The 484,999-nt window shown below is 43.7% G+C and overlaps 3 protein-coding genes and 2 long non-coding RNA genes across 11 annotated transcripts; 2 read left to right on the top strand and 3 right to left on the bottom strand.

Moving 5' to 3' along the window:
- Positions 1 to 1,698: 1,698 nt before the first annotated feature.
- CUX1 (cut like homeobox 1) lies at positions 1,699 to 274,256 on the bottom strand. 7 transcript variants are annotated; one of them, XM_059487084.1, is made up of 24 exons: positions 274,088 to 274,256; positions 223,953 to 224,063; positions 167,593 to 167,640; positions 153,702 to 153,780; positions 139,301 to 139,438; positions 135,698 to 135,821; positions 133,799 to 133,875; positions 133,018 to 133,084; positions 102,995 to 103,043; positions 91,194 to 91,298; positions 88,597 to 88,785; positions 83,048 to 83,106; positions 78,011 to 78,059; positions 76,912 to 77,008; positions 75,180 to 75,851; positions 74,162 to 74,227; positions 72,679 to 72,780; positions 69,679 to 70,505; positions 68,122 to 68,287; positions 67,401 to 67,457; positions 50,225 to 50,527; positions 45,816 to 46,004; positions 39,885 to 40,149; positions 34,373 to 35,504 (listed from the first exon to the last, which is right to left on the bottom strand). In XM_059487084.1, exons 1-24 carry the CDS (start codon positions 274,148 to 274,150, stop codon positions 34,796 to 34,798), a joined length of 4,611 nt encoding a protein of 1,536 aa, XP_059343067.1. In that variant the 5' UTR covers positions 274,151 to 274,256; the 3' UTR covers positions 34,373 to 34,795. The 7 variants fall into 7 exon arrangements, with proteins under 7 accessions (XP_059343073.1, XP_059343067.1, XP_059343071.1 ...); XM_059487088.1 differs by having other exon boundaries at positions 75,180 to 75,545; XM_059487090.1 differs by lacking the exons at positions 34,373 to 35,504; positions 39,885 to 40,149; positions 45,816 to 46,004; ... (5 more) ...; positions 74,162 to 74,227; positions 75,180 to 75,851 and adding exons at positions 1,699 to 3,108; positions 3,527 to 3,591; positions 6,266 to 6,346; ... (4 more) ...; positions 13,534 to 13,600; positions 14,543 to 14,679.
- On the top strand, positions 274,071 to 277,093 carry LOC132082702 (uncharacterized). Its single transcript, XR_009419836.1, has 3 exons — positions 274,071 to 274,171; positions 276,106 to 276,254; positions 276,823 to 277,093. It is a non-coding gene; the product is annotated as an uncharacterized LOC132082702 (long non-coding RNA).
- A 74,285-nt stretch (positions 277,094 to 351,378) lies between these two features.
- Positions 351,379 to 355,884, bottom strand: LOC132082714 (uncharacterized). Its single transcript, XR_009419840.1, has 3 exons — positions 355,384 to 355,884; positions 353,753 to 353,962; positions 351,379 to 352,651 (listed from the first exon to the last, which is right to left on the bottom strand). It is a non-coding gene; the product is annotated as an uncharacterized LOC132082714 (long non-coding RNA).
- Positions 355,885 to 381,678: 25,794 nt separating this feature from the next.
- MYL10 (myosin light chain 10) lies at positions 381,679 to 404,074 on the top strand. The gene is made up of 7 exons (XM_059486995.1): positions 381,679 to 381,715; positions 390,312 to 390,398; positions 393,083 to 393,158; positions 394,501 to 394,605; positions 398,012 to 398,090; positions 403,045 to 403,093; positions 403,839 to 404,074. Exons 1-7 carry the CDS (start codon positions 381,713 to 381,715, stop codon positions 403,935 to 403,937), a joined length of 498 nt encoding a protein of 165 aa, XP_059342978.1. The 5' UTR covers positions 381,679 to 381,712; the 3' UTR covers positions 403,938 to 404,074.
- Positions 404,075 to 463,822: 59,748 nt separating this feature from the next.
- HSD3B7 (hydroxy-delta-5-steroid dehydrogenase, 3 beta- and steroid delta-isomerase 7) lies at positions 463,823 to 479,221 on the bottom strand. The gene is made up of 6 exons (XM_059487200.1): positions 479,061 to 479,221; positions 474,557 to 474,712; positions 471,026 to 471,134; positions 466,412 to 466,511; positions 465,388 to 465,550; positions 463,823 to 464,486 (listed from the first exon to the last, which is right to left on the bottom strand). The coding sequence occupies exons 1-6, from the start codon at positions 479,206 to 479,208 to the stop codon at positions 464,047 to 464,049; spliced, it is 1,116 nt and encodes a 371-aa protein (XP_059343183.1). The 5' UTR covers positions 479,209 to 479,221; the 3' UTR covers positions 463,823 to 464,046.
- Positions 479,222 to 484,999: the final 5,778 nt, after the last annotated feature.

Below are 484,999 nucleotides of genomic sequence, written 5' to 3'. Positions count from 1 at the left end.
GCTGAGATTCGCAGGTTAAAGAGGTATAAGAAGCACAGGTTTGCCCATAATTATTTTCCTGAATATCTGTCGATACTAATTAAAATTGTTTCCCATAATTAAATTTAAAACAGCAAGGGAGAGCAAGGGGTCGCTGAAATCCTTTTCTTTTGAATCACTCAGGGATAAAAGGGGTTTTCAAATCAAATTAGTAAAAAAAAACCAATTCCCATTTTCTCCCCCTGGCTCCAAGAGAGGGACAGATTGTGGGGTGCTTTGGGGCTGCCCTGAGCCTGGCTGGAAATGGGGTTTGAGGAGGTGTTGGGGTTCTGTAGGTGGCTGTAAGGAGAATTCAGGGTGTCCCCCAAACCCAGTGACACCCCAGGGCTGGATCAGGCAGGGAATGAGGAACTGGCTGTGCCCAAATCCCACCCGTGCCAGGACAGCAAGGACAGTGCTGCTCCCCTCCCTCCAGGCAAACCCTGCTCAGGCTGAGCTGCTTTGGGGCTCTTACCTGAAACTGGAGCTCCTGCTTGCTTTAATTGATGCACAATGCCATTTTTATGGAGGAAAGGGGCTTGGATACAGCACTGCCAAGCTTGGCTGGAGACGCCAGGAGGTTTTGGGGGCTGGAGGAGCCATCCCCTTGAGCCTGGACACCCCAGGACACCCCTCACATGCAGAGCATCTCTCCAGGCACCAAAACTGCAGGGTTTTGTTTTGTCCTGAGCAGGAACATCCCACTGTCCTGGCACATCTGCCTGGCATCACCAGCATCCCCTGGAGCCCAGCACAGCTCTGGGAAGCAGCTCTGAACACTTGGCTGGGGCTCTGAGCAGTGACCTGAGAGCCCTGCCCAGCTCAGGACACAGGGTTTGGCAGAGCTGGGCTCTGTGAGTGGCTCTGGGGACATCCCTGGGCTGCTGCAAGGTCACCAGGGCTGGGTGAGCCCACTGAGGGGAGCAGGGCCATGCCATGGCAGTGGGAGCTGCTGAAAGCTGCAAAACTGAGAGATCAGGAGAGGAAACAACAACACACATCCACCTCCTGCCCTCCCCAGGAGGCATTTTGGGACAAATCAGTGAGCTTGTCATTGTTATTTTGGATGGAAGGAGGTGACAGCTGCACCTGAGGGACAAGATTCAGCAGCTCCAGGGGACTGGCAAGACCCAGGTAAAGAAACCTCGTGGTGGGGGAACAGCTCCTGGCTCTCCTCTTGCACAAAGGAAGCTGTGCCTAAAGCCCAAAGCAGCCCAGCTCTGCCAGCCTGGGGTCTCCCAGGGCTGGAAAAGCCAGGAGAAAGGAGGCTGAGGAAGAGGGGGATCATGAGCAGCTCACCAAAATTAGCCAGGCAAGCTGACACCGTCCAGCTGGGGCGGCTGTGCCAGCAGCCACGTGGGGACATCCAGAATATCTCAGGGTTTGGAGCTGCCTGGGCCCAATTCCCGTGGTGCCTCCATCCCCAGGGGCTTCCTCAGGCCCCAGGGATGCTGGTGTTGGTGGCAGCTGGGACGTGGTGCAGCACATGGGGACAGAGGTCCTGCCCTCCGCGGCGCTGCGAGACATCGCTGCCTTTAGCTGCTGTAATGGGTTTCTAAAATTAGCTGCACACTCTGCCCTTGGACTGGAGCAGGACATTTCTCAGTTGTTTAATATCAAAAGTCCAAAAAAAAAAAAAAAAAAAAAAAAAAAAGGAAACAGAGCACAAAAGCCAGCCCAGTCAATGCAAGGCTAAGTTTATTTTATCACTTGTCCAACAGAACTCGACATCTATTTTAAGTCATTTATGAGGAGTACAAGTGTGAATAGCTGCAGAAGTTTTGCAATTCCAAGACACCACATACAGCTGCTAAAAAAAGCAAATTTTAACCTTCCCAACAAAGCCTCAAAAAGCAGCCCACCCTTCCCGAGATCATGTTTCCCATCTACTGATTTCAGGCAGCTAAAGCTCATCTCCCCCAGTGAAGTGGATTGGTTTGTGCAGAGAGCCCCAGCCATGGCAGCATCACCCCCTCACTGCTTCCCTTCCACTTGGGCTCAGTTTTCCCTGTGCTGAGCAGGACAGGTGCAGGTTGGTCCCTCAGGGTTTAGCCCTCCCTTCAATTTAGGAGTATTTTACATTTTGCCATTGGCCACAGCTCCTATAAATAAACCCTGGCTGCCTGTGGCAGATGTGAGGCCTTTCCCTGCTGCGTGCTCTGTTAGAGGCCCTGGCTCCCAGCTACTGGAATGGGGATGGATGGGAACCTGCAATGAAATATTAATTGGGAGCAATGCTGCTCTCCTGTCTACAGAGGGGAATTTTAATTGAGGGCCACGTTAACAAGCCAATACCTTCCCTCACCATGTGGTCGCAGCAGGAAGGAGAGATTGCTGGGACCTGCTCTTTTTAATTGGAGCTTCTCCTATCACCTCTGTCTCCCCAAATCAACCCAAATTAGCAGCCCAGTGCTCATCACCCAGCAAACCCCATCACCAGCAATTGCTTGATTTGACTTGTGGTTTCCTAAGAGGCAGAAACCTCTCAGCAAGGAGAGTCTGGAGCATCCCTGTGAGGTCAGGCCTGACCAGCAGCACCTCCCTTCATGCCCTTTGAGTCCTAGATATTCCTAATTATTCCCAAACTGAGGGCTCCAGGTCAAGAAGGGCATCTGTGAGTGCCCAGCAGGATGGGCAGCAGATGCCCAGGGCTGGAGAAAAGCAGGAATTCTCAAACAGCACAACAACACCTGACAATGCAAGCTCAGGAGGCTGCCTCTCCTCCCCATTTCTGGCTGGATTTAGCCCACCCAGTGCTGCACTGGGCTTCAGACAGGAGGGAGAGAGATGTGGGTCTGGCAGGAGGGGAACCTCTGCTCTTGCATTTTCCACGTGTTCTGCTAAGGACTGAGCTCTCTGAGGAAAGCACGGGAACTGCTGCAGCTCTCAGGGCTGGAAAATTATTCTCTCTTATGGCTGAGGTTTTTAATTTCATGGGTGGGAGTGGGGGGATCACTGCCTTCATCCTACAAAGCAGAGAGCAAAGCACAGCACAGCAGTGGGGACAGCTCCGGCGCCGTGTCCAGCTGTCACTGCCACATGCCAGCCACGTCCCCGTTCCTGTGGAACTCGTGCAGGTGGTCAGCATACCTGGGGAGAGGGCAGAGCCACGTTAACCTGCAGCCAGCCCCAGGGTGCTATGGCAGCGCCCCAGGGTGCTCGGGCAGCCCAGCACCGATTCCAAGGGGTCATTCCTTGAGGATAAGCACTGTGCTCTGCTCCAGCCATGGCCAGCAGGGAACTGGAGTCATGGCACCCCTCAGGTCTCCAGGATCATGTTTATAAACCTTTATTATAAACCTTTATCAGGATTCCTCGTGGGCAGGAGAGGCTTTGGAGAGCACCCAACTGAACACAAGCGGTTGCCCTGTTCTGTGAGCTTTTTCTCTCCCCTTCCCTCACTGGGTTTAAAGCCCAATTCCCTGGCCTTGTTTCCAGCACTGGGGTACCCAAAAAATCTGCTGCAGACCACCAAGCCCCCCACCAGCCAAGCCCTGTCCTCACTCACTTCTTAGCACAGAAGGCAGAGCAGTCCCGGCCCACGCTCTCACTCCAGGCAGTTTTGTAGAGCACCTGCAAGGGAAGGAATGGGATCAGCTCTGCTCTAGGATGGGTTGATCCCATCTCAGCCCCTCCTCACGGCAGCCTGTGCCAGCCCAGCCCTGCCAGCCCATCCTGAGAGGCACCTGTGACATGGGTGTGCAGTGACAGGACAAAGGAATGGCTTCAGACAGAGAGAGAGCAGGTTTGGATGGGATATCAGGGAGGAATTCCTCCCAGGTTTAGATGGGATGTCAGGGAGGAATTCCTCCCAGGTTTGGATGGGATATCAGGGAGGAATTCCTCCCAGGTTTAGATGGGATGTCAGGGAGGAATTCTTCCCAGGTTTAGATGGGATATCAGGGAGGAATTCCTCCCTGTGAGGGTGGGCAGGCCCTGGCACAGGGTGCCCAGAGCAGCTGTGGCTGCCCCTGGATCCCTGTCAGTGCCCAAGGCCAGGTTGGACAATATTTGGAGCAGCCTGGGACAGTGGAAGGTCCCTGCCCATGGCACTGGAGGATTTTTAATGTCCCTTCCCACCCACACTGTGACTCTGTGGTCACCAGCGTGGGGAACCCCAGTGTGCTGCAGGGGCTGCCCTCAGGATGGTCAGGATGACCTTTCCCTGTGGGTTATTTTTACTGGGACAGTGCTGCTGTGGCTGGGGTGGTTTGGGAAAAGGCTCAGGGCTGCACATGGATGGAGATGTATTTTTGGAACAGCTTAAGGAAGGTCAGTGCTTGGCTGGGCTCCTTTTTACCTTGGTGCCTCTGTGTTCCCATTGCAGAGCCGAGGTCTGAGGAGGCAGAGCTGAGGCTTGGGAGGAGGGAGAAGCTCTCCCATCCCCAACTGATTGGTATCCTTGGGGATTTGTAAGCTGTTATCACCAGGGAATCCCTCTAACCACCAGCAAACCCAAAGCAGGGTTAATTGAGTTAATTGAAGTCTCCCAGGATCAGTGGCAAGGATGTCACTCCCACTGTGGGGATGGAGGAGCAGGGGCTTCCTCCAGTCCCTGTGGCACACACAGCTCATCCCCAGCCAGGCAGTGCTGGATTTCAGGCTCTTTTGTGTCTAGATGATGTAAGATCATTCCAGCCATGTAATATTTATGAATTTTCCTTTTTTTTTTTTTTTTTTTTGGGTTAGAGCTTTAAAGTTTAATGGTGTTTAACTTTTTATTTCCTTTACTCCTTTCCTTACCAAAATAACTTTGAGAGCAGGACAGAAATATTGTTCTGATTTGGCTTTCATCTCACTTCCTCGTTTAATTATTGATGATTTGTTTGGCTTTTTTTTCCTCCCTGAAATGACAAATAAACTCCCAGAAACTGTGCAAGGATACAGGAGAGGTTTGCACTATGACAAACTCCCAGGAGATTTGGGCTGACTAAAGCCTCCACTCCTCCCAAACCTCTCCGCTTTCAATCCTAATGGGAAAACTTGAAAACCAGAGAAAAATGGAGCCACAGGGCATGTCAGGAACACGGGGAGAGCCAGAGCTCATCCCTGGAGAGGCAGCAAATGAACTCCACTGGGCAGGAGGTGAAGGATGCACCCAGGAATAGGATCCACATGGTCTAGAACCAGGTAGTGTGGGCTCAGGGGTGTGCATTTTATTCCTAAAATCTCCTATGGTATTAGATTCGTCATAATTAACACAAATTTTGCTCCCCACTGAGCAGAGACTTGCTTGGCCTCTGTTGTGTTACACATTAAACTCCTGGCATGGCACCACCATGACCCCACGGCTGACCCCAGGAACAACAGGAGCACACAGACAGCTCCCAGCTCCTGCCCTTGGGCAAGCCTGTGCCCACCCAGGGTGGGATTTCCACCCTGTTGCTGAAGATTGCAATGCAAGATGTTTTCTATTACCATCTGTATGGCAGATTATCTTTGTCAGGTGGGCAGTTTGCCTTATCTCTCTCTTTGAGTGACCACAATCACTCCTCCCTGGGAGGGGACATCTGCTGATAACAGCCATTGAATGTCACTGCATGGCTGATAAGAACCACAACATCCCATTGGGAGATGTGAGCCCAGAGGGAGGAGCCAAGCATTCCTACATGGATATAATCTGGAGGTTCTGGAACACCAGCACAGCTTTCTCCACTGGATTCCCCAGAGGAACAGCAGCTGCCTCTTCTCCCACTGGATCTTCAGAGGAAGAATCCATCCTTCTCTACAGGATCCCTGCTCCAGCAGAACCACCCCTGACACTGCAGGAGGGCTGCAGCCACAATTCCAATGGCACTGCCACCAACACCCTGACCCACAGGGTGTCAGGTTGAGTTCTGACTCTGTCAGTGTTGTTCTAGTGTACTGCATTGTTTATTTTATCCTTTTATTTTTTTTCCTTTCCCTATTAAAGAACTGCTATTTCCTGCTCCCATATTTTTGCCTGAGAGCCCCTTAATTTAAAATTTATAGCAATTCAGAGGGGTGGAGAGGGTTTACATTCTCCATTTCAGGGGAGGTTCCTGCCTTCTATAGCAGACTCCTGTCTTTCCAAACCAAGACACTCTGTGAAGCCGAGGGGACATCCCTTGGCATGTCCTTGTCCCCCTCTGGGCCTGCAGAGCCAACAACACTGCAGCTGCAGTGCTCTGGCTTGGCACAGCATCTCAAACCAGCCCAAACTCCCCCTGGAGGGGAGCACAGGCTGTTTTATCTCAGTGTCCACCCCTGTGGGCCATTTCCTCACCAGGAACACGAGGCAGTGCAGGAGCAGGGTGTAGAAGAAGGCCACGGTCCGAGCGGTCTTGTTGGACAGGATGAGCCGTCCCTGTGGGAGAGCAGAATGGAAAATCCCAGTTTAATGTGGCTCACTGGGAACCAGCTCCCCCAAACAGCCCTGGAAAGACCCTGGCCAGCACTGGGAGCTTGTTCCTGCCAGACCCTGCACAGACATGCAGGGAGGTGGTGTTTGTGCCCAGCTCTGAGCAGTGATGCTCCTGCAGAGTGGCTGCACAAAAACCTCAGCTCTCAGCCCAAATGTGCCCAGACCAAGGTGGGTTCAGTGTGGGCTTTCCCCCACTGGAAACACTTCTGGGGGTTGATTCTGAGCTCCTTCAGCCCAGCTCTCTCCAGCAGCTCTCCCTGCTGCTACTGTGCCAGCCCTGCCTTGGTGCCTGCTCCTCAGAGAAGCCCTGGCAGTAATTAAGCTTTGCACATTTTTAATTCGTGAGCTCAAACAACTTTGTGATTTGCAGCATCCCCTCGCTGCCTCCTGAGCAGGGCACTGGAGCCAAGGCTGTGCTGGTGCTCCCAGAGCTGGGCCCTGCTGTCCCTTGGCTGAGGCTCTGTGAGCTCTGTCCCCAAGGGTTTGTTCTCCATCCCAGGAGGCTGGAAACCTGTGGGGTCAGGATCAATCTCCCTCCATCCCTCATTTTGGAGATGCCACTGAGCCACAGCCATACCCTGCTGATGCCTCAGCCCTTTTGGCACTCCACACCAAATCCCAGTGGGAAAACCTTCGCGCCCATCCCTCCAAAAGCACCAAAATCAGGAGCAGCAGAGGAGTGGCTGGCACAGGACGGGTCCTGCCCTCCCTCACAGCCTCTCTTTATTCCTGCTGTAACCCAGGGACTCATTATGGACATAAGCACATTCCCCGAACACCAGGCAGGCTTTCCAGAGCTGGCATTAAAACCCACAGATCTCCCACCAAACCCATTCCGGGCTGGAATCATCTTTGCTATTCACGGCCACGGTGGAGGCTGCTGGAACAAACAAGATTATGTTCTTAAATATTCCCAAGGAAGAACTCCCCTAAGTAATTTTTTTTTTTTTTGTGTGTGAATGCCTTTCATTAATTCTCCGTGGTGCTGGCACGCCACACAATCCATATTCATGTTGGCATTTGCTTGGTTTTTATGCAAATTGCAGCTCTGCCTTTATTACAGGATATCTCTGTGTTCTGTGCAGCCCCACGTTCACCTCCCTTGTGCTGGAGAGCTGGGGGTTAACTCAGCCAAAACCCCATCCTGAGCCTGCTGCTAATGCCACAAATTCCACTAGAAGTCAGATTTCCTCAATAATTTCCACATTTTTAGCTCAGGAAGTTCTACCCTAAGAGATGGCAGCCTGCAGGGGCAGCAATCACCTCTGTGGCTCAGGCAAGGACCCTCTGCTGCTGCAGACACCACAGCTCCCCCAGGATTTCCCCTGATGCTTTTTTGGAAGGAGAGCCAGAGCAGGAAGGCTCAGGGCTTGGGAAGGGGTTTTTAAGGAGAATGCAATGAGCAGCCAATGTGTGGAGCAGAGATCTTCCCTGGACCCTCTGCAGCTCCTCACACTTCTCCTCCCCACATGTGTGGGGTGCTGGGGGTCTCTGGGGGTGTCCCCTATGCAGGAGGCTTTGCCCTGGCTGGGGGTGCAGCCCTGAGCCCCACAGCATGTCACAAACCAGAGGAGAGGTGCTGGGAATCATTGAATACAATCACAATTGTCTAAATTGGAAATACCTCAGAAATCCTTGACTCCAACCAGCACTGCCAAGCCCAGCACTGAACCCCATCCCCAGGTGCCACGTGTCCCTGCCCTTGAAATGCCCCATGGATGGTGATGCCACCACTGCCCTGGGCAGCAAGGGAGGGAAGGGATTGCTCCCAACCCAAATTCCAGCATGGCCAGTGTGCTCTGCACCCTGCCCAGGACAGCAGGGATGCTTCCCCTGCCCCAGACCCCATTCCCCTGCAGGCACTGGGCTGAAATCCCCCCAGCTCCCTCAGTGCTGGCACAGCAGCCACTCACCATGCTCAGCGTGGCTTTGTCCCAGGGACTGAGGCTCAGGTACTTCCTCTGGCGTTCCTACAAGGAAACCATACAGGATTTGGAAGTTCAGAGGCCAAATTTGGGGTTTGCACAACATGGAAGGAGCTGTGTGCCCCAGGATGGTCCTATTTTCCCTTCACCCCCATGTCACAGTCATCTTTTATGAAAAATCCTTTCCTTAGGATTTTTCCTCCTGAGAAGCTGAGAGGCCTCAGGAACAAAATGTAAACAATGATTATCTGCTGCTGGGGAATGCAACAGGTGCATCTGTGATTGGTCTCATGTGGTTGTTTCTAATTAATGGCCAATAACAGTCCAGCTGGCTCAGACAGAGAGTCCGAGCCACAAACCTTTGTTATCATTCTTTCTTTTTCTATTCTTAGCCAGCCTTCTGATTAAATCCTTTCTTCTATTCTTTTGGTATAGTTTTAATATAATATATATCATAAAATAATAACTCAAGCCATCTGAAACATGGAGTCAGATCCTCAGCTCTTCCCTCATCCTCAGACCCCTGTGAACACCGTCACACCCCCAGCCACCATTGGGGCACAGTAACTTTGATTTATTTGTTTTTGCTTTCGAAAGCAAAGGACATCTGAGTGTGTTTCATTCTATCAGAGCTCCCTGGAGTTCACGTGGCCATGACAGAGGGGCTGGTGCAGAGGGAGGTGCTGGGAGCCTCTCATACCTTCCTGCTGAAGGAGGAGAAGGGGTCCAGGCGTTCCTCGTACTGGGAGGAGTAGCGCTGCTCCGTGTCATCCCTGCTGCTGCCCTGGGGGAGCAAAGGCAGGGTCAGAGCCACAGGGACACCCAGCACAAGCACAGAGCCCTGGGCCACCCCATTTGGGAGAAAACACCCCCAAAAAGATGGAGCAGCACAGCCCAGAGCTGACCCATGGGGCTGACATCATCAGAAAGGAGAAGCACAACAGGAGCTGTGGAATGAAGTCCTTTCTTCATAGGATTATGGAATGCTTTGAGGTTGGTTTGTCTCAGTATTTTGGGCCCTTTCTATGAAATAATTGCCACCTGTGTCCTCCCCACAGTGCTCACCTAGGCTGCTGCAAACCCTACCCTGAATTCCTCTGCTGCTGGGCCAGGCAGGAGGGAGACAGAGGTTTAGGAGGAGGAAATCATGGTTCAAACACAGAGCTGTTAAAGGCTGGGAAAAGGGCAAGGAAAATTAAGAAAACGCCTTGAAAGAAGGGAAATATTTGGGTGGGTCCTGACAGGATGGATTTTATGCTTCTCCTGTATAATTCCCCTTACACAGCCTTGCCTACAGCGAGCCCAAGGATGCTCCTGCAGCCTCCCTGCTCCTCCTTCCTCCAGTGTTGGCTTATATCTCAAGAGTTCTATTATCATTATGGTGCAAGGATTCCATATCACCAGTTTTGTACCTCCTCAATGTTTCTGGTAGGCAGCTCCTCTAAGCACTGCCTGTTCCTGGTCCTTGCAGCAGCCATCTGACTCCAGGTCCCGCCAATCCACTCTTTTATACCACGGTTCTTACTGGCTACAGGTGTGGCCTGTTAACATCAGGCTTGTTCCTAACCTTTAGTAATTGGTTCAGCTGCAACTCTTTGGGGGATAAGATTACATTCTATGCCACCTTCATTTACCCTTACTGCATCCCCCTACACTCTCATTGTGGAATTTGCTCCTCCAGCTCTGCAGGAGCTGCAAATTCCACATCATTCCTGCCCAAACCCAGCCTGGGAAGAGCCCATGCTGCAGGATCCTTGCTCCAGTGCGGATTCCCTGACCCAGCACGGCACCCCTTGCTCTGCACTCCCCAAGGCCTTTCTGGACCAGTTCCTCCTGCAGACAGCCCTGCCTGCTCCCATTGCTGGTTGTTACACCTCTGTGTAAACCTTTAGTAAGGCCTCACACGCTGCAACCCGACCCTGGGGTCAGTGTGATGAGCCCAGAGCCCGATTTAGGGGCGAGGAGCTGCCCCAGCCTGGCCAGTGCCGTGATCTCTGCTGAGTATTTTTAACGTGTCACATGTCCCATTAGGGGGTGAATTATGCAATCCCCTGCCACGCTGCCACGGAGGGCTTTGCTCTTTAGCTCATGGCCATGGCATTCAGGGGTTGCCTTGTGGCAGAGGATAAACATGGAGATGATATTCCACAGGAGAAAGGAGAAAAAATGTCAGAGGGGACGACCGGGCGTCATCCCGGGCACATAAAGAGAGGCACCAAATAAGGTCCCTCGAGCTGCAGGAGTTTCCCAGCACCAAATGCTATTAAAATATCCCTCAACAAAACAGATCAGTGCAGGCAGCACAGGAAGGGGGGAAGGAAGGCAGGGAATGGGTGTCCCCTCTGTGAGTGGCATTTCCAAGGAAAGCCCGAGGCCAGCAGAGCCTGGCTCTGACAGGGAAGGGCTGGCAGTGGAAATGAGACTGAGCCTCCTGCAATCCCCCAGGGAGGAACTCCTGAGGGACAAAGCACGAGCAGAGCAGGCTGCAGCAAAGTATGGTCCCCCTTCCCAGCCTTCTCCTGGCATTACTGGGATGATTTTGGGCTGGTTCCTTCTCTTTTGTCTTCTGGCTGCTCAGGGAGCAGCTCTCTCTGCTGGGTACAAGAAGTGGGACAGGATGAATTATTTTTCCAGGCTCTGCTGCAGGGGTTTATTGCAGGAGGTCCCAATTTTTTGGTCAGGCAGAATTATCCCCACCTGCCAGCAGTGAGCATCAGAGGGGGGTGTAGCAGCTCACTTAGGGAGGAAATTTGGGTTTCTGGCTTTGAAGATGTCATAAGATTCCTCAGCACAGTTCTACACTGCCCTGCTAGCAGGGAGAACCTTTCCCACCCCAATTATCCCCAACTCCCATGCAAGCTGCACATTGGAAATGTGCAATTTCTGTGTCTGGGGGCTGCCTGCTGTGTGAGCCCAGCCTGAAGAGAGACAGACAGACAGACAGACAGGTGGACACTCACCCGGCCAGGGTAGCTCTGCAGGAACTTGATCTTCTCATAGAGCTTGATGTTGTCAGCCCTGAGGGTGTCCAGCTCGCTCTGCAGGGCGTGCACCGTGTGCTGCAGCATCCTGTTCTCCTGCAGGGTGAGGGGACAATGGGACCCTGACAGGGGGATCTGGGACATCCTGACAGGGCTCAGTCCCCTTCACCCCAGGAATCAAACCCCTCTGGCTTTGAACTCAAACTGCTCCCTAATTAAAACTGTCCCAGCGTGGCAGAAGGGGCTCCCAGTCCTGCCCAAGAAGGGCTGGGGTAGCCAAGGTGGCTGAGGGGGCTTTGGGATGGGCTGTGGCTCCCACAGGAGGTGCAGGCACAACCAAACAGCTTGGAAAAGGTTATTTTGTGCTCCACTTCAATGTGTTACCCCAGAATGTATTCTATGTATGCTTTCTCCATGGCACCTCCAAACGCTGTGCCAGGAGCACAGGGACAGAGGGATAAATGGGTTTGGGTTTGGAGCTGCAGCAGCAGCAGGGAAGGGCTGGGGCAGGCTTTGCACAGGGACAGAGGGACACAGGGACAGAGGGATAAATGGGTTTGGGTTTGGAGCTGCCCTGGAGCTGCAGCAGCACGGACAGGCTGGGGCAGGGTTTGCTGCTGCCCACATCAGGATGTGTTTTCCTTTTGCCTGGCACAGAGCTCCCTGCAGGCCATCAGAGCCTCCAGCCCAGGCTGGGCCCCTGCAGCCCCCCAGCAGGCTCCTCACCCCCTCCAGCTCCTGGTTCTTGGCCCTGAAGCGTTCCCTCTGGCTGGAGATGATGGAGAGCAGCGAGTCCACCTGGCCCTCAGGGAATGGGGTGCCAGGGGGTGCAGGGTGACCTGTGGACGAGGTTTGGTCTGAGACATGACCTGGCAGATGCCCACCACCCACCCCAGGGGTGTGCTCAAGGTCCTTCTGCTGTGAGACCCTGGGAACACCCAAATCAACCCCAGATATTACAGCATGGACTGTTATTTATCTATATTTAATTTTTTAAATTTATTTTTGGGGACTCATCCTCAAAGGGGACAGGAAAACCAATTGCATTGTTTGGTGCAACCCATGGCTGTCTTTCCCTCCCCATCTCTGCCAGACTCTCTCCTCTGGCCGCTGCTGCAGCTGCAGCATTAAAATAAAACCCCAGAGCCACAATCCTCTCTCCCCTACCCTGACCCCTCATCCACCAGTAGCTTGCTATGCCCAGGACCCCCATTTCTATGCCCTGGACCCCATTTTTTGGGGTGTTCCACATGGGCTGCCCCCCTTGACGGGGACTCTGTGGGGCTGTGGCCATTCCCTGCCTGCTCTTCCTTCCTGGCAGTGGCACTGACAGCCAAGCAGAAATGTGTCCCCAAGGCCATGGACTCAACCAGCTGCACTGCGCAGTTATTCACAGAGCAGGATGGGTGGCTGCAGGTTGTTTAGCTTGGTGGGGCTGTTGCTGTGATAATGTTTATCTTGTGTTTTCAAAACCTTTCAAAACAAACCAAACCAAACCAAACAAAAAAAACCAAGGAAAAAATAGGGAAAAAAAAGGAAAGGAATTTTTTTTCCCCCAGAGGAGCAAGGAGTTGTTATTTTTTTTTTGATTCATTTTCTCCTGCAGACCTCAGTGCAGGCTGATGTACAGGAAATGTTTCACTCTGGCTCTGGAGGGGGTTTGGCTTGGGAAGAGCAGAGCACAGAGCTGAGGGGTGTTGGGCTCAGCCTGGGCTCACCAGGCCTGGCAGTGCCTGCTGCACCCCAGGAGGACACAACAGATGGGCAAACCCTGCCCGGCATGGAGAATGCCCCAGTGGGAGCCACCATGAGCAGGGATGGCTCAGGAGCTGCCATCCCTGGAGAGGTGACACCCCTGCCCATGGTACGGTGCCCCTGTTGTCATTATATTTATTACAAAGGTTCCACATTGTTGTCTCCGTATTGTAAGGGTCTCATAACCCTTCTTGGTGTTTCTCATGGGCAGCTCCTCAGAGCACTGACTCTTCCTTCTTCACAAAGCAGCCACTGACCCCAGTTCCCTTCCCAACCACCCACTCCACTCTTTTAGAGCATCTTCGTCTCACTGGTCACAGCTGTGGCCTGTTCAAGTCAGGCCTGCTCCTAATCTTTGATCATTGGCCCAGCTGCAGCTCCTTAGGGGTAAGATCACTTTCTACACCATCTTTATTTCCTCACATTCCATCCCCCCACACGTCCCAGCCCAGCCTGGCTGCCCCCTCACCGTAGAACTGCGCCGTGGCCTCCTTGATGGGCTCGGGGATCCGCTCCAGCCCCGGGGTTGGGGCACCCTGGGCAGCACAAACAGCAGAAATTCAACATTTCCCACCCTGCCAAAGGGGCCTGGGCAGAGCAGCCCCCTCCTGGGCCCTGCTGCAGCCTCGCCCCTGCTGGGCAGGCTCTCTGCAGGGATGAGGGGGCTGGGGCTCCACCTCAAACCCCAGCCCTTGCCCAGGAAGGGCTGGAGGGTCCCTGGGTGGCCCCTGGTGCCACCCCCTCCCATGCCAGCACCTCCCCATGGCACCCATCTCTGCTGGGTGAATTGTCAGAAAGAAAAGGAATAAACAAATAAACAAATAAACAAATAAACATAAACATAATAATAATAACAACATTTAGAATCATTAATAAAGATAAAAATAATTGGTAATGATAATAACCAGAAATTGGTAATGATAACAATATTAATAATTAATAATACTAATTTAAAAATAACTAATAATGAAATTATACTATAATAATAATAATAGTAATAAAGAAGTAGTATTGAATATAATAATAAATATCAATAATAAGGAATAACAATGTAGTAATTAAGAATAAATAATGATAATAAATATATACTACTACTACTACTACTACTACTACTGCTACTACTACTACTGCTACTAACAACCACCAAAAATCCCCCAGAAACTGAAAACAAGAGGAGGTGAACACTCTCCCATGCCCCCATGGGGCGGAGGGGAGATGCATCCATCTCTGCTGGGTGAATTGTCAGTAAGAAAAGGAAGGGAATGAATAATAATTAATAATAGTAAAATTAGTAATTAAGCATAAATAATTATTATACTGATTATTATTAATTATTAACAATGACAAAAGATTAATAATAATAATAATAATAATAATAATAATAACCACCACCCCCCACAAAAAGTGAGACCAAGAGGAGGTGGGCACTGTCCCCTGCCCCTGGGGATGCGCAGAGCCCTGTACCAGGGCCGTGGTACCTCAGCCTCGGGGCGTGGCACAGCAGACAGGGCCTGGATGGTGCTCAGGTCGTGCTCCAGCTTGGCCACGAGCTCCTTCTGGGCAGCCAGGCCGGCCACAGCCTCGGTCAGCTGGATCTGCAGCTCGGCACAGCGCACTGCAAAACAGAGCAGGGCTGTCACCAACCCCAGCCGAGCCAGGGGACACCAAGGGGCTGAGAATCCCCACCTGAGGAGCTCAGAGCAGCTCAGGGCAGCACCCTGCTCTGTGCTCATGGCTGGGACCACAGCAGCAGTCCCTGCTCACTCAAGAGCTTTATCGTTTGATTTCATGTTTTTAGGGGTGTTATGCTTTTAAAGGACTTGTTTTTTAAGGCTTAGGGTGGTGTTATGGGTAGCAGGATGAGACACAGGGTAGGTTTTTAACTATCTTGTGGTGGCTTTTACTGCTGTGAGCACGCAGTGCTTGCTTACATAGCAGTTGGACTAGTTATTAAAGAGAAGGGGAAAAATAAAAAATGTTAAACCATGAACCTTTCCATCCTGTGGAACAACCTGTCAGATGCTTCAAAATGAGCAAATGCACATTTGCCATGAAATGAAGGCATTCAGTAGCATTTTTAATACGTGTCTGGAGTAGTGTGATGTTGTTAATTTAATCTGGGGATGCCCGGGCTGGGCACAGTCCCAGTGCCACCTCCCAGTGCCAGAGGCAGCTGCCAGCGCTGGCACAGCTGTTCAGAGGCATCACCCAGGTGTTTTTGGTGCCCTGGGAGGCAGAGTGGGGGCACTGGAGAGGGTTCAGGGAGCTGAGCCCAGGCCTGGTGTGCCCAGGAAAGGGGATGGAAGAGGGGATGGAAGAGGCTGCCCTGGGGCTGGCAGAGGCTCTCACAGGGCAGGTGGTGGAGCAGGGGCCTGGGGCAGGGTGGGGACCCCCCAGGAGGGGCTCGGGGGGATCAGTCCTGCCCCAGGCACGGGCTGGGCTCTGCAGCCCCCGGCGTTCCCGCTCTGCCAAGCCCGTACAAAGGATCCCTCTCTGTTCCCAGCTGCCCCCCAGAGTAAAACCCACACCCTAAACCACAACAGGCACTGCTGGAATGCTCCAGGAACAAAACAAAAACCTCTTGTTCCCCTCACATAACCCCAGATGAGCCCAGATGTGGAGCAGTGAAGCTGCAGCCCCGCAGGGCAGGCCCTGTGTTCCATTGGCAAATCCATCCCAAAACTGTCCTGCAGCAGAACTCGACCTGGTTCACCTTTCCCCTGGCTGCCAGCAGTGTCTGTTGTGGTTCTGCTCAGGGCTCTCCCTGGCTGGCAAACCTGCTCAGCTCCAGGTTCAGAGCTGGAGTTTTGCACTGCCAGCACCTCCACTGTGGGGATGAAGGATCCATCCCTCTGTGCCTGGATCTCCAGGTGGGTCAGAGCTTGGGTCCCATCTGTTCCAGTCCCTCCCTGATAATTCTGTTGTAATTATACCCCTAATTTCCAGACAGCTGGAAGGCAAAAAGATTTCCTCATTTATCAACAGCCAGGGAGCAAGAAGTGCAGGGGTTGCTGCAAGGGCAGGCTGTCCTCATGTCCTCAGGGCTCCTGCCCTCTGTGAGCCTTCAGACAAGGGGTGCACAGCTCAGTTCCTGCCCTCCCAGTCCTGCCAGGCTGGGAAATGCTCCACACAGCCAGAAACCAGCTGTGGAGGGAGCTCCTTGCACAGGGAGGGATGCCCTGGCCACAGGGCTGGGATAAGAGCAGCAGTGATGGAGGCTCAGTGATGCCCACAGGGACACTGCTTTCCCAGGAATCAGGGGCTTGGCTGGTGCAAATTCCCCCTTTTTGGTAGCTGTGGCACCTGGGGACATGGCAGTGATGGAGTAAGGGTGATCTTAAAGGTCTTTTTAAGCTAAACAATAAGAAAGACAATTACTGTGTTGGTGTAATGGAATCTCAGAGCCCCTTTCATTTCACCCCCTGCCATGGCAGGGACACCTTCCACTGTCCCAGACTGCTCCAATCCCTGTCCAACCTGGCCTTGGGCACTTCCAGGGATCCAGGGGCAGCCACAGCTGCTTTGGGTCTCCCCACCCTCACAGGGAATAATTCCTTTCCAATCTAAACTTAGATTGGATAAATTTCCTTCAGTTTAAAGCCATTCCTCTCCCCATGTTATTCAGAAGCACCAAGCCTCACTGCAGGGAAAGAGAGGTGGCATTGCTTTGAACACAACACATGGATTTATTTTTTCCCCCTGTGCATATTTGCATTTTAGAGCCCCCAATCAAAGACTCAGGATGGAGCAGAAGTTGTGCTAAAGGCACATCCCACTGGAGGTCAGTGTTTCTCCAGGAATGGGGAATCCCTGCCTGCTCCAAAACATGGGTGGCCTGATGCAAAATATTTGCATCAACAAGATTTGGAAAGGAGAAAACCTCTTCCCTACAGTTAATTATTCAATTGGCTGTCTTTTAAAATGGCATTAAAATGTAATTGGGAATTATTGCTGGCCAAACATGGGCTGGGGGCTCAATTCTGCACGAGGCACTGCTGAGCATCCTGCCCAAGGTTCATCTCACCAGGAGCTTACCTGGGGCAGGAATTGTTCCCTGGCCTCCCACCCTGCCCAAAATCCCCTGCAGAGCTGAGCTTGGAGCCTGCAGGAGGAGACCCAGCTCCTGCACCTCTCTCTTAAATGATCCTTCTGGCTTCTGAGTTACAGGGACTGAGCTTTTTCAATTTAAGAGAAAAAGGGGTCACCAAATCTCTCGGTTTTAAAGGGATCCTTTCCTTTCCTTTCCTTTCCTTTCCTTTCCTTTCCTTTCCTTTCCTTTCCTTTCCTTTCCTTTCCTTTCCTTTCCTTTCCTTTCCTTTCCTTTCCTTTCCTTTCCTTTCCTTTCCTTTCCTTTCCTTTCCTTTCCTTTCCTTTCCTTTCCTTTCCTTTCCTTTCCTTTCCTTTCCTTTCCTCCTGCCTTGGCCCTGAAACCATCCATGGAAACAGAAAAGGCTGGAGCAGTGTCTGACACTGAAAGCAACCAAACAGAGCTTCCCTCTCATCTCCCTGTCAGTGTCACTCCTCACAGCTGGATTTTGGGGTTTTATTTTTAATCATAACTTTCCCCTTTTCACAGGGGCCGTGGCCACCCGCGGGCTCAGCACTTCTGTGCCAGCGACTCTTCACCTGCAGCAGCAGGAGCAGGGCAGCTCAGGCACTGGATCCAGCAAAAGGAACCTGCCTTTGTGCTCCCCGAGCTGCTGAGCCCTGCTCTGACCCCTCTGATGTGCAAATACCTCAAAGGGAAGAGAAGAGCGACTGCAGAAGGGAATGGGACAAAGAAGGTGAAGTCCTGGGGAAAATGGGTTTTAAAGCAAGTAGCTTTAGCCTCAAACTCTGCCAGGTGTGGGGTTTAAAAGCCAGGCCTGGCATTGCCATGGCCTTGTGAAGAACGGAGCAGAAGGGCAGGGACGGGGCAGCCCCACACTGGCAGAGGCTCTGGTGCCACCCTGGCACAGACAGGGCTGGTTCCCTTTGTGATGCACAGGAAATCAGAAGCTGGGACTGGACTGTTCCCACCCCTGAAAGTGCTGAGGGCTGGAAGGGGCTCTGAGCAACCTGGCCCAGTGGGATTTGTCCCTGCCCATGGCAAGGGGTTGGGCCTGGTGATGGTAAAGGTTCCCTTCCAACCCAAACCATTTAATAATTCTATGATACCCTGCCAGACTCTGAATGAATCCTCAGAAAGAGCCTCTGCTCAAAGAAAATGCTCTATAGAAATGCCTTTTCTGGGAATTCTGTGTGCCCAAGGGGGGATGAATATTTCAGGAAACAACATCAAGGACCTGTATGGACAGGCCATGTGGTGGGACACACAGTGAAGAAACAAAACCCAAAATGAGAATAAAACACTGACACGAGTCTTACACTTGTGAACAGCCCAGTCAGTCCCTTGCCATTCCAAAGCTGCAGGTTAAACCCTTGAAGTGATTATTAAGAGAACATTCCTGGAGTGCCCAGGCTGGTGGGGCAGAGCCTGGCAGATGCAGGAGCTCATCAGGAGTGCCCAGAGCCAGAGCTGCCACACAGCAACAGCAACTCTGACTCCTGGAACAGGCCCCAGCAACTGGGCTCCCCTGGCAAATCATCCAAAATAAACAGCATCTGTTTTCACAGATGGAGAGAATTAAGACATACTAGCAACTTAGTTTGAAGTTATAAGGCCAGACATAAATAAATGAGAGGCAATCTTTCCATAAGATGGTGGCTTGATTACTGAGGATACAGACAGATGAATAAATCACCTTGGGGTGAGATAGGCTGGAACTTGCTGCACGTCCATGGGACCAGGGTAACTGCTCATGTGGATCCTCAGAGCCCCGAGGAAATGAGAGGTGAGTGCTGTAGCTGAAGGGATAGGGCTGGGAGCACACACATGGGCAGCTACGGCAAATTAGCTGATGCTCTGCAAGTTCACACCCTGATTTGCCTCGTGGAACTGTTTAATCTCCCTCCATTTACTGTCTGGCCTCCCTGAATTTACATAATTGTAAAAAAAAAGAAAAGAAAACAAGCTGAGAAGTGATGTGGCACGCTCTCTTTGAAAAGTCAACTGAAGTGCACTGAACGCCACTACTTCAAAGGTTTGAAGTCTATTTTATTGACTGGAAGGAAGATGATGGTGAGATAAGCAAACCTTGGAGTGCCTTGGCACCGAGGCTCAAAGCTGGAGACTCACTCAACACAAACAGGGGTGTCTGAGAGTGCCAGGGTGAGGAGCAGGAGCCAAAGGAAGGAGCAGGAAACTGGGTCTGCCACGGACCCTTTGCTTTTCCCAGCTCTTTCACATTTCCCCGTGCTGGACAGTTACATCTGAGTTGAAATCATTGCTCTTCTCCATGAACAAAACGTGCCAAGACTTCTTGGCACTGCTCTGCAGGAGCCTTTCCAAGCCAACAAAGTCTTACCTCCGGCTCTGCCTGATGCCAGAGCTCCCAAGGTTTACACATAAACTCAGGCCCAATTTCAGGCTCTTGAAACACTTGGCATTTGGCTTTGAAGGAAGTCTGGAAAAGGCTGTTATTGCCCAAAGTCCTGCTTTGAATCAAGGGAGATGACTCGACCTTGACCCTGCTCTTTGTAGCTGCAGGGATGAGCAGCACTCGATCCAAAGGCTGCAGATTCAGCCCTGCATGTACAAAGTGATTTTCTCTGCCTTCTTTGTTTGGTCTGAGAAGATGCCAAGGCAGAAAGATCTGAGCCAAAACCCTTCCTGCAACAGGGAGGTTGTCAGAGGCCTTTCACCATTGCACAGCTTGATGGCTCCAGCTCTGTCTTGACCTTTTCATGGTGAGGGACAACATTTGAGGGACAACATTTGAGGGACAACATTTCTGCCTGGCCAGGGTGTGTGGGAGTCACTCAACCCACCTCAGCTTCATGCAAAGCTTTTTCCTTGGGGCCACCACTGCTGGGAGCTGTCAGCAGGCTGAGGAACAGGACAGGGAGCAAGGAATGATGGAAGATTTCTTTCTACAAGTCACCAGACCTCTGTCTGTGGGCTCTGAGGTGCAAACCTGCTCAGAAATTAAGGTTGTAGTGCAAAAGCCCAGCTGAGCATCTCACCTCCCACGAGGCAATGAAAAACCAGTGTCATTGAAGGGAATGTACTGCTCCAAAAATGTCCCCAGAGTAAATAAAGACCAAGTGCTCCAGAGATCTCACCAATGCAACAGAAACACAAAGGAATTGGGATTTTGGGACTTTTTAAAGCAACTTTTGTCGAAATCTCCAGGGAGGGAGGAAAGGTCAGGCAGACCTTCCAAGAGTTCCTGAGTAGCCAGAATTCCTGGATTATTAACCTGGGAATCATCTCAGGCTGCAAAGCTGCTTCTGGGCTGTCCTGGCCCATCTGTACCTGCCAGGAAGGCATTCCCTGATCAGACCCTCTGCAGAAAAAGCAAGGAGAGGATGGAATGAGAGGAATGATGGCAACTCTAAAAGCCATCTGTAAGTTCTAGCCTGATCTCCCTGTCTCCAGGCACAGGTGCCAGGCTTGGAAAAGCTGCAGGAGTGCAGAGATGAGGTTCCTCTGCAGATAGAGTTGTAAGAGAAGACATCAGGACCATCAGTGAGGTCCTTCAGGGATGAAGGAAGGACCTTCAGAAGATGAGCAGCTCCAGACAGGAAGGAATGGCCCTGGCACCAGTGAGGGCAGCAAGAACGGCCCTGCTCAGTTTTACTTCCATGTGCTGCCAAAGACGCAAGAGAAAACTGGGACAAGGACAGAGCAGACCATGTCCAACACCCTGAGAACAACATTTGAGACTTATCTGCCCAAGTGGCAAAGGAAGCACAAGGAAAAGCCCCACTGTCAAGCTCATCCCAACATCAGCATCATTCTGAGCTCCTGCTGCCCTCTCCTCAGTGCCAGCTTGGAAAATGCTCTTGGGGAAGGGAGAAGGAGCCACCAAAGTGCAGCATGGCAGGACGAGGGGGGATGATTTTCAACTAAAAGAGGGTGATTCAGGTGAGTTCTAAGGAAGTTGGGTTTTTAATGATGAGGGTGGGCAGGCCCTGGCACAGATGCCCAGAGCAGCTGTGGCTGCCCCTGGAGTGTCCAAGGCCAGGCTGGATGGGGTTTGGAGCAGCCTGGGACAGTGGGAGGTGTCCTTTAAAGGTCCCTCCCAACCCAAACCATTCCATGACTCTCTGGAGGCTCCCTCCTGTCACAGACACATTTTATGGAAAATCCTTTCCTTAGGATTTTTCCTCCTGGGAAGCTGAGAGGCCTCAGGAACAAAATGTAAACAATGATTATCTGCTGCTGTGGAATGCAACAGGTGCATCTGTGATTGGCCCATGTTGATTGTTTCTAATTAATGGCCAATCACAAGGAGCTGGCTCGGACTCTGTCCAAGCCACAAGTCTTTGTTACAATTCCTTCTTTTTCTATTCTTAGCCAGCCTTCTGATGAAATCCTTTCTTCTATTCTTTTAGTATAGTTTTAATGTAATATATATAATAAAATAATAAATCAACCTTCTGAAACATGGAGTCAGATCCTCATCTCTTCCCTCATCCTCAGACCCCTGTGAACACCGTCACACCCTCCCACCTCTCTGGGTTTCTCTGCCAGGTGAGATTTCTTCTCCCTCCCCTGCTCTTCTCCCTTTCCTTTCCACATTTTGAGGGCCTGCTGGGAAGGGAACGTTTGAAGGATTTCTCCTTCCCCTTCCTCCTGGCCCAGCCACTCCAAAATAAACAGCTCCCAGCAAAGAAACCCAGCACTGCTTAATAAATTCACCCTGTAAGGAGAGAGATTTCATACAAGAAGGGATTATTTCCAAGGGTACTAAGATAATTACATGGGTAACTTGGAAGAGTTCAAGAAAACAGTTTGAATTTTCTTATCAGTTTCCCATAGCTTGGAGCAAAAAGAAAATAAAATGCTGTGCTGTAATCAAATCATGTTTTCTGAAGCCCTCTGTTGGCAGGTACACAATTCCTCCACCACTTCCATTAAAACAGAAATGCTGAGGAGGAAATGACAGCATTTCCAGATGGAAAGAAGTGGGGCTCAGAAGCACCCACAGCTCCTTACCTGGTGGGAACATGTGAAAAATATCCCTTTTCCCACTGAAACCCAACCTGGCTCTCGCTATGGTGGAGCAGAACCTTGGCACTGAGGTGTGAACTCCCTCCTGCACCAAGGATGCCACAAACAAGGACTTTCCCCATCAATCCAGCAAATCCCTCCAACGTTTCCTATGCAAACCTCACCCACCCAGCCCCAGCAGGAACTCCCACCGATGTCCCAGTTCAAACCAGTAAAGGTCTATGGGAACACACAACATAAAATTTTTCCAAAAAAGAGAATTTTGACATTCTTTTGACGGGCTGCCCCAATAAAGTTATGGTGGGAGATCCAACTATCTCCATGGAAGGCCATAAATATCTGCTCCTGACCTCTCTGATGATTCCTTGTGGTTTCCTTCCTTCCTTCCTAACTTCCCAGAATTAACTTTTTGAGATTTAGGCTTGAGAGAACCACCTGGCTTTATCCCAAGATGCGAAATTGTGAGCTGCTGTGAGCCTTCTCCAGGGCAGTGCTGTCTCAAGTTTAACACACCCTTTGCCTATGACCACCTGTGGCATTTTAGGAGTTTCATGCTGATACCACCTGAAGGAAAGTGCAGGTTACAAATACACAAATTAACCTACCTGAGGCATGGCATTTTAAAAGTCTAGCTGTTTAGCATCAGGTTTTAAAAAAATTATGGTCAAATTATACACAATAATACCATTTATAGCAATCAACAGTTGGACTAGTTATTAAAGAGAAGGGGAAAAAATAAAAAGTGTTAAACCATGAAGCTTTCCATCCTGTGGAACAACCTGTCAGATGCTTCAAAATGAGAAAATGCACATTTGTAATGAAATGAAGGCATTCAGTAGCAATTTTAATACATTTTGAGGAGAATTCCCCCACAACTGCAGAACTGAAGATGGCAAAGACACAACGGGACACCAACATGGAACAAAGTGGGGTGGGAAATCCCAGCCTGACTCTGCTCTCCAGCACAGAACCACAGCAAATATCCCACCTGGCCCCCCAAAACTCCTGTTCCACAGGAGACTCCAAATGGGGGCTCAGGAGAGCCTGGTAGGAGAAATGTGTCAGGGATGTTCTGCAGGAGATGGTGGAAAACAAGGTTATTGCCCCAAAATAAACTTCAATTCACAAAAAACAGACATGAGCAAGGGAAAGAGAGCACCCAGGTAAGCACAGACACACACACACATCCTCTGCCTGACACCCAGGGCATCCAAAAAATTATTTCTTCCACTACTTTTGAAAACACAATCCCACCGACAGATTCCAGCATCTGTTCCTTACCAAGCCCCTCACTCTGTAAATACTGAGAGTATTTATAGGAACATCCCATAAGGCACTTAATGAGGAATTTATTTTCCTGTAAAGGACCTGTAAAAATAAACAGTGAGCCAAATAGCTGGGAAAATTCTTTGACATTTTCATTTCTGAGACTAAAGCATTTCCAACCTCAGGTAACTGACTTTTTTTTTCCTTTTTAATTAGTTGATATGTTGCTGTGGTGCTCAAAACAATTCCCCTCGGCAGTCTCAGACCCCAAATATGCATTTTCTGTCTGTAAAGCTGGGTGCCCACCTCACACTGACTGGATTTCACTGAGCATTTTGCACATCTAACAGTTCAATATTTAAGATACTGGAACCACACACACACTCCCCACAGAACTGATACACAAAAAGTAAATTTCCCTCCCCTGGCCAAACACAAATCCCACCAAAGCATCCCTGTGATCATCACCAACACCAGAAGCACAATGTAAATGTTTGCTGCTTGGACTCAGGTCTCACCTCAATAAAAGACAGCCCACACGGAATTGTGTTTGTATAAAAGATATTTACTTCAATTATCACACCTAGGGTGCTAGTGAATAATAATAATAATACATCGTGTGAGTTTCATACAGTGATATTGCTTCTCCATATCATATAGGGACCGTTGTACAGTGCTGAGAACAAACATTTTATGGCTAAACCAAACAAAGACAGAAACAATGCCTCTGCTGACGAGGGAGCGCTGCCCTGCACTGCCAGCCAGATAAACTCTTACTTTTTTATGTTTAAACAAATACCAAGAAATAAAATGTTACAAAAGATGAGTCACAGCAACACAATGTGGGCTTCTCAAAGCTACTTGTACAAAAAAAAATGACACTTTTTTTCTTTTTTTTGGTCAATTGGGTCTTTGTGAGGATCTTTTTTTTTTTTTCTTTTTTCTTTTTTAAAATCCGTGATTGTGAATATAACAAACAAGCTCTAAAAACATCTAAGACTTAGTGCGTTACAGAAAAAATATAAAATACTGCTAAAAATGTAAGACACCACAATACACTGGGGTAAAAACTGAGCTTATTATTAAAAAAAAAAAAAAAAAAAGTTCTCAGGAAAAAGTACACCACTTTCTGTTCGAGTTCATCTTGTGCTGTGTTAGTAGTCGGGGCATTTCCAAGGTCTGCCCATTCTCATGGCAAGTAGTTATTGCACAAATGCAAAGAGTTAATTTTTTAATTAAAAACAAAATAAAAATGAAAAGGGACATGAGGGAAACAATTAAAAACAAAAAAAAAAGAAAAAAAAAAAAGAAAAAAAAAGAACATCCCCCCCTCCCCAGCCTCCATCTGCTTTGGGATCAATGTCCAAATTTGTATGTGTGACATTCTCACAGCATTTCCAGCAAGGAATGGGAGAAAATGCTTTTCACCACAGAAATGCATAGAGTATTCCAAGAGGAACAACCTTTTGTTTGGCAGAGCTGATCCAACATTACACTAGGGCTTTCTTTACTCTCATTTTCAGTTTCTTTTTGGACTACACCAGAAGGAAAAAGAACCTGATGTGGGAAATTCGCCGGATGGTTTTTTATCTTTAAGTGGGACACCCTCGAAAGGCAAAGTGCAAATTTGCTTCCCAAGCCACAGAAGTGCCCTGCAGCTGGCCCAGCACCTTCCCTCTGCCCATGCCAGGGGACTGGCACAGCTGGAGCCTGCCCATCCTTCCCTCTGCCCATGCCAGGGGGGAATGGCACAGCTGGAGCCTGCCCATCCTTCCCTCTGCCCATGCCAGGGGACTGGCACAGCTGGAGCCTGCCCATCCTTCCCTCTGCCCATGCCAGGGGACTGGCACAGCTGGAGCCTGCCCATCCTTCCCTCTGCCCATGCCAGGGGACTGGCACAGCTGGAGCCTGCCCATCCTTCTCCTGCCTGGATCTGGGGCTGCTCTGCTGCTCCCCAGGGCCACCTGGCCAGGGCAAAGCCTGTCTGGACACAGCAGCACAACTGAGCCACCCCTGTGTGCCACACACAAAGCACAAGGTGGATTTCCAGAGCTCACACCAGCAAAAGTTGCTGCTGCACAAGTTTGCCTTTTTTTTTTATATATATTTTTTTTTCCTTGACCAGCTTTTGAATGAGAAGGAAATCAGCTCTGAATTCAGAAAGTCAAACATATGCCAACAAAGATGAACATCACAGGAAACCAGTCTCTCATTTTAAATGAACACTTGTGAGTGAATTGCAATGTGCTCTGACCAGGGGCTCTGTGTCTTTAGCAAATTCTCAGTAGAGGCTCTAGGAGGCTCAGGGTATTTTCTCTCTCTGTATATTTTAAGTCTCTTCTCTCACAACTGAGGATTCTTATTCTCAGTCCTAAATTATTTTAAAAACTATTTAAATAATATTATTTATTAGGCATTTAGATAAAATACTTTTTTTTTCTTAAAAAAAAAAAAAGAAAAAAGATTGCTCTAGAAAACACAACTGGGGCACAATGATATGGATACTATGAGCCAACACCACCTGCTCCATCTCTAGGAAATCCCAAGCTTTCTCCAACATCCATTTAGGGGACAGCAACCTGGTTTAGTGGGGAATCCCTGCCCATGGCAGGGGGTTGGAACAGGATGAGCTTCAAGTTCCCTTCCAACCCAAACCAATGATATGTAAATACTCCTGTTGTGGTTCTACCCAACAAAAAGCCAAACCTCAAAAAAGAAACTGTTACAAATGAATCTCATCAATAGGAAATCTTGGATTGTTGTCCTAATCCCAAAGCACCTCTGTGTATTTCACCTTCTGATGCTGCAGAGAGAGCGAGCTCGGGGAGGGAGGGCTGGGGGTGCCTGCTGTGCACAACCCCAAACAAACCCCAGCTGGAATGGCTGGACAGCCTCAGCCCAGAGCCAGCAGGGCCCTGGAGTGGCAGTGGGGACAGCAGCTGTGACTGATGGCACAGAGGAGCTGCCACGGGGGTTTCCTGGACACTCACACACCTGTGAGAGCTCTGTGAGCATCAACTGCTGGCTGATGGCTCAGTCCTGTCCCAAGAGCTGCTGGAAGGAACCCACAGGGATTTTCTTTCCCCCCAGGAGTGTGAATGGCCCTGAAGGAGAGCTCACCCTCACTGGCTGTGGGACAGGAACCCCCCAGGCACAGCCCCAGAGTTTCTATTGCACAAAGACTCCTCACACAGTGCTGGATGTGCCTGGGGCCAAGCACCTGCCAGTGCTCCACCAGTGTTTGCTCCCCCCAAAAATAAATGAAAAGAGTCTGGGAATGCTGCAAGCCAGATCACTGTGCTTTAGATTATTCTCCATGAAGAGATTAGGAAATAAGGCACATAGCTTTCCAAGTAGAGAAAGTGAAAGAGTCAATTCCAGGAAGCAAATCCTAAAGACTTAATGGGAAATGTGGCAACACACAGGATTTTTGATGATATGCCTATGGAGTGAAAATAAAATCATTTCAAGCTCGACTAAAACCTTTCTCCCACAGAAAAAAAAAGGAATGACCCATGAACTCCATCTCTCTAGAGAAGGTGAGAAGGAAATGGAAGCCCTGATCAAGGAAAGGGAAAAGTACAATGCAGATGTGACCTTGCCTATTCCCCACGCTCCTCCTTTCCAAACCAGATGCTCAAGTACTCCCTGCATCACCTGTGCCAGCATCCAGAGGTAACCAGGTCCTTTGGAAACACTTTTAAAGCTAGTAATAACTTACCCACATATAAATAACACATCAAAACAGCACAAAGGGTCCAACACAAGCTAATAAAAGCCAGGGAAGTCTGATTGAAAGACTGATTGCAAAAATATTTTTCCTAGTTACTTGGAGACAAGATTGTACTTCAGAGCAAGTCAAGTGCCAAGTTTTATTTATTCTCTTGAAAGCACAGACACTCACCTTCCAAGAGGAGCTGCCTAACAGAAAATTTCTACCTCATTCCTACAAACACTTGAATTTTCAGCTAAGGGAGAGCAAGGCTGAGCTGCCTGCTTTAATTCTATACTTGGCTTGAATTTATTTCATCAGCTGGTTTTGTGATTGTTTTAAAAATGTCTTTACTGTCCACTGTACATTGATAAAGGAGAGAGCACTACACACGTGCAAGTATTTGGGATATGAACTTCCTGCAGGAAGCCAAACCTACAGACAAGGTTTGACCCCTCCTTTCCCATTCCTTGGCTCTTGCACATCTCAGACCCTTGGGATCATTTTTATGTATTCTGAGCATGATCTCCCCTGTCCTCAATAGCTAAACCCATGCATCTCCAGCAGCCTGGTCTCTCCAGTGGCTAATCCCCTCTTTACAGCAGGGAATGGATCTGACAAGGGGGGAATGGCATCCTCTGCCCATTAAAATACATCTTGGTTTTAAGCCTTTGCTCACCTACATCCCAAACGATTTCACAAATTTGGCTGCAGTGATTCTGCTGCTCCATTAAGACCAAGCACACAAATGCTAAATACACAGAGGGGCTTTTCCACCCTGGAATGATGCACAGAGACACATTTCACAACTCCCAAAAATGCATAATAATTACCCTCACAGACAGAAGAGAACACAACTCTTCTGCTTGCTGCTAAGAGAGAGGCTGTGCTGTTGTGACACTACCAGGAATTACACAGGAACTGTGCAAAAATCAGATGTGGCACCACAACAGCAGGAAATTCTTCCATTTCCAAAGAACTTTGGATGAAGACTGTACCATGTATTACAAATATCTCTGGAATTCAAACAGAAGGCCAAAGGCATCACAGGGGTATGCACTTTGCTGCACTGTTTTGTTATGGTAAAGGATTCAGCTGCTCTCTCTGCACTCAGCTGGTTCAAAGTCCAAAGGAACTGAACTGATGTGATCAAACCAACAGATTTAATAATAGGAAATCTACAGAACTGTGGCTAAAATCTCCCAACACCACTGTGAGTAAAGCAAGCTTGAAACTGGCAGAACTGACCTTTATAGAAGAGCTGGACAAGGACAAAATACAATAATCTTAGTTTTTTAAAAGGAGGCTTTTCCTTTTAATGCACTTAGTGCCAGAAGATGTTTGTGAATAGCAATGAAAACAAAGTTCAGGAATCCCATTAGGGTTTTTTCCATTCACAACAGTTGTAGAAACACAGATATCACAGAGAAACAAAGATTTTGGGATGGATATGGATGCCCAGGTTTGGGAAAAGCAGGTGCTGGATTGTACCAGAGGATGCTAGCCAGGGACTCACTAATAAAGTTCAATGAATGACTTTCTTCAACTGGAAAATGACCTTATAACTAATAACTGCTATTAAATATGCCACAGTACCACTTGGCTGGGGGGAAATCATCCCTGAGGACAGAGATGGCACCACTTACACACCTGTTTTTAAGGCTTTCTGAAAACTTAAGTGCACAGGCCTAACGCTAATCTTCTCCAAAAGGATAAATTTCACGTTCAGAGCATAAAACCATTTTATCCTTGCATATTAATAGGGAAGGGTATAGTCCATGACCTGGTCATGTAGGACAAATCCGTCCCTAGGCATGGTTTAAAGAGCTTTTCTTGCTATAAAGTCCATTATTAACTACACTTTATATATGGCATAGTCAATATATCCTATAAAAGAGATGGGGAGGAAAGAAGAAGTTGGTGAAATTATATTTCTACATTTCAGAGCTCAAATATATGTGAAGGAGACAGGGACTGCTACACCCCTTTTGAACTACAAAGGTTACATCAGAAAAGAAATTCAGATCTTGTACTTCTCATGCCAGTGATTCTCCTTGCAATTTAAAACCAGACTTTAAACTGCTGGGGTTGTGGTAGGGGGAGGTCTTTCCTTTGCACAGAATTTTTAAATTCTCAGAAAAGTTGATTGTATATGCAACACAAAGACAATGATGTTCACAGAGCAGAAAGGGGAAGGCAGAACAACACAGGAATCAACCCAGTCCAATGTTTTATGTGAGTTAAATTCAGGGATAAGAGGCTCCAACCAGCTGGTCACACCAGGGCCAGAACTGCCACACACTCACAGGAAAGCCTTGAATTGGTGTTAGGGAATGTTCAATCCAGTCCCCACCTAAGAACCAACTTTCCTTCTCTTGTTCCTGAGTCTCCAAGAGGAGCTCAGCCACACTCAAGGCTGAAGACAGAGAACATCCACGGGGTGAAGAGGAAATCAGAGAATTTCAGGAACTCCTTTGTAGGAAGAGACAAATGGAGCAAAAATAGTGCCCTCCATGTGCAGGTAAAAATGTCAACACTCCACTTTCAGTCTGCAACAAACTGCCAAGCTACTGATCTCTCTCAGCCCTGCTGAAGGCACAGATTACTGTGGCATTTCAACTGGAATAAAACATTTTGGATGCAAGTGCAAAGTGTCCAAACCCAATTACTTTTTTTTTGTGTATTCTCATAATTTCAAAATGTGATTTTTTTTCCCCTTCTTTCTAACCTGCCTTGTTTTTGCCAGGAGCATTCTTATTCATAAAAGCTTTAAGAATACTGGAAATTATTAATTTTAAAATGGAAGATTACAGACTTCTGACAGCAGCTGTGCTTGTAGGGACTGCAACCACTGTTAGCATTTTCCATGATTTCATCACATTAATTTGTCACATTTCCCTCAATTCTATTTTATGTCAATTTATCAGCCTTTGCAATTTGAATTACCACCAGCATGATGCACTTCTCTAACTTACTATTTTTGCTGTTAAAGGATTGAAAAATAGGGACTTTTAAGTAATTGGATTGGAAAATATTGCATAGAATTCTGTGGTGTTCATGGTCCCCCTGCTCTACACCAATCCCATATCAACAAGTTACATAAAAATAATGCAGAGATCTTTTAGCTAATGAGAAAGGCACATACTTTTTTTTTTCTCTTTAACTGTAATATAGATCTTTCTTATTACAGCAAGAAGTTTATTAGTAAAGGACTCACCAATTCATGATATGGGCAGAGTGCACTGATATGGATTCCTTTAAAGGGTGGCTCTATTCATAGGCATTTCACTGATGAATAAATAAAATGGTCAAATTTTATGGCATCAAAAGCAACTGTAATTAAATGCATTTCTGCCAATAAACATCTACAATGCTCTTGTCTGAAATCTGTATCCTGAAAAATGGAAGTGTATTGACAATTCCACTGCATGACCCTTCTGCCAGGGGATATTCTTTCCTGGCTTTTAGCAAACAAAGCACTGCACTCTTTTTCCTTCTCTAATCATCCAGAGAGAAAAATCAACAATTTAACTGCAATATAAATGTTATTTCTATTAAAACAGCCCTGGCCCTTCATGCACAGCATTGGTAAGAGCAGGGAACTGGAAACAGAGAGAGAAAATAAAATGCTTTTAAAGAACCTCAGGAAAAACAGAATCTGGCATGATGGATTTCCTGAACACTGCTTTTATCCATCAGGAAAAGAAACGTCAGCAACGAGGGCTCTGCTGCCCTGGGAGATGAGCCCCATGTCATCCCTTCACACATTCCCTTCCCCTGGAATCAGCACCCAAGGGATGACAGCCACTGTGCTGCTCTTTGGCATTTCTTCTCCTTCAACTTTTTATCCTTTGAATTACATTAAAAAAAAAAAAACGTTATTCCAAAGCACATTTTCCTCCTAAGGGTGAGTTCCAAATTGATCCCAACTATCTCTCACACCTTGCAGTGTAAGTTCAGCCTCTAAACTGGGGGGCCTTGGCCAGAAACACCAGCAAGTAACTCATGTCCAACCCGAGAAACATCAGCAGTAGTTCAACTAACCCATCCTACTTTCCACTGGAACAGAAAAGCAGCTGTGACCTTGGCTAAACACTGGGACAAAGCCCAGGAGCATCTCTGAGCTCCAGGTCTGAGGGTGCTTCTTGGCCCAGGGGGTCACCAAGGAGCCCAAAGGGACCCTGGGCAGGAGATCACCCCAACAGCATCTCAGCAGGCTAATCCACATTCAACACAGATCATTAAATATGAAACAGCAAAAGGAGCTAAGCCATTAATAAAGTGCCAAAAATATAGGAAATACTGACAGCATTTTATTTGATTAATTTTATAATAGATCCCAATGATAACGCTTGGCAGGATGGAGTGACTTCTGACTTCTGAAAGCTGTCTTTAACCAGCAAAATTACATGACTCAAATGGAATAACTGAGCTCAGAATTAACAGTTAGTGTTATGAAAGAAATATTTCCTCTAGGGCAAGCTACAGATATGCTTTTTAAAAATCATTACAGCATTAAAAACTGGGCAGATACTAAAGAATCCTAAAGAACTAGTGGAAACCTGAAAAGCAAACCAAAAATAAACAGGAAAAAGGACAAAAAAAAAAAAAAAAAAGAAGATATGTTTCAAGGCACTTACGTATTGCTTATTAAGAAGAGAGATTGACCTTAAGTGCTGCATTTGTGTGCGACCTGTGAATACAGTTCTGCTGTCATACAATGCAGCCAGAGCTCTCAGTAAGCATCATGGAATGCAATCAGATAGACACAGGCACAAGAACAGTTTGGGGAATATTAACTTAAAAAACAAAATAAAATCATCAAACAGAAAAAAAAACCCCTCACTATGGAGAAAGCTGAGAGTAACCACTTGACTGCATCCAGCACCTGGGTCTCAAATCAGCAGACAAGGACAGTAGGAACAGACTGGCAAGTGTATTGCCTAGAATTAATTAAAAAACCCAACCTGAACCAAACAACAACGAAGAAAAAAAAATAAAAACAATTAAAGAACCTAAGAAAATATCTGCGTCCTCTGGGCAGAAGTTTTGCTCTTGGCTGGAGACGCAGCTCGTTGTGACTTGTACTAAGGTATGTGAACTCCTACCAGGACGTGCTTCTCCACGGAGCTGTGCTTTGGAAGTCACACCAGGACACTGGACAGGTACAGAGAGGTCACCCTTGGCTTCACCCCGCTCCCAGCAGTGCTGCCACTCCCTGGTGTCTGTCACTGCCACTGTCCCTCAGCTCAGCACACAAAGGGGCAGCTGCTCCCTCTCCCTTCCTCAGCTTCAGTTTCGCACCACGAGTCCCCAGTTACCCAAGGAGGAATCCTGAAACAGCTAGCAGTGAAAATCAGAAATAAATCCCTGCCTTTCAGCCTCCTAGAGCCTTCTTTCCTTAGTCATGAGAAGGATGGATTTTAGTGTACTGATTCTTAAATTTGTGAAAACTTGCGCTAAGTGCTGCTGTCGCATGTTAAGAGACTGTAAATGAAATACATAAGTTCTAAAACATCATGCAAGAAATGTGGTTTCACATCTTACAGTCAAAAATCCTACTAATGAATTAATACAAGCACACTGAGGTGTAATATTGGGAACATACCTTTAAAGTCGGAACTCCTCTCCCCCATCCCTCCCTCCCCCAAAATCAGAAAAGTAATATTAATTAAACTTAAGAAGTAATGAATGCACCATTAAAGTGTCATCAAAAAGATGCTGACCTAAGACAAAAGTTCAATGATACACAATACGGTCAAAAAAGTCTTCAATCAATAATATACAGTATGACAACTACATCTTGTAAATTATACCCAATACTGCCGGCAGTCTATCCCTCTAAAGAATATTTGCCCCCTTTCATCCCTTCCTAACAATCAGATAATAAAATACAGCACCTATAAATAAGCAAAAAAAAATTATATATATATATATTTATATATATATATATATTCCGAAATCATCTATTGTTAGTTTTAAAGATATGGCAATAAAGGAGTCTAAATTAGCAAACTTGTAGAAGCCATAACTGATAAAACAGCTTATTGAAAAAAGGTGGCAGTAATGCACTCTATGTGTGCACAAGTACGTAAGAAAATACACAGACGTATAAAATTGCACGCACACACCCACGCACACACATCCTTCCACGCACCTCTATGCTCACGCATATACATATAGACAACAGGAGGAGTTAGAGACAAGTTAGAATTGGATTTGTACTTTGATCAGCCCTAACCTGTGCATAAAATAATGGGAAAAGGCTGTATTTCTGCAGGGCAGAACGGGCTGCACTGGGACTCGAGAGCACGAAGGTTTTGGTTTCGAGCTTGGGCTGCTTCCACCCCGGTGAGAGCCCGTCTGGTCTCTTTATGCCATGTACTCTTTATCCACACAAAAAAAGGAGCTTCCCACAACTAAAACATATTTAAAATCAGTGCTCGTGGTGGGAAGAGAGTCAGTAAATGGCCACCAACAGCAGGAAAAGGGCTGGATCTGCGGCAGCTCCAGTCCCTCTTAGTGGTGTGTGACAGCAATCGGACACGTGAATGCATTCCCAAGGATTCCAGGTAAGCTGAATGTTGGGGATACGGGCTGGGCCCCCAAGTAGCAGGCTGAAATGTTACTGGCCAACGTTTTTGGAGCGATCTGTCTTTGCTGAAAGGAAATCCTCTACACTACGAACCAAGTGAAATGATCAAGTACATGCTGCTTCTAAGTTGTCTCCTAAACCTCCCAGATATGAGGTCTGATCAGCGTGCTCTGTGGTTAGAGGTTAAAAAGCAGATTATAAAATACCTAGATTCAGATTTTTTTTTTTTTGTCCTGATTTGGCCTAAAATGGAGTGTATTAAACAAATTCTGGGCTGCAAAAGACCAGAATCAGTTAAAGCTATGAAACAATGTGCACTACGTGTCAATATTCTATTTCACTTACAAGAAAACACTAAGTCAGCTACCACAAATTAAGATATTTTCCTGATGTGACTTTTTTTTTGTTTTGTTAAAAAATATGTGGAGTAAATGTGTTTTTTTTTTAATTCAAAGTTTCAAACAACAAGATTCTTTTCTTTTCTTGAAAATACGTAGGAATCCAAACTAGTGTGTTTAGAGTCGGTTGACTGTGCAATCTCTTAGTGGCAACTGAACAGCTACAAAAAACTTTCTTTTTTTTTCTTTTTCTTGAAAAATCTCCCCTTTTTTCCTGGTTTAAGAAGATAATAGTGTATTATCGCTCTGTAGCCATTAGATGGCAGATAAAAAGCCCCCTTTTAATATGTGGGTTTGATTTTTTTTAAGGATTTTTTTTTTTAGTTTTTTTTTTTTTTTCCTGTTTTTCATTTTTTTAAAGCCCCACACCAAAGAGGAGGGCACAAGGCAAAGCTGTATGAGTTATTCCAGAAATTGTGGAAATCACTTAGGGCAATAATAAAAACACTTCAGGGTACAAAAAAGCTTGACTACACATTTCAGTTTTCTTCCTCGAAAACACAAACATAAATTGGGCTTAACGCTCCTTTTTTTTCTTTTTTTTTTTTTTTTTTTTGTGTTTTTTTCTTTTTGATTTCTATATGCACCTTGGCCTATGGCGTTTTTGCCCTGTGGCCCGCAGGGCGGTTAAGTGCGAACACAATAAAACCAGTAGAGGTCCAGTTTGACTTCCCAGCTCTCCCGAGTTGGGCCAGTTTAATCTCAAAACTCCCACTCGACGGCCTCTTCCCGACTGGCGGCCTTCTCCAAGCGGTGGATGATGTTGTTCAAGTTGGCCGCTTTCTTTTTCCTCAGGGAGCTGTCTCGCGTGTTCCTGGAGCTCGCCGCCTCCGAGAAGCCGAACAAGCTCTGCAGAGAGTTGGATTTCTGCGAGCCTGCGCCCGGCGTCGAGCTCGTACTTGGCACACTGGAGATTTTCTCTGAACTTTCTTTTGACTTGTAGGAGCTCTCCCCCGTAAGGACTGAGGTGGAGGCAGCTGAGGTAGAGGCATCCCCTTCCGTGGCAGAGTTTGGCAGTGTCTCCAGAGCGTCTCCCTGGCGCTGCTGTGGTGCCGGCGGGGAGCTCTGGCGCGGCGCCGCTCTGGGCCGGCCCTCGTCGTCGGTGTCCTCCAGGCTCTCGGGCTCCGCTCTCTCCGAGGGCCTGGCTCCTCGCAGTGCCTCTTCCCCCGCCTCGAAAGCCGCCTCGGCGGGCCCTCCCTGAGACTTGGCGGCCGCATTGCTGAACTCGTCCGCCTCCGGGCCGCTCGGCTTCCCCTCGGGAGGGCCCTCCGCGTCCACGCCGTCGCAGCTGTCCCCCTCGGAGCTGTGCGCCGCCCTGCTGCTCCTGGCCGAAGGGGAATCGCTCGACCCGGCCTGGCTCTGGCTCCCGGCTTGGATCTCCTCGATGAACAGCTCCCGACGGATGCGGGACCTGCGAGAGAGGGACACGGGGTGAGTTCAGAAGAGGCAGCGAGGCTGCTATGGCCCAAATCACCAACGGGACGGGACTGCTGGGAACGTGCCTTGCGCTGTTTGATTTTCCAGCATCAGCCTCATTACATGGTTATGACAATGGGAAGATGCCATCAGCTCACATCCCAGGCAGCAGAGAAAGAACTTAATGTTACAACTCACTTTACAAGTTTTTTGACCAATCACACAAAGCAAAAACATATTGACAGTAGTACCTTTGGTTAAAACAATGCTTGCTTATTTCAAATGCAATACCTTCAAACACAATGCACAGAGCTCCGTTATTAAGCCTAGAACTTCCTAATATCTCTCTAGGTAAACTTTTCTGCAGGTTAGGGAGTTATTCTAGACTATTCTATTCTCCGTCCTGCTGCATCCATGGGAGAAGTGATGAACACCATTTAATTCCTAATTTATAACCAAGAGGGAGCCCCAATGATCCATGGTAAGGGATGGGACCACAGGCCTGGGGAGAGTTTACCAGAACTTACTATTTTTCAGAGTGAAGGTTAAAAACTCTTGGTTTTAGCCACAGAGAACTGCCAAGGGGCTGCAAACCACAAGTGACACGCTGTCCCAGCACTGATGGCTGTAAGGATTTTCTATTTTCCCTTAACTGCGCTGTGGAAGACAGCACACAATGGAAAAAACATTCAGCTAAATGGAGAACACCACCTGAATACTGCTTTTGAAGCTATTGATCTTATTGACTTACTTGAAATGCAACAGAGTATTTCAGCAGTACTCGCTGACTCACACTTCTGAAGGATTTAGGGGTAATTTTCCCTAGGAGAATATTACCCACCTAACAGAAGCCCACAGGTGCTACCATTAATTTTCTATTACCATTAACTGCAGGCATCCTGCAACATTGATTATCAGGCTCTATTTATGCCTAAAATCTCCCTGCATGGACATTGATCCAGAACATGGTGCTTCTGTAACATTCCCCAAGTCAGGAGAGGAGGCTGTAAGAGCTCCGTGCCTGCATGGCATTTAAAATACCTCAGCTCCAGCAGGTTCTGAACCTCACTGGGAATCTGACCACAGCCCTGCAAACATCAAACCCATGTCTGTGGAAATCCCTGGAATTCACACCCAATATATTGCTGCTGGAATCTGGTCTGGCTCCTGATTAACATGGTAATTAAATTCTTATGGTAAAGATGACCTGGTGACAGCAGCTAGAGGATTGCAGAGAGCATTCCTCTGGGGAAGGTGTTGGCCTTGACAGCCACACACCCAGCTGGATTTCACCAGGGGAACAAAAAACATCAGAGATCTCCTGGGTGTTTGCTGCAGCTCCTCAGACAAGCCTTCACACAACATCAAAACCAGCACTGTGTAGAGTTCATTGAAAAATACACTCAGAATTTAGGGTCCAAGAGTGCTGGAGTACAATTCTAGAAAGTCTGGTTTCATTCCTGATGTGTCTATAGTATAATTTCTGTGGCATACTGAGTTTATGTGCCAGTTTCCACAGGTGAAGTGGGGTAGAAATTCCTCTCTCCTGCTTTTCTGTACCATTCTTGAGACATCAGAGCCTCTGATGTGTCCTGTATGTGCTTCACTAGTGCAAAGCAAGGGATATTCATTGTATATTCTTGGAGCTATGTGACTGGTATGAATGCAAAGCCATAGACTTGGAGAAGCTTGCAGACATGTCAAAATCCTTTATACCCATTTATATTCTGAAGTGAATTATTTCTTTGCCTGCTGAGGATATTTTTTTCCAGCGTTTCTTTTTGCTGTAGGAAATAAATGCTAATGCTGGCTTTCCATCTGGTGGATATAAAGGTAGATCCTGCTATAGCAACCACCTTTGGAAAGTGAGATTTGGGCTGAATCTGAAAGGAAAAGCATCACTACAGCAGGATTCCTAAGAGACAGCAAGACAAACTTGTCCAGATCTGTGCCCTCCCTTATCTAAAGCTACAGAAAAATGAGTATTAAAGCACAAGCAGATGGTGAGAGATGTGGAACTGGTTCTGTATAAAAAATAATTCAGTTTGGAAAAGAAATGGCTGAGGGAGAGTATGAAAGAGATAAATAAAGTTAAGTGTGGCCTAGAGAAGACTGAAATAAAGACCACCCATTTCTTATAACATATGATCAGCAGAACAGTCACACTCTGCTCCCCTCACAGAACATGGAACCTGTCCCTTTTCTGCAACACCCTCCACATGATTTCAGAGAAATTCATGCATGACAGCTAAGAAAATTATTATCAAGGGGAACAAAAACCAGGTTTGTGTTTTGATTTTTCAGTGCTCAGAGCACACAGAGCTCCAAACAGGCTTGAAACAGCTTCTGAAAGCCCTGGAGTGTCCCAGCAGCACATCTGGGAGAGGCCCAGATCCCTCAGAGCTCAGCCTTGTGCTGCCCCCTTTGCACAGGGCTGGGTTTGTGTCCAGCTGTCAGCACCTCCTCCCGGGAAGGTGGGGCTGGAGCAAGGCTGGATCTCTGCTAACCAGGGAGGTGACACTGCCACCAGGGGGAGGCGACACTGCCACCAGGGGGAGGTGACACTGCCACCAGGGGGAGGCGACACTGCCACCAGAGGGAGGCGACACTGCCACCAGAGGGAGGTGACACTGCCACCAGGGGGAGGCATCACTGCCACCAGAGGGAGGTGACACTGCCACCAGAGGGAGGCGACACTGCCACCAGGGGGAGGCGACACTGCCACCAGGGGGAGGTGACACTGCCACCAGCGCTCCAGCTCGTCTGCCCAAGTGAGAACAGCACATTTTGCTGTCAGGACGAAGGGAACATATTTTGATAGGCATCCCTCCAACTTGTGTATAATTGCCTGCAAGTGGGAATTGGAAGAGGGCTGCATTTGGAGAACTCTGAGCAATGAAAAGAGGCTGCATCTGTACTGAATTCAAGGCAGTGAAATCCAGTGGAAATATGATTACTTGATTTTTAAAAAATTTTTTATTGTTTACTATAAACATTATTTAACTATTGTGCATAATATTTCTGAGATAGCTCATTAAACTCTGCTGCTTTGGCTTCAGCAACTTCCCTGGTAAAAGCTGAGAAGGACTAAAGTGAAAAACTACCCTTTAAATGCTAGCAGTTTTTAAAAACAAACAAGTTTGGCAATCTGGACTAATTAGGAACATTACTGGCTCCAAGTGAAGGAGCAGAATAGTATTAAATCTGGTAGCTTAACTGTACCTGTTCAATATTCATTAGCACAAATTTCTTGGAGAAAAGTCTGCTGCATTAATTAGGACTTCCAATCCCAAGCACAGTTGATAATATGTTTATTCAAATCCCTGTAATTCTTATGTGCTATTCCAGCCTTGTCTCTTTTTATCACTGTCTCTAGGCCAAAACCTGCTTCAGGGGCTCAAATGTGGAGAAGGTTCCTCCTCAAATGAGAGAGGAACTGAACAGACCAATATTTTATTTCAGTGGGACTCAATGATTTAATCATACCAATGAAATAAATCATAGAATTTTGGAGTGGTTTGGGTTGGAAAGGACCTAAAAGCTCACCTTGTTCCACCCCCTGCCATGGCAGGACACCTTCCACTGTCCCAGGCTGCGCCAAGCCCTGTCCAGCCTGGCCCTGGGCACTGCCAGGGATCCAGGGGCAGCCACAGCTGCTCTGGGCACCCTGTGCCAGGGCCTGCTCACCCTCACAGGGAACAATTCCTTCCAATATCCCATCTATCCCTGTTCTCTGTCTGTTTAAAGCCATTCCCCTTGTATTGGCACTCCAGGCCCTTGTAAGAAGTCCCTCTCTGTGGCCACATCTGATTTCAGGGTTATTGGTTTTGTGTCCTTCAGGACTCCATGAAGCTTCCCAGAAACACAGCACAAACACTGTGCCTATTTTCAGAGCTGGGTGACTCAAGACCTAAAAGAAAATCCTTTTTTTTCCTTCCATGCAGAAAAATGACACAATAAAAGTAGGGCAATTCTGATGGCATCCAATAAAGGACATTTCCAAGTCCTCCCCACCCAGTGACCCAGGGACAACACCCACCACACACCCCACACGTGTCTGTGCGTGTGCACATGTGAGTCAGACAGAGCAGCCTGGCCTGCTGCAGTGCCTTTATAAATATTCATCAGTGGACATCTCTACATCCACGCCCACCCCAAAAGCCAGACTTTCTGTTTAAAAGCACCACTCACATCAATATGTGAGTACAGCTGCTCCTCAGGGATGACTTAAAATTAGTCTGGAGCATTAGCACTGTGTTAGTGAGAACCTCCCTGCTGTCAGAGCTGCTTGTTTTGCACAACCACCCCGCACAGTCTGCTGAGGCAGAGCAGCACCTGCCAAAGCCAAGCCCAGCCCTCCCTGAGGAGCACTCACCTGTAATTGTGGAACCAGTTGATCACGGTGCTGGTTTTCAAGTTGAGCTGCGTGGCGAGTTCCTCAATGGTTTTTGGTGATGGGTATGGCTTTTGCTGGTAGGCTCGTTTGAGAGCTTCTTTCTCCTCTGGTGCCAGCACCACCCTGGGCTTCTTGAGCTGGTGCTGGGGCTGGGGGCTGGCGCCCTGGCTGTAGTCGATGCCAGCGGACGAGGACTCGCAGGACTGGCTGTCGCTGACCGAGCTGTGCCGCCGCTTCATGTAGGCTGAAAGAGAGGCACAGGGGGCTAAATACAAATAGAATCAATGGATTCTTATCTATCAGGGTCTTTTTAACTTGGGTGGAAACTTGCTGCTGTGAGAGGGAAAGATGAGGGATAAACATGGAGACGGCAGGTGGGTGTCACAGACATATTTTATGAAAAATCCTTTTGTTAGGATCTTTTCTCCTGAGAAGCTGAGAGGCCTCAGGAACAAAATGTAAACAATAATTATCTGCTGCTGTGGAATGCAACAGGTGCATCTGTGATTGGTCTCATGTGGTTGTTTTTAATTAATGGCCAATCACAGTCCAGCTTAACTCCAAGATTAATTTAACACTTAACTCCGATTCCCCTCCTCTTTCTCTTTAAAAACATCCCAAGATTTTTACCCTGGTGGGTTTTTTTGCCTCTATGGGGAGAGGAGGGAATATGGGACCAGTCAGAAGCTGCAGAACATCCCATTCAGGTGTGTGGGGCAGGTGGGTCTGCAAAGCTTTCAGAGAAAGCAGCTGTCTTGGACTTTTTGGTCAGTCACAAGATTTTATTATCATTCTTTTCTACTCCTTGCTAGTCTTCTGATGAAATCCCTATTCTTTTAGTATAGTTTTAATATATAATTTTCTTTTAATATAATATATATAATAAAATAATAAATCAGCCTTTTGAACATGGAGTCAAGATTCCCATCTCTTCCCTTGTCCTGGGACCCCTGCGAACACTGTCACAGGTGGGGATGCAGGGATGGGAAGGATGAGGTGCCACCAGAGACCAAATGAGGGGAGGATGCAGGAGGCAGAAAGAGAAGAAAAGAGGGTAAGTCAGCTGGAAACCTGCCAGAGTTTCCTGCCTTTACAATGAACGTGGGACACGAATGACAGGGTTCAGTTCACACGACTCATTTCACATTCACTCCTCCAAGAGGAGCGAGCGCCCACGCAGGGCCCTGACTGGGACAGTTGTGCCTGGTTTTGACTGAAAGGGGTTTGGTGACTGAAACACTTCAGGTGCACCCGGAGGTGTCTCTGACATGAAGGCAAACACGGCTGTGGCAGTGGAGCTGCAGCATTCCCAGCCTTCCCCAGCCATCTCCAACACACGATGGCGCCTGCAGCCCGGAGATGCCAGGGATGGCTGAACGACCATCAGGCGTTTGCTGCCTTTCCTGACAGCTCTCTGCCGAGACAGTGACAGGTTATGAAAGAAAACCAGCCCCCAGCAGCCTCCTCCCCTACACAAAGCTCCTTCCAAAACACAGACACTTTTAAGAAAGCTCTGCCTGCACTGAGGGGCTCGGTGAGGCTGATGGCAGGAGCCTGTGATCCTGCCACTGACCTTCCTCCCTGACTGGGAATGAATTATCCTGGCAAATTCCACAAGGAAGGAGTCCCAGCAAAGGCTGTCACTGACTTGATTGATTTACACTGGGCCTGGAGAGGTGGGATTTACTGCACCTGGCAGTATCATGCACAAGCATTGCTAATGAGGGGGCTGAAAACAGCAAATATAGATGAATCTTGTCAATAAAATATTTAATGGCTGTTAAATACCTTCCAGATATTTAAGAGTTTACGTACTCAAGAGCTAAAATTTGATAACCTTCGGTATTAAGTTGCAGATTACACCAGCCTGACATCAATCCAGGAGGCATTAAATCTCCAGGAGCCAGGAGCTCTGGTTGGAGCCAGGGACACTGTGGGGCCAGTCACACTGGTCAGCAACCAAATTCTTCAAAAATTCAATTTTTCTCTCCCCACAGCTCTGCCTTCAGGCTGAGGCTGCACAGTGAATAAAAAATCAGTGCAATCACATAAACTGCAGTGTTCAAACCCCAGCCAGTGCCTCCTGGCAGGGCTCCCTCCAGGCCTGGCTGGCTTTTCTGGCTCCAGTGCTTCCAGCCCCTGCCCTCTCCATGGTGCCTCCAGTGGGACCTTTGGCACTGTGGCTTTGCTATCATGGCAGTGAATTCTGAACACACTCTGTAACCTTTGGGGGTATCTGCATGGCCCACATTTTGTTTTTCCTGAACATGACAGATTACCTGAGGATTGCCTACTGTGTAAGATTACTGATATGGAACACAACGTGAGCTGCTCGTGATCCATCACTCTGACGTGATACAGTCCTGCACACGTTTGAAATAACCATAAAAAACAAAGTGGTTTTTTTTTAAATAAATCTCCTTTAAAAATCCACCTATTTAAGCTGTTCCAACCAGATGTAAAACTGCATAAAATCTGCATTATTTCAAGACGACCCACTGGCCTTATTTTTGCAGTCTTCAAGGAACTGTTACAACCTTCAACCATGGAATTAATAATTCCAGCAAGATAATCTCATATTCCTATAAGGTGTTTAATCTCAAAACTCCTTCCTGAGTGGTATTTCCAACTTGCATTGACCTGCAAACTACAGCCAAAGCTCCCTTGTTTCCTTGCACAGCAGAACCAAGAGGCTGGAGGACAACATCCATCAGCTCAGCAATGGGCAGCCGCTTCAAGGAGGCCACAAGACAAACCAGAACCTGGCATGGGAGATGTGACAGGGGCTCAGACCACCTCTGACTGGAGTTTCTGGAATTTGGTCAGGTCACTGAGTCAGCAGGAGACACACAGGGATCAGGATGGGCTGGATCTCCCTTTGTCTGCTCCCCACAGGATGGGATTTCTGGCAGGGCAAAGCTCCTGTCTTAAGCAGCAAAGGACAATCTGGAGCTGTGAGAACTTGGGAAAAATGTCATTCCTTCCTCTGCACCTGTAACCTCATACTGGCATCCCACAAGGTGCACTGGCTGAGCTGGGATGCTCTCATGTGAATGGAACAAATGATATAAAAGCACATATTTCATTAAAATACAAATAAAGAGGAGGATTCCCACTGGTCTGTCAGAGCAATTGTATTCTGGAGGATAATCTACTATCAGGAAAAACTTCTATTGGGCCAAAGGCAGAACTAGCACTCAGACTTCTGGCTTTAATGCTGGTCACTGGAAACTTAGATGACATTTTTAAAAGCTTTTCCATTTTTATTTTTATTTTTAAACATATGTGCTGCGTGCAGACAATGTAAGGAGATCATTCAGCACATCTGCAGTGACAGCAAGGCTCAAACTGGAATCCAAGCTGCAAACTCACTTTATTTTTGGAGAAGTTTGGTTTTTGTCTGTGACCAGTCTCCATTTCTCAGGAGACATATAAAGAAAGGAAACCCAGCTGTAATTTGGGCAAAGGTCTGGGGCTGACTGAATTCCACCTTTTCCCCCCCCAGTCCATGTGTGCCCAGCTATGGATGCCACAGACACCATTGCACAGCTGCCCACTGAGATAAAACAGAGCCCCTTTTAATATAGTTTCTACCTTATGTGGTATTGAACAAGATTATTAAAAAGTGAAATAATGGGGAAATAAAGGGAATTCAATTTTCTCCTGACAGCAGTGCTGTTCTGTGAGGAGTGTGATGCTCCAGCAGCCCAACACCCCCGAGGTTATGAGAGGAATGAACATTTCCAAGGCAGGAAAGGTGTGCAAATGTCTCAGCCTGGTGAGCATGAAGCCCCAGCTCCCTCCAAAGAGGTTGGTTAGTGTACATTGCAAATTTTCAGAACCTCTTAAAAGGGACATTTATAGCACAAACTTCAGACTGGCGGAACAGGAAAAAAAAAAAAAAGAGATATGCAGTTCACCTTTATCATAATTATTAATTTACTCCCTTAATAAAATGTGGCAGAGAAATAATTGATAATAATGTTTCACTGGAAGCAGAGCCAGTCGCATTGTTCTTTAACTGACATTAGCTGAAGGGAAAGTTAAATTCTTAATGTGGCTCTGGAGCAATTTAAAAGGTTAAATCACAGGATCCTTACCTGCATGAAAGGATTTTGCAGAAAATACAGGGCTGAATTCACTTTAGACTGCTCTGAGGACAGCACTTGCACAGTTCAGGAGCTCAGAGCAGAGTCTCAATGATTTATGGCCTTATCTCTATTCAGATGCCATCTACAGACCATATGTATTGCTCACTATTTGATAAGAATCCAGTTTAGAAAATCGTTTTGAAAGGATATTGTCAGTACCACTTTTAAATTATTTTTATTTTATTTTGCTGCATTATGGGCAATATTCTCTGTGAGGCTATAAAAACCCAGCTAGTTGACAATTTTATTCCTGCCATGTTTCTAATGCAGCAAAACTCCTCATGATTCCCTTTGGTTTACAGTTGTAAGTGGGAAACCCAAGTGGATTTTACTCCCCATGGAAGATCATCCACGTGCTAAGATACTGCACTGCTTTATTTTATACTGGTTACTGTCACAAGGGCTTGAATTTCTTCTTAAAAGCCTGCAAGACTATAATTTTCCCAGAAGCTCCCTCACTGCAATTTTAAATATAATCACCAAGTTCTTGATCAAATGTGTAAATGCTTTCAGAACATCAGTCAACAGCAGAGCTTGCAGTGTACACGATTAATGATGTCTGTGCTAATATCATTAAGGGCTAGCTCCAGAGATGTATATATCATTAATTAGTTAACTGCTGATAATGGCAGCCCACGAGTCTCTGTTGTAAAATCACATGAACATACTAAAAACAGGGCTCTGAAGAACCACTGGGTTTTAGTGATGAATTTAAAATGGGGAGAGTTGGATAAATTTGCAGGATGTACTTCCTATTTAGATAGCCAGTAACAACTCAGAGCACTCACAGGTCCATCCCCATGACCCTGTTTTATGTGAGCATAACACAAATTTTATTTTATTAACACAATCACCTTACCCCTCCCTATAAAGGCTTCAAATATCATTATTCTGCAATAGCCTTTTATAAAGGCTGCATTTTTCTCTCCTCCCAGCAGCCACCAGTGCAGGGCTGGCAAGGAGCTTTCCCAGGAATCAATGCTCAGTTCTTCCAGCCCAACATCTGTGACCAGCTGCAGCACTATTAACTAATAACCCAAACCCACATTTCTCATTTGGTAAGGCAAGTTATCAGTGATACACCAGGGCCTCAGTAATTAATCTATAGGAGAAAGCAGCAATGATTCCCCAGCAGCTGGTGAATATTTAGGGTTTGGGGTTGGCTTTTTGTTGTGTGTCACAGACATCTTTTATGAAAAATCTTTTCCTTAAGATTTTACCTCTTGAGAAGCTGAGAGGCCTCAAGAACAAAATGTAAACAATGGTTATCTGCTGCTGTGGAATGCAACAGGTAGAATTTTGATTAACTCATGTTGGTTGTTTCTAATTAATGGCTAATCACAGTAAGCTGGCTCAGACAGAGTACGAGCCACAAGCCTTTGTTATCATTCTTTCTTATTCTATTCTTAGCTTAGATTTCTGATGAAATCTTTTTTTCTATTCTTTTAGTATAGTTTTAATCTAATATATATCATAAAATAATAAATCAAGCCTTCTGAAACATGGAGTCAGATCCTCGTCTCTTCCCTCATCCTCAGACCCCTGTGAACACGGTCACAGTTGTGTGTTTGTTTTCCTTTTATTTTGAGACGTATCTGCTTGAGCAAGCATCAAATAAAAGCTCCAAAAAAAATCTGTGGTGAAGTGCTTTTGCACAAGCCTCATACCAGTGGATCAATGCTGCCTCTCCACTATTTCTGGAGGGTTCTAAAGCCAGGCTGAAGAGGGGAAGGTGTGAGTCAGCACTCTGCTCTTTTACCTTTTTTCTCCATGCGTTTCATATCCATCAGCTTCTCCACGTTGTTGGGATCGTTGAGCCACAGCTGCATGCGGACAAAGGGCTCCCTTCCCTTCAGACTCAGCTTGTGCCAGGGCTTGGGGCGAGCCAGCAGGTCTGAGACAGAGCCTTGGGTCAGCCCCAGGATTGTCTCCCCAAACAAACGCTGACCTGGTGGGAAATTGAGAAGAGCGTGAATGCGCTCAGCCGAGATGCGGCAAAGAACACGAGATCATTCCTCAATTATTCTTACTTCAGAACTGCTTCAAAAACCCAGAAGAAACATTTAGGAGAATAAATGCTCTGCCCCCCACTAGAAGGGTAAATATTGAGCTTTAGTTTAATCCCCAGGATCTGCCTGGGATAAAGGGAGGAGCTCGACACGTTTGGGGAGCAGGACTTTACAGTGAAACAGTGTGCAAAAAATAAAATTAGGAGAGGAAAAATAAACTGAACTTCTAGCTAAGCAGGCAGCTCGTGAGAGCAGTGAGGCTACTCAGCTCTTATGCAGGAGGGCAGTGCCACAGCTTTGTTCCAACAGGGCAATCCAAGCATTTCCAGCAATCAGTGAACCAAGAGCAATGCAACCTCCCCCTTCAGCAGCGGCCATATAAATGTCCTCACAGAAACACGTATGGAATTTGTGTGCCGTGCTATCTGTGGGGATCTAACTGTGCCTTAACCACTAGAGATAATCAGAATTTGCAATACAATTTTTGTTTTACAATCTCTACAGTATTTCTAATTAAGAATAGTTAATTTTAGCTCTCTTACAAAACGCTGTCATCTGGCAGGGTAAAATCTGCAAATGCTTGACAATGTACAGTGTTCATATGTGCACTGCTGACAATGATTTTATATGGGAAAAGCCTAACTTATCAAGGACTGGGGAAAATGCCTGTGCAGCTCAAACCCAACCACAGAGCTGATTTTCTAACCCCCTTCAGTTCAATATTCTTCCTCAGCTGCACTGCCTTGATACCAACTTCTGCTGCAGGAGAGCCTGGAGTCATCTGAGTCACCAGGATTTAAGATACAAGTGCTGCTGCCATGGCATTTCAAGGTAACCCAAAGATCTTTCCATAACCCCCAAATTTGGGGCTCAGGGATCTGCAGCTTTTGAGTTTCCTCACTAACCCACAACAGAATATTCTCCCTCCACACCCCAGCACTTGCAGCCAGTGGTAACCAACAGATCCCTAAGGGACAATGGGGTGAGTGGGGATTCTGACCCCACAGCTCTGCAGGACAAGCCCACACCTCCAAAAGCACCACCAGCTCTTCACAGCCTTCCCTGATCCTGACACAGACAGCTCATGGCAAATATCTGCTCTACAGACCCATCCCCTGCACTTAACTCCAATATCCCCCTCCTCTTTCTCTTTAAAAACATCTCAAGATTTTTGCCCTGGTAGGTTTTTTTGCCTGTATGGGGAGAGGACGGAATATGGGAACAGTCAGAAGGGCAGAACATCCCACTCAGGTGTGTGCAAAGCTTTCAGAGGAAGCAGCTGAGATAATGAGAGGCAGAGAGGGGAAAGGAGAACAGGGCTTAACATGACACTCTGCTAATAAGCTCCAAAACTAGCCCAGAAAACAGCTCCTACATTCAGAATTCACTCAAGTTCCTGAGTAATAAGTGATTTTCCACTACCCTCAATATCAGGAAAATCAGGCAAAAGAGGTAATTCAGGGGAAATTTTATCAATTTTATCTTTATGTTTTTTATCACATGTCTTGCTGGGGTAACCTGCTCCCTGTTTGTATTTAAAAACATCAGCAAGGCCTCATCCATTTCCCTGTAAACCTGCCAGCTACTAACAAGATAACACAGCCACTTAAAAAATCTGCTGTTGTGTTGCCACATGAACAGAAATATGGGCACAGATTTGCAAAAGGGTTGGGAATGAGCAGTGCTGGCAGTGCTGCTGAAGGAAATGAACCTTTAAACTGCAACCTAAAAATTAAAAATGCAAATGTGGAAGGAGGTAACATCGTGTTCTCTAGGTGTTAAGAACAAAGCTAAAGATGTTTGTGTTGTTTATTTCATGTCAGGATATGGCAGGACAGGAGAAAACACCTGAAAGACTCCCAAGCTAAGGGGGAAGGTGTCAGAAATCCTCCCTGGGAGGGAGCAGGTGTAACATGCTCCATATTCAGCACAGCACCAGCAATAACAGCAATATTTTTAAGCACAGTTTTCCTAAAACTCCTCCCCAGCTTTCATGTCCATTCCCACTGATGTAGATCCTAATGGATCTTTCATGGAAAGTTTTGACCCTTCCTACAAAATGCCCCATATGCCCTACCCTCAAACAGCTGAGCGCATCTGCTTCCCTCTGTGAGCTCCTGCAGCCCAGCAGGGAACCCCTGAGGATATTCTGACTTTTGGGGCTCAGAACATCAGCAGTGAACAGTGTGCTGAAGGCACAGAACCTTCAGAGAATGGTTTGAGTTGGTAAGGACCTTTAAGATCACCCAGCTCCTGGTGAAAGGAACACCTTCCACTGGCCCAGGCTGCTCCAAGCCCTGTCCAACCTGGCCTTGGGCACTTCCAGGGATGGGGCAGCTGCTCTGGGCACCCTGTGTGGGACCTCCCCACCCTCAGAGGGAAGAATTCCATATCCTAACATCCCATCTGAACCTACCCTGCTTCCCTTTGGAGCCATTCCCCTGACTGCTGAGGGGAGGACAGACCCACCCAGCTCAGTGTGAATTGTTCCGAACAACTGTGGCCCTTACTGGCTGGTGACACTGGGACACCTCAGCCACCACAGCTGCCTGTGACAGGTTCACAAGGCCCAGTGGCCTAAAGCAGAGAAACCTGTGCACCAGAAAACCTGGAGCACCAGCACACTGAGGGCACAAAAGGAGACATTGAAACTGGTTCCACACCTAATGCAGAGTTTGGGGCACATTTCCTGGCTCTTCTGCTGCTTTTTAGGCTTGTCAGCCACACTGTAGGAAAACAAAAAAATCATGGGAAATAAAAAAGACTAAGTAAAAATGGCATCAAAGCAAATGTAAACAAAAATACTTTTTTTTTTTTTTTTTTTTTCAAACCTCTCTGGAACACCAGAGCAGGTACAGCACTCAACAGCATTTTGCTCAAAAACCAGGGGCTTGGATCTGCAAACCCTTACCATGATTTGGGGCTTTATCTCTACTTTATCTCCACTGAACAAGCAACCACATCTGCCCCAGCATTCCATGGGCAAGGAATTCTGCTGGGCTGGGTGGAACACAATCTCACTCAGGGTCTGTCAGTGATCAGGGCCATTTCCTTTTTTTCCCCCCAAATGATGTTAAATAAGAACCTGGGACCTCCTCCATCCCAGTATGTTTCCCCCTTAAAAATGTTTTATGGAAATAACACATTATTCTGTGTCTAGATGAAAAGAGGCTTCCTCACATACTAAAATAGAGGAGTTTTTACTTTCACAGTCATCACATTCAGATGATATGGATAAAATTATGCTCACATAAGTAACACCATCAGTCTAAATCTAAACTTTAGGTCTTATTTCTAGTGAAGGAAGAGAAACTTCTGGGGAGCAGCAGCCATTCCCCTGAACACCTGATGCAGGTGCGATGATCCCTTGCTCAGACCCAGGAGCAGGAGCAGGTAACACTGGGACAGCCTTACTGCCCTCCTGCCAGAGCCCTCAAAGCATCCCACAAACATTCCCCAAAGCCTTGGGAGGGAAACAAAGGTTAAAGACATGAAGAATCAGAGATTTAGAGGCACAGAGATTTAGAGGTGACAGAATTAATGAGGATTTCCCATACTAACATCAGGTTATTCCCTGTGACTATTCCAAACAGTCATGGCAATAAAGGCAACAGCCAAAAACCCATCTGCAGGCAAAAGCAGCCTGAGCTTTGCACATCTCTAAGCAGAAGAACTGAGTGGCCCTGCACACTTACCTCAGGCTCATCTAAACCTCAGCTGAGTGTGGATTTTCCTTCCCAGCTCTGCAGGGACACTGTGCTCCTGCTTGTGGTGCACCTTCCTCTCCAACCCTGCTCTACTTCACCCAAAACAGGTCTGGAATTTGCAAGTGTGGGGAAAAAGCCTTTCCCAAGGGGAGATCTCCCTGGCTCTGGGGTTCTGGGGGTGCTGACAGCCTGCTGGACTCTGCTTTGGGAGGTGGGAGCAGAACCTGCCTGCTGAGCCAGGAACAACAAGGGTGTGATGGGATTTGAAGCAGAGTGTGACAATCTGAAAAGAGTTTTCCACCAGTTTAAAAAGATTAGGTATCGTTTTAGCAAAATAAAGCTTAGTCCAGAGTCAAAGCCAGGCATTCTCATACACATCTAGTGTAGCTAACAATAAAAACATGAACACTTTCACATAATTTTGGACCAGAAATGAGAATAAAGAGATTTACCAAGATTGTTGTCCGTGAGCACTTCCTTGACCCTCTTTGTGATGCCATAGGTGTCCAGCTCAGGGGACATGGCCACCAGTTCTTGGATGCTGAGTGCAGAGTGGCCTGAGAGTGGCAGAGGGGTCGTGGATTGGGACTCAGATGCAGGTGGCTCACTGGATTCCTGGGATTTGCCATCCTTACTCGTCTCTATGGCAGGGCAGGGCTGCTGTACCAGCTCAGTCAGGCTTTTCACTGATTCACTGGAACTCATGGGAGATTCAGGAGCAGGACTGCAACTGGCAGAAGTCTTTGGAGTACTTTCTGTAAGTAAAAAAAGAGAAAAAAGTCCCCACTTTAGCATAATTGTAATGTTTTGATTGCAGGATATTTAACTTTCCTCCTCATTTATATTCTACCTACTTAAAGAAATGCCTAAGTATGCAAAATGCTATTTGCTATGACTTGGGTACTAAAAAGCCTCTTTTTAAAAACAAGAATTATTTTCTAATTTTATCTTGAGTCGTCTCTGATTTCTTCTAAAGACAAGATGTACAAATACAAATAAAAATCAGGAAAAACTGAAGTGCAATAGTCTGTAAGTTTGCATGCAATTTCCTTGGTCAGGAAATCTCAGTTTTGCTTGTCACAACATTTTTATATAAGGATGGTTTTAAAGCTTCCATTCTAGACTGGTTTAAACTTCCTTCTGTGACTTGTAAGAAACTCACTCAGCCACTATTTTGTTCTGTCAATGAGGGATTTTCTACAACTGATACAACTCTCTATCTTGAGAGTGTTATTGATTTCATTTTGTTTCTTATCACACACATCACATTTCTGCAATTCTCTTTGTCCAGAAATAACAAGATTAAAATACAGTTTGTAATTATGCTATATTAATTAAAGTATTTCAGAATCCAACATAAAGATATTGAGTGGATCAGGAGACACCCAAATCTGTTATTGTGACACTTGGTTTAAAGAAAAGCTTTCCCAATCTGTTAATTTGCCAACAACAATAGGTTCTGTACAAAACGTTGTTTTCCCCCCAATAAATTTATCTCTCACAGAATGTACTGACTGAGCTTATTCAGAGATTCCAGACATCTGAGGGTACAGGCTGAACCTTTTTTAAAGCAACATCACAGAGGCACTGTGGTTTACAAGAACCATTCAGGAGATAAGGAGCAGGGGTGATTTCTCCATCCACAGCTTTTCCCATTTCTGTGGGGCTGATTCCTCCTCCTTGCTGCTTCCCACCCAGGGTTTATGGCATGGATTCCATCCTCACACATCCCTGGCATGGATTCCATGCTCACACATCCCTGGCTTTGGCTCCAGCTGCCTGCAGGAGGCTGACAGAGCTCTCAGCTGCTCAAGGAGGAACCCAGAGCCCAGAGTTTTCTGAGCCCTGTGGTGCCACCACAGAAGATTCTCAGGTCCCATCACCTCCCTGGTTTTTGAATTTGTTATCCAGAATATTGTCAGATCATTCCAGAGTATGCAGCCCGTGCAGCATGGAAACACATCCCAAATGCTGAAGGAAAAGTCAGGCCCAAACAGAGCAGAGTGCAGAGGACAATGGTGTTTGTTGTTCAGGGTCCTGGGAGCTTCCCCATGCTGCATTCACCAAGTTGCTCTCTCTCTTCCCCCTGACACATTCACTTGAAGTTGCTCTCTCAAACCTAAAAATCTGACTTTTTTCTTAGTGCTTTATGTGAGATGCAAAAGAGGAAGACAGCAAGTGAGGTGCATGTAAATCTTTAAGGTAAAGGGGATCATACAAATCCTATTTCTTCTCTCTGCTCACCCTGGGTCATCATACAACTGAAGAGAAACCCTGGGAAATGTTATTTCTGTATCAGGAGCAGCAGAGGAATTGTACTGTAAATTTGCCCTGATTCACCCATGCGAGGGACCAATTTGGCAGATCATCCATCTTGTTCACTGTACACTGTCAGGGATGGCATGAATTCCTCACATGATAAACAGATTTCTTCTCAGGTCTGTGTCCTTTAACCCACAGCAAGGTCAAAATTATGGCTGCCTAGCTAATAAACTGCACAGCACTCGTTCAACTTCCCTCTAATTTTGTCCCTTGTGCCAGCTTATACAAATCTTACTGAATAACTGGAGCAGCTGCAAATTTCCTAAACAATTCCTCATCTGTGCACGGTGAGCCACACACACAGAGGGGGAAAAAAGGACAAAATAACAAAAAAAAACCCAAAAACCAAACCAAACCCAACCACACAGGACTAAACAAAAGCATTTCCTAATGCCTCCTTCTCCCTTCTCCTTTCCCTGCCCAGCCTAATTATGAACACAACAAAGGTAATCTGTGTTATCATCTATCACTGAGATGCTCTCTGTTGCTCACATATTAGCTTATTTATTTTTTATATCACTCACCAAGAGCTTACTTGAATTTCATTTTTAAGACCAATCTGCTGCTCATTTACTCCAAAAGGTGGGATTATCTGAATCTAATTTTGGAAGGCAGTACAGATGACAAACTGCTTTTTTTCCCCACCAAAAGGCAAGTGTACAGTGATTTCAGGCGAGGCATTATGTACATGTACTACAAATAACTCAAAATATGTTCCCTATTCATTTTTAGCATTTTTCCCTTCTGGAAAAACATTTTCAAGATCACATAAATATTTGAGGAAAAGATCCATTATTTGGGACAGTAAATTCAATAATCAAATAATGCAAACATTTCCCGTTAATCTACTTAAAAAATTAAATAGACATTTAGAGTACAAGTGACTGCTGACAGAACAAAGGGGAAAATTGACTGTATTCACTATTCCAGATTTAACTGTCAATCCACAGCCATTTCACATGGTTTATGAAATAATTTGTCTATATTCATTTCTCTCAAGTTCCTCACAAGACAAAGACACAAATTCAGGATATCTGAAAAATATACATTAAGATTTCCAAAGCAGCAATTGAACATTTCCAATGAAAACAATACACTGAAAGCTTATTTCTTTAAAACTTGCTCTGCTTTTTTAACCCCAGACTGCTCTGAAGAAAAACACTAACTTAAAAGCAATCCAGTTTCTTAAAAGTAATATTCACTGGATGTTTTCACATTTGTGTTTAAGGAGGAAAGGACCATTTTGTCCATATAAAACTGTATGACAGAACAACCTGAAAACTCCATGGCTACCATTTATTGATGAAATTATTTCAATAAATTCCAGGTAAACTTTGCTATACCAAAGGGGTTTGTTTTCTAACAGCCTGCATCCAATATAAGATGTGAAGTAAAAGCTCCAAAGCTTCAAAAATGAAGTGATGGAAGAGCTGGAGAGATCAAGAGCATCACCAGTGACAAGGTCATTGCAGAACCTGGGAAATTTTTAAGTTTCAGTAGCCAAAGACATCAGTGGTGCCCTGAGCTTTAGAGAGGCTGGGGGAAACAGGGTGTCCCCAAAAATGACTTTGTGGGAAGATGGTGACCATCAGAACCTGCATGTGATGAAGACACAGCTTAACATGACATTTTAAATGATAAAAAAACCCCATGGAACTTCTGCACAATCACAGGCTGGTGTTGACAAATGCCACTAAAGATGCAAAGACAGCAGAAATGCACTTAAATCACCCAAACTTTTGAAGATGTAAGTAAAACTAAGCCATGAAAGGGCAAAGGTTCCACCAGCACTTTTTACATTATTAATTGAAAATACTGTCTGGGGTACAGGGAAGTTAAGCCCTTCCAAGTGATTTTAAGGAGCATATTCATATCTGCAGCATGGAAAATAATAATCAAAAATGCAAATCAAGTGATGTCTGCAGAAATGGGGCAGCAAGCTGAAATGTTTGGCAAGTGGAATTGGGCCCCATTCATGCTCAGGACATGAAGATAACCAAACAGCAAAACTGGCTATTTCAGAGCTGATAACAGAGCTCAGAGAGAGCCCCTGCACTGAAGGGGAGCTGCCAGACTTTGGAGGCAAATGCCTCTCCAGAAAGACAAATACACCTGATTCAGTCTGCCAGCACAGACAGCCCTGCTGGGGGACATGGCACTCCTGGAAGAGCACATGGGACTTATTCTTAAATCAGGAAATTCCTCCCTTCTGTTTTTCCCCACTATACCAGAGAGGGATGCACAGTCTAAAAGGAAGATGTATAAATGAGTGGAAACAAAGCCAACATTACATAAATATCTCCTGTTTTCTTTTAAAACACCATTTTCTCTCTCTCTATATATATATAAAAAATATTTCTATAAAAAATATATAAAATTGCTACTTGGATGGCAATGTAACTGCAACAAAACCCCAAACCATCATCACAGCCTGCCCTTTCCCTCCCCACCCCTTAGCAGCTATCTGGTAAGAAACTAAACTAACTTTGCAAACAATTCAGCAAATAGGTCTGAGTATTTTACAACCCTGCCTTAATTACACAAACACAGAAAACCTTTTGTGGTCTTGCATTCCTTGGCACAGTGGATGAATCCTAGTGCTGCTCTGGTCCCATCCATCCCCTGCACCTTCCCCACAGCATCTGCCATGAAAGTGTTTTGGAAAATGTGAGCAAGTCTGAAATCAGAGGTCTTGTCTCAGTTCATTGATCACAGGTGGTTTTTCTGAACTCCAGATCTTCTTACTCTTCTCCCAGATTTTCTTATTCTTCTCCAAGACCTCCCAACCCATGTTGGGGTGAGGTCCCCAGTACTGCATCCTGGGACCTCATGCTGATTATCCTACTGATACCCTGCACATCAGCTGAAAACCTCCCCCAGCACAGTCTCAGCCTGGCACCTCCCTCTGCTCTGCTGTGCCATGGTCGTGGGCAGAGTCCCTGCAGGGTGTGAGGAACCCCAGGCTGTGCAGGCTCTTCTCCTGAGCATCTGCAGGAGTCAGGGGCATTTGGAACTGCAGGGCACTGCTCAAGGGGCACCATTCCTGTGATGCTCAGGAACTCCTCCCAAGCCCACAGCACACATCCAACAGGTGAAGCACAGCTCAGATCCACAGCACCCTCCAGCAGGAGGCTCCTTCTGAAGCTCAGGACATCTCAGATGCACAGACCTGCAGGTGCCACCTGCTCCAAGCTCCCCAGAAGATCTGAGACATCTACAGGACGTGACACCAGCGCTGCTGTATCCCCTCCAAGGAGGCATCAGTGACAGAGCAGTGTTGAGACACAGATAAGGTTTCACCAGTCCTAGAGGCATCACATCTGCCAGCACACACAGATTCCTCCACTGCAACTTCTCCTGTTCATTTCGAGAGCTGCAGCTTTGCTGCTTTTGCTCAGAACCTGCCCCACCTCTGACAGCAAACAAATCCAGAGATTTGAACTAGAGCATCTGAATCTGTGAGCATAAAGCACAAGCCCACTCTCAGTCTGTCCTCCCAGCACATCTGTCCATCTACAGAGACACCCTGTCCTCCTGGAGCTTCAGGGACAGTAACCTGTCCAACCTTTGCTGCTAACACAGGCTCAGCCAATAAACTGCAAAAGGACTGATGGGGAACGAGGTACAGAACATGGGGAAGTTGAGGAAGACCATGCAAAACAGAGAAGGTATTCAGGGCCCTCTAAAAGGATTATGAAAAATATTATATTCCAAAGACAGCAGGCAGACAACAGCTGCCTTAAGTTTTAGAGGGAAGTGGATTGAAAAAATGCATCCACTATAATTTTCAGAGACAAATCTCTGTAGTTTATCTGATCCACTATTTAAATTTCAATACGCAGTCCTCTATCTGCAGTAATAATAACCTAAATTCCATTTAGTGTTCATTTGAGCAGTCAGGATAAAGTCATTTCTTATTATCTCCCCACTGTGTAAAAAACAGCTTGAAGGTAGGAAGTCAGCAAGCATTTTCACCAAAAAGTAATTATTGTAAGTGACATTTTTACTGCTGGCATGCCATAAGGCGAACTGCGCATTTGGAAGGACAAGTTGCTAAAACAAAATGACAGGGTACTCTGTGACATTCCAACGAGAACCCAAACATGATTTCACTGCTGCTTGCTTTGATGCACCACTTTTCCCACTGTCCAAAGCTCAGGGTTGTGCCAGCCCAGCCCCAGTTGGCTCCTGAGGAGTTGGGGGAATGGGCACATCCCATGGGAGCCGGGGGCATCCTGGGCTCTGCCCGCCCCCAAACCAGCACATCAGTGGGCAGGACGAAAGCAGACAAATGTGGACAGGAGATTTCTCAGCAACCTCGTAAAAGAGCATTTGCTACTTCAGGGCTGCATTTACCTCCTCGTGCAGATGAGTTAATGGACAACAACAGGCCTGGCAGGTTGCCTGAGATCAAAGTGTCTCACACTGGGACTGGATTAGTTTCTGTTTCCTGATGATGAGGCTGCCCCTTCTATCCAATTTGTAGACCAAAAGCTGGTGAATGCTGCCCTGAGAATCAGGGCCTGCTCACACACAGCTGAGCAACATCCCCAGGACAACCCTGGTACTCAGCTTCCCAGGGTGTGAGAATTTCAGGGGGAGATTTCTTCCCTCCAACCTTCTATTTCATTTTACCTTTAGCTATGTCTGCCCTTGCAGGGTCTTATCAGAGAATCACACAATTATTTGGGTTGGGAGTGACCTTAAATCTCACCCAGTTCCACCCCTGCCATGGGCAGGGACACCTTCCACTATCCCAGGTTGCTCCAAGCCCTGTCTGACTGGCCTTGGACACTTCCAGGGATGAGAAGAAATTAGCAATCTAAAATAAATCTTTCAAAGCACCATAACAGCAACTCTCCTCACTAACAGTGGGTGCAGCACAAGCCTGAAGTAGGCAATAAAGCTGAGCAGCACTTGTGGGAGAGCCCTGCAACACATCCCTCTTCTGACTAATTAAAGAAAATACCCGTGAAAGCGCCTTCTCCCAGGTAGTGCTTTTGGTGGATTTACTCTGAGCAAGTGAACCTTGCCTAGTCACAATTTGCAAATTGATGTGGCTCATGAAAATGTGATCCTCCCTACAGTTATAAACTCCCACAGTTCTGTGTAGGGAGTGCACAAAGCAGCTTGCATCTCCAATGATGTCAAGTATGTAGGTTGGTGCAGTTAGAGTTGTGAGCCCTCACTGGAGTTGCCACCACTCTGACTGTGGAGAATTTGTTTGTTTGTTTGTTTGCTTCACAAATGTTGTAACTTTGGGGAAAATGTTATTTTGGGTCTTGGCTCAGAGGGAAATTTTATGTGGATGGGGGGAGGGATCAAAGGAAAAATCCCTTTAGGAGAGTGTGCAGATGTATGTCTGCACGGAAAGGGGAGGAACCAGCCTTGGTTAACTCTGCCATTACTGGGGCAATACAAAAATAAAGGTTCCCACTCTGCATATATGTTAAGTGTCAGGAGCACATGAAACTGAATAATCAGGGTAGATGTCAGAATTACTTGAAAAAACCTGCTTTTGAGTATTGCTGAAGGATTGCTGCAGTTTAAGTTGTATTTTCCAATCATTGTTTTAGCTTTGTGCCTCTATTAGAAAAATGTGTTTTCAGCTCTGGGAAGCAGAAGGAGCTGGAGAAACCAGATGAAGTTGAGAAAAGAGCACATAAGATGGGAGCTGGTGATGGATTCATGAGGAGAGATTTACAGCTGGATGTTTAAAACTTGGAGAAGTTGGGCAACCAATTCTCCCTTCAACAAACCTGCAGCCACAATCGCCTCTGAGTCTTAGAAATCCGAGTGTTGTGCCCAAAGCTACACCAAGACCTATTTCAATGCTACATAAAGTGGAACCATCAGACTTCTACTGAGTCAGGAGGAGTGGGGAGCACAGATTGCTCTGAAGGATGTCTGGAATTCTGTGCAGGAAGATACAACTGGAGTCAGTCACTTCCAGTGGAATTTATCCTGAGATCTGACTTCTGACACAGCAACACCCCTGGAGAAAACCCTCAGGGAAGAAGAATTAAAGGACATTTTTTGCAATAGCCTGGGGGGAAGATGAGGCCTCTGTAACCCTAAGCATTACTTTACAATAAAACACAGGGGGAACAAAAGGGGAAACTTAAGAATTTTTTAGCTAGATTTGGACACACAGTTGAAAACATCACAGCAATGCCCAGGTCAGGCCAACAGCCCCAAATTATCCCATGACTCTGTGATTCCTGAGCAAAAAGTGGGATCCTGGCATTGAAAAGTGAATTATGATTTTTTGGTTTTACAGATGACCTTTAACCAATAAAAAAAAACCCTTTCTAAAAATACACTTTATTTTAAATTAGGTGATTAAAGGCAGAATCATGGCTGCTTTAAAAGACATTGCTCTACTCTGCCAACTTTTACTTAATATTCAGATTTTTCTGTAGCTTAGCTAGAAATCAATATTTAGAAATAACTGCTAGAAAATATTTTCAATAACCTTATTATTAAAGCAGCTTGTGTGCAGACGCTTTATTAAGGATTTTCTGAATGCTAAAACAAATATGTCATGGAAGCAATCAATCAAGATGCCACAACCCCACAGTGTTATATTTTTAGTATAATCAAGACAAACGTGTGCACAATACCTTTTGGAAAACAGAGGGAGAGCCAGAGGGAAAACAAGGAGATTCTACTGCATTTTATGGTGCCTTTGCTGACTTGCTGACCTCGTGATTTGATGTGTTAAACCAACTTGCTTGAATGTGGCACCAATTTTATGACTGTTTGTTGTCCTCCTGTGTCAGGAGCCTGAGTGTGAAGGTATTTCCACACCCTCCTCTGAGATTTGAACCTCGTGTGTGCTCTGGAGCAGAGGCTGCAGCAGGATGCATATGTGCTCTGTGCACTGCATTTAGAGAGATCTCCCCCACTAAACAATGTGGACATTCCCTTGCCACAGGCAATGTCCACATGGGATGGATCCCGGGCTAATGACTGCCCTCCCTCCTTCTTTTTTTCTTCCTTTCCTTTCCTTTTTCTCCTTTCCCCTTTTTCCTTTCCTTTCCCCTTTTTCCTTTCCTTTCCCCTTTCCCCTTTCCCCTTTCCCCTTTCCTTTCCTTTCCTTTCCTTTCCTTTCCTTTCCTTTCCTTTCCTTTCCTTTCCTTTCCTTTCCTTTCCTTTCCTTTCCTTTCCTTTCCTTTCCTTTCCTTTCCTTTCCTTTCCTTTCCTTTCCTTTCCTTTCCTTTCCTTTCCTTTCCTTTCCTTTCCTTTTCTTTCTCCTTTCCCCTCCTTTCTTTTTGGAGGAGTGCTGGGGAAAGTGCTGAAACAAAATGACATTTACATTGCACGCAACAATATTATAAAAGCTATTAAGGTACATTATTTTACACATCCTCATAATCTCTCCATACTGCTTTACTTAATTTGTGATAAAATTGTTGAGAAAGGGTACTTAATGTAGGACAGTCAGTAAAAGTAATTTATCATCTTCCCGCTTCGGTGCTCACGTTATCAGCGAACTCATTTTCTGCATTCATCATGCAATCAGCCTATTATTTGCATATTAATCAGGCAGTGGACCATGAAAGAGCTGCATCCCAGCCAAATGCTGCACTATCTCAGGAGGAACACTCAGTAATTATCATACATCAGTGTTATGATGTGGTAATTGATTATAACATCTTTCTGTTGCCCCTGGGGAGTCCCACTGCTAACCCAGCTTCAGGCATTCTGTGCAGATTTTTCTCTGAAAATTACAGAAACCATTGCTGTCCTTTTATTAATGTTTTTTACCTTTACAATAGACAGCTCTCAGAGCATTTCCAAGGTACTTTTGCCTTTTTTTTTTCTTTTTATTTAATGAAACCTTCATTAGGGAAAACACCTGTCTTGGATCAAAAAAAGTAACAAAAACCCCAACCAATCATCCCAATCAGTTTCCCCCAGAAAACCCAGTTGGGCTCGTAGATATCTGTCCTCTCTCTCAAGGTCTGGTAGTTTTTAGGTGCTGCTGTTGCTTATATAATGTCCTTCCCCAGCAAACACAACAAAATGTTGCAACTTCAATAGACAGTAATTGCAAAGTTCGCATAAAGGCAGTTAAGTTGCTTTATTTAGGTGCCAAATGAGAGGCTAATTTTGGTCCTCTCATAAAGGACAAATGAAACATCTGCCAGTTCAAACTTGCACTATTTTTAGGACCCGAGCTCCAGAGGGGCAAACCAGAGAAACAAACATTAACCACAGCTGTGGTTACACCGTGGTCAATCTCACACCTCCTTGGGGTGGGAACCATCCCAGCATCCCTTGGAAAGCAGCAAGAAAAGGGGAGATGGCTCTCAGAAGGGAGCACCTCATGCCAGAAAGCAGAGAGGGATGCTTTGACAAGGGCATGGAGAGACAGGACACAGGGAATGGCTTCTCACTGCCAGACGGCAGGGATGGATGGGATATTGGGGAGGAATTGTTCCTTATGAGGGTGCTGAGCGCCTGGCACAGGGTGCCCAGAGAAGCTGAGGCTGCCCCTGGATCCCTTGAATGCTCCAGGTCAGGTTGGACAGGGATTGGAGCAACCTGGGTTAGGGAAAGCGTCCCTGCCATGGTAGGGGTGGGACTGGATGGGCTTTAAGGTCCCTCCCAACCCAAATCATTCAGTGATTCTGTGACAAGTTGCCATCAGCAATAACTTTGGCAAGTATAAATACTGAACATGTACTATCAGGCCTTTTTTACCTCGTTTTAATTGCATTTTCTCCTTTTATTGGCTTTTTAATTGGCTGTCTTTCTCTTTTCACTTTTATTTAAATTTGATCTCAAATCCACTTTGCTTTGTTTTCAATGCAAGTTGCATTTCTCATCAGATTTAAAATAATCACTGGATTTTTTCATTTGCTGTTTCTCTGGAAGGTTGTTGGCAAGTTAAAAAACCCTACAACCCTACATGCATGAAATGAGGTGAGACAAATTCCTAAGTTTCTCTCACACCCTTAATGTAAAGGACAGGCTGGAAGATAACTTAGAAGACATTAATTTTCTGGTAATAGTATTTTTTTTTTCATTTTGGGAATGATTTGCTATCAAGCAATATGTAACTCTATAATCAGAACAGGCTGTTTATTTCCCTGTTTCAGAGCTGCTGGGTGAGGAGGATTTCCATCTCCATTAGAAGATGGAAATAACAACCCGCACATTTGGTGCTCACACACCTTTCTCCCAGTATTTTGGGAAGAAAATAGCCCATTATCTGTTCTTTGAATTGAAAGCAAGGTAATTTCCATCCAGTGGAGGAGCATTTGGTAATTTGCTGTTGCCCAGGGAGGGCTGAGGGTACCGTGGCCATCTCCACCCCACCGATGGCCACGGGGCTGGACCTGCAGCCCCCCTCCTTTCACCACCAGCAGCCAAAAGACCAACGTGAACTCCTGCCAGCTGCCAGAGTCTTCTATCCCCACCAGAAAATCATCTGCTCCCTTTGGAGAAGCGCCTTTCCAAGCTCTTGTGCAGCTGCCAGCCCAGGGGGAACAGAGCCCGGCCGCCACCGCGGCTCCTGACCCTGCCTGGAGCTGCAGAGCCCCGGCCTCTCTGGGTGTCTGTGCTGCTCCAGCTGGGCTGCAATTTGCTTTTCCCATCTCTCAGCTCCTCGTTTTCCACCCAGCCCCTCTGTGGTTTGAGGTTGGCAGCGGGGAGGGGGTGAGGGACCCTCCCCAGGGGAGGCCGCGCGTCTCCGAATGCGCACGCAGAGGGGAAGGAAAATGCTGGTAATTAATGAAGTGAAGTAATAAGTAATGAAATTAACAACAGTGGAATTTACAGAGCTCGACTACTCAATGGCCATGGTTTCTCCCCCTAACTACATCTCCTTTTTAGCAGCTCTCATGCTAACTGCTGCTCTGTGAACTACCTGAGAAGCCTAAGGCTATAATGGTCAGGAAAGTTTCTTTTTTTTTTTCAGACAGCTTAAAAAACATCTTCATTTATTAATTCTGCTCTTTGAAAAGAAAGACTTTAAGGGTAAGGCATTGCTCTGCTGCTGCAGAGGCACACTTGAACTTGCTTGGGGATCTCACAGTAAGGGGGAGTGAGTGTCAAGGACCCACATTCCCAAATTAACCACAGAAATAAAACCTAGCTGCAACCTGCCTGGGTAACTTCTCCAAAACAAATGCTAGGAGTCCATAACTGCACTTAGGAGTGAATTAAATTTGCCTTCAGAATCCAGCACAGGTCTCCTCTTTGCTGTATTAACAGGAACATTGTAATTGAGTCACAAGGAGTATCGGCCTAGAAAACAGCATTCACTCCCTGATTTTGTGTTTTATTTTAGCCCTTCTAAAAGCCCTTTAACCCTTCTCACAGCCTAGAAGTATCAGCCTAGAAAGCAGTGTTCACTCCCTGATTTTGTGCTTTATTTTAGCCCTTCTAAAAGCCCTTTAGCCCTTTTCACAGCAAAGCTGTGACCACAGTAAGGATGGAGTCATCTTCTGCAATTTTAACCACTGGGTGGTTCCATGGACAGAGAAGAATACAACCAGGAGAGGAATTTCTCCACCAATACTGACTATTTGCAAACACCACTGATGGAAAAGGAGCAGGGCTGTGGGAGGCAACCTGGGCAGGACAGGTTTCAGCAGGAAGCAGGAATGCCCAGCTGATGGCCAGGAATCAGAGCCAATGCTGTGCTCAGAATCAACTTGAGGCACTGACTGACTTCATGCTGCGTTCCCAGGTCCCAGTGAGGTGCCTTGACAGCAATTCTCCTGGTTTTATTGATACCAGAAAGGCTGCCAGGGAGCTTTTCATGGTCCAAATGTCAGGGAAGTGGCACAGAGGATGATCACACACGTTACAGACAGACTACAACAGCTGCCCTTATGAGGGGCCAACTGATACCCTATGGTTCGAAATCAACACAGCCACAGACAACTGCTCCTGAGCCCAATCCCAAACCACACAGAAAGAATGAGGAAACTTCACCAGGATTGCCAGGGTGCTCCAGGGATGAGCATGAAGGTAATTCTTTGGCTGATGTAGCAGTTCGGCTTTGAACTTTAAAATCACATTTGCACCTAGCACAAAAGGCCACAACTTTCCCAAGTCCAAGACTCAGTAATTGGTCGTCAAACACAAAACATCTCTGCAAGGAATTCCTGCAGTCTGCTGTCTGAGTCATATGATCTCCCTTCTCTTCCATTTCACAGACTACATTAACCACAAACATTTCATGTCATACATTTTTATTAACCTGGAATGCCAGCAAATAACTGCAAAACCATCTTTCTCTTTTTTTTTTTTTTTTTTTTTTTATTCAACAAGAAAAACCAGTTCCAATTTGGGAAGGTCTGTCAGCATCACTGCACCAATCACTTTGGTGATGTCACAGTGAAGGATTCAGCTCTCCCTGTGCTAATCCCAGCTGTGCTCTGGAGCACCATTGCACAGCTCTGCCCACTCAAACTAACCAGAACAATGCAAGAAAAGATGATAAAACACAGGGATATAGGGGTAAGGGCTTCTCCTTTGCCACCACAAGGCTACTGAGCTCTTCCCAGAAGTACATCAGGATGTTGTTCCCAAATTTGGGCTGCCAGCCTGAAACATGCTCTCTCTCTACTTTGTTTCTCCATGTGACAGAATTGTCCTGGTACCAGGAAAATGGGAATATCCACCCAGCACACAGTTAACTACCTGCCCAATCAGCAGCTCTGTATGGCCAATGTTACAGGAATCTGTATTACATAAATGAAAATACAATGGATACCTGGCTCTGCCATCACACCCCAATCTCTCTGTTAATATCATAACAACACAAAATCATCCTGAGGTTTTTCTGATTTGTGTTCCCAAGGGATGACAAGAAGTAATCTCCCCGTTGTTATTTTGAAAAGAAAGCTTTTATGCATATTTGAGTTGATCTAAATACAGTAGATCTCGGGTTTTTAAATCACCAGATAATACGCAATTATCTCAAGCTAGATTCTGATTTTGAAACAAGCTCTAATTAGCTCCCCATTTTATGCTGCTATAATCCTTTCTTCAACTCCCATGAGTGTTACTATTGCTAAGCAGCATGAGGTTAGGAATGATGGATGATACCCAGAAAGGAAGACAAACAAAAGGGAAATTCAAAATCCCCTGAGATCACCCGCAGCTGTATCGGCAAATGAAGATTTCCACATTAGGTCATAAGACGACCCTTACAGAAACACACACCAAAAAGGCACGTCTTCCTCCCACTGAGTATTTGCAAGCCTTTAATGTAGTATAGACAGAGTATATGTCCTTCACAGAGGATAAAGAAAAAAAGTGAATGTAAAAATTCAGCTTTCCTGAGAGCAGCCACGGACGGAATCAAGAGCACCAAAAAGGAAACTCTGTCTCAATGTCCTATAGACACGCAGCACAAACCCCCAAAATAAAACCAACTAATAAAAGCTGTGCACAGTACAAGTATTTAGAGAAATATCTGAGCCTTCTCCTGGCACATGGCAACTGTTCAAACCCACCCCGGCTCCCATCAGCAGTAATGCAACTAAATAAGGGCCAAATTCATCAGGAAAAAATGCTGATGCAGTTGGGTGACACTAATTCAACTTTTTTTTCCATGTGATTTGGTCCATGCTTTTGACACATAAATCATTAAAAAGGCAGATTTACCCCAAGGCATTAGAGCATTTAGGTGGAAAGAAATACACAGAAAAAATGTTAGAAAAGGCACAGCAATACTATTTTTGACCACCTAGGGTATAGACACCATTTTTGTGTAAAACATGTTCCCTGAAACTTGCACAAAATCACCAAGCCTTGAGGGAAGCTCACAGGGGAAAATACAGGTAAATACCTGGCTGTCATTTTGGTATAGGCTGTTTTTTATAAAATCCATTATTACAGCTTTCAAAGAAGAAAACCAAGCTTGGCTTCCCTTTGCAATCTCAACATATATAAAAATATATATATGTTTATGCATTCATTATATGAAACACTGATGGGCCCATCTGTCTACACATGAAAATGGAAAATTACTGGACAAAAGGTGAGATTTTCATGAATGAGGTGTTAACCAAAACTTCATGATGTAGAAGTGTAACAAACTGGGCCAGAAATCCAGAAAATCTTGCTAGTTTGACAGAATAGAGCCAAACAGTAATGAAAATATCCCAGCTAATGAAAGTTTGAGTCGTTACTATGCACGTTGACACTCTGTACACTGAAGGCCTTCTTGGCAAAGCACTCAGGAGCCACTGAGTGTATTAGTTTAATTTCACTTCTTTCCCTTCATGCATTCAACAAGTTCCCAGCCAATTATATTACACGGAAAAGGCTCCAGACCTTTCCTCGTTTCAAAATTGTTCTGATTAATTTCTGTTTTAAAATTACAAGTATGCAACCTTCTCTGCCTTGATTTTCCTGGGAAATGTCTCAGAAGACCAGAAAATTGGAGCTTTCTCTCTCTCTTTTTTTTCCTCCCTGCCCTGGAGTGATGGATCTTTCACAAATGCATAATTATTATTACCTTTTCCAAACTGTTTGCTGCATTTTTAATTACAGAACAGCTGCTAATAAAAGGAAATTACCAAACTGCCCTTCCTCATTCAAATAACTTGGTTTTTTGCTCTTTTGTTCTGCCTGGTGTCACAACCTCCCTTATTCCTTCACACAGAGAAAGGCACCAAGAAAAGAACATTTTGTACAACAATTCTATTTTTAATCCTCCGAGAGGAGGTAGAAAAGGGCACGAGCCCATTTTCTCATTTGTAAGTCGGCTTTAAGGAATGAAGGAGGACAATCATCAATAACATGATTTTATTAGCTGATAGGAACGTGTCACCTCACAAAATATTAGCTCAAGGGCAGGAACTGACAAATGACACTGGGAGTGTGGGAGGGAACAAAATATCCCAGCAGCAAAACTGAACTTCCTGAAGGAAATCACTTTCAGCTCCCAGCGATCCCCCCGGGAATCCAGAGGGTGGCTGGATTTTAATACTATGGGCTTGTCTTTCCATCTTTTATAATTAGAGCTAGTCATAAATATGAAGATTAGCAATAACAATGCAGCATTTCCCAGCTCCTCTGATTTCAAATTCCCCCTAAAATGGCTACAATTAATTACTCATATTTTCCACGCCGTCTCAGGCGTTTGTGACTGTGACACTCTTGCACGGCATTGATGCCACAAAAAAAGTACTCAATGGCATGTTTTTAATGAACCATCACAGGAAATTTCCATGTTCCCTAAATGCTTGGCTATAAGTAACAATAGCCCTATGATTGCAAATAATTTTCTCCCATTTTGGTTTTGTTTTCACGGCTTGTTTTTACTGGGGGCATTTTTTTTTCCTTTCTTTTATGTATTTATTTTCAACTGTTCTCCTTAAGAAAAACGTGGACTGAATATCATCACGAATTTTCTTCTAGTAAAATCTTTCAGAATGCTAAATAGTTTCCCCAGTAGAGAGAAAAAAACCACTTTAGCTGGGATATTTAGAGTAAAGCCAGCAAGCTGCAGAAAAAAAGGAGCATTTCAGAATAGCAGAAAGGTAGAAGAAGTGCACAACCCTTCCCTGTCTGTGCCCTGAAATGCAGCAGTTCTCCAGCACAGGGCACTGGCTGTAAGCACAGAGCAGGGCACGGGTATTTTTCTGGAGCGTTTTACGTCAGCGAAGCATTTCATTGGTAAGAGGCTGTGTGGGTAGAGTTTGGTATCCAACAGCAGGAACACAGCTGTTCTCTCCTGTCCCAGCCTCCCTCCTATCCTGTGACCATCTCTAAAGCCTTCAGCCACTCACTTTCCTGACACTCAGCTTTGCTGCATCTGCTTTTTAATTTATTTTGATTTTTTGAAAATGGAAAGGAGAAAAAAATAAGGTCAGCTGGGAATATTTAACGAAGCTCGAAACAGACGTAACGTGGTCTGTTCCCCACCTTTGGATTAACAAAGCAGATTTTGTGCAAAGGAGAGTGGAAAAAAACCTACCAGCAAGTGAGGCAGCTGCAGTATGTGGATCACATTACAAACCAAGGGCTTGTTTTACAGCCATTGTCACATGTCACATTGATAAGCTGAACTATGGCAAAAAAAATCCCTTACAGAGCCAATGATCTCTAAGATCAGACAGAGTCTCTTTACCTAATATATGCAGCTAAATATGTGTGCTCCCTACATCTGCCATAGCAACAAGGAGAGAAGGAGGAATTAACTGCATTAATAAAAAAAACTGAAGGGACTCCTGTATGATACAACAAAATGTGAGAAACCTCTCAGCATCAAAGCAAACGCAACAAAAGCACAGAGAATTATTTCAGAGCAAATCATTGAAACCAGCTGATTACCTGAGCTTGCACATCCCTGCTGTAGGGAATCCTGTAATGATGTCACAGAGTGAAGGACTAGATAAGAGAGGAGAGGAAAATCAGGGAACAATAAAAGGAGATGCCAAACCACAAACTAAACAGTAAGCAGGCTCAACAAATAGCAAAGTGCTGATCTCGGCAAGGGCTCGCTGCTCAGTTAACTCATGGCACAGAAAGGTGCAGCCAGGCCAGGCTCCAGCCTGGCTTTTTGGGGTCAATAGGTACTAGGTGAAGAGACAGCCACAATAAAAGTGTCATTGCAACCCAGCATTCCCCCTTTAAAGCTCAGTTTTCCAGCTCACCTCCTGAGACAGCAATCGATATTCTCCCTGGAACAATCCAAATCCCCTGTGCAACCCTAGGAAACAGCGCACAACATTTTCCAGCTCTTTGGCCAAAATTTTTGGGATTGTGTGTCATATTCATGCCTAGATAATATCACCCTAACGAGGAACTTGATAACTGCTGCTTATCAATTACACATAAACGTTCATAAACATTCCCAGCACGTCCCCTTAGGGACTGGCTGGGCTGCCAGGGTGGGATGGTGCCACTTCCATAACGCCTGGACCAGCACTGGTGCAAGGCTGGCTTACTGCAAATTTAAAAAAAAAGTAAAAAAATACAGAAAATAGAAAAAGAAAAAAAAAAAAAAAAATCCTCCTCCTCAACTCAAACAACATAGTGGAATTTTAATTACCTTGTCCTTGTTGCTGCCCTTGTGCAGGCAGGACACACTGTCCCAGCTCACCATTCAACCAGAGCTGCATACGAATAAATGGTTCTCGGCCTTTTTGGGTCAATTTGCTCCATGGCTTTGGCCTGGAGAGCATGTCACTGACACTTCCTTGGGACAGCCCCAATACCTGAAGTGAAGCAACCAAGAATGGCACGTTAACACACTGGCAGTGGAAACGGGGGGAATTTAAATCATTTTGGTTTCCTTTACTGTATCGCTCAAATTGGTTGTAAATGGACAATTATAAAAGCTGTAAAAATTGGACAATTATAAAAACTGTTTTCTGTGGATGCTCAGATAGAAATGCTTTTCTTGCTGCCGTGTTGCCTTCTGAAGGAAGGTGGGTTTTTCCTGTAGGATCTGGGTGGCAGCAGCCTGGTGAGGGATTTGCATGCTTTTCATATTTTGTGTCAAACAGTTTCATCAGTTTTAACAGGAAAAACACCGAGTCCAGGCACACACAGGCAGATGAAACAGGCAATGACTGGCATGTATTTTGTTCTCAAACAAAAATAATTGGGACTTTTGAGACTAGGCCTATATTTGGTTGATTTTTGGGGGATGAATTATAACGATGTGTGTTTTCACCTGTAGCAGCAGCTGCTCCACATAAGTAAATATTTAAGAATACAGCTGAATGCAGGGGGAAGGGGGGAGAATTTCAGACAGGCAGAATGCAATTACTTGCTGGTATTCAGCACAGGTACAAGAGTTAAAAATCATACTTAATGAAAGCTGCCATGGGATCTTTAATGACCCCGAGAGGTCAGACTTTTCATTTTACATCTTAGTGAGAAGGTAATAGTGCGATGCCAGCTCCTATTACACTTTTATATTGATTCAATTCTTTATAGGGAGAAGAAACAACAAATGTCCAACAATTTTTACAGCCTGGGAGTGGTTTTCTGGTGGTTAGGGACCCTCAAAATCCCACGTGCTCAGTGCTTAGGGCTCACAACGTGAGAACTTCAGGGAGCCTTATCTGTAATCAAACATTGCTCTAAAACATCTCAGAGCACACTGAGGTACTGAGCACCAGGTATTAGAAATGACTTGGAATTCTTGACTTCAGACTAAGGAGAGTTAGGGGATTTTCCATGTGTTTGTTTTAATGCCCTTGTGCACATTTCCAAATAATAACGAAAGAGGAAAAATGCTCTTGTGTCCATAATCTTTGCTTATAACAAAGTTAAGACTCTCCAGTCGTGACAATGGCATTACTCAAATATTCCACAAATTCATTACATTAAGCATGAAATATTGAGTCTCAGCAACGTTTGCTTCAGCTTTCAAGTTTTCTAAACTCGGGGCCCCATTCCTAATTCCAAGTGGCTGAAGCCAATCCCTGTATAAAAACCCTCGCAATTCCTACCACACAGAGGGAAACTAACACTTTGTGAGTTTTGAAATACTTCACACACGGAGCAAAACCATTTTTCCACAGGACCCCTCTGGCTCTGTAAGGAGCAGAGGGCACAATCACAACACTGGTGAAACAAGAGAGAACCACTTCTTTACCTTTTCCCCAAAGATCCTTTGGCAGATGCCATTCTTTGCTAGCTTTTCCTTGACCTGCCGCGTTAGCTCTATGGTATCCACCTCCTGGTACATATAAATCTCATACTGCTCGGGTGTCAGTGGAGGAACCGAAGGTTTGGATGGCTTGGACAAGGACACGATAGGGGATGAAGGGAGGGGGCTATTCTGTGGTGTCTCACTGCGACTCGCCCCAGTCATGCTCAATTCAGAACTCTGCGAGTACGGAGATTCCGCGTTTGGCCACTCTTTCCAATACTCGGAAGAAGACGGTCCTTGGAGCTGGCTACGATCTGGCCTAGTCTGATTGCTGACCTTTTCTTTTCCACCACTGGCTTCCTCAACTTTTATATCTTCAGGAAGAGCTGCATTTCTTCTCTCATGCTGCACAGTATTCCACCAATGGTCCTTCCAAACACCACCACGTCCCAACTCATTTTTAACATGCCTCAACATACCCTGGGCAGAATCACTTATTCCATGAAGCTCTAAAACAGGTGCCTCCTGAGGCTCCTTTTTGAGCCCAGAGAGGTTCTGCAATGCAGAGATACTGGAATCAGTGACAGATGAATGTTTCTTCAGGGATATGGCCAAAGGAGAATAGCTGGAAACCGAAGACATTGCAGGTGTAGACACTAGTTTGGGGGACAGGATAGAAATGTCAGCTTGAGATAGAGGTGGTGTTTTTAAGGCAGGTTCAAGGGCAGCCTGCTGTGCCTCCATTTCCCGTCGGGCTTGTTGCAGAATGGATCGAATTGCATCATCAGAATTGCCACTGCTAGAGGCAGAAGGCGGCTGAGCCGGCTCAGCTATGAAAAACAACCAAAAGACTAAATGCAACAGAGGAAAATGCTTTATATTCAACACGTGCTACTGTAAACATTTCCCTGACAGGGGAAAAAAAAAAAAAAACAAACCCAAAACAGGGCTGAAATACATTTCTGGATGGGAGGGAGGAGTTTTCACTAAGCAAAGATTTGCACTTTTCAAAATATTGTAAGATTTCCAAAGTCCTTCACTGGAAAATTTTGAGAGTTGCCAAAGTGCTGGATGTTTGCATGCACAGATTCAGCTGCACAAGTCTGGGATCACTTGCCCTTCCACCATTGTAAAAATTTTCAAATAAATGCCTTTGAAAATCAACCCTTCACTTCTTCTTCCCCCACCCTCACATGGTCAATAACATTTTATAGCTGCATTTACAAAGTTATTTAACCTTTCACTTCACTCTTTTCTCCACAAATGAATTTAACACGCACTCAGAACTGAACATAGCTGCATTCACCTGGACAGACTATTACAGTATAAATAAGGTGAGACCTTTTAAATTCAAAACCACAACACACAAATTACAACAAAGACAGAACTTTAGGAAGGGATGATCATCGTTATTCCACATGACAAACTAAATATGCTCCTGCTTCCTGATTTCTTGTACCACAGCCCCAACCACTGAAATAAACAGCTCTACCAGAGCCAGGCTGACACCTGGGCATCACCCTCTCCCTTATCTGAAGCTCTAGGATGGAATCACAGGTGCTTTCAGCAGAGATAAACCCCAAATGCAGCATTCCAGTGGGGAACCAGGATTTGGGTGGCTGTGCTGCAGCAGTCAGGGATGAGCAGAGACTGGAACGTGGGTGGGAATTATCTCTGCAGAGCCAGGAGGTTTTGCAATGGCATCTGCTTCTATTTCAGTCTGCACTGAGGTCCCCAGTGCTTGGGAACCAGTTCCTCTGAAAGCTGCTCTGCAGAGAACAGGCAAAGTGAGGCACCAGGTGGGAGCAGGGAACCCCACAGTGCAAGGAGTGGCCCCAAAGTGAAATAAGATTTCCAACACTCCAGTAATACTAAAACTCATCTGAATGCATTTCTGAATTTGCCTCCCTACATTCTTTCCTGTCACACACTGTAAAATACATGAAAAGCTAAGAAATAGGAAAAAAATACAGTGAGACTATCTCTGCTGTTTCATCTGCTGGTTTCACAGGGAGTTTTGAGGCCAAATTAATATTTGAAAGGAAGTCTGAGACTCTCGGATGAAACATGCTACTGAGTAACATTCTTGCAGTTTCCTGCACAAAGCCCATATTTTTCTCTATGTAATAATTTCCTGCATAAAGTCATATTATTTAGATCATATATTAACTAGTGTTTTATACTCTGCCACGAGATTAACTCAGTTTTCATTTGAAAGACAACTATCCAAAACTGTAAACCAGTATTTACTTTAAAAAATGAAATAGAAGTATTGCACAGTAATTTCTACTTCAGCCCAATAGCACTACTGGAACTCTTAAAGCTGAGAGGGCCATGGACTAGACAGAAATGTTAATTACATGACAGCATATAATGAGAAATTAGACTTATCTCAGGCTAAGAGGGATTTTTTGGGAAAGGGAATGCGTTTTGGATTTGCCAGCTCATTCACTGAATACGTTCTGTAACCAAAAATAAAATCATCTAAGAGTCAGGACTGAGTGTGCCTATCTGAGTACAGGATGTACCATGGTGCTGGGACTGGTAATTGCTGCCTGGACTGTGACCTTCACCCCAACAAATCCATCCAGCCCCTCTCCCATGCAGTTGTGTCCCTGGGGCCTGAGTGAGACAGAAGGGAAGAGAAAGCAGGAGCTGTTCCCTTTCCAAGGAGCAAAAGGATTCTGTAGGCTCCCCTCAGTGACTCCTGCAGGTCTGGAGGGCAGCCAGGAGCTCAGAGCTCTCTTTATCACAGGGATAAAGGTGTTCAGAAATCCCACAGGGAGCAGGGCAGAGCAGAGACCCCATCATGCCATGTGTGACCTTAACTTGGGATGTCTCAGACACAGAACAACTCCAGTAAATAACAATAAAAATCTCCAAAAAACTCCTCAAACCTAAACTGAATCTTCTAAGAATATAATTAACTGACCAGAAAGCTCATGGCAATTGTTTTAATTAAATTCTGCAGTAAAAGCAGGCAGAGACAAAATGAGGCTGTACCTGTTTTCTGTACTTGCAGCTCCCTTTTGGCTTGTTCCAGGATGGATTTGATGGCTTCATCAGAGCCAGACTCTGCGGTTCGGATTCGTGTGGTTATGTTACCTGGGGAGGGAAAAAAACACAACTAATGACACCAGGAAAACTCTTATTTGGCTGTTTTTGTAACACAAACACACACTGGATGTGATACATGGACAGCACAACCTGAGGACAACTTGCACAGGACCTTTACTAACATTTACATCACATAAAAAAAGTACTTAACATAATAAAAGCAAAATATCCTCGTTGTGCCTGTCTCTAGCTGCCCCAGAATGGTGAGAACACCAGAGGAAGAACTAGGTGGTCATATATTTCTGTTCTGTGGTAACATATATATAGATCTATTCTTTTTTCCTTTTCTTTTCTTTTTTTTTTTTTTTTTTTTTTTTTTTTTTGGAGGGGAAGAGGAAATAGAAAGGGAAACGAACTGGAGGAGAAAGGAAGAAAGTTAAAAAAAAATAAGCCCAGGAATCAACTTAAAAATGGCATCAGCTGCTAGGCAAAGTAGGATGAGTATACATTCAGCCCAAAACAGAATTAAAAAGTAACTAGATAAAAATAATTTTTAACTTTCTAGAGGTTAATACATTAAGAGAAAGAGTCATTTAAATGCAGATACCATTTAAGTACTCTCCAGCTAAGAGCTATTACTTGGTTGTTTGGTTTTGCTTCTTTTTTTTTTGTTTTGCTTTTTGTTTTTTAACCTCTAAGGGGAAGAAAAGGAGGGAAAACTGTGAGTGCTACTCCACTTAACTGCATTTTCCATTATGAGATTATTGTTTGTAAGCAATTGAGGTAATTTGTGACTGGAGTCAAAATAACTACAGACTTTTGATGTACCTGCCTTTGTTTTTCCTTCTTTCTGGTCTCACTAAAAGAAAATCTCTGAAAGTAATCTATGACAAAAATGTGCAGACTTCCTGTTCAGTGGTAATTTATGGATCTGATGTTCACTTATCTTGTTGCCTTTTTCATATATAATACTGAACTAAGCATCACACTAATTTAGCAGTGTATTAAAGTGGAGTTTGTCAGCGTAAGCCCCATGAGAAGAAAGAAGTAAGCCTAGAGCAGCAGAAGCAGTATGCAATTGATGTTATAACTGTGCAACTTTCTCCCTCCAAAACCATAAAAATAGCAAAGAGAGCATTTCAATAGATCTGATGACTTTATAAAGCCACTTCCTTTACTTCTCTCTCTTTATCTGTTTTGCAGGGGGGATGGAAGAACTATCCAAACAGGGTTACGTTAGTACAGCAGCAGCAGAATTAGAAAAAGCAAAGTGTTCATCTAACCCATGGTTTGTTTTATACTTACTGTCTGTTTTTCTATCAGATTCCAGGCCAGAATCAAACTGCACAGTTTTAAGGAAACACACAGCTAAAGCACACTCCACTTCCTAGGGATTGACTGCAAAGAAAAACACCTGCCTGTGACGTACCTTCAGCCCCATTTCTTCGTTTCGGTACTTCCTGAAATAGTCTGTTCAGGTTCTGGCCTGGATTCTCTGTTGAAAAACAAGTTTGGTAAGAACAAAACAATCAGGGGATGGTTGCTCTGACATCACGGGCTGTGTGACATGAGGAGCTGGCAGCCTGGCCCTGAGCTCTCCTGGCCCCTCGGGCCCCTGAGCAGGAGGAACTGGCTACTTGGGAAGAAGCAAGGCTGGCTGATTTGTTAATAAAGATTACAGCTATGTTCGGAAAGGAGATTAGACAGATATAAATAAATGTCTAGAGATACCAAAAATGAAGAGGTTAAAGATGGGCAGATAATCCCCTCAAGTACAATCATCAAAAGGAAGAACAGATTATAAATCTAACAGTGTGTGCTTCCAATTAAACAAAATCTAGGAAAACCCTGCCTGTCCTGTCCAATATTTCTTCACTGTAAACAACTTACTTTTCAGTTTCTCTAAATGTAAATCTCAGCCTTAAGATGAATCACAATGAAATGCATGTTACTTCTTAAAATCACTGCCTTAAATATGCAAAGCTGCTTTAAACTGGGATTGTGTTTTAATTACTCATCTCATGCATCACCTGCCCTATTTTGTCAGAACACTTTGGGGGAAAAAACATAATCACACAAGACACCACAAAAGCCTGGTCTCAGTAAATAACCTCAAATAAAAACCCCCAAGTTTTTCTGAGGGCTGATACCCCGAGTAGCTGCTGACCCTTTTGGCTCCGTGCTGAGCTGTGGCACGGAGGGGGCGACAAGTGAGGGCTGTGAGTGTCCCTGCTGCTCACTCCTGCTGACAGGCACCAACCAGTGGCTAAAAAAAGCACAAGCACAGATACGAACCTGCCTGAGTGCTGCAGAGCTGAACTTGCTGCACCTGGCACCTGACGTGGGTGAGAGCAGCAGCAGCAGTGCACAAACAGCCCCGGATGGAGAAGCTCCTGGTTTGGAATGTTTGGAGCCAAGAGGAGCAGGGGGGGCTGGGGAGCTCTTACCTCTTTGTCTGCCCTGGATGCTGCGAAGAGCCAGGATGTTCTGCTCGTCCGACAGGAACTGCTTCATCTTATGAAATGGCTCCTTGCCTCTCACAGTCAGTTTATTCCATGGCTTTGGCCGGGCCAGGATCTCACTCACAGACCCTTGTGACAGTCCCAACACATAATGTCCAAATATCCGCTGTCCAATATTGTGCTTGATCAACTGCTCTTTCACCTGACGTGCAATTTCGGCCGTGTCTATCTCCTCGCCTTCGGAGATGCTCCCAGCACTTTCTGACTGGCTGGGAGATGGGGCCATGCCATTTACATCCGGGCTTTGTTGTAATGGACTTTGGGAAGATATGGAGTTTGTGCTGTATGGACCTGTTGGAAAAATCATGCTTGTGCTTCCTGCTTCCTGCATTGCCTTGGAGTAGAAGGACTGCATTAGCTGTCGCTGGAGGAGAGAGTTTAGTGCAAATTTTCCTGTGGAGGCCAGGGGTAAGCTGGGGCTCGCCAGGGATGAGCTGAAAAAGTCTTGACTTAAACCCGTTGGTGAGAACTGGTGTGTACCATTAGTATTGGAAGCCTGCTCCCCCGCGTTGCGGAGCAACTGGGAAGGAGGGGAGGCCGGCAAGGTTGCAGGACGCTGACTCTCAGGCTGGTCTTTCCCTTTTCTCCTGGCTGACCCTACAAGGAAGGTCAAACATAATGCATTATGGGGGGTCAAAGAGGGAAAAACCAAGATAAAAAAATGCAAAGTTTGCCCCGCAAAGGGAAAAAGTGCAGATTGACACGGGCCAATGGAGTGGCGGTGGGAGTTTTGGTTTTTGTTTGTTTTTGGTTTGTTTTCATTTGTTGGGTTTTTTTATTTTTTAATTTTTTTGTTTGTTTCATAATTGAAAATTTTTAAGCCAAACAAGGCCCCCAAAACAAACAACATGCATTTCATGTTTGCACCTTTCTTGTATGTTGCAGCCTGGAGAATCCCCCTTACAGACATTAACACTAGAACAGTTACATGAAGTGCAGTGATACAGTTAAATAAATCCAGTTACAGACAGCAAGTCTCTCTGTTGTCTCTCATTCAAGATATGACTCATTGGACCTGACTGAACCCAAATGCAGCAAACATTTACATTTTGGAACAAACCAATTTGAATAAAGGAATAACCATTAGGTGGATGCACCAAGATCGCTCAGTTAAAAGTCATAAAACACTTCAGAATTCAGTAATCCCAGGGCCAGTGGCAACTTTTAACTTTCTTCCAGCTGCAAAAACCATCATTCAAGAATCTGGAAATTCCATGACTTGCCATTGAAAAAATGTGCACACAAGATGTAAAAGCCCACATTAGGAAAGCCAAACAGCAAACACACTTCGCTGGGAAGAATGGATTTTGTTTTCCCAAGCTGACCTGCTGGTGGTATATCCAAGTGTATCAGACAGGGAGACTGTGATCTACATGCATAACACTGTGTGTGGGGGAAGGAGATGGATTTGTTCCCAAAACACAAGACAGCCTCAAACACTGGTACAGCCTGTAATGCCTCTTCCTTAATAGCCTCTCTAACTCTTACTTCAATATCCAGCCTACAAAACTACAGAAATCCAACGTTACGCAGCGCTCCTGTTGCTCCTCAATCCTCCTGCCATGCATGAGCTCAGCCACTCAGCTCTCACTCAGCCCTCCCTCCCAGCACAGGCCAGCAGAGGCACCCAGGAGAGGCAGGATTTGGGTGGACCTACCGCTCAGGTCGCTGTTGGTGATGTGCAGCGTGGCGTTCTCCGACTGCAGCGAGCGGTTCTTCTCCAGCAGCAGCACCTCCAGCGGCTTGGATGCATCCTAAAGGAAACCAAAGGGGGAGGTTTGTTTCTCAAAGCACTGAGAATATCATTCAGGCACTCAAAGGGATTTCAGAGGGAAAAAAATTAACAAAAAACCAAATGTTTGACTGGTTTCTAAGGGCAGTGAGGGAGTTTGCTGGGCACAGAGCAGCAGGAATCACTCCAGGCTCTGGTGGGAGCCACGGAACAGATTCACTGTTTAATTTTCATTGTAAATCGTTCATCAATTCTGCATTATTTTGAGATGTGTAACGGAATGTTTTCTTAATCCTACTTATTTTTAAATGGCCCTGGCACACTTTCAGTTTGACTTCTTTTAATCTGATTAAAACAAGAGTTAAGATTATATTATTCCTTCTAGGTCAACGGACCCAAGCTAAGCATTTCCTTGACAGGCTGCATTTCAGCAGAAACAGTTTGTTCAAAATAACATCAGTAAGAGAAACCTGCTATTTACTATCCCCTAAATATCTAACCCTTGGATCATTAAAAAACCCATTGAAAATTAATCCCAGGATATCAATATTCAGTTTGGATTTCAGAAACAGGAATTTAATTCATAACCTTTAAACTGAAGTAAGATTAATTTGCTGGAACAGCAGAGCTTTCTTACTACTCCAAGGTTTGTTTTCTTTTGTGAAAAGAAATTTTCAAGGCTAACAAATACTTAAAAATGCTGAAGTCCTTGCACAGTGTGCTGCCTGTACAACAACTCCAACATCTTTAAAAGACTCAACTTCACAACATTCTGGTTTACCCACTCCAGCACAGCTGAAATGTCACTTTGTCCTTGACCACTTAAATGAAATAACCAGGCAAAGAAAAAAACAAACCATCCAGTTCAGCTTTTTACATAAGAAAACATCAGGGAAAGCAAGGATGGACCCAGAAGCCTCAACATCAACAGGAAACTGTCAATGTCAACAACAAGGAATTGCAAGACAAAATTTTTGTTAATCAACTGAGCTACTGAATAAGTAAGAAAACAAAAGTTCAGTACCTGCGCACCAGAGCTTTCAGATGGTGCAAACTCCATGGATTTCAATATACTGTAGAAGGCAGAAAAAAGAAATTATTTTCTATTTCTCCTTTTCAGAACAACTCCACTAATGAGCATTAACATTATCATGTCCTGTTCTCCAGTAACACCACAAGTGATGACAACTTTCCTTGCAGTAACACAATCTCCTAATGAATACAGAATAACTCCTCAAATCAGTTATTGGATAAGAAAATTTTCTCGAGCATCATCTAAATCATTCCATATGCAATCCCACCAGGCCAGTTTAAAGTGTAAATTTAAAGGTTAATAAGGATATAACATTTTAAGCTGTCAGAAACAATATAAATTTGTCTGTGAAGCTGGAAGGGAATGAGGAAGTTGTAGCAAAGCAGCAAAACAGGGGAATCACCACTACAGTACAGCACTTTACAGAATAAACTCCAGCTCACCAGCAAGGAAAATATGCACAAATAATCCTCCCAACCAAGGCACTACAGGCTAAAAGGCAGTTTTTCATTTTAATAACCCCCTCATTCTATGGCAAAGGGAAGACAAAATGGCCCAATATTTCTTAAGAAATATGAAAGATCCAAATATTTATAAGTACATTAGGAGCAGAATCTGATAGTCTCATTGTCAATATTTTATACAAATAGTGAGCGGTTCAGAGGATGTCTCCCTTCAGAGGCTCTCAGTTAGAGCTGTGTCATCTGGCAAACCAGAATCTTACAGGAATCCAGACTTATTACTGTACTTTGTTGGATAATTTTTTTAAAACCAGCCTGCTGCAGGCAGGACATGAACTGCCTCAGACTGAAGCAATAAATGATTTCAGCTTCTTACTGTTCAAAGACAACATTCATTTGGTGAAGAAAAACGCATAAACACATATAGATGGTGTTTACACAGCATTTGTCATGTGTAAAACACCAAGAACTCTGTGAGCAGGAACAATCTGGTTAATCATGTATTAAACTGCATTAAATGCTGGGGATCATGTATTAAAGGTTTTGGAATTGCCCCTGGATCTCTGGAATGTCCAAGGCCAGGCTGGATGGAGCTGGGAGTAACCTGGGGTAGCGATGGTGTCCCTGCCCATGGCAGGGGGTGGCACTGGATGAGCCTTAATGTCCCTTCCAGCCCAAAACATTCAGTGATTCCATGAAATGTGGAAACTGAGAGGAAAAAAGGGCAGAAGTTCAGTATTAAGACACAGGAACTGGTTCTGGATGCCATGAGGAGTTAGCCAGGCACTCATTAACTGCCTGAACCTGTCCCTGGATTAATCCAGAGTTAGATGTGCATTAAGTGACTCTGGAAATCAGGTCTCTGGGCCATTCAAGATCACTCAAAAGTTATAGCAAACTCAAAGGGAAAAAAGTCATTCTGAGAAAGAGACCTGATGTATCTTGCATCTGTGCATACTCATTGCACACAGGGTTAATTCTGACAGGCATCCCTGAAATACAGTAATTAATGAAACCACAATTTTCTGGCAATCAATTTCATTACATGGCATCACTCAGTGTCACCTCCTGCCTGGCTGTGAGGTGGAGCCATCACCCCATACACAGCACATAAAGTGATGTTGTGAAGACTTTATGTGGGCACAACAGCTCAGCCAAGTACAAACTCAACTTTTTTGTGCTACCAGTGGATTTGTCCCAGTCAAGGGGACAGGATATGGACTAATGGCTTGAATTCTCAGAGACCTTGACACCACTTTGACATCCCAGAGGTGTGACTCAGGTGGCAAATCCCCAAAAGACAAAGTGTTTCTAGGCACAGCTCTGCATCCCAGGACTCCAAGGTGCTGGGGGAGATAAATGCACAGAGACTCATCCAGGCAAAAACCCCAGCCAGGTCTCTGTTCCCATGAATTCTGCAGGGAATGGCCTCTGGAGGACCAGCCAACCCTAATGCACATCCTCATGATGCCCAAATGAGGAGACTCATCTGAATTTCAAACCCAGTTTGAACAGTAAATTATCAGGTGGCAAACATCCCATGGGAAATCCCATTTCAGCTCAGAGCAGTTGTGACCCCACTTACCACACGTGGGTTTGCCACGGGGAGCAATCCAGCAGCATTCCAAACACCTTCCTTCCTCCTGGATATGGCCAAATCAGAAAAAGCTGCTCTCTCCCAAAAGGAGCAGATGTGAGAGGTGCCCTGAGCACACAGTGCTGCCCCAGAACCAGGCTGACAATGGGTGGAAGCATGAACCTGGTGATGGTTACATTTGGTTCTCCACACCAAAATCCTGCCTCTAAAGCCTGATCCTGTCATCCCTCTCTTGCACAGGTGAAGCATTTTGGTTGTGAGCATCTGCTGCCTGCTGGGACCTTCAGGGAGGATCCTGAGTTTCCAGTGAGATTGGTGCAGGAAATGTGTATTCAAACCTTGGCTGAAAACCTACTGACCTCTGCCTACCTGAAGGGGATTCTTTGCTAACTGAATTAACTTTCTGACAATTTCACAGGTAATTTCCTACATAGTTGAAACACAAAATATACTAAAAATCAAGCTGATGGCACCTCTAATTGCCCTAAGAGGAATATTCACTCCAGCAGGTTCATTTTTAAAAGAATGTAAAAGTTAAACATGTCAAAAATGACTCTCCAAATGTGTCACAAAAGACACATTCTCCTCAGGAAAATGAGGAAGCACAACGTTTCTTCTTTGGATTCCACGAATATCTTTGCCCATGAGATCTTGACTCAATCTGTGGCTCAAGATCAGTTACCTGCTTTTTAAAGAAATGATCTTGTGACTTGAATCTGCACATCTAAGAAGACTTGAAAGATCTGACTGTAAAGCAAAGTGTGCATTGGGACAGCTTGACTTTCTGTTTGTCTGATCCTGACTGCAAAGGCAGCAGGGTCAGCCCTGTCGTGCTACTTGAGAGGGAGCTGAAGGCACACACAGAGCTCTCAGATCTCAAAAATAGGTTTAGAAGCCATTGGGCACAAAAGGCTTCTAAGCAGAAGGCAGAAAGTGAAGAATTCTCCCATCCCAGATCTTGACATGGGCCCAGCTAAGTTCCTCCAGTCAGGAGTTGGGCTGATATTGAGACCCTCAGCCCAGCTTGCCTTTAACACCCCAGAAAGGGTTAAAGAAAATACATCAGTGCCAAAACACCTTAAAAATTCATTCTATTCCTGCTGCACTGACAAGATCTCTTTTCTCTAGGTGCAAATGTTACGAGCAGCTCATTTCTGTCAGTGTTGCAGGGCACAAGGCAGGTGCAGCAAGATTCAGTGTGAGGGCTTCAGATTTAGAGCAGCAGATTTTTCCAGCCTCATTTACAGCAAGTCTCAGTTCAGATCAGACTGTCACTGCCAGGGGATGCACTCAGAGCCCTCAGCACAGCACCTGGATTACGTGGAGCATGGGAATGGTGTGAGCAGCTGCTTGGAGGATGCAGCACTGCTAACATCCTCAGTGCTCTCTCAGAGGGTCTCAACCCTCAGACCCTTAACAAGCCAGCTATCAATCCACAAATTAGGGATATAAAAGCTGGAACAGCTGGGAAAACAGGGTTAATTTACTGGCACCCAACCAGTGCCACTTCCAGCAGAGTCTCCCATTTATTTCTCTGCAGGCTCATCCTCAGCAGAAGCACCATGTGAAGCCTCCTGTGTCACAATTTCTCTGATCTGCCTTACCACCCCTGCTCTCATGTAAGTCAGTGTTGTAAAAAGAAAAAAAAAATTAAAATATTGGTATTATCACCAGGAATACAGGGTTAGTATTTAAAGTATAAATGCAAAGTAAGTGAGAATATTCAATGAATATATTGAGTTCTTGGCACCTTAAGTCTGGCTTTAAAGTCCTGGTCCTGTTGTATTAAACCTTTGCATTAAAGCAGGTAGGATTCCAAACTCATTTGTTGTTTCAGCACATTTACATTTAATATCTTATGCAAGAAGCTGGAAAGTTGTAGCCTTATTTGCATTCACTGCTTTACACATGAGGACACAAACTGGCTAAAACCTGAAGCTGTTCCCTTAACTCAGGAGAGGACGTGGATGTATTTACCCCTAATCACTAAATGATGATGCTATTTTGAGCCCAGGTAATAATCAGGTAAAATAACCAAATAAATGGTCAATTCATTTAATTCCAGTGAAAATTATACCCCTGCATCAGGGTGTGCTGCAGCTGGTGGTGAACCAGAACCTCAGCCAGCGTGGCTTGAATAAATCAGCACCAGGGGCTGGGCAGTTGTGGGGCTTGCAAATCCAAATCTGCTTTCCATATTCTCCAGGGATGTGTAAACAAAAGCACATGACTACCAGCCTCATCTGAAATACCTCATTAAACCAGGGAATGGGTTATTTCAGCCTTTTTAAAACACACACAGAAATGCCAGAATGATGAAAGAAGAGATGGGAGTTTCTCGCAGTTATTTAAACCTTGACACTAAACATATTTCCAGTCAGAAAAGTTCTCTTCTGAACCTGACAGCTTATCTTGTTATAGTTTAAAATGAGGCTCTTTTAAGTCTCTTAAGAAAATCCCTTGAAATAGGAAGAGGCTGTTTGTGGCTTTAGTTTAAAACCACAATATATTAGCAAAAATATACAGTGAAACAAGCCCAGCATTAAACTGGTAAGTGCTGAGCACTGGCTGGCAGGAGCAGAGAAAAGGTACCATGGCCAAAGGCTCTGCATGTCATTTTTGGTCCATATGACCCTCAGCTGTTGGCTGGAGACTTTTAAAGACTGGTCCACCTAAAATACCACAGATTTTGAAACTTTTTTCCCTTTGTGGACAATAGTTTCAGTGGCTTTTATTTGTGGACGTGTTTTATTTGCTATTGTGATCCTCTGCTGCAACAAAAAAGAGCACTCTCAGATATAGCAGTTCCACTGGTTCTGGATGCAATTTCTGCCAATATTCCCAATTTCCTCGTCTTTGTGGTTTTGACTGAATTTTTTATTGTTCCAAGAACACAGATTTGTGGCTTCATTTAACAAGCACTGTTCAACCAGAGTTTGTGAAAAAATTATGTAAGCATTTAACACTTACTTTAATTCTTTCTTAACCTCTTCATAATCAGCCTGTCCTTTCAGTTTTTCTTCCAGTTGCTTTAAAAGAGAGAACATGGATTTAATTATTTACATTGGTTTTTTTTTCTGCAGGCTTTGAAAATCATCTTCAAATTATTCCATATATACAGCAGCGCACAAGTGAGGGTTAATGACTCATACCTAATTTACATATATTAGAAAACAAACTATAACCAATTAAACGTAAACACAATTATACCTCGCTCATCCTTTGTTTACAGAGTGCCAAGCATGACAGAATTCAGTGGGTCCCAATTTGGCTGCTTGCAATGTCACTGTCATGAGCTCAGGGAAGAAATTGGGATGAAGGTATTAAAAAAAAAAAATAAAAAAATGGGGCAGCTGAAATTTTCAGGGAGATTGAATAAACAAGCAGGATGCTTTGGCACACACTGTATTCTTAATAGGACAGTTCTTGATAACCTTATCTACATGATAAAAAGAGCAGACTGAAGAAGCTGTTGTTGACTGGAAGGCTCCTACAGCACCTCAACAGCTGTACCAGAGGTTTTACAAGCATTACTGAGCAGAGAGGGAGCATTGAGGCCACCCCAGCTGCTCTGCCCCACCCAGGGTGGCCCCAAAGGCTGAACCAAACCCCCTGCCACCATCCAGAATGCAATGTCACACACTTGGACCTTACCCAGCTCCCACCAAAGTGCTCATCACTACGGGGTAAATGCTTCAGGAGGCCTAAAATGTATTGATACATAATTGATGCAGTTATGGTGCTTGCAGAAGCCACATAAATTGCAATAATTTCTTTGCTTAGGGCAGGCACACCTGATCTAAGCAAAGAACAGAACTTATTGGCTTGCAACTTCCATGGATAAATTCAGGCTAACTGTGCTTCAGTTCATTTTTGGTGTTAAAACTGGCACAGAATCCCAAAGGTCACGGGAAACAGAAATAACACAAGGACGTATCACCTCAAAGACAGAGAATCTACTTTGAAAAGGAAAGGAATAGATGACATGAAAAAGAAAAATAGGACTTTATGTCCAGGAGAGGCTGCCTTCAGGGGAGAAGGGAATTCAAGATCCGACACCCACTCTGGGGCTGCTCTTTGGATGCAGGAGGAAGGCAGGGGAGGGTTGCTGGAACTTAGATAATTTTAGCAAAGCTGTTTAAAATGCAGCAGCCCAGCTATGGGGCATGGAGGCAGGGCTGGGGAAACACAATTGGGAACCTGCTCCCTGTGCTGTCTTCCCTATAAAGTCAGTGTGTGGGTATCACAGAGCTGAACAAACCCCAAAATGATGCAGCACAGCAAATCCATGGGCTGAGTCATCTCAGTGATTTAAATGAGGTTTCTTCAGATGCCAACAGCAGCATGGTGGGGCTCTGTGGGACTTTATTCTGCCATTTTTAAAGGATTTCCTACCCAGCCCTGTGCAGCTCTCACACTGCTGACATTTCAGCCCTGCCATCAGCACAGCTGTTAAGGAGCAGTGACAAAGTGGACAGCCAGGTTACCAACCCACAGCCCTCTCAAGGCCCTGTTCCTGCTGTTTGCCACCACAGCCCAGCATCCTCAGCACTGCTGAGACAGGAATCTCCTGCAGGAACAGCCACCCTCAAGGAGCAGCTCTTAATGGACCCCAGGAGCTGCTGCTCAGTGTGGAATTTGCACTCTCTGGGATATTGATGGAACAAGAGGCTTCTTATAAAGGTCTCGTGTCTTTTGTCATCAGTGGCTGTGCAGTCATTCAGTTGTGTTAAAAATAAAAATGAAATGTCTGTTTTAGCTACAACCATTTTTTTTTCACCTGGAATAGATACAGGGCAAGTTTCAGTAGTTTTTTTCTGGCGTGTCTTGCCTTGCCAAATTCCAGTTATTTTCTGGAACTATAGGAAGCACTGACTTTGCTTTAGATAGCAGACAGTGCTTCAGGAAAATCCTGCTTGATGTGACCAGGAAAATCCTACAAATACTAAAGATATTGGAGGTTTTGATAATTTACAACACATGTTGAAATCTCATTGTGGGGATGTACTACATAGTCCCAGGGCCTGAAGTTTCACATTTTGAGGAGGGTCAGCTACACCAGGCCAGGAGCTCCAGCAGCTTTTCAAGCTGCAGCTCAACACTGAGCAAGACACAGTGACTTCAAGGAGGTGGAATTTTTAGTGCATCAGGTCAGGCTGGAGAGGGATCTCTAAATGAAACCAGTGAGCCAGAGAGCCCTTGGTGCTGGGAGGAGACTCAGCATCAGGGCTGAGAGTTTTCCAAGTGGTCACAGGCAAGGGGAGGAGCTGCCAAACCCCAAGACATCCTTCTGCCTTCCCTGGTTTTGTCACTCCGTCCTTCTGTCTCTGCAAATCCACTGCAATTCAACCTTTCCTTAACTCTGTGACTGGTAACATTTTGGGTCTGGAGCAGAGGAGCTTTTACAGCAGGAATAAATGACAATTTATATCACTTCTCAGTATGAAAAGGACCAGAAAAAATTTAAAACAAGCAATACCCTGGATTAATATGTTAATTACTTATGCAAGGGTATGCTAAGAAAACAGCCTTTTTTAGAAACAGAGTAAACCACAAAAAAGCTAAAGATTCCCATTTTAATGGAATCTGTATTAAATGTAATTCTGTGCAAGGAAGTGCTATACCCTGGAATATTTAGGTACAAAACACAGGTAGAAAAATAAAGAAAAATAAGAGATATTGACAAAATGCAGCTGGTTTGGACTCTCAGGTACTTGCTACAGCAGTGTGACAACCAGCAATATTTTACTTTGGGTTGTATAAAAAACACACACATCCATCATTCCCAAGTACCTCATACAGAGATTGTTGCCATGGAAAACCTGCACCTAAACATCTCCTTTAGTAAACAATATAAACTAACAACTGAGGATGCAGTGCCTGGCTAGAAACAGAACATTTAGGCACTTGGCATCTTCCCAGTCAATGACTGTTTTAAAATGTATTAGTATGGTAATTGTCTCCAAGAACCCTGTAAAATGCACAGAACATGGGATAACAAAGGTTCAAGCTGTGAGACAATCTGGAGGAACTAATATCTTGCACTAAATATCAACCTGGTTAATTCAGACAAAATATATACCAATGACCTCCAACACACAAAAATGCAGGAGCCAGAGGGCAGAAGGAATGGACTGGTGGCTTTCCTGCATATTCAATTTGCAAATATCCCATGTTAAAGAATCATCTTGCATCTGAGGTGTGAATAAATCCATGTCAGAGCATGCAGAGATTGGGTCCCTCCTCATGTTATTTAGAAAATACAAACACTACTGTATTATTAACTAAACTGGCACAGGTAAATAGCAGGGGCTGTGTTGAGGGGTTTAAAACATTTCAATAACCATTAGATTAACACTGTAGTGCAGTTTAGAGTGATCAACTACATTACTGAATTTTAACTGGGGAGCAGAGACATTCTAGCACCCAGCCACAAAGGGTTAATACAATTAGAGTGAGAAAAGTCTTGTTACTAGAGGACATGTTTTGATTATTAGATCAGATGAAGATAAAGAAGCAATAATTTTGAAAGTATTTCTGTATTGTTTCATTAAGTCATAGAGTATTAAACAATTCCCCCAAGATACAGGTTGAGAACATTGCTTTAATTTGTGAAAACTGTGAGTTGTTTTCTGTGGAGGCAACCATTAAAATCTCTGTTATTTCAGAAGCAATTCCTCCATAATCAAATAGGAGATCAGCACATTATCACTGAGATTTGGTGCTTTGTACAACCCGTGCCTGGCACAGACTTTCCCAGCACTTTGAGGTGAAAGCAAGTATTTGGAAATATCTTTATAGTTGCAATAAATAAGGTTAAAGAGGGTTGAAATGACCAAAACTTTATCAATAGAGGCACTGCTTCAGCCACTATCAACAGAAAGCTAAATACAGAGCATTAGCCAGGCAAGGCTATGAGAAAATGGAAGGAGATTACTGAAATGAAAATCAAAGACTTGCTCTGTCATTTCTATGATCCTACTCCCTTTGAAGTTAATGGCTAAACTAATACTGACCTCACCAGGAACATGCTTTATTCCAAGAAAATCTGTCAAGTGCAAGGATTCAAGATATTTTCTATCAGGCTTTATGAAAAAGTAAAATAAAAAAATCCCCTGAACATGGGTGTAGCCAGCAGAATGTGTCCCTCAAAACCAGGGCAGCTCCTTTCTCCCTCAATAAATGTGGTGCCCACATGGTGACAGGTGGGCAGGGAGTGATACTGTCAATGGAGTTACATAATAAGTGTCCTTTGCTCCACTGGATTTTCATAAAAATTCTGCAGAGCTAGCTTAAAACATGCAGAAAACACTGACTGCAACACTTCAGCTTTCATTCCTAACAGGTCTCTCTCCCTGTGAATTATGCTGCACCACAGCAAAACCAGTAACTGCTAAAAAATGTCAGAATTAGAGCAATTTGTAAGAGTTTCAATTGAACATTAAATCATTCTGATAGAGCAAAGCTGCCCACGCCACAGTCAGAGCTGAGTGGGAACTATCAGCCTCCTGCTCTCAGAAAACTCTCAGACTATCAAACCTGCACAACTACCAAGTCTTTAATGGAATAGATAAATTTATCTTGTTTACACTTTGGAGCTCATAGATGGTGGAACAATGAAGGAGACAGGAGTTACAGGAAACTGATTCATACCCCACGTCAGGAATCATTTCTCATGCTCACTCAGAGATCAGGACTGTGTGGGCTCAGCAAAGGGAAAGTGAAACTGCCCAAGAGAGAGGTAAAAGGGTCATTCAGAGAATTCTTAGCTGTTCCTTCTGGTTCTAGTGCAGTGCTGCTCTTTTGCAAATGAGTATAGGGCCAGATTGCTAATTATAAATGGGAATTATTGTGCAGCAAATACACAGTTAAAAAAAATGAAATGAAAAAAAAAATTATTATTGGTAATAATAAATAAATAAATAATTACTTAAATAATTAAATTATTCTTATATAAAAGTTTTCTCCATGTCCTGATTTTACTTGTTTCTATGCCCTAAATGATAAACTAAAATCTAAATGATACACTTCCCATTTCCAGTGGAGAGAAATGGAGGGGGTAGCAGGCACATTGAAAGATAAACCAATTCCTTGCAAAATCTTCAATATGTATAACTGCAATGGGAATTAAAAGTTTGAAAATCTAAGAGGGATTTTCTGTGCTTTTTCAGTTTAACTGTTTCATTACATATCCATGCTCAGTGTCTGTTGGGGCTTGGTGGTGAAAACTAAAAGGTATCCTAAAGGTAGCCTTGTCCAATGTGCAAAAATACATTTCTAAACAGTGAGGACTGAGCCTTTTAGAACTTCAAAAACCTGTGATCCCTTAAAAACTATATATTCAGGTAGTGGAATAGGATAGGTTTGAAGGTCCCTTCTAACTCAAACCATTCTGTGATTCCATGAATGCCACAGAAACCAGAACTCAGCTACACCCTGAAGGAGCCAACAGCTCAGGACCACAGGAAACCCCAATCTCTTCATCTCTGAGATGTTCTTTGGGCAGAACCAAGCCTTACTTTGAGTGTGCTGTTCTTGGCTGTCAGCTGCTGCTCCAGCTGGGAGATTTGGCTGCTGGAGTTCTCCCTCAGCTTGGTGAGGCTGCCCTGGAGCCTCTGCACATCCTCGACGAGCTGCGCAATCTCGCGCTCCTTCGCCGCCAGCTCCACTTCCAGGCTGGAGCGGGTCAGCACCTCGATGGCCTGCTCCTGCAGGGAAAACACCATCAGGGCACAGAAAGCAAGGAAACTGGCAATTCCTAAACCTGGCACTCCTCTGATTGACACTGGGAATGTGGAAGATGGAATTTCCTACACCCCAAACAGCTCTCTGGGAAAGCGGGGATAACAGAAGGAATAAATTTCCCTATTTGGTAAGCGCACTGGAAAGATGCAGCAGTGAAAGTCAAAAGATTCTATTTAGATCTATTTATTATTAATAGCCCAAGTGCTTTGACAACTATGAAAATCTGTGCTTACAAAATACTAATCAGATAAAATATTCTGAAGTAATGGAGCAGAATTTCTTAATCAGGAACGGCAGGGCCATGTGCCTGTGGCTCTCTGCATGCACACTGCACATTTCAGGCAAAATTGTCAAAAATTGCCCCAAACTGCTACTTCCAATGAACTTGATCCTTGCATGAAAATTGTTCATGTTAACATTATTGCAAGCATCCCTCCATGGGGAAGAAGAGAGATGTGACAGCTCTAAGACAAGGCCATTCTCCCTTTGGTCACCACTTTCAGAAATTCCCTTTCCTAGATCTTCCTTCTTCCAGTTTCCCACAGCTGTAAAATCTGTCCTCAAGTCTGGAACTGATTTCCTGGGAGGACAAGGAATCAGAGTGGTCCAGAAGGAGGCAGATCCATTCAGGAAAGATAACAGAGACTAACTGCACCATCTCTGTCTCCTCCTGTGCTGGGAGATTACAGCTGGGATGCACTGGGGAGCTCTGAGCCTCCTCCATGGATAAAGTGAGGACAGCCTTGTGCCTGTGTGGGGGGCAGATGCAGCCCAAGGAGGGGCACACATTCCATTAAAGAGCCCAAAATGCATCTGACAAAGGTTAATGGCTGTTCCTCAGAAGCACCAGTGAAGGAGGAGAGAATCCATTCAGCAAGAGGCAGATGAAGATGGTGAGCACTAAACCAAAGATCTGTGGTGAAAGAGTTGAGAATTCACCCCAGTGACACCTTGACAGCTGAAGGTGACACTGCAGCAGACTGAAATATACTTCATATTCTCTTTTCTGGAAATACAGGAACAACAAAATCCCCTTTTCCATATCTTCTAAACATTCAGCTTGATTCTCAGTGACTACACCCTGCTGCACTCACAGAAAGCTGCATGTACTAACAGCAGTTAACAACACTCTCCTATTACACTGAATTATACTTTTAACTTGAAAAAACCTCTAATTTGCTTGCATGAAACATCACAAGTTGTATAATCATCTGCTGCTTGTGCCTATTGAGACTAGAACGTAGAGTCTGAAATAAGATAGATAATGATCATTTTCATCCTGCAGTAGTTGTCATATTAAATATAAATGAAGTGCAGAAGTACTATTAAATACAAGAAAGACCTAATGTTAAAATAATGATAAGACTAGGACATGAGATAGGAAGAGGCAGGTAATTCAGACTTACAAGTGATATTCAGGCTTTTCATTTTTTGTTTTGCAGCCTACTTGCCTATCTTTTGACTTCTCTGAGAAAATACTGGGTTGTATTAATAGACAACCAAACAGATCTGCAGGACTTATGGTTTGTTACTCATTCTCTGCAAATGATTTTTAAAGGCAGCCATGTGTTCCTCTGCTATCAGTGTCAAGCACGTATAAGGCTTGCAAGAAAAAAAAAAAGCAATGATTTCTTTTGTTTCTTAAATCTGCTGCTTAGAAGTAGACTAAATTTCACTTAATTGCATATTTACATTTAAATACTCCTATTTCTCCTTTGGCAAACAAAAATCAAAATAATCTGGCTGCTCATCTGTGATACCTGCTCAGCCAGGGCCAGCTGGAGCCCTGGAACAGCCCCTGTGCCTGCAGGTCCCATCAGCAGCCTTGGCTTCATTCACAACCACACAGGGGAGGAAACAAGCAGGAGTGCAGGATATCTTCTCAATTTCCAGGGATTTATAGGAGTAATTCTCAGTTTAGATACAGCCAGTGAAAACTGGAGTGGTATTAAGTTTACTTCCAGTTTTTCCGACCGCACAGACGTGGAGTTAGGAGAGGCAGGGAGCTCTGGGATGGAGCCCCACCTCAGGGCCCCATGTGCTGATGGCCACCAAGGCTCTCTTGCTGCCTCCATTCCTCCTCTGCTGATGCTGTCAGCCATGTGAAATGATTTCTGAGAGCTGTGCTGTCCACCTGGGGCAGGGAGTGATGGATCACCCCAGAGCCAGGTGACCTCTGTCCTTCCCCTGCTCTCCTCCAGCCACCAACCCCTCAGAAGCTGAACCCCACCACAATCCCAGAGGAACACCATTCCCTTTCACTTAAAATATGACTTCAAACAGCTGTTTTCATAGCTGTGGGCATAAATTGAAGGAGCTGTACTGCAGGAATGTCAGAAACCTGTAAGAGTCAGTAAATATTTTCTCTCACCACATCAGGTGCCTTCTGGATCTGTGTTGCAAGTTGGAGAGATTTGTTAGCTGATGAGAGCTGCTCCCTTAAGGTCTCTGCCTCTCTCTGAGCCACCTCTGCCCTCTGAAGGAAATGAAAAGGGGTGAAAAGAGAAAGTACATTCAGTTTAACAACTGACAATTATTACAAGAACATTCATCAATTCATGCCTGACTGAATATAATTGATTTTCCTAAACACTCAACCTAATAAATGTTAGAAAAAAAACATAGAATGTGATGGATTTTTATTTTAAACAGTACAAGGAAGAAATAATTGAGCGATTATGACAGTAATTTAACGCTAGGAGCAAGGAATCCCCTGCTGATACTAATGCTGCGGCCCACTGAATTTCCCAGACTGAATAAATACAAGTGGAAATGGAGTCTTTTTATTCAATTTCTATCTATTCTCATAGACCAAGCAGATTTTATTGCAAGGCTCCTCATGGGAATAATTCTCACGGGTAAATGCTGAATTAAAAGATATTCTGACCACTCTCTCAAACACACATACAATGTTGTGGGCTGTCTTTCTGCAGTAATTATTCCCTAAAACATGAATTGTTAGATTCTTTTCTTTCAGCAGGTCTATTTATTCAACAATATTTAACCCTAAAGTGACAATTTTGCACAGCTCAGTTATCAGCTGCTGAGGATTTATGCAATAGTTGATAAGCCTCTGACTTGGCCACTGGTCAAAATTCCCATCTAAGTATTGAACAGTGATAGAAAGGAGAAAGAATGATGAGGAAAAATTGTCTGTATGAGAGTTTGGGTAGAGACAGATGGATCAGTAACTTCAGGCAATAAATAGCAGCAAAGTCCTTTTCATAACTGTCTGTAAGCTTCTGTTAGAAATGCAACAAAACCTGCTTCTTTTACAATATACACTCCTCCTGGCAAGGCTGTTTTCTCTCCTTTTAAAAAATGTATTTTATTGTTATAAAACCACACTGCTTTCTTCCTTGAGTAATCACTGCTTTTTGCCTGGGCTACTCCATGTAAATCATGCTTTGCTTTCAGAAAACAGCCAAAATAATTTTCTCTCTCCACTTTCAAGACCTCTCACCAATTCTACCAAACCCATCAGCTGCCACAGTGAAGGTCACAACTTTTCTTGACCAGCTGATGGATCCCTTCCTTCATGGAATGATAAATTCCCACTGCCATTTTTGAGCCACCCAAACTTCCAGAGACTCCTGGCTAATCCTTTGGAAAACCTAGGTCTAAAATCAAAATATAAATCTAAAATAGTGAATATAGAACATAGAGCAAATATAAAACCTGTAGCGAATATAAAATTAGAGTGAATATAGAAGGTATAGTGAATATACAACTCACAGTAATATAAAACATATAATGTATATAAAATCCATAGCAAATATAAAATCTATAGAAAATATGAATCCTACAGTGAATTTAAGCCCTACAGCCCTGTGTGTGTGTGGTCTCTGACTTCCTCCCCAGTCAAAGCATTCTCTGCATGTTTAATCAATGAGTAAACTAACAGCAATCAAATCCTAAATGCATCATCTGTGCTATTTGCTCACAACATTGTATTAAATGATTTTGCATAGGTTCTACAGCTGTAATTAAAATGTGATTGTAAAAAGTACAGTGATGTGGTTCCAATAATCAGAGCAGGGGACACAGCCTATTGTGTGCTTAGGAAACGTGGAAACAGCAGCAAAAAAAAGGCACAAAAAGAGGGATTTATGTGGTTTATGTGGCTGATAATATTAGGATAAATACTGAGCTAACAACACACATTGAGATAAATTATTTTCTGGTACTTTATTAGATGTGCAGCTACATATATTGATCTAATAACTGCAGAACAACTCCAGCAAAGCAGGACAAGTTACTACACTGTGGCACTTGCTCTTCCATCTACTGCTGGATAAGTAATGGGTTTTGCAGCCTTGAGCAATTCTGCTGATGGCTTCCATTCAGTGCAGCATTGTTTGGAGAATCTATTCAGCTTGCATGCGAGCAAACCACAGAGGATATTGCTAATAGGTGCTACATCTGCATATACAGTGAGCTGTCAGCTGCCCTTTCTGCACAGCCTCCCCAGCCAATTCCCAACACCTGTTGTGATCCTCAGAATAATACCAGACAAGATTTCATACCAGGCATTGTTAAAAATACATCAGCACAAACTCTGGGCAATTCTATTTGGGAAATACTGGTCAATTCTCTTCCTTTTTTCCCCCTCTCTCACAGAATGGAAGCCTTTTAGAGGCAGAATTACAGATGTGCTCAGTGTCTAGAAAGCACTTTTGGGTGCTATTGCAATATAAATTATAAATGAAACACAAAACCCTGTTAAAAGAATGCTAGTTTCAAATTTGAGCACTTACAAGTTTGGAAAAGCCAAGCCTGAGGCTGGTGCTCGGATGGCAGCACACAGGACCTGCTGGGGCTTTTCCAAAGAGATTTTCCCAATGAGATCCCCTGCTCCATCAGCTCTGAGAGGAACATGGCTTGGTGAGTGATCTTCTCTTTGTCCTCTTGTCCCCTGTGTGATCACTGGCTCCAAGCTAATCCCACTCCCCTTTTCCAATGGCATTAACCCCTTCCTCATGGGAGCTCCGCTGCACCACCAGAGGTGAACAGCATGGGTACTTCAGGACATTAAGGACTGCACTGGCACAACCCTGGCTGGAGCTGTGTGGGTTCCTGGCACATTTCCCTGCACAGCAGCCCTGGCTGGAGGCTCCCAGCCTGGCAGGAGCTACCCCTGCCCAGTGGCTGAGGTGCTGCTCCCCTGCCAGACCCTCTGGGCTTGCCTCTTCCACTGCCACCCCTCTCTGCTTGTCACTCTGTCCCCTTCCTAATTCATTTAGGAGCCCCATCTCTGTCCCCTCTGTGCTCCAGGGTGCCTCTAGCTCCAGGCAGGCAAGCCTAAAGAACATCCACAAACTTCCAGAATGAGCCTTACCCCCACGATTTCCTCCTTCCTCTTCTCCTCGTTGCTTCTTCTCACAAAAGGACCTCCAAGTGTCCCTGTCCCGGTGTCTGTCCCCATTCCCTGCTCACCACGAGCCTCTCTCCCCATCCTGCTCCCATGCTGATCTCTCCAGTCATGGCAGGGGCAGCCTGGGGAGCGTCTCCCCTCCTTGTGCCCCCACAAAATCTCACATCACACCCAGGAAAAGCAGAACCTGCTTGGTGGGTGCTCACCCAGCCAGAGCAGTGACTGCAGTGTGCCTGGGACAGCAGCAAAGCCTGAACAAATTCAATCCAGATTCTGCTGAGTTTCTCTGAACTCTTTTTTTCCAGACTCTTATAGGATGGCCAAACTTGAGGCTGTTTTTTTTTTTTTTTTAATTCTTCTACTTGAAGCAACAGAAGATACAACCCTGAGAAAAAATGGAACCATCCCTCATCAAACCCCTTCTATTAAATCTGGGCACAGCAGGCTCCTCACCAAAACAGCAAGAAAAACTCATAACATCGGAGAGAAAATGGTTTCTTTTTTTTCCTAATCTTGTTCTTGAAAATGGTTGAACAATTTTTCCTGAAGTGAGAAAAAAGAGAGCAGCCAGAGACAGGCGCCCAGTATGGAAAATGGCTAAATCTGAGGAATCTTGCACAACTTGGAGCCTCTGCAAAGTTCACAAAACCTTCTGTTTGTGTGGAACTGTCCCACTTCAGCTGAGAAATACAAAGATTCATAGAATCACAGAAAGGGTTTGGAAGGAAGCTTAAAGCCCATCCCACCCCTGCCACGGCAGGGACACCTTCCACTGTCCCAGGCTGCCTTGATGAAGCTCATGCAAATCTAACATTACCCAAAATCCTATTTTTCAGCATAGTTCAGTTGTACAATTCCTCCTAATTCCTCCACCACTGTTTTCTAGTACAGAACTACCTCCCTGGTAACAAAATATTTCAAAATAGTTCCATTTTCTTTCACAGAGCACATAAATATTGTACTGCTCACAGTGGAGCCAGGAGGTCATGATTGTAATGCTGCCGTGTGCTTTCCAATTAAAAATAGAAAAAAAAAGCCTTACACAATATATCCAGTTTAAATTATTCTCCTTGTTTCCTGACAAGATAATGAATAGCATGAACTGAGTGCTCTTCTACTTACAGTAAAATGTTAATTTGATCAAAGACCAGTGGTGTGAACAGCAAAATGAGATACTAATGTGAAAAAAAATGTATAACCTTTCCCTTAAAGTTCCACCAGCCCAACTCTATCTCCTTATTCCATGCTAAATTCAGTGCTGTATGTGGGAAAATCTTCCTATGGGTGAGGAGGGGGTATTATCACAAGTAATTCTGCTGCAGTTAATGAGCCTGGTTATGGCAGCAATCACCACGCTTGGAGCTGACATTCAGACTTGCAAGCTGCTGCAAAAGCTGTGTTTCTTGGAGTACAACATCAATTAAAACACACTGCTTCAATGTGTTTTAATTTCCTAACTTTTCAGATATAAAAATTTGCTTTAAAACCTTTAGATGGCCCTAACTTGCACAGAACAGCAGCAAGGTTAGCAGAACATCAGGGACATGAAAGATTTTTCAGGGCTCTGGCACCTATTTTTTCCAACAATGGAGAAATACACAAAAAAAGAGAAAAAACTCCACCAACCAGAAGAGGTTGGGCTGTCTTCATTCTTGTCTTCAGGCTATTGCACTTTCCTCTGTGTGCTGAAAGGCTGCCAGATAAATGTATTCCCAACTGATAGCCAGGCATTTGCAGGAAGCCCATGTTTGCATGAAAATAATATTAACCATATTTTGCCTTTATACAGAACTTCTCCGTGCAAGGATCTCAAATGCCCTTTGCAAAGGAAACGTTTTTATTCCCATTTTACAGACAGTGAAATCCCACGATTAAGTGAATGCATTCATCTGCCACGAAGCAGTGTAACTTAACTGGATCTATGGATTTGGGCTGGGAGGGACCTTAAAATTCATCTCATTCCACCCCCTGCCAGGGCAGGGACACCTTCACTACCCCAGGGTGCTCCAAGCCCTGTCCAACCTGGACTGGGGCACTTACAGAGATGGGGCAGTTCCCCAGGGATGGGGGCACTTCCAAGGATGGAGCAATTCCCCAGGGGATGGCACTCAAAGAAAGCCCCCAGGCCACTGCAAAGGGAGTCAGAAATGAAAGCAAAACCTGTGGCAGGGTCTTGTGCCAGCCTTGGTGCAATACAGCAGGATGAATTCCTGTAGGAACCCAGGAAATTCCTCTGACTGCCCTGGAGGATTCAAGACCCTGTCAGGGGGCACAGAGACCTTGGCACAGAGCTCAAGCCACCTGTGACATTGATTTTAATCCATGGAGCAAATTACCACCTTCATATGAAGAATTACAAGTCAAGAGAGTTTAAGTAGAATAATAGTCAGTTTGTCACAGGGTGAAAAATTGATTTTTGGGGTTTTAGAATGGGGGCTCAAGGTCCCAAGATGGAGGAATTTGGGCGTACCCTGTTCTCCTTCTTTCTTCTTCCCAGCCTCCATGTTCTGGGTGATGTTGGCATTTTTAGATTGGTTTAAGGTAGAAGCTCGCTGTCTAACACAGATGATAGGTATTGGGAAGTTCTGGTAAATAATGTACATGTAGTTTTTAGTATAAAAGCTAACACCATTGTGCCTCAACCCAACCTGCCAGACAGACCTTGGTGGGTCAGAGAAAGAATTTTATAGATAAGAAACAATAAACAACCTTGAAAACGAGAACAGAAAAATCCTGACTCCTTCTTTGACTGCTGGGCTGGGAAAAGAGATTTGTACCTATCTCAGAGTCACTCTGACCAGCAGAGATTCTGAGAAATTCCCTTCATGATTCCTTCCCATCCCATCCCTGCAAACCCAGGGGTGCCTCATCAGGGCTGTGGTGGTCACAGCAAACCCCCCCTGAGCATCAGCACCACCTGTATTGTGCTGCACTTGTGCTGCTGAGTGAAAAGGGGAATTTATTCCATCTGCTGCTCAAAACCATACATATTTTATGGCAATCTCACTTAGCAGGAATATTTTCTTTTCGAACCATTTTCCAATGTGATTTGTTGGAGACGGGAAGGTGCCACACACAAGGAAATAAAAAATAATCTTGAGAGCAGCATTTCTGCTAAAATACCCTGGTGAGGTTTTCTTTCTACTTTTATAGCAGACACTGTTTTATGTATTTTAGTGGCAGTTTGGCTCCAAAAATTGCTTAAATTCACTAACTCTTCCTCTACAGACTTTAAAACCCAACACTACATTTCTGTGGAATAAATGATATTGATCCAGTCTAGATTCTTTAATAAAAGCTGCTATATTTTAGAAAGTACACTTTTCTTGATTTATTGGTATTAGAAGTTTCTATATTTGACTTTCTTTCCCCAGAAAAAATAAGAACTAGAAATCTGGGAGCACTATCAGCACTGTGAAGATGGAAAGAAAACCAAAGGAAACATCTGGCTTTTCCAAAGGGATAACAGAAGAAAAAATAAATTAATTCTTCTTCTATAGCTTATACAACATAATCCACACACACAAAGTCTCATGATTTCTTTCTCTTACCACTCTCAGTATCTAAGGATACCTATACTTGAGTATGCTTTTCAAATCAATTTCCTCCTTTTTCAGATTAAAATACAATAACCCAGGAGCAACAACCCTAACCAAAGTTCTTCTCTTTTTGTTTTAAAAGTGAAAAAGCACCTTTTCCTTTGCAGGAAGCTCAAATTACAAAGCCCATTAGATTTTATTTTTTAAACTATGTGATCAATGTGTAAATGCAGAAAAGAGATCTGGACACATCAATGACATGAAACCACAAATTCAGACTCAGTATTAAAACCTTAAAATGAGCCCAGCTGTAATTTTAAAAATTTAAATATATTTATATTAAATATATTTAAATACTCAAATATATTTAAATATTTCTGTTTTCACAGCCTAGGAATTATTCTTCCCAACAAACCCCTCTGTTTTTCTCAGGCACAACTGGATGATTCCAGGTTCCTGGATGAAGTACAGAAACACAACAATAATTCATTTGAATAAATTTGTAGTCCAAAAAGATTCCTGACTTTGCTGCCATAAACACTGGAAAGGTGCAAACTTGAAAAGGTACAGCAAAGTGCTAACCATAAATATTTGTCTAAAATAAACAGTCACACAACTGTAACTGCTGTGAATGCAGACATGTATACTGGAGCTTCATTAACTTCCCTGATTGGAAATTAGAATATTCTGGGAATCAAACAATAAAAAATTCAAAGATGCTGTATCCCAAACTATGATAAATCATTTATTTTGACAAGTACGGGTAGTTTAGTTTTAATTATTTATTCTTATACTTCGTAGCATATCAGAAAATATGCAGTGATTTATTGTGCAAAATGAAATCTTAATAAAACGAGTCCCTTCACCAAACTACAGCATTATTAAATCTTCATGGAAATGCAGGGGGAACTCTGGGTTATGTTATCAAGTTTTGTCATTGAGCTGCTGGGTTAATAAAGTGAAAAGGAGCCCTTCCTATTGTATTTGATTTATGGTGCCCTCAGTAGGGACTGAGCCACAGGGTGCTACAGGCCTGGGGATGAGTGGAGGATGGACAGAAATGGACAGGGATGGACAGGGATTCTGCACCATGGCTCTCCTGAGCCTGGACATGATGGAATTCCACCTTTTACCACGAATCCAAAGGGGGTTTGGGCTTCTGATCCCACACCCTTCCTAAAGCCCCATGGCAGGAGCCAACAGCTCCCCTCCAGGCAGCTGCAGCTGGACCAGACATTCAATGGACCATTCTTTTCTTTTTTATATTAAAAAACCCTCTAGGACTTTCCAAGGGAAGGGTTACACCCACATCACCCTCACAGGGGGTGTAGCTTGGTGTCCTCTGATCTCTGCCAGTCCTGCCACAAAACCTCACTCAAGATTATGGATTAATGGCACTGAGCACCTGAGAAAAAAGGAGCTGTCACCTCCCCTCATCTGCAGCACCCAGTGAGGGATTCATTTCTCTCACTGTGATGTTTTGTGGGAAAATTCAGTTTACACCTTGTGTTAATGGCACAATGGAGAGGGAGGGAGCTTTGTGGTCACTACACCTCCCTCTCTCTGAGCAGAAAATTGCAAAGCTCACTGGCATTTAAAGGCAATTATTCTGATGAGGCAGTAATTTGTTCTGGGGTTGGTATTAAGCAAAGTAGCCCAGAAAGCTCCTGCATGAAAAAACTTGAGGATCCAAGTGGGAAAAAATCCAAGTGAGAAAAAACATCGAGGAGAAGGTGATGGAGGTGAAGATAAGAATGGTCCCTGCTTCACCCCACAGGGCTGGGAGCCACAACATCAGCTCTGTCCCTGTGGATTTGATCATTTTTATGGACACCTGGACCAAAGTCAGGGGGCACACCCTGTTCCCTGGAGAGGGAAATGCATTCCCCACCTCCCAGTAGCCAGAGAGGAACAGCAAAGGAAGTTCTGAAGTGCCAGCTCTGGATTTAAAAAGAGAAAGGCATTTTCAAGAAGTGTCAGATATATGAAAATTTACATCAATTTATTTTTCCCATATTTTTAGTGGAAATTTATGCTCTGAATCCCAGTCATTTGGGTCAGTGCTAATTCCAGAGCAGCAAAACATCACATCCACAGCAGCAAGGCAGTCCCTGAGCAGAGCAGGAGTCGTGCTGAGCACTACTCTTTAAAGGTAGCCTTAATAATGGGGAATGAGCACTTACTGAAATGGTAAAAGGAAATGTTAATTTAACTATTAAATACATAATTAGGTTAAGTACTTGTTTCTGCAATTGTAACACTTCAGCCTGATGCAAACTCACTTTCTGGCCTGTGCAATAGATTTAATTTCTTCCAGTAATTTTTATTTTTTTTCAACTGTGAAGAGGTAAAACACAGGAATTGCTGCTCCAAAGATTAGACAGAATCCATCACAGTGCTTTATAAAGGTAAAGCATCACACAAGGCAGAGACTCTATGGGCAGCAAATGAGCTGAGCCTGCAGCAGCTCCTGCTCCTCTCCAGGTGAACCTGCCCTTCACTTCCGCGGCTCCTCCAAGGCCACAGGGTCCCTTGGTGTCCCTTTGTGTCCCTCTTGGGGACACAAGGACAGCACAACAAAGACATGGAGCTGTTGGAGCAATTCCAGAGGAATTCCATGGAGCTCCTCCAGGGCTGGAGCTGGGCTGGGAGGTGCTCATCTGGAAAGAAGCTCCAGGAAACCTCAGAGCCCTTGCAGGGCCTGAAGGGGCTCCAGGAGAGCTGGAGAGGGACTGGGGACAAGCGATGAAGGTACAGCACACAGGGAATGGCTCCCACAGCCAGAGGGCAGGGATGGATGGGATATTGGGAAGGAATTTTTGGCTGGGAGGGTGCTGAGCCCTGGCACAGGGTGCCCAGAGCAGCTGTGGCTGCCCCCAAGGCCAGGCTGGGCAGGGCTTGGAGCAGCCTGGGACAGTGGAAGGTGTCCCTGCCCATGGCAGGGGTGGCACTGGATGAGCTTTGAAGTCTCTTCCAACTCAAACCATTCCATGATTCTGTGATTTGGGTGCTGTGGCTTCTCCAATGTTTTTTTTAGCTGCCTCAAGCTGCTAAACCCCCAGAGAACAAACCCTTCATCCCAAATCCAGGATCTCCTGCACCTGCTGAGCTCAGTGAACCCTCAGTGAAGGACCCCCAGGTGCCAGAGCTGCTGCTTGGGAGGGGATGGGCCCTCAGCAGCCAGAGGGGGAGGAGGAGGAGGAGAGGAAGATGAGGGAAAGTGAGACAGAATCCCCATCTCTGGTCTTCCAACAGCTCAGCTGAACAGCATGCTGGTTTTATGTACAGGCAGATTTTGCAGAATAATAACCAAACTAAGGGTTATGCACACAAGCAGTTGTAAATTTTACCTAATTACAAGAAAAGCACCACAATGAAGTAAAAAAAAAACAACCTACATTGCATCTTTGTACCAGTTAGATAGAAAAATAGCATTTCTAGATAAACAGGTATAATCCATTTCTGGAGACAATAAGGAATTTAGAAAGATTGCTCTTTAACTATGGCCCCCTTTAGACTGAGGGCAAAAAAAACAACTACTACTGGGTAAATCATTGCAAAGTGTACTGCCTTTGAAAAAAATCACAAAATAATTCTACCAAAACATTTTTAACACCTACATAATTTCTAAAAAGTCTACATATTTCCAAATAATTACTAGCACTTTCATAAATATTTAATGCTGTCTACAAAAGTTCTTTGACAGAACTAAAAACCCACTGTACAAACAGCAGCTTGCTTTTACTGACTAAATAATCAACTCAACAACTCACAAATATCATTTTGGCTTCATTAAAACATTAAGATGCTGGAGTGTGTCCAGGGAAGGGAATGGAGCTGGGGAAGGGTCTGGGGCAGCAGGAGTGGCTGAGGGAGCTCAGCCTGGGGAAAAAGGCTCAGGGGGGATCTCTCTTCCTAAAACTCTCTGAAAGGAGACTTCAGGTGAGGGTTGGGCTCTGCTCCCAGGTTACAAGTGATAGAACATGAGGAAACATCCTCAGGATGCTCCAAGGTGGGATATCAGGAAAAATCTTTTCACTGAAAATCTCTTCTCTTCACCAAGGACAGTGGTGGAGTCCCCACCCCTTCAGGGATTTCAATCCCTGTGGATGTGGCACTTGGGGACATGGGTTAGTGGTGGCCTTGGTGATGGTTGGACTGGGAGATCTTGGAGGGCTTTTCCAGTGGAAATAATTCTGTGATTTGTATTTTTCCAGTTTTCCAAGAACTAATATAAAAGCCAACAGCCTTGACAGCTGCAGCAGGGGAGTGTGGGGGCTGAAAGCTGATCTGGCAAAAGGGAAAAGACAAAACAAACCAGCAGCTGGAGCAGGGGGTACATTTTCAACAGGATCAGTGACCTGGCCTGGCTCACACAAGCACTGCTGACAGCAGGACCCGGGCAGGGGAAGGAGCTGCCACTGTTTCCCTGGAAGGGAGCTGCTCTAAGGCAAACTCCAGCTGGATTATAAATCCATAGCCTGGGAGACTGGAGATTGCAATCTCTGGTGGAACCTGGCAGAGGGATTAATGAAGTTCACTGACAAGCAAATCCTGGCTGAGGCTTTCCCTCTGTGAAACCAGCAGCCAGTGGTTTGTGGAATTTCCATTATCATGGAATCCATACACATCTCCTCCACCTCACTCACTCAGAAGGGTTCTCTGCATGGCTGGTGGGTTTGGGTTTTTTAAAACTCTATTTCTGCCACTCATGCCAGGAATGTGTGACCAGAGAGACATTTCACAGCCCAAATTAATATCTGCAGGAAGAAATGGTAATTTCTTTGTGGTCCTGCACATAAAGAACAGTCTGATCCAACCTTTGCTAAAAATTAATATGCCAATAAAACAGTAGAAAAGGAAGGGGAAAAAAGTCTGGAGAAGTCCCCAAACCTGCAGTCCTGCAACAACCACAGGGCAAAGGCTCTTTAATTTGGGCAAACCATTCACCAGCATGTCTGAGTAGGGGCCAACATGATGGATTTACAAACATAAAACCATGAATAACTACAGTGAGAAACTTAAGTTTAAATTATTAGAAGGTAAATATACGGCAAGCACTGCTCTACTGTGCACACAATCCTTTCAGAGCATCCCTAAAGAGCTGTATTTTGCTCAAAATTTGCATATTTTCTTACTCCACACAGTTATGACTGCAAAATGCACATAAAAGAACTGTCGTGAAATCCAAAAGAGAATAAAAAAAGAATAATCAAAGTCACACTTAGAATTTTATGGGGGATTCATTTAAAATCCTACCTGATTTGCTCTTTCAAGGTCTGTCATGATCATCTCGATTTCATCAGCCCTGGGAGGAGAAGAGAGCAGAAGTTTTGTTATCACACAGAGAATGGCAGCTGCACAAGCTCAGGCACAGCAACAGGCACACAAACACCAATATTTATTGTCAATATTGATCTGTAAAAGGACACAGAAGCACTGAGCTCATCTCCTGACTGGGGAGACCCTCTGGAGTTTTCTGGACCACTCTGCAAATCTCTAATTCCTTTGCCTGTCCCCCTTTTTGCAATGCAATAGGAAAATTGCTATTTGAGCATATTGATTGGATCTTTGAAGGTTTTACTCCCCAAAATTCCAGGCAGTGTCATCTTTTCTACAAGGAAAGGTGCTTCCCAAGTGATAATTATGGAGAAGTTAAAGACTGCAGTTCTTCAGTCAACTCCCCACAAATACAAAAGCAACCAGCTGCTCTTCTGTTTCAGTGTGCCCAGAAGTTTGGTTCCTAATTCAGCTAAAAAAAAAAAAAATATGAAGAGGTGAAAGAGACCAAGAAGTTAAATTTTACATTATGTGGAAAGGAGGGGTTTTTTTACAGGAATTTATCAAACTCTAAATTTAGACCCCTAATGCACTTTGCAAAGCTGAATTGGAAAGTCAAAGGGTTGAAAACTATAAAAATATTCAAAGGAAAAAAGAGATCCTTCAGATCCCTGTGTTAGGGAGCAGCTCCCTGACCTGCCCCTTTAAAAATCAGCATTTTCTAATACTTCACTCACACAAATGGAGCCAATCCTTAAGCAATCTTTTCTTATCTTCATGCTCAATCATGGGCAAATATTTCCCACTCATGCTCACCTGGGAAAGGTACCAGGAGAAAGGGCTGACAGCCCTGAAGAATGTTCTGTTTCAATATAATAAGACAGATTATTCTCCCCAGACATTTTGCCTGTCTTGTATGCCTGAACCATATGGAAGCAATAAACACTGTCCTCATCTCCTCTGAACAGCAGCTTTACCAGCAAGTCCTTTTGCAATCTGCCAACACCATAATGTCTGGTTTTTGTTTTTAATCTGTAGCAGATCATTATCAGTAAAAGCTGTGAAATACTGGAATTCCCTTCCTCTGCCCATGCAGAAAAGTCAGGGTTTGTTTTTCTGCTGATTCTCACAGAAGATCCATTTCCCTGTGCAGGTGTTTGTTAGGAAAGATGGTTAATTGAAGTACACCAGGGTTCTGGCACACTCCACACTGGATCATTACAGGGAATATTGACTTATTCCTCAACAGCATTTGAGGCTTTTGGGTGTACACTTAGGGAAATGCAGCAAAAGATCATAATAAGTAAATGTGCATGTATATAAATTAATGGAAAATTATTTTTAATTACAGCCTTTAATGTTGTTTGGGCAACATGAACTGCCTTCTGAAAAGATCTTTTGGACAATAATGGAAAACAGATTAACATGTGTTTTCTTGTGCAGGAGAAGCTAATGTGCTCTCACACTGGGCAGAAATCCTGCACACCATTTTGAATTAATAATAAATAATGGTCATTACTTACTGAACAGCCACTGCCTGGGCAAAAAAAGGATTCAAGGGAGCAGCCACAAGACTGACCCAGGCACATCAACATCAGCCTGCAATAACACTTTCCATCTCTTCAGCCTCTGCAGTTGTGAAACATCTTTTGTTTCAGACTCCAGGCCCAAAAAAACTTATTAACCCACTTATGGAAATGACAATATTTCATGTGAAAAAGATGCCCCAAAGCCCATGCAAGCGACCCCACTGTGTATCTGTAACCGAGAGAGGAGGGAAGAGAGCATCCCAACACACTAAAAAGATGCTTCCCAGCATTTCACAAATATTTTTAGCCAGGATAGTTTAAGGATCCTCTTTATACAAGCTTCTGCATTCGGGCTCAATTTATGTGTGGATGCCTCAGGTTATATGGAGCCAGTAAATGATGTCTGGGTTCTGTCAGAGAGCAGAGCTGGGAAGCTGCCTGCAGAAGCCAATGCAGCTTCCTCTCCTTCTCTGGAGGCTGGGGAGAACACTCAAATCCCTGCATTTCCACCCAAACAGGGGGGCAGGTATCAGCCAACAGTCTGGAACACCACAGCACCTGCGAGGAGTGAAAGATTTGGAAGCAAAAACCCCTGGGATTGAGAGAGGGAGATTGCAAAGGTGGGGTGTGAGCTCAGCCAGGGAAACTCTTTATTCTGGCAGAAAGGAAGAGGACTCTGATGGAGAAAAGATGAGTGGGAAGGGGGGGAAAGTGTGAGGGAGTCTGGACCCATCCAAGGACCTTCAGCCACCTTGAAAGGGGCAAGGTAAGGGGAGCCAAACGTTGGGGAACTGGAGAAGACAGAGGAGCAAGGCAGGAACAGAGGGATACCCAAGGCCAATGGACCAAGGGGAGAGAGGCTCAAAAGAGCACTAAACTCAAAAGCACCCTGAGCCAGAGGAAGGGTGAGTGGCTGCCAGGGAAACACAAGATGGTGATGGAAAAATAAGGTAAAAACACTCAGCACTGCATTTGAAATGGAGAGAAATATTAATACTGGTATTTGTGTCCCATTTTGGCCGGGGTCAGGATTTAAGAGCTCTATTACAGCACTGGGATACACAGCCAATTACAAAAAAAAAAGCAACTGAGGATATAGAATGCCATAAAAATGACATTTGTGCCCTTCAGCGTGCACAGATAATTCTGACTGAATCCAGTAAAGTGTCAAACTGTAGCCAAAGGCAAAATTGTCCCTTTGTCCTTGTATCCAGACACACCAGCTGACTGATCCTCAACTCCCCTTTCCCTCCTACATTTTTTTCTCCCAAGCTTTCCAGCACCCCTAATAAAAGGATGCAACATCTCCAAAAAAGTTCAAGTAAACACCTCCAGCCTAGAGTCTGCACACAGATGGAGGGTAATGCTGCAGCCATAAATGCTATCTTTAAGTAAAGTAATGAATTAAATTACTCTGTATTCTTTCCCAGCACAAGTGTCAACAGCATTCAGGAGAATCTTCAAAAGGAATTCAGGCTTTTCGTTTTAAAAGCTTGACTATCACATCAGTAGCTGGCACTCAGCAGCCTAAAATCACTTATTTGAGAAAGTCTCTAATAGCTGCATTCACTGTTTGCTTAGCACAAGTATTTATTATAAAATAAATTACAGTTCTCACACCTTTTATGCACTCACAGAAACAACCTGCATTGATTTATTGTTTACAAAGGACTGTGTCAAATTCAGACCTGTCAGACATGAGGCAGCTCTGCCTGCCTCACTGAGTCCCACACAGGTCATTTTTGATGTGTTCACCCTCTGCTACATTTGTTCATTTTCAGCCCTTCCTATTTCAATATTCCTCTTTATTTCAACAGAACAACTTGGCAGGCAAAGCATCATCCAGCTCTGGGCTTGTCCTGCAGGCTTGCACTGAAAATCTGATGGGAATCTTGAAGGGAACTTGGAAGGGAACCTTGGAAAATCACTTTGTTCCACCCCTGCCATGGCAGGGACACCTCCCACTGTCCCAGGGTGTTCCAATCCCCAATTCCCAGCCTGGCCCTGGGCACTGCCAGGGATCCAGGGGCAGCCACAGCTGCTCTGGGCACCCTGAGCCAGGGCCTGCCCAGCCTCACAGGGAAGAATTTCTTTATCTAATCAACAAAATTGTGGTTACCCAGAATCTATTTGTGACCAAAGTCACTCCATGTGAACTAAGCTGACTTTTAGGAACCAGAGATCTGATTATTTCACTTTTTAATTTCACCTTGGCCCCTCATGAGTGTCTCAATTTCCCCCTCACCCCAAGAGATGAAGGCAAGGAGAAAAGTTCTTTCTTCAGACAGATACAGAGAATGAGGGTAATTAATAACAAGAAGATATTTTCCTAAAATACACTGATATTTATGGTGGGTTACACCAGATTTCCACACTGCAACCCAACATTATTCAGGGTTTGGTCAAGGTTGGTACTTTGTAAACATTAACACAGCTCATGAGAAAAGGAGTGGGGAAAATCTGTTTTCAGGAATAAATGTTATCTACCCAGTGTTTTTGCATTCCACAGATAATATAATCATTTACCTGATCCAGTTTCTTGCAATCTCTGTGGTAGAGGAGAAGTGATCATGTAAGCAAGACAGTTCTTCAGGGTGTATTACAGCCTGTTCTAAGTTTCAACATTTTCAGACTAAGGAATTTAGGAAATCAAATTTTAAGCCCAAGCATTTGGAGCTACAAAATCAGCATCACCATGTAAAAAGAATCTGAACTGTTGGAACAGCACGACCATGAAATATTCTATTATTTCTTCTCTCAGTACTGTGTTTGAAGTGAGAAACAAAATGCATTAAAAGCTATGGATTTTACAAGGTATAAGCTTTTACCAGTCATGAAACAGCCCTCAAAGCTAACATGCCATCTATAAAAAACAACTTAAGGAGCTGGGAAAAAAACCTAAACCACCCCACTTTTCAATTCAATTGCTTTGGGGAAATAAAATGTGCAGAAAGGCTCGATTTTCATTTTAAGATCAAGAAAACCGATTAGGTTTGAAGAGCATAACAAGTCAGCAAATTCAAGGGTTGGTAAGAGGGAAGAAGCTCAGTTCCTCTTCTAAATAAAATTAAATCAGATGAAAACCCTCAACACCACAAAGTTATTCACGTGCGAGCAAGAAGAATCTGGACATCACGATTAAAACCCAGTTGATCCAAGCCCTTCATTTAGCTACTAGCTTAAAGAGGCAGAAACAATTCCTTTTTTATTAACATGACAAGTGAATGGTTTGCCAAATCTTGTGGCTACAGCCCCCTAAACATTCAAACTTACTCAACCTTGAAGGAAACTGCTGTTGGATTCTTTATACATGGAAGGACTGAAAAATACAGATGACACTTTGGAAATTGCAGTCAGTGGCGTGGCCAAGAAACTTCCCTACCAGGGCAGATTAATACTTTGGTTTGGCAAAAAACAAACAACATTTTTTTCCCACACATTTGTTTTCTTTAAAAACATGTAAAAGTTTACTAGTCAGAGCAAACGGTATATGGAGCCAGTGGGGCTTGTTAAAATGTTCTAATTACCCAAACATTTACGCAGGCAATTTCAAACTAAAAGCAGACATTATCAACTAATGTGCATTTATGTTTAATTAAGGAAAAAAAAAAAAAAAGAAAAAAAAATCCTCCTTGTAACATATATCTGTGATCAGCATAGAGCAGATTTTGGCCAAATTAGGTAAACAGCTCAGCCTCTTAAAATTACAGGCAGTGTAACCCAGCACTTGGCCAGCACAAGGCAAAAAATGTGAGGTTATTTGGGATATTTGGGAAGGGAAGAAAAGAAGAGCAGGGGGCAAAGCATTTAAAGAAAGACAAAAAAAAAAAAGAGCCAAGGCAGTGCAGTGAATTTTTTTCAGGTTTCAATGAAATTTTTATCAGGGAAGGTTCCTGGTTCTAGGAAGCAATTTCGGATCACTAAACAATGGCAGAATTGCCTGCAGCCCAATGATCACAGCATTCACTCAGGGCACAGGAGCATTCCAGCATTTGAATATTCAATTTTAGTTTTTCTTTAAGCAAAGCAGAGGGAAGACAAATTCCCTACTCACATTCAAACCACTTCCTAAGCTCTGCTGTGGATGCCCTCATCTAATCCCTGCTCCTCAGTGACCTGCCCAGGTGCCCAGGATCTGTTGTTTTTTTCTTTCCTAGAAATTAGGCAACAAACACTTTCCTAGAAAGTTTCCAAAGGAAGATAATATAAAAAACCCCACTAATTTCATTTTTTGGCATTTTATGAGTATCACTGTACACACATTTACGTGGTTTTTAGAATTCATAATATTATTCCAATCCAACAAACATCCACAGAGGATAAATTCACCTTTAGTGCCAGTACAAGATGGAATAATAGGCAGAAGGGTTGTACAAAGAACAAAATAAAGAATGATCTCAGCATAACATGTCAAAGGGGAAGATGTCACACACCTTTTAGTGCTAAGTTCTCAAATCTACTTTTCAAATTGCAAGAGCTATAGGTTAATATTTTCTTTCAGAGCAACCCCCTAAGGATCTTCAGATCAGATAATCCTTTTTCCAGTGTCATATAAATCCAGGCCTCTTGTAAAAGAATTTCTCTGTTTGGGGATTCATAAATCCACCAAGTTTAGTAATGAACTGGGTGTTTCCTTTCCTAGGAACTCAATTGAAGGAAAAAAATCCCCTCTCTGCTAAGCAGTGAGAGAGTGGAGGCTTGAAATGGAGAGATCAAAGGCAGGCTGGGCTCAGGTGCTCTGGTGATTACACCCAACGTCATCTGCACTAATCTGGGAGTGGGAAATGTCCACTGGACACTGCCCAGACCCCTCTGTGCAGACACCCTGCACTAAATCAAGTTCCTCCCTTGGCAAAAAGCAGAGGGAGCCAAGGCTTTTCCCATCTTTTTTTGTTGTTTTATTAGAATCCATCCTGGTTTCCTCTCGCTGCCCCCATGCACGGATCCAGGCTGGGGAAATAAATCTCAGGGAAAGATTCCTCAAGCACACCAAGATCAATCTGCAGATATGATCTCCAAATAATCCAGGAGAAGTTGTCAAGTATTCAAATGCTCAATATCAAATATTGAAAAAGGTTAAAGAAACTGCTTATAAAGCCCAAGATACTGAGCAGTACCCCAACAAAACAAGAATCTTCTCAATCACTAGAGAGAAAAGACCCTATAGAACAAAGCATCTTTCTTTCCATATGGAAAGTGTTTTCCAAGAAAACCTGCACAGCACTTGGTTTTCATGTTTTAAGTCAGGATTTCAAGGATAAGACAATCATGTTTGTAATTAGAAAGTTTTAAAGACAACAGAAATCAGCTTTATTCCAGTGATACACATGGGAGCAGTTTCTAAAGATCCTCAGTGTTTTCTTAATCATTTCTGGAGAGAAATTGATATGACTGACATTAATTGATATGCTCAGTAAAAGGCAAAGAGGAAAAATAAGAATTATATGTAACAGACAACATTAACTCCCAGCACCCCAGAGCTGTAATTCCCACAGTGTCACACACACACAACCTTGGCACACTTGGCAAACCAGAGAACACTTAATGTAAGCAGCTGGAAGAAAGAAAAGATGTATTGCTTGGATTAAAAAAATCCCAATATATAAACAGATGATCCATCTTTTTTATTTGATAGCAATACTATTTTCTTATGTGGCACATATTTGCACATGTTGCATCATGGCCAGTATGAATTTTGGCTCCCCAGACTGTTTAACCCTTCATTTAAAAACCTCTTACTCAGCTCTCATTGTGTTATTCTCTCCCTAAGAGCAGATCTCTTGTGAACTCCATGACCAGCAGTCATGCTGCCCATCATAAAAAGGAAAAGAAATGCAATAAATCCTTTTTTTCCTGATCAGATATTTTCTTTTACTTCACCCTGCAAAGCCCCGTGAGTAGCATTAAAGTCCAAAATTAGGAATGTCCAGATTTGGATCATTCTGGGTTTCCTCCTATCTCAGAGCAGTGGTCCCAATCTGTTATCTTACATATCAAGAGTTCTATTATCATTATAGTACAAGGATTTCATATCACCAGAGTTTTGTGCCTCCTCAATATTCCTCACAGGCAGCTTCTCTAAGCACTGACTGTTCCTAGTCCTTGCAGCAGCCATCTGACTCCAGAGCCCACCAATCCACTCTTTTATACCACTGTTCTTATTGGTTACAGGTGTGGCTTGTTAAGATCAGGCCTGCCCTAATCTCTAGCAATTAGCTCAGCTGCACCTCTTTGGGGGATAAGATTACATTCTACACCACCTTCGTCCTGTATCCCCCTACACCAATCCTTCAGGCCACGGAGGAGTTTAAAGAAGGTGCGGAAACTCAGGACAATTTTTGCACCTGAAATTTGCAGAAAGAAATAATCTTGTCTCAAAATTCATTTCCACCAAGTCCTGAGGGAGCTGGTGGGAAATGTGGAATGTCTGGAGCTGTGGGCAGGTCCTCCTGCAGGTGCTGCACTGGGATACAAGCAGAGATCCTGCAATTCCACTCTGCTGTGACCCTCCTGAGCTGCCTTTGTGGACATGGAGAACAGCAAGGAAGAGCATTCTGATCTTTAATTTTTCAAATATTTATGCCAGAATCCCACCCTCACTGAGGCCCTGAGGTTGAGGTGCTGCAGCAGCACCAGCCCAGCAGATTTGCAGGGTGGAGTCCTTGGGGTGGGGAACAAAACCTGCAGTTTGTGCCAGGTGTCTGTGCTCAGATCCAGACAAACATTCCCAGCACTGCCAGCCTGCCCTGGGAAGCAGAAGCCACTCCTGATGTGACAGAATTTCCTGAGATGCCATGGATGCAGCAAACTCCCAATTTCCTCGTGCCTCATGGTACAAATTGAAAGAGCTTTCTGCAATTCCCCTCTCCTGACTTCAGCTGATTCAATAACACAGCAGAATTTAAACACAGGCACCCTTCCCTCTCCCCTCCTTGCACACACAGCATATCAAACCCATGGAATTACTCCTGACTTGGCCTTGAGCAGCCAACACGATGTCAATTTTACATGTTTTATAAAGCAACAGCATGTAGAAAGCAACTCAAATGCAGGTCATATCAAGCATGTGACCCACAGAGCAATCAAAGACTGCCTGAAACTGTCATTCAAGGTTCAATCAGCTTCTTGCAGGAAAAATGAAACATCTGTGGCCCAGAGAATTAAGTTATGTATTGCATAATTCATCTGGTGTCTGCCACAGCAGCCATTTTAATGCTCTAGTGATAAACATGTTTGATTATTTTTGTTTTGTTTCCTGTCGCCTCCATGGTATTTCTATTTATCCACCCATACCACAATGCAGAATGGAGATAACAAATATACAAACCAGTGTTACAGTCAGCTGATAAGATGTGGGAAATCAGCAGCCTTATTAATCACATCAACACAAGAGCACTGCTAAACCTTGTGTTCCCTGCAACTGTCCTCATTTGGGGTCTTCTGGGTACACTCTGTAGTTAGATTTGCTGATGAAATCATTGTTTCCCAAGGATCCAAACATTTGGATTGAGCTTTAGAGGTTCTTCTATTAGGAAAGCTTCATACACAAAGCAAGTTCCTTGCTGGTTCCCAGGTTTTTCCTCCCCTCAGTTCTTTCTGATCCTGACACACACAGAACAAATGTGCATCTCTCACCAGCCACTGGATCCTTCTCCATTCACTTATTCCACTGGTGGGTTTGTGGTCCACACTGGCAGAAACCCTAGTTCATCCTTTGCAAGTCATTTTGGGACGTGATTGTTTTATCAATGGTACCTTAGTTCGCTTTACTCCCAAACCTGTAAATCCTGACACCTTCTTGGCTGCCCTGCACCTCCCTGACTTCCAGAACACCTCCCTGACTTCCTCCCTGATTTCCAGAACACCTCCCTGATTTCCAGACACATTCCTGCAGGGCAGGTGGGGATTTGGAGGCCCTGGGTCCATACCCTGCTCTCTGGGTGTTTATTCCCCTTGCCAGGAGTTGAGCACTTGAGCAGTCTGCTCACAGAGCTTCAGCTGGCAGTGAATTTGTTCCCCAATTAAACATCATCTGAGGGAGATTTGGTGACAGACTCACTTGGGTGACAGTGATTTACTCCAAAAAGCAGCTTTGAACTGGCTGCTGTAAGAAACCAAGGAGCAGCCTCTGCAGTGGGGGGTCAGGTGGGTTCTGCCCCATTTTTGTGACTGAGTCTGTGGGTTCCTGCAGTGAGGAAATCCTCCCTGCACAGAGCAGCTCTGCGGGAGCAGTTTCACCTGGCAGCCAGAGCTGCTGGTGGAGGTGAGTCAGGGATAACAAACATCCTCCCCCAGCCCCAAACAAAGCCCTGCTTCCCATTGATTGTTCCCATAAAGTTGTTTAGACAGCACCTACTGTACCAATATCAGCTGTGCCATCTGGGCTTTCTTAGCTGCCCCCCATTGCTGCTTCCTCCCTTCTTTGTGTCCTCTCTTCACCTCCCACCCACAAATTGTAGGAAATACAGATTAAAGCCACTCTCCAGCCATGGCTGATCAACCTGCAGCCCTCAAATGGGTTATTTTGCCTGCCTTATTTTTCCTCCCATTCCCAGCTCCTACCAGAGCTCCCTGTGCCGGGGATTTCTAATGCTGTTAATTACTGCCGAAGTCAATCAGCAGCTTCCAAGTTAATTTAGGAGGGGAACTGATGAGCTCCAAGCAGGCTGGCAGTAAAACAGAGCACAGGCTCCTGGAAGCTCCATTTCCTTTGGAAACTGGGATAAACCCTGTGGTCCTGCAGGGCTGTGGATGCTGCTCTGCTCCCAGGGCACACAGCACAACCTGCCAGGTTTTCAGGACTTGCCCCCCCCTTTTTTTTTTTAAATTTTATTTTAAAAAACAGTATAAAAAAGTATAAAATAAAAACTTCCTAAAAGAGCAAATCTTATTAATTCTGCTTCTACAAGCTCTTTTACAATTGTTTCTCCAACTAACAAAATAAACAGAATTTCTTTTCATATACAATATTAATAATATTAATACTATTAATAGTATATTAATAGTATAGTATGTTAATATTAGTATAGTATATAGTATATCAATATTACTATAGTATATTAATATTAATAATATTTAATAATATTAATTGTATAAGTAGTAATAATAATAGTAGAAGTAGTAGTAGTTTGATATTTGGAAAGTAAAGACCCTGCAATAATTTACCTATTTTTACTTATGGAGTTAAAATAGATGATTTAGCCAAAATTAGAAATCTTAATTGCAGGCATCTTAAGTGTCATTCTCTTTTATTGGAATGGCAATATTTTAGATTGAAGAATCAGCAGGAGGAATTGTCTGTGCTTTGATTAAAGATCCTCTAAAAATACACACAAATATTTAAATTTACTCAATAATATCACTGCAGTTGCAATGTGTAAAATAAGCACAAATATCTTGTCAAGGATATGGGAGGGATTGCTGGCTTTTTTTTTTTGTTTTGTTTTTATTAGAATCACCATGTCACATCTGAAAAATCCCTTTAGGTTTTGAGCAGTTACAACCCCAAAATGAACAATCTTCCCTCATACTACACCACTGCCAAAATCACAGATTTCTGTATGTTTGTTTTCTTTAGAGCACAAACAACCTCAAAAAATTGGAGACTGATCAGAAGTTTTACTGTACCAACATTCATATTCCAGATTAATCTTTAGGAGCTTCTTTCCAGAGACACTCAGCATCTCCTCCTTAACCACAGAGAGAGCTGAGGAGATCAGTAATTTGGAAAAATTAGGTATTGATTGATTTCTGCCCTTATTCCCCTTATTTATTCAGTGTCTTTGTCCATCACTGTAAGAACCCATAAAAGCTTTTCTCTAACTCCCTCCTGTTTATATTCAGTAGAACAGCTTTAAGTCAGTTAGAAAATGAGAGCACAGGCAGAATTCAGTGTACAGGTGTCACTGCACAGGCACAGATCAAAGGGAAATTCCTGGATCCCAGCAGAGAGTGACAGACCCCAGGACCTGAGCAGGGATAGGGCAAATACCCCACCCCAAAGCAGGGAAAGGCAGAACCGCTCCAATCCCAGCCCAAATGCACAAGCTCACTGAATTATCTGTGCCTTTACCCAGCCTGACCTGGAACTGGTGCTGTGCAGTGTAAGACAACATCCTGCATGGCCTTTTGAAGGATTTATTGCCAGGAAACACAATGAATGTGTCCACCAGGCCAATAATCTCCAATTTACTATTTCTCCCCAAGCTGCTGATGTATGCCTCCAACCATACATTAACCAACAGGCACTCAAACACAACAATATCCTGCCTTCATTGCCAAACCACCTGTAGCACCTGGACAGTGGTTTATGGCATTATTTAGGGATGGAATCTGCATTAAAATGCAACTTTTTGCCTTTCTCAGTGTAAAGGACATGCATGTTGTGCAAAAGAAAAGCTCTGCAGTAACACAGCATTAAACTGGGAGATGTATTTGGAGAATGCTTTAGATGCTCTTCGCTTAGAAGTGAACACAGGTGATGTGCCCATTCTCTGTTAGCTCCTCAAGCAAGTTATTTCCTTCTGGCTACTGAAAATAGCATTACATGTTCTTTGATAAAGGCAGCTGATGTCCTTCTATTCAATAAAGGCAATGAAAATTGCAAAAAGCACGATAGAGATGTGTTTATTCTATATTTTGAGTAGGTTTTACTTTTCCCAGGAGCTGTGCTGAAGATTAACAACCAGGATGATTGCTGTCTTTATTATAATGTATTCAATTACCAATATGGTTTTTTTCTCTTCCCAATTTGTTCCAGCTTTGCTCTGAGTGGAGACACCACTCCTGTCAAATGGCAATCACGTCAGTACTTTGCAGCTTCACTTCAGAGCTATCAACAGCATCAATCTTGCTGACCCCACTGACAAAGCAGCAAAAAAAAACCCCAAAAAAACAGGCAGAAGGAAACAAAGGAGGGAATGTGAGACCACAGAGCAGGGAAAACAAACTAGGGTAAGGAAAACAGGCAGGGGTTGTCCAAATTTCATTATCACTTCATGTGGGCAGGCCCTGAGACACAGAACAACCTCCTGGGCTTCACAGGAAGGATTTGCCTCCCTCCCTCTCCTTTCCCTTCACTCTGTGGGACCCCCAAAAAGCAGGGTCACCCCCCAGAGCCCCCAGGAGCTGGTCAAGGAGCTGGGTGACAATTTGGCACTGACCTCTTGCTGTGCTGGAGCTTCCGTCCAGCCTCCTGTGCCAGCAGGTTTTATTTTCACATCTCTGCTGAATATTTAACTCTGCTCATTTTTTTCCCCAACTTTAGCATCCAGTTGTATTGGATTGTGAGGGATGCTCACTAATATGACTGACAGATTGCCTGTCTACACAGAATCCAAACTAGACAGCAAAATTACTTTAAATAGTTCTTCATGGCAAACCCCAACAACACCAAGTATGACTGCAAGCCCTGGGAGGACAACAGAGCAGGATTTTCTAATTTAACCTTTTAAAATGTTATTTGCAGAAATACTTTTCAAATTCTTTATTTCCCTTTCAACAGTTGTTGAGACTTTAAAATGCTGCTGAAATAAAACAGCTTCAGGCTTGACTAATGCTGTACTCCATGGTAAGGAACTATTTGATTATTCTGTTTTGACAGTTAATAGAACAGATTTAGAATTTCTATAGAAGGGGAGTTCGAACTGGAAATATTAGTTTTGTGTTGCTAATGACAATTCCTCAACATTTCTACTACAGCAGAATCCTTGAGTGGATGAAAAAACATCTTTCCTACATAAACAAACAGCTGTAGAGAGAAGAGAAGTAAGGAAATGTCAACCAACCTTTTGGATTTGCCTGGTTTTTGCTGCAGAGCTAATTCGGCAACCAACAGGTCTCAGAGCCAGCATTTGCTCACTGAGTAATTTCACTCTGCTCAGACTCTGTTAAACACTGTCCCTGCTGCTCCTGGAGCTGGGGAGGTGCAAAGGTGACCCTGTCACCCTGTCTGCTGTCCCACCTGCACCCAAACTCCTCAGGTGTGGCTCCTCTGCCCAGCTGTGGAGCCCCAGGACTGAGCCAGGGGTTCAGCTCCTGGAGCAGGAGGTTGGAACCAGGCACAGCCATGGAGCAGGACAATCCCCCCTTCTCTTCCCAAAGCACACAGTTTGTGCCAGCACTCCTGTGCTGTGTGAGTAAAACCTTGAAACTTCCCAAAAAGAGCTGGTTTAGTCTTGGCTCAGCTCCTTTCATGGCACTGAGCAGTAAATTATTATTCCAGGGAACCTCACTTTGCTCCTCCAGTGTCCTACAAACACTGAGGATGGGATTCTCTGGCTCTGTCTCCTTGCTCATCACCTTTCCTGGTGGCTGCAGCACCTTCCCAAGCCATGGGCTGAAGCTTTCAGCAGGAGTTGATCTGATGTTATAACAGAAATAAAAGGTGTGGGAGGAGAGGTCTGTACGGGCAGGATGCACAAATACATTGTAAGGCTCACAAGTTCAATCCAGGGGTGTTTTTTTATTAAATCTGTTCCAAGAAATGGTCAAAAATTAAGTCTTCCACAGGCCCCTGTAGATTATTTAAGGGTACTGAACACAGCTAAACTTACTCAATCCCACTCCTATGGAGGTAGAAGGTGGAAGGCATCAGGAATTAACTAGAGACAAAGTGAGTGTAAATGATAAATAATAAAAGTTTAGCTCACACAGACACCAGACAATATGTTGACTGAAAAACAGCAACAAAAATTGTTAAGCTGATGCACCATGCACTGCACAGAAGGATTGTTAAACACTGCCCTGGGTGAGCACAGGCACGTGCCTGGCAGGTCCCACCACTGCCAGCTCCCTTGATGGCAAGGCAGTGACAGAAATCAATCCAACAGGCAGCAAGACAAATAAGTCATCTGTATCACAGCTAAAATATGGTGTTGATCAATAACAGAAAATGAACTCGCACTCCTTTGCCAAGAAAATAGATTATTTAATCAGAGTACAGACAGATAGAGATGTTACATAATCAAAAATAGCTCGTGCTGCTAAATTTAGTGGCCACTGTCTTTGAGGGAGGAGGGCAAAAGTACAGCCATTATCAGCTAGCAGCCCTCTGCTGAAATGGTTTTGTGATGAGTTAAGCTGGTCAGACATGCTTAACACCATGATATTGTATATTTAAAACTGCAACAACTATGACAGCACAAAGGCAACAAACAAGAAAAATACAAGGGAGTCACTGCTGTCCTATGGACACAAATCCTCATGGTTAAAAGGATCAAGTCCCAGCCAGATCTTATACACCAGGGGATCTCCAGCAGCCATTTCTAACTTGCAGACTACCTGGAGTTTTCCATCAAAGGATGGAACATTAGTACAGCACATTTGCAGTTTATGACTGGCTGCCTTTCACAGTTATTGCTGTGATTTCTTAGCAATAACCAGTGGAATTGCAGGAATTTGCAGAACACACAGAAAATCACTGATCAGCACAGAACTCACTTGATAGCACTGCAGCCTGCCTGGCCATGGCACAGCTGAGAGAGAGCCTTCCTCCACCCCTGACATCCACAGGGTCTTCATCAGAAGCTCAAAGGAAAGTCTGGCCATGGGTAATCCCCCAGATGGGAACAACATCACCATCAATAGGATCATCCCTCCCCCAGCTTCCCCACCCAGCAATAAACACTGGAAAAAGAGTGCCATTAATGCTGAAGCCAAGCACCTCTAGTTGTTTTGGTTTCAGGTATGGAAAAATTCAAATACAGCACCAGAAAAACCCATAGCTAAACTAAGGGCTTCCACACTTTTACATAAAAGTGGAAAAAAACTCCCTGTTCTGAACTGGAACAAGGATAAAAAGAACATTTAGTAGAATAGCCAGTGATTGAACTTGGTAACCACCATTTATTTTATTGTTTTAGGGTCAAACCATCAAGGAATTACAGAAATTTGGATTTGTTTGAGATTTATAGAGCTGCTTCACCCTGGAAGGTGGTGACCCTGCAGAACCAAAGCTTTGCCATGTATTTTTCCCTGGGATATCCATTTTGCACATCCAAAGGAAGCAAAAACTTCATGAAGACAAAAAATTCTTGGTGAGCATTTTAGAGAGATAAGAACACAAACTGTCTAAACATGGATTAAAGATGCTGCTTCAGTGTAAGATACATTAAAGACCCCTCAAATGCTCAGGAAAGCCAGAGAGGAAAGAAAGCACTATGCCCATTAATACTACCACTAATAAAAGACAATTATAGCTGGCTCCAAATGTTAACAATTTAATAGTTACAGGATCTAAGTACTGTAAATGACTAATGCAGGCAGCAAATGTATTTGCAGCAGTGTGCAAAACAAAGCCCTTAAAAGTAGATGGCTCTGGGAAAGGAAGGATAAACTGCTTTATAACATCAGCTCTGAGCACATGGCATGAAGAAGGCTCTGTAATATCTTCCTTTAGTGAGTGGTGACAAGAACATGTCCTTGATTTACCAAGAAAACCCAATAATGCCCAATTTGGGAGTGCCAGATACCTGCAAGATTCCAGCAGCAATGTTGGATCTTTACTGTTCTTATCAGAATGATACATGATGGGTGATTTTTTTCTATTTGCACAAGAAGTCACAGCATACTTCCAGACTTCATCCATATGAAAAGCCAAGGAAAGACTGCTGATGAATTTAAGTGACTACAAACTGAAATAAGCAACAAAACTGCTGATTATTTACTACCTAAAACTTCCAGGTTACATTCTCATGCCAGAAATTGTGTTGAGTAATGCTTTCATTCGATTTGCTCACGATGTTCTCTGTTGATGAATATATCTGATTTCATGTAAATGTGATTAAATAAATCAGACAGGGTAAGGCTGTATTGAGTCTCAAGAGGCTCTAATTCAAGATGTGCAATACTTGCCCCAATAAGCACAACTGAGCTAAACCTTGTGCTTTATTACCTTCTTAACCTCAAAAACCCTCTGGTTGCCTCATTGTTGTTAACATGGGTGTAACATCAGATTGGGCATAAATTGCCCACATTGATTCAAAGGGGTGTGAGGACTGAAGAGGAGGGGATGGGAAATGAAAAAGAGAAATAAAGAAGGTGGGAAAATTCTTTCAAAACATCTTAAATTCCTTGGAGCTCCCAGCTCCTGGCACACAGAGGGAGCAGGTAACATGGAGTGAGTGCTGGGGCTGACATTTGCAGGCAGCAGAAATCCAAGGGAACAGCTCTGAAACCAAGGCTGTTGATAATCAGTTGTCTACATGAGATGCTAAAAGTCTGATCTCACACAGTACAAGTGTTAGACCCTCACCTGCCACACAGAGCTCAGGTCACACCAATCTCTGAGCAAGGAACATCAGCCAAAGAACAAAGTGAGCCCATGCCACATATTCCTCATAAATTAAAAAAGGCTTTTTGGAAAGGTATTAGATGCATGATTCAGAACAGGAACTGTGTGTGCAAGTGGCAATGCTGCCTTGTTCTGTTAGTCCCCACAAAACTTGTACTCTGCCACCTGCAAAATTATCCTGACGGTGACAAGGTTGTCACTTCCAGCACAGCTACCCTACAAAACTGGGTTTCCAGGCTCTAGGGAATGAAGGATATGGGGGCTTTTCCTGACTGTTATTTACTCTCAAGTTCAGACCAAAGCCCTCACTTCTGCTACAGCAGATCAGCACAGAATCACAGAACGGCTGGGGTTGGAAGGGTCCTTAAGGATCACCTCATTCCCAGCCCTGCCATGGGCAGGGACACCTTCCATGTGCTCAGGGCCTGGTCCAACCCAGCCTGGAACACTTCAGTCACTTTTTATCCATGCCAGGCACACTCTCTGCCAGGAGACAGGAATTTTACCCCTTTGAGTCAGTCCCTAGATGTCTCCTAGAGTTTGGCAGAGAGGTTGTTCTGGTTTGAAAAGGAAGTGACTTTTTTGGGATGCTGTGGTCAATGAAGGATCCCACAGCCTACACGCTCTGTGGGAACCACCCCTGGAACTGCAGCCCTTGGCTGGAGCTCTTCCCACCCAAGGAACAGCTCCTGCCACCAAGGCAAGGCTGAGTTTGCATTTAACCAATGGATCAGGGCTCATCCATACCCCAAAAGGGTTTGTTTGCTCTACTGCAGACAAGTTCTGATATGAACTGGCAGACAATGCACTGGCTGAATGCTGGAACAAAGAGGCTGCTGGTGTCTCCAGCAAGTTAGGGACAACACTAAACAACTCCACTTGTAAGCAGAACATTATTTTCCCTGATATCATACACAGAAGCTGCTGTTTAATTAAAACTAAGCTGCTTAAGCCATTAAACTGGCAAATGGCTGTACCAAATGACTTGTCATTGTTAGCATTCCAGCAGCAGGAGTTGTTTGTTGTCACTCAGATGGCAACTTCCAATGCTAATGCACATTTCCCAACTGGCTCCACAGATCTAAACCAGCCCAGGACAGCGAAGTTATTAAAAGTGCTGCTGCACATTACCAAGGAGTACTTTCTTCAAAGACACCCACATCGTGTACTCTGCTGCAATTTAATTATTTCAAACTTCTGCCCTAGAAATATGAGCCATTCCAGGCACTCACTTGTATTTAAAAAGTAGAACAATTACTTCTTCACTTCTGTATCAATTCTGGCTTTGAGCCCCAAGTTTAAGCAAGTCCAGATACAGCCTCCCGATATAGATCTTGCAGATCTCAGCATCAAAATCTATAATAAAAACCATAACCTACTACAGCAGCTACTTTATTCTGATTACATGCAACTAAAAAAATAAAAATAAAATTTAAAAAAATCAACATTTTATCTTGGGTCAGTAACAAGAAAAGGTAATTCTGGCCATGCAGACAACTTTCAAAGCCATGGACAGTGATCATCCAGGAATCCAAGTGGAGACATTCCAAAGGACTCTGTTTGCTTATCACTTGGATTTTGATCAAGACAGGGAGCACCAGGCAGAGGTGTCTCTGGAATCTGCCTGTTCTCCTCTGCAATCTTCCCTTTCCCTAACTGGGAAGGACTGTGGTGAGGAACAGAAATGGTTAAATTGAATTTGTCCATCTTTTTACTTCCTATGAGTCATGTTCCTCAACTCTACCAGTCTGCATATAAAAATCTGCTACAACAATAAATAAATATTTCCACTTTGACTCAGTAAAAGCAGAGGACTCCCACAATAAAGCACCACACAGGTAAAACAATGAAAAAAGGGTAAAATGATTAAAACTGCCCATCCCAGTACCCTGAGATAGGGCAGTCAGTGGTAACACAGCATTAATATTAGGGCAGATGCCATTTGCATTCTTTTCCCTTGGTGTGGTCTCCAGGAAAGGAGAATATTTCCATTCACCACAGAATGACCTAATGGATGTCCAAATGAATGATCAGCAAATGCATTTTATGTGCTTCTATTTATGTACCTTTATTTTCACAGCTACAATGCAAGCACCAGAGCAGCACTTCCACTTTGCTACCCAAGGGCTCAAAGACTGCCCACATTAATGAAGTCTGGCCTTACCCTGAGTGCCCTTTGCACATATGGCACCACTGAGTCATCCCCCTTGGTTTAGGTAGTGTGCTTGACACAACAAAAATAAGATGCAGAGCTAATTACCACTACAGCAATAAAAACAGGAGTGTCCTTTTCATCAACCAGTCTCAAACTGAATTCCTATCAAAATCCAGAGGTTTTTTTATAGAAATGAAGTTAATAGATACCTAGAATTACTGAATGAACCAACAGGATCTCTGTGCATTTAGCAACAAGCCTTGAAAACCTTAATCTTGTGAGTCAGTAATAACAGTGGAAGAAGCTGAGCCAATCTTAGGTCTATAATAATAAGACAAGCTGTTTAAAAGACCTCCTCTGAAACAAATGTCTAAATGTCTCACCAAGGCTGAGATGCTGATTTAAGATTAGACAGTGTAAATGTACTTATTTTGGTATCAGTTAAGAACAAGTTGTGTTTCTCATTCACAAAGGTTTAAGGCAAATGGTTTTACAGCACTTGAGCACAAACTCCTAAGTCTTTCTCCAAATGCCATTGACACCTCTGCCTGTCCTGTGCCCCAGCTAATTCTCTCTGCTTTATCCTATCTCTCTGTTCTATTCTCTCACCTGTTCTATCACAATTTAAATACATCAGGCTCCTTCTTCATTATCAAAGTCAAACCTACAAATACAAATTTTCCCTTGACAAAATCCTGCTGAGGTCCCCAATGAGGCCAGTCCTGGCTGTGACACTGCTGCCAAAAAGAACCAGCCAGGAAAAACCCAAAGGCTACACAGAGAGAAAAAGGAGGATTTTGAGAGCAATATTCCTCCAGATAAGGCATTAGGAGTGGTGTTGTTTCAGAAGTGAAGGACTGATACAGAAAAGCACTGCAGCACTAACTGAGGAAAAGGAGAATTATTATTGCCACAACTACAGAAAAGCAGAAAGTCCGGACATTAAACCAAGCCAGGTGAGGAGGCAGCTTTAGAGCAGATGAAATTCAACACTGATAAACATGTGCTAATGCCCTGAAGAGTATTTGGGCTACTTTTCTCCACCTCTGGGTAAATCAGGAGATGGACTAATAGAACATCCACACCTAGTTAAGATCACATTCCAAACAGAGCAAAATCCCCTTGGATGGACTACCATGATTCACTGCATGAACAGCTAAATGATCCAATCTGGAAGAGCAGGCACCTATGGCAAATTCATCTCCATGATGCATTACAGAGCTGATTTAATCTTTGTTCCCTCTCTGGCCATGGAGCCTGGGTTGTTATCAGAGCCCAGACAGTGGGCAAGACAGGGTCCTTTTATCCACTACAGAATGACTGCAGTGTTGTTGAGCCCAGGAAAAGAGAACAGCCTCAACAATTCCCATTTTTAAAAGAGGGAAAAGATATCCTAAATAATTTTGGGAGTCAAAATCCCAGCCGTGTGGGTGCATCTGGAACCTTCATCCCATGTGTGTTAATCTACAGGGAAATGAAGTGCTACACCCTGGGTAAGGCAGGGGTTAATTCCAACTGCTGTCGAATGCCCCAAGTCTGTGCTCTGTTCATCAGAGCATTAAATCTGAAAGCTCAAGAGAGTAGTGCAGCCGTGCTGCAAGGGCTATGTTATAAAGTTCTGCATTAAAAATTCATATCCTAGGCTTGCCACAGTACTCTGCTCTGGCTGAAAGGAGAGCTGGCGGGGAAATATTAGACACCCCACTGTCTTTCTGGCAATTGGAGACATTCCTCAACAAACAGCACCTCAGGAAGGGAATGAAAGGGCAAACAAACCGTGAAACAAATCAATGAGTTCAATTATCTCTCTCTCTCTCGGAAAGGAAACTTTTCATTTTTAAGGCTGTTTCATGAAATCTTTTAATGACGGCCCTGCACATGGGTGCTGGGCACTCTGGCTGCAGAGCTGGCTGCTTGGCAGGGCTTTTTATTTGTTTTACATGAGACACACATTCCCAAACACAGAGGGTGAAACAGAGAGCAGGGTACAGGGATCTCTCTGCAGAACAAGAACTCTGCTTACCCTTTACATTACCACGACCACGTGGGATAAGAGGCTGTAGAAATTGTTCCCACTTTCCCTGAAGTGTCTCCAGGAAAGAGTGAATTTAGATTTATTAAGATGGTTAGTTACTCCATGGTTAAGTTATGTGCTCCTCACTACTGGTTAAGGCTGTGTGCATTTCACAGGGATTTATGGCAGCCCAACTGGTGGATGACACAGTTCACAGTGATGGAAATGGGTGGTATACTTTTATGAAAGCCATATGTGCCCCTCAGGTTATCTGATGTATTCAGGCAGGTTAATAATCCCCATCCCATAAATGAGGAAATACATAGGAAATGAAACATCAGTAAATACAATTTCTTGAGGAAACCATGCAAAAAAAAAAGTTACCTGCTCACAATCCTCCCCTGCCACTCTGCTTAGCACCAACTGTAATAGAAAGATTCCCTTTCCCCAAAGCTGAATTTTGACTCAAAGGAAGAAAACAGAAACCATTGGACAAAAGTTGCCATGGCACTTCATCAGTATTTTTATATATATGTGACTATGTCTGGTTGTTAGTATAGCTGAAAACCCAAGTGACTTCAGCCCAGCAGTGTGGGTTTCGAGGGGCTCAGCCCCATGAGGAGGGGCAGGAGGGCAGAAATTCATCCAGAGGGTGCAGTCCCCAGGGAACCCAGGAGATTTATGCCCAGCACAAAACAAATCAACACCAGACTAGCCTAAAGCCCCTCACTAATAAAAACCTGTGTGGGGGAGGGAATAAACCCCCACTATTCACTGAAAGTTCATTAGTTCCATGAAGGAATGAAGACAGGCTGGAGAGCTGGTGACCACCAGTAACCAAAGATCAGCTATTAAAAGGCACTGAAAATCTGTTACAAAAGGTTAATAACCCCAAGGCAGTGCTTCAGTCAAATTTAATTTTTGCTCAAAATTTCTTACAAACAGGCACTTAGAGCTTGCAAGCAAGACTTGATCAGCTGGGGTTTATTCTGGGTTTCAAGCAGCTGCACCCAAGCAAAACAGGAGAAGCAGAAATCCTTTCCTGTGTGTACTGCCTTGATTTCCCAGTTGTGATCCCTGCTGGTTCCCTTCCAGTGCTCCAGCCCCTGAGCAATCTCCCTGTGACTCAGTTTCTCAAGGTGTTAAAAACTCTGGGAGGCAAAGCACAAAATCACAGCTCTGCTCTGCTCCTGCAGAAACACCAGAGAAGCACTAAGGGTTAATAATCTCAGGCTTACAGGATTTGTGTATTATGCATTTGTTTATTTAATGCTTTACATGAATGCTAATGAAGTTATTAACAGGCCTGCATGTTGTCTATTGTTTTTCTTGGGTTTAGTGTCTGCACCATCCTGCCTTATCCCTTCTGTTCCATGAGCTGGCCAACACCCAGCTCTTCCAAATCCCTGAATCAGTGTTCTACCCTGGATTCTCAGCTTCCTGATCAAAGACAAAATTTTTTAAAACTCATTTGTTAAAATATTATCTTTTAAAAAAATCTCATCGAGATAAAGGAATTTTATTTCCCCCACACCAGATACCTTCTGTGACACAAAACTGCAATCCCACATGGCCTTATTGTCTTTTAATTAGATCAGAGATATGTAAATGAGGCAATATTTCTTAGGTCCCATTAAGTGATGTCTCCAGGAGGATCAGAGGGGGCTGAATCAGGCAGGACATGCTCCTCTGATATCCACATCCTCACACTGACCTGCCCCATGCTCCAACTGCTCCTCAGGAAAGTCTGATTTACTGGAAATGTCACTGTTTTGTGCCCTTATTACTGCCCCAAACCTGCAGATCAAAACCCCTTTTCTCCTGCAACCAAAGCATGGGGTAAATGCAGGGGTGCAGGTGCTGGGGTGACTCCTGCATGTCCAGGGCAGACACCTCCCTCCCAGCCCTGCCTCTGCCACAGACACGAGGAAAAGGGCTCAAGGGATCTCACAGAATTATATGGGATTGGGCAGGAGAAATAATTGGGAGTTTTAGAGCAGGGATGAGCTGTACAGCAGTGCAGGCACAGGACTTCATTGTGTAGCCTTGAGCCTGAGAAATGGGAAGAGCCCTGAGCTCCCAACATCAACAGTATGAGCTGATGAAACACATCAGAAATACTTTTTGTTTTTAAAGCAGCTGTGGGAAGGATAATATCCCTGCTTCTGCAGTCAGGTGCCTGATAGCTGGGGCATCACAGCAACTTTTTAAGGCAGGGATGGGTTCAGACCTACCCACATTTAGGTGTAGGTTTAACGAGATGCTGAAAAACCCTGCTAATGAGGAAGCAGCATAGGGATACTTCCAGAAGGCAAGCTGTGCCAGCTGCAGCCTCTGACAGTGATGGCTCACACCTTCCTGTTCTTGGAGAAGGCAAACAAAAAATCCAACTGAAAGCACTGGGGGAATGTGCAAGTTGTCTGGATGAGGCAATATGGGATTGGGGAGCAGGGCTGCCAGCTCTCACAGCAAACACCTGGCTCTCCAAAGGGACAGAAGATCCAGGCAGGAGAAGAGGCTGTTTGCCAGGACACAGAGTTTCAGTGCCTGGGATCTCACTGAGTTTCCTCAAGTTCCCCTCTCGTTCAGGACGTTCTCTCTCTCTCAATAAATGAGGGAGCACACTGCACTTTCCTGACTCATTTCTCTGCCTGCGTGGGAGTGGGAAAAGCAGCTGGAATCCATCCCTGGAGCACAAGGAGAGGTTCCAGTACACACCAGGGCAGGAAATCACCCATTAAACACGTGGCCAGGTAGAGACCAGCACTGCAGCACCTGCAGAGCTCTGCTGAGGGGTGGGAATGGCTAACCCCACAGGGCAGGGCCCCATTGGAAACAGCTGAACCATTTGTTTTTGATGGTCCCAGGGTTTCTCTGCTCCCCCTGCCATCCCAGCCCTGCAGGAGCTGGAGCAGGCACAGCCACGTGCCCTCCTGCTGTCACAGACAAGGCCCCTCCAGGAAGCAGTTCTGCACCAAAATAACTCTGTTGATTTGCTACTTTGCATTGAAAAAAAAAAATTAAAAAAGAGACTGTTATAATTTGCAGACACACATGAAAGAGCTGTGTGGAATCCAGGCTCAGCTGACTGGCAGATGCAAGCCCAAGGACCTTGTCCCTGCTGGGGGCAGATGTGACTCTGCCAGGAGGTTTTCCTTCCTCTGCCTCCCTCCTCTTCCTCACACAGCCCTCCTTCAGAGTTCAGCCACAGGTAAAAGGAGCTGGTGAGATGAGATGGCTCAAAAAGCTGCAGTATCCTTTGGCTGGCCTCACAGGAAAGCCAGTCCCTGCTGGAGGTTGGGATTGCAGAGCACACTCAGGGTCCCTCTGTTCCTGCACCCTGCCTGGAGAGGTCTGGCTGCACAAGAGCACGTGGGGACAGACAGCACAGGGACACAGGGACACTCCTGCCCCTGTCACTTCACCCAGATCCTCTCCATGGCTGCATTCCCTGGCTGCACCCATGGCTGGGATGACCCCCAGCCTGGCTGGCACAGGAGCCAAAGTGCTTTGCATTTATTTAAAGATTTCCATCTAAGGATCTCATGTCAAGCCAAGGTTACAGATAACAGGGTGATGACTAGAATATGCTGGAATACCCTAAGGCTATGTTTTTCTACTTTGGGTTGTTAAATAACACCAGCTTTTAGGCTATACTAGAAAAAGGAACTGAACAGTCTCACTGGAGGTTAAAACACAAACAAAATAAAAGCCCTGAGAGGACCTGGGGCACTTTGGTGCTGTCAGACAGTTACATTAACTAATTTGCAAGCATTACAAGTCTAACAAAAGAGGCAAGAGAGCCCAGCTACAGCACGAACTCCTACTGACTCCAATGGCTCCATTTACATGGAGTTCTCAGAAACGCAGCCTTAGAAATGAAAAATGAAAATAAATAACCCTTTTGTCAGTTTGTGGTCTATCATTTGCATGTCTGCATATTTCAAAGCTTGGCTGTTGCCTTTGGGCATTAACCACACTCCTTGTGCCTCAGTTTCCCTATCCAAAATTGAAGGTTAATGCCAAGTGTTTTACAGGAACACTGAATTCTCTTCTCATACAACTTTGCAGCTTTTCTGGTGTCACTGCAGGCTGAACCAAAACTGTGACAAAAAAGGGCTGGTTTGCACATGGGCTCTCAAGCCCTCTTTCACACCAAAGCTTTTGGTCAAAATAAGAAGCAGATCTCCAAAGTGTTTCCATTCATCTTCACTTGTAGGTTTTTAAGCAAAATATTAAATGTTATAATGATGACTTTCAGCCTGGTGAGTTTTGCATAAGGCACAGTTAAAACTTTGAACCTCAAATGTCACATGCAACAGAGCTTTTTGTAAGATTCAAAACATTCCATTTCTCTTCACTTTTTTTTTTGGTTTTGTTTTTTTTTTTTTTAATTTGTTCTCTGTAACATCTTCCCTAGTTTTTCATCTTCTCCTTGCCACCAATCCTAGGGTTTCACTGGTGACAGCAGGACTAGGAAACTGAGGGAAAAACTCTGAGAAGAGATATGGCCTATGAAGTTCTCCATCTCCTGTTTTTAGGGAAATCACTTTAAATACAGCAATAATTCCAAAGCTGACCATTAGAAGTTAATGACTCATCAAAGGAACAGGAAATAGGGAACTTTAAGACCTTAAAGGCACAGCAAATAGGAGTTATTTCATGTCATGTCCAACACCACCACCCTAACTACAGTACTTCAGGCTCAATGGGGGGAAGCAGCATTGAGACCATTTATCACAGTAATTATGTGATGCTGGAGGGAGCACAACTTTATTTTTTATTCAGTTTGACCCTGAGCACCACTAAAATGGAAGACTACAAACATCTGAGAAGTGATATATTGGCACCAGCCAGCACTTAAACATGAAAGATTTGTTTAAAAAAAAGTAAATAATTCAATTCTCACTGTATATTGGGAACTACTCCCCTGAAGTCCAAGTTAACTCAGATTTGCCCCAATATAACAGATTTCACATGAATACTTCAACTCCACCATGTAACTCCAGGCAGAAATAACTCTTCAGGAATTCTCTACAACTTCTGGTCCCCTGTCTCCTAATCCTGCACTCCTTCCATGCTGAACAGCACATCTGCAGAACTTTATTTTACACTGCTGCCTGAAGGACAGGTCTTTTGATAATGTGCAAGAAAAGCACAGTTTACCCCAAAGAGCCAAAAACCACAGGCATCTCCTCCTGTTGCCGTTGTCCTCCTGTGTCATCCTCAGCTGTGCTGCCAAAATAAACAATAATCAGTCTGATCTATGGAAGGACAACAATTCTCTGCCCATATACTGGAGGCAAAATGTTGTTCTACAAGTTATTGAAAGTAGCTGCGTTTGGATGACTGCTTCAGTAAATATGAAAAGCTCCTTCTCCACTGCATTCCTGCGCTACTTTTAGAAGGACAAAAAGTCTGAATCTTACAGAAAATCCACTGGTAGTGACTGACAACCTTAACCTAAACATTTTCTGGGTTGTGTTGTTTATGAAGGCTTTTTATTGCAGAACTGGGGGGGGGGGGGAAGGGAGAGTGGGCAGTACCAGAAATCCTCACAAGACTACTTAAAGCTGGCTGGTGAAAATGGAGCATTTCAGTGAAATTCGATATTTTCTTTCATCAAAGGCAGGGAGCCTCAACCCACATGTTAACAGTAATGTAACAAGCCTACTGTATGTGCTGCAACCCAAGGTCCTTTTCCAATTAGAATTCATTTAGGTTGGGGGAGAGCAGGGGTCAGAGCAAAGAGGTGGCTCTGGAATTGATCTAAAACTGGAATCCAACCATTCCAGCTGGGAATCCCAAGCACTTGCTTGGATTCTGCAGCAAAGCAGAAGTGAAAGAGCACTGTTAGAGAGAACAGTTTGTCCCTAGAAAACTGAGGAAATGTATACAGAATGTTTCTTTTTCCACAAAGAAAGAAAGTAAAAGGAAAGTCTGTTGCACTAGAAACAAACCAAACAACCCCAATATTCTTTAATTTTGCTGAAACTCAAGTCAGAGTTTGCTTTTCAGTTCCAGGTCTGATAGAATCTCCAGATCAAACTCATTAGTGCTGGTTAAACCAAGTTTTGCTGATAGAAACGTGTGGGACAGCAAACAAAATCAGTGTCAGCCCTCAAGAGAGAGGATGTGCCTCTTTAATTGAAAAAGGCAGAGTAATCATTCATTTATTTAACCCAGAGATGATTATAATCTGAAAACCTTGAAATCCTCTTACACAACAACTGTTTTGGCAAGCCCCTCTGTGTTCCAACAAATATTAAACTGTGCTTGCCATTTGTCTAAGGAATCTTGTATTAATAAACATGAAGAAGAACACTTTTACCTCCCACACTCAATGACAGAAGAAAACAAAGACCAGCTGTATTCATCAATGGATCCTTGTTCTGCACATAAAGGCTAATTACATTTTACTTCAAGCCTACACATGGAAAACTTTGCTCCTGCCATCTTGTCAAAGGCAGCCTCTGATATTCCAGCTGACAGACTGCAATGACTGCACATAATAAACTTCTTTTTGTCATTAACACCTTCAGTGCCCGGCCCGGGGCTGTGCTGGGGCTCAGGGAAGGGGCAGGGGCAGCCCACACCCACCTGCTGGGAATTCTGTATGTAGGAATGACAGAATTGCCCTGGAAATTCTCATTCCAGCCACTGATCTCATCTGAAGGTGCCTGCCTGTGCCTCTGTCCCTCCCTTTGCACATAGAGTACTTTGAATGGGACATTGTGAAAAGATAAAACAAACAAGTTGACATAATGATTCCCAACTTTTCAGATCACCACAACTGGGCTCCAGGATAAAATCCAGACTCCTTAATGCTGCTGATGAAGACTTCTCACTCTGTATTTCTTCTGCTTCTTGGGCGTTTTTGCCTCGTTTGAAAGATTTTCAAAGTTTCAAGTAGTTGAAAGACAGCTTTATTCTGAGACTGAAAATCTTAAAAGCACTGTTAGCTTTTAAATATTGACAATTATCTGTTTTTTTCCTGAATGCACTCCAATTCATCTGCATCAAATAAGCGTCTGTAAAACTAACAATTCTGGCCTAAGATAAAAATCACATGTTTTTAAAACATAAAATTAAAATTGGCAATACAAGTAGCTTTTCAGACTTAGATCAAAAGAGGGCTTCTTTTAAGAAAAGAATCAAACTGTCTTTCACCCTTTTTATTGGTGTTTTTTCAGCCTTTCTCCCAGTTTTTACAATTTAAATAGATGACTCAATTTCACTGTCTACATTCAGTTCCCTTTTCATGTTCTTCTAGATTTCCATATTGCAAAATTTGGGCTCCAAACACCACAGACAACTGTTGTTATGCAAGAACTATTCCTGCCATAAATATCCAAAACAATGATAAAATATTTCTGCTGTTATTAGGACCTACAAGTTTGTTTTCACAGTACATTAGTCTGGGAGATAAAGTACAAGCTTAGTGTCTGCTTCAGGATTCTGCTCCATGACCACTCTATTCCAGACCCAGTCCCCATAATAATTCTGCTACAGAACACAATAAACATCTTGTTACTGCAGATGCTACTAATTTTATGTAATTCTATATAAATTGGGTAAGAGTCACTCTAAAGATCATATAAAAACCAAATATTTCTGTGTGAATCTCCCCAAAAAAATGAGATTAGAAATGCAAACAAATATTTTAGTGAACAGATTTTGCTCAGTGCAAGATAAATTACAGCACTTAGGGAAACAGTATTAAAAAATGAAGCACTCTGCAAATAAACACATTAAAAAGGGTGAGAGGTTATTAGGTTCAGTGCCTACAACCACTGATCTCTGCCTGCTCTCCCAGAAGTGACTGCAACATGAAATAACAACAATAATATCAGTTATGTCCAGGAAAAAACAAAGTCAATCTGCAGGAATTTAGGCTCCATCTGAACCAGCTTTTGTTTACATCCCTCAGAGAGGGATGAATCAATGAAGGAACAAAAATATTTTTGATCCCTGTGCGTGGAACTCATCTTTCATGGAGCTCAAAGGACACTGGACTTCCAGAGCCAGACAAAATTCACCTGAAAGATTATCCTGAAGGACAGAAAAGGTGTTTAAACTCCAAGTGCTGACTGTTAAAACTGCCATGGGCTGAATTTTGTGAACTACATCCTCAGTGGGGAATCAGATCCTCAACAGCCCCAGAACCATAGGGTAATAAATTTAAAATTGGTGCCACTTTGAATGGTTTTTAACACTGGGCAGTGGGCACAGGGAGGTGACTTTCAGTCCCAGCCCTTCCCTTGAGTGTCCCAACCATCTGAAATGGCTGCTTCATTCCCATCCCATTTCCAGACACTGAAATGACTCTTTGTGCTTAATCCCACTGATCATGAGAATTCCTTCTCATTATTAACTTTCCTTAAATATGAAGGGTTCAAAGGAAACCAGCAGCAGTCTGTCTCTTTTGTTGTTCCCTGCCCTGATGGTTAATAAAACCACAGGATAATTGGAAACAGTAGCTATTAACAAGACAAGAATATATATTTTTAAGACTACCTTCATGTTCTACTTGAAAACAAGGAAAATCTGCCCAAAATTTTGCTCTCTGTAATTAGGGGTAAACCTGGCAGATCAAGGACTATTACCCCAAAAGCAGAAAGAACCAGGGTGCCTAAGAATCAAACACAAATCCTTTACTCAATGAAGATTTGTTTTCACCAAGACGGGAAGATCATAATGAATACCTTATTTCTGAAACTGCTCTATTTCTAAATAAAATACAGGAGATATAGAGGGTAAGAGATACACAGATGAAGCACCTGAGAATGAAACCAGGAATGCAGCAGCTTGTGTGCCAGAAGTGTCTCATTGAGGAGAAGAAAATATAAAAACTAATAATCTCTCCATAGGAGGCCAAATTATGACCATGTTTTCCAAAAACTTGGATGCCTGAGCCTCCCTCATCTCATCTCTCTCCAACAGACAGATGCAAAACAAAAAAATCAGTGATACCCTGAAGGAAGACACAGAAAGAAAACAGGGAAATCTTACTTTGCAGTAGTTTCTTCATCGTATTTTGTTTTCAGATCAAATAGTTCTGTCCTGGTTTTTTCCAAGGCTAAAAGGCATAAACATGAAGCATTACAGTACTGAAATAGCAGTATTCAGTCATAAATAAGGCTGTACATCTCCTCATTAAAAAAATAATGCTACAGACCTCCTTAGCTTTATCTTTCTACCTAGGAAAACCATGATGGCTTAGAAAAAACCATAGGGTTTTGATTTTTTTCACAATTTCTTACAGCATTTCTGTTACACTGCAAAAATGTCCGGTTTCTGCTTAACCAAGCTAGACATTATTAGTTTCTTATTAAGCTGGCTAAACTACTTATTCCATTGAAATACTTATTGCAGTAGCTCAAGGAATAAAATTTCTTCTGTTCTCATAGTAAACAAAGCCAAATGTGTCCAGACCTGGAATTTTGAAGTGTGCAGGGATGAAAATTAATAGTAAATCATAGCAACAGGCAAGAAATGGGGTTCATACAGATATTTATCACAGTTTGGACATGTGTGGAAGCAGAACACACATGGAGGGTAAGCTCCATGGTCTGCTGTAATTCCATGGTGCTCTGTGTGTGCTCCATGGCCTTGTCTCTGTTTTTTGCCAGCGACAGCTGCAACTGGAGTGTTTGCTGTGATCCACACAGCACATCTGAGCTCTGCTGGACCTCCCTGCACACCAAGAGCTGCTTCACACCCAGTCCTGACACACCCTGTCCTGTCACCTCACCCTGATCACCAGGAAAAGGTCACTAAAGCCATGCCAAACCTGTTTGCAGAGCTTGAACTTTGTGTTCGGCTTCCTCCAGCTTCGAGGCTGTCGACATCTGGGTCTCCTGCAATTTTCTGTCAAGGGGAGAGCAGAGGTGAGAGCAGAGCAAAAAACTCATCTGTGCCTTGCAGATTTGGGGGATGGAGCCATTAAATGTCTCAACTGGAATGAGACAACTGCCAACACCACACAGGCTCTGAGGTGCTTCTGTGGGACCCATAAATGCTGTCACAATTGTGAGATGCTGCTCCTACTTTGTGGTCCCACTTATTAAAATTTTAACAGTGTAGCCACCTCATAACATAAGCTGTGAATGTTATAAAGAGTTGACTGCTATATAAATGACAACTTCAGTGGAAGGTTTTCTTGAGCATAATTTGTTTTGGAAATGTCACACACATTGAGAAAATTGTCACCAAGCACCCTCTGTTGTACAAAGTTAGTACAAGAAGAATGATACATTTCCACTTTAGTGTCATAATGAAGGAATTTGTTGCCATAACTGATAGAGTGAATAGATGCAGCAGCTGTTTCATCAGAGCTGTAATGGGTGCCAAATGCAGCAATATTATTAGCTACTCTTTAAGAAAACACACATATTTCAAAACAAATCTCACTGTGATATTTTCTATAGAAAAGGAGCAAAACTTTAATATGCTCACATTTCTTACATCCACAGGCAACATTTTCTTGTTTGTGTCAGTTAAACTCATTTTACATCATCTGGCCAGGCAGCCACTGCACTCCTTGCTAAAGGCCAGGCTGCAGGAGTTATAAAACTCATCTTTGAAAGGAGCTGCTCCAACATCTCCCAGGAGCCGTGCTTTTTACAACACTGCTTTTAGGATATTCTGCAGATCTCAGAATTGTGAAATGGCTTATGAAACTACCAGCATCCTGCCTGCACTCCATAGGGTGCACAAATTTCTCCTCCAACACTGCTGACCAGGTTAATAACTATTTATAGCAAGAATCATGTGTCAGTTCCCTTCACACTGAACCAGATACTCTGAGATCCCAAAACCTCTCTTACACACACTTTTATTTGCATTCCACGACCTGCCATTTTGTTTTATTTTTAAGTACATTGAAATTGCAGTTTGCTAACAAGCTGCTCATCAAATAGCAGCCACAGGTATTGATGAATCAAAAAAGAAGCTTTGCATTCACTGGTACATTCTCCTCATTCAGCCCTGAATTTAAACAAGCAACCCTCCAAGTAAAAAGCTCACGTGAACTGAAGGTTTTCCACGCTGTGTTGAACACATTATAGCCTCAGTGTTATTGCTCCATGGGAGAAATAAATTCTCCAGGCAGGGAATGCAGCCTAAAAGAATTCCCTCTTTAGCCCCTTGGTTTTCTCCTGCCTGATTTATTTGCCCACCAACCCAAAGACTCAAACACTCCCTGCTCTTTTATGAAAGATCAGAAATGCATCCAAAATGTTTTGGGTTTTTTAATTGATAGTTAATAATGAAAACCCTTCTTAATTTTGGGAGGTAGGAAGATGCAAACCTTCCCAGGATAATTCAGGATAATCTCCTGTCTCAGGCATTGCCAGGGGAGCAGGGGTGGTGCATCCCTGGCCCTGGCTGTGTGACACACAGGAATTGCCCTGGTAATGGAGACAGGTGGGTGTCACAGAGCCAGGGAGGAATAAAAGCAGGTGTGACACCCCCACCACATCACAGAGACAATCTGTCCCAGTTTCACTTCCACACTCTCCTGTTTTCCTGGGCAAAGCTGAGGATCAAATGATCCTGTATCAAACACATAAATCCCAGAATCACTCACTGGATCAGCTCTCCCCAGCCACCAGTCCTGCCTGGGAAGATTAAACAGAAAAATACCTCTCTGCTCCTCCCCAACACCCAGACACACACACCCCACACTCACCTCTCCTTCTCTGCAAAATCATTTTGTAACTTTTGTTCCTTTTCAAGGGCTATGTTCTCTGCTTGGTTCTTCAGGGTCTGTTCATATTCTCGGATTTTCTCCTTAAGTGCTTTTATTGTAACCTCTGCAGGAAAACAATAGGGGAAGAATGAGTTTACACAGCTCCACGTGGTTCCACAACACAAGGCTTGCTATACCCTGTAGGCTCAGTGTGTTTTAAACTTTAGCTCTTCAACTCTGACACAAAATCAATGGATATGAGTCCCTTTGGAGACCTTTTACTCCCTAAATGTTAAATTGAACTTTAAGTGTTTAGGTTGAGAAGGATCAATGGAGTTTGCTGGAAAGCAGAGTGAAGAAGGTTCCTCTAACATGAATTTTTTTTTAAAAAGAAGAAAAAAAATCAATTGTAAAATATAATATCACCTTATTGACTAGCCTAAAATTAGCTGAGTGCTGAGAGAAGATTAATAAAGTCCCAGTGCAGGTTTAAGTATGCATTTACACACAGGACACTTCATTCACCTGACTGTGCTCATGCCCTATGAGGCAGTTCCACCATGGTTCATGCACAGATGCAATCTCACACTAACTGAACACAGCTCTGGGACACAGCTCTGGGACACAGCTCTCACTCTAACTGAACACATTCTGGGACACAGCTCTCACTCTAACTGAACACATTCTGGGACACAGCTCTCACTCTAACTGAACACATTCTGGGACACAGCTCTCACTCTAACTGAACACCTCTCTGGGACACAGCTCTGCTGGGATCCAACTGCTGCACTCACAGCAGGCACTGGAGCTCTGCATGTCCCAGTTGCTGTTGCTGCCTCATCCTCCATCCCATGGTTTACACACAAACATTGACAATTTTAACTTTCTGAGACACTTAAAAGTTAAACCAGGGAATTTGCAGAACTCTTCCTTAGGATAAAGGAGCTCTCCTGCATTTCTCCATGCCCAGTAGTGGACGGTAGCAGATGCAGAAACCTGCAGAGCTCCAGCTCAGCATCTCCTTACTGTTCCTACGTGGAAGCCCTGTGATCCCACCCACAGGAAAGGACTGAATCCTTATAGGGCTCACAAGAGGAAAAGCAGCACATCCACCAGAATATGCTTTGTAACAATAATGGAATTTGGAAAAAGCCTTGGACTGCCAGAAGACTCACAGCAGCAACACAGTTCAGAGTATTCACACCAGGATGCAGGGGGGGTTAAAGACATCAGCTTATTAACAGATACCATTAATAATGCTTGAGAAAAAATAAAAACTTTTGGATGTGAAAAGTTTCATATTCTGCAGAAAAACCTTAGGAAGACAAACCCTGATATGAAAAATAAACCCTATGGGCATGGGAGAAAAAAACCCTCAATAATACCACACAAACCCACACATAATCTTTTCAAAATCCTGATGCAGAGAGTTGAGCAGGGAGCTGTGAAGCAGACAGGAGGTAGCTGGTGACATGATCTGCTGTCTGGGCACTACCAAAGGCAGCTTGAGCCACTGTGACCACAAAAAAGGGGGAAAGAGTGGTAAAAATGCTTGCCAGCAAAGCAGCTGCCTCTGCCTGAAGGAGCAGGGTTTTGCTGGCTGTGCAGAAATCAGCTGAGGCTCATTACTGAGTAACAGGCCGTGAAAAGGACACGTCACCTCTTTTTTTTTCTTCAGCAAAGGGAAATTCTTCCCTGAGATCTGGGAAGTCATACAAATCCTGAGCTCTTCCTGAATAAGCAAAGGATGCTCCTTTGCACTGCCAGGAAGATGCTGCTCCTGTGGGCAAAGGGGGCTGCACTCCCTCCTGGGCCACCTCTGCTCCAGGTGTTTATATTTCATATAAACACCTTTATTTTTTCAGACACAAATCTGCAAAAATATTCTGGCATATGGAGAAGAAGAGAGCAAAATAATCTCACAGAAATGCAGGTAATTGCACCTTGACTAAGTTTCAATATCTGATTTTAAAAGAAAACAAAACAATGAAAAAGAACACAAGAAGTGCACGAACATGAGGGAAAATGTAACTTTTGTAATAAAGTCTGATTTTACCTTTAAGCACCTAACAACAGATGTGCTGGACAAGCTGAATCCTCTACATTGCTTGAAGCACTAAGTGCCTTCTTCATGCTCAGGTGAGCTACAGCTTGTCAGGCACTGCCATTTATACCAGTTTTGGAAGAAGTTCTTACAGGCACCACAGAGCTCATACCAACCCTCCAAACAAAGAGATTAACTGATCAAAGCACCCTCAGTCAACAACAGCTTTTTCCCTGGGTGGCTTATTAATCCCTGTTTGAAACTGAGAGTAAAACCACTGCACTGGAGTGAAAAACAACAAAATTACAAAGGCTACAGTGGGGAAATGGAGAGGAAGTTCCAGCACACCAGGGAAAATCAAAAATGTCAGTTATGAGTGGTTGTAGCAAAAAACTCTACAAGTCAAAAGCTTTTCCACTTTGTGGGATGAACCCCTATGTCATGCTTGGATGTACTGGATGCACAGCCTCAGGAAAACTCTGCACAGTGAACTGCAATGATTGTACATTTCCAGCAAAAAATACAGTTTTGCTTAGAGCATTACAGTTCCAACATGACATCTCCTGCAGTCCAGCCCAAATCCTGGCATGCTGATACCTGTCCTCTCCAGGGGTCACACCCTCTACATTAAAAAAATAAATATTTCAAAAGATATAAGTGCATAGATGTTCCCTCAGCAAAAAATGAGATTTAACAAAATTAACTTAGTTGCTAACGCAGCTGTCAAATGTTACTGGGGTGCAACAGTTCCATAATATAAAAAAGAAATTAAAATCTCCATTTTTCCAAATGGCAAGACAATTTACCTTACTACCATCCAGAACTGGGCATTAAAGACGGAAATCTTCATGGATGGGCAACAAAGTGTATGGCTGAGAATGTTTTTTCCTGATGCAGGAAAGTGAATCACAAGAAAACTTAAGCAGTCTTAAAGCCAACAGGCTTTAAATCTCATTGAGATTTTCATGTATTTTCATGTACTTTAGACTCATTAAAATTTAAATAATTTAACAGTAATAGCTTGTATTTACATTGCTCTGTGGATGGTCTCCAGAGTAAAAATAAAGTGCATATGCTGAATGTACTCCAGTAGTACATTTAGATAAGTAAAAACAGCACAGAAAAAGTTCCATTTTGTGCAGATTCATATGTGGACACAAAATACTGAATTTTTGTGTTTGTCTGTGCAAGCTGCACATCCTGCAAGTACCAACACCCACGTTCAGCCTGATGTCAGTACCAGCACTGCCTCTCACAAAATGTCACAAATAACGTCAGTCAGGTGTAATTTTCAGTGCTGAAGGCTACAACCAAATATGCAGAATAACAACTCCATCCTCTGACTTGCTGCTACAGTAAATGGAACTTTCAAGAAATCCAAAGAATCTGCCCAAAGCTCAGCTCCACACACAATACAGAAGTGGCCCTATAGACTATTGCACTTTCTCCACTGAATTTCCATACTACTGTCACCTCTACCTTAAGAAATAAAACTGAATTCAATCCTTGACTTCAAATTTCAGTGTGCATTAAGAGCTGATAATGTGGTTGCAACCTACCCTGATTTTTCACCTCGGCGAATTCTTTGTTGTATTCCTCCAGAGTTTCCCTCAGTTTCTGGTTTTCTGTTTCAATATCGTGCATGCGTTGGACCTTCAGCTGAAGCTGCTGCCCCAAATCCAAGGCTGGAACTGGATCTGAAAAAGAAACAGTAAAATAAAATCAAACAAAAGAAACAGTAAAATAAAATAATAAAAAAAAAAAGAAACAGTAAAATAAAATAAAATAAACAGTAAAATAAAATAAAATAAAATAAAATAAAATAAAATAAAATAAAATAAAATAAAATAAAATAAAATAAAATAAAATAAAATAAAGGAACATTTCTGTGACCCAAGCAGTTCAGAGCACAATTGTCCTTTTTTTCTCCATTCTGGTGCCAGCAGGGCCCTTCTTTGACTTATTAGACCTGTACATTCCTCACACTGTATATCATGCAAACTTTAAAAAATCAGAAATATTTCATTCTATGTTCCCTTTAAATGCAGAGCCAGGCTGAGAAGCTGGGGGTGTTCAGCCAGGAGAAGAAAAGCTCTGGGGAGACCTCAGAGCCCATTCCAGTGCCTCAAAGGGGCTCCAAAAGAGCTGGAGAGGGACTTGGGACAAGGACCTGGAGTGACAGGACAAGGGGGAATGGCTTCCCAGTGCCAGAGGGCAGGGATGGATGGGATATTGGGAAAAAACTCGTGGCTGGGAGGGTGTTGAGGCCCCAGCACAACCTGTCCTGGTTGTGGCTGCCCCTGGATCCCTGGAAGTGTCCAAGGCCAGGCTGGACAGGGCTTGGAGCAACGTGGAATAGTGGAAGGTGTCCTTACCCAAAGCAGGGAGTGGAACTGGATGAGCTTTAAGGTCCCTTCCAACCCAAACCATTCTGTGAGTCCATGAAATTTTGATACAGCTTCTCCATCCTGGCACTAATTCCCAGGACAGCGTTCCTGGGTGCAGACAGTCATGATAAAAAAGCACGTGAGAGTTTTATGCTTCGTGTTTTTTATTGCAAAATGAGAATTTTGGGGTGAAAAGCAATCAGACTGCACAGCTCACTGACAGCTACTGTCTCTCACTCTGCTTGTGAACGAGTGAATTTCTGAAGCAAACTGTGCCCTACTGCACAGCAGAGCTCAAACAGGTTCTGTGACCATGGAGATCTGAGTTGTACTTTTTCTAATTGACAGATCAATAATAATCAGAAATGTTGTGTGGATGTAATCAATTCCATGAACCTTGGGTTTGGATCTCTCTTTCTCTTACACTATTAATCAAATGTCCTCTCAGTATTAATTCTCTGTTATTCATCCCCTTCTGGTAAAGAGAGTTCTCAGCACACACCTGACATGTGCAAGTGTGATTTATTGTGGGATTTCTTCCCAGTCAGGATAGGAAAACTCTGGAGTGTGATGGACTTATAAAAGATTATTGAATATATTTCTGCTATGGGCGCCAGCATCTCTTGTGAAATGGCTGCAAAGATTTAGTCTCCTGTTGAGGAATGCTAAACACCAAACTCAGTGGATCAACAACAGTATATATTAGGGAGTTCACTTAATTTTCAACCACCACAGTCATTAATTTTTCAGACCACCCTCAGTTCCAGTCTCTGGAAACACATAATAAGTCTATTGTACCTCTGTTAACACATTAAGCACGAGCCTGTGTGTTTTTTCAATATGCCAGCGTTGTTGCATAGTTTATAAAAGAATAGCACTGGGTTATGTTGAACTCAGAGACATTCTAAGTAGCAGCCTGCTGCATTTTGTTACTTGGGTTCTTCAACAGCTTATGGCATTACCCTGTTCATAATACAAAATCTAGGTTGCTTGTCATCTGTTCTCTGTACATACATAGTTTATGACTACATAGCTTTTTCATTTATGCTTTTTAGGCCAAATACTTTTCGTTATTATTATCTGTATTAAAATATTTATAATAAATCAAACTTAAAATGTTATTGTGGCAGAGACAGGGGGGTACAGGTAAGGAATTAAATAGAGAGCTGAAGTGGCAGCAGTAGCACGAGCTGGAGGCTCTGCAGTGTTTATGGATGGTCCTGTTACGGTGTGGGCTGCCACAACATTCCCCTGCTCCCATGGAGGTCCCTGACCTTCCTCTGCAAGGAGCATTTTGTCACACTCCTGCAGCTCAGCATCCCCCAAAGAGCCAGCCTGGGACATTCATCTGCTGAGCACAAAGAAAGGCCGGATTGTCTCTCCCTGGCCACGTCTGAAATTGTTACAGAAAGCACGGATCCTATCGGGCCCGGGATCTTAAGCTTCAGCCGTGGGTATTTCTGTGAAATAGTGATGAAAGAAACTGAACTTGACAAAATTGTGGGTGCACTTTCCCCCACCCTCATTTTAACATCGTAAAAAGCCAGGACACGCACAAGAGGTATTTTGCTCCTAATACACAGGGCTTTTTATATTGAAATCAGCAAAGAATTAAAAAATAAAAATAACATGGGCATTATAAAGTGAATAATGACAAAATCTTTAGTCAAATTTGCAATCCCTGAGAAGCTCTGTGTACAAAATGAAAATGCTTGCAATCTCATAATTATTCATCAGGACATGTATATTTAATTTAGCTCTATTAAAGGTTAATGTTCAAGTAGCAAAACAGCGTCAGAACAAACAAAATGTAAAAAAAGTCTCTGTGCATTAAACTTCAAACTTCGCTAGAGCCTATTTGAAGGACTAATGGCCTGCAGCCACCAAATACTGCTGGAGGACATGTAAAAAAACCCCATGGGTGAAGCACCTCTTAGACTTAATTTTTATAAACTGCATGAAATAAAACTAATCGTTGTACGACAATAAAATGACCAACCAAGACATTTCGGGCGGAGAGAAAAATTGTTTCTCATGGCACGCTCCAACATGCTCTTTTACCTTGAAAAGCCTAAAAACCTGTTATTTCTGGAGTATTTATAAACACCAATTAACCTGAAACAAGTATAAACCTTAGAGTCACAATGGTTTTTTTCCTACCTGAGTGGAGCGGATTAAAAATAAATAAAAATACTCTCCTTTTCCCAACACATGCATGCATGGAAAAGCATACCTTTTTATATTAACCAGGTTTGCAAAGTATGTTTCATGTCATTTAACAGGAGGTCACTGAATTTTTAAACAAGCAATGGACCAAAACTTTCGTTTCATTACACAAACAACAGGCATGCACAGCTCAAAAAAATCAGCTGGCCCTGGCTTAGGGAGAGAGGCAGCAAAGGAAATGCCCTTTCTGTGGTCTGTAAGAGAGAAAAATCACCTCGCTGAACACTGAAATATGGAAACCTCATCACTCATTATTCCCTTGCTTTGAATTTTCTCTTGTGAAATTCCAGAATCCCTGCTGGGCACAGGATAAATAAAATTTAAAAAAAAAGAGAAAATCAGTAAAAGGGATCCGATCATCCAGAACTTGAAGTAGCGTTTTGCAAGATCATTACTGCCTAAGAGCAGATTGAGATGTCTATTTTTACACTAAATTTAGTGCATTTTTTCCTCCTGCTTCCTATTCTGCTCGTTTTTCCTAATCCACTTGTTGCACGCCATACCCACAGCGAAGCCCCCTGCACCCTGTGCTTGCAGGCAGCCCAGCACATCTGGATCCGATCCCTGACGAGGTTTCCTCCACGCCACCACAGCAAAACAGAAACTGCTGAATTTCCAACCCTGCAGAGCCCGTTCCTGCCTCTCCTTCCCCAGGATTGCAGGCTCTGGGCACATCCCTGCTCACTGCTGGCACACACCTCACCGTCCCCTGGCAGAGGAGCTTCTGTCCCCACGAAGGAGGAGGATGGACACGTCTCAGTGGACGCAGACATGAAAACAATTAATGTTACAAATGCAAAGTGATTTTTATAGCAGTTAATGCTTCACATCAAACGAGCTGGTGCGACGCAGCCACAGCAACACCTCTCAGGCTGTTCTCACACCATGCACATGCCCTGACGATGAATCTTTTTTCAGCAGCAGGGCAAGGGAACCTTTTTTTTTTTTTTGCTGCTGTTTAGGTAAGTAAAGTACTGACTTCACAAACAATTTTAAAAGAAACACTGAGACTGATTTTGCCCGATTTATGCATTACACGAGGCAGCCCCCCAGCATTCTGGGTGCAGTTTTGAGTGCCACAATGTAAGAAAGATTTAAAGCTGTTAGAGGGTGTCCAAAGGAGGGACAGCAGATGGTGAAGGGTCAGGAGGGGCCGTACAAGGAGCGGCTGAGGGCACTTGGTTTGTTCAGCTGGAGGAGACTGAGGAGAGACTAATTGGGGTCTGCAGCTCTGATCTCGGCTCTCTGTGACCAGGGACAGCAGCAGGGAACGGCTGGAGCTGTGTATGGGGAGGTTCAGGTTGGATATCAAGAGAAAGTTCTTCCATTCGAGGGTGGTGGGCACTGCCCAGGCTCTGCAGGGAATGGGCACAGCCAGAGGCTGCCAGAGCTCCAGGAGCCTTGGGAAAATGCTCTCAGGGATGCCCAGGGTGGAATAATTGGGGCCAGTTGGACTGATGATCCTTGCGGGCCCCTTCCAGCCCAGAATATTCTATGACTCTCCACTCCAACCCCCGACATCGCTCATCCCAAACCCACCCTCAACCCCTGAGTTACAACAGGGCCATCGCTGACTGCCTGAACTTCCCAAGTGAACTTTGCTGAAGAACCCCCATTCCTCGCTCATCCTGCGAGCTGAGGAAGGCACAGCTCCCAGTGCCAGCGATCCCATCCCGTGTTTACACCGCGGGCGCTCTCCCCGATCATCAGGGCCCAAATGGCCACGGCTGCCCCCGTGCCCCTCGCCCGCTGCCATCCCACTCCCGCCCGCCTTCCTTTTCGCCAGGGCACTCTGGGCTAATGTAATCATACGATTACATAATTAACCCAGCTGTCTCATTAAGAAAATCAACTGGAATTCAGGGCATAATTAGTCATACAGCAATTAGCATGCTGATGAGCAACTGATGAAAAGCTGTCTCGATATAGAGTATGCTGGGACCACCCTCGTTATTTAAGGAGAGGGGGGAAAGCCCACCTCGGCTCATGGAAAAGGAGCTCCTGCGGGACAGGGAATGTTTAAAGTTTATATTTAACCCTTCGGCCGTGGCCGTTGCTGCCGCGAGGGGTGAGGACCCCCGACAACACCGAGGGGTTTGCCAAGCGGAGTGGAAAAACTGTGTCATTGTTTAAATGTACAATTTGCAGCGCGCAGGGCCAAATTACCCTCTCTTCCTTATATATTTATATAAATATATATATTTAACCCCAGGGCTGCGGAGCACTGCTGGATGGGAGCAGTCCTGAGGAACGGGCTCCGATAGCCCCGCCGGGAGGGGGCACCGGGACCCCTGAGGGACTGCCCGGAGCCCCGGAGGAGCCGCCGGAGGAACGGCCCGGAGCCCCGGAGGTGCTGCCCGGACCCCGGGAGGGAACGGAGGGACGCCCAAAGGGACTGTCCGGAACCCAAAGGGGGCTGTGCAGACCCCCGAAGGTGCTGTCGGGACCCCGGAGTGACCGCCCGGAACCCGGAGGAACCCCCGGCACCCTCGGCCGGCCCCGGCCCGGAGCGCGGCGGGGAGAGCGGCAAAGCCCGGCCTGGATCGCAGCGCGGGCGGAGCGGGCGGCGGCCGCGGGTGCCGGTGCGGTGCCGGGGGGGCTCCTCACACGCTGTAAAATCACCACAAACGGGGTCTTTCCCTGCGGTGAGATCCCCACGGATGGGCCAGGGGGCTGCATGAGAGTGCAGCGCTCTGCTCTGCGCTGCCCGAGGTTCGTTCTCGGCTTCTTAGCAAAATACACTCATAGAAATCAGAGAATCAGAATGGTTTGGGTTGGAAGGGACCTTAAAGCTCATCTCGTTCCATCCCCTGCTATGGGCAGCGACACTTTCCACTATCCCAGGCTGATCCAAGCCCTGTCCAGCCTGGCCTTGGATACTTCTATGGTCAGCCACAGCTTCCCTGTGCCAGGGCCTCAGCACTCTCACATGGAACAATTCCTTCCTAATATCTAAATTAAACCTCTTCTCTTTTCCTTTGAATTTATTCTTTTGGTATCATAACATGGAGCTCCTAAAGAGCCTCTTCCAAAACAAAGGACTTGCCTTTTAATAACCCCCCTCCTCCCTCTTCATTTACAGGCCTGTAACACTGGAAACGATAAGAAAGCAAGTTATGAAACAGTGCCAGAACTACAGGGGCAATTAATAATTTATATCACTGGAAATGTGTTTCCTAAGGTTGGGATCTAAAAATAATTCAAGGAAGGCAACGCGTCTCTTTCAACGCGACTGAATTTCTGCTGCCCAAACCCCGCTGTAAGCAAAGCTCTCGGTGATCGCTCACCAGAAACGCCCACACGAAACGATAAAGGAGGGGAAAAAATAATAATCATCCTAAAACACAACTTTATTAACGCGATTTAACTTTTTCAAAGTGCCACGAGTTCAGCCCCGCTGTCACAATACTTTGGTCATGAAGTAAAAGAAGTTTTTTTCCCCATTCCTAAACGCAACTCTTTGCAGGAATTGTTCCTGCCGGAGAATGATCCCTGGATTACAAACACGGAGAAGCTCCACGAGCTTCTGCTGCAGTAACTGCTTTCGTGGGAGACTGCATGTCTGAAAATAATCTGAAAATGTGTTTTAGAAAAAATAATAATTACATTGTAGCTTTTGAATATTCAAACATCTCACAGCATACTTAATTAATTCATTAATTATTCCCCAGAAATTTCAGGGGTAAATTGAAATAGCCTAGAGAGACTGAGACAAAGATTTCATGGAATAAATGATAGCTTTGCTCCCGTTCCCCTATGACTCTGGTAGCCCAGGGACAGAAGAGTTATAGCCGTAATTCCATTTGAAACAAAGCTCATCATCTCTCCAACTCCTCACTTCATAAAAACCATGAAAAGGTTCTACCTTCAATCAAGAATTATACATATTTTCTTACTCTCCCATCCCACAGGGCTGGGATCTGTGACTTCCTTTTATTTTTTCCCCCCCCACTTTTTAACAGCATTCTCCTCACCCTCCGGCTGTCAGAGCGTTCTGTGCAGGCTGAACCGGGGAATTCAAAGTGCCCACAAGAGGGTGAGGGACTCTCATTTTCCTTACCAGAAAAAAAAAAGGAAAAAAAGCGGAATCCCAAATTGTGCCGACCTCTGGAAGCAGCAAAGGCAGAGTAGTGACGGGACCCCCGTGCGTGGGGCTGGGGGAGTGGCAGCAGACCGGCGCCTTTCCTCCCCATTAATCACGGCACGAGTTCCCCAAAGCGCGCAGGGTTAAACGAAACAGCACGGGATGGTGCGCAGGCAATGTGACCACAATCATACGGATCCCTCCCGGAGTGTGGTCCCTACGTCTTGTGGGCTATTATTTAAAAACATTCTTTATTTATCTCCCAGCTCGGGAATGGTTACTGCCACAAAGATGCCCCACATTGAGATGCATCACTATCCTAGAGTCAAATAAAATCACGTAAGGCAGAGTAAATGATCGACTACTTCACGAACTGCACTGCAGTTCCCTCTATTTTCAAAGGAGTAACCAAAGTAAATCCTCAGAAAAGTTTTTAATATTAAACGTGGGGTTTGCATAATAGGCAGGGCAGTATTTGATGGCGCTTTGTCAGCTGAAAAAGAACCTAATGGGTTACAAGAGAAGCCACTGCAACTGAAAAGGCTCCGATTTGATTGTTAATGTTCTAGTAATGGCCCAGGACACTGGAATTTCTGCTCACACTTCGAGCTCAGTGCAAAGGACAGTTACAGAAAAATACTTGTACTTAAAGTTTCACTTCTTCTTTGAGACTATGAAAGAAAAAAGAGCCTTCTAGTATGTTTGAAAGCATTTCTGCTATATTCATCCCTTCCTTCTCCTAAAAGCTTCTGAACAGACTTAGCAATAAACCCTCCGAAAGCTGGGGTTTATTCTAATTCCAGTTCACATTCCTGCAACCGAGAAAGTCCAATACTCCCCCTCCCTAGCACGCTGTGCCTTTTGCTCCAGCCAGGGCCCTTGGGGCTGCTCTAAACCTCTCCCTGCAGCAACATCTTCCCAAGGGCTGCAGGTGAGCACAGCCCCTTCCCGCAGGGATATCTGCTGGGATATCTCCTCCAGCCCAACATTCTTCCTGCCCCTATTCACTGCATCCTTCCCCTTATCTGCACCTCCCCTCTTTCCTTCCGTGCCTCCAGCCTACCAAGTAAAATAGGGCTTGACAACCACACAATAAATTTTTTAAAGTGAATGCTTTAGGGATATTTCTTCCTCTGAATATTTATTCCGGCTTTTACAAAGGAATTTATCCAATTATTAATTCAACGAGAAAAACTAGAGGGAAAAAAAAAAAAAAAAAAGCATGTGATCAGACAAGCCCAACTTCAAGCCACGTATTCAGGTAACAGAAATATTTTCAGCTATTTTGACATGGGTTTCAAAACACGAGGATAAAGTGAATGAGTTCTAAAGATGGGAACTGGCCAGGACTTTGTGCTCCATCTGAAAATAGCTGTGTAACACTAACAGCGCTGCCCTACCAGCGTGCACACATCCCAAAGTGCACGTCGTGCTGTGGCTCGGGATTCCAGCCCCACGGGGAAGGAGGCTGAAGTGATTTTCAGCTACTTGCACATTCCTCAGCACTGGACTGCCGAGGCTGGAGCAGCATCCCGGGAGATTCGGGATATTCTGGAAAACCAAACGGTGGCAGCTCTGCCCCGAGAACTCTGCTCAAATCTCCCCTCTCCAGTCCTTTAAGCTGTCCCTCTCACTGCCACTCCTTGCAGATTTGCAGAACAGTTTGGGGAGAACCACTAAATTTCTACAGTCTATAATTTTTTACGGTGCAGACTGAGATTCCAGATTTTCCTGTTTGTGCAACTTTCTTTTTACCTGTTCTAAACACGCAGGTGAAAGCATCAAGGATTTTGGTTTCAGATGGGATCACTCAGCAGCTAAATCACTGCCTGCAGCCACGGGGGTTTATGGCTTTTCACTCTTTCAAGTATTAACAATGCTTAATTTTCTGCTTAATTTTATCAGATTTTCAAGTGTGTTCAGAAAGACACCCGACTGCTGAGTTTGAGGGGTGTCTGAGCCACTTCTGTGTCTGTGAGCAATTCATTTTGCTTCCTTTCCCCCTGAGAGTACTCACTGTAATATTGTTTTCCTTTCCCTCTAAGGCTGAGAAAAGGCACATTATGAATATGCATTTCCCTTGTACAGTCTTGGGCAGCAAAACCATAAACTTGTTCATTTTATGGGTCTGTCCTTTGTTTTATTCTAACATATTTTATTAGGAAAGAGGTGACAGTTATGACATGTATTATTAACAAATGAGGAACTGCCTAAAATTTTTCACACTGCAACGATACCAAACCTTTCTCAAAAATAGTCTGTGCTGTTCAGCCTCGATGTAGCACAAACTCAGGGTTTACTATGACCTGATCTTGCTCTTTAGACAGTTTTGCCAACCAATTAACCATTATCTCAGACAAGAGTACTCTAAGTATTAACTTTTTCGAACTATTTTTTTCTATTCTACTTTGGGATGTGCTTAAAGGTCCTTCAGAGTGAACGTATTTTCCCTCACCTCTCTTAATTATCCCCTAAATTTACATTCACCCAGCTCTCCTACAGGCAGAAAAGGCAGGGGGTACCCAGGTTGAAATTTTAGCACATCATGAGTCATCTGGGTCTGTAAAAGTCTTTACTACACAGACTTTCTTACCATTAACCTTTCTGCTTAAAATTACACTTTCCCAAAAAATCCAAACATGTCACAGGATGTACATAAACACAACAACTTCATACACATTTATTACCTCCAACATAAGCAGCAGATAATTTTTCTGGGGGGAAAAAAAACCCCAACGAAATCCAAAATCAAACCTGTTTTTCTCTTGCATCACCTTTAACCTCAGGACATTGATCAAATAGGCTTTAAATGAAATTTTCTCACAGCCCAAATAGCAGAGCAAGTCTGAAGAGGGCTGTGAGTTATAAATAATCAAAAGGCAAAGGCTGATAAATGTCTGATTATTTGCAAGCACTGCAAATAAATTTCTTTTCTGCCTTTAGAAGTAATTCCCTTGCACTTTTTGGTGCTTTACTGATCATTTATTCAAAAAGAACTTTGTGCTTTCTCAGGTAAAGCATTCCTTGGAAAAAGAACGCCCTATGCAGGGCAGTTGGAATTTGCAAGGCTGAACTGGGGCTGTGTGTGGACTAAAATACAAATGTAGTGAGAGATGTGGTGAAAACTCCTTTGGAAGGAGCCTGCTCCTCCTTTGTGAGACACAGCCCCTACGGCTGGGTGTGCAATTTATGATGGCAAGGAGCAAGGGAAAGATAAAATTTCCACTTCAGCCATCTTTCACTGTTATTGCTTTTGATTGTTTTGACAGGGCACATTAAAAAAAAAAAATCTTATTTTTACCTTCTCTGTTTTTTGTTATATTTCCCTTCGATAGCAGGTCCTCTGAGCTAAACCCACAGCACACACATTATTTAGCACCCAATCTGATCACACACAGACCTGGGAAGAGTCTCCAATAAAACCACATTCACATCCCCTTTTACACCCCCTGAGTCGTTTGGTTTCCTGACCAATTTTCTCATTCCCATTAAGGAGAAACGAAACCCATTTCTGGCTGAGCCCTGGAAGGCAGCACAGCCCCTCCAAACCAAGAACAAACAGTTTGCATTAACCTTCCCTCACTCTCAAATGTCCATATGCTGAGAAAACTCTGTGTTTTCCTGTTCTCCAGACTGAACCCAACTGGGTTTAGTTGTGCCACATCCAGAGAGCAGATTTGTGTTTAAAGGCAGAATTGTTTCTTTGCCTACACAGGAGCAATACTGAGACAAAATACTGAGCAAATGCAGCGTGGCACTGGGCTGTAACTGCAGTGATCCCTTGCAGAAAGAACACTCTATTAACCAATTTATCCAGACACTGACACCTGGCATTCCCTTGGTCTCCACGTTTGAACTTTTACTTGAAAATTACACCCAAGTTTTAAAAAAATAAAGCAGTGATCACAGTTCCTTTTTGAAATAAAAATATTTAGCGTTTTTAATGCTTACTATTTTTCCTTTAAAGATTTAGGAGAAAAAAAAAAAAAAAGAAATTAATTTTGAATATACTGTTTCTGCAAGGCAACACCACTACTCCAAACACACAACACGGCTCCAATTTCACTTAAAGTGCTTGCAAGATTAAGACCCTAAAAGCCAAGGGTGTTAACATAATACATTTATTTTATAAAACTGGAGACAAAGGAATCCTGAACAGATGGAAGGTTTCCTCAAAACACAGACCCAACCTCCCTTTACTTCAAAATAAATATATTCACATTATTTTTAAAGGTAAGTTGTGACAACCTTGTTGATTAGTGCAATTCATGTGGCAGGATTCGCTTTTCCCTTGCTCTGTACTGCATACTGAAAATAAGGCAATTAAATGAGAAAATTAATTCCATTAATTAAAAATGTTCAGTCTCGAGCAAGACAGAATGATCTGAGCTGTATAAATGTACATAAACCAAAATGTTTTCCTTGACATGTGCTTTCCTTTAAGAAGGATAAATTTCACAGCACAAAGCAATGATAATGCTATTTTAACAGCATCATAAAGCTGGAGAGAGATATATAAAAGGTCTGTTTTATCTTTTAAAGAGAAACCCCCTGATGTACATAGGAAAATTTACAAGTAAGATACCACTCTTCCCACAAATTCCTTACTGGTGAGCCTGAGTGAAAACTCTGGTCAGGTCAGGAAAGAAAATGATTAAACTTTGCTGAATCCATAAAGCACTGTAGCTGGAGTTTCAATACAGATCATTTTATAGTAAAATTAAAATAGAAGCCCTTTTTAATTATATAAAGTGTGCACATTATTACTGAGGAGAGAAATACACGCTTTCCTCAAGAACCATAAAATTGGCTGCTGGGAATTAGACTTCAGCTGCAATTATTATATGGTCCTATAAAGGATATTGAAAGTCTGATAAAATTGCACCCTTGTCATGTAACAGCGATGCTTAATGCTAAATAACCACTCTGCAGCATTCCAGGCATAGCTTCCCCCAAACATCATCCTCCCTTCTCACACCAAAAAGAAAACACAGCAGCATTGGGGAGCTAAAAGTGTACCTAAATATTTGAAATACCAAATGAACAGGTCAAAAGATATGTAAAGCCACACGGAGGCAAAGCAGCACATGTGATAAATGAGTAGTGATGGCTGTTTATAAAGGAGAGCTCTCCATGGATACCCACCCAACCCTCCATGGATACTGCCCAACCTAGCAGACTACACAGGATGAGAAGGAATAAAAAAAAAAAAGAGCAACACAATGAAGCAGAGTGACAAAGAGCAGTGCCATACATTCCTAATGGCTGCTCTCCTTCTCCTTGCAGCGTGTGTTGTAAACTGTGAGTATTTGTTACGTGCACGCAGCTACAGGAGACTGACTGGACTTCTCCTGAAAAACCTGGAATTTACTTCTACCTCACACCTCCAGGTAAGAGCATGGGCATAAAACCTGGAGATATTTCTCACCCCACAGACTCCACTGCACTCCCAACTCAGCCAGGCTGAAGATTTTATGTATATTAGGAATATCAAAGAAATATTTCTGTGACAGGTGACATAAGGCACGCGCAGGGGACGGCGGGGCAGGACAGAGGCTGTGGGGTGTGGGAGCAGGGCTGTAAATTTTGCAAATGAAAGAAAAGAGAAAATTCTTTCTCCTACAAAGAAATCCTGACAAAGTCCCTCACCATTTCATCTAAATCCTGGTGGGTGGGATATAAATCCTACCTTCTCCTCAAGGCTCGGTCTGATCTGCTGCTCAGATCCCAGCACCTGTGATGTGCCAGGCTTCAGCAAGAAGCCTCTGCACAAGAGCACACCAAGGATCCCACACGGCTCTTGTCTGACACCACTTCTCAGTCCTGAAAAAAGCCAGACTGTTCCAACTCAAACCTAGTCAGCTTCCTACCAAATTATGGCAGGAAGCTGCAGGGAGTGTTAGTGTGGAGATGCAGGGGCTGCAGTGCCTCTCCCCAGCGCTCATGCTGGACTCCCAGGCTGCAGATAGTTGGGAATGTTTCCATGGAGGTGTTTCTTTCCAAGCCAGAGCTCTGGGTGCCCATCCCAGGCCCACACTGCCCGTGATGGCTGGGACCCTCTCTGAGTTACCCACTCCTCCCATGGCATGAGGTGGGCAAAGGGAGCTGTTCCGTGCTCAGCAGAATGTTACTGAGAGTCTGAGCTGGAAATAAGTGAAGGAAAACTCACAGGTCACAGCTGACTAGCCTAAAAACAACATTTCCGAGGCAGCTGTGGCCCAGGAAGAGCGTGGTGAGTCCCTGCATCCCTACACTGGGCACTGCTCACTTATGAATGGGAGAGCATAAAAAACCACATTTGTTAGCTCACACTGAGCATCTGAAAACACTGACCTTTCAACCAGTTAATCATTAAACTAAAACATTAAAAATTTAATTTTTATTTGAAGCATGCATGAAATGCCCTCCTTAAATGGTAAAACCAGTAAAAGCCAGGGTACTATGAAGCCTTAAAAGTATTTAAAAGTATTAATTACACCTCAAAATCCCTCTTGAGGTATTTTGAATATTATATATATACATTGTTAATGTTTTATAAAACTATAAATTGACACAGAGAGTCATGTGCCAACAGCTCAGTCAGGCCAAGATGTGGCAGTGGAGACTTGAGCTCCTCACCCCCTCTCAGCTGTGGGTACAGCTGCAAAAAGAAAAATCTGCTCAGCCAGTTATTTATTTACCACTGGGGAAAACAAAAAAAAATCAACTCTCAAAATGTAAAAAGAAATGAACTGAAACCAAATGCCAAACAAAGAAAATTCGTTTGCCAAACAAAAGGGAAGTTGAAAACACATACAATAAAGGCCTCTGAATAAAATTTATGATCACACTTACACTGCAAAGAACTGAAATTTGGTAGTGATTTACTTTTCAGTAAGGCTTTTTCTTTTGTTTTTCTTGGAAGGCATGAGAAGTTTTCTCTATCCTTTCAAAGTACAAACATTGCTTTTTCTTGGTGAAGCTTCGAGATGCCTTTTTTTTTGTTAAAATTGTCTAAACCGTCTAACAAAGAAAATACTGAGAATCACTGAGTATCATAATAATATAAATTGATTAATAGATACATTGACATGTAGATGCAATGAGAAGTCCTGAAATGTGCCACAGTTACAGTTCTCTCCATTAGAAACAATACAGGAGTCTGTCAGTTCCAGAACAAAGCCATTGCTTGTATTTACCTTATTAAAGGTAGGAAAAATGCCCAGTAGCATTCACACAAACATGAACCATTAGCTTCTCAGAATAAGGGAATAATTAGCTTACCTGGAACGTCAATTAATCTCTTATAAACATTCAAGAAGGCTGCCTCTGCTTCTTTGCTTCGTTTACCCAATGCATCAATCTAAAAGGGGAGATGAGAAAAGAAGCTTTAAGACTTGTTCCAATACAACTCTCACACTCAGAGCTATAAATATAAATTAATAATTCCATGTAAAACTAGTAAATACACAGAAAGTGAACCCATGTCTCCTGTGTACATCTCCTATAGAAGCAGTCTTAAAAGACTGTTCCTGCTACATTTGTACTGAATATAAAGTCCATTTTTCAGCCCAATAACAAGCATCAATATTTTTATGACCACTCCTGCCTGTTGTGATTCTTTACTTTAAATCTTTATAAAAAGCCTGGTACTTGCCAGGCAGATTCTCTCCTCTACAACTGTTTTCCTTTACCACTTACTGAGATCTAGCACAGCAAACGGAACTGTGGCCACTTCTGATGTCCCACTCTGCCTTTATTGTGGTAAATAGATTTTTCTATTATTTCCAATAAGCCCATGAGGAGATGGAAAAATGAACTTGTTGAGCACCCTGTGATACTTAACCCTAAATAACTGTGAATCTTCTACATGCAAATAAGTTTTCTAATGCAGCTCAGGCACAGTCTGCACTCCTGAGCTCCTCTGACCAGCTTCTTGTGTTCTGTAACACACACAACACTCATCTAAGAATTTATTTTTATCATTTTATTATTTTCCCCCTACATCTGTATTTTCATCTAAAACTCCACTGTACAAGGAAAGGCAGCTTAACAGCTCCAAGAATAAAATACCTATTCCACAGCAATTTTTTTCTGTAAACATGTATTTTCCTATTTTAGTGGAAAGCAGAGGATTTTCTATTGCTTCATATTGACAATAAACAACCAAAGTGACTCAGGATCAGATCCAGTGAATTAATACTCCAAAGCAGAGGGACAGAAAGGGAAACAGGAAAGCCTGACACAGCTCTGTGGCAGCTTACCCAAATCAGGAAACCAAAGGCATGGAGATTATCGTTCCCATATTTTAATAAAAGGCAAGGAAGGATCTGAAGAACTGCGGATACAAAGGCCTGATATCAATTCTTCTGTGTATTTGAAAGGCAGTGAATATTATGGAACCATTTAAAGGTGCGGACGTCACCGCGGCCTAAAAAAAGGAAGGCCCTGTCTGAAAAACGTCCTTGAATTCTTTCTCTACATTATTGATTCATAGATAAGGCAGAAACAATGGCCAGAGTTTACTGTATCTGTATTTCAGGAAAGTATCTGATATTTTATTCTGCAGGAGGGGGATTTGCAGCACTGGGAAGCGTGTGACCAAGCCAGGCCTTTGCCAGCGCTCAGGGCTTGGGAAGCGCCGCGTACCCAGGAGAGGAAGAGGAGGGGAGATACAGCAGGAGGGTGCTGTGGGGTCAGCCCTGGTGCCACTTGTGTTTGCTTTGTCCTGAAACGCCTCTGTGAGGAGAAGGGAAAGATTTGGGAAGGGAGAAGGGACGATTAAATAAAGCAGGGAGTGGGAGCGCACTGCGGGACAGCGCACAGCTGGTGCAGATCAGCTCACGGCTGCAAAGGGACTTGTCGGGATCATCACGGGCAGGATTAAGGCCACAAAACCAAAGGACAATCGTAGAAATCACACAGAAGCACAATGCACAAGGTATAAGCCAAGAAAAGGCCTGGAGGGGAGGAGGGGTCAAGGAGGGAAATAAGGACACGGCAGCGTTTGGCAGCAGCAGCGAGGAAATCTTGGGAGATACGGGAGAGGCTGGGAAGAGACGAGTTCTGGCAACACAATGCAAGGCTGTACTTAAAGAAATAAACCAAATTCCTATTCCACTTACATCCCCCCAGGATCTGCATTAATTTATGGAGACTGGTGGAGGTGTGGTGTAACTGACACCTGACCTATTTAGAGCTTATCAAAGGGTATTGGAAAAGTGATAAATGAGCATCAGATGTTGGAGTGATGGAGGATGTGGAGAGCAGATATAAATTCTCAAGAAGAGCTGGCCATGCTGCTCTTTCAGAGTTTATCAAGAAAGACCACAGAAAGGCACTGGAATCTCCCAGGGCATCTGACCTGCCACAGAGCAAGGGATTGATAGTTGTGAATAACCCACTTAATAATCTGCATTTGAGCAATCCCAGATGGACTGATGCTCATTAGGGAAGGAGAACAGAAGCAATTCAGAGAGAACATTTTCACACGAGGAGAAGCTGCAATGAGCCTGTGGAACGAAGTGCCAAAGGCAGGGAGGCCCTGGGATGTGCAAATCCGTGCTGGGGAGTGTCAGGCACCGCTCGGGGACGGGGTGAGAAGGAAGGGGCACCACCAGGGACACTTGTGCAGTTGAGCTGTTTCATGGGTGCACAGAGACTCTCTGAAGGCCAAAGCACACCATATGTTACACTTCTGGACTTCAACGTTTCCCACATACCATTTTCTCTCGCTGCTGCTAGGCAGAGAGCAGCCAAATTTAAATTACTATTATTAAATACAATTAGCATTACAGCACTGATTCTGTACTGTATTTTGAAAAATTCATTTGCCCCTTTTATGAAAAGCAAAGCACTTAAAATGCTTCCATTTCTGGGAAATAACAGGATGGATTTGTTTTCCTATTACAGTTTTTCCACATTTTAATAAAGAGCATTTGTACTTTTATTCTCTCTAAGTATTATAGAAGGTATGGTTTATTTGCTTCTTACCAGTTATAGAGTGATGGAAATATAAACCAGATTTGAAACAACATCTTGCAAGGAGATCAGAGACTCTCCAAAGGAAGCAGTTTGTAAATCACAGGTATTTTACACCTTTTTTCACCCTCAAATTCAAAACCAGAATTCCAAACAATCCCACTAGGCAGAAATGTGGTTTTATATTTTAGTTCTTAAAAAAAATAAATCAACCTGTCTGGTTTAAAGTTTTACTAAAACTGAGCACTGCAACTATTTCACATCTTAAAATAAAATTTAGAAAAAGCACTGTGACAACTTTAACTGGAATAAAAAAATAATTAGGCATGCCAACACCCAAGTGCATAAGGAAATAAGGGAGGAAAAAGACATCAAAAATCGCAAAATATAAATGAAGTCCAGAGAGAGAGGAAGCAGAGCACTGAAATGACATGGAAATATTTGGAAGTTCACTGAAAATTTTTCAAATCAAAGTAAAATTGTTTCAGGAGCCAGCAAGGCTGAGCTGCAATCAGCTCACATTAAAACTGTTGAACTACATTATAAAACTCTTGCTGAACATTTTTATTTGACTCTAAAAACTTCAGGGACCCTGAAAGAAGTCAACTTATAATTACACTCGCGTTGTCTTGACACGAGCTTAGCTCCAAATCTTAATTTATCTAAACCAGGCCCCATTATGTCTTCTCTGAGCAGAAAGAAACAACAGTGACCTCTGTATTCCCCACCACCCCCATAAACATATGTTCACTTTTAAGTTTTGGCATCCTATTTGTCTTGATAATACCACTGGCGCTGCAGTGAGATAACAGAACTGAGATACCAGGAATCCTCCCTGCTCAGCACAGCCTTCATCTCCCTCTTCATCCCTAAAACACCACCAGAGCTCCGTGGAGGAGCTGCAGCCAGACTGGGCTGAGGCCTGTCCTCCCTTTGTCCGCCTTGTTTTTCCACGTCAAGAGCTCTCCTGAGTTGATGCTCAGGGTACCAATCACCCTGGAGATTGAGTGTCTCCCCTCCAGAATCATCTCCCTCCAACCTGCCATGAAGATCTCCATGGTCTGATCCCACTCTCCCTTTGCTGTCTGACTCTTGCTCCCCCAAAACCACGGACATCCCAGTTCAAGAGTACTTGGTCCCAGTCTCACACCCACTGCACCTGGCTGGAATCAAAATATCAGCAATGAACTGCATGGATTTATCTCCACATTTACTGAAGCACCACAAATCTGGCAGCCAGGCCAGGAAAGGTGCTGAACTCAGGTTTATCTGAATGCTGCCTCTTTCAGCTCTGTCCAGCCAAGCTCAGAAGGACAGAAGCAAAGCCTGTGCCTTTAGCTTGGGATCTGTCAATTTTGATGCAGGAGGAGAGTTCAGCATTAACTCCAGTCTGATGTTTAGTGCCCCGCAATCTCCTGAGCAGGGTTTGCAGGGCTGGGATGCTCTGGGCTGGCTGAACGTGGTATTGCCTCATGGGCTGCAGTCAGACTGAAAGGTGCACAGGAGCACACCTCTGCTCCTGAATTTAAAGATGGAACAGGATGCAAGGAATCTGGACTGGAAGCCAGATGCCAGCACACCCTGCACTGACATTGAATTCTCTGAACTGAGGGGTATCAGCACTTGAACACATCTCTGAGCACGAGACTGGCACATGTGCTGCTCCTCATGGATCCACCTGGATCATCCAGCACAGCTGGGATGCTGCACCCAGCACCCCAAAAACAGCTCCTTTGTGAGGGTTCCCAGTGATGTGTCTGTCTGGCATTACCAAAGCACTGGTGATTTACTCTTAGTGCCACAAATATTCACACAACTGTGCCAAATATGAATTCTGCAGTCCCAGCTCTTCCACTTATCCTCATAGCTCTCCATGTTAGTTCCCCTCTTGTTAACCACCTTAACATGTCTTTTACTGTCCTGCACACAATCTGGAACTAATTTATCAAGTAAAAATAAATTATTTAAAAGAGAATTTATTTTTCTGTTATGATTTTTAATAAATGGCTGCCTTAAGGAGACACCCATCCCTTTTCCCTTACACATCTTCTGTCGTATTGTTTTGCATCACGAAGTTTTTCCATTTGTCTTCAATTACTACAAGTTACCAAAACACCATTAAGAACCATATGAAACAAAGGGAAAAGCACAAGAACAACTCATTAAAGCACCACTCTTTTAAGGCATGCTGTATTCTTGAATAACTGCTTTGGAATCAAATGGTGGCTATAGCAGGAATATTAATAAATCAGTCTTGCTTTGAAGCCTTTAAATACAGTTGGCTTAATTTCCCTTTCTTAATACCAAGAGATACCCATATTAATAAATAAATTTATAAAATAACATTGTAATTTACAAATTAATAAAAATTTATTCACTGTGCCTGTTAGTTTATTTTGCCACTGACAAAAGAAAAAGTAAAAAATTCTTATTTTTAGTTTTGTTGCAATTAAAACTGTTTTGAAGCAAAATTATAAAGAATTCATTTCTGTGCAGTTGCTTAAGGCATATGGCGTGGATTTTAGCTGGGCTATAAATTCCTTAACAGAATTAAGGACTTCACAGTGGATCCAACACCAATCTGTTTAACAAAGCTGCTTGGGTTGGGACAGAGGTACCAGGAAGGAGCCTGGGAAGGGCATGCCTGCCTCACCAACTTGTTGGTTTAACCTCAAGTTAAGCAGAGAGCTTTAGGAAAGACTCAAACACCTCAACTTTTCAATTCTGCCCCCTCCACTGTGAAACAGCTGCAACCTTGAACCCTTAAAACCTCCTCCTCCTTTCATGTCCAGATAAATCCTGATTTTCCCAGACAAACAAGGCTGCCATCCCCTGAGGAATGCTCTCCCAGGACAGCTTCTTGCTGCTTTTCCAATCTTTGATCTTCCTTCCCAGTAAAGCAGCCCAGCCCAACATGTGCCTGCAGATATTGAGAGCAGAGCCACAGCTCTGATTAAATCCTGTCTGTCACCCTGCCTTTGGACCAGCAGCTGTACTGTCCCTGCTGGACCTCTCCCGGAGCCTTGGATAACCCACCTGGCCTCTCTCTGCCTTTCAGAGCAGCTTTCCCAGCTGCTGCTCTCACCCAGCTCCCAACCCATCCGTGGGGCAGGCAGGGAGCAGCCCTGCTCCCTCCTCCTCCTCCTGCTGCTGGGGTGTGATTCAGCTCAGTGGCTCGGTGAGCAACTAAGGAAGGAGAGGAAGAATTTATTTTCCATTGTGCTGGCAAACTGAACTGACTCATGCTGTGCATTTGCTGGGCTCAGCACGAGGGAGGAGGTGGGACCAGAGCTGGGGCAAGGACACCCCATGGCCTGGGTCCCTCATCTCTGCACAGATCAGCAGGAACAGCATGAAACCAGTAACAGAAATGGATGGCACAAAGGGGCTCAGAGTGCCAAATGTCACCAAAAATCTCCTTATTGATCAATCTTTACAGTAGGAAGTGGATTAACTTTGTTTTCATGTCTATATTAGATCATTTTATACACTCTGATGTAATGACATGTTACAGTTTTCCTGGAGGCTTTGGTGTTTTTCATGCTCAAATCAAAGGACAGCCTCGTCCTGGACATCAGGACTTTGCTCATGGAAGGATAAAGGATACTCCTGAACACCAAGCCACTACCAACATCTCAGCCCCTCTGACACTTTATTCAAACCCTCACAGTGTTTTCTGGTGTCACAAACCAGTAACTCCAGCAACCAGGGATGCCTGGATCCTGCTTCTGTGGAAATAGGGTTGATTTGCAATATTTTACTCCAATTAGTAAATGTGGGTGCTAGTGATAAGTCAAATTGTGTTGTACCTGAATTTTAAGGGGTGCAAAAACTTTGTGCGAAACCAGATATGGGATGTCCCAATTTGGCTGCACAATGAATAATTATTTACCTTTGTAATTCCATATTTTACATCCCAGCCTCTCTCCTTAAGTCAGCACAGGCCACTCGTGAATTTTCTTAATGCCAAAAAGGTAAAACTAAGAGGTGACCTCTGAACAGGGGACACAACCTTCCCCCAAAACTGAAGGGAGATCTTTCTAGTGAATAAATCAATAAATCATTTGTTCTGTCACCAAAGAGGGAGATGTCAGAGCTTGCCAGTTCTCATCCTCAAGGTTCTGTGAGAGTGCAAGGATGGAGAACAACTCTGGCCATGCCAGCCCAGCCATGTTTGGGAAATGGGGCAGGGAGGAAGGGGAGAAAGCCAGGACAGAGCAGCCTGGGCCACCCCACATCACCCCCAGGTTCCCAGCAGCAGGAGCTAAATGTGAGTGGTGCCCTCACCTGCCCATGCACCTCCAGGCTCTGACCTGGAACCCACAATCACTCCTCTCCCTCATGGATGATCCAAACTTCTGTTTAGGTATTTTTTTAAAAATTAGGTCAGAGGAATCCGTGCAAGAAGGAGCTCATTAACCACCTTTGTGCAATAAATACCAAGATGCACCCTTTTCCTGGTGTTTTGTACTGAAATCGCCCTCTTGCTTCTCTTTTCTGACAAAGCAAGACTAGACACCAGCTTGTATAGACCCTCACAGTAATAAAAATAAAATAGTAGTAAAAACCTGTAATAAACAGAGGTAATTCTGTAATAAATAGAGATAATTCTGTATTTGGAGAAACAGGGACTCAGCAGAATACCTCGCCCAGCCCTCCCATCCCCATTCCTTCCAGCACACTTCAAGCTTTCTTTTTTTTCCTCCTGAGGATGAGAAGACACTCCTGACCCTGTGAGCTGCACCAGTGCTGCCTGTCGGAATCCTGAATAAACTGAATTTCCCACCACTGTTCCTGTTGCCCCCGAGCGCGTGGCAGCGGCACAGACAGCCCACCAGCTGCCAACAGGAATTTCAGCACTTTGTCAATTATGTAAAAATAAGAGAAGATTTGGGCTGATCCTCCCCAAAGTTACTCTGGTAGTCTCTGCTGTCTTGGTACAACTTGCCTGCAAGTTGCAGAGGAACCTGCAAGGGAAGGTGCACAGTGCCGGTCGCTGCCTCTGGTGGGATTTGTAAGGTTGGGGACTTTGTTATCCCCACATCTCAGAGTTGTCCCAGCAAGGAAAGGGGGATTATTGATATAATATTGATATAAAGGAAAAGGATATTATTGCTATAATAAGAGAGGCTCTGTATTTGAGTCTCTGCAGTTTTGTCCCTCCCCTGCAGGTCATTGTCTCTCCTGGGGATGTTTTGGCCCTGCAGCAGCCACCCCTTGTGCTCAGCAGGGAGAGCTCATCTGCCTGGGAGATGCTGGAGTATATTTAAATCACCTTCCTCAGGAAAGATGTTGTTTAAACTGCAATCAAGGCAGCCAAAAATAAATAAATAATCATTTACACACTTCTGTAAACAAAGAAATGAAAGCACTGTGGAGCTGCTGTTACCCCAAGAGCGGGTCACGACCTCTCCCTGCTTTGGGGAACAAAACTGAGATGAAAAGTGGACTTTAAAAGAGAATTAACTGCCAAAAACATTCACTTTTGGTAAATAGAAGGGTTTGATGATACTTCCATTGGAAAGCAGGGAGGCTGTGGGCCCAAACACGAGCGCTGGATTTTGATGTATGCTGTTGACTTCCCCAACACAGAGCAATTTGTAATAGCTTTGCCACGCTGTTGTTTTCAAAGCTCCTGCTACATCACAAGCATTTATTTCTGACCACAAAATTACATTTATTCAACAGAAAGCAGCTCAGGGTCTTTAAGAGGTTAACTTCTGGAGTGCTTGGCTGCTCTCCAGCCTCCCTACGAGCATCAGTGCTAACGCAAGGCACACAACAGCACCCAGGCTGGCCGTGATTAATAGAGTGCTGAACACGCTGCTTTCCACATACACACACTTTTCATTCCCTTGCTTCCATAGATCATGGACTTATCCTCAAAATATCTGACTGAAATTGAATTTGGCTTCTCTCTCAACCGTTCATTTCCTATGTTATGCAAGGTTATATCCTTTTCTGCATGAGCAGAACCAAACCAGCTGCAGCTTTTGAGAAGAAAATGTGTTTTCAATTATGAAGTTGGCCTGAATATTGAACCACAGTTCTACTGCTGCTCTAATTGAGCCATCATGGAGTGAATGTACAGGAAAGAAATTGTATTAATTAGGTTTGGAAATTTAACATAAGGAAATTAAAGGGGGTAAAATAGAAAAAATATGAGTATCAGCTCAGGAATAATCTCTCAAAATGCAGAAGGAACGTAAGTCTGAAGTGGTTTAGGCACACACATTATTAGAGTACTCCTTCAAAGACATGATTAGTAGTTCCAGCACATCAAACTGATTTTCAGTTTCTGTTGTCTGCATATGGAAAATTATTAAATTACTGACTGACCAAATTAATAGTTTAAAGAGCAATTCAGCTGAGTGGGGAGCCAGAGTGGTCTCATCAGAATGGCAATACCCTTAAAAGTACTTGCTCTGGGAGAAGAATATGAGAAATGGCTTTCACAGACATCAAGTCCAGCACGTTGTTTTGGAGTCTGTGCCTTAAAGGGTTCTCCAAATGAGGGATTACTGCATTACTGTTGGACAGTGCTCTTATGCCACATGAAAAGAATGCTAATGACCTCAGGAAATCCTTTCCCAGCCTTAAAATATCTGTCTGATGACTTCACAAATACAGATTCCAACATTAGACTTCCATACCACAACTTCAGTTCTGTAAATTAACATAGCCCAAGAACATCCTTTCTTTTTTAATTTTTTTTCAGATTTCATGTACAAATATCCATCCACTGATGTACCCATGGTAAAGCACAGTGACCTACCCAAAACACAGCTTATTCAGACAGCTGATGGCAGGGATGTCTTGCTAATTATATATAATAATCATGTCATGATTGCATGGTGAAGCTCTTTAACCTTTCCTGATTCTGTCCTGTATTTAGCCCAGCACAGGGAGAGGGAACCATTAATAAGTTGCATCCTCAAGTTAATGGCAAGGAAAAGGAAAAGCCAGACAGCGATTTAAGATCAAAATGACAGGAATTTTACACTTCTGAAATTAATGACTTTTAACTGTCTTGCTCACAATAGCATATTTACACCACCAGACCTTAAATCTTACAGGGAAGGCAGAGAAGTTACCCACAGATTTCAGAAGAACAGTACCATCAGCTCTGAAGCAGACACAACATTCTGTTAAATTAGAAAACTGCCTGCAAATTTCCATTAAGATCCTAAATAAGGAAAAAGTACTATAATAAAACTATTCTCCAGTGATGAATTAATAGGGGCTCATGCTGAACTAGGAATGCATTTGAAAATTTGTAGTATGCTAAATTCCATTTCATAGTGCTTTTACTTTAACTCTTACCATTAAAAATCCAGTTACTTAACGCACTGAGATCTATACAAAAAAAGTTATTTCCAAGTACTAATGGAAACTGAATATTTGATAACTGGAACAGCTGTTATCTGAATGGATGAGATAAATAACCAAGGAATACAGAATGTTCTGCTTTGTCCGGTATTTATAAATTCATATGATATAAAGGGAAAATACTGGGGGGGAAGTATCAACATTCCATGCTCAAACTGAAGAGAAAAATTGGCTAAAGTGACCTGTGGGTTTGTTTAAAAAAGCCAACTGGCCCCAGGTTTACCAGCAGCTCCCATAAATCGTGTTTGGGAGGGGACGTAAATACCTGAGCTTAACTTCCCCTCTCTCCAAGTCACGTCAGGCTCACCCAGGCACAGTTCAAGGACAGTTTAAGTCAACCTGAGCTGACACATTTGTGCTGCTCCTGCCCCTGGCTTTGCTCTCCTGGCCTCTGCCCTGCACTGAGCTGCTGCTCTGAACCCACCTGGTGGGAAACTAAGCCAGCAAAAAGAGGGGAAAAAACCCCAACTTTGTGCTGAATGTGGGCTCACAGCAGAAAAAGTGCTGAGGAAAGGCAGGGGTGGGGAGCAGGAACACAGCAATACCCATGTAAAGCTGCTTGAACACCTGGGCTTATCTGAGCTGCCTCCATCCCCTGAGCTCTGGCCCTCCCTGGAGCCCAGAGCCCTGTGGACAGTTCAGCCCACATGGGATTGGCAAACACCCATTTCCCTTCTGATGTGGAGTCCAGTTTGTTATTCCATGCCAAAAGCTCCTAATTCTGTCTAAAAGCAGAGTTTGGGCAAAGGATGAGGCAGCAGCAGCAGTGGGGGTGGAGAGAGGAGTCAGAGGCAAAAATGTGGTGGAGACTCTCCCACAGGGAAATGGAGAATTTGCATCAGGCAAGAACCTTTATCCTCAGTCCTGAGGGAGCAGCTGGTGGTGCCCCAAAGCTCCACATTCCCACCCACCATGCCTGTGGAGGCTGCTCCTACAGCATTCCCTACTCCAGGTCCAGGACATTGGTTCTCCAGCAGAAAGGACCCTAAAAAACATTTACTCCCACCACTTCACTGACCTCTGTTTTATTTATTCACTGGTGTTGATCTTTTAAAAAAAAAAACAAAACAAAATCACTGAAAGATTTGGTTTGGAAGGGACCTTAAAGCCCATCCCTGTTCCAGCTCCCATGTGCACCTTCCACTAGAGCAGGTTACTGACAATCCCATCCAGCCTGGCCTTGGACACTTCCAGGGACAAATCTGGGGCTGAAAACTGATGTGTGTGTAGTAAAATTGGGGAACCTCTTGCCCTATTCCTCCTCCCTGCTCACATCCCATCCCACAGGTACTGTGTGACCAAAAGGTCCCTCTGCCAGCTCCTCCCAGGACATTAAATATCACCTGCCAGGTAATAAATTATTGCCAGGCAATCCCAGGGGGCTGCTGAGGTCAGTGGCTGTTCCCAGCACTGTTGCTCCCTGAGCCTCTCAAGGGACAGGAATTGAGGTATCTCCTATGGATTTGAAATGGAGAGAAGCCTATTTGCTCAACAAAACTTGTTTTTGAGATACCCAGACCAGTTATCTCCTGATGTTTTAGACAGTCAGCCTTAACAACAACCAGAAACCAGATCTATATCCTGAACAATCAAATATAACTCAACAGAACAGGCTCATCTCCTTGGTATTTTGATTTGTCTCCAAAACAAGATACAGTAATTACATCTATAATCAAATACCATAATTCACAGTTTAATGTGGTGCATTTATGTAGTCAATCATGATTAGTTCAGGTTTTTTAGGTTTCTGAAACCCTGTCTCGATTAGGGAGACTGGAATCACCAGCTCAGAGATTCAGCAGCACAATCTCTTCATGTAGTTCTGCTTCATTTACGTAACAGGGGATTACAACAACAAATTTTACTCTGGTGAGGTTGAATTTATACCAAAATAAACTTCACTTTTATATCAGAGAAGCAAAACTACAGGAGAGGAGTGTGTGTGAGCCATGCCAAGGTAACAGGGAGCTGTCTCCACCAGGGAAGATCTAATGGAAGAATCTCCTTCACTGTAGCCAAATTTAAATTTATGCTTTTTACTTGATCCTCAGACATTCCCTTCATTAAAGAACAGTGCTGAAAGCACACATGCACTTTTCAGTCAGTGCATTGCAAGCTCGAAACTGAAGTGAAAAGGTTCTGAGAGCACTGCAATGCACTCAGAGCAATTTTAAAGTGTAAATTTCCATTGGCAAATGGACTCACACAAGTCATTCTTTGTTCTCACAAATGTCTGTTGGATGTATCAAGGACAAAGTTATCCTGTTTATTTATTTATTTCTAGCAATACTTGGGAAATCAGGTTGTAAAACAAAAAGTACCATGTTGCTTTGAAATGAGGGATTATTCCTGGTTGGGACACAGATTTAGCAGGATGTAGAGGTGATCAGGATTGCAAGCCTCACTAAGGGGAGTTGTGCACTTAATCCCTATCCTGCAAACATGCTCTGAACTTCCCTGTGCTGATGGAACTGCCACAATCTAAACTCAGTGAACAGCTCATGGGCTGAGGAAGTGCTGGAACACAATTCTTGAGGGGCAGAGCTGTGTAATGTGCACCAGTGTGAGCTCAAGCCTCCATCCAGCACCTCAGGCAGGCACAGAGCTTTACAAGGACAAATTTAATTTCCACCCTCCCCCCCTGATGCTTTCTGAGCAGCACAACCACGGCTCCCATCTGGCCACAGCAAAAATGGAAAACTCTAATTGGCCCAGTTGCCTTTGCCTGTAGAAACCCTCCAGAATAACAACAGTTGGCTTTTAAACTCCTGAGCTCTCTGCTGGTGTGTGCTGTGAGAAGAAACCCAAGCGGGAGCCTCTGCAGCCTCTCACACAAACCCCTGCCAACCCAAGGGTTTCCCTCAGCCCTCTGCAATACAATGTTTTACAGCTGAAATGCTTTGCAAGGAGAACAATTTGCAGTACTTTGGTGTTTTATGAGGGCACTGCACTGCATTCATTAACGGCTCAAGCTGAGGGTCAGTGAGGCCCAGTGAGCTGGGTGGGCCACAGTGACAGAGGCTCAGGGGACTCAGAGCAAAATCACCAGTTTAGATTATCCAGCACAAACCCTGAATCACAGAATGACCTGGGTTGGAGGGGACCTTAAGGATCATCTTGTTCCACACCACTGCCATAGGAAGGGACATTTTCCTCTATCCCAGGTTGCTCGGTGTTATCATGCCATTGCACGGGTTCCATACTGTTGTCCATATCAGAAAAATCTCCTACCTTCTTGGTGTTTCTCATGGGCAATTCCTCAGAGCACTGACTCCTTCACCAAGCAGCCAACTGACTCCCGTTCTAGTCTCACCCAGCCACCCCACTCTTTTATAGCATCTTCTTCTCATTGGTCACAGCTGTGGCCTGTTCAAGCCAGGCCTGCTCCTAATATTTGATAATTAACCCAGCTGCAACTCCTTAGTTTCTACACCATCTTTATTTTCTTATATTCTATCCCCCTATAGCTCAGAGCCCCATCCAACCTGGTTTTAAACACTCTCAGGGATGAGGTAGCCACAGCTTGTCTGGACAACTTGTGCCAGGGCCTCCCCACCCTCACAGGAAAGAATTTCTTCCCAATATCCAATCTAAACCTATTCTCAGTCAATTTAAAGCCGTTCCCCCTTGTCCTGCCACTTTGTGCTCTCGTAAAATCTCCCTCTCCATCTTCAGGCTCCCTTCAGGTGCTGCCATTCCCTGCACACACAGAATGCAAAGGGCTGAGTCCTGAGGGCTCTGTGGCCACACCAGGCTCATGTGAAGCAGCACTGAAGACATGATAAGAAGTAGAAGCAGCTCTTACCTCTCCCTGGAAACTCTTCAGCAATGGAGCTACCTGTTTGCGCAGGTCCTGGAAGACACAAGCAGGAAATGCCATCAGAAACACTGGAAGGGACAAGTCAGCATTGTGTTTTTCCTGATGTTATTTTCAGTTCTCAAGTGTTACTTCAATTCTGTGTTTTGTGGGAGATTTGATGAAAATAGAATTATACCTGGAGTTCATTTTGAGCAGGTGTGAATTTCAGGTCTGACACACACCTGCATGTGCTGCAAATGGTAATAATTATCCAAACTGTGTGGGGCTGGCTAAGCACTTCACAATTAGGGGTCTGAATGCCTTCAGTCCCCTAATTCAGCTGAAAAATTAATCAGATTAGCAGTAAATGTCTCTATCTACCTCCACAGCAGCAACACCTCTGAATTTATGCCAAGGAAATTCCCACAAATGGAAGCCAGGCTCAAAGGAAGATGATTCTGGACCATCATTTCAACTACAAGTGTTGCCATTTTGAAAAATCTCTGGTTTATTTATTATTTTCCCAAGAGTGCTCTGGCTTTAGTCATCAGAGAACTGGAGCTCATTGAAGATGACAAGTATTATTTGTTGGTTTCTGTATAACTCAAAATTTCTTCTTCCAAATTACAACACACTCAGTGCTACAAAATTCATTAAAATACTGCCCACAAAATCACTCTAAAGGTTTATAGCATGTTTTTACTTAGCAACAGAGATAATTTAGGACAAAAAAGGTAAATTTATTGTACATAAAATTTTCTATGGCTTCACCTCTAAGCTGGTTTGGGTCTAATTCACTTACAAATTCAGTAATTCTTATTATGTGTGTGCCTGAAGAATAAAATCCAGTAACTTTGCAGAGGCCATTATTAGTCATGCACAGCCAAGATGCTGATTCCTGCTTTTGCCACTGACAAGGCACAAGCAGCCACTCCATGGTGCACTTCCAGCTGGAAATGAATCTGGAAGAGGATTAAAGCAATAACCTGAAGCTGCATCACCTGGGAGGGCAGCACTGATGCTGGTGCAAGGAAAGGGGGAATTTCCCATTGCTGGAGATTTCCAAGGCTCAGCTGAGCAGAACTGTGTTAAATGAGTGCTAAAGAACCATTTTTAAGGTCAGGTGAGATTTGGTCACACTGTGGACAACCCCTCCAATGCTCCTACAATGCTCTGGTAATATTGCCCGCAACTGGAACAGTCACCATGAAATCTTCCTTCCTGCACACAGGCCAAAGTCCCTGAGCAGCCTGAACCTCATGCAAGGGATCACAAAGACATCTTTGAAGCATTTTCTCTATGTACAAAAGGGTCTGTTGAGGCCTCAAGGTTTTCAGAAAGGAAGGTGACCTTAAAAAGTTGGGAAATTCTCTTTTCCAACACATTTACTTACACATCTACAGTCATGCAACATATTGGATGTTAAACCACTCACCAAAACACTCTCAGCCTTGGGTTTAATCTGATTTTCCTGAAGGAAAAGTAGGCTTTTGAGAGAAGTGATTTTTGTCATTTAAATGACAAGTCATGCAGAGAGTTGGAGTATCAGGAGTTCTCCCACTCCCTGAGAAATGGCTTAGGGGGCCCAAGGCGAATGAAGCTATCAAAGACAAATGATCAGTCAAATTTCACTTGTGACATGGTTATTGCACTAAAATACAGCTTAATCCCCATCAAGTCAAGGATAATATTGCAGCCTTCTGAGCTGCCTCTTTGGACTGAACCAAACTGTGCTTCTGTTCTTAGGCCAAGCCAAGTCACCCCAATGTGTCCTGATAAATCCTGCTGCCCGTTTTGGGACACAGAAAGGTTGGGCACTGTCCTTGTGGATCAGAAACATCCACAAATTACATTTCTACCAAAGCAAACTGGCAGGTTGAGCAGCTTTTCCCCACTCCCTGCCTTCCCAGGGAGACCTGAGGGCTGTGCACGTTTTGGAACATGTTTTCTTTGTAACCTGATGAGGCTGACATTGAAAAAAGTAACAATAACCACTGATGGCAAAATAAATGCCCACATTCAAGGCCAAAATCTGGCAGAGGCAGTTTTAGTGCCCAGTGAAATTACAAACAGAATTAGATTTACAGCCTGGATACTGGCACCCTTTATAAAATCAGAAAAAATTATATCATCCAAGCAAAACAACTTTTCTTGAAATAAAAATCTCAGCTGGTTGAAAATCACTGGCTTTAGGGCTTTTGTCCCTGATATTGCCTCTGAATTTACTGACTTGTTTGGCACCAGCCAGAAAAGTGATTTCAGACGTGAAGGCAGAAATAGAGGAGATGTAATCCCAGATCCAGAGGCAGGAGAATGCCATCCTTGCTCCTGTGGCCATGGCAAGCTCTAGCCAAGATCCTGCTGTTTAACTGCCTCCTCTGGCACATCCTGACTTCTCAAAGACAGGATTTGCAGCACTTTTTATTTCAGGATATAAACTATGTCAGGACTTCACCTTCATATTCATCTTGAATAATGAGGGATGTTGTTGTTGGCTGTTTGTAGCAGCAGAGAGGGAGAGAAGCAGGGTGGAGAGGAATAGAAGGAGCATCCCAAAACCAGAAAAACAGAAAGAAAAAGGGAGAAAACTTTTCAAGTGAATTGATTTAGCAAATTCAGGATACTAAACATTAATCCCAGCAATCAGAAGGTTACCAAGCAAAATTCATGCCATTATGTGAAAACATGTGCTTGATTCAGACAGCAGCTTGTGCTGGGGGTAAAACTGATTTTAAAATATTTCCTGATGGAGGACTGGGGTAAAACTACTTTTAAAATATTTCCTGATGGAGGAGAAGGCAGCTCAGGGTGATTCAGCTCCATTGGCAAGCAATGGTTTATCCCACTGCAATCCATTTGGGGCAACCCCAGGACACATCAGAGCACACACCTGAATGGGATAAATGCTTTGACAACTTGAAATCCTCACAATAACCTGAAATTTGTGGCAGCTGAACAATTGAGACAGAGCATCCCATTGCCATTTCCTTCCCAGAGCACACAGGCCAGGAAAGGGAACTGCAGCAATGTGAGGCAGTGTTTTAAACTCAGCCCCATGCAGGTGAGTGGATAAATGGCACACACCACAGCAAAAGGCATAAACACCTTTTTCACACCAGTTTTTCTTTTCTCCCCTCTTTTCCTGCCTTGCCCTTGGAAAGAGTTTATAGGAAAGAGTTTATAGGGTACTTTTATAATTCCTTCCTCAGCAAAACAACATCAAAACTTGAGACAGCTCACAACCAAAGGGAAATAAAAATAAACAGACAGAAGTCAAGAATACATATGCCTCGAGTCACAGCTCTGCTGGGGAGATTTATTTTTGGCAGTTTGGAAAAATTTCTCATCAGACTTTGTCTCAAAATATTACACTGAACTTCAAACAGAATTTTACCTTCTTTACACTAAATTGAACAGGAAGAAGGATGTTCAGCTCAGACCCAGGGGAATCTGCAGTGCTGGTTAGCAAGGACACTGGGTGATTTATTATCTGTTTAAAGTGTGGTGGCCTTTACTGCCTGGGCTGTGATCAAAACAGGAAAAGCATCCAGGCTCCAGCCCTCACAGAGCTACCAAAACACTGCAGCCAAGCAGAAGAGCTGAAAAGGGTCCATGCAACTGAGCATTAAAACAAATTGTAATTTATCAGCACAAACACACTGAAATATTTGAGTATAGGAATACAATCCCATTATTAGCCTACTTTTCTGTGCCATCTAAATACATGCATTCTTCCTCTCTGGATGATTTATCAGGGGTAGAGCAGTTTTCTGAAAAGGGCTCTATCAGAGACAAACTCAGTATCTGATGAAGAGCCCATGAATGAGAATGCTGTATCATTATCTGAATCAAATCTGATGGCTGAAAGCTAATATAGCATTTCCTCTTTACAAGAGTAAAAACAATGAGTTTATATTTTGATCAAGCAGCTAAACAATGAAATCTGAATCCACATAATTTTTAACTCCCTTTCCATTCTCATTAAAAATAACTCCACGGAAAATAAACCAAGAATAAATCTGTGTTACAATCCTGGGCAACAAATGTGTCTTTCTGACAACTAAACTACATTATTTATCTAGATCTTAATACCCTGTGTACAGTACAAAGGACACAGCAATGGCCAGGCTACCAATGCTGTATTTGTAATTTACTTGAGGTCTGAAGCTACACAAGCACCCTCTGATCTCCTCACAGGCTGCTCCATCTCATTTCCCTCCCAAATGCTTATCTCTAAATGTCACAACAAGAGCCCTCTGACCCCAGTTTGATAAATTGGCCAGGCAGAGCTGAGCTTGACCCACACACCTTTATCATCTGCACCAGCACTGTGCTCCTGTGAAAGAACCCAGCCCAAACCCTGGGTGAACATTCCAGCGTGGGGCTCCCTGGCCACATTTCCCACCAATTGTTGTGTATTTTGTCTGCTGGAGCCAGGCAGGGGCTGGGGGATGTCCCTGTGTCTGGCACAGGGATCCTAATGAGGAACAGCCCGTGGGTGACATCAGCAGCTCAGCTGTCACAAGCCATTCTGGAGCAGCCTCATCATGGGAGATGCTCTGGATTCCCCTTCCCCTCTGTGCCCCTTTCCCTGTCTGCCCACGTGGAATAAAGCACTGAACTGGCAGGGGCTGCACAGCCTGACCCCACATTCTTTCTTGTAAGAACTTTAAAAGAGAAAGAAATATTTAAAAACCCAACACAGAATAACCTCCAGACAGCCCCCAGGGTGTACTGGCTGTGCAGGGGGTGTTTGTAATTCCATCAACACCAAACACTTCCCATCCCTGCTCATGTTCAAGGCCAGGCTGGATGGAGTTGGAGCAGTCTGGGCTAGTGGAAGGTGTCCCTACACATGGCAGGGGGTGGAGTGAGATGAGATTTAAGGTCCCTTCCATCCCAAATCATTCCATGACAAGAAACAGCACAGCTGAGGGGGAGCTCTCCTGGCAAAAACTGCCAGGTTTATGCCCCTCTCCCCATAGACAGCAGGCTGGGAGGGTGGATGTCTGTTCCTAGGGATTGGGAGGATGTTTCTCCCTCACAGCCAGGGCTCTGCTCACTCCATCCACCCCACTATTATCTCCAGAATGTTGCTGAGCTTCCCATAAATGCAGCTGAAAGGGGGAGAGGTGAGAGGCAGCCAAGCACGAAGGATTTGGGAAGAACGCTGGCATCATCTTCTGAGGTGTGTTTGATTATTGTGTACTTCAAGGACACAACTTGTCACCATGAAACACACAAATCAGCAAGTTAACTATAATTAGGAGTAAGCAGTTCTGCTGGTTAATTAGAGAGAGGCAGCAAGCACAGATGCTTCACCCTGCTATGGGGAAATGGGTGAAGGGGTCGGGATCATGCAGACACCAACCAGTGCAAAATACCAGGTTTAAACATTATTTCTTTGTGTTATGAAAAAATACAGAGTATTCCAATTTTTTTTCCCACCAGAAATCCTGAGCACATGTGATTGGGGGTGCACTAAAGGAAACATTTAAGTCTTTATATTTAATTAGTTCCAGCAAGTTCGACTTTGCTTTAATCTACAAGAGATGAAACTCAAATCCCAGCTAGTTGTTCAAACAGGTATTATACAATAGCTTAGATGACTTACTTAATTCCTAAAATATAAGGCAAAGTAAATCATATGAGTAAACAATTTGTTGCTCAATTTACACTTTGATTTAATGAGATATAAAACCTCTTATTGCTTAAGGCTGCTGAAGTATTTACTTGAAATCCAATCATAAAGAATGAATCACAATCATATCAATCTTCTGAGATATTTTTAGTTATTTCAATACACTATCATGCCACTGTTTTCTCTGTACAAAAAAATACCCTTTTAAAGTCACATTTATAGATATGTTTCAAGCTAGCACAATGATAAATAAAAAATCTTGATTTACAGTAGCAAATCGTACACCACAGTACTTTCAGAAATATTTCAAGCTCACAGATCTTGTGCAAATTCCATTAGCTTTAATTATTTATTAGCAGTAGATTTAGATTACTGTTCTTGACCTATTTTTCAGTGTATGGACCCACCCAGCAAGAAGTGAAAAAATATTCCATTTGTGAAGGGCTGATTTAGTGAGCGCAGATTTCATCTTGGAGCGAACACTGAGCAAAACCCTGGGCACTGCAATTCAGAGAGGTTCCAAAGCAGGGCCTGCAGAACAAACACTGATGGAGGCTCCTTGAAAAGAGACAGAATTTTTGCTGTTTGACCACTTCAGACAAGTTTACAAGAGTTGCAGCCATGTGACAATCCCAAGGGAAGGGACAGCAGACCCCATGGAGAAATTCCAAGAGTTTCTTTGTGGAAATTCCCTGGTGAGTCCCACTCAGCTATGGTAAAAGGGGTGAAGAGGGAGAATTTTGGGGCTGTTCCTGTGACCCCTTGAAGTGATGGCAAGGTACAAAGTGTGCTCTTCCCAAGCTGGGGAAAACACAGATTCTGGGAAGGAGCCTCCTCACTGGGCTGGGACTTTGCTTTCAGTGGAATTTGCCTGAGTCTTAGTGCAATCCTCTTATGGTTTCTTCCAAGTTCAAATAAACAAAAAGCTCACAGGTTTACTCTGGGCCTGTGCAGCCACATCCAAACAGCCTGGGGATCTTCACAACTGTTTAAAAAGAGAGGAACTGTTGCACCATATATATGTATGGAAGTGTGCATATATACACACATACACTGTGCAGAAAAGAAAAAGGATTTTTTTAACTAACTTTACAAATTAACATGGTGAACTAAGATTTTCTGCATCATGTGACAAGCCTGGTGTCATTTATAAAGCAGTGAGTTAACAGTGGCTAGGAAAGAAATTGAACAGGAACTATGCAGAACTTTAAAAAGTAGAGTTGTAAGGAAACAAAAAAATTAGTTCAAACAAAAATGATTCAGGTGGAGCCTTGGAAGGAGGTAATTCTAATGAGATGAAAGCATGGCCACTAAAACTCCAGAAAGGAAAAAAAGGAAAGGATGACTTGTGTAACAGTTCACATACACACAGAAAATCAAGCACCACTTTTAACAAACATTAATTTAAAAAGCTTCCCACTGGACAGTGGCTCCATGGAGATTGTCCCTCCTGCTCTCGTGCTAAACCCAGTGCTGAAGGCTTGAGGTGACACCAAATATGCCATGACAGACCCCTGTCATGGGAAAAACCACGTCTACACATCATCCCAGGCCAGCAGAACTCTTTATTTATGTAATGAAAACCCATCTGATACATGAAATAAATATTTCAGACCCTCTGAGGTGCAATGTTCTTGCCAACAGGACAATCACATGGCAAAATCAGGAATTGCCATTCCTAGTTTAGCCAGGATCCCTACACAGAGCAAAGGTAATTGGAGCTTTATTAAATACCTGCAGATGTTATTAGATGAGCCCATCTGTACAAAAAAATGGGAAACAAACTGACTTCTTAGTTGTGCATCCCAATAGAGTTTTACATCCCCAAAAAACAGCTTCACCTACACTTGTCATATTTTAACCAGACCTTCTGTGCCCCTCCATAAATTCCATGTTGTTCTACAAGTTCTCTGCCCCTGAGATTTGTGTTTTCCAGTGAAAGAGGTCCTGAACACTCCTCCCAAATCACATCCTGCAGGATTTCATCCTCCATCCACTGTATTTCCCACTCTGAAAGTCTATAGAGAAAGTATTCCTAACTCTCCCCTGGTTATCCAGAATTACAGCCCGAACATCAGAGGCTTCTCTGCAGTGTAAAATGGGGAACTTCTGAAAAAACTTTAATTATTATGAGCCCTAAAAAATTAACGTGTCTAATGAGAGGCTAATGACAGGGGCCTGACTGCAGAAGAGGCACCTAAGTGCTGTGGTCCAATTAACAACACCAGTTCAAACACAGCCTAATGCTTCACATGGTGGATTTAGACAGAAGAATATTTAATGTGAAACCATAATTGCAGCTGTAATTTTCCATATTCCCTCCCCACAAGCAGGGCTGGAAGCAGAGTGCAGCCTTCTGGGATGGTGGGGCAGGAGCTGGAGCTGTCGGCCAGCACTGGGCTCCTGGGACTGGGATTTCTCCTCAGTTTCAAGGAAAAAATGGGTACAACCATCCAGAAATCATGAATCCCAATGTACTGCTTCATTTAGGAAAAGTGAGATTACTAAAAACCACTCATGTTTTAAAACCTGTTATTGATTTAAGGATCTTGCTTTGAAATTTCCAAGAAGAATAATTCTGTGTTAAATATAATAATGAGGAGCCAGGCTCATCCTCAGGGATCCTTACAGGATGTGGACTGGGCAGGAGGCACTGCTGGGACATCAGCTATTGCAAAATTGTTTTCCTTACTTATCTTTTGCACAGAGATTACAAATGTAGCTGTGAGCACCCCTGCATTAATCACACTCTGACATACCTGCATGTAAGAACACAGGTGTATTTACTGATTTCTATCATTGCAGTCAGCCTTTTGCTTTGATTTCAATGCAAGAAAATCCAATACTATGCAATCCACTACTAATCTTTTTATAAGATTTTCTTCTTAATCTTGATCCTGACCATGCAGTTTTATTCCAAAGCCAGTTGCTCCTACAGGAAACAAGTTGTTTCATGAGGACTTGAGTAAAAAGCCTCTTGTCCTGCAAATACATGTCCTATATTTGCTAAAACTCTCATGACCATCATCTCTGTTGTGTTTATGTTTTTTGTGACTTTTTCCATGCAGGGAGTGACTGGCTGTGGGTTCAGTACAGCTAACTGTGATAGTGATAACTTCAGATTCCAACAAAGATGAGAAATTCAAAGGGGAAAAAAAAATTGACAACCTCAAAAACATCAGGATACAGAGCCAAAGGTTTTTACTACATCTAATTTAGCATACCTGGTAAACACACCTTGAAATTAATCTAACTGTCATCCTGCTGACCTAAATAAAAAAAAACACAGCACAGAGCTTTTCATGTTGCTTCAGTGAGTGAAGCAATTTGGAGAAAACAAACTTTTGCTGCCTTTACACTTCCTGGCAAAACTCCTATGGAAACAGGCCCACAATGCACATGCTTTGGGAGCACACAGTAGATAAAAATGAATCATCCAGATGAAAGAAAGCAAGAGCTCACTACAGCCTTATTCAATACATTTACTGTTTGTTAGGTGAACTTCAGAAATAAAAAAAAAACCCACCTAAAGCTTTGGAGCAGCAGCATCCCCTCACAAGTGTGATACAAACTCTCAGCTGGGATTAATTCCCAAATTCATGTGCGGAACTGTGAACTGTTCCAGTGCTCAGAGGGGGTGGGGAGAGAAAGGAGATAAAAAGAGCAGGAAAAGGAGCCCGGAGGATGGGAGATGAGGAAGGGAGACACGGGGAGCTGGAGCACAATCAGCTCCATGGCAGATTAAAATGAGGCACACTTGTATAATAATAAATCAGCAGAATTAATACAGGCTTATCTTCTACCAACTTAGAAGGGGGAGGTGACAAATTGCACTTGAGGACAAACAGTTTGACTGTTGCCAGCATAAGCTGAGTGTCTATAGGAAATGGCTAAATTTAGACAGCCAGCTTTTGATGAGAGCAACGGAAATTAATTCAAGTTTTTTTGTCTGTGGTTTGTGTTTTGTTTTGTTTTTTTTTTAAAGAGCTCTAGAATGTTACTCATCTCTTGAAACTCTTACCAAAAGAAGAGACTTCATAATGCACCATCCTCCCTGCCTACTCCCTCCTACTCTTCCCCTATAAAAGGAAGAATTGCTCCTTTGGGCTACAGCAATTTAGGAAATTAATGCAGTTTAACAAATTCCCTATCTCTTGGCTGGAGCTGTTTGGCTCTGACAGATGAATCAGAGAAGTCCATAAACGTCTGGAGGATTCCTACAGACTTTTTCTTGCATGACTATATATGGCAACTACAGATCCAGTTATCTGCCATCGTTTGAACCTAAGCTTCAAACTTTTTACCTTTGTAGCAAACTTCCCTCAGCTGCAGCACTGCTAAATTAGACATAAATTGATAACTACTTTTCTCAAAAGCATTTTCCCACTCATTTCAAGGCAGTAAAAAAACTTGAATTAAGATACACTTAAGTAAAAATTCACTTTTGTCAGTGCCTCCTGCCTCTCAGCAATGTATTTTGTGAGGAGTGACCCAGAGTGTGATGCTGTGGGGTCATGTTCTCATTCACACTGTCCTGCTGTCATTGAAGGTGCACCGCACCAAACAGCAGATGTTTTCCATCACTTATTACCTGAAATACCAAGTAACACCAAGTGCCATGAGAAGTCAAGCACCAAAATCCACACTTTAAAAAAAAAAGGTCAAAACTGCCCAACTGATGTACAGAGGGACTTACAAAAGAATTCCAGAAATGCCTGCAACACCCTTTATGCAGAGAAATACTCAATAAACTTCTCCCTATCACCATCTTTTATACATCTGATCATTTTCACAAGATGCTCAAGTGTACACATCAAAGCCAGCACGTGATACACCACCAAAGGCTTTTAGCTGCATCTAATGCAAAGGGTACACCAAGTTCAAGCACCTTCTTTAAGCTAAATATTCCTAACACGCCTCAAAAAGGACATCCAGGACCACTGAGGGCTCAGGGCAGGAGTGAAACGGGGTGAGCAAACTTGAAACACTGGAAGCCAACACTGAGTTCTGGATGCAAAAACCACTACAGGGCTCACTTTTAAATGACATTTTAAGCAAATACCCAAAACAGCCTCTTCCTGGGCAAGAGGATTTGTATTTGTACAAATTTTGAAACCTCAGCAGATGCTGAAGGCTGCTCTGAACAGTGGGGCAGAGGCACAGAGGGCTGAGAGCTGCCAACACAAAATATAAGCACGGTCATGCTCTGTCTGCTGAAACACTCCTAGGAAATGCAGACAAAATAGTGAAAGAAAAAGCTCCTGCTCAGAGGAGATTGTATCTTACCCAGCTGCTCATTAACACCGTGCAGTTCAAACAAGTTATTTTAAATTCCTGAAGACACGCCGTGTCTGGAAATGCAGTGTTTGAATAAGCACTCCCAAGACCCAAAGCATATCAGGTTTTCCCACCTGACTACAGCCTTAGTGCTGATATTTCTGAACCAGGAGCTCCCTCTCAGCCAGGTCAGGACAGACACTGAGGACCACCATGAAAGGGGCAAAAAAGGTAAAATTGGGCAAGTGACATCAGAGAATCTCTGAATTGGTATTGATTACCTAACAACTTATTTGATTTTATGACTTCTATTTATTGGATCCCGATAAATCAATTATAAAAATATGTAATTGCTCATTTTTAAAATTGATTTTGGAATGGCTTGTGCAGCATTTGATGGCCCATCAGACCTGAAGACTGAGATATTCACCCATGCCATGATCCATCCAAACAGACAAGATCATTTTTGACGCTGCTGCCGAAGTTTGTACAAGAACAAGGAAACACTTCGGTGCCATCATCAGATAGGGGAAGCATAAACAACTGTTAGCACCTCTGGGGAGGGAGCAGGTATCACCCAGCTGCATTCCACGAGTGGTTTTTCCTTGGGGCAATGCAGGGAAAGCAGAGCAGACACAAACTCCAGCTGTGAGTGTGGCTGCACAGACCAGCTCCCTGCACCGGCTCCTGACTGTTCCCAGCCATGTCAGACCCAGAGTGTGAATTTTCAGCGTGGTTTTCCCTGCTGAGCAAGGATTCCTGAGCCTTGCTGGCCACTCAGGACCCTCCTGCTCCCTGTTCCCCCAACCCCAGGCTCAGCACCCTCCTTCTGACCAGGAGTTCACTTTTGGGATAGAGAGCCCATTAGTGGGATCCAAACCAGCCAAGGTCATTCCCCCCATAAACAACTTGTCCAGTATTTCCTCAAGGACTTTGCTCTCTCTCTCATTTTTCTGCCCAATTTTTTAAACTGATGCTTAGGAGCATTTCCCACTGAAGTGTGTAATATGTCCCTAAAACATAAATATTTGCCAGATTGTCATACAGAAATACTTCATAATCTTTTCAGTAAATGGGCAAAATGCAAAAACTTAGTTTGCAACAGCATGAAACACTCCTGAAAGTGTGAAAATTATTGCTTATTTTCATGTAAGCTGAAGTATTGAAGTATAAATCACACTGTTTACATTAACTGATCAGAAGAATTCCCGTTGATTCGAGTAGGAAGCTGGAATTATTCACATTTTTTTCTCAACCCGGGTCTGTTAACTAATAGCTTTTTCACCCCTTATCAGCTGCACAAACAACAATGGATTTTAAATCAACTAAATGAGCTGTGAACTTCTCCTAAATGGGGGGCACATAATTTAAGGCAGCCCAGAAAGTTTTGCATGAGTCAGGAGGGCTGCTCAAAGGGGCACATGTGGAGAGAGTTAAAGCTCCAAACCTCTATTTTCTCTCCCCTTACTCAAGTGTCAGCTGTGATAAGCCAAAATTAACAACCCTACACTGAACCACTTCAAATGAAGGGGAAAAAAAATTTCTTCTTGCTATTCTAGGTATTTTAAGTTGCATATGAGCCTGGTGGCTAAATATAGACAGTGACAACAAGAGACAGCATTGTCCCTTTGGGCACATTGAATATTATCTCAGAATTCCCATCTTCCTGGGCTGAGCCTCCAGTGTTGGGCTGGGGCTTTTTTTTTTTTTTTTTTTTTGTTTTTGTTTTTTTTTTGTTTTTTTTTTTGTTTTGTTTTTTGTTTTTCTTACTTAGCAAAATGTGTATTAACCCCTACTTCGTTTTAGATGGAGCAGTTTAACAAACAGTGTATTTAAGGGGGAAAGAAAAAGGAAATCCTGATTCTGCAAAAGCACTAGAAAGCTTTCCAATAATTTCCCCGTGTTGGTGCACTTAGAGCAGATGCCTCTCTTTCAGAGAGGACTGTCGCTCTGTTTTTAAAGCTAGGAGGGCATCAATATGAAGCTTTTACAGCTTATAAACCACGAAGCCAAGCTGGTATCTTTGGACATAAAATTGTCTTTTTCTCCAGAAGTCATGCGCTTCACTTCCAGGTTTCAATCAGAAGTGTAAAGGACAAAATCAATAATTACTCGTTTCAAAACACTTCCTAGGAGTGCAGCTACATCATCTGGAAAGCAGCAGACTCACATGAGCCTTTAATATTGAACAGGAGCAGACTTTCAGAGGACACAGCTGCTCCTGACTTCTGCAGTATTTAAATACCACTGAGTGACACCAACGTTTCTGCTTAATGTACCCAATGCACTCAGAACACTGACAACATTTCATTTTTAAGCCAGCTTCTATATAAAGTTTAATTTTTAAAGCCATCTATAAATTATCAATGACATCTGTTCTGAAAAATGTCAATTCCTATTCCTTAGGCTGGCAGAATCCATCTATTTTGTGTAATGTCCTCTTCATATCTGAGCAATTTTAAAGCTCTATTGACATATGGTTTTCAGGGGAGATATTCCTCTTGCAGGATTTCGTTATTAAGACAAGTCTTGCTCTAATGTAAGGATGACAATAAATACACAGAGCTGTTCTGGACTATATCCCCTGCCTCTGACTCCCAAAGGTTTGAGGAGTGACAGCCCCAAACACCCCATAAATACCCCAGTGCAAGGCTCCCCTTCCACGTCACACAAACCCACGGTGACAAGAGCCAGCAGCTGCAGAAACCAGTTTGTATTTAATCTCCTGATCAATAAAGTGTGGGGGCATCATCATCACTAATTCCTGCAACTCATTTATTCCTGCAGCTCATTTACTGTGACAATGTACAAGCACAGGGCTGTCACCACGGTCCCATCCCCTCAGCCAAACCCTGATTTTGGTTTTTCCACTCCACCTCATTGTACAACACAGGCACAATTTAGCACATCAGTCTTTCATTTCTTCAGCTGTTGGGCACTAATACTGTGGCTTGTTAAAATGCAGTTAGAGTTGTTTTTATGCCCTTATGACATTAAAAAAGGAGGGATAAAAATAATTTTCAAATGTCCACAGTCATCTTCCAAACCTTGTACAATACACACTGCTTCCACTTTTTAAAGAATACACACATTAAACATCTTTGTTTTCAAGTCTAATACATTCTTTTTGCTTCTAATACACTCTTTTTGCCAATTTTCATTCTCTCACCAGTAAGTTCCCAAGTCCCTGTCTCAGAGGCATCCCCTAAAATCAAAAATGGTTTACAAGAAAGTCTAATCTTGAAGCAACAATTGCACCACGTGCTTTGGTTCTATATGAACACATAAACTGTCACCAAATCCTCTGACAATATTTGTCATTCAGCAGCAAAACAGCCACTGCCTGCTTGTGACTCTGTAATTGTGGAGCAGTGTCTGCTGGATGCTGAAATCCTGCTTTCTGGTCATGGCAAACATAAATCAAGGAAAAAAACCTGCTCTATTAAATCTATTTGCTCTGGGAGAACAGGGATTTATCATCCTGTAAAACAAGTGGTCAATAAGATTGAGAAGTGCTTAGAACAGATCTTGATGAATCAGGATGCCACAGGTGACGCTGAAATTGTGTTTGAAAGCAGAAAGGTGAATGCTCTATTTATTTCAGTCTATAGACAGGCTGGGGATTAAAAGCATCACAAACACAGTAGGATTTTCCCTCTGCATCCCCTCAGGGAGGATCCTTAACAGACTGTCCCAAGGGGCAAAAGCAGCAAGAGAGGACACAGGGATGCTTTAAGTAAATCTAAAATGGATATTCTTTAGAGAGCCATCACAGAAGAAACGGCTTGCAGGAGTTTTTCAACACCACAGAAACCTTGAGCAAGTGCAAAAACCAAGTTTCAGCAGGAGCAGGAGCAGGTCAGGTGCAGGGGCCCTGCAGGGAAGCCTTGAGTCGGAGACAATTCCCAGGGAATCCCATTAATGACTCGGGAATAATCCCTGCTCACATCACATGATGATCCCCAACACAAAAGGGAGCTTGGTTTCTCACCCAGGACAAGAATTTGGTCCCAAAGGACAGAAAGGAAGCTTAAATAGCACAACCACGTAATTAATAAGGAAATGAATATAGGTGTATTGTAATGGCAACTTTGGGAGTTGTTAAATTAACCACAGACTAATCCCTTTTTTTTTTTTTTTTTTGTTGCTGTTTTTGAACAGAGGAATCCGATTCTGCCTTATATATTTGAATGTTGTTCCAGCAACTTATTGTGTGGAATCAACACCCTTCCCTAGCACAATGAGCAGCTTCAGTGCAGACACAGAACACTCCCCAAATGATAAAAACTCGGATCTGCCACGGCACGGAGCCAGCCAGAGGCTGGGCTTGGATGGCCAAGCTGCATCTGGTTTCACTTTCCAGTAACAAAACAAAACTCACAGGCACCATTCATTATCTACGAGGTCCAACAGCAAGGCTTTCAAATACACTTTCAGAACTAATTAAATGCTTGTTTAAAGCTGAAGTGAATGTAAATACTAAAGTGAAAGTGAACTGATTAACTTGCAGCGTTTTGTGCCTGATTATCTCGGTGAAGAATGAGCTCCTGGCACTCTGGCCTGGTGCTGGAGGATCAATTTCCTGTTCACATCAAGGCTGCTGAACAAACCTTCCCCACATTTGATTCGACTCAAATTCAAGTGTCTGCTTTGCCTTGGACACGGAGAATGTTTTCTGACTGGGGAGGATGTTTTGAATTTAGGGGCTGAACGGTGTCACCTTTGCCATTAGAGTTGAGCCAAAATTCAAGGATGCTCAAGGCAGCAAGACCTCCCTCCTTGCCACCTTTGCCATTAGGCATTAGGTTCCACAACACCTCCTTTGGGTTTGAGTTTTAACTCACACTGGTGAGATCTCATCCTCTGTATTCAATGTGGCTGAGGAGGGAAATGAGATTCATAAGCTGCAGCCTTCATTCAGTTCCAAAGTATTATCTAGTAGCTAAAAAAAGACATCATTTGCTCCTACTACTGTTCCTTTTGCCAGTTCCTTATAAAGCCAGTCTGTCTTGCATCTTTGATGTCAGGAACTCCTTATTTTAAGTCCTGCAACAATAATATATTGTTTATTTCTGTGCTTCTTTCACACAAAGGTGAAAATTCCTAAATTTTGTAAACTCCTATTATAATAACACAAAGAAAAATGCAGAGGACACTCGAGCTGTCTCTGTGCTGGCCTGTGCCAGGCGAGGATGCAGCCTTGTATCAGAGAGGATATAAGAGCCCAGACAGATGCAGTCTGAGGGAGAGGTACAACCAAAGAGCATTCAAAGGGAAAACAGGAGAGGCCGCCTCTCCCCAGAGCCAGGAGACATTTTTACACAGCATTCTTCACTGGGAACATCACGGGATAAAAAAATAAATGAGTCCAGTGTTTGCACTTCCATAGATATCCAGTTTCAGGCTGTGACAGAAGAGGCAGCACAACCCAAATTCAAAGCACTGCTAACAGCACCCGCTGCTCTTTTATTGTGATTGTTACAAGTCACATTAGTATAAATTTGTGAAGTGTTTTAACACTTTTTCATTTAAGCTTAATTAATTTTCATAGGAGTTTCAGCTTAATTAATTTTCATAGAAGTTTGAGCTTACTTAATTTTCATAGAAGTTTGCCAATTTTCTCATTTGTTGTTGAAATCACAACACGACTTTTCCATATGCAAGGCAAATATAATAATATCAGCTCAAAAAGTCTTTTTTGGACTTGTTTTTGTATTTCACAACCAAAAATACTTCCAGTGTAAACTGTTAACCGAAGCTCTGACAAGTTTTATTATAAATATTCCCAGCTTTAAAGAGAAATTTGAATATATTCACTTAGTGTATGTTCAAGACAGTTTAGGTCTGACAGCTTCAGATTATGCCTCATTTATATGGAGCAGTGATCAAACTCGTTAATATGTGAGAGAACTGAAGAGGCAGAGGATTGTGAATCAAACAGCATGAGCAAAGTTGTCGAGGAACATGAATAGCTTATGAGGATTTACTTAAGGTGATAGTTTTCATGGTCCCCCGTGCCAAGGGCTGTGGGGGAGATGAAGGAGCAGGGAGGAGGAGGAGGAGGAGGAGGAGGGAGCAGCGCTGCCTTAAGGCGAGGAGGAAGCTCTTAATCTGCCCATAATTCACCCCAGGTGCTGCCAGAGATAGGACCCTCTCCCCTCAGCCAGGGTGAGCCATTTGACAGGACAGGTAAAGCCTCCTCACAACTTTCTCCTGTTGCCTTTCCCTCTGCCAAGTGCTGTCTGTGCCGCAACGGCTCAATAATTTAAGAAGTGTTCGTGCGGGGGAAAATCAAATCTCACTGTGAAGCAGCATCTCCTTAAGATTCATTTAATCTTCTGATAACACAAGCTGTGCACACACAATCACTGAAGATGATAATCTCCTGTATGTAACACTAAGTCTGCTATTATTCCATTTATTAAAAAGTGCTATAATAATGTTTTGTGCATACATGTACTAAAAAGACAAGTGGATTAGGAGATGGAAATTCAGGGTGCTTCTTCCTTACAGAGGATGGCTGCCTAATACCTCCACTTGCTTATGTACAGACATGCTTTAGCATGTTTTGCATGAGAGCTCTGCCAACAGCAGCTCCTCCAGCAGGAGCCAGAGGCCCCCACAGCTCTGATTTTTGGGGAGGGATAACCTCAGATCACAGACAGGCTCAACTTGTTATCAGTTGCTCTTTTTCCTAAGTAAATAAATCATCAGCAGATGCAACTATTGGGGAAAGGGAAGGGAAGGGAAGGGAAGGGAAGGGAAGGGAAGGGAAGGGAAGGGAAGGGAAGGGAAGGGAAGGGAAGGGAAGGGAAGGGAAGGGAAGGGAAGGGAAGGGAAGGGAAGGGAAGGGAAGGGAAGGGATCAAAAGAGAGAAAGGAAAGAAAGCAAGAGAGAGAAAAGGAGAAAGGAAGAGAGAAAGAAAGGAAGAGAGAAAGAAAGGAAGAGAGAAAGAAAGGAAGAGAGAAAGAGAGAAAGAGAGAAAGAGAGAAAGAAAGAAAGAAAGAAAGAAAGAAAGAAAGAAAGAAAGAAAGAAAGAAAGAAAGAAAGAAAGAAAGAAAGAAAGAAAGAAAGAAAGAAAGAAAGAGAGAAAGAGAGAAAGAGAGAGAGAGAGAGAGAGAAAGAAAGAAAGAAAGAAAGAAAGAAAGAAAGAAAGAAAGAAAGAAAGAAAGAAAGAAAGAAAGAAAGAAAGATTTTTTTTTCTTTCAAGCGGGAGAACACCAGGCTTATTTTAGCACCAAAAAATATATGTTTATTTCTTTATGTCATCTCTGTGAACTTTGAGGAACCAGAGTTGTAGTTAAGGACAACACACGCCCAAGTGCAAGTTCCTTCTGTTCTGTCTGAGTGTGCAGATCTCCTGACCCTCCCCTGCTTTCTCTCCCACTGTTCCCTCAACTGAAGTTAACCCTGGCTGCATTAGCACAATATTCCTCGGGGCAAGAGCCAGTAAATAAAGTTTATGAACATCCCTCAGCACTGACTTCAAACCACTGTGGGCTCTGCTCCCCCATGGGCTGATCCCACTTCTGCAGCTGCTGATGCAGAAATCTCCACCTGACCACTCTTTTCTACCAAAAAAGTCATGGCTATCACATCTTGAATTTTTCAGACAAGTCATACTCAGAACCTACTGACAAAATGCCACTTCTGAATTACTCTGATGGCAGCTTTCTCATTACACAAGCTATGTAAAGCTGGTCCCAGCAGGTTCTTTTAACCACACTTACTGGAGACAGGTTTTCTGCTGAATTTTCCTGCTCAAGCTCCACAGTACAAACTGCTGGAAACTGGTTCCAGGTAACTTATTAAACACCCTAGTTGATATATGTGAAATGGCTTTCCCAACCATCTTAACCTTTTCTGACCTTTCCTGTCCTTGTCAATGGCCACACTGAGTTCCAGCCCTGCTCTCTGGGTGTTCTCAGTGCTTTATCTCTCTTAGCAGTGCTGCAGGGCCACACAAATTGCTGTAATGTGCCATTTCCTGACATTAAAGCAAAAGGAGGAAAGTAAAGGGCAGAAATTCTGATGCATTTCTTCACTGTTTTGAATACAAGCTATCAGCAGGACAACCAGAAAAATTAGGGTACTATTAAATTAGGGTACTATTAAATTAACCAACTCCGATTTTTAACCTGGTATTTCATTCCAGCAACCTCACTGCTTTATAAAAATATAGGTCATTAGTAGTCTACAATCAAGGTATGCAATATATAGAATATTATACTGCATAATATTTTATAGATAAATCATTATACATATAATATATAACTATTAATATATTAATATATAAACTACTGTATAATATATACCTATATACATATATAATATACAATATACAATATATAATATATAATATATAATATATATTATGTAATATATAATAGGTAATGTGTAATATATAATTATATTTTATATAGGAATATTATATTGCATATTATATATGTATATATACACACAAATATAAATATAAATGTAAATATGAACACATGAATATATATATATATTTATATTTATATTTATATATTTATATATGTGTGTGTGTGTGTAATAGGATATAGAGAACTTTAAGGACACCAAGACTGAGTAAGTAGCAATCTCTCATGCTTCCAAGGAAAAAAAGGATTTTGAAAGCATGACATAATTTTTTAGTGTAAGAGTTCTTTTAAAGTTAGTACTAAAAATTTAATCCTATGATCTACACAATTTGGTTTTGATCAATTCATGTCTCTTATGAAATAGCTGCTGTTTTGAGCTTGTAGCCCATGTATTTTGACTGTGTGTCAGTAACATGATTTATCATACAAGGATTGTGAAAAGCCAAATACTCCTGCCAATAGCAGCAGCATTTTGAAGTCCAGCAATGGCCTCACACCCACAAGCTGTGGAGGACAGACCTGGCTGTGATCCCTCCCTTTAGCCTCCTGTTTTCTTCCTCTTTCTGCTTTTAAATGGAGCTTAACGTGACTCTTGATCCAAATATTACATGTAAACCTTAGCAGAGAACATTTAGAAGTGGTAATTACTAACCATTTCCCTCAATAATTAGCTTATAAAAAGGTGTATTTTTAATGTGGATTGCCAAACTCTCCACTAATCATCTCACACCACTTCCCCACAGTAACAATTATTGAAAAACAGTTTAAAAACGCATAAACAAGAGCGTTTAGCACTCATTTACTTCAGACCAAATGTCAATAAAACCTCAAGACGCTGCGGACTGGCTGTGTTCAGAAACCCAAAGGAGAGGAACAGCTGGGGCTGGGCTGGAGCTGCCTGTTTAACTTCACACCATTGCTGCTTTCCCCAGTGCCACCACTCCTCCCATCTCTCCAGGACTTCACCTCCAGCAGCACCAGGGAAGGAAGCCCAGGCTGCCAGAGGACAGGAGGGACAGCCAAGAACTTCTGTGTTTATCCTGCTCAGTTATTCCCAGAGTTTCTGCAGCCTTTTCCCATCTCCAGCACACCTGGAAAAATAGGTTTGGGTTTCCTCCAGCTCTGGCTTTGTGCTGGGAAGAGCAGCAGTGCTGCCTGTGCTGGGGCTGAGCAGGGGAAGGTGGAGGGAGCTGAAAGGGAGCTCTATATCCAGTACACACACAGCAATTTGTTACTGTGAAAAACCATCTGTTTCTCGGTATTACAATCCTCAGAGGGGAAATTATAGCTAGCGTTCAACATAAAACATCAATTTAAACCATCAACTATTCATAATTTCAATTCTTTATTGGAAACCAAGGACATAAATGTCAGGGAATAAAGCAATATTTCTTTTATTAACTGTTCCATTCATCTGGCTATTAAATAAAACCAGGACCTTAATAAATAGCATTAGCCTTTGTACTGACAGCCACCCCAACTAGCACCATAATTCTAAATAAAATGCATTATATTTCTAGTTTCAAAGTAAAAATCAGGATTAAAAAGCATTTCAAAACATATGCAGAGAGTATTTTTGCAGTGTTGCTGCTCCTGTGTGGTTAAATGCTTTAACAAACAATGCTGACCAAATAACCCCCCCCACATTTATCTGCAAGTTTCCGGTCAGCCACCTCCCCCCTGATGATATTCTACAACATTAATATTACTAAAGAACAGACAGGATTCCAGCACTGATGCTGCCTGCCTGTTGCCAAATGGAATTATTCATTTAATCCCCTGCTCCCAGATACGATGCCTGCTACCAAAAAAAAAAAAAAAAATAACAATAGTAATAACATTAAAAGGAGTGGGTGGGTGGAGAGCGGGAGAAAGGAAGAATGGCAGAGACAGGGAATGTGTTCTTCATGCAGCCTGTCATCACCCTTTACTAATGGCACAAAAGTCTGTATTTATGTTGACAGTTATAGAGTATTTCTGCAGTTTGGTATTTAAGAGTTACACACAAAAATCCTGCAGTCCAACAGCCTGGGACAGGGAATGCAGAATCTGTTTGTAATTCTGTTTGTGGAAATGGAGACAGAGCTGCATTTGCTTGATGGAGAGCTGCAAAATTGAACTTTGTGTGATTAGATAAGGCTGTTGGGGAGCTTCCATGCACTTTCGAGGAAAAGGAGAATTCTCTGAGAGCTGAGGAGTCCTGAGAAGTCCACAGACTCACTATTAATATTCAGATAATTGTCCATTATTCCTCCTTAAGAATAGCTCCCCTGCTCTTAGCACGACCAGCATGGGGTACTCAAGAACACCATTACAGGGGAAAGGAAGCACAACTGTAATCAAAACAATGATTACTATCACCTTCATTTAAATGCAGAGTGAGAAATGAATACAAAAATATTCACTTGAAAGTGAAAGCTAAGAAATTAACTTTTTCCCCATGGACATCAGAAACCTAACCTCAAAACCAGGAATTACTTATAAATTTTTTACATCCCTTTAGAGCACACATTAGTTTCTCCTTCTGCATTTAAATGAAGGCAATGGTAATCATTGTTTTGATTACAACTGTGTTTCCTTCCACCCAAAATGGGGTTCTTAAGGACCCCATGCTGGCAGTTTTAAAAGCAGGAGAGCTGTTCTTAAGAAGTAGTAATGGACAATTATTGCAAGTGTTAGCAGTGAATCCATGGACTCTATTGGTCCCCTCATCTACTTAATGCAGCATTTCCCTACAATTCCTCCCAACTCCACACACAATAAAACCCATCATGCCAACATTATGAAAAAAAACCCCAGCGTGATTAAAATATACTTGACATTGTGATAGGATAAAAACATCTTTCTGCTTCTTGTAAGGTTTATTTATGAAGATGGAACCAGGAGTGTAAAGGCAGAATTGGAGCACAACAATGAAGTTTATACTGAGTTTTCATAAATGAAAACTGATAAATGCCTGGATTCATCTCACATCCTAACTTCTGCACATCTTCTTTTGTGTTCAGTCATTTCTACCAGCCTTAAATCACTTAAAGTCATCCTTATTCTGGGTCCTGGCAAATGGCCACCGCCTCCTCCTCCTCCTCAGTTTCACCACCTTTTTCTACTCCTAGCCCTGAAGTCTGTTCCAGTTCACTGTGCCTGGGCACACTAAAACTTCCTTACATGTGGAAAGCTGCCTTCCAAATACCTGCCTGCTGTTTCTGATGCCTCCTCAGCTGCCCACAGCAGGACTGAGTTCTGCTGAGGAGGGATTTCCAGCATTATCCTGGTTTGGGGATGATGCTCAGACTCTTAAAGCCTTTTTTTTTACCAACCTTAATTCCACCTCCTTCCCAACACAACTGGGCAGCACCAATTGCAGCAGATATTCCTATTCTACATCCCCAAACAGTCAGAAATTGGGTTATTGAGGGCAAGTAATGCTCAGGCTCATTAGCCAGGGTTAAACCAGAATGTTACAATCCAAGGAATTGCTGTGGTGCTGTCCCAGGGAGAACTGACACCTACCAGAGCTGGGCTTTTCCTCCAGGTACCTCCTCCAAGCTTTGTGATACCTGATTATCAAATTTCACCTCCTAACAACGCCTTTCCTGTAAGCACTGGGCAGCAAATGATACTTCAGGAATTGTCAGCATGCCTAGTTAGCCCAGTTTAATAAGAGACTTCATTTCCTTACAGTACCTACTGCCAGCATTCCCCAGAAAGTTATCAATTCTGCCCTCCCACCCCCTGTCTTCACCAATTATGATCAACCAGCTCCTGAATAAATGCAAACACATCCACAGTCCAAGCAGGGCTGCAATCCACACAGTCAGGATGGATTTACATCAGTGAATTCAGTAAATCCAATCACAGTGTCAGTAGCACCACCACAGACTTGACTCTGCACATTTTTAAGGAGTAAAAATCAGGGCAATCAAGTTCTGTCACACCTTGTTACTGCTGCTTTCAGGTTTCCTGGCATGTATTGAGCACAGAGCTGGGCAGAGCCCTGGGATGCTGCTCACAGTGGGGATATGCCTTGTGCAAAATGCACAGTGAGATGGACACAGGGGAAAAGGGGCCAAAAAAAGGGGAAGGATTGCGTCAAACATCAAGGATTGTAAAAATTTACTTCAAAATTTAAATACCTGTAGGGGAAAAAAAAGCCTCTAGTCATAGCTAAAAGCAGAGAACAAATATGGGAGCTTTTAGAGTGGGGATTTATTCTGAACTCCAAATGAGGAAGGTTGGGGAGAGGGTTTGTGAGACACACAAAACTCAAAACAACAGAGCAACAAATTCACAAAACTTGTAGATCACAAACCTAAGGGGGAGAGAAGTTAAGCAAGAGCTTACAAGAATCTTAAACAGCAGCAATTAAAGACAGGTCCAAACCTAAAGAGAAGGAGTGTGAAAAGGGCCCAGTGGCTAAAGCAAAGCTCTTCCCTGACCTCAAATGAAAGGGATGAAACACTTGGGTGAGACTGCCAAAGGCAAGAATAAACATACAGCATAAACATTTGGAAATGAAATCAGAAGTGTTCCAGCACAGAATGGGAGAAACCAGCAAGAAATCCAATAAGTAGCAAGAAACACCTTTTATAAATAAAGGAACAGTGGAATGACAAGCAAAGGGACCCCTGGCAGATCACACAGTGGAAAAGGGACATCAAGAGCACAAGGGATGTCTTCTTGCATCAGCTTTTACTACAAGACCTGTCAGTATATGGATAGCATGAGGAGAGAAGAGGGGAGGGTTTCAAACTTTATCTGGAACAGATTACAAAGATGTCAATTAAAGGGTTTAGGTATTTTCAGACTGGCTTGGCTTCATAAACTTTGTCATTGTGTGTGCTGAAGAACTGGCAAATCATTCAAGACATTTGTTGTTACCTTTAAAATGACCTAAAAAGGCCAAACATACAGCATATATTTAAAGTGGCAGAAAAAGTAGCAGAGGACAGGGAGGGCTGGGCAATTCCTCAGAAATCAAGGAAAACTAACATGAATCACCACCTGCTTATAAGCACCTAGAGGATACCCCATAGGTGGCTCTAAATTGTCAAAAAATCAAGTTGTTAAAGCAAGTTAAAACTGATTCCTTCTTTGATATGCAAAGGAGCTTGAATGACAGGAAAAAACAGGGAATGTCACAATTGGAGCTGAGGGAGGCTTCAGTGAAGTTCTGCTGAGCACACCCTGCAGGAAGGTGAGGAAACCTGCTCTGGACCACAAAGCAGCACAGTGAGAAGTTACCTGAAGGAGTTTATCAAACCCTTTGGTGGGTACAGAAAGGTGTTCCAGATTGCAATGCAAGATGTTTTCCATTACCATCTGTATGGCAGATTACCTTTGTCAAGTGGGCAGTTTGCCTTATCTCTCTCTTTGAGTGACCACGTTCACACCTCCCTGGGAGGGGACACCTGCTGATAACAGCCATTGAATGTCACTGCATGGCTGATAAGAACTACAGCATCCCATTGGGAGATGTGAGCCCAGGGGGAGGAGCCAAGCATTCCTACATGGATATAATCTGGAGGTTCTGGAACACCAGCACGGCTTCTCCACTGGATTCCCCAGAGGAACAGCAGCTGCCTCTTCTCCCACTGGATCTTCAGAGGAAGAATCCATCCTTCTCTACAGGATCCCTGCTCCAGCAGAACCACCCCTGCCACTGCAGGAGGGCTGAGCCACAATTCCAATGGCACTGCCATCAACACCCTGACCCACAGGGTGTCAGGCTGGGCTCTGAATCTGTCACTGTTGTTCTAGTGCACTGCATTGTTTATTTTATCCTTTTATTTTCTTCCCTATTAAAGAGCTGTTATTTCCTGCTCCCATATTTTTGCCTGAGAGCCCCTTAATTTAAAATTTATAGCAATTCAGAGGGGTGGGGAGGGTTTACATTCTCCATTTCAGGGGAGGCTCCTGCCTTCCTTAGCAGACTCCTGTCTTTCCAAACCAAGACAGAGGTTCTTGCCTGGATCTGCCCCACTCCACTGTCCCAAATAACCCTGTGACAGATAAAGTTATTTAATCTGCAGAGGCCAGGAGCCTGGTGTGTACAACAGTGACATGAGGGGATTACAGTTCCAAGGGAACTTCACAAACTGAAAAAATCAACAGAAACCCTAACAAGCACAAAAACCCCTAAACCCTAAGTTTCAATTGAAATGTTTAATGTAAAAGATTGCACTTGAGCAGGAACAACTGCGTACTCAGCAGCTTAAAAAAAAAAAAAAAAGTAGTGATAATGCTGGATCACAAGTTGAACATGACTCAACAGTGTCCTTCTGTTTCAAAGGAGGGAGATATCGTTCTGAGAAGAGCAAACCCACACTGAAAGCCAATAAGATGTGAAATAATTCTTCTGCTCTAGTGAGTGTTGGACAAAATCTTCCAGCTGAGGCTTTGCTGGCTTTGGGTATTGCATTTCAAAACTGATATAGCTCAATTTGAGAACCTCCAGAGCAGTGGAAATGATCAGAGAGGCCCAGGAAGCTTCATCTGCAGGCAAGGCAAGGTAGGAGGGCAGCTCAGCCTGCTCAGGAATCAGGAAAGTGAAACCAGCTTCTCTGGCATCAGCACAAACCAGGCCAGGAAGAAACAGGGGCAGTTCTGGGATGCAGGAGAAACTGGATAACAAAGCACAGGATGCTTCAAAATAATCCCTGGTTAAAATCATCAAAAGAATGCTGGATGGGGAAAGAGAAAATGATGGAGAAAATGGGATTTCAAATATAAGACACTGCTCCAAATAGACAGGTGGCAACATGTTCTCCATGTTATGGACAGAGGACAGAGAAAAGTGATGCCTTGAGAAGGCTGGCCTAGAACAGAGGCTGGACAGAGTTAAAGTATAAAGTTTATTTATTAAAAGGCCTCAATGGATCCACCTTGGGCAGCACAAGAGCCCAGCCAGGGCTGCACCCAAGATGAACCAAAATGGCTCCAAAATGAAGAACTGGTCACAGGGTCTCTCACTTTGATGAGTTCTGCTCCATTTGCATATTGCAGTTAATTGTCCAATTCCATCCAGCTTTAGCCCATCAAGTCCCATCTTTTTTGTTTTTCTCTCCCCAATTTACCATTATTTATACTCTTTGGCCTGAGATTTGGATCATTTGTCCTTGGTCCCCAGCTAGAGCAGGAATTGTTTTGTCTCCCAGCTCTGTGCAGAGAGCTCACCATCCCCTAATATGAAGTTCAGAACTGCACACCAAAGCAGCACAGAATTGGAAAAATATAAAAAATATTAAAAATATGAAGGCTAAAACTTAAGGCATCAAAGGAACTAAGGAACTAAAGGAACTAACTAACACATCACTAGGGTTCAGGAACAAGGCTGTTCTGTCATGGAAGATAAAAGCACCAGAAAAACTGTGTGTGACCCTCCATCACCATGGGAATTAACAGGTTAAGCAGATATCTGCCAGGTACAGCTGATGGACCATGGAACCTGAGTTCTGTCCAGCTTTTCTCCAAAAAAATCAAGCTGACCCTCCATTTAGCACGTGTGAAAATGCAAGGTGCTGATTCCTCTCTGCTCCACCCAAAGTGTGTTCTGCACATTCTGAACATCCCTGGGCAGGTCATTCAAGATAAACACTAAACCAAGCAGCCCAAAATTATGGAGACCTTTTTTTCCTGAACTTTGCTAAAAAGTCTTGCAGAAAAGTCCAACAGAAGGATGAACTTAACTTCTCCTCTCCACAGAAACTGAAATAAATGCTTAAACACCTGGAATTATGGAGCAAAATCCTTTTTTCTCTACTTGATTCCTACTCACTCCCTATATTGGTGTTTCCAATTTATACCACTAAAGTGGAAGTTAATTCCTCAAGCACAAGATGAACCTCATTTATTTTCTCCCAAATGCTCCTTTTTAAAAGCATTTCACATTGCTTGGAGGAAGGTTTTATATCCTAAAATTCATCACCGTGATGGGAGGGTTGCAATTTCTCATGCCTTGCTCAAACAGGAATGACTTCTTTTTTTAATTGGAAGAAAAAATGAATTTATTTGTTTTGAAAGCATTAATGTTTTAAATCTGGCAGGGAAAACTGCCTGAACCTATTTGCTCTCAGCAAAGCAACAAATAATTTGGACCTGCAGTCACGTACAGGGAAGATGCAGGAGAAGAATATGCACTTTTGGCAGGAATCAAGGCCATTAAGGAGTGGGAAGCTTCATGCTTCTTTGATACTTTCTACATTTAATAAACCTGAAGTAAAGTTCAAACAATTGCTTCAGTCATACAGGAAGAAAATCAAGACTAATGGTGCGTTGAATTCTAGGCACTTTTTTTTTTGAATATTCCATTCAGAGTAAAAGGAATATGTTCTAAAATAAAAAAAAAAGGGGGGGGGGAACCCACCAGGACTGTTTTAAAGGTGGTTTTGTTGTTGATTTGTGTTGTTTTTCTTTTAAAGTAGAAGCAGAAAAACACCTCTAATCTTCTCCATTACATAAAACATGGTTTTCCACTCTGGTGTGGACAATGCATTTCCTCCTAGAGTCTGGGGACATCCTAAACAGCAAAATTCTCATTTTCCTTTGTTTCCAACCTAGACCTTTCCAGTCAGTGTTCATATCTCCCAGGACCAGCATTAGGAATAATAACATTTTCACAAAGAGTTTCTTTGGTCACTTTTTGTTTTCATTACCTTGATCTGACCTGAAGCTGCATGGCCAGAATTCACCTTTTGTCCTGCTTTGGTAAATCTGGGTGCCAGCCTATAAACCCCTCCTGCAGATAATTCTCATTGTGTGGATGGAAAATTGAATACTTTTACAGCCAACTGAAGTGAAACTTTTAGAGAAACAACATGTTTAGTACTAAAAAGCATTTCAACACGATTTTATTGCACAACTGAAAAGGCTGTGAAAAATTAAACAAGAAGCTGACTCATGCACCTGTATAATGACAAGAAGAAGCTCCTGTTTGATTCCTGCATTTTGAGCCAAAGCATATGAAGCCATAAAAACAAAGCAGCTCCTTGCAACAGGCTCATAATGAAGCTGGGACTGTCCTCCCCTCTCACTTTGCAAAGCTGCTTTCACAACGAAGCCTTTGGGATTCTGGCACACAACTTGCTCTGAACTATAAAATTCTGAGCATGATTTAACATGAAAATCTGAGGACATCATGGCTTTTGGAAGCTTCCTATATGAAGCTGTAATTTCCTACCAGCTCTTTGTTGGGAAAAGAGAGGCTGTGATTCTTCACTCCTGCTCATAGGACAAGAGGAATGGCCACGTTACTGTGTATTAATTCTCTCCACTTCCCCTTCCTCTCTCCCCTGCTGCTGGTTATTGTCATCACTGACTGAGATAATACATGCTGGCATTTTTAGGAACACAAAAATATTTATAAAATCTGCCCTAATTACAGCCTCCCAGAACTACCTGCCTTCCCTCCTTTCTCTCAAGACCTCTGTGCTAACTGGGTTTTCTGCATATTCCAGGACCTTGTTCAGCACCTCTGGTGGCACTGCTCATGCTGCTGTGAAGAACACTAATTTACCTGCTTTTTCCTTCTAAGAAAAAAAGCATTCAAGTCTCTTTTAAATGCCAGAATAACAAGAGCTGCTTTGTGATCTTCAGATGAGCATGAGAGATCCATGTAGCTCCCTGCAATAAAGCAGGAAGGAATAGATATCCCTACAAACTAACCAGCAGGTTAAAAGACAGGAATTTGAAGTTTTTGCTAACATACCAGCTTTGATCCTGAACAACAAAAAAAACCTGGTTTACAGAATATTAATAGATGCATCTTCCATGTGTGCAGGGAAGTGTTTTACTTGCCAGCACAACACAGGCAGCCTGTAACATGAATATCTATAACCATGTCAAATGTAACATGCAAAGAGCTTTTTTAAGCAGTGAATTAATGGCCAAGGAGAGAAACTGGAGACTCCATTCACTTATAAAATTCAAAGACTCCAGAGAGAAAAAGCTTGGAAAAAAATAACCCCACGACAAGCTGAGCATTAAAAGCACTGCAAACTTAACTCCAAGAGATCAGCACTTCTGCTGTAGGTTTTCCACATAAACCAAACTCTAACAGATCAGAAACTACTGCTGACATAATGAGTCTATCCCCAAAATTAGAAAAAAAACCCTTCCTTGAAATCATGCCCATTTTTGTGAAGCTCCTTCAAAGCAATTAAACCCACCTTAATTTGAGACCCACACAGGATGGGACTGTAAAATGTTGTTTCAGAGCAGAATATAGATACAATTTCTAAAAGGAGATAAGCGGTTAATAAAAGGAGTTGTGAGTGCTTTCTAAACTTTCATTCTCTCCCTAATCAGTATCAAGAATAAGTGAAATCAGAGATGGGGGTCACTGCTCCAGGGAAGGCCCTTCCCAAAAAGAAAGCTATCCCTGAGTACATAATGCAGGAAAAAACCTCATGTGACACCTCCAGCAATGCCTACAACCCCCTTCTACCTCCTTTTTTATGAAAAGAGGATTCCATTTAACAGAACATATCTACTATTCCTGAGCCACTCCAATTCCAAAAGGAAAAATAATACATTAATCTCCCATGCATGTGGTAGGAGCTGGGAGGCCATTTAGGAATCTTTCCTGAAGAAAAGTGCTCTATAAATATAAAATATGTAATTGACACCTCAATGACCCTATCATGGGGAGCTGTTGTGGGGAAGTCTCTTCTCCATCTGCATGGAAACAGTTTCCATCATCCTCCTTGGTACAGAAAGAATAAGTTTTCATCATCATTGAAAATAATGTACTTTTTAAGGACATCAATTCAGAAATCTGCTTGATGACCTTTAAATTTTGATTATAATAGCCTTTTTGTAATTATATATACATTTTTATTGGAGTATTTAAAATGCTATTGAAGGTGAGATGAACAGCAGTTAAAAGAGAATGAAATCAATATGGTTATCTATGCAGGTAATCAGACAACTTTTTTTTAAGGCTTCTTCTTTTAACTATAAGGATTTGGAGTGATTTTTTTGTGGTTTTTTTTTTTTTAATTTTGCATGAGGTAAAATTTCTGTTCTGCTACCTAATGTCATAAAATTTCCTCAATAGCACAGCTCTGTATCACATAACACAGAAGTATTTTATAAAACAGAACTGGAGAAGACACCAGAAAAATAATTAATCTCATTAAAAGACCTTAGAAATGAGGCCCCTTGCAAGCTGGAAAAGGAAGTGATGTTCAAACACAGGTTTCTTCAGTAATAACAAAATAATATGCAAGTAATTAGGATTTTGGTGTTTATTGCTGTATGTCAGGATGTTAAGTACTCCCACTATAAATGCTCTCAGAATCACTAAAAGGATCTTTTCCACAAATTAAACACATTTTTAAGTGAGCCTCAATATCACTGCTAGAAAAAATCTGCTTGGCACAAGGACTGGGATTATACAGAAAGAGGAAAACTCCTACAAATTTCAACTGACAAAGAAACATGATTTTAATAAAAAGGGGATTTGCTTGAGAAATTGTCCTTTTATCAGCAGTAAAAGTGCTGTAATTTTAAGATGTTGCTCAATCATTTTAAGATTTTAGGAAACTGTTTGAAAGTACTCTCTAATAAAAATATAACCAATAATAGAAGGATGTTGTAGCAACTAAAAGGGTATTAAAATTGTGCTTTTGTTAGTTCTGAGTTAAGGAACAATGGCAGGATTAGCAGGAAACTATTACGAAATTAATCTGATTAATGCCTTATAAATAATGAAGCTGTACTTAAAAGGGTCCACAAGCTCCACCATGTCAGAACATGGGTCTAACCCATGATGCAAGACTAAAAAGGAGGATATTTTCCCTACTAATTAAACAGCAAAAACTGAATCCTCCCAAAAACCAAGTAAGAACAAACAGGGAAGAGAAAATAACAGTATGACTTGTAAAAACACAATAAAATTAACTGCAACCAACTCCACCCTCCTCATAATCAGTCTCAGAGGAAAGAGCAAGGCTTGATTCTTGTTGTGTTGCACACTATCACAATTTCTCCTCACACAAATACCTTTTCCCCCTGATTTTTTTTTTTTTTTTTGTTAGAAGGATGCAAAATCCTCCTGAGCAGAGCACCAGCATGGGCAGGAGAAGGACACAAGGGACAGCACAACCTTCATCCAGCTCTCTTCAAAACCACAGACAAAAATCCATTTTAGTTATTTCAGGTCCATTTTAGGGACCATGGTAAAACCCAGTTCAATGGGTTTGTTTTCCTTGCTAAAATAAGTCTAAAATCAGTGATTACAGTGATCATTCCAACTCCAGAGAAATGAGCTGGGATTAAGCTGGCAGACCAATTTCCAGTCTGAATGCCCGTCCCAACACTGAATTAACCTTGGTGGTGCTATTCAGTTTGGCCCTGGCTCTAAAAAACCTACTTTGGGACTAAAAAAAAAAAAAAAAACCAAACCCAAACCACCCCAACAACCTTTTCTTTATTAAAAAAGTAAAGCAAGATTTGTTGTAAAGAGCAAAATCAGAATCCCACATGGTTTGGGTTTAAAACCATCTTGTTTCACCCCCTTCCTGTCCCACCTGGCCTTTCCCCTCCTGCTCCATTACTACCAAAATTATATTTTACATTGTAACTGCTATTCAGGATCCTAAAAAATAAGGCTGATTTTGAACAACATTCATAATAAATAACACCTACCCAAACTCACTTTCTAAATAATCCAAAATCAGGGAAGAAAAAACAATTTAAAGGTTCCCACTACTGTAATCCCATTTAAACCCAGATCTTTGACAGCACTGGTCTAAATTTGCTTGGAAGGAATTGGGATTTTACAACAAGAAATTACTCTGAGTCATGGAAGGCAAAAATTGCAGAATGCCACTTACCAGAAAAAAACCATCCTGGTGCCACATTGCTGCCTCTTTGGGCATGGGCCAGATGCAAAAAGGAGGAGGTGTAAAGGGGGTGGGTGTATATATATATATATATATATAAAGACTATTTCTTTATAGGGTATTGCTGTTGTGCCAATCAAGAAAAGTGCAAATATTTAATTTTGGAAAGTTTTGCAGAGTAAGAATTTTGCATTTCATGCCCCTGGAATTCATCAGCTCTGGCTAAGGACAGGGTGAAAATCCATGGTAGTTACAGTAGTTATGGCAGGTTCATTAATGACAGTTATAATCAAAGTACAAAATTTATTTTTTGCACTTGGAATTAAACCAAAGATGTTACCTAGGAACTCAAAGTAAAGCTACAACTATAAAAACCCATCAGCAAATGTGTTTCAATGAACTCCTAACATAACCAATCTTCTTGTCAAAACCACTATCTACCACTGAATTAAAATACCCAATGATCTGGCCCTGGAGCAAATGTTTGGAGAAATCCAGGGGAACACATTAATTCACTTCTCCATATCAGATTATTAATAGGTGACAAACCAGGAACTCATTATGGCAGTGAAACAAGTTTAGGAAGAGATAATCACATTGGCTGAATACTCAGAGATAAAAAAGCTGGATCAGATGGGCTGGGCAGGATCTCAGGAGCCCAGAGGATGGAAATGCCTCCTGTCAGAGCCCTCATCCCAGTCAGGGTGCTCCAGAGCACATCCAAAAACTAAAAATCTAAAGCTAAAAATCCAAAAACTAAAAATCCAAAACCTAAAAATCCAAAACTACAGATCCAAAAATGCCAGAGGTTACCCAGGCTGTGCCCCTGCCACCTGCGCTACAGCACTGAAAGCTGAGAAATAATTGGAAATGCATTATTCTGTCATGTAGATTAACTCAGAAATTTCTTGTCTCAATTGCCTTTAACTCCCTGAATTTGGTTGTGGAATGTTTGAGAAAACTGATTCAAGAGAAGCCAAAAAAAGAAATGAACTATTTAAATATGGAACCAGGTATTTGTTTGGAACCAGGACATCAAATGCAACAGTCTGAAAGGTCCCATAAGCCAAGTGATGGAGGAGAAGAAAAAACTGGGATTTTGGAAGATATTTTAATTTGCAGCACTGAGTTAATCCCCCACAAGAACCCTCCTTTAGGTGCAGACACAATTTTGATCAATCTAAAGATGATCTTTGTGGGTTTTGCCCCCTTTGATCTGTATTAAACTATATTAAAACCAAGCACAGCTCCAGACCTCCTCTATTTCCATGGTATCGCTGCAAAAATCAGATGAGAATTTTCCAGGATGATCCTTTACTCTCCTCAAAACAGCAATTTAGTGGAGCCAAAAAAATAGAATAAGAGGCAGAAATAACAGAATAAGAAGCAGAAAAACAAAAAACAGTGATTTTGCTATGGGAAGTTGGGACTTGCCACCTCAAATTACTGGGAGCTGTGAAGTGGCATTGGTGACAAGGGGAATGCAGTAATTGGGGTTGATTTCCTGGAGCTGGGCCAGAGCTCTGTGAGTTAATTACAGCTCTGGAGGGAGCAGGGACACTTCCAGTGGGGCAGGGACACTTCCCAATGGTGCAGGGACACTTCCCAGAGGTGCAGGGACACTGCCCAATGGGGCAGGGACACTTCCCAATGGAGCAGGGACACTTCCCAGAGGTGCAGGGACACTTCCCAATGGGGCAGGGACACTTCCTCATGGTGCAGGGACACTTCCTAATAGAGCAGGGACACTTCCCAGAGGTGCAGGGACACTTCCAGTGGGGCAGGGACACTTCCCAGTGGAGCAGGGACACTTCCTAATAGAGCAGGGACACTTCCCAATGGTGCAGGGACACTTCCCAATGGAGCAGGGACACTTCCCAGTGGGGCAGGGCCACTTCCTAAAAGAGCAGGGACACTTCCCAATGGTGCAGGGACACTTCATAATGGTGCAGAGACACTTCCCAGAGGTGCAGGGACACTGCCCAATGGTGCAGGGACACTTCCAGTGGAGCAGGGACACTTCCTAATAGAGCAGGGACACTTCCTAATAGAGCAGGGACACTTCCCAATGGTGCAGAGACACTTCCCAATGGTGCAGGGACACTTCCCAGTGGGGCAGGGACACTTCCCAGTGGGGCAGGGACACTTCCCAATGGAGCAGGGACATTTCCCAAAGGTGCAGGGACATTTCCCAAAGGTGCAGAGACATTCCCAGTGCTGCAGGGACACCAAGGAGTAGCGACCTGCAGGAATTCTATGAGAGAGGAGAGGCAGTAGGACTTTCCTGCTCGGCCCATTACAGGAAATCCACCTGGAAATTCGGAGTTAAAAGGGACAGGAGGGAGGAGAATACTCAGCCTGACAGGAAATAAAAAGGGTCATCATTCACACACTAAAACAAGTCACTTGTAGCCCAAATTCAACAAGATTCTTATCACTAACCCTTGATTTTAACCAGTAGTATTTAATTAATTTGGCAGAGCTACACAATGCCTTCCTGAGTGATATCCAGCTCCCCTCTTGGGTTCCTTCTGTAATCATTTCCTTTGATTAACTTGACTGTATTTACTCAAATTAACCCGTGTATTTCATACATGTTGCAACAAATTAGAAGAGAAGAATTAAAAAGCGGCCTGCCAACTTAAAATCTGAGTAAGTGGAACTCCTTGAATTAAAGCAGACAGAGTTATTAGCTGATTATTATATGGAGAATGTTCAGAAGAAAGAACATGCCCTTTCCATTTTCATTTTGTATTACTAGTGATTACATGATATATCTTAAATTATAATTTGAGGTAAAACTATGATTAAAAATAATTTAAATATTGCACAACAAGTTAATTGCTCTGGAATGTCTTCATCTTTGTTCCTGTTCTTTGATTCAAAGATCCTGTGTTCAGGGTATCTGGTCCAGGAGTCTCATTGAGGTGGGGGGCCAGGACCCTCAAGCACTTCCCTTTGTGGCCTTTACCGCAACAGGGGACAAGGGGACACCATCAGGTGTCCACTTTTACATATCCCACATTTGCTGCAAAGCAAATTCCTGTGTGCTCTGGGGCAGAACTTCATGGCAGTTCTCCTTTCCCACAAAACTTTTCAGAATTAAAAAGCAAAAACAGAATAAAGGAAATGACCAACCCTCTCCCAGCCATCAAAACTGGGTGCAAAGAGGGAGAGGTGGAAACCAGAGCCTGCTTGGTCACTGCCACAAGAAAAATGGGTTTGATCACAAATCCTTGTGTTTTCAGAGTTAGACTGACTTTCTGAAAGAGTCCAAAAAAGTCTTCATAACTTAAGTTATAATTCAGGAGATGTTCATGTTAATGCCATGATCTCCCTTTGCACGGCAAGTGGAAAAGCTTTTCCAATGGAAAGCATCCCCTGGATCAGAGTTAATCCTCTGTGCAGGGCATGGAGAGCTCTTGTTTAGTTCCACAGCATCACTTCAGCAAAGGGATCCTGACCCAAACCCTCAGGAAATCCAGATCCTCAACACAGACCTCTTCTCAGGTAATTTCCTTCACTGTAGGATGAATTATCTGGCAGAACCATTCCCAGTTAAACCTTTATCAGAACATCTTCCTGCAAAAAGCCATTTTGGTCACCTGCAACTTCAAGACAGCTCTTTTATGAGAACCTTTCCCCAAAACCTCTGCTTGGGGAACACTGCACTTCCAGCTTGGAGGCCAGTAACAGGCTTGCACATGATAAGATGGAGCCAACCCAGAATAAGGCAGTTGGTGAAATTCAACAGTCCTGTTAGGACCTGCTCGCTGCAGTCGATGAGAAAAGCAAGAACTTCAGGCAACTTTCTGCAGCTGGGGTCAAATCAGGGGAAAGGAGAAGCTGAGAGCTTGGCTGAGTTTTCAATGCAACCACAGAGAATTGGTCTGGTCTCCTCAGAAAGAAGGAATAAAGACAGTGAGGGGAGAAACCACCACAGCTCAGGAGCTCTACTGAAAGTTCTGTTCAATTTTTATCCAGCAGGATCTGGCTATTGAGAAACACATGACACAAGCATGTGCAAATAATCCCACACAGCATTCCTGATCCCTTTGCCAGTCTTTAACTAAATACCTGACTTTTAAGCACAAACAGGTATAAAACTATCTGCAAGCAAGGGGGAAGGGTACATGGGCAGTGCAGGGTGAGACCATCCCCTGCAGCAGCACTGCAGCTTGATCTGCCTAACCCAGCACAGAGGTTCTACCCAGAGGTTTGTTTTTCCAGTTTTTCCTCTGCTGTGCCTTTCTACTTTGCTACTTTACTTGGATTTAAGAGAACCAGCCAGAATAAGTACAAACTGGAGTATTATAAACTAACTTCTTGTATAAATAAGCCACCAAAATTACGCAGAACTACCGACCTGACAGAAACAATACTGAAACTTCAACCATCTCCATGGAAAGAAAACACCACCATTAATCTTGCAAACAAAACAAAACAAAAAACAAAAATAAAAGCTTAAGCCGCTAAATCTCTGGTAAGAGACAAACCCGTAAGAGACTCATGATGATGCTGATCTGATTAGTTGGAATCACTAAAGAGTTGAGGAAAGAGATGGACAAAAAAGAGAGGCCAGGCCAGGAGGAAGTGCTCCACTTCCATGAGAAACAGGTTTTCTGTGCCCACTTGGTTCTCAAAACCCTGCTCATCCTCACTCACCATTCTTAAGAGAGAAGGAATTACCTTGTCCTGCAAGCCATGGAAAATTCCACATCTTTGCAGATGAAACCTCTGCTTGGAACTGGCTGGTTTGCACAGCAGTCAGTGCTGCAGTCTTTGGCAGGGGAAGGGTTAATTACCACTGATGGTCAGCAAATCAAAGTTTCATCCTCCAGGCATTTGCAATCCACATTAATGACAGCGATTCTTGCAGACAGGTTCTTAGAAAGTCCTGTGTGACCCTTCCTGCTCCTCAGCAATGGGAGGAGAATGAAACAAAAGGAGTTGGACTGAGAGCTCCTGCCTGGTTCTCACAATGCCAGAATCAAACACATGGAACTGTAACATATAATAATTCTAACAGGACACTAAACACAGACAATAAACATTCAGCATCATACAAAACTTGTGCTATCATCCCTGGCAGAATTTCCCCAGCACAGAAATGCCCTGGATGTGAACTCTTCCCCACAGAAAGTTCCCTTTTGATCCCACTGCCATCTCAACCCCTGCTCAATAATCAGGATAATCCAGCTCCTCTAAACATTCCTCCTTCACAGGGAAGGTTTTTTGGGAATTCCTTGGTTTCCTCTATTGCCAGGTCCAACCTAAGGACCAGAATAAACAGAATATTCAGAGAGTGTTCAGTAGTCCCAGCAGAAGAGTTTGTTTTAAAAGTCCAAACAAGATTTTCATGATACAGGTTCAGTGATTTCTTCCTCCAAAAGAAAGTGTCAGAGGATATGGGGCAGAAAGCATTTTATTGGCATCACTGAGGATGGATTTGAAACAAATCCAGGTAAGTGGGCAAGAATCTACCATCAACCATTAATATAAAAACTTAAGAGTAAATTCAAAGTAACCAACAAACCAGCAAATTCTGTACAACAAAACACCAAATTTATACAACTACAAAATTTCCTCAAAGTAATTAAGATGCTTTCCACAATAAAAAGGATTTAATATTTTTGGTAAATTCCAGATTTTATAGATTATCAACCCTAAGAATTTAATTTTGAAGAAAATAACTGATATTGTATGGACAACAACCTGTTCTCACCAACTTACCATGAACCACCTCCTAATTAGCTTGTGCATAAGAAACACAATAGAAAGGTTCAGCTGAAATTTTACAGATTTACTGATGGCAAGACCAGAGCTTTCCAACAATCTGTTCTGTCTGGAAAGTGTTTATCTACAAAGCATTTTAGTGTTTATCTAGAAAGCATTTTACAAATATTAAAGCAATAGCTGCTGCTCTCTTCTCCTTCAGACAGACTCACTGTGTCACGTTCTACATAAAAATCTAACATTTACCCCCCACTTCAGCAGAAAATACAACACTCCACAAGAGTTATTGAAGAATCAAGATACTCATACTGAAAAAGGTAGTTTTGTTATCTCAGTATGTCACCAAATGCAATTTTACACTGAACAGAAGTACAAAAAAAGGAAAATATACACTTTTTAAAAAAAACTTAAATGTTTAGACTGTTTGACCTTTCTCAGCCTTTCCACACAGGAAGCAGTTGTGTTGTAGTACACCTAATTTAATTTTCTGTTTCTTCCTTTCTGCTCTTAAATACCAAAGAAAAAGCAAAAAGCATCATTGCTGAACGAGCATGACACACCTGCCCCAGTAAAAACAACTCCTGTTCCTCAGAATTCTGGGAAACTGTTCAGGATATTTTTAGGGTATTGATAAGTGAATAATCTTTGAGTGAAAGAATTCCAATTAAAGAGCAATTGTTTTCCTTTCTGGGAATTTGCTGGTGCCAGTCTAGGAACTCCACCCAGGGGCTTTGGGAGTTGTTTTTTCTTACTTAGTCATCCACCTTTGGAAAGTCTCCAGCCAAAGATCCCAACCTCAAAGACCCTGATTTTTAAAAGATACATTTCATTATATTTATCTGCTAAGCCCCTTTATTTTTTTTTTAAATCCACCCACTGCTATCCCACTTAAGGAAAGCCACTAGAACTCTCAGAAATAGCTCTGTTTCAAATATTTAAATCCCTTTCTCTCATTTTGGCTCCAGAATGTTCAGCTTATAAAGGACTGCACTGGAGACCAAACACCAAGGTGTCTTTTTACTCAATCTTTTATTAAACAAACACCATTCTGCTGCTGGCACCAGTGATTGCAGATCACTGTATAAAATCCTTCCTACAAACACAGGATTTGTTTCTAAACAAGAAGGGGGGAAGAGGAGCAGCAGCAGAACAGTTCCAAATAAACCTCCTTGCCATTTGGAACCCAGGTTGCACTGACATTTTCAAGCCAATCTTTCAGTTTTTAGCTGTCAACACAGGAGAAAACGTGCAAGTTTTACTAATAGACACTTCAATATTGTGTCCAAGAGTCTTAAATAATTTAATTAAATCCCAGGATGGTTCAAGCACAACATATCTACCAGTTATCCCTTCATTATCTTCTCTAGTCAATAAATGCAGCTGTTGAATGTTCTGAACTTTAATTCCAACATTAGATTCTGATTCCTGGCACAAATTTTAAATGATTGAACAATATTAAAGCATGGAACACACTAGGCTTTATGTAATATATAAATTATAACATATCTAACAACAGGCAAATCTTTCCATGAGACCGGGTTATTGGAATAGTAATTGCCAATTTTCCTACTCTGAGAGTAAGAAGAAAATCAGTACACTGGTAAAATTAAATTATTCGTTTCAATAAAAAAATACTTTATTTCTTAACAGCAGAGATTTGGCAATAAGATTTTATATAACATCATTTACACCTGATTGTATTTCACTTCCAATTTTTTTAATCCTGCAAGGTACAAAGTAAATACTTATGAAAGGGACATGCAGCCAATGCCAAAGTTTCAATTATAGCCTTTCCTCTTTGGCAGCAGCAAGTCAGGACTTGTGGGCCTTGTTCTCTTCTTTCAGATCATTGCTGAGGGAAGAAAGAAACCTGGAGATGCTGCTGGCACTTAAACATCTACTTACCCTTAAATGCTGTGGATGATGCTGTGGATGATGCCAAGCATCAACAGGGGAAAATCCCCACTTTTTCACCCTCTTTTACAGAGCTGAAAATAACACAAACCATCAAAGAACTATTAACTGGGAAAAGTCAACTTACAAGTGTTCAAATTTTATCTGTTTTTTTATGTTGCTCTCCCCATCCCCATCTTCCATGCAGGTTTAAAGTAGGGGAGTGTTTTAAAAGGTTACACTCTGAAAGGATTGTGTGATTTAAAGTGCAGAAAACAGACAACAATGCCCCTAAATCCCCCAAAATATCAACTTTCATCTGTGTTTTAAAGCAGGAAGGTCTTGAAAAAATAAACAGAATGTGCCTAAAAACTCTGTGTGTGATAATTGCAGTAATAGAGGGATTTTTGGAAAAGTTATGCATGTATTTTATCCAAGGTTTGTGACTAGACAATCTCTGTTTTAAGGTCACAGAAATGAGTGTTTTATCAGATTTATTAAAATGCTGCTACCCAACGAAAGCTGCTACTGTTCCTGAACAGCAGTCCAACAACATGCACTCTGCCAACTCCTCTGTCTCCCCAAAATACTTCTAATATTTCAAAAGCTCACAGACAAAATATGTTCTCTCTTTCATCTTTTATGAAAAAAAAATAAAAGGTATGCAGAAATCTTTTCTTTCCTTGTTCCATAATTACACTGACTTGGAAAACAGAACAATATTTAATTTTGGACCAGCAACAGGTTTTAAGAGTCAATATCCCATAAGACATGCCATCTACTCTTACATATTTTACCCAGTTACTGCTCACTTAAAAATTCCTTGCCAGTTGCTATTTTCTAAGACTTATTTATATGTATTCACACTTCCAAAAATGTGCCAACACTATTGTTGAGACAGAATTCAGTGGAAAACCCTGTCCATTGGAGGGATTCTGTAGCCCACTTGCTCCAAGACACTACCACAAGTTTCGTCTTTGAGTAGAGCTCCTTTTATTGTGTGTACATACACATAAATATCTACATGCAAATATACACACACAGAACATCTGAGTGCCTTTTTGCCAGCTCACAGTTGGAGAACTCCAACAGAAATTTAAAGAAACAACATGAATTCACAGATTACTTTCTTTAATAAGTAATCCTGAAGGCTGGGTTTGGGTTTTTTTAGAGCAAGTTATCACTTCTGGGAGATGTGCAAGCAGCATCCCCCACAGCAGATGGGGTGAGGGTAGAAGCTGAGGAGATGCAGCTGAGCATCCAACGGCGTGGTGCTCACACCCCTCACTCCTCACACCCTGTGCTGACCCAGGACAAAGGGCTCTGGCACCACAGAGCCACTATTTTAAGTGTAAAAACACTCCTTTTTGGCAAGCACTAAGTGATCATGGAGTTTGTCTTTCTGTGGTACCATGCATGGGGAAGGAGCCCTCCCGCACTAATCTTGCTAATCTCCAGAGCAGGGGGAATTTATTAAAAATGCTATTTAGACAGACAGGCTTCTCTGCAAGTCTGCTACACAGGCTCATCAAACTCATTAAACCCAGCTTTGAATCCCAGGCTTGGGAGTGTAATCCCTTTTAAGAAGCCTGCTAGACTAGGCTGAGAGAATAAAAATATGGGAGTTACTGAACTGAGAGGTGCTGGAGCAGCGCTCAGCTCGTGGTCAGTGTGGGAGATGGACACCCCAACTTGGGCAGCACCAGTGCCAGGCTGCTGCCACACTGGGCAGGGAACAATGTCCTTGGAAACTACAAACAGAAGTTGTGTCTTCTACCTCAGCAGCAGGAAGGACGCGGACCTGCAGCAGCACCAACCCTTCAGCCTCTCCCAGCTCCCTCCCCTTGTCATCTGTATTACATGAAGGTGAAAATAGTGCTGCAGCTGGCTCAGCACAAAATTGGTGACTGTCCTTCATGGAGGAACAGGAGATGGCTGGCTGGAGTGCTCTCAGGATCTTTATTGTCCATTGTATCTTATCTATAAAATTCTTTCTCCTGCCCTGCCAACGTCCATCCAGCAGGACAGTTCCAGGCACTCTGCCTGCCCCAGGGCAGTGTTATGTCTTTATACTAAAAACTACATGTACAATGTTTACAATTCCCAATACCTATCACCTATGTTAGACAGTGAGCTTCCACTCTAAACCAATCCAAAAGTGCCACCATCACAGCAGAAGATGGAGGCCAAGAAGAAGGAGAAAGGCTGGACACAGCCAGATCCCTCCATCTTTCCTCCTGAACCCCCATTCCAAAAACCCCAAAATCTACTTTTTCACCCCATGATAACTTCACTATTATTCTACTTAAACTGTTGTGGCTTGCTGATCTTCATCTAAGGTTGGTGACTTGCTCCACGGGTCATAATCAAACCCACAGGTGTTTTGGGCTCTGTGCCAGGGTCCCTGAGCCCCCTGGCAGGGCTCTTGGACAGCCAGAGGGATGCTCTGGGTTCCCACAGAGTGCCACCTCCTACTGGCAGTGTTTGGGTGGGCAAGGTGAGCTCTCACACCATTCCACACTGCCTTGGAAAAATCTTCCCTGGGAGCTCTAAAATGGTGTGCCACCTTTGGGTACCCCAATACCTGACCTTCATCTCCATGCGCAGGTGTAAAGCAGCTGATTTCCAAGCCTCCTGCTGCCTACAAAGCCTGGAAAAACCCAAAGTGAGCGCTGAGGCTGTGAGGAGACAACAAGCAAGACCACAGGCATTGTGTTCAGAGAGAGAGAAGCAAAACTGCAACTTGAAAAGGCTGCAAGATGCAGGAGATGCAGAAAGAGAGGTTCTCTGCACAGCACAGCCCAGCAGCCTTGGGGAATTGTGCTCAGGAAATCATGGCATTGGGATGTTCTTAACCACCCCAGGCCTGAGCAGAGTGCAGAAACTGCTGGGCAACTCGTGTCCTCTCAACTGACCATCAGCTGAAGGACTGCAAGAGAAAAGCCATGGCACTGAACTGCAGCCTCCTGATTGCAGTGTGTTTAGCTAAATACAGCCTGTAACTTCAAAATGTCACCAGGAGACTGGATACAAAGCTTCCTAGCACAGTGACTAGACAAAATGTAAAATAAAATGAAATTAGAAGGTTCCCTATGGGGTCAGAGCAGTAAAACTGATTCTGATTAAGTTGCATTACCAGATAGAAGCAGGATCTCAATAATTTACAGCCAGAGACAGGATAAGTGTCCATTAGTATTAGTGTCTGTGGATGTACACTTTCTATTTTTCCACATTTTTAAGGCCTCTGAGACCATGTCTGGGCCTCCAGCTTTCCCTCTTCCTGGCTCCAAAGCATTGAAGTAAAACCCTTTCCCCCCAGGCAGAAGAGGAGCCTTCCTCATTAGCATCCTCTCCACCCCCAAAGGGTGGGTAAGGAAGAATGCAGAATTATTTGAAATCAATCTGGACACAGTAAATGGTCTCTAATGGTATCTAGAACACAAAATTCAGGATAATTTGAAAAAGTTATGAGGTTGGACATGATCCAAATTCAGATGAGCACAGCAGAGCAGGATGTTCTGCACATGTGTCAGTGACTTAAGTTTAGCAGTCCCTGATTTTTATTTATTTAGTTTATTTTTCATTTTCCTTTCAGCACCAGCAATCTTGGGAAGGGCGCACGTGAAGCCAAACCAAGAAGTACTAAAGGAAATAAAAAAAATAAGCCAGATCAATGCTTACAGAAACCTGGGCTCGTTATATTAATTGTGTCTAAACCTCCATCAATGTGTTCTTGGCCATTTTCCCTTGGAGAACCAGTGCAGAGTGGCTGCTCTCACTTTGTGCCTCCCCCACTAATGAGCAGCCTCATGCCACTTCAATGCCTCTTCCCTCCCAGGAGTCATTACCTCAAGAGTTAAAACTAATTTGACAAAAATCTGTTCTGCACCATCATCCCCAGGTTCTGGAGGTTTAAAGAAACCATTGAAGGCACTTGCTGACAGGTCAGAACGGCTCTCCATCAGTCTCCAACAAAAACAGATGAGTAAGAACATCTGGGTAGAGGTTTGGACTCTTTTTTTATTAATAACTGCTTTATATTCAAGGTACCTGCACTTTCCCATGTACATTTTTGAAGGGATGGTACAAAGTTACCCCTCTTGCTCCCTCAAATTCCAGCTATAGGGATTTTTCAGGCTGTGAGTACAATGAAATAACAAATAAATCATCAGAAAACAAACCACCAAGGCTGCAGTGATGGTTGTTCTGTACTGTGTCCCCAGTTTTGGGGTGGGCAGGACATCCCAGCAGTGGTTCTGATCCCCTTGGGATGCACTGGGATCATCTCCATGTTTTTTACCCCTCCCTGGAGCTTTCAGAGAATGAGGATGGAGGGAAAGGAGCTGCCAGACACTCCTGCAGCTGATGAGCACCAGCCACCCAAGAGGTGCTTGCACGATTTTGTGTATAGAGAGCTTGTAAAGCACTTTGGGAAGATGAGGGATGAAAAGGACTATATAAATGTAAGATATTATTATTATTATTAAACCAGTGATCTGACAAGAAGAGACAGCTCTTCAAATCTCTACAACAGCTTGAGCTGAAGAGATCAGGGAGTCCAATTTGAAAAAATAATAATTTGAAACGAATTGGAGGATTAGAAGTGGCAGCTCTTTTGTGGATTCTCCATGGCAGGTAAATTTAGTAGGCTACTTTAATTTTGCATCGTTTTAACTCCTGGCAATGTCCTGTGCATTGAATCTGACAGAGAGACAGAGTGTTTGAAGCTGTCGTGGCTACATTTTAGTCTCCCAATTTTACAATCAGTGTTTGAATCTGCTACTACAACTCTGGGTACAGAGATCAGAGGCTTATCAAAGAGGCATCCATTTCAAAGACAAGCAGCAGCTTTGACTTCATTCCTTCAATGCTTAAAATTCCTGAAAAAGCAGATGAGCACACCACAAAACAGGTCTGAAGGAAATCTCTCTATCGGCTCTAAACCTATTTCAGTATTAATTTTTTAAGGATCTATTTTGGTCTCAAATAAAATGAGTGTGTTTAGCAGAGATAATCCTCTCAACAGGTAAGCTTAATATATGCCTTTTCCTGTGACTGACTGAAAGAACATTTTAAACTTATTGCCTTTTCAAGCATTAATTGAAGAACTACTTCAACCAGTTAGCTGATTTTGTTGAAATCTTTTTTTAGACTAATAATGTCTTCCCTTTCCTAACAAAGCAGCACTTCATTTCTTTATTGCTGCCCTCATTTTACCTGTATGGATGAACCAAGGGCACTGTGGGAAGCGCCACATGCACTTTACAATAAGATGTCAGGGTTTAAAGGTGCATCACACACTGGAGTGCTGCTTTCCACACCCAACTCTTGGTTTGAAGCTGAGTTTCAGCATTCCCATGAGTGATGATATGACTGATCAGCATGGAAGTGAACCTGGGTGATGTTCTTCCTTCTGATCTCACACACACTGCCTGGCACTGAGACCACTGCCCACTCTCTGGAACCAAGTGCCTGGCTGAGTTTTGCTAGAAAGCAAAAAAAATTATTTGGGAATCTGATCCCAGCTCCTCCATCTGAGCACTGCCCAGCCCAGGGAGGCCCTGAAAAGCTCATGAGGGAGCAGGGGATGGTTTCTCACAGCCAATGGACAATTTCCCAAAAAGCAGTGGATATATTTTCAATGTATAAAGCTTCCCAAGGAGCAAGGGATGATGTTTGCAGATAGTTTAGCATCCAGACATTGCAGGCAGGATAACCTGGTTCTGCCAGGTGTGGGAACCCAGCACATCCCTCTGGGTGTCCAGGATGGCCAAGATCACTGCCAGGGAGCTCAGAGCCCAAAACACCTGTGGGTTTGGTTATGACCTGTGGAGCAAATTACCAACCTTATATGAAGATCAGCACGCCACAACAGTTTGGGTAGAATACTAGTGAAGTTATCACAGGGTGGAAAAGTAGATTTTGGGGGTTTTAGAATGGGGCTTCAGGAGGCAAGATGGAGGGATCTGGCTGTGTCCAGCCTTTCTCCTTCTTCTTGGCCTCCATCTTCTGCTGTGATGGTGGCACTTTTAGATTGGTTTAGAGTAGAAGCTCACTGTCTAACATAGGTAATAGGTATTGGGAAGGAACTGTAAATATTGTACATGTAGTTTTTAGTATAAAGACATAACACTGCCCCTGGGGCAGGCAGAGTGCCTGGAACTGTCCTGCTGGATGGACCTCAGCAGGGCAGCAGAAAAACTTTTATAGATAAGACACAATAAACAGCCTTGAGACTGAGAAATGAAGAGCCCTGACTCTTTCTTCAAGCACCGGGCTGGGAAAAGAGACTTTCCAACTTTTCTTGGGGTCACTCTGACCAGCTAAAGATCCCCACAGGCAGGCAGGGCAGGTGAGTGCAGCCCCAAACCCACCTCTGGCTTCTTGTTTTCACTCAGTGCTGCTGACTGACCCATCCCAGTCCTTCAGCACCTCATCAGCAGGAATTAGGGGCAAAGGGGATAATCAGCAACAGGTTAATTTGGCTGATGAAGGCCTGGGAGATGTGGCACTGGGTGCAGCAGAGTCCCAGCTTGAAAGGAGCCGCCTGTGGTGCCAGGGAAGGAATTAAAGCTGCCTTTGAAAGCCAAGGCTGTGCCAGCAGCCTCAGCACAGCTCCCCTGCAGGTGTGGACATGCCCCAAAGTGCACATAAAGTGCTGAAGAGTTGGGCTCAAATGGCTTCTGCCAAACGGACTCAGGGGTTTGAACACTTTGGGGCGTTTTTGAGAGCGCTCCCAGCGCCCTCTTGCCCAGGATGAAAGGTTTGGATTAAAAGCAGCTTTGAACCTGCAGAATGTTTGCAGGATGGTTTCCTCAGAGCAGCTCATCTATCAGCGTTCAGCCCAGCAACACAAGTTTCTTTTGCAATATTTTATTAAAAGGTCCTTAGTGCCCACACACACTAACACTGGCAAACCTGAGATATTCTTCAAAACAATTTAAATTACTGGTTTTTACCCAGTAGGAAACAAAGCACATAGAAAACCACAGGAAAAGCTTTTTAAGAGATGTGATGGTGCTGGACCTACCATCCAATTCCACACTGCTTTCATTTAGGAACTGAACATTTTTCATTGCCTTCTCCAGTTCAGAGAACCACAGGAGAACCATTTTGGGGCAGAAGTGTCTAAAGTTTGGGTCCTTTAACAGCTTTATTCTTAATAAATAATAATAGAATCACTGGATGGGGTGGGTTGGAAGGGACATTAAAGCTTATCCAGTTCCAGAGACACCTTCCACTATCCAGGTTATTGCAACCCATTGAACCTTGGACACTTCTAGGGATGGGGAACACAACCCCAGTGTCCCAGGGTATCCCCAGAGCTCATTCCCAACTCCTCATCCTTCCTGCTCAACACTGGCCTAGTGCTGCTGCTCCTGCAGAAAAACTTCCTTTTTAAAAAGTCACTGCGTGTTCAATAGATAAATAACCACCTCTGTACTTAAAAAAGTGCCAAACTGTGGCCATAAATAAGCATTAGTGCTTCAAAAATTGTGAAACCACAGCTTTATGGTTTTAAACAGAGACAAGGTGGAATCCTGAATGGTGGCAATGTATTTCAGATGAAAGATTTCAAGGAGATGAGGAATAGTTACAGGAGCTGGAACCTGAGTAACTACAGTTGCATTAAATTATTCCACCTGCAAGTCCATTAAAAATTGTTAATGGTTTTGTATGGCTTTTATATTTATTGGGTGGGTTTATTCCTATGTGAGTCATACATATTTATTACCACAGGCCAGATAATGGTTATTAATAAAACTTCTTTTATTTGCATACTGTCTTGATGCTGCCCTAAATATTTACAACTGGTCTATAAAATATAAAGAATCCTCAAAAATTCTAAATAGCACCAGGGATGCATCACAACTTTGCTTTTTGTACTTTATTACTTTTTTTGTGTTTTGCTTCTTCAAAACTGGAAAAAACCCTCAGCCTGGTAAATCCATTTCTTTTCTCAAGTCAAAAAAAGCACTAATTCTTTCAAAGCACTATTTGTGTGGAGGAAGTGAGAAAAGATCCAAAGTTAAAGCAGGCTGGTTTTTTTATAATTAAGAAAATACATATATTTCTACACATAATTATGAACACTAACAAAAGCTCAGTATTAAAATAGGTTCACTGAATCCCTGGAATTGTGCCTGCCAACTAAAACACCTACTATGAATTTAGCAATGGGTTATGCAAACATAAATTACAAGGCCAGACGTTTTAAAAGGAAAAAAAGGTGATTTATTGTCACACTGGAGACACGGCAGGATAGAAGCACAATTTCATTTTTCCATATATTCATCAACACTGCAGATGTGTTAATGCAAAAAGAATTCCAAAATAAAAATGACTCTCAACTGCTCTAATTCTCATCTGTCATTTAATTTACTTTAAAATTGTTACCAGGAAGCATTTTTTTTTGTTTTAAGCAAGCAGAACACACTCAAAATTCCTGGAAGAAAATAGGTTTTAAGAGAATTTTATTGACATTTCTCCCCTTAAAAGTCAACTTCATCCAAAACTGACAACAACAGATTGGCCCTGCAGAAACTTGGGGCATTTGGGAGGGTGTTTAATAGAAAAGCTTCAAACTATCATTTGTATTTTGGGGATTTGGTTTGTGAGTATTTTTACTCCCCATATTAATAGTTTCTGGTTTTCTTTCAAGCAGATCCAACTATTCACTTATCCACTGTCAGAGCAACAAGAATCTCTCCCACCTGGCAACTCCTAACCCTGTTAACAGAGTTATTTGTGACAATATTGTGATTTTAATGAGAACAACATGTTCCTTTAATTACACCTGAGTCACTCTGAGGTGGTGCAGATGAGCTGAGGCTTACAGACAAAACAAAAAAAAAATATAAAAATACTAATTGAAGATGTTTAATTATTTCTTCGCTTGGTAAATACACATAGGAAGGAAGAGCAGGGATATTGATGCCTGTTATAACTCTTGAAAATAAGGCAAACTATTGAAAATAAGGCAAACTAAACTATTGAAAATAAGTTTATTTTTATAACTCTTGAAAATAAGGCAAACTTATTGAGTTATTATTGTTCAGAGGAAATTTAGGAACTGAAGTTCAGAGTTGCTTTGTGATCTCCATATAAATTCCAAGTTTTACACTTAGCTTACCTAAAATAGAAAGTAAGAATGGCTGGTAATTGTTGGTACCACAGTGAGAAAAGTTTCCAGTATTTCAATTATTTTTATAACTCTTGAAAATAAATCAAACTTAATGACTTATTATTGTTCAGAGGAAATTTAGGAACTGAACTTCAGATTTGCTTTGTGAGTGATCTCCACATAAATTCCAAGTTTTATACTTAGTTTACCTAAAATAGACAGTGAGAATGGCTGGTAATTGTTGGGACCACAGTGAGAAAAACCTCCATTATTTCAGCTAAAAAAATGACAATCTTTTCCCTTAAAAGCCAGTCAATGATACATCAATAAATCAGGTTATATCTTAATGCACACCACATAAAGTCCAGCCATCCTGCAGGAGGAAGGATGACAAATGCTTTGTCAGACTCAGGTTTTTTTTGAGTTGTGACCTTGGAAAGGTTTCTCCTCTTTCAGCCCTGGCCCCCAAGCCTCCCCTGCTCTGGCCACTTTCCAGCTGGGTCAGCCCTGCAAGGTTCAGGCACGGGCAACAACAGCCAGGAAAAAGAAAAACAAACTGTTTGCTTTGCCTCCTTGCAGCCCCAGTGACAGCAGAACCTCACTGCAGCATCAAAGGCTTAACAAGAGAGATTAACTTGTAAATATTTGCTTACAAGTGTGTCCCTTTGTAAACCACAGTAATACCACAAATATCCCCTTTTTCTCCTTTTCTGCAATGGAAAGTGCTGCACCCTTGGCATTGCTGAAATCCAATACCTGCAGCCTAGGCTGGGAGAAGAAAAGTGAATTTTTCTGCTCTCAAGAATGCTCAAATGAAAGAAATCTGCATTACTAACAGCAAGTGACTTGAGAGGAATTAATTTGTTCAACTACTCCAATGAGTTTGGTTGCATCAGATGTGTCCCCCTCTTGAGTATTTTTGGAGCTCCTGAATAAAGTAATTGCCTATATATTTTCAGATTTACAAAAAGACTTTTGAGGTAAATGTGTTGTAGAAAATTGATTTAAGGGTATCTTGAAAGTAAATGGAGTAAGATTAATTCAAAGTGGCCTAGGTCGTGTGGTTTCAGAAAATGCTTTAAATTAAACTTCTCTGTCTAAAAACACAACACAATCTGCAGGTCGGGGAAACTCCTTTCCTGGGTTTCAGACCTTTCCAAATGGAGTTTGAAAATCATGAACTGTGAAATTCTACATAGCAATAATCCCCAAAATACGGCCTCGTTTGCTAAAAAGACTCTCTCAAACCCTGTTATTCACAAATAAATTGCACAGATTCTGCTGTCCCCCTGCCCTGCTGGGAACAGCACAATTTAAGACAATTATTTAAAAAAATTAATGAATGAAGTGTACTGAGTGTGGCAGGAATGGTCAATGGAGGTGAGTTTTAGGAGAATTCTAGAAAAATACAACTGTGAATTATAATTGTTTTAGTGTCCTCTCACTTCCAATAAAAAGGCAGCAAGAGATCATAATGTAGAAATAGATGTTAGAAACACTGATGGGTTTCCTGTGGACAAAGAGATTATGCTAAAGTGAAATATGTATTAAATAATCCATCCAGGATAAGGTTGGACCTGATTTAACCCCTCTGACTCCACAAGACTGGTGTTTAGATCACATTTAAAGATATGGAGACAGATTTTATTACTTTTCTGGAGAAGTCACACAATAATAATAATATATTTCTCCATTTAGCTTTTGAAATACCAAGCCCATGTAGTACAAATTATCATAAAAAGAATTTACCTGGCAAACAAAGCTCTTAAGAATAAAAAGGTGGGAAGGAACAACATGGCACCTAAATATTATCCTAAAGGAGAGGTATTCATCAAAGGGGAAAAAAAGAGAAAACTGGGAAAGAAAGGGGAAAAAAAGAATAAAATGGAAAGAAGGAAAAAAAAGAGGAGGAAAGTGGGAAAAGGAAAAAGGAGGGGGGGAAGGAAAAACAAAACAATAAAAGGAATGGAACAACCCAGCTGTAGATGGCAGCAAATCAATATTCACCCCCTGTACACAGACACTGAGAACATCAATTATCCTCAGACAGACTGTGTGTTTTCAGTAGATTTTGTTATCATTTCCACTTTGTCACACAGACTAGACCAAAGTTGACTGAGCAAAGTCTCTGGGAATCAACATTACCCACAATTCTGAAAATCCTGCTCTCATTTCAAGAACTAATTCAAGCAGCAGAATTATTTAAATTTTTTTTACCCTTAATTATATTATATTTTGCTGTGGATACTGGCTGTTTCAATAGAATAGTCCAGAAACACAGGGGACAAAGAATTTAAGAATTTTGCACTTTGAAAACCGAGTCCTTCCATAATAACTGTCCTAATTTCCTTTAGTTCCTTATGACTTACAATTATAATTTTTTAGAAGCTTGTGGATCTTAAAAATATGCATCACTTTGATACAACATGGGGAATAAAACCATTATTTGTCTAACAGGAGATTTTCCAGGCATTTTTCTTTCTCTTTGGGGCACGGCAGAGCTGTGATGGAGCAGGGTGGGGATGGTTTGGGTGACACTGATGGAAAACAGCTTTGATGTAGGCAGGTAAATGTCATTTATTTGAGGTTACCCAATGGCTTGGGTCAGCAGGTTGCCCCTCCACCCAGTCAGTGTTCAGGTATTATTTTGTTTTCTAGCACTTTCCCATATTCCATTTTCCAGAGCATCTTTGTTGGAGAATTTATGTTTCTGTGCTTAGAGATTCTCCCACATCCTTCCATAACTCTGCACACTGAACTTTCCATCTGTTTTACAGGATTCAGGTGGGAATTTGGGCATTTAAAGGTAATCTTGACTTTCTCAATCTCACCACCTAAATTCACTTACAACCCAGAAACTGCAAAGGGCAAAACCAGTGAGGAATCACCCATCCAATTTATTGTTTTATCCATCAGGATAAAAACCAGAACCCACAGCAAGAGGGCAAGCTCCTGTCTCTAATTCTGGCACCTCAGACCTGCCTGATTTTGTAGAGCTCATGATCTCCCATTACAAAATTAGTTGCTTATTTCATTTCCCAAGAGCAGCTGACCCAGGTTCCCCAGGCTGAGCTTTTGTCTTATGACCCCTGTAATAACCCCACAGCCCAATATTACCTGGCTTACCTGGCCAAATCCTAGAGAAAAGCAATGGAGAGTTACAGCTTGAACAGGCTTAAAAGAGCAAGTATTAGACAAGCTTTTCAATGTTTAAAACAGAAATAAGGAAGCAAAAAGTGGTTACTGAACTAAGACTCTGGGTAAAAACAAAAGCAACATTAGGAACAACCTACACTTCATGCTAAAAATTATTAACCTGTGCACCTGGAATTATTTAGAGACTAAAAAAAACCCAATTCTCAAAGATGGTAATTCAAACATTCTGTTATTCACACCAGAATTGACATATGAGGACAGGATTAAATAAAACAAGAATTTCACAGAGGTTAAAATACCCAGAAATACCACAGTTGGTCACAACAGTTCAGGATTTGTCACTGTAAGAAAATAATAATCTGATGGAGGCTGGCAATTCACATGATATATTTGGAGATGTCTTCCAAGTAACAGTCATGTAAAATTGATGTTTCAAGTAATCTCCTGACCAGACTCAGCCTTCCACAGTAGCTGCTCAGGGGGAAACAAATTGAGACTGAAAATACTCCAAAACATCTATGAGCAGCAGGTCTGACACGACTGCCTAAAAGGTGTGAGGAGGTAAAGAATATTTTTGCAATAACAGGTTAAGAACCCTTTCTGAAAGTTTCTGCACAACCACTGCTGAATTTTCTGTTCATGTAAAGTTCCCAAAAACATGAGATCCTTCTTCCCAGAGTCACCTCCCAGTATGCCAAGACAGAAATAGTATTTTAACATTTTTAAATACCAAAAGCCTTAGGGACATTCCTCCAAACATGAAAACATTGTATTGCTTTTTTTGCAGCAATTTGATAATTTGCAAAGAAGGCAGAAATGACCCAAAAAGATCTGTCACAACTTTTAAAGGAAAAAGAAACAGAAGTATCCTCAACTTCATTAGGGATTTTTGGAATCCTTTTCTGCTGCACAGGAGATAACTTTCAAGGGGATATTATGGAAAATCTAGAGGCAACAATAAATAGGAAAGTCAAGGCAATCCACACTTGTCTCCTGATTTATGGTGGGACTGGCAAGGGCAGAGGAAAAGAGATGTTGGCACAGCCCAAACCAGGGATGCAGGCAGGATGAAACACAAAATGGAAAGTACATTTCTGAAACAAATTGTTACATTGAACAATTCCATCTTTGTGGCTTTGTTTCTTCTTTTAACGCCAAGAAAGTTGTTACTTCATTGTGGAAACTGAAATTGAGCTGTACACTGGGTTTTTTATCTAGCTGAAGAACATTCTGCATCCAGGCTGGTTTTCTCCCACAGAACTGTTTTGTTATGAAAAAGAGCATATTGATGTTTTAGGAACTTAAATGTGTCAGTTTGGAGATGCCAGTGTCCCCCTGTGCATTCCCTGTCCACCTCAAGGATGTTTCCAGACAAAGCTGCAGTTACTCATCCCTCCCTCTTGATTTCCAACTGCCCCCAAAACTGCTGACATTTGAGGAATATTCACAGACCTCTCTGCTTTTTGGGAGTGCAAAAAACAACTGAAGGTGAACACACACTGCACAAGCTGTGAGTTTTGTGTGAGGAGGAAATCCAGTGCAGTTTTCCAGCTGGACACCCCCATCTACCACAGCACATCCCTTGGACAGGACAGACCTTCACATCTGAGCTCCCTCCTTACCCTTGGGGACAAAATCTACATCTCAGGTTGGCTACAGCTGCCTGTTCCTACAGCTCAGATACTTCCTTCTAATTCTTTGATCCCTTTTTCATTCTTAGTCAGAGGAAGTAGAAGCTGTTCTTCAGAAACAAAGCTGCAGAAGAGGACCATGACAGAGAAAAAGCAGGCAAAGAAAGAACCCAAAAAATTCATGCAAGGTTCAAAAGAAATGTGCTCTCATAACGGTCCCAGGACAAAGATGAGGATGTAGAACCTAGCAGAGATCCCAATTTCCTCAAACACTGGGAATGTTCAGAGTGTTATTTCTCAATAAATAAAGCTCATGTATTCTGCAAGAGAATAGAGGCTACAGAATTGTTTTGTAAAATAATATCTAAAACCTTCCCATCAAATGATTTAACTTCTGTATCTTGCTTAATAGAAAGGACTAATTGCATATCATTTCCCACTACATCTCTTAAAGTAATTACAAGAGGATCTGTTTGCCTCAGTTCATTCCTCTCCCACTGAGTTACCAAGGTGCTCTCACAATGCACTTTAAAATTAGTGTAGGGTCTTGTGGGTTTTTGTCTGTTGCTCCCCTTCTGCTCCACAGAAACAAAACTGGCTTAAAGAAATCCTCCTGAAACCTGTAACATACCATCAGATGGGGACTGGCAGCTGCAGTGAAGAATTTGTCATTTTACTTATAGGAAAAAAAGGAAGGCAGCAGGAAACAAGTTAGGTTTTGTAGTATGAACTTAAGCTTCTAGCAAACAATTGAAAATATGGGCCCAGAATTCCATATATTTTCTAGATTCTGTACAATTTCCTACACTCTCCATAATCTTTCACTTCTCTCCTTCCTCCTTCTCTTCCCAATAGATTGGAATCAACTCATCCTCTCACAGCTCCTGAACTCACTCTTCAAATTCTTTTACTCCTTTTAAAAAGTCCTGCACTCCCCAAATTCTCTTTTTTTTCAAAAAGAACTGATTTCTGCCCCATAAAACCTCCTCAGGGCACCAGATAAACAACACTAACTCTTCCCCAGGAGTCCCTCCTGGGTCAGCAGCCCCAGGATGTTTAGTGATGTAATGGAGAAGATGCTGAGATGTAATGGACATGAGATAAGGGGGGAGGACTGAGGGAAGAAGCAGCCCTGGTTTGAAGAAGCCTTTCCATGGCCACAGCCTCAAACCATGAGAGCCTTGGAGGGGTTAAAGGTGATTTCTTCAGCTCCCAAAGGCCTCCTGCCCTCCGGGGACTGCCCAGAGCCTGGGGCGCCCTCCTACCCAAGCCCAGCTCCAACACCATTCCCAACACCAAACCATCCACGTTTTCCCTGCCAGGCTCTCACCCTGCTGGTGCTTTCCCTTCTCCCCTCAGATCCCACACAAATGCACTTCCACTCTTTCCCAGGCTCTACAAGCCTTTTCCAAAGCACAGTTGTCCACTCTCCTTAAATCCCCACAAGTCCTGGCACTTTCATCTTCTCAGCCTTAAGATGAATGAGAATCTGAGGTGCCAAGGGATTTGCAGACAAGTCCTGCTCTGCTCTCTGGGGTGCTTATGTCAACCCAGAGAAATGCCCTGGGTGTGACAGAACCATCACCAAGAAAAACCCTGGGCCTGCCACAGAGAGACAGAGCAGGACAGACCCCAAAGAGCTGGATCCCAGTGAGCAGGAAAAACCCCTGGATCCCAGGGATCAGTGTCTGTGAGCAGATAAACCCCAAAGAGCTGGATCCCAGTGAGCAGGAAAAACCCCTGGATCCCAGGGATCAGTGTCTGTGAGCAGATAAACCCCAAAGAGCTGGATCCCAGTGAGCAGGACAGAGCCCAAAGATCTGCACCCTCAGGATGCAGGGCAGCATCTGCTGCTGGAGGAGCAGCACTGAAGGTTGGGAGAGCTGCCTGCTGCTTCCCTCCCAGGAAGAGCCTTGGAAGGAGTTGGTGCTGGCAGATCAGTTTATCTGGAACTGGCTTTGAAATGCCACAACATTCCTGGTTGAACAGATTGCTGGCAATCAGCAGGGGAAAAAAATACCCAAATCCACAAAACAAACAGAGGAGGCAGCCAGCCCTGAGCACTGCTCTGCTTTCAGCAGGGAACCAAGTGAGATTATCTGTGGGTTTGAGGTGGCTGCTCATGAGGAGTTCAAACACTCCCAGTTTCTCACAGATGACATTCAGCTCTCCCAGTTTCCCCACTGGTTTTGCCCCACACCTGTGCTCCATGCACGTCCTCCCAGGGGAGCTTGGCTCAGCCCTGACCTTGTTGTGTTTCCAGTGAAATCAACAGTGAAACTTAATGTGATTTTTGATGGAAAAATGAGCATCTTTGAAGTTATGCCCTTGATATAGATTTATTTAGGCAGCAAAATGTCACTTTCTACATCCAAGTGCTCTGAGAGTTTGGATTGGTGAAGAATTGTTTTTTAAATTCTCCAGGTTTTACATTATTATATAATTTAGAGCAAGCCTGTTTGAAGGCCAGTGTTGAAGCTTCCTCTAAAAACATCAATTCACATTTCAGTATTTACAGAATGCAAAAGCTCCCTGATGAGGAAAACATCAGAGATAAACAGATAAGGACCTGGCAATATATACAAGAAAACTATAGAAATAAACCATTAAGAAGAAATCATTACTTGCACATGCCTAATACCACCTACTGCTGGAGCAAGAGACTGGGACAGCTTTTCTCCTTACCTCTGGAGTGTTTTTCTTGAACTCACGACTTTGTTCAATGAGTTTTTTCCTGGACTGCTCACTTTCATCTTGCCGGTTCGCCAATATTGTTGCTGTGGTATCGAGCTCCCTCTGTAAGGAAAATAAACATAAACAAAATAAACAAAACACCAAGAAATCCCAAAACAAACAAACAAACAAAGATTTTAAAAATTCAGTCAGAGCTCTGTTCATCACAGAAATAAAAAAACCCCAAACCCCTCATATATACATCATGTTGTTGGGAATATGGAGATGGAAGGGGTAGGGAGAAGCACAGAACAAGCACCAAGCTTCCAGAGATCTGACCTCCTGGATAACAGCAAATAAAAAGCTACAGCCTTTTGGATTCCATCTTGCCAATACATCACCATTTTTCTCAAAACTGGCTCCACCCCAGCATCACACAGCACAGGAGCAGTGGCCCACAATACACACCTCCTAATAAATTCCCACGTCCAGTGAAGATTACAGATCTTGGACATATTCAAACCAGGTTTATTTTCACCTGCCTGCTCTTTTTAAAGATACTGATTTTTCCCATTTTGAGTTATTCTACTATAAAAATTTATTAATTGAAATATTGGTTAACCTTATACTTAAATCTGGACTGGTTACACCTCAGTCACTCTTAATTTCCTATGACATGCTGTATATAATTCCATATACTCCACTGTGTGTGTGTATATATATTCCTCTGCCACTGCAGTGCTCTTTTCCATTTAAGTCTTGTCTTATTTGAATACAAAATTATCTTTCTGGAATCTATTCCTCCAAGGCATCAGCAGGTATGTCCATTTCTTCTCCAAAATATATCTTTTTTAAGATGAATGCCAGAGTATTTTCCAGCAGTTTCTGCTAAGCTGAAGCACAGCTCCCACTGCTTTCCAGCTTTTTCCAAGTGTTTTATCCCCATCCCAATTCCTCCACTCAGTGCTGTGCCTCCAAATGTCACCATAATAGATTGAACAGGTCACTTATCAGTGCATAAACCAACAAAACTCCATCTTGTGTGTCACTTTGTGCCTCTTCTGCAGTATTTCCACATAACATGAAAAAATAAAGGCAAACCTCTCCATTCAGATACAGACATTGTTCCCCAAGTCACTGGGAGAATCAAGAGTTCATAAATGAAATTTGGCACTGTTTTATCCTCTTATTAATTCAAAAAGAGAAAAACCTGGCTGTGAGAAAAGTTCATGAAAAGTGAGAACATGTTAGAGCACGAGTACCTTCACCTCATCCCTCCAACCTGCCTGCAGAACTCCCAATATTCTCCAGTTTTCTACCAGAAACTTGCCAGATTTCTGCAAAAAACTCCTATTTCTGTTCATAACTCAACCACCTGTAAGGGACCAAAAGCACAAGCCTAGGACGTCCTCTCAGGTCTAATACCAGACCCTAAATAGATGGGCAAGTTGCTGACTTGTTACTAGATACAAATACTACTGTGTAAATATTCTGAAAAAGCCTAATTCCTAAATTTGGATACATTTTTGAATGGGTAAATCCTGGATGGATGGACGTCTCTTATGGAACTCCACAGTTTGACCTCTGGATGGAAAATAAAAAACCTTTTGAGTTCCCAACTCAAGAAGACCAATATTTTTTTTCCCATTTAGGTTTATTAGCACAAAATTAATTTTTTTAAATAAATATATGGACCATAGTTATCCTAATCCTTGGAAACCAGCTCAATATGACAAATGGATTTGAAGCCAAGCAGCATGCTGGAACCAGTGACCTAAATATTGTCACTGAAGTGCTTAAAAATCCTTCTATATCTGACTTTGGGTAAAGAAACAGGGCAATATGTCCACCAGATCTTGGTTTGGAATTCTGTAACATATGTGAAATCTATTGCAGAAAAGTGGGAAATACTTAACAGTTGGATAAACCACATTTGAAATTCATCCCAGCTAAGTTTATGCAAGAAAAAAGAGCAACAGAAACCAATGTGGTTAAGCAGAACTATAAAGAGCAATATAACGGCTAAGCAGAAGGCTTTTAAAAAATATAAACAATCTGGTACGGCCAGAAACTTGGAAAACTATATTTAAAAAGGAAGCACACATTTAGAGCCAAGCAAAGAAAACACAAATCATGAAGTAAGAGGGAATTTCAGTGGAGCAAAGAACCGAGTGTTTGGTTTCTGATATCAATCCCTAGCAAGGAACCTGAGCAGTGAAGGTTTTAAAAGACCCGTGCTTCCAAGTTTAGAGACAAGAAAGAAAAAGAACTGGATAAAAAAAGAAATAAATTCCATATTTTGTGCTACCATGAAGAGTCAGGGAGCAAATGACAAAGGACTTTCTCACCTCACTGCCTGATTGACACCAGAGCCACAGCACACTTACACCAGGCTCCTGCCCTTTACCTCCTGAATTCCTTCTGGGACAGATCTAATCATTCCTCCCCACAAAACATTTCCTCCTGTGCCATGCCAGGCACAGCTCACTCTGCACTGAGCTCTGCAGCTCCACATCTTGCACTGATGAGCACTGAGAGTGTGAGAGGCCATTCCAGCTGAGGAGCAGCAGGTATCTAACACCATGATCTGATACAAAACAAGGTATTAAATCTTCAAGCTATGTCAAAGTTAATAAGACCCAAATCAGAACTGTTTGGAAAATTGCTAATCTTTTCTTCCTTACTTGATGTGAACAGTGTACAATGCAAGTTTCATTTATTTAAACCTAATAATAGATACAGGATTATCACCCACAAGGACTAATGGCAGATTTTTCATACTTTTGTGATTTAATTTTTAAAAAAAAATTAATGTGGCCAATGCATTATTTCTGCAAACAAGCTCATTTTAAGGAGCAAATAGCAGTAATATCAATATTTTAGACCTGAGTACATTGTAACACTCAGACATAAACACTTCCCCAAGCTTTGCAATCACTCTCTTAGTAGATAGCAAGTAAAAGGAGACATAATTCTGTACAGAGAGTCAAAAAGAGGAGCCCATGTCTCAGTATCATCCTTCCCTTTGAAATCCAAAGGGCTCCAATGAAAAGCAAACAAAAACCAGGGCTCAAAGGTGTTGCAGCAGTGACCTGGCTGTGGAAAGGATTCAAAGCCTGGAAATTCAGTTCTGAAGCTGATGATTCAACACTGGCTAATGAACTTTGTGGCCCAAAAGAGCCACCTGCAGAAAGGGAGCCACTGCTTGGAGCACATTTGAGAGAACAAGCAAGACCATTATCCCTCCCCCTGCCCCAAAGTCCCATCGATTCAGGGCAGGCACAGTTCAGAGAGAACTAAAGGACTCTCTCCAGGGTTTCTACTTTGACCCATTTCAGTAAATTTACTGGGGGTGGGAGGGAGGCAGTGGGAGGAGAGGAGACAAGAAAGTCTTATGCTCCTAAGTGTGGGAGTCATTAGAAACAGTCCCCAGAAAACACACATTAAAGCTTTCTTTTGGGCAGTATAGAAGTAAAAAATCTAAAACTAGGAGGGTCAGTCCACAATCCAGTGTAACAACAATCACCTTGGAGTGAATTTTTGCTCCCTTAACTCAGGTGCTTCCAGACCCTGTTGTGCTCCCTGCTCATCCTGCCTCTGTCACCCCAGGGTGATGTGGCTGCATGGGACCCACCAGAGCAGAGGGATCCTGCTGAAATCATCTCATCCTTCCCTTCCCACCTTCAACCAGCTCCCTGTGCCAGCTGTGCCCACAGGAGTGGCACCACTGCAGCAGGGAGGTGGGAAAGCCCAGCTGCAGTGAGGGGGCTGTGGAATCCCCCTTTGGGCACCAGCCTGCAATTAGCATCACCCCAAGTAATTATGAAACTGCAGGCTCACTGCAGGCCAGTTTCAAGGTTGTTTTCCTTTGCTGCTGACACGTCTTTGCCTACCAGATGCATTCTCTGATAATCACCCAGCAGCAGGGCTGCACCACTGACCAGTTAAACACAACAAGGCCTTTCCTTCCCATAATAAGAAGATTCAAGTCAGCTCTTCCATGCTGAGACCTGGGAGCTGCTGGGGGGCTGCTCTCAAAGGTGAATCCTAAAAATTATTCACTTAGGAAAACAGTTTTGGAAAGAAACTGAACTTGCTTGGTTATTTATGAAGTTTCTGTTCCCTCACTCACTTCCAACAGTTGCTGGCACTGCCCTGCCATGGGCATTTCACAACCAAAGAAACCACCACACATCAGCACCCCAATTCCCCCAAAAGCTGCTCCAACAACCAGAACTAGTCCTCAGTCTCTGCTTTCAACCAATATTCCCATGGCCCATATATGGAAGAAGTGACAAAAATCTGAAATAACCATCAATAAGTGCTGTATCCCCAATTTTTGTAATTCTCCCATATTTAAATGCTTAATCCTTGCTGCATTTACCACAAAGCTCCTACAGTGGAGCAAGAAACACATATCACAACTTTAAGACAAACTGATTATTTATTGATATGGAATGCAAAGCCTAAGCTGTGCCTTTGAAAGCCTTAAGCATGGCTGCAGAGATTAACAGGATACCAAAAAGAATTTTTTCGTAGAAAAGGTGGTCAAGCATTGGAATGGGCTGCCCAGGGTGGTGGTGGAGTCCCCACTCCTGGAAAGGTTCAAGAAACAACTGGACATGGCACTCAGTGCTCTGGTTTAGTTGGATTTGATGATCTCAGAGGTCTTTTCCAACCTTAATGATTCTGGGATTCACGACAAACTCATTTTACTTATTACAATGACCAACACAAACCACAACTTCATGTATATTAGAAATTTTCTACCAGTAAATGCAGCATTAACCACTTCCCCTGAAATCCTGTTCCTGTGTACTTGAGGTATTTCCCTTTATCACCACTTCAATCAGCTCCCCAGTCTACTGATAATCTGCTACTGAAAGGAATTTTCAGAAGTTTCATTTCTGTTTTCATCCTCTCACAGGAGTGCATTTGTCAAATCTATCAAAGCTCTCAATGTAGCTTTTTGCAATTTTTAATTTCCTATTAAAGGAAAATTTCCTGGTGCCAGGATGACACCAATGTAGGAACATCTGACACAACTCTGCACACTCACAGCCTACTTGTCTTGGGGAAATTTTACATTTCCCTGACTGCTCCATGAGGCAATCCACCCTTCAGTCTCAAAACTCCATCATTTGCACCTATCCAGAAATCAACATACCAATTATATAAGTATTTCAAAATATTTCAGAAACTATAAACTGCTTTGCAAGCTTGGTGCGTTACTCTGGAAAAACAAAGCCATGTTCACCTGATAAAGCTCTAGATTATGACTGGGGGAGAAAGCACAGAGCTGACACTGGGAATTTTTATTAAAGTCTGTTTTGACTGTAAAAGGCCAACCCCAGTTCTGAGCTGAAAGTGCTTAGGAAGGTAAAACTTTGTAAGGATTCTGTGAGCAGAGCTTGTGCCAGCCTTGCTGTAAAGGCCCTTCCTAAAACCAACAAAAGGAAAGACCAAACAGTTCAACAAGAGCACAACAGCAGTGACTGCTGAAGAAATAACAAAGAGCAGAATACATGTAATTTACACTCCCAGAGGAAGGGAAAAAACAGTAAAAACCCACAAGCATTAAAACACATTTCTTAGGAAGCATTTTGCCACTTGGCAAACTGATGCAAGTACCTTTCACACGCAGAATTTGTTAGAAAATTTCAATAAACACATTTTATTCTGCATACTGAAGTAATTTGACTCCAAAGCTTTAACTGGAACAAATTTAGGGCTCTACTCAATGCTTTTGGGACAGGGAGTAACGTGTGTGGTGACCACTGCATAGACCAAAGAGAGGTGCCAATGGAGACATCAATAAAATTATCTTAATTAGCAGGCTACTAAAAAAACCAAATCAACAAAAAAAAACCAAACAGAAAAATAAAAAGTAAAAAGAAAGGGTGTTGTGGCTTTGTCTGCTCACAAGAACAGCCAGTGCCACAAATGTAAGTAAAACTTATCAAACCATTTTGCAAGAGGGGAAAGGTAGCACTGGCTTTTCAGAAGGAGCTGCAATCAGCAGAAAGAAGCCACACAGATATTGATGCCAGCAATAAATGCACTGAGAGAGGAAAAGCTTGGCAGTGCCAGAGTTGAGATGATTATTCCTGTCTTTTCTTCTACACCTTGAACTCAAAACTGTTTAGAAAATTCAAAGAAGTGGAGACAATCCAATGCCAAAGGTTTGTACTGAACAAACCTTTTCTCTCACTCAAGAAAATAATGAAACGTTGCATATTTGTTTCAAAAGGTAGTTTTTCTTCTTCCAGCATTATTTATTCTCTTTCCATCCTCCTCAAACCCAGATGCAGAATGACTGCACAAGTCCCAGGTACGAGGGTCTGCTCACAGGGGCAGCAGGTGGGTGATGTGAAAAAAGAAATAATAATAGAGCCTTCTTATTAGAAGGCTCAGGCTTCATTCACAGCACCCTCAACCTTCACCCCAAAGCTTCTCTCCTCCTCCTGTTGCCCAGTTTCTACCCCAGAGCATCACTAATCCCTTTGCTCCTCACCTCAGCCCTACAGCAGCACATTTACCTTGAGCACTGGGTGAGCTAAAACCGACCTGAAAGGGGGATTTTTCCAGAGACAGCAGCACTCCCTGCCCTCTGTATCCCCCAGAAATTCCACAGTGTGAAACCACCAGCTTCCATCACCTCACCCAAAAACCCACAGTTGGGGCTCAATACCCAGCAGGAATCTGTCACCAAACCCACCCCACAGTTCCTTAAAATTCTGTTTGATTTTGCGCTGCACTTCATCACACTTTGGACATAAATTTCCTAAGAAAGTGACATTTGTGAGTGTAAAAAGTGAGTGTTTGCTGGGGAGAGGGCTCCCTTGGTTTTGCAAGCACAGCACATCCCCAGCCAGCCACAGCTCCCATCCTGCTGGGGAGCTGCCTACAGCTTCACCCACTTCCCACTCTTCCACTGAAAAACTAAAGTTCAGACCCACTGCTTCAATACCCACAACAGAAAAAAAACAAAAAGTAATGAGTTAATTTAAGTGTTGCTGCAGTGAGGCTCCCCAGAAGGGAGGATTTCAGATGGATATAGCAAGGGGACAGTGGGAAGTGCTGAGGGCTGCTCCAGCTTGGAGCAATCTGCTCACCCACCATGCACTGGCTGTGGTGTAAAATCTCAATACAACCCTGTGAACACCTGCTCAACTGCCCTGTGCTGGCTTTCTACAGCTAAAATTAAGTTCATCGTGTACATGCTGGTTAATCACTGTGAAAGAAACAAAAAAAAAGCCTTAGCTTAACATGTGTGACTTTGAGGGCAGCTACAGGGTGGTGGGGATTCAAACTGCATCTTCTTCTGCCAAATGAAATAAATTATGGGAAACCAAAGGAAAAACTCACTGCTGCTTGCACAACCCCATGCCAAGTCCATGTGCTTGGTCTCCTGTCTGGCTGGTTGAGCAGAGGCTGACCAAAGCACAAAGCCAGTGGCCATGCTGCCCACAGCTCTGACCAGCTACCCCATGGCTGAAATGGCCACAGAGAACATAAAAACCAGGCTGGAGATGATGGTCCCAGCAGGCCAGGCTGCCCTTCCCACCCCCACTTCTGTCACAGGGAGCAGGGACAGGAGGAATGTCCCCTGTCCCCTCCTCAGCCCTCCACACACACAGGGGATGGAGAGGGACACTGAGGGACAACAGACAGCTCCACCATGTTGTCATCTTATTGCAAAAGTTCCATACCTTCTTGGTGATTTCTCATGGGTATCTCCTCACAGCACAGCCAATAAAGCCCAACTCCATCCTCACCCAGCTAACCCACTCTTCTCAGCACTCATCCTCACTGGACACAGCTGTGGCCTGTTAAGGGCAGGCCTGTTCCTAATCTTTGCTAATTAGTGCAGCTGCAACTCCTCAGGGGTGAGATTGCCTTCTGCACTATCTATATTTTCTTACATTCTATCCCCCCACACCACCACGTTTGTGATCCCAGCAAACTGGGAGCCAGGAGATGCACAGGATCCATAACGTGTAAAAAACCTTCACTGTGCTCCTGATCCCAGCAGACCAGAGAGGAGGTGCACAGCACTCGTGGGCCACAAATGAAATTTTTGGTAGACTATTTTAAAAAGAGTTTTAAAAAGGTCTCTGATCCCAGCAGACCAGAGAGGAGGTGCCATGAAACACCTTCACTGTGCTCCTGATCCCAGCAAACCACACAGGAGGTGCACAGCACCCATAAGACACAAATGAAATTTTTGATAGACGATTTTAAAAAGGGTCTTGGCCCTTAAATTGGAAAAACATATAAAATAAAAGGCAATTAAACTACTAAATTAAACTACTAAATGCACTACTCTTGCCATTTGTCTGAAGCCCAAATGCAGCAGCCCATGCTCAGGAAGAAGGAGATTATGCTGCCATTGTGTAATAACACACCTTCAGCAAATGTCTTACTTCCAAGAAAGATCAGATTCATGAGCTACATTAAATAATTCTTTTGACCACAGATCAAAGTAAAACCTAGTCTTAAAGGAGTGGTTTAAGTATCAGAAAGTTCAACTCTTTAACTAAGCTCTGTTACATCATTTAAAGGATTGGGTTACTCTGGTTTCCAGTCTGAGCTGTGCTGGTAAATGAAGCATGACCAGGCTTTAAGCAGGACACGTCCTGTAACACAGCCCAGGATTTATAACTTGCTGTACAGGTTGCCACCAATAAATCAATAATATATATACACACACAGGTGTGTTTCAGTGGGAGTTCTGGGAACTTGCTGTTTGAAAAAGAAAAAATAAACAAACTCAAGATTTTTTATTTTTATTCTAAATGAAAATGAACTCGTTGCTCAGCTTTTAGTCAACTTCTCCCAAATCCTAACTATGCTGTATTCTAGAACAAAAATTCACAATTTTTATTTGATTAAATGTGTTATTAGTTTTAATTTTTTTAACAAGGTTAACTATTACAGACTGAGTCCATCCCAGCCACCACTCAATAATCCTTCAGTCTACAAATGCAATTTCCAATCTCAAAGCTACTTTAGCTGTTTCCTAACATTGGGATATAAAATATTTACCAACAAAAGTATAAATACACATTGAAAAAGCAACCTAAAAATAGTTTTAAAACCACATTTCAACAAAGTAATTCCTTCAGGGACTGGAAAAAATTACCACGGACTTGAACTAATCACCTTGTGTTTTGCTCCCTTTTCATGTTTTTGGGCATTGCAGAAATGGGATAATGGATGAATAAACTATCCTACCATGACAAATATGGTTTGGAAAGATGGGGCTAGGCATAACTTGGAATTTTTTGTTGTTATAAGTTTAAAATCCTAAACCACAGGCATGTGCACTAGGGAAAACCTATAAAATATATAATGGAAACACTTCCCTTCTAGCAGGCCCAATTTCACCTCCCCTTTTCCTGCTGATCCAGGGACACATTGAAATTCTGATTTTTTTTCCTTCACTGGAGGTCTTTGCTCCCTGCTCAGCAGCCCCATGGAGCAGTGGGCACAGGACAGGGACACAGAGGAAGCTGGATGGGGAACTTGTGTTAAGAAATCAGTAGTAACAAAAACAAGATCAGAAGAAAATTACTGGCAAATGAAATTGCTGTTTGATAAACAATTTAAGCAGGAAGAGTATTTGGCAGAGGGTTTCCAGGGAACGGTCCTTGACTCCTGACTAACATGCTTCCTCCCTTGCTCTGAGTTTGTTGACTTTCTGGGCACTGCTGTAAGGTTTAGGCAGTTTCCCATGATGGGAAAAAATACAGCTTTTTTTTGAGAAGTTGCCTGTGAATGCAATTGGTGGATGTTTTCTGAAAAATTATAGATATAAATAGGAAACAAGAAAGCAACAATTTCTTTATTTAGGCTTTTCCTACTACTAAAAAGTCCCATTTAGGCATCTTAGTGTCCTTTCTGATCTAAATCCCAAACATTGACTCAGTTTGGCATGATAACACACGATGAGAAATGTCTATCTGGCATTTAATGCCAATAGCAAACGTGACATATTTTGGACAATTAGAGAGAAGATTTTGAAACCTTTCAGAGATTTTTTTACAGCTTTTTCTGTTTAATCTGGATGACTACAGTCCAGCATAAATAGATACCAAGCCCACTTCACACTGAAGTGAAATCAAGAGGCAGAGGCGGTGGAATGCAGAATGCCTTTTCTAGGTGTTTCCCAACAACATATTGCAGTATTTAGTTAAGCTCATTTTCTGTGACATGAAAAGGAAAATAGCAGAATTGACTCATGAAGTAAAATTAGCTGGTGTGCAGTCACAAGGAGGCTGGATTGGAGCTGACAGCAGCCAGAACTGCATTTAACAAAAATTAACATGCTTCATGCTAATAATGGTGCTGGTTCAGAGCCACAAGGACTATTCTCTGTATTTTTAACACGGACTGACTGTTTTTAAACCAACATTTCTAATAGCATACCCCAAACTGTACATCAGGAAATATTTAAAGACCTTCCAGAAGTGATGCATTAAGAAAGGCATTTATAAAATAGTTTTTAAACATTGCAAATCTGGCATTTCCAATCAGGAGATGCCTCCAAGCCATGGACAGCCAATATCTATTTGCTCCAAGACCACAACTAAGGTAGGCAGGACAGCTAAAACACTTTTTTAACCAGGCAAAAAAAAATGTTTGGTGATAATTTACAGAATTCCTCCACTATTCAATGTAACAAATCACCCCAGAATGAAAACAACAGATTTAGCTGCAGTGGCACTGTCAACCTCGCTATGATACACTGGCACTAAAAAGTCCTTAATTTTGGCTATCAAATACAATTTCAATTTCTTGCACTTTAGGGCAGTAAAAACAATTCTGTGAAGACTCTGTGTTTACAATCCCGCAGTAAAGAATGCAGCTGTCTCAATCAGTGCTGATTGTCTGTTAATTAGCTCAGTTTTACAAGCTGATGGAACAGATTACTCCATTCCCTCCCCACCCTCAGAAAGAAACTACAAATACAGTTCTCTCCAATACAGTAATTTTTGCTTCCCATCAGTTTGGGGAGGGAGATGATGTACCAGGGACACAAGTGATCTCGTTACCAAGAAATCATTAATGTTTGTGTCTTTGCCAGGCACTCTGTCATACAGCAATTTTCAGTCCATATATAAACACACACACATCTCTCTGTCCTCTATGAAAACTGAAATAAAGAGAACTACTTCCTGATAAAATGGAAATACCTCCCCTCTCTTTTGCTGTGGCTGAAACCAAGTAGATGATCTTCAAGGTGTCCTTCAACCCAACTGTTTTGTGATTCTAGGATTATCAGAATCCTTTAGGAACAAAAGTCAGGATCTCATGAACAATCCCCTATCCCTATTATGTATTTAATCAGAAACACATTTCTGACCCCAAACCAGCAGTGAATTTTGTGACCTAGAGCAGCAAACTGCAGGTTTTTAGTGAAGAGCCTGAAGTTGCTGCTGCCATTCTCCATCCCCATGAGCTTTTTCAGCAAACCACAAATAAATAGCTGGATTACCTCTGAGCTGCTCTCTCAGATTCACTGCCTCTAGTACCTCCATCATTTATCTAGACACTCTTGAAGAGAAGCCAAATTTTAGCTTTCAAATATGCAGACAAGAGGTTGGACACCCTCATGCAAATGCCAGCAAACACTTCTGCTGAGAAAACTGATGGAACACTATAAAGCCCCAGGCCTGACAATATGAAACTGATCCAAAAATGCCTTTTTTGAGATGACACAACATGCTACACATTGTATCAAACAACCGAGGTTTCACTTTGAAACTGATTTTCTTTCTTGCTCAGTTTAGATCCTTCATGATTAGGAAAAGACGAGGAAAAAAAGATGTAGCTAAAGAACATCTGTGTATTTAAAAGAAAAACTCATTTCTGGGTGTACGTGTAGCCGCTAAGCTTATTGCAAAAGCAGCAAGTGAACAAATATGAAACTCCACAAAACCATGGAATTATCAGACCACCAGAGCTGGGTCTTGGCAGTGTATCTGGGTGATAAGTACAAAGGATAATCTTAATAAAAGAGTAATTTTTTCTACATCTGTAGACATCTGTTTTAACAGCAGCATTCCTGAGAGCCTAAAACCTCTTCAGGATTTTCAGATTTCAGTACAGAAAAAATGTGAGAATTTAATTTTTGCATTATGGACAGGTGAGAACACCTTGCAGAAAATTCTCTGGATCCACAGAACCAGCACTGGGGGAAGAGAAAGCCTGAAATGCAGCAGCCACCTCAGGTTAGAGATGTAAACCTGGGCAATGAGGGAACCAAGACCAACAACCACCAGCTAATGCCTGACTATTTCTTCAGCTATAGTTTTTCACTCAAGTTTAGCTAAATCATATTTCTCAACCCTATAAACACTTCTTTCACAATACCTAGCAAAAAACCATTTAGAATATGATCCTGCCTTCCCAAAGTTCTTCTGCAAACCAGAATAAAAATGGAGGGAAGGGGTGTATTAGGTTTTGTTGGGAGGTTGGTTGGTTGTATATTTTCTAAATAAAGGTTTAATTCTGGTATTTCTTTGGCATGTTTTGTTGTCTGTACCATTCTGAGAGCTGCCTTACCTTAGACCTGAGGACACCTTGGCTTTGCCTCCAAACACCAAACAAAACACCTTGGCTGAACATGCAGCATCAAGTGCTGCATTTACATCCCTGACTGCTGCTGCCACTCCAACGCTTCCTTGGCTCTCCCGTGCCAGGGCACAGACATTTACAGCCCTGGGAAGTTTCAGCAGAGTTCCTCTTGAACTGCTGCCATCCCCTTGGCTGCCTGGCATTGCGACATCCCAGTTGCATCCCGTCCCTTCCCACACGGGCAGGAGGCAGAGGTGTGAGAACAGGGGACCAGGGCTTGGGGCTCCAGGGGAATCCAGCCAGGCACCCACAGGAATGTTCAGTTCCTGCTGGAAAACAGCAATTTGGGGAGGGAGAGCTGGCTGCTGTTTGATGCAAACACAGCACTGCTGGTGATCCCTCAGCATCATCTCTGGGCGTACAAGTAAATCAATCTTTAATCTTTGTGCTCCATGTGCAGCCATCCACCTGCAAATGCAGACAAAAAAACCCCAAAGGACTTGGGGGCCTTTCCTTGCCAGCCTTTCCTCAATCTCCCTCAGCACACAGCAGGACACTGTTTAGGGTTGATGTGGCTCAGGTTTGCTGTGGGATGGACCCTGAAAGGCTGGGAAATGTTTGGGAAGGAGCAAAGCTTGTTACCTCAGCTACTTCTCCAGGGCACCACCATTACAGAAGCTACAAGGCAAAACAAACACCTACACATACTTTCCTATTTTTGTGTAAAGCCTCACTTGATCTGCTGCTCTATCCTCCATGCTTTGTATTTGACACATTTCCAGACAGATAGATTATACTTTAAAAAACTGTCCATGATAAAAGGGGAGAAGGTGAGGTTGAGAATTATGCTTTCAAAGCAGTACAGTTCCTTCTGTGTCTCTGCCCAGACAATAACAGAGATAGCAAAAATCACCAACTAGATGAGAAATAAACTCCTCCTTGCCCATCTATCCACAGGGACTGCACTGCCCTGCACTACTGGTGCTGCTCCCCCATCACCATGGGTAGAGGATATTTAGAGAAATGATGGAAAATGCTTTTCCTTCATTTGACACTCCTGCAGAGTCCCCTAATCTTGTGCTTTAATCCAGCCCTTTGTGGGTAAGGAATAAAGCTACTGCTGTATTTTTATACTGCACATCAGTCAAAAAAACCAAACATACAAATATACAAAGCCCTAAATAGTCAGTCAAAACAGAATGACAAAATTACAGATTACTTCTGCCATTACATGCTCTCCTTTACCATATGTCTAAGGTAAGCAAATGCCACCTACATAATGGATTCAGCCCTGGAGTAAGGCTGGACTGCAAAGGCTGGTGAACCTGAGGTAACACTCCATCACTTATTTACTGCATCTCTAAAGCATTTCAGATTCTAAGCTGAATATATATTTCACACAGTACCAAAACTTTTAAATATCCACAGGAAGATTTCATTTTTATAGGCAATAAACATTAAATCTAAAGGACTGGAACATAAAAAGTGTTTTAATACCATATAAATCACCTTTCCCTAGACAGAATAAATCTCTGAAGGTTTTAAGGACTGCAATATAAATTTTTATGGCAAATTATCTACATAGGAATTACTTGCACGAGATGCACTTTCACTTCTCCCTCTCATTTGCATAGTGCTGACAATCTTTTCAATCAAAACCTTCAATCCAATTTGGGAAGTCCAGAACACAATGTGCACCAAGCTGGGCTAAATGCTGGGTGGTGGTTCCTCCTCCTTTTCAACAGTAGTTTTGCAGCTGCTGCTCCCTCAAATTTTGCACAGGTAACAACAGCAACAGGTAAAAATTAAGGCTTAGATGAGTGGCTATGTGCTTGTGCAACGCATTTGTTGACTTAACTAACATGGGGACCTTCTGTAAGGTCTGGCAACTAAGAGCATAGTCCTGACAATCTTTTCAATCAAAACCTTCAATCCAGTTTGGGAAGTCCAGAACACAATGTGCACCAAGCTGGGCTAAATGCTGGATGGTTGGTTCCTCCTCCTTTTCATCAGTTTTCCAGCTCCCTCTGTCAAATTTTGCACAAGTAAAAACACCAAAAAAAGGTAAAAAATAAGGCTTAGATGAATGGCTATGTGCTTGTGCAAAGCATTTGTTGACTTTACTAACACAGGAACATTCTACAAGGCCTGGCAACTAAGAGCTCATGTCACACTGCAAGCAACACTCTGCTACAGCAAAGAGTGGCACAGTCTGAACGGGGAGGTCTGAATTAAGGAGGAACAGCCAAAATAATTATTTGGGATGCTCAGAAGGAGCATTTTCATTGCAAAGGTGGTACAGCACTGAGAGGTCATGGTGGGGGAACTTCATGTCTCTGCTAGGACAGGGACACTGTGGGTGCCAGGCCCTCCTCAGGCAGGACACTGAGCTTCCTGCTGGAGATTCCTCCCATCCATTGCCCCACAATGGCTGGATCTCTCCTCTGGATGCCTCCAAAGGAACACAAACCCAAGGAGATGCCACCTTCAGTCAGGTTTCACACTTCTGATTTCCAGCTAATCAGTTAATAACCACACAAGGTGAGAGGCTGAGTATTTTTCCTGGTGAAACAATAAAAGCTCACTCCGCAGAGCTTCTGTCCTGGCCTGCTGGCACAAACATTTCCTCATGACTGAAGCACAAACATGCACAAGATGTGCAATTCCTGAGTCTCCAAGCACACCCATCCTCAAAGGACAGGCTCCCTAGAGGTGTGGTGTACCACTGTTACCAAAAATACCTGGGTTTATTCACCATTACAGCAAAAAATGTGCTGACAAGGACTCTCACAGAAACAGCCAGAATTAGTTCTTGGAAAACCTCCTGCTGCCTTGGAGTCAGGTCTGAAACGTGCTCGGGACTTCACCAAATCCTCCCCTCCGGGGAAATCAGGGCACAGACAAAGTTAAAGCGCCTGAAGAACAGCAAAGTCACAAGGGGGAAAAAAAGAAAAGTTTAAAAAAAAAAGTTTTAAAAAAGTATGAATTTTGCAAAGAGATCTAAGAATAGCACTGCTTTATTTCCAATGTATATTTCCCTCAGAAAATATTTTCAGGACTTCTGTCCTACCAATCAAATTAAGATAACAGAGCAGAGGAAGAAACACAAGTCAGTTCCCAGACGGTTTCCTATGCTTCAAAGGTATTTATTTAATAAGTACCATGTATGGATAAAATGAGATCATCAGCCCAGTCATAAGATGGTTCTCCAAATTTTTAATGAAGCCCTGCAGTGTGTGATTTACAGAGTGATGGTTGGTGCACACTGACTGCAGAGAGCAGCAGCTCTGAGTGCCAGAGGGTGGGAGACTCCTGCTCCAGGAGGGGAGGGAAGACACCACTGAAACCCATGAAAATCAGGGACTTGCAAAATAAAAAATGACAGAGTCATATCCAAGACACAGAGTTCTGGCCAATGAAATGAGGTATTTGCTTTCTATCTGATGAAGGAGTGAAGTGACATAAAGCTTTGCTCCATATGATTTCACAAGCTTTTATTACTTTCCTGAATTATCTTTGAATCTAGAGGATGGAATATTATTTTCTTTTGAAATATCAGGTTGTTGCTAGTCTTCCCACTTGTACAATCCACAAAACCTATTAACATTTTCAGTAATTAATGCTAATACTTGAGAAAAAAAGCCATTGTGTTAAGAAATGCTTTAAAAAGATCAAGAAAGAAAACAAGTGCTTCTCAGACTCTACATAATTTATTTTGCTACATAATTATTTTTTTCCACAAAAAACCAAGAAAAGACCACGTATCAGTATGTTCAGCACTCATCTCTTTTCTCTCTTTCCCCACAAGTGCAAATTTTACAAAAACATTTATTTTCTTCACCACAGAAAACTAAACACTGACACAGACCAATTCCTCTCCAAACTTCCCTTTTGGGGGCAGGGAAAAAAAAAAAGAGGGGGGAAAGAGATTTTGGGCTTTTCTCTGCCATGCTCCTAAACAGTTTGATAACCAGATTTTTCTTTTTAATACTTTGAATCCAGGCTTAATTTATTTAATTTGGCCCTGCAAGGATGAGTTTCAAATGCTTCAGGATCACAAATATTTTAATTTAAGGCCCAGAGTGATGCAGCTTTGCCAGGGGGATATCAAGGCTGGCTCTACAAACAGTGCAAGGGCACTGGGATGAGTTCAGCACACAGGAGCAAGAACCAGGACTTCACTTTCAGTCAGGCTGATGAATTTAATCATACTGGAACCAAGACATACTGAACTGGAAAGTCTGACTCAAGTTGTGGCTTCTTTCCCAAACAGATCATGAAAGAATATTCAGCCCTAAACTTAGAGCAGCTCAACTATGTATTTTATAGGATATTTATCTATGAATCAGCAGATCACAGACTCAAAGGCCAGACATTCTTCCCACTCCAGCCTTTAGTCATTTGATCAGGAGAGCCAAGAAAGAACATGCTGAAGAAGTTTATACCAGTTCTTTTCAGAGGGGAAAGAAAAATAAAGGGTTAAAAAAATTAAATAAATAAGGAAATCAGCAAGCCTGAAGCTAGCAAATAGAGAAATTCCAACAGGAAGAAGCAGGGATCTGGAATGCCAAGGCAAACCACGCTTGCTGCTTTGGGGTGGGGTGGAGGGCATCTCTAAAATAATTCCCTTTTAAGTAGGTTGAGCTCACTGTCAAACCCCCTGGCTAAAGCACACAACCAAAAGGCAAGTAAATTCCTTGGAAAATGAATAATTTTCAGTATGAACTGAAAGTTGAACAAAGGTTGGGTACATGGGTCAGAAGGGGCCCTTTAGAGCCCACAGAATTCACAAGAATTGCAGAGCACAAGCTGCACTTGACAGATGTGGCTCTGTTCCTCCAGCCCCTCTCCTCACATAAATTTACTGCATTCCTTCACCATAGTGAGGGTTTTCCACCTAGAAAAACCTCCCAGTAGAAGAAGAAAATAAAATCCACACACCATTGTATATCCTGCTATAATTTGGCAACATACGGTGGCACAGACCTCTCAGCATTTTGGGAAGTAAATTGTTTCTGTCCACTAAAATATGATTTTAGTGTTGTAAGTTAGAGCCATTTGAACTTAAACACTGCTGAAAATTAATGCAAACCTAAGGCTGCCCACAGGCACCCCCAGCAGCTGGGAAGTGGCTCCTGAGTGTGGCTGAAGAAAGGCAGCACTTGGTGTGCGCATGGGGATTGTGCCCAAGTGTCCCCAGCAACACCACAACTGCACTTTGGGCACAGAAGGACAGGACACAACTCCAACACTGGCACCTTCCTCAGTTCCTTACCCTAAAATGATGTGGGTGTTTGTGGAAAAGTGCAATCCAAAGCCTAAACCACAAGGCCTTTCTGGATGGTGCTGACAAGACCAGAGCTCTGCTGGCAAAGCTTAATGAGTTCCCCCAAAGCTACACACAAACCTCATCTGTAAAACAAATTTTTTTTCCTTTCTGGGTCAGTTTTGCAGCTGATTTTTCCACAGACTTTGCCCCTAAGGAATGCCTCAGCTGCAAGGAGGAGGGATGGAGATGGCATAAACATGAATGTGCTGTCAGAGGACTCTGCTGCTCTGAACTTCAAACATGTTGCCCCGTGGAAAGGATGAAATTTTTAATTCCAATCCCACCTCTGAAAAAGATAAGGTTTGCAGTGCCATCAAAACCCAGACAGGAGACCCAGTGACTTCTGGGCAGCTCATCTGCTGTGGGTAGGTCTGCTCAACCCTGCGATCAAACTCCATTATTGCTTTCAAATCCATGCAGGAACTTTTCCTCAAGCAGAATTTCTCCCACATGCAGCAGCCTGAAGGTAACATCCCCTGGTTCTAAAAGGCTTCATCCCCTCCCTACACACCATGGAACACCCCAGACTTCAGGTAACATCACAGACCCAGCAAAAACATCCTTAAATCTCCCCAGCACAGGTATGTATTTTGGATATAACAGGAGGATTAGAAGTTCTTGCTAAGATTCGGGGTGTGCTGTTCAGTACTTTTAAAACACATATTATCATCTAAAGAAAGCCTTATTTCTGAGTGAGTAATGACACACTCTGCCCTTGGACACCTCCCAGCTCTGGGCTGGGGCTCTGAGGATGAGCTCCTGGCCAGGCTCAACCCTAGATGGCACTGCTTATCGCTGCCTGGCACGCTCCTGCCGCCCGTGCCCTGCCAAGGAACACACTCATCACAGCCACACCAGGCACCACAGGGACCCTCTGACACCTCAGCACCCGCAGGGCTGCTGGGCACTGTCCTGGCACAGGGACACTGTGGCACCGACACCTCCCAGAGCTGCCAGCACCTCCTCGTGGCTGGGACTGACCGGGGACACCGCTCGGCCCAGCAGAGCACACTGAGATCTGCTCCTCACACCTGCCTTTAGCACAAATATCAAAGGGGATGGATTTTCTAGCAAGTCCATGAATAAACTCCCATATTACTTCTTAAATATTAAACTGCTAAAAATTACCATCACAAAATATAAGAACTCTGATATTACACACAACCCAACACTGCTCTGTTCTGTACAGCAGAAGGTGCCAGAGAAATATTATTTTCAATATATTTTACTCAAATGCGTGCCAGAATTATCCTATCTAAACCATTGTGAAAAATTAAAACCAGATTTGATCACGGCTATTTTCAGAATACCCCATGAGTATTCTGGGGTATACTGAATATACTTCAGAATATTCAGTATTCTGGGGTATATTCTGGGGTATCCTGGTGCTTTTCAGGTAACACAGTTACAGTCTCCATGCTAATCCCTCCTCCTCCCCCTTTTCCTTTTTTAAATAGTTGTTCACTTTTCTACAGAAGCAAAGGATTTTGACATTTCAGGACTGGCTCTAGGGTTCTCATTATTTTCTGCAGAAAACTCTGAAGTAGGAACAAACAAATCCTCTCCTGTTGCTGCCCTGAAAGGATCTCAACTCCAGCTGACAGCACAGGGCTCTGCCCTCCAATTTGAAAACGTCCCCTCATCCCTGGTGTGCAGCACCAGCAGCACTGGGCACCATCTGAGGAAAAAGGGAATTTGTTGTTCCCCCATCACGTGCAAAAATTGAGAAAAGGAACTTACTGTGGTGCTTTTTATAACCCATGATGTTGTTAAACTGTCAGAGATTATTATAATTTCAGATAGATTTGATAATAGTTTTGACACACAAACACAGGTACTTTTTTGTTTTCAGGAGATTTGAAATGACAAATCCACCCACTGTCAGTTCATGGTCTTGCCTCTCTACTCTGATTTATTTACTTATTTCTGCTGTCAGTGAGCCAAGCACTGGGGAACAACTGTAAGGGTGACCCTGGAAATAGGGGGGGGACTGGGACTTGCTGGAAAACAAATCAGGAATGCTCAGTGCTCCCTTCACATGTTCATCATCATCCTCCCCTCTGCACTTCAACATCACCCTTCAGCAAGGGGCTTTTGTTACCAGCAAAGAAACCTGGTAAGGAAAAGGAGCTCATTACACTCTGGTTCAATATCAGGTTCAGCACCAAGATGCTGACAGGGAACTCTGTGCAGTTGAAACTGGGAATTGTCACTCAAATTTGGCACTTAAAACAGAGTCCTTTTAAGATTTGCTAAAGGTGGCCCTCAAATGGTTAAACCAATCCTCAGATATGGCAGGGAAGTATTCCAAAGGTTGATAACTGAAGTTTGAGAATTACAGTGAAGCTTTAAGGAGCTGATTTCTGTTCTTCTCCATAAAACTAGAAAGTGGATTGAGTTAAAGTCCTTCCAGAGAGCAGGGTGAATTCACAACCAAGTCAATATCCCTTTTCCTCAGAAAAACTAATTAAAAGATGAATTGGCACTACTGAGCTCTGGGGAGAGGTTTAATGATCCAACTTAAAATATCTGGTTAAAGGAGATATTCTGTTTACAGCAAGATCCCAGGGTTTCTTGGTTTGTTTTGTTGTTTTGGTTTTTTTTAAGAGTCTCACACCTACATTAAAACATAACATGATCTCCCTTCATAATTAGCACTGAAATGACTAAGTCAGAATTTACTTCATCCAAAGCAGGCACTGTTTTTTAAGGCCTGTTTACAAGAAAGGTCACTGGATTTATCTGGGTGGATGGCTGCCCCAGTGACCCATACCCTCACAACACCATGGAGCAACCCATGGCCAAATATAAATGGAAAATATGAAACAGTGTGGAATATCTCCTACTGCTTGCATCTAAATGAAGAAATATAGAAAAGTCAAGCAACAAAGGACAAGTTTTTCATTTGACTAGAGCACAGACAAAAAAGGCATCGTTAAAACAAAAGAAAAAAATGGCACTAGATACACATCACCTAGCAGGAAATCCTGCCAGATAGCATCTGCTATACAAAACTGGGATTTTTCACTGCAACTAAATCATTTGCATAGGTTGTCTTCAAAAAAGAAGATCTTTGAAGAAAAATAATGTTATCCTACCTGGCCCAGTGCACTGCACATTGCAGGGCAAAGAAAAAAAGGATTCCTCAGACAATTTAAAAAAAATAGGGTTTTTTTTTTAATCCCTAATGCTTTATATTTCAGTACAAGAATGTGCTCAGTTTAACTACAAAGATAAGGAGAAGTTGAGAAACCTGTTTACATTTTTGCCTTTGCACAACCCTGTGCATGAGCAGCCCAGCAATAGTAAGGAAAGTAACTCGTCACAAACAGCTCGAGCCTGCCAGCAACGAAAATTAATGGGAAGGCAAGGATTTTCTTTTGATGTTGGAAAGACTCCAGTAAAAACTGGTTTGTACATGGGAACATGGTGTCAGACTAGAAGAGAATCAGCTTGTCTGACTTGTGGTTTTCTTGACAACATTCATCTTCTCTTGGCCTGATAGAGAGCAATTAGTGCTTGTCAGTTGAATCATGTGTTATTAAGATCATTCAGGCATTTTTTAATTATGATTACCTAAACAGACAGCAAAAGAAATTCTCAAGCAACTCTAACAATCCACTTCCTTTTCAGATGCTTCCAAGTCTTTTCTCCTTTAATGTTTTAGAGTATGGTGTTGGATTTTACCTGCAAAGACCTCGGTACCTTTTCTATTTTAAATACAATAAAAAAAAGGCACTGTAGCCTAAAATCCGTGCACTATCACTTTACCAGATGCTATGAGTAATGATTTTTTTTCCAGTTAAAAAGTAGATCAGTCTTCTCTAAACCCAGTAAGCTGCTCTATATGCCAAGACTTGTTTTAGAACACCTAAAACAACGCCTAGTAAGTTTATAAAGACAGAGCATTCCTAATACATGCTGCTTTCTTTCACCATTGCAGATTTCCAATCAGGATATGAACAGTGTCAGGAATGACATCATCCTTGGGTGGTGTTTCAAACTCCTCCCCAAAGAAAATGGTTCCTTATCACTGACTTGGACAGTTTTTCCCACTGTAAAGACAGCTAAAAGCAAGACAAGACTAGACACAAAGTTTCTAGTTATTTAAATTCCAGCTATCAAAGTAATTGGATTTTATAGATTTTGCACAGATGAGATCAGGACAGCTTCCGTCCTAGGTTTGAGCTTAGAACACCACTTTTAGAGCAACACTGTTGTTTCTTCCCTTTGGCATTTCTCCCTTCTCTTTATCAGGGGATTTTTTAGGTTCCTAAATTAACATTTCCTTTTTTTTTTTCCCCTGCTTGCTGCAAGCCTTGGCCCCCAGAACTCGCGAGCTCCTCTTGCTGTACCATCTGCTCCTGCACGAGGCCAGCCAAGGCCTGCACAGCATCCTTTGGGAACTGGGAAATTAAGGTCCCAATTCAGTGGAAACCCTGATATCCCTGTGAAACACTGCTCAGTGCTCTGGTGAGTTGTGCATTTCCTCTGCATGAGAGGCTGTGTTAAAAGGAACACACATTTCCAAACAAACAGGGTAAATATTTAGAGTGTACCTTGATTTTAATAGGCATCAAAATCCTGCTCCTAAAATGAATGATATTCAAGTATCTATTACCAATTCCCAGGAGTACATCTAATGAAGGATCCTTGAGGGTTTTTCTTTTTGGAAAGATTCTTCACATTTGTTTACAGCAACAGCAGGAAAACAGAACAGGCAGAAGATGACTCTGCCTGCATCAACACCATATTTAATACTGTATTTAAGGGGGTAGAGTCTATACAGGGAATAGCCAATATTTTGAGAAGAAAACACATGATAACAGCCAATTTCCTGGAGTGGAACAGATGCAAGGTAATGACACATATTCTAATAAACACCTAAAAGCTTATTAAATGGCAACTGGGCAGATGAAGGATGAAGGGACTACTCTGCACATGTAGAAAAAAAACCCAATCTGTAATTCTTAGGATTATTTGAATTTAATTTTGGTTCTCTTATGAGCCCTGGTTGCAGTACATTACATGTCTCATTCTTCCATTGGGGAGAATCTTACAGACCAGTTCTGAGGTACTGTGGAGAAAAAAGAAAATTACTCATTTTTGGCTCAGCTCAGAGCAGACCATTATTTGCAGGTTTATGAACTATTATGGAAATATAAAGGCTGAAAAAGGTAATGCTGACCAAACCACTTAAATCCCCAAGTACTATTGCTGATCCCTGGGAAAGCAGATAGAAGAATAAAGAAACATCCAAGACTGCCATCATCTTGGTTTCTGTTTGCTGGCAAAGTTTATAAAAAAATCAGCATTCTGCTTCCTAAATTAAAAAGCTGAGTGAATCCTTTTGCTGCAACAGCTGATCATTATCCACAGTAACTACCATCATCAACATCAGATTGGATATATTCAAGTCATCGTTAAATAGGTTTGAAAAAGCTAGAAATGAGAAGAAACAGGAGTTTTTACCTTGGATTCAGCATCCCTTAGTAACAGGCTATTCTGAGGAACCTGATGTCCCCATTTCATTACTCAGCCTGTGCCTACCTTTAATAACTTCTCCTACTCATGGGTGATATAGTATTTTTATACAAGGTTTGTCTTTTGCATAGACCTGAAATATTTATATGTTTTTTAAAAAAATCATAGGAATAGAAATTTCCTGCAAGATGCTGCTTTATAGTTTAAATAATTTAGGCCTATGATAACTATACCTAGAAACAGTGCACACATGAAAGTTACAGAATTATTTTTTTATTTAAGAAGAAACTACTCTTGGAATGACACCTTCTACTGAAGCCATCAGAAACATGCACTCAGGATACTCAAGTCACTTAAATTCTTATTTCCAGAACCAAGCATAACATTAAATATGAACAGCAAGACAACAATTTAGCTGCTGCAGGGAGTTTCTGGATCAAAATGTCCTGTAATTTTTGGGTAAGATCTTTCTGCTCTCTGCAAGAGGGCTAAATGACAAAGAAACACGCTGCCATGGTTTAAACACTGAGCTTGGCAGACAAACACACACACAACGCTCTCACTCAGTGCTGCCAAACCTATTTTGAGTCAAAACCTCAAGCTCTGCAATGCTGTCCAGTAATGCCACCTTTGAGCAAACTGGTTCTTAAACAGTGGTGGGGTTTGATTATGAGATAAAATTCCTCCCCCTGCCTTTTCCTGTAAATATTCACTCCCTTGAGCAAACCAATTCTTGCTAAAACAAATTACATTGCTCAGAAATTCTTTATTTGCAAGATAGAAAGAGCTGAGCCTGATGTTAACAAATGACATTGCTCAGAAACTCTTCATTTGCACGATAGAGCTGTGCCTGATGTTACCACCCCCAATGGTAAACCCAACTCACCTTCTGTTAATTAAACCCAGCTGTAACAAATACTTCAACTCCCTGCTCAAAACTATTTCTGTTCTCCAGAAAATTGCCTAATATTTGCTGTCATCCCTCCAGTAACTTCTCCCAATCTTTCTTAGGGAAATTACCAAAAGGACGTCAAGTATACAACAACTGTGAACCCTACAGTCTGTAATTCTACTTTTCCTGTTCATTAGGCACTTTTAGTTAGTTGTTTAGTATGTTATCCATCCTTGTTCCCAGTCCTCCTCCTCCTGCTGCTGCAGATAATCCAGTGATGTTGATATAATGCACAAACACCATCAGTCACATCAGTTTGTGCTGCTGCCTTGAGTGCTGCAGCAGAACTCTCCAGGATGCCACCCAGATTAGCCCAGGACGTTCAGGGCACGGCTCAAGGGCACCCACCTTGCTGCTCATTTAGGGGGGTCAGACACAAACCCCACGAGCAGGTTCTGCCCCCTTTGAGCAGCCTGGCTCCCAGGGGACCTGAGCACACCACAACTCACAGCTCCTGGAGCACCAACAGAGGCCAACACTCACTTCGGATTATTAATGTACACAAATTCATCCCTCATTTCAACAAAATGCACCCAAGTCAGAATATCTGTAATAAAATGCACTCGAAGAGATAAAGTTAATTTGATACCATGTGCTGATTTATCTGGAACAACACAGGGCCTTAGAGTACAGCAGAATATTTCCATTTACAAATAAAAAAGTCACTCCTTGAGCACTATTACTATGATTTTCACTCGATTCATTTGGCAGCAATGTGTTCCTAAGGTGGCAACCAACCCCCAAAAAAGAGTGAGGTAAGCAGAGATAACGGAAAAAGATAAGAGACATTTTTCTCCTCTTACTTTACACTCGCAGGAGCTGCAGCACAGGCACAGCTCCCTGCCTTGAAACTCCTCTGCACCACAACAGTGGAGAGAACTGCATTGAAGAAAATGTAATTACAAGACCACAGAGAACAAAAGAACTGACTAGAAGGCAAAATTCTTAACGCTGGAGATGTGTCTGTGTTCCTTGTGTGAAGCAGAGTTGGGCTCTCGGGTCAGGACAGACACTGGAGAGAGCTGAGGGGGAAGGAAAAGCTTCACTGATGCTGCCATAAATGACACCCTGCATAAACATGCAAAAGCATCTGCTAGTCCCATGTTGGTTCAAAAATATATTCAGATTATTCACAATTTTAAGCTGCCATTTTTAACATACTTTATTATTTTAAATATTTTAATATTTATATTAATTTTTGTTTACTGTTTTATTTAAAATTTTACTTAATCTTTAAAAAATTATTTAATGATTTCTAAATACTGTAATAGTTCAGACAGATCCTTCTCAATAATCCACTGAACTCACTAAAAAAGCACAATTATTAGACCATTCCTCAAGAATTTTAAAGTACACTTTCACAGAAAAAGAGAAATTTATACAAGCAAACTTCTGAGAAAGTACTGAAATAGATTTGGGGTTTTTTTTCCCCCTTCCTTCCTCTTTGTAAAGGGTAGAAAGGAGAATTTGTGCATTGTGCTTGTCTGAAAATTTGACACCAAATTTGGAAGAGGTTCAAACTCACCTGTTAACCAGCTAGAGCACAAGATGTATGAACACACAGAGAAGCCTTGTCCCAATTTAAAAACTACTGCTTTCAAAATAATTTGCTTACATATATAATTTATTTGCAGTGCCATCAAGAGCAGCTAAGTTGAGGCAGGCCCTTCTGGTAGGTATAATTTAGTAGTCTGAAAGGAGTCCTCTAACTAATTTTGAAATGTTAAGCACAACCTCTTGAAATCTAAAGAAACAGTGAAGCAAAGATAATCAACATAAGTATTTCTTTCACAGCTGAGGATCAGACAGCTCTGCATCAGCCCCATAAGAAAACTCCACTGTATTTTACAGAAAACCCAGAAATTTGAGCAGTATTAGAATAAATGGATGGTCTTACTGCCTAAAATGAAACCAGCTAAAAATACAGTAAGTCATCTGAAAATATATGCCAAGAATCTTCACAGTACCCTGCCCTCCAAGCTAATCCATCCCCTCCTCCCATGTTACTGTAAAAATTTAGGCACTTTTTAGGGTCTGGGATCCTTCCCTGGCTTCATTAGGATCCACAGATGTTCCTAAAATGTGTTAAAAAAAGAAATCCAAGTAATTAAATATCTGACTCTGTGTTTTCTTTAATAATAAATGCTTCTGCCGAAACCAGAATTAATTCTAAGGATGACTAAAAGCCTTAAATATTAAGGGCATGAAGCCTGTCACTTTACTGTATTTATATTAAAGACTGAATCACCAAAATTAAAATATTACTGAGTTTATGGGAAGAAGCCATTACTTATTCTTACCTAGAAAATATCAACCAACAAATCCACGTCTCCCACTGCCAAAGAAAAACCATCCAGTGACTGGGAGCATCATTTTATTCACTACAAGATGTTACTATTTGAAAACATTTACTCCTGCCTTGCAAAACACAGAACTTAACTCACCCATCACTTGATAAAATCATTCTAAATCTGTTCTAAAAGGGCCCTGCAATGAAAAATCTAAGCATGCAGGCAGCTGAGCTGTAAGGACAGGCATGAAGGGTTGGAAATTTTATTCCTTGGTATGGGACAATAGTTGGGCATATATCCAACAGCCAGATCAGCTCTGCAATTTATTTTTATGAAGGGGGCGAAAAAATAGCAAGGCAGAAGAAGACTAAGGGGAAAAAAAAATGTTTCAGGGCTTTGCTTCAGAAATAGCAAAGATCAAGACCAAAGAAATCCAAAGTTTGGCAGGGAGAAGGGGACAGGTGGTGGAACATTAAAGGACCTCAGCAGCAAAACCAATTTTCTATCAAACAGAGGCACAGCAGAAAAAACCCTGTGATTTCCAATCTTAGGAGAAAGAGGGAAAATACCCTCCTGTGCTGTGAACAGAGTGAGTTTAAAATTAATGCAGAGTTCCCATGAAAATTACAGATTTCCAGAAGAACTGATCACTTTTATGTAAACAAGTGGCAATATAAAAGTCTGAACTGACCTGCATCACCATTATTCATTTGCCATGGAGGAAATGGTGTTTTCCTTACTGGAAAGGGAGAAAAAGAAAAGAAAAAGACAGCACATCCTGAGGGGGAAAAAAAAAGGAAAGGGCACCTCTTGTGCTAAGTATTATTAGAAAATAGATAAACATTAAAGTGAGTTACAGTTGGAAAAAATATGCAAAGAATACCTCTAAAGGCTGCACAGCATCACAATTCTATAAACAAGTAATGAGAAAGAAACAGCTGATTTCTGAAAACCAGGCAGTTGTTCTCAGCAGCAGACTTTATTTTTCACTTCCTAAGCACGGTCCAAATCACACAAACTCTCAGATTCTTCAATACTTCTCTCAAAAGCAGTTTGCTGTAAGAATCATTAACCCTAATTCTTTACACCATTCCTGTCTGATGACAAAACCAGCAAAATGCTTGGAAATGGTAAAGAGTTGGGAGAATGGGGCAATACCTGCTGGACGTGATGCAAAGCTGATTATCAGAGTTTTTGAGCTGGAAATCAGCTGGGGGGGAGTTCCAGCACATCTGGGGGGTTCCAGCACATCTGGGCACTGCATGGCCCTGCAGCTCCAGGCCATCAGGAGCTGCCATGGGATCCCACAGGGATCCAGGAGGCCTCTGGATGCTGCTGGATCTGCAGGCAGTAGCAGAGCCACGGTGTCCGTGTCTGAGCAGGGCACACACAGCATTAAACAAGACACAAAAATTTAATGGATCAGGGAAGAGGAGAGCAGAGCCCTCCTTCCCCAAGCTGCCTCTCTGCACTTTGCAAATGTCTTTTTGTGGTCAAGTCGAGGGTAAAAGCTCCACCATGTGGGAGAAGCTTAGCACTAGCCCAGGTGAATGAAGGTGGTGTTTACTCCAGGGAGCATCCAGGGAGCATTGTCCTGGCAGGTGGCACCAGGACAGGGCCACCAGGACACCCCCAGCCCCTGCAGAGCCAGGGAGGGCTCCCCAGCCATAAACACCTTGTGATATTCATTAATTTACAGCACATTGTCACTGCTCTGGGTACCCACACGACATTAATACCTGTCAGTTATAAAAATGAGGGAGGCTCAGAACACTTCCTATGCTTTTGTTTTGTGAAGGAGTAACTTTTTCCAGGGCCATGAATAATACTTGGTGCTGTATGACTGAAAACAGTGAATAATAGCAAAAAAAGGAACTGTTCCATGTTCCAGTGAAGAGACAGGCTGCCAAAACAAACATATTATGGCTGCAAAGGAAAGTAATGTGTCTGTAATTTTAAACTCTGTCCACTTTAGTAGTTCAAAAAGTTTTTATCTCACCCAAACAACAGAAGCAGTAAAAGACAGCACAGAACCTGCATGAATGGACCTGTATTGTGTGTGTGGTGGTGGGGAGCAGCAGACAACTCAAATAAAATGATACCCGTGAAATTCCAAGATAAATCTACTTTCAAAGCCCAATAAAGTTATGCTACACAAGCAGGAGATTAATTCTAAGCAATTAGGAAAAGTATTCTAACAGGAATACTACCAGCAATTTATTCTCACAAGTAGTCACATAATTCATTAGTAAGCCCCCTCCCAAAAAGTACATCCAATAATAAACTTGAAAATAATATTAGAAAAACTGACAATGTTTCAGGATTGCATTTATGCACCAGTAAGAGGGAAGAAGCATTAAGTATTCTTCAGCATCAGAGCAACCAATCTTAAAAGTGTATTTTAAAAGAAAATAATTAGGGAAAATATCTTAGTTGCAGAATTTAAACATATTCACTACAAGTTTTTTAAAAACAAGAGCCTAATCAGCATACAGGGACTGGGGTTTCAGCAGTGACTACAGATTTTGCAGGTGCTTTTCAGTAGCTCCATTTGAACAGCTCCTCTATTTATCCAGTTGATTAAGCACATGTTGGGAGCAAGGCAGTGCTGCTGTCAGGGTGTGCATTTGGGAGATGCTTCCCAACACTGCCCAGATCCAGAAATTCCCATTTTCCAGCCCCACTATTTAAGCACACACATGGGATCACCAGGGAGGGGTCACACATGGTGGGACCCCAATGCAGTGAGACAGCAGATCATGGAATGGTCATTCCTGAACAGCCAGAGCTCCAGAAAATGCTGCATTTGATCTCGATTCGATTTTGGTTTTATAAATATGGGTATCAAGATCTGAGAGATGGCATCCTGAGGGGGCTGTGACCCTGGGGACCAGTGGCAGGTCCCACCTTGCTCTGCAGCAGCCACGGCCCTTTCCTGACCCTTCCCACCACCCCAGCTCCCCATCCATGATCTGCCCTGCTTGTCCTGGCCACACCAGCGGCTCCTCTGTCTCCCACCACAGCCAGGGCTTCCAGGGCAGGTGGATGAGGCAGCCCAGCCCCAAGGAGCCGGTCAGTCATGGCCAGGAGGCAGCAGAGCCAGGAGCCATCCTGCCCTGCCCTGCGTGTGCAGCTCGCGGAGGCACCGCGGTTAGCGGGCAGATCGAGACAGGTTCCAGCCTTTGGAGAGGTGCTCTGCAGTTTTCAACACTGACATGACAAGCTGGCCTGGAGCCACCAGCAGCAAACCTTGCTGGGGAATCACGTAATGCAGAGCTCAGGGTGCTGGGACAGACGTGCAGGCACTCAGCAGGGACAAACACCCCTGGTGTCCCCTGTCTGCTGGACACCCTCACAGTGAGATCCCCGTCTGTGACACCACCCCAACGAGCCCTCCCTCCCCAAACCTCCTCCCTGGAGCCTGCTCCAGGCTGCTAAGTAGGTTGATTTTCAAGTATTTAATATCCAGTCGGATATTCAGCACTCTGGGTGGGAAAGTGGGGGGGGTGGGAGGGAGGGAGGGATAAAAATCAGGCTCTGTCATCGCTCCCAAGAGCGACTCTTATACCCACACAGGCAGTTGGCACCAGCCAACCGTATCTCTGAATTTATGCTAATTCTGTCACTCATCATTACCAGTCAGTCACTTCGAAACCAGCTCTCTGGGAAACACCCCAGTTAGGCTCTATCCTTCCTGAGGAAGGATGAAGATAAATTTTAAGAACTATTTTTTCTTCAATAAGGCTGAAACAGAGCTGAAGTTCTTGAGGCTGGTAGAAAAGGACTGTTCCAGTAAACACATCACACAAGCACCTGTTTTTTTTCCAAAGACAAACTGTCTTTTCAAAAGTAACTGAAACATTTTAAATGTCTATGAGCTAAAGCCACTTTCACCAGACATATCCCTCTCAACCATCTGACTTTTAGAGTCAAATCACCTCAGCTGGCTGCTCCAGAGCATTAATTTGGAGGACTGCACTCTGAGGTCAGCTAATGGCCCTGCCTCATCCACACAGGATTTAGGTCTTTGTTTTCACAGTGCAGAGGATCATTTCATCAAAGCTCTTCCATAGCCATGCTCCATTTTAAATTCATGTTTCCCTTTCATCTACACATCCCTCTAGCGAGCTCCTTCTCCAGACATGAGTGTCCCCACTGCATTCCCTGGAAAATGCTGCTTCCCACAACATCCCACCTGCCCGTACTGCTTTTATTTGCCCAGAGAACAGTTATGCACCACTCCACTCTTGCTAAGTTTATCACCATGAACAGCCCTTATCTATCTATTATCAGCAAGGGTGGACTGATCTGCTCCACAGCAGCCATGGGATGGGCAATGCCTCTCGTGCCCAAGGGAACAGAGTTCCAGCGCCCCATCCCAGGGCTGGAGGTGATGGACCCAGCTGGCAGCTCCATCACAAGAGCACTCTTGTGAAATATTCTTCCTGTTTAGTAACACAGCAACTTCTCTGTATTAAGAATATGAATTGTATAAAGAGTATTAACTAAAGCATTGGTGAAATACATGGGGAAAAGCCTGCAAAACAAACTATTTGCACATACAAAAATACTGGGTGGCTATCTGGATTAAAAGCCTCCATGCACATGGAATAGGACACATTCAGAGATATATAAACCTATTTTATGTCTCATCTCAGGAATTACCATCATGCCAGCATCTGCAGTGGAACTGGAGCAAACTCAAGAGACATACATGTTGAAATCACCATCAGTACCTCCTACAGCAGTGAAATACTCATTAAAGATTTGCCATCTAAATACTGACTTGCACTGATCACACTTAACTTGTCAGATGTCTGATGATCCCAGAACAAGGCAATATATCCATAATCACTGATTTCAGTGGTCTGTAAGTTTTGGACTCAATACACCAAGCACTGGGCCATGTTTTATTTATATGCTCAGTGGCTGTAGAGCAGAATCATGTCATTGTTCAAACTGCTTAATCTGTCTCAGCATTTAAAATTAAAGTTGAAAAGAACCACTAGTGCTTTTAACTGTCCTTAAATTACATTAATTGCATTGTTAAGCACTTTAACAACCTTATGAAGGCAGCTAAGTAAATCACTGCTCAAAAGTAAGCCTGTACAAGCACCTCCCAAACTCCACACAAAGGACAGAGCTGTCGATGCCCCAACCTGAAGAATGAGGATCTCCCATTCATGAGAAATCAAAGCAGAGGCTACTTTTACCCTTTGCCCAGACAATCTCTGTGTCAGCATCCACTGCTGGAACATTAATATATTGTGTGCACAGAGAGCACTCAAGTTATGCTGTCATGATTCTATTTACACCCTGTCCTGCCAGCAGGCAACTGATGTCATACACCTGTATACAACAGAAAAATTCCCAACCTAGAAATTTCTGCTGGCAAGAGATCAACAGGCTGTAATGAGCACTGAAAACAAACTATCCAGCCTTCAGCCAGAGCTCGCTGATCTCTGCCTGAACTATTGCACTGGGCGAAAACTTCACTGCTCCAAGAGCAAAGGTGTCACTGCCAGGGCCAGCAACAGACTGGACAAACTTAGTGCTGGTGGTGACCACAAACTTTGGATTTTAGATCTACAGGTTCTCTCTTTGGGATGTGCTTTCTATGTCCCGTGTAACTGGAGAATGTACAGGTGTGGTGGTCAAACAACTCGACAGAAGTATTTTTGTGCATTATAAATAAGCACACCTGTACTGACATGCAGAACGTGGAACTTGCACAAAATAGCAGCCAAATTCTTACAGCAATGACAGGCACAAGCTGAACCAAATACAGACCAGATTGTTTTAAAAATTGCAATGGTCATACACATATATATATATATCTCATACACATATATATATATATCCAGAGATACTTGATATACCGAGAAGAAACAATGGAATTAAATAAAGCAATGTGAAAGTTTTGAGCCATCTGTATATATCCATGCTGAGTATCAAACCATCTGTATTATATTCTTAGATCAGCTAAAGCAAACCACTGGCACCAGTGCCAAGATTGGCAGCAGAGACGATTTGGACCGCCACCAAGGAGAACGAGCTACCATGCCTTTTAGAATAAATTTTATAGCAAACACCAAAAGGGTTGATCAACACAGATTATCACAGCTACAACAAGCCAACTAGTTTAAAAAACAGCCTTTGCCATCCCACAGTGTTTGATTTTATGCTGTATGATAAACTCTACGCCTAAAAAGGAAATTGAGCTTCTCACTGTCCCGGTCCCGCAGGGAAATGGCTCCAACCACTCCAGCAGGTTTTGCACAAGAGCACCAAGCACCTGCACAAAGTGACACCAAGCCCATACCCCACACCAGCGACTGCAGGAGCTCACAGCCAGATTCAAGGACACCAGAACCCCACAGGAGTCAGGTGAGAGGCAACTGCACCCCAAACCGAGCCCTCAGCAGCATTTTCTGAGGCTCATCTTTGGAAGGTCTCCTGCTCCAGTGTGGGACAAGGCTTGGCTTCCTTCATTTGAGAGACACCAGCAGCATCAAGAGACCCACACTCATTTACTTCATCTTCTCCAAGCCCAGTCTCCAGCATTCTACAGCACCCCACTCGTCCCAGGAAATTTCATCGATCCTTTCAAGTCTAGCCAAAATTTCACAGGCAAAAATGCCAAAATATCCTTGAGGATCAAGCTGCTGATGTAAAGAACATTGGCTAACCCCAATAATTTTATTTTCATATTTTAAAAGAGCCCAAAAATAACTATTCACCACCTTTTCCTCTGCTTGAGATTTTGAGAACAACCCGCCTACCAAAGAGTGTAATTCTCTTAGCACTAAGAATTTTGCATGGGTGGAACTCTTTAGCTAAAAGTGATGATAAATAACACCTCCTCAATCCTGCAATCTCCAGAAACAGTTTACAAGAACTAATACATTAGGCTGATTTGCAATGTTAAACTAGAATTTCCCAACCCTCTGATGTCCACCTGAAGGATGCCAGGGGAGACATCAAGATCAAGGGAGCACAACACAAAGTTCAACTGTCTGAGGACCTTCCCTCCTCTCTGCCTTTGCTCTTGGGGGAATATCTAACTCTGTGACAAGTTTGTGTGTGGAGAATTAGCAGATATAACACATTGCCACATCCTGAAAGCTCATCCATCACCCCTCCAACAGCCTCACAGGACCCTCGCTCTGCTGGGAACACAACACCAGCCTGAAGCTGAAGGTACAACCCTCTAATGACAGATTTTTATTTTTTTTTCAGCATTCACACAGCACTTAGGTGTTAAATCAGCAAAATTAAGCGGCATTTTTTCAACCTTGTGTACAGTTTATGTGCAAATGTTGCTAATTGATAAAAAAACTGTGTGCACAGGTTCAAGAACTTGCCTGCACGTTCTTGTTACCTCTAGACCTGCCATACAAAGGCCCACACACGCTTCCATCAATGAAATGGGTCACATATGATTTTCTTTTAAAACTTATGCATACACTCAATGCAAAGCACCTTCTGAAGAGCCCAGTAAAGGTATCAAAGAACGGCAGAATAATATCCTTTCCCCAGTAAAACATATTTGCACTTTGAACTATGCATATTGTTTAACTCCATTCGGAATCCTATTATGAGAAACTTATTTTATGAGTCTGCCAAAAAGCCTGGTTACCAGAAGCGTAATCACAGTAAGCAATAAAGGCTGACATGGAGGATATTTCTAGGCAATTACAGCAGGTGTTTTAAAGGCATAAAGCTGCAGAGTTATAAATCTATTTAGAGCCACAAACACAGAGAAAGTAAAAGGCAACCAGAAGGTTCAAACTCGCACAGCAGACAAATATTGTTCCTCTTCCCCTGCAGAATATAGAGGCAGCAGGAACAAGCCCACAGTGAATTTCAGCAAGTCAGAAGAAAACAATATAAAATGCTGAGGTACAACAATCACTGCAAAATGAATGTAGTGTCTTCAAAGGAGGATGCAGCACACATATATATGTATATATACACATCCATATATATATATATAAAAGATACAAAGCTCAAAAAAATCTTATCACTTAAGGACTGCTAGATTGCTTGTAAAATGTTGGTTTTTTTCAACTCAAGCAGGGTGTAATATCTTCTGTTACATGAAGAAGTTTGAAAAGACAGTCTAATGGGGGTGCCTACAAAAAGGAAAATTGTAGATGTGACAAATCTTATTCAAAAACTTGTACATGAGCCATATCCACAATGCAGAATTGGTGGAGGGAACTCAGGGAGAGCTGACTTGCCAACACAACACGTAACTTTACAGAATGATTGCTGGTTATCAAAGTTGCATAAGCCAAGAGACAACACCAACTATAAATATGACTACCAGCTATTCCACACAACCCCAAGCGTCCTGCCAAGCCCTCCTTCATGTTCTCTCTCACACAGACAAAGGCCTCAAAGCCATGGGACATCTGCCAGGGAAACAAATGAAGTTAAAAAACCAGAAGAACATGAACATGTACTAACCTAAACTTGTGTGTTCTTTCTTCCCAATTCCTCCCCCTACAAAGACGACGTCTCAGTTTACTGTACTCTTTTCCTTCTCCCAACCAGTCTTAACTCTTGGACCAGTGTTTTAAAGTTTCCCTACCTTTGAAAAAATAATGTTCAGTTCTTAAATGTTTTGCCAGATCTGGACCACACCCTGCCCTCTCCCAAAATCTTGGTTGTTTGTCTCCTATTGCACATAATCAATTATAGCCCTTTCAGGTTTGTATTTTGCATGGTGGGAGCTGATCCAGAGAGGAGATTGTGCTTGTGTGAGCTTGTGTGTTTACACAAACACTCACACACACATACACACACCTTGACAGAACTGTTTTGTCTCTATAGAACTCAAGGGGATTTTCCTGAAACTGAGTTTTTCACTCGTAAGCAGATAAGCACTTGATAGAAAAAAAGCACCTGAAAATTTGACTCTTACCAGGTCATGCAAATCACTTAAAACACAAAAGGCAAGAGCAGAACCCCCATCATTCTATCACCACAAGAAGTGGGAATCAATCACAAGCAATAAGTACAGAGAAATGCACAGAGACACCCAGCAGACCTCTGGAGCTCTGCTGTACATTTCCCTGTCCCCGCTGTTCCTCCCGGATTCAGTGTCAGGCACCAGCTCGGATGTTTGACAAAAAAGGGATGCGGCAGATTGCCCACCAGCCGCAGCGTGTGCTGCCAAGTGAGAAATACAAGCTTGGAAACAGGCTGGAGATTCCAGCCAGGACAGCAAGGCTCAGAGCATCACACCAGTGACATAACTGAGCGTGGTGGGGAGAGGCTGGAGGGGACGTGGGAAGTTATTGCATGAAATAACTCTGCAGTGCATGCAAAGGAGCTGTTCTCAGTACCCAGCAAGACAACTACATCATTTAGGATTGCCAAGAAAGAGCTGCAGCTTTCTTCTTTCTGATTTTTCTTTTTTCACTAAGTCAAACAGCTAAATTCCCTTTACTATTCAAATGTGAATTTTCCAGCATAACTTCCCTGTGGATGTTCTGTACCTAAATTTTCTTTATTAGCTACAGTAAAGTGACAATCAGCTTTCAGAGCACTTGGCAGAACAAGGATCACCCTGGGTCTAGTTCACAACAACTTTGGGCTCCTACAACATTAGAAAAGAAAGTTTACATCCCAGAAAAGACAAGAATCATCTTGTTAATTTGTTTGGTACAACAGTGTGAACAGCACATGTAGACAAATACTCAATTTGTCTTCAGACACTTTTTAGAAGACAGACATTTTATCAGCGGATCTGTTAACACTTTCCTTCAGAAAATATGTTTCGCCTGCCAGCAAACAAACAACAAAATAATGTGTCATATCTGTAAAATGAGGGAGAGAAATAATCAAGATTAGCTTCAAAGTGTTGCAATAAAACAACAATAATCAAAGGCTGGGACATGGCACTCGTGTTTCAGCCGTGTGCTCACAGCCTCACATTTGCTCTTTTGCTCTGCAGTACCTGCAGCCACGGTGCCATTTCATGGTGATTCTCCCCAGTTCTGCTATTTAACAATAACCAGGGGAATGTGATGCTCATGGACCCAGCGTGCCGTGGGTTGGAAGGCACTGCTGGAAACCAAAGCACCTCACACAGGCTGTGCTACACCCAGATGATCCCAAAAGGCAAATCAGCTGGGAAAGGCACCCTGAGATGGTGCTGTTTGTTCAACCCTTCTCAAGCCAAGAAGCACCACTGCAACTGACTTACCCACTAGCTTAAACTACAGGAAAAAACTGCAAAATTCTGTTATCTCTCTGTTTAACTTGACATAATAACTGCTAAGAAGTCCTCTATTTTGAATTCAGGGGTACACAGGAAACTTTAACCAATGAAAACACTTTTGAGTGAGGCTTCCAAGATCCTAAAAACATTTTTAGTAAGTTCCATAAATTGTACTTCTAATTAAGGATTAAATTTGGAGACTAAACACCTCTTTATTTGAGGGCAGGGAGGCTTAAATCTTTTTGTATTAATGCTGAGCTATATCATCTGATATTTTTGCTATGACCAACCTATAAAACCTGTCAGCTTCACTCAGTTTACACAGGGCTTTAATTATGTTTAACTAGAATCTGAATGATCTAATTACTTAACATCTTACAGCACAAACTACTGAGGACATCTGGTTGAGCAACTGGCAAAGGAGTTGGGGAAATAAAACCACTCTTGTGTACCCTGCTCAGGACCCCTGCAAACAGATCTCCCTCCAGACAGCTTCTTTCTTCCATGCCACCTGAAATTTCTGCTGTCTGGAAACAGCTCTGTGAGAACAAATCATCCACCAGCTCAAAGAAAATAGTCAGGTGAAGAAAAACTCTTAGTGCCATGAGCAGGATGGTGGGACTTAGAAGAAGTTTTTCATTTTGCTTTCTTCATCATCTGGTGAAAATCCAGATCACGCTCTTGGCCTCTCTGGGCTCCTTCTCCCACCATTCTCCAAGAACTGAGACATGGGGGATCACCCTGAGCACAAAACCACTAAAACTGGTGTCAGCTCACCTACATCATGAAGCTCTCACACCTGCAAGCCTTGAAGATTTTAAAGTGTTTAACCTCTAAGGGAGCAGATCTTAGTAAAACCAGGGAAAACTCCACTGGGGGGACTATGAAGTCACACAGAGAGCCCTGAGGTTAAACTGGGAACAAGCAGCAATATGAGCTGAGGATCCTTTTGGCCACGAACGCTTAAATGGTTTCCATAATGTCAGCTTTGGTCAGAGTCTTTCTCCTGGCCTGGCTCCCTGCCAGGGTGATATCACACTTCATACCTGAGGACTGTTCAAAGAAAAGGGTGCCCAAAACACAGGAAGCTGCTGTCATGACCCATATTGAGCAGACAAGCTCCCACTTTAATCTCTTTGCCTTGAAACCGCAGCGCGCTCACCCAACACATTAACCTGACGTGGTCAAAGAAGAAATAAAACCTGAAAGTTCTGGTTAAAAACCCAGCTAAATCTGCTGTTTTCTGTCTTTACTTTTCCTTAATGAACAGATGGAAACCAGCAATAACCATCTGGGTAAAGCAGCAATAGCTGTAAAGCACAATAATTCCACAAAAATACACTAACAAGGTCACTTAAGTGTTTCTCTAATTGTCTCTTGCCCGCGACCTTTTTCAAAGATCTCAGATGAAAAAAACAAAACCAAAACAACTTATGAAAGATCCTTTGGCATCTCTGACAGAGTCACAATTTGATTCTGTATCCTGGGGAAATTCCACTTGGGGAACAACATTCTGCCTTCCCAGATTTCCCCCAGACCTCCCAGGAAGAACATCCAGCTTTCCATGCTCCACGACAAAATTGATTATCCCTGAACGAGCAGTAAAACTAAACCATTCCTGTACGTGCAATGCAGCAAATGTTTTGGAACCCTTCAAGATCAAAGCCACTCTATTAATAAACTTATATTTTTATATTCCTTGCAGCTGAAAAATTCAATTAAAACACTACAGTGACCTTTTAGCAGAGAACGACTGTCACAGTGAGGACAGGATCAGAAGACACCCGAAGCAGAGTTCCAGCAAAAATGGGATAGACAGGAAAAGAGACTCTTGCAGTTGTTTTACTTCAGTCACTGGGGTGGTAAAGGGTGGCCTAATTCAATAGGAAGATCTGAGAGGCTTTTATTAGGTCTCCCAAGTAGTGTAACTGACAGTTAAACAAACAAAGTGTCAGGCCTTAAGTCAGCATTTAGAAAGTAAATTTATAATGAAGAGCTGACAATCAAGACACTGTACAAAGGGGCTGCTGCCAACCAACAACTTAAAAAAAAATAAAAAGGCAGCTAGATATGGAATGAATATTTCTTACCATTGAAATTAACTTCACAACTGGTTGGTAAAATGATTACAGCAAATAAATAGGGCACAAAACACTACGAAGTGTGACTGCAGTTTGCCATGACATCCCTGGAAGCAAGGCAGGAGCACTGGATCCCAGCCCAGCAGCAGTGGCTGTGCTCTCCCACACCAGCAATTCCCACTGCCTCACCAGCTCCCATCCCATCCACCTCATGCACAAAACCAAAATGCACCCAAAAAATGAAAACTAACACACAGAGCCATCATCTCCTGGCATCAGGAGCTTTCACACTGGCAGGAGAAAGCCTCTAAGCGCAATTCCTGCCATCACCTTTCACCAGGCAGCATCGTGGCAGCTATCAGAGCGCAAACCAGGAGCTGGAGACACAACAACCTTTGGCACACAGGAGCAGCCAAGCACAGAGAGCCCCTTCCCACCCCAGCAGCCTGTGCTGCATGGCCAAGCACAGAGTGCTGCGGTCCCAGGGTAACTTTGCAGCCCTTGCAGTGAAGTTTATTTTTAAGAAGATGGCACGTACGACAGCTCTGGAGCACAGTGACCATTTTCTAAGATCCTGAAATCAATCTGAACTATTAAATTCTTTTTCTAATCCCAGTTAAAGTAGGTTTTCACAGTTCCAATTTTAGACTTCAAGTTCTATTTACAGGACAGAAAATCCCAGGTAGTGACACTAATCAAGTTTTACTTAGCTTGGCATATTAAAGAACTAACTATTCTCAGGATATGCCAGAACATCTCAGATGCTAACAGATTTTAATTTATCATCTAAACCAAGCTGATCACAGCACAGTGTGTGTGATGTTTTAATAATTTGTGCTGTATTTAACACATCACTCCAAGAAAAAAATCCCACTCAGTTCTGGTCTCACTAGCTGATGGCCTGGAGCACAGCAAAGACCTCACAAAGAGAAAATATGTGTATCACAAATTGTACAGAAGAACTCAGCTTATACAATAAAACTTTCCAGCCCTGGGACTGACCAAAACTCTGCTTGCTCTTAAAAGAAAACATGAAACCACCTCATGAGCATGGAAACAGCAAACCATTGGACACAAAACTGAGAGCATGGTTTAGTTAAACAGTTTAATTTGATTCAAATCCTGACCTAAACTAGGGAATTAATCCTCAGTCCTGCAGGGGTGAAGGACTGTCAGTAACACTGATGGCACCCAGAGTCTGGCAGGGCCAGGAAAGTACAAAAATAAAATTCTTACAAACTACAGAATAAATTCTTATAGAACAATTCTTCCCTCCTTACTGTCTGCTTCATCTTGGGAAGCAAGAGCACAGCACCCTCTGAGCTCACCCCTACAGGGCCACAAATATCCACTCACTTTTGGGAGGAATAAAAAAGAGATATTCTGAGTTTCAAGTGGTAATTAGGAGTATACATTTATGTACAAATGTGTAGTGAACAGAGGCAGAGAGATGAGCAGAGGACACAATAAGAGCAAGCTGCCCTTTTCCAGCATCCCAAGAATTTTGAAAGCAACTCTCCATGCCAAAGAAAATGTGCAGAAACCTGTAAGCAAAAGAAAACTCGAGCTCCTGAAAGAGGCAGGGCAGAGCTGGAAGAAGGGAAGGGAGGAGAAACCAGTGCACTCAACTGTATTCTTTAAATCCATGAAACACTTGCACTCACCTAAAAGAAACTGAGGTTACAATTGTGTAAACAGCTCAGCACAAAAGTCTTTCCACAGAAAATCAATTGCAAGACTACTGGCTCCTTGTTTTTAAATGTTTAATATTATCCCATCCCCACAATTAATACCAGAACAGCAGCTATGCTCATACCAGACATACCAAACCAAAGCTGAGTTTTATCAATATTAATACACACAGATCTGCAACAGAGAAACAGATATGTAGTTCACTGACAAAATTAACATTCTCGTGTTTCAGATCCTAGACAAAGGATACATTTTATTTATGGATGAAAATGAAACAAACATCTTTAAGTGACAACATGATACAAATTTACTTTGACATGAACATGCAATAAAACGTGTAAACACCCAATAAAAATAAAATGAAAAATAATTACAGACAAGACACAAGTATAAATTTTATTGAGCTACTGTGACAACATTTGTGTGTCACATCAACGAAATAACAAGAAACTGAATGGAATTGATTAGAAACATGAGATAAAGGCAGAGATGAGAGGCTGCTGGACTGGGATGGAGAGATTCATCTTTGCTCTCAATTTAACCCTGGGCTGGGCAGAAAGGGGCAGCTCCTTCAGCCAAGCTCAGCCAGAAACTCTGACTACACATGACATAAACTTCAGCACATGCAGCAATGTTGTGCTAAACAGGAATAAAGTTTATCCACCTTTGCCAAGCTCAGGGGCCAGGAGCACAGCCCCAGCATGGAGCAGGACACGAGCAGGAGATGGATATTCCTGATGGCACAAGCAGCACAGATAAAGCAAAGATAAAGCAAAAATCAACGTCACTGACAGCCCAAGCAGGCTGCTGGTACACTACAGAGCCTGGGTAATTTGGATAAAAGAGAAAAGTTGAAAGAAATGGTTTCAAGCTACCCTATGCTATGTGTTTGGTGAGTTATGAATTTCAGCCTTCAAGTACAGGTGCAGCACATCACATAAGAACTGCTCTGCACATCTCCTCTCTCTCTTCTCTTTGGCCATCCAGGGGGCTCAAAGGCTCCCACTTACTGCCCATAAAACTTACTGTCCTTAAAACCACCTTACTGCCCTTAAAACCACCAGAGTGTGGCTTGGGATGGAGGATCCTCCCTGCCCCTGGCCCGTCCTGCTGAACAGGGAGCTGTTTCAAACCTTGGGCTGAAGCTTGAAATGATGCAACCACAAACTGCTGAATTTTTAATTCAACGTTCATATAGCTGGCTGCCTATAATGTAAATTTTAAACAGCCTTCAATATACAGAGAAATCTGAAGGGAAACTTGATAAATTGTACATTACACCAAACAACAGGGAGGTATGTTTTAAAGTAAGAGTGTGTCTATGTATGAGTAACTCTAGATTATAACTTCATAACCAAGGGCATGAAACAATTTTTCCAGTGTTTAGTACCAATCATTCTCAATATTCTTTTAGGACAAGCAACACTTTTTTCACACTCATTTCTGTAGAAACTGTTTTCAGCAACAGCCTGAAAAGCACCTACAAATCAGCACATTTAAAATATTGAGAACAAAGGTGCAGAAAACGTAACCACTGAGTCTTGTTTATCCACAAAACAGAATTAAGTAGCAGCAAAACCCAACAGTAATTGCAAAGTCACAATCTGGTATGTCAAAGAGGGGCTGGGGGCACTGTCAGTGTTTCCCAGATGGAGAAGCAAACCAGTGCAGGCAAGGGAGGTGCTCAGGGCATGGGGCAGCTCCTGGGACTGCAGCTCCCAGCTCATCTGAGAGCCACTGCCACCTCCTGCCTGTGCTCACACTGAACCTGCAGCAGTGCAAGGCTCTGGGTGTCAGCACGCTGCCCAAAGTGATGCTGACACACAGACATTTTTGATACACACCAGCTTCAGCTCAGCCTTGCTAAGAGAAATCTTTCATTTTCTCTAGAATATTGGTTCAGCAACACCGTGAAACCACAAACACCTACCAGAGGTACTGAGAGCAGAAGGAGCAAGATTTAACCCATCAAACTTCCACTGCATCTCATCATCCACAACACTCCCTTTTGGCTTTGCACATTTGTTTCTACAGGAATAAACGAGGGCATTTCCACTCAAAACACACAAGCTTTTGCCATCTAAGATATACCTAGTCTGAGTCTCCATTTAAAAAAAAAAATTAAAAAAGGCAAAAGCTATGAAATTCTCTGGGTTTTTTACCACCTCCTTTATTTTACAGTAAGAACAATGAGAATGCTTCTATTCATAATACCCGAAAATATAATGCAGGTGGATAGAAAGCTACCAGGAAACCCAAACCCTTGATTGTCACAGGGCAACACTAAAACCTGCCAGTGCACTCTTCAGTCACACCATCACCTCAGCATCTCATCACAGATTTTCCCAGGGTGCTCCCACAAGGACAGCCTGGAGCAAAGCCCAGGTGATCTAAGGTGAGCAAGGGCAGGTGAGGTGGGTGTGGTGGTAACACTACAGCCAGCCATTTGTTGGGAGACCCACCACAGTGCCCAGTGCACTGCTCAATATTTATATAAAGGCTAAAATAAGCTCTCTTCTCCCAACTGTACTGCAAGGAGTTTCATTTCCAAGTCCTAAGTTTGTGTTCACTCCTTACCTCCTTCCTTTCTTCACCACTTCCCTCTACCCCTCCACTCCTTTAAGCAGTGTCACTTCCCCCACACCACTTGTTTTAATTTTTACTTCCCTCTAACATTGCTGCCCTCAGCTAATCACACGTGAGCCACAGACAGAAACCAACATTTCTCAGCAAGGAAAGACCTCTGCAATGTGTCAGAAGTGTCCTGCACACACCCTCCCCAAGCCCATAAAAGCAATGCCATGGTGACGTGACAGAGCAGCAGTGCTGGACCATCCCACCTCCACAGCTCAGGGATGGGATAAAATGTTTCCAGGAATCAGACCATGGCTTGGTGTCACCTGAATTTCCATGTGCAGTGCACACCTGCGCTCACCTATACAAAATCCCCGGATTCACCTATACAAAATCACTGCATTCAGCAAGAGGAATGGTCAGGTTCCCATGGGATTTGTGCAGCCATTTAGCCATATTTTATCCTATCATTCACAGAAAGCTTGTGCTGGCACTCCAGATGCTGCAGTCTCCAGGCTTGCTCATTCACTAAGGTACATTTCCACACAAAAGAGCAGAACCACGGGATCTGCTCAGCTCTGATGTATGAACTCCTGTGAAAAGCCTCCGAGACAGCCATGGCCTACATCCGTACGTGCCTCAAAGTGCTCACAACCAGAGACACAAAGATATGGGGGAATTCAAAGCATCCACACACAGCAGCTTAAAATACTTCTGTGCATCTGCTTTTGAGCCTTTCAAAAATGAGTAATCTTCACCTCTGTCTTCCCAGAGCAGATCACTGGGGTGCATGAGGAGGAGGAGGATGAGCAGCACCCCAGCTGCCCTCCCTGCTCCCCAGCACAGCTCCAGCCCCCACAGAAACTTCCTTATTGCCCCAACTGCCGACAAAGAAATCAAATTATTGCAAGACAAGGGGGCAAGTGAATTGCCAGGGAGGCAAAAAGCTGTTAGAATTAGTGAGACAGGCTCCAGCTGCAAACCCCTGCCTGCTGTAACACACACAGGAGCTGTAGGGCACCTCCCGGCTTTAACACCTTCGTACCAAAATTATCTTTACTCAGGGTAAATGTTTAACTCTGCAAAGTCACAGGAGGTGCAAGTAACAGTAAGAACTGCAGAGTCTTTCTAGAGACAGAACAGAAGCACAACCAGGGTACAGTGGTGGATCTACTGCAAATTCCTCACTGCCTAGTGCTTTCCTGGAAATCCAAATTACTTTTGGACAGGAGTGGAGACCTTTGTTACATCCAACAACCGACACCCAACTGTGTTTAATCTTTTATAAAAACTTAACATCCAACAATCTGTCTGCATTCCACGTTCTGCACAACCCAACCAGTGCAATAGCCTGTATTTTCTTCATTGTAACTGCCAATAAAGGCAGAAATCACTGATTTGCCTTGTCAAACCAGAGACAACAAAAACAAGCTGAGAACATATGTCACAAAATGAGTAGGATTTATCTTATGTTCACTAATTTAAGGGCACTATTTCTGACTGTGAGGTCCAAGTTTCTCCCATCTTTCCTGGTACGTTCAACATCATGTGTGAGCACTCCAGTACAAGTCTCTTTATCCAACATTCCTTGTCTTCTGCGAACAATTTCATTTCAGCTTTTCCCCTCTCATCCTCAAATCTTTCTCCTCACTCCCCCATTCCAGCAGAGACAAATACTGTCACTATATTCCCAATACAGAAAACATTTTATTTTCAAGGCCTTCCTAAAAAGGATATGGGAAAGAACCAAGCACAGGTGCAGGAAAAACCTGAATACACAAGATGGGAACTTATCACCCTGCTTACCTAGAAAGGCTTACAAGTGCACACTGCCTGCCTGGTGTCTCAAAAAATACCAATAATCCACATATGTGTCTGTTCTCTACCCAATAAATAAACTGCCTTTATTCTCAGCCTCAGTGTGATCAAACTGAAACTCTGGATTATGCATTTTTCTACATCCACTTTTTGCATTACAAATCAGCTTGCAAATAAAGAATAACTGTTCACTGGAATTTCAGACCGCATGTAATTTCTTCTCTAGAAAATGTTTCACCCATTACTTATTTTGCATTGTTACATACAGCCAACCAATGTGATTTTTCTTCAGAAAACTCCCAAGCATTACCATATCCCAAACCCTCCCTACTGCACTTCCCAATGCACCATCCAGTTAACCACAAACTTGGCACTGGAGCAGAGTGACCGAAGCAGGCAGTGACTCTGCCACATTTCTGACGGGCATTATTTCATTGCAGGAATAGAACAAGGCATAGAAAAGCTCTCAGAGATTTATTCCCAAGGAACAGAACTCAAGGAATCCTCTGAAAGACAAGTTCTCGTGCCAGAAGTACATCAAGGGCCTTTCTTCTGGTACGTCACGTGCGGTGGGTGTCCAGGGACATCACCCTGAGCACCACAAGCTGCCAAAGCTTTCCTGCTGTGATTGCTCTTGGAGCATCTTGGCAGCAGTGCCCTGGCTCTGCCATCCCTCCCTTCCTGCAGGAACACCCAGCTGCTTTCACCTCTCCTCTCTGAGCAGCTAAAGGGAGCAGAAACGTGGCTACAGCAGCTGGAGGCTTTTCTCCACATGCACATTCAGCTACCGCTTTAAAGAGAGAACCCCTGACTACTTTTGGGAAAGAAACAATTCTATAACAACCTGCACAAATTAAAGACTCAGACCTGATCACTAATTCCACTTCTGATGAAGCAACAAACTCCTTCACACATCAGCTTGTGCTCTGGTACCATCAGACCCAACTAAACAATGCCAACAACTCCACCTGTTTCTCATTCAGTAACAGAAGCACTTCAGTATTTAAAAGCTATTCGTTACAACTTAGTTTTCCAGACTTTGTTGCAGATTTTTTAAGATCAATGGTTTACCCTAAGCAATTAGTCACAGCCTGCACAGAACTAATATTCTATCCTTACTTTAATCATATATGATGCAATACCAGGATGAGATTTTTAAAAACAAACACATTAGCAAGATTTGCCTTCAAGATTTTCACTCCTCAGCTTGATGGTAACAAGTTCTATCATTCTGCTCAAAAGCAATAAGAAACTGTACTTTTTACCAGAATGTGAGCCTGTCCTAAAAAGCTACAATGACATTTTGAGAACTTGTGTTTATTGTCAAAATAACTACAGATAGTTCAAGTTTTCAAAGGGTATTAACTTCTTCCATTTGTCCTCAGAGCTGTGGCTCAAGCAAGACTTACTCCTGCTGGTCAGAGAGACCAGCTGTCTCCTCTGATACTGATATATACACCCATATTCAGAAATATTCAGCAAGCTGTCAAGGAGAGCTGCATGCTGTGCCCACGGGAACACAACGCTCCCTTTCCTGTTCCCCAGCAAAAGGTTGTTTTTAGAGTGAAGGTGATGGGGACACCAAAAACTACAAACAAACCAGGACCACGGAACAGCAGGTTACCTTCACGCTGCTGATCTGATTCCACTCACACAGCTGCTCCCAGACAGGACGTGCAGCTCTAACTGGAGGGCAGCAGCATTCCTCCAGCGATTTCACCTGCTTTTACTGCCACGGTACTCACTGTTTGCAAGGGGCTGCTTTCTCTGAGCACTGCAACTCCCTCCCCATCAAACATGGGTCAATTTACCACCACACAGCACACTCAGGCAGCAATGCCATGCCTATCCCAGTTTCTTTAGGATCATGCCAACCCTTACTACAGAAAAGGGTTAATGTTCAGCTGCGTGCCTCACAGGTACAGTCTCCAGTGAAAAACTCCGTTTGAAAGCTGCCATTTTTGCATCTCATATTCCATTTGTGAACAGACCTTTTTGTTCTTTAATCCAAGTTCTGAATTATTTAATCCTGTCTCCAACACTTGAAACATCTTTCCTTATAAACAAGGGGTTATTTAGCGAAAGGAAATAAATAATTTAAAAAGTCAGACCCTAAAGTGTTCCTGGCTCTGTTTTTAATTAATATTGATACAATCTGGAGAAACCTGCTGCTTAATATTACAAGGCAGGTCGAAGCTCATCAACAGTTAAACATCTCCTCCTAACAGAAGGTGGAAGAGGAAGTTGGGAGCAGGCGGGTGCCAGCGCTCCAGGACTGCCCAGTCCCAGCTCCTCACAACTTTCTCATGCACACAGAGCTTCAAAGCCCTCACACCCCGAGCTGGAGTTCTGCAGGGCTCAGGTGGAATTGTGTTAAGCATAAATCCTCCAGGCTTTCATGCTGGAACAGAGCGTACGCAGAAGTATTTTTATTTTCTACAATTCCACGCTCGAAATGCGTCAGTGCAAGCGAAGGACGGGGACGGAGGGAGGCATGGACACTTCTGTGGGACTGAACTTCATCCCTGGGAATGATAGTTTTTATAGCACATTGCTTCATCTGCAAGTGGGAGTAAATATTACACTACTTCTTGGTGCAGATGGGTGGGTAAAAAAATAAATTAAAAAAACCCGCTAATTTGAAACAAATTAACTATTCTGCATAGGGAGGAAGGTATTCTCTCCCTTCCCCGGTCACTCCAGGGCTCTCTGCAGACGGAGTGCATGCAGAGTTAACAAACTCTGTGCTGCTCAACCTGCCAACAGGTGAACAGCCTCAATCCGCAGCACGGGTAAATAATCACCAGTCCTCAAAAGCAGGTAATGAATATTGTTCAAACAACTCTAAGCTGGCGTTACCAGAATGCTTCAAAGGAGAAGCTACAAGCTGTTCAAGTCAGACTGTCACATTTAGTCTGCAAAAACGAGATTAAGGTTTGTACAGTGATACTCCACAACAGGTTTTACAGTATGCACAGAAATTAAATTATGATAAAAGTGAGCTATTTTTTACTAAAAACAGAATAGAACAATCTATCAAAATGCCATTTGCCTGTGTTCATTACATTTTAGAATTTAATTTACATGATAGATACTTTAGCATAATATGTTTTAATCAATAAGCATTTCTGAAGGCTTTATTTGTATAGGCAATATTTAGACTTGTTCACCGTTAAATGTAACGCCACGGCAGCAATGTTCGGAGCGTTTATTTTCCTATGCTAAGCAAGTACAGCCACACGTACACAGAGGCAAAAGCAAAAGTCCACAATTAGAGATGTCAGACCTTGTTTAACTACATCTTAATTTAATCCATTTTATTTTATACAATTCTACATCTGGATCTCATTTTCTGTATTCCTGTAGGTATTCCGGGTCACTATTAAGAACCCTTTCAAGTTAGCAAAGTTCAGCCAAGTCTACCTTAATCCAAAACCTTTAAAAGAAACAATAAAACGCGAAAGGGGCTGGAAGACGACAGAGAAACCTGAAACAAAACGCTACTTTACCCCACCTCCTAACGCACCTGAAAGTCGGAAGGGACCGGCCTCCCAGCACAGATCCCACGCAGCACTTCCCCTTTCGGGGGCTGCTGGGGTGGGAGTTTTGAATATTATATATATAAATATATATGATATCGCTCCCGCACGCCCGGCCGAGGGGAAGGGAGGGCGGCAGGACCCGGGTCCCGCTGCCGGCCCCCTGCGAGCATCCATCCCCTCACCTCCAGCGGGAATGCGGCTCTGCCCAGCATCAGCGCACCACCATCCCTCCGCCTGCCGCAGCCTCCGGCCGGCTCCACCGCCGCCTCCGCGGGGGCCAGGGTGGGCAGCCGCCGGCTTTCGAGCCAATTTATTTAAACGGGAGGCAGCGGCGGGTTCGGAGAGGCAGGGCAGCGCCTTCCTGCGCCAATCAACTGGGAGACACGCGTGTTGCAATCCCATTCACGGCGGGAGCAGCACCGATACAGCGTCTGACAACCCCCCCCGGCCCGCCCCGGCCTTATCTGTAGCCGGGCAACTCAATTAAACCGTGGGGCCGCAATTCCCCCGGGGACGCTCCCCCGGGGCAGGGGGAGGGAGCCCGGTCTGCGAGGACTTTCCCTCGCAGGAAACGGCACTTCTGGGCTCTCCCGAGCCAGCACAGTAAAGCATCAATATTCCGCTCATCTGTCAGATCCTGGACAGCAGGAGAGGCTGGAGAGCCCGTGAATTATGTAACGTGCCCTCCCGCCGCCGCGGGGAGATGCGGCCGCGATGCCCCCCGCCGGCCGGGACGCCCCCGCGCCCGGCGCTGCCGCTGCCCTCCCGAGCCGCCCTCTCCGCGCACCGGGCGCTCGCCCCTTCCCACCCACCCCGCGGGACCCTCCGCCGCTCACTCCCTCCCTCCTTGCCGGTGTCCCCGCGTCCCCTCCCCTGGCGGCCCGGCGCGGTGCCCGCGGCGGTCGCAGGGCGGCGGCCGGAGCCCCGTGCCCGGCGGAGCGGAGCAGAGCGGAGCGAGGGCCGGCACCCCGCGGCGGCGGCGGGGAGCGCCCGCCCGCCCGGCCGGCACCACAGCGCCCCCAGCCCCCGCCGCTCCGCGCCTGCACCGCCAGCCCGCCCGGCGCCCCCACACAAAGTCCCAGCACTCGGTAAACTTTCCCCGGCTCCCGGCGGAGGAAAAGCGGCGGGGACGCGGCGGCGGGAAGGGGGCAGGCGGCGGGGAGGGAGAGGGAGGAGGCGGGCGGGGGATGAGCGGCGGCCGCCGGAGTCCCGCCGCGCCCGCCGCCCCGCACGGCCCCGCCGCCGGGGGGGAGCGCGGAGCGGGGAAAGAGCAGCCCGGGACGGAGCGGGCGAAGCGGCGGCAGCCCCGGCAGCGGCGGCTCCGGCGCCATCTTGGGCTGATCGATGAATTGAACAAAGAGGATCAATTTCCGATGGGGCCGGTGATCGATGGCGGGGGGGGCGGAGGGAGCGGAGCGCCGCGGCCGGGCGGAGCGGGGGGTTCCCTTTAGGCGGCGCGGGCCGGCAGCGGGAGGAGGAGGGGGAGGCCGGGCCCGAGGGAAGGCGGAGAAGGGAGGGAGGGGGGGTCCGGCGGCGCGGCCCGGCCGGTGCGGCGAGCGGGGGAGCCTGACCTGCAGCTGCTGTAAATCAAAGCGCTTCCAATATTGAAACATCGATCCCACATTGGCCGCCATCTTGAGACATATTGAGACAGAGTGAGCGGCTGATAGAGAGAGAGGGGCTGGAGTTCAGGAGCCGGGAGGGAGGGGGAGGGAGGGAGGGAGGGAGAGAGGGAGGGAGCCGGCGGGAGGGGGGAGGAGGGGCGGGGGGGCAAGGGGAGGGAGGCGGGCAGGGAGCGCCCAAATCCCGGCCTGGAGCCCGCCCGGAACACGGACTCAGCCCGCGCGCTCCCGTGGGGGGGGGGGGGGGTGTGGAGGGGGCGCCGCGGGCGCGCGCTCACGGTGACCCCGCACCCGCGGGGAGGGCGCGCGAGACACGCGGGGACAGCGCGCGGCCGTGCGGGGACAAGCGCGCGGAGCGCGGCCGCGCCGCGCGGGGGAACGCGGGGACAGCGGCGCGGGGCGGGGGAACGCGGGGACAGCGGCGCGGGGGGACGCGGCACCGCGGGGATGCGGGCACGGCCGGGCAGCGCGGGGGGGGCGCGGGGATGCCGGACCCGGGGGATGCGCGGCGGTGCGGGGACAGCCGCGCGGTGCGGGAGGGGTGCGGGTTCACGGCAGCGCATCGCCCGGCCAATGGTGCCCGGAGCGGCGGCGCCGGGGGAGCCCGCCCGGGGAGCCGCGGGGCTAAAATTAGCCAAGTGCAGAGAGTTTAGGGGAAACAACAATGAAAAAGTGCATCGAGGGCAGCGGGTTGCCGGTGTCCGGGGCGGTCCGGGAGCGCCTGGAACGGGATTTCTTCAGCGCGGACAGGCGCTCCCTGCCAGGGCCGGTGCCGTCGGCCGCTGCCGAGGGGACGCGGATCGCACGGAGGTTGGTTGGAAAATCAGATCCCAGCCCCGCGCAGGATAGTCATAGAAACGGAGATTAAAAGGATGGAATAACTTATTTTGTTCTGAACAATAATGTTGCTATAAATACGAACATTTTCCTTGTTCCCTTCCTGAAAAGCCCAGAACATTTTAGCAGGCTCATCTAACAAAAAAAAAAAAAAAAAAAAAAAAAAAAAAAAAAAAAACACCCGCAGATACCTTGCACCCCTCGAAATCATTCCCTGTTTTTACTGGGAAATGGGCAAACCCACGGTCTGTACCTGTCCCCTCTGGAATCAATAAACTGTACGGTATTTTTCCGAACACAGCTACTTTTGCTGATTTGCACTTCATCTGTAAAAGGAAAATATCTCTTCCCCCCCAAGTGAGCGATTGTAGATTTTCTCTCAAATTGTATTTGATCACCGAGTGAATTTAGTGCTCGCTCAAGTCCGTGGGCTGACTGCTTGGAAATGGCTCTGCCTGTCTTTGGAGAAGTTACGGCAGAGACAGCAGAGACAGCGGCAGAGCAATTGCCACAGATTATTTCCCAATCTGCTGCCGGCCTCCTTTGGAAGAGCACCATCATTTCAGCCTCCATTTCCACTTTTTGCTGAGGCTGCTGCTTACAAAGATACTAATTGCGATGGCGGGTTTTATGTTAATGGGTTCCACGTAATGATCAGCCCGGCGACTCCAGACCTTCAGATTGTTGGTTGGCTGTGCTGGGAATAAAAGTATTGGCATTTGGTTATGAAAATGTCAGACCTCTACGTGGTGATCTAAACTGGGGGCCCAATGAGACCGAAATCCAAGAGCTTCCCCACGATTGCCGGGGGCTGGACCCAGGGATGCCCTTGGAGAAGGAAATTCCTTCTCCCCCAGAAGTGCCATTTGAGGGAGGGCAGCTCCTTGCTGGGATGATGCTGGAGAGGATTGGGGTGCCCGGCTGGGGTACCCCCTGCTCTGGGGACGGGGTGCGGGGTGCTCGGAGCGACAGCCGGGGATGGAGCTGCGCGAGCCTCCGAATTCTGACTAACGCCGTAACCGGTTTGGTAGCTCTAAAATAGGGTTTTAATCCCGGGAAGCATCATTTCACATTCCAGTGATCTAATCAAAATCCTTTCCTCTAATCTCTCCATGGTCCCCCCTTTCTAGATGAAAGAGGCTGGAGTTCCTGTCTTCACCCTTTCTCCGCTGCCTCCCTGTTCTACCAGTCTGTTCTGTGTCCAGGCAACTGCAAAAAGACATTTCAAAGGCTCCTGCCGTGCCATGTAGATGCTTTCTCTTGTTAGTTTGGACTGCAGGTGTGTAAGCCTCAAGGATGAAGTATCGTGGTGCTGTTTTAGGTTCGGGGCACACAGTCGTGGCACAATAAATCACATAGGAACGCTCCGCTTTGAACGCGCGCGCACAGAAAAGGGAAAAGAAAAAAAGCATCTGACCTGAATCATTTTCTGGAAACACATCTGGTTAAAATCCAAAGTTTTAAATTGAGTAATATTTTAACATACATTTGGTAGGTATTAAATTACAGTGTTATATCTGGTAATATTTATGATACTAATGTGTTAAGCGGAGGTTTATATCTGTCAAGAAATATGAATGATTGTCATATGGGCTAACAAATGAATCCTGATATAAATAACATTTTATGATATTTTTAACATTATTGTAGTCTTTTTTTTTTTTTTACAGAAGTTACATTATTGCCAATTTGAAATAAAAGCTCTGTGGCTGCATACCAAAGCTTTTAGCTATGTAATTTTGAATAAGTATAAAGCTGTACGGCTGATTTGGGGAATTACTGAGAAACCTTAACTCTGCTGGAAGACAAATGCTGAGCACCTATAATTCCTATTGTCTTCCATGCAGGATCAAGTCCCTCGTTTGCCATTTTGTGTGGCAGCAAGCCCAAGGAAATCTTGCTTGACAGCTCTGTTTTCTCAAAGTGCTGCGTTTCTTCGGGCTGGATTCTGCAAAGATCCTGCAGGCTACAGAGCTCCTTGGAGCAAGTGATAATGTGCTTTGTGTTCCTGCTGAAATGTACCTGTGTACAGTGGGAGAGGGAGCTTGGAAAACTGTGTGTACCCTGGCAAGAAGATGGTTAGAATAAAGTTTTCTTGGATTTTTATGTTTTGAGGAATCATTCTCATCTGTTCATTTGAGGAAGGTTTTTGTAAAGTTGGATTTGATCTGTGTAAATGCTAACTTCTTTCAATGGGCACTAATAGAGCACTGAAAAAGGAAGCACAGTGGATTTGAAGTTTAAATTTCAAATGGTGGCAGCAACTAGTACTACTTGATCCAAAATAGTTTTAAGTATGTTGTACAGATTTCTTTTGGGGAATTGGGTGAAAATCACATTAAATTTTTTTGCGTATTAATGTCATAAGATCTCACTGATACAGCTCTTTAATGAACATATTTGCACTTTGGACCATCACAGAAAATTATTCTTGTGATTCTTAATGTCATCATCTGGAATACTGAGGAAAATGGATCTTTATTCCAAAGGTCCCAAACTGTTGGGAACAGTTCCCTAGCACAGCTGCTCCCCTGGGCATCAGTCTGCATTCATGAGGATATTTTGGACAATGAGTCCAGTATTGATCACTACCCTTGGGTTTCTCTTTGCCTTAATGAACCTGGTTGATTTTCTTGGCCAGGACACTGAAAAATGAGGTGCTGCTTCTCCAGCACCTGTAACTTTTGGATCTCTTCTCTAAGGATTCTTATGTTTTTTTTCTTCTCATTTTCATATAAAGTGACTCCCAAATTTTTATCAGTGCCCCTAAAAGAATTCCTCCAGAGCCTTCTCTGTACCCCTGTCTGCTCCTTCCCTCCTCACTTCATGGCTCATCTTTGCATTTTCTTCAGCGGATTCTTGTCCCTGGCTGCCTGTGCCTGCTGGAAAGAAGCTCCTCATCCCAAAATCCCAGCCCTCTCCACTGTGGAAGTGCCCTTCTGTTCACCTTAAATTTGATTTGGGATATCCTTTACTGCTCTGTGCCATTGCACAGCGAGATTCCACAGGGATGGCAGGAAACAGAGACAGCCAAACAGATAATTTATGTTCCTGGGAGATTTAGTCCAAATTAAGATCAAAACTCATATATGTCTTCCAAATCACAGATTTTTTTTTTTTTCCAATTATTGTCAATGACTCTAATTCTGCTTGATTTATATCCCTGGTAGTAGCCAGAGGTTTTGCAGCACATAAATTGCCTGAGGGTTTGGCCACTGATGTGGATGCTGTGACATGTAGAAGCTCAGGAAAGCCCCTGAGCAGAAAATGGTTGGAAACAGGGAAAATAGCAGGGAGAAGTGTCCCCCGTGCCTGCACATGATTATCTGAGTGTCCAGCTGTGGTGCTCAGCTGGATGGACCCTTGTTTTCTCAACCAACATGGCAATTCCCACTTTTTTTGGTAAATTGGGAAAGTTTTAGCAGAAATCATATAGATGGCAGCACACATGATCTAAACACAAAATCTTGTGATTTCTGTTAGCCTGTGAGCACTGCACAGCCACAGATGCACTCTGGCAGGTGGAAGAGAAGAAAGCAATTCTCACAGAGGGCAGGGAAAGCAGCCACAATTAAAAGCAAAGTAAATTTGCTTGGTGTGGTTACTTGCTGGTTAACTCTGCAGACATTTATGAGGATCCAGCATAACCCACAACAGACCTTCCTTGGGGATTTGTGGATTAACCCACACCAACACAAACATGGCACTGCTGGGGTGTCTCTGCATGTGCAGCAGGACTCACTGAAGACCCCAAAAGAGCTCCCACAATATTTCTCTCAAACAGCTGCTTTTCTCACCAAATGTTCCATCCAGATGTGTGGTGGTGTTTTGGCCAACATGTGGAACAGCAGAAAGAATTAGAGGAGGAAAGGATCTATTGGGTTCTGCATTCCCTAGAGCTGGAGAGAGTAAATTTGATACTGATTTCTCTCAGGGTATGGTTCACCCCAGTTTTAAACCTTGTCTTCTCATCCTCTATCCCATGCACAGGATGGCACCAGAGCCAGGATTTTGTTGGATGGGAGGCACATCCAGTCCTTTTCTGGTGACATGCTCCATGCAGCACTCTTCTCTCTGACTTAGGCTGGTCTGATTTGGGAATTCAGCTTTTCTGACCCCTAAAGGGATCAGCAGACAAGTTAGTAGGTTATGTTCCCAGGAAAAAAATTCCCTTTTTTCTCACTTGAAAACTTTCATGTTTCTTACCTTTTACTGGTTTCTCTTAGAGGTTTGGGGGTTGGGTTTTGCACATCCTTTTTTTTTTTTTTTTTTTTGGTGGTATTTAACTTTCACTATTCCTATCATGAACCCTCACCCACTTCATGCAGCCACTTCCTCACTTCAGGTTCTGGCTGTTCCCCTCTCCCTCCCTGCTCAGGTCCATTTTGACCATGCTTTTTCTCCACTAACTCTGTCCCAGATAGGTATTTCCCAGTTTCTGCTGAATCTTCAGCTCCAGTATTCCACATTTTACTTTAGAAGGTTGCATTATTATTTTAAAAACCTTTTTGTGTTCTGAACCTCACCTGGGCTTGTTCTGTTTGTTTGTGCCACCCTGGCAGTGGCAGGGGAGCTGGTTTGGTGGCTGTGGCTGGGGACAGCAGCTGTGGCTGCTGCTGGCAGAGGGCTCTTCGTGACATGGAAGGATCCTGGATCCTCCCTCAGTTTCTCCATTCTGTGCAGCACCAGTGGGCACTGGGAGATCCAAATCTCGTGGTGGCTGTGGGGCACCGCGAGGGCTGCAGGGTAAAGGAGGAGGAGGAGGAGAAGTACAGATAAAGCAGCTCAGAGCTGCTCCCTCACCTCCAGTTCCCCTTTCCTTCCCTTCCACAGAAGTGCTGAGTGCAGAGCTGAGCTGCCCTGGCAAAGAAAAGAGAAGAAAGGTTTTTCTTTTACTTTCCAAACACAAACACTTCACGTGGGACGGAAGACGGGAACATCCCTCTGCTCCTCTCCTCCAGCTGGGCTTTCTGCTCCCATTGTCCCCCCACAGTGGGTGGTCATGTCCCCCATGGGCACCTGAATTGTGATCTGGATTGTGGTGGTTTGGGTGTCTGAGGTGGTTTGTCCTCCCATAATGAGGGTGAGGTTTCATTTGGGGAAGCACATCTTTTCTTAGAAATGAGAGCACTGTGACTGACTTAGCACAACTGTGATTTTCTGCAAACACAACTGTGTTTGGGGTGGTTGCATGCGAATGCTGGGGAAGGAGAAACAGTAATTCTGAATTAATGCACAAAGGGAGAAAATAGACTCCCTTAGAGGAAGCCCTGAGTTCACTGCAGCTGCCACACACTGGCAAAACTGATGCTGTGTCCCACAGGAAACATTTCAGTGTGGAGAACCTCCTGTTTGAAGAGATCGTACCTGTGCCTGTTGTGACACATGAGTGAGCCAAAGTGCTTGGGGGAGCACATCAATCCATTCTTTCTTTAGCAACATGTATGAAATAAATTGGGTTTTTCTCCCCCTGGTGTTGCATCATTTCCTATTTGGTGTCCAGATGGTGACAAATTACCAAACAGGGGGAAAAAAAATATCCATGTAGTATTTTGTATTTAAACATTACCTTCTTCTTTGGAATAAAGAGATCCAGTTTTATTCTGGCCATGATTCTCCACATTTATGTGCTGGCCCTTGTCTGCATCTGCTTGGCATTATCCTGGATTGGGGCTTTAACCTGCTATGAATCCAAAGAAATTATACAGAATTGATGGGATCAGTGTGAATTTCCAGGGGTGTAGGCTAGTGCAGACTCCATCCTATTAATCTTATTGTGTTCTTTCTGTAAATAACAAGCTGGATTCAGCCCAACAAGAGTAAAACAAATTGGAAGCATTCATAAAGAGAAGTAAATGGCTTTAAGATGTAAGAATAACGTATTGGTGGGTTGTCTCCAAGAATCCACTTTTTAAAGGTACCAAAGCACACACAAAACTTTAATTTAATGTGTTCTTAAGTGGCTGCTGTGTGGGGCTGGCTGCTGAAGCAGGGCCATGGGCATAAGACCTGCTTTCATGAAGGAATTATATAAAAAAGCAAAAACTGCAAGAAGGAGAAAAATGTTCAAGGGCAGCCAACCTGGAAGAAACAAATATAATTTAGTTGTGTGAAGTGTTTATAAATGCAGTTTATGAACATGTATGAAGGAATAATTTTTTACTTTTCAGACTGCAACTGTAACACAGAAAATAAACAATTGCTTATTTGTCCTTTTCAGGGACTTTTAGAGAATACTTTCCAGTTTGGCTATGTATTTTGACCTGCTTTTTCCTGTTTAATAGCTTGTTATTCTGTTGATTATTTCAGATTAGCTTTTTGTGTGTGCTCTTCTTTATTTGTGATTGATAGGAAAACATTTACATGGTTTATGTGAAAATGGAAATTGATTTTAAATTTTGTTCAAAGTTTCAGACTTCTACATGCATGGGCTACCAAATTTGATCTATCAGTCTCACTCCTTGGTTTTCTTGCATCATCAGAATAAATGTGAAATGACACAGAATGCCTGGAATTGCAATAATGCAGTGTAACAGAACTGACTATCAAGCTTCATATATAGATTAGATTAATGCATAAATCTAATTTGATATTTTACATTACTGAGCTAATATTTTACAGATGTAATGCCAAGTTGTTAAGTAAATGAAAATCACGGAGAGTCCAATTCTGAAAGGATTACTCAGGCAAAAATCCCTGCAGTCACAGGGAGTATTGCCTGAACGAAGTCTGCAAAATTAGAACTAGAGCCATATTCCCCAAACAGACAAGCAGATTTATCTGTGAGATCTGCCCAGGAGTTGAATTCTTGTAACAATGAAAGATATATAGGGAAAACGAGCAAGTAGGTAACCTGAAATATAAGGAGAGACTGATAAGATCTGAGCAAGCACTTGTGTGGTTGGTGATGTCAACAGGAGCCCAAGTTGTTTTAATAAACTTGTTCATAGTTGTCCTATAGTGTGTTTTATATACTGAAGTACATAGATCACGTAAGAGTTTAACAAGAAGAGGATTCATATTAAATTTGCACATAAAATACCTCCATGAAATATGTGAAATGCTTTTCTTTTTTTTTATATGATTCCAATAAAACATCTATCATAAAACTCTGCCCTCCTGCTTCTTCACATCCAGTTTCAGCTGTTGCTTTGTGTTTAGACTTGGAGCTCATGACACTTGGCAGATATAATTGTGGGGCACTTCTAATTGGTGAAGAAAGACCCTGGCTCTGCTTGCTCACTGGGGGGGTATAAATCAGGAGGAACCCCACCAGAGCTGGTGAAATGTTGCATCTCTGCACGAGGCTGTGGGGCCAAGTGATATGAACGCTTGCAGCTCCTGTGGAACGTGCAGTCTCGTGGCTGTTTACAGCTGCTCAGGGTCTGCCCCACTGGCTGGGATGGAGCAAAGCCAGGGATGATTCCTGCCCTTTACCGTGAATTTTGCTCAGTGTTTTGCACTGTAAATTCTCCTGACTCTTGCTGCCAAGCTCGGCTCCCTCCTTCACAGTTTCATACTCCGAGTGTGAACTGATACTGGTGGAAATCCAAGGGTAAAAAAGTGGTGAGTATAAAGCACAAATCTGTAGCCTGGGATCTGAGAGGAACAGCTTGACCACAGAGGAAGTTATTTGCACAAAAAGTATTCAAACAGATACGCACGGTTTACATGTGTTTAGTAAATCTTGTCTGAAAACTAGAACCAGCTGTATGGTGTGTGGAGGCCCCGAGCCCAGCCCCTCCTGAGCACTGCTTTCTACATGTGGATGATACATTTCCAGTCACTTTTTCCATCTTTTCATTTGGGGGCTGTTAGGGACTGAAACACGAGGAGAGTGATTTCCATCTCAGTCTGTGGTGCTTGTCAGCATCCTCAGGTATCTGTTCAGAACCCTTGGTTGGGGAAATATCCCCACCAAACCCTTCCCTCCTTCCTCCACCTGCAGCCCAGGTAGGGCACAGACCCCCTGTGGTAGCTCAGGGGCTTGAAAGGAGCTTTTCATGCCAGGCTTGCCATGATCCCAGGGCATTATCCTGCATGACAGCAGCGAAATCGATGGAGCCACTCGGGTTCACTCCTAAATGAGAGATAAACCAGGCCTGAAAGCTAAATTTGCATGCCAGATTAAGAAAGTTGTAGATGCAAGCAAGATCTTTTTCCTTTTTTTCCCCCTTCTTTGTGTGTGTGTGTGTGTGAGTCTAACTATGCAACAAATTTTGTAGCTGAAATTTACATACTTCTTGATTCATGAAATTATGAGCAGCTGCTATTTTGCTACATTCTTAAATTGAAAAGGCAGCGAAGAAAAGAACAGACACATTAGGCAAACTCCATCTGCCCCTCATGTCTATCACTTCCCTTCACTCTCTCCTTTGCCAAACAGGATACAATGGCATAATCAGATGTCTTGGTTTGCCTGGGAGAGTCCCCAAATTCATATAGCTGTCGCCTAAGATGGGATTTTTGTTTTCCAGACAACCTCTTGACATGGTCTCTTGTTCCCCCCCTGAAACGTGGATACATATTTACAGAGGAAACAGCAGTGCACAAAAGAGCTACAGGGAGAGAATAACCTTCAAGATGGTTTACAGGCTTTTGGAGGTTCCTGGAAGTCTTCAGAGATCATCTTAGGGTCCTAAGAGTCACTGAGAATTAAGAAGCTTTCCTATTTTATTTTTTTTTTCTCCCATCTTTTTATTCAAATTACAGCATGGAAAGATTTTGGGGTGAGAGGGTAAAATACAGGATTCATGAATATAACAAATGGGGTTCACTGCCACCCTTTGCCATGAATCTGAGCAAATCCAATCCACAGGTAGCTCCATGCTTGGAGAGAGGAGCTCTCTTTGGAGATGAGAACTTCCATTCTAGAAGGCTGCCCTTACTTCACACCAAATGCCACTTTACAGATTACAACACTACATTTCATCACGATGCAAACGTTCTAATTTTCCAATTTTGAATTAAAAGATGGAAGCTCAAAATTTTAGACCTATTTAACACCTGGTTAAACACTTAACAAACTAGTAACAGCTGAGTGCATCCCTGTTAAGTGGAGTTTTTTCCTTTTTGTTGCCCCACTTAAGAAACAGTCATTGTCATTCAGTCTCATTAACATAAATAGGTTCCCTAGGAGATGTCCCATTAAAGTGGCCATCCCTATTAAGCATGTCCCAATTAAGTAGTGTTTATTGTATGGCAGGTTCCAGACCTCAAAGCAGAATAATTTTCAGTTCCTAGAGGGAAAAAAATAAGTCAAAGAAATTACATATTTAAAAAAGGCTTAAATTGATACAAACTGATAAGAGCCCAAAAATGAAAAATGAGGGCTGACACTTCAGCCTTTTGTTTACCCTGTAATGCTGCTTTTCTGGTTTTGAGTTAAGAATGTAGCCTACACCCTAACTATGAATTTCTTGGCTTTGATTTGATTGTGTCATAACTTAATGTTTTATGACTTACAATCACATTAGTCATAGGAGTCACTCAAGTTTAGAGATGATGGAAAAGACATAGGGGATGGACAAATCCATACTGGGGAATAGTCTTGTGACTGAAGCAGTGGGCTGGGACCGAGCTCACTGTCCAGCCTGTGCCAAACGGTTCTGCCTCACTGAGAGCACAACTAAGGCTCTGCTCACAGCACTATTTACATACCTGAACAGACATTTCATTATTTTGTGTGCTCCTGTGCATACATAATCTATTTTGCTCTTAATCAAGGTGGATTTAAGTCGGGGGCTTATTCAAGGTGTTAAGAGACGAGCTCTGGAAAATCTTCCTGCGTTGGCTGAGGATGATACAACTCAGTGTCTGCTGCCAAAGGCTACCCCTTATCCCCCAAATTATATTAGTGTCAGCCACTTCAGCATAAAACCCAGGTCTTTAGCACAAACCTGCCTTCAAAGAGCTGAAATTACCTGCCTTGATTTTGTCTCAAAGCAGGGGAGAAGTGAGCAGGTTCTCCTGTCTGTGCCGTGTGACCTCCAGCACACAGACCGAGCAGAGGAGGAGGAGGAGGAGGAGAAGGAGGAAGAGGAGGAAGAGGATTAGTGCCATCTTTAACAACTGAAGGGAGAGCAGCACATTTACACTTTCTGCCAGGGCGTTTGCACCTGCAGGAGCAAGACATCCCTCGTGTAGCTTTATCCCAAATTAGACAACCTGTCCTTCCTCTGAGGAGAAGTTTGTACCTGGGTGGAGCTCAATAAATAAATAAAATAATATTCATGTTCCAGGGTCATGAAATCTCATCATGACAGGGCCTCCAGAATTTCCCTCAGTACAGGTAAAAATGGAAATGCAACAAAGCTTGTCAGAAAATGGAATTTGATGTGTACAGAGAGATGACTTCTCTGCATCACCTTATTTTGGTGTTTCAGAGAATCAGACAGTTTGAGTCGTGCCAACTTATTTTCTTTATTTAACAGAATCACAGAATCATTTAAGTTGGAAAAGAACTTTGAATCCAAGTGTAAACCCAATAGTGCCAAGCCCACCATTACACCATGTCCCTAAGCTCCATGCCTGGAAGCTTTCATGCTCCCCTGAAAAGCAATGTACACCTGTTAAATACTTTTCCTTGCTCTCAATAGTCACTTTTTTTTTTTTAAGGAATTATCCCTGGAGTACAGTTTCATATCAAAAGATGTGATTTGCACAATGGTACACAAGTGGTTCACACATTTTAATACACAGCCCACACTCTGAAGAACCTTAAGATTCCTTGCATTAAATAAGAGGCACAGTACTTCAAAATGAGGGTTTGTGAGTAGGTGGTAAACATTTTTCTGGGTCACTGAGTAGCAACTGGGTGCTTTGAAAGCATCTTGCAGGAGCCAGGTAAGCTGTGGTTGAGAGATGCAGGTGTCCTACTGTGGTCAAATCACAAAGACTTCTATCCTTAGGGCAGTAAAGCACTTACACCTGGTATCCTCATATCTTACTGCCAGTAAATAGGTGTAGAACAATGTGGCTTTGTAGTGCCCAGTAATAATATCAGGAGTTGGCAGCAAGAGGCTCTGAGTCTTTGCAGAGTTTGCTGGAGCCCAGCATCACTGTGAGCAGGAGAAATGGTTCAGTCAGTGCTCAGGGGTTCATCTCAGAGCCCAAACCCCTGGCTGGGTGTGAAACTCCAAAGCCTGCAAGGCCAGGGTGAGGGTCAGCAGGGGAAGTTCTCTCTCACTCCTCAGGGTCTGGTTTGAGGACAGAGGCTGTGCTCACAGCTGTACCCATCTGCAGGGAGTGCGAAACCAAGCCCCAAAGAGCTGCTGCCCTGAAGACAACTTCAAACCCAGATCTGAGCTTGATGTTTTGGCTCCCCAATTCACCTGCTCTTTGTTAAACAGCAATGCTGTAACAGCACTAGCTAAGCTCCAAGTAGAAGTGGTGTCAGTATTTCTGGTGTGAGACCATTGCTGTGGGGTTTACAATTGTCCAGGACATCCAAAGCAGGAGCCCAGGGCAGCAGAGGAGAACTCCAAAGGGCCCTGGTGCAGAAAGGAAAGCCCAGCCATGTACCTGTGTGGCACTCAAGTGTATTCTTTCAGCTCTGACACAAATCAACTGCAGGGCACTTTGACACATCCCAGCCTTTCAGAGTGTATTTTTTGAGCTCAGCTCATTATCTGAGCCTCCATTCAGATGCTCTCAGCACAGATGCCTTCCTCATCAGCTCTGCACTAAAACATACAGTAAGTGAAATTCTGCCATATGTTAATACATATGTTTCAGTTTCAATAAGCATTTGATGCAGGGCTGTTTTTATTTTTTTTTTTCCCAGGCAACAGAAATTACAGAGTTTATGCTATTACCTTCCCTCTTTATTTAAATGTACTAGTGAGCTTAAATAAACTAATTAAAGTAAGGTTAGCTACGTGCAGCATAACCTGTCACAATGGTGGAAACATGTATTGATTCTTAATGGTTCAGCATTTATCTGGTTGGTCCAAACCAGCTGGGGATGGCAGAGTCAAACTGTCTGAGACTCTCTGTGATGTTGTAAAATGATGGAGAGGCAGATAGCCTGGAGAAAAGGTGTAACTGGGATTTTCACTTCATCCCCACCTCAAATTTTCCCATCTGGAATATCACAACATAATGATGTGAGTGATGTCACCAAACTGGGGGAGAGGATCTGAATGGGGCAGTTTTCTCCTTTACTGAACTTTGTAATCTGGCCACAAATTGTAATTAGCAAGTGTCTACAGTTTATTCCTGGCAGAGGCTCAGTCCGTTTTGCACGGGCTGGAATCAGTCTGTTTAGCCACGATGATTCTTTTTGTTTGTTTGTTTGCAAATAAACTCTTGGAAAGATCCTGGGCACATTATGAGATTTACAGATCAGTTGCTCTGCACAAGCACAGTGCTTTTACAGCAGTGCAATACCTCTGAGTAATGCTTTTGATTTAACTAGAGCTACCCTAGATTTGCACCATTGTAGGAGCCAGATTAGGCCCCATAACTCTTGCACACAGACTTGAAAGCATCCAAGCAGTTATGAATGAGAGCAGCATTTGCAAGATAGAACAAAGAAAAACCAGCCAAAAAAAAAAAAATATCCAACTTACATCAGCTTTGCCTGCTGGATTCTTTGCTTTACAGCTAGAGAAATATCCAGGCAGACCCTCAGCTAGCAGAAGCTGGCACAGCTTTGTTAAAAATCAGTGGAGCTTTGCTGATTTATATCAGCTGAGAATCACTATCTGCCCCGATGACAAAATGAGGCATTGAAACAGAGTGGGAAGGCAATAGGGTTTATCTATGGTTACAGCATTAAAGCAGCATCATAAGATAAACTAATTCTGTGTAAAGCTTTCAAAAAAAAATATAAGGAAAAAAAAGAAGGTGTCTGTGGGGCTACAGCACTGACTTGGCTTTCTCAGTGTTAGCTTCTGATCCCTGTGCCAAGACTGGCATCTTCCCTTCCCTCAACAAATCAGCTTTGCTGCTGCAAACTCTTCATTGACTGCCAATGCTGTGCTCCCAATAATTTTCCACGATTGGGAAACGTCTCTGCTTTCACTCCGCACAAGAGAGTTTGCTCCTGCATGCCTGGATCTGTTCAGTTACTTACTTTATGAACTTTATTAAAAAGAATCAAAGGATTCTTTTGGGTTCATTTTTCATAAAATGTCTCAAGCATTTGATAAATAAATAATCTTCTACTTAAAATGGGCATGAATTCCCTGAAGACTCAGCATTACAAGCAGGTATGTGCCAAGCCCAGCTCTCCTCCAGGGGGATGTATATATCTATATACCTGTAATTATAGGCTGATAATTATATCATTCCCTCTATGTATATCATCATTTGTGAAGAACTCGGTAAGCTGGCAACACAGAAGGGCGGGACTGTATCATAAGCTAATAAAAAAAAGCAATTATATTTTCTTTCTGATCCAGTTCTCACCTACAGAGTGAGATTGGGGCATTGTGCAATAAGTGAGAAATGAGGAACCTCGGAACACTTGGAAGCAAGATAAGCATCCAAATGCCTGACTCTGTCATTCAGAGCTCAGCTGAACTGTTTCACTCAGGAAATTATGGGCTGCCATGGGAACAAAGGTCCCTTCCCAGATCACCAAAAGGAGTCTGAAGTGGGTCAGAAATGCTATAAGAATAGGCTTTCAAATGGCATTTTTATTATTTCCCGGGTTAATACATGTTTGAATCTAAGCACCGAAGCTAATGTGAGCAATGTCATTTCAGCTTTATGCAACTCCTCCCTGCTGTACATGCAGTTCACCCCCAAAATGAATCCTGGGAGAAGCTCTCTCCACAGTCCAGCCTGCTCCTGTTTTATAATAACTTTGCAAACAGCTCAAATAGGGACAATTTGTCATGTGTGTTGATGCAGAACCCTGCAGAAGATGCTTTTAGAGCTGACATATCAGAAATCACAAAATTTTACATAGGCCTTAAAAATTCAATAAATTATGAACAAGTGCTTTTGTTTTCTAATTTATGGTGTTCCTGCAAGTCTCTAATTCCTTTCCAAGGTGCACAGCAGTGTGTCCTCAGTTGAACCCTCCTGTATACCCACTATCTTACCTCCAAATCCTTGGGATGGCTCATCCCCTGAAAAGCCTGGAAACAGAGCCCAGTGCTGGGGTAGGATTGAGCTTCCAGTACCTAAACCAGAAATGGAACAAATCTGGGCATGTGGGAGATCATTGAGTTGTGCAGAATGGAAGCACCAAAGTTTCTAATTCTGGTGAATTATTGGTAGCACAGCACTGGCAGTCACTGCCAAAGTTGTGTTGATTTGTCAAAGGAGGAAGAGAAGCCAATCCTGGCAGAAGAATTCTGTGCCATGGAAAAGAGAGAAAGGCAGTGTTGTACTTTTACAGTCTGTCCTTAGAGCTCTAAGTGAAAGATAATTTTTTTTGGAGGTTCAAATACTGGGAGCACAGATTGCCAAATTCTCTGTACAATTTATTACAGCTTTCTGTCCCTGTGTCCCAGGCAGAAGTGCTTTACATGTGAAATGAAAATGACTGGAGTGGGACAAATGTAGATCCAAGCTCTCTGTTTGAAGCTGTGCTGGTTATCTCGCTCCTAAGGTCCTACTCAGCAGAAACCAAATCAGTATCATCAGAGAGTTTATTTGCACTGGAGTCTCTGTGGCTGTTGCACACTCCTGAGAGGACTGTGGGATGCTTTTCCTATTGTGTCCTATTTTCCTATTACTGCTTTGCCCTGCAACCAGAAAAATCATAAACGAAACGTGGCTCAATCCTAAAGGTTCTGCCTGTGGTTCAGCAGAGGGCATATCCTGAATTAAACACCCAAGGATCAGGAAGGCTCCTCATCAAATTATAGCTCCTCATCAACTCATAGCTGAGCTTAGCTTGTTGCTTTGCTGTCAGAAGAGTGGGTGATGGGAGGTTTGAATGAGGCTCAGATCAAGTCTCTGCTTTGGGTGATTTGTCTTCTATTCAAGAAGGTGCCAGAAGGGAGAATGCACAGAGAGAAGCAACAAAGGTGCCCAGATTTTGGAAGTGGTAGGACCCCCTCCCTCACACAGCTGTAGTCCATAACAAGCGGACAAGGATGACCCCAGCTGTACCTGCAAGCAGGTTCTGAGTGTTTCACTCACCTTTGGAAAGGTTTCTCTCCCCAGTGAGCTGCCCATGTTCAGTTCATGCCTGTGTTTGTGGGCTCAGGCAGTGGTGTGTGTGAAAGGGAGCACTCAGCCACTCCTCAGTGCTGCAGAAGTGAAATGGGTCCATTTTCCCTGCCTTTGACAAAAATGATTGCCGTGCTTTTCTACACCTCACAGATAATTAATATATCAAAGGACTCTGAAAGCCTATACTTGGAAAATAAACAGTTCTCACTGAGGAATATGTCCACAGCCCTACAGGAAAAAAAAAAAAATCTTGTTTGGATAATATTAAAGTCTGAAGGACTGAAAGTTGGCTGTTGCATGCAATAGAGTAATTCAGTGACTGAGAGAAGTCTGTGCGATAACATCTGCTGAGAGTGGTGTACTGTCAATTCAGAGCACACCAGGATAGGTACTGAAGTGGGTTTTATTTGAACGAGGGTTTTTTTTACTCTTTGGGTCAATAAACCTAAGTTGGCCTAAAATAACTTAAAATCTTTCAAAGGAGTATGGTAGGCATATACTTGTTACCCTCCCAGAAGTTAATATGATACTCACTGAACAGGAGTTAAATACTGTGCTGGAACAGGGCTCACGTGTTCTTGTTCTATAAAACTCTGGTTTTTGCTCCCTCCCATCTACAGGGTAGTAGAAAATGCCACAGCAGCACTTTCCTAGTGTTCTATGGTCAAGGACACTAAATGTCTTCACAAGCAGGAATGAATATTGGCAAAAAAAGAACTCTGTAAAAAGGTTAGGAATTACTACGACAGTATAACACATGGGGAAACAAAAATCAGATTCAGTTGATTAGGAAAGTTTGTGAAGTGTCCCAAGTTGTATTTATTTCTTTGTTCAAAGTAGATTAGATTAGTAGTATTCATTAGATTTTAAGAGATATTAAACAACCTAGAGCTCCTGTTGAGTTTATAGCAGTAATAATTCCTAGAAAAACGTATATAGTCACCATAAATGTGGAATATTAATGTGCTATTCTACTCTAGAAAAACGGATAATACACATCCTAAATACCAAAGTTTTGGGGGATTTTTAGTAAAAAGACTAAAATTTGGCTGCAAAAATTGACTATTTTAGAGTCAGTGCAGCTCTGGAGAAGTGAGAGAGCATTTGCACATCTCCTGTCTCACGAGCAAAATGATGAGTGCTCTCCTCAGGTACATCTGGTGCTTTTTAGTTTTCAGCTGTCCAAATTCAGTTAACCAAGCCTGGCATCATTCACCCCTTTATTAAATCACTTATTCAATGAAACTGTTTGAGGCAAATGAGCTTCCTTTGCATGGCACTAACAACTCAGCATTTCTAGCAGAAATAAAGGAGTGAGGAGTGAATAGCTGGAGAAATAACTGTGTTTTGTGCAAAGCTCTCTCTGCAATTCCCTCCTGCGGTGGTGGCAGGAGAGAACGATAGAAATCTATCTGCTCCCAAGGTGAATTGCTTGAGAATCTCATCTTAATGGGGTGGGGGCATTGCAGGATGGGGAAGGTGAGAAGTTTCTTGCATTTCTGAGGGCTAGTCTGGGCTAATTCCTCTGTGCTTGTCGGGAGGTATCAATTCCTGAAAAGGGAGTTTCCTTTCTCTTTCCTATGACTCGTCAGGACGGTGCCTACACGTTTAACATATCTACATACGGGCTGACTTCCCCGCCTGCTTGGTGCCTACTGGCCCCACTCCCTTATCTAATCAAGGTTCAATCAAAGTTAATTAGGGATCTAGTTTTCTGTTCCTGCATTAGGCGTAAAGCAAAAGAAGCTCCTGGGCATATCTGATCAAGGAGCTGATCTGTGTTATAACTATGTAATAACTGGCACAACTGTGTAATTACAATACAGCCCTATCTCAGGTTACATCATTATCATTATGCTTAACACTGAAACAAAGTGTGGTTATCATGATTGGTGTCAACACATTTGTGATGTGCCACCCAGGAAGGGGAGGATATACACATGTCACCCAAGCCCTGCTTGAACCTGGAAAAAAGTTTGTTCCTGCAGACAGGGCATAAAGAGAAAAAGAAACGCACAGAACAGTGACTATTGGGGGTTAAATTTAACCTTCCTTTACCCTTCCTCTTCCCTCCCTCAGCCAAGAGTTTCACTTGTCAATGAGCACTTGACTCTGCAGTCACTGATAATAAAATGTAATCTACCTCCGGGTGTCTGTAGTCTATTTCCACAGGGGAGAGATCTGCAAACTTCCAAGAGCAGTGTTAACTCAAAGGCTTTGCACTGAGAATGTATTTTTTAGTTCTATTTTTCTGCTTAAATGATAGTTTAATGAACTAATATGTATCCATAAATAGGAAATGCTGTGGAACTTGTAAGAAGTGCAATTCACTTGAAGGAAAGCCAGTATTGAAAATACCATTTTTGCATCTTCTGCTTCTTGCTGAGTTGAGTTATAAAATATTAGAAAAGCCATATTGCACAGCTTTTAGCCACTAATATTTATGTGCAGTCTTAAATATCAACAGCTTCAGCCATTTTTTGTTAATGTTAGGTCTGGATGTGATTTCTTAGCTAAAGACAGCTTCCTTAGCTTACCTCATATCATGGCATCTGGTATCTCTAATTGGAATCATTTTCATAATAACCATGAGCAATATACATTACCATCTAAATATGAAGGCTGACTGCAATACAGACTTGTCTACAGCTTTTTAAGTATCCAGGATCCTGTCCAAAGCCCCTTAGACTCAAGGGAAAGACTCCTGCTGATGTGTCTTATCTAAATTAGGTGCAATCTATCAAAAAACTCTCCTAGACTCCATATAGGAAACCAGAAATCTATTCAATAATAATAACTTTCAGTGCAATTCTGTCAAACCCCTCCAAAGGTGGTGTCCCATCGTGTCACTATATCAGGCCTAATTCAGTCAGGATTTAGGTACTTGTACAACTTGAAATGTCAGAGCTCTGCAGATTTTTAGGGAAGTTCAAGGCCTTCAGTAGGTTGTCTCTCACTAGTTCACTACTTACGAGTGCTTAATTGTTAAAAAAAAAATTACTGTTCCATTAGTAGTAATAGAAAATTACCTAATTCATACAGAAACACATGCTCAATACTAATTTTTATGGTGGTATGATGTTGTTTTGAATGAATTTCAGGAAAAACTTGCACCTATGTAACAATCATAAATTCCTAAGGTATGCACAGCCAAAGTTTACAGCCACTCATTTAGCAGTAGACATTTATGTTATGTTCCAAGTGTGATGTTTTATATTCATCAGTTAAATACTGTTAAATCAGTTTAATCAGCAGTTCTCAATAAGATAAAAATACCTATTCAATTCATCTCAACCTGGAGAGTTTCTCCAAAAGGGACAGGAAATCCTACTGTTAAATTAAAGGGAAAATAAGGGATTAGAGTCCCCTAACAACTGCACACACAGAGTTTGTTTAAAATGAAATTTTACATAAAAAGGTGCAAATGCTTTTAAAGAGAACCATCCCAGATTGCATTTTCTTGCTCTCTCCCATATAATTGTAAACAGCTTTGATTTCAAAGGGAAAATCAGACAATTATTTTATAATGAGAGGTGTGGTCTAGTGATTCGAGCATCAGACTGGCAGCCAAAAACCACTGGAGTTTTAATCCTGGCTCTGACACTGACACCATCAACTGCCTTGGGCTAATCCCCATGGGTTTGACTGAGATCTGCTCCCTGTGGCTGCAGGAGGCAGGGACAGCTGCAGAATTCCTGATTCAGAGCTCCAGAGGTGAGCAAGAACCTTCCTCGTGCTGCTCCCAGCCCCTGCCCAGCACGTCCCTGAGCTGAAGGGCACCAGCCCTGACCAGAGGAAGACATTAAACCCACACAATTTCACCTCAGGCAAGCTGAGGTTCAGGAAAGCCATAGCTGCTAAGGGCTGTCAATAAAAGCTTTAAAAGCTCTTTGCATAAGCATATTTGAGTAGGTCTGTGCTTTGAAGAAAGCCTGCTGCTTAGGTCGAGGGATGAGTAAAGCCAGTCTTGCCTTTAGAACACTCCCGACACCTGGGGAGATTTTTATTTCCTTTAAGCACCTTGTAGTTAAATTTTTAGTCATTGTTTTCTTTCTTCCTGTGTTCACCCATCCCCCAGTGACCCCCAGCTTTTCCCTGTCCTCTGCTTCTCACTACAGTTCCTCCTGTCTCATTGAGTTGTCTGATTTCTTACCCTTGATTAATACAAACACAGACAAAACCCACATCCTTGGGGATTTTAATTGGAAGCTTGATAGCCTTTTCTTCTCTGCTTGTACATTTTCCATTGCTTCAGCTTCCTTGAGGTCCACAGACAGATTTTCAATCTCCCCCTCATATTCACCATCATGCTCTTGATCTTTGCTTGCTTGGGGCTTGACTCCTTCTAATATAAATGTTAGGCATCTTGCCATTTCAGATGACAGATCAGCTCTTTGATGTGTCTAATTATGATGGAGAGGGGGCAGATAAAGCAGGACCTCCTAAAGCCAGGATAAATTTGCTGTCCGTATAAACTCTGAGCAGCAATGTGTCCCTCTGCTTTCCCTCTGGTTGTGACAGCAGGCTGGCCTCAAATCCTGCTCAACCTGAAAGAGTTCCACGAACATCCTGTACAAGGGAAGATTTTACTTTTGAACCTTTTTGATTTGAAAGAGGAAATCTGGCAGCAGCCAGAATGCCAGAATGATGGGGAGGGGTAGCAGGATGGGGAGTTCCACCTCAACTTTGCATGGCAAAAGCAGAGGTGGCTGACTGAAAGCAATGCAGTGAGGGAATCTTGTTCCTCCCCCTCACCTCATTCTCTCTTTGGTGCCTGCATAGAGTAGCAGCAAACTGATACTCAATATTGATGTTGGTGCTTTGCAAAAGTCATCAAATTCAACCCCACAACATATTTCTACACTGAATTTTCAGTTTGGTTTTAGGGATGCTGCTCAGAGAGAGCAGCTGTGTTTCTCTGAGGGCCGGAAGCTTCGGAGCACAGCAGGCTCCAGTCACTTCTCTTGCTCTGAAGTCATTGAGACACTTTCAGAGCATCCCATACCAAGTTCTTCCACTTCAGTTAAGAACCAAACCTGTGTTGAAGCAGGAATATGGGCCTCACTCTGGAGTCTGTGACAAGCAGAGCTGAATTCAGCTCTCAGCTGATGTTCAGGACCTTACCATCATTCCTCTCTATGTTTGGGGAGAAGTCCTTGCTTGGTAGAAGGGAGAGAAGATTGGACAGGTCATTTAAGACTGAGACCTGTCTAAGGGCTGTACTGCTGAGCTGCACAGTTCCTCTGGCACACATTTGCCCACAGAACTGATGTACAGCTTCTACCTGTGCTGCAGAGATGTGGCTGCCCTGCTCAGACCAAGGCTCAGCTGAGTTCTGTGCTTTATAAACACATGAAAGGCCATGGTCCCGGCCCTGAGGTACTTGAAGTCATTAGGAAATCTCACAGACACTTCTTAGTATGAATTTATTGTTGATCTGTCTGCCCCAGAGCTTGAAATTCTTTATCTGCCAAACAGGCATAGCAGGAGTTTCAGCATTTCTTCCCATTATAATACCCAGGTAATATGCTTCAAGCCTGACCCACAATGATCATCTCTGAGAAGAAAGTTTGGTTTAGTCTTCCTCCTATTCAGCATTCAGCCCTTGATCTTTCTACCAAAATGGGAAATCAGTACTAGTGAAATGAACACTGATCAACACTGACAAAACCTTTCACCTCATTTCTTGTGGTAAGCTGGGGTTGCATTCATACTGTCCTTGAGCAAAATTTTGAGTGGAAATGTTCCCCCAGCCTCTCTTGCCCCTTTACTTTCCAGGGCAAATGCAGAAACCTGCTTTAAGTGAAGCAGCTCTGAGGTGAAGGGAAGCAATGTTCCAGTGTGCAGTGACAGTCTGGCAGGCATCAGGGAAGGGGATCTCCGTGCAGCAGCACTGCAAGGAGAGCAGGGAGCATCTATCAGTATTTACTGAGCAGCATTGCTTTTCCATTTGGTGTTTCTCAGCCCTTCCTCTTCACAGAGCCCTGCCCTGTAATGGCTTTGTCATTATTCCTGTGCATTGCCAAGCAAGAAACCCAGTTCCTGGGTCTGATCTTTGTTGACAGAGCTGAGGATGACTGTGGAAGCCTTTCTCTCCATGGTTCTCTCTACACACCCTAGAGAGGAGATAAATAGTTTCTGAAAGCATGTCCACCCTACAGAAAGGTCACCAGAGTCCTGGGGAAGATGAATAAACGGGGGTTCATCAAGGCTCTGTAGTAACATGGGAAGGACCTCTTCCAACAGAAATATTGCCAAAAAATTCTTAACAGTGGCAATTTCAGGGGAGCTGGAGGTAGGCAGGTGATGCTCTGGGTTGTCAATTTTCACACAGTGCAGCACAGTCCAATAATTTCTAGGTGTATTTTTTTAACAGTTTTGTTTGCATCAAGTGCTTGTCACTGTGTGGCCTGTGACCTGTGGGATGTGCTGATTGAGGCTGTGGAAGAATATGTCCCTGTCACCTTATCTTCCATAGACAGCTGTCTTTTGGATTCACTTGGAGCTGTGAGTTTGGGCATGATTTTGCTTTAATTATTTTATGCCAACTCTATCACCTTAATATTTATTGTTTTGGCTCTGGACAGTAGAGCTAATTTATGTGTTATAAACTTTGAGTATCCTCCTAGTGTTTCACACATCTTTTGGAGTCTGATATACTGAGACTCTTAATGCAACAGTATTTACTTCACCATAAAGTAGAATAAATCTACCCGGAAAACCAGCAGGAGTTCAACTAGAGCAGTGGAAAAATCTTCTCTTTAGGTCTTCCATTCCCTGATTTAGGCTGGGGTAGCTACATTGCCATGTGTGTTCTTTCTAAGTAGATTCCATACATTTGATGCGTACACACAGATATGTGCAGATACACAGTGGAGGGCATTATCCTAAATTGTAAAATCAAATTACCTGTGCTAATATTAATTTAAAGACACAATGTTAAATAGTCATGTTGCTGGAAAGAGAGGGAAAATTGTCTGAAATGGACTGATGCAATTTTGTCAGATTATCATAAACTCCCCAAGCTAAGCTACAAGAATAGCTGATCCTGACAGATGCTTGCGGTTGGAGTGCCCACATAGGGAGAAGTCTGATTATGTGTCGGGTGGGAGGCAAAAAGACAGAAGAAAGTTGATTTGCTTTATCCTGTCAATCTAATGATTCACTTTGCAGGTCACACTTTATCTACACACAGTGTTTATTTAGACAATGAAACCATCAGTGCCATTGATAGAATCTAACACGCCAATGGAGATATTTTACTTTCTTGGTATTTTTTATTGTTCCTGGAGTATGCAATCCTGCCACAGAAGTCTTTTTATGGAAATAATATTTTGTTATAAGCACTATCACCGTGTATTGTAATTATTATTTTGTTTTACCCTGCCCACACACAAAACTGTTTGCATTATATTCCATTGAAAGATACATTTAAAGTTCTCTCTGGTAGTCATGAATAATGTAAATTGACAAGAACTATTATGGAGGCAGGTAGACAAAGAAACAGAAAGTTAAGTGGTTTCCTTTCTTTTTATGGCAGAGTGACATTTACCTGTAAGTGCATTTGATTTTAACACAATAGGATGAGTCTCTGCTGTGCTGGATTAGGACTGAGGCATGTGGAGGAGTTCAGATAAAGAGTGGGCACCGAGAAATGCCCTCACCAGACCTCTCCAGGGAGGGTACTTCAGCAGCAATAGCATGTCAGAATGTCTTTTTTTTTTAAGTCCTTGCATCCAGCTGACAAAATCTTTCCTTGTTTCTGTATCTGTAATTCCAAGAGATCTCTCAGTGCTTCCCACAGCTGTCTAATACTTTGTGCTTGTCACATCACTTTCCAAAAAAGGGTCAATGTCACTTTCCCACCCTGACAGACAGAAAATCCAAGGGAAAGAGAAGCTGTAGATGAATGAGGGTCACTCGGAGGCCCAGGACCAGCTCACCTGGTGTGCGTATCCACGGCCCAGGCTGGTACTGCTTCTCACATTCCAGCTACAAATTTCATCAGTTCCCCTTTTCCTCAGACTTGCCAGAACTGCACTAGTTGGGTCTAACTCTCCTGCAGTTACACTGAATTTAAATCAGAAAGAACTCCAGTGGGTTGGATTTTCACTTTTGCAAACAGGAGTGTTCCCCCCAAAACAAGTAGAGCTCATTTTTAGGTCTGAGAAGGTGTAGCTGCTCTCACATCTATAAACATCCCACTAAGCATAAATAAAATACTTTATTTCTCTAGTGTGACACATTTACCACCCTCCCTGAGCCAGCTTTTCCCTGCAGTGTAACTTTCCATGTCCTCAAGGTTACACGGGGTAAGAGGTACAAAAGCCACTCAACTCTTGTCTCCAGTAAAAACCCAACCAACCAAATAAACAAAAGCAAACAAAACTCCAAGTAGGCATCACACCATGGTGATGGAGACATTCCCTTCCCAGGGGAGTCACAGGTCTGCAAGTGGAGAGCTGAGGTCCTTTGGGACAGCTGACATCCCTCTGCTTTTACAGAGCAGCAAAAAGGACGACTGTGGTTTAATCTGCCCATATTCCTTGAAGGAAAAACTTGAGAGAACGCTGTCCAGGCTGCCTCCCAGAGCTTTTCTACTTTTGTGATCTCTCCTTTAAGTTTCTGTGCAGGAGCAGGACAGGCTCTGGCTGATGACAAATGTGACCTGTCCCACCGAGTTATTGTTGCTGCCTGTGGGGGATGAGCTTCTGCAGTCCTCTGGTTCCTGGTGACGTAGTGCAGGGTGCACACACACCACAGTTGTGTCTTGGGGCTTCAAATGCCTTTATCTATGTCATGCATTGGCTTTTACAGTTTGCTATGAATCACTGATGCCTGCTGGGAACACATACCCGCTTCTGGCTATTTTTATTACAATGTTATAATGGGCACAAGGACACTTAAAAGTGGAACAACCGAGCATCTCTTGGTAGCCAGTGCTGTGCAACTCTCCTGGGATGCCTGAGAACACTGAGTTGTGCTGCTGAACTGTCTTACTGTAGTGAAAAGAAATTAATTCTAAGATAGTGAGTGTGCTGTATAGTAACTCTTTTCATGTGAATGATGGAAGAGCAGCTAGAGCCCTATTTCAAGTCCTGGAATATGTGCTCAGAGCCCTGGATAAGCTGCAGGTTTCCTCAATGAGGGTGGATCAGCCATTTAGACATTCTGGTTATATTTCAGCTGTGGCACAGCTCTCCCTGTTACATGATCCCATGTCCTGGGATGTCCAGAAATTAGGTTGGAAAGTTTTGTGGCTGCCTTCTAGCCAGAATCCCTTGGTCTGCTGGCTTTCTCACCAGCAGTAAATCAATGGGCAGAGCATGAGATGAGTGTCAGGATCTCCTTCTGATAGAAACTGAGACATAGCTTGGAAAAACACCTGGACAGCAGGTGAAGAAAAAGGGATTAATGGCATGCAGAGTTATTACACCATGCTGATGCTCTGTGGTAATGCCAGGATGAGTACATTAAAAGATATAAGAAATCAAATATGAGGGGCAAAGGGAACATATAAACCGGAAGTTTGTTAATAACTTGCTTGTCAAAGGAGTGAAGGTTTCAACTTTGAAGGTCACAGTATTTGAAGGACAAATCTTTCTGTTCTCAGGTAGAGAAACAGGAGCAAAGAAACCAAAGCCTGAGAACTGCTGGGCACTCAGCTCCTTTGATATGAGGGTTTAGTGTGGGTGATTCCTTAAATATTTGTTATGGGTTGTGAGCATGTTAGAAAAACATCAAGATGCTCAGAGAAAACAGTAAAGGGAATGGCTGAAACAAACAATACTCGATATGAAATACCAATATAATCTGGAGTTCTATTAGCTCTGGAGCTCTCAGAGCTTGGGCTTCATCACCTCCAGTTTGGAAGATCAGAGACCAGACAAGAACTGATTTGTTCACAGCACACAGCCAGCAAATGGTAAAATTGGGACTAGAAACCAAATCTTTTTACTCTTTGCAGCAAGTAAACAAATAGGTTTGTGATAGTTTCAAAAGACATGGCTACAAGAGGACTTGAAATAACTGAACTCTGTTTTCTAACCCCATTGCACAGGCTTTGGCCAGGTCTTCGAATTCTGCTTTGTGCTTTAATTCTCTTGTGCCATGCACACAAAGTGACAGTCACTTTTACAGGAAAATGTTAAGCCCAAACTCTGCCTTTGGGTACAGAAGGAAATTGCAGAGAAGAGAAGCCACCATGTCCAGCTGATCAGGATAGTGGCCATGTGCCAGACATCATCTCTTGTGGTAATAATTCCTTCCCAATGGCAGCCTGAGCTATTTGCCTGTCATGATTTGTCTTTTTTGTGCTTGGGGAATGCTGGCTGACCTTTGTCTTTGATGTTGCTCGGCCCTTTCCTTGCAATAGGGCAGTTCAGGAGGCCATGACCACATCTGCTTTGGCTGGTTCTGTTATCAATTAATTTGTCCTGCCACATCAAAGAACAGAGATAAAGCCGTAGCATTTCCTTTACCACAGATTTTTATCTTCATTCCCCAGTTCACCTCACAACACAAGCACCTTCCACCTCCACAGCAAGCAGAGAGAGAGAGAGACAGACACAGAAAGAAGCTGAAATGATATCCTAATAGCCCCCCTCGAGTGCTGATGGCACCTGGGTCTCTGTGTGCTGAGCCTTACACCCACTTCCAATCTGGCCTGGCCACAGCCAGGCAGTTGCTTACTCCCCCAACAAGTTATTTGTTTTTCTCTCTAGACAAATCAGTGATGTTAGAATGACAAATAGCAGTTATAGCTTTGCACTTAGCTGAGTATAATTTCAGCCCATCAGTACCATCTGTCTCCTTTCTTGGGCTGCAGCTCCATTAAGTGACAGCCAGAGATCCTCAAGGACAAAGAGCCCAACTCACAGGGACAGATATTTGAGGGGTCAGAATCTGTGACTCTTTGCCCTCTGTGGTTCATTCCAGTGGTGACCTAGAGAAAGTGAAGGTGGGACATAGAACTTAACCCAGATTCAAACTTCCCGAGCTGTGCCATGCTGAGCCTCGATTCTCTTTGTCCAGGAATTCTGTGCTGAGATTGCTACTAAACACCATACAAACTTATCTGAAGACTTGCTGGGGTTGTGATTTTTTTTGGCTTTGGGACAGCAGTCAGGCTTATTTCTAGGAAATTTTGTGTTCATTTACTACAAGTCATAGAAGAGATAAGAAAATGCCTCTGCATAGCAGATATTTAGTACTAATATTATTGATATTAATAGTAAACTTTAGTAGTAATAAATTAACCTAATCTGTGATAATTTCACCTTGTGGTTCTTAAACTGCCTTGTTTTTGGAGGAGCAATTCCTCTTGTCTCATGGCACTCATCAGGAAAAAAGATGCTTAGTGAAGATTTCAATCTCTGTCAAATTTTAGGAGAAGATTGCTTCTATCCTGATTAGGTCTCTCCCTGTCTCCAGAAGCATCCTCTTTTCCATTTATCACCTTTTAAAGTTCCTTGTTCCCATTCTGTATGAAGTTCAAACTCCTCTTCTTGTCTATACTGTCTATCAGTAATTTATCTGTCATCTCCTCTGTCTCTGCCTCCTGTTCACCATGTGCCCTGTGGAAACCTGGCCACAGAAAATAAAGTGAGGCATTTTAAAGAGTTTTTAGAATTATTGTAAGGTGGCTCTGTCACAGTGAAGAAAAAAAGCCAAAGTAAAGTGCTGGGCTAAGAGCAACAAGCCAAAAGGAAACACCAGTGAAAAGGATTTGTCTGCACAAATATAAAATAATTTGTTCAAAGTCTTTGGGCACTCTCCTTTTAAGAGCTTAATTCCTATTTAACCACACCAAAAAATGATCAGATTTGCAAAAGAGCTCAATTTGCTGAGCACAGTCAGAGTGTTATGTGTGTTTGAAAATCTGATCCTTCTGTCACCAGACATGCTGGGGACTGGGTAGGTCAGCACCTAGAGATTTGTATTCCAGCTTTGGCCTCATGTCCTCAGACTTTCCTGAATTAGTTGTTTTCTCTACAGGCTTGCTTGTTACTTGTTCTTTCTTTCTTTCTTTCTTTCTTTCTTTCTTTCTTTCTTTCTTTCTTTCTTTCTTTCTTTCTTTCTTTCTTTCTTTCTTTCTTTCTTTCTTTCTTTCTTTCTTTCTTTCTTTCTTTCTTTCTTTCTTTCTTTCTTTCTTTCTTTCTTTCTTTCTTTCTTTCTTTCTTTCTTTCTTTCTTTCTTTCTTTCTTTCTTTCTTTCTTTCTTTCTTTCTTTCTTTCTTTCTTTCTTTCTTTCTTTCTTTCTTTCTTTCTTTCTTTCTTTCTTTCTTTCTTTCTTTCTTTCTTTCTTTCTTTCTTTCTTTCTTTCTTTCTTTCTTTCTTTCTTTCTTTCTTTCTTTCTTTCTTTCTTTCTTTCTTTCTTTCTTTCTTTCTTTCTTTCTTTCTTTCTTTCTTTCTTTCTTTCTTTCTTTCTTTCTTTCTTTCTTTCTTTCTTTCTTTCTTTCTTTCTTTCTTTCTTTCTTTCTTTCTTTCTTTCTTTCTTTCTTTCTTTCTTTCTTTCTTTCTTTCTTTCTTTCTTTCTTTCTTTCTTTCTTTCTTTCTTTCTTTCTTTCTCCCTCTCTCTATCCCTCCCTCCCTCCCTCTCTCCTTCCCTCTCTCCCTCCCTCTCTCCCTCTCTCTCTCCCTCTCTCCCTCTCTCTCTTTCTCTCTCTTTCTTTTCTTGTTTATTATATTTTCTGAGGACTAATTAGATCACATCCCAAAACATGGAGAAAGGTTGGCTTTGGAACCATTTTGCATATGCAATGAAAAAGCCCAGTCTTCCCCAGTGTGGCTGGCAATGTCCTTCTCTCTCATTGACTAAAGGCCCTGTGTACCTTGCAGGATCAGTTGCATTCAAAAACCTGTCCTTTCAAATTTGTTTAGGTAAAGTGCAGAGTGCAGATGATTCCCAGAATAGCTCTTCTGGCTTCATTTGGAATGACAGCAAAAACAAATCTGGACTTGGCTTTTCATCTCAATGGAAGGGCATAGGAGAAGCAGTGAGAATATGTCATTGTTCGTAAAGGACAACGTTACATGAGAGCGAGCACAGGAGAGAGGCAGGAGAAAGAGATTTTTCCTCTCTGCTAAATAAGGGCCATTTTGAGGTGTGTGAGGACAGCAGGGGTCAGCGAGTGCTGGAACTGACTCTGAACTTCTGGCTGAACAATCTCCTGGAACTAAAACCAAGAATGCCTTTATCTTCAGCAACCTGCCGGGAGATGTTCCACAGCCAGCTTTCTCCGCAAGAGCCAGGTTACAGTGTCTGTACATGACAGCAACTGAAGCAAAAGCTTTTGTCTTTTAAAACAGACTGGCTCTCACACAGCAGAGTAGACTCAAGCCTGATATTTAATATCAAACACTGTGCAAGAGTCCCTTTGTAACACAAGAGCCATAAATCCTGAGATTATTTGCCACATAAGAGGGAGGTGGTGGGTGCAGGTCTTCACACACCATGGCTAATTAGAACAGGAACAGATGAGTCACAGGAATTAGAATTCTTTCAGTAAGGATCTGCTCTGCACTCTGGTCTGTTTTACCCACCAGGTACTACCTGAGCCACTTTCCACCATGAACTCAGTCTGTTTGGCAGACACTCCTTCAGCCTCACCACTTCCCTGTCTCAGGAAGGGAGGAAAGGCTGAGGTCCCCATTTGCCAGAGAGGTGCTTGAACTCAACTTCCACATCAATTGCCTGCATACACAGTCAGTGTCAGAACCAGAAATAAAGTCCAGGAGTCCTGATTCTTAGTCCTCTCCCATCAGCCACATTCTCCTGAGCTTGCTTTACCTGCATATCAGGGATTTTGTGGGCAACTACAGAGACAGAGAACAGATTGCCCTCAAATGGGGTCTTCAATCACTCAACTTTTATCACTGAGAGACAGTAGCTTCCCTCCCTACCTCCTTGAAAAGCTTTTAAAATAAACACAGGTACATTAGAACAACAGCCCTTCAAAAAGGGTCCCTTCCTCCCCCTTACCTTCCTTGCTCTCCTGTCATTAAGCAGAGCAGAGCCATCCTTACATGTGACATTTGGACACATTGACTTAAACTATTTACTTTAAGCTTTTCTTCCTCCCATTTAGGATAATTTTCATTCATTTTTCAAGTGTTTCAAAATTTCTTTTGCCAAATCCCTAGATCAGGTGATTCAGAATGAAGCAATGGGACTTGTACAATTCTGATAAAAGCACAGCCCTGAAGCTTCCTTACTTTTCCCACAACTCCCTTCTGTTTACTCCTTAAGTCACTAATTATGCTGACAAAAGGAAAACACAGCAGGAGTCATAAAGGAAATATCACTTTTAAAGGCCAGTTTTATTTCTTTACCACAGATACTACCTTGCTGGTTAAACCATTGAGTAATTATGATCTGGGCTTAGAGTCAGGGTCAGATTCTGGTTTGAATTTTATCAATAAAAACAACCACTCCAGGGCAACCTTTCATAAATATTCTTGTTTTCAAACCAGTGTGCTCTGCTGGTTGAGGATGCCTTCCTAAACCAAATCCTAACCCAGAATTGCCACATTAATGTCAGTGGAACTGACAGGTGACAGAGTTCAGCCTTGGAACTCCCTCACAAGGGTTCTCTCTCTCTCCCAGCAGTGGAAAGCACTGAGCAGCTTTAGCACAACTCTCCTGACTTACACTCCCTGCTCAGCAGAAGCCTGGGAGCTTTGCTGGGTGGGTTGAAGATGCAGTGGCACAGAGATGTGGGTGTGTGAAATGAGGATGTGCTGTGCTGCTGTGGATCCTACAGTGGCAAGGACTGAACAAAGATCTGCTTACTACCCTCTTACCATGAGCTTGAGCAAGGCATTCTCTCTATCAAACCCTTTTGTTGTTGTTGTTGTTCTCTCATTCTTATCTGTCTTGCTTAATGGCAACAGGAATATTTTGAACATTTCCTCAAGTTCAGTGTTATCTCCACCAAAGGAAAATCTAAGTCACCTCTTTTCAGAGTACACAAAAGGTGGTACAGAGGGAAGGATTTAGGGATGAAGGAACAGCTGGGTGATGTCAAGTGATGTTCCCATTACAGAGTGGTCACATCAGTTGTTGGGTAACTGGAACTGCAGTTTGTGGCACTCCTGGGACAGCAATTCACAATCAAGTTAAGGCTTTTTCTGTGCATATAGTTTGAATTAGGGGAAATGCTCAAAATATATAAACAGGAACTAGTCTTGCAGAGAAGATAAGCTTTGGAGTAAGGGGGCTGTCTCTTGCAATCTGTATTTAGTGTCTACTGCAGTGGGGACTAATCTCATGTTGGGCCTCTGGATCCTGGGCCTCTCTTAATGTGTGTACTGCTGTAATACACAGAACTACTTCCTTCCATTGACTGTCTTTTTGTTGCATTGTTTTATGTAATTGACTCCCTTTTTCATCCAGAAGCCAAAAAGTGATTATTGGAGATTGCCAGCTCCAGATCTGAATTGTTTCATTCAGGAAGTTAATTAAAATCAACCCACCTCTTCAGAAAACCTTTCGAATACAGTGTGGATGCTCCTTTCATCTCTGTGTTACTCTTTTTTTTTTTTTTTTTAATCAGTACTCCTTAAATCATGGAAATAACTTGGCAAAGGAGCTGAATTACAGGAAAAATCAGTTAGGAACATAGGTAAAGGCACATAATAGGTATTTAGAGGAGAGGAATGAATTTAATTGAGTGAAAGCTCAGAAAACCCAAAAGTAAACTCAGGGTCATCAGCATGCTTCTTTCACTTATCCCTCAGTTGCACTTCATAGATCCAGGCTTCCTTTTGCTGTGCTGTTATCACACTTTCCTTTTGCTGTGATTTATTAACTGTGGAACTGTCAAATTATGAAACTGAGGTTCTAGAAATACTTATTAATGTTTGAGAAATTCATTTCACACTTGAATACTTTTTCTAACACTTACTAATGTCCCTCATTTTGGTCATGTGGGTCTGCAGGGCAAGAAAACAAGGTATCTTATTATATATTTAGCATGTGGAGATGAAGGATGAAAAAAAAATGTATTTTGAAACCCCCTCAAACATCTCAGCAGGCTCATGCATTTGGTCCTTGTGCTGCTGGATGTGGTGGCTGTGCACAAGCAGGGCAATGTCTGTGCATTCAGTGACACCATTCCAGCTCCCTTTCAGTCACTATTAAGAAAGCACTTCTAATCCCCTCTGAGAAGCTCGAACATAAAATTCCTTTCATGCCAGTTTTGTCCTCCTCAATTTGGTGAACACTGACCTTCCCCCTGTGATTCCAGTGGAACTTGTAATTCAAAAGGCATTTCTGTTTATTATTACCCTGTTAGTGTACAGGAATCATCAGGGATGCCAGTATTGCTCAGGCAACAAGGTTACTCACTGAGCTCTCTGTTGCAGCTTTGTACTGCAAACAAAAATACTGAGGCCATAGATAAATTATGATTACTTTACTCACTATTTAATAAGAATAATGATCTGGAAACAATCACTGAATAATTACTTGCCTCAAGATCCTTTGCCACACTTATTTCCCACACAAAATGTTCCAATGGAAATTCATTTAAAAAGTAGAAACAAAGGCCACCAAAAATGTCAAAGTTTATGAATTTGCTCTTACAGGACTGGAACATTTCTACCTCTTGACACTCAGTTTTGAAATGTGTTATGTTACAACAGTATCAAATTTAACAGTTCTGACTGGTATAGTCTTACTTAAAAGGAGGTTTTCCTTCAAAATATAATTTTGCACAGAATACTGAGCTCTGTGTTTCCATCAGCATTAATGAAGTCAAGTTTTGTATTTAACGTAATCTGCTCAAAGTAGTCCTCTTACCCTTCATACTTAGAGAGACATCATCTGATAGGAAATGGCTGCAATACCTCCAGCTTTCCTAAAATACTGACAGTTTCAACCGTTTGTTAAGAAATACTCACTGGGGACTGCAGCTCTGAACACACTTCTGTTTTAAAATGTGACCATCTTCTTGAGCTTAAATGGGGCACTCCTTACAACTAAAGCAGTGGTGTTGCTGGCCACCCAAAGGCCAGGCAGAAAAAGGAGTGACCACCAGACATTTTTCCTTGAGATGCCTCTCCACAGTGCTTTTTGCCCTTTGCTACCTCACTGGTTCCACCTATGATTTCTAAATGACCATAACATCCTTTCCTCAGGCAAGTATTTCATGCCAACATAGGGAACATTGTTTTTTCAAAGGAAACTCCAGTAATACTACAGTCTTTCACATTTGGTAAACTGCTCCTGATGAAAACTGTGTGCAGCAGAAGCACCTTCTCCAATGCACAGGTGTCCTCTGCACGCTCAAATTATCAGACTTAATGATAAAAGGAAAAACCTCAATTTTTTGGCAGAAGTAACATGGAAGACATAATTAATTTTTTTACCTGCAGTAAGAGGTATTCTGGTCTTGTTTAATCCAGAACAGCAGCTGACAATGGAGTGGGCTGGAGTGTTTGCTCTGCTGTTTCTTCTGTTTAAGCTGAGGACAAGAAAAAATGTTAATGCAACAGTGAATCCTTGCTGGGAGCTGACCCTGATTGCAGCTCTGCCCCACGGATCTGCAGGCCCCTCAGTGCCCATGTTTTCAAACCTGTCAGTATGTTAGGGCTTAATTTTGGAATGTAGGAAAATGCTCGTGTGTGAGGGTAATCCCCCTCTAAATTCTGTAACACACAAATGCAGCAGCTCTTTCAGATGAGCGTGTGTTCATTTCAAAGTTTATCTTTCAGCACCTCTCATCTTTCTCTTTCTTTGCTACTGCCCTTCTGTAGACTTGAAAACTTGTGCCATGTGGAAGTGCCCCAGTTACATCAGCTAAAACTACAGTTTCTTCCTTAAGCTGTACCTACTGGTCAATATTCATGTTGCAGATAATTCTGCTTTTGATAAATGCAACTTAATTTTTGTGTAGAACAAGTTTTTCAAATATTATCCCCATGGATATTTTTAAACTTGACAGGTCTGTTCTACAAATCATTTATTTGTTTCTTAGCTTACCTGAATCTAAAAGCATTTCATAGATACGCTCCCCTGACCATTTCTCTAATAATGATTTAGCTCATAATTAATACTTCCATTTCACAGAACCAGAAACTGAGATGCAGGTATCTGAGAGAAGTGCTATTGTTTTTAGAAGCATAATTGGATTCTTATTTCTAGAACTCACCTTGCTGAGGGCTCAGCTCTTCTAAAAAAAGCTGTCTACAAGGGTCAGAAAGAAACTATTAAATTGCCTGACACCTATTAATCTACTCCTCTTTTAGGTCCATAGCCGTGAACTGAGCTCATTGAAATAAAATCTCTCATACTTGTGAGATCATGTGTTAGAAAATCAGTCCTGGTGTGCCCAAAGAGTTGGCCCCACATTACATTATTTCCTTACACAAACAGTAACAAAATACTTTCCCCCCCCCCCCATCCACTGTATTTTATATTAGGGAAATGCAACAGGGAAGAACAAAAGTAAAATTCCCAATTGTGAAAGCACAGCATGTGCAACTTCACTGTTACAGGCAGCAAAAGGTCTAAGAGCAAAAAAAGGGACTGCTGAGACCTGCACACAGAGAGTTTCTCATAAATTAGCTCAGAAAACCAAAGGTAGAGCACTGCATGCTAGAGAAGGCTTGAAGCACAAAATATTTTGAAAGCCCTTTAGCAATATTGAAATTCTGCTCAGAAACAACTACTGTAAAGTGATTTGCCCCTTTCCTTGCTTGTGAATCAATTGTGCAGCCATTGTGTTTGTTAAAAATTTTCAAAACTCTAAAAAAATGGATTTAGTTCCCACCCTGGAAAAATGAAGAGAAGTGCTTAATGCATTGGTGTTGAGGCACAAAGTGCATTTGTTGTGCTGCTGAATGTAACTTGATCTGAACCAAGGCAGGAGAATGAACACTTTGCAGCCCCTGATGGATTTCAGATTTATTAGACACTGGAATGTTTTTTTTCCCCCTTGTCTATAAGAACATGGTGTGTAAGATGATAAAGGGCAGGAATAAAGGGAGCAGACATTGTAGCCCTTAAAATTAAAAGAACTGTTTCTAGATTTTGAAAGTGTCAATGTATGAAAAAGCAGCCTAAATAGAAGTGTTGCATTATTCAGTACGCTTTCCTCTTGGAAAGAAAAACATTCTGCAACCACTGACAAAGCTATGGACGTGTGACTAATACTACTTTTATTTTCCTATATGGAGAAAAACCCCATCACAAAGCCTAAATGGAATATTTATGCTGTAAGATAATACACTCGTACCTGTAAATTATGAGTGCAAGTTGTAATAATTCATCCTTAGTTTCATTACTCATGCACTATGGATCTTTCAAGATTAGGGATGGATTTGTTATGCCACTACATTCCAGTATATGTTTTCTCTTTTTAACCCTCTCTCTCTTCTCTGGCACACACATCCTGTACAGTAGGAGCAAATTTCTTTGCACCAACACATACAGACTGTATGAGCTACACAGAACTGGCATCCCTTTCAAAGGACATATTAATGATCCATTTTATGATGTTAACCAGGCTGAAAAAAAATTAGCTCAGGGCAGAGGGATATAATTTCAAATAAATTTGGAGGAAAGTTTCCTATTCAGAGAAGAGCTCCAAGGTGTAACATTAATAAAATGCTGTTGCAGTCTAATGTTACAGGATAGTTCTCTTGAGCTTCCAGGATGGGAACCACAGTGGTCTGCTTGTATAGTAACAGGAGTTCTGTTCCAGTATCTATGCATGGCTTTATAAAAGGGAATAGCAAAAGTCTGGAATGAATTGCTTCACAGATTAGAATTCCCATGAAAATATAAACAACAAAACTATTCACTGAAAGTGAAGTTATGTTTAATATATAAGCAGAGGAATAAACAAGTTCTGTTCTATTTTTGACTGTGTGTTTTAAGCGTCTGAAAGTGATGTACATGTGACAGAGATGACAGGGCCAAGGAGACAGTTTGGGCCAGGGTTCTGAGCACTGGCACTCCAGGCTCTGCTGGGGTCTGTTACTAAGCTATTGTGTAATCTTGGCTGAGTCATTTAAATTCTTTATGCTCTGATTTCACCAGTCTGTAAAATAGGTGTAATCCTGGTCCCCCATTTACCTCAGACAGCAAAAATATCTATAAAACATCTTAGATGGCATGATATGTTCAGGCAAATTTCTCTTCAGTAAAACATTCTCTTTATGAGCTGTATTTGACCACAGATCTTTTTGTCCTGCAAATCTCTGCCCCCAGACACACACAAACACAGCCATGTCAGTGTCACCTGAAAGATGAGAAGATCATGCCTTCACTGTGAAATCAAAACCATCAATCTGCTGCTAAGGCTGCAGAAATTGTATTAACTTTAAGTCTTTTCAAATACCAAATCTTGCTTGTCTTAATCAAGTGAGAAGTCCCAGTAAAAATCAGTAGGGTACTTCAAGCCATTAAGGAAAGCAGGATCTGGCCTCTTGTAGAGCATTGAGGTAAACCAGACACACTGGTGGAGTTTGCATTGGACAGTTCTCAATTAGAATGTCAAGATTTATAGTGTATTTTATCCGGTTTTCATTCTCCACTGCTCAGTTTAACTTTTGACCTATGGTTATTGGCAGAAGAGGGCTTGTCCCAGAGGGCCATTAGTCCCTTCCAAAGAGGCCTTCTAAGAAGTGCCAAAAAAGAAGGTGGGAAATGGGTCTCTTTGTAACAGGACCCCTCCTCTGAAATGCCCACCATCCATGGGACAGTCAGTATACAAGAAAACAGAAGATCCCACTGGATTTTCTGCACTAAGTAAAGGTCTTGTGTTGTTCCTTTTCTCTCCTGTCCTCCCAAAAGATCAGATGGAAACAAGTCCTGTAGAAAGGGTAAAAATGAATTGTGTCCAAAAATTTGCATAGAGTCAGAGTAAAAGAAAATGGAGGTTATAAATACAGGGAACATATGCTGATATATAAAAGATATAGTAAGATGTGGCATCCAGGGGTTCTCCAGGGGGCTGGAGTTCATAAAGCTCTCAGCCAACATGGAACACAGCATCCTTACCAATATATGATAGAAGAACATGAGTTGCAGATACATCCTTGAATTTGAATGAAAAAAAAGGCATGGGGATAAATAGATTTACCCAGGTTGGATAAGCTCTGCTCAATGCATTCCCTTCAAAAAGGGAGATGAGAGCTGTGCTGAAGGGGGGTCTGCTGGCATGTAACTGGAACAGTTTCTGAAGGCAAAACCTTTTGACTGATAAAAATATCAAACAGAATCAATGATCCTGCTGTAGGACTGTGCTGGTGACACAAAATAAGGGCAGTGCTGTAAATGTGGAGGGCCAGAGTATTCCAGGGGAAAACTCATACGATCCGGGGCATTCCAAAATTAGGAATGAAATGTAATAAGATTCAAATTGGGCTGCATAGTTGGAGATTAATAACAACAATGCTCCATGGTGAGCAAGATGCTCCTCGGATGAAGATGTCCTTACAGCAAGGAGGTTCTCCAAGGGCCTTCCCATGGACACAGGGGGACAAAAATAACCCAGCTTGCTTTAGGATAGAGCCAGCATAATTTGCAAAAGGGATTATATAATGTAGTTGCCGCTAACAACAGAGGACTAGTCTGATGAACCAGAAGGCCCCTTCCAGTCCTATTGTTCCTGCTATTCCCAAAGTTAAATTAACACCAACCTTGCCTGGCAGCATTGTCCCTGTGTCTGTGGAGAGGGAGTTTGCCCTGAAGCTCCTGGGATGAGATTTCTCTGTAAATGGGAATTGAAAACCCTGTAAATGGGAACCAGAAGAGGTGCTAGGTTTGTAATTTAAAAAAAACCAATAAAAACAACGTAATGGAACTAAATCCTCCTGCTTAGTGGCACAGAAAGGCCTGTGAGGACACAAGACAAGCCTTAAATCCCCCTCAAAGCAGCTCATGGCTGATGACACAGCGTCAGTCCCCTCACAGGGTACCTGCTGTCCTCTGACAGCCTGAAGCCATTGGGGCAGAAACACCAAGTTTGGGAAAATGACTTTTTTCTAGATAGCAGGAATTGAGTGAGGGTTTCTCACCTTTTTCTCCCAGGTTGGCCTTCTCACAGCCATCCCGGCCTGTCACGATGTCAGGGCCTCCATACTCCAACAAACCCTGGCCTGGGAGCAATCTCCCCCACCTACATCATATATATAATATATAAAATATATATATACACATATTTTTTGATATAATGTGTGTGACATGAGGTGAAATTCAGCTGTGCAGGGCTCCTGATTGGCACCACCATTGCTGAGGGAAGGAGGCTCAGCCCTGAGCGTGGCTGAGGCCCGGCTGCTGCCATGAGGGCACTGCTGCCATCTCAGGGGAGCAAAGCTGAGTTAAAACGATACCAAAATGGGGTAACACAACCCAGGCTCTGTGGGGTAGTGGCACTGCCTCTGTGTCTGTCTTCAGTGCATGATTTTAGGCGTAGAGATGCTCAAGCTGAGTAACAAAATGGAGGGAAAGCTGTTTGACTGCCTGAGAGCTGGCAGCGCCATCGGAGCACACAGCCCAGAGCAAAGGAGGAGCTCCAACCCTGTGGAGCTGAGGAGGGGCACTTGGTCTGGCAGGACTCTGCCCTGCCAAGGGTAAATGTCAGCACCTCATTTTTAGGAATGTCCCTTGTGCTGCCTTGTCAGTGTCACTCCTGCTCCAGAAGCTGGGTCTGCAAGGTGGAGCTGGTGTTTTAGCCTATGTATATCCTTTCCTGGAAAAGTATGATTAGAGAACCTTTAGAATCAAATAGGGAGAGCCTTTAGAAATGACCAGCTGGCATGTGGGTTCCAGGGCAGTGCCTGGCATTCATCGACTGGCACAGGCTCAGGCTGCTGGGCAGGAGGCAGGAGCAGGGTGAGGATAGATGTCCCTCTCCATTTTCTCTCTCCATCTTCTCTCATCTCCAGAACAGCAACAGCAGCTTGGGAAGGGGCTGTTGCAAAGACACACGTGTCTGCCAGGTGACACATCCCTGGAGGGGAGCTGCAGGGGGATAAACTGAGGATGTTTTCCTCCTGGGAGCAGCAGCCCCAGCCACCAGAAGGTGCCAGGTCCCAGCTTTCTGTTGAAAATCCCAGACTGCTTCAGCAAGGCCCCAATTTGCTCACGAGACACAGAGCAGAGCCCACCTACTCATTCCTCTGCACAGCCATCCAGTGATAATGACTTTCAGTCAATGGCGTAGCTCTGAACAGATGCCTGGAGGTGAAAGGATCTGCATTCCATTACTAGCCCCTTCAACTAGCCAGGGTCCCCCAGGTTAAATATTTTTAGCAACAGCTTGTTTACATGTCAAACTTGTCAATGAGCTTCTGGGGCACTGCTGCCACAAAGCTGTGTTGGTGGCAGCCCATAAGCTCTCTCTATGCACGGAGATAATGCCTTCTAAAGGGCTTGTCAGATATTTTCTTCCTACCGTGTCACAGGAGCAAGACTAATTTCAAAGAAATGCTCTTTATTTCTACTTAAAACTGCTAAAGAAAATATCCAGCACTGTCTTTTTTCTTGTCATCTGTTCGACAAGTGTCTCATAAAACAAATTGAGAGGTTTAAATCTCTGAGACAAAAATCAATAAGAGGATAAGTAAAGAATAGGAGGAAGTCAGCAGGCTGAGATTTATTTCATTGGAAATGTTTTTTCAATGGATTTACTAATAAATCTAAAGTGGCTGGTGCAGCTGCCTTTGATATGCAGTATCTCCTTTACTTAGATGGAAGCTGCACATGAAAAGGAGCTTTGAATACTGATTTTTACAAGGGTGTAAATCAGCAAAGCCCCACACGGTACATGTACCACCAGCATCTGCTTCAGGTAGACATTAAGAAAAAGAATTTGGTTTTGTGCCAGAGTTTTCCTCTGTAGTTTTGCCATTTCTTGTTTAATATACTGCAATATTTGTGATCAGGTCCTTGCTGTGCTGGACACTGAATAATTAAACGTAATAAAATCATCTCTGTCCTAAAGAGCTGATGGAGTTTCAAGGGTAAGAAATGGCATTGAAATAACAAATATGGGCTGACCACAAGTGAAATCACAGGGAATGAAGTTTGTGATGGTGGAACAGAACTGTGGTATCTCTTGTAAATCTGCTCCAGTGAGTACTTCCCTTGTGGTGATGGGAAACTGGGAAAAATTTAAATTAAATGAATGATTCGAAACACACTTACAGATAAGGAAAATGAAATAAACTCTTGAAGCAGTCCAGAGCAGGTCAGCCTGGATTGCCTACCAGTCATAACAGGGTTCCAGGAAGAAGGGATGCTCTCCTGGGTGACAATAATAATGGTTGTCACTGAAATGCCTGCACTGTGATATGGACAGGAAGCAATGGAAGAGACTGCACCCTAGTCCTGAATGCCTTCCCTCCCTGCTGCACACTGGCCCTGAGTGTGAGCTTTTCCAAAAGCCCCATGGATGAAGAGGAAGCTATAATGAGCTCCTTGTTGAGTAATAGGAGTGGTTTGCTCCAGTTGGCACACATGACAGATGGCTGTGGGTAGGGAGCGAGTTGCTGGGGTCTGTGTGTGTGCATATGTGCTAGGAGGGCTTCCAGGATGGTTCCATGGCTCACTATTCTATTTCAGATTAAACAAATAGTCCCGGATGCTTTTACAATGTCAGATGGGAAATCAGCCAGAAACTAGCTGATATCTTATTGTTCCTTGTTCTTCAATCGATTCTGCATTTTTCAAAGGATTTCTCTGCACAGAACATGTATCAGAACATGGTTAAGCTACGTTGTTCCAGTTCACAAATTTGATGTTAGGAAGAAATGTTGGAAGTGAGAGTAAATCAACAGAAATGGCCATTTTCATCCCCTTATATGGCTTTTCTCAAGTCAACATGAGAAACATTTCACAGCTAACTGTGAAAACTGGCACCTCATTACCTACTTTATTATTTCTTATGACTTATTAAGGGTTATTATCATTGTTCATTATCCTTTTTGATAGTGCCTACCCTGGCTATCCTATCGTGTTATTACTGGGTAGTAGCAGCAAACTCTTACATTTAGGTCACTTTAACAGCTTGTATTTAAAGATTCCCATGGATATTAGTCTGAAGGGTGCAACCAGTGCTGTGATTTGCACAAGGTTCTGAAAATGGAAGCAGGAAAAATGTGGAATGAAATCTGTGTGTGGTTTTATGCTAAATGACTGTGTCGTGGAGCCATACGCACTGGGGGGTTGAACTGAAGTTGCATGACCTACCTGAAATCTGTAATTTCCATAATTTTTGAACTCCCTGCATTGCACCAACACAGTGGTTTTAATGCAGATATGTTTATGCACATCATAAAAAATCACACACATGTTATTGGGAAAAGTCAGGCAACCTTCATAGTAGACAGTGCTGCCGCTGTTTTCCATAACACACCTTCATAGTTGAAATTGGGATAATTATTCCCTATGTCACAGAGCTTTAAGGATATATATTTACAGATGGGTTTCACCATGAATTCACCATTTTAAATGTCATAAAGTGATGACCATACAATCCCTAAATCCATACCACACAAGCAAAGAGGGCAGAGGAGTTCTCCAAAGCAGGCAGGTGTGACCTCCATCTCCTTGAGGAGGATGAGGAGAATTGACAAAATCCATCTTGTGAGTCATCAGCACAGCTAGAATCAGAACCAAGCTTTCAGTGTCAGCTTTTGTCAAAACCTGCCCAGCAGTGTGTCATGGTGAGGACTGGGCAGACCTCCTCCCAAGCCAGGAGCAGAACCCTTTATGTTTTGGCAGTTTGCACACATGGATTTGTTTCTCAGATTCTCCACGATGCCTGCAGAGGGAAAAGGCTGCACTCTGTGCTCCACACCTCACCACATCATCTCCACACCATGATGCCCTGGCTGGGTCTGCATTCAAAATCCACCATCCATGACCTGATCCTGCTCGATCTCTTGCAAGATCAAAGTCTGAGGAGCATGAAAAGACACACAATGATATGGTTTATCCTCAGGGGAGCACGGTGGCTTCTGAAATTGCCTTTTCCCCTGGATGCCACACACTGTCCCCCTGCCCAGAAGATGGAAATACTGATTTTGTTTCTGATCTGGCTTGTGTAAATATATGTGGGAGAATAGCAAATGTCATTGCAATAGGACACAGATCAAGTTGCAGGGAAGAGGGGATATTAACTCTTCCGTTCTTTTAGATTTCCAGGCTGCAGGATAATCCCACAAAATTAAATAATATGATCAGGATTTCCCCCTTTCCTCTTGACCTGACTTTTAAGCTAGGGCTAAGAATTGCAGCACATTTCTTTTCCCAAAGCAAAACACGATCCTGGATAAAAGTCAGTTTAGTTGAGAGAAAAAAGTAAAACAAAAATAGATCTTTTCCATAAACAAAGCTGCTTTCCATTTTGCTAACATAAACAGGCAGATGCATTAAGAGGTCATGCCACCCAGGCCCTGGAAAAAGAAGCAAGGAAATATATTTCTGAGTATTTTTCTGAAGGTGCAAGGATGGCTGAGCCTAAGGCAAACAGAGCAGGAGGACAAAGCTTTATAGACAGGGAGGCTTTACAGTTTCACTTGAAACTCAGGAGAGTTACACTTCCATAGATTAGGCCAAATGCAGCATCATCTCCTTCCTGAATGAAATCTCTACTTTTACAGACACCTGTGCACTTGGTAGGCTCCATATTCTCACTAAAATAGAGGGTTTTGCAGCAGGCTGAGGTTGTGCAAACAGAAATTCAGGTCTCTGGGCATGGAACTGGGCAAGTACAGGCAAAAAAAGCCTTTCAGAAATGCAAGTCTCACCTTTGCAGACTCAGGGGCTACCATAGGTGTTCTCTATGTGAATGAAAACCCCCTCTCCAGGGACCAGAAACAAAAGGATGAAGCAAGAGAAATAAGAAATTAATGGTGTCCTTATTATGGGCTGGTTTTTCCCAGAACCAAGTTGAAATCAGGCAGCTGGGATAGACCCTATTATGTTGGAGCCCACATCTTTTACTCTTCTCTCTCACTTGAAGAGAAATTGGTGAGAAATTCATCAATCTCAACGGAAAGATCCATATTTCACTTAAGCCATCAAAATAATTTTTTTTGCAATTCTCTGGAGATGCCCACTCTCTAGATATCTACAGTCTGTAGGCATCTGTATTTAAGTGATGCTTTGCAGTAAATCACACCCAGGAGATGTTGCAGCCTTCTGATAGGACTGGATTGTGATACATTTGATGTGCTGCAGAGCACAGCTCTTCCCCAGGTCCTCACAGACCCCCTTTTGTTGTGTTTGCTTGCTCTAAAATCTCTGGTTCTCTTACTCAAAGCAATCTGCTAATATCAACCTCCCAAGAAGACACTGTAGGGCAAATTCTGCCTTCAGGCATCCTGCATTTGATTAAAAGTAGGGTGTGCAAAGCTCTTCCAGGGCTTGGTACCATTTCTGATTCAGATCAATTTAACAGACAATTAATATACCCAGTGCAGAAACAACTTCTTCTGCTTTGGCTGATACCAGAAAGGAAGATTTGGTGTTTGCTTTCAATATTTGGATTTAGCCTAACCATATATCCAGTGACTCAAATATTACTTCTTCAAACTGTCTCTTTGGAAAACTACCTTCAGGATCTCAACAGAACAGAATTATTTCTGCATTTTCTTGCTTCCTCTTGGGTCATAAATGCAGCAAGAAGGGCCTTCTGCAGAAGACTTTGCTCCTCAGTACAGGAAGTTAAAGTCTATGTGCAAATTAAAAATATTCCAGCCAATATTCCATATCTAGGTTGTTTTGTTTTTCATCCCCCACGTTCCCCCCCCCCAGTCTGAGAAGAGGATCTGGTTCAGCTTTTGCAGGAAGTATCTTTGGAGCAGTAGTTTCTCTGATTGATTTTTGGTAATTTTTAGGTACATCTACCTCTTTTCTCAAAAAATAAGTGCGTGGAAAGAACTAGTTTAGATTATTTTATCCTTTCTGCTACTTTTTGCTCCTTTACCCCCTTATTCCTTTATCCTTCCCTGTTCCTCCACAGCTGCCATTAAGAACAAGTCAGTGACTCACAAAGGCACATTTTCACTCATTCACTACATCACAGCCCTCCACGCTCACCCACCCCAGGGTTCCGTGACGCTTGATCTCTGCCACCAGGAGCATCCAATTCCGCGGCCGGCGCTAAGGCCAAAGGGAACTCTACAAACCAGTTATTCTCTGTTTCCCCCAGGAACAAAACTGTGGCGATGTTACTGCCCTGTAAAGATGTGTGGATCAGCATTAAAGTGCTGACCTGTTCAACACTTCTGGCACCCTTTGAACCGGGGAGCTTTGAAGCCAAGGCTGTAACGAACTCGTGTATAATAAGCTGCTGCCCCATGCCAGGCAAGGCAGAGGTATCGGGGACTGATGGAAGCTTTTGAAGGCACAAAATGCTATTAAAAACCGCGAGGGACTGGAGAAAAAGAGACAGTGAAAAACAAATCTCCCTTCCATGCAGCGATACGTCTAACTTTGGCAAGTTAGAACTAGGGTCACTAAAGCAGATTTAAAGCTTAAAAATTTTGGGGTGCCTGGCTTATGGTTTTGGCTTTTCAGCTCCTGTTAAAACTGGTGCTATACTGGGAGGCAGTTCAGTTCAGGGCTTTCCTTACCTTTCTGCACCAGTAAGTTGTTGGGGAAGGGAGAACCAGTCTGCATAGCAATAATTATTATCAATTGTATTGTGCTTTTTATCTTCAAAGTGCTTTACAGACACAAACTAATTATTCCTCTGCAACACCCCTGTGAAGAAGATGGTAAGTATCATTATCTCTGTTTTACCAATGGGGAGACTGAGCCAGAGCATTTAAGTGATTAGCCTGGGGCCACAGGGGCAGTTAGTGTCAGGGCTGGGAATGCAGGAGTGTCTCTGCTCCCAGTCAGCACCAGGCAACATATCTCTTTAGTAGGAACAAAAGGGAACCTTTCTCCAGACTTGGAACCTAAAAGAAGCTCATTTTTTTTGGCAAGGGATTATAAACTCTTTCTTTAAAATGTAATCATAATTGGAAAAAAGACTGTGGAGTAAGGGCACTGAAGAGGGTTGAAAGCCAGCTTTATGTCTGCTTTATAGGTAATCCTAGAATCTGGAAATTTGGGAAAATTCCTGGAAAATTTATGCAGGGGATGTAGAGTTCTATTTTAAGGGGGGGGGGAAAAGTGACATATCTGAAATTTCCCATGGAAGGAAAAGTAGATTATAATAATTTTTAAATATCAAAATGTTTCATTACAGACGTTTTCAAAATGAAACTGAACCTGAAAGTCTGTGCTCTGAAGTTCTCAGTTCAGACATGGCTTGGGGGCTTTTAAATTCCTCCATGCCTATGGGCTCTCAGTGAGGTTCTCAGGGCTTCCACAGGAATGTTACAGCTGAGCCCTGCAGTGCCTCTATTCTACCCCGTAAAAAAAAAATCAGACTTTTTAGAAACCATCAATAGCTTGGCACTATTTGCACTGGAACAGAGAAAGAGCAGGAATGGTTGGAGGTCCAGATGGGAAGCACCATGTCCCATTCTAGAGACATGACCCTGAGGGACAATCCATCACATGGGACACTGCCTCCCTCACTCAGGGACCTCAGAGTTAAGGATTAGGGACACTGGGAAGGAACAGACACACTCAGAGCTCCCTTTTCCATGAGATTTCCTTTGGCCTGGCTATGAGCCTTAGGAACTGAAGGGCAATCACAAACCTCAGGCTCTGCCTAAGGAGAAGCTGAGTTTTCAGGGCAGGAGAGTAGGAATAAAAGGCATCATTTCACACTGAGCTTTACACTTTGGTTTGGAATCAAGAGCTAATGGACAACACAAGACCTTTTTGCACATCTCATCTCACAGTACCTAAGAGGGGCTAGAACCTGGAAAAAGAACAATACCCAACACTGAGTCAGGGCAGTGCTTTTCACACAGCCCCTGTTCCTTTTCAATCTGAAACACTGAGCCAGATCCTCAAACACACAAGCTGCCATGAGGGCTGGAGCTTCTAAAGAGCTCTGTAGCCCACCAGCTTGGCACTTCTTTAAATCTAGGTAGTGATTTTGGTGCCCAAATGGGAGCTGAGCCTTTTGCAAACCGGCTTCTGATCATGCATGCTGAGCTGCTCTGCAAATCCTGGCTATCATTGCTCTGCATTCTTCTGCTTCCTGGTTCTGAGCTGTGCTGGGAGCAAAACTATCAAAGCACCACAAGGAAACCACTCCTGCTATAATCAGGAAGCATAAAAAATCTCAGGAACCAAACTGTTCAGCCTCTATTACTATTTGGGCAATGTCTGTACCTCTGGTACTTCTTTATCCTTACATATATCAAGGCTGTGTGATGGCAGGTACTATAAACCCCTCTAAAATAGAGACAATCCCAGCACTGAATAGTTTATAATCAAAATAGAAGATGAGGCAGAAAGTGTGTGCAACAGATGGACAGATCTGGCAGAAGGAATCCACGGGGTAAGTGTTCTAGTGAGTGCCTCCAGTTTGCAGAGCAGAAAAGAGCAGTCAAGGATAAGCTTTGCTGCTTACCTTACCTGACCCCTAAACCTTTTGAGATTTACCCACAACAATTAATTATTCCTTTGACTGGCCAAGATGATTCACAGCTGCTCATGCCATCCCAAAGCTCAAGATTTAAGTAAATGTATTGAAATTAGTGGTGGCTTCATTCCAGGAAACTTGCATTCAGTTTTGATTCAAAGAAGCTCCGCACCCTTCCCACCTCTTGTTTCTTCCCTCTTCCAGCCCTCAGCAAATATGGAGCTCTACAGCTTCAATCTAATAGTGGTTGAGACTCAGGAATGGGAGTCATGAGATCTGAGTCCTATTCCTGTCTCTAATGCAGGGCGGTTTTCAGTGAGTCACTTCCCCTCTGTCTTACTCAATATCCTTGTTTGTAAATGGGGTTAACAATACTGACCCATCTCATGGAAAAGCTGTGAGTTCATTAATATCTATGAGCATTGCAGTAGCTGACATTCTGGAGCATCTCCTTGGCTTTGGTAGCTCTGTGTCTGCCACTATCCATGTACTTGTGTGGTGCCAAGGAAGTTCAGGTGGTAATAATGGGACTGTTATGGGGCTCTGAACTGACTTCAACTCCTTAATAATTAATATTGCCAGGAGGGCAGACAGAGGAAAAGCAGAAGTTAACTCAGTTCTCATTTGCTAGAGGGTGTACCAGCTTCTTACAGAATATACTCACTCTGGTGATTACCATTATAATGCTGTCTGCAATTTCCCGGGCACCTTCCTCTTTAGGATCAGTCTGGTTTCAAGGACAGGCCCACCCTCATTTCACTCCTGACCTGAGCTGTTGTCTCATTTGGTAGATGCTGATGCAGAGTTGCAAATAGGTGAAGCCACTCATCAGGCTCACTCACTGTCAGCTGTCTGGGACAATCTTCCCTTGATGACACTCATTGCACAAAGACCCTTCACTCCACCCCTCCGATATTTTAGTCATTTATGAGAACTAGAAATTATCAATGCCAGACTTTAGCGAGTTGAAAATAGACATTTCAGACTTTTAAATAACACTGTCTTTGAAGCCCTGATCTCACTTCTTCCTTCATAGGACAGGAACCTACAAATTTCAGAGCCCCATTCTCCCTTCAGCAAAGTCTCTCCCAGTAAAAGCTGACACTGCATCCAATCACCACCTGCCTTAAATAAGGTTTTTCCATATTGGGTCAGTGGGCTAGACAGTTTGGAAGTTTGCTTTACTGAACTGTACACAAGTCTTTTGAACAGAGACTGTTGGTGGGCTGGGAGGGCTTGAGGATGGCTCAGTCCAGTGTCTGTCCAACCTCTCCAGCTGTAGGAAGGAAGATGAAAATTCTTTGGGGTTCTCAAAAATACTGAAACCCCTCACTTTTTCCAGGAAGGAGTAGGTTTGTGTGTATTGCACTGCTGGCCAGGCCTTTCTGGGTACTTCTCTTTCTTCTGAGAGTTGCCACCCAGCAGCCTTGGTTGGCTGGTAGCTCCAGCAGCTGCACCCTCAACTGGAGGGTCTCCTTTTGGTAGGGAGCCTGTCAAACCTCAAGGACAGGAAGGGGATGCTGCAGAATCATCACCTGCTACTGCCATGGCTGCCTGCAGGACACACAAGAATGGAGCGAGGGCTTTGACTTCCAGAAGCAACCCTGGCAAAACTGTAGAGAGAAAGGAGAATCACAAGGAGTAAAGGCAGGTAGAGGAACTAAAACTGGTGGTTTGGGTCTCTACCCAGCCCAAGAGAAACCACAGTGCTTTTCTTCTGACAGTGACTCTCTGTGTAGAATTGTGGTCCTTAAACACTGGGGATTTGAAGCTGCATGCAGGAAGATACAGAAGACAATCTTGACATTGTAGAGTATGTGTGTGGTCCTTGTTGAAAAGGTGTATGAGGCAAAAATAAGCAAATGTAACAGATTTTTTTTCCTTTGACTAGATCTTACTGGTTTTACCATATTACTTCTAGATTTGCTATAATTTGCTATATACAAAAATTTCACAGGCTTGTAGGATGGTTTGGACTGGCAGGGACTTTTAAAGATCAGCTAATCCAACCCTTCTGCCATGGGCAGGGACAACCTGCACTAGATCAGGTTGCTCAAAGCCCATCCAATATGGCCTTGAACTCTTTCCTTGATGGAACATCCACAACTCATCTCTGGTTTCCAAAGCCAGCCCCACAGCTGTGGTACCCCTGCAGCAGGCAGTGGCTCAGGGCTGTTCAAGGGGCTCCATGAGCAAGGGGCTGATCTGTGTGTACCCAGTGCCATGGGACACACAGAGCTGTGCTGCAGGAATGGGCATTTGGCTCTGCTCCTCTCTGACTGCCTTCCCCTCCTCAGTGTTACTGGCACTGTTCAGCTTCTGTGCCCACAACCTGGGCACGTTTCCAGCCCATTATTAGTCACCTTATGTCCATGTTCTTGAGATCAACTGCCCCAGTCTTCCCTTATCTTTTTTCCTTTATCATATGTTATTTGGAAGGCAAACTTTGCAAGAGGGATCATGTCTAGCTTAAATTTCTTCATTGCATAGCACATAAGAAGCATTAATAATAGCAACAGTATAATAAATCACAGCATCACAGTAACACATGAGTTAATGTTCCCTAAAATCCTATGTCAGCTTATTGAATTACAAGCAAACATATTTGATACATGAACTAAAGGACTCATGTACTTGCCAAGGCTCAAGGCCAGTTCACAGATTCACATCTCTCTCTGACACTGCTGCTCATTGTATACCTCCCCACAGCAGTGTAGGGTGGTCATTGTTTCCCTTTACCTGCTGCTAGAGGTGTCAACAGCTCCAAGAAATGCACCCAAAGAGAAGAGCTAGAACTTGGTTTAAATGAAGCACTAGTTTTAAAGAAGTTTTGTATATTTAATGTTTTAAAGTTTGTCTTTGGGATGTCAGCATTTTGGAATTGTGGAAGGGGGCCTTACAGTTTATACTTCATCCACTCAGAAATAGAAGACTCTGCATTCTCAAGGAATTTCAAAGAATTTCTACTGGTATAAACCACTGTAACTCTGCTGATTTGAAAGAGGAAGGAGACAAGAAGGATGTCCTGGCGGGGGGTAGGTTAACCCCCCTGGGGTTGTCAGACTGATGAACTATTCCCTGTTTTGCTACAGATTTCTTGTGTGACCTTGGGCAAATCACTCTCCCTCTCAGTATCACAGTTTCCCATCTGTAAACTGGTGAGAGCAACAACCGCCCTGCCCCAGAGGGGTGTTTGGAGGATAAATATGTTACAGGCTTGGAGCTGCTGGAGCACAATAGTGACAAGGTTCCGACAAATCCTGAAGATAGATAGAAGCTGACAATCAGGCAGACTGCTATTAGCAGTTGATTCATTCTCTCTGCTTAATGCATATTTTTAGCAGGCTGTTATTGACTAGACAGGCATACAAGTCTGTCAATTAACAGTGTTATAATAAACTAAATCTCTGCACCAGTAGCCTTTGCAGGGTGAATTCAGAACTCCTCAGCCCTGTGGCACCACACCTGCAATACTAATAAAGGGTGAATATTTTCCTATAAGTCAAGTGGAGATGCCATGTGCTGTGTCCAGGCACCACGGGCATTTCCACCGAGGGGTTCTGAGCAGCCTCGTGTGCAGTACACTGACAATTAAGGAGTCTTAGGTGGCCATGGATTTCTTAAACCCTTGTCAATGCACCATTTCAATACAATCATGGCCAGACATTCCAGTGATTGGTGCTTAGAGCCCCTCTTGCAAGCTGCAATATGATCAGGGAACACAGCTTAATTGTATTTCTTTTACAAAGTGATGAAATGTAAAGCTCTGCTCCCAGCTCGCTGGCTGGCACAGGAGCCTCAGCAAATATGTGATTCTCACACTGCAGCTGGACTCTAATGACATGAAAGGTGCTAATGCAATGCAACTGGAACCTTTAATTATCCTGGTGACTAATAGGAAATCTCTCAAAGGGTCCAGGAGAAAGGGCCTTATTCTTCACGGAGAGTTCTCTGAACTGTGCTTAGAAACGGGGACAGACAAATGGCAAATCTAAATAGACCTGAGTCCCAGAGCTGCAGTGTCTGGGAGAAGGTTTCTCCTTCCTTTGGCAATTAGCTTGTCAGACATTGTAAGTAGAGAGAGGGAGAATAACACTGGACCATTACTGAGTTACAAGAATTGGTACCTAAACTTGTTCGACATCCAGCAGGTAACTGGCTAAACCTGCTGATGAAACAAAAAGATCTGGATTGACTTTGAATGTGTTTGTGCTCAAGGAAGAGAAAGAGTGACAGACAGACAGCTGTCTCCCACTTCCTAATTGAGTGGTGACTGTCAGATTTTAATGTACCTTGGGGATCATTTCTGTTTGCTACAGACTTTCAGATCCTATTTCTTAAACTTTCTTTATCAAAAATCTTTTTATTGCTGAAGCATCCAAGCCAAAAACCATGCAGGCCACATTGCCTGGATTTTTTGGAGAAATGCACAATGTATGTAGGGTTGGGTAGTTTGTCACGTTCCTCAGTGCTGTTGCTGCCTGGTTTTCAGACTGATGCAGATTCAGCCTTGTGTCACCATCAGCTACATCAATTTTTCTCCACTAATTATGTCAACCATGGATAGAAAGGGTACAAGGGCTAATATGACTTATATGATATTACCTGGCAGCTCAGAGGTAGGAGTAGTCTGCAGACATAAGAGGAAAACTGTGTCTGTGTCTTTATTCACCCTTTCTCTCAAGTCCTTGACAAAACTTGGCAGTGCTGGATAATACACATCAGTTACAGGGATTTTAAGGACAGAATAAATCACTTTCCTGAAGAAATTAAAAAATCAATGCCATTATTCAAACCATGGAATTTAATCCATGCCCCAGATATTACAGAAGTTAGGGAGCTGTTGAGCTGCTGAAGGAGCCCTGGTGGTGCTGAGAGCATTAGGGGTCAAGGCAGAGGGACAAATGCAGATCAAGCCTTGCTTCTCACGTCGTGTTCTTGTGGCATGGCACAATTGCACTGCAGTAGTGTGTGTGTGAGTGTGCAAGGCATTGTGTGAGTGTGTAAGGGTGTGCAAGGGTGTGTGTGAGTGTGCAGCTGTGTGCACATTCATGTCTGTGCATGGATTACTTCACTGCCAGGTTCACAACTGTGCCGTGCAAGGCATGGCCTTGGATTTCTCAGGTGAAAATGCTGCTGTGCTCCCTTAAACTAAAGCAAACCAAAATAAGAGATTCCCTGTGCATTCAAAATCACCTTCTGCCAGCCAGTTCTAGTCATGAGCCCCCCAAAATGCAGAAGGAGCTCCATCAGTGCCTTTGAAGCCTGTAAATGTATTGTTGCTGCCACCATGCAAGCCCAGGCAGTCCTAAGTCTGTTACTTCTCTCTGTTCCTGCTCTTCTGGTTAAATGCACCTGGGAATAAGTAATTGTTAATATCATAAAAAATTCATCATAAACAAATGGGATGGGCAAGCCAGCTGAGCAAATGCTGGGGAAATTAGTTAAAAAACCCTGAGATTGGTATAATTGGTAGTGCACTTCTTGGGATCAGGATGAAAGCTGCGTATTTTATATGAAAGTAGAAGAGGGGACAGGCACTGTGTGTACCTGGAGAGAGAGAAAGCATTCCATGTGTAACTGTGGCTTGGCAAAAGCATGGGCACTGTTGTTAGAAACACACAGAACAGATCACTGGCAGAGCAGAGGAGTGATGTGATAAGAAATTTAAAGGCCAACTTTAAATCTCTTGCAGCGATCTCTGATTTACATCAGTGCAAACAAGGGCAGAGACATGGCCTAAGTCAGAGCTGTAGGCATTGTTCAAATGTCTCGGTTGTTTTGTTTTTGTTTTGTTTCCTATATAGATAAAAGATAAAGAAAGCATATATTCTTTGTTAAATAATGCTCAGTGCTAAGGGACTTTCCAGATCCTAAAGCTGAGGCGGAACGAGTTTGCTTACATGTGGAATTGCAGCTGATCCAAGAGCACAGAAAATAAACAGTGCATGCTCCTCCATCCCTTGAACCCTGTGAGCTACTTTTGTGGTTATCATTCCCTTTGCTGTTGCCTTATCTCTTGCCATGTTTACAGGATTCACCTTGTCTGCTGCCCAGAGCCTCCTGCCAATCACAGAGGATCTGGGAGCACAGGGAGAGAGAGGTTGGATAAGTGCAACCCTTGGAGTGGCGGCGGCTCTTTGATAGCGCCAAACACCGCGGTGAGGGGACAACAAATGGCAATGTCAGTGGCACTGTGCAGGGCTGGGAATTAAAGAGCCCTGTAACAGTGTGCTGAGCAGGGAGAGTGTGCTTGGGAGACCCACTGAGGGATCTGATACTCGGTGTTGCTGCGGGTTTCCAGACAGACTCAACTGCAGCATGATTTGATTTAGGCCATTTCTTCTTTGTCGTTCCATTAGCAAGCAATAAAGCATGATGAATGTGCATGAGAAAAACTAGATCTGGGCTCTAAGGCACCCAATCATCTCTGCAAACCTCGACTCTTCCAGGGCAGGTAAGAGACATCAACCACTGCCTTGCCTTTTTTTTTTATTCCCTGACTGGGTCAGAGACAGTTGTTATTATGGATGCCCAGCTTTTGCACCATGGTGGAGTTCCCCACTGGTGGCAGCCTCTTCCAGACTGTTGGCCAATCTCTGTTACCATTCTGTCACTCCTGTCATGGTCCCAAATAGATAATGCACACACCAAGCTGTAAACACATCTCTTAGCAATTAAGTGTCCTGGCTAGAAAATAACCCAATGGCAATATTACAGAAATTTAAGTTGCCCAGGAGGTAATCCCATTTTCTTATTTGGCTGCCTATCATTTTATAATTGAATGTCAAGAAGTTCTTGTCATTGCTGCACGTTACATTTGTGTAACAACGAAGCGGCCGCCAAATGGCTGCAAATCAAAAAGAACATTGAGCCTAATCCTAGGAACTACAGAGCCAGTCAACCCAAGAGGTATTTGGTAACCCCAAAATAACTCTGAAAAGTTAAAAGTGAGAAATGTCTGCTAAGATAGAAATATGCTCTACATTGTAAACAAAAGTGAAAAAATGCAACTTGCAAATGTTTGCCTGAAGATCTCTGGGTGCTGCTGGGTGTGCTTCACTTCGTGATTGTAACAAAGAACATTCTCCAACCAGCCTGAGCCACTGCAGCATTGCTCCTGTACACTATGAAATTTAGATTTCTTTTTGGATTGCAACCTTTTCTGTTGTTTGCTTAAACACCTAGCTATTGACATAAGTAATTTAGCTGCAAATCTCCACTTTCCTGGGAAAAAAGTCCTTCAAAGGCTGCTTAAGTGCTTAAAACCATGGCCTCAATACTCTCCCAAGGTTGCAAAACCCTGAGGAAAATAACCCAAACCCCTTTAATTTAATTTGGAAGTTACAATGTTTTCTCAGTCTCATGATTTTTGGTGAGCTTGACCCATTTAGAATGCTTCAGCTTTGCTGTACCCCATGATGTAGGCAGGCTCTGCAAGATGGGTCCAAACTGCCTCTTAAAGGTCATTTATTAGTTCTCCTTTCCTATGTCCTCCCTTTTGTTGAATGCATTTAATTAATTATTTTTACCTGGTCTTTCTGCCTGTAATTTTTTTTTTTTTTTTCAGAAATACTTGTGGATTTAGGGGACCAATAAAATATTCTTCAATTTTAAAACTGAAAGACGAAAACCAGCATAATGAACTTGCCACTTCCTTAAAGTTCTGGTAACTTGGGTGTGATCTGATGGTACAGAATGATTCATGGGATAAAATTATAGACTTATGCAGGTGTGTACAAGAGCCTGGGTGGGGTGTAGTCAAACAGGGAATTTTATATGTCAATAAACATGGGCATGTGGTATAAAGAAACTGTACTGCCTTCAAAAAACCCTTAGTTTATTTTATTTTTATTTGATAAGGGCAAATTGAATGACCAGAATGGTCAAATATAGACATTGCTTTCCTTGCAGAGTCCAACAGAAATAGTCCAACTCTGAGCAGGTGGAACAGGGGGTCTGATTCTTAGCAAATGTGCAGCTCATCCTAGATACTCATTCCTGGCTTTATTGGAAGTGGATGACATGGAAGATCTTAAACTGAGGCAAAGCTTCCTCTGAGGAGTGGTTTTGGGGCTTTCTCCTTGCTCTGCCATTGCCACAGTGAGTGTCAGTGTGTGTCTTGTTCTGTGGAGCCCCATCTCATCTGGCTGCAGGACCAAGAGGAAAAAGCTCAGCCCGTGTGAGCAGGGAGCTGCAATCTCACACCTGATCAGTGCCAGATACAGTGAAGGTCAGAAGGCCAAAGGTTGAGAAATCTGGCTTGCAAAGCAAATAGAAATGTTTCTGTTTGCAGACAGAAATGCTGACTGTACACAGAGCCACAGGAACTTCCAAACCACAAGAATTGCCTCTCACTGCTTCCCTCTTCATCTTCTTTTCCTCCACCACCAACCTTTTCTCTTGCTTGCCACTGTTGGCCTGAAATTCTTCTTGCCTGAAGCCCCTGCTGTCTGAGACAGCCTACACACGTCTGCCTGAACTCCTCTGCTGCTTGCAGACTTTGTTAGAAGAGAGATTTTAAAAAAAGAGACACGAACTTGGAAGCTGGTATAAAGTTATACAGCTCTGCTGAAATCAGGGGAGTTTGGCAAATAAGAATTTTTCAAATGTCAGGGACAAATGTTTTGCTTTTTTTTTCCTTCATGCAGTTTCTCTCTCTGTGGTTTGTTATCATTCAGCTCTACAAAGCTTTGTTTAACTCTAGGAAAGGCCATAGGAGTTGGAATTAGATCCAATTTTGTTTGTACAGGAGTGTGTGGCTAAGGCTGGGCCTTTGAAAAGGGTGCATTATACACTCTGGAGGTTTGGGGAGATTATTGTAACTATTGCTTGAGGGTCAGACAGTACCAGACTCATTCTTCTCTTGTAACATCTTACTCCACAGACAGTCCCATTTGCCACAGTAAAGGTGTATCCATAGGAGTAGGAAGGATATTTGCCACCTGTGCTAAGAGAACTCTTAAGTGAGGTTGTGTTTTATGGGATGCACAGGGCCCACAGATGGTTCTTGTGTATTATCCATTATCCCCCTGTACTCCAACACTCTCCAGATCATGGCTAAAGCTGTATGTTGGGCCTTGGGAGTTCAAGGGCTCCTTAGCAAGGAGATGACAGAAAATTACTCTACTTTGTACCAGCCAGGTGTAGTTTTTGGGCTTTTCAAAAATTTGGCCTGGGTGGAGGAGGGTGTTCATCTACAGCAGCAGATCAGCATTTCCTGATACCAGAACACTTTTGCCAAGGAGAAGAGATGAGGTGCTGGAGGACACAAGTTTTAGAAGTACAGATCCCTTCACATGTCACTGCTACCAGCCCAGCAGAAATCCAGCATAAATCTATGCATATGAGTATAATGCCCACCCCAGACTGTCCAGAAAACAAAATCAGAATGCAGTACTTTTTCTGCATAAATAGCTAGCAATTCCTGAGGAAATGGGTCCCAGATTTCCCTATGAATTGGGGCCTTAAGTTCTGACATAGGGAGCTATTCATGGAGGAAATTCTAATTGAGTCAGGTTGTGCTTTTTCCACAAATTGTTTACCCTCTGTCTGGGTCTTTGCTGGATTCCTGAAGGGACCTGTGTTGCACCCAGGTGCTGTGGGGGTAAGGCAGATTTAGGTGAGCCCTCTTTGCAAGCAGAAGTCAAATTCTAAGGGTAGGAAACGTGTTTATGGTCCATAAGAGGGAAAGATCATATGGTCACCATCTGGGGCTCAGGGATGGCTCTCTGCACCGAAATAGCAGTTGCTGTGCCTTGCTGTGTTTCCACAACAGCAACCAAATTGGTGACATTGGAGAAAACTAATGCCACCTGTCCACTAATTTCCTGATTATTTGCTATACATGCTCCAGTGTTTTTAAAAAGAGAGACTGCAACATAATCGATCTGTAATCTCATCTCTAACAGGTTTGTGTTGAAGTCAGTGGACTTGTGCTGGTGTAATCTAAGTTAAAAGGAAAAAACAGGCCCTGTACTCTATGTTGAAATTCTCACGTGAAAGGTTTCCCAGAAATATCAAAGAATATTAAAGTTCTTTGGGAGCAGGGACTCTCTCATACTGTGTGTGAACAGTGGCCTACACAATGGGGCTTGCTTTTGGCAGAGACCTCTAGGAGCTGCAGCAGTGCATGTAGTAACACCTAACTACACCTCCAAGACATGGTGCAGGGAAGTACATCGTGTTAACTCACTTGAGTGCCTGCCTAACCTGTGATTTAGAGGGGCCCCTCCCTCAGTGTTCAAAGGAGGAAATGAAATCTTCCCCAGGGAAGAAGGATTCCGACCTTTCAGGGTCTGTGTGTATCGGCTCCGGGGGAGGAGCAGCAATGAGGACGCTTGGGTTCAGCTCCCCAGTTTGGCTGCCTGGCCTTTGGCAAATCACTTAATTACTCTGGTTTACAATTGCCCAATTGGCATAATAATCCTTTTCTTTCCCATAGCAGGGTGGGGATGGACAGAAGGAAAGCACATTCTTCCTACATTTATGATTACAGAGTGCTTTAAAGTGCTCTGGAGAAAGGGCAAAGGGGCAGGAAGACACCACATCCATCTCTGCTAGCTGGTCCCTAAAAGCATTTACTTACAGGGCAGGCTTGCTCACTGCCCTCAGTGGTAACTCTGCAAGGACTCAGTTGCTTAAGGTAACCTTTTCCAAAGCATCCCAATGAGCATCCCAAATCCCTTTGAAAGTGAAGGAATCTCAGACTTTACATTGCAGAAATACACCTGAGCCCACATTGCATTTGAAAACATCTGCATCAATTTTTTTCCCACATGAAGAGTGTGAAATTCTAGGGCCATCAATTGATGCAAGGAATTTAACACTCATAATAGTAAAGGCTAGAAAATGAACATCCCATAACTGACATGTCACTGAGCAAAGTTTTCTCTTTATTGTAAAGATCATATCGAAACCCTCTGCAGACTTGCCTGATTCACTAGCCATGAAATCTTGGTCTCATGCTTTGATCTTTCTTCAGATACTTCTTCATGTAAGAATAAGGCAGGCTGCCTTGGCATGCCTCCAGCAGGGAGAGACTGAGGGAATTTCAGTGCTTCTCTGGGCTAATTAGCCACTTGCAGGACCCCAGAGAAGTGTAATCCACAGTTTGCCTTCACTACATCCATTCCTCTAAAAGCCTGGATCTTGGGCTTTGCTTCAGCACAGTGACTTGTGAGGCTGACAGATTTCTAATTCCAAATTACAATAAACTTCCAGGAAGGCCCAGTTCCCATGGAAGAGCCATTGTGTGGAGATAGGTGAACAGTGTCTAAGGAGGTGTGTAGACACCTAAAGTATTGGATGCTATGGAAGTATTAACTTTCTTCTCTTAATTCCATGGGCTGCCTATGGGTGTCTCAGGAATGGAAAAGGGAAAAGCAGATAAACTATCTGTAGCAAAAGCTGCATTCCATACTCTGAACCTCCACAACACAATTTTTTTCCTGCCTGCCTCGAAGTTATTTTTCTTTCTTGCTGTATATCTAACTCCCAGGAAAGATCTTGCTGATTCAGCCTGAACCCTTTTCTGTTGAGTCACCTCCTTTAGCTTCCAAATTAAAAGGCCAATAATTGCCTGTATATGAAGATTTAGACAATTGCTGCCTTTTAACCTCAGCATGAGCTGTATGTGAATTTCCTGCTGTTCTGTGTGAAAAGCCAAATTTAGGAGACATTGTAGTTAGAGACGAAACTATTGGATAAGCTGTTCTTCCCTCCATACATGGAGCCAAGGCTCCAGACATCCAGGTCCCCCTGTGCAAGATAAACCCTGCTGGAATGCTGCATTCCACACCAAACACTTCTCAGGAAAGCCAGGATCTGATGCCAGATCCCAGCTGCAGCTAGGAGCAGGAATGTATCTAACACCAGGCAAAGGACAACCTGGCCCTTTTTGCTGTGAGCTCTTTGCATCTCACATCTTCCATCCCTTGAACTGGGGCCTTAAGTTCTGAGGGGCTTGCTGAACCCCTCTGCTTTTCTGAGCCCCAAATACCAGAGCTGCCCTAGAGCTTTGCTGAGCCCAACACAAATCTGTCCTCAGGAGCAGCATCTGCCTCCCCTGGCTGTCCTCCTGGGTAATCTCACAATGCTTCCCCTTCCCAGGTCTCTGCCTTTCCTTCCTGCGCTCTCAAGCCCTCTGCTGTGATCACTTCCTCCTGCTGAAGCCTGATTCCTCTTGTTTCTGCTCTTGTCAGCCAATACTTATTGTTCTCAAGGGACACTGATGCAGAACATGACCCTCCTTATGAGGAACATAACCCCTTCACTGTCTTTTGCTGCTGCCTTGTGTTGGGGCAGGCAATGCTGCCATCTCCAATGGGAAGTGGGAGGAAGGACATGCTTAAAACACGGAACAAAGAAGAGTTCCAGTCTGAGTTGGTACCTTATCTCTCTCTGCCTGTGTTCCGTGATCAAATCAACACATGTGGCATTTCTCTTCCTGCCCTTGGTGCTATGCAGACAAGGGAGGCAGGGTGGTGTTTTAGGGTCATGTCTGCTCCCAAAGACACAGGGAACTGACAAGGATAACAGTACAGGTCAGGGTCCTCACCAGCCAGGGCCCACCCCACAGCCCTCAAGGGAGGCAGGCAGGGCTGGCCTGGGAGTGGCAGCCAACCTCAACCTGGAGTCCAGAGCATCAGACAATTTTGTGGGGATGAGGCAGGTCCAACCCCTCAAGCCAGGAAGTGAATCCACAGGTCAGGATCAGGCCTAGCAAGGCTAATAATGGTCAAGCATAGCCCAGTTATCAGCAGGCAGGTCCACAGTGATGAGCTTGGCCTGAGGTCAAGCTGGGAAACTAGTGGGTCTGGATCAACAAGGTCCCTGGACAGTCACAGGCACTTCTGTGTGTGAGCTGGGGACAGGGACTCAACTTTGCTCATTTGGTGACTAAAGACCCAGGGCTGAGCTTTAATGATACTCCCGACCATGGGCAGAGGGTGGAGGCTGCAGGTCAGATTGATTAGGGCCATTAAAACTTATTAGTGCTCTCAGATCCCTTATAGACAGAGCTCTATATATTTCTGGCTCTGCCACTGACTTCCAGGTGATCTTGAACAAATCCCTTCCTCTGTGCTTCTCCATCTTACCTGAGTTTAAGCTGGAAGGATGTCCAGGACTGTCTTCTTCTCCAAAGCTTCAAATTAGTAAATAGGAGCAGTGAATGTAGCATTATTTTTCAGCATGCTTATAATTGCAAGATGTGCACCTATTAGCAGCATGGGAGTCACAGTAGCTCCACCACACAAGAATCTTTTATTGTTCACATGAGTAGCTTCTCATATTTTCCTCTAACAAGCTTCTGAGTATTTCCGGCAGAATTCCTGTGAGATTAAACATCATATAAAATGTATTTGTCTCACGCAAGATATGACTTGCTTTTGAACCATCAGCAATCATCCCAGCAATTGCTAGGATACAACTGCATTTTTTTATTGTTATTACTATTTTTCCATTTTCTGTCCCGGATCTTGTAAGCCACCAGTCCTATCACTAATTATGCTAACAAGGTCCTGAGGTTGATTTAGAGGCTCTGTTATAATGCCAGCCTCTCAGTTTACATCTCAAGTATCGGCATGTTTATTGTAGATGTCTGTGAAGAGAAGCTACTTTTTCCAGGCTTGTATGCGGAGTGAGAGCAGGAGCCAGAGTTGGGGGGGAGTAGTGCAAAATGACACACAGAAATGAGAAAAAGCAAATATCTGATGCATCTGCATCCTTCGGGCAAAAGGACTGACACTGCCACGGCACACAGAGGTTTGCCTGGAGCTTCTCACGGACACCTAATGTTCAATATTGTACAATTTTCCCCCAAATACAGACCAAACAGACTCCTGAAAGCAGAGTTCGCTCCTGAGGGCCAGCCCCCTGTTTGGTGTGTTGATAACTTCTCAGGGCTGATGTGTGTATTAGTCACCCTTGCTGGTTCATTGCTGATCTGAACGACAGAGGTTAAATAATTGCAAAAGCAGGGCTGATGTCATCATGGCGCCTGACTGGAGCTGCTGCTTGGAACTGCTGAGAGAGATGGATTTGCTTTGCTTTTGCCCAGGAAAGGGGTCACACTGGGCAGGGGTTCCCAGCCTCCCTCAGCCCCACAGTCCAGTGCACAGTGTCTGAGTGCCTGAGTCACCCTCACCTTCCCCAGCGCTCGCCAAGAGCACCGTGAGGAGCTCAGCTGGGCACAGCAGCTTCCCTCTGCACTCCTCCCTGCTTCTCCCTATTCCCCCCAGTCTACAGAGATCCTGGGGACTTCCAACAATCAGATGCATGAACAAGGCCCTCCTGTGTACTCAGTACCAGGCGTGCAGGCCCCAGCACACAAGTCAGAATCTGTTTTGTTGTGGTACATGGAGACTTTGCTTGCACAGACCTGTTCTACTGACCATGTCATGTGTGTATCACAGATAAGCTGGGCATGTATCGTGTAGCCTTGTGAGTGTAGCTGGGCCTTTTTAACTTACTGTTCCACACTGAGAATATGTCTTGGCTCTGTATGAGACATAAAAACTGAAGACAGAGCCTGCCCTAAAGAGTTTGTACTCTAAATGTCAGACAGAGAAAAGACAGGATGCGCTGTGGTGAGAGAGACTTCTGATGTGTTTGTAATTTAAATAGGAAAAAACCCCTAAACTTGCTTCACAGGAAAAGAGTGCATGCCTGTTTGTTTTTAAGAGGACTTGAGAAAAGAAAAAGTAACAGTTTTATGACAGTTTGCTGGGGGTGAGGCTTCTTTTAACACCTGCACTGAAGCTCAGGAGAAGGAACTGGGTGTACACGCCTGTGTGATCTGGAGTGTCTGTGCCTATTGTTCCTCTGTTCTCTGAGGAAATTCAGTTCAGGCTTCTAAGGGCACAACTTGTAGCTGACACCAGGGCTGCCTTTATTGGCACATGTGCCAATCCCTTTACTCCTTGAGCTCTTCCCTGTGGCTCTGTTGCGTTTGCCTGCTCTGTGTCTAATCCCTGTCTTGTGTTGTGTTTTATGCTTTTAATGAGAAGGGATAGACAGCAAAGCAAAACTTTCATGCTGTGATCATAGAAGAGAAGCTATTTATTTCTGTGTTTCATGTGATGCCATGAAAACAGTCAGCAGTCTTACAGGAGAGCTCTGCAGCATCCACGGCACCTTTGCTGATGCCAGCTGACATTCTGTAGCACGTGCCCCTTGGACTGCTGTTCTGCATCCTCAGGTGTGGAATCAGAAATTAGCAGTGCAAGGGGCACATTTTATCCTTTTTTAGGTGCACAGGTTTCCAGGTCTAAAACTTCTTAAATTCTGACTAGGACTTGTCAACGTTTTTATTATACATGTACACATTTGTATTTTAGGAAAATGAAGTGCTGGGTGTGGGTATGTGCTAATGCTAAAAAGGAAACACAACCATATGAAACTTCCTAAAGCCTTATATTAAAATACCAGAAGGGTTTGACTGGGTTGTAGAGGTATGTGGAAAAGCCTTGGTCCACCTTGCTGCTTAAAACAGACACTGCCCTGGATTTATTTCAAAGTGGTCAGGACCACAGATGTAAGCAGGAAAGTTCTGTGGGCCACACCACCTTAGTGATACTGTCACAGCTGGAGAGTCCCTTGTGACACTGGGATTTAACTTCACCCAGGAAGCTGTTTCAGGGCACTGGAGCCTGTCAGAAATTTGAACCTCCTCAGCGTCAGCTGGAATCTGCAGGAAACAGTAAAGGCCCAAACCCCAGCTTGTTCAAACTGTCTTCACACTGCCTTGGTTTTACTGTAAGAGAGACTCAGTTTCCCTGGCTTGAATTTTCCTCCACAGCTCCAGAGGAAGTGTGAGCACAAGTATTGTTGTTTCTGTGGAACAGAAACAGGATTGAACTCAGGATTCAGCAGTGTCCTGAAATTATGTGTGCTTATAGGACTCCAGACCAATCATACTGCAAATTTAATACTAATTACAGCAACAACATCCTGATTACCTGGGGAGAAGTAAAAAATAATGCAGTGATACCTGCAGAACACAGGGCAGGTCCCTGACCCCTCGGAGCTGGCCATTTCCAGCTGCTGTGCCAAAGTACAGCTGGTTTGGTGTGGTTATGGCAGAGAGCACACAGCAGTCCAAAGTCCCCATGGGAAGCTCTGGTTACAGCCCCTCATCCATCTGAGCTGGATCTGCCCAGGAAAAGGTGGAACCAAGCCCTCCTTGCCTGTCTCCAGCTGCAGCCTGGCAGTCAGAGCCACTGCTCCACTTTGGGTACAACCAAAAGGAGCGTTGTGGCTGGGCTTAGCTGGAATCCAGGGCTGCTCTGGCCACCACATCTCTTCTGCATCCTGAGCAGGATGATCACCCACCTTGGAAAGAGCTACGTGATTGAGGGAAGAATGCCCTTTTGAAGGAGCAATTTAAAGAAATGTCATTTCTCTTAGCAAATCATCTATTGTTTTGGTCCTTATGTTCTCATTGACTAGCCTTGAATATACAATTCAGTCCTGTAGACTTCAATTTGTTACTGAAAATAGTGCTTGTGACCAGTTTTGATACTTTTTCAATATATTTTTAAAGGAAGTCATAAGATTCTTTACATGAATAACTGGAATTAACCTTCATTTGTGCCTTAATTTGAAGTTCAAACTTAACATAATCAATATTTTGTGGTCTACTGCAATCTGTTCGAGTCCGTTTATCCAAGGAAATTATTTGTTCCCCTTCTGCATTTGAGGTAGAAGTGGACATAATTAATTCCACAAACTATAAGAAATTCAAAGAACCAGGACTCTGAATATAAAGCAATATACCATGCACAAAATTCAATACTTGTGAAGTGCATGCACACCTCACTTAATTTTTAGCATGTAACATACAAAGTATTTCTCAAGAAAGTGTTTCGGTTCAGCATTTGTACAATTTTAGCTCCTTTGTGAAGCCTGTTTCCCCCTGAGTGAAGGTGATTGTATCAGGTGAAAATGGTCATATTTGCTGACATCACACACTGAATGACTGAACAGAGTTCATGTTGTTGTCATGAGGTGTTTTTGGATGAGCTACATTTATAACCACGTAATTTGCCACCAATGTTTCATTGTAATTTACCCTCTAGAGAATTCATCATGTCATAAAATTCAGGAGGTACGAGATCAGTTCATTCTCATTTTAAGATTGTATCATAAGAAACATTTAGCGCGTTGTGAAATAAATCCAAGAGGCATTTAATCACCACAAGTCTGTCATGCTCATCTTTGTCATCCTTAACAAACTTAAAAACTGCAACTGGGCAATTCTCAGCTAATGTAAAAAGTAACATCTCATGGCTTTAAGTGCAAGGCAGACAGATGATCATCTTGTGGGGACATGCCTCAACATTTCTGTGCACTGGAGTTTGACAAAATGATAGAGCTTCCGTGAGGCTGAAACTCTTGGCAGCTAAGGAGAAGTGATTGAAAACTTTGATTACGCAGCTCTCAAGATCAAATGATTGTTTGATCAAATGCTTATTTATAAAATAATTTGCTGTGTTTTACAGAATATGAGGATGCTTATTTTGCTCCCAGCTAATTGCCCAGCTAATTTTCCTGTAATTTATTGATGGCAATGTGTCAAAAAACTAACATTAGTCTTATTAGACAACTGTGAATTACAAAGCTCAGACTATTTGAGTTTTTCAATACTTCTTACATTTTCAGATATTCTCATACAGTTTCACTGTTGCCTTCAATAACAATAGAACAGATTTGTTTTTTACTGTACAGCTGAGAGGAAAATTATTATCAGAATATCTCATTATTTCCACAGTTTGAGAATTTGTGTGTGCAGAGTAATGCTAGTGCAAATCACTTAGAGCTAGTCAAACTTATTTTTGCATGTTGTGTTACTATGCTATGTTTAAAATTTGCAATTAATTTTTTGAGAAAGCAGAAGTTCTTGCTTTTGAGTGAGTGGATGGAATTTGATCTCATACAAAGTGGGCAGAAGATCTGAAACATTCTGCTCAAATATAGTTCCAGTTAAGTCAGTCAGCAGCATCCCTGTGGGAGTGAGTACCCACATTGTGTCTCCAGGTTGTTCTCGGCTCTCAGCCTCACTGTGTCACCATCTCCAAGCAGTAAGAGCAGTGTAGGAGTTTACTCCATTCTCCCTCAGTTCTCCTGTGAAATTATAACTGGGTTTTTGTGCTAAACTCAAATGCAGCCATTTCCTTTTTGGTTTCCACCATACACTTCTGATTTTACCTTTTGTAATGCTTTTAGAAGCTCGGTGCACACAGCAATGCAATATAGAAAATCTTTTTATTGAGTAACACAGCAGCTGTTGTGCTCCACAGCAAACTCAGTTTCTGTACTGTTAGGCTTCAGTAACAATTTCTGAAAAGCTCTGGGAAGACCTTAACCTGAAAACATCCCCACATCTGCTCTCTTCAGCTTCAAGATCTTGTGTTATAGCATTGTGACTTAGTCCTGCTTTGAGCAGGAGACTGCAGAAGGGATCTCTGAGGTCTCTCCTAACCCAAGTGCAATACTCTTTTCACTGATCTGCAATAAAAGTCATCAGTACCTGTGTACGTGGCTTAACAAAACTTTCAAACTCCATGGTGGCTTAGAAAAGTTCCAGTTCAACAGGAAGATGAGTCCTCGCTTTAGATTCCTCATTTAGTTTTTACTTCCCAAGGGCTGGAGATGAAATTGAAGCTGGATATGCAAAATTCCTACCACAGTGGTGAGTTGGCCCCACAGCATCCCCTCAGGTTATCTGTGGAGAAACTGGAAACAGGACCCAGGGGGACCTTCTTTGCAGAATTTGGGTTCCTGGAGTGGCTTGATTTTGCTCAGACTTCTGATCTTTTGGGAAAACTGGATCTGGGTGAGCTCAGCTGTACGTTCAGGTGTAGTATTATGTGTCATGCACATCTAATCAGATACATGGGTTTGTGTAGGTTTTTTTCTCTTGCAGCTGGTGAAAATCAAAGGACAGTAAAAAGAGTCTGACAGCAGATGTAAGAACCCAAAGCATTTTGAAATGGGACAGACTGGGTGTGGGGAGAGATGTAAAATGGGGGCAAATGTGGTAATTTTCAGGGCTGTGCAAGAGAGGCAGAGAAACCCCTTGGGGGCAGGGGTAAAGTCATCATCGCATTAAGTGAATAGTCTGTTGTGATTGCTCTCTGATGTGAAATAGAGTGAAAAATGACAGGATTTTTCCCCTTTAATTTATTGGAAATGTGAATGACTCAGTCTTTCTTTAACTTATTTTGTATCTGGTTTATTCAGTGTGTGCTCTGGATAAACACAGTTTTCTGTTTTCCTGTTCCTGGAGATATTTCTTCCTGACTCACTTCTTTTTCTTTTTCTTTTTCTTTTTCTTTTTCTTTTTCTTTTTCTTTTTCTTTTTCTTTTTCTTTTTCTTTTTCTTTTTCTTTTTCTTTTTCTTTTTCTTTTTCTTTTTCTTTCTCTTTTTCTTTCTCTTTTTCTTTTTCTTTTCCCTTTTCTGAAAGTAGAGCTTTGGGTGAAATGTAGCCATAACATTTCTGTTATCTGGTATCAGAAATGTACTAAGTTCATTCCCTTTAGCCAGGTACTGTTAAACTCCAGAACTCCTCAGAGTCACTCAAAAGGTTCTGTTTGTGAGAACTGTATCCAAGCTTTTCTCCCCAGCTCCCTCCTGCATGTTCCCTGAAAAGCAAGAATTCTTCTATATCAAATCTTTCTAAGCTCCTGTCCCCTTGCCCACCAAAGGATGTAGCTGCCTGCAAACATCTGAAAGGCTGAGTTTGTGAATCACAGCACGCTGTGGTCAGCTGTGAGCCAGCTTGGGAGCTGGGCAAGGTGGGACTCACATGGCTCTCACAGATGGAAGCGACCTCTGGGCCAGCCCTTGCTGTCCACTCCAATGTAACAGAGCCAAACAGGCTCAGCAGCTCTAGATTATGTGTCCAGCTCTGATTTTTGGGGTAGAAATCAGATGACATGCAGCTTAAGGCTTGAGTTTGTGTTTAATTAGGGGATTATCTCAAATCTGAAATGGAGCTGCTTTGAAGCGTGTGAACCAAAGCTAGATAAAGACTCCCACAAACCCCTGCACACTGGAAATTTATAGGGTTCGCCCTGTATTTATTTGCCGTGGCTCAGTTGGAGGTGAAAGGTAGAGCTCAGCTGCCACAGCTGGACTTTTTTTTTCTGGCGCACGTTTCTTTCTGCAGGCTGCTCTAATTTGTTTGTTGAGCTGATCATCTGGAATCAGATTGGCCGGAGCTGGAATCGCTCCGCTCCCTTAGCAAACACTCGAGGTCTGCAGAGGTGTCTGCCTGCATGGAGCGAACCGAGCTGACTGGCACTTTAGCATTCCCTTGTGTACGAGCGTCTTAGGAGTAAGACACTTAATTATTATTAACATTCTAATTGGCCTGTGCGAGCGCGGATGGTACAGAGGATGCATTCCACACTTTCCAACCTGAAACCAAGCAGAGCCTGCATCTCCTTAAATTCCAAAAAGCAAAACCCTAAACGGAGGGGAGAGGAAAAAAAAAAAAAAAAAAAAAAAAAAAAGAAGTAACTATTTTAAGGAAACATTAACGGGGAAAAGAACACCCTGCGAAGGTCTGCGGATAAGAATGGTAAGAATTGTTCCCTCGGAGCGGTACAGCTCGTCCCTGTGTGCCAGCGTGCGGAGGACATCAGCCCTTAACGGGAGACATGAGGGCTTTAGGAGCGCGGGGCCGGCGCTGCCGCAGCGCCTCGCTGGCGGCTCCGCTCGCCTCGCCGCTCCTCGCCAGCGGCTTGCCACCACCTAGTGCCGTCCCTGGGAACTGCCCGGGCCGCCTGGCCTCTGCCACAGCCCGGCAAGGGAGAAATGTTCATCTAACAGCAGCAGGAGCGGCCGCGGAGCAGCGCGGTGCGGCTCTGCAGGAGCGGGCGGGCTGCAGCAGCAGCGATGCTCGCGGGGTTACACACCGGGATCACAAACCGGGGTCGTGTCCTTGCACACCGCCGGGAGAAATAAGCAAGTAAATAAGCAATAGTTTCCAGCAAGGTGCTTGCCTCAGTGGGTGGCTGTCAGTGACAAGGAGTTCTGCAGGGTACAGGGGCTTTTTTGATGCGTCCTTCGTAAGAACACTGTTCTTACAAACTCACGCTCTAGAAAAACACAAAAGAAACTGGCAGCTTAAAATAGTTTCATCTCTGTGCAGGCCTTCTCTCTGAAAGACCTAATCTGACCATTCAGCTGTATTTACAGCTCTCTCCTCCTGAAATATACTAAAAACACAAGCATTTTCTTCTGCATTTAATTTAACACTAATGCTAAAAACATCGCATCCTTTCATACTTAGGAGTAAAAAAAGTAAAAAAAGTAGAAAAAGTAAAAAAATCCCCTTCTTAATCTTCTTCTCCCTAGTAGCCATCCTCTTCCTCCTGTTCGACATAGAAATCACCCTACTCCTCCCGCTACCCTGAGCCATCCAACTACAATCTCCTACCACCACCCCAATTCCAATACTACAGGAATTATTTCTACTACTTTTACCCTTTTAAGAACAGCATTGCACACTGAGCTGTCTTTACAGAAATCAGGGAGACTTAACTCCTCTCACAATCAAGTTTAGGGTGCCAGGATCTGACCTAAAGTCATCTTGCTAATGGAGTTAGTTCTGCTTTGGCAGCACCAGTTTTCTCTCTACATATTGCAAAAAACACTTGAACTCAGCCTCTAAAAGGTGCTGAGCAGCTGAAGTTCCCACCAAAGCCAGTGGCTGTTGGATTTGTCCCATGTCAGTCCAGACTCTGCTCATCATGTTTATTTGACAGGCAATAAGCTTTTTATTGAACCCAGCACATTACACTGATGATCCACTCGTCAGCAAATATGATTGCAATAATCAGTGGGTATTTATTTAACAGCCAATTGCTGTCTTTTGGGAAAGAGTCAATTTACATAGTTCCAAATTAAAATTAATACATTTTGTAATGGTTATTTAATAAAAGCCAAGGTAGGGGGCTTGTCTGCTGGTGAGAGGTGAGGGTGGGAGACCAGGAATCTGCATGCAGTACTTGGTTCTGCCACTCACTTGCTGGATGACCTTGGGCAAATCACTTTGCTGCCACATTCTTTTTATTCCCTTGTAAAACTGGTATAATAGTACCCTGGTGCCACGAAGCTTAATTACTGTTTGTAAAGGATTTCAACCTCCCCAGCAAGGAGCTGCATGAATTCCCCCATTGCAGCCTGCTGACCCTGGCTTCAGGAACTGCATGCAGCTGTTTATCTGCAGGGATGTCTAGCTAGAAACACATTTGAGGCCAGTGAAGTATCTTTCTTTTAAGATAAAAGAAAACCTTCTTCCTCCTACGCTCGCCACCAATGTCAGAACTTCCTATTGCTTTTAAGTGCAAAGTCTCATTTTCTCTGAATATATGTATTGAGGAGCCTGGCCAACCCCCTTGGTATCGATTCCCATTGATGAGGCATGTAGGAATTCTTTTCCCATCCCCAGCCTGGGCTTTCCTCATGTGATAGCATCAGACTCTCACTCCTTGTCCTGTTTCTTTCCTCTCCCTCTCCCACTCCTCCTTAGGAATATAAAGCACTTCAGAAATGGGACTGGGTTTGCAATAAGTTACTTTAATTGGATTTTTTTTTTTTTAGGGTATTGGTATGCACAGGTTATCTTTAAATGATTTACTGATGTACTGCCAAGCACTGCTCATTTAACCTCCTTCCTGCTCCCTTTGTGTATGGATTCCTCTAACGATACTGGCAAACAATCTTTTAGAGAGTGTGCCACACATTTCTGCAGTGAAAATCCCAAATGCAAAGCTACAGACACTGCCACTGCAGGGATGGCACGTCCCAGTCTCACAGCTTTTGGCACTCAGTCTCCAGAGACCTGCATGGGCACCCAGCACCTTGCAGGGTGGGCTCTTACCCACCCCCAGCCCCACTAAGGTAAATGGGAGCCCTTTTTTTCCTCTCTGCTTCTTTTTTATTATTTTCCTTTTTTTCTTTTTTTTTTTTTTTTTTTTTTTTTTTTTTCCCTCCCTGTGATCGTTGAGCCACTCCGACGTGAATTTATGTGTGTAATCATCTGTGTTGTAATTGGCAGCCTGGCATATGAGTCACTAACCAAATTAACTGAAGTTTCCTTTGGGGAAAAATGTAATCAGTTACTACACTCAGATACATTGCACCAAATTAACTCTTGCTGTTTGTACGGGTTTGGGCTGAGCTGCCTGATGGTTTCCTTCCCCAAAACACAGGGGAGAAGGCCAAGAACAGAGAAGGGTCAAAAGCCCCAGGGATGGAGATTTCTTTCTAAAATAGCTCCTGGAATGTAATTTACAGTAGTTTCTACCATAAGAGTTCAAAAAATCACAAATAATATTTGTCCTATATGACGAGATTGACTTTAGAGTCAGTAAGATGGAAAAACAGATGTTTTGCTTGTTTGGGACATTTACTGCTTCACCATGTGAGCTTATATTTGCAACTGAAATTGTCAGGCCTCTACTTTCAGTGGGAAATCAAGCTGAGATATTCATAGAATCATATGATTCAAGAAGCTGGAGCTTTAAAAAAAATCCACTATTGCAGAACTAAGAGTAAGCTGGTCAGAGTTAGCAACACAGCCCTTGTTTGGTTTTTGTCTGCACTGAAATCTATTTGGTGCCCAAATCTAAGCAGCACTGGGGAAATAATTGATAATAATTTCTTGGTTTGCTGGCTGAATAAAAAAATCAATAAAAAACTTTAAGTGGAATGAATTTTTTTTTATCTGAAATGAAACATCAACTTAAAAATATTTTTCTCTAAGAAAAAAATTCAGATGCCTAAATATAAAGTAGCTTCATCTTTCAAGAGTTTCATCTCCAAGTCTGGTAAATAGATCCAGCTGAGCTTGATCTGCAACTGTCAGAATAAAAAATATTCTACTAAACAGGTCAGAGGGGCTGACCCAAGAGATCTGGTCTAGTGGGTGACTGAGGTGATGGAAGACTCAAAAAAGTGGTAATTGCTGCTTTATAGTGTCAGGGGCCCAGCTACACAAACATGTAGGTACCAATTCTTCAGTTTTAGCCCCTGCAGCTTTGGTATCTGGAATTTTTGGCTTTCACTTCTTGAGGAATGTAGAACTTCTCACTGAAGTGTTGGTGGAAGGTAAATCCATGAACCAGTGTGAAGGGATGTGAAAGGAGGTAATGGTGGCTGAGGGACCAGCACAGCTTCCAGGAGGAGCCTCCAGCCCCTCTCCTGGGACATCCAAACACAGCCCCCTGGACAATTCAGATTTTCTTGTGTCTTCTGTGCAGAACTGAACTTGGCCAGTTAGAGAAAAACGATGTGTGGAGCCCCGTGGGAGAGGGAGGAGGAAGGCTGCTTGAGATGATAACCATAACCATGCTGGGCAAAATCTGTAACTCAGGCACAACCCCTGACACTGCCCAGGGGATGCCCTACAGTACCTGGAGGTATAAGCAGAAGATTAAAAAAATTTGGCCCTTGCTCCCATTGAAGTCAGTGAGCTGATACAGTGCAACTGAAGTTATGACACCTGCTTTTATTTTAACCTTAAACTCTCTTCAAAAAGACTCTGAAAAGGTGTAGGATTTTTCTTTTTTTTTTTCCCTTGATTTTCTTTCTTCCTTGCTGCCCCTGCAGAAATATAGCACAGGTGTCTCAGTAGCACTGGGATTCTTTAGCATGACTCTGACTTCTGAGTACACTAATATTTCCTTTCTTTTTCATGTTCTCAATTTTTTTCTTCATATATTTATGTTAATAGCTAGAACAATCTATTTTTGCAGTTGGAAGAATGCAAAATACAATTTATCTCACAGAACACCTAAAATGAATTCAGGCAGAAAGGGGGTGGTGGAAGATTTAGGTCCTGACTGTAAGCTTTTGACTGGAGCCATTTGTCATTTTGCTTCACGGATTGGAGCAATGAAGGTTTTATAGTGTGAGCTCTGAGAGTGACAGAGCTGGATGTGATTTCCCACTGTTGTGAAGGGTTCACAAACAGCAAATCCACACCTACCTGGGACTGGTGTGGAGAGGGGTTGGGTTGGACACAGTCCTACTCTCATCCTCTGTCCTGGGTGTGGAATCAGCTGTGGATGAGCACTGGGATCACCTGGGCTGCCCATGGATTCCAACATCCTGCACACAGCACATTCCTGGGAGCTGTTCCATGCCCTGGCTCAGGTCTGCAGGATGCTCGCTGGTACCTCAGTGCTGCAGAAACCAGAGGGAATCACCTCCTCGAGGTGTGGCCAGTGCAGGAATTGTGTGAGGCCAAGCTGGGTGCCCATTCCAATCTTTTAGGGCATTGTCTGGGACCATAGGGCTGAATAATCCTTTCAAGGGGTTCTGTCACTCTGCCTCCTGCTAAATGGTGACAGCAATTTCAGCTTGCTGGGGCAAAGAACCTGTGGAGTCTGGCTTTAGTGGAGCACAGGGCTGGGCATATCTTCATGGTGCTACCAGAAATCCTCTTTGGATAAGCCTTGGAAGGAGCAGGTGTTGAGGGTGAGTTGGTTCTTTCAACCAAAGCAGAACTTCCCCAAAATGCCTTTTCATGGAAAATGGAGCACAGAGAGCAGTGATGCTCTGATGGTGGGGATGATTTTTGGCTGCTCTAGGAGTGGGGGGAGCTGGGTGTGCAGACTCCTGATTTTCCAGTCAGTTTCCACAAGTCCCTGCTTGTCAACACCCCCTTTCCCAAAGTTATTTCTCTTCCTGTCTGTTGCAGAGGGCTCTTGGATCCAAACACACTGCATTAGTTGTCACCTGCCACAGAAACCAGCAGTGCTGTAATAACCGGGGGGGCTTCACTGCTCAGAGCTGTGCTCAGCTGGGCTGGGACTGGGTCAGGCCCAACTCCTGCCATGGCTGCACAGTCACTGGGAGCTCTGGAGGGACTGCAGGGACACCTTCCTGCCTTGGTGACCACAGGGGTGGCACAACATCAGCCAGACATCCTCCTGATGCACTTCCTTCCCCTGACACTGGCCAAGGCTTGGCCCAGCACATCACTGCCAAACCAAGCACCCCAAACCCTCCCACTCCTACTGAGAGCAGGGGATGGAGGCAGAGCCAGGGAACAAGAAGGAAATGCCTGGGAAATGCTCTGTTGCTCTGTCGTGCAGCCTCCAGCCTGCTCTGTCTGGGTGTTTGTCAGGACGTGTGTGACACCCTGGGCTGTGAGGGGACAGGGATGTGCCAGCTGATCCTGCCTGGCTGCTGTTTCCCTTTTCCTCTGCCTCTGCATTATTAGAATTATGCCAGAGCTGCAGAAAGATCTTTGAGACGTGAATTGTAATCGATGCAAGGCAAAATTTGCACTTGGAGTGGTATAAATAGTGCATAAATATCCTTCTTGCTGTCTGCACTGAGGTGAGTCTTGTCTTCAGAGCTTCCACTGTTTTTATTGCCTTTTCCCCCTCCCTTCACAATACTGAATTGACTGACTTTATCTTGGCACTTTCTGTGTCTTGCCAAAAGAACAAACTCAAAATAGCTTTCCAGGGTGCATTTTGGATGTTTTTTTTTTTTTTCTGTGCCACTGAAAGAAGAGATGGTTGTTCCAAAGAATGCAATTTATTTTACCCACTTTCATCCTGAGTTTATACATGGGCCATTAGCTGCCAGCTGAGTGGTAAATGGTGGAGGTAATGCCTGCATCTTGGATCCACTTGCTCCAAAAGCTTTTCCCTTCTCCCTAGCTGTGGTTATGAGCTAGCAAAACTCACTTAAACCTTTTCCACCAGCAGAATTAACTTCCATTAATGTTATGAGTGCTTCAGGCAAAAGAGCATTAGTCTGTTACACCTCCTCTGAGAGCCTCCTCTGCGGGGTTGAACAGGTTGAATGACAAAGCAGCCATTTAAAAACCTGTCTGAAGATCCTTCACCAAGAAGGGGGAGTTTTGTAGCTAAGTTGTTTGGGAAGTGGAAAGTCTCAGTGCAATTCCCAGACCTTCAGGAGTCTTTTTGGCATCAATCTGGAATCTGCAATTTCTGGTTTTTATGACCCACTTCTTTTTTTTTGTAGCACCTTTTTCCTCTGGAAAAGGCTACTGGTGAGTGGCCATGGTGGTGGAAAATAGAGTCCTTAATCTCCCTGAACTCTGATGGTTTGGGTATGAAAAGGGAGGTAACACCTCTCCCTTCTTGTGCCTTCCCTTCCCTTATTTAGAGTGAGAGACCTGACTTCAAACATGAGCATAAGTGCAGCACAAATATGAAATGTAAATGATTTTCAGCATCTTGTAATCTGTTGTCCATGTAATTTCAAGTTAACTGGTGTTGGTGCAGTGACTGCAATCTCATCCTGCACCTTTATAGGTTTCTGTGCAGGTCTCAGTGAATTTCTGCATAGTTACAGGATCCTCAGGAGCAGGCAGAGCCTACTTTACTTGGTAATGGAGTAGGTTGTGAACAGGTCTGTTGTTGAAGCATTTATTGTTTTTCAACTTAAGTTATGGTTTCATATAAATAATATATGTAGCTAGTCAATGCTTGGGAAATGCATTCTTTTCCTTGTGAAATATTTATGGACTTCAGTGCCTACTAAGTACCCAGTCAATTTTGAGAATACAGCTCTAGTGAGAAGGCTTGGTTGCCTTTAAAGTCTTGGCCAGGGTGGGACAGACCTGTTAGCTGGGAGATGCTGGAAATCTGATTTTTTAATCTATTGATTTGTCCCCCTCCATCCCCCTCTCTGTGTAGAGTCTGTCCATGCCCCCTCAGATTTGAAAATGGAATTAATATTGGTGGAGTTTTTGTACTGACAGAAAATACAATGGAATCCTCTACATCAGTAAGGAACATGTTTGGTATGACCTGGTAAAAAACATAATTCACACTGAAATAGCAATCTGCTGGGATTTTCACCTGTCAATCAAATAATAAAAATTATTGGAATATTTTCTATAACAAATTATAACCTCCAAAACGCTGTCACTATTCACATGTGGTGCTATTTTTCCCAGTGCAGAATTCCCATATGTGGCTTCTGCATTTCTCACATCTTCTGAGGGAAAATGAGAATTACCCCAGATATGGATTTACTGGTGGGATTGTTCAGAGTGATTTGGGATCACCTGAGAGTCCCTGGGAGCTCTCCAGCCTGGGGAGAGATGTTCCTATGGAAAAACTGGTGATTTAAGACAAAGAAAAACATGCTCAGCCTTTACCTCAGGTAATAATTCAGCCTCTGATTCACTGTTGGGAATTATCATCTTTTTGTCACAGGGCTCTTTCCTGCTCTTAGACTGATTGACAAAACTTTGGAATACATGAGACTTCAAACAAGTGGACACCTGAATTTTATTTAGTTCTTTTTTTCATGAAATCAGCACATTAGCACTTGAAACAGGCACTGGGGGTGTAGTGGTGGGGTGGGGACTTTGAAGGACAGGAGTAGAGATGGCTGAAAATCTGCCACGATGGAATTCAGTCCTGAAAAACCCACCCTGAACCCAACAACTTGCAAATCTGTTTGAACTGATTCGAGTCATCTGAGCCATTTAAATAAAATTTAATTTTTTTTTTAATTGTCCAGCTCTGACTCCTGCAGGCTGGAGCAGCCAGCACTGCCACAGACCAATGACAAGCTGCTTTTGCAACACTGACTGCAGTTTCCTGCTCTGGTGGCCTGTGAATGGGTGATTTTTATTTTTGCTTAATAAACAGCCCTCACGTATCTGTCTGAAAGCCACACCATTAAAGCCTTAACTCAGCAATCTAAAATGACGTATTTTCCCCCCTTACCTACATGTCAAATCATAAACATCAGCCTCAGTAATAAATATTTCTATTTTATATGTATATTTTTATGCCTTTATCCCAGTTGCATTTTCAAGGCTAAGGGCTTCAATGTGAGATCCTTGCTGCATGTTTAACAAACAAATAGTGAAAAATACGGTATGCTGATGTGGAGATTATTATACATAAATCATTGGAAAATGCTCTTTTTGAGAGGAGAGAATCACAAAAAGAGTCATTGACCTGAATAAAAGAAGCTCAGCTGTACTCCAGAGAATTTGCCATTTTCGATACATGTTAGTCCTTGCTAACAATTGTAATTTATTAATCCTGTTCTCTCTTCTTTTCCTCCATACTTGCACATTTGAATTTTACTGTAAGCAAGAATTGTATTTATTTCCTAAGAGTGCAAATTGATCTTGTGGTCACTGATAAACACTAAAAGCTACTTGATAGTCAAGATAATCTCTCAAAAGACCCATAACCAAAGTAGGTAGAAAAGACCTCCTCACTAGATCATTCAATTTTAATATTTCTAAGAGAAAAAGCAGTATTTGCATCCTGAAACAGAGCCAAGGATATTCTGCCTGATTTGCAGGTCATAACTCTGCTCATGGTCTGTTTGGAAACAGAAGCTCCCTGCTTGTGCAAATTGATGGAGCTCTGCTGCCCCAAATGAAATACAGCCAGGATGCAGAGCAAGAAGAGGATCTTTTTCATAATATCTGCAAAACCAGGAAGTCTGTTTTGCTATTTAAATGGGAGCTGAGCCCTTGGAAATTATATTTCTCATGCAGAGAAACCAGAAACAGTTTAGAGAGCCCAGGTACCTTATTTTTACTTCCATATCTAATGTACCTGTAATGCAGAGCTGTTGTGCAGGAACTATCAGGAACTGCTTTGACATCCCAAAGCTCCCAACTCATGAATTCATATCTATGTACAGGATATAAAAAAATATATCTAGAGATAGATAGATAGATAGATAGATAGATAGATAGATAGATAGATAGATAGATGATAGAGGCACCTTCACATGCCTACCTACACCAGCAGATTTAATTGTCTTTCTCTTCATGTCACTGTTTTCCACATTTTGGAGTATTTTATACAGCCAGAACTGAATTCTGCAAAGGACAGGACAGGAATTAAACAGAGTCCAGTGTGAGGTAATCTTACCTCAGTAAATATCCAGTTCTGATCTGTAAGCACCAGATGTGTGTGGGAAATAGAAGTTTTCTCTCTCCCAACACTTCTTCTAGGTAACTGTAGAATTGCTTTTGAATTCAGCTGCAGGCTCAGCACCATGTTTTGTTTTATTTAACAAATGTTGACCTTTTTTTGTTTAAATAAGGCTGTTTTCTTCCTTTTTCTTTTTCTTTCTTTGACAACTTACTCAGAATTTGTCTGAGGAGATTTTTTTTGATGTCTTCCTTGAGTATGTTGTAAATTTACTGACAGAAGGAACTGAGTATTTATCTGCCCATTACTTCTTGGGGTCCCCCCTCATTTGCAGCCACTCTCTCTGAAGGTGGGCTCACATCTGCCTGCCACTCCACTCAAGTTTTAAATCTTACTCAGGTTCAGAAAGTGCTGTGCAAAGTTTAGTTCTTTAGTCTGGAAATGATTTTTTCCCCTGTTATGTGGTTAGGATGAGGTCCTTGCTTGCTAGAGCACCAATCTCCCCCCACTGCTCCTCTTCAGTGCCTGTAAAAAGTATTGGGGAGAAAAGAGATGAAATAAACCAGCATGCAAAGAGAAATATCCAGGAAATATGTGGTATATTTCTGTCATATATTTTAGTAAAGTCTTAATGTGGACACAAGAGTATCTGTCTTTGTAGATAAATTTCTGTATTCTTAGCATTTATTGAATCAGCAATGTCCCCATCCATTATGTAACAGGAGCAGCTGGTCAGCCTTTCATGTGATGTACAGTTTCCTTTCCTCCTCATAGTAATGACAGAAAAATGCCATTATTCTTCAGCACCTCTCAGCTAATATTCTTTCAAATTGCCATCCTTACTTCTATGTAAATGTAGACCCTAATTTAGAAGAATTAGCTTTGAGTAAAACATTATTTTATGCTGGTAGGGTTGGGAAAGAGCTTCTTTCCAAAAGGGAACTTGAACAAGTTAAAGAAACTTTGGTCAGCATCATCCCTCCTGCGTGTCTGAGCAGTTTTGAAAAGAGAGATCTAACTATTGGAAAATGTGACACTAAAATTTGAAATTGGTGAAATTAAAAATTTGATATTGATGATTTGAATCCTTTCTTGCTGAGATCTCCCTGATTTCCCCTCACCTGGTGCATCCCACAGAGGTTTGCAGTTCCTCACCAAGAGTGAGGAGCAGCTGAAGGAAGTTCTGTTCTCCAGCAGCAAAGGGATCATCTGCTCCCAGCTCTGCAAGCACCCTGCACAATTCCTGCCAGTTTCTCTCCAGGACTTGGAACAAAAAAAATCAACAAACAGCAATGTACAAAAGGCAGAGCAGCAGTTCAGGGGCCTTTCCCATGAGGGCTCCTGCTTCTCTAAATGATGTTTTACTGTAAAGAACACATTTTATTTTCTATTAAACAAGCAAGCAAACTCAATGACACTTTTTGGGAAAATATTGAAGTTTGGGGTTTGATTCACAGCCTGGTAAGGTAAGAGAAAATGCTTCTCCTTCTATGTGTATTATTTTGATTTTTCTTTTCTAGATTTGGTGTCAGTGGCAGCCTCAAAGTGGGGCAGATGTTAAATGTCTGGTATCATCTTTTCTAAAATGCTGAATAAAGCTGGCTAGAAAGCAAAACATGTTTTAGGGAAAATGGGGATGTTTTAGAGTTTTTGTCTCATCAAAATGAAAATAAGAAGGAAGGAAGAGAAAGTGAGCAAACAGGTTCAGCTCCCAGCATGCCAAAGCCTGAGGATATTTCTACAGGATGCAGGAGACCAGAGCTCATGGTCTAAAACACCTCCTTGAGCGGGATCAATCTGTTGAGCACAATTGTTCTTGTTGGGTTGGTCCTGACTTCATAAAAATCCCATTTCTTGGGACAGAGGAGAGAAGATGACTCCAAGGTTGGGATATTTGCAGTGGCTGTGGGAAGACTGTGTCAAATCCTTGCTCTGCTTTATTTGGAGCCAACTCGACCTTTCCTGTATCACATGGTGTAAATCCACATCGCCAGGGAATGTGCTGACCACTGGCCATGCTGGGGTCCTTTCCCAATCAGTTTTTGTCCATCAGTCTCAAGCTGAGCAGGAAGATTCTCCCCAGAAAGATTTTTGTGGAAATTATGTGTTTCCTGCAAAACATTTTGATTCTGAGAAATCAGGATTTTCTTTCCCCCTGCCCCCCAAAAGAATGGAAAAAACCCAAACCCCTCTTGTTGGAAAAATGCCTGACTAACACCAACACTGAGCTCTGATGAGGTCAATTGCCCACTTGCCTCCTTCCAGCATTTGTGTCTTTTTATTTCAAAACAGCTTGAGAGCTGCTCTTCTGGCAGGAAATTGCAAAAAAGCCAAGGCTGCATTTAAATTCAGCTGCAGCTTGCACCGAGGGCAGTTTTGAAATAATCTTTATATAGAAGATGTTGTCTCAACTACCTATTGAACATATTGAACCTCCCCCATGCCTAATCTCCCTGCTTTGCACAAAACATAAAATTTATCTCATAAACACCAGAACCTGAACCTAAGAAAGAGGCCTGGAAAAAGCAGCTTTAGCAATAGAAGCAGTAAGTCCATCCCAGAGGGACTTTCACTGTCACATGATGGCTAACTGGGAATGTGTATGCTGAGAAGGGAGGGAAAAACTGATAAGGGGGTCAGAGAGGTTGAAAACACAGATTTTATTGGCATTAGAAATGTGAACACTGTAATCAGCATGTCCAGGGATCAGCTTTCCTAGACAGCAGATTACTGCTGGTATTCCTACCTCTGCTGTTGGTCTCTTGAAGGGTTCTCAGATAAATAACTTTCCCCTTTTGTGCTCCTGCTTCCCTCACTCTAAAGTGCTGTCAGTGATGTTTGTTGCCTTTGTAAAGCACTTTGATTTCCATGGGCAAAAGGGAGGTGTTAGAGTTGCTGTTAGCTCCAAAAGGGAAAAAGCTGTAAAATTGAGGTCTGAAGTCAACCTTATTTTTCTGTGTCTTTTTCCTCTTAGTAACATTTTATCTTTTGGGAAGAAACTGCTGATTGCAAACTAGAGAACTTACAAGTGCCCAATAGCTTTGACTTTTGAGTCAAGAGTGAAACTTTGCTGTGGCTGAGTTGTGTGCAGGTGGATGGAAAATCATTTCCAGGGGACACAGGGTGACAATTCTCTGGGTTTCCCACTGGAAAGCTGGGTCAGGGGCAAGCCAGGGATGCTGAGCTCAGAGTTAGATGTTCAGATCCCTCACCAAAACTGTGCTGTGGCTGGTCACAGGATTTCTCCTGGCTGTCTGTCCTGGGATACATCTCCTCTCTGTGTACTCCAGATCCCCAGCCTTGGGCAGGTACTTGCAGCTTGTGCCATGGTCAGAGCTCTCAGCCCATCCTCAGAAGCCTCTCTGTGCACAGCCAGGGCAGGCACAAACAAGAAATGTGCTTAGTTCATGAGCAAAACCAGACTGAAACAAAAATAAGGTGCATTAAATAGAAATCATATAATATATAAAAAGTCCTTCACATTTTTGCCGTTTCCTATACACAAGTTACTGCATTTAGGTCACAATAAAAAAAAAAATAAAAATCATGCCTTGGAGCCCTCATTACATTGCCATGGGCCTCACAGCAATCAATACTACAGCCAAAGCAGCTGTATTTGGAGACTTTGTTCTGCCATTTGATTCCTAAACAGATTTTTCATGACCAAATTAGAGAATGAAACAAACAGCTATTCAAGAAGGCTTGTTATTGAATGAGCTTCTATAATCCAGTGCCACAGCTTATGGTCCATATGGAGGCCCAGCTGAGAAATCCAGCACTGCTTCATCAGCAAAGCTACAAATATTTACAGACAACAGAAGTCAAATGGGAAGGACTGTCTGATCCAAGCTAAGCATGTGTGTAACTGCCCAAAGCATGAAAACAACAGGTTTTTCTCAATTTTTCTTGCTGTATGGGTGGTCCCCAGTGTTATCCATAAATAATCTTTTTTTTTTTTTAAACTTTGTACAAGATAAAGAGGATAATAACCATACCAGCTTCACCAGCCCATGGAGAGAACAGCTGAAGAGAGCATGTGAAATTGTTGTGATGAATAGCAGAAGAGGGGAAGGCTTCTGGCAGTGAGAGAGATCTAAGCAGCACATCAGGCCAGGAAGCAAACTGAGAGAAAACTTTTTTGGCTAGGATTGAATTAGGAGTGGTGGATGGTGTTAAAGAACTGAAAGCCAACAGGTTCTCTGTGCAAAAGAAAACCAAAGAAAAATGAATGCATCAAAATATGCGACTTAAATCTTGTCTAAATTAAGGAAGAAACACTAAAATGCTGTTCTGAAGAGCTTGAACTCATTTAAACCCTGTCTAAATTAAGGAAGAAACACTTAAGTGCTGTTCCAAAGAAAGTGCTTGAACTGAATCAGAGAAAAGAGATTCTAAAACAGTAACAGAGAACCTTCCTCCTCTTTAGAGACAGTGAAAGAGAAAATAGCATGTGCCTTTCTATTAAAAACATGCCTTTCCAAGGAGAAAAGGCTTGAAACCTGAGTACTTCAAAGATATTAACCCCAGTGTGCTCTAGATAACTCTTACAGGGATGGGCAATGATAGTGGCATCAGAACACTTGACCTGGAAGCCTCTGTTCCAGAGGCAAGACCAAGCTGTTCTGTCAAAGACACTGAGCACATTGCTGATGTAAAGGTGGGATATTTGCAAACCACACCTGCAGCACCCCAGCCTCCCCAGTGCCTCCAGGAGCTGCTGAAGATCCAGGCAGCTCAGCCCAAGGAGGTCCAAGCTGATTGACCCCTTCAGCTGCAGATGCCTCTGGACTCTTGGCAGGACTTGCCAAGCTGTAATCTGCCCCTGGCCACACACCACACTCACCTTGTGAAGGCCTCAGGCTGGTTGGAATCCCTGCTACCAGCAGCAGTCCAAATGTTAAAGATCAGCACATTGGATAAATATTAACAGAATTCCAGGCCAACAGCTCAGCAGTGAAATGCTGCCATGTGCTGAGATTTTTTTCCTGATCTATGGCTGCCAGTGGTGTGAGCTTGTGTCAGCAGCCTCTTCTCCATTTCACTAATGACAGCTGTAAACCTCCTCGATCAACAAGCTGGCTTAAGCCATGACACGACTGCCTTTGCTGTCTCTGTACACTTAGCAATCTCTTCCTCCTGCTCAGAGAGTTCTGGAAGCTCACATACGTCATGATGGGACACTGACTCCACTGCTGCCTTAGAGATGAACTATCATAATTGAGACAGCCACAATACAGACAGTGCCATCATACCATTTTGGAAAGCTTCAAGCATTCACTCAAACAGAGTAACACCACACCTCATCAGAAAGCTTCAAGCATCTGCCCAGACAGAGTAACATCATACCACCTCAAAAGGCTGCAGGCATCTACCCTTCCTGTTCTCAGCCCTTTTTTACACCCCTCATGTTCATGCAATGCACCTGTGTGCCCTCTGTTCCCTTTGTTCAGTGCACCTGGGCACTCCATGGCTCATTGCTTTCAATGCTCTCACCTGCTTCTCACAGCTGGAGCTCAGCCCCACCCCAATCACCCCAAACTGCGTGCCCACAATGAACAGATGTCAGGAAAAAAATGGTAAAAAAGCATTTTCCATCAGAGGCACTAAAAAAGTGCAGGAGAGTTTTCCTCAGGTTGTTCAACAGCAATCAGTGTAATGTTGTTTGGGTCATTCTTCTACTGAGGTGTCCTCAGGCAATAACATGGGAAGTTACTTTCCCATTAGAATATTGATGGAGCTCCTGTAGGTGACAGTGTGGCCAATCCTGGACTGGAATTTCAATATATTGAATCTTCTCTGAGAGAGGCCTACAACTTCTGGGTAAGTACATTAGCAGAAGAGGTATCTGTATACCATACACAGAAAGTATTATGCATTTCAGAATACACTTGATTTTTAAGTAGTTCTTGAACTCCCAAGTGCTTAAATCACTTCTGAAAGTAAAATAGTGACTCTTGAGTCAGAAGCTTTTGAAAGTATTATCCTCTGTGTTTTCCAGTTATGTTCCTCTTCAAGCACTTAAGTGATTTTTAAAGACACTGATCACCCACAGGTTGTGTTGCTGCTCCTGACAGTTGTGAGCAGTCAGCACCTCTGGAGAACTTGAGAAATTTGGTGCCTCAGTTCATTTGCCTGGATTTTAAAACTGTTGCCTCTGCTTTTATTGACTTTTGAGACAGGTGAAGTTGATAAAGTGAACAATATAAAAAGTGCAGCAGAGCATTAAAAAGCAGGAAAGATGATGAGAAGAGATTGCGGCCAAGATTAAAAGACAGGATTTCATTGGGATGTTTTCCTTATGCCAAGACTTCCTTTTTATTGCCTTTTTTCCCCCTTCATGTGGAGCTGCACTAAAAAAGCTGCATCCTGACTCTCCCACACCCCTGTATTTTATCATAGTCAGTGATGCACATCCCTGTGAAAAGCACCTTAAATATTTTTGTGGTTAAATGTCACCTGGCTTGGGGGAAGCAGAAACCTCACACACAGGGCTCATAGGAATGAATAATTTTATAACTTACAATCTCTGCAGCTCCCCCTTGTCTGGCCTTATTCTCAACCTGAACTCAGCCAGGACTCATCCCTGCAGTCACTTGGACAAGTCCCTGAAGTCCCCTGGGCTGGAGGGTTGGTGCCACACCACACTGCTCTGGTGCCCAGTTCTGCTCTGGGTCGGTGTCTCTGGCTGCAGCTCCTCCTGCTCGGGCTCCTCTGAGGCTCTGTGGGTTTCATATTTGATTTTGGAGGTCTGGACAATCCTCCTGCTTGGCTCTCCCAAGTTACACAGGGTCAGACCTGGTTAGTTGGATGGAGTGACCTCCAAGGAAAACACCTGCAGGAGGTGTGATGGTGACTCCAGAGGTGGCTCAGTTCCCTCACTCAGGGTTGAACTGGTCTCTCCAGGGCCAGAAAGTGCAGAACTGGCAGAGATGGCAACTTCCAAAGGTCAGGGCAGGATTGAAAACCAGTGTCTGTTTGTTTTCTTTGCAAGGCCGTGAGGAAAGTTCCTGCCCTAGAAACAAGGTGCCTCTGGTGTGATTAAAGAAGTCAGCAAAACTCTGCTTCTTAAAACTGGGAAATTGCTCTTTGAAAAGATCACACCTATGGGACTCCAGCAGGTCAGAAAACATCTTTAGACTACAAATTCTTAATTTCTCTCCTGCATTCTGACCATGCAGTCACATTCCCTGCCCACAGGATCAGTCTGTGCAGTGCTAAAAATGCTAAAAATGCTTCTACCTGCCTTCCTCACACTGCTTATCTAGGAGCTGTTCTGCACTCTGTGGAATGAGGAGAACAACAGCTGAAAGGTTTTTTTCCCAACCAAGATTGAAGCAATTCCTTCCTGTTCATGGCCAATTGTTTCAAGTGTCACTTAGAAGAGGTGTAGGAGCAATCAGGTCCATTGGAGACCTGATACAATCTGTGGCTTGTCTTAGATTGTCACATACCAGGTGAACTTGGAATGAAATCCTGATTCTTGTTTTATCACAATCAGTTTGCTCTTTCATCATTTTTGGTCAAACTTTCTTTTTGCTTAGCACTTTTTCTAAGTGCCCAAATAGCAGTGGATGAAAGTCCTGTAACATAAATCTTTCAACCTCTTTGGACACTTTCCTATGTATTATACCCGGCTCAAAGCTTCAGCTCTTTAAATGAGAAAAGATGCTGTGGTTCCTCCCACTACAAGTGGTCATTGATCTCACTAACATCGGATTTACTCCTGTGAAATACCTTTCTCAAATCAGCATGTTGTTGCAATAACGCGTCCTAAGGTGAAATCTACTTCTAAAGTAAATCTTTTTCTTCATGAAGGAGAACTTTTTGCTGATATTCCTCACTTGCACAGTCTATTGATCATTAATTTATTGCATCTTTCTGTGGGACAGGGCTGAATGCAGGCTGGATTATAAGGTATTGAGTCACTGTCCATTACTGATTTATTGAAGCCTGTAATGGGAACAGAATGAAACAGTGCTAAGCCTGTTTGAAACTAAAGCCAAATGAATGTAAAGCATATGCTCAATGTAAGTGCCTCTTTAAATGTTGTCCTAACAGAAGGATGGATTTCACATCCTTAAGGATTTTGCCTTAAATCATAGGGGCCAAAATTCAGGGTTTGTTTCAGTGAATCAGTCAGGGCAGTAGAAATGAGCTATTTCTGATCTCCCACTGGTGGCACTTCCCCTGCAGACAGGCACTTGGTGCTCCACCTCATCTGCTGCTCCTCTTGGTTAGTGCTGCAGTTCTTCATGTGCATTTTTGCCAGTTGCAGTTGGAATTGCCACTTCCTATTTGAGAGGAGAAGGGGGGAGCAAGTACAATTTCTAGATTTTTTGTGGGTTTAGGCATCTTCATGACAGCTTTACTGAGCTTGCTCATATTATGCTCTTCCTGGCATTTCCTCCTTTTGAAGTCATTAAAGCCAATTTCATATTTATAAATAAAGTGTCCTAATGCATCTAATATATGAGGAGGTCTGGCTGCTGCCTGATTTTCTTTTTAATGTTTACACCAGGTGCCTCTTGCTTTCAAGGAACCAAGCAATGAATAAATTTAACAGATATTTCTTTTAATTAGCCCCCAAAGAGCTAGCAATGAAAAACACTATCAGAAACATTCTAGTGCTTTAGAAAATATAAGACTTCTTTACAAAGCCTCTACACAGAATTACAGAACAGCAATAAAATCATCACTTGCATGCAGAAATAGATTGTTTACACAGGGATCTCCTATGAACTGGCATTTATTATGATTAACTTCTAATCACACAAATGTTTCTACACATGCATCTGAGCAGAGCCACTGAAATCAGTGGGACAGCTCTGCTGCCTGACATTAGGTACAGGCATTAAAGTTTGTGGGATTAGAGCTCCATTCGTGTGTATCTCTAAGAGCTTTGTCTTCTCCCAGAAGGGGGAAGGAAAATTTATATTCCAGATTGGTGTAATTACTGTAGGACATACAATATTGGCAAACTAGATTCTCTGAATGTCTGCAACATTTCAAAGAAGTTTAAGATAGAGGCTAAAGGCTGACAGTTTCTTATTCTGACTTACATTCTGCCCCCTCTGCTTTTGATTCTGCATTCAGAGCTGCCACAAGAATGTCAGCACTGCAATAAATATGCATTTATGTAGCACCTTTTTTTTTGAAGTTTTCTAAACACTTTACAGACAGCCCTTTATATTCACAGATCTCAAAGTATTTTAGAAATCTCTGTTAGTATTGTTTTCTTCCTTTTACTGAGGGAGCAATGGGTGTGTTTCCAGGGGAGCAACAGATCCAGGAGCCAGTGCTTCCAAATTAGCTAAATTAGAGTTCTCTTATGAAAGTTTTCTCCAAAAGGTCTCAAGTGACTCTGAGGGAAAACATGAAGTTTTTATTTCCATCTTTCAGTGTGCTGGTATAGGCAGGATTACACAGGGCTAATAAACCTCATGTGTGACAAGAGTCAGCCCAGAAAATTCCTGTCAGCCAGACACACAGTAATTGTGTCTGCCCTTTGGTTGGGATATTGGGAAGAAAATCCAAGAATCCTGGCTCCAGAGTTGTTTGTTGCAGGTAGATCGTGGGGTTGAGGGATGTGGTGATTCTGCACTGACAGTCCCACAGGTCAGCGTTACACGTGGCTTTGGGGGAGACTGAATTTACATCCTGCAGTCTGTTTTTTGTGTCTGGTTTATCTGGGTTGCAGCTGAATTGTCCCCAGATGTCCAGATCATACAGCCAGCTGTGTGCCACCCAAAATATCCTTAAAACCAGGAGCCCTGGGCAGGGGAGAGCAAGGACCTGCACATGGATCTGCAGGAACCAGCCTTTGGGGGCTGCTGCTCTGCTCTCAGGTGACACATCCCAGCATCCACAGTCCTTCTTTAAGGAGTCACAATCCCCAGATAAGGACTGTAAAGATCATCCCATTGTATTGATCCCATCCCTGAAACAGCCAGCTGAGGAAAAATCCTCCCTTGTCTCCCCCAGCCACATGGAAATTCCTTCATTAGAGACCACTATAAAGCTACAGAAATATCCTCTTCCAGCAACATATTCCATAATGTTGTTATGGGAAGTGCCTTAAAAGTGGCAATCAATTCTTCTTTGAAGTCATTAACGACAAAAAACGAGTGCAGGAGTCGTGAGAGGGCTGGAAATAGGAGAAGATTTAAAGTGCATCTCTCACATGTGCTCCAGCAGAGAGGAGGAAGGAGATCCAATTGCTTTCTTACCCTTGGAATTTCTCTGTTGGTTTTAATAGTCTGATACCCTAATGACAAACTCCACACACACTCTGGGGTATGTTCTCAGCTAAATCCATGGGGATACATGTCTGTAATACTCATTAACGTCAAGGAGCGTTAGGAGGAACATAAATCTTTGCTCACTAAGATGTGAATCTAGACTCTGATGTTCACCACACAGCATCAGCTGCTGACTGAAGAATAAGAGGAATTCCAGCACCTAGAAAGTCTCCTTGAGAGTTCCTAGACTAAACAATCAATGCAGCCAAAAAAAATCAGGGATGAAATTTCTACTCCACACTTTTGGTTGAAAACACCAGCTGTGATATGGAGTGATGCATATCCAACAGGCAGGCTCCAGCTCACACAGGAAGTCCATAAAATCCCTGTGAATCCCCAGCTGGCTAGACAAGCTCTCTAGTTCCACCAGAAACCCTGGAAAATAGATAAGCAGTGCATTTCTCAGTTAATTGTTAGTGCCATACAGCCCAGGAAAACATCACACTATGCACATACATAAAGAGGAATTTTGATGCCAAGAAATTAGAACTACTCTATAACAGACTTCTGATTTGTGATTTCCTTGGCACCAAGCCTAACACAAAATCACTGTGATTTCCAACTACAAATATTTTTGGAACCACCAGACTTGGTCCCATGTGTATGTTAAATGAAACGAATGTTCAAAATCCACAATAAAACTCCAGAGGGGAGACTCCGATTAGAATATTAACATTAATCTTAGGAAGTCACTAGGAACCATTCAAGCTATAATAATAAATTGCAATAAAGAAGGAATATAAGGGCTTTTTTTGCTCTCTGTTCAGTAAGCAGGTGTTACTGTGAACACTCTAATCTACACAGCACAGAAGTGAAGTGGTTGCCCTTAAATTTTCCAGTTGTGTAAAATAAATAAATGACATTACCATAATATGTACAACAATCCCTCTTATAGGAGCTTAAGTGTAGCTGGGGGACTGGTGGAGATACTGAGATAACGTCATGCAGCTCCCCAGGATAAGACTGGAAAGTTTTCAAAAGCAACCCTTCTCTCAACAGAGGCAGGAGCAGGAGCCTGAATTCAGTCCCTATTTGTGGTGAGAGGCATCCTTGAGTCTCTTGCTGGTGACAGAGCCCCTGGAACTCACCCTGGGAAGTGACAGATGTAAGGACACGATGCTGTCACGCTACTCCAACAAGGGGCTGAGCTGTTCTGACTTGCTACCTGGACTGACTTTGATGTTATTTGGATCCAGGCTGAAGTGCTTAAATTTAAACCTCTGAATTGTACCTTAGCAGCAGTGGTTTGATTGTCAAAATGAATGGTGACTTCCAAAGGCAGCTTCCTTTGACTTGTAGCAGCTAATCAGGACTTCTCAGCTCTGTCACCCAGATCATATGGATATATATCTTCAGTGCTAAACCTTTGTGTTTATTTAGAAGCTTTCACCACCATCTCTAACATGGCAATAAAACTGGGGTTCTCAACTTACAATCTTGGCTTGCAAAATTCAGGAATAAGGATGATCAGGAGGTGAATCAAACCAAACCAAACCTTTGACTTTGACTGGAATATTTTTAGGTTTGGTGTTCTGAAATCTAAGTGGTGACAGAAAAAGTTTCTTGTTATCATTAGAAAATTGGACTCAAGGGGGACTAGCACATGATTCATTGTATTTTCAGAAATAGGTGAGAAATGAGGTGTACAGGAATTTCCTAATTCAGTAAAGTGCTGTTTCCCAGGTCAGGCACTGGCTCCCAATGGTGAACATATTTCTTTTGTTCTGGAGAAGTAATTTTTCACACTTGGCTATCTATTTTGTGGTGTTCACTGAACTTCTGATGCAACTCCAGGCAGTCTGGGGGCTCCCAAAGCAAAGCTTGCTCTGCAGGATCTGTAGCTCAGCAGCAACAGCAAGGAGCTGGAAGCTGCTCAATGCTGAGCTGGATCATTGATTGAATATTTTGGGATTCACTCAGGGCTTGTAAGGAAACAAACTCCAACCCTGAAATGCAAAGCATCAAGACTCCTCAAGGAATTTTTTTGATCACACTTATCAAGCAATTCACAAAGAACTCACCAAACTCTGGCTCTGGTGTGTTTGTGTGTCCCTGTGAGGAGTTTTCTGTGTGCAGCCTCACAGAGCAGCAAAATTGTCCTTCCAGGTATGACACTGCTCTATTAATAGTCTATGAGGTACTAGGAGCACATGAAAGACACTTCAGATGACTCTTGAAAAATGAATCAGTATCTGCTCTGAAATTGGACCCCAAGTATGGAATAGGATGTGTCTGTGAGAGATTATTTTGGGGCCATATGGTTTCTTACTCTGCTCCACCCTCCTTTTCAGGAAACTAACAAGTCCCAGCACCCTGTACTCATTGCAGAGGGATATGGGCATCTTCTGGGAGCAGACTTTGTTGGGCTGTTAGGAATTTTGTTCTTTCCTAACAGATAACTGCTCAGTTAATGCCTCCTGGCCTGTCTTTGTGGAAAACACTTGTGCTGGGAGAAGCCCTTATGCACCAATTCTTGTCTTTATCCTACAAATAAGTTGCTGGCTTTTCTCTTCACCACTCTGCTTTTATCTCCTGCCTGTCCTGTCTGCCACATCTCTCCTGCTGGCTGCTGGTGGGACAAGCCTGTGATTTGTTCCAAGCAAACACTGGTGCACAGTTCCCACCATTGTGTGGTCTCCTGCTCTGAACTTACCTGTGGGTGTTTACTTTGGTGCCATGACCTGGTATTTTGTAGCTCTGTATCATTTTTTTTCCTCCTTCCTTGATATTTTGTTCCCCTCAGCCACGATAACTCTCCGTCAGAAGCTGCTGCATTTCTGCTTTGATCATATAGAATGCACTGTATAGCCTCGGGTAACACAGTGCTGCTTCACACAGATGAAATAGCTACAAACCCTCTTAGAAGTGGGGTTTAAAAAGGGATACCAGTGAAATCAGATCCCTCTAGCTGGACAGCAGTCTGATAGCAGAACAAGGGCTGTTGTGGTATTTGGCAGCCAGACAGTCTTTATTGTTATTAGATGAAACAAAGCTTGTGATCTTTAGTCCTTGACCTTCACTGCAGCAGCACACTCTTAATCAGACCTTAATTTAACACCTAACATGGGCACAGAAAGGCCCAGCCATGGGCTGCTGGTTTAATTACAAATAGCTGATATCATCCAAACCAATTTAACCTCATTGCTGTGTGCTGGGCACGGGATGGGAATCACAGCACAAACCAGCACCCAACAGAAACAAACAGCAATGGGCTGCTCAAAGTTTTGTTTGTTCACTTAAAAAAAAAATAATTACTCCTCTGGATACTTTGCAGGTGATGTTAAAACCTTTTCAGGGAGAGCTGGAATCAGCATGATTTACTAGAACTCTTTGCCCTTTATGCTTTCACTCTGGCATTTTAGGTATTTCTAATATTTAAAGATCAAACCTCCTGCTGATGGCATTCTCCCATGCACATTGATGGGATCTGTTGCCGTGCAGTAGCATCTGTGTATCTGGGTAAGAAGGAATATTTATATGTTTCATGATAAGATTTTCACATTTTACTGCTGCTTTGTGCTCAGTTCTTCACAAACTGACACAATATTTATTTTTGACATTTAAATCTGAACAGTCATATTTTTACATGTTTTGACACAAAATTTTTTCTCTTTCTGATTTAGTCTGAAAATCTGAAAACATCCAGTCTTCTTGCAGAAACAGGATTGTTTTGATTAATCAGGTTTCGCTCCAATTTTTTTCACCAAAACCACCATCAGCCAACCAAATAAACAACAAACATTGTAAATAGTCTGCAGCTTTTTAGTAAAATCCCAAAATTTCTATGAAATCTCAGTTAACTACACAAAGATTGTTGCCAGCATCACAGGTTTGCTTGAAAGAGATTGCCTCGAGTCTGCAAGAAGTGGATGCCTACCTCTGGCAGAGCACCTTAACAAAAGCACTAATGAATAAAAATGATGTAAAATATTAATGAGCAGCAAGAGCTTGGTCTCTGGGATGTAGAAAACAGAAGTTCCACTGTCAGTGTTTGTCACTGGCTTGCTGAAACTTAACTTGAATCGTGTTGCTCCATTCTACAGATGAACTCTGGTGGCCCTTAATGAGGTTGGGCAAGAAATTAGCATTCTGTGTGCTCTGTCCTACCTGTCTGCAAGAGGACACATCCCTGCCACAGCACACTGGCCACCTGTGTCCCATTGCTCCTGGAGGTGGATATGCCCTGGGACAGTGCCAGGAACAGGCAGGCACTGGGATTTGCACATTGTGCCCATGGAAAGGTGAGTGGGGATTGCCCGACACTCTCAGTAGGAACCTTCTTACTTCCACTCTGCACAGACATGAAGGACTTCTCAAGATGTAAGAATCAAGCCCCAAGATTTCAGGATGAAAGGAATTTAAAATCAAAAATGAACCCAAAACCTCCAAGGGAAGTTCTGAATAAAATTTCTTCTGTTGCAGGACCTTGCCCATGGAAATGCTTTTGTGCTTTAAAGGCCAGATCACAGAACATCTTCTCTGGTGCTCTCAGGGGCTGTTTGAATGTGAGTTCCAGCTGGACTGGTGAGTACATGCTGATCCCCACTGTCCCAGCTTTGGAAGGGGACAAGGCCTTTGTGAGTTTAGCTCTCAGTTTGGTTTCTACATGGTGACTGCTGTGCAGTCATGTTCTGGTTCACTTTGCACAAACTTTCCATTGTAGCCCCCTTACACTGACTGAGCTTTGGCTGAGACAAAAGGAGGACTCGTAGTGTCAGAGCCATGGTGGGGCAAGGTTTAATCTCCAGCTGATGCTGTACTTACCCAAAATCAATATGAACAGCAGGCTGTCACTGCAACTGGAAAGAGACTCTCTATGACAGGCTTATGCTTTTTTAAAAACTATTTCAGTTTATCTTGTGCAGCTCTTTTGTATGGGTAATTCTTTCTGTTGCAGGGTCTGCTGAAATGTTCCCAGGCCTGGCTGGAGGATCAGTGTTGCTTTAAAACCTGAATAAACACTTGTACGCCCTGGTAGCTTCAGATCCAGTAGCCAGAACAAATGACATTTTGCATGAATTCTTCCAAGTGAATTGCTCTGTGTCCACTGTAGGCTTTTGAGTTTTTGACTCATGATATGGAGTGCTGTTAAAGCTTTTCTTGAAGAGCTCTGAAATGCCCTTCTTTCACCACCCCGATTGTTTCCCCAGTCAGTGCAGTTAGCTGGGAGCCCAGTATGGTTTCACTACTCCTGTGAGTTATGTTTTGACTTGGGGTTTGGACTTTTTTGTGATTGAATGTTTTTACAGGGCTCCCGGTGACCTCATGCGAGGGCAATCGCTGTGTTGATTTGCAGGAATGTAGATGGGCCTGCAGAAATGTCAGGGTCTCCCATTAAGATGTTTCTTTCACCTCAGCAGGGGGACTGGGTTACTGGAGTGTTGTTACTGCGATGCCCTGCAGTCAGTAACACAGCACGAGAGCACAATTGCCCTGATGTATTCCAGCAGCATGGTGTTAATGTGCCATTGCTTCTCGGGATTTCAGCACCAAGGCATCACTTCTGTGCATTACAATAACACAGGCAAGTGGGCTTCTGCTCTAGGAAAACAGCACCAGTCCCTGCAGCCCTTTGTGCACTGGGATAGTAGGATACAACCAGCAATTTCCCATTGTGCCTGGATGCAGGACCTGCTCTCAAAGTCCTGGAGCAGGACCCGCTCTCAGAGTCCTGGAGTGGGACCTGCTCTCAAAGTCCTGGATACAGAACCTGCTCTCAAAGTTCTGCATGCAGGACCTCCTCTCAAAGTTTTGGATGCAGGACCCGCTCTCAGAGTCCTGGAGCAGAACCTGCCCTCAAAGTGCTGTATGCAGGACCTGCTCTCAAAGTCCTGGATACAGAACCTGCTCTCAAAGTCCTCAATACAGAACCTGCTCTCAAAGTCCTCAATACAGAACCTGCTCTCCAAGTCCTGCAGAGCCTTTTTCACCTTTCCCCTCTGAGGACTGGATCCCAGCTCAGTGAAGTCAGCAGTACACTCTCATTGCTCTGGGATACCTCTGGAAGAAGCTGGCTCAGTGCCTAAACATTTGCAATAACATTCCCAAAGTGCAGTAAATGTTCTATAAGTGCACTCATATATGTGCAGAGAAATGTGGGTGCACTCACAGAACAGGTTTTGACTGCAGTTCTCTTTCTGCTGGCATTTGTCTGTACCATCTGATGAGTACTTGCTCTACAAAGGCACCTAAAAGAGCAATTATATTTTTCAGAAAGTCTTAGAAGTTCTCTTTATGGGCAAGTATTTGTTATGCTGGGGATTGAACTCTTAAAGAAAGCAAAGTTTCAGCTTTCTTGATAAAGGAAAGCAGCACACCTTGTTCATGTTTTTCCTGATATTTTTGTGATTCTTATCATGCTGAGTGTTCTTCTTAGGTGTGGAGTTCCCAAAGATGGATGGTTAGAGAATCTTAGCTTGTGTGAAACTCAAAACAGGAATTTTTGAGCTTTCATTACTGTAGAGAAAAGCTTGAGAAAAATGCATGTGGAAAACAAATACCAGATTGGAAAGAAGGAACCCAAAGTCATGAGCCAATGTGATGCAATATTGTGGTATAGAGACTAACTTATTCCCAGGTTCTCAATGAAAACTGCTGCTTATTCAGCAAAATAAAAATGTTTTAATATTGTTGCCTTAAGTATACTTAATCCAACATCAAAATGGTTTTGCTTATTTATTTGTCACAAATATTGCACCCTATATGAAAACATAAGTTTTCATTAGGAGTTAATCTGATACAAAATTAAATACTAGCCTTTTTCAGAGGTACTTGTATATCCATGTGGGTGTGTGAGTGTCAGTTTGTGTCCATGTCTTTTTATTTTGAGTTAATACTGGTATTTTCATGCCTGATTCATGATTTTTGAATGCTTGAGCTTGGCAGCATTGAACATCTACCTTAATTGTGGGTACTAAGCTTCTTTGAAATTCTCACCTAAATTTAAAATTTCAGCAATAAAAAAATAATCCTGGACCAGACAAACCACTTGCCAAATGCTGGGCTATAAATTACAGGCATTTCTTTTTATTACAGAGTTATACAGTAAATAAAATAAACCCCAAACACCTAAACCCACAAATCTAATTACACCAAATGTGCTCCTCGTCCAAAGCTGAGCTCTGAGCTCAGCCTAGCCCCAGATGGGCCTAATGGTTTAGCTGCAAACTGAACTTCTGTAAAAACAGGAGCTGAAATAGCAACACAACAGTAATGCTGTATTAGCCCTCTAGGGAAGTATCTAAATAAGCAGTAAAAGTAATGAAATAGCATTTATAGCCTTTGTGTCATAAATGCATTATTTGTAAATAAAAGCAAAGCAGGTTTGCTGTGGTGAACTGGCAGAGCTTTGCTCCCAGCTCTGCTCCCAGTTCTACTCCCAGCTCTGTTCAGAAAAGGCTGATGGAGTTGGGGTTTTTCAATCTGGTGAAGGCTCCAAGGAGACCTCGTTGTGGCCTTTTGGTACTTAAAGGGGGCCTATGAGAATGTTGGGGTGAAACCCTTTAGCAGGTCCTGTTGTGACCATGTAACACAAGGAGTGCTTTGTCTTCAGCAGTGCTTGAGGGCAGGGAGAAGGGATTTTACTTGCCTGGCACAGGAGGATAGAGCTGTGCACATTTGCATGCACTTTGCATTTTCCCGGTAAATGTCCCAACACTTTGAAAAGTTTAGCCCAGGAAGATACCTAAGAAAAATCAATTTTTATGGAATTTATACTCAGCATGTGAATCCTGTTCCAAGAGGCCATTTAGAGATGGTCATCTCCATGCATTTGTTTGTTTTGCTTCATAACATGAGGCAGGAGTTGTGTCTTGTTTACTGACTACACCTGGCATAGCCACAGGCTAAATTTGCAAAAGAGAGAGATAAAAAAAAAAAGGTGGAGGCATTAATTGTTCATTACAAAGAGCAAAAAATTGTAACTAATCATGGCACAGCTCTGCTGCTAATGCATTTGAAACCTCTCTCCACCCCCCCCAAACCATATGGGGGTTTAAAATGTAAATACAATTTGTAATTGAGAGCAGCATTTTATTACTTGCTTTTAAGAGGCACAGGACGCCTGTAACCCTCAATATGAAATTTCCGCTGGCTGGAAATAAATTCAGCTCCGTGTTTTGCTTTTATTCCCGCCTGGGAAAGGTAAGGGCCGGCCTGCAAGCACTCAGGCTCTCACTCAACACCCAGGGAGAAGTGGCTGGGAGCTGTGGTTTCCAGTCACACACAGACTATTCTGCCTTCCTCACAAGCAGAATAAATCCTCTGAGATGCTGAGAGCTGCTGAGCTACCACAGCCCGGGCTAGAGGCAGTGGAGCTGCAGGCACCCAGCCCTTGTATTGTATTTGCCCCATGGCAGGAAGGAATGATGAATCTGATTCTATGTTCTTAGGAGGCTAATTTATTATTTTATGGTACTATATTATATTAAAGAACACTATACTAAACTATACTAAAGGATAATTACAGAAGGTTAAAAAGATAATAATGAAAATTCATGACTCCTTCCAGAGCCCTGACACAGCTTGGCTGTGATTGGCCAATGAGTCAAAACAATTCATATGAAACCAATGGAACAATCACCTGTTGGATAAACAATCTCCAAACACATTCCACATGTGAACACAACACAGGAGAAGTAAATGAGATAAGAATTTGTTTTCCTTTTTCTCTGAGGCTTCTCACCTTCCAAGGGAAAAGCCTGGGCAAAGAGATTTTTCGGAAAATATAATTTTGACATCCTTGCCTGGATTTGTTCCTCTCCAGAACTGTGCTGCCCTGCAGGCAGGTCATTCTGCCCCTGCACTGGGCACTGCTGAGGGCACACCTGGAGTGCTGTGTCCAGTTCTGGCCCAGCTCTGGCCCCTCAGCTTGGGAAGGACGTTGAGAGGAAGCAATGAGGCTGGAGAGGGGCTGGGAACACAAACCCTGTGAGGAACCACTGAGGGAGCTGGGGGTGCTCAGCCTGGAGAAAAGGAGACTCAGGGGTGACCTTATCACTCTACAGCTCCCTGAAAGGTGCCTGTGCTCAGCTGGGGCTGGGCTCTTTCTCCAGGCAGCACTGACACAACCAGAGCACACAGTGTCAAGCTGTGCCAAGGGGAAATACAGGTTGGATATCAGGAAAAATTTTTCACAGATAGAGTGATAAAGTGCTGGAATGGCTGCCCGGGGAGGTGATGCAGTCTCCATCCCTGGGTGTGTTTAACAAAGCCTGGATGTGGCACTGGGTGCCAGGGTTTGGTTGAGGTGTTGGGGCTGGGTTGGACTCGATGATCTTGAAGGTCTCTTCCAACCCAGTGATTCTGTGAATCTGTGAGAAGCAGCTTTCACTGCTGGCTGCAGTTATCTCTCTATCAGCCTTGCAGTAGCACCCCAGAAATGAGGTTGTGGGTCTGTTGTATTCAGTGCTGCACAGCTGTGGAACAAGGAACAAGCTCCTGGCACAGGGAGAGGCAGATGTGAGTGCAAGGCAAGTGACAAGAAAAATACACAGAAAAGGGATGTGGGGCATTTTTCTTCTTCTGTGGGGTGGGAGATGTCACAAGGATCTATGATTTATAGTTAGATCCTTTAGGGAACCAAACACTCAGGCTGTATTTGACTTAAATTAACCATAGCAGGATTCCACTTCAAACTATCAGGATTTTAGCAGGTTTGGGAAGGCAAAGTTCTTAAATGGAGATGAAGGGTTTAGAATGGCACCACCAAAGTTGTTACTCGTGGGTACCTCTGTCAGCCTGAAAATAATCCCCTCTACCTTCCTGTCCTCTTTTCTGTCAGCTCTAGCTCTGGGAAGCAGCACGAAAAGAGATCCTCATAAAGAGCACAATAATCCTGCCCTGCAGCTCCTGCAGGACACTGGCAGGGAAAGGAGAAAAGGAACTTATTCACATTTTGGCTGGAAGGACTGGTGACCTCCACCTGTTCAGAAGTCAGGAATGTCCAGAAAACTAAAGCATAGTGAGGGTACAGGGATTCAAATAAAGATGGGGAAAAAATTCTGGATGTTGAGGTAAATCATTGCACCAGTTCATGTGTTGGTTGCTCCCTTGTAAAAAGGACAGTTCAGGGCAAAGTGGACATTTCCACAACAACTGTAGGGGAAGGTTTAGGAAACTGTCCAAGCATGGGTGTTCCTGGGCAGAAGAATTCACATCTCTGATAGAATTATTAGGGCTTATTTTTCAAGAAGGTGAATCATGTCCCACAGTTCTAGGAAAAATACAGAAAATAATCAAAATAAAATTGAGAGTGAAATATGTCCTGCTGTGAATGGACTAGGCTGCAATAATGCAGGTTTTCAGACCTTGTGAGGTACTTCATGCCTCACAGGGTTCAACTCTCATATATACTTCTCTGAGAAATCAAGAAAGTATTAATTGAAAGAGTAAAAGGAAGGCAGCCATGCCAGTGCCTGCCACTTCAGTGAATACAAACTCATTCTGCTACTTCAAGACTTCTCAGCTGAATTAATGTGTAGGACATAATAACAGCCATGCTGAGAGTGAAATATTCCCTCTCTCATTAGAAACCACTTCTATTCTTGTTGAGCTGTATCCTCCCACCTTCATCTGCTCTGGGTTCTATCCAACATTATTTACAATAATTGTATCCACCTTCGCTGTTGGATTTCTCAAAGGAATTGTGGCTAAGAGGGATAAAAGACGTCTACACACTCAGTGGCTTTTTCCTCAAACAAATCAGGAAGTCAAGCATGGTTTACAAGGAGAAAGAGCTACTTGAAGAGCTCTGGGGTGTATTTTTTTTAACCACTTAACGTTGCAGGACACCTTGACATCCTATCTTATACATGAGGAACTAAAATTGTACATTCTGTCAAGTAGATAAGTGAGTTGATTAAAAAATCCCTGAGTATCCAAGATCTCCTACTGAAATCTCAGGATACATAACACATTCCTTGACCTAAAGACTGGAGTGAAGTAATGTAGGAGTAATGTACCCAAAGTTTGTCCTTTCTTTCTTCCATGATCTGTCAGCTTGCTGGTAAGAAGCAAACTGTCCAGGACAGGTGTGGAGTAATGACTGGATTTGCTAAAGGCAGTTCTTTGCACCTCTATTAGCCTTGAATATTTGTCTGTTTTCTTACACAAAAAGTAAAATTATAAACACCAAAAGCAGGATGACATGCAACTGATGCCTCCTTGCACAGAAACTCTTTGCATGTCACACTGACAAACACCAAAATGCAAATGACCTCTCTCTCATCAGTAACCCACATTTATCCACGTGGGTTCCTCCACAAGTGCACAGCTACAGTGGCTGAATGAATGAAGAGGGGTTGGTCACATATAAACACATAAAACAAGAGATAAAAATAGGGTTTAAACAGACTGTGCATTTACCTGCCTCACTGAAGTGGGCACTCAGCAGGCAAAAGAGTATCTGGATTAATGAGGTTAATGAAAATTGGATTTCCTTGTGCCTGGCATATTTAAGAACCAGCAGACTTGTCTGGGGGACTTTGTTTGCTTCTGTGCTCTCAGTAACTGGTACATACATGTGATCATTGAGTTCTGAAGGCCATCCTTATGTCTGAAAGTGAACACAGAGAATTTCCTGGGTTATTTTGCATTTTCCCTTTCAATCCAGAATGAGTTCACTGCCTGTCATTAATGAGGGAGAATTACTCACTCACCATAAGAAAAGTAAAAACTTGAAAAACGTGTCTATTTGTTAATTCTGTCTCTTGAGGGGCTTGTTAAGATTTTGGCTCCCTGTGGGAAGTTCTGGTGGCCCTGCCTCTGCAGTCATTGCCATTGCCTGTATTCCAGCTGCTGGTGGAAGTCAGGCTGGGAGCCACAGTTATTCATGGTAAGCACCTTCCAGCTAAGATTCCAAATTTATTTTCCTTTCCCAAAGGAGATTTTCCTCAGTGCATTGCTCTGTACCTTTTCAATGAGGAGCTGCACGATGTCCACCCCCAGCTATGCTGAGCAGCACCATGGAAATGCCTTTCCCGAATTATTTTGAGGGCAGAGTGTGTGCTCAGTGTCCCCCCTGTGCAGGGACCTGGCTCCAGCTCAGCCTGGGCTCTGGTGGAAGAGAGGAGCCAACAGCTCTTCTCTCCTGCACTTTTTTCCTCAGCGAGGAGCAGCTTCCATCCCTGCTGAGGGGACAGCAGATGGTTTGTGGAGCAGTGTCACCACAGCTGCAACCCACTGGTGAAGGATGTACTGGACCTGTAGATGGTTTGTGGAGCAGTGTCACCACAGCTGCAACCCACTGGTGAAGGATGTACTGGACCTGTAGATGGTTTGTGGAGCAGTGTCACCACAGCTGCAACCCACTGGTGAAGGATGTACCTGGACCTGTTGGCTGCTCCTCCTTTCAGGAGAGATTTTGGCTTCTAGAAGCCTTGGTCTTGACTTCCACTAAGGTACAATGTGTGTCAAGTTTGTTTCTTACAGAAGTTCAACCCTCTGTGTACCCAGATCATTTCAGTTATGCCTGTTCTCATGTTCTGGGTTTTAGGCTTTGGGGTTTAGGGAGTCTCTGTATGGCCAGGATGTTCATGGCTCAGATTGCTTTTAAACCAAAAAGCTCAAGTTAAAGATACTTCCTTCACAGACAAGGGAGGAAGACTAATTCTTCAAGGAGTAATTCAGCCCACCTGAGAGGCAATTATTACAATTTATTGTTATTTTTCAAACCTTGTGTCCTCTAAAACATGACATTTGGGGTGTGGAGTCCTGCTTTTGGGATACTTGTATGGACTAAATGGGAATATGCCAATGTGTCTGAGTGTGGCATTTGCATTTCCTCCTGTTTGAGTGACTGTAGTGTGTATTTTCAAACTACCAGGGGATTTTGTGTTGCATTTCTGAGCACATTGGGGTTGGCTCACATGCATACATAACTAATGTCTGTGTTTTGAAGTGCCAGGAATATAAAATGGGTTAGCAGGAGAACTGAGTCGAGCAGCAGGTCGAGACATGTCACAACAGGGTAATCCATCCCACAGAACAAGGATAGCTTGGGGGGCCCTAAGTTAAAAGAACCTGATTAGTCTCAGCTCGGAGTAAGGATTAGCACAGACTGGCAAAGGCAGGAGCAAAGACTCTCAGGCACAGCTCAGTGTTGGATCTGTGGGTTCTACCCACAGCACCAAAGCACTCAGGCAGAAAGTCCCCAGTGTGAGGGTTGAAGGTGCTGAAGCATCATTGGGAATGTGTCTGTCTGTTTTCTGAAGACTTTTACTGGAGGTTCTCAGCTCTTCTCAGAGCTGGTCACTGTCAGGGTCTCACCTGAAGGTCCTTTAGTGGCAGGATGTGCTGTCACCCACTGTGACCACTGCGCCTCCACTGCCAGGCCAATCCTCCCCCCTGCACACTGCACCTGCAGCTCCTGCTCTGCAGTGGAGCCACAGCTCCCAGCACTGTGGACAAGCTGATCTTCAAAGCTCCTTTCCTGCCCAAACCATCCCATGACTCTGAATGCTGCCAAGGGTGCAGATTCTGTCCTCAGTCTCAGGATGGTCAGTCCCAAATAATCCCACTTTTTCTAAGAGATGACAATGGGTTAATGCTGTTGTTTGTGAGGTCAGAATATGGCAATTTTTTTACATGTTGTGCTCCTTTTCATTATTTTAATTCAGGTTTAGGCATGTGGGCTGTTTCATTAGCACAAACAGGGGAGGTTGTTACCATGCCATGTGATGATTCCCCCATAATGATTTTTTAGAAAAGTGCCAAAGGATTGAATTAGGAACTTGTGACATTTACAGAAAGTTGTTAAATGCCTTTGTGGCTCCTGGATTTACAGCTGCTGTGCTGGAGGGATATTGCCATGTTCTACATTCAACATCTGCAGAGCAATGCCAACCTACTACATCCATAATTTCTAAAGTGACTATTTCAGCTGGCATTTTCCACTGCATTTAAATTCTTGAATTGTCCCTCATTTGGCAGTCCTTTTTCTAGTGCTTTTATGGATGGTGTAGCCTAAAATCTGTGCAGTACTCTGAGGTGGTACTGCTGCCTGTGTCCTATTCCACTCTGTGTGTGTTTGCAATTGAGCATCACTGGCTCAAAATCTCTGTGTGATGTGACCCAGCCAACTCTGAGATTCATCTGCAATGAAACCACAAACACCTGCCATGAATTTAGTCACTGGGTCAATATTTAGATACTGTTTTCTGTAAACAAAATTGGATTTTGCTATGCCAATTTTTTTTCAGAGGAGGTAGAATCCTACATTGTAAAATTTCAGGTGAAGAGTTCCAATTGCTCACCCTAAAATTTTAGGAAGCTCTATACCATATTGTAAGCATTTGAAAAAATTATGCATGTGTGTTGGTACAGACAGAAATTACAAATGCAGGAGATGAATGTAGAAAATAAGATCTCACCCTAACAGAAAATGGCATAGTAGATCCCATCAAAAGCTAAATAAAAGACAGAAATATTCAGGTAAAATTTCTGACAGAGAGAACCATTTGTCAAGCTTTGTTCCTTCATTCTTTGAAAGTTTTAAGTGAATGTAATTCCTTTCTGTGGGGATACCTGGCCAGAATGTTGGCAGATGCCTAAACCTCACCTGGTTTCCCAGAGCTCTTGAGCTTTCCTTTAACCTCCCTCCACTGCTGACTTCTGCTTTGCTAAACCTGAACTTCTCAGCAGGGTTTCTGGCCAGGAAGAACAGGCTTTGTCAGCACTAATTACATTCTCATCAAATCCTATCTTGCAGCAATAATGTAGTGATCTGTCCCACTGCTTCCAAGGCCCCCAAATAATCCATGCAGAGGTGGAATGGCCAGCAACACAAAGTGGGAGTGCAGGATGTGCTGGAGTGTGGAATGTGAAGCTGAGTCCCCTCAGAGTCACTGGGGGCTGAATTCTGTCACTGAGGAAGCCATGGCTTCAGTTGGTTTGGCCAACCACCATCAACATAAGATAATATTAATAATAACCACAACAGCAATGCTTGAAAATAGGTTCTAGCTCGACCAGAAGACATGGGCTTGAAATTGATATATAAAACTCTATGGCCTGTGTTAGAGAGGAGAAGAGGTTAGAGATGGCTTTTTTGATGGATTTGTCTGTAAAACTCTAGTGAAAAGTATGGTGTGTTTCATTATAATCCATCAGCTCAATTATTTTGGTTGCTGTTGGGTCTCCTGTTTTGGTTCTGCTGGATGGATTCACCACCAGAACAATTAATTTCTACCTGTTGTTGCCCAAGGTTTTCACTAATGAGGCTCATGCCTGCTTTTTCCACTGAGGACCTGGGCAGGATAAAGTAGCCAGGGAATAAAAATAAAGAATTAATGCAAAAGGCTGGGGTTTTGCTGCCTTGTGCTGTAGGCTTGTGTAGGACAGACTTCCCATTGAGTCTATAGATGCAATTTTGTGCTCCTGCTCCCTGTCTGTGGAACAAGGAAGGAATAACAGTGTGTTTCAAACTTGTGGGTGCATTGGGAAGATAGACTCAGCCTTGGTTTTGAAATACACATCTACTGTGGTAATTAGAACAATACAACAGCAAATAAAAACAGGAAGGAGAAAACTACCTAAGCCACAAAAGGATTTGTTTGATGTGCAGCAAATGAGGTATGGGACCACAGACTACATGAAGAAGTTAAGAGAAATATTGAACAGCTGCTTTGCTCCACAGTCCTACAAAATGAAATGACATCCTGCAGGAAAACCAGTGCAGGCTCCTTTACTGCCCAGGAGGGCAGAGCTAAGGTTACAGGGATTGTAACAGGGTTGTCATTTCCTTACTCCCAGGAGCTGCATTTTCCAACTTGATGGCTTTCCTAAAGTAATTGCTCTTTATGTGATGATTTTGTAGTGCCTGACTCTTGCTAGTGTAAATCAGGAGGAACCCCCAGCAAATCCAACCAAGTGACCTCAGTGCAAAAATTTTGGGAGGCACAGCAGAATCAGGTGTGCTCAGTCTGGAACCTTCTCTAAATTCTGCAACAAATGCCCCATGCTGGAATGGCAAGTAGGTATCAGATGAAAACACAAAACAATGACAACAGTGCATTTCTCAGTAGCCACATCATATTATGTCATTGATGTCAGGTTGAGTTATATTAGTCTGCTTTTCATTATGTTGTGTTATGCCTTTTGACATAAGGCAACACACTGTAAGTAACATAAAGTGACCTCCAAGTATAAAAGAGTACACAGTTTTTGTCAGATTAGATAGTGGCTATGAATTCTCAGAGAGGGGGTGGTAGCTCAGAGAAGGGGGTTTGCATTTACTGTCCTGAACAACAAATGCACAGAACTTAATTAACAGTTACAGCAGCCCTGGCTGTTTCCAAAACAGTGTTTGTGTCTCTGCTCAATGGAGAGAGGAGATTCACAGTGGGATTTGCACTTTTTAATTTATCTAAAATTCTGCAGAGGTGTCTGTAATATCTTCTTCTCTGTACCTGTACTGCAGGAGCTCTGTACACACTGAACATAAGGCTCACTGGCCTGAGATTTGCTTTGTTGCCAAGCTCCAAAATTCAGTATTGAGACCAGACTTCCTGAGCAGCACGGGGTAACCTGTCCTCTGTATGAAGAATTTCATCAGCTACTGAGAGAACAATTGTACAGAGAAAAGGGCATCATCGTGGCTCTTAAAAGAACAGGAACTTCTGATAAATTTAAGCTGATTAAGGAAAAGTGGGTGGTTCAAGTTGCTAATTTTCTGTGGAGGGCTTGAAATCCACCCTAGCTTGGTGGTTCTGCTGGAATTAGCTGATGTTCTCCCTTTAGTGCTTGGTTTATACTCCTGACCCAGAGTCTGCTCAGCTCCAGGGCTTGCACAGAACCTGGAGTCCTGTGGTGTGAAGGATGGAATGCAGCTCTCCTAAAGGTCAGGGCATTGTCCCCACCTATTGGCAGGATGTCCCCAAGCCTGATTAACTGCCATGGGTGTTCTTTTGAAGGTATCCCCTCAAAGGCAGGCCAGGAGACTCTCTGTGGGCAGGAGCACAGTCATGTCATGGTATAAAGTTGGTCTCAAAACTGCAATAACCTGTAACAGCCCAATACTTCCAGAAGTACTTGCCACACATTTCCTGCATTAGTAGATTTTTTTCTGGCTATAAAAAAAGGCCACGTCCCATTTGGCACTGCTTCTGGCATCCCATCTCCCCACAAGGATTGTCCCCAAGACCTGTCATCTGCCTTTTTAGATCCTGAATGTTGTACAGATCAGAAACGTTCTCATGATCAGTCTCAAAGCTGGAAATTGCAAAGGCACCTGAAAACGTTTGATGTGGGCTTCCTGAGCAGTAATAGATGTGGAACCTCACTTTAAAAGGTCTTTTAAGATTAAAATTTAACATTACTAACAGGAATAAAGTGTAACATTTTGTGTGAAAACGCTGCACAGGTGAGCACTTAGAACAGCACAGGAAACCAGAATCCAATGTGTCATGCGCAGTTTTCTTTATAATTTCTCCATCTATAAATGCAGCATAAATTATTATCTACCTAATTTCCAGGTATACAACATTCCTTTAAGGTGTGTATGGGATGCTGCCCTTGTTCATTAGGCCATTAAATATCAGAGAATGAGCAATTGCTTCTCCTGAGCAGTGCAATAAAGCAGCTCCTTTTCCACCCTGCCAAGAGACCTGTGCAATCAGACCCCTGTGACACCGACACCCACAGGGCTCTGCAGGGCTGCACAGCTCTGCCTTGAAGTATCATTTCATGGCATCAGAGAGTCCAGAATTAAACATGAAACGTTCTGCTAATCCTTGTTAAGTTGACAAAGAAAGCTGTTACCCTGTACTTGATCAGCTCCTAAAGAAAATGTTCCCCTTGGTAGGACATCAGACTGTGCTCGTGGCCAGACACAGAGACTCAGCCCTGGAAATTCTCACTGAGATTTGCAGCCAGACTGCATCTCAGGAGACTTCCTATTATTATTTTCTTTACTAATAAATCATTATGTTGTCTCCTTCACAGCACAGAGAGTTCAAATAAACCTGTCCCTGTGACAATCTGATTTTCTGAAGGAGTGTCCTGTTCTGTTGAGTCATGTGAGAGGAAAATACAAAGAAGTAGAAAGACAGATCAAAAAGGGGTAGCAGAAAGGGCCCTGGAGGCAGACTTAAGTTTGGTATTTAATATTTCAGGTAAAATATTCACTTAGCATCAATTATCTTGTTGGGCTCTTTTTTTATTTTTTTTTTCCAAATGAAATTGCTTTCTGAATCAGCCAGCTCTCTAATTACCAGATTGAATGATTGAAATTTTTAGGGCAATTAAATTCAAGCCTTTCTTTTTCAGTCCTTATGTTATTCCCCCCTTCTCTCCCTCCCCTCTCCAGTCTGGAGCCTTTCTATAATTTGGAGGCAGTTGCAGAAGCAAGCAGACCTTTAAAGCCAAGATGTATGTCTCCCTTAATTCCTCTGTGGATTTGTTTCACAGACTAAGCAGAGAGGGTTCTGGTCTCCCAGGACATGTGCATTACAAACACACTGCATGGTGTGGGTTTTATCCCAATGTGTCATGTCATTTGAAAACAGCTTGGAAGGATTCATTTAATATAGAAATTCTGTGAAAAGATAAAGATCAATGCAGAAAATACAGGCACTATCGGAAAATGCCTGCAGATCAAGCTACAAGACTAAGGAGCAAATTGATAATAACAATGGTGATTGATGGTATACTAGATAAGAGAAAACAAAACTCCCAATAAAACAATACAAAAGTCTGTTAACAGAGCTGCTAGGAGAAAACCATGAAATGGCTGGGTGAAAGGATAAGGATTCTTCCAAGCAAGGACACAAAATTCACAGGATGGAATCCCAGGCCAGGTGACAAAGCTGCTGCTCATTTGTCTCTTTTGTTGGAATTAGGGCATTAATCTTGCAGAATGAGTAACCACATTCTCACATGAAGGTTTGTGAGCTGTTCTGTGGATTTCAGTGGGACTATTCCTCCCTAAAAGTTAAGTGGATTCTTAACAGCTTTGATGAATCAGGACCTAACCCGGTGAACATGACACATCTTTATCACAATGAACTTTGGAAATCGTGTAGAATTTCCCTCAGAAACCTCACTCTGAGTTTTTCAGGTTTCCAGACCCAGCCTAGGACACAAACCTGGGGCTACTCTCCAGCAGGCACTTGCAGGCAGAGGGACTGAGGGATTTCTTTTCATGCTCTGTTACACTGGGGATTGGTATAATGTCACTAAACCAGAACAATGAACACCAGGCTACCTTCCAACGTGCATCCACAGCCATTTCACTAAAGCCAGATGAGCTGTATTATGCCTGTTTATTACTTAATTATCCCTGTAGGTGTTTGAGGTGCCCCACAACAGCTAAAGCAGTCCTTGCCCTGAAGAGCATGCAGTCAGATCTAAGATTAGAGATGACAGCACTGCAAGGGGCTGGACCTGGAGAAAGAACAAGGTTCTTGTTCAACCAGAAACTTGAATGCACATCTGTCTCAAAGTTCAGTTAATTGATTGAGCACTGCTGTGACTCAAGGTTGGGATGACTGATGGAGAGAAGAATTTCAGATGCAGGTTCCTGAAAAACCTGCTGTTTCTGCTGAATTGAATGTTCTGATGTTCCTGTATGGATACTCTGAGAGACACAGAGATCAGACCTTTAGGAACCATGATTTCATGTCAGTGGAATTTTGCAATTTCATAGTGGTTAATGTTTTGGCTCATTGCAGCAATTCCAATGGGATGGAATGTGTATTAATGTCCACGAGCATTCCCTGGGAGACACAGCCCCTGTGGCTCCTACGCTGCCTCCTGTTCCCTTCCTGCTCCCACTGCCACATTCATGACCACACACCTCTTCTTTCATGCTTTGAAGTCCATGACCCTCCACCACTTTGCAGTATTTTGGGATATGGCCGCCTCTTGTATTTGTGGGGTTCCCAGACAGAGGAAGGAATGATGAATCTGACTGCATGTTCTTTGAAGGCAAATTTATTATTTTATGATACTGTATTATATTAAAGAATACTGTACTAAACTATACTAAAGAATACAGAAAGGATAGTTACAGAAGGCTAAAAGATACTAATGAAAAACTTGTGACTCTTTCCAGAGCCTCAACACAGCTTGGCACTGATTGGCCAATAAGTGAAAACACTCACACCAAAAACCAGTGAAACAATCACCTGTTGGTAAACAATCTCCAAACACATTCCAAAGCAGCAAAAACACAGGAGAAGCAAATGAGATAATATTGTTTTCCTTTTTCTCTGAGGCTTCTCATCTTCCCAGGAGAAGAAATCCTGGGCAAAGAGATTTTTCCAGAAAATATGATGATAACAGCCCTGGACTTCAGGCATTTTTATAAATTCAGGGACAAGAGACCTGACCTGAGTCACTTTATTGCCATCTGCAGAGAGGTGCTTTTCCACCCTCCAGTTATAGATGCAGTTCTGCAGAGCCTCAGATGCTTTGCTGGAGCTCTGAATGCCTGCACCAGGCTCTGGGGCTACTGAAGTGGCCAGGATTTATTGCTGGTTTCCCCAGCATTTTCTCAAGGATTGCGTTTCCCTTCCTGCTTTTTCAAAATGCCATGTCCACTTAAAATCTCCCAGTGCATGCCCTGTGTTCATTATTCAGCAGTACATGGGAAAACCCCTTCAGCTCAAGCTTGCTGTGAGTGCTGTACAATTGTATCCCAACTGCCTCCTCTACTTATCTGCTGCATTATTTCTGTGAAAGCAAAAGCTGTGCGTGGAACAGATGCTTGGAATGGTATTGGGATCCAATTACTGCACTTTTCCAACCTTACATCTATTGTCTAAACTTGGAGCAGGCATATTTTTATTCCTTGGTGACACTATATAAAGAGACAATTGGCATTGTGTTTGTTGGCTGACTGGTTGGCAGAGCAGGGGTGGAAGGAGCAGCAGCACCATGGTAGGTTTTATCCTTCCCCATGTCTCTTTATCTCTGTATTTCTTTCTGACTCTTATGATTCCAACAGAGCAGGAATGATCACACAGCATCCCATGAAATCTCATTGTAGTATCACATCCAGAATGCTGATATACCCCACAGAGTGAGCTGGGAACTCCCAAGGACTGCTCTGCATGTATTTCACAAAGGAGGAAGGCACAGAATACAGATGGAATTGCAGAAAGGAAGAGCTGGTGCAGCTCTGTCCCACATTCACACTCCTGGCATGGCTGGTGTGAGATAGAATTAAGATCTGCTGTGGTGTGATGGGGACTGAGGGAAAGGGATTTCTCTGGAACTGGGTCTGTGCTGCTCTTGTGACCATGAGGAGAAGTAGGAAGCTCTGCAGAAATTTCTGTGTTGTGTTTTTGCCCTGCTCACTGTTGGCTTTTGGCTCTGGGACTCCACCAGCCACCTCACTTGATGTGATTCCAAAGAGCAAAGAACTCCTGCCTAAGGAACTGTGGGCAGATCTTTGTCTCCTGCAAATTCAGAGGAATGACTACAACAGTATTAGGAAAAAAAAAAAAAAAAAAAAAAGAGCAGGTGATTTTGTCTCTGTTTATTTTGCTCCTTTTTGCAGGTCCTTTTCAGGCTGCCTAAAAGCAACGCTGGCCGGTGGCTCCCTGGGGCTATGGAATATTTCATTGTGGAGAACACCAGAGAGGGAGCTGTATATGAAAAGCTTTCTCAAAGCTTAGTTCAAACTTGATCCTATTTAAGCAGGTGATGAATGTGATCCACGTGCTGTTCTGAGCAGGGCAAAACCACATTCAATGGCATTTCTAAAATCCATGCACAAAACAGGTTCCAGTTTCAGCCAGTGCCAGCCCAGTGTCAGTGGTTTCACATTAATCATGTTCCTCACCAGTGCTTCAGAAGGGACCTTGTGCTGATTATGCCTCTTCAGGTGTGGATTTACAGGCTTCCCTTTAATCAGCCTCAGAAAAGTCCAAACCAGCCCTTTTTTGGGTGGGGGACAAGTGCTGGGTCTTAGCTTTTCTTTTTTCCCTTTTTTATTTTTTTTTTTTCCCAAGATTTTACTTATCAGTTTTTTCCCTGCCTGCTTAGTTCAATGACACACCAACACTCATTGATGTTTGAAGATATTCCAGGACATTCTGTGATGAAATGCTTAAGTTAGGAGACGTGAAAATATAGTGAGAGACTTGTCTGTCTCCTCGCTCCCAGCTCAACTGACGATGCTCTGTGGTGGTTCTTTTCATTGTGCCTTTTGTTTTGGGAAAATCTCTTCTGAGGTACCTTACTATACAGGGACACATGAAACAGATTTAAAATGGAAAGAAAAAAATAGCCTTAATGAAAGAAAGCTGAAGAATATCTTTACATAAGGAAGTGATCATTTTTTATTAATCAGAGGGAAATGTATATGTAATTATGCTAGATGAACTCTGTGGGGAGGTTTTTTTCTCTCTTTATGATGTCTTAAGGGATTTATAAATATTACAGAGGTTTTATAGCATCATAATATTTCAGATGTGCAGTAAAGCTACTTTCAAAGGATTAGTGCAGACAAAGCAGCATAGTAAAAAATAATTACAAGTCAGCCAGTGCTACTAGGCTCTGACATCCAGGGCTGATGACAGTGAGAGAGGCAGGGTTCAGGGAGATAATTTTTCTAACAAGAGCAGACCACACAAGTGCTGTGGAATGGAGTTCTGAGAACTGTCTATGGCTCTCTGTTAATTCCAGGGAATTTCAGACGAGCTGGGTCTGTGGTGTCTCCCTGAATGCTCTGTGCTGGTGGGCATCAGGAAGGGCAGTGGCACAAGGAAGGAGAGGGAAGCCTTTTTCTTATTCCCCAAACATCCCCGTGTTTGCTCAGTTTGAGTGACACCTTGTAGCACATTTCTGTTTGCTGAGGGGAGCACTGTGCCCAAAAATAGCCTGCACCCTGCTCAGATGTGCTCTGCAGGCTGGAATGTGCCACCTGCACTGAGACAGCACCGACCGCAGCACGGCCACGGTGACTGACCTGGCAGCTGGAACGGGGCTGCTGGTGGCACTGCTGCTGTGGCTGGGTGTGACAGCGTGTGTGTGACAGTGTGTGTGACACTGTGTGTGTGACAGTGTGTGTGACAGCCCTGTGAGTGTCCGTGTGTGTGTGACCATGTATGTGTGTGTGTCAGTGTGTGTGACCATGTATGTGTGTGTGTCAGTGTGTGTGACAGCCCTGTGAGTGTCCGTGTGTGTGTGACCATGTGTGTGTGTGTGACAGTGTGTGTGACAGCCCTGTGAGTGTCCATGTGTGTGTGTGTGACTCTGTGTGTGTGTCACTGTGTGTGACAGTGTGTGTGTGTGCGTGTGTGTGCATGAACGTGTGTGTTACAGCCTTGGGAGTGTCCATGTGTGTATGTCAGTGTGTGTGAATGACAGCCCTGGGAGTGTGTATGTGTGTCCATGTGTCTGTGACTGTGTGTCCCTATGTTTGTCCATATATGTGTGTGTGTCCCCATATGTGTTTGTGTGTCCATGTGTCCATGTGTGTGACAGCCCCATGTGTGCACACAGGGACTGCTCATCTCTTCACATGAAGGAGAAGAAGATTTGCTGGGTTGGGAAAAGCAGCTGTTGAACTTTGGCCCATCTGCTGGATTTTGGCCTATCTGTTGAATTTTGGCCCATCTACTAAATTTTGGCATATCTGTTGGGTCTTGCCCCATCTGTTGGGTTTTGGCCCATCTGTTGAATTTGGGGTGTTCAAGGTGGAGGAGCCTGTGGTTGAGAGGCTGGGGAGGCTCTGCTGCTCCGGGATGAGTTTGGCAGATGAAGCCTTCCCTCTGTGTGTCTGCAGGAGAAGGAGCCTGTGACAGGGAAGGGTTTCTGTGAGGAGGAGGAGAACCTGGAGTGTCCAGAGTGTGAAGCAGGGAGGCTGCAGGCCAGCAGATTTCTGTATCTAGCAGGGATCAAAGGTGTGTCTGTGTGGGTGTGTGCAGGCTGGGACTGCACACAAAATGGAGTGGGGATGAGAAGGGAGGGGTCTGTTTGTGACTGCAGAGCAGGTAATAAAAAGATCTTCTCTTTCTCACTTCTGATAACGTGGTTTATTTGAATGATCTGAGGCTGCTGCCTGTTTGAAATGCAAATTGTGCCCTTAGAGCAGTTTGTGTTGCTTACTTCTCTAGACTGTTCCCTCCAAGGCATGCACTTGGGTTGGCCTTGTGCTGCTCACCTGCCATGGAAAAGACCTAAACCCCTCTAAAAAATGGTGGCTTGTCCGTAGCTGGGTTGTTTGGTGCAGATCTAATGTAAATTATCTCAGCAGAGCAAACCTGTGAGACAAAAATCAACAAATATCCTGTCCCATGCTGCAGCAATCCCTTGTCCAGGCCTGAGATGCAACTTCTGATTCAGAAGCTGTATCTGATGATAACAGAAATTTGAAGACAGGAAATGTCAGCACCGAGATCCCAGAGTGGATGAAAAACAAGGAGAGAGTGTGATGGATGAAAAAGTAATAGTAACTGAGAGTTGACATCATACAGTGGATCACAGCAGGGGACAAAGTCTGAGCAAAATGATGGATGATTCTGCCTTTTCTGTAGTTGTACATGTAGTTGCAGAGGAAGGAAGTACAAAATGTGAAACAGTAAAAACCTGGTGGTATCTTATGTCTACTTTGTCCTGGACTGAATAAACACTTAAGGGCACAGGACAGCAAAATCAAGCTCTTAACAGTGTCCACTGCTGATTCTCCCTGCAGGGCTCTCTCCCTGTTCATCCACTGAGTTGTCTTTCATAGAAAAATTAGAAGAAGACACAATAAGTGGCTGAGTAAGGAAGTGTTTCTGCTTGTGTTTTTGACTTTGCTGTCAGGAACACCACATTATGTCATTATTAATTATTAAGAGCATTTTCTGAGGGGCTTGGAGTATGGTGGGCTAAACAAGGGAGTGACCTCCCCAAACCTCTCCAAACCAAAACCAAATCAAACCCAAAACCAAACCAAACCAAACCATACCAAACCCAAACCAGACCAAACCAAACCCAAACCAAACCAAACCAAACCCAACCAAACCAAGCCCAAACCAAACCAAACCAAACCCAAATCAAACCAAACCAAACTACACCAAACCAAACCAAACCCAAACCAGACCAAACCAAACAACACCAAACCAAACGACACCAAACCAAACCCAAACCAAACCCAAACCAAACCCAAAAAACCCCAAAACAAACCAAACAACACCAAACCAAAGCAAAGCTGTAGCTTGTGGCAGAGTGCTGCCCATCTCTCCTGACTGCCAGTGGAGATGTTCCTGTGCTGCAGGAATGCCAGGTGAAAGTTTGTCACTTCCCACTTACTGAAGGGTACAAATGTGCCCCTGAGCAGCCACTGAGGGACCTTGCTCACCCTGCTGCATCTTGCCTGGTTTTCCATATTTTTCTTGGTTGTCTGCAAAATGCACTGAGTGGTTGAGATGATAAAGCTCTGCAATAATCCAGTGTCATGGATCTGCTCTGGCATCACCTCTTTATGAATTTATCAGGGCAAACAATGCCTCATGTTCTGAAGTAAGAACAAGGTATTTTCATCTCCTTCCTCCTTTGTATGTAGAGGCAGAAACTGATTCCCCACCCCCTTTTCTTCTAGGTCACCCTGAAATCAAATTTCCTTCTGATTCCCTTGAACATCACTCCCCTCCCACCTTTGCAGCATATAAAAAATGGATCCCTTTTCTTACATCCAGAGAGGCAAAGGCCACACACACTCATTGTCTCTGCCTGCCTGTGTCCCTGCACACCCTGGTTCTTTGGGGCTCCCTGACACTGCCAGAAAGGAGAAATATAAAGAACCTCAGTGAGGGAAACTCAGCTCAAAGAAAATGTCTGGTACAGCAGAGTTTTCTTGGGACCAGATTTTGGTATGGTTCCATTTCTTCATTTAAAGCCTCTAAAACAAACCAAAACCAACCAAACAAAACAACAACAACAACAAAAAAGACCCTTTAAAATCTAGGCTAATTGAAAGAGTGCTAACACTGGAAAGACAAATGAGTGATATGCGACAAGCCTGTGGTTTCTCCTCTAAAGTGAAGTGTTGTTTTCTTCACAATGGGATGATTAATACTCTCAGGCAGGAATATTAATAGGCTTGTTCAGTTGTTGCAACATTCTTCCCACTGCTGTGCTATTGAGGCCTCGGAATCCGAGCCCAGGGGACCCTCAGCTCTTCAGTTTCTCATCTGGCACGTTTTGTATGTCACTCTCACAGCACATGTTGCAACGAGAGCTGCTCTATCTCTGCAAAGTGCAGCCTGGCGCACTTTGGTTTCAAGAGTTGGGAAATCAAGGCAGGCAGAAGGGATGTGTCAGTCACCCACTTTCTCCTCTGTGGGTCACCTACTAAATCCTTGACATCTTAGAAGCCATATGTTTGCTCAGCTCTGTGATGTTCCTTTTAATATGTCATTCTTTCAGAGAGAGACTCTGGAGTCAGAACCATGAATGTGATCATTAAAAAATTCTGGAGTGTTTGGAATTGTCAGACAGCAGCAGAGAACTGTCCTGTTCTGAGTTATTCTTTTCTGTTCTCTTAGAGCTGTCTTTTAATTCAAGTTACCCACCAGAAAAACAATGAACTCTGTTCTGTTCCTGCTCCACCTTCTTCTCTCTCAGCCTTCCCCCTCATAGCACCTCCCTGCCCACACCTTGTGCAAAATTGGGGTGCAGCTCTCTCTGTGATTATGAATTTTCTGGCTTTTAAGGGCAGGTAAGCTGCATTCCCAGTACTGGGAACTGGTAATCCAAGATGCTCTATGTTGGACACTACAAGACTTAGCTTGAACCTGGTGATGGAAATCAAACCCACGTGGCAGCTGTTCATGGGCCCCTGTGAAATGTATTGGTGGTCTCAGCCCCCTCTTATTTATGAGCAGGTCATAAATGGGATCCATATCCAGACCTTCAGCAGAAAAACTAAAAATTGATTGGGCATCCTGGGCACTGATCTTCTCTGTCATCCCTGGAGACAGCAAACCAGAGAGTAACAGTGAACAAATATATTAGGATCAATTTTTCTAGTACTTCTTCTAGGTTGGAAGTAAGTTATTTTTAAGGTCCCACCCAACCCAAAACATTCTAAGATTCTGTGATGCTACAGTAATTATTCCCTGTATAATCAGTTTTCCATCTTCTTTGCCTTGAAAAGAACTTCACTAATGTACAGAAGCTTTTTGGGCGGATTTTAATTTGCTGGTCTTTTCTAATAGCTATTGAGCTGCAGCTTTTGCATTTATCTGGTCCTTCCTTAGAGCTATGGCTCTTGCTTGAAGCCTTACAGCCCAGAGAACCCAATAAACTGAGGAATAATGGAGGAATTGCCAGTATTTGGCATTTAGAAGAGCTGGACCCCACTGCCCATGGTTTCCTAGCACGGGGAATATTTATCAGTGTGGGCATGGATGCTGTGTTTGGCCCCAGCAGAACAGCCCGTGAGGAGGGCAAAGCCTGTTCTGTGTCCAGCAGGAGCAGCTCCAGGAGCCCTCAGAACCAGCCCCACTGCCCTGCCCAGGCCCCCAGCCCTGCTGTCCCCCCACAGCTGGCAGGACTCGCATCTGCTTCCCCTTTACCTCAGGGAACAAACCCATGGAAATACATAGGATTGTTCTGAATATTTCCATTCGATCTGCAAGTGTTGAAAGCCTCCTCCAGGCACCTCACGTTATGTGGAAGATTGCCCATTACTGCTCAAAATAGCACTTATTTCATGTGGAGGAGGAGGAGGAGGGAATCTGTTTATTCCAAAATCAATATTTCTACATTCATTAAACATTCCACTTATTAACTTCTTTTTTCCATGCCTGTGGTGGCATTCTATCCTTGTTTTTATCCTCACTATAGTATATTTTTCACCTAATTTCCATTCCTATTTCCAAATTTTAGTTCTTTGAATTAGCTGATAGGAGCTTGACATGTCTGGAGTGTGGGTATGTGGGAGAGTGTCTAACATTGCCCTAATTTCCCCCCTTCCATATCCTGGGATCTAAACCAGGGTGGCTGAGTGCAGAAATCTGCCTGGCAAATTAAATTGATCAGACAATGTATGCTTCAAACAGAGTCAAGTGGGAATATTTTCTTGAGCTGCTCTGCTCCTTAGGATATTTGAAATCAGTATTGAATTTGAACTTTCACAGGCTTTTTTATTTTGATGAAAGGAGACAGTAGAAGTTGCCTTCTGTTTCATGCAGAATAGCCCAAACTAAGTAAGACTAATTTTCTGTGACACGAGAACCAGGTGGGACTATGATAATGAAGTTTAAAAGTAAAAATGATAAAGAAAAAAGTAATCTGTCTGGAAGGGAACTCAAAAGGCATTGCAGCTCATTATCCTGCCCCAAGTAAGGATAACACTGTGGTTAAAACACTTCTGTAATCATTTGGAATCACAGATTTTATTCTTTACTGCAGAACAAGAACTATATTGTCTTAGGCAAGCTGGTTGGGCCCTTATTCAAAGATATTTAATGAAGCCTAGTTCTGACTGAGTTTTAGTGAGCATTAGATTCTTAGATATCATTGTAGCTCTTTCTCCAATCTTGCTCTGTCTCAGCCTCCAGACTTGAGAATGGTGATAAAAGCAGTCCTGCCCTTTCATTTTAGATGATTATCTTGAATATTAAAATAACATGGTCTGGTAAGGTACTGCACTGCAGTGCCATAGGTTGGTGCAGGAGTAGAGGCTCCAGGAGTAGAAGGTGTTCCTGCTTGGGAAGGATTAATCTGTTCTGTCAGTGCTGGTCCAGACCAAGCAGATTTCCAAACATTTCTGTGTGAGTAGGAAATGATATAACTTCCCTTTCCAGCTCCTGAGCTGAGTCTTCATGCAGGGCCTTGTTTGGAGTCTGGCTGCCAGTCCCAGCATGGGAACTGGGAAGAGGGAGCCCTTGGAGGCACTTACCTGAATTCTGGAATTTCTTGAGACAGCAGGCAGGGAATTCTAGCTCATACCTTCAAGTGACACCACTGCACACCAAGGGCTAGAATTCTAGGGAATTCCAACTCATATCTTCAAGTGACACCACTGCACACCAAGGGCTGTCACCCCTGAGCTCTGCAGAGCCAGCGTGGAACGGGAGAGGTCCCTGTGTGACATGGCCTGGGGTCCTTTGAGGTGGAGGTGACCCTGCCCCAGGAACAGGCAGCTCCTGGGGGAGCCAGCAGTGCACCAGGCAGGAGGCTGGGCCCCACTTTGGGTCCCTCACCTTTTTAAAGGCAGCACAGTGACAAACTGTCCTGGTTTGTCTGAGCTGTCAGGTCCCAGGACACAGCAGGGAGTGCAAAAAGCCTCAATCTGTTAATAAGGCAGCAATTTTTATACCTTGTATAAATACATATATATATATATATTACATCATATCTATATCTAAATCTATCTGTCTATAAGATTGAATTTTAAAACCTTGCAATAACAAAGCACAATCCTCTTGTATTACTTGACTGTGTAGTTTTTACCTTCTGTTGAAGATATAATTTGTTTTCATGGGTGCTTAACAGACAAAGGAATATATATTTGATCTTCTTATTTATATTCCAGGCTCCCAAAAAGGCAAAGAAGAAGATAGAAGGTGGTTCCAATGTTTTCTCTATGTTTGAACAAACCCAGATCCAGGAGTTCAAAGAGGTTGGTCACTACTCTGCTGTTCTCTATAGTCTCCTGTTATTGCTAATGAATAACATAGGTTTTGTTTGTAATCCTTATTCAATTCTCCATCTGCTTTAATAGAACACACAGTTGTTTTCTGAATCATCCCTGTGGTTTTGGCTGGTAGATCATTTTCCTTGTGTGTTTGTTTGTTCTTTCTTTCATTCTTTCTTTCTTTACTTCCCTCACTCACTCCCCTGTTTCTCTCTAGACTTATTTGAAAAGCACCCAAGCCCCCACCCCAAAATAAAGGAAAAGCATCAGCTCATCCACTTCAGCCCTGATTCAGGAAAATACTTGAGCACATGTTTAAAGTTAAGTGGTATTTTAAATAAGAATAGTCTTATGTGCTCAAGTATTGTCCTGAATAGAGATGCCAGGCTGAACCAGGGCTTTCATTGCTGCTCTGTTCCACAACAGCAACAGAAAATATTCATCTGTGCCCTTCTAAAGCTGCCCACAAAGGAGAAATGAAAATGCCAAGAAGCCCTCAGCTTTCTCCACAAATGCCAATAAAACAAGACAACATGTGGAGATGAAGTAAGCAGCTTTCAGCTCCCAAGGGATTTGGTGGTCCAGGCACTGTAGGTTCTTTGACCAGTTACCTCTGAGGAGGTAAAACTGATGGGTGGCCTAAAAGCTGGAGAATATAAAAGACACATAATCTGTTTGATGAGTTTCTGCTCTTTTTCTGTGGGGACAAATTCGACAGTCCATGAGACCATCACATTCTGCACTGGTTTGTCATTTTAAATTACTGATTTTTTCCCCATTTTTTCTAACTCATGTCTCCAAAGCAATTTCCAGTGTGATAAATGTCTGCTCTTTCATGTTGTGCCTTCTTGTGGCTTTCAAGTTTACTTTTCTTGAGGATTCCCACCAGGAAAGCTCAGTGATGGACAAGACCAAACCCAAGGCAAGGCCTGGGGATATGACCCAGCTAAATTAACTGGAACCACTAATCATTTCCCCGCAGTCAATGGGAATATTTGACTCTCTTCTCCCACTTCTTCTCCATATCATAGGAACCTTCAATTTTAATTTCTTTGGGAATTACTGTTTGAAGATGGACCAACACAAAGAACTGGACAGAATGCCATTATTTGATCTTCTTTAAATAAGACAATACCAGGAGCATTTCTAGGGGGATGGTGGCAGAATAATGGCAAAAGCATGAGGCAGTGGAGTGGTCGAGTGAAACCCAAAACCATGTTGTGTCTAAGGACTGCAAATCTGGGACACATATTTCTGAAAACCTGGTTTGGATTAGAATATTTTTATCTAGAGATTTCAACCAGCTCATCAGCAAATGTTTCAGCATTGCTGTTATGTTATTTAAAATTCATCCATTACAGTGCCTGATGCTCTTCCTGTCTCCTGTGAGCTGCCTGGGTTTGGCTTTGCTCTTCATATCTTCTTTCTCTTTTGCTTCCGAATTATGGGGAATCACCATTTAAAGCAAGGGCAAAACATCTCCAAAGAGTTGGGCTTAATTTTTTGTAAGGGGATTGATTGGAAGGTAAATATAAGATTATGAACATAATACTGAATGGAGCCTCATGGGCAAACTGGGCTGTGAGCAGTGAGGCTTTGCAAGAAACTGGAGGAGAAAATACCTGAAGATTTGTGGAGATAACTTATTCATGGGAAGAAATGCACCCTGTAGGGCAGCAGACTTTAAAACTCTGCAAGTTACTGCAATCTCAGGGGAGCACTGTCTGAAGAAAGAATAATTCCTGGCCATTGCAAAGATACTGTCCCATATTGATGTACCTGTCAGACAGATAACCAGCTTCAGAGTCATGCCAGGATCAACTCATATTCCCCATGGCATGGCCAGGGGAATTTCAGGTCATTAAAATCTTTCCAAATTAATGAAAACATTATAAGTGCGATGGCAGCCAAGAGATGGACACACAAATGGGTAAACAGATAGATGAGCAGTTAGCTGGCTTGGTAAACAATGGTTAGAGCACACCAAATCTGTGTTGGCTGAAAATAAAAAAAACAACTGTTTTTATCTATCAAAAGTTAAATTTTGCCTGACAAGGGTATTTAAGGTCAGCACATCAGTGTCAGTCAGAGCACACAGCACAGTCTCAAAGATGCAGTGTATTGGAAAGGGGAAAAACAATTTTATGGAACTTACATTTCTCAGTACTTTTGAAAATTCAGCTATCTCTGTGTGATGGATCATTCTAAGGCTCAAGAGGAATCGACTTCAGGTTGATAGCAGAGAGATATCCACAGAAATGAAATGTTTTACAGAAACATTTCAGCCTTGTTCAAAGAATGGAGTATGGGGAAGGTATAAACACAGAGCAAACTCTGGCTAAATCTGCCCTGACTGAAGCCTCCCTAATTCAAACTTTTATGGGTTAAGGGCTGAATGGCTGGAGCTGCCAGCATTGGCTTCAGCCCAATGCACGCTGCACTGAGCATTAATTTAGTAAGAAGAAGTTTGGGTGGGTTTAATTAAGCCCCTTGCCAAGATACAGTAATGTGTTGAAAGTGAGGAAAGTGCAATGATGTGGAGGAATCAAAGGAAGTTAAATATTCCTTTTTACAGCATGAATATCATCCTCCCATGGACTGATGTGTGTGACTGGAGCACTGTTCTGTGCAATGGAAATGGCAATTCCTGTTCCTTTTCCTTCCCACAGGCTTTTACCATCATGGATCAGAACAGGGATGGCTTTATTGACAAAGCAGATTTGAGAGACACATTTGCTGCACTAGGTAAACTAACAATTCAATACTTAAGAGATATGCTGTCTCAATTTCAAGCACAGAAGAAAGGTTGGTATTAGAATGACAGTGGGGGAAGAAATGAGATACACGGGGGCAAAAGGAAACCTGTTGTGTTTGACCTTCCTCCCTGTGGTGGTTGGGATCTCACTGCACAGCTCCAGCTGGAAAGTGTCCTGAGCAGGGAGTGGAATGAAGATCTGATCCCTCCCCTGCAACTATTTCAGAAGAAGCCCACCCAAGCAGGGGTCCATGCCAGGCATTTCTGATTTGCCTCTGAACCCAGGCTTTTTCATCTGGGAGCCATGGAATATGCACTGATTAGCACTGCAGTCATGGACTAGCTGCCCCTCTGCCCACACAAACCCAGGAGGGCTCCATGTGAAGTTCTGGGAGTTTGTGTGGGGTGAAATGTGCATGTCATGAGATTAGGTATTGTCCATTCCATGGCTATCACAACCTTGATGATATCAAACACATAAGAGCAAATCTTCCCAAGGAAAGAAAAAATTCAAGCGCTCATGATCCCAAACCTGGAGTTGTATCCTTCTTGCAGCATTTGAGGCTTGAACAGTGATGTAGGCATTTGGGCTTTTGCCATCTGGAGCTTATTAAAAAGAGCTTGATAAGAATCTTTAGTGCTCCCCGGGGTGGAATCATGCGCCAGCAGAGTCAGTGCAAGGAGCAGAAGCTCCTGAACTCTTTATTGTGACAATGAGGTTTGCAAACTTTGGCCTGTAGCTACTGTTACCCTGAAATATTTATTTCTTAAGGCCAAGTTCTGCTATCTTTCCTGTTCAGTGAAGCCTTTCAATGCCTATAAAGTACATTCACAGCAAATTACCACTCAATTTGAGGAGGGTTGCCAGGGTCTAAACTCTCATCAATAGGGCTGCACAAGGATGGGGAAGGGATCTCATCCATCTGCCCTCTACTCAGAGAGGTGTCTCAATATCCACGAGGGCAAAGACTGAGACCTTGGATTCACTTCAGTCACTTTGATCTCTGCTATATTAATATCAGTGGGGCCCATATTTCACCTGAGGTAAAAAAAAAGCCCCAACTCAAAAAGCAGTTTATTTGGAAGTTCCCCTTCTCTCGTCCACTGCTGGCCATGTCTGTGTTATTTATCCTTCTTGCTCCTTCAATCACCCTTTGATCTCAGAGCCAGCTCTGCCAATTTCTTTTTCACTGGGGTATTTGGGAGTTGTGTTCTACCATGTTATTAGCAAAGTTGCACAGAGCCCTGAGCTCCCCAGTGGGAGGAGATGAATGGGAATCGTTTTTTGAAACACAATTTGTGATTTATTATGAAAAATGATCTCTGCTGCAGGTCGTCTGAATGTCAAGAATGAAGAGCTTGAAGACATGGTGAAGGAGGCGCCAGGTCCTATTAACTTCACTGTCTTCCTTACTATGTTTGGGGAAAAGCTGAAAGGTAAGTACCTCTGGGGGATTGGAGAGGTATCTGTCAAAGATCCTCAGCACTGAAATATCTCAGCACCTTGCAAATTACAATAATGTCTCCACAGAACAGTGCTTAGAGGCAAGGAGGGATCTCCAGTTTTGCAGACAGAGGGGAAGAATGAAAGGCTGAGGGACGGTGCAGAGGACAACTCAAAGGTGTGATTTAGCTTACACAAACTAACATGAAAGGGCTGAGTTGGGGTCCAGAACGTGATGAAACCTCAGCAGCCTGGAGCACAGTGCAGGGGAGTTATTCACCATCAGAAGGCTCCTGGGCTGAACTCCTGCTCATGCTCTAGTTATGGCACTCCCTGTGTTAGCTGGTTTTAGGTTGTTTTTTAAAAACCCACCCTTTTTGCACTCCTTAGGACATTAAGCAAACATGGGCTTTCCTCATTTTCTGTATTAATTGTAACTCCATGGCCCAACCTCAGTGTCACTTGAGGGGATTTTGCCATTAGGTGAAGATTTTACTGAATAACCCTTAATGAGGTGGATAAACTGAAATAATTAAATTTCAGTGGATTTACAATGATAAGGGAGAGGGATTTTACCCATTTCCCCAGAATATGTAAGGAACACTGTGGGAAGTTCAGGAAATGTGGGTAGTAAATTCACTGTGTGAGCTGGTAATTTAGTCATGTTTCCTCTCCAGTTAATGGGTGGAAACTGCAAGAGGGGGGGTGTGAGGCCAAGACAGAACTCCAGTCATCTTCCTACAGGCATGAGAGAAAGGTGAAAGCCTTCAAAGCAGGGCTGGTCTTAGCCAAGCACATTCCAGAAGTTTGTAAAAATAACTAATGAATAGAAAAATGGAAAAATCTGATCGTATCTTCTTAAAAACATTTATTGTTTGGTTGATGGACTCTGGCTTTGTATTGCCAAACACAATTCCAGTGAAGGGTTTTCTATGCTTGGAATAGAAAACAGAGAGGTCTGAAAGAAAGAATTCATGTAGCTGGTTCTGGAAGAAAGACACTCTTGCTAAAGAGGGCAGGAAGTCTGGGAAGCACGAGGGGTGATGGAGAAGGCTGGCTGAGGAGAGGATTTTACTGCCCAGACATCAACCTGTGTGTGGCACCTCCACCAGGACATTCCAGGTGTCTTCTGGCAGAGTAGGGAGTTCCCTCCTCCATATTCTTCCTCCTGGGATATGTGAATGCTTGCTGTGGGGTGCCCTGCTGCCCATTCCATTTGTGAGCATGGAAATGAGCTCTTCCTCCTCTCCCCTCTTCCTCCTCTCCCCTCTTGCCCCTTGCTGGAGCTGGCAAAGCCTCTGGCCCTGCCAATCCTGAGGCCTAAAAGCAGAGCCAGCACAGGAAGGTGAATGGCAAAGCAGAGCCCTCTTGTCTGCAGGTTTCCTGTTGGCTACTAGCAAAGGAGGAGGGTTTTTTTAATTTCCATTTGGTGAAGGGAAAATCACAGCTGTGCTTGTCATGCCCTTCTGGTTGGGTTTGTCATGCAAAGGAAGCAGAGCCAAAAGACTGCACATTCCCAATCAAAACTAATTGGGATGAAGAGCCTTTGTAGTGCAATTAGAAAGGGAGAAAGGGCTAGAGGAAGTGGATATGGCAATTTTGCAACACTCTTTATTAGCTAAGTACCACTCAGAGAATTTGGTGAAAGGTGCTTTCTAAGTAAAATTTGTTGTGCTATAATTGATTTCTGTCATAAAGGGGAAGCTGGGATTTTCAGGATGAGCTTTAGCTTTGTATGTTGAGATTATGATGCCAGATGAACAGCTAACAAAACTCGGTTTATGTTAATGCCAACCACATGGAGCTGCTTCTACAGGGAGTCAGAATAATACAATTTGTACAGAAAACAGAGATGCCGCACATCAAAGAAACCACTTTATTTACCAGCTAATCAATAAAGAATGCCTGCTGCATTGCTTCTCTTCAAAGCCAAAGTCCAAGGATATGACAGAGTAGAAAATGTAAAACACAGTAAGGAAAAAAAAATCCCCCCCACAGCGGCGACTACTTAAAATGCAGCCCTCTCCTCAGAGCTGGGGGATGTTTCTCTTCATGGGACAATCCAAACACTCATTAAACACCAATGCTCTTTGTATTGATCACAGATTCATTGCAGTTTGAATGCACTGCCTACAGCTTGGCAAAAATAATGTACATGGCCATTGTGTGGCAAGGAGGAGGCCACATAGCCCAAGGTGTGTTCACTATTCTATCCTGCAGGATCCCGCTAATCCTTGTGAAATCTTCCAAACAAAGCAAACTGTGAAGGCACCAGGAGAGTCTGTAGAGCAGGGAACCTTGGCTGGGTTCTGTTCTGGTTCTACCTCTGCCAAACTTTGAAACAAACTTTGAATCTGCAACCCCTTTGTGTTGTATCCTTTTTTAATCACTCTTTCAGCATACCAAATAGCTTCATTTTGTCCATGGAACCAGTTCATCTGCTTGTAAATTTGGTTTCCTACAGTTACAAAGATTTGTATTGTGTATACTACAGGAATATTTTGAAATATTGGGGAACAGTCAGGAACAGAGTACACAGTGTATCCTTTGGTGTGGGTTGAAAATGAGTCTACTCAGAATCTGCAGCATTACAGAATAGTCAGAAGCCCCAGCCAAGATTAAGGCACTGTGAAAACGAGTCCCTGACACAAATGTTTTCCAGTCTAAAGAGATGGGATAGATAATGGAAGGAAGAAAAGGGAGACCATTACAATCATTTTACTGCTGGGAACAGAAGGACAGGGATATTAAAGTCATACTAAAAATCTGTGCCCAGCTAAGAGCAGAAGCAAAATCTTGTAGCCACAGTCTAATTCTTTACACCATCCTGTTTCTGTAAGTAACACTTAATGAAGAGACACTTAAGGAGAAGGGCACAATGGGATTTAAGTGCAGATCACCATCTCACATTGATCATCCTGTTTCCATTGCATTCCATTGGCATTTGGATTTTATGATGAGCTCCATTTCCCTTAGTGAGGGAAATAACCTCTTCTCTATATGGCCAAGAACAAGTAACATCAAAAAGTGTTTTTACAAGGAACGTACAGTGCAAGATTAAAGGAAGCCAGTGAGGGAAACAGTTTGTTATATTTTCATTTCTGAAAGCCACTAATCCTCTGGGTACTGATATTGGAGACCAGTTCCTGGAAGTTTTCTCTCCTGCAGACATAGAATAGATATGAGTTATTATTTTTAAGCTTCTGAGCATTGAACTATTCACCTCTATTGTTTATCTGACATGACAAATGCTGCCGACTCAGGGAACCTTTGTCTTCAAACCCACAACTGCAGAATTCTCCATTTTGCACTGTTTTCAAGCGAATGTAATTACTTAGCAAGTATTCTGCAGCCAGAGAAATACATCCAGGCTTCTAAATTATATTTCATTAATTTCAGGCACGGACCCAGAAGAAACCATTCTGAATGCTTTTAAGATTTTCGACCCAGAAGGAAAAGGCCGCATAAAGGCAGACTAGTAAGTTTATTTCCAATCCTTTAGAAGAATAACAACAATAATAATAATTGCAGAGTTTTAAAGAACTGCTTAAAAGCTGCATTTTTCACAGTATTTTAAGAGGCAGAGAAACATTTAGCTTTGTAAGCCAGAGTTAAAAGTCTGGACTGTTGTATGAATGTATTTGTATACCAAAAAGAGATGTTATTGTCTTCAGACATTGCAAGAGCCAACGGAAATATAATCACATGTAGGCCATTAGATAGCCTCTTTTTGAAGGTCTGGATATAAATCGACACATGACTCTTTGTAAATTAACTCCATATGTAAAATTAAAATGAATGTCTGGTGCCTAACTCTCAGTGCTTGACTAAAATGGGAAAGCTACTCCCCTCTTTAAAAAAGTGATCAATTTAATTAACTCTGAGACATGGTTTTAGTGCTGGACGTTTTCCTTTTTATGTGTTTATCATTTGAGCCTTCTGCTTCTAGAAATAATTTGCTGTAAAATTCCACTAGATACAGTGAGAGCCAAACCAAATAATACTATTAATAATCTGGCAATTATTGTCAATATGGCTATTTTTAAATAAGGAGGCAGAACTTCATTTGTATTCATATCCTGTTGCACCAACAAAGCAATGTAAAAGGACTTTAAGAGGTATTTGCACAAATGCAAACCCTCCTTGCACTGCCAGAATGGTGCAAGCAGGACTTTCAGGTGAGTGAGATAAATGATATCACATCAGGGCAGAGGATAAGATATTGGACCTATTGCTCCAGAGAAGTGGTTTATGTACCTAGATTTTATGTATATGCTTAAATTTGTTCATATGCTGAAATTTCCTGGTGAATTTGGGGTCTGTACTTCTACTGCAGCAGCCATTTCAGGTGGTTTTTATAAAGCATGATATGTATAGGAAATCTATCAGGGAACTACGAGTTACAAAATTGCATTTACATCAATTATTGCTGTTTATGATGTGATAGCCTCTGACCAGAACCCTGTGGAGATTTCCATGACACTATCTGCAATAATTGATGAAAGGTAGTTGGAAATGTAAGATTCTTGTTCAATATCTCTTTCCTTTACCAAGGTGGTTTTCTATGGCAGTACCCCAGTGGGTCTGAGAACTTCTGCAATATGCAAAATAAGAGAGACAGTCCTTTGAGTGAGAACTTCCAAATTAATTAAACACAAGTGGATATAGAAACCAATCAGAAGGAACAGAAGGTTAAGACCTGTCCTGATGGTTTTGAGGTTAACATCACCCAAAGAGCTTGGGAAGAAGAGTCAGAGGATCATATCAGAAGTGACTCAAACAACAGAATTAATGCAGCCTTTTACCAAATAGGGCAGATCACACAGTAGTGAAATCACAGCCATGAAATACGACCTTCTGATACTCCAGAACCCATGAAATGTTATATTTCCCACCACTATCTGTAACAATATCCTGCATACAAAATCTGCAGCTTGCCACCCTGTGTTCAGCTCTACATTCCTTGGATGCTGGAAGCCAGTTGGAGTTTGGGGCAAATTAGGAATGCAGTATCACACTCCAGAAGGAAGATGAGAGAGAAATATTTAATTTTTCCTTGATGGAAAAGGTCAATCTTGTCCCCACCCCCACTGCACTGCTAACATTAGACAATTGTTTTAGTTCATCACCACAACAGAGCATAATGTTTACTTATTAGACCCGAGGGTAATGTTGATCATTACAGAACAAACCATTAAATCAATTCTGTGGATGTCTTTGAGGTTTAACTTCTATTCATATGCTTCCAAAATGTAGACATTTGAAGTTTTGAAATAATTTTTCTGTTGGCTCACGCAGCCATTTCAATGCGACAGTTAATGCTAATAAATAATATTTCTCCGTATTAAAAAATCCTGGAATGTTTCTCTCAAAAACCAGTCATGCTGACCTTTTAATCAGAACTTCATTTTTATGTTCATGGAGTTAGCATCCTTCTGGGGATTTTTATGTTTCTTCCCTCTGCATGTTTTCACCTCTAGTCTGGAAATGACTCACTTAGTCCATGTGATGGTAGCTGGGATGGAGCCTTCTAACCTTTCCAGAAGCTCCAGTAGTTTATAACTTACTTCCAAATTCAATGACAGACTTTGTTTGTCTGCATCATTATACCACACATAAAACCCTTCCCACAGCATGATGTCAAAAAGAGAAAAAGCTCCCAGTCCCATTCTCAGCTGGTGTAAACTGGGGCAGTGTTTGGAAAGGTTGGATGATTCAGTCCCAAATGCCACTCGTGGGGCAGAGTGACTCAGGCCAACACCAACTGTGCCTGATGCTGAGGCCAATGAAACTTTTCAGATTTGGGCCAAATGAAAATGGACCCAGGGGATGGAAGAGGTCCCAGGCATGCTGGGCTTTGGAGGTGTTTGGCTGAGCTGGAGATGATTCTCCCCATAGCTGTGGAGCTCTGCTCCTTCCCACTCACCTGGTTTTCTCCAAGACAGCTCTGTAGAAAAGGCAAACCCAGAGGAAAAGCAAAAATGTCCCAGAGATTTTACAGATAATTTTAAAAAAGGCTTTAAAGATATCAGAATGCAACAAGGTATTTGTAAATATAGAATGAATTTATGTGAGCCAGGACAAGAGACAATATTTACACTCCTAAGTCAAGGCAAATGAAATGGATTTTTTTTTTTTCTTTTGGGGAATGGAGGGTTTGGTTTGGTTTTTGGGCTATTTTTTGAGAAGAATATAAGATTCCTAAAGAAAACAAGATACAAAACCAAAAAAGTGCATAATTTTTGGCTTTGGAAATGGTGAGTGTTTGTTTCCCTATAAAATAAATAATGGAAAATGTGCATGGATCCTTTAGTCAGTCCTTCTTCCTTGTGAGTGTGCCAGAGCCTACTGGGCTGTGCATCAGAAGATTATAATTAGATATTTGATCTTTTCTTTTCCCCTAAATACTTTAAGCATGTGAATAGAAGACACACAGTGCCCAGATCTCTTTTTAATTCAGGCTTGTTTGCAATGAAGTTTATTTGTGACTTCTGACAAAACTGCTGTAAGTGCTTCCTTCTATTCACCAAGCTTCTTCCTGGATCACACTTCCATTTGCATTTGCTAATTCTGTTTGTCCAGGGCATATATATCCAATAATCCATCTATATCCAATATATCCAATAATTTATGCTGAGGGGAATGATCTCTCTACTCTTGCACCCACTGATCATTTGAGAATTTGCCTTCAAAAATGCAGTCACATACCAAATGGCCAGAGGAACAGAACAGAAACAGAAACTTGAGACAAAGGGATGAAGAAATTTAGCTAACTACAGAGAATGGTGAAGTAATGCAAGAAAAATATACCAATTAGCTTAAGCTCTGTGTGTTCCCAAAGCTTGCACAGATATTTTCACACTTGTCCTTCTTCATTGTTTTCAATTTTCCCTTTCTGGGCTTCCAAATGTGCATTTATACCAACAAGAGCTGCAGAAGTGTCTGTGCCCCTGCTGCAGACTGGGATGTGTAGCCTTTTCCTGGAAAAAAATAATTTTTCAGAGCTGTGAGTGCCATTGTAGCTTTGCCACCCAAACTGCACTTCTGTCTGGGGGACTTTTCTTATGTGCTGAAAGGGAGGATTTATTGTTTTGCCTGAACATCTGCACCCATGGTAGGTGAATTTTGCTCCCCTGCAAGTGTTCCTGTTCAGGCATGATTTCTGTTATAAATATTCTATATATTCTAACATTTATGTTAGAAATAGTTTTAAATATTCCCTTTAAAAAGCAGAAAGGACTTCTTCTAGAAAAGCTGCCACTCTCACTGCCCCCACAACAAATTCTTGAAAAAAGCAGCTTTTTTTTTCAAATACACAAACTAAACCAGATTTCTATATTTGCCTCAGCTTTTGTTTTTGTACAACAGACTGCTCACCTGTTATCACAGCTTTACAGTTTGTTTTACTGCTCCAGAGCTGTGTCTGATAATGTATAAATACATTTGGTAGCGACAAAAGGAGACAACTCTGCCTCTTCAGCGTGAATGAAAACTGTGAGATTAATATAGGAATTCTTCTACAGGAAGAGGAAATTATTGGTGTTATTGAAGGGATGTTTATGTGAATCTAAGTGAGTTTATACTGGTGAATGTCCCAGCACGTGGTGCATGTGCTGCCCTCAGTACATGAGAAACTGGGGGAGGTATAAAGATATTTTATGTACAAGGGTTAGACTAGAAAAAAAATTAATTCTTCCTGGCTTTTCTATTCACCTCTAAACTTAGTTAAAAAAAAAAAAAAAAAAAAAATTACGTGCTCGACTGCCTTCCCACAATGGGTTTAAAACAGAGGGTAAATCAGCTGAGAGTCTGCCCCCAAAAGATTCTCTTTGATGTAATTGCACGGGATGCAGATTGTGTGTGGGATAAGCTCCGTGTTCCAGCGCTGTGACTCCAGATCAAGACAGGGCACCGTGAAATACAGCAGGGCTCATGCAGTTCCACAGCTCCTCTGGGAATGGCTGCATGCAAATAAAGCATTCTCCAGTGATGACTGGCAATAGAGGCTCGAGTTCTCTTTCAAGTCCTCTTTCTCATTTCATGCTCTGTTCCTTTCATCCTCAGATTTTACAGAAAATATTCCCTCTTTTGGTTTTGTTAAGTGATCCAAACTTTAAGCAGCAAGTGAGGAAACCTACCATTTTAGGCTAAGATAAGCATACAAAACTGCTGTATTTCAATTACAGTAATAACCTTAAACAATTTTAAACCTCTATAAAGTGTCACAAAAGAGAAATAAGTTGGCAGAGCGAGGCATTGACACTGATGGGTGCCCACAGAAAATCTCTTACAATATCATGTAAGGATTAGCAGCTCTAATTTATGCGGTCACACAGATTTTCTTTCAGGCAACTTCAGGAGGGATCTTGCCATCTGAATTGTCATGTGCCATTATCACCCTTTAATCAGGTTATTTCATTTTATTTGAACAGCATCAAAGAAATGCTCATGACACAGGCAGACCGGTTCAGTCAAGAAGAGGTAAGGAACTTCATTCAAACCAGGAATCCAGCTCCTGTTCAGCACTAAGTCCTTGCCCCTCTTTAAATGCATGAATTTAGCTGAAATCCAGCCTGAGAGGAGGTTGATGCCAGCTCTGGCAATTAGAAACAATTCAAAGCATCTCTTCTGAAGAGCTCCATGGTTAAATCAAAGTCAAATAGATTCTTTGGACTCCCATCCAAGTGCAAGTGTGGCCTATCTCGTGCTGCTCCTCCCCATGGAGGGCAGCTGGGCAATTGATTTACTGGAGTCCAAGTGGATTTGGGTGGGGACTGTGTTTTGGTTTCCATTTCTGTGAGTTACTTGGTTTGAAATCTGAAATAAGGTACTGACTTGGTGGTTTGTGAGAGACAGCATGGATTCTGCTGTTTGGGAGGAATTTAGGGGCACTTTATTTTCAGAAGAGGAGATTGAGTGGAGTTGGTCTGTGGACAGAACAGACTGGACAGTCTGTTCCAGTCAGAACAGAGACTGGACATTTATCAACCAGAGCTTACCTGGGGTTCAGGGAGAGCTCTTTTCAACAGAGAACTTCTGGGATTCTAGCAGAACTTTATTAACCAGTTATGTTCCAACTCTGGTTTCAACTTTACTGAGCCCAAGGAAAACTTCTCCTTGGTGGTTAAAGGACCAGGGCAGCAGGGAGCTGAGCTGGGTGTAAAATGAAAAGCTGTTCATGTTGCTGTCCCACAGTCTGTGACACTTCTCTCTGTTTGCTTGGCAGATCAACCAGATGTTTGCTGCTTTCCCTCCAGATGTCTCTGGGAACCTTGATTATAAGAACCTCTGCTATGTTATCACCCATGGTGAGGAGAAAGACTGAGAGCAAAGAGAGGAGCTTCTCCTGAGGTGATGCACCCAGTTATTTCATGATGCTTTCATGTGCAAACATCCAGGATGTGAAAGCCACATGGTCATTGGAAGAGAACCAATAAAATAATTGAAAATAGATTAAAGTTATTTAATGCTCCTGTTTTTATAAAATATCAAAATACCAATTTTGTGAGGGTTTTTTCTCCCATCTTTTTTTTTTTTTGCTGTCAGTGGTTTGAAATGGAATTTTCTTGATGAACTGGTGCTTTTGTGATTTATTGACAAACCTAATGTTCACCAGATGGTCCATTGGGCACTGCAGTCTTACTTAACCTCTTGTCTTTTATACATAAGCTCCATGTATTAATTGAGAATTCCTCTAGCTTATTGCACTAGGAAGAGTGTCTGGCAAATAGAATTATGTTCCATTCCACAGCCCCTAGCAATGGAAGTGTAAATAAAACAATCTGAAGTTCTTGTGAATATGCAATATGCCCTCCCCATCTCTGATGTGGCCAGTTCCTGAAACCACTGGACTCATTTGCTTTGGTGCAAAAGAGCAGAAATAGTGGAATATTGGCTGTTTTCCTCATGGTAAAGTTCATCTAGGTGCACTGAGAATGCAGGAACAATGAATTTCCTCCTTCAGAGACATCTTTATTATGTGAGGAGGTGACCATGACATAACAATAACACCTGGTGTGTCACCTTTGGTGACATCCTTAGGTTTCAGTGAGACACACACACACCAAGGATGTGTTTGGCCAAAGATCATCAAGTCTAGGGACAAAGGGAACAATTTGGGAACTGCAGCCCATGAAAGCAGATTACCTCTCAGTTTTCTAATCCAAAAGCAGCCTGGGTTTTAAATGCCCTACAGTTTCTTGTATTTGGACTTCTAGGAACAGGACATATTGACATATTCTGCCTATGTGGAATATTGCATGAACACTTCCTGCGTGGGAGGCAGGAGGATGCTGCAGCCAAAGGAAAACAAGCTTCTGCTGTTTTAACAGCTCATGAAAATGCTTTCCTTGTGCATCAGTGCTGCTGGAGCCACAGTCCCACAGACACTGAGAGGAAGAAACAAACCACTTATTTTCTGTTTCCCTCTTCTTAGGCTTTGTAGGAAGAGAACTTGAGGGCAATGTGCTGAATTCTGCCCTCATCAAGAGGGGCGGAAATTCCATGAGAAAGCTCTAACATCTGCATGGTTCAGGGATGTGACATTCACCCCTACCTGCAGTTTCTGCTGTTCCAGCAAAATCCTGCACTCTGTGCATTTCAGTAATAGAGAACAACTGGATTGAGAAGGCTCTCAGCACACAGAAAATTAATAAAATAAATTTCCCCTTGCCCCTGCGTGCAGAAGCTGTGTGAACATTCCTGCACCAGCACTGTTTTTCCAGTATAACAAATTCATTCCAAATTTTATCCAGTAGGAATTATCTCTTTTAAATATATCAGTGGGCACAGCTGGGGCAAAACTCACTCCTTTCCTGCAGGAATCTTGCTGAAGATGTGGACAAGGCTTTAACACTTCTTGCCACCTGTTCCTGTAAGAACTGAAGCATCACCCAGAGCTGTCCCTCCCAACGCCATGAGCAGCCCCACTGGGCTTTGGTGACTCAGAAATCTTCTTGCAATGCAAGAGCCCACACAACCTGTCCTTCCACCTCCTGAGCTTTCCTGGACAAGCCCAGCTTTTACCACTGTTTTTTCTCCCCACAATGTTTTTCCTCACAGTCTGTGACCACTGTCCATGGGATGGGGTGGGGCTGTAGTGGGAGGTCATGGAGGTTGAGGATTTTCTGTTGGCACAATCAAAAAGGTGATTTATGAACAAACTTCAGTCTCTTCTGCAGACCCAAGCAAGTGACAGCTCCTCTCAGCAAAGGACTGAGCTGCTCATGGGGATGGATGTTTTATTTTCAGACCTAATTTGGAAATTTTCTGAGAGGTGGGTCTGTAAAATGCTCTTTTGTGGCACAAACACATGTTTAAAGTGTAATGCTACCTTGCATAAGCCCCACAAAATCACATTTCCCACCAAGTGAGTATTGAGCTGCAGTCACTCAGGCATCAGATGTCAGACAGTGCTTATGGTTTTTACACTGTGAAAATTTCAGAATGAGGCTGAAGAGGAGATGAAACAGCACTCAGGCTTACCTTTGGCCTTCAATCCAGAGAGATTTACTTTTCCTCATGCAAGCTGGTAGGTAAAAACTTGGAGGATAATGCTCTTGAAGGATGAGGTTACACTTTTCCATCAAAGCACAGTTTTTGATGAGTCCTTTTCCATCTGTAACTGTTGCATGACTTCTTGCAGTGCAGTTTCTGTGACTTCTCAGGCTGATGGGAGCCTGGTCTGAGCAGTTCCACATTCTCCCCTCCCTCCCTCCCTCCAGGCAGCACTAGGGCTCACACAGCAGGTGCTGCCTGAGAAGAAACCTCTGCTCCCTAAATTTCCTTTCTGGAATCTGGGAGCTGACATCCCTCCCTCTTTAGTTCTGCCTTGTTTGGATCTTGCTGAGGTCACTTTACCCTGCCCTGCTGGAGGCTCCCTCACACCTGCAGATGGGGCAGGAGCAGGGAGCAGTGGGCAGGATGGAAAGCAGGACCTCCTGACCATGGATTAGGTTGAGCCAGGCTTTACCACGAGGAGAGGCTTAGTTTGGATTGCAATTTTGAAGCAAATCACTTGATTGCTCTAACTTACCTTGAGCAACCTGAGTAGCTTTTTTGGAGGAAGTTAAACCAGAGGCCCTGCTTGGAATTCAGTCCAAATTCCCTTTGGTTCCTGGTGGGACCAAACCCGAGCGCAGCTGTGATGCCCTGAAGCACCAAACAGTGAAGCACCACCAGGGTGCTCCCAACCACCAGAGCTCTGCAGACCCTCTGAAGTGGTTTGTGGCTGTGCAGAGCCCCGGGTTCCATCTGACCCTGGGTGCCCTCAGGCTTTCTGCAGTTCTGCTCCTTCCTTGTTGCTGCACTTTTATCTTGGTTCAAAACCCATTTCTTACCTTTTTTTTTCTGTCTGTTACCCCAGAATGATGGCATTTCAAGGGCAGTGCAGCTGAGGAGCCTGCTGCAGATTGCTTGAGGAGATCTTTGGATTGGGCCACGCCACCAATCTGGCTGTACCTTGGACCCTTGGACCATCATGACAACAATTTGGGGTCATGCTTCCCCTTCTATAAAGGGGAAGGACAAATGTTCAGATAAACATCATGAAAATATTCAAGATTCAAAACAAGCCTGTATCAACCCCAATTTAATTTCAATCTCCACTTTCACAGGGGGATATAGGGCTGTGCTCATGGGGTTTGGATGCAGATTCAAATAACCAAAGGGAACAAAGAGCAACGATTAATTCCACAAAACAGATTTTCACCAAGCATCATTAAAACGATCAGATGGGAAATGAACTTGCATGAACCCTGGCAGTTGCTCTTCAGTGTCAGCCCTTTCACAAACAATTACTATTTAGATGGGAAAAAACAAAGAAGCAGGGTAGAATTGATAATGTATTTTATTAACTCTTGCAAGTTTAATCCCCTAAACCTTTCTGAAACCTTGTGAAAGGGGAGAGCAGCCTTTGAAATAGACTGCAGAGAAAGGTTCTCATGAGTTCCCCCAGTTTGTTGTTCTGCTTAGAGGCAGGATTGTTGTTACAAACGTTTGTCTGACCTGCCTAAACTTTGTAGGTAGCCTCAAGTCCAAAGCTAGCCTTAGATTTATGCATTTTTTCCCCCTAACCTAAATCTTTCTGTCTGCAAATTAAGCCAATTTCATCCTTTGCATCCTCTCTGTAATGACGTTAGCACAGTTTTTCTTTTTTTCAATAATCTTTTTCCAACTTTTCCTCCCAGTAATCTTTTCTCCACTCCTAATTTGTCTTGCTCTCTTTAGGATTACCTTAAATTTGTGCATATTTTGTTTTTAAACATCCTATGCCAACTTGGACACAAAATTCCAGCACCAGCAAGATTGGAATAATTATTTCAGAGGTTGGTTGTCTGTAAAAAGCCAAACAAACCAATCCCCCCCTCTGTGATTCAGCAGCAATGAAGGTTATGAATGTTTCTAGGCAATGTGGGCAGAAGTTTATTCCAGACCTCTCTTCCTTAATAACTGCTTGTTTCTGATCCCCCTGTAGCTTCTTCTGTCTATCCCAGAAAGTTCCTCAGATCTGATTCCCTGTGCCTCTGTTACCTTGGTAATGTGCCAGCAGGGGTTATCTGAGGACATACCTTGAATTTTCACGAATGTTAACGAGGTGTAGATTGGTCTGGAGCCTCCTTTTTCTATTTGAAAGCAATGCCAAAAGCATTTAAGGTTTTCATCAATGAGCTGGGTGATGGGACTGAGTGCAACAAATCCATGTTCTTCCCAGCAGCGTCCATGCACAGGATGACAGGCAATGGACATGCTGGAATAAGGAAAGCCCCTTTAAACTCTTGGATTGTGAACATGGTCAGATATCAGAACAGCTTGGCCAGATTTGTTGTGGAGCTCCCAAATATTGCTGGAGGTATCCCAAACGCAGCTGTATTTGGCCCTGGGAATGCTGATGCTGCTCTGAGCAGGTTTGGTCTGGTCAATCCCCTGTGCTGCCTTCCCACTGCAAACCCCTGAGATGCTGATGTTTCTGGTGTCAGCCCTGTTAGCACAGCCCAGGGGACACTGCCCCTGCTCTGGGGTGACACCTGATCCATCTGTGCTGCACTTGGAACCCCAGATCCCTCCTAAGCAGCTACACTCTGACCAGTTACTGACCATTGCTCCTTGAATTTTACTTTCTTCTAACATGTTACAACCTGCACTGATCTTTAGTTCCTTCTCGTTGGCTTTCTATCCCTTTAATTTAAAGCTGTTCTGAATTCTATCCCAATCCTCCAAACTCCACAAAAACTGCTTTAGCTTATAGCCCATCATCCAAAATTTTTGTATGTTCTCTATTTCACCCTCCAAAATGTTAATATTGAACAGTATCTGACCCTGGGACAGTCTCATCCTCCTCCTTTTCCCTCTCCCTTGTCATCTTGGAATGATTTTATCAATGCTAATTCACACTGGACATGTTTTAACTGTACTCAGGGGCACTGGTCTTTAACCTGCCTGCAGCTACAAAGTTCTGCACCGTTGGGCCTCACCTCATTTTCTCCTCAGTCTGTTTGAATCCAGGTGGTTACCAGCAGGATGTTCATGAGCCAAATCTCCCTGAGCCTGTGACAATGCTCAGCCACACCTCTGAGCCAGCCTGTGACAATGCTCGTGCCCAAGTGTGGAGGGACAGAATGTAAGAGAATAGTGCTGAAGAAAATCTCACACCTGAGGAGTTGCAGCTGTACTAATCACCAAAGATTAGGAACAGGCCTGCCCTTAACAAGCCACAGCTGTGTCCAATAAGAAGAAGAGTGCTACAAAAGAGTGGGTTAGCTGGGTGAGGAGAGAGATGGAGTTTGTTGGCTGGGCTGTGGAGATGAAGGAGTCAGTGCTGTGAGGAGCTGTCCATGAGAAATCCCCAAGAAGGTATGGAACTTTTACAATAAGGTGATACTACCTAATGAGAAGGGATTTTCTTCTGTGAAGGGGGAAAAAACAATTTCAGTCCAGCTGGGTTATGTGCAAGAGTAAATTGACTTGGATTCCTGGAGGGGAGCCCATGGCTTGCACCAGGAAATCTCCAAATCCCATGGGTTGTGAAGCCAGGACAGGAGTTCCCAGCTGATGAAGGAACATTCTGGGATGCTGATGCTGTGCAGAGTTCTCTGTGCAGCTGCAGCATCTGAGGGCCCTTCCCTGTTGTGGACCCCTTTCCCAAACTCAAGGCTTTGGGAGCCACAGGAAGGAGCCAGAATCTGGATCCTTGAAGGAAATGTGGGCACAATATTTGAAACAACACTTTCCTGACACACAGGTCTGGGCAGTTTTATCAGGTTATGGAACGTGGGGCATTCTCACAAGTATTGAGTTCACTTTGGCTGCTTGGATGTGGGGGATATTTAAGGAGGCTCCTCTCGGCAGGACTTCTAAGGCTGAAGGGAGAGAGGTCCTTGAACAGGGATTTTGTGGCATTTAAGCTCCTCTCTCCTCTGATTCAGCCCCTGCAAGCATCTGTCCATCCCCAGTGGTTGTAAAGTAAAGCCCAGGAATGCTAACTCAGGTATTTAGGGTCAAGCATGGCAATACCTCCTTGAGTCCTTATCTGGTGAACTGCTGCCATTTGTTACTGTACCTTTCAGTTTAAATAATTGCTTAATGTGCCTGTTGACCTGAGGAACATAAATTTTTTTGCAAAATATATGAGCAAGCTTGTGTTTGGTCAGCTGCTTCAGCAGGAATACAGAGCTCAGATGCCAGGCAGGAATTTTTTTTATAATGATTAAAAGACAGCAGCTGCCCTTTCCTGGGGTAAGAGGACTTATTAAAGTGAGGGGAGATCCAAACAGCCTTGTCCCTTTAAGGTTTGGAAGCTGCAGGTACCACCACAGCTGTGATGAGTAGAAAGTTCATGACCAGAGAGTAGGGTGGGATGGGGAGAGGCTTCCTCTAACAGGCTAGAAAGAGATAAATCTCCATGAATTTCCTGGTAAGCCAGGGCCTTTAAGATATCAATGTAAAAAGGATGCAGATTAAATAGCAGCCAGAAAGGGTTGGCTTGTTGGTTTTGTTTTATTGTAGAACAGGCATTAGCCAGTTTCAGCAAGGATCGTGCCCCTCCCCAACCAGGCTGAGTGCAAAGGCTGTGACAGAACTTAATGCTTGGAAAAATAATCCTGGTGTGAACCAAGTGCTGCAGCAGTACAAGTATCCCTATTTTGTCTGGAATTGCAAAAAGCCTTATGGAAATACCAGTGATTTCTTTTAAATTGGTGTTACAGTTCACCCAGCTTTGTACAAACAGATAATGCTGAAATACAGTGCATTACTGCCCTGGAAAAGGTGGGAAAACCCAGCTTTGTTCCAAGGTGAAACACTTACGTGGCAGTGTGGGGAGACCCCAAGGCTGTCAGAGCCTGGCTGCTGGCAGTGACCCCCCCCTCAGCGTCCTCTCTGCTGTGGCACCAAATGCCACCAGGTTTTACCTTCCCACGCTGAGCTACAGCCACCAGCTGGGGGCTCTGGCCATAGCCCCTCTCCCTCAGGTCAATGTGAGCTTTTCCACTGCATTTTTACATTAAACTGCAGCCTCATGAGTCCATGTGAAATATTTTCAGGTTTGCCAAATTCAAATCCTGATTTGTTGAATGCTGTAATGCCTTTGAGCTGCTGCTGAAGACAACTGGCAAGTTTTTAATGCAACGTGTTTGAAACCTCTTTATTAGCTCCAGTGTTTCTGTACCTTGGGAGATAAAACAGGGGGAGGCACCAGGAGCTGTCCCACAGCTGGAGCTCCTCCAGCCCCACAGGTTAATTAACAGGGGATGTTAATGCCAAGGGGCTGCCCTGCCCCAAGGGAGCTGCCAGAGAGGATGAGGAAGGCTCATCCCAGGGCAGCTCCATGTCCTGCCCAGGTGGGGCTGAGCCCTTGGCATGCCAAGGTAAGCTGCTGGCTTTTTCCAAGGAGGATTTTAATTAGGGGGTTGGAGGCCTTGTAACAGCCCAGGGATTGTGCCTGGGGAATGGGTTCTTTGGGAAGGAGGGACGGGGAAGGTTGTGGGGGTTTTGTTGTTTTGTCTTCCCTTGGCTGTGAGTGACTTTCAGTGCCCTGTTTAGTCAGCTGTGGCTGATTATATAAAGTAACCCCCTGGCTTTTCATATAACACAGAAAGCTTATCACCTTTTCCAGCCACTACAACACTCATTAAAGGCCCTGGAAAAACAACCACCTGCTTTTACTTCTAAAGATCTCCTTATTTTGTGCCTGCTGGGATGGGTGAAGGCCTGGGGTGCTGGGCAGTGTGCCCTCATGGCAGGGCCTCTCCAGGCTGCCTGGCTGTGTACCCGGCTGAAGAAAGAAAAGAAAAAAATCCTTTTTATTCTAGATGGATCCCTCTAGTCATGTTTAAATCTCCAGGTAAAACAGTGCAAAAAATGGAGCAGAGCTCCTCAAAGCCCTGCTGTCATTGGTTTTCCATGTTAGGATTGGGAGGAAAAGAAGAGGCCTGGGCCAGTTTACCTGCTGTGGGTGTTGGTGGCATTTTGTGGGAGGGCTGATGTGAGGAACAGGATTTTTGGTGCTTTTTGTTGCATTCAGTGTAGTGAGGGATAGACCAGAGGCCACCTCAGACCTCTGAACTACTTCCTTGAAGAGGTCACCCCTCCTCTCATGACCACTGTGTTGGTGGCTAAATTCACCAAAAAACTGGGGAATGTTGAATGTGTCCAGTCATTCAATACTCCTATGGCATCACTCAGTGCTCTGTGCAAGGACCAAGGCATATTTCTTGAACTTTGGGCTAAAAATAAAGCCCCAGCACTGTGTGGGAGCATGGGGGGCTCTGAGGAAGTGCCCCTCAGCCTTCCCTGTGACTCCCACCAGCCCTGCTGGCTCCCTGTGGGCAGGAATGGGTTTGGGAGCAGCTGATGGAGGAGAGGCTGAGGCACAGCTTCAGCTGCTCTCACCAAGACAGGAGCAGATGTTCCCAATAAAACATTTTCTCCTCAGATGTGGGTGCCTGGCTGATAGCAAACAGCAGGAGGGCCCTGTGCTATGAGACCACAATGAAGGCTGGGGTGGATTCTCTTGTGTCTCATAAACACTTGAGTTTGGTGGAGCCCTCGAGTGCATCTTTGTCCTTCACCCAGCTGCCTGCACTGTGAAACCCACAGGAACTCCATATCTTTGAAAGCTCTCCCACTCTGTCAGGCTTGGCTGGAGTTTGCATGTGGTTATTAGAGCAGAGGACAGGCAAGTGCATGTTTTATTGTTCTCCATCCCCCCCCCAGTGTGCTTTTTCATGTGTGTGCATATATCCTGCCACTCCCAAATCAATTTGCTGTTGAATCCTTGCTTTAGTGTAATTTAACTGGCAGGGTTGTGAACTTGGAGGTTTTCATTTCTTTTTCTTCTGGGTTGTTTCTCTCTACTGTTTTACGAATATTCCATTGCTCAATAATGGGAGGTGGAAAATGAAATCCCAGGATCATCTTTTAAAGGATGTTAATGACCATGAATGTAACCAATATAGTTAATAGCAGTCCAGGCAGACATGGAAGACCATTCCCTTCTTTTGAGTAAGGGCCAACAGAGCTTTCTGATTATCCCTACTGGAGAGGGATCTGGATATTAAAGGATAAGTCATGCTAAGTATTTCCTTCTTAGACTCCTTATTCATTTATGCCTACTGGGTTTTGTCATCTTTAAAGGTGTTATTTAGCCTGGTTTGAATTACTTTAAACCAACAAGTTTTAAAAGACAGCTCTTCAACCCATGGAGATGTTTGCTAAATCCCTTTATTAAGGGGATGGTGTTTTTCATCTTTAAGCAACATTTGGAAACAAAAGTAAGAATTATTCTTAATTTGAAGTGTGAAGGGGAGGGATGGAGACTTCAGATTCCAGAAAGCTCTGCTTGGTGGAAGGGGTAGCATGTGTTTGGTTTTCTTTAACCTTTCTGAGTTAAACATTGGGAGGCTCAACAATGATGTACCATGTCATGGATCCCAGCATGGAATTCTTGTGGGGGGGGGAAATTTTTTTTCTGTTCCATAAAGCAAAATCCAGTAAACCCCCCCCCCCATATTTTACCCCTGGAGCAATGAGAAGATAAGGAAGCATTGGGCAGAGGGAGAACAAAGCCCTTTGGCTACAGAGGCTGTTGCCTCCAGGTTCCTTTCAGCTCCACCTCTTTCCTTTGTCCCTCAGTCTCCTCCTCCAGCCTCGCTGCCTCTTAACCTCATTAATACTTTGCTTTGATGGTCTTAAATTCTTGACAATTTATTCCAGATGTTTGCTACTTTGAGTGAAATAGATTTCCCAAATTTCCTGTTTACTCTTAATGTCTTTTGTCTTTTTCTGCTTTGAAAGTGTGACATTTTTTTTAACCTCTTAGCAATCCAGACATGTTAGTTCACTGTTCCACCCCCTCTTCCTCCTGGCATCTCCTAAAGTTTGTGGTGCTTTCCACAGAATGCACGCTCCTTTATATTTTTTTTTTGTCTTCTTGTGGGGCGATCTTGATCTTTTTCACCTTCCTTAATTCTGTACAGATGAAAGTCTGACTCAAAAGTTTTAGGTGTGTTTGGTGTTGCCTTTTTTTCCCTTATGCGTCCACACCCAGAGGAGAGCAAGAAAATTATGGAGAGAGAGAGAAAATAAAAAAATTCCTACTTTTTGACAGGCTCCAGACCAAATATCCTTCAAACATGGGCCTTGCTTGTTCCTTCAGGTGCTTTCCATGACTTACCTGGAGAGCTTTGAGTAGACAGAGCGGGCTGGCACTGCTCAAGGTGTAGAAGTTGTGGCTGCTGTTAACAGGGTTGGCACAATTCCCTGCACCAGGAGTGCAGTTGGAGCAGCACAAGTGACCTGGGAATGGCTGTGCTGTTGGAAGTTCCCCCTATAGCAATAAAAACGTGTCCATTTTAAAGTGGGTGTATGGCTTTAATTATTCCGTTGTTTTCTTTAAAAATAAAACCAAAAACGAAACAAATCTTTAATTGAAGCAGGTTTTCAAGTACAAAAGCTGTGCCTAGACCAGGCCTTAGGCCTCAGGTCTTGCAGACACTTTCACAGGTGCTTAACTTTACCATTATGAGTAATCCTATTGATTTTCAACAGCACTGCTCAGGCAATAAAGAGTGGATTTGTGTGATCTGGGGCTTACCATGGGGCATATCAGAAGTCACTTTTCTGAAATTAATGGTTACAGGGGTGTAAGAGGAGTGTCCAGCCCAGGATTTAGTTAAAATTAATAAGAATTTTGCTTGTAGGCTTCCTTTGAAGTATTTAGCTGTCCTGTCTGCTCCTTTGAGTGCTGTATCTTAAAGGCCCGACATTTTTTTACTTTTGTTATGATAACCTTCAGAATAAATATCCAGGTAGGACTTGGTGTACTGTGACTTTCTATCTCTTGGCCACTTATAACTTTCCATGGAGGCTCTTCCAAGTGTCAGTGCCTTTACAATGTCATTTTTGTGGTGTCTGTCTGACACTGGCTGAGCTCATTTCCAGCCTCTGGATCTCTCTCTTTTCCATCCAGTTGCCTGTTTTCATGAAACTTGTGGCAATGTGACAGCTTGGAAACTCCTTGCTCTTGCTCTCAAATTGGGCTGAAAGCAACCAACTCATTCCAAAGTTATTAGAGATGCATGCTCATGCACACCGTGATCATATATATGCAGTATTTTTGAAGGAAGTCAGGCAGAAAAAATAAAAAGTGATTTGATTAGGGATAGATGCATTGTAATGTTTCATGAGCTTGAAAAAAAATTACTTTTCTGTATGGCTGGTCTTACAAATATGCTTTACCCCAACTTATCTCTTACCCTCTTAACAAAAACAGGCTTAAGGCTGCTGTTTATGCAAATATCAGGGAAGGGTTTGCCTTTTGAGGGTGCTGGCACTGCCCAGGCTCCCCAGGGAATGGGCACAGCCCCGAGGCTGCCAGAGCTCCAGGAGAGTTTGGAAAATGCTCCAGGGATGCCTGGGGTGGGATTGTTGGGTGCACTGGGTGACCCCTGTAGGTTCCTTCCAGCTCAGGACATTCAGTGTTTCTATGACATAGAGATGGACAAACCTTTTTGGGGAGCCACAGAAGGAAAATTCCCCTTTTTTGTGTTTCAACAATATAAGTGTAGGCTTGGCACCAGGGCTGAGAGGGCTGTGCCGGTTGCCAACACGGTGGGTGAGTAATTTCTGCTCAGGTGTTTGCTGGAGAGGGAAATCTTTGAGTTCTTAGTGAAATACTTGGGGGAAATGGCCCTGTTGTGTTGAAGCCCCAGGATTCTGAGATCCCAACCAGCTTTGTCCCAGCTGCCAAAGGGAACAGGGATCTGACTCCATCCAGCCTGTCTTCCCGTTTAAAAGGACAATTTCAATTTAAGGAGTTTCAAAATAGGAGAAGAAAAACAACAAAACCCCCTCCCAGGTACTGAGGTCAGGAAAGAACATCCAGTTTCAGCTGGAGCAGGCAGGGAAGGAATGTTCAGTGTCAGAGGGGTTGTTCTGAATGGCTGCAGAACCCTGTGCTGCACTGAGTCCTGCAACCCCAGCTCCCCAGCTGCTGTTGATGCTGCAGTTGTGCAGGGAATGCCTCAGCTTTGCCTGGCAAGAACCTCAACTTCAAATTTTGCGGAAGTTGTGGTGAATTTCCATTGAGCTCAGCAGGAGCAGGTTGGATCCTGCCCATTAGCACTGGGGAACCTGGAGTGGTGTTGCAGGACACCAGATTAAGCATCCCAAATTCTGTCACTGACTCAGTAAACTCCTGAACATGTTGCTTTTGTCCTTGCACATCTGATTTTCTTTAGAAAAATTGTGGCACTTTGTTAGGATTCCTGGCACTGTCCAAGTGGGTGCTTTGCAGGAGCCTCCAAGACCCCCAGGAATTGCCAGGTAGATGGTGATAACTTGAATATCCATTATTTTCCTGGCCTGTGTGGAATTTCCCTATCCAAATCCAATCTGTATTTAAGTTCACGGGACAAATGTCAAAAATTCAAGCTCTGGAAATGCTGCTTCCTTCCTGCTGTTCAGCTGCTGGTGTCATTGTTCTGCCTCTGTTTTGGGGACATCTGTGGGGCTTTGGAAAGGCATGAAAGTTACAGTTGGTTTTTCTCCCTCCTGCAGGTTGTAAGACCACACTCCTGGGTGCTAGCAGCAATCCTGTACCTTCCCCAGGGAGAAGGGTGGGATTTCTTGGTCTTGGACAGCCCCAGGGGCTGCTGCTGTTCCTTTGCTCCTTTGGAGTGCTGTTCTTGGGGCTCTGCCACTGCCAGGACCTGAGGCACAGCTCAGCCCCTGCTGGCTCTGATGCCTTTTTTGCAGCTCTCTGGTCACACAGTTGTTCACTGCAAACCTGGGGCATAGAAGATTGGGCACTACTTGTCTTAATTTCTTTTCTTCTCTTCATTGACTGTTCACTATTTTGGAGATGCGTATAAAGGGAGACACACTGTGCAGAAATAATGTTGCAGACATCTTTTCATGAAAATCCTTTCCTTAGGATTTTTTCTCCTGAGAAGCTGAGAGGTCTCAGGAACAAAATCTAAACAATGATTATCTGCTGCTGTGGAATGCAACAGGTGCATCTGTGATTGATCTCATGTTGGTGTTTCTAACTAATGGCCAATCACAGTCAGCTGGCTCAGTCTGAGGCAGCTGCCTTTGTTATCATTCTTTCCTTTCTATTCTTAGCTTAGCTAGCCTTCTGAGATGAAGCCTTTTCTTCTATTCTTTTAGTATAGTTTTAATGTAATATATATAATAATAAACCAAGCCTTCTGAAACAGAGTCAAATCTTCATCTCTTCCCTCAACCTGAGACCCCTGTGACCATTGTCACAAAATAATGTTTATTGATGATCCATGAGGTATTCTTCCAGGCATAGCTTTTGGTGATGATTAACAAAATATTAGGACTGAACAGTGTGTCCATGTGAGGCCAAACCAATGAATTTGGGTTTGAAGGCACCAACATCCTGTGAGAAGATCTGGTGAAATTGGAGGTTGGGGTAGAAAAATGTCTTTATTGGGTTATTGCAGCTGTTCTAGGATTTTGCTGTTAGCCTAAAAAACCAATTAATTCCTTTTCCGTCTTCCAAGATGCCCCCAGGTCCTGCCTGCAAGGAGCAGGATCAGCCAACATTCCCCATGCAGGACCTTCCCCTGTCCTGTGTCATTTGGCAAAACAACAGATTCTGGTGGAACCTCCAGTGCTGGTTACAAAACACAATAGGCATTGAAACACACTGAATTTGCTAATGTGTCTCTTCATAACTTTTATGTCTGGAAGCCCCAGCTGTGATCAGGGCCTTGTTGTGTGAGATGTTATGCAAATACATATTTTGTACAAACAGGATGATGAAACCACATGGAAAAGTTTATAATCAAAGCAGAAGAAAGAGCAACAGGGGAAAGAAAAAGACCACATGGAGCTGCTTCTTCAGGGTCATGGGGTGGGCTACTGGCAAAGGCAGGAACAGCAGTGGCTCTCCTGGGTTCCAGGCTGGTCCTTATCTGCCAGGGCATCCTCCCTCTTCCAAGAGCTCCTTTAAGCTCCTTTAACCCCCCCCAGAGCTGCAGCACTGAGGGGGTTTGGATAATTCAATTTACCCCTGGTTTGTCAATCTGCTGCCCTCCCCAGAGCCCTGTGGCTGCTCTGTGCTGCTGGGAACTGAGCTGGGCTCCTTTGGTTTCCAGAGGGGAGATGGAGCAGAGCTGGGATGCTGCAATGAACCCTGGGGATGCCATCCCAAAAACAACTTGTGGTCACATGCCAGGCTTACCTGGCTTTAAATGGTGTCCAACTGCTTGAGCCAGGCAACTAAATGCTTCTGAAGCTTATTAAATTAACCAGTTAGACCAAGGCAATATCCAAGGCCAAAGAAAGCATTGTGGGTGTGACCTTTTGAAGGAGAATTATAGTTGCTGCTGATCAGGCTGTTACAGTAAATGTGGTGTCAGTGTTTCCATATTGGTCTTTTTTTTTTTGCCTTTTTTTCCCTTTCTTTTTTCCCTGTGTGAAAAGGTTTGCACCTCATGAAAAGGTTTTCATGTGCTGTGAAATGCAACGTGAAACCACTGGGTCTTTGTTACCCAAAGAACCTGATCTTTGTGTTACCCAAAGAATCTGTGCTGCTTCTACAGAGAAGGAGCAGCTTTAAAACTGGGATTTGAACTGGGATTTGATGCCAGCCACCCAAATGTTTGGGGGATTTCAGCTCACATTTGATTCTCCCTGTTGTGAAAAGCATTCTCTTTGGTTCAGCACTGGAGAGGTGACAATCCCAGGGTCAGGCACCCCTGTGTGGCTCAGCTCTGGGGGCACAAACAGCTTTGCAGTGTTTGTGATTTGCCCTGGTGTAGGGTGGCTGGGATGAGGGTAGGGGACACAATCAGCTTTGCAGTGTTTGTGATTTGCCCTGGTGTGAGGTGTTTGGGATGAGGGCAGGGGACACAATCAGCTTTGCAGTGTTGATTTGTCCTGGTGAGGGGTGTTTGGGATGAGGGCAGGATGTTGCTGCATCCCCACAAAGGGCTCTCTTACTGGGCAGGCTCTGGCTCAGCGCACACAAACGTGCAGCACTTGATTAATCACCTTCATTATGGTCATATTCTCACCCAGGCAGGAGCAGGGCACTGTGCAGAACCAGCCTCCCTTTGTTTCCCCTGGAACTGCCAACCTGTTCCCCCAGGCCACGCCTCCTTTCTAATTTGAGTGACAAAATTAGGGAAAAACTGGTTTGCATCTTGCTCTTCATCTGCCTGGGCATGTCTGGGAATCCCTAAGAATGACTGAATTCAGTGGTTTGAACAATTTTCTTTTTTTTTTTTTTTATTGCACACCTCCCACAATAACTCTGAAGCAGCTTCATAATGGAAATGCTGACACAACTCGATGGCCTCAGCCCCGGGAGTGTGTTCCACCTTCTATTGTTTGCCTTGGCCTCTGTAAATTGTGTATTGCCTCAGTTTAATTGGTTAATTTAATAAACTTCTGCAGTGCTGTATCAGTTGCCTGGCTTAGCTTTTATCCACCAGGCTGATGAAGAAAGTATAAGTTTCAAAAGCTTTCCTGTATGAAGTTAATCAAACAAAAGGTATCTCCTGCTATATTTTGCATGTATGTCTTGGAAGGATGGCTTGAATTGACACATTTTTACAATTAAAGCATTTAACAAAACCCTCTAAAAATCTTTGTGTAGCTGAAAAAAGGGGAATATTGCACTTAAGGCTGTGCAGTGCTTCAGAAGCCACATGTGAGTGATACTGTTATAGATGAGCAATGCAATGGTTGACTCTCACAATTAAAAGGCAAATATCATAAACATTATAAGTTTTTGGAAGTGAGTATAATTTCTCGCATTACCTTATGTCAAAGGGTATTTTAGATGGACACTTGGGACTGCAGAAGGAGGAGAAAAGTGGGGAAAACACAACAGAAACGCTCACAAGGTATTATGGAATGGAAGCCTTGCACTCCAGCCATGTGTGAGGCCTGGGTGACCTGCTCTCATTTTCTGGCTCTGGCTGAAGCTCCTCACAACCCCGAGCAGATCCTTTACCTCCTCTCTGCTTTGTTCTCAGTTTTCCCTTTTTGGGAGTCTCATCAATCCCAGGTTGGGCATTTGGGGCTCCCATGCTCCCATGGGCTTTTCCTTTGCCAAGCTGGAGTAACAAAGCTCAGTCCTCACCCTGAGGGTGCGGCCAAGCCTCTGGCAGGGAGGCAGAGAGCCCTGCAGAGGCCCCATGTGAGGGATTGTTTGTCTGCAGCCCAAGCACGTGTAACACGAGCCCATCTTTATCTATTTTAATCCACAGCTCCAGCATCCCAAGATTTAGGGGTATTCATCTATCAGGAGTGATTTAGATATACTTGATCATGCCTCGGGGCAGGGGGACAGCCTAGGTTACTTCTTGATATCCCTTCCAGCCCTGCTTTTTTATGACTCTATTAGATCTGACAACAACAGAATCGTGTACTTTGTTCCAAAGGCTCTGTCCATTAATTAGTACTTTGTGGTGCACAGCTCCTCTTCCCTTGAGGAGCTCTAAGAGGTTGACAAGTGCTAATTAAGTCCTACAAGAACTGGTGTGTTGGGTAATTATTATTTTACAGGTAGAGAAACTGAGGTGCAAATGTAACCCATAGGAAGTTTTGGGACAGTCTCACTTCGTTGTTTAGCATTTTAGCTGCTTAAAATTCTGGCTGGGCTGTGCCTCTGGGCTGCTGTCCATGGAGAATAAGGTGGTGTTTCCCTCCTCCTGCCCACATCTGAGCCAGTCAAGGCTGTAATGGGCTCACCAGCCACATTTGGGCTGCATCAGCATCAGAGGGGCACTGCTGGTAAAATTAATCTGGCCCGTGTGCCAAAAATAAGTTTATTTTTTCTCTATTCCGTGCTTCCTGGACTTGCAGAATTATGCTGGCTTTAAAGGGGAGCTGCCCCAGAGCCTTGAATCAGGCCCCTTGTACAAAAGGGAGGAAACCTCTTGCAGTCCAGGCCATTTGAGTGTAATTTTCAATCAAACATTTGCCAGTGTAATTAGGCTGCTTCAGCATTCTCCGGTGTGGAGTGACGCAGCCAAGTGGCATTTGAGAACCCTTGACGAGGAAAGGGGCTAATTAGCTTAGCTCTGGGTCAACAGCACCTCAGGAGCCAGCCTGGGTCTCTCTACCTGGGCTGCTGCTGTTTGAAGTTCTCTGCTCACTCAGCAGTGGCTAAAGGAGGGTTTCTGGTGTGGCTGAAGAGTTTCCTTTGTCCTGCAGCAAGGTCCTCACCCATTCCTGTCTTTCCATTTGTGATATTGCACTCCTAAGAGAGATGACATGTGGCATTCACGTTGTCTGGAAAAATCCCTTTACCCAGGATTTTTTTCCTGGGAAGCTGAGAAGCCTCAGAGAAAAAGGAAAACAATAATTACCTGATTTGCTTCTCCTGTGTTTTGCTGTTTTGGAATGTGTTTGGAGATTGTTTACCCACAGGTGATTATTTCATTGGTTTTTGGTGTGAGTTGTTTTGATTCTTTGGCTAACTGGGGCCAAGCTGTGTTGGGACTCCAGAGAGGTTCACAAATTTTCATTACTATCTTTCAGCCTTCTGTCAGTATCCTTTTTCTATCCTTTAGTATAGTTTAGTTTAGTATTCTTTAATGTAATATAATATCATAAAATAATAACTTAGCCTTATGAGAACATGGAGTCAGATTCATCATTCCTTCCCTCATGTGGGGGCAATGCAAATACAATAATGACATGTGCTGGGTTTTCCATGCTGCTTTTCCTGTGTCTTCTGCATCTCACAACACCTGTCTGCAAGGTTAGGTTCTGTGTAGAATTCCAGGAAAGCTCACAGATTCCAAAAATAGTATTTAGTGTCCTTAATCAAATTCTGTCCTGAAAACTTAGTGATTCCACTGACTTCTTTGGGTCTGTGAAATCTGCACAGGGATCTGAATTTGATCAGCTGTGGATTCTGATGAAGCAAATTTCATTCCACCACACCAACCCTCAGACCTCCCATTTGTAAATCAGCTGAATTCCCACCTTAGGCCTGCACTCACAATTAAAGATCAATTTTAGGAAAGCCCTTCCCGGCTCCACCTGAAACACCCATTAAATGTTGGCAAACCAGGAATGCAGACCCGAGAGAACAAATTCCAGGGTGGTAGCACATTCATCCTTGATGTGCTGCAGAGGGGCTGGTTAGACAAGTTAAACTCCAATTAGCAGCTTTCGTGTGATGGCAGTTTTGTCTTGCTGCCTCTGTCCAGCCCTGTCACGCTGCTGCACATCAATTCCTCCCCTCCTCCAGGGTGTGGTCTCTCTTTGCACGCTCTAATTTGTGGTGTAAACTGCTGCTCAGTTTAAAGGACCGCATTTGCCAGTCCAGGCTGTGCTTTGGTGAGAGGATGAGGTGCCTACAGCAACCAGGAGAGGTTTTTCCATTCACACGCAGTCTCTACTAATCCCACAGGTCACAGGGGAGTGATGCAGCTTTGCAGGGCAGCACAGCCTAGGAGGGAATGGGCTGGTTTATCAGGAGGACAGGAGAAAGTGGTGGGAATGAGCCCCAGAGATGTTTCTGCCTCGTTTGTTCTCCCTGATGAAGTTTTCTGGACTAGGATTACACATTTGGGCTTTGCAAATAATCTTGTCCCAAACTGTGCTGGACATGCAGGTGTGCCCTGTGCTGTGTGAGGCTCCTGCCAGAGCAGCCACACCATGGCTGGGCAGATCACGCCCACAGTGCTGCCCAGCCCCTGTGCAGTGCCCATTTTGGGGAGTTCTGCCACCTTAGAAAAACTCTTTGTGTGGTTGGGAACATCTCTCCCTGTATGGGATGTTTCAGAAATGAGGCTCTGTCGCAGACAACTTTTATGAAAAATCTTTTCCTTAGGATTTTTCCTCCTGAGAAGCTGAGAGGCATCAGAAACAAAATGTAAACATTGATTATCTGCTGCTGCTGTAGAATGCAACAGGTGCATCTGTGATTGGTCTCATGTGGTTGTTTCTAATTAATGGCCAATACAGTCAGCTGGCTTGGATTCTCTGTCTGAGACAGAAGCCTTTGTTATCATTCTTTTCTATTCTTAGCTAGCCTTCTGATTAAATCCTTTTTTTTTTTCCTTTTAGTATAGTTTTAATGTAATATATATCATAAAATAATAAATCAAGTCTTCTGAAACATGGAGTCAGATCCTCAGCTCTTCCCTGATCCAAGAACCCCTGTGAACACAGTCACAGGGCTCCTTTTCTTGCAGAGGTGGCTCTGCAGAATGCAGAAAGGAGAGCTGGCATCTCCCAGCTCTTTCCAAGGAAGCAATCCCAACCTGTTCTGCTGGAGAGGGATGGAGGAGCATTGGGTGCAAGTAACAGCCCATGTTTTCCCCATGATTTCAAGCCAAAATGCTTTTGAATGGACATTAGCAATGAATCCTCCCCCTTCTCCATTCCTTGTGGGCCAGACCTCCTAAACCTGTCCTACTCTGTTGTGTGTCCAAATCTGGAGCCTCTTCCCACCAGGACACGCTGCATTTTGTGGCTCTGCAGGAGGATGGGAGAGCTAAGGGAAGGTTCAGTGCTCAAGGGCTGCAGTTCAGAGCCCAGCTGAGCAGACTGAGCACTCCCCAGCTGCTAAGAGAGCAAATCAGTGAGCAGAAATGTCCTTGAGCATTGCCAAAATGGCCAATGGATCCGTGTCCACGTCCTGGCAGGGCTGGGCATCTCAGCCTGAGCATTCCTGTGGGATCAGAGGTGAAGGGCTGGCAGGGGACAGCAGCAGAACACTCAGGGGATGCTGAACACCCCCTCTCACTGCAGCCAGCCCCTCTGAGCACATCTGTCCATCTGGCAGGTAATCAGCTCGAGTGGGAGCATCAGTGAAGGGATCCCTCTTGCCACATCTCCTCCTAAAGTGACTACTCTAATTTTTGTGACATCCAGCTGCAGGGGCTCTGTGTCTGTCCTTACAAACCATTAAACTCCTTCAGATCCATCTATATATTTTAAGTAGTTTCTGACCCCTGGGTGACAGTAGCTAGGGGATCTGATTTTTAAATATTTTTAAATTTTTTTTTATTATTTTTTTAATTAACATTTTCTTGGATGGAATGAGTCAAAAACTTTTTGGTTAAGGAGGGTGCATGTTCACAAGCTCCTGTCCCAGCAGGCTGGGCATGGGCAAAATCTGCCTTCCACAACAGCTTTGTGTTTCCCAGAATAAAACAAAATCTGTTGGATTTTCCCTGATTTTACAGCAAATGGGACATTTTTGTCTCCAGCAAGAATTCCTCCAGTTTCCTAATTACAGTGGTCTTGATACTGGTAGGCACAAATTTTCCTGGAAGGAAAAGTTGAAATATAAAGAGTTGAAATGCTGCAGGGAATGAACAGGTAGAGCAGCCTGCTCCAAAAAGCTGCAAGGAAAATGTTTCTTAAAAAGCTCCTTGGATTCTGGAAGGATGGTGATAGTAGTGAAGGAACCAAAAAGGGGAATTGGTTCAGGTTGAATCAAATGTTGTTTGACTCAATACATAATGCTTGCTTTCATTAAAGTGCCTGCAGTTTTTTTCTTGTTAATTGAAGTTAATTTATTAATTTCGGTTTGAAAATGTGTAAGCACTTTCAGGCTGATGACTTTTATTTTTTCAGCTGAAGTGACAAATCCAACATAAATTTGCAATTTATATACCTGTTTTCTTTGGGCTGGGATGAAAGTTAGACCTGAGAAACTCTGCCTGCTTCTGATCTGGACAACATCTTCTGCCTAAGGATGCTTTCATTCATGAATAAAGGGATAAATAAGGGGAATCAAAGCCCAGGGAAGCAGTAGATGCTCTGTGAGGGCTGAGGATTTCACACAAAGAAAGAAAACTTGAAAGAAATGGGTAGTTCAGATATGTTGAACAAAATGTTTTGTCCTTGTGCAAGGTTTTCTTATGATTTCTGTGATGATCCTGCATGTCTGTAACAGTGCTGAGTTTCTGTAAGTTACCTGGGCTAGAGATTTGCATAAATAATAATGTATATTTAGCAAAGTGTGGGGCAGCAGAGGAGTAGACCTGACCACTCCAAGCCACCATTTCCAGGCCATCTTCATCCTTCACCGTCTAACCAGTGGTGAGAATGAGGTCCCACGTACTTATTAAGGAGCCTTCAACCCCAAAAATAGTGCCCAGCTTATTTTTTTTAGCTGAAATAAAGAGTTATTTTTTGCCTTTGTCGAACCAGGAATGAAAAGGTGAACTATTCTTTAGTTGTTGTCCATAACAACAATATTTTCTTCTTGCAAAAGGACAAGAGGAAAAGTTTACACTAATTGTCAGTGGAAGCAATTTTCTAGCAAGGGGGGTCTGGGCTCAGCTGTTTAAATGTTTACTTGCTGGTGCTTGATTAAAAGCTAATTAGAGAAGTATGATTTTATGTAGTTTCTAAATCTGTGAAATCTGGTGTCACTCAAGGATTGAGCTTGTAATTATATACCATGTGTGGGAAAAGTCCTACTGACAGTCCTCACTGATGTCCAAAGAAGCAGCTGGAGTCAGTGTAAACATGGGACTCTGGAAAGGATAACTCACTGGGGACCTGTGGGATTTTTCTCTAATTCATATTAAAATTTATATAACAAGTATGGTGTATTAATAGATCATATTTGTAAGTTGCTGTATAAACAAGTCCATAAATATATATTACCTATATATTAATTTGGCTTCGTGAACAAAACTAATGAGCTGAAACTTGAACTCCTGCTTCCTGAACTACTTTTTCTCTGCTGGAATTCTGGAGGCTTTGGGGTCTCTCCTGAGAGAGGCAGAACATTTTTCTGGAAGATGTTCAGAACTCAGGTGTAGATAACCAAGTAAAAGTTGGATTATCAAAAACGTGTGTCGAGTTTAGGGTTTAATAATGCTGAGACTTTTCTGGAAGCTGCTGTTGTGGGGTGTCCAAGTGCAAACCCAGCTCCAGAGCTCCAGCTCTGGTGCCATCCTGAGTCCGTGCAGGGAAATGCCTTCCCCAAGGGCTCCCCATGCAAGCTGAGCTTTGGAGCCTCTCTCCACAAAGAACTTGTGCTGCAAAGCTTCAGAAATTACAGAATGTGCATTTCTGCTGTGCTTTAAGACCCTTCCTCCCGTCTGGAAATATTCCACTGAGCCCGGAAAGGCACAGAATAAAAAAGAAGGTAAAAATCAGGATGGAAAGGGAAGGGCAGAGGAAATATTATTCTGCAGGAAATCAAAATCCACCGACCTTCTACAAATCCAGAGCAGGAGAAGAGTTTGCCTCCTCTGGTTGGGGAGAATGATGGTATAATCACCAAAGCCATTTTGAAACACATTTCTAAATAAAAAAGCGTTTTGTGCAGTTGCAGTAATTACTGGTTGCTCTCTTGCAATAGCCTGGAGAAAAGTAACTCATGCGTTTGACAGCAAACATGAATATGCTTGTAAAAGTGAGGGCAATGTTAGGCTTGTGTGAGCTTGAGCTCCTCAGAGCAGCCCAGGAAGCTGAACAGGCTGCAAGTCACAACTCAGGGCCTTGACTGGAGTCAAGGGGACTTTGTTGGGATTAAATCCTGCAGAGGGAAAGCCCAGCTCATTTCCAACCTCCCCACTCTATGGGCACGTTACACCTGAGACCCCAAAAAGCACAGGGATGTTTGCAATTGTCACAGCAGTGCTGCTGTGGAAAAACACAGCTTGGTTTCTTGGGAAAACTCAATCTTGTTGTGGAAGATGGGGATTTGAGATTGTTGTCCACACCTCTGGTTTGGGTTTGCCTGTCTTCCACATCTTGTCCCATTCTAGGATTCCTGTAGGAGGAAATATGATTGATTCATGGGGGTGAAAAGAGGGAGGATTGGGACAAATCGTGCAAATAGTAAAAATTTCAAAAAAGCAAACAAAAAGGTGATTCAGTTTGCTTCTTGCTTTGCATGTGCTTACCCTGATTATTCCATCCAGTGAATTTGCAGGCATGAATTTTCAGGAGTATTTATTGGAAAGGCTTATAAGGAAATATGGCAAAGTTTGCACAGGGAGTGAATTAATTTCAAGAAGCTCTTGTGTGTTGCTGATTCTCTTTTATACAAGGACAGAGACACATTACATGACCACCCAAAGTTTCTACTTTGGCAATTTGAATATTTTAGATTTTGTTTGGGCATTGAGAAGTTACAAATGGCAAATACCAGTTTACAAATTCTTCCTAAACTGTGGAAAAATTCCTCAAATGAAAGCTGGGGAAAAAAGCCCTACTGATTTGCTGGAAGTGTGTTGACCCAAGGGGAAGATAACGTGCTGACTTGCTGAAGATGAGGTGTATGAAGTCTACTGAGCATTATAATTCTTGCTATATAAATTACACATCTGATCTTTCCCCATTTTTCATTTGCATCACAAAGTGCAGAACACAGCTCAAATATCCCAAACTTCCTAATTGCTGGTCAGTTTTAAATTTTCTATTTACAGGATGAGTTTTTCACTCCAGTTCTGGAGGAACAAGCACATTTTGCTTGTGTTGACAGAGACAGAAGCTCTGCTGCCTGTTGGATCTACCCATGTGGATAGAGAAGGACAGTGGGAGTGAGAAATGAACTTTTCTCCCTAGCAGGGCTGAGCAAAATCCTTTTGGAGCAGGATTTTCATCTCCTTTGTGCTTGTGCTCTCTAATGTTATTTCTAGCTCCCTCCTGCACTGTGTAGGATTGCTCAGTCCCTGGCATTACCTCAATTATTAATATGGCAATTTCCTGATAGATTGTTTATCAAAGAAAATATTATATCAATAATGTCTAAAAGCTGTAGCAACCCTGCTCCCAGCCCCGAGATGTAAATACTCTGTTATCTCATGGCACAGCCTTAAATGACGCCACGCATCTTGAAATAACATGTTCCAATGTGTCAGAGGAAGAGATTGTTAAAGCCTTTGCCTTATATTACGTGCCTGCTAGCAAATGGGTGGTGAGAGACCCAGAGTTTAATTTTTCTTTTCTCTCTCTCTCTCTCTCTTTTTTTTTAATGTCTATTAGGCAGATCATGCAACTATCTAAACACAGTTCAGGAAAACCTGTTTGCTGGCTTACTCACAGCCCCAAATGGCTTTGAGTTGCAAGAGTGTGGTGCCTAACCCTTCAGGGGAAAAGAAAAACAGAGCAAACCCAGCCCAGTGCACCTTCTAGAACAACATCTTCCGAATTTGTGAAGACTGGGGGGGGGGGGAGGAGGGAAGGGAAAAATGGTCTGTGTGTGAAACCACGAATTATATTATGTCTGCCAAAGCCCTTTGAGAATTGGACCAACTGTCGGTTCAAATGATTTGTGCTTATCCAAACTTTACTCATCAAAGGTTTTTATGAGTTCACTTTGGCAATGGTTGTGTTTTTCCATGTGGTGAAATCATACACCTGGAAAACATGCAGCCAAAATGGTGTGGAGCCTGAATAACTCCCCTTGTTCTCCAAATGCTCTTGAGTTTTAAGCATCATGGTAGTTAAAGTGTTTGTGGTCCTATAAAATTTGTACAACTTTACAGTAAACCTGACTCTTGCATAACCCCCTCGGCCAGATGATTGGCAGCTTGGTTGTGATCTTGTAACACAAAAGGGAGCCAATATTGGGCTTTGGTTTTTTACTGTACAAAGGGAAGAAAGCTGAAAATCTTTACCTTAGTACAAGCTGTGCATGGTGGCATGGAAAACACTCTGCAAAGAGACAGCCTAGGAATAATCCTATTTTATGGTGTGCTTCACTAACAGTGCACAGAGCCCCATCCAAAAGCAGTTTTGGGGTGGACAAGAGCCACCGAGATGATTGCACTTCCCACAAGTGATGGGGAGAGGCTGATGGGAGATACCAGCAAAAAGTCCAACAGGAAGGGCATGTCAACAGTAGCTTGATGCTGACCTTGAAGTCACCTTGAGCAGTCTGTCTGTTGTTTCTTGCAGCCTGCAGCCAAGCCAGTTCTGTTGCCCTCCTCATTTGCAAGTTGGGCTCTCCTGGGACTTGTTTTGAGGCCAAGCTGCCTTTCCCATGGGCAGGAGGGAGCAGCAGAGCTGGGGAGGAGCAGGAATGGTGGGGTTGCTGTGGGCTGGCTGCTGTGCCTCATGCCTGTGCCCAGGAGAACACCAGGCTGTGGGACTGGCAGCAGAGGGGAGGGCTCTGAGCAAAGGTTCCAAGGTCTTGGTGGCAATTTGAGGCTTTGGCAAGCTCAGGGTTAATCCCATTGGCATTTTGGACGCTGGGGAGGGTCTCTGAGCATGGATGAAGATGTGAAACACTTTCTGTTTAACTGGAGGATGTGATGGTGTTCACAGGGGTTCTTGGATTGGGGAAGAGATGAGGATCTGACTCCATGTTTCAGAAGACTTGATTTATTATTTTATGATATATATTACATTAAAACTATACTAAAAGAAAAAAAAAATATTTCATCAGAAGGCTAGCTAAGAATAGAAAAGAATGATAACAAAGGCTTGTGGCTCGGACAGAGAATCCAAGCCAGCTGACTGTATTGGCCATTAATTACAAACAACCACATGAGACCAATCACAGATGCACCTGTTGCATTCCACAGCAGCAGATAATCAATGTTTACATTTTGTTCCTGATGCCTCTCAGCTTCTCAGGAGGAAAAATCCTAAGGAAAGGATTTTTCATGAAAAGATGTCTGTGACAGGAGGGCATCCTCCCCCCAACAGTGTAATGGGATTTTTTCCCAGCTGTAATTAAGCTGGAGTTGTCTAAGAAAAAGGGTGCAGCATAATTCTCAAAGTGGCATCATGAAACAAAAGATACATTCAAGTGATGTAACAAATCCAGCGAAGTTGCAAAGAATTCAGGCTACAGTGAGCATCAGTTTCTCGCCTGCAATGCCCAGTCACTTGTCTTTCTGTTTACACAACAAAATAGCCTGAAGAGAGTTAATATGTTTAGAAAACGGCACTTGTGTGTTTTTCTAAAGGGAGAGGAAACTCAGCAAATTGATGTGACTCAACAAATTGAGGATGCAGAGCCGACCACAGCTCTGATTAGGCCATGTGCAGATGGGTTTGAAGGGCACTGGCCTCTGGCCAGGGGGAGCCCAGGACACTGAGCTGATCTGTGCTGAGGGATGGGGATCCCAGGAGTGGAGCCTCCACCACACCAGCACTGCCACAGGGGCCTCGGAAATGGCAGGGATTAAACATAATAGGGGCAGCCTAAAAAGGCATTTAAAAGAATGGGAATGGCTTAATGCAAAAGCCATGAATAATGGTGCCTCAAACACCAGAGCTATTAGTTCACTTTGCAGCAGTGAACCTGGGCACAAACCTGGGCTGCTCCTGCCTGCTGCAATATAAAGGTCTTTGTTCTTGCCTTTATATAACAAGACACCACCTAATATCCAGGCAGCCTTGTGTGTTTTATGCACACATCTAATTTAGTTGTTAAATATTGCTCCAAAACTCACACGTACACCAAATAACCGTGTATTGTCAAACTGGTTTGGAGTCCATAAAGAAGGGGGTGCTTGGGAAGGGTTGGAAGCTTAAGAATTAAAGAGCATTCCTTTTCATTTAGTGGCCTTGTAATATGTTAGGAGGAGAAAAGAATGAGCCTGGTGGCTCACTGGGGTCCTGTTTCCTCTGTTGACCTGGGGTGGGTGGAGCAGGATGGTGAAGGTGTCCCCAAGCCCTGGAAAGAAAACTCTTAGGGTTTAACTCTGGGACAGAGCTGTTGGATTCACCACCCAGGCTCTTTTCTCCATTTCAAATACATATTAGTGCTTCTTCCCCTGAAGCTTTAACCTCAGAATCCTGAAGAAACCCTTCCTTGAAGGGTCTCACTGCTGTGGGGTGTGGGACCCCTCCTGTGTGTGTGGGTTTGGGAGGGTCTGGGGTCCCAGGAGAGAGGAACAGCTGTGAATTACTGCAGAATCTCAATAAGGGCCAAAACCCTTGGGTTGTCAGAAACCCAAGGGATGTTCATTAATATCAGTGCTGGAATGATGATTTTTTATTCTTTTTTCTTGGTGTCTCCTATTGCGTTAAGGCAGGAATCCACAGAGAAAACCCCCAAAGGCCCAGCCCTGAGGAGCCAGCAAAGTTAAACAGTTCACACATGAGCTGCCCTGAAAGCAGAGGGGAGGGCAAGATGCTTTTCCATTTTGTGATGAGTTGTTAACTGGGAGTCACGTTGCCATGTGCTCGTGGGAGAGCCCAAGGAGGAGGATTTGAGGACAGCCCATGGAGCTCCCACTGCTCCCCCTCCTAACCAGTCTGCAGCATGGAAAGCTGATCCTGCTGTGAAAGCACCACATGCTGGAAGTCTGCCACATTTCATGGGGAATTCTGAGGAAAAATGCTCAGTCTGTGCCCTCATGTCCCTCTGCACTGTGGGGACAGCCACTACTTCCCTACTACATGGAGGGGTGTGCAGGAATTATTCTTCTTATTATTTTTATCATTATTAGTATTTCCTAGGTGTTTGTGATGCTAGAGTGATGGGAAAACCTGCCCCAGCCTTGGGTGATGGGTACAGTGGGTTTGGGGAGTTTTCCCCAGTGAGCAGAGGTTTCTCTGCCTGCTGTGGGGTTTTTCAGAATTAGAAACTGCAGCTGTGTGGTTGTGGCCACCCCTGGGCTGGTTGAGCTCCTGCTGAAGCTGTGCCCTGCTCCTCACCTCCACATCCTCTCTCTGCCCAGCCAATTCCCCACAGAGCTTTTCCCAGAGGCTGCAGAAAAGTTACTCCGCAGCTCCAGTTCTCAGGTGCCCATTACAGATATGTTAAATACATAAATTAAAAACATCCTCCCTGCTCCTGTCCTCCCCCAGATCGTCTGGAGCACCCATCACATGACCTCCTGCTGGCTGGGGTGGTGATGCAAGGACAAGGGATTACTGCTGCTTGCAGGAATTGCATGGCAGCCCCAGCCATGGATGATAATTTTGTGCTGCTTGGCGCCAGCACAGTAATCTCTGTGATAGCCTTAGGAGCAGCTTTGCCATGAGATCTCAGGAGTGATATCTTGTCTCCCTGTGAAAGTGCTGAATTAAAAGAGTATTTGCAAATTTTCATGAATGTGGAATTCCGTTCTCCCCCCTGAACAAAACTGGGGAGCTTTTTTGAATCTGTGGAAATGACAGATGATAAAGAGTCTGCCCTTTTAAAATACCCTGCCCTCTGTTAATTTTGTTTTTCTGAGATAGATAATAGTTCTAAAAATTCCAGCATTATGGTTCAATATGTTCTGAGGGGAAAAAATCTGTAAATCTTTTATTATGAACCCAGGAATTTTGCTCTGTAGTGTCCCAAAGGTGAGCCTGCGCTTTACTGAGTGAAGGAGGTGAAGTTTATTAAGCCTGTCTTCTTGTTGACTTTATGACTCTGATGTCACCCAAATTATCAAGTTCTTTGTATTAACATGATAATTTCTACCTGTATTGATAGACAATTATAAATGCAACTGCACTGTATCACATGATGCTAAATATGTGATTCATCCTTTGTTTCTTGTGAAAACCTGGATCTCCTGCCTTCCCAGGCTGTCTCTAATTTAGGGACTACAAGCTTAAGGCATCAAAATCTGCTCTGTGGTTGTCACGAGAAAGTGGGTTCTTCACCCAGTGAGGGGAAGAGCCTCCCTCCAACCTGTGGCTCCACTGGGGAGGTGCCACAGCCAAATTCTCCCGTCCCTTTGGCTCTTGTGAGGACAGTGGGTACATTCCTCCATTTAATGTGTATTTAGAGCAGTGCTGCCTTAAGATCAAAAGAATTACTCTGGATTTGTACCAGGAGCAGCTAAACATGGAATCATACATAATTCCCAAGCACATTTGTCTTGCAAGAGCCACACCTGATCTGCCTCCGAGCTCTGATTTACATGAGACATCCTGGCTGTGTTGGGAACATCTGGGGTGGGGCTGCTCTCTGCCAGGGTGGGCAGAGCCTGGAGCCCACCTCTGTGTGCCCTCTGTGGATCCTCAGACAGCAGGAACATCCCTCTGCTGGGCTGTGCATTTCTGTGGGCCTGTTTTATCCCTGAACACAATGGGCTCGAATCCTGCACAAGAAAGACGTGTCTAGGATGTTTCCAGGATGTGTACATCAGTGATGCATGTGTAGTTTCTAGCACAGAGAGGATTAGAATAAATGCATTCTTAGTAGATACTGTTTTAATCTTCCAAAGCTAAACTTAGATCTCGGACACCTGTCTCTGCAGCAGTCTGTCTCTTGAGCTCATGAATTTTGTGCACAGCTGTCAGTGCTGTATGTGGGGTTCTCTTTTCAGCTGGCTCTATTCCCAGTTGGCTGAAAAGTAGGAGCCTGTCTTAGAAAGAGAATTTCCACTCCTGCATACTTTGATGGAAACAAGAAGATATAAAACAAGATTTAATGACCTAGGGTTTTTTTTGAACCATTTATTAGCTGTTCTGTACATACTCCGTCTCTGGGAAACTAAGTTACATATTATGATAAGTATAGAGTGCCTGTTCCCTATGGACTTTGTTTCATGATTTATGTGGATAAAATAAAGCATATAAACCACATAAATTACCTTGGATAGCTTACTTTGAAATAGGACTCTGGGAAGTGCCACGAGGTGGCCAGATGAAATGCTGACCTGAATCAGTGGTGCTAAAATGGGTTCAGCATCTCCTGACCCTGCCAAGCCCTTTCTGTAACTCTGAGATTGAAGGTTACAAAAGGAGGAGAATGCTTGTTCTTGGGAGAAACATCCACCTGTGTCATCTTCATTCCCTGGGGACTGATGAGATGGGATGTGTCACAAATGGAAAGGTTTCACCAGGAGCTTAGTGCTGAGAGGTGTCTGCAGAGTTTTGCAGTGTGGTTGACAGGAATTGGACTTCAGTGGGTCATTTCCAACTCAGGACATTCTGTGGTTCTGTGACTGCCTCCTTTTTTTCTCTGAGAATTGCTCTACTCACCCTCTTTGGATGGGAACCAAAGCAAAGCTGCCCAAAACGAAGAGTGGCCTGGTTGGATCTGCAGTTTGGTGGGCCTTGCTCCTGTCTGCCTTGGGAACCTTCAGCCCTCCAGGCTGGATCACCTCAGCTGTAGCTCCAGACAAAGGTCCAATTCAGCCTTCTCAAAAGCAGGAGTAACTGTGTGTTCCTGCTCAGAGGGAAATCTCCTTCTCAGATTGTTTGCAGAATTTAAGGAGCCTGGTGCTTTATGAGGGAAAGGTAAAAGCCAGGCCTTGTCCTTTGTGGGCAGTAACAGGGTTGCATTTCCAGGGAGAGCTCATGTGGATGGAGATCAGGTTTGCAGAGGTACAAATAGTTGAGAATTTTTACCAAGGAGTCACCCTGTGAGGAGTAACAGGGAAGTGGAAACAGGGCCCAAAAGGCCCAGTGCCATTTTCTGCACAACATGAGCCAGACTTGGAGGACGTGGCAAAGCTGGAAGGGCTGGCAGGTTTAGCTGTGCTGGGCTGTGTGGTGGTTCCAGTTGTTGGTTTTTCTGGGTCTGGATTGAGGGCACTTGAGATGGTAGTTCATGTTCAGATTCAGGTGTTTATTATTTCTTATCAGTAAAACAGTCTCACTACCATGAGTTCAGCGGCTTTTCATTAGAAGGCACAAAATGGCCCAACAATCTCTTGTTCCAAGGTCTTTTAAGACTAAACTTTTCAATTAAGAGCTGACACCTAGATTATTTCCCCTTTTAACCCAATAACTGATCCCAAAGAGCCCACCATGTGACTTTTCTGCTCAATTACAAAATTGAGCAGAAAACCCAAACCCATGGAGAAGAAGGAAGAAGAAGCATGAAGAAGAAACCCAGGATGACACCCTGTGCCCTCCATCTTGCTTCCATCCACAACATGCTAAAAATCCCAAAACCTCAATTTCTCACCCAGTGATATACCTACACTACTCTCTATAATTTATTTGACACTTTTGTGGATTCCAGTCTATTCTGGAGTTTAGGAAACTTTCTCATGGATGAGGGTCAAAGTCAGTGCTGCCCTGGGAGTCAGTGAACCCCAGAGCAGACAGAGAACTATCCCCAGTGCCCTGGATTTCAACAGGGCAGTCTCTGGAAATGGAGATTTTGGTGCTGAGAAGAGATAACTGTTTTTCTCTCTTCTCTTTGCATATTTTCTGTGATAGCACTGTGGGCACAGCAACCCTTTTGGGGGAGCAGAAAGCAGGGCCTGCCCTGGGTGATCTCCATGGGGAAGGTGCCAGCCCCAGCCCTGTATCCTCCCTGGAAAAGAGAAGCAGCAACTGGAGGAATTTGGCTGGTGTTGGATGATACACCTACAGCAGCAGATAATGATTTGATCAATCGGCAGCCTTGTCAGATCAGACCCCAGATAAGGTGGCTCCGTGCCAGGAGCTGGATCAGAGATACTTTGTTTGATGTTATCAGAGCACAATTAGGTTACATGCTTTGCTCTGTGGCACAGGCCAAGTGCTGGCAACCAGGAGGTGAATTTACCTGCCCTGGGAGGCCTGGGCACACCTGGCACCTCTGGTCACCCTCTGCCATGGCTGGGAGTTGCAGAAGGGGTGGCAGGAGGGCACCCTGCAGTTCCTACCTGGGTTTTGGTTCCTGTCAGCCAGCAGATGAGAGAACAAGTAGATTCAGTTTCAGGAGACCTCAGGGCTTAGTAAAAAAGAAAGCTCAAAGGAATTACTCTGTAGAAGAGTAAAATACCAGGTGTAACATGCAGCTAATTATGCCACTGGTTTACAGGATGGATTTTAAATGTTTCTTTCTGAAAAGCCTGAAAGGAAAAAAAAATCAAAGGGGAAAGATTGAAAAACAAGTATGAGAAGATATAAAACAAGATTTATATCTAAATAATTTCCTCTAATTGCTGTTAGAAGACATTAATTTTCCTTTTGATGCTCCACTTTACCTTAGGCTTTGCTGTACCTGCCAGGATGGCAGGGAGTCAAAGAGGATTAGCTCAGCAGCTCTCTGCCTTAGTAGCCTCTGTAAAAGATTTAGCAATGGGAAGAATATACAGGTTTTTAAAAAAATCCTAATTTAAACAGGCCAACGTCAACCTTCGTTTATCCCATGCAATCATGATGACTTCACCAGCATCCTATGGGTACAAATGAGGTAGAAGCTGGGTTCAGAGTGCCAGGGAGGTGTGTGTTGCTTTTTTTAAATACAGAACTACCAAGTGTACCTGTGGCTGCAGAGGTGTCAGTGGTGGTTTCAAAATAATTTCAAGTGGGAAAGGTTTTGTCCATACAGCCAGCCAGCCTAAAGAGCAGCACCAATTAAGGTCTGCCTAAATCTTGGTCTGGAAAAGACTTAAATAATGTAATGCTCAGGGATGAGCCATCCATTTGCCAAGAGGGGACTCTGCCTGGGGAGAATCCAGACAGAAGCAATATGATAATACTTAATTTGCCCAGATTTTTATAAGCTTTTTGTTCTGGTTTGCACATGTGTGGGCCATCTCTCTGTATCTCGGGTGGCATTTGGGCTGTGATTCCCCTGTTGTGCCTTTTTCTGTCTCCTCCATCTGAGGATTGCACAATTTTCTCAACAGAGACTGAGAATGCAGAGATTGCAGTTTGCTGGCTGAGCCTGCGCCTGGCACTGCTGCTAGCTGGGTGGGTCAGATGCTTTTTGTTTCACCTCTTGCCTTGTCAGAACTGTTCAGTCTAAGGGCACTTCTTGATCTCTGAGTGCACCTGAAATGCAGGATTGCTTTTGGTGGTTGTGGCAGCCACTTCCCAGCTCGGCTCAGAGGCACCGCTGGCTGTGACGGGAGTGGGAAAGTCCACATTCCTCAGGCTGTGCTGAATATCTCAGCCTGGAAGTGTTGTTTATCAAAACTTCTCTTAGATGAACCTTGCGGTAATTCTCCATTAATTTATTTCCTCCAGTTATTACAATGAGTTCTGCTCAGGGGTATCCTAGAAAACCACTTGGAAGCAGCAGAGGAGAGAAATGAAGTGCGGTTGGCTGGAAGGAGCACCCTATGCCACATCACAAGGCTTGATCTCTTCTTTTCCCACTGCTTTAATCTATTCTGTTCTCTGTGTAGGGCTTAAACAAAAGTTACCTAAGAAGATCCTGTCTCTTTGTTTTTACCCCGCATATCATTTTGTAGGAGGCAGTAATTCCTGAACACAGCTCAGCGGTGGTGCAGATGGGCCTTCTGGGTGAACAATAAAACCAGTGCAAAAATAATGAGACCCAAAAGCTGCTTTTAAATTGCAGGTTGAAGTTATGAATAAATCCCCTCCTTCAGATGGAAATATAGAAATATATAGTGTGTATTAACTGTCCAGTTCACTAAGGGCATGGTTTTCATGAGAGTCATTCTCATTTAAGCATGGATAAACACCCAGGCTGTCCAAAGGAGTTTTAAGTGTGTTGAAGACAGACACTGGTTGCTGAGCTCTTCTAAAAATCTGGTCCCACTAAATCAAGAGCAGACAGTCTCTCTTATTCATCTCCTTGTCTGGTGGTGGTTAAACAAATGCTTTTGAGTCTGAGGAACATTAAAATTCTGCAGCTTCCATAAATGACTTTGATTTCAATATGAACAACGAGATGTTCCAATCAAAACCAAAACCACTGCAGAATGTAGCATTTGAAGGAAGCTGTGCTAATTTCTTCAGAAACAAATGTAGAAGTCAGTAACATGAAACAGCTGACCACGAGCCAGATGCTGCAGAGTGATAACAAGGAGTGCAGGAAGCCCCAATAGCTTTGGCTTTCCAGAGAACTCGAAGATCCATATGTGCACCTTTAGGGCTAGAACTCCTCCACTGCATGCAGTGGTGCTCCAGACACAGAAATAAGAGCAGACTGTGCTTGCAGACACCAGGGAGTGAGCACTGGTAGTACATTTGCCCCTTTGAATATCAAGTTAGGAATTCAGTTATTTTGCACAAAAAGCAGCTACAGAGTAGAGATGATAATAGCTAAGATACTTTCATCTGCTTTGATATGTTTCATGAATTCCCCTTGCCATCATATTTAGAATAAGCTCACAAACCCCTACCAAAATTACGAAATAACTACTCAAGGAAATGTGCATTATTTTAAATTCTGCATTCTTGCTCAAGAAACTGTTCAGTGCCCCTAAATATGACTGTGCCCTCTATTAAATCCATTGCATCTTGCCTGTATTCTGACCCACTGCACACTCTTTAATCACAATTCGACCAAATTTGACACTGAGTAATGGTGCAGACTCTGAACCAAGGAACAGTGGTTGGAATCTTAAGCAATACCAGAGTTACTGTGACTTTCTCATATCAGACATGTTCTTCTGAAGACGTCCTGTTCTGCTGTCAGGCTTTTCATTTTCAAAACAACAGATGAGTGTTTGGGAGTTGAGAGAAAGAAAACCAGTCTCCTACAGGAGATAAGATCTGATATAGAGACCTTGGAAAGAAAGTATGGCTAAATTTATGTTTTCTGGAGTGGCTGCTCTGTATCTTATTTATCATTTTTTGCATTTATCCCATTGTAAATTTATTGTTTCTCAAACAATTTTGTGCCACTAAAAAAGTTCTTTCCAGTGAATTCAAGGAATGATTTAAATATTATAAAAAACGGGCAGAATCTCATAGAAGCTCCTACCTGAGGTTTTATCTGTTGAGGGAGATGCTTTAAGTTGATGATGTGTGACATTGAGGTTTCCTTGCACTGGAGGGTGGTGGCTGCAAATCCATCCCTTGAGGATGTTCAGGGTGGGTCCTGCACAAAGCAAGGGGAATCACAGCCATGAGCTCCTGGGAATTCATGGAGGTTTTGTGCTCTGGTGTCATGCCTGGGATCACACACAAATCCCTGGGAAGGCAAAGGGCAGGAATTTGCCATTTTCCAGTGCTGCTCTGTGTTCCATCCAGCTGGGTGATGCACGAGCAGCTCATCTCTGACATCCTGTGTGTGACCCCTTTGCTGGGGGAGGGAGAGGTGCTGGACTGGGAGCACTGGGAGGAAGACCTCACATTCCAGTAGATAGGAATGTGCCAATAGCACATGTTCTTTTTTATCTTTTTTTTTTTTAATTTTTTTTTTTTTTTAGGAGGGGCAGCTGCCAATCTTTCTCAAAGCAAAACTCTCTGCAGGACTCACCTTCCTTCCCAGCTTTGAACATTATAATTATTATTTATTCTTTCAAAATAGCACTGTGGCTGAAATCCCCCTCTCAAGATGTAGTGCTTCTCAGTCTTTATCCAGCCTGCAGTATGGATCTTTTTTCCATGTTTTTATAGCACAAAAATGCTGTGCTATCTTTGAGCCCTTCTCTTTCAGAAATTTACCCCAGCTCCCCTCAGCTGATGACTTTATCCAGAGCCATGAGCACTCATGACCTTTCAAAGTCAGTCCCAGGCTCTCTGAGTGACAAAAAACAAATTAGGGAGTGATTTGATTTGATTTTTAAGTAGAGGTTTATTTACTTGCCTGGGAGCCTGGGGCATAGCCAGGGAGAGACCCGAAGGTGTTCACAGCCCTGGTTGTGCCAGCTGTGCTAGACAGTGCTGCTGCCTTACATTAGAAAAACTTGATGATTAAAAAGAAACAGCTAGATATATCTAATTTAATAAGATACAACCCATGTGGATCATAAAAGGGAGATCATAGCTGATTAAAACTGCATGAATTGTTTTAAGTGCATTCCTCAATTTTTAGACTAGAACAAAGGAGATGACCTGATTTATCCTGGAATATGGAGATAGATAAGAGCAACTACCTCGACTAGACTCTTCCTGTGCCAATTCAGGATTGTATATTTAAAAACTAGTCTGGACAAACACTAGCTGTGTGCCAAGGAACAATGTTTCCATCACTTCCCTTGGAAGATTATTCCATACACTAATAGATCTTGTTGTCAGGAGGCTTTTTCTTACAGCCTAAATCATTCACCTCAAAGCATTAAGGAACTCAGGCAAGAGTCTAATGGGTTGGGGTTTTTCCCTTGTGCCCTCCTCCTCTCCAGTGTCTCCAGGCTGTAGGCATGGCACATGGAGCTGCTGCTGAGCTGGATTACCAAGAGTTTGGGAAGACTCTGTATGAAACAGGCTGCTCTGAAAGGCCAGCCTAGAGACTGGTAAAAAATTGGCTTTTGGAGGGAAAACAGAGGATGTCGCAACCAGGAAACAGTTCAGGATGGGGAGGTGTGGCAAGGTTCACTTTTAGCTACACTTTTGTTTCCCTTTTACATTAAAATGGTCTTCACCCATTTTGGGGCTTGAAACAAATTGCTGTTGAGGAAGAGACCAGAGAGAGGAGGTTTTTCAGTAATACCAGAGCAGTGCTTGACTGACCTGTCTGGGTGTCTGTCCTTATCCCCAGTCAGTCCTTGCTGTGGTGCAGGACCATCAGCCTTACCTGCTGTGGGTTATCTGTAAATAAACACAAGCAGAGCAGAAGTAGTTTGAATAAGCTGTCCTAATGTATTGGTCTGATAACAGATTTATGGGACTGTTTCCACTGCTGTGAATTGGCCCAGCTCCACTGACCGAATTAGGGCTGTGCACATTTACACCAGCGAGGATGTGGCTCATTGCATTTAATATACCAGGAACTCTGGGGCCAAAAATAGCCATGGATACCTTGAAAGGAAATGCCATGTGAAATGCTGACTGAGAAACAAGGCTGTTGGGAGGAGGAGGAGGAGGAGGGGAATGTTGGGGTGACTAATACTCTGCGGCCATCTGCACAAATTGGCAGCTGTAAAGCAAAGCAGCAAGGTTATTGCAGTATATATGTGTATATATAGATAGATAGAGATATTGCAGCATTAAGTGTAAAGCATGGGGATATTCTGTGTGGAAGCATTCAGCATTAATCAGTGGGGAATGTGCAATGAAACACGTAGGCCATTGTGTGAGGGTTTAGTTCCCTCGTTACGGGGAGCGCGGCGCACGTCGGAGTGTGCGGAAGGGGCAGCGCGGGGCAACCAAACTTATTCAGGGATTTGGGGAATGAATTCTAAAGAAAGATTAGCTAGGCTTGTCCTCTATAACTCTGAAACAAGAATTGTTGAGTTGAGCAGCTTGCTCAGGCACGGTGATACTGAATTGGGAGCTCAGGGAAATGATTCCTTATCTGAGCTCTTGGACAGACTCGCTGGAAGAAGCACCAAGAAAGATTTGGAGAGTGAAGCTCCATCTCCCTGTCCTGAGGCTGACCCTGGATCCATGTGTGGGATTTGAGAGCAGGGATAGATGAGAGAGCAGGGGGAGTTTAGGCACCTGAATTTCATTCCACTTTTGAAGTTACAGGATACTTTTCTAGTGAGGGAACTGAAAGAAAGTGAGACTGTGGCCCTGCTGAGGTTTGGTGGTACTGGCTTTCACCAAGGTACTCCACATTCCTGGTTTTTTACTGGAGTCTGTCATTGGCTTTTCAGGATTTAAAAAGGGTGACCTTCAGGCCTGGCATCAGGTGTGTTTTTATTTTCAGCACATTGTAGCTTTCATTGTGGTATTTCCATCTGGATTTTCTGGAAAGCTTTTTTGGAGAAGCCATCCTGGTTTAACCTTTCCATTTTGAGGACCTACTTTCAGCCTACCCTTATTATCCCTGGGAATCAAACCAGGACATTTAAACATTACATCTTAGATCCTGTAAATACAGTGAGAACGTGTGAGATGTGTTTACAGTGCTGTGCTGATCTGGATATTTGTGATGATCTCCACACGTGTGGAATTTGTGGTGCAATGAGCACCTGAAAAGGGATTTGAGGTCCTTGGGTTAAAGGCCCATCTCCTGTAAACACCCCATTGTGGTTTTATGTTTCTCCTCATGATGAGCTGTCAGGGACACAGAGTCAGAGCCACTTGGCTGATGAAATGGCAGAACCCCAGTGCCAGCACCACCGCATGGAGCAGCTTCCAGGAATCCTGCAGGGCACAGCTCCGGGAAGGGCCTGGCACCAACACAGCCAGTGGTGCTGCTCCATCATCAGCTGCTCATCCCAAGGCTCCAGAAATGCTCTGCCCATCACTGTGGGCTCCAGAGCCACTCAGGAAACTCCAGGAGATCCTCATCCACCTGGTGGAGCCCTGTTCCAAGGCTGTATGGACAAGGCCTCCATGGTTTGTTTGGTTTCCTCATTTCCATCTTGGCCATGATGGAAAATGCTGCACTGGTGCAAAGTTGTCCCAAGGCTCTCTCTGTTTTTCTGGGTAATTCCCACCATCCCCAGCCCCTCTGCTACCCCATGCAGCCCTAGAAAAGGCTCTCACAGAATTGTGTGGATGTTTTGGGGATCTGTAATTGCAGTAATTCATGTACCACCCCACGGACAGGCAGGAATCAGTGTTTAATAATAATGGAAATACAGCAGTGTCTGCACATGAATCACAACTTACTGCTTCCAAGGCTGGCGGAAAGGAAGTTGATCTGAAATGGAGCCAGAACACACTGTTGGTGTTTCAGCTGGGGACTCTCTAAAAAAATGTGCTCCTTTCTCAGGGCTGAAGGCTCCTGAGGAGCTGCAAGTGTGCTGGGGGCAGGGCCAGGCAGGAGTGAGCTTGGGAGATGGTTTGGCACGAGCTGTTTGTCCTGGTGTGCCTCTGGAAAAGAATTGATGGAGGTGTTGCTCTGTTGTATCCCATGGTAGCCAGTCCCACCTCCCCTCTCTGGCTGGTTTTAAGGTTTGTTTGTTGGTTTGTTTGTTTGTTTTCTTTACCTCACAGTGGCCATTTCTGAGCTCAGCAAAGCTTCTCTGCAATAAAGGGAAGCCCAGACAGACTTTGGGTTCTTCCAGTGAGGGGCACCCAGCAAACCCATCCCATGATCTCCTGGGGTTACCACTGCATGGTGAACTTCAGGTGTCTGGTCTTTACCTGGTGTTGAGGGTTTTTTCCGTTTTGTTTTGGTTTTATATATTATTTTTTTCCTTTTAACCTCAGAATAGTTCAAATGTGTTAATTACTCCAAGGTAAAGGAGACATCTTTTAATGTGAAGGCTACCCCTGCACATGTGAAATATTTAACACTTGGTATGCTGAGACTTGCTCTTCAAAGCATTTTCGTTAGCTCCAGGGGTAAATAATGTTTGGCAAGGATGATTTAGCAGGCACCAGAGGGAAGGTGCCACCAAACAAGGAAATCACTCAGACACCCCTCCGGTTTTCAAACTAATTTCAATACACCCCATACACCTTGTTGTACTGTGCTGCTGGAAGGTGCAAAGGAGGGGCACACACTTTTTATTTTCACTTTTTACTTTTTTATTTTCTGATCTGTGTCCATGGCAGGAATCTCATTGCATCTCATAAATTGTATTAGCATCCTTTAATATGTACCAAATATTCTACTGGCATTTACAGAAAGAAACCCACTAGATTAGATTGTAGAGGCGTGATTTGGGATGTGCATACGGTTAAATCCCTGGTGTTTTCTTTACAAACTAATTCCTGGCCAATTTGGCTACGTGAGTCAAAGCCTTAAATGGCTCCCCAGCATTGAAACTTTGTGGAAAATTTTAGTCTCCTTGATGAAAGGCTGTATCCACAACACAGAGATCTTCAGAATCTCAGTATAAGTGCAATGCTGAAGAGTTTGTTTCTTGAAAAAAAAAAAAAAAGCTAGAATGAATGGCATAATAAAGCAGACAATTTAAATGCAAACTAAAAGGAAATTAATTTTAGGGGGATTTTTTTTTGATCTGCCGTTCCCAAGAAAAGTGCTTCTTTCATGGTTCAGAAATTCAAATACTGAAAAACTCAGGGGTTTGGCCAAAAAATACTTTTGTTTTTAGGTATTTGGTTTTTCAGGAAAAATAGGACAAAAATTTTCCACACAAACCGACACTTTTTCACAACCTTTCATGTTTCCTTGGAAATTTTCCTTGCAATTTGTTTTTGTTGGAGCAGTCGGGCTCCACCCGCCCCCGGGGAAGGATCCGCAGCCTACCTGACTGGAGTCCTCAAAAGCAGGTTAATGCAAAGTTCCTGCACTTAGCTGAGCTCTGTGGGCGCGGGAGGGTTATCCTTAGCACCAGGCACGGATATTCCTGGGTGTCCTTAACCCTTCTTTTCCCAGGGTTTTGCTGTGGCACCCTCACTGTTATCCCTGCACAGATGCCAGGTGGTGGCTCTGGGCATCCCATGGGAGCTGTGCAGGGCTTGCAGGAGGGCTGGGGGTCCTGCTTGGGAGCTCCATCCCAGCTCAGGCTTGGAGGGGACCCCCAGGAATTGCCAGGGAGCCTCCCAGAGCGGTGTTTGTGTCAGTCCTGTGCCCCAGGGCAAGGCTGGCTCATTCCCTGAGGGGCAACAGGGTCTCAGTGCAGGAACTTTGCATTTCTGGGAGCTGCAGGGGAAAGGAGGAGCCAGGAGGGAATGCAGAGAGGATTGTTCTGCTGGGAAAAGGTGTTCTGCAGGCAAAAAAAAAAAAAATATGGCAGTCCCCAAAAGGTTTAAAGCTGTGGTTTTCCTGGAGGAGTTGGGCTCCAAGGAGTTTCTGCAGTCACTTGCAGGGTACAGAACAGGTATCAGAACAGGGTGCAGGGATCATGCATGGAGATGTGCAGAAGGCAGCCTGTCCCCACGTGGGGTTGGTGGCTGAAGAAGGGCTGTGGGGATTCCCAGGTGGATTTACCTGGGAGCTGGGCAGCAGGAGGGACAGCGTGTCCCTGATCCTGTGCTGATGCACAAGGGGCTGTGAGCCTGCAAGCGCCCCTCTCCCTTCTCCATCCTCATTACCTGGCCCTAACACTGAGCTTTCCATGCCTGGATTCCCTCTGTGCTCCTTTGGCTTTATCCTGTCAGGCTCCAGGTTCCAAAGTGTGTTGGGATGTTTGTCAGAAGCACCAAGATGTGCTATTTTTACAGAAAATCAATGGGGTTCAGCTATTAAGTGCTTTCACCTGAGCCTTTTGAACACGTCCCCCATCAATAACAAAACAAAAGCAGAACCCCCTGTGTGAGGGGGCTGGAGGTTTAAAAACTGCCTTTGTGCACAGGCCTGGCCCTGAGGAGGGGCACGAGGACACAGCTGCAGCAGGAGCTGCATTAGCAGTGCAGGGATTTCCACCCAGAAAACTTCATACTGCTCTTAAAACGTTTATCCTCACAAAATGAGGGTGCTGCAGGAGCAAAACACTCAGCCTTTTAATGTCTTGTATAATTAAGGACCACTTTATTTTCTCTTTTTATTAATGACTTACCTTTAATGTTAGCCCGATGACACAGTTGTGTAATTTAACGTGAAATGTATTATTCAGCTCGCTGCTGCCTTACAGAAAGGTTTTGACAGGCTGGAAGGGGCTTGGTTTGAGGACAATAAACCATCTTTTTTATACATGTTGGGAAGAAACTTGAAGGAAGTAAGGTGGTTCTTTCAGTAGTTTGATGGGATTAATTTTTTTAAAAGAAAGTGTAGCTGAAGGAGAAAAATCCAGTAAAGGCCCTATCATAACAAAGGCCAATTAGTTGTTCAGTCCCCAAATCAGAGAAAGCATTTAGGCATGTCCTAAAGTCTCACTGGGGACTTGCCTCAATGAAGCTTATGCTCTCTTGACTAAACACTGAGTTTAAGCAATTATTTACCCTTTGCATAGTGAAATTTGGAGAAAGATATAACATCTTTTATTAAACCAGTGTTTTGTAAGGCACACCAGCATGGCCTCTGTCCTTGGAAATGCCGCTTGGAGGCAGCTGAATATTAGCAGTTGCCTCAAGTTAAACAAATATAGGAATGTTCCTGTGATTTTGTTGAACTGGGGGGCAGAAATATTAATAATTAAATGGGCTACATGAAGAGGCTTCCTGTGGGAGCGAGCAATTTGATTCAGTGACCCAGTCCTAAATTCCATTTGCTGAAGCAAAAAATTGTATAGGGAAAAAATGAGAGAAAGTTTATAGTAGTCTTGCGCTTTAGACTCCCTTCCAAGTGAGTGAAAATGTGGAATCTTTTTTCTGGTGCCATTTTCTTAGGGAGCAGAGCCAGTGCAGTCAGCCCGTGGTGCTCAGTGACTCTGGATCTGACGGCTGATTTCTCCCACACTGGATGGAGGTTTTGGCACAGAAAACTGGTTCATGTAGGGAAAGGAGAATTCCCAGATCCAGGTCAAGGTCTGCCATGGGAATCTCATCCCTGAGACACCAGAGCACACCTGGGGCACAGAGCAGAGCACACCTGGCCCAGGGTGAAGCCCTGGTGGGGAGGAGCACTCAGGCCATGGCACACACCCTTTGTGCAGGGGCTCTCCCAGTCCATTGCACTGGTTTCAGGCTGCCTCAGCTGCTGGCCTTGAGCTCTGATTTCTATAAGGCAAGAGATTTAGCTGTACCTATGCAAAATAAGATTATTATTATGTACCTATGAAAAATCAGATTATTTTATCTATCCCTGCCTGCATGACAGGGGCAGATTCCTGTAAGAGAGTGCTTAGGAGCAGTTTAAATGCAGATTTCTGTCCAAACCCCAAATCTTTGGTACTGCATTGTCAATTCTTCCAGCACCCCAGCCCTGATGAAGGTAATTTATATTTCCCTATGAACCTGATCCTACAGTGTCCATCCATCCCTGGAGTGTTCCCTACCTGGTCCTAGAGTATCCATCCATCCATCCATCCATCCATCCATCCATCCATCCATCCATCCATCCATCCATCCATCCATCCATCCATCCATCCATCCATCCATCCATCCATCCATCCATCCATCCATCCATCCATCCCTGGAGTGTTCTCTGCCTGCACTCCAGCACCTCAGCCAAGGGGAGGATGCATTATTGCTCTTATGTTCAGACTCAGGGAGTGACCAAAGGTGCACAGAGGGATCACCTGAGCACAAACACCCCCAGCAGGAGGTTAACCCCTAAACCACCAGGGTTTTTCTTCATTCCTCCCTGCAAAAAGCAGGTAATTTGGAGTCAAACACATAAAGGAGGGAAGAGAGATCTGCACTTAGGGCAGTGTTTGCTGCCTGCCCTGCAGCACTCCCAGCCCTCCTGGAGCTGGATCCCAGGTACAGGGAGAGGCTGTGGAGAGAAGTTGGTCTCACATCCCATCTGCATCAGGCAGCACTGATATGCTTAAATTATGATCTTGCAATTAAAAACTGTATTAAAATCTTCTGCTGGTTCTGGAGTGGGAAGCTGTAGTAAATCAGATAGCTACATGGAGACTCTTAGACAAGTTACAAATTATTCATAACCAATTATGTAAATTCCTCTGGAGCTGTAATAGTAAAAAACATCCCAGAGCCCTGTACAAAAAGTGGGTTGGTTTGGGTACCCCCAGAGAAGGAGCAGCACTATTATTGTTTAAGTCTACTCTGTAAATGTGTTAATGGATCCACTCTGAAATATCTGAGGGGAGAAAGAACAGACTCAACCTATTAACTGCCCATGTCCTAGTAATCATCGAATAAATTGACTTTTATTGTATCCAAAAGTAAGAAATCTTCTGGGATAAAAAACCTTTTGCTACTTGGCTGCTGATAATTGGAATCAACAACTCCAGGAATTAAGAAGGCTAGATCAGCTACATGCTTTTAAAATGATTTGTAGCTGATGTATTGCCAGTTATGCACTCCATGGGCTAATCTCTAATTGTATTTTCATGTATGGCTCTGGACTGAGTGGGTGATTTATTTGACACATGGTTTGATCTACTCATCACCAGCCCTTAACATACAGGGCTTGCCATTCCAGATTGAGCTCTTTGTCCAACAAGTCCCATGCCCTGCCTTTAGCAGGGGCTGAAAACACTCTGGCATGGCAAAGGGCTTGGCTGTGCTGGAAGTGCTGCTGGCAGGGATGGATCCTGGTGGCAGGGATGGCTCTTGGTGGCAGGGATGGATCCTGGTGGCAGGGATGGCTCTTGATGGCAGGGATGGATCCTGGTGGCAGGAGATGGATCCTGGTGGCAGGGATGGATCCTGGTGGCAGGGATGGATCCTGGTGGCCCCGTGGCTCTTCCCACTGTTCAGACACCCTCTTGGGCTTGACCTCTGTGTGACAGTGACCCAGGCACATCCCCAGGCTGCTCCAGAGCCAGGAGTTGTTGCCTCTGTCAGTGGCTTGGGGGCCAAGAGGCAGCAGCAGGACCCTCCTGGGTGAGGAACCTGTGTGGGTTAGGAGGCCAGGAAACTTGGCCAGCTCTGCTGTGGGAGATATTGAATCACTCACTCTCTCTCTCTCTCTGAACTTGTTTCCACCCACTCCTTCTCTTGCATAATTAGCCTATAAGCTCTCCAGGGCAGGGACCATCTTTTTATAACCTGTTTTGTGTAACACCTAACACACAATGGGGTGCCAGTCTCACCTCAGGCCTGCAGGCACCACGCTGCTGTGGATAATTAGTATTTTTTTAGGCACCACTGTAGTACAAATAACCAGGGTGTTTTGTTGTTGTTATTTATTCTTGGCCAAGGCCTGGTGAAGGCAGCAGATCACAGAGGACTGTGGACAGGCTGAGTTTAGAGAAGAGCAGACACGTGAGCTTGTGGTGAAGATGTGAGGGCTCTGCAGACCTCTGCTTTATTCCCAGCTCAGCTGCTTCTCAAGTTACTTTTAACTGTCCACTTCATTACTTCTCACCAAAGTTTCCTTGCTATGAAAAGTGTAATTAAGGACCAGCTCTTTTGTGAAGGTCTGCTAGAGGTTTGGCTAGAGCAGAAAGAGTAAGAAATTAGAAATGGCAAATTCCATTTAATTGTTCCTTACCCTTGCACAGAGCAGAGGATGTTCTTACAGCACTTCTGTAACGTGTTTTGCTGTGGGTGGGCAAAAGCTGGGAGAAATCACAGAAGATCAAGTGCCAATGTGTGTGTGTGTGCTCATCTGACCAGCTGGGTGTGCATCACATGCGTGAGAAATTTTTTTTTTTTTCTTTAAATTCACAGAACTGCTCTTTGTTTCCTTAATCTCACCATGGATGGCTTCCTCTCTGCATGCCCATGCTGTAATTCCCCCAGTAGACATCTGTCAGGAATACACAAAAACGAGCACAGCTTTGATGCAACAACAGAATCCTGGAAACTAATCAAGAAAAAAAAATTGCCCTTGTAAAACTGGGTCTGTAATTATTATGGGAGCCAAGATATCGAGATAATAAGGAGACAGCCCTAAATAACTTGGGGGAATTACAGAAGGTAATAATGTACTGCACCACTGCCAGACAGGGTTAGACAGACAGAGTGGCTTTGGGTTTTGGCCTGGGTTCTGCATTGTGTTAAGGCTGCTCCAGCCCTGCCAGACCGAGGGAGGAGTGTGAGGAGAGGGGCTGTGCAGGCTCCTGCCTTGGGCTCAGCCTTCCTGGGGCATCTGCAGCTCCTCACCCTCCTCATCCTGCAGCCTGGGGAGGCTCCAGCCCTGCCACACACCCCAGAGCAGTGAAACCTGCTCACTTTGGGGAGATCAGCTTTCCCTTCCTATGGCAGCCTGGCCTCAACATCTCCTACCCACGAGATGCCCCACTCTGTGCCAGCAAAGCTGCCCTGAGCACACAGAAATCTCTGCAGCTGCCCCCCTGCAGTGTGATACCAGAGATGCAAAATAGGCAAAGGGTTACCAAAACCCAAAAAAAAAACAAAACCCCAAGCAAAACTGATGCTGTCTCTGAGGGAGGGAGTGTCAGCTCGGCTTTGCTGGTTATGGTAAACTGTTGTACACAAGCTCCTATCCTCAGAAAGGAATCCCTGTGCCAGAAAGTCCATGTACTCCTGGAAAACAGATGGTGTGGGAGCGAGCTAATCAGGAGTGGTTGCCCTGCTGCATTTGTGTGCTGCCAGAAGAGTCAAGCCAAGCTCCTGTTGCTTTTTCACAGCCACCTTCAGCAGGGCAGGAGCAGCCCAAATTCTCCTGCTGAGGAAATTCTCCTGCTGGAGCCAGGCTGCTTCCAGCTCCAGAGAGCTCAGGCTTGGGCAGCTCAGCACTGTGGTGCAGACATATCCTTTGGGGGTAATAACAATAGAGAGATGAGATATGTCCTTTTCAGAGGGTTTGGAGCAACAGGGTGTTAAGATAATACAGGCAATCAAGCTCAAAATATATCTGGTGGTGGTTTCTAACCCTGCTGGTATTTCTCCTCGGGGTTCAGTGTGTTAGAGGAGATCAGGGGTGTGTTTTAAAGTATGCAGAACCCACAACCAGGAGTAAAGACTTCCAAGGATCTTAAAACTCATTTAGACAAACAGAAATCACCCTGTGCTGCAAAGCTGCTCTGCAGACTGTGGGGCTGAACTCATTTGGAAATTCAGCTTTTAGGTGCCATCGATTTGCTAATCATCAAGACAAGATCTCTGCATCTTTTTCAGCAAAGCAAATGCAATTTAAAGACACAAATCAACACTTATATTATTAAACTCAAAGTTTCTGTTTTGCAAAGATATTCATGCTCCAGGATGGCGATGTAGAGCTGTTATCCCTTCGAGCTGACTTCAGTCCTCAAAACTGAATGTTAAACAACAACCTCTTCATTCTCCACTTAACCTTGGAGATGCACTAAAATATTCTGTGCCTTCCTTAAACAGAAGAAGAAACCCCATGAGTTTCAGGTGTGTGAGCACTGAAAATCCCAGTGAATGCCACTGAAGAGTCCCCTGTATGGCAGCACTTTCCAGAGCCACTTCCTACCTCTCCTTTAATGCCCTCGTACTCAGAACCTGGAGGAGCATAGCATGCTACTGCTAAGTGCTTTTAAATCAAGATTTTCAAAATTCTCCTGTGGTTGCCCCTGTTGATTACAAATCTGGGTTTTTTCCCCCCGCCAAGACCCAGTGTTTTGGCTCCAGCACCCTCATCAGTTGTAATTACTGTGCCCTTTTACATGGAAAATGTGATCAACTTCAGCTCCTCTGAGCTGCTTCATCCACCTGCACCTGTGGCTATGGAGGGAATGGCTCATGCTGGAAATTCTGACTCTATCAGAAAGGCAATTATTAATCCTAGGAACGGCATTAAAAATATCTCCCTTTTTATTAGCACTATTAAGAGAAGTCTTATTCTTGATGATCTGTTAATCGCTTGTCATGTTAATTCCAATGTAAGGTATAAAAGCTCTTCTTTAGTTTGAGTCAAAATCATGTGTTTAAAGACACAGGAATATAGGTGATGAATTAATATGGTTGGCTGAGGGTAAATATGGCCAGGGTAGATCTCTTCACTCCCTGCTCTCTTTGAATCCTGTTTAATTCACACAGCAAAATGGCTACACACACTTTGGATTTCTGAGCACAAATGGCCTTTGCAAATCAGGAGTTTGAGCTGAGCTTGATGGGGTCCTGTGTGGCACTTACTCTATTTTTGAGTAACTGTGGGTTAATAATTCCAACACTTCCTGTAAAATACATATTTGGATGGAAATAAAGGTTGGAAATATCCCTAAGGAGGGGGCATGATAAATTCTGGCCATGGTTTGTAATGGCAGATGGTCATACCTGGATTTACACCTGGTTTGTGATGTGGGCTGTGATTTTACTGAATTTGAATGTTTTGGAGACTGAGAGAATTCTCTTACCAGGCACCTTGGGCACCTGATCTCAGATTGTCATTCCTTCCACACTGCTTGGTTCTGCCATGGCTGTTGCCTCTATCCTGAACAGTCTTGTAATACACAAATTATATTAAGAGGACAGGGACATAAATAATTAATTCTGGGCTGCTGGTATCAGCCAACTCTGCCTGTCCTGCATCCTTCCACTGCTCAGAGCAGGGCTGGGATTCTGCTGTGGCTTCAGATTCAACAAAAATCTCTCCTGATGAGACCAGGAGGAGCAGCTCAAAAAGTGTGCTGGTTTAAATCCCTGCTTTTGTACTTCAAATAAACTGAGGGTAAAAAGACAAAAGTTCATGGTGTCTGTGCACGAGAGGAGAGGGAGAACAGGAGCAGTTCCCATGTCCTGCAGCAGCCCTGTGAGGCACTAAATGTTTGTCCTCCTCTGCAGCACCAGCTCAGAACCAGAGCCAGCATTCCTGGCACAAGCCCTGTGCTCAGGTTAAACCTGGCCAGGGAGCTGGGATGTGCAGATCAAGCATCACTTGTGACCTTGTTTCCATTCCCCCTGCCCTGTCTGTGTCTGCTGGGCTGTCCCAAGTCCCCGTTTGGTGCATCCCATGTCCCTGAGGCTCCTAAATCTGCCCCATGGAGCAGAGGTGGGGCACAACAGCCCCTTTTGCAACCACCAGTGTTTCTGCCTCTGCTCCTGCCTGGGTGGCTCAGCAACCACAGCTCTCATCATTAGCAGCCACTGGTGGGTCCCAGATTTAGCCCTGTCACCACAAACCCTCTCTTTTGCTCCAGCTTTAGCAAGTGGCAACTCCCTTAATTACACATTTTTCTCTTCTCCACCCCAGCTACTGCACCCGAGGCTGGGGAGAGCAGAAAGAAGGAATCAGAGGGGGAATGTTAAATGAAGAGCACTGTGGTCCATGCTGCTGGCTACAGCCTAACTGTTCCCTGCAGCACAGTTCAGCAGGAGCCCTGGCCAAGTGTGTTGCAGCTTAGGGCTGGATTTTGGGACTTCCCCCACCTCTGTCCTTTTCTCCCTGCTCAGGGAGGTTTATAGTGTAACTCCCCTTCTCTGGCCTGCTTTGGGGTGAACCCAGCTTTGCCCTAAGCCCACCACCCTCCTCAGGCATCCTCCAGCCCTGGCCGGGGCTTTCCAGGTCCCTTGTTCCTCCTTGCTCCTCTTTCTCTTTCCTTTGCTGCCCTCTATCCCCCAGCCTTCTCTGCTGCCTGGCACATAAACCTCGAATTTGCTGCATAGGCATAAAATCCTTTTGCACATGGATAGGTCAAAAAAGAAGTGTAGCAATTTGCTTGAACATGTGCACGGGCACCATTAATGCAGATCAGTTGCAAGAAATAACGTAATACAGATTTGCCAACGTATGTATTGCATAAATGCTGACAGGTGCTGACAGAAGTGTGTGCGTAAACATTTAATAGCACTGTTAATTCATAGCACAACAGTTGCTGTTGGCATGGCTTGGAATTTATTATATTTTGCTATTTATTCCTAGTCAGCTTGTTGTCCATCATCCTCCCAGATGGCATGTCTGCCGCCATTCCTTCCTCCTCACATTTATTTGCATGATGCTTTTCCTGGGAGGAAGGCAGGGTGGCTGGGAGCTCAAGTTGTGCTTTGCAGGCTCCAAAGCCTCCTTTCTTGTTCAATATAAGCCCACTCAGTAACTGTGAAGAGTTCCCCTAATCTCTTTATATCTTAATTGCTCTCTGTGAATCGGGGGAAATAAATATTTCATTCCCTTATAGATGTGTTTCCCTATTCTGTTTTTCTTTTCTAATCTGTTCAGATCGCCGTGGTGAAAACCCAGCCCCACTGAATGCAAAGGCAAAACCACCACTGATTTCAGTCCAACAAAGATTCACCTTAACTGACTCTGCCTAAAAGTCTGAGATAATTATCAAGGCTCCTTGTACAGTCCCTGTTGAAAGACACTGGCACCTCCAGCATCAATCCACCCTCCCTGTCTCAGACAGATACCTTGGGAAGGGGTGAATGGCTCTCCAGAGTTTACCTCTGCATCCACCACAGCAGAAAGTTCAAACTCAAACTAACTTTTAGGCGGCTGTTTTTTAGTTGGGAGTGTCAGGGATGAGTTCTTGCATTGTTGTAGTGCTTCTCTCCCACAGTTGGGATGTTTCCTGATACACATATTTATAGCTGGTGTGGGATTTGTCCCTCAGGTATCCCCCTGGGAACAACACCCAGGTGGCCCTGGACAGTGCCAGGCTCTGGCAGCAGGCTGGCACCCCTGTGCTGATCCATGGCAGTTTCCAGGAGCAGCAGGAGGAGGTGTATGGACACACTGAGCAGCCTCAGCTGGGTATTGCCAAGGGAAAAACTGAACCAGCCCGTAGGTTTCACATTTGGCTTTTCTCAGTGGAAAAACTGGACAATATCAAATGACAGGAACAGCTTTCCAAAAACATTTTCTTTCCAGCAGTGAGTGAGAGGAGCTTTTTCACTATTAATCTCTGAAGGTACACAGGAATTGGTCGTGTTTCAGGTGTGAGGGGCAGTAAATGGGGTCTCTGTGGGTCTGCTCATGGTGGTCTTCAGAAACATGGGAATAATGAATGGCCACGTGTGACAGCCTCTAGGACATGTTCCTCATTGTTTTCCCCCAAATTCAGGATGCTGCTCAGGAGGTGGCAATAGCAAGGACACTTTGATGGGATTCATTCCTTTAATTTCACCAGGAGCCCATAGGAGCTGCAGTGTGGGCTGGCTGTGGCAGGAGAGGTGCTGCCAGCCCAGGGTGGCCATAGGTGCTGAATCCCAGCCCTGAAAGCTGCTGGGGTGTCCTGCTGACAAGTGAGAGAGAGAGAAGTTTCTTGGCTTCAGCAGCCACCACACAGGAAAAGTCAACATGGAGAAGAAAATAAAGCCCTTGTTCCTCTGAATTGTGAAAATTGTTTCCTCTGTGGGTGTAAATGGATGGGGGATATTCTGATTTATCAGGTAAGGATCTGCTCTAACGCGCAGTAAAAGCTTCAAGTTCTGGCTGTAAGTTAGGGGTTAGTCCTTTGGGTAGTCATAGAGGAGGTTTTGCAGGGGGATCAGAAGGTAGAGCCCTTGGGAACCCCAGGAAAAATAAACACAGCCCAAAAAGCTGTAAGAGATTGTGTGACAGCCTCTGGTGAATGAGAAGTGACTGAACACCAGGTTTTTCTCTTTCACAGCCATAAACCCAGGCTAAGGAGCCTGTCCATTACATCTCTGCTGTGGTATCACTCCCCGTGTTTGACACTGCTCACATGATCTACGAACTGGGGCCTGGTTTTGATTTAGCTCTGTTTATTAACTGAGCAGTGCTGACATATTTTAGTGCAACATATAAAATCTAAGGCTTTTTCTTAAGCTGAGGAAATGAGGTTATGTGACATTGATCCAAAATGGAGGGGAGTATTTTAGGTTTCATGTTAACAGACAAGGGAGCAGAGACAGGGGAAATGCAGTTTTTCTCCTGTCCTCCCTGCCAAGTCCTCTGCAAATGGGGCAGAAACACCAGGTTTCAGTAAAGTCTGGTGCAGATTTAAAACCAGCTGCAAATGGCTTTTGATCATTTTGTCATGTGTGTGAAAGATTGTAAGAATCAGTTTAAAACCTAAAATTGAGACAATAAGAAATTCAAAATAACGTCTGCTTGAGTTATTCAGCTCTGAAAAGAGTTGGATACGAATGTCCCATGGCTACAGTGAAGGCACAAGATGTTGTCCCCATTAAATGGAAGAGGAAACTGAGGCCAGAAATGGGGGAATGGTGATTGAATGGGGAGAGAAGAGGTTGGTCCTTCAGATTTTAGGAATCCCACTAGGGCTAAGGATAACTGATTAAGGAAATCTAGAGCTTTCTGGCACAAAATAGTGATCTGCAGACAGGCAATGACAGGCCATTAATAGGCCTGCTAATATGGATTTGCATTAACTTTTTGAGGTGTTTTGTAAGGCCCTTGGCTGCCTGTCAAAGCACTGAAGCTGGTGCATTGTTCCAGCACTGGAGTTGCTGCTGTTGGTGTGAGTCCAGAGCTGCTGTGGTTGTGCAATGCTCCCAAGTCCTTGCTTTTCTCCTGATTACCTCCTGAATGGAAGTCCTTTCCTTGGTTTTGATAACAGCTATTAAATTTGGCTGCACCCACTCAACATTGCTTTGCTTCTTGGAAATAGGGCAGGGGTTGTGTAACTTCCATTCATCTGTCCATGCAGAGCAGTTAATTTCCATTATTGAGGTTTCCCAACATCATAAGAGAGTTGCATTAATGGGGCTTATCTGTGATAACCAGTGCAAACTAGTGTAGGAAAATCTGTGAACAGAGCCAGCCCTGTTTCATTCCGCCTGGTGAGTGAACATTACACCATTACCCTCCACCAGCATCTCTGAGTTTCCTGCTCCTCCCACGCCTCTCCTGACCTCTCTCAGGTGGTGCTTGGAACCCACTGGCTGTACTTTGGTCCCTGTTTCAGCTGGAGCTGCCTGTAAGAGGTTCCCACCATCAGTGACTCTGGGGTCTGAGCAAGCTGTGCTGTCATTCCACCAAATTCCCTCAATTCCCACCAGGAGTGTGGGGTTACCCATTTCCCTCCTGCAGGCAGCCCAGAGCTCACTGGTGCATCTCCCCTGTCCCATCCCTTTAGTCTCCCCAAGAAGAACAGCTGAAGGAGCTCACATGTTGCCCCATGTAATCTCACTGCTAGCTGACATTTCTCCTCCTCCTCCACTCATTTATCCCAAATCCCTTCCTTTTCAGATCCCTTCATTTCCTCCTGCTCTTGCTTTTTAAGCCTTCTCTTATGTGACTTAGTGTCTAGAACAGTTTCCCTCTGTACTTCTCTCCCCTTTCAAATCCTTCCTTAAACCACAGCCACTTCAGCAAGTCCTCCTTTTCAGAGCAGTAATCCCCAGTTATGCCAGAGCCCACAAACATTATCTGGTGTCATGTCAGGCCTGTGCACAGCCTCTGAGGGAGGCTGGGCAGGTATCTGAGAGGGAACAGAGCTTCTAAATCCCTTTGAAATAGAGCACAAATCAGGCATCTTGTTCTCTTTGGTGTCAGAGCCCTGTTCCTGTCCCAGGGCAGGGTGTGGATTTAGGGACAGGATGCAGCAGCACCATCCAGAGTGTGAGAGGTTTGTGTGGAACCACAAATGATTTGAATGTGTGAGTTAAGGGCATGTCCCCAGTGCTGAGATGGACTGGTTTATATGTGGCTCGTGGGGTTGGTTCTTGCTCAGTTGCTCATTTCCAGATGTGGATTTTGAGAGGCAGAACTGACAAGGCTGTCTCCTGTTAGGGATCCCCCAATTGTCAGCCCCCATCTCTGTGTAAGTAACTGGGATTGCTCCCAATGGGATCAGCAGCAGCAGGACTGTGGAAGCTTTGCTGTTTGGTCACCAGCTGTGGAACAGGTTTGCTACCAGGGGCAATCCCTCTGTTCCCAGTGAGGCTGATGCTGTGAGAGTCCTGTACAAAAAGTGACATTGAGCATCGTGGAAATGTCAGGAATATTTATCCTGCTGTGCTTCTCAAAGGGAAAGAGCTGGGATTTAGGATGAGGGTAGTGTAGTCAAAAAGGGGTTTAGGACCAGGACTAGGTATGGGTGTGACCATGGGGCAGCATGTTGGTTGCTGTCCAGAGGGCAGAGCAGAGAAGTAATTCAGGTGATGGAGAGTCTGCTCCTCCATTCCCAAAAATTAGAGTGTTCACAGGGATCCCAGCAGGCCTGCACTGGGATCATAAACACCCTGTGGTAAAACCTCTGTGAGGGGGTTCTCAGGTCTCAAGCCCTAAACATGCTGTGAGCAATTCCATTTGCTCCTCACGCTGTGATTTCATTCCCAGCATAGTTAGGAGCAGCCTGTGAGTGGATGGGACTCCTGTGGCTGCTCCTGGTGCAGCTCCCAGGGGACTCTGCCTGATCAAAAGTGCTGCCCAGGATAATGTGAACTGTCAGTCATGATCAGGCCTTAATGAGTGCTGGATTCAGCTCAGTTGGAAACCCACTCTAGGGGGAAAAACCCTCCCATGGCCATGTCTGTCCAGTGGAATAAAACACTGGAAGGGGCTGGAATCCCTGCCCTGGGCTGGGGTGGGCTGGGGTGGGATGCAGGAGGAGGAGGAGGAGGAGGATGAGAATGGGTGACTGGAGAGGATGAACACTGAGTGGGGACAGGCTTCCCCTTCCAGCAGCTCTGGATTTATTTCTGTTCATTCACTGCAAGTCACAATCCATTCTCTTCATTTTCATTCTTCCATGCTGTGACACCCTTAAAATCCGTGGTACATTTAACTTTTTATTTCCATTTAATACCTTTTAAAGTGATCTAATGCAGACAGATTACAGACAGTGAGGGTTACTGTCCTTTGGTGGAAATACTCTAATAAAATACTGAGAGACAGACTGCCCCCCCCATGCATTAAAAAAGAAAGATATACTACATTTAGATGCTGTGGCAGTAAAACTTTATAGACTTATCAATTTTGGACAGTCAGTCTCCTGAAGTTTTCAAATCACCTTGCAAAGGCAGCCAGCTCTCCTGGTTTGGAAATCAGAACCAGTTGTTTTTGCAGTTTGCAGTATTTAATGTAGATCTATGTAAATTGCTAGGGGAGGGGGAGGAGAAGAGTTTGATCTTAAAATATAATTTGGATTGTTCTCATCTTTTCTTGTAAAGGCTGTTTTGATCATTTGTTGCCACCTCCCAGTTTTCAAACATCTCAGTCTCAAAAAGTTCTGATACTTTTAAAGATAAGGATCAAAATTTATGTATTTTTGTCTCTCAGTTCTCATGCCTTTGACATTCAGGTTTGCAAACATCCCCTATCAAAGGGCTTTAATATCTTCCTTTTCCTTTCCTTTTTTTTTTAATTTTTAAATGAAAATTGACATTCTCATTTAATAATGTGACTCTAGGTGCCAAGATTTTCAGAAAAAATGCCAAATACCACAATACCTACAGGAATTTGCAACCTTATTATTAGTAATGGGTGCGTCTTGCTTCTCTTCAAGTCTCCTGAGATTTTGTTGTTTCATCTAAATCCACCCAAATTCTGTGATCTTTAAAAGTGGGAAGAGTGGAAAAGTACCTCCTCAAGAGAAGAACTGATTACAAAGCATGGGTCTAATTTCCAGTTTGAAGCTCTTTAAATATCAAATATTTTCAGGTGCAAGGTTTGGTTGCCTGAAATGTTGTTTTTTCCCCACTTTTTTCTTGCTTTGCTGGTAGAATGAAGGATTTGATTTAACATTATATGCCTGGAAAAAATAAGGCATTTAATTTACATTTTACAAGGCAGTTATTGCAGGTTAATTAAATATCAATTGAGTGTTATAGGCCATATTAAGATTTATTAATAACCCAGCAGATAAATCTCCATGGAATTCAATTAAATGAAAATCACATAAAAATATATGTGCAATTTTATTCATATAATACATAAAACTTGTGAATTATTGTGCAGCATTGTAGAGTGAGTTGATTAATGGGAATTAATTGCTGAAATGGAGAAAAATCAATTTAAACTTCCCGTAGCAGCTATAAGAAGCTTGGCATTCTTGTCCCACACCCTTGCAAAGCTGAGTCTGTGTCTGCACTTGGACTCTGCCATGGGATGAGTTGGAATAAATGTGCTTCCTCTCCTCTCACCTGCTTTAGCTTTAGCTTTAGCTCAGCATTTTGGGCTCAGAGAAAGGAATTAGTCAGCCAGCGTGTTCTGTGGAGTTAATTGTGCCACTGGAGCTTTGGAGGTGACAAAAGGAGCAGGAAGGTGACACCGGTGGGTGTCCCTGCTGGCCCCCAGGAGCATGGGGAGCTCTGGGGCTGTTTGACCCAGCAGATTTGGGAGCTTTTTGCCCTTTGGATGCTGTTCCCACTCTGTCCCAGTGCTCCCACGGCAGTTCTGCCAGCCAGGCTGCGCAGAGCAGTGTGTGGGGCTTTAACCAGTCTCAAGCTGTGTCAAAGAAAATACAGGTTGGATATTAGGAAAAAGTCTTTTACAGGAAGGGTGATAAAGTGATAAAGTGCTGGAATGATCTGCCCAGGGAAGGTGGTGGAGTCTCCATCTCTGGGTGTGTTTAACAAAGCCTGGATGTGGCACTGGGTGCCAGGGTTTAGTTGCGGTGCTGGGCCTGGGTTGGACTCGATGATCTTGAAGGTCTCTTCCAACCCAGTGATTCTGTGAATTCTGTGAATTCTGTACACCACGATTAGTGAGGAGCTCAAGGCCCTTCTGGGAAGCAAAGCTTCTGACATCTCAGATGAGGTCCAGGAGCTTGTGAGAAACAATACTTTCAAAAATGTGAAAAGTTTATTAAAACCTTATCAAAAATACGACAGAAGATTGAATAGAGAAAATATTATGGTGCCAGGGTTTTTCCCACCATGTGCTCTTCCTCACAATGGAGGTTTCCATTGTGGAAACCTCAAGGGCTCTCCACAAAGGGCCTTTTAACCCTTTAGCCCCTCCCAAAGTTCTGTCCATCTCCTTCTTCACTGTCCAGTGATGGAGATCATTAAATCTTGATTGGAGATCAGGTGCTGCCATAGTGACGAGTGACCCTCCCAAATGTCCCAAACCCAGGCCACCCCCTGATAACAACACAAGGGGGGTAAAACATAACTATAAATCTAAAAAACTTCTCTTAACATACATACATAATATTTGCCTTCTGATTGTGAGAGTCAACCATCACATTTCTCATCTATCACAAGCTGGACTTGGAAAATATCTTCCCAATCCTCGCATGGGGCCTGGCCTGGTGCCATCTGCTCCCTGTGCATCCTGAGTTAAACACTGTCAATATGAGATTATGTTCCAATTACAGGACCAGACTGACTGGTTTAACTCCTACCATGAATCTATTTTGCTTTATTAGCATGCCCTGACTCTGTGACTGATGTACCAGACACCAAAAGAGATGGGCTCTGCCCAGAGGGCTTTGTCTCACAGGAACACGCCGGGAGAAGACCGAACGTGGCAGAAAATGCAGATGAATAAGTAACTCAGTCGAGATTTTCTTTTTAATTTGGGGATTCTTTGCCTGGTTTTGCGTTTGGCTTGAGTTTTAATTTTGCTAAATTTGCTTCCTTCAGACGTTGTACAAGAACAGAGGCTTCCAGAGAAACTCAAACAGGGTTAGGCATGTGGCTCTTTGAAGTGTGTGTGTTGGGGGGTGAGCACTCCTGAGCATGGAAAACCAAGGGAGAGCCCTCCTCCAGCTCACACAACAGCTCCAGCTGAGCCATGGCCCATCCTGGAGAAGTTTAGCCATGTTGAAAATACAAGCAGGTGTCAGTCCTTGCTCATCCTCCCTGCTCCTGCAGCAGAGATTGCCTGCATCTGTCTCCTCTGTGCTTCAGCTCTGCTTCTCCCTGCAATAGTTGTCAGGGATATTAGCATTAAATACTTACTGCCTGGCTTAACTAAGGGGTAAGATAGGATTTAATTTGTATGGCTGAAATCCAATTATATAATGGAGCCCCTGGGGGAAGCAGTTATACCTGCTGAATCTCTTGGATGAGTAATTGTGCACAAAGGCTCCTCTCCAGAAGTACAAACAGATCTGAAATATTTTTTCTTTTCTCTTTTTTTGCTGCTGCTGTTACATAATAAGGCTGAGACCCTGAAAAGAAAAGCCAATGACAACCCAATGCAGTAGAAAGAATTAAAGCATTGCCAGGGGAAAACAAGTTATAATCTGATAAAATCAAGGATCTAACAGGAAGTCTGCAGCAGCATTAGCTTGGAGGAGCCAAAAGGCAGGGCAGCCAAAGGAAGCTTACTCATCTTTTTGGAAAATAGCACAGAGGCTTTGCTGTCTAACTTTTCCCCCTATTTTTACCATGACCAGGGAAAGGGAATCCTCTGGTTGCTTTTGTCAAAGCTTGGGAGGTGAGTAGGTATTAAAAAAGCTGAGCAGCCAGCTAATTCAGATACATCTGAAAAATCCAGCACTTAACCACCTTTGAAAATCCCTTCTGCTTATCCTGCATGTCATCTGCACCCTGATAAGCATCAGACTCAGAGGTGATGATGAGCAGGACAGGAACAAAAGCATGATGAGGTTCCCAGCAAGGTTTATGAAAGCAGGCAAGCTTGTAAGGCATTAATCTCTGGGATAGTGCTGGGGCTTGACAACTCTCCCATCTGATATCCTCAGCAGCTCCAAATCCCACAAAGGAATTACTGAGGGACTGGGACTGAAGGCATCAGCCTGTTGTGCTTGTGCAAGGTTCCTCAGAGGTCAGAGGGCCAAAATCCATTCTATTTTTAAAAACAAAAAGCAAACTTTTATTCTTTTCTAATGAGCTGTGAGTGGAAAAAACAATTTCCTCAGTGTCTTTGATTCCAGGGCTACATGCAGATAAAATTGTGACTGCTTCCAGCCAGGGGAGGGAAGGCCAGAATTCCCAGTGGCACAGAGTGAGGACAGAGCCCTCAGCCTCGCTGCCTGGGCAGGGATTTCAGTCCTTGCAGAACGCAGCTCAATCCTGGTGAGGCTCCACGAGGAGGGACCTGTTCCCAGCCTCGCAGCTCCACCCAGTGGCTCTTTTTTGGCAGGATAAATCCATAATTTCAGAGGCATCAAAACTTGTTGAGGCCAGCACTGATGCGCTGTGGAGATGCTCTGGGATGTGCATGAGGAATTGAAGGTGTATTTGTTTGTCACATTGTTAAAATTGTCAATTACCATTTGGATAATGGCAAAAAAACTGTGAAGAGACTTGTAATGAATATATAAAAATCAGAAATCTTATTATACCTTTTCTTAACCCCTCCCAGCACAAGTGGAAGGGGGAAGATAGAAGGGAACTGGTAATTTACACACTTCACCTTCTCAAATTCTCTGTGAGCAGATTGCAACAGTTTGGGCCAAACTTATTGTTATATGAGCTTAGTAATGAACTACCAAAAGAACTGATTTCTGATCTGTAAGCTCATTTTGAAAAAGAATTCTCTCATGAGTGTGAATTTAACTTGGCAGCTCTCACTGTATTGCTCCACTTTCCTTCCTGGGTAATTACCAGGACTAACAGGAAGCAAATTTTCATCATTTCCATCAAGGATGCCATGCTGAAACTTGCTGTTTCCAGGAGTATCAGGGCACTTGTAATTAAAATAAGCTTCTATTTGTGCATATGCATACTTTTACTCCAAGAACACTCAAGAGACGGGTACAGATTCACAGAACACAGAAGTGTGACATTAACAGTGTTTATTTTCAATTTGAGCCAGTATTGTAAAAATATCCCATTCCTCCAAGCTCAAGTGAAAACTGACATCTCAGTTGTGCATAATGTAGATTCACCAGCCTCTCTGCAAGTCTTAAAAATAGAGAAGCTGATAAACTGATAGAAACCACAGTTTTGCTGTGAATCTCCTGGAAGTGCCCGCCCCATCTGTGTGAGGAAAATATCATCTGTGAAATGCTGCTCCCAGATGGGCTGTACAGCTCCAGAGCCATGCAAGGAGTTGAAATGACCTCTTCCTCCTCAAGTTCAAACATTATTTAGCATAAATGCAGCCCCTAAGGCCTTCACTTCACTTGCTTTCTGCCAGCACAGCAGCTGAATACGGGCTTTAATCTGCTTTGTTTTGCCATTGGAGAGCTCTGTGGTAAGAGACTTGGAGTTACAAAATACGTGGATCCCACCTTTAAGCTTGTAGACATCACTTCTCCATCCATACAATTAAAATTAAATCAGCCTCTGCCTTGTTAGGACAAAGATCGGGGACTTTTCTTTTAGAGGGATAATATTTTGAAATAGATATTCTTTACATGTAGAATATTGAATAACAGGAAGCATCTTGCAAAAGGCAGTTTTGGAAAAGGGAATTTTCTCTTTTTACTTTTTATTAAACCCTAAATCAGAGCAAGAACCTGCTGGGTTTTGCTTGTCCTCCCCAAAACTATCACTGAAGAGCCCTTCAGTGTCTGAGCCAGGTACAGCCACCCCACCAAATGTCCAAGACCAGACTGTGGAGCAGAACTGTGGAGCTCCTAGGCTGTGGAACAGAGCTGGCTCACTGATTTTACCACAAAGGAGTTTTCTGGGCACCATCTCCCAGTTGAGCTTGTTCTCTCTTGTTCCCACAAGTCCCTCATCATGGTGGCACCATGGCAATGAGGGAGGCCAGCAAGTCCTGTGTGTGTGCAGGGAAGGTTTCAAATGCCCATGGGACACAAAATAGCTGAGATTTTGGCATGGCAAGGGTGTCACAGCTTGCAGCCTGTGAGATTTTCTCCCTCTCTGTTTCTGTACCAGGATTTCTGTGTTTGCAAAGGTCTGTGCAGGTTGTGAAGCTCCCTTCTCTGCACCAAGGGAAATATAGGTTGGATATCAGGAAAAAGTTTTTACAGAAAGAGTGCTAAAGTTCTGGCATGGCCTGGCCAGGGAGGTGGTGGAGTCTCCATCCCTGGGTGTGTTTAACAAAGCCTGGATGTGGCACTGGGTGCCAGGGTTTAGTTGAGGTGCTGGGGCTGGGTTGGACTCCACGATCTTGAAAGTCTCTTCCAACCTGGTCATTCTGTGAATTCAGATGAAACCTGCTGCTGTGAGAAGCAACCTCCTTACCCCAAAATTGCTGTTCAGTTCTTCTTTTCCTGCAGCTGGGTGGGTCCCAGGCTCCCTGCAGCTGCTTTCAGCCACTGTGCAGTCCTGAGCCTGCTCTCCTGCCACGTGAAGAGGGGCTTGTACCCAAAATGCCTGGAGGCCTTGTCTGTCTCAAAGGAGAAGGTGGTGACTATGGTGTTCAGCAGGGGCACGTTGAGGAAAGGCTGTGGCCTCCAGAAAGGGGACAGGATGGCCCTGATGATCCTGTGCAGCTGTATCATCACCCACATCTTCCAGTAGGGGATGTGAGAGCCCAGCCTCACTGAGGGGTCTGCACTGGACAGCAGCTGGTGCCTGACCAGGAAACCCTTCCTGCTTGGGGTGTCATCATAGCAGTAATACGCCTGTCCTGCCAGCAGCTCTGCCTTCAGCTGCAGGTGCCTTGCTGCAAGGACATGCATCCAAGCCACATTCCCTGCAGAAATAACAGAGGGAGACAAACAGCCATTCAAGGGGAGCTCAGTTTCCCTGCTCACCATAGAATGAGTGCATTGGGTGTGCCAGCTTCAGTGCTGGGAAGCAGGGAGGCACTCGTGTGTGCTCAGCTGTGCTGCACAGAGACTGAGTAGTTAATCCAGGCCTCCAAGAGCCTTTAAACCTTTGGTGTCCCCTTTGAGCTGGACAATTAATGTGCCTTGTGATCCTGGTTCACGTGAAGCAAAAGGGCAGTGGTTTGTAGTGAGAGCAGGATGAATAGGAGGCAGTGCTCCAGGGTTTTATCCCTGCCTCTGCTGGGAGCCTTTGAAGGAGTCACTTGATTTATCTGGGCCTGATCCTTCTCTAACAGCATTTTCAAAATCTGCACTTTTGGAAAAAGACATAGAAGTGTGCTGCACAGAAATCACTGAATGCCTGCATGATCTAATGGTGAATTACACCCCCCTGAAAGGCACCAAAACAAATTCTTCCTATAGGTTTTGTGAGTAATTTCTTGTGCTTGCTAAAACTGGTCATGTAGTGCAGCCTTTTCTGTAAAGAACTTGATAAGTAGGGGTAGTTTAATTTTTTTTTCTAATGAAGAAATGTCTTTTCCTAGCAAAAACATTTTAAAAACACAGCCAGAATTTCTCTCTGCTGCCCATATATCCCTGAAACACTTCTCAAAGGGCATAAAGAAAACTCTTGCCAGGAAAATAGTAATAAGAAGCTGCTTTTAAAATCCTTTAGCCAGTCTAAGTTTTGTGGTTCCAAACCCATTTGTGCTCATTCACCATGCTGATCTCTCAGTCTGGGGAGATTATGGCTAAGCTGACGTGCACAATCCCCTGTGACTAAAGCTGGTAGCACCCATGCAAGGAGCTCAGCCCTTCACTCACCCACGTAGGTGTGATTCCTCTCGGTGTCCTTGGGCTCCAGGTAATTCAGAACACCCCTCCTGGCTCTGGCCAGCAAGTACAGCTCCTGCAGGAACCCTGCCTTCTCCCCATACACGGTGTTGGGACGGAGGACGCAGGTCCTGAGTGTGCCACCATTGCTCAGCTGCAAAATCAGGGAGGGAGGTCAGGGAATGGATCCAGTTTGGATGGATCCAGAGATGGGATCTCCCACAGTGAGAAAAATCTCCCACAAATAAACCCAAACCCTGGGAGCTCTGGCCTAGAGGAGTGAATATTTGCAGAGCTGCCCTGCATGCTTAGTACCTGTTTTGGGTCCCTGAAAACACAAGGAGGTGCCCAGTTTGATTTTTTTTTTTTCACAGGACACCTGAACCCACATGGTGCTCCTTGAGAATGCTGGTGGCATTAATTCTTCTGCAGTTTGGGGCATAAAAGAGGATTTGCAACAACCAAAACCAGGTACCACAGCAAGCCAGCAAGCCCAACTGGCTGGCCTCAAAGTGGGACTGGGGGAGAGATGCTCCAGGCAGTGGTTTAGAGAACAAGTCTCAGTTTTATATTCTCAGTTGTCTAGAAGAACTCATATGTCTGCTGACTGTGCTGCCAGCCTAAAACACTGAACAGGGGGCTAGCCCTAGGTATACCAGTATTTTTAGTTCTTAAGTCACTCTGGAAAGACTGAAAATTACACATTTTTTCAGTATGAACTAGGTGAACCTGGTTCCTTCAGCCCTAATTTAGCACAGCCCTTTCCAAAGTCACACTCCTGCTGGAGCTGAAGTAGAGGCTCAAAGAGAAGCACCCTGTGATCCTGGGAGAGTCTGGCAGCTTCCTGCTGATGTGGGAATATCAGGCTTTGGGAGGCTTAGGACAATGTGGTTTATGCATCAAATCCAGGCAGAGGTTGGACACACACTTAGCCAGGAGCTGTGGGGTTTTTCCATCTCCCTCTTCCCCCTGCCCTGTGCTGTAATTCCAGGGGTGCTATCACTGGATTTTGTACCTTTGCTCCGTTGGCTTCAAGCACAATTTTTTCTGCCATGGCTTTTGTCTTCCCATAGGGCAGCTCCACTTCCCCAGTGTACTGAGTGTCCTCATTTCCTCTGGAACAGATTGTGGGAGACAGGGACTGACCATGGGGTGGGGTATTTTCAGGGTCCCCTGTTGTGGGGAGGAAAGATGAATCTGACTCCAGATTCTTAGAAGGCTATTATATCATATTATATTACATTATATTATAGAATGCTATACTAAAACTATACTAAAAAATAGAGAAAGGATACTGACAGAAGGCTAAAAGATAATCATGAAAAACTCCTGACTCTCTCCAGAGCCTCGACACAGCTGGCTGTGATTGGTCGTTAAGTTAAAACAATTCACATGAAACCAATGAAACAATCACCTGAACCTCTGTTTTGTAGAAACAGTCTCCAACCACATTCCAAAGCAGCAAAACACAGGAGAAGCGAATCAGATCATAATTGTTTTCATTTTTCTCTGAGGCTTCTCAGCTTCCCAGGAGAAGAAATCCTGGCTGAGGGATTTTTCAGAAAATGTGACAGTGACAATGGGGCAGAGCACAGGGCTCAGGGACATCTGTGCCAGCCTGGTTTGCTCTGCATTCCCTGCTCCCAGGGGTTTCTGCTGCCTGGCAGCAATGGGAATCTGAGCTCCTCACTGCACTTTGGGAGGAATAAAGCCCCAAGGAGCACCAGGTGCTTCAGGGTGTTCACAGGCAGGTTTGCATGGAGCACTGCTTTCTCAGAGCTGGATTTTAGTTTTGTCTAATAGCAGGATTGAAATAACATTCCATCAGGCAAATTAGAAGGCAGCAGAGTGACATTTTTAAGCAATTCACAGCAAGGTAAAAAGAGCACAAGAAGATGGAGGGCAGGAAAATGAGAGCAATTCTACTTCATTTTTTCATCAAGGGCAGAGAAATGCCTCTCATGAGCCATAAACTAAAAGGAGAAGCTGCTACTTAATTTTCTCACAGAGTTGATTAAAGTTGGGAGGCATTTGCTGGGGATGTGGTGGAGCTGCTGGAGATCTCCTGGAAGCCTTGCAATCAGCAGGGTTGGGCTGGGATTGCTCCTCCATCTCCCCTCACAAATTACCCTTAGGGGGAAGGAGAAGCGAAGAACCCATGGCCAAGGACAAGCAGGGAACCCTGGGCTGTGGCTGGAAGGCAACCTGCTCCTTAGGTGCCAAGGGGAAAACCTCATGTGGGATCTCACATGGAACTGGCCTCTCAGGGCCTGGAATAATTCCAAGGAGAAAGCAGAAAGCAGCTCTGTTCCCCAGAGGGTGTCAGCATCTCATCCCAGTGGTTTTAGATCAGCCTGAGGCCATCATGAGATTTGATTTAACATCTCCAGAGGGCTCTGGAGTGAAGAAACCTGGCTTGCAGCATGGCGAAGGAGCATCCACTTGCTCCCCTGAGTAGCAGAGATGGGCTCTCCCTCCCTTCTTGTGCTGCTGGAGACTTTCTTCCCATTTTTAAATTAATTTTCTCTATATTTTTCTGTTAAAGAGAAATCCACCCTGGCAAACCAGGACCTGCCAGGCATGGGGTACCCCACACACGGCAAAGAGGAATCCTCACCCTCCTGTGGCAGATGGGCTCAGAGACATCTCCTTTTCAGTGGCCTGTGAGGACTTCACCCAGCAAATCTGCAGCAGAGGTGTTCTTGTCAAACACTGGGCCTTGGGAGAGTCAGCTCTGGCTCAGGCTCCCTCTTTGACCTTGGCAAGTGTTTTCTCTTTTCTGTGCTCAGATCTCCCTGTGTAAAACGTGGCCGGTGCTGCTGCCTGGCCCCTGCCTGTTCAGCAGTCTGGCATGTTGTGTGTCAGATATCCCAGCTGAGATCAGGCTCTCCTTGCACTACAGCAACAGAAATAAATTAGGAGCATCAGAAATGCAGACTCCTCACACACCCTGGGCTTCTATCACAAAACCCTCCTCGCCTCCCTGTGTTTACAGGGCATGAACAAGAGACAAACCAAAAAACAAGCAAGACAAAAGATTGATTGTGCAAGGTTTGTTGCAAGCCCAGGAGAGGCCCAAGACAATTAGTGGGGGGTTATCTAGAAGTTCTAGTTTTAATTGCTTTCTCTCTTTTTTTTAATCAATTTTTTGGGGTTTTGGTTTGGGTTTTTTTTTTCCCCTGTTTTTTTGCCTTGCAAAGCTTTTGAAAAGCAGCAGCCTCACAAAGGGACAAACCTGCCTGCTGTTCCTGGGCTGTGCTGTGTGTGCCTTCCCCCACCCCTCTGAAGCTTGGTAGTAACAAAGAGCTCAGCATAATGCTCTTGCTTTTCAAAACGATCCCAGATAAGTGAACGCTAATCAGAGTGGAGCAGCATTGTCAGAAGGTATCTCAGCAGTGCCTGTCTCCCAGGGATTGAGACTGACAGAGGCATTTTCTATTATTGTTGGATGCTGAGGTGTGAGCATTATCCCTGAGCCCATCACCCCGGCCAGAGGCTCCTCCTGCTTTGTCTGTGCCAATTCCCTACACGTAAAAGGGAGGGAAATAAATTCTACGGTGCAGTGATGGAGAAGGGAGACAGAGGAAAAGGAAAAGGAAAAAAAGGAAAAGGAAAAGGCAGGATCCTGGACTGTGAGGGAGAAGGCAGAACAGATGGGGTGGGGAGATGGGAAGAGGAGAAAAGAGAAAGGCATCACCTGTGCCTTCAGTCTGCAAAGCAGAGCCATGTTCTGCTGCTCCCAGACATCCCTGGGCTCCCTCCTGAGACAGGTGGGGTAAGTTTTCACTGGGAGGCTGATTCTTCTCATTATCTAATTCCCTTCATTCAAAATCAAAGTAATTGGAGAATGAAGACCCCTCTCTAGGGCTTCCTCTCAGGATAATGGGAGAATCTGAACAGAACACTCATTTTGTGTTCTGCAAAATGAGTGAAAGGCTCCAGGTATGGCTTTGTTTGTGTTTGTGGTGGGAAAGGCTGTTCACAGCTCCATGAGCATCAGCCTGGGTGGGTTTTCTTGCCCCTGCTGGTGCCACCATTACAAGCCAAAGGATTGTGATTAGGCAAGATCTGGGGCTGATTTTTCAAGACTGTTCACATCTCTCTCTTAACTCACAGGACCAAAATACTGACAAGCATGTGCCTGTATCTACATGAATTCTTAGGAATTATTTGTATTTGCTGGTGTCCAAATTCCATAGCTTTGCAGTGACACAGTCTCCAGTGCTTCTGGTCCCAAATGGATTGAGTTGCTCTCATGGATTTTTTCATAAGCCAGACATTTATTCTACAGATTTGAGTGCTTAGACACTTTTCAAAACAAGGGGCTTATGCCTTAACTTACTTGTGAGCATGAAATTTTGGCTTGTAGGCAATTTTAAGTTATGTCTTTTCTAGCTGGGCTCAAATTTCTAGAACCAAATGACTGGAGGCAGCTGTGCCCAGCCTGGCTGCCTGTGGAGACACCACTTGACTTGGAGCCAGCTCCCCTGGCACACACATTTCCATGGGCTGAGCAGTTTATGTGGCTACAACCAGGCTTGAAATCAGCAAGGAGCCTTCCAATAGTACACATCAGACTGCCCTCAAATTTAACCTAAAACTTCAGCCCCTGAAGTTTTTTAAGATATTTGTTCAGAAATATCAGCCCTTCTCTCAAGGTGCAGGTGCTGTTGCCTCAGGAATACAAAAGTATTCCCAAATCCTGAGCAGGGGTGTCAGCTGATTGTCAAAGTCACTTCTGGAGATCAAAGCAAAAAAACCCTCAAAACTGTTATTTTGACCAAAACTGTTATTTACTGTCTTTGTATTGATCCAAATCCCAGCTTTGCCACAGAGGGTTTTCTAAAGGTCTGCTGCTGCTTCTGGGTCTGTGGCTCAATCTCATGGGAGCCCAGAGAGAGGAGAAGGGTTGAGCATAAAGTTCCCTGAAGCCCAGGAGATAGCTCCCATGAGCATGTTCCAGGAAGAAGGACTTTGAGGGATAGAAGGGTACAATTTACAGGCCAGAAGCAGGCCTGTAATAGAAGGGTACAATTTACAGAACAGAAGGATGTGACTAACCTGAATCCTGCAGATTCACACCAATGCCTCTGTCCCTTAGGTCTTCATAGGCAATTACTTTTTTCTGGGATAATGCTACATGAGATTTGCCCACATTTGCTAACAGGAGATGGGCACAGGCTGGCCAGCAGTTCCCTGTGGAGCTGGGAGGAGAAGGGGCAGAGTGGTGGTGGCAGTGTGGCACCACCTGCCCTTTGAGTTGACTCATTGTGAGGGAGAGCAAAACCTCTGACCCAACAGCACGATGTAATTTGGCCATATCCCAAACTCTGAGCACGTGAAACCTTATCTGAAACTGATTTTAGGGCTCTGAGGAGCAGGGCTGTAGATCCAGGGACAGCCTGGCAGTGCAGCTGGGCCATAGTGCTCTCACCTTGGGGAATCACTGGCCAGGCTTAGGTTGGGAAGAGCCATGGCTCCTAAATGGGCAGAGCAGCAAGGAAAGGTTTTCAAGAACGAGAAGGGGAACACAAATCTTCTCCTTGGTAGCTCAAATCCATCTGGCTGCAGTTGCATTGCTGTTTGACTGGACAAACAGAGTAAAAGGAGAAGGTTTGCTGAGGCTCACCTGAGCAGGGGCTCACAGGAGGTGTTGGGTCCCACAGCAGCGATGGAGCTGGTGTACAGCAGGTATGGGATGCTCAGGGCACAGCAGGCCCTCACCACATTTTCAGTTCCTGTGGGGCAGGATGGAAAGGACAAACATTCAACCACCTTGCCTTGATTCCTGTTGTGCAAATCAAAACAGATTCCCAGCATTTTTCCAACTTAGAACTAACCCATCTTTTTATGGCTGAAAATATGTAATGCCCCAGGTGAGGGCTGCATTTCCTCAGGAGGGGATGGTTGATAACATGAGTAGTTTATAACATGAGTAGCAGTCACATACACAGCTCTGATGTGGCTGATCATCCATGGCCATTGGCAACTGACTTAACTTGGACTTTAGAGCTGCTAACAAAGAGAAGCTGAGGGTTTGGCAGAGAAAAACTCAATTTTTTTTTCATTTGGGGGCAGGTTGTTGGTGAAGTGCTGCCTTCTGGCAAAGGATCAGTGTTTTAGTTGCATGTGTTGCTGTGTAGAAGATCTGCAGGGTGCTACAGGGTGAAATCACTCCATCGGACTCCTGATAGCTGCAGAAATTTAAATAAAATAATGAGGGCAGCTTACAAATTCACGTGAAATCCAGACAAATCCCAAACATGGTTTGCTTTAAGGAAGGTTGTTCTGGCTGAATTAGTTGGTCAGTGTGTGTGGTTAGTGTGGTTATTTTGGAGTATTTTGGTGGGTTTGAATGATTTATGACTCTTTCAGGGGTGGTTTTTTGCATTCATTGTGATTTTGATCCAAGTTGATCCTGTGAGAGCCTCAATGACAAGGACTGAGAGCCTTCAGACCTGATAAGGCAGATCTGAAAGGAAGTTTGTGGGGCTGGCTTCCAGAAATCTCCACACTATTTGTGCCTGGCTAAGCAGGCTCTGCCCTGAGCCTGTCTGCAGACCTTGAGTGGGAGGGCATGTGAATTTTCTTCTCCTTGCTCTTAAGGGCATAATCTGAAATTACCAAGGAAATCCTGAGTTTAGGATAATTTCCAAGGACACGAATCCATCTGAAATCCCAGTGGAAAAGAAACAATGTGCTTCTCCACAAGCCTATCACAATATGTAAAGTTAACTGAGAACCCCTGGTGAGAAACATCACTGGAAACAGCTGAGTTAAAATCCATTCAGCTTAACAAAAAGCAGATTAAAAAGTCTTTAAGTGACTCGATGGAAAAAATAATTCTTGTAGAAGAGAACTCTTCAATTCAGTCAACAGGGCTCTAACAGGATTTCAGCAGCCAGTGGTTGAAACAGAGGAGGGAATCAAAGCAGAAGATGTAAATTTTGGCCAGAAATTATAATTAACCATGGCCACACCACAACTCCTCAGCATTGTTATGGCTTGCTGAAAGCCATGATAGATAGCCCATTAACTTGCACCCTTAATTTGAGGCAACAAGTCTGTTGAAAAGGAATGGTCCAATTTAGCCACAAATTGTTGGGCTTAGAGCAGTAATTGGATGGATTTCTGTGGCCTGAGTTGCACAGAGGAGCCAGCTAGAGGATTATATACTTGACCTCTCCTGACCCTGCTTTTTACCATGGAGTCTACAGCAGGTATCAAATACCATTTTTATTCTTTTATCTGCCATGATTTTAATAGAGAACTTCAGGCTAATCTCAGTTCAGGATTTTGAGGAGCCCCAGTGAGGGCAGCAGCCCCATTTTGGGGAGTTCCATGTGGAGCCATCCAAGGGGAGGCAGAAATGCAGGACAGGCTCCTGTTAAACCATCCCAGACCGTGCTCCTCAAAGAGTCACACTGGAAAATCCTTGCATGTGTGGTTTTCTGGGAATGTCACCAACATCTGCAAGAGGTTTGTTTGCTGAGAAAGGGACTTGCCTGGTGTTCAGTGCTCTCTGTAAATCCTCTCTGAGCTGAAGCACCGAGCTCACAGCAACAGTGAGGGGGAAGAGCTCACAAAGCCACTAAAAAGCAGCAGGAACCCTCAGGCTCTGAATATTCTCAGAACACAGAGAGCACAATACAGGCTATTAAAAGCATTGAGTTTTAAAAACAAGTACAGCAATGAAAAGAAGGCTGGAATTTAAATGTTACCCTTGAATGTATCAGCAAATAGTCGAAGCCCTGAGCAGTAATCGAGTTGGAGATGTATATATATTTAAAAAAAATAAAATTCCTTCCTTTTGGTTAACGACTATTTTAGTAGCTAACAGCCTGAGGTACCACTGGAATTGCTGCTGTAATAGGGATTTCATTATTTTTATAGCCTGTGCTTATTTGCTAGATTTATGAACACATTTTCTCTAAGCAGAACTTGCACCAAACATGAAATTGGCTCTTGGTGGTAGGAGGAGAGGGCTGTGGAGCTCTCAGTTACACGTGGCCTGTTGGTACATGATAGCTGGGAACTCTGACTAATTAAACAGCATCACTCTGCTAATTAAAACAGCATCACTCCCTTCTGGTGGGTGCAGCTCAACGGGTACAGCCTTGTGCTGGTATAGACAGGGCAAAATCCCTGGGAAAGCGGTGAGCTATCCAGAACAGGGTTTAATTTTAATTGTTGTCCCTGTCACACACAAAACAGTTTCAGACCACTGTAGGTGTGTCCTGAACCACCTCAGTGCCACCAGGGGAAGATCTACCCTGGCCCAGGAGAGCTGTGCCGAAACTGAGCCCAGATTTGATGAGAAGAGCAAGGACAGAGGGGCAAAGGGAGAAACCTCTCTGCTGGAAATGTTCTGGACACCTTTGCCCTGAGCAAGGACAGAGGGGCAAAGGGAGGAATTTCCCTGCTAGAAAGGTTCTGGGCACCTTTTCTATGCCTGGGTGTGAGGGATTCAGGCAGAGGTAGCACAAAATGTGGTTGGATGTGGCTGAAGGTGTGTGAAGGGGACAGGGCAGTGCCCAGGGCCCCCTTGGGAGGACAGGGCAGTGCCCGGAGCCCCATGAGGGGACAGGGCAGTGCCCAGGGCCCCCTTGGGAGGACAGGGCAGTGCCCGGGGACCCGTGAGGGGACAGGGCTGTGCCCAGGGACCTGTGAGGGGATAGGGCAGTGTCTGGGGGCCCGTGAGGGGACAGGGCAGTGCCCAGGGACCTGTGAGGGGACAGGGCAGTGCCCGGGGGCCCGTGAGGGGACAGGGCAGTGCCCAGGGCCCCCTTGGGAGGACAGGGCAGTGCCCGGAGCCCCGTGAGGGGACAGGGCTGTGCCCAGGGACACATGAGGGGATAGGGCAGTGCCCAGGGGCCCATGAAGGGACAGGGCCATGCCCGGGGCCCTGTGAGAGGACAGGGCTGTGCCCAGGGACCCATGAGGGGATAGGGCTGTGCCCAAGGCTCTGTGAGGGGACAGGGCAGTGCCTGGAGCCCCGTGAGAGAGCAGGGCAGTGCCCAGAGCCCTGTGAGGGGACAGGGCAGTGCCCAGGGCCCTGTGAGGGGACAGGGCAGTGCCCGGAGTCCCATGAGGAGACAAGGCCATGCCCAGGGCCCTGTGAGGGGACAGGGCCATGCTCAGGGCCCTGGTCTGGGCTCACCCCCGACATTGACAGCTCTCATCTCCCAGAAGGGCACCGTGCCCCTGTAGTCCACCACGGCCGCTGTGTGCAGCACCACGTGCGCCCCCCTCATGGCAGCCAGGAGCGCGTCGGGGTCTCGGATGTCCCCTCTCATCACTGTCACACGAGTGGGAGCTGCAGAAAAACAATGCAGAGATGCAGGGGGGGAAAAGGAATATAAATTAGCATCTGTACTTTCTGCAAAGTACAAAAAATCTATAAATTAAAAACATTCATTTATTTATTTTAATTAAATTTACATTAAGTAAATAAATTCTAGCAATAAATTAGTTATTAATTAATAAATCATAAAGATTTTATTAATTAATTAATAATTTAAAATTGAATAAATTTATTTTAATTTATAAATACAAATTATAAATTGAACAAAAAATTATAAATAAAAAAATATAAATCAAATCAGCATTTGCACTTTCTGCAAACTACAAAAAATTTATACCTTCCTGCAAAGCATGGAATGCCCTCTCTGCAGGGCAAGCAAAGCACTGTCTGATAGTGACTCTGCCATTTAAATCCAGCACACCAGGGCAAAATTCCCTTTTTTTGGACTCCAAGAAGCCAGGTTTGCATCTGCTTTTAATTTAAGATGGTGCTGTGCATCAGCTGTAGGGCAGAGTGGCTGTGTCTGTGTGTCTGTGTGTCTGTCAGTGCAGAGCCCCACCCTGCACCAAGGGCAGCAGGGCACACCTGGCCCGGGGAAGCTGTGCTGGACTCTTCCCTTCAGACACAAAATTTTAGGAACAGCACCTGGTGATTTCAGGACATCCCACAGAGCTTTGTTTAAATTGCAAATACTGGAGATTAAGAAGGAAAATAATGCAACAGGTTTAAAAAGTTTCATAGGAAATTCCTCCCTTAGAGCCACTCAGAATGTTTCCCCTGTTCCCTTTTACCTCCTCCTTCCTCAGAGCAGCTGCTCCTTACATGGCTACTCTTGGCATCTACTATTCATTTTCTTGCTTTGTAACATTTAAGTAGGATTTTCCCTTTTTCCTTTCCTGTAGCTGGGAATAGACCAGGGAGAAGCTGGGATGAGCAGCCTGTACTCCTCAGGGGTTTGCAAGAAGCCACTCATGGGGTTGCTTTGGGAAGATGTTAGGAAAATTAATCCACAAACATCAGAGGTTTATGTCCAAAAAGGAGACAGAGGAGTCCTTTTTGGCTTTATTAGAATAAAAGAAGAGGCCATGGGGCATTCCCCTGGGATCTCTCAAATTTTTGGAGGATGCAGCCTCCTTTTTATCCTCATTTCCCAGCCACATTTCCCTTCTCTCTTTCCCCATTGCCTGAGGTATTGAGAGGTTCAGACTTCCCAAAACACCTGATACTGAAGATTTCCCTCTAATGTATAACCCTCCCTTTTAATTTTTAATTCCTATGGAATTTAAGGGTTTCTCTTCCCCATTGTTTCTTTCATCTTTCAATATCCAATTTCATTTATCAGCAAACCTAGAGTTTATTTGTAAAGGCAAATATATTTTTCCATTCATCAATCAGTGGAACCCTTCCCATTGTTTATTTTCTCTCCCAGTGCTGGTTTTATCTACCAGCAGACCCACAGCTGGTTTGTAAACACAAATCCTCTATTCCTCTCAGAGATGTCTCCTCTGTCCTGGGCAGAGCCCCACACATGCTGGGCTCAGGCCTGGAATTCCTGGAGGATCCCACAAATCAGGGAAGGGTCTGTGGGGCTGTTATGGCTGGAAAGCCTCAGAGAGGATCCAACAGGGCAAGGTGGGCAGAGGATTATTCCTCATGGCCCAGAAGGAGGGATGGAATCCAAGCCAGCAGATCAAGTGGTTGAGTGTTCTCTGAGCAGCCTGGCATGGAGGAGGAGACAGGAATTTTACCAAAGGGTCCAGCTGATTTCTTTATTAGCAGAGCCAACAATCAGTGGACTCACTCTGAGGAGTTTTAATATTAAATTAATTAACATTGAGCATGAATATTAATTTAGTAGTAAAGCACAGAGGTGATTCAGTGAGAATAGAGGGTGAAAGGAAGGAGCTGTCCATGGAGCAGAGATAAAACCCTTGCCTGGAGGAGCAGAGGAGGATGCTCCTGCTGAGAGCCAGAGCAGGGCATCAGCAGAATCTTGGGGGGAATTTTTCTGCTCCTCTGTTGTTTGGGAAAGCCTAGAAGCCATCAGGCTGAAGTGTTAAATAGCCTTTTCCACATTGCCTGTGTTAAGGCAGCTGGTGTGGAGCAACCATGAGGAATTTCCAAATTGACAAGGCCTGGTGAGCTCTTCCCAGGGCTCCTAAAGATCTACAGCTCTAATGTGTTATCAGCTACTTTGGAGAATTTCTGAAGGCACTGGGAGAGTTCAGCAGAGCAAATGAAACACTTGTGCTTAGAAGGGAGGTAAAGAAGAGGCAGGAAATTACAGAACATTTTGGTTTCAACCCCAGGAAATTCAGGAGCACGCACTCCAACACGTGTGTGTGAGCACCTGTGGGATAATGGGCAGGATGGAGGCAGCTGACATGGATTTGTCAAGAACAAATCAAGCCAGATAAACCTCCTTTGTTCTTATGACAAGGTAACAGGCTGCAGGGATATTGTGGAACAGGTTGATGTCATCTATCTTGATTTTTGAAGGGCTTTGGAAACTCAGCGTCATTCTCACAAGGAGTCAGTAAAACATGGGCTAAATAAGCCCCATTAAGGAGAGCACAAAGCTGATGGAATTACAGTTCCCAGGGAATTGCCAGCTGTGGTAGGTGGCTGCCCTGGGGCTCTCCAGGGCTTATTGCTGTATTTGAGCCTTTTTGATTGTTTTCATCAAGAATCTGGCAGATTTGTTCATTAAATCAGCAGATAACATCAGACTGGGAGGGACCATGCTGGAGGATTTGAGTATGAGCTGAATGGAATTAACAGAGTCTGGAGGGGGAGGGAAAAAAAAAAAGTGAAATATGATAGGAACAAAGAGAAGTTTTTGGGTTTAGCAAGGAAGAGGCAGCTCTCTTCATGAAGGAATTAAATTGGGCCAGGGCAGCTCAGGAGCTGTTGCTTGTTGTCAGCTGGAAAAGGCACAATTGTAGTGACAGGTAAAACAGGAGGATAAATTACAGGATGGAAGGGCCAAATCCATCAGCTTTTTGCAGCAATGGGAAGGCCACAGCCCAAAATTCAGTGCCCTCCTTGCAGACAGGAGCAATGGCAATGCCCTGCAGTGCTGGATGGAGCAGAGGAGGAGGAAGGAGGGTGTGAGAGCTGCTTTAGCCTGAAGCAGAAACCAGCATGGAGTGGAAGGATGTGGTTTGCAGATGGTGGAGATTGTTGTTAAAAAGAAAGAAAAGAGACACAGTAATCCTGTAATACCTCTTCTACCTGTAAGTTTAGATGGGAAATCAAGGAGCCAGACTGTACCCACTGCCTGGTGGGGCAGAGATAAATGGGGTGGCCTGGGGACAGAACAAACATCTGTGGTGGGGCAGAGGATGGGGTTGGGATGGCCCCTCAGGCTGCTCCTGCCTCATTGCCTGTGGTTTGCTGGGGTGTCAGGCCACAGAGCCCTCCTGGAGCAGGGATTTTGGCACCTCCCTAAGGTTTAAATAGATTTTTCTTCAATTATGGGTGCTTTTAAGGTAATTGGTTCCCTGAAAGCTGGGGAAACCAGTCTGCTGAGTTCATCTGCCAGGGAGGTTTCTGATAGTGATATTTCCCTGGGAGTCTTGACTTGCTGTGGGTGCATCCCCTTTCTGTCCATATCTCCCCACAGGATCTCCCTCAGCATTTTTGGCCTCTCTCAAAGCAGGCTGAAGGTTTGGGCAGCCAGAGACAGGGAACCCAGCCCAGCATTAGCTGAGCAGAGCACCCTGAGCTGCCTTGGCTTGTTTTGCATGGGTATTCCTGAATCCAGTAAAACAGGATGTTTTTCCCCAACAAATCTCACTGTGCTCAACCCTGCATGAGGGCAGCACTCAGGATATGATCAAATGAATTAATTCAGTATCTCTGAGTATTTACTGAGACTCACTCTCTCCTTTTTTAAGGCTGCTATAGGTTTCTCTCTATTTTTATAATTTATTTCACAATGCCTGCAGTAAATGATGAGATTGATTCTGTTGCTGTCAGGATTTTTAGTTGTTTCCCTCAGAAGCAGTGGCTGGTTGGAGCAGGTCAGGAGAGGGTTGATTTTAGCCCCTTTGTGTCAGATAACTGGGCAGCCAAGTTCCCATGTCACAGCCTCTGTGTGCACGTGGCTCCTCACAACTGAGCCCTGCCTGGGACTCAGAGCCTCACTGGGAGATTTCTCTTGGGTGATCCATCCCTAGGGGTCTTTTTTCTTTGATTTAGTGCTGTAAAACTTCTGAGCTGGAAGTTGTTCCTCACCCAGTCTGTTTGTCCAGGTTCCTGCCCCATGCCTGCCTGTAAATACATCTCCAGTGTTTTCCCAGCTGCCAGGAAGGGGAGGGTTATGGGCACTAAATAGATGTTGGTGCCCTTTTCTTACCTGTGCTGTATTTTTCTACTTCTTCTCGTGCTACTGAATCAAAAACTCTGACTTCTTTGATGTAGTCTTGTTGAGACAGGAGCTCCACAATCCTCTCCCCCACAAAGCCACATCCTCCTGTCACCAGGTAGACCCAGGCCCCATCCATTGCTGCAGATGTTGTTGTGGTTGAGGAGCAGAGAGAAGGAGGCTGCCAGGACCTTACTGTGCACTCAGTGTTTTCTGAGCTAAGTCTAAAGTTTAGCTGTCACAGAATGCTGCTGGGTGAACATTAACTGCAGCTGGTTGCTCATAAATCAGCTTTTCCTTGGCACAGGTCCCTTCTGGGCTCTCTGACCCTTTCCTTGCTCCCATGGTAGCCCATGGCCAGTGGGGCACCTCTGGCTTGCCTTGGTGTGTGTCCAGGCTCAAGCCAAAATTTGGATGCTGGTTTTGCACCCTGGACATTCCCTTCCCACAGGCAGGTTTATCAGCTGGGGGAGCTCAGGGCTGCCAGGGGATGCTGCCAGGACCCTGTTCCCATGCCCTGGTGGTTTGTAGAGAGGCTTTAGAGCAGCAAATCCAGTGCTGAGCTGTGCCAGGGATGGGCAGCTGAGGTTTGGTGGTCACCAGATCCACCAGTCTGAGCATCTGGCAGGGCTCTCCTGGATGGATGTGCCTTGAGCTGAATACATCACACACACCCCTCTCTCTGATAGATATATATATTTTTTAAAAATTTATATATATATATATATATATATATATATATGTATATGTATATGTATATTTAGGAGGAGAAAGACCTCTCATAAATTTGAAAACTTTATTGAGTGCAAACTCAACCACATCCTTTGGCAAAGTGTTCCAGCAATTAATTCTCATCACTGATACAAGTTCCATCTTGGCTGACACACCTTTCCCTGCTATGCTATACAGTTTGTGCAGTTTAGTTTCCCACTGGAGTCCAAAAATGGCATCAGCTTTGTCCAAGGGAGCTTGATCCTGTCCTAAAAGTGGGATGGAGCAGGGACAAGACCTGTCCTGTTTCTCCCTGCCTCTCCCAAAAAGGCTCAGAGATAACAAATCAGGCCTGATCAGCTCCCAGCTCTCCTTGATGCCAAGCAAATGACATCCTTCAGTCTGGAATATTCACGTTTTTTCCAATCCATCTTTGAAGGAGCTTGTCACTGTTGGTGATCTGTTCTTGGAGGGTAAATAAGGCAATATGCTCTCCCTGCTTATTTTTCCTTTACACAGTGTAGTAGTTGTTTTTCTATAGTGTTGCATGGGAAGTTTAGGGTGAGTTTGTTCCTGTTTCATGTTCACTGCTTTCCCCATCCCCAAGCTGGAATGTGGAGACAATTCCAACTGCATTCATGGCCAGAGCCACTCTTACCACAGTGCCAGTGCCTGGCTGGCTCAAGAGCCACTTGCTGCTGAGCATGAGGTTAATGAAGAGTTAAGGCAGTGAACTCCAAGAGTAGCTGTGTTTTGTTGGTGAATAAATAGTTTTCTTTTAATCAGCTCCTGCTACAAGTTCAATGTGTTCCCCTCTGACATTGATTTTCCTGGGCTGTGTTAAGCTCAGGAGAAGTCAGTTCCCCTTGCTGTGATTACAATCAGTGCCCATAATGGCCCAGAGACCAACATGGGCCTGATGCTAATTCGGTGCCTGGCAGACCAGCACAGCCACAAATGTCCCAAGAAATTAATTTAGCCTTTTATCCAGCAACTCCCAATCTGTACAGTGGTGATTAACACAGCTGCCTCCCCTCAGAGGACTTTGCAAGGATAAATACATCGGAGTTGGAGGTGTTAGGACTCAAAAACTGAGATAAATACACCCTGAGAGACCCAGAGAAGTGCTGCATGGGAATGTCTGGCACGGAGTAACCTTGAGCATGTCCTCATCAGTGATGCACAAAGCCCTGTGAAGCAGAGACCTCCACTCTGTGGACATTTTTGTGTTTACAAGGCTCAGCCTTTGCTGCACTTTTGGTATCTGCATCTCTGCAGTGTAGTCTGATCAGGAGGGGGAAAAACTGGCTGGGATTTATATATCTCATTTTCTTTGGGATATGAAAAACAAGTTCAGAGCCCAGAGCTGTGACATCTGTGACAGAAACAGCCCAGGCCCTCCCCTCCAGCCTCCCTTTGCCAACACAGAGGTGTTGGATCTCCAGGGGTAGCTGTTCCCAGAGCAGGAAGGTTAAAAGAAGGGCTTTACCCACATCATCATCTGGCAGTCTGAATTGCCACAAGAGATGACTCTGGGGGTCTGCACAAGCCCAGAGGCTCACTCAGAGAGCACCCAAAGGCTGCTGGAGGGGGCAGATACCCAGGAGGTGCCAGGGGATGTCAGGGAGGAGGCCTGGGCAGTCTTTGCTGTTCTTAGCTGAGCCAACTCAACCTCCTTGTACTGGGAGGAAACTTTTGGGGAAGTGAGGAACACTGCAAATATCAGCAGATTTGAATTTACACTGATGGGCAGAGCACAATTCTCTGTCTGGCTTGTTCCCCCCTCACAATCTGCTGCAGCCTCCTGTCCTCTGAGTGCCCTCACTGAGCCCAGGCAGAGCTGGGATCCCTGGGTCTGCCCTGGCACAAAATTCCAGCAGGAACTGGAGGAGGAATCTGCCAGGTCTGGGCAGAGCCTCCCTCTGCATTGCACAGCAAGGTGCTCAAAGGTGACCTGAGAGGCTGCCTGAGGAGCTAAAACACCTCCCCATGAGGGCAGGATCTGTCCCTGTGTCTGGCGATGCTGAGGGGTGGCTCTGTGTGTCCTGCAGACAGATCTCTCTGTCCAGCTCCTGCAGAGGAGTCAGTGCCACCGAGGACGGGGAGACCCAGCTCTGGTTTTAGGCAAGAAAGGCCCTTTTTGCTCTTTTTTGCCTTTTTTGCCCCCCCCAGGCCACAGCAGGGCCTTCATGCACATCTTACTTTTAAGAGCCCTCCCAAAGAGAAGGCTGAGATGTCAGGAAGGAAAAGCCCTGATTTCAGGCTGCAGTTTGCAGTTTGAACTTGCTCTGAACTTCATAAATAGAGGACAGCTGACATGATATTCATTTACAGTAAGTTTATTTCTCAGTGCATTACATGAAAGGTCTTTGGTATTTGTGGGTCCTTGAATACTGTTCCCACTCTGCTCCGTAAGAAAATGCTGAATACAAAACATTCCATATACAGTAACAAACCCCATAGCAAATAAAGAGAAATAGATATTTTGAACAATAACATAGCAATATGAAAACAGATAAGTAACCATGCAAGAGGTGGAACAAACAGGTTGTGTTTACAACAAACATTAAAGCCTGCCATAAATGAGTTCATCCTGTCAGACGAGATTTATTCTTGCTCTAAGTTAAGAAATTACACGTGATTGCAAGATACTGCCTATGGCTGCCCTATAAAAGACCAAATGGTTGTAAAGCTGATCCCCAGGAGAGAAGCCAGGACCATTGGCACACATACAAAACACACTGATATAAATAAAAAAGGTACTGTGTAAAATAACTGGTGAAGAAGTTACCATTTCCTTCTGTGGCTGGGCATGTGCCTCGTGAACAATTATAGCACCTTTCAATGCCTTGGTTTCACAGGAAACCAAGAAATCACAGAGACTCTGAGTAGTTTAACCCCTACACCCCCAGTGGAATGTCATCTGGAGTCAGACAGAAGGTGTAAACCTGGAGGAGGATGGGTTTGCAATCATTGCATCAGGAGGGAAGTCCAGGAGCTGATTGCCTCTGGAAGCCTTTGTCACAGTGCTCAGGGTCCCGTGTGACAGCAGCTCATGGCAGACACTGGAGCAGAGCCCACCCAGCACCATGCTCCAGGGCTGGGTCTGATTTTTAAGGCCTGTTCCTTTGAAAGTTGACGACAAAATGACTCTGGAGTTTGGTGGGAGCAGGTGAGGGCTCTTCTCTCTAGTTAAATCCTGTTTCCCTGGGTTGCTAGCAATTCCTTACAGTAAGTGCAAATTAGACCCTCTGGAGAGGAGCATTCCCTGCCTCCCAGGAGTTGCAGGTTGCTGGTGAATGTGAGGGTGCATGACTTGCAAAGGGTTTTTGTTGTGCAATGTGCTGCTTCTGGTTAGCTCAGGGCAAGGAAAACACTACTACTACCACAGCTGAGCCAAGTCAAAAACACACTGGAGCTCAAACAAACATCAGGAATTTCAAAAAAGTCTTAGGGAAAAAAAAAAAGAAAAAGAACACACTATGGTATTGCACAGTATGTATGTAAGATAAAGCACTAAACATTTCAATTAAAATATATTTCTAAATGAGCACGCATTCCAAATAAATCCCCTAAGTTACATAGACATGGCAAGAAGCGTTATATGGCCTGGCTGAAATGAACCTCAGGATCTGCCCGTGATGGAGAATGTGGTTGGAGTGGTTTGCTTGGTCATCAGTCTCATCAGTGTCAGTGTGTGAGGCTGTGCTCACCTTTAAATGTCATTAAAGTGGGGTGGCACAACAGTGTGGTGCAGCCCTCGTGTGAGTGGAGAGGAGTGAAACCCCAGCAGAGAGAGAAAGTCCATCTGGTATAATCCTGCTGTCCCCCATTTAAAGATACAGCACCTCATCAGAGAGATGGGGCTAAACAAAGCAAAGAGAAAAAATTACATAGCTCATACTATCAATAATTAAAGTGGTCTCAACCCAAACCTGAACAGCCTTTGACAATTGACTTGGCAGGATTAATTGCAAACAACTTCCATTAAATTTTCCTTTCATCTTGTCAGTAATTTGTTTTAAATAATATAAAATTCCAAATCCATGTCAGTATGAATGCCTCAGCAATGTGAGTGACTAAAGCATTACTTTGAATTCAGAAGACAAACTTGGAGAAAGAAAGATTTCTCTTCCAGTTCAGTGAGAAGCCTCTGAAATGCCAGGGAAGTAAAAACGGCCTCATTGTATTCCCTCTTCCCTAATTTCAACCCTGTAGCTACAGGACCAGTGAAACTGAATTTCCCCATTTCCCCTTTTAAAGATTGCTTTGGTTGGGTTTGGTTCCTGAAGTTGCCATGAGCACACATTGTTCCTGTGGCCTCAACTACAGCTGGCACCAGCCTGCCCAGAGCAGGAGTTTAGACTGAACTGAGATTTCTCCTCACTCCCCAGGCCTGATTTTCCAACACCAACTGGCTGATTTATCTCCTGGAAGCCACCAGTGAGGTCTTGGAGTGTCCATGTGATCCAGACCAAGATAGTCCCAATTTACCACAGAGGTAACCATGTACTTCTCAATTCCTGCACAGGAATCATCCTTGTTTTTGGACATTTAATTCTCAGATGGAATGATTATTCCAAAAATGTTCCCATGGCTGAACCTTGCTTGGCTGGCCACAAACAAAACTCTTGCCCTGCCAGTAGTGAAGGAGGGACTTGGGTTCTTAGAGCACCACAGACATCCTCAGAGTTAAGGCTGGGTTTAGAATTAGTGCTGGGGGTGAAACCAAGATGCACTCAGAGAGCTTTATTTCCTTTTCCCAAAGGGATTGCAGATACAGGATGGCTCCTTGAGCTCAGGAACCTGCTGGACTTGAGTTTTACTCATTTCCTTGTCTCTCCACACCACAGCTGTAACTCAGAGTGCAGCCAGGGAACTCCCCAGGCTTCTGCAAAGCTCTGGGTTTGTTTCTTGGGAAATTCAATCATTCAGAAGCACAACCTGAGCCAGGTGGGCTGAATGAGCCCCACAGCTGGCACTGACCAAGGAGGGGGAGGATGCAAAAGCAGGGCAGGGACTTGCCTCCCTGCTGCCTCCAGCACAGCTGGTTGTTGTTCAGCTGCACAGCAGTAAAAGCAAAGTTTTGATGCTTGCTCAGATCAGCTTTGCCATTTCACCTGCCTGGGCATGGCTGGGTTCCTGAGGAGCAGGGCCAAGTCAAGGGATGGTGGGTTCAGCCATCCTGGAGGAGCCTGAAACCTGCTAATTTGTGGAAA

The sequence above is a fragment of the Ammospiza nelsoni genome, chromosome 21, assembly GCF_027579445.1.
Source record: "Ammospiza nelsoni isolate bAmmNel1 chromosome 21, bAmmNel1.pri, whole genome shotgun sequence".
Taxonomy (NCBI): Eukaryota; Metazoa; Chordata; class Aves; order Passeriformes; family Passerellidae; genus Ammospiza; species Ammospiza nelsoni.
Note: the sequence above shows the minus strand (reverse complement) of the source record. Positions and strands in the feature narration are given on the sequence as shown.

Excerpts from the sequence above, each read along its gene's own strand:
- CUX1 (XM_059487084.1), bottom strand. The coding sequence starts at position 274,150 with ATGGCGGCCAATGTGGGATCGATGTTTCAATATTGGAAGCGCTTTGAT. Across the intron at positions 139,439-153,701 it reads GAGATTAATTGACGTTCCAG|ATCCAGTTCCAGCCTTGGAT; the intron begins GTAAGCTAATTA and ends TTTCTTTTTCAG. Across the intron at positions 35,505-39,884 it reads AACTGGTTCCACAATTACAG|GTCCCGCATCCGTCGGGAGC; the intron begins GTGAGTGCTCCT and ends CCTCTCTCGCAG.
- MYL10 (XM_059486995.1), top strand. Across the intron at positions 390,399-393,082 it reads AGATCCAGGAGTTCAAAGAG|GCTTTTACCATCATGGATCA; the intron begins GTTGGTCACTAC and ends TCCTTCCCACAG. Across the intron at positions 398,091-403,044 it reads GGCCGCATAAAGGCAGACTA|CATCAAAGAAATGCTCATGA; the intron begins GTAAGTTTATTT and ends TTATTTGAACAG.
- HSD3B7 (XM_059487200.1), bottom strand. The coding sequence starts at position 479,208 with ATGGATGGGGCCTGGGTCTACCTGGTGACAGGAGGATGTGGCTTTGTG. Across the intron at positions 471,135-474,556 it reads GAGAGCTGTCAATGTCGGGG|GAACTGAAAATGTGGTGAGG; the intron begins GTGAGCCCAGAC and ends CCTGCCCCACAG. Across the intron at positions 465,551-466,411 it reads TTGAAGCCAACGGAGCAAAG|CTGAGCAATGGTGGCACACT; the intron begins GTACAAAATCCA and ends CTGATTTTGCAG.